General features: G+C 41.9%; 10 protein-coding genes and 2 pseudogenes across 23 annotated transcripts; 6 read left to right on the forward strand and 6 right to left on the reverse strand.

Annotated features, from left to right (window-relative positions):
* The first annotated feature begins 7,099 nt into the window (after positions 1 to 7,099).
* On the forward strand, positions 7,100 to 117,101 carry NCOA6 (nuclear receptor coactivator 6). 8 transcript variants are annotated; one of them, XM_060120325.1, is made up of 16 exons: positions 7,100 to 7,287; positions 31,878 to 31,955; positions 56,762 to 56,867; positions 62,985 to 63,266; positions 67,153 to 67,308; positions 72,697 to 72,819; positions 80,979 to 81,107; positions 81,664 to 82,509; positions 84,550 to 84,696; positions 87,436 to 88,552; positions 91,087 to 91,208; positions 94,345 to 97,311; positions 100,273 to 100,341; positions 103,427 to 103,463; positions 107,810 to 107,958; positions 116,558 to 117,101. In XM_060120325.1, the coding sequence occupies exons 4-16, from the start codon at positions 63,032 to 63,034 to the stop codon at positions 116,599 to 116,601; spliced, it is 6,141 nt and encodes a 2,046-aa protein (XP_059976308.1). In that variant the 5' UTR covers positions 7,100 to 7,287; positions 31,878 to 31,955; positions 56,762 to 56,867; positions 62,985 to 63,031; the 3' UTR covers positions 116,602 to 117,101. The 8 variants fall into 8 exon arrangements, with proteins under 8 accessions (XP_059976308.1, XP_059976312.1, XP_059976313.1 ...); XM_060120329.1 differs by having other exon boundaries at positions 107,813 to 107,958; XM_060120330.1 differs by having other exon boundaries at positions 84,583 to 84,696.
* On the reverse strand, positions 39,899 to 41,153 carry LOC132476314 (E3 ubiquitin-protein ligase RNF181-like). Its single transcript, XM_060078181.1, has one exon. The coding sequence runs from the start codon at positions 41,140 to 41,142 to the stop codon at positions 40,681 to 40,683; it is 462 nt and encodes a 153-aa protein (XP_059934164.1). The 5' UTR covers positions 41,143 to 41,153; the 3' UTR covers positions 39,899 to 40,680.
* A 1,147-nt stretch (positions 117,102 to 118,248) lies between the features above and the next one.
* Positions 118,249 to 127,083, reverse strand: TP53INP2 (tumor protein p53 inducible nuclear protein 2). Of its 4 annotated transcripts, none has more exons than XM_060077947.1 (4): positions 126,866 to 127,083; positions 122,816 to 122,972; positions 122,104 to 122,392; positions 118,249 to 121,650 (listed from the first exon to the last, which is right to left on the reverse strand). In XM_060077947.1, exons 2-4 carry the CDS (start codon positions 122,937 to 122,939, stop codon positions 121,401 to 121,403), a joined length of 663 nt encoding a protein of 220 aa, XP_059933930.1. In that variant the 5' UTR covers positions 122,940 to 122,972; positions 126,866 to 127,083; the 3' UTR covers positions 118,249 to 121,400. The 4 variants fall into 4 exon arrangements, with proteins under 4 accessions (XP_059933930.1, XP_059933931.1, XP_059933928.1 ...); XM_060077948.1 differs by having other exon boundaries at positions 122,104 to 122,272; positions 122,816 to 122,990; XM_060077945.1 differs by having other exon boundaries at positions 122,816 to 122,990.
* Positions 127,084 to 134,581: 7,498 nt separating this feature from the next.
* On the forward strand, positions 134,582 to 135,632 carry LOC132476413 (sterol carrier protein 2-like). Its single transcript, XM_060078364.1, has one exon. The coding sequence runs from the start codon at positions 134,603 to 134,605 to the stop codon at positions 135,032 to 135,034; it is 432 nt and encodes a 143-aa protein (XP_059934347.1). The 5' UTR covers positions 134,582 to 134,602; the 3' UTR covers positions 135,035 to 135,632.
* A 5,435-nt stretch (positions 135,633 to 141,067) lies between these two features.
* On the forward strand, positions 141,068 to 273,285 carry PIGU (phosphatidylinositol glycan anchor biosynthesis class U). Of its 3 annotated transcripts, none has more exons than XM_060120008.1 (12): positions 141,068 to 141,233; positions 150,182 to 150,246; positions 166,985 to 167,044; positions 168,960 to 169,022; positions 176,112 to 176,221; positions 178,437 to 178,537; positions 205,995 to 206,092; positions 224,054 to 224,208; positions 225,819 to 225,962; positions 228,691 to 228,815; positions 235,341 to 235,483; positions 273,205 to 273,285. In XM_060120008.1, the coding sequence occupies exons 1-12, from the start codon at positions 141,104 to 141,106 to the stop codon at positions 273,268 to 273,270; spliced, it is 1,260 nt and encodes a 419-aa protein (XP_059975991.1). In that variant the 5' UTR covers positions 141,068 to 141,103; the 3' UTR covers positions 273,271 to 273,285. The 3 variants fall into 3 exon arrangements, with proteins under 3 accessions (XP_059975991.1, XP_059975990.1, XP_059975992.1); XM_060120007.1 differs by lacking the exon at positions 273,205 to 273,285 and adding an exon at positions 253,072 to 253,482; XM_060120009.1 differs by lacking the exon at positions 273,205 to 273,285 and adding an exon at positions 236,687 to 236,987.
* On the reverse strand, positions 158,618 to 159,115 carry LOC132476012 (ATP synthase subunit d, mitochondrial-like; annotated as a pseudogene).
* Positions 193,601 to 195,537, forward strand: LOC132503426 (heat shock cognate 71 kDa protein-like; annotated as a pseudogene).
* On the reverse strand, positions 253,698 to 255,415 carry MAP1LC3A (microtubule associated protein 1 light chain 3 alpha). The gene is made up of 5 exons (XM_060077875.1): positions 255,171 to 255,415; positions 254,792 to 254,847; positions 254,606 to 254,712; positions 254,131 to 254,300; positions 253,698 to 253,858 (listed from the first exon to the last, which is right to left on the reverse strand). The coding sequence occupies exons 1-4, from the start codon at positions 255,208 to 255,210 to the stop codon at positions 254,138 to 254,140; spliced, it is 366 nt and encodes a 121-aa protein (XP_059933858.1). The 5' UTR covers positions 255,211 to 255,415; the 3' UTR covers positions 253,698 to 253,858; positions 254,131 to 254,137.
* DYNLRB1 (dynein light chain roadblock-type 1) lies at positions 270,792 to 286,339 on the reverse strand. The gene is made up of 4 exons (XM_060120010.1): positions 286,239 to 286,339; positions 278,521 to 278,596; positions 274,773 to 274,940; positions 270,792 to 271,156 (listed from the first exon to the last, which is right to left on the reverse strand). The coding sequence occupies exons 1-4, from the start codon at positions 286,239 to 286,241 to the stop codon at positions 271,113 to 271,115; spliced, it is 291 nt and encodes a 96-aa protein (XP_059975993.1). The 5' UTR covers positions 286,242 to 286,339; the 3' UTR covers positions 270,792 to 271,112.
* Positions 286,340 to 290,525: 4,186 nt separating this feature from the next.
* On the reverse strand, positions 290,526 to 411,449 carry ITCH (itchy E3 ubiquitin protein ligase). The gene is made up of 25 exons (XM_060119851.1): positions 411,350 to 411,449; positions 406,866 to 406,943; positions 367,022 to 367,112; positions 358,752 to 358,893; positions 355,326 to 355,450; positions 354,300 to 354,437; positions 348,349 to 348,394; positions 339,317 to 339,474; positions 337,393 to 337,582; positions 335,994 to 336,089; positions 333,908 to 334,082; positions 328,671 to 328,740; positions 323,146 to 323,230; positions 319,795 to 319,923; positions 315,139 to 315,211; positions 314,210 to 314,281; positions 311,197 to 311,285; positions 309,282 to 309,441; positions 308,839 to 308,972; positions 308,399 to 308,539; positions 302,918 to 303,038; positions 302,379 to 302,483; positions 300,088 to 300,184; positions 296,141 to 296,213; positions 290,526 to 294,033 (listed from the first exon to the last, which is right to left on the reverse strand). Exons 3-25 carry the CDS (start codon positions 367,089 to 367,091, stop codon positions 293,934 to 293,936), a joined length of 2,589 nt encoding a protein of 862 aa, XP_059975834.1. The 5' UTR covers positions 367,092 to 367,112; positions 406,866 to 406,943; positions 411,350 to 411,449; the 3' UTR covers positions 290,526 to 293,933.
* Positions 411,450 to 417,470: 6,021 nt separating this feature from the next.
* Positions 417,471 to 418,316, forward strand: LOC132476410 (S-phase kinase-associated protein 1-like). The gene has a single exon (XM_060078357.1). The coding sequence runs from the start codon at positions 417,516 to 417,518 to the stop codon at positions 418,005 to 418,007; it is 492 nt and encodes a 163-aa protein (XP_059934340.1). The 5' UTR covers positions 417,471 to 417,515; the 3' UTR covers positions 418,008 to 418,316.
* A 57,515-nt stretch (positions 418,317 to 475,831) lies between these two features.
* On the forward strand, positions 475,832 to 492,131 carry AHCY (adenosylhomocysteinase). Of its 2 annotated transcripts, none has more exons than XM_060078455.1 (10): positions 475,832 to 475,970; positions 481,348 to 481,538; positions 482,656 to 482,731; positions 484,412 to 484,561; positions 485,414 to 485,526; positions 485,996 to 486,203; positions 486,295 to 486,382; positions 486,483 to 486,600; positions 487,408 to 487,602; positions 491,243 to 492,131. In XM_060078455.1, the coding sequence occupies exons 1-10, from the start codon at positions 475,943 to 475,945 to the stop codon at positions 491,372 to 491,374; spliced, it is 1,299 nt and encodes a 432-aa protein (XP_059934438.1). In that variant the 5' UTR covers positions 475,832 to 475,942; the 3' UTR covers positions 491,375 to 492,131. The 2 variants fall into 2 exon arrangements, with proteins under 2 accessions (XP_059934438.1, XP_059934439.1); XM_060078456.1 differs by lacking the exon at positions 475,832 to 475,970 and adding an exon at positions 476,271 to 476,554.
* Positions 492,132 to 494,798: the final 2,667 nt, after the last annotated feature.

Raw genomic sequence — 494,798 nt, forward strand, 5'->3', positions numbered from 1 at the left:
TCAAGATACATGGATTTACCTAATTATTTATAACGATGCATCATAGTTCATTAAACAGTTTAACCAGTTTCCTGTTGATGGATATTTGGGTCGTTTCCAATGTAACTTTGAATATACTTGCCTGATATCTTTAGGTGATTGAGTAACTCCTGTGGTCATACCAACTCTCCTATGCTGTCTTTCAAGTGATGTTATAGGACCTTCCACGCAGCAGGCTTTTGGGGGTTACATGGGTATCTTGGGGTCATTTTACTTCTTAAATATATAAATAATGACAGGACAGCTTTGAATAAAAGATTTGTTCGGTGGAACAATTCTTATATATCAAAGAAAAATTCTGATATCTTGGAAAATCTGTTTTCTCACTCAGTATATGAAATATATTTTATTCCACGAATATTTTCTTAAGTGTCTACTCTGTGCCGTGCACTGCCTGATGCACTGGGAACACTGATGAACAAGACAGACAAGGTCCTTGTTCACCTGGCCATTATATTCTTAATTACTTTTACTTTATTCAGGTTGTACTATCTTGATCCACCATAGAAAACATAAATTTACCTCATATTGAGAAGCTAACTTTAGCTGACTATGAAATAAGGAGACAATAAGCTTAGAATTTTTTTTTTTTTTTTTTTTTGCGGTATGCGGGCCTCTCACTGTTGTGGCTTCTCCCGTTGTGGAGCACAGGCTCCAGATGCACAGGCTCAGCGGCCATGGCTCACGGGCCCAGCCGCCCGGCAGCATGTGGGATCTTCCCAGACCGGGGCACGAACCCATGTCCCCTGCATCGGCAGGTGGACTCTCAACCACTGTGCCACCAGCGAAGCCCTAAGCTTAGAAATTTAAAGAGTTTTTATGATATTCTTCTCTCACACCTCAAATAACTCCAGGATATACCTGTTTGCTTCTTAAGTTGGATGTTTTTAGTATTTCCTTCATATTTTAGTTAAGATATGAAGCTTCCTAATTTCAAAACTTACTACACTACAAAGTTATAGGAATCAAAACACTGTGGTACTGGCAGGAGGATGAACATATCAATGGAATAGAATTGAGAGTTCAGAAATAAACCTATCTATGATCAATTGATTTTTCACAAGGGTGCCAAGATCATTCAATGGAGAAAGAATAGTCCCTTCAGCAAACTATGCTAATACAACTAAATATTCACATACAAAAGAACGAAGTTTGACCCTTAACTCATACCACATACAAAAAGTAACTCATAATGGATCGAAGGCCTAAATGTATATAAAACTATAAACTATAAAGCTCTTAGAAAGAAACATTGAAGTAAATCCTCATGATTTTGGATTTGGCAATGGTTTCTTATATATGACACCAAAAGCACAAACAACAAAAGAAAAAAATAGATAAACTAAACTGCATCAAAATTTAAAATTTTTGTGTATCAAAGGACACTGTCAAGAGAGTGAAAAGACGACCCCAAAAATAAGAAAAATGTTTGCAACCAAATACTTGATAAGGATCTAGTACCCCAACTAAATAAAGAACACTTACAGTTCAACAACCCAATTAAAAGATGGGCAAAGGACTTGAAAAGACATTTCTCCAAAGAAGATATACAAATGTCCATCAACAAATGAATTGATAAACAAAATGTGGTATATTCATACAATGAAATATTATTCAGCCATTAAAAGGAATGAAATACTGATATGTGCTACAACATGGATGAACCTTGAAAACATTATGCTAAGTTAAAGAAGCCAGACACAAAAGGTCATGTATTGTATGGAGTATCTAGCACAGGCCAATATATAGAGACAGAAGGCAAATTAATGATTGCTTATGGATGGGAAAATGGGGGATTGGGAGGAGGGCAATACCTAGATATCTAAGGCTTTCTTTTTGATGATGAAAATGTTCTAAAAAATTGACTGTGGTGATGGACCTATCTGGTTGTGACAATACTAAAAAAACCATTGAACTGTACACTTTAAATTAGTGAATTGTATAGTATGTGAATTGTATCTCAATAAAGCTGTTTAAAAAAGACAAAGAATATGTCAATATCAACTACAGCTGAACACATGCAAACTCTGAAACCCAGCAATCCTAGCCCTAGGTATATACCTAGCAGAAAATTATACACATTTACCCAAAGACATGGGCAAGAATGTTCATAACAGTATTATTAAAAATAGAACTAGGGACTTCCCTGGTGGTCCAATGGTTAAGAATCCACCTTCCAATGCAGGGGACGCGGGTTCAATCCCTGGTCGGGGAACTAAGATCCCGCATGCCATGGGGCAACTAAACCCACACGCGGCAACTAGAGAGAAGCCTGTGCACCTCAACTACTGAGCCCCGTGTGCTCTGGTTCCTGTGCACCACAACTGGAGAAGCCCATGTGCCACAACTAGAGAGAAGCCCAAAACAAAGAGCCCGGGCAATGAAGACCCAGCACAGCCAAAATTTTAAAAAAAGACCTAAAGTGGAAACTGAAATGCTCATCATCCGTAGAATGGATAAATTGTGACTAATTCAGATAATGAACCATATGAAGCAATGAAAAGGAACAAACTACAACTACATGCAACAATATAGATGAATCTCAAAAACACAAAATTGAGCAAAAGAAGCCAGGCTCAAAAGAGCACATTTTGTATGCTTCCATTTATATAAAGTTTAACACCCAATGAGCCTAATCTATGAAGTTAGACATCAGAATATTATTTACCCTCAGGGGTGTGGGTAATAACTGGAAAGGGAGAACAAAGGGGCTTTTGTGGGGCTGGTAATGTTCTATTTCTTGATTTGGATGTTTGGACATGTGTGTTCATTTTGTGAAAATTCTTCAGGATTTACACTTATGAATTGTGTATTTTCATGTCGTCATGTTATACTCTAATAAAAAGTTTAAAATTTTCAGAATATTTTTGAAATCAGGTTTTTTTGTTTGTTTTTTATTTTTGGCTGCGTTGGGTCGTCGTTGCTGTGCACGGGCTTTCTCTGGTTGCGGAGAACGGGGGGGCTACTCTTCGTTGCATTGTGCGGGTTTTTCATTGCAGTGGCTTCTCTTATTGCGGAGCATGGGCTCTAAGCACGTGGGCTTCAGTAGTTGTGGCGTGCAGGCTCTAGAGCACAGCCTCAGTAGTTGTGATGCACGGACTTAGTTGCTCCGCGGCATGTGGGATCTTCCTGGGCCAGGGCTTGAACCCATGTCCCCTGAATTGGCAGGCGGATTCTTAACCACTGCACCACCAGGGAAGCCCTGACATCAGGTTTTTAAGTCCTAAGGATACTTCTCCTTTTTTTGTGGTCATTTCTTGATATTATTCCATTTTTTTCAATTCTGTAGTTATCACTCTATTTCTATTTTTCAATCTTTTCTTCCTAAGAGCAATCTTTTTCCTATTGTCTGAAAATTGTTGCGCTGATTTTGTAATAACAAGGCACTTTACTGCCATCTACTGGTAAATTACCATAATAAAGTTACACATTACAATGTCTACCAGTGAGTGGCACCCATTTACAAGGGATGTCCTCCTGCAAGACATCATTCGCCTAACCAAATGTGATAGCCTTGTCATTTGGCACTGTTGTGATGAATCCCACAGACAGTAGAATGTTATGCTCTCTAAGTGATTTTATTCTTTCTTCATTTTTTTTCCTGTTTGATGTTGTTCTTAAACACATGGTTTTAAGTATTCACTATCAATCTTATCACTGCAAAGCTTAAGCCCATTGGACAAACATACGAAAATAGAAGTTCAATAAATGCAAATCAAATTGTTCACATCAAAGAATAATTGATTTGCTTTTTCTTTATCTAAATCTGAATCCAGAATAGTCCTTGATGTCTTAGGACTGCTTCTCTTGCTCAAAACATTTTGTGAAATAGCCTGGTAACCTCTTCAGAGGCCTCTATTAGTCTGCTGCTTGTTGAGGCTATCAAGAGTGCTAGGCACTCTTCTAAACATTTTATATCTACTAATTCATTTAATCCACTACTAGCTAATTCATTCAACCTTCTAATCCTCATCTGTAAGGTACCCTTATTATCCACACCTTGCAGATGAGGCAACTGCAGCACAAAACACTTAAGTTATGTTACAGGTGATGATATGACAAAAACACTTTCCTTGGGGAGCTTATAGTCTGTTGGGAACACAAAACAAAAACCATGTAAGGATTTAAAAACAAACAAAATAAAGGAAAAAATACTTTGGACACTATAGGATGAGTCATTTTTCTTCCTTTTGGTCCAAGTTCCCTCATCTGTATGACGAGAACTTTGGATTTGCTCAAGGTCTCAGAACTTGAGGATTTTGACTTCAGAGCCCCATCTTGTAATCACTGTGCTCTACCTAGTGCCATTTCATGGCCTGTTTCTGTTCCTTTGCTGCCTTCATGTGGGCAACAAATATCTATGTTACCTATGCTCCTGCTATTTTCACCTATGGGATGTTTAGGTGCCCAAATGGGCCCCTGGCTGCTAGCTCCCTACATCCTTGCTAATACCAGGAAAACCTCCTTCGGTTTAAGGACATGAATAATAAGGCAAAAAAAAAATGAGGATATTGGCTCAGGCCCTGGCATATTTTTTTAAATTGTGATAAAAAATATATAACATAGGGGCTTCCCTGGTGGCACAGTGGTTGAGAGTCCGCCTGCCGATGCAGGGGACACGGGTGCGTGCCCCGGTCCGGGGTGATCCCACATGCCGCGGAGCGGCTGGGCCCGTGAGCCATGGCTGCTGGGCCTGCGTGTCCAAAGCCTGTGCTCCGCAACGGGAGAGGCCACAACAGTGAGAGGCCCGCGTACCACAAAAAAAAAAAAAAAATATATATATATATATATATATATATATATATATATATATATAATAAATTTTGCCATTTTAACTATTTTTTCAGTGTATAGCTCTGTGGCACTAAGTACACTACATTGCTGTGCAATCATCACCACCATCCATCTCCAGAACGTTTTTTATCTTTCCCTACTGAAACTCTGTACCCATTAAAGAGTAACTCTCCATTACCCCCTCTCTCCAGCTGTTGGCAATCAGTATTCTACTCTGTCCCTATGAATTTGATTACTCTAGGAACCTCATGTAAGAGGACTCATATAGTATTGTAGTTGTCCTTTAGTGACTGGCTTATTTCAAACTAGGCATAATGTCTTCAGGGTTCTCCCATGTTACAGCACATGCCAAGATTTCCTTCATTTTTAAAGCTGAATAATATTCCATTGTATGTGTATGCCACATTTTATTTATCTACTCATCTGATCGACACGTGGGCTGCTTCCACCTTTCGGCTATAGTGAATAATGCTGCTATGAACATGGGTGTAGAAATATCTGTTTAAGTCCCTGCTTCTACTTTTTGGGGGTAAATATCCAGAAGCAGGATTTCTGGATCAGATGGTAATTCTATATTTAACTTTTTGAGGAAACTTCAAACTGTTTTCCACAGCTGCTGCTGTGGTAGTAACACAGGAACGTAGGTAAAAAATTATTAGGTATACACTTAAGAGGTTTGCATTTTTATGTATGTAAATCATACCTCACTTTTTAAAAGTTAAAAGAAAAAGCTTAAAATTTTTTTTCCAGGCTCTTGTAAATCCTTTTGATGTGAATTTCATGGGCTCAAGGGCCTGAGGTGCCCCCTTTTGGCCACCTGTGGTTCTCTTTATTTTTCTCTGCCCTTTTGGGCCCAGCACAGTAACAAATATTTACTGAGCATCTCCTCTGTGCCAGACCCTGTGCTACGTGCTGAGGAAACGGGGGTGAGCAAATTCGATAACGTCTCCCTCCTAATGGAGTCCACATCCTCATGGTGAAGACAGGCAATAACTTAGTGAGTCCTATTGAGGACAAGTAAGAACCTGCTTGGGGAGTCCTCAGGGAAGATGTCCTTGGGGTAGTGGTATTTGAGCTGGGATCTGAAGGCTGATAAATTATCTAAGGTGGTGGTGGGAGAAGCATTTCAGGAGGAAGGATCAGCATGTGCAAGGGCCCTGAGAAGGAAGTACAATGTGTGAAGATCAATGTAGTTACAGTCCAGAGAGCGGGGAAGAGGGCCCTGAGATAAGTCTGGAGATGTGGGAAGGGCAACAGTGAGACATCTATTTGGCCTTTAACTTAAGAGCAATGTGAGTCATCAAACAGTTTTAAGTAGGGGAGAGACATGATCAGATTTCTGACTTAGAAACATTACTCTGATAGCAGGGTGGAGAACAGATTGGAGGGGAGCCAGGGAGAATGTGGAAAGGCCTTAGATGGCTACTGCACCAGTCGAAGCACATAGTGTGTACTCAATAAGTATTTGTGGAATGAGAGGACTCCTAACTCTTTTTCTTAGATGAGACCAATATGCCTGAGCTGTGCAATCAGTTAACAATCCACCTGCTCATCTAACATGATGCTTGTAATATACCCTTAACTCCCATTTTACAGATGAGAAAGCTGAGGTTGAGGCAAAGAAAATCGCACAACCATCAGGAGTGAAAGCCAGATCTGAATCCAGGCCTGTATGACAGACATCAAGCCCAGTGCTGGGGAGGCCTCTTGATATTCGGGGAAAGGGGAGGGGGGCCACACTCCCCTGTACCCACGAGCTTGCTAGGGTGACAATGACGGGAAAAAATAGAGGGGGACTTATAAGCAAATAATAAAGGCTAAAGGTTATCTTTATCACCATTAACGTTATTAGATACTATGTGTCAGGCACTCTGCCAACTGCTTTCCATGCTTTCCCTCATTTCCTCTTTGCAAAGACTATTATTACCTCCATATCTCAGGTGCATAAACCGAGGCTTGGAGAGTTGACTTGCCCAAGGACACTCAGCTAGAGAGCTCCTATAGGACTGTGCAGCGACTCCAAAGTGGGGGCAGCAGCCACTGGCAATATTACAGCTCCAGGAGACAGACAAACCCACTGAATCCCAGCTGTGAGCTCAGCACCCATGTGAGCTGGCGCACGCTCTGGCCCCGCGCGGCCCCGCGCGGCCCGGCGCTCCCGGAGACGTTTGGTCATGTGACCAAGGCCCCGCCCCCGGTCGGCCCCGCCCTCTCCCGCGCTCCCTCCCTCTCTCCCTCCCTCCCCCTCCCTCCCCGGCCCGGTCCGGCCCATCCCCCTCCCCGCCGGCTCCCTGAGGCCCAGCCGGGTCGGGCTGCGGGCGGCCGGGTGCCGACGGCCGGACAGACGGGCGCACGCGAGGACGGACGGACAGACGGACACACGGAGGGCCGCGGGCACGCACGGCCCGGGCCGGTGCTCCGAGGCCCGCCCGGGAGGGCTGGGGCCGCGCTCAGGTGAGGTGACGGCGACGCGGGCCCGTAAGGGGTGGGCCCGCTGGGCGTCTGCGGTGCCGGCCCGGCTGGCTCCGCGGGAAGGAGGCGCCGCCCGGGCCCGGCGCGGGAAAATGGCGCCGGCGGACCGTGGAGCACGGCCCCTGTGCGGGCCCGGCCCGGAGCCGCCCCGCCCGCCGCGCTCGTGTCCCCGTCGCCATGTTGGGGAGCGGGCCCGGGGCCTGCGAGCGCGGGCGCTGGGGAGAGCTGTGGGTCCGGCAGGGCTGGGGAGGGTGCGGGACACGGTGTCTGGGGCGCTGAGGGAGTGCTGAGCCAGCCGAGGTCTGCACAGGGTGGCGCTCCAGGTCCGAAGAACTGGCGGGAGCCGGACGTGTGGTCGTGGCCGGGGTCGCGGAGAAGGAGCGTTGGGTCCAAACGGAACCGGGGTCAGGATCCGTGGGGTTAGGGGTGCAGGACCTGGAGCTGCGTTAGGCCGTGGGACCCCAGGCTGGCAGGGTGCGGAGGGGCGTGGGATTTGAGTTCAGGCTGTCAGGGCTGGGACAGTTCTTTGCGGGGGGTAGTGAAAGGGTTGATTAGAATTGGGGGCCCTTTCGGTACTGAGGCGGGTATCAGATTGGGGTAGTCCTCAGAGTCGCGGGGCAAGTCCGTGTAACTCCCAAGGGACTGAGGACATATATGCCCCCAGGATCCTCTACTCATTGGCGAGAGCAACAGAAAAATGTAAGGCTTTGATGAAGAAGAGAAGGGGGATTGAGGTTTGGGTGCAGGAGCTGGCCAGCAAAAGGGATGCAGAGTGGAACTGGTGTGCAAGATGAGAGAGAGCCTCCATCACCTTAGGGAGTTTGTGTCTTTAAAAGGAGGGACCGGGCTGTTTGTGGGCGGTAACCCAAGGTGTCTTCCCAGGAAGGGGACAGCCCACTGTTTTTTAAGAGCAGTGTCACCTGGGGAGGTCATCAGAAAGGCATTATCGAAGCTGGTGAGAATGGTAAAGGAGTGAATGTGTAAAAACTACAAAGTCCTTGGATCATGTAACTATTGATTTCAGATCATGTAGTGATTTTCGCTGAGACACAGAAAGGTAAAGTTGACTTCTCAAGATCTTACCAGTAAATGGCAGAAGTAGTACTGGAATTCAGGCCTGTTGCCTCCTCATTCACCACCACGCCTTAGAGGAATTTGCCAGGTGGGAAAAAAGTGTTAAGAAGTCAAGTATGGCAGCGTATAGCAAAGAAGTATTAAGTAATTTATTTTATTTTTATGGTGAGTTTGTCAGTACAGAAACTGAGGGGGTTACAGGAAAACTATAGGTAACCAGCTGTTTGATCATTTCTAGTGTACTTCCATTGGTGCAAAGCAGTTATCTTCAGGATCCTTTTGACTTCTAACTTTGTAGAGTTTTAAGAGATGCTCCTTCTCTTCTAGGTGTTTGCTGTACAGCAAAGGGACACAAAAAGCCTAAAAAAATAACAGTGAACAAGGGTTAAGACCCAGGATCTCTGTCATGACTAAACTTTTTATTTTTATTTTTTTTTATTTTTGGCTGCATTGGGTCTTCGTTGTGCGGGCTTTCTCTAGTTGCGGACAGTGGGGGCTACTCTTCCTTGCGGTGTGTGGGCTTCTCATTGCGGTGGTTTCTTTTGTTGCGGGCACTGGCTCTAGGCGCGCGGGCTCAGTAGTTGTGGCTCACGGGCTCTAGAGCGCAGGCTCAGTAGTTGTAGCACACGGACTTAGTTGCTCCTTGGCATGTGGGATCTTCCCGGACCAGGGCTCAAACCCGTGTCCCCTGCATTGGCAGGTGGATTCTTAACCACTGCACCACCAGGGAAGTCCCTATCATGATCAAACTTTAATTGAAGTTTGATCATGATAGTGAAGAGTTCAAAGTCCCCACGACTATGAGAGAGTTCTCAGTCATGATATAGTAGTCCCAGGGCTCCCATATAATCAAAAAAGACTTCCAACAAAAAGGTTACGAGGATGTTCATAACAATAAGATTTTCAATATATGTTCAATACCCTTATACAGCAACACAATTCATTTGTTTTGGGTCTTTCTAATGCAGGAAGGCCTAATCTTATCTGTACGGTGGGCCCCTTGAGCATCTAGCGAAGCTCATGAATCCCTCTCAGAATAATATTTTTAATTGCATGAAACAAAATATATTGGGTTATAGAGAAACCAATTATATTGAAATACAGTTACCACAATATACAAATTGTGATATAGTAATATAGATATACTTCTTTATCAGCAAATTAAGAAATCAGATCTAGTGGTGGGTCTGATAATTATATCAGATGAACATAAATAATTCTGTAAGACATCTGCAATAACTGTAATATGATCTAAAGATATCTATGATTACTGTGGCAGAATCACAGATACTGCTAATACCAGAACGGTTTATTGCCTACATTCATATTTGAAGAAAATGGTAACTTTCAGTTAGAGGTTAGTGAAAATAAAGAGGTAATTTTTTTCCTATCCAAGTTCACAGACCCCCTCCCCACCCGCCCCTCAATTCTGTCTGTGGACTCCCATCTATGAACCCCAGGTTAAGGAACCACAAAGGATGTCTTCCATTCAACAGACATTTACTATGTGCTAAGATATCTATTATGTCAACCATTATGCTAGGCTCTGAGGAGTCAAAGGTCTTTAAGGCAGGACAGGGTCTTTTCAATTTGGATATTCAGTCCCATGAGAGAAGTGAACAACTAAACAATGGCAATTCAGGATGTTAAATGCCAAAGGAGAGTTATCATAGGTTCTGAGGACACAGGTAGGCACGTCTCTGCTCTAGGAATCAGGGATGGCTTTGTAAACGAGTGAGACTTGAGATGTGTTGTGAAGGGTAGAGGAGTTTGCCAGATGCAGAATTGGAAAGAAGAGCTTTCGGGTAAGGGCATGCATTTTCAGGAAATGTAATTTAATGTGGTTGGAGTATAGTGTGTGTGTGAAAGAGTGGTTGGAGATGAGACTGGGAAGGTTGTTTGGAACCTGGTTGTGGAAGACCTTGCTAAGGAATTTGGACTGAATCCTTAGCTTTTAGAGAGGCATTCAAGGCTTTCAAGAAGCAGAGTTAACGATGGGAGTTACGATGAGGTTAATTTTTAGGAGATAAATGGATGTGTTTTGCAGGGAGGGTAGACTGGGAGATCAGGGAAGAAGTAATGAGGGAATGAGGGCCTGAACCAAGGCAGAAGCTGTGAGCATTGAACAGAGTTAGAATTTTCAGGTATTGATATAATTACATTGTGAGTGATGAGAGAGAGGGGGAGTTTTTTAGATTTCTAGTTTGGGTTGGTGGCTGTCAAAGAGGTTAAAAAAAAGGGTGAAAGGAAAGTGAGTAAGAATTGTCACAGATAATAAGGAAGAAGATGGTTTTTGGTAGAATAATAGACTTTTGGAAACTATTGCAAAGCTGTCAAGTGTGATGTCATTTATTGCTTGAGGAAATCATATGTGTCAACAGTGAAAGACTGGGAAGGTATTCCTAGAGTATAGGAAAACCATAGCTATCATTGTCAGGGGTTGGCAAACTATGGCCCATAAGTCAAATCTGTTCCACCACCTATTTATGTAAATAAAGTTTTATTTCAACACAGGCACACTCATTTACATATTGTCTTTGGCTGCTTTCACAGTACCAATGGTAGAGTTGAGTAGTTGTGACAGAGAATATATAGCTCACAAAACTGAAAAATATTTACTTTCTGGCTGTTTACCAAAGATGTTTGACAGTTCCTGATCTGTGTGTCTGAATGTTGGACATTAAACTTCTGATTTACCATCCAGTTCCTACATGAGAAGAACAACCATCTTGACACTGTCTTTCCGGCTGGGTTCCCCATGCTCTGCGTATCTGCAGCATGACGTAGACCCCTGAGTATTTTATTTATATTTATTTAAATCTTTACATTTATTATTATTTTTTTAATTTATTTATTTTATTTATATATTTTTGGCTGCATTGGGTCTTCGTTGCTGCGCACAGGCTTTCTCTAGTTGCGGTGAGTGGGGACTACTCTTCATTGCGGTGCACAGGCTTCTTATTGTGGTGTCTTCTCTTGTTGCGGAGCATGGGCTCTAGTCATGCGGGCTTCAGTAGCTGTGGCACGCGGGCTCAGTAGTTGTGGCTCGCGGGCTCTAGAGCGCAGGCTCAGTAGTTGTGGCGCACGGGCTTAGTTGCTCCGTGGCATGTGGGATCTTCCCGGACCAGGGCTCGAACCCGTGTGCCCTGCATTGGCAGGTGGATTCTTAACCACTGTGCCACCAGGAAGCCCCCCACCAAGTATATTATATTGGTCAGTGATGCCAAGGTTTACTGTTTTGGGGTCCACTGTGGCAACTATGGTTAGTGTCAGGTTTTTACAGTTTAGACCTTGCTGGGGCTTGTTTTGTCATTTTTCTATTGGGTTGTCTTTTTCAAAAGATTTCTTTATATTTTCTGATTATTAATCCTTCCTTGGCTATATGTATTACAGATACCATTTCCCAATTTGTTGCTAATCTTTTTAAATCTCTAAGCTGTCTTTTGTTAAGAAGAAGTAGAGACACAGAGACACAGATGTAGAGAACAAACATATGGACACCAAGGGGGGAAAGTGGTGGTGGGATGAATTGGGAGATTGGGATTGACATGTATACATTAATATGTATAAAATGGATAACTAATAAGAACCTGCTGTATAAAAAAATAAACAAAATAAAATTCAAAAATAAATAAATAAATAAAATGGGAAAAAAAGACGTTCTGAATTTTAATAAAGTCAAATTTATCTATCTTTTCTGCCCCCAAGATTTTGAAGTTATTCTTTATATTATCTTCTTGAATCGCTATTGTTTTGCCTTTTATGTTAGCTCTCTATCTGGAATTGACTCCTGTGTGTGGTGTGAGGTAGGGTCAGTTCATTTTTTCCTAAGTACAGTTAATTTTCCCAGCACCATTTATTGAATGGTACTTATTTTCAAATTGTGAGCTCTTTTTTGGTGAAGTCTATCTAAGGTCCTGTTTCCAGCTCCACTGCTTGCTAATTATGTACCTTGGACAAGTTGTATAACCTCTTTGTGCCTCAGTTTCCTCATCTTTAAAATAAGAATAATAGAGTTTTTTTCAGGAGTAAGTTAATTCATATAATGCGTAGAACAGTGTGGCATCTAGAAAATGTTCAATAATGTTAGCTGTTATTTAGCATTATTGTTCATTTCAGATTCCTAGGCACAGAATGGAAGCTCAATATGCTCAACACAGTTGTAGAATTAATTTGGTTTTCAGGTCAAAACAGAATGGCTGAGAGATAAGTGTTGCATGAGATGCTTCCAAGTTGCTGTTTAATTTTAGCTGCTGCCTTAGACTCTCTGCTGGAATGGAACCCCTCCCGGTAGTTCTTTGCAGTCCTCACTACTCTCTTGCTTTGTTCATTTATTTTATCATCCTATAGGCATTTGATTTTCTGGTTCTAACTTTACCAAAGTTTTAAATATTACCTCTCCTAAACCAATAAATGACATACTGGGATATTGTCAGGATGGCCAGAAATTGACAGATGAGTTTGTGAGCAAGTAAAAACTGAAATCTGTTTCTAAGGCTGAATCATTCTTGGTCATAATGAATAAATTGATCATTGAAATTAAAAGATGAGATGAAATTCAAATCATTGACTATTTAGGCATCTACTGTGTGCTGGGTACTGTATTAGAAATTACCACATTGGTAATAGAAAAGAAAACTAGCTGACCAGCTTTATGAAATACTACAGAAGAGATCTTTTTACTTGTGATATGGAGCTATTTTCCAAGAGAGTATTTGGATGACAGAGAGGAAATATAGGCATTTATTCACTTGTCAAACATTTATTGAACCCTACCACGTACATTGGGCTAGAACTTTGCAGAATACAAGGATTAATCTACCCAGGATTTCATGTGGGGTGTATATATAATGTGTTATGGAGCTGGGGTATCAGAGGATGGTACCTCAGAGGTGGCCTTTAAGCAGGACTGCCAAAAATGGTTAGGATCTTCATACGTAGAGATGAGACAGTATTTTTCCAGGCTAAGTGAAAGCATGAGTGTAGAGATGGGTGTTTAGGAGATAGTAAGGAGTCTAGTTTGGTTGTTGATCAGGACTATCACAGGGCTGTTGTTGAGGGTGAGGCTGGAAATGGAGATTGAACAACAGCAATAATAATAGCAGTAGCTCTCATTTTTTACATGGGTATTACTTGCCAGATAATGTGCCAGGCATTTCATAAGTGGCATTTCATTTAATCCTCACAACAACCCTGTGAGATAGGCATCAATTTTTATCCCCTTTTTATAGACAAAGAAACTGAGAAATAGAGCTAACAATTGACAGAGAATGAATTTGGGTCTAGGCAGTCTAATTCCAAAGCCTGTGTTCTTAGTCTCTGCATGCTATACATGGAAGGCTTTGAATCCTTTTCAGTTGTAGGCTGAGAAGTTTGGAATTGTTTGACTAGGTAATGGGAAATCATCAGAAGTTCTTGGCCATACAGTAACATAATGAAATCTGTACATTAGGAAAGTAAGCCTGGTCATGGAGTGTAGGAGCAGCATGGGGAGAAAGGAGAGATGTGGAGCTAGTTTACTCTCTCCCTCCTCACTAGATTGTTTGTTCCTTAAGGGCTGGGGCTATATCTCTCTGTCCCTCTCTCCCTTCCTTCAGCTCTGGTGTCTACTTATTGTGTCGTCTGGCACATTTATTTATTTTTTAAAATTTAATCTTTTTCTACCTTACCGTGTTCTAAAAAGGACTTAAGGTCGCTGCCCAGGAGCTCAGTAAACATTTGCTGAGTTAATTAATAAATGACTAGAGGTATATATAGATGTGTACATAAAGGGAGTACTATGGCTTTGTTGAAGATAGTAAATGCAGCCTTATAATTTGGTGATAAGCTATGTTTTATATATAGACCCTATAAAAGCAAAAGGCCAGAACCACATCTTTTTTAACTTGTGATGAATTGTATATTCTGTGTCAGTTAGAGTATTAACAATCAGTTAATATTAACTATGTTAGTTAGAAACCCCAAAACCAATAGAAACAGAGAGTAGTATAGAATGGTGGTTGTCAGGGGCTGGGAGATGGGGGAAATGGGGAGATGTTTGTCAAAGGGTATAAACTTGCAGTTATAATATGAATAAGTTCTGGGGATGTAACGTACAGCATGATGACTATAGTTAACAGTACTGTATTATATACTTGAAAGTTGCTAAGAGAATAGATCTTAAATATTCTCACCATACACCTAAAAATGGTAATTATGTGATGTGATGGATATGTTAACTAACCTTATTGTGATAATCATTTCTCTCTATATGTGTATCCATCTCATTGTACACCTTAAACCTACACAATATTGTATGTCAGTTATATCTCAATAAACCTGGGAGAAAAACTGTGTCAGTTTTAATAATATTAATGATCACCAAATTCAAAGGGTATTCATACTTTAAATAGATATTTAGGTTTGTATTCAGCATTAATCAGCTGCAAATCCCCCCATACGCAAAGAGGCAACAAAAGTTACCAGTAACCAGCTCCTTTACTGACACTGAACCTGTTGAATATTAGTTCCATAGTACCATTTATGTACATTTTCTAAAGATCAGTCAGCAGCAGTCTCTCACAGGAAGAAATACTCGTTACAAATTTGTGAATCAGATTCCTGTTTTGGATTTTACTTAGGGAAATTATTTATAAGATTAAGTCCCTTGCCATAATTTTAAATGTTATTTGGAAGTAATTCTGTGTCCCTTCTGTAAAATACAGGCTTAAAAAATTCAAACATTTGGAGAAATTCAAAGACACTGGTTAACTACCAAATACCAGTAAAGGTAGGAAGATGTTAGGTAAACCAGCATTTGAGTAGACTTAAGACAAGTCAATGGACCTTAAATAGTGGATTTATTAAATAAACATTCTTTTCCGTTGTGGATATTAGCTGTCAGTAGTATGTACATATACATGCATGCACATATCCATGTGAAATATATTGATATAATTAATATAAGTACATTTGAATTTAGAGATGCTTCCTAAAGAAAATGAGCCTTCATCTGAGTTCTTTTAGGTTATGTTTAACTCTTCAGTGTATGTGGAGATAACTCATTCAGAAGCATTACAATCAGAATGATTAACTGTGTAGAAAAAGTCAGTATATGTTGACTGCCTACCACTGTTGAGGGCTGTATACAGTTGATTAGTTTCTACCTTCCAAGAATCAAATTCATTTGGGGAAGTGAAGTGAACATAAAAAGAGGGGAAAACGTGTTTTAAATGAAATAGTACGTGCTCTGGGAGTTCAGGAGAGATCACTTCTACTTGGAGAATCAGGGAAGGCTTCTAGAAAAGGTGGTGTATTAGTTTCCTAGGGCTGCCATAACAAACTAACACAAACTGGGTGACTTAAAACAACAACAATTTATTCTCTCACAGTTCTTGAGGCTAGAACCTGAATTCGAGGTGTCAGCAGGGCCACGTGCCCTCTGAGACGTCCATCAATTCTTTTTAAATTTATTTATTTATTTTTGACTGTGTTGGGTCTTTGTTGCTGTGCGCAGGCTTTCTCTAGTTGCAGCGAGCGGGAGCTACTCTTCGTTGTGGTGTGCGGGCTTCTCATTGAGGCGGCTTCTCTTGTTGGGGAGCACGGGGTCTAGGCACACAGGCTCAGTAGTTGTGGCTCACGGGCTTAGTTGCTCTGCGGCACGTGGGATCTTCCTGGACCAGGGCTCAAACCCATGTCCCCTACATTGGCAGACGGATCCTTACCACTGTGCCACCAGGGAAATCCCGAGACTTCCATCAATTCTTGACAATTCTTGGTTTGCGACTACATCACTCCAGTCTCCATCTCTGTTGTCACAGGCATTCTACCTGTGCGTCTCTGTCTCTGTGTGCAAATTTCTCTCTTATAAGGGCACCAGTCATATTGGATTGGGGGTCTACCTCATCTTAACTAATTGCATCTGTACTGATTGTATTTCCAAATCAGGTCACATTCTGTGGTACTGGGAGTTAGTACTTTAAATATCTTTTGGGGAGACACAATTCAACTTAAAACAGGTGACATGATACAGAAGTATTAAATTAAAATTTACTTATTAAATGAAAGAATAAAATTGCAACGAAATGAGTTAGGGAAAAAAGAACCAGAGGAATGATGGACACAGGAAAGCATAAGGAATATTTAGGAAATGAGACAGAGAAGTCTGGTTTGCTGGTGTATTGAGGAGTTGTGAGGAGATGAAGCCAGAGTATTGTATCAGGTCCTAGACACCAGATCTAGGATATTTGAATGCTGCTGAGTGGGTAGTGTGTGGCAGCAGTGTAGCCCTGCAGAATTTTGAAATGGTGGATAACTAATTCAAACTTTGTATAATTAATGCAAGCTTTAGGAAGATTCTATGATCAGGTGAACATGGATGAGTAGACACCCTGAAGAAAAACAGATGGTCAGTGATTTAACACACCCAGCCTCCCTTATTTGCCTATGCCAGTAACTTTTCACCAGGAGAGTCAAGATATTCCTCATATGTAAAAAACAAAAACACCACGACAACAAATGAGAGTTTTACTAGCCTCTTGGTCAGTCATCTGTGGGCACTGAGATACATCTGCTTTTTAAGATCTCTATTCAAAAACCTCTCTATGGATTTAAATATTGATAATCATGTTCTTCATTTTCTTTCAAACCTTTCTTCAAAATCACCTATTTTCCATCGTATTTTTTACCTCTTGATTGTTCTCTGAACGCTTTTCAGTTTTTCCATCTCTTTTTAAAACATCTGACTAATGGAAAGAATTGAGGAAGATTACGTACTATCCAAGCCAATGATACCTTCTTTTTCTGTGTCCTTTAAATGATAGTTATGTTGACTTTTGTCCACAGTAGGACTGTATTCAAATTGTCAATATTCATTCAAATTGTGGTCAGCAGTGCTCAGGTGCTTTTCCTTATTTGTGCCCAGGCATTTCTTCCTGATTTATGTTTGCATTGCTTATATTTTCTCTAAGAGCATGTGTTTTCATGAAATTTCTAAAATTATGTTTAAATATTACAGACAAATAAACACATAACGTCCTAGTCATCATATGCATGCGGTCTTTCCATATAGTTTTTTTTTTTTTTTTTCCCGGTACGCGGGCCTCTCACTGTTGTGGCCTCTCCCGTTGCGGAGCACAGGCTCCGGACGCGCAGGCCCAGCGACCACGGCTCACGGGCCCAGCCGCTCCGGGGCATGTGGGATCTTCCCGGACCGGGGCACAAACCCATGTCCCCTGCATCGGCAGGCGGACTCTCAACCACTGCGCCACCAGGGAAGCCCTCATATAGTTTTTTATAGTCTTCTTTCATTTGGCTTTATATTGATATACTTTCCACATGTCTATATAGTTAGCATTTTTAATGAATAGATAATAAAGTTTAAATACTCTCTGGTTATTTGGCATTTGGATGATTTCCAGTATGTTTTTATTTTTGATTTGCAATTCTAAATTATACTACTGTAATACTTTTTTATAAACCCCCCCATTTTTTTCTTAGAGTATATTCCCTAAAATAATTCAGTTAGTCTAAGGATATCATTTTTTTTTTTTTTTTTTTGGCTGTACGCGGGCCTTGTTGTGGCCTCCCCCATTGTGGAGCACAGGCTCCGGACGCGCAGGCTCAGCGGCCATGGCTCACGGGCCCAGCCGCTCCACGGCATGTGGGATCTTCCCGGACCGGGGCACGAACCCGTGTCCCCTGCATCGCAGGCGGATTCCCAACCACTGCGCCACCAGGGAAGCCCGGATATCATTTTTTAGCCATATTGTTATTCTGTAGAACAACTACCAGTTGTTAATATTAGATTTTATAATTTTTTTCTTCTAGTATAATAGTGGTGTGTCAGTTTTGTGGGAGTTTTGATATTTTAAATGTTTTATTATGAAAAATTCCAAACATACCAAAAACACTCCCAGAAATAGTATAATGAACACCCTTATTCAGCATGTTGCCATATGCTTACTTATATACTTACTATGTTAAACCTTTTAAAAATAAAGACATTGGACTTCCCTGGTGGTCCAGTGGTTAGGACTTGGTGCTTCCAATGCCAGGGGCGTGGGTTTGATCCCTGGGTCAGGGAGCTAGGATCCTGCATGGCATGTGGTGCGGCCCCCAAAAAATTAAAAAAAAAAATTTTTTTTAATTAAAAATAAATAAATAAATAAAATTGACATCATAGTATTATGCCTTTAAATACTGTAGCATGTATCTCTTACAAATAACATTTTCCTACATTATCACAACACCATTATCACACCAAACAAAATTATCAGTAATTCCTTAATGTTTCTAACGTTAAGTCTATATTTGTTTCTCCAGTTGTCTCCATAATGACTTATAACTGCCTGGTTCAAAGTGGAATCAAATTAAGAACTATGCATTGTATCTGTATTTTGCTGTTTTTGTAGTCTTTTTTTTAAAACCTGGAACAATTCGCATTTCTTGTCTGCTTCCTCACCTTTTTCTCCCCCATGGCACTGATTTGTTGAGATCCGAGCAGTTTTCTTGTTGTATGTCCCACATCCTGGATATATCTGATTGTTTTCTTTTTTTAAACTTTATTTATTTATTTATTTATGGCCGTGTTGGGTCTTCGTTGCGGCACGTGGGATCTTCGTTCACATGCGGGCTCTTTTTTTTTTAATTCCTTTTTAAAAATTTTTTTATTTTATTTATCTTATTTTTGGCTGTGTTGTCTTCATTGCTGCGCGTGGGCTTTTCTCTAGTTGCGGCGAGGGGGGGCTACTCTTCTTTGTGGTTCGTGGGCTTCTATTGTGGTGGCTTCTCTTGTTGCATAGCACGGGCTCTAGGCGCGTGGGCTTCAGTAGTTGTGGCATGCAGGCTCCATAGTCGTGGCTCACGGGCTCTAGAGCTCAGGCTCAGTAGTTGTGGCACACAGGCTTAGTTGCTCCGCGGCATGTGGGATCTTCCCGGATCAGGGCTCGAACCTGGGTCCCCTGCATTGGCAGGCGGATTCTTAACTACTGCACCACCAGGGAAGCCCTACATGCAGGCTCTTAATTGAGGCATGCATGTGGCATCTACTTCCCTGACCAGGGATCAAACCCAGGCCCCCTGCATTGGGAGCACGGAGTCTTGACCACCAGGGAAGTCCCTTAACTTGTTCTTTTGTTCCTTGTATTTCCCTAAACTGGAAGGTTTAAGGCTTGATTAGATTCTAGCTAAACATTTCGGCAAAAATATTTTAAAAATACTCTTTACATTGCATCATATCATGAGGTGCGTAAATGTCTGGTTGTCCCACTATTGATGATAACTTCGATCATAGGGTTAAAAGTTGTGACTGCCAGATCTCTTCATTGCGAAGTTGCATTTTTTTCTTTTGTGACTAACAAATTTTTAAAAAATTTTTATCAATGATGAGTATTTTTCAATCTTGCTTGAACCAGTTATTCATATCTTTTTTTTGTGTGTGTGTGGTATGCGGGCCTCTCACTGTTGTGGCCTCTCCCGTTGCGGAGCACAGGCTCCGGACGCGCAGGCTCAGCGGCCACGGCTCATGGGTCCAGCCGCTCCACTCCCGGACCGGGGCACGATCCCTCGTCCCCTGCATCGGCAGGCGGACTCTCAACCACTGTGCCACCAGGGAAGCCCTTTCATATCATTTGACCCTTTGTTCAGTGTAGATTTGATATTTTCAAGTTTGTACTATGCATTTTAAAATTTTATACAGTGTAATAAAGAATGGTAAGTTGTTATAAAAGATAAATTTCAAGTTTCAAAATATAACTAAAATCAAATGTAATTTAACCAAAAAAAAATAAACCTTACATATTGCAAATATGTAATAGAGGGCATTTCTTTGACAGAATTTTGTGATGAGTCATGTTTGCTATTTTAAAAATCATTCTAAGGACTTCCCTGGTGACACAGTGGTTAAGAATCCTCCTGCCAATGCGGGGGACATGGGTTCGATCCCTGGTCCAGGAAGATCCCACATTGCCACGGAGCAACTAAACCCATGCGCCACAACTGTTGAGCCTGTTCTCTAGAGCCCGAGAGCCACAAGTACTGAGCCCACGTGCCACAGCTGCTGACACCCGCGCACCTAGAGCCCATGCTCCACAATAAGAGAAGCCATCACAATGAGAAGCCCACATGCTTCAACGAAGAGTAGACCCTCCTCGCCACAGCTAGAGAAAGCCCATGTGCAGTAATGAAGACACAATGCAGCCAAAAATAAATAAATTACTTCATTAATTTTTTTAAAAAAAGCATTCTAAGCAGGCAAAATTGAGAAACATAAAGCTCTTGAATAAAAAATTTCTCTTATTTTTCTTTTTGAAATGGAGGTAAATCCTGAATTCATAAGTTGTTTTACAAACCCACCCCAGAAGCACTCAGAATTTATTTTTGTTTCTTGTCCTCTTGAGTGTTCCATTTGGCTGTCTTTTATATACCAATTCTTTATCAATTTTAAATAGCTATTTTTTTCTGTCATTTCTATTATAGATTTTTTAATTCCATTTTCTGCTGCAAATAATGCTCAAATAGGATTTTCCTTTCAAACCAAAAAGGCAGTATAGGCTTATTGAACCAGTTGGGTATCATCTGAGGTACACAAAGAGAAAGCCAACCATCCCCTCTTCTCCAGTTCATATCCTCCAACATACCCAACTAGCCTCATGTGATTCTTCCATGTTTTTCTCTATGCTCTTAAAAACACAAATATACATACTGATTCATATTCTGTCTTATTTTGTAAGATTTTCATGATGCCATACGCGTTATACTACAACTTCTATTTTTTACTTTATAGGGTATCATACGTTTTCTTCCATATCATTAAACAGATATCTAATTCATTTTTTCATGCTGCATAATACTCCATTTATGTAGATTTATCTCAATGGGCATTCAGGTTGTTTCCGATTTTTCTTCCCATCACAAACAGTAGACATCTTTATACATATATCTTTAAGAAATGAAGCCTTTACTTCTGTAGGATAAATTCCCAAGTATGGGTTATTTCAGTATTATGAACTGCCAGGTTATTTTCCATAAAGGTGGTTGCAGTTCTTATTCCTGCTGGCACTGGATAACAGGTATCTTTTTAGTTTTTGCCTATCAGCTGGGTGAAAAGTGTTTTCTTATTTTAATTTTCGTTTCCCTGACCATTAATAAATTGCATACATTCATTGTCCAATTTGCATTCCCTATTCTGCAAATCATCTTTGCCAATCCTTTAACTTATTTTTCTCTTGGGTTGTTAATTTTTTACTTTTTAATCAGTTTGGGGATGCTTTTGTGTATTTCGGGTATTAACCCCTTTTTTGTCACATTGTGCAAATATATTATCCCAGCCTTTCATTTGGCTTTTGACTTTGTGGTTTCTTTGACATATAGACCATTTTAAATATCTAATCATGTCTGTCAGTCTTTTTCTTTATGATTTCTAGGTTCATGTCTTGCTCACCACCATTCCACTGAAGTTAATAATTCTTCTAAATTATTTTCTGTATTTTTGTTTTGTTAATTTTTTTTTTTTTTTTTTTTTGCTGTACGCGGGCCTCTCACTGCTGTGGCCTCTCCCGTTGCGGAGCACAGGCTCCGGACACACAGGCTCCGCGGCCATGGCTCGCGGGCCCAGCCGCTCCGCGGCATGTGGGATCTTCCGGGATCGGGGCACGAACCCGTGTCCCCTGCATCGGCAGGCGGACTCTCAACCACTGCGCCACCAGGGAAGCCCTGTTTTGTTAATTTTTAACCTTAATTTTGTTTTTCTTGTTTTTGCAACTGGGGCAGAAATTTAGTTCTTTGTTTTTTTAATATAAATGAACCTGTTTATTATGCCATTGAATTTCTTCTCCTGATCAAAAAATTATCTCTTCTTCATTATTTAGGGATAAGATTATTTTAAGTAATCTCTCTTGAATTTTGAAAAAATGTTTTTCTGGTTGTTCCAAGTCAGTTTGGATGCTCTATCTGTGTTTAAAAATAATAGTGTATTCATCTAATAACAGTTCTGTCTGCAGGTTTGCCGAGTGTATTCTGGGTCATCAGTAATGATGAAATGTTAGCTGCAGGCTAGCTGTAGCTGAAAGCTGATCTAAGGACTCCAGTGTTTGATTTTAAAAGAAAGTGACAATTGTAAGAGCATAAAGCAAAAAAAAAAAAAAAAAAAGGGCCTGACAAAACTGTGAATGCACTTGACCCTCTGTATCCATGGGTTCCTCATCTGCATATTCAACCAACCAGGGATTGAAAACATTCCCCCCGAAAATTCCAGGAAGTTCCAAAGAGCAAAACTTGAATTTGTCAAGTTTCTGGAAACTATTTACATTGTATTTACAACTATTTACATATCATTTACATTGTGTTAGGTATTATAGGTAATCTAGAGATGACTTACAGTATATGGGTAGGATGTGCTGTTATATGCAAATACTACAGCATTTTATATAAGGGACTTGAGCATCTGCAAATTTTGGTTTTGTGGGGCGGTCCTGGAATCAATCCCCCATGGATACCGAGGGATGACTCTATGTTAAAACAGTGGAGAATAAGAAACACTGGCAGACTCTTATTTTTTTTTTTTTTTTACATAAACTCCATATAATTTATTTTCACTTCTCCATACATGAGGTCACAAGTGACAGAAAGAGACGAGCTTAAGCTTTTTTTTTTTAAAAAACAAAAAAACAAAAAAACAACCATTAAAGCACAGCAATGAGCACTGAGCAATTAGTGTGTGCCAGGCTCTATATTCCTTCTCTGCCTCCTCTTGTTTAACTGTTACATGCATCCTATGAAGTAGGCTATTCTCATATTTTTCCAATGATGAACCTGAAGCTTAGGGAAGTTAATTATCTGAAATTACTTGACTAGTGTGTGGTGAAGCTGAGATTTTAACTTCTGTCTGATTCCAAAGCCATGCTGTTAGAAAGCAAATGACGAACATACATTTACATTATCTGTTCTAAGAAAAATTGTGTTCTTTAGTGTTAAAAATTATGAAAATCACTGAGAGTGTTTCTCCACAAATCTACTTATTATTATTGCCTCACTTACCCTCCTTTTTTATTTTTTTATTTTTTATTATTTATTTATTTATTTTTATTAGTTTCTGCTTTATAACAAAGTGAATCAGTCATACGTATACATCTGTTCCCACATCCCTTCCTTCATGCATCTCCCTGCCTCCCACCCTCCCCATCCCACCCCTCCAGGCGGTCACAAAGCACCGAGCTGATCTCCCTGTGCTCTGCAGCTGCTTCCCACTATCTATCTACCTTACGTTTGGTAGTGTATATATGTCCATGCCTCTCTTTCACTTCGTCACAGCTTACCCTTCCCCCTCCCTATATCCTCAAGTCCATTCTCAAGTAGGTCTGTGTCTTTATTCCTGTTTTACCCCTAGGTTCTTCATGACATTTTTAAAAAATTCCATATATATGTGTTAGCATACGGTATTTGTCTTTCTCTTTCTGACTTACTTCACTCTGTATGACAGACTCTAGGTCTATCCACCTCATTACAAATAGCTCAGTTTCATTTCTTTTTATGGCTGAGTACTATTCCATTGTATATATGTGCCACATCTTCTTTATCCATTCATCCGATGATGGACATTTAGGTTGTTTCCATCTCTGGGCTATTGTGAATAGAGCTGCAGTGAACATTTTGGTACATGTCTCTTTTTGAATTATGGTTTTCTCAGGGTATATGCCTAGTAGTGGGATTGCTGGGTCATATGGTAGTTCTATTTTTAGTTTTTTAAGGAACCTCCATACTGTTCTCCATAGTGGCTGTACCAATTCACATTCCCACCAGCAGTGCAAGAGTGTTCCCTTTTTTCCACACCCTCTCCAGCATTTATTGTTTCTAGATTTTATGATGATGGCCATTCTGACCAGTGTGAGATGATATCTCATTGTAGTTTTGATTTGCATTTCTCTAATGATTAATGATGTGGAGCATTCTTTCATGTGTTTGTTGGCAGTCTGTATATCTTCTTTGGAGAAATGCCTATTTAAGTCTTCTGCCCATTTTTGGATTGGGTTGTTTGTTTTTTTGCTATTGAGCTGCATGAGCTGTTTATAAATTTTGGAGATTAAACCTTTGTCAGTTGCTTCATTTGCAAATATTTTCTCCCATTCTGAGGGTTGTCTTTTGGTCTTGTTTATGGTTTCCTTTGCTGTGCAAAAGCTTTGAAGTTTCATTAGGTCCCATTTGTTTATCTTTGTTTTTATTTCCATTTCTCTGTGAGGTGGGTCCAAAAGGATCTTGCTGTGATTTATGTCATAGAGTATTCTGCCTATGTTTTCCTCTAAGAGTTTGATAGTGTCTGGCCTTACATTTAGGTCTTTAATCCATTTTGAGCTTATTTTTGTGTATGGTGTTAGGGAATGACCTAATCTCATACTTTTACATGTCCCTGTCCAGTTTTCCCAGCACCACTTATTGAAGAGGCTGTCCTTTCTCCACTGTACATTCCTGCCTCCTTTATCAAAGATAAGTTGACCATATGTGCGTTGGTTTATCTCTGGGCTTTCTATCCTGTTCCATTGATCTATCTTTCTGTTTTTGTGCCAGTACCACACTGTCTTGATTACTGTAGCTTTGTAGTATAGTCTGAAGTCAGGGAGCCTGATTCCTCCAGCTCCGTTTTTCGTTCTCGAGATTGCTTTGGCTATTCGGGGTCTTTTGTTTTTCCAAACAAATTTTGAAATTTTTTGTTCTAGTTCTGTGAAAAATGCCAGTGGTAGTTTGATAGGGATTGCATTGAATCTGTAGATTGCTTTGGGTAGTAGAGTCATTTTCACAATATTGATTCTTCCAATCCAGGAGCATGGTATATCTCTCCATCTATTTATATCATCTTTAATTTCTTTCATCAGTGTCTTATAATTTTCTGCATATAGGTCTTTTGTCTCCTTAGGTAGGTTTATTCCTAGATATTTTATTCTTTTTGTTGCAATGGTAAATGGGAGTATTTTCTTGATTTCACTTTCAGATTTTTCATCATTAGTGTACAGGAACGCCAGAGATTTCTGTGCATTAATTTTGTATCCTGCTACTTTACCAAATTCATTGATTAGCTCTAGTAGTTTTCTGGTAGCATCTTTAGGATTCTCTATGTATAGTATCATGTCATCTGCAAACAGTGACAGCTTTACTTCTTCTTTTCCAATTTGGATTCCTTTTATTTCCTTTTCTTCTCTGATTGCTGTGGCTAAAACTTCCAAAACTAAGTTGAATAAGAGTGGTGAGGGTGGGCAGCCTTGTCTTGTTCCTGATCTTAGTGGAAATGGTTTCAGTTTTTCACCATTGAGGACAATGTTGGCTGTGGGTTTGTCATATATGGCCTTTATTATGTTGAGGAAAGTTCCCTCTATGCCTACTTTCTGCAGGGTTTTTATCATAAATGGGTGTTGAATTTTGTCAAAAGCTTTCTCTGCATCTATTGAGATTATCATATAGTTTTTCTCCTTCAATTTGTTAATATGGTGTATCACATTGATTGATTTGCGTATATTGAAGAATCCTTGCATTCCTGGAATAAACCCCACTTGATCCTGGTGTATGATCCTTTTAATGTGCTGTTGGATTCTGTTTGCTAGTATTTTGTGGAGGATTTTTGCATCTATGTTCATCAGTGATATTGGCCTGTAGTTTTCTGTCTTTGTGACATCCTTGCCTGGTTTTGGTATCAAGGTGATGGTGGCCTCGTAGAATGAGTTTGGGAGTGCTCCTCCCTCTGCTATATTTTGGAAGAGTTTGAGAAGGATAGGTGTTAGCTCTTCTCTAAATATTTGATAGAATTCGCCTGTGAAGCCATCTGGTCCTGGGCTTTTGTTTGTTGGAAGATTTTTTATCACAGTTTCAATTTCAGTGCTTGTGATTGGTCTGTTCATATTTTCTATTTCTTCCTGATTCAGTCTTGGCAGTTGTGCATTTCTAAGAATTTGTCCATTTCTTCCAGGTTGTCCATTTTATTGGCATAGAGTTTCTTGTAGTAATCTCTCATGATCTTTTGTATTTCTGCAGTGTCAGTTGTTACTTCTCCTTTTTCATTTCTAATTCTATTGATTTGAGTCTTCTCCCTTTTTTTCTTGATGAGTCTGGCTAATGGTCTGTCAATTTTGTTGTTCTTCTCAAAGAACCAGCTTTTAGTTTTATTGATCTTTGCTATCGTTTCCTTCATTTCTTTTTCATTTATTTCTGATCTGATCTTTATGATTTCTTTCCTTCTGCTAACTTTGGGGGTTTTTTGTTCTTCTTTCTCTAATTGCTTTAGGTGCAGGGTCAGGTTGTTTACTCGAGATGTTTCCTGTTTCTTAAGGTGGGATTGTATTGCTATAAACTTCCCCCTTAGAACTGCTTTTGCTGCGTCCCATAGGTTTTGGGTCGTCGTGTCTCCATTGTCATTTATTTCTAGGTATTTTTTAATTTCCTCTTTGATTTCTTCAGTGATCACTTCGTTATTGAGTAGTGTATTGTTTAGCCTCCATGTGTTTGTATTTTTTACAGATCTTTTCCTGTAATTGATGTCTAGTCTCATAGCATTGTGGTCAGAAAAGATACTTGATACAATTTCAATTTTCTTAAATTTACCAAGGCTTGATTTGTGACCCAAGATATGATCTATCCTGGAGAATGTTCCATGAGCACTTGAGAAAAATGTGTATTCTGTTGTTTTTGGATGGAATGTCCTATAAATATCAGTTAAGTCCATCTTGTTTAATGTATCATTTAAAGCTTGTGTTTCCTGGGGCTTCCCTGGTGGCACAGTGGTTGAGAGTCCGCCTGCCGATGCAGGGGACACGGGTTCGTGCCCCGGTCCGGGAAGATCCCACATGCCGCGGAGCAGCTGGACGCATGAGCCATGGCCGCTGGGCCTGCGCGTCCGGAGCCTGTGCTCTGCGGTGGAAGAGGCCACAACAGTAAGAGGCCCGCGTACTGCAAAAAAATAAAAAAATAAAAAAAATAAAGCTTGTGTTTCCTTATTTATTTTCATTTTGGATGATCTGTCCATTGGTGAAAGTGGGGTGTTAAAGTCCCCTACTATGAATGTGTTACTGTCGATTTCCCCTTTTATGGCTGTTAGTATTTGCCTTATGTATTGAGGTGCTCCTATGTTGGGTGCATAAATATTTACAATTGTTATATCTTCTTCTTGGATTGATCCCTTTATCATTATGTAGTGTCCTTCTTTGTCTCTTCTAATAGTCTTTATTTTAAAGTCTATTTTGTCTGATATAAGAATTGCTACTCCAGCTTTCTTTTGATTTCCATTTGCATGGAATATCTTTTTCCATTCCCTTACTTTCAATCTGTATGTGTCTCTAGGTCTGGCAGACTCTTAGAATGATGGCCTAAGAACTTTTGTAATTTAGAGCCCAGATTTCATGATTTAACAGTTTCTCGTTAGAAACTTAATAGAGAAAAAAAAGCCATTGTTCTCTCAAGTTGTCTTCAACACTTTCTTCAGGCAAGGCAACATTCATTATCATTATATAACCTGCTTTTCTAGTGCTTTTAAAATGAAGTATTTCTTTTGTAAAGAAGTGTCATACATGAAATGAAAGACTTCCCTACAACTAAGAAGCTTTGGACAAATTGTTTACTTGGGCCTTAATTTTTTTGTCTGTTCCATGGGGGTATTGGACCGGATGATTACCAAGGGACCGCTAATGGTGCTCAGTCTCATCAAGTTGTATTTACGGAATTTTTAAAAAATTACTTCCTAGATTGTAGGATTTGGTCAGCTTTTCAATGTCATTTGTATATTACAGCATGGGTTAAAAGATTGGAATTCCTTTTTTTTTTGCCACTCTGTGCAGCATGCGGGATCTTAGCTCCCCAACCAGGGATTGAACCTGTGCCACCTGCATTGGGAGCGTGGAGTCTTAGCCATTGGACTGCCAGGGAAGTCCCCCTGCATTGTTTTTCGACTGAAGCTTTATTATGTAAATGAAAGAACGTGGTGGTTCACAATTAGAACATGACATATAAAGTAGTTTTTCTTTACCTTTTACTTTATCCATTTACTGTGGTATCTAACAAGATGGGAAAACTCTCATTGAACCTCTGACTTAATCTGTTAGTTTATATTGTACTCAATTAAAATTATTAACTACAGTTGACCCTTGAACAACACGGTCTGACTCTGCCAGTTCACTTATACGCAGATTTTTTTTTCAATAAATACAGAGTACAGTACTACACATCCACAGTTAGTCGAATCCATGGATATAAAACCACAGATATGGAGGTAAAAAAAAAATTTTACTCAAATTTTTGAATGCTCCTGGGGTCAGAGCCCCTAACTCCTACGTTGTTCAAAGGTCAACTGTATCTGTGTTAGCATGAGTAGTTTTAGGGATTTCAAAATTTGCATTTCACAAATGTATTTTTTGTTTCTTATACTAAAATGTCAGGATTGAAATGAAGATTTAATTTTAATATTCCCTAATCTCTTAAATTGTCTATTATCCCTACCAAGAGCAAACCAGGGTTGTTACAGTAGTGAAATGCCAGTCTCCTTGACAGGCATTTTGTTGATCTTTTCAGGGCACTAAGTTTCTATGATTTGGCTGGAGGTTTGCATAAATTTTCCCTTGGGAACCCTGGACTTGGGAACAGGAAGCGTGTAAGAGTTTTATAAGAATCTTATAAGAGGGTGTAGGGAGGATGGAATTGGATCTTAAATTAGTTGTGCCATAGCAAATTGTCTGTCACAGTTCACATTTAACTATTATTAATATACTTTTAAAAATGCCTTATCCTGAAACATTTAAGGCTATGTGGTTAAAAGGCCAACTTAATTTTTTTTTTTTTTTTTGCGGTACGCGGGCCTCTCACTGTTGTGGCCTCTTCCGTTGCGGAGCACGGGCTCCGGACGCGCAGGCTCAGCGGCCATGGCTCCCAGGCCCAGCCGCTCCGTGGCATGCGGGACCCTCCCAGACCGGGGCACGAACCCGTGTCCTCTGCATCGGCAGGCGGACTCCCAGCCACTGTGCCACCAGGGAAGCCCCAGCTTAATTTTTAAAATACTGTAAGTGTAATATCCAGATCTAGGCATTCATGAAAATATTATTTAAATTATCCTTTCCACAATTTTTTTGTTTTCTTATATAGTAACTTCAGGAGCAGGAAACTGTTTAGCAGAGTGCCTGGTACATAGTAGGTGGTTGGTAAACGGAGGTTGAACACATGCATCCATTGAAAGTATTCAAATTATAGTAGATTAGAAATTAAGAAAAAAGAAATTATGAGGGACTTTTTTTAAAAAGGAATTTTATTGATTGATGGATGGATGGATTGATTTTATTTGGTTATGCCAGGTCTATTTGGTTGTGCTGGGTCTTAGTTGCAGCAGGCGGCCTCCTTAGTTGAGGCATGCAAACTCTTAGTTGCGGCATGCATGTGAGATCTAGTTCCCTGACCAAGGATCGAACGTGGTCCCCCTGCATTGGAGCACAGAGTCTTAACCACTGTGCCACCAGGGAAGTCCCTGTGAGGGACTTCTTTTTTTTTTCTTTTATAAATTTATTTATTTTATTTTATTTATTTTTGGCTGTGTTGGGTCTTTGTTGCTATGCGCAGGCTTTCTCTAGTTGTGGTGAGCGGAGGCTACTATTCGTTGTGCACGGGTTTCTCATTGCAGTGGTTTCTCTTGTTGCAGAGCATGGTCTCTAAGCGCGCAGGCTTCAGTAGTTGTGGCCCACGGGCTCAGTAGTAGTGGCGTACGGGCTTAGTGCTCCGTGGCATGTGGGATCTTCCTGGACCAGGGCTTGAACCCGTGTCCCCTCCATTGGCAGGCAGATTCTTAACCACTGTGCCACCAGGGAAGCCCCCTGTGAGGGACTTCTTTACACATATATTTTCTATTTAAAAAATAGCTTGTGTTCCGTAAGTCTGAAATGATTTCAAAATATAAAGTTAAACTCATGCAGAAAAGTCTCATGGTGGTGGTGGTAAAGTATCAAGGGTATTGTTATTAGCCATATTTGGGAGGGAGACGTCTTGCACCTAGACAACAAATCTGGGAGATTTGTATTTGATACAAGCTGAAGAATATGCTTGTGTTTATGAATCAGATGCCAGAGGAATTCTAGGATTCTTATTTTACAAAGCTACTTAAAACATTTGAGTAGAGATATTATTTGCTAATGTGAAATCATATAGAAAATAATTAAATTTCCTGATAAACAGTCCTTGAGTTTTCTTTTTTTTTTTTTTTTTTGCGGTATGCGGGCCTCTCACTGTTGTGGCCTCCCCCGTTGCGGAGCACAGGCTCCGGACGCGCAGGCTCCGGACGCGCAGGCTCCGGACGCGCAGGCTCAGCGGCCATGGCTCACGGGCCCAGCCGCCCCGCGGCATATGGGATACTCCCAGACCGGGGCACGAACCCGTATCCCCTGCATCGGCAGGCGGACTCTCAACCACTTGCGCCACCAGGGAGGCCCGAGTTTTCTTAAATCTAGAAGGAACCTGTGATTCTCTTTAGCTCTAGCTTAGTGATCCATCCTCTCATTTTATAATTTAGGAGTCTTAGGCACAGAGAGATTGTACCCTGCTCCAAATCATACAACTTTATGAGAAGGTCACAACTAGAACTTGGGGCACACTCATCCTGCCATGCTCAGCCTAGCTCTTTTTCCTTTCTGTCAACCTGTGTTTCATTATTATAAATAATGCTAGTCTGTTCTCAAGATTTATTCAGTTAATTTTACTACTAATCATTTGACATTTGTATTGAAGCATAAAAAATGGATACTGCAATTAGGAAATCATTGGATGAGCATTAGACTTTATTTAATTTCCTTATATGGATGGTGCAACAGCTGCGATGGCGCACAGTTGTGAACCCAGGACGTCCGTGTTTTCCATTTATTTGTTTACTTGTTTGTTTTTTGCAGTAGTTGCATGTAATAAAATTTTTTTTCAGAGAATAAGGAGAGTAAATGTTAAATTTAAAAGTTTAATATTATTAGCATATTTACAGTTTTACAACAGAAAGAGTAGGAAAATGACAAGAAGGACTAAGTCTGTAGCTAACTACATATGTGACCTGGGGCAAATCATGTAACTAGGGCAAATCATGTAAAAGAGGTTTACTAATCTCTGTGAGACTGTTTCTGCTACCTTCTTAATTAGAATTCTTTAGGGGTTCTGCCCAGGACAAATGTATCTGTTTTTTGATATTTGTTACTTGAAGTATAACACACATAATGCAAAGTGCACAAATCATAGGGATAATGAATTATAAAAAGAACGTACTTGTATGACCACTGCTGTTGTATTTTGAAAAAGCTTCCTTGGTGATTATGGTAAGCTTTCCTCTAAAAGAAATCACTGGACTTGAGGCTGTAGGTAATCTCATGTCTTTTACAACTCTTTCTAGAGTGAAATTAACAGAAACAGTGATAAAATGAATTTGGCCAGCCACAAAAATTTGCTTTGAATAGGTTTATTGGGATTATATATTAAGTCTTGTCTTCTGATGTTTTTCTTCTTCCTCTTTGCCCTTTTTCCTTTCTGTCTAGGTCCTGGATGGAATGGAGAGGGGTCCTACTCAACTTCTGACTATCTTTTCTGAGAGTGGTCAGAGAGTTCTTAAACAGGTCTGTTGATTCTGTAGTACACAAATGCAAGTTTGAGTTATAAAAGACTTGGTTTCAGCCCAAACAAAGAATTGAATTAGGAAGTAGACTTTTTAAAAAAGAAGCCATTTTGATCTCAGTGTCCGTAGAGTATTTTACTTTGGCAAGCTGCGTTTGGCATGTGGATTGGACCCAAAGTGACTGAATTAAATAAGATCTGCTTAATATAAAAGCAGTTGTTATGTCTTTATCAGTTATGTTGAATATATATAATATGGCAGAATTCTTTATTGGTTCCATGGAAAGTACCAGGAAAAGATGAAAAGGTGAATATCTCAGTTGTCTATGATTCTGGTGGGTTATGGAGGCATGGATAAATCCAAGAAGGAAAATAATTATACTGCCCTCTTTCTAATGTTCTCAGAATTCATAACATTGGGGAAAAACAATCAAAGCTACCTTCACTTGCATATCTCTGGTTAAGGGAAGGGCAAGTATATATGGGTTTTGTTTGTTTGTTTTCTTTTCTTTTACCTCTGTCTGCATCACCGTGAATGAACTTTATCATTATTCAGACAGATAAAAACTCAAGCTTAGTGATTTCCCAAACTTGTCTTTACATTGGAATCACCTATGGAGCTTTGCAAAGTACTGATGTCTTTGTTCCCCCTCCCCCCCACCACCCCCCCACCCTAGATTGTGATTTAATTGGCCTGGGGGTATGGCCTGGGAATTTTTAAAAGATCCCAAGGTAATTCTAAAGTGCCGCCACGTTTGGGAATCACTGTTCTAGCTAGTTAAAGCAGATCTGGCCACTACGCACCTTGTGACTTTTTTTGCGTAAATATTTGGATAAATATATAAATAAGGGATAAATATTTTGTTTTAGAATCCTGTACTTTAAACCTAAATTCTTACTAGAATGAAAGCTCTGTAAAAGCAGGTACCATGTCTATATTTTTTTCACCATTATATCTTTAGCATTTAGAACAATAACTGACATGTGCTGTATGCTTAAATATTTGTTGAATGAATGGATGAACCTGTTAGTCTCTAGTGAGCTGAGAGTATGCTTTTACCTAATACTCGAGTGGTTTGAGATATAGAGTGGGGTGGTGGTGGTAGTGAAGAGCCCAGCCTCTATGACTAATTGACTGGGCTCCAGTCACAGCTCTGTCACTTACTAGCTGTAAAACCTTAAGCAAGTTACTTCTCTAATACCTCAGTGTCCTCATTTGTACAATGGGGGTAATAGAATCTATTACATGGGGTTTTGGGGGGAACTAATTGAGTTAATAATACAAAGTGCTTAGAACAGTGCCTTGCACATAATAGTGTTCTGTAACTTTTAGCTACTGTAGAATTCAAGACACTCCAGATTCTCTGTAGTTTGAGTAATTTAAATATAGAGTGTTGGGCCTCCCTGGTGGCGCAAGTGGTTGGGAGTCCGCCTGCCGATGCAGGGGATGCGGGTTCGTGCCCCGGTCTGGGAGGATCCCATATGCCGCGGAGCGGCTGGGCCCGTGGGCCATGGCCGCTGGGCCTGCGCGTCCGGAGCCTGTGCTCCGCAACGGGAGAGGCCACAACAGTGAGAGGCCCACATACCGCAAAAAGAAAAAAATAAAATAAATAAATAAATAAATAAAATATAGAGTGTTGTATGGGGGCTAAGGTAGAATAAGGGAATCAGCTGCATTAGATGTAGTTAAAGAAGACTTGACAAAGAAGGTTATTATTATTATTATTTTCAACTTAATGAGGTATAATTTACATACAGTAAACTGCACCATTGAAAAGTGAAACATGTTTCAGTGAATTTTGACAGATGTACTTATTAGTTTACAGTATTTATTATGAAACACCTGTCACAACCAAGATACAGAAAATTTCCATCTTCCTAAGAAGTTCCTTATATTCCTTGCAGTCTGTCCCTCCTAGCCCCTCCACCTATATATTGCTTTGCATTTTCTAGAACTTTATGTAAATGCATTGATACATTATGTTCTGTTATGAGTCTAGCTTCTTTCACTCAGCAGAATGATTTTTTGTAATGAAAATGACTGACATTTATTGAGCATTTAATACATGCCAGATATGGCTCTAAATTTCTTTTTTCTTTTTTTTTTATTATAGCTGGTGTTTATTGAGCTTTTATAGTGGGCCAGCATTAGTCTAAGTATTTTATTTTATTTTATTTTTCAGCAGAATGATTTTGATATTTATCCATGTTGTTGCATGTGTCAGTGGTTCATTCCTTTTGAATGAGGAGGAGAGTGTTTTGTTGTATGGGTATACCATGCTTGTTTATCTGTTCACCTGTGCTAGACTGTTGAGTTGTTTCCAGTATTTGATGATTGTGAATAAAGCTACTGTAAGCATTTTTGTGCAAGTCATTGTATATATTTTCACTTATTCTGGAGTAAATCCCTAACAGTTGTACTGCTAGGTTGTATGGTATATCTAACTTGTTAAGAAACTGCCAAATAATTTAAAAAGAAGTGAATGTTCAGCAGGATTTCCAGGGAGGGTGCATTAGTTATCTATTATTGCATAACAAATTACCACAGATTTAGCTGCTTAAAACAACACACATTTGTTAGGGCACAGTTTCCATGGGTCAGGAATCTGGCTTAGGTGGGCCCTCTGTTTCAGGGTCTCTCACAGGCAGCAGTCGAGGTGTCAGCCAGGACTGGAGTCTCATCTCAGTGACTGAAGAAGGATTTCCTCTAAGCTTACTTGGTTGTTGGCAGAATTAACTTCCTCAAGGGATGTTGGATTTAAGGCCTTGGTTTCTCACTGGCTACTGGTTGTCAGTTCCTTGCCTTGTAGCCTCTCCAACATGGCAAGCTGAGAAGGCAGTAGAGTCTCCTAGGGAGATGGAAGTCTCATTCTTTTATAACCTAATCATGGAAGTGCTATCCCATCACCTTTGCTGTATTTTTTTGGTTAGAAGTAAGTCACTAGGCCACCCCTCAGGGGGAGGAGGGGGCAGGGAAGATTACAGTAGGGCATGAATACCAGGAGGCTGGGATAATTGGTGGCCATATTAGAAGTCTATCTACCACAGAAGACATGGCTTAGTGCCAGGCTGGGACTAAATGGGACATTAAAAAGAGTGGTGGTGGTGAGGAGTAGTTTGTGAAATTTTCTTTACCTTCCCTGTATCAAACTATATCTCTTTCTTCCTTCTGTCTTTCACATCAGCTTCTTTCCCCTTCAAGAGCAGATACATAACACAAAGATCATTCTCACAATGAGATTTTAATCTTGAGTGGGTTTTTTGTGTGTGTGTGCATGCCTGTGTGTGTGTGTGTGTGTGTGTGTGTGTGTTTAAAGATTCAATTAAGGCCTCTCCCTGTATCATTTAGTGTTTATATACATATGTATTTTTTAAAAAAACATTTTGTCGTGGAAATTGAGACAGATATGAAAGGAGAATACTATCATGAACCCCCGTGTACCTTTCACCCAGCTTCAACAATTTATTTTTTACTAATCTTATATCTATAATTTACATACAGTAAGATGCACTAATTTTATGCGTACAGTTTTCACTTGAACAGATGTATATATCCCCACAATCAAGATATGGACCATTTTCACTCCAAAGGTACCTCATCCCTGTGTAATCAGTCCCCACCCCAGTCTCAGGCAAGTACCCATCTGATGTCTGTTACTGTAGGTTGGTTTTGCCTGTTCTAGAATATCATAGAAATATTCTTTTGATCACCGTGAAGTTTTTGAGATTCATTCACATTGTTGCATGTATCAGCAGTTCAGAGTTCTTCAGACTTGGCACTGTGGACGTTTTGGACAGGATAATTCTTTGTCTTGGAGATTGTCCTGTGCATTGTGGATTATTTAGCAACATTTCTGACCACTATCCACTAGAAGCCATTAGCACTCCCCTCCCCATTTGTAACAATCAGAAATGCCTCCAGACGTTGCCAGATGTCCAATAGGGGACAAAATCCCCTCCCTATACTGGTTGAGAATCCTTTCAGTAGTTGATCCTGTTTATTATTTGGCAGTATTCTCTTGTAGGGATATACTTCAGTTTATCCATTTACTAACTGATAGACATTTGATTTATTTCGTTTACTTTCAGTTGAGGCTATTGTAAATAAAGTTGCTATTAATTTTCATAGGCAAGTCTTTGTGTAGACATGTTTTCATTTATTTGGGGTAAATACCTAGGAGTGAGATTGCTGGGTCTTATGATAAGAAACTTTATAACTTTAAACTGCCAAACTGTTTGTACCTTTTTACATTCCCACCATATGAGAGTTCCAGTTGCTCTGCATCTTTGTCAACATTTGATATTATCATTCTTTTTAATTTTAGCCATTATAGCAGGTGTAGCTTTAATTTGCATTCTCCTGATGATCAATAATGTTGAACATCTTTTCGTGTGCTTATTGTAATGTATCTGTTCAAATCTTTTGCCCATTTTTTATTGGGTTGTTTGTCTTATTATTGAGTTGCTTTTGTCTTTTTCCCAACATGTGTACAAACATTAAGAAAATTGAAATAATGAATCAGTTTTATATACTTCTTATATTTAAAATGTGAACATTTCCCATGATGTCAAGTATTCCTGAAAACATGAATTTTAATGGAGAAGCAGTATTTGAGTACATTTAAATTGATTAACCACTTCTGCTCTAGAGCCTTGAGCTAACTTCCAGTTTTTCACTATTATTAATATTTTGATAAACACCTTCAAATATAAATCTTTAACCACATCTCTCATTATTTATTGAGTTAGATTCCTAGAGGTTAGGATTAGTTATGATGTTAAGGAGAATGAACATGTATAAGCAAAATATGAATGTTAATCTATTTCATTGTACCTTTGCCACATTTGAGTATTTCATTTTAAAGATATTTGCCATTTGATGTTGGAAGAAAGACATATTTCATCTTCTTTTTTTGATTACTTATGAAATGAAAAAACTTTTCATATATTTATTGATGATTTTTATTTCTAATTTTATAAATTTTCCATTTGGGGGGCCAATTTTTCTGTTGGGATGTTAATGTTTTCCTTAATTTTTAAAAGTACTTTAATGTTAAGTTTATTAACCTTTTGCTATTTACAAATATAATTCCCAACTTGTATTTTGCCTTTTTACTCTTGTGTACTTTGTCCTGCAAAATTTTAAAAATAATAATGAAATTATATGATAAAATCTATATTTGGCTTTAGCTCTTCAGTCTGTGAAATGATAAATATACTATATATGAATATATAACCAGCCTGTGATTATAGTTTTATGATTTTATTTTTTATATTTAACTTTCACTTTTTTTGGCCGCACCACGCAGCACGTGGGATCATAGTTCCCAGACCAGGGATCGAACCCACGTCCCCTGCAGTGGAAACACGGAGTCTTAACCAGTGGCCTGCCAGAGAAGTCCCTGTATTTAACTTTTTAGTCAGAATTTTTTAGTATACATTGTTGATAAGGTCTGAATGTTTGTGTTCCCCCAAAATTTGTATGTCAAATTCATAATGCCCAATATGATGGTATTAGAAGGTGGGCCTTTTGGGAGGTGCTTAGGTCATGAGGGTGGAGCCCTCATGCAGTCATGAATGGGATTAGTGCTCTTATAAGAGAGATCACACAGAGCTCCCTAGCCCCTTCCACCACATGAGGACACAGCAAGAAGTTGGAAGATTGTAACCCAACCACGCTGGCACAGTGATCTTGGACCTCTCAGCTTCCAGAACTATGAGAAATAAATTTTTGTTGTTTATAAGCCATCCAGTTTATGGAATTTTGTTATAGCAGCTCGGACAGACTAGGACAATTATGAAGTGAGAATTCTTTTTTTTTTTTTTTTTTTGGTTGCACCGTGGCAGCATGCGGAACTTCCCCAACCAGGGATCGAACCTGTGCCCCTGCAGTGGAAGCACGGAGTCTTAACCACTGGATCACCAGGGAAGTCCTGAAGTGAGAACTTATAAAATTTTTTCCAAATACTCAACCAGTTTGTCCCAACTACAAAACAAAGTCATCTCCTGTAAAGAAATATGACACAACATCCATTAATGAACAATCAGAAGAGAACTAAATAAAAAGAAAAGTCACCTACAGCAACCCACAAAATGGAAGACAATATTTGTAAATCATATATCTGAAAAGGAATTTATATCTAAAATTTATCAAGAACTCTTACAATTCAGTAATAAAAAGACAAACATCGGGCCTCCCTGGTGGCGCAAGTGGTTGAGAGTCCGCCTGCCGATGCAGGGGATACGGGTTCGTGCCCCGGTCTGGGAGGATCCCATGTGCCGCGGAGCGGCTGGGCCCGTGAGCCATGGCCGCTGAGCCTGCGCGTCCGGAGCCTGCGCGTCCGGAGCCTGTGCTCCACAACGGGGGAGGCCACAACAGTGAGAGGCCCGCATACCGCAAAAAAAAAAAAAAAAAAAGACAAACATCCTAATTTAAAAATTGGCAAAGGATTTGAATAGATATTTCCCCAAAGAAATTATGCCAGTGGCCAGTAAACATGAAAATATGCTCAACACCTTTAGCCATCAGGGAAATGCAAATCAAAACCACAATGAGATACAATTTCACACCCACTAGGATGGCTATAATCAGAAGGATAACAAATGTTGGTGAGGATGTGGAGAAATTGGAACCCTTGTATACTGCTGATGGGAATGGAAAATGGTGTAACTCCTTTGGAAAACAGTCTGGCAATTCCTCGAAAGGTTAAGTATAGAGATAACATATAACCCAGCAACTTCACTTCTAGGTATATATATACACCCAAGAGAAATGAAGACATATCTCCACACCAAAACTTGTACACAAATATTCATAATAGCATTATTCATAATAATGAATGGTGGAAACAACCCAAATGTCTATTAACTGATGAATGAATGAATGAATGAATGAATGAATATGGTATTTCCATACAAAGGGATATTATTTGGTAATTAAAAAAATGAAGTACTGTTACTTGCTACAACACCTTGGAGAAATGAAGCTAAGTGAAAGAATCTAGTCACAAAAGGCCACTTATTTTATAGTTCTTATTGCATGAGGTATCTAGAATAGACCAGTGTTGCTTGACCTAGTCTAAAACTCTATCATTTAATGGGGGGGAGGGGTAACCCATTAAATTAATGACAGAGCATTTTAGCAGAATTGTTCATAGTACTCAAATGAAGATGATGGTGACTGATAATAGTTCATCTTGATTTTGTACCTTACTTCCTTTTGAATAATCATTTTTTAAAAATAACATTTGGTGCTAATCATTTGTAACAATTATTTAGACTTAGCCCTATGTTTAACTGATTTCATTTCTTGCTTCCTATTCTCAAGGTCTTTGTTTTTGGTTAATTATTATTCAGATAATATTTTTGTGAAAAGTACATGATAGGTATACATCTGAAAGTATCATTATATTGATTTCACACTGAATGACAATTTGGTGGGGGAGGGAGCAGGATTATTAGGTCATATTATTTTTTCCACTGTTAATTCTTTAATATTTTGCCATTATCTTGTGGTCTTGCAAAGCAAAAATCTGTAGCCAGACCGAATTTTGGTCCTCTGTGTATGACTTGTTTTTTCCTTCTTGAGTGATTTGGGTCATTTTCTTTATCCTTGAAATCTGAAAATTTCACTAGAACAAATCCAGTTGTCACTATCTTTTTAGTAATTTTGCCTGGTGTTTTGTAAGCTCTTTAGAGCTGGAGATGCAGAAGATTCTTTGACTCAGGAAAGTTTACATTTCCTTTTTAAAAAATCTTTATTATTTCTGTCCATTTGTTTCAGGGATAACAAATTATTTGAAGTTTATTTCTCTCTTCTGTCCTTGTCAATCCTCTCTCATACTTTTCATTACTTTGTCCTTTCCTTCTCCATTCTGGAAGAATTTCTCAGATTTGTTGTCTCCACATTTCTTTTTTTTTTTATTTTTTTTTTATTTTAGTACTTTTTTTATATATATATCTATTAAAAGAATTCTAATTTGCATGTTTGTAGTCTGTTCTGGAGAGTCGGAGAGGGCCTGATCCTGGCTTTCCCTAGGCAAAGGATGGGAGAAAGCCTCTGCGCCCACGGAGGGTCCTGAGTGCCCACTGCTGTTTGAGAGCAGGACTGCCAAAAACAAAGGATGCCAAGTGCTACCCAAATACCCCGCAAGAGCTTGAAGCCCTTTCTGGGCCTTGAAACAGTCTAAAGAGCCAACTCGATCCTTTCACACTTCCTGTCCTGCTCAGAGTCTGGTTTGAAGCTCGATTCCACACTAAGGGGTATGGGGAAGGGAGGATACAGAGAATAACTTGAAAATGTCTGTCAGAAGCCCCTGGGATTCTAAGGTTGACTACAGATTGCAGGAGGAGGGAGAGAGATGATGGGCTAGTTTTTCTTTACCATTTTTAACTAACTACTGGCTGCCAGACCCTGACACATTTTGCTTTCCAACCACAGACACAGAGGCCCAAGCCCTGGCTGGTCCGGTTGGTGGCCAAGTTCCTGACCTGGGCCCTACTGCCCTGAGGCCAGCAGGCTTGGCAGAGAGGGATGCGCAGCCTTGTACCTTCTACGGTTCAGGACCACCTTCCCCCATAGCAGTAGAGGCCCACTGGAGGGTACAGGGTCCCTGCCCAGGCCTGTGAGCAGTGGAGCGGCAGGACGGGTAAAGAAGCTTTTAATGAGAATTCGAGGCAGAAGAGGAAGGTGTTGTGGAGGAGGACTGGCGTGCCGTCCCAGCCACCTCACGTGTACATGGCTCCGTGGAGGTTCTCGAGTCGGTGCTTCTGCTGCTGCTTGCGAGCCTTATCTCGTCTATACTCCTCATAAGTGTCATCATCAGTGGGCAGCTTGTGGCGGCACAGGGGGCAGGAATTTGTCTTGCTCAGCCAGGGCAGAATGCAGTTGGAGTGGAAGAGGTGACGGCAAGGCATCTCAATGGCAGTCTCCTCCTCCTCAAATTCCAAAAGACACACGGGGCACTTGAGCTCAGGCTGAGAGCCCCTGATGACTGTCCTGGGGAGGTTCTCAACTGCAGTCTTGGCAGCAGGTGGAGGCAGGTGGTGATCCCAATCTACTACCAACCCCAAGTCTTCGAAGTCCATCCTATTAAAAAGGGACCTTGCGAGCTCCAGCAGCATGTTGGTTCGGGCATCCTGCTCGGGGTGCAACGGCTCGCAGTCGTGTTCATCAAAATAAGACGCCATGGCAGCGGGCCTGCCACCTGTCTCCACATTTCTAATTAAGTATTCTGCTCTTTACTTTTTCTAGTAAAGATTTGAATTCTGTTACAGAATATTTGTAGTTTGTACCTTTCTTTTCCCCCTGTCTTATTTCTGCCTGCATCTCAACTAGTTCTTTTCATTTCTGCCTGTGAACTTTGAACTCTTATTTCAGTGTGTTTTATCACATTTGTTGAGAGTAATGTAGTTGATTTCTAAAATTTAACCTGTTGCTCCTTATATATTCATTTTCTGAATTGCAGATGCAGAGTTTCTCTTCTTTTATGTTACAGAATGTTTTTCTATCTCTCCCCTCAATTATTCTTCCTTGAATAAGGAGAGGGGTATCCAGGTCTGGTATGTGCCAAATAGGGTAGACAGTTTCCTTCATTGGTTATTTGGTAACTGTAGGAATTCTCCTATCAGATGTTAAACTAAAGGACTAACTGATGCACATAGTTTCTGAATACTTTCTAATGTCCAGCAGTCATTTATGTGTTTCCTACTGGATTGAGCAGGGGAAAGCCCGTCCTCTGACGTAGAAATTTGACTTTGGAAAAGAGGATTTGTTTTTTGATCATTTGAAGCCTAGGCTGCAATAACTCTGATTTCCAGAATGTAATGCTCCCAGGGCTTTTGCTCTCTCAGCCCTTCCTGCAATTGCTTTCAAATCTCAGGGTGTATGTACTACTTTGTATGTTATAGAATCTGAAGTAGAGAAGGAAGGCTGTGGGCATGTAATAGCCCTGACCATACTAAGTGAGTCTCTCACAGTAGGGTGATGTGACTTACCACTGCCATTGCTGCCTCTGGAGAAAGCTGTTTTGGAGCAGGTAGTTGGAGGAGGTTAGTTAACAATCTGTTACCTTCCTGCTGGCTCTACTGTATCTAAAGCCCCATTCCCGCCAGCTCTTTGGCAGAAAAGTCATCTATGAGTCCAACAGTTCTTTGAGCAGCAGTATTAGTTTCCAGTGCTGTTGATAACTTTGACTCTTAGTGTTTCCTTAAGTATATCAATGAAAAATTAGGGTGGAGGTGATGATAGAGATGAACCAGGCATTGTTAGGTAGCCTCCATTTTAGCTCCCAGCTTGGTGTTAACTTTCTGAAAGAAGGAAGATGAGAGAAGAGTGTGGAGAATAGCCACTAATGGAAGAAGGAAGAGTTAAAGATCTTGTACCAGATGAGTTCCAGTTTCTCAGGGAAATATGATAACATTGAAATCAAAGAGCCAAGGTTTAAAATAGTCTTGGTTAATCTTTGTTTTAAAGTCTATTTTGTTTGATACAAGTATTGCTACCCCAGCTTTCTTTTTGTTTCCATTTACAAGGAATACCTTATTTCATCCCCTCATGTTCAGTCTGTGTGTGTCTTTAGATCATGAGTCTTTTGTAGGCAGTATGTATACAGGTGTTGTTTTTGTATCTGTTCAGCCACTCTTCGTCTTTTGAGCACTTAGTCCATTTACATTTAATCATTAATAGTATGTACTTACCGCCATTTTGTTAATTGTTTTCTGGTTGTTTCTATAGTTCTTTTTAGTTCCTTCTTTATTTTGCTCTCTTCCCTTATGATTTGATGATTATCCTTAGTGTTATGTTTGGATTCCTTTCTATTTTATATGTGTATATTATAGATTTTTGTTTTATGGTTACCGTGAGGTTCATATACAGCTATATATGTGCGTGTGCATTATTTTAATTTCAAACACATTCTAACAACCCTGCACTTTTACTCCCCCCAACCACGTTTAATGTTTTGGCATCATATTTTACCTCTTTTTGTTTTGCGTATCCCTTAACTACTTATTGTGGATAGAGATGATTTTAGTACTATTACCTTTTAACCTTCATACTAGCTTTATAACTGGTTGATCTACCTTTACTGTATGTTTTCCTTTATAAATGAGGGGTTTTTGTTGTTGTTGTTTTGTTTTTTTGCCATGCCACACAGTGTGTGGGATCTTATTAGTTTGCTGACAAGGGATCGAACCCGTGCATTCTGCAGTGGAGGTGTGGAGTCCTAACCACTGGATCGTCAGGGAATTCCCCATAATTTTGATATTTCTAGTTGTGGTCTTTTCTTTTCCTTTTAGAGAAGTCCTTTTAACATTTCTTGTAAAGCCGGTTTAGTGGTGCTAAACTTTTAGCTTTTGCTTATCTGCAAAGCTGTTTATCTCTCCTTCAAATCTGAATGATAGCCTTGCTGGGTAGACTATTCTTGGTTGTAGGTTTTTTCCTTTCATCACTTTGATTATATCGTGCCACTTGCTTCTGGCCTGTATAGTTTCTGCTGAAAAGTCAGCTAGCTCATGGTCCTATGAGAGTTCCTTTGTATGTAACTAATTGTTTTTTCTCTTGCTGCTTTTTTTTCTTTTTTTAGCCATGCAGTGTGGCTTGCGAAATATCAGTTCCCCAACCAGGGATTGAACCCTGGCCACGGCAGTGAAAGAGCCAAATCCTAACCACTAGACCACCAGGGAACTCCCAACTCTTGCTGCTTTTAAGATTCTATCTTTGGGGAGGGATATGGGAACAGATGTGTATGTGTAACTGATTCACTTTGTTATAAAGCAGAAACTAACACACCATTGTAAAGCAATTATACTCCAAAAAAGTTGTAAAAAAAAAGACTTTATCTTTAATTTTTGACATTTTAATTATAATTTGTCTTGGTGTGGACCTCTTTGGGTTCATCTTGTTTGGGACTCACTGTATTTCCTAGATGTGGATGTCTATGTCCTTTCCCAGGTTAGGGAAGTTTTCAACTATTATTTTTCAAATAAATTCTCTACCCTTTTCTGTCTTCTCCTTCTTGGGCCTCCAAACTGCAAATGTTAATATGCTTGAAGTTTTCCCAGAGGTCTCTCAAGCTAGCCTCATTTTTCTAAATTCTTTTTTCTGTTCAGCTTGTATAATTTCCACTGCTCTGACTTCCAGTTTGCTCATCCATTCCTCTGTATCATCTAATCTACTGTTGATTACGTCTGGTGTATTTTTTCAGTTATTGTGTCCTTCAGCTCTGTTTGGTTCTTCTTTATATTTTCTGACTCTGTTAAGTTTCTCACTTTGTTCATTCATTCTCCCAAGTTTGTTGAGCATCTTATGATAATTGCCTTGCTTTGTCAGGTAGATTGCATATCTCCACTTGGTTTAGTTCTTCTTCTTTGGTTTTGTCTTTTTCCTTTGTTTGGAACATATTCCTCTATCTCCTTGTTTTGCCTAAACTTCTGTTTATTTCTGTGTATTAGGTCAGTTACATTTCCCAATTTTGGAGACATGCCCTTATGTAGGAGATGTCCTATGGGGCCCAGCAGCATACTACCCTCTGGTCACTAGAGCTATATACTCTTGGGGTGCCCACTGTGTGGGCTGTGTGGGTCATTCTTTTGTGGCGGGGCCAAGTACTGTGGACATGCTGGTAGGCAGGGCTGGCTCCCAGCCTAGTTGGCTGCCAGGTCTGCCTCATGGGGTGGCTGCCAACCCACTGGTGGTGGGGCTGGGTCCTGGTGCAACTGGCTACAGGGCCCCAGGGGTCTCTGGGCTGGTGTTGGCCCATGGGTGGGAGGGGCCAGATCCCTAGGGGGCTGAGGCTGGTGTTGGCCCGCTGGTGGGTGGGAAAGCCCCTGGCACTAATAGGCTAGAGGGAGTACTCCAAAATGGCTCTTGCCAGCACCAGTGTCCTCATGGTTAAAACAAGCTCCCCCATATGGCTGCTGCCAATGTCTGTGTCCCAGGTGGTGCCCCAGTTGATGCCTACCTCTCCAGAAGGCTGTCCAAGATTAGCAAGTGGTTCTGACCCAGGCTCCTTTCAAGTTACTGCCTCTGTGCTTGGAGAGCATGTGAGATTTGGCATGCACCCTTTTAAGAGCAGAGTCTCTGTTTCCTATAGCTTTCTAGCTCTTCTGTACATAAGCCCTGCTGGCCTTCAAAGCCAGGTATTCTGGGGGCTCATCTTCCCCGTGCAGAATCCCTGGGCTGGGGATCCTGATGTGGTTCTTTAACCCCTCGCTCCTTCGGGAGAACTTATGCAATTGTGATTTTCTTATCCTTTGTGGGTTGCCTACCTGGGGGTATGGGTTGGTTTTTTTTGTGTGTTGTTTTTTTAATAGCTCTTTATTTATTTATTTATTTATAATTTTATTTATTTATAATTGCTTCACAGTACTGTGTTAGTTTCTGTTGTACAACAAAGTGAATCAGCCATATGCATACACATGTCCCCATATCCCCTCCCACTTGAGCCTCCCTCCCATCCTCCCTATCCCACCCCTCTAGGTCATCGCAAAGCACCGAACCGATCTCCCTGTGCTATGCTTCTGCTTCCCACCAGCCAACTATTTTACATTTGGTAGTGTATATATGCCGATACTACTCTCACTTCGCCCCAGCTTCACCCTCCCACCCCATGTCATTAAGTCCATTCTCTATGTCTACCTCTTTATTCCTGCCCTGCAACTAGGCCATTTTTTTTTTTTAGATTCCATATATATGCGTTAGCATACAATATTTGTTTTTCTGACTTACTTCACTCTGTATGACAGACTCTAGATCCATCCACATCACTACAAACAACTCAATTTTGTTTCTTTCTATGGCTGAGTAATACTCCATTGTATATTTGGGCCACATCTTCTTTATCCATTCATCTGTCAGTGGACACTTAGGTTGCTTCCATGTACTGTCTGTTGTAAATAGTGCTGCAGTGAACATTGGGGTGCATGTCTCTCTCTTTTTTTTTTTTTTTTGTGGTATGCGGGCCTCTCACTGTTGTGGCCTCTCCCGTTGCGGAGCACAGGCTCCGGACGCGCAGGCTCAGCGGCCATGGCTCACGGGCCCAGCCGCTCCGTGGCATGTGGGATCTTCCCGAACCGGGGCACGAATCCGTGTCCCCTGCATCGGCAGGTGGACTCTCAACCACTGCGCCACCAGGGAAGCCCGCATGTCTCTTTTTGAATTATGGTTTTCTCAGGGTATATACCCAGTAGTGGGATTGCTGGGTCATATGGTAGTTCTATTTTTAGTTTTTTAAGGAACCTCCATACTGTTCTCCACAGTGGCTGTATCAATTTACATTCCCACCAACAGTACAGGAGGGTTCCCTTTTCACCACATCCTTTCCAGCATTTATTGTTTCTAGCTTTTTTGATAATGGCCATTCTGTCTGGCGTGAGGTGATACCTCATTGTAGTTTTGATTTGCATTTCTCTAATAATTGGTGATGTTGAGCATCTTTTCTTGTGCCTCTTGGCCATCTGTATGTCTTCCTTGGTGAAATGTCTATTTAGGTCTTTTGCCCATTTTTTAACTGGATTGTTTGTTTTTTTGATATTGAGCTCCATGAGCTGTTTGTAAATTTTGGAGATTAATCCTTTGTTGCTTCATTTGCAAATATTTTTCCCATTCAGAGGGTTGTCCTTTTGTCTTGTTTATGGTTTCCTTTGCTGTGCAAAAGCTTTTAAGTTTAATTAGGCCCATTTGTTTATTTTTGTTTTTATTTCCGTTATTCTAGGAGGTGGGTCAAAAAAGATCTTGCTGTGGTTTATGTCAGAGTGTTTTTCCTATGTTTTACTCTAAAAGTTTTGCAGTGTCTGGTCTTACATTTAAGTCTTTAGTCCATTTAGAGTTTATTTTTGTGTATGGTGTCAGGTAGTGTTCTAATTTCATTGTTTTACATGTATCTGTCCAGTTTTCCCAGCACCACTTATTGAAGAGACTGTCTTTTCTCCATTGTATATTCTTGCCTTCTTTGTCATAACTTAGGTTCCCATATGTGCGTGGGTTTATCTCTGGGCATTCTATCATGTACCATTGATCTATATTTCTGTTTTTGTGCCAGTACCATACTGTCTTGATTACTCTAGCTTTGTGGTGTAGTTTGAAGTCGGGGAGCCTGATTCCTCCAACTCCGTTTTTCTTTCTCAAGACTGCTTTGGCTATTTGGGGTCTTTTGTGTTTCCATACGAATTGTAATATTTTTTGTTCTACTCCTGTGAAGAATGCCATTGGTAGTTTGACAGGGATTGCACTGAATCTGTAGATTGCTTTGGGTAGTATAGTCATTTTCACAATATTGATTCTTCCGATCGAAGAATATGGTATATTTCTCCATCTGTTTATGTCATCTTTGATTTCTTTCATCAGTGTTTTATAGTTTTCTGAGTATAAATTTTTCTCCTCCTTAGGCAGGTTTATTTCTAGGCATTTTATTATTTTTGTTGCAGTGGTAAATGGGAGTGTTTCCTTAATTTCTCTTTCTGATTTCTTGTTGTTGGTGTACAGGAATGCCAGAGATTTCTTGCATTAATTTTGTATCCTGCAACCTTACCAGATTCATTGATTAGTTCTAGTAGTTTTCTGGTGGCATCTTTAGGATTTTCTATGTATAGTATCATGTCATCGGCAAACAGTGACAGTTTTACTTCTTCCTTTCCATTTTGTATTCCTTTTATTTCTTTTTCTTCTCTGACTGCTGTGGCTAGGACTTCCAAAACTATGTTGAATAAGAGTGGCGAGATCCTAGTGAATCTTGTCTTGTTCCTGATCCTAGTGAATGCTTTCAGTTTTTCATCATTGAGTATGATGCTTGCTGTGGGTTTGTCATATATGGCCTTTATTATGTTGAGGTAGGTTCCCTCTATGCCCCTTTTCTGGAGAGTTTTTATCATAAATGGGTGTTGAATTTTGTTCAAAAGCTTTTTCTGCATCTATTGAGATGATCATATGGTTTTTATTCCTTAATTTGTTAATGTGGTGTATCACATTGATTGATTTGCATATATTGAATCCTTGCATCCCTGGGATAAATCCCACTTGATCATGGTGTATGATCCTTTTAATGTGCTGTTGAATTCTGTTTGCTAGTATTTTGTTTAATTTTTGCATCTGTGTTCATCAGTGATATTGGTCTATAATTTTCTTTTTTTGTGATTTTTTTTCTGGTTTTGGTATCAGGGTGATGGTGACTTCGTAGAATGAATTTGGGAGTGTTTCTCCCTCTGCAATTTTTTGGAAGAGTTTGAGAAGGATCGGTGTTAGCTCTTCTCTAAATGTTTGACAGAATTCACCTGTGAAGCCATCTGGTCCTGGACTTTTTTTTTTTTTTTTTTCTTTTTGCGGTATGCGGGCCTCTCACTGTTGTGGCCTCTCCCGTTGCGGAGCACAGGCTCCGGATGCGCAGGCCCAGCGGCCATGGCTCACGGGCCCAGCCGCTCCGCGGCATATGGGATCCTCCCAGACCGGGGCACGAACCCGTATCCCCTGCATCGGCAGGCGGACTCTTAACCACTGCGCCACCAGGGAGGCCCTGGTCCTGGACTTTTGTTTGTTGGAAGATTTTTAATTATGGTTGCAGTTTAATTACTTGTGATAGGTCTGTTTATATTTTCTAATTCTTCCTGGTTCAGTCTTGGAAAATTGTACCTTTCCAAGAATTTGTCCATTTCTTCATGGTTGTCCATTTTATTGGCATATACTTGTTTGTAGTAGTCTCTTATAATCCTTTGTATTTCTGCAGCATCAGTTGTGATTTCTCCTTTTTCATTTCTAATTTTATTGATTTGCATACTCCCTTTTTTTCTTGATGGGTCTGGCTAAGGGTTTATCAATCTTGTTTATCTTCTCAAAGAACCAGCTTTTAGTTTTATGGGTCTTTACTATTGTTTTCTTCATTTCTATTTCATTTATTTCCTCTCTGATCTTTATGATTTCTTTCCTTCTACTGACTTTGGGTTTTCTTTGTTCTTCTTTCTCTAGTTTTTTTAAGTGTAGGGTTAGATTGTTTATTTGAGATTTTTCTTGTTTCTTGAGGTGAGATTGAATTGCTATAAACTTCCCTCTTAGAACTACTTTTGCTGCATCCCATAGGTTTTGGGTCATTGTGTTTTTGTTGTCATTTGTTTCTATGTATTTTTTTATTTCTTCTTTGATTTTTTCAGTGATCTCTTGGTTATTTAGCAGCACACTGTTTAGCCTCCATGTATTTGTGTTTTTTACAGTTTTTTTCCTGTAATTGATTTCCAGTCTCATAGCGTTGTAGTCAGAAAAGATGCTTGATATGATTTCAGTTTTCTTAAATTTTCCAAGGCTTGATTTGTGACCCAAGATGTGATCTATCCTGGAGAGTGTTCTGTGTGCACTTGAGAAGAAAGTGTATTCTGCCACTTTTGGGTGGAATGTTCTATAAATACCAAGTAGATCTATCTGGTCTATTGTGTCATTTAAAGCTTGAATTTCCTTATTTATTTTCTGTCCATTGGTTTAAGTGGAGTTTTAAAGTCCCCTGCTATTACTGTGTTACTGTTGATTTCTCCTTTCATGGTTGTTAGCATTTGCCTTATGTATTGAGGTGTTCCTATGTTGGGTGCATAAACATTTATAATTGTTATATCTTCTTCTTGGATTGATCCTTTGATCATTATGTAGTGTCCCTCCTGATCTCTTGTAACAGTCTTTATTTCAAAGTCTGTTTCATCTGATACAAGTATTGCTACTCCAGCTTTCTTCTGCTTTCCATTTGCATAGAATATCTTTTTCCATCCCTTCACTTTCAGTCTGTATGTGTCCCTAGGTCTGAAGTGGGTCTCTTGTAGACAGCATATATATGGGTCTTGTTTTTTTATCCATTCAGTCAGTCTTTGTCTTTTGGTTGGGCATTTAATCCATTTACATTCAAGGTTATTATCAATAGGTATGTTCCTATTACCATTTTCTTAATTGTTTTGGGGGTTTTTTTGTGGGTCTTTTTCTTCTCTTGTGTTTCCTGCTCAGAGAAGTTTCTTTAGCATTTGTTGTAAAGCTAGTTTGGTGGTGCTGAATTCTCTTAGGTTTTGCTTGTTTGAAAAGCTTTTGACTTCTCCATCAAATCTGAAGGAGATCCTTGCTGGGTAGAGTAATCTTGGTTGTAGGTTTTTCTCTTTCATCACTTTAAGTATATCCTGCCGCTCCCTTGTGGCCTGCAGAGTTTCCACTGAAAAATCAGCTGATAACCTTATGGGAATTCCTTTGTATGTTATTTTTTGTTTTTCCCTTGCTGTTTTTAATATTTTTTCTTTGAATTTAATTCTTGTTAGTTTGATTAATATGTGTCTTGGTGTGTTTCCTAAGGTTTATCCTGTATGGGACTCTCTGTGCTTCCTGGACTTGGGTGACTATTTCCTTTCCCACATTAGGGAAGTTTTCAACTATAATCTCTTCAAATATTTTCTCAGACCCTTTCTTTTTCTCTTCTTCTGGGACCCCTATAATTCCATTGTTGGTGCGTTTAGTGTTGCCCCAGAGGTCTCTAAGATTGTCCTCAATTCGTTTCATTCTTTTTTCTTTATTCTGCTCCGTGGCAGTTATTTCCACCATTTTGTTTTCCAGCTCACTTATTCGTTCTTCTGCCTCAGTTATTCTGTTATTGATTCCTTCTAGTGTATTTTTCATTTCAGTTATTGTGTTGTTCATCTCTGTTTGTTTGTTCTTCAGTTCTTCTAGGTCTTTGTTAAACATTTCTTGTATTTTCTCAGTCCGTGCTTCCATTCTATTTCCGAGATTCTGTATCGTCTTTACTATCATTACTCTGAATTTTTTTTCAGGTAGATTGCCTATTTCCTCTTCATTTATTTGGTCTTGTAGATTTTTACTTTGCTCCTTCATCTGTGACATACTTTTTGCCGTCTGATTTTTTTCTTTTTTTATGAGTGAGATTGTGCTCCTGTTTTACTTGTTGTTTGGCCTGAGGCTTCCAACACTGCAGTTTGTAGGCTGTTGGGTAGAGCTGGGTCTTGGTGCTGAGATGAGGACCTCTGTGAGACCTCACTCTTATGAATATTCCCTGAGTTCTGAGGTTCTCTGTTAGTCCAGTGGTTCAGACTTGGAGCTCCCACCGCAGGAGCTTCCACCTGACACTGGGCTCGTGAACCAAGATCCTGCAAGCTGGTTCACTTGGGTTCCTCCTGTCTCCTTGGATGTTAGAGTCTGCCACCAGTGGCCAGCAGGTGCCCTAGTTGTGGGGAGATGCTAACTCTGTGTCTTCCCACACCGCCATCTTGACTCCGCCTCGGGGTATGTGTTTTGACTATACCATGTCTCTGTCCCTCCTACCCACCTCATGTGGTTCCTTCTTTTTATATTTAATTGTGGAAAATCTTTTCTGCTAGTTTTCAGGTCATTCTTATAGATAGTTGCTCTGTATTAGTTGCAGTTTTGGTATTCCTGTGGGAGGAGGTAAGCTCAGGGTCCTCCAGAAACTTCCATCTTGGCCACACCTTCTAACTTCTTCCCAGCTTTAGATGACAGATGCCTCTAGTCTTTCTCCATTAAGCAAGCTGCTGACTTTTGGGCTGAAAGATATATTTTGTCATGTTAAGGAAATGCTAGTATATTTCTATTTATTTGAGGTTTGTTTTTTGTTTTGTTTTGTTTTTTTAATCAAGAAGCCTTGTTTTACTTCATAAGAATTGGGAAGTTTTCTTTTTGCTCTGGAATAGTTTTAGGTATTATCTTCTTTCTACAAGGTTAATAGTGTTTCATTAAATCTGTGTGTGGTGCTTTTGGGGGCATTATCATATTTACATAGATCAACATGAACAAAAGCTTGAGCAAAATAGTCTCTTGTCCTTTTAATTTCATTTCTGTGGCTGTTTTCTTATTTCTTATTTTATATATTTGGACTTTTCCCTTTTTACTTGCTAGATTAAGTAGTGGTTTAACTATTTTACTGATTTCTTCCCCCCAATGCACCAGTGTTTTAATTTGTCTATGCTACTCGTTTTCTAATTAATTTGTTTTTATCTGTATTCCTTCATTTTGCTTTCTTTCAGTTCACTTTATTGGTTTTTTCCCCCTAACTTTTTTAGTCAAATGTGTAACTCTTTTTTTTTCCCTGATATAGGTGTTCATGGCTGTGTGAATTTTCTTCTCTACTGGTTTGGCTGTATTCTTTAGGTTCCAGTATGTAGTAGTCTCCTTATTTCTAGAAATTTTGCAGTTTTGGTTTCTTTTTTAACCCAAATCCAAGGGTTTTGTTGTTGTTTTAAGGTGAAAAGGCCTTTGTTTCTTTATTTTACTTTAAATTCATAATTTTGGTGCATTGTCACCAGAGTTTTTGACTGTTCTATTGTTACTTTTTAATTTATTGAGATTTTCTTTATGGCTTTTTTTTTTCTTTTTTTTTTTTGGCTGTGTTGGGTCTTCCTTGTGGTGCATGGACTTCCTCTAGTTGCAGTGAGCTGGGGGGCTACTGTTCGTTGTGGTGCGTGGGCTTCTCATTGTTTTGGCTTCTCTTGTTGCAGAGCACGGGCTCTAGGGGCACGTGGGCTTAATTGCTCCGTGGAATGTGGGATCCTCCTGGGCCAGGGATTGAACCCATGTCCCCTGCATTGGCAGGCAGATTCTTAACCACTGCGCCACCAAGGAAGCCTCTTTATGGCCTTTCTTAAAGGTTAATTTTTATTAATGTTCCTTTGGAGACTTAAAAACTGGCTTTTTCTTGAATTAAAAAATAAGAGATAGGTTTTTCTCTAATAATTATTTATTAATACCTAGTACATATATCCATCTAAAATTTTGAGATTATAAAATCAATATTTGGCAATAATGTAAAACTATAGCAGTCCAGTTAAAGACATTGTAGACTGATATTTTCTTATTAAGAGGGAAATTTTTTCTGATGCATGCCAAAATTATGCAGTTTCCATGCATAATTTCTATGTGCACAATAAAGAATACTTTAGAACCTGAACTGAAAATTTAATGAAAAAAATGTATAGCTATTGTAGATAAAATAGGAAAAAACTAAAATCTGTGGAATACCTTTATGGAGTTTAAATACAAAATTTGAAATTCTGTTAGAAGTAGGTCTTCTATTTAGTGTATGTACAAAATATTTTTATTTTGGCTCCAAGCATTTGTGAACAGTGTGCCATGATGTTAATTCATTTTAATTTGACAGATTTATTTACTTATTTTTTAGGCTTATATATATATATATATATATATTTATATGTTTTTAAATTGAAGTATAGTTTATTTTTCTATGTTGTATTAGTTTCACAGCACAGTGATTCATATGTGTGTGTATATATATATATATATATATATATATATATATATATATTCATTCTTTTTCAGATTCTTTTCCTTTATAAGTTATTACAAAATATTGAGTATAGTTCCCTGTCTTTGTAGGTCTTTGTTGGTTATCTATTTTACAATATATGTAGTGTATATGTTAATCCCAAACTCCTAATTTATCCCTCCTCTCCTTCCCCCTTTGGTAACCATAAGTTTGTTTTCTATGTCTATGAATCTCTTTCTGTTTTTTTTTTTTTTTTTTTTTTTTTTTGGCGTTACGCGGGCCTCTCACTGTTGTGGCCTCTCCCGTTGCGGAGCACAGGCTCCGGACGCGCAGGCCCAGCGGCCATGGCTCACGGGCCCAGCCACTCCGCGGCATGTGGGATCCTCCCGGACCGGGGCACGAACCCGTGTTCCCTGCATTGGCAGGCGGACTCTCAACCACTGCGCCACCAGGGAAGCTCTCTCTTTCTGTTTTGTAAATAAGTTCATTTGTATCTTTTTTTTTTTTTTTTTTAGATTCCACATGTAAGCAATATCATATGATATTGGTCTTTTCTCTGTCTGGCTTACTTCAGATAATCTCTAGGTCCATCCATGTAGCTGCAGGTGGCATTATTTCATTCTTTTTTATGGCTGAGTAGTATTCCACTGTGTGGGTATATGTGTATGTATGTAAATATACACACACACAGCCACACCACATCTAATTTGTCCATTCATCTGTCAAGGCACATTTAGGTTGCTTCCATGTCTTGGCTATTGTAAAGAGTGCTGCAGTGAATATTGGGGTGCATGTATCATTTCAAATTACAGTTTTGTCTGGATATATGCCCAGCAGTGGGATTGCAGGTAACTCTAGCTTTAAGGAACCCATACTGTTCTCCATAGTGGCTGTACCAATTTACATTCCCACCAACAGTGTAGGAGGGTTCCTTTTTTTCCACACCCTCTCCAGCATTTATTATTTGTAGACTTTTTGATGATGGCCATTCTGACTAGAGTGAGGTGATACCACATGGTGTTTTTTTTTTTTTTTTTTTTTTTTCTTTTTGTGGTATGCGGGCCTCTCACTGTTGTGGCCTCTCCCGTTGCGGAGCACAGGCTCCGGACGCGCAGGCCCAGCGGCCATGGCTCACGGGCCCAGCCGCTCCGCGGCATATGGGATCCTCCCAGACCGGGGCACGAACCCGTATCCCCTGCATCGGCAGGCAGACTCTCAACCACTGCACCACCAGGGAGGCCCCCACATGGTAGTTTTGATTTGCATTTCTCTAATAATAAGTGATGTTGAACATTTTTCATGTGCTTTTTGGCCATCTGTATGTCTTCTTTGGAGAAATGTCTATTTAGATCTTCTGCTTTTTTTTTTTTGAAAGAAAAAAGATGTTTAATTTTAGATTGTCTACTTAACAATTCAAACTTAGAAGTCAAACAAAACAATAAAAACAAGATACAAACTCTAAATATAAACCTAGATGGTTTTGAAAGGAAATATACCCAAATATCAGTAGTGATAATCTGAGTTTTGGGATTACAGTTGATTTTATTCTTTAAAAATATTCTATATTTTTAAAGACTCTATAAAAATTATATATTCTTTTATAACTAGAAAAAAACCCAATAAATTGTATTTTATCAAACAGTTTCTCTTTGAGTAAGCTTTTTAATGTTGACTTCTACCTCAATAAGTTTTAGGAAAACATGAAAAGACCTTTGGCCCTTTGTTCTTTTAGCTCTCCGCTAGGTGTTTTCACAAACTATATCTCATTTAATCCTCACAGCACCTTCATGAGATTCTTACTTCCCATTTTACAGATGAAAAATATGAGGCTCAGAGAGGTTAAGCAATATATCTAAGACCTTTCAGATAAGCAGTGATTCAGCTGCTCACTGGCTAGCTGGTAATTCCAGTCCAGATCTGTTGAACCTTGAAATTTATACACTGCTGAGTGTCACACTGCATACACTGCATACATTAAAATTTTGAATTTTGAAAGTGAAAATTATCAATCATGTTAATTAAAATAATCATTGCTATACTGAAGTCTATATGATTTGTGAATATTGTTTCCAAATATTCTTTTCACTTTCTTTTTTTTCACACACACACACTGTATTTATTTTTATCAGAGATAAATAAACTGACACCAAGCATTGTAAATGAATGACCACAACAAAAGCAACAATGATTACAATTACCAAACACGAAACACACTCATACTATGTCATAATATTGACATTCAGTCCAGTAATCCTCCACTGTAACAGCTCCTTTACTTTGCAGTGAAAATTGATTTGTATATTTTTTGTCTCTGAGTCCTTGTGGGATTTTTTTTTTTATTCAAACAGAAAGTCACAAAAATTATAATCATCCTCATCAGTTCACTCAGTCCCATGTAATTAATTTTTTTTATCTTGATCTTTTGTTAGCACTTTTATGAATTCATCAGTTTTCCATTAGAGTTCTGAAAATGCTTATTCATTCAGTTCAGCAGTATAGTCAGTTACCAGGAACCTGTACTTGTCAGTCTTTTGCATGAATTCCTTGAAGATGAAACCCTTTTATAGGAACATTTTTGCAAAAGCATCAGAGTATACCCAGAACTGTCTGTAAATGACAAAAGACTTAAAAATGACCATGGTTAAAGATTTGATGAAAGTTCATAATAATGCAGTTGACAAGGAAATTTAGTTATTTCTGAGATATACATTTTAAAGTAATAACTAGAATTATGACTTATAACATTATACCAGAACATATAAGATTCTTAGAAATTTCATGTAGTGTCTGAAACATTTATATTAACATATTTCCATGCAAATAACCCAAAGAAAGTTTAGTATTGTTTTTTGTTTGTTTGTTTGTTTTTTTATACAGCAGGTTCTTATTAGTCATCAATTTTATACACATAAATGTATACATGTTAATCCCAATTGCCCAATTCAGATCTTCTGCCTATTTTTTGATTGGGTTGTTTGTTTTTTTGTTATTGAGTTGTATGAGTTGTTTTTATATTTTGGAAATTGATCCTTTGTCCATCACATTGTTTGCAAATACTTTCTCCCATTCTATATGTTGTCTTTTGTTTACAGTTTCCTTTGCTGTGCAAAAGGTTTTAAGTTTAATTTTGTTCCATTCATTTATTTTTATTTCTGTTACTCTAGGAGATGAATCTGAAAAGATATTGCTGCGATTTATGTCAAAGAATGTTCTAATTTGACAGATTTAGAAATCAATGTATAGGGAGGGCTCTAAGGCTTAGGGTCCCAGTTTCACAATTCTGGTATATGTCCCTTAGTTTTGCTTCTGAATTCTTCGAATTGCTTGGTGATGAGTGCTTTAAGATCTCAGGGAAAAAAAATATTCTTTGCAGATTTAATGAAAACCCTATTTTAACATTGTCTGAAGATGTCTAAGTTGACTTGATAAATTGTGATATTTGCATTCTGATGCAAGGATGGGTCACCTCTGTAATTTCTGTATAATACTGTACTTTTATTTTTCCTTTTTTTCCTTTTTTTTTTTTTTTTTTTTTTTTTTTTTAGAGTTTTTATTTGGCTGCTACCTTAAAATACAAGCCCTAAAAATGCCAGCTTGTTTGGACTTAGAAGATGACCTGGATAAATGATAAAAATTAAGAAAGACATTTTGGTGAGTGAAACCTTATGTGAGAGTGAGTATGGCTCAGCTTAATTCCAAGCAGTGGAATGACACTACCAAAGTTACATTGCAAAAATTTTCTAAGTTTGAGTGCCTTCTGTTTCTCTGGGATTAAGACCTTGATCTCTTTTTTTTTTTTTTCTTTTCTCTCTCAGGGAGTCCATAGACCTCCCAAGAGGCACATCATAAGACTTAAATGCGTTTTAAATACCTGGTCTTCTCCAGCACTACACCAAACCCAGTGTAGTTTACTGGGGCCTAGTGTTCTATCAGTCAATCTTGTGAGTCATGATTTAATTAGAAATTGTAAACTGATGGCCTGTGGGCCATATGCAGCTGTAGTGTGTTTCATTTGGCCCATAGAGTATTTTCCAGAAATGTAAATCAATTTTAAAATTTGGAGATTTTACGAAATATATGGATTTTAGTCTATTCTTAAAATTCAGAATGTTAGTCCTGGGCCTGCACAACACCTTCTGTCCCTCCAGAAAGGAAGTAATAAAGTGGAACAGAGTAGCAGCTGCTGAACATAGATGGGTATGCAAGTTTCCTATTGCCCAAACCATTCATACAGTATGTGCAAATGCATTTAATATTCAGTGTTCTTCTCTTATTTACTTTATGTGCCTGACTCCTGTAGGTATATGAATTTGTGATTTCTGAAGTGCGTAATAGCGTCTTGTCTTTTTGCTCAAATGGCAGATAATCTGAATAGTCTGTGACAATCTTTTAACCATTATTCACATAGGAATCTGAATATATATAAATATACATATAAAATATATATTTAAATCAGAAAAGACTGGTGTAAGTAATTAAATATATGTAATATATATGATATAAATTTATATATTTATAAATATATATGTTCAAATATGTTTATTTTTAAAACATACTGTGATTTGGAAGATGTTCATAGATAAGCTTCTTAGCATTCCTGATGTCTGGCAGAGTTTTACCATGGAGCAGTACTATGTTTCTGATATGCTTGCTTTTTCCTTTTTTTTTTTTTTTTTTTTTGGCCACACCACATGGCATGTGGGATCTTCCCCCACCAGGGATTGAACCTGTGCCCCCTGCATTGGGAGCATGGAGTCTTAACCACTGGACCTCCAGGAAAGTCCTCTTTTTCCTTTTAAAAACAAACAAACAAACAATTAACTCTTTATTAAGATCAATTTCAAATATATGTAATTTATAGTACAAATAAAAATATAATGAACACCTGTATACTCATCACCTATAATTAGCCATTATTAACATTTTGTTATATTTGATTAATCTGTTTTTTCCTCAATTATTTTCAAGATTAAATTTCAGACATCATGACATTTTACCTCAAAATGCTTCCGTATGCATCTCTTGGGACTTCCCGGGCAGTCCAGTTGTTAAGACTCTGTGCTTCCATTGCAGGGGGCACGGGTTTGATCCCTGATTAGGGAACTGAGATCCCTCGTGCCATGTGGCGTGGCCAAAAAAATAAATAAATGCTTCAGTATGCATGTCTTAAGAGACAATAAGAACATTGTGGGCTTCCCTGGTGGCGCAGTGGTTGAGAGTCCGCCTGCCAATGCAGGGGACACGGGTTCGTGCCCCGGTCCGGGAAGATCCCACATGCTGCGGAGCGGCTGGGCCCGTGAGCCATGGCTGCTGAGCCTGCGCGTCCGGATCCTGTGCTCTGCAATGGGAGAGACCACAACAGTGAGAGACCCGCGTACTGCAAAAAAAAAAAAAAAAAGAACATTGTCCAAAAATAACCACAGCACCATTATTATCACACCTAGCAAAATTAGTAATAATTCCCTAATTATCCTAAAAATGTGCTTTGCATCTGTTTTTTTTTCAAACCAAGATCCAATAAAGTACTGTACATTGCATTTGATATTTAAAAAAAATATTTATTTATTTGGCTGCATTGGGTCTTAGTTGCGGCAGGTGAGCTCTTCGTTGTGGCATGGACTTCTCTCTAGTTGTGGCATGCGGGCTCCAGAGCGCGTGGGCTCAGTTGTTGCAGCACACACGTGCTCTCTATGGTGTGAGGGCTCTAGAGTGCACAGACTTAGTTGCCCTGCAGCATGTGGAATCTTAGTTCCCTGACCAGGGATCGAACCCGCATCCCCTGCATTGGAAGGTGGATTCTTCGACCACTGAACTACTAGAGAAGTCCCCATTGCACTTGATTTTTAAGGCTCTTAAGTCTCTTTTAATGTAGAACAGTTTTACCCACCCTTTTTTTCCCCTGTGACCACTGACTTATTGAAGAGGCCAAGCCAATTGTGCTGTAGAAATCCTACACTCTAGATTTGTCTAATTATTTCCTCATGGTGTTCTTTAACTTGTTCCTCTGTCTCCTGTTAAAAACTTGTTAGATTCAGGTTAAACATTTTGGCAGGAATATTTCATAGGTAATGCTGTGCACTTAATATTGTACATAATTTCTGGTTGTTTCTCTGTTAATGATGCTGAGGTGGATCATTGCGTTCAAGTGGTAGAAGTCAAGTCTTTCCATTGTGAAGTTACAGTTTTCCCTTTGCTAAGCAGCAGGTATCTGGGATGATACTTTGATATCGTGTAACTATCCAGAACTCTGTCAAATTTTCACATAGTGTTTTTTCCTTACTGATGATCCTTGCCTGAATTATTTTATTAGGGATTGCAAAACTGTGGGTTTTCTAATGATACCATCTTTTTATATTTAAGTTGGCATTCTTGCATAAAAAAAGCTTTCCTTTATCAACTGGCTCTTTGGCTCCTGAAATGATTTCATTTGAAAATCTTTTTCATTCTACCTTGGACAAGTAGAATAAATAATATGCTTGCTTTTAAAATTTCTCCTGAATATCATATTTGTTTTTAGATTCTTTATAAAAAATCAGAATAGCCCCAATAAGAAGTTAAATTAGTAGGTAATCTGGAAATTATGTGGGTGAGCAAGATAACTGGTGGTTAATCTTAGCAAACACAAAGAAATAGCACATGCTCATGATAGATGACCATAAATAAGCAAATGAGTTTCTAGTCACCTATACTCTTGGAGAGAGTTTTCACTGAACTACATTTTCACTCAAAGATTACTCCATTATTTTGATAATAAATCCTTAGAGTTTAAGTGGGCATTAATCTCAAAGAATATGTTATCTGGAAGAAGTTTCTTTTTTTTTTTTTTTTTTTTTGCTGTATGCGGGCCTCTCACTGTTGTGGCCTCTCCCGTTGCGGAGCACAGGCTCCGGATGCGCAGGCCCAGCGGCCATGGCTCACGGGCCCAGCCGCTCCGCGGCATATGGGATCCTCCCAGACCGGGGCACGAACCCGCATCCCCTGCATCGGCAGGCGGACTCTTAACCACTGCGCCACCAGGGAGGCCCGCTTTTTTTTTAATTTTTATAAATTTATTTATTTTTGGCTGCATTGGGTCTTCGTTGCTGCACGCGGGCTTTCTCTAGTTGCGGTGAGCAGGGGCTACTCTTCGTTGCAGTGCATGGGCTTCTCATTGCAGTGGCTTTTCTTGTTGCGGAGAACGGGCTCTAGGGTGTGTGGGCTTCAGTAGTTGTGGCTTGCAGGCTCTAGAGCACAAACTCGGTAGTTGTGGTGCACGGGCTTAGTTGCTCCACATGGGCTTAGTTGCTCTGCGGCATGTGGGATCTTCCCGGACCAGGGCTTGAACCCATGTCCTCTGCATTGGCAGGCAGATTCTTAATGATTGTGCCACCAGGGAAGCCCGGAAGAAGTTTCTTTAAAAAATTTTTTTTGTAGGGAAGGCCAGTAATTTTTTTCATAGACTGACTTTCTATTTCTTGTTTTTTTTTTTTAAGCACCTGTATAATGCCCATAGTACTGTTAAACTGATAATTCCTGAATTTGAATTAGCTGACTTCTTGTCTACCAGTTGAGGGTTTTCCATATCTGAATACACAGACTTCGTGGCATGACCAACAACCTCTTCAGAAGACTATCAAAGTGCAGGTTTTTTAGTTGGTTTTCTCCTTTCCAGTTAAAGGTTCTTTTGGAAAACATGTCTTAAATTTTAAATTCCCGTCTTGCAGTTGTTTCAACTTTGGAACAGCTGTTAAATAGCTACAGTTTTTCAGGCATTTTCAGCAATCAGACTTCTTTCTGCTGGGCAGCAGGGGGTTTTTGTTTTTGTTTTTGGCCTCACCACGCAGCATGCAGGATCTTAGTTCCCCGACCAGGGATTGAACCTGTTCCCCCTGCAGTGGAAGTGCGGAGCACTAACCACTGGACCGCCAGGGAAATTCCAAGCAGCAGCTTTTAAGCCCTAAAAATCTTTTTTAGTTTTGTTTATTTACCTCTAAAGTTCTTTAATATCTGTAAAATGTAGATGGCAGTTGACTAATGGCAATGGTATTTATAAAGGATTTTCTGAAAGCTGTTTTTTCTTTATTTTTTTAAAGCTTTCCTTTTTAAAAATTGAATTGTATACTTTTTTTTTTTTCCTAAATTTTGGCTGTTTTGGGTCTTTGTTGCTGCGCATGGTCTTTCTCTAGTTGCAGCGAGCAGGGGCTACCCTTCGTTGTGGTGCAGGGGCTTCTCATTGTGGTTGCTTCTCTTGTTGCAGAGCCTGGGCTCTAGGCGCGCGGGCTTCAGTAGTTGTGGCACACAGGCTTAGTTGTTCCGTGGCATGTGGGATCTTCCCGGACCAGGGCTCGAACCCATGTCCCCTGCATTGGCAGACTGGTTCTTAACCACTGTGCCACCAGGGAAGTCCTGAATGCTGTTTTTTCTTAACCATCCAAATTACACTGTTCCTTTATAACACTGATGGTACTAGGAAAGGTTAAAATTGCCAGACTATAAGACGCTCTGCTCAAATGTAAAAGTTTTTTTCCATATTTATTTACAACAGAGGAATTTTCCCCCTTAAAATTGCTTAGGTTTGGTTTTTGAAAAGCCTTTGCTCTTGAAGTTTAGTGATTATTTTAAAAAGAAAAGTTAAACAGTTTTAAAAAGTTGATACTTTTATTCTATTTATGCAAGTAGTATAACCATATTACAGCATATTTAGCTTTGCATTTTCCTAATGACTTACAGCGTTTTTGGAAAATAGGAAAAAAAAATTTACCAACAATCTTACCAACCTAGCACAATCACTATTTGCATTTTAGTGGGTTTATTTTCAGTCCTCTTTTTCTTATCAATCTTAAAAAAAAAAAAGCTGTAATTATGCTTTGTATAGGGAATTTTTTTAAAATTAGAAGATTTGTGTGAGGTCCTTATGTTTCTGTACCATTCTTGCTTCACACAAGTGCTGAAAATTAATGTTCATTCATTCACTTTTGGGTTAAGAATGTGATCATCAATCTCAAAGATAATGGAGGAAATGGCCACATGGTGTGGTCTTTAATATTTGTGTACTCTTTGGTAGGCAACATAACTGAAAACAGCAGAAAATGTGACTTCCCTAGACCTAAAAGTTAAAAAGTAATTTAGTTCTGTCCTAGACATAGTTCTTTGCCTCTGTAAATATGTGTTAACCACTTATTTTCCTTTTGCAAAAGTATTTTAAAATTTTTGTGTCTTTGTTTTGTTTCTGAATCATTATTTTCAGCTATGTGACTATTAATAATCCTTTAAAAGTTGTTTTAAATGGTCCTCATGAAAGACTTTAGGATTTTAGGTAGTGCTGCAGATGCTCTTAGTTAGGTCAAGTTGTCCTTTGCAGGTTAAAGCAGAGGGCTTTAGAAACCTTGGCTGCTCTGAAGCTTTTGTTAGGACAGGAGTAAGGGGAGTCTTGGCGTCAACCCCAGTCTTGCTCTATGGGGGTCAACCAAAAGGCTTATATGAATTAATTCTCAGAAAATACCTATTTTATTTTCTTGTGATCCTTAGTTCCCTTCTGCCCCTATTCTAGGCTGACAAAATAAAAGGAATTTTATTTAAAAGTGGTATATTTTTATTTCTGGTATCTTTAAGAACTATTATAGAATATCTTAATTAAACTAGCTTATCCTCTCTGTAATTTCTTAATTTTTATAGTACTTCCTTATTACTTGGAAGTAAATAAATTATAGTTTTCATAGAACTATAATTATACATTGTTGACTGTGTAATTATGCATTGTAATGCTTTTTGTATCTTCTGTTTTCAAAGGTTTTTTTATTGTCCACTTGGCATATGCTTCTGGAATAATATTCACCATGGTTTTGGATGACCTTCCAAACTTAGAAGACATCTATACTTCCTTGTGTTCATCAACAGTGGAGGACTCAGAGATGGATTTTGACTCTGGACTAGAAGATGATGACTCAAAAAGTGATAGTATTTTGGAGGATTCCACAATCTTTGTGGCCTTCAAAGGAAATATAGATGATAAAGACTTCAAATGGAAATTGGACACAATATTGGAGAACGTGCCCAATTTGTTACACATGGGTAATTTGCTTTATTTTTCCTTCTTGTTACTCTTTGAATTGTCCTTCTATGGTTATCTCGAGTTTTACAAAGTACAACTGTGGTTGTACTAGGTTGAAAGGCTGATTTTAATTGCAAAGTTGGAATTTTAGGATTTTTTTTAAATAGAAATGCTGTTGTATTTTTTTAAGTACATGGAGTAACTGAACATAACAAAGCATTACTTAGCATAGTAATCCTTAAATTATCTGTTCTAATGGATAGGAGTAATTCTATCTAATTTTAGCTCTCTGGTCTTTAGTTTCCTTACCTATAAAATGAAGAAGTAAGACTGGATCTTTGAGGTGACTTAAAACTTACAAAAATCTTTTACTCCATGGTTCTACTTAAAATGAACTTGAAATTTGTTCTTTTAAATTTTAGGTCAGAGGTTAACCAATAGCCTGCTGTGTGTATCCATGTGCAGCCATGTGTTATGGTCCACTTTAGTTTTTGGGTTTTGTTTTTTTTTTTAATGTTTGAATTTCATTGCCACTGCTTTAAAAAATGAGATATTTTACATTAAAATTCAGATTTTAGATTTGTCTTTAAACAGGAAAGGTCAGATAACATTGAGCTCTCCTATCCCAGGTGGTGCTGAGTAGCAGCTGCCACTGAAGGCAGGCCTTCCCCTCACGACAGTCCCATCTGTCCTCTTCACACATTTAGATAACCTGTAGTGGTCTTGTGGGAAGTTGTGCTTGTCAACTTTGGTTTAGATGTTCTCCATATTTTCTGGGTAGCACAGTTATTTAATCCCTTCAGACATAGTACAAAGCCTAGATTTTATCCTTTTATCACAAATCTTGATTTGATTCAGTGCTAACCAACTTCTTTAGGTTTTTGGGGTCTTATTCATTAGAATTGATGTCAGGAGGAGAGCTGTCTTTTTTTCCAAAGGTCTTTCTTTTACTATGTTATATAAGACTTCTCTATAGTTCTGGATTATTTAACATAGTATTAGAGACTTCTATGGTGAAAGTTGTAATTATCACCATAATCATGTCATAATATATCATATCTTAAGGGCTAGCTGCACCTGAAATTGTTCATTGCTCATTGCTCTTTTTTTAAAAAATATTTATTTGGCTGTGTTGGGTCTTAGTTGAGGCACGTGAGATCTTCGTTGTGGCATGTGGAATCTTTCATTGTGGCACACAGACTCTTCATTGCAGCACGTGGGCTTCTCTCTAGTTTTGGCGCTTGGGCTCTAGAGCTCGCAGGCTCAGTAGTTGCGGCACTCAGGCTGTCTAGTTGTGGGGCGCAGGCTCCAGATCGCACGGGCTCAGTAGTTGCAGCGCACGAGCTTAGTTGCCCCACAGCATTTGGGATCTTAGTTCCCCAGCCAGTGATCAAACCTGCGTCCCCTGCATTGGAAGGCGGATTCTTAACCACTGGACCACCAGGGAAGTCCTGCTCATTGCTCTTAATTATCCACATTTTTTTCTTGTTTTTAAATTGCTGAATTAGTTTATTAATGGCTTTTAAATAAATTAGCAGACTCAGACTTACGGTTATCAGTTACAGTCTTGATCCAAAAAGTATTTTAAGTCAGATGTTCTCAAATACGATGGAAGTTAAAAATTTTGATAGGGCTTCCCTGGTGGCGCAGTGGTTGAGAGTCCGCCTGCCGATGCAGAGGACACAGGTTCATGCCCCGGTCTGGGAAGATCCCACATGCCGCGGAGCGGCTGGGCCCGTGAGCCATGGCCGCTGAGCCTGCGCGTCCGGAGCCTGTGCTCCGCAATGGGAGAGGCCACAGCAGTGAGAGGCCTGCGTACCGCAAAAAAAAAAAAAAAAAAAAAAAAATTTTGATAAAATGTAACTGTTACAGTTAAAGATTTTTCTGCAGGTTTATCACAAGTAGATAATGTCATAAGCAAATTTAACGTTTGTCTAGACCACGTAAATATAAGATTCCAGTACTGTTCAGACTGGGAAGAAGCCCTGAAGCATCTATACTCTGTGGTACCAGGATCTCAAGCTCCCTGCCTTTTGCTGTTTGGATGCATAAATATCATGGAAAGAAAAATGACCTGAAAAGCGGAGCTGGATTCTGATGCCATGATGCTGCTAGGTAGCCACTGGATTCTGAGCAAATCTCTTAGACTTTCTGGGCTTCAGTTTCCTCACCTATAAAATAGACTTAAACTAAATATTTCATAATCCTTCCTAAAGCTCTGTGATTGTACTAACCTTCTGCTCTTAGCAAATGATCTCTTTTTTCCACATAAGAACAAGTAGACTCCATGTCTGGATAAATGTATAACGCATAATGGTTTTGGAGGTGGCAGTGGCTTTAGGCAACATGTAGGCACTTTCCTGTATCCATATATATTTCTTATTTTGAGAATAGATATTCCTGTATGACTATTTTCTCAATACTGGAATGTATAATTGAATGGAGGATACAAGAGATTTAATGTAGCTGAGTTTATAACAAAAGAGAAAATTATTTTGTATGGGGTTGTTGGGGAAAAAATGTTTTTTTATTATCTAACTGGACCTGGGATTTGCTTTCCAACTGTGAAATATAATTACAGAAAACATTACCTCCTCAATTAGTTTAACTTTTGCATCTTAATTTAAAAACATGTTCTAAAGTTTGCATTGACTTTTCAGATTTGCTGAAATATAATGTTTTCATATCCTAACTGAAATGTAGTTGTCAAATTTATGTTGCTTTTCTCCTCAGTTTGGTATGCTTCAGTGGAAATTGTTTAAAGTAGAAAAAGATTAAAAATGAGAGACATAAAGAATCAAGATTTAAGCCTTCCTTAAATTGAAGCATTTATAGGATATTGGAAGAAATGTTTGCTCCCTCTATGAATATCTTTCACAGAGATGCCCAGTGAAAATTTAAATATGAGTATTAAAATTTCAATTGTTTCATTTGAAGAAGTAAAATTGCTTAACATTTTATAAGTGAATCTACTATTTTCCTTTTTAGTGCTCTTTCTTTAAACAAGTTTAGTGAATTATAGCTACAGATTCCCTAATATCTTACAATTGGCGTATCTGCCAGTTAAATTTTTATAAAATTTCACTTGAAATTTGAAACTTGAATATTCTTAGCTTCTCAGTTCATATACATTGAACTGAGTCCAGAAGTAGACCTTATTCTATTAATTTAAACTTGTCTCTCCCTTCTCTCTTATGTTCCTTACTCCATCGTACTGCTTTCCATTTATTTAGTGCCTATGGTGTGTCAGATCCTGTGCTAGATTTTTGGCATATTATTATCTCATTTAACACTCACAGTCTCATGAAGTAGTTTTTTCATGGTTTTAGAGACGAGAAAGAAGTTTCAGAAATGTGAAGTAACTTGTTCATGGTCACCCAGGTGCTAAGTGGTACAGCTGGGATTAAATTTAAAGTCTGGGCTTCCCTGGTGGCACAGTGGTTAAGAATCCGCCTGCCAATGCAGGGGACACGGGTTTGAGCCCTGGTCCGGGAAGATCCCACATGCCGCGGAGCAACTAAGCCTGCGTGCCACAACTACTGAGCTTGAACTCTAGAGCCCGCGAGCCACAACTACTGAAGCCCGTGTGCCTAGAGCCCGTGCTCCACAACGAAGAGTAGCCCCCACTCACTGCAACCAGAGAGAGCCTGCACGCAGCAACGAAGACCCAAAGCAGCCAAAAATTAATAAATAGATGGATGGGTAAATAAATAAATAAAACAAATAAATTTATAAAAAAACAAAACAATAATAATAATAAAGTCTATCTGATACCAAAGCTTAAACTCTCTCAGCTACTCCATGCTGGTATTCTACCTTGTTCTTTTACTTTGTTGTTGTTGTTCATTCCATGTCTTCTGATGGCTAAAAGATTACTAATATTATTCTCTTTCTTTCACGACCAAGAATCCAGCAAGCTAAAGGTACAGAAGGTAGAGCCCTGGAACAGCGTGCGTGTGACATTCAACATACCCCGGGAAGCAGCGGAGCGGCTACGGATCCTGGCTCAGAGCAACAACCAGCAGCTTCGGGATCTGGGAATTCTCTCCGTTCAGATTGAAGGTGCATGTCTGGACCCAGATTATAGGAACAGTAGAATATAGCATGTGCTGCTTTGTCTGTTCCTCTCACGTTGAATTCAGAATGCCAAATAACTCATGTCACCTGTGCTTTACATTGCAGCATCTTAAGATAAAGAGGAATTGAGGCTCTGGTTGCGTCCTGACGCTTCAGCATCCACAGCCTCAGACTCCATTTCCTTGCCTGATGTTGGCTGTCATTCTGTCAGACTTTGATTTTACTGGTACCCTAACCAAGGACTGATTTGTCTTTTAAAGAATATCTAATTTCAGTTGCTTCCTTCCACCCAATAAGCCTTACTTAGTATTTATTTATCTAACAGAGACTAGGAGGCCCTGAACAATCCTTTTGTAGCAGTATTCATTTTTCAGATGCTTTTGACAGAATGATCTTTTAAAAATGAAAATATGGGGCTTCCCTGGTGGCGCAGTGGTTGAGAGTCTGCCTGCCGATGCAGGGGACCCGGGTTTGTGCCCCGGTCCGGGAAGATCCCACATACCGCGGAGCGGCTGGGTCTGTGAGCATGGCTGCTGAGCCTGCGCGTCCGGAGCCTGTGCTCCGCAACGGGAGAGGCTGCAACAGTAAATAATAATAATAAATAAATAAATAAAAATGAAAATATGGAGTATACACACACACACACACAGCTTAAAACCCTGCTGTGGCTTGCTATTCACAGAATAATGACCAAACTCCTTATCGTGACCTCAGGCTTTGCATGGTCTGACCTCTACCTTTCTCATCTAGCCTTATCTTTTACAACTCTCCTCCTTCTTCTTTGCTATCTATTCTAGCCTCCTCAGCTTTCTGTTAGGTTTCTTGAATATGCATTTCTTCTTCCTGCCAGGAGTCCTTTGCATTGATGTCTTCTCTATATGGATATTGTTCCCTACCATTCCCCTTTCCCTTAGTTATACCTACTCAGCCTTCAAGTATCAGCTTAAATCTTTTTTTTTTCCCAGCTTAAATCTTGAGGAGGTGTTTTCTGAGCTCCTTGACTAAGTCAGAGTCTTTTGTCATGTACTCTTACAAAAGTCTGGTTTTTTTCTCCCTCAGATCATTTTCTCACACTTTGATTAAATCAGTTATTTGATGATTGTTTTGTTCCCCCATGGACTGCAAGCTCCAGTAGGGGCAGGGACCATATCTTGTTTTGCTCATTGTTGAATCTTTGCTTGCCTGTACATGTCAAGTTCTTTAATAAACATATGTTGAATGAAAGCAAGGGAAGCACATATATAATAGTAACACTTTGGTTCAGCCCTCAGAATAAATGATAAATAAAATATGGTCTTTGTCATTATAAACTCAAAAGGAGCTCATGACCTTGATGAGGGAGACAAACCTGAGAGATGTAAGTACCAGGTATGGGGAAGCACAAAGGAGATTCTATCTTTTGGTACCCAATGAACTAAAACCTTCTTTTCCCCTCCTGCGTTGATGTAAACAAGGTGGCAACCAGTGAGTGATTCCAGCCTTCTCTTGCCCTGGTGGGCCAAGCCCTCCTGACCCTGTGCTTGCATAGGACCTAAATGCTCCATTGAACCTCAGTAAATGAAAGGTCAACATATTGTATGTAGGAGTGAGACACATTTTATGCAGTTAAGATTGTAGGTTGCTATGCCCCAGAAGGGGCGATATCAACAAACAGATTATTTAGAGAGATTATTCAGAGATATATAGATTGAGAAGTAGGGTAAATTCCATAATTTGATAAACAAGGAAATAGTGGCTTAAACAATAACCAGTTTGTTTCAAAAAATGTTGGATTGTCTAAAAGGATTCAGAAAAGTAAAATTGATTCACAGCAATATATTGTATGTAAGATGAACTTTTGTGTGTGTGTGTGTGGTACGTGGGCCTCTCACTGTTGTGGCCTCTCCCGTTATGGAGCACAGGCTCCAGACGCGCAGGCTCAGCGGCCATGGCTCACGGGCCCAGCCGCTCCGTGGCATGTGGGATCCTCCCGGACTGGGGCATGAACCCGCGTCCCCTGCATCGGCAGGTGGACTACCAACCACTGTGCCACCAGGGAAGCCCTAGGATGAACTTTTGGGAAGAGTAGAAGTCAAATAACTATTGGTAATAACACTATATAGGCTGTTTATGCTTTATAAGCACAAAAGCACATGTATTTTTTATAAGAAACATGTAAGCAGTTTCTTAAAAACCCCAAACATTTTACAGTCTCTCTTACCTATTTACCTGAATTAAAAGGGCTTTGTGGTAGTGTTTTCCTCTGGAGAAAGGAAACACCAGTTTCTTCTCTTAATCATACCTACTTCCTACAGATTCTTAAAAGGGTAAAATGCTGATTCCCCTTTATCATTACAGCCACAAATTAAAATACAAGTACCAGCAAGGAAGCCAAATAGATAACATATATTACAAGAAATTATGCAATTTACATATGGCAGTGATTATCACATTACAGAAAAGAGTTCTTTAACTTTTAGGGTACACATATGTGTCCCAGGTGATCTCCTTTTCTCTTTCCACACTCCCTGGGAATTCAGGCAGGAGTGAAAGTGGTGGCAATAGCTGTTGCTTTCGTGAAACTGGTGATGGGGCTGATGCCTTTTAAGTTGTAAGAGAAGGTATTGCCACTGTCGTGGTGTCTGCTGCAGGGCTGGAGGGACAGGTTGTTTCTCCCAACAGACTGTTCTCCATTGAAGAATACTCCCCGTACCCTTCTTTTGAGTTTTGGCCAGGGAGTTGGGGAGATGTCTTTTTTGAGGACATTGTGTGACTTCTCTGTAAATTCATTCTGATTTAAAGCAGGAGTCTGTGTCAAGGGCCAGGGAATAAATTTTTTGGCTCTGTGAGCCAGAAGATCTCTGTCAAGACAACTCAGCTCTACAGTAGTAGTGCAAAAATAGCCATAGGCAATATGTAAATGAATGAATGTGCTGTGTTCCAATAACGCTTATTTAAATAAACAGGCAGCAGGCTAGATTTGACCCACAGGCCATAGTTTGCCAACCCCCACCAGCAAGTTGGAGAGCCAGTAGTGTTCTCTACGTGTGTTTCCTTGACAACAGTTAGCTTACGTGCAGGTGGCAAATAGGAGAATAACAGTAGTATAGTGTGGAAATTGTGTTTCATTCATATGTGATTTTTTTTCCCCCTGGGCAAGGGGAGTTAGATTAGTAGCAATAGAAGGGTTAATTGTCCACAAGAAAAGCCAAAAAGCCTTTAGATCTGTTGCTACATAGGTGGGAGTCCTTTCAGCTTTATTTCAGGAAAATTAAGGATGAGAAGTTACACTCAGCTACCTTCCCCAGAAGTATACCCTCAGCATTGCACGGCTCATTTCAGTTTCTCCTGTGCCCACCTTAATGGTCTCCACTGGCTCAAAGCTCCACTGCATCTACATTATTTCCCACCTTTAACCAGTCATTTTCATTCTACTGTTTTGGGGTATGTTGCCTACACCAATTTTTGTTTTTATTAGCGCTCTGGTTACAAAGCCGCATGGGTTTTGAGTTTGCCTCAACACTGTTTTTCCAATAAAACCTATTATTTTCAGTGTGAGATTTTTATAGACTGCGAGGTTTTCAAGGAATTCATTTATCATATAGAAAAATGTCTATGTTTCTTTGTAAGGTTAAAATAAGATGACTATTCATCATATAGCCAGTAAATAGCTAATGAGTGCCTGTACCAGGCACTGTTCAGTGTTTAAAGGATATAATTAAGGTGGCCATATAATTTATCATCTAAATTAGGAAATTGAGAGTAAAGGGGGTTACTGTTAATAACTATTAATTAACTGTTAATAACTATAAGTGAATGAATAAGTAACTGTTGATACATGGGATGTGCTCTGAAGAAGTAACAAGATGTTCTGGTAAGGGTGACCTCACCTTAGATTAGAAGATTGGAGAAGGCCTTTTGGGGCATGTGACACTTAAGATTACATTGCAAATTGAGAAGTTGGTTTATGTGAAGGGTGCGGGAGAACTGTTCTAGGCAGAGAGAACAACACGTGCAAAGGCCTTGAGGTGAGAAGTGGGTTTGTGTGCCTAAGAAAGTAAAAAAAATGCCACTGAGGCTGAATCCTTGTTATTGAAGGAGAAAGTAGTGTGAGTTGAGGTTAGAGAGAAAGGCAAGGACCACGTCTGGGCTGTCAGTAGCAGCCACAAGCCATTTACATGATCTGATGTCCATTTCAAGAACAATACTCTTTCTACCTAGAATGTCTTAGCAAGTTTAGTGTATTAATAGTTCTTTCCCTTTAGTGGAAACCCTCAAGATCTTTATTCTCTTTTCTCTTTTCTTCCTGACTCCCATAGGCAACTTAGAACATCTTGTAGCCCCTGGTGATTGGTCACTTATTGGTAGTATATTTGTTCCCTATTACCAAGCTACCTGCCCGGTTAAAATACTTAATATTTTATCTATTTATCTAGCTGACCTAGATCAGTGACAAGACAGAGGAAACTGCTGTGCCCTCATTGGCTTCCTTCTTTATCATCTTGCTCTGTAAAACATTAAGTTAAGGAACAAGGTGAACACACCCTTTCAAATTTTCAGCCATAGGCTAGCTATACTTTTATCTGCCCACAAGGTGGTGCTGTCTTCCAGAGTAACAGTAGTCGAAGTTTGGGATTAAGCACAAGGAAGCATGCCAAAACTTGTTTCAGAGACCTTTTTGTCAAGTGAGATTTAAATTGCCTGTAACTTTAGAGTCTACTCAATTGGAACACTTCTAGTGACATTACCTACCAGGCTGTTGTGAGGTTCAAATGAGATGCAATTTTGTAAGCATTAAAAACCCTATACAAAATGTTGGTCTTTATCGTAAGATGTCTCAGAGGTAGATTAGTAGCAACCTGTCTACTCTTCATTGCATGAATTTCTCTGCTGCATATCTATTTATACTGCAGTCATTGAAAGGGAAATGGTATTTTGCTTACAAATATCACAATGTCCCCATGCCATCATATGTTCTTTCTCCATTAACCTACTTGTATTTCTTATTTCTGATCATAAATTCTCAAAAGGTAATCTAGGATTTTGAGACTTTCTGAGAATATTTTCTTCCTACACACACGCATTCAAGGTAAGTTGGTTGAAAATAAATATTCAGAGTTCCAAGCTCTCTGCTGATGCCATACATCATTAACGATTGTCCGTCTGCTGTATTGTGAGAATTGGTTATGTTCTCCCTGTGCTTCATGTAAGTGAACCTGCTCAGGTGAGGTTGAAGAAAGACCTGTATAGTATTGAACTCACCCTTTTTGTGGTGGTAAACTTACCGTAATTCTTCAAAAACACATAAAACTAAAGCTCTCGGATATCTATTTTTAAATGAAATTTGCATCTTATTCTGATGATTTCCTTTTTTAACCTACCTATCATTTTCAGGGGAAGGTGCTATCAACCTTGCTTTGGCTCAGAACCGAAGCCAAGATGTGAGAATGAATGGACCCGTGGGAGCTGGAAATTCAGTTAGGATAGAGGCGGGATTTCCCATGGCAGGTGGTCCAGGTGAGATCTACTCAATTGTATGACATTTTACTAGTTTCCTTTTTTGGCTTTATTTGCTAGTGTATGATCATTTGGGTCCTGCAAGATAGTTGGGGGTTCCTGACACATTTCTGTTTATTGGTTCAGGAAAGCAAGACGTGAATCTAGACTCTCAGGAGGCTAGAATCACAAAGTATGGAGCATATACAGTCTTTGTGATCTTTTGGGCTTATGCTTAAAGGTAGGTGAGCCCTGAACCATGCAGCAAACATTTATTGAGTTTTCATTGTATGACAGGACCTATGCTAAGTTTTGAAAGTAGAACTGAATAAAACATCTTCTACCCTCAGGGTGTTTATAGCATAGTGTAGCTTTCCAACTCCCACCTTTCTCTGTGACTGAGAATCTGTGAGCTGAGAGTTCTTGCATGCTTATGTGTAATCTGCAGAAGCATGTGGGAGAATGTTGTGTTTTTATCTATTTAGAATTTGAGAGAGTTATAAATTTTTTGCTAACTTTTTAGCAGTCCTGAAATTTCTTAGGGATTGAACGCAATATTCTGTGAGTCACAGAATATTAGAATTGAGTTGGCTCTCTCATTTGAAGTTGAGGAACCTGTGGAGTTCACAGAAAGGAAGCAATTTGCCCTGGGTCAAGTAGCAGTGGGCTAATATCACAGCTCTAACTCCCCAGGTCACTGCTATTTTCACAACACTAGTGGCTTTCAGACTTTTCTGCTGCAGGATCTTTTATTCAAATAAGCCAGAAAAGCACAGCTGCTATGGTTGAAGGAGAGTAAGTACCTGAAACTATACCCAGTCATTCACCTCCCCATCTACCACTGTAGCTCTTGAAGAAATGCAGCAGAATAGAGAAGCTCAGTTTATAAAGCCATTTTTCTGAACTGTAGCTGAAGACTTGGCCATATAGAATTGGAACTAGGTTTTTATCCTGGCACTGCCATTTAGTGTTTACCTCAAGCTAGTCACTGTAACTCTCCAGGCAACAGTTTCTTCACCTATAAAATGAGATAGTAATGCCTATAATCTTTTGAGCTCATGCTTGAAGATGGATGAGCCCTGAGCCATATAGCAAACATTTACTGAGTTCCTGTTATGTGTCAGGGCCTGTGTTGTTGGGCTGTTTGGGAGTACTATATAGTAAATGTAAAATACCCAACCTGGAACCTATAGTAGGGAGTTAAAAGATACAGTTCTCCATAGAAGTCTGAGCATTTGGTGTTAAGGCAGCTTGATGAGAGGTTATAAGTGACGCTATTGCCACTACTGAAGAACCAGGGCCAGAAGAAGAGTGGGCAGAGTTTAGCCAAGTTGCATATAGTTAGTGAAAGACTAGACCTAGGATGAGACTCAGGAAATCTGGGTTCTGGTCTCAATTTCTGGCCAGATGTCTTAATATTTACTAGCCTTAGTTAGCTGTAAACATATTTAATTATGTCCTAGAAACGATGTTATAGATCTCTTCCAGCCTTAAAACATTAGGACTCTTAAAACAGTATCAACACACTAATTGCAAGCTCTCCTAGTATCTGGCAAATAGCAGGCATATTTACTAAGCATCTCTGAGAAGTGAGTGTAAATTTTAGTGATGTGTAGGTAGTTCATTATCAACATAGGAAACTTAAAAGCTTTAGGTTGAAATTAGGTTAGACTGGTATTTAATGAAGGACACTGTGGTAATATATACAGTATAAAGTTTCAGGAAAAATCAATTAGTAATGATCTGTAGTCACAGTAACATTTTAACCCCTAGATGTCTTTCTTTACTGCCAAGCATACTTTAAGAATGTTTTTTCTCTGTTGTCCATTGGGATAGTGGATGCAAACAAAATTTAACATTTGGTTAAACTAAACAGAAATTTTTCAAGAGAAAGAGACCTTAACTAGCCTCTAAAACAATAATAAATAACTCTGGAATTGTGTATCTAGAATGTCTTACACTAAATTATTCTTAATGCCATTTTCTTCTCTTAACATTGGCAACAGAAAGTTGACTGATAAGCAGGAGTCTTTTGTAATGAAAACCAAATCAGTGGCCTATTTTCTTTTCATAGCCTCATAGAATCCCAAGATTAGTGATTATACCATACTAGTCATTTAGTCATGCGTCACTACTGATGTTTTGAACCCATAATTCTTTCCTGTGGGGAGCTGTTCTATGCACTGTAGGATGTTCAGCAGCATCCGTGGCCTCCTATCAGGTGCCAGTAGCACCACGACCTTTTTCCCCCAGTTGTTCCAACCAAAACTGTCTCCAGACATTTCCAAATACCCCTTAGGGGATGAAATTGCCCCCCCCCCATTGTGAATCATGGCTCTAGTCCAGATTCCCACATAGTGCTGGAATGTATTCTATAGTATCTCTACTAAGCATGTAGCCAGCATGCACTTAAACATTTCTGAGGATAGGAAGCTGATCGTAGACTAAGAAAACCTGTTTCTTCTTATCTCCTAAGAACTTTCTGTCTAATTACCATCTTTGAAAAATGGGGTGGGGTTCCTCAGAAACAAATCCATTTTTTTATTAATTAATTTTTTTATATACAGCAGGTTCTTATTAGTTATCTATTTTTTTTATACAGCAGGTTCATATTAGTCATCAATTTTATACACATCAGTGTATACATGTCAATCCCAATCTCCCAGTTCATCACACCTCCACCCCCACCCCCCTGCCGCTTTCCCGCCTTGGTGTCCATACATTTGTTCTCTACATCTGTGTCTCAGTTTCTGCCCTGCAAACCGGTAGAAACAAATCCATTTTTTTTTTTTTTTTTTTTTTTTTGCGGTATGCGGGCCTCTCACTGCTGTGGCCTCTCCCGTTGCGGAGCACAGGCTCCGGACGCGCAGGCCCAGCGGCCATGGCTCACGGGCCCAGCCGCTCCACGGCATATGGGATCCTCCCAGACCGGGGCACGAACCCGTATCCCCTGCATCGGCAGGCGGACTCTCAACCACTGCGCCACCAGGGAGGCCCAACAAATCCATTTTTAACAGATAAACATTTACCTAATTGCCCTCTCCCAACTACAAAACACCTGAAAATGCTGGTTGAAATATAACATTTAATGCACAGCTGAGCTTGTAAGACAGTAAGGGAAATCCTCAGGGCAAGAAAGAAGTCAAAGAAGAAATTTGAATAGCAGTAAACAAATGAGGAGATGCTGCAGGGGCTAAGAAATTTGAGTTTTAATGGCCAAGAGGGATAAAATTTGAAGCCTTGCCTTGGGTCCACATAAAGAAGTTAGAATTAGGAATCCTTCATGAAGCCAGGATTTTCAGTAAAAGGTAGATTAGAAAACTTTCACTCTCTGGCACAAGGAGACAAATGCAAAACTTGTCTCTCTTGGTCTGGGCTCTAGCTGAGGAGTGGGAGAAAAGGTTGTTGTAGAACTGTCTTCTCTATCCTTATACATGTTGGACATTTAATGTATTATTGAAATGACCCAGGTACAGCTAAACTAAGTTATTAAGTGGTCCTAAAGTGGTAATAATCGTTGAAGCTCTCACTCAAAACCATTGCAGATTTCTTATAAAGCCTACTCCAAATTCATAAAATTTAGAGTCCCTCCCTCCAGAATTCTAGATAATAGGAATATCAGCATGTTTAAAATTATGAAAATTCTAAGAAGAGGACAAGACGCTATCAAAACACAAAGAGAATTTGGGGGAAAAACAGAACTTATAGAAATTTAAAAATTATTGAAGTGAATAACTTATTCAGCAAATTAGACACAGCTGAATTGGAAGGTGAGTTTGAAGAAATTACCCAGAATACAGCAGACAATAAATTAAGAGATGGAAATATGAAAGAGGTCAAGAGAAGTGAAGGATAAAATGAAAAAGTTGAATATATATCTGAAAAGAGTTCCAGAAGAAGATAAAGAAATTGAGGAGGGACAATAGTGAAAGAGAGAATGGCTGAAATTTTTCCAGAATTGATGAAAGACATGAGTCCTCAGATTCAGAAGTCCAGTAATTCTGAGCCCTACAAATAAAAATAAATTCACATCTAGACACAAAATTGTAAAACTACAGAGCATGATAAACAAAGAGAATGTTAAAAGCAACTCAAAATCAAAGACCAGTTATTTATAAAGGGAAGATTATCAGACCCACAGCTGATTTCTCAGTGGCAACATTGGAAGCCATGAAACATTAGAATAATATTTTCAAAGTGATGAGAAAATTATTAACAGCCCAGAATTTTAAACAAAGCTATAGTATCAAGAGTAGTATGAATTAAAGACCTTTTTAAAGAGACTAAGAGAATTTACCATTAACAGACCCTTGCTAATTGAACTGCCCAAGGATGTACTTCAGGAAGAAGAAAATTGAACCTAAGATGGAAGAAATAAGAGCTAAGAAGGAATGGTGAGCTAAATAATTGGTAAACATGGGGTAAATCTAAATAAGCGTTGACTTATTTAGTAATGATGATCATATATGGTCTTTAGACATTAAGTCAGATATGTCTGTTGACATTTAAAAAATATCACTAAAATAATAGAGTGTATAGCTTCTAAACTAGTAGTGGGGGGGGTAGAGAGGAAAGGCATGATGAAAAAAATCAATACGATAAAATTCAGGAAAAGTAGGAAAACAGCATAGAAAAAGAAGGGTAAAAAGCAGTGGTATCATAAAATGATAAACCAAAATATACCAGTAATTAACAATAAATGCAAATGGATTATAAGCACTGATAAAAAGAAAGTGATTAATAGATTGAATAATAATCTCAGATTTAGTTATGTGCTCTTACAGGAATGATATAAAACATAAGGTCTCAGTTCATAGTTAAAAGGATAGAGAAAAATAGAGAATCCAGATGAATATTAACCAAGAAAAAGGAGTATAACAATATTTTTATCAGATAAAAATCATTACTGAGGATAAAAAGAACCACCATATAATATAAAAGGAAGAATTCAGGAAGATAGCTAAACTTTTGTGTTCTTAATAACCTAGGCTCAAAATATGTGAGGCAAAAATGGTCCGAATTCATATAGATAGCAAATCCTAGGGGAGATTTTAACACACCTGGGTTAGTAATTGATGGATTGAGCAAAAACTAGTAAGGATAAAGAAAGCTTGAATAATATAATTAGAATAGTTTGATATAATGGATATATTCAGAAACCATACACTAATAATTCAAGAATTCTTAATCTTTACAAGAGTAACATTTATATAAATTGACCATGTGTTATTCCCACAGCAGGTTTCAGTAAATACCAAATGTTGATAACACACAGATCATTTTCTCTGACCACAGTGCAATTAAGTCAAGTCAGTGGCCAAAAAAAAAGAAGCAGAAGAAGAAGAAAAAAAAAAACCTGACCAACTAAAATATCCCGTATTTTTAGAAATTTTAAAATATGTTCTAAATACCCAGTGATTTTTTAAAAAGCAATCATGATGGACATTAGAAAATATTTAGAAGGGAATAATGAGAATGGTACATATCAAAACTTGTGAGATGTAGACAGTACAGCATTTGGAAGAAAATTTGAGCCCTCAGATACTTATATTAGAGCAGAACATCAACTGAAAATTAACAGGCCAAATGTCTGACTTAAGAATTGAGAAAAGGAACAGCAAAGTAATAATTTAGGAGGAAGGAAATAATAAAGGTAAGAGCAGAGATAAGTAAAGTATGAATTAAAAAACCCAATGGAACAGAGCAGCAAAACCAAAAGATATTTCTTTGAAAAGACAACTAACATTGATGATCCTGGTAAGACAAATAAAAAAGAAAGAGGCACAAGCAATGTCAGGAAAGAAAAAAAGCATACGCTTTAAAGGGTGTATTTTTTTTTTTTTTTTTTTTTTATGGCTGTGTTGGCTCTTCGTTTCTGTGCGAGGGCTTTCTCTAGTTGCGGCAAGTGGGGTCCACTCCTCATCGCGGTGCGCAGGCCTCTCACTATCGCTGCCTCTCTTGTTGCGGAGCACAGGCTCCAGACGCGCAGGCTCAGTAATTGTGGCTCACGGGGCTAGTTGCTCCGCGGCATGTGGGATCTTCCCAGACCAGGGCTCGAACCTGTGTCCCCTGCATTGGCAGGCAGATTCTCAACCACTGCGCCACCAGGGAAGCCCTAAAGGGTGTATTTTATAGTATGTGAATTATATCTTAATTGTAAAAAATATTTATTTGTTTGTTTTCCTTATTATTTTTCACTGTGTCGGGTCTTAGTTGCGGCACACGGGATCTTTGTTGAGGCATACAGGATCTTTTTTTTTTTTTTCCCATTACGGCACGCAGTCTGCTCGGGTTTCTCTCTAGTTGCGGCACGCAGGCTTCTCTCTAGTTGTGGCGTGTGGGTTTTCTCTCTATAGTTGTGGCGTGCGGGCTTCAGAGCCTATGGGCTCTGTAGTTTGCCACACATGGGCTCTCTCGTTGAGGCGTACGAGCTCAGTAGTTGTGGCATGCAGGCTTAATTGCCCTGCGGCATGTGGGATCTTAGTTCCCCAACCAGGGATCGAACCCACGTCCCCTGCATTGGGAGGCAGATTCTTTACCACTGGACCACCAGGGGAATCCCTTAATTTTAAAAAAGAATGGAAAAAAGAGTATTCCATGAATAACTTTATGCTAATAAATTTGAAAGCACTGGCAAAGAAACAGTTTTCTGGAAAATATAATTTAAAACTGACTTAATAAGGTGTATCAAATGAAAAATCTATAAGTACTTAAGAAATTGAAATAATCTGTCTCCCTATGAATCAGTATAACCACAGGCTCAGATGATTTTACAGGTGAGTTTTACTAAATATTTAAAAGACAGATACACATATTCTTTCAGAGCATAGAAAAAGAGGAAAGATGCTTTCCAGCTCATTTTGAAGTTGTTTTAATCTTGATGCTAAAATTAAAGGACAGGAAGAGAGGATAATTATAGGCTATTTTCACTTACGAGCACAGATGCTAAATCCTAGAAAGTCTAATAGTATCAGAAATTAGAGGGACTTCCCTGGCAGTCCAGTGGTTAAGACTTCACCTTCCAATGCAGGGGGTGCGGGTTCCATCTCTGGTCAGGGAGCTAAGATCCCATTTGCCTCATGACCAAAAAACCAAAGCATAAAACAGAAGCAATATTGTAACAAATTCAATAAAGACTTTAAAAGTGGTCCACATCAAAAAAATCTTTAGGGACTTCCCTGGTGGTGCAGTGGTTAAGAATCTGCCTTCCAGTGCAGGGGACACGGGTTCGACCCCTGGTCCAGGAAGATCCCACATGCCACGGAGCAACTGAGCCTGTGCACCACAACTACTGAAGCCCACGCACTTAGAGCCCATGCTCCGCAGCAAGAGAAGCCACCGCAATGAGAAACCTGTGCACCGCAATGAAGAGTAGCCCCCACTCGCTGCAACTAGAGAAAGCCTGTGCACAGCAACGAAGACCCAAATCAGCCAAAAATAAATAAACAAACAAATAAATAAGTAAAATACTTGAAAAACAATCTTCAAAATATTTTTTAAAAATAAAAAGAAATTAGAAAGATGTGGAGCAAGAGGAGTTCTCAGACTGCTAGTAAGATTATAAAACTGGCGTAACCACTTTTGAGTGCAGTTTACCAATATCTAGTAAAATTGAAGGTGCTTATACTTCAAAACCTAGCAATTTTAAGTATATAGTCTAAAGACACTCTTACATGTCTGTGGAATACAGGACAAATACATGCACTGCAAAATTCTAAGTATGAAAAGTTAGTATTCATCAGCAGGAGAATGGATTTATCGGTTCCATAAAATAGGACACTATTACAGCAGCCAAGATGGATGAATCTCAGAAAATAATATTAAGTGAAAAGGGAAACTGAAGAAGAATACATATAGAATGGTGTCACTTATACAAAGATTAAAAGCATACAAAAAATGTAATGCAGTTTATGTATGTAGGAAAGATAAACATGCATGGAACTGTTAGCCCCAGATATAAGATAAGAAGGAGGGAATGGAATGAGATTGGGAAGGAGGAGGCCGCTTCTGGTGTATCTGCATATATATCTGAAGGAGGCAGGGTAGAATGTGTAGATTTAAATAAGGTATATGGTGGTATAAAAATTTTCCATACCTTCTTAGATTTTTGAAATATTTCATTAAAAACAAACATCGTGCCAATGCCAGTACTCTATTATAGGGATTTTTTTTCTCTCTAGGGTTAATAAGGATGACCAGCCCTGCCACTGTTATGATACCCCAGGGTGGAAATGTGTCATCTTCCATGATGGCACCAGGCCCCAATTCAGAACTGCAGCCCAGGACTCATCGCCCTGCTTCTCAGTCAGGTATTGACCTGCAATCTTTGAGAATTGAAGAGGCTGAACTCCCTGCACAGATGATTACAAAATTCACCTCTCTCTGATGCTAAATTCCTAACTGCGCAGCTTAAATGCTGTCTTCTATGTAAAATCTGCCCAGTTTCTTCAAGCTGAAAGTCATCATTTCCTTCTCAGAATTTCTTCTCAGAATTTCTCATTATTCTTATTATTATTCTTATTCCTAAAAATCTGTTCCTTGGCCTACTTAGTCCTGCCACTCCATGACCGAGAATTCTGTATTTGTTTTGTTTTCTTATAGTTCCTCAGGATATGCTTTGGAGAATACTCCACATTTTATGTTTGGCTCTTATATCCACTTAGAATCATAAGCTCTTTCTAGACAAGATTCATCTTTCTGTCATCTCAGCAGTTGCTTTGCATTATAGCAAGTGCTCACAAACGTTTCATTGAATGACCCCAGAAGATTTTACTCTATATTTGCAGAATTGCCAAGACTGTAGGATTGCTGAAGGATCTAGGTTGCAGTAAGTTAATTATTGCTTTGTTGACTGTCTTTAAACAGATGCAATGGATCCACTCCTCTCTGGGCTCCATATACAGCAGCAAAGTCATCCCTCAGGATCTTTAGCTCCCCCGCACCACCCAATGCAGCCTGTCCCTGTGAACAGACAGATAAACCCAGCTAATTTTCCCCAGCTGCAGCCGCAGCCGCAGCAACAGCCACAGCAGCAGCAGCTGCAGACAAGACCCCCACAGCAACATCAGCAGCAGCAGCCACAGGGAATTCGACCCCAGTTTACTGCCCCAGCTCAGGTGCCTGTTCCTCCAGGCTGGAACCAGCTGCCTTCGGGAGCCCTTCAGCCTCCTCCAGCCCAGAGTTCTCTGGGCACAATGACTGCAAATCAAGGGTGGAAGAAGGCTCCCTTGCCTGGCCCAATGCAACAGCAACTCCAGGCAAGACCATCCTTAGCCACGGTACAGACACCTTCCCACCCTCCCCCTCCGTATCCCTTTGGCAGCCAGCAAGCTTCACAAGCCCATACAAACTTTCCTCAGATGAGCAACCCAGGCCAGTTCACAGCTCCTCAGATGAAGAGCTTGCAAGGAGGGCCCTCTAGGGTCCCAGCCCCCCTGCAGCAGCCCCACCTCACCAACAAGTCTCCTGCCTCCTCACCCTCCTCCTTCCAGCAGGGATCCCCTGCATCCTCCCCAACGGTTAACCAAACTCAGCAGCAGATGGGACCAAGGCCACCTCAAAATAACCCACTTCCCCAGGGATTTCAGCAGCCCGTCAGCTCTCCGGGTCGGAATCCTATGGTTCAACAGGGAAACGTGCCACCTAACTTCATGGTGATGCAGCAGCAACCACCAAATCAGGGGCCACAGAGTTTACATCCAGGCCTAGGAGGTGAGGAACACTGAAGCTATTTGTGTTGGTAAATTTACTAGAGATAGATCTTAGCAGAACTTCAATTTTTAGAGTTAATGGAGGGAGTGAAATAAGGATGTAATTATTTGGTTTTGTGGATATAGTGGTGACACTTGATATGACTTAGTTAACTTGATACATTATGCAGCATCTTACTGGTTATGTTTAAGCTAGCCCTCTGGATAAAAATGCAGGTAAAATTCAATATAGAGATGTTCATTTTGTTTTTCAAAATATTTTTGCTTGATCTTCTACTAGTAAATTAAAACATCCAGAAGAAACAGGATTTTATTAACAGCTTAAGCTGCTCAGCTGTTGAAAACATTAAGATTATGCAATAGAGCAAAAATGAAAAGATAAGAATAGGGTTTTGTTGGGGAAAAGGCCCTTCTGATTTTCAATTTTGATAATCCTAGTTAGTAAAATAGCATGGTGTTTGTTAAATTTGATTAAAGTATAAAGGGGAATAAGTTCAGAAATCATTGACTTTTATAGTTTTATAATGCCAATGCCTGCTCCTTAGAGAGGGAATTCCACCAGTTATACCTAAAGGAGATTTATTTATTTATTTTGTAAGGTGCCTCTTGTATGAAGAAAAAGCAATGGAGCTTAATGTGTGAGAGGTAAAACGATTACAGTAAAACTTATCCATCTCCATGTTTATTATTTATTCTTATTAATCATTGATCTAGTGCACATGAATGTGCTTGGAGCTTTTCAGTAAGGTATAGAGAGTAATACTGTCATCTGATAAACATACCCCCCACCAAAAGACACCCATTGCCTACCCAGAAAAAAAAACCTTGCATCTTTAGTGCAACATAGCAAAGGCATGTTCCCATGATTTCTGGTGAAATTAAGTTGCTCATCAGTCTTTTCACTCTCTTGTAATTACTTTAACTGACATGCAGGCGGTAATATTTGAATCCTAAGAAGTTTTTAGAAAGTGCAAGAATGTTTCGGCTCCAAACTTCACTGTTCTGGGCATCTAGCCTTGGATCAGTGGAAGCTGGGTAGTCCCTCCTGCAAATGTGATTACTGATTTAATTACAATGGAAGCATGCAAATGGGGACTTGTCACTGCTAAAGAAAGGACAAATGCATATTTGTCTACAGAGCGTCTTTCAGGACATTGAAAATTTGGCCCTTAAATAAATGGACTAATACAAAAAAACTTTAAGTGAGCTTAGGTCTTAATGCTTTTCATAGAGCAAGTGATGTGCTCACCTAGGTGATCTGGCCACATCCAGGCCTATGTTATAAACTATGAGTGGGTTCTGAGACTCTCCTTATTACAGATTTGTTTTCTGAAATTAAACCTTCCTATTAAAGAAAATATTACTTCAGTAAGATTGCATCAGAGTATGGTTTTTGGTACCATAGCTGTCAGTATTTCAGCAAACCTTTTGAGGGGAAGGTGTAATGATAAATTTAATATACCCTCACTTTGACGCTCCTGTGAATTGTTTCTGATCTCTCATCTCTTCCAAAGAGACAAGCACAATATTGGGGAGAAATTTTCCACAAAGGAAATTATCATCCATTTCCCTCAATGGAAAAAAAAAATCACCTATGTATGCTTAATATCGGGACCCAGGTCTTTGTTTTATAGTAGTTCTTATCAGTTTGTGTGAATATGAGAGAATTTAGCATATTCCTTTGGTACCTGTGTTAAAGTATGTAAAGTTTTGGGGTCCGTTGTATTACAGAAAAGTGAGCCCCAAACCTTGCTGTGACGTGGCCTCAGATCACATTTAGGGAGCAGATTGCCATCTTTTCCTTGGCATGTTCTAAGTGTAAATTTTTTAGTATTTCTTTTTCATTTTGACAATGCTCATGTAAGAGATTGTGTTGATTTTTTTAACCATCTTTCCCAACCTTATTAAAGATCCTACCAGTGTGACAGAGAGAGCTAAGCCAGTGGAGACTTCATGCAGCTCATCCTTCCTTATTCATTCCACATCTAAGCAAGAGTATAAATTTGCTAGGTAACTGCCTTACTCGTTGTTTTCTATTAAGGAATGCCTAAACGCCTCCCACCTGGCTTCTCAGCAGGACAGGCCAATCCGAACTTTATGCAAGGTCAGGTGCCTTCGACCACAGCAACTACCCCTGGGAATTCAGGAGCCCCTCAGCTGCAAGCAAATCAAAATGTCCAGCATGCAGGTTTGTTTTCTGTGATTTATTCAGCCAGCATTTATTGAACATTGTGAGGTAGGTAGACAACAAGGATATACAGAGAAATAGAAGCCCTGGTCCTTCCCTTTAGTTTCAGACCTATAAATAATTATTCTTTCAGGGCAATAACTGATATATTGAAATTAGGTGAAATGTCTAGAGAATCTAGAAACACCTAAAGAAAGGAGATAAAACTTGAGGTAGAGCTGGGGTCAGCCTTTTTTTTTTTTCCTGAAAAGAGCCAGATAGTAAATATTTTAGGCTTTGCAGGTTATATGTTCTCTGTTGCAACTACATAACTTTGCTGTTGTAGCACCAAAGTAGCCATAGACGATACATAAATGAATGACCATGGCAGTGTTCCAACCTGCCTGTCTGCTACTGCAAAACTATATTCCTGAACTCTGAATTCATGTTTATTTACAAACTGGCAATGGGCCTGATTTGGCCCATGGACCATAGTTTGCTTACCGCTCAGTTAGTGAAAGGGCAAAAGGTGTCTCTGGCAAAGGAGATGATAGGTACAAAGGCATGGAGACACATGGCATTTTGAACAACTGTGGCTTTTAAAATCTCTTTATAGTTCATGTTAACATTGTATATGCTGAGTGTCTGAATTCTGTGGTGTTTGAAGACCAGGCTTTAATCATTACAGGTTAGGAGGACAAATAGTGTGGAGCAGAATGGCTAAAAAGTATTTGTAAGCAACATTGTATAAGCCCAGACTTCATGTTTCTGGTTGCTTTTAGGTGACACATGACTAACCCTCTTACCCTTTCTCATTCAGGAAATTTGGACTGAGGTAGCACAAATATTTTCTGAACTCCAATCCCCACTTGGAGTTAGTTCAGTTATGTGGTTCCAACATTAATTGTAAATCACTAAGGAAGGAGAATAGTTTTAAACTTAAAAAAAAAAAAAACCTCTTGGAAGCTTAGAGAAGGGTAGGGCAAACTGCATGACTTCCCCTATCTGCTAATGCAAAACTATAATTCCTGAGCTATGTGAATTCATGTTTTCTATAGGAAGTTTTAAAACGGTGATAAAATCATTCATAATTCCTCCACATAAGCACAACTATTTTTTTTTTTTTTTTTTTTTTTTTTGCGGTATGCGGGCCTCTCACTGTTGTGGCCTCCCCCGTTGTGGAGCACAGGCTCCGGACGCGCAGGCTCAGCGGCCATGGCTCACGGGCCCAGCCGCTCCGCGGCATATGGGATCCTCCCAGACCGGGGCACGAACCCGTATCCCCTGCATCGGCAGGCGGACTCTCAACCACTTGCGCCACCAGGGAGGCCCAGCACAACTATTTTATTGATATATTTTTATATAGTGCCTTCCTCCCACTTGCACATATTGTTTTGATTTCTCTGTTTATCCCATCTAAGAGAGCTCTACTCTGGTCTGTCATTTTCTCTTCTCCTACCCTATATTATTTCTCTTGTTAGCTTTTACTTCTTCCTGTGAAAATACTTTGTTATTTTTTACTCTTGCCAACTAGACTCTAAGGGGTCAGGGATTTGATCTATCTTGTTTATTGATGTTACCTCAGTACCAAAAATGCCTTGTACATATTAGGTACTCAATAGATAATTGTTGATGGGATGAATATACACTGGTATATTAGTGTATATAGTATATACAGTGGTCATGGAATTCAATTTAAGCCCAGTTTAGAAAATCTTCCCTAGGATTCAGGAAAAATCTGGATTGTATTAACAGTGGACAGTTTGTCCCCTGTCTCCTGGCTGGAGCATGGACTGGGCTCATAACTTCATTGTGGCTACCACTTTTTAGTCCCCATTTAAAAATGAAAAAAGAGGGGGGGATAAAATAAGCTAGAAGGTTATTCTGCACGAAGGGAGAGATAATATAAGCAGTTATAGGAAAGTCCCAAAGACCCAACAATAAGTAAACACTGCAGCAAGCCAGGCAGTGTTCTTTGTCTGAATTAGAAATAATTTAGAAGAATAAAACATGTCCCATGTGGTCCACCAGGGACTGCCACAGAGGAGGGTCACTGAAGTTTTAACATCCTTTGTTGACTGTCCTCTGTCTGCAGCTTCTGAATTGTCTTTTAGTTCCACCAGAGGCTCAGCTTCCAGATCAAGATTAAATAATTTTTACCACATTGGTGCAGAGAAGTATTTAAGAAGTATTAGCTGTTCTTTTCTTTACAGTATAGCATCCAGATGTCAATCCAGATATCACATGCATAACCTTTGAGAGTCATTATTAGTTTTCCAAGGAGCATTTTTAAATGTCTTCTCAACTTTGCTGAGGTTTTCTTAAGCAGCAACATCACATTTTTTGTTTCCTGACTCATCTAAAGCAGAGCTTATTTCACTAGCCTACAGTGCTTTTCATAAATTTTCTTCATTTTAAGGTAGCTGCACATCATTTTTAAATAATGAGATGCTTCCTTTCTCTTTGTTTAATCTAAGAGAAAATAAACTTTATTGATCTTCAAAATGTTATCTTTAAGTTACCAAATAGGAGTAAAGAAACGGTTTCTCCTTCTCTATGTATGGTCACTGAGAATATATGCCACAGTCACATATCCATACTATGGAAAACTCACAGAAGTATGTTAAGCACAGCACATTTGTTTATGTTGGTCAGTGGATATGGGTGAGTTGTGTTTTTCTAATTAAGGTAATTTGAGAATCTTAATACCAGCAAGATAATAGTATTACTTTCTGAAACTGTGCCTTTTTTTTTTTAAAGGTGGTCAAGGAGCTGGTCCTCCTCAAAACCAGATGCAGGTGTCCCACGGGCCACCAAATATGATGCAGCCCAGCCTCATGGGAATTCATGGCAACATGAACAACCAACAGGCTGGTAGTTCTGGGGTTCCTCAGGTGAACCTGGGCAACATGCAAGGCCAGCCCCAGCAGGGCCCACCATCTCAGCTGATGAGCATGCACCAGCAGATCGTGCCCTCCCAGGGCCAGATGGTCCAGCAACAAGGAACCTTGAACCCTCAGAACCCTATGATCCTTTCAAGGGCCCAGCTTATGCCACAGGGTCAGATGATGGTGAATCCTCAGAGCCAAAATCTTGGGCCCTCGCCACAGAGGATGACCCCACCCAAGCAGATGCTTCCCCAGCAGGGCCCACAAATGATGGCACCACATAACCAGATGATGGGGCCTCAGGGGCAAGTTTTGCTTCAACAGAACCCAATGATAGAGCAGATTATGACCAATCAGATGCAGGGGAATAAGCAACAGTTTAACACTCAGAACCAATCTAATGTCATGTCGGGACCAGCACAGATAATGAGGGGACCAACTCCAAACATGCAAGGAAACATGGTGCAGTTTACGGGACAGATGTCAGGACAGATGCTGCCCCAGCAAGGGCCTGTGAACAACAGTCCATCTCAGGTTATGGGGATTCAGGGGCAGGTCTTGAGGCCACCAGGGCCCAGCCCACATATGGCCCAGCCGCATGGCGATCCTGCTACTACAGCAAATAATGATGTCAGCTTGTCTCAGATGATGCCTGACGTTAGCATGCAACAAAGCAACATGGTCCCCCCCCACGTGCAGGCCATGCAGGGAAACAGTGCCTCGGGAAACCACTTCTCAGGCCATGGGATGCCTTTCAATGCACCTTTCAGTGGAGCACCCAATGGAAATCAGATGTCCTGTGGTCAGAATCCAGGCTTCCCGGTCAATAAGGATGTCACGCTAACAAGCCCATTGTTGGTCAACTTATTGCAGAGTGATATCTCTGCAGGCCATTTTGGGGTAAACAATAAGCAAAATAATACCAACGCAAATAAACCGAAGAAGAAGAAACCCCCTCGGAAGAAGAAAAATAGTCAGCAGGATCTAAAGTAGGTTGTGATAGTTTTGCCTAAAATCTTACTCATTTATTTCTATGTGAACAACTTTTTTTGATGGAAAATTTTAAACATGTATAAAATAAGAATAGTATAATGAAATTACCCCTGCTTCAAATTATCAACTCATAATCCATCTTGCCTTTATCCATGCTCTCCCCATTATCCTCTTGGTTATTTTAAAGCAAGTTCACTTTAAATATTTCAGTATGTACCTCTGAAAGATAAGGACAGGTTTTTGTCTTTGTTTTGTGTTTTTTATGACCACACGATACCATTAGCACACCTGGAAAAACTAATACTTCCTTCATATTCTCACATTTCCAGACAGTGTCCACATTTCCCTGATTATCTCAAATTAATTTTTTTTACAGTTTGTTCAAATGAGGAGCCAAACAAGGTTCATACGTTGCAGTCAACTGATAGATGTCTCTTAAGTCTGTAGTCTCCAGAGGGTTGTGGCATTCAGAGCCTGAAAGGTAGCCAGTGCTGCCATACTGCAACTCCACAAAGCGTGTCAGGTTTATAATGACTGTTGGGGAACCAGAAAGGCTGTGTGTGTTTTGGAAATGAAAACCGTTTATGGAGACTCCCTTCTGTCTCTCAAATAGAAATGGTTTTTTGTACAGGTGCCTTTCCTTTAAAGGCTCTTTATCATCATCAGCAGCTTAAAATCTCATGCTAAGATGATTGGACCTTTTAAATCAGTTACCCTTTTGGTAAAGGTGAGTTCTTTTGCAAGATTACAGCAGGAAGGGCAATTAATTTATATTACATTTCCTGAAGCTGAGCATTAATTTGTTATATTTTTGGCCTTGATAAAACGTTTCCAAAGGGAATATTGATTAAACTGGATTTTCTGCCTTTAATTATAAAACTGAAATTCAGAGACATTTATTACCAGAAAATAGTGACTGAGGAGTGTAAAACAGGTTAATTCAAATAAATTGCTAGAACTATAGAAGAGAATAGGGGAGCTTTAGTTAAGGAAACAGAAATGTTCAAAATAAAACCAACTGCCTTTCTCTCAGCCTTCTCACAATATTTCTTTGGTTGTACTCTAATATTATATCATATTCACTTTTTTCTTGAACCTTATAAATCAAAATTCAATAATTGTATATTAACAACCTATATTTTTCCTGAATTCAGAATTAATAACCCGTTTGGTTATCTGATTTTTCCAATAGCTCTTTCTAAGTTAAATTCTTTACTACCATCGACCTGTGTGGGAATAACATTTCTGTGGCAATATTTATTCCTCCCAGTAATCTAGGAGTAAAATTGCAAGGTTCTTCAGTTGCCATTAGTATGGATTTTTGCTGTCTGCACCAGCACTTAGGGAGATTGCTTACTTGTTGTGGCTACAGATTGTGAAAAGGGCCTTATACAGCATCAAGGCTCCTAGGAAGGGAGACAATAAGTTAAAAGTAAGAGTGCATGCTCCCAGTTCTACCACTAGCTTACTATGGAACCTTGGACCTGTTTTCTAACACCGCTGTGGGCCTTTGTTTTTTCATCCATAACATGAGGTAACTGGACCAGGTATCTGAGATATTTTTTTTTAGCAATACAGTTCTTTGAAAGTAAAGGATACTGCAGAATCCTTGCCTATAATTTGAAGTGAGAGAGAAGTCATATAAGGAGCAAATTGATATAGGCATCTGCATGTGCTCAGGACCTGCTTCAGGTTCTAAATTCCCATGTGCTAGGGCTTTTAAAATGGATTTAAGGTAAGGCTTATAAAACTACAGAGAGTACAGTAAGGTAAAATACTGTCTAAAAGTGGGTGACCAGTATCAGGGCAAAGGGAAACAAAAGGTAGAAAAGAAAAGTACAGCTAAGAGTAAGATTAAAAACAAAATGAGGGCTGTGAGCACTCTGGTTCTTTGGGAATGTGGGTGTTAGTAGGTAACATTTTTTTCTTCCCCACTAAAAATTCTAAGGTTCACCCAGGTGAAAATGAAAGCATCCCAAAGCCAATGGGGATGTTTGTTAAGTACACATTCTGCAACAAAATTAATTAGCTTTGTTCTGGTATTCTCCGGCTTTCTTTGTTCTCTGAATACCACTTTCATTAGCCAATCTACAGCTTCTTGCAAGGTGTTATGAATTGTTGGAGCCACCACTGCAATATTCACAGAAAAAGAATATGGACTCCCTGGTTAAATTTGATAGCTACCCTAAAGATAATGTGGTTTCATAGGCACAGTACTTTATAATATTGATAGCCCAAACTATGATCCCTTAAAACATCTAAGGGATGGATGATTACATGAAAATCATTATATCAGAAATTTGTAGAAAACACTTCGAGTAAATAGCCATGTTATTAAGTGGATTTTAACATTTAATGAAATTGGGAGATTTTTTATGCCAAATACTGAATACTTTATCAGACTAGAGAGATGTAAATAATGCTAAGAATGATAATGCAAATGGATTTCTTCAGAAACAGGGGAGGGGTTAAGCTTAGTTTTGTGTATAAACTATACAACTTACTCTCAAATGTGTAATTTATCTTTTAGCACCCCAGATACTCGCCCAGCTGGTCTGGAGGAGGCTGATCAGCAGCCATTGCCTGGAGAACAAGGAATTAACTTGGACAACTCAGGCCCTAAACTGCCAGAATTTTCAAACCGACCACCAGGTGATAAAATGTTAACTAAAGTTTATGTGCTTGTCATCATTTATTTACAGCATTATAAGTCTTTTTTTCAAGGAAACAATAGTATTTTATTTTGTGTACTAACTAGGCTACTTTGGTGATTTAATGTGTCTAGTATTTGGAAACTGTGCCTTGATATTAAGTAAAAAAATTTAAAATATAACTTCTGAAGGCATGTGTGTGCATGTGTGTGTATGTATTTGTGTGTGTGTGTGTGTGTGTATTTTGCTCAAATTAGTCTTCATTATTTTAGGTCTTCATAAAATCAGACTAAAATGTCAAGTGCCTCTTTATTCTTGTCAATATCAAGGTTCTAGTTGGCATCAAAATGGGTTAAGATGAAATGAAAAGATGTTTTCACTCTAATCCTGCTTGCCTGCCTTTCCTGCAGCCTTTCCTACTGGGGCTTTCTCAAAGCAGAGAACTACCAGGGTTTAAAATAAGATTTTTTTAATACAACTTTTATTATGAATCTTTAAACATAAAAAATATGTAAAGAGTAATAAAAGAGACACTCATGTACTTCCTACCCAGGTTAATAATAAATAGGACCAATATTGTTGAAGCCCTCTGTGTTGTATCCTCCTCTGATTATAAAATAATATCATCCTCTAAATGTTGAAAATTATGTTGAAAAGGAAAAAGTCTCCTAAAATTCGTTCATTCCAACCTAGGTATTATAGAACCAAGGCCAGCTGCCACAGTGTCTCTATACCTGGTTCCTCTTGGCCTAAGCAGTGATTTGTAACTTTATTCCCATGTGACACAGTTGAAGACACACAAGCCTGTCACATTTAGGCCACACTTCCATGTGTATACAAAGGATTATGTTTTGTTTCTTCCTTTCTAGTTCCTCCACCTCCTTTTTTGGCATGTAAGTGTGAGTGACGTTATTTTAGGGATAAACTTTAGTCCACCCTTAATTTATGTATTTTAAAAGTGAATCCCAAAAAAAGTGAATTCATTATGATGTCAGTACTTTGTGTTATTTATTACAAATTGTTTGGGCACACCACACTTCCCATCAGTGAGTTACAGCAGCACAGTTGAGGCTGGGAGGTCACCAGTCTTTGGTGGTGGTCCAGAGGCATTATGAACAGGAAGGTGCCTTCTTCCCTCGGATACATCTGAATTCTTCTGTTAAATCCCAGGGGTTCTCACACACATTATGGCTTCCTTTCTACAGTTTGCAAACTGGAAGCCTGTAGGCTGAATTTAGCCTACGATATGTTTGAATTGTGCATCCTAAACCAAACAGAAACCTGAATTTAAATGCCTTTAGATAGAGCATCAGCTCTGCAGTTTGGCTCTGTCCGCAGAACTACTACTGTCTTATACCAGCCCACTTCTCTTCTTCATTACCGGTCTGGCCCCTAAAGGCATATGAATTTTCATCCCTTGATTAATAAACTTGGTTTTTTATTATGTTATATGCCCGTGTGTGTGTCCTAGCTTTCCCTCTCCACCATTCTGTCACAACAACCCCCATCTATCTTATCATTAATGCCCTTTGGACTGCTGCCTGCAGCTTCTGGAACCTTTACAGTAGCCCTTAACTGTTACTTTTGAGAGAGGCTGCTGTACTGTCTGTGCTGCTCTCTTTGGTATTTATGCTGTCTGGTGGCCTAATTTTAAAGAAAAAGGCATTTGTATCATAGCCCTGACATCAAGGCTTCTACAGAAATTACAGTTCTTAACATGGGAACCTGAGTTAAACCTATAGAAATGCCATATGTTGTTGGCTTTATAAATGTAAAGAGGTTAGTTAGGCCTAAAACAAAAAAGGATTAAAAAGAAACTTCAAAACTGGATTCTGCATATTGTACTCATTGGTACCATGTCTGTCATTGGCTAGAAGACATTGATTAGCTATTAAACACAGGGTGTGACCCTGTGGATCAGCAGCATTTGATAGCTGCTCTGTGAAAATCTTAAGCCAACACTTCTGACTGCCAGGGCCAGTTGTCCTTATGCCTGTACCTTCGTAAAACTTTCCTAATGTATTTTTCATGCACAGTGAAATAAATCTAGTTTGTGAAATTGTATGTATCCCAGTTATATGCCCGCTTTTTCCCACTGAACAACCTTTATTCTTGGTTAATGATCTTTTCATCCTTTCTGCTGATTGTGTAAGGTTTTGGTTCTAAAATGCCAAATAAAATCTTCACAAAAGAAAGAATCATTTGAGATGTTGCCTTCTAGAAATCTATAAGGCATTGTCCCTCAGAGTTCTTTTCCTAAAATTATTTTTTATTCCTGAGGGCTGTGCTTCTTGCTTATTCTTCAATTATGGATTCATAGAAAATATTTCTCCAAATAAAGTTTTACATGTAAGAAAGCAAACAGAAATTAATATTCGTAAAAAGAACTTCAGTGCCCTCATTTTATTTTCATTGTGTGTATCAGCTTCTATTAGCTCCTACTATTTATTGAACTGATTTACATCGGAGGGGCAGTTTAATTCATTGGGTTTCCCAAAGAACTGAGCCTGAAGGATGCAGCATGGTGTGTGAAGCCAATGGATTGTAGTAATTTTAAATCCCTCTTCCTTAAGGAATTGAATCCTAGAATTTTATATTTTACTTCTGTTGAAAGAATAAAAAGGCTATCTTCAATGCTGGCGTTTTCAACAAAACCAAGCCTTAACAAAATTAATCTGTGCTAACAGAAAAAAAGTGACTCTTAAATGCTTCATTCACAAGTACAATGAGAAATATTTACTATGCTTGCATGAGACCCCAGTGCTGGGCGGTCAACTGTTTGCTGTTGATGGAGTTTTTCTCGTGTCATCTGAATGTTCGGCTGGTATAGACTTGGCCAGTTTCAGTGCATAGCACAGTGTCTATTAGAGTCTTAGTGCAGCGATGCCTCATTCAAACCCTGAAGACTGAGGAGCTCCAGGTTCTTGATGCTTTGCTTTTTGCTTCCTTAAGCAGTGTGCCTCTTTGCTTATGTCAAAGAATGAGGGGCTGCCCCTACCCCCGTGGGAACGGGCACGCCTGAGCTGTTTGTGCACAGTCTGTGCAACCTAGATGAGTATTGCTTGGCTATACTCTAAAGGTAGCAAAGCTTTTCTTGCTGAAAATCTAACTTCCCTGATTTTGGGGGCTCGTTTTAGGTTATCCTTCTCAACCAGTTGAACAGAGGCCACTTCAGCAGATGCCTCCTCAGCTCATGCAGCATGTGGCGCCCACACCCCAGCCACCACAGCAGCAGCCGCCGCCGCAGCCGCCGCCGCCGCCCCCCAGTCAGCCACAGTCTCAGCAACAGCAGCAGCAGCAGCAGCAGCAAATGATGATGATGCTAATGATGCAGCAGGACCCCAAATCAGTTAGGCTTCCAGTCTCCCAGAGCGTCCATCCCCCAAGGGGCCCCCTGAATCCGGACTCCCAGAGAATGCCCATGCAACAGAGTGGCAGTGTGCCTGTCATGGTCAGTTTGCAAGGACCTGCCTCTGTGCCGCCATCACCTGATAAGCAAAGAATGCCAATGCCTGTGAATACTCCTTTGGGAAGCAATTCAAGGAAAATGGTATACCAGGAGAACCCCCAGAATCCTTCCAGCTCACCACTGGGAGAGATGTCCTCACTCCCTGAAGCAAGTGGCAGTGAATTACCATCTGTCTCAGGAGGCCCAAATAACATGCCTTCACATTTAGTGGTTTCCCAGAATCAGTTAATGATGACAGGGCCAAAACCTGGACCATCACCCCTTTCAACAACTCAAGGTGCAACTCCCCAGCAGCCTCCTGTAAATTCCCTGCCCAGCTCTCATGGCCACCACTTTCCAAATGTGGCTGCCCCAACCCAAACATCTAGGCCTAAAACACCAAACAGAGCCAGCCCCAGACCCTATTATCCTCAGACACCCAACAACCGCCCTCCCAGCACAGAACCTTCAGAAATCAGTCTATCACCAGAAAGACTCAATGCCTCCATAGCAGGACTCTTCCCCCCACAGATTAATATTCCTTTACCTCCCAGGCCAAATTTAAACAGAGGCTTTGATCAACAGGGCCTAAATCCAACAACTTTGAAGGCCATCGGACAAGCACCTTCAAATCTTACCATGAATAATCCTTCCAATTTTGCTGCCCCACAGACTCACAAATTAGATTCTGTGGTGGTGAATTCTGGAAAGCAGTCTAATTCTGGAGCAACAAAACGGGCAAGTCCAAGCAACAGTCGCAGGTCTAGTCCTGGGTCAAGTAGGAAAACCACCCCAAGTCCAGGGAGACAAAACTCAAAAGCCCCTAAACTTACTCTTGCCTCTCAAACAAATGCAACCTTGTTGCAAAATGTGGAGTTGCCAAGAAACGTATTGGTCAGTCCTACTCCTTTGGCCAACCCCCCTGTACCTGGGAGCTTCCCTAACAACAGCGGGCTGAATCCTCAGAATCCTACCATGCCTGTGGCTGCAATAGGGGGTGTTCTTGAGGATAACAAGGAGAGCTTGACTATGCCTCAGGACAGCGATTGCCAGAATTCCCAGGGTAGGAAGGAGCAGGTAAACGTTGAGCTAAAAGCAGTCCCTGCCCAAGAAGTTAAAATGGTCCCTGAAGATCAATCCAAAAAGGATGGGCAACCTTCGGATACTAACAAACTTCCCAGTATCGAAGAGAACAAAAATTTGGTGTCTCCTGCTATGAGGGAAGCGCCAACATCGTTAAGTCAACTTCTTGACAATTCTGGAGCTCCTAATGTGACCATTAAACCCCCTGGGCTTACAGATCTGGAAGTAACACCTCCAGTAGTTTCTGGAGAGGACCTGAAAAAAGCATCTGTCATTCCCACACTGCAGGATTCGTCTTCTAAAGAACCCTCTAATTCCCTAAATTTACCTCACAATAACGAGCCATGTTCAACCCTTGTGCATCCAGAATTGAGTGAGGTCAGTTCTAATGTTGCACCAAGCATCCCTCAAGTAATGTCAAGACCTGTCAGCTCTTCCTCCATTTCCACTCCTTTGCCCCCAAATCAGATAACTGTTTTTGTAACTTCCAATCCCATCACAACTTCAGCTAACACATCAGCAGCTCTGCCAACTCACCTGCAGTCTGCATTAATGTCAACAGTTGTCACAATGCCCAATGTGGGTAGCAAGGTTATGGTTTCTGAGGGACAGTCAGCTGCTCAGTCAAATGCCCGGCCTCAGTTCATTACACCTGTCTTTATCAATTCATCCTCAATAATTCAGGTTATGAAAGGATCACAGCCAAGCACAATTCCTGCAACCCCACTGACAACCAACTCTGGCTTGATGCCTCCCTCTGTTGCAGTCGTTGGCCCTTTACACATACCTCAGAATATAAAGTTTTCTTCTGCTCCTGTACTGCCTAATGCCCCCTCCAGTAGTCCTGCTGCAAACATACAGACAGGTCGACCCTTGGTCCTTAACTCACGAGCCACCCCTGTTCAGCTTCCTTCCCCACCTTGTACAACTTCTCCAGTTGTCCCTCCTCATCCCCCTGTCCAGCAAGTAAAAGAACTGAATCCAGAGGAGACTAGTCCTCAGGTGAGCACCTCAGCAGATCAGAGCACTCTGCCCTCTTCACAGTCAACCACAGTGGTTTCTCCCCTTTTGACCAATAGTCCAGGCTCCTCTGTCAACCGGCGAAGCCCAGTCTCATCTAGTAAGGGCAAAGGAAAAGTGGACAAAATCGGCCAGATTTTGCTGACCAAGGCGTGTAAAAAAGTGACAGGCTCTCTTGAGAAAGGGGAAGAACAATATGGTGCAGATGGAGAAACTGAAGGCCAAGGGCTAGAGACCACAGCTCCAGGGCTCATGGGAACAGAGCAGTTATCCACAGAGCTGGACAGTAAAACCCCAACACCCCCAGCACCCACTCTGCTAAAAATGACCTCTAGCCCTGTGGGCCCAGGCTCCGCCTCAGCAGGACCCAGCTTACCTGGCAGTACTCTCCCCACCAATGTACGCTCAATAGTAACCACTCTGGTACCCTCTGAGCTCATCTCCGCGGCGCCGACCACAAAAAACAATCATATTGGCATAGCATCTGAGCCACTTGCAGGTGGCCTAGTGGAGGAGAAGGTGGGATCTCATCCAGAGCTTCTACCCAGCATAGGTATGTACTTGGGGCCTGGCATCATCTCATGTCAATTTTTGATGACCTATCCCACAAGAGAAAGCATGACTCCTTTTCTACTTGGAGGAAGAAGAATGGGCTAAATGGCAATAGTGATAGTTTCATTTATTTGAAGTACATTGGGAAATATACTTCCCTTTTAAAATCCCACGTTGTTTACATTCATTAATATGGTTCTCTCTCAGCTCCTGAAATAATCATATACCTTTTATTTACATAAAATTTTTCATTTTACAAAGAAGCATTTTCACCTGTGTTACATCATCTTCATACCAACCATGTCAGGTAGCCCTAACCCCATTCTGCGGTGAGAAGATTGAAGCTTAGAGTTCAGTATTCATTCAAAGTCTATACTGTGAGCCTCCCGTTTAACCATGTCCCTTAAGGGTAAACAGTTTCTGCAGGTTCTCCTTACTGTGGTAAAGACTTGCTCTCAACTGTTCAGAGCAGGTTTCTCATAGCCCCTTCCTCATTGTACTCTATCCCAGGGACTCTTCCCTTCAGACTGGCTGCTCCAGGGGAGAGCTTTCCAGAAAACCAGCTTTCATGGTAATAGACATGGGAGGAGCAAAGTGGTTAAGAGATAGGCTTAGGTTGGTGCCAGCATTTACCGGCTGTTAGGGCTTAGGCAAGTTACTTGACTACTCCAAACTTTAGTTTCCTCCTTTGGAAAATGGGGACAGTAGTAGTTGTAAGAATTCAACGAGATAATGTATATAACATTTTTAGCACGGGGCTAGAATATAGTAATCATTCAATAATAGGTAAAGAATTCTTATCACCTGTTTCTTTTTGATGCAATCTCTTTGAAAGTTAGACCATTCCATTCATGTATTTCTAGTTCAGGTTATTTCCTATGTACTGGTAAGGGGGGCTAATTATGGAAACGTAGATGTCCTTACATCTCCCCTCCTTCCCTTGGCATCTCCCCCCGCACCCGCCCCCACACACACATACGTAATGTTCCTCCTCCTGTGAGGCTTAAGTGGTACAGAAGTTCTATTTCCCCAGAGTGGAATCAGTCAAACACTGCCAAAGCTCAAAGGACCTTTGCTGTATCCTAGGCCAGCCAATAGCGCCTGTTTATGCAGCTAAAATGCTTTGAGGGGCAGGAGGAGGGGCAGAAAGAACACAAGCTTCTGGTAGGATCAGAGTTCAAATTCTAGCTCCACTGGTACCAGTTGCAGTTGGATAAATCCCTTAACCTCTTGTAAGCCATGTACTTCACCAGTAAACTGGAGATTGTAATTCCTACCTCCCAGAATTTATACAAAGATTCATTGAGTGGGCTTAGCGTAAAAGCCAGCACACTGCCTCACACAGAGCCCTGGAAAGGTTAATTCCCCTGCTCTCTGCCTATTCACTTCAAAACGAGAGATACAGGGAGGGATAAAGGCCTTTAAGGAGTTCTCTGCCCTTGGAGGAGACAGAGACTTCATAGGGCTGGGTGCTGTAGATTCCTGGTTCTAGTTCTGTTGATGTAGGTGAGCCCTAAGAATTTTTTTGAAACCTGGTGTAACTTAAATATATTCTCCACTATTAAATGTTTCCATTCTACTTCCTTTCAGGGAACCTCTCCCTCTGATACTAAGAGAATAATGATGAAGTTGTTAGAAAATAACTTTTATCTGGATCCTGTGTAATCCTAGAGAAATACAGGAGCATTAGGGAGATGAACCAGTAGTTGGAAAAAAAACTTCTCAATTTCAGTTAAGATTATTTCCATTCTTTTTCAAGGGGCTTCTGTGCTTTTACCTTGAAAGTGTGAGAAACCAATACTGGAGTAAAAAATAAAAGTTAAGGTACAGTTTTAAGCTTTATTAGATAAACATCCAAAATAAATTCTTAACACAAATGCATCATTGACTAAGCAGGGAGAGAAATCTACAAAAGTCACAGTTTCCACATGAGGGTAAAACTTATTGTTGTAGAGTTTATCTAGGATGTTAGACTGAGTGTCAAGATGGGAGGACATAACCTTGAGTGACTGTGGCATATCTATGTCTTCAATCTTTACGGTATTGATCCCAGAAGTTCCCATTCTAGAGTACATTGTGTATTCTATTCCATTCCTCTTCAAGGGCCTGAGTTCTCTCTGTCCTTCAAAGCCTAATTCTGATGTTTCTCCCTTTAGTATACCTTCAGATTTCTCAATCTAGAATTGATCTCCCTTGCTTTGGACTCCCATAGTACTTTATACTTTATGAATCTGCTTCATATAACTTCGCAGTTCACTCCAGAGTACCACTTGTGTATATCTTTAATACTAGACTGAGTTCCTGATGGGCAAGAAGAATGGAATTTGGTCTCTAAGGGTGCCTGGCACAGAGTCTTGCCCCTAGTAAGTTCTTGGTAATTGTTAGATAAAATAAGTAGATAACATATCAAATTGATTTGATTCATTAAATATGAATTGAATACCTGCTTTATGCCCATCACACTTGGCAGGTGCTATAGAAAAGTACACAATACATGATTCATTTCAGGTCTCAAGGAACGTAGTCTTTAGAGGGTTGAGACAATTTTTTAAATGCTAAGGTTGAATGGTATAATTGTCCTTCTGAAAGTGGTTTGGGTTGCCTACTAAAGTATGCTTTTGGGTTTTTTAGAGTACTGGACAGAACTTGACCCCAAGAAGCAAAAATTATGGGTGCTGTTGTCCTCATGGCCATATCCTTCCTTGATCTTTGCACATACAAAAAGGAAAAACAGACCCCGCCTAGCATTAGTCTTTGTTACTGAGTGTTAAGGTAGTTAATTTTTTAAGCAAGTTTTGGAATGTACTGTGCTTTCAAAGTTAACTTCAAGTGCTGCTTTCTAAGAATATGTGTATTTCAGCAGTTACTTAGCCCTTGATTCAGTCAATGCTTTCTGCTTTGTTTAGAAAAGAATGTTAAAGGCCTGTTTCTTTTCTTTCTTTTTTTTTTTTTCTTGCCTTAGCCCCTTCACAGAGTTTAGTCCCAAAGGAAACTCCAGCCACAGCACTGCAGGGGTCTGTTCCCAGACCAGGTAAGGCCCACCTTGGAAAAATTTCTTGAATGGAATAGGTTACATGTGAAGGAACCACTGCTGTCCTCAGTGTGCCAGGAAGTGGCTGAAACTGTCTCATCTGTTTGCTTCAGAGCAGACTTCGGTTGAGTGGCAGAGCTTATGCAGTACTATTTGAAGTTATTTTTCCCCTGACCAGCTTGCTCTCTGACACATTCCTCGTGTCAGCCAGGGAACTCAAGAAGGACATCTCAGTGCCCATTGTCTGCCACCAAGCCGTGGGTGGTTTCCATTGCAGAGTTTGCCCTGTTCCATGACCCTGGCACCCATAGCTGGCAGCTGACTGATTGGCATACGGTAACTCACTGGGGTGGGAGGCATTACTGCATTAAGACAGTAATTGCATTATGACAGGAGTGGAGGCTTGTTCCGAAAACCTCTGCTGCAGTGAGGTAGCCATTCCTCCAGGGAGTCAGAGTCATTTCACTCATGTCTGGATGGCATTAAGTTTCTTCCCATGACCAAGATATTGTAAATAGCACTAGGGATGGTGTTTCTGGAAGGTGGAGCCCATGGTAATCTGACAAATAACTACTGTGAAATGCTGGGTCAGCTCTGAATGCATGAGGATCTTGATGGCAATAACAGCCATCAAGAGTAGACTGCCAAAGCAGATAAAGATTATAGATTTGTTACAGTTTAGTCTTACCTGGCTCTTTGTCATTGTAGGTTATTGGGGGATACCCCCCACAAAAAAAGAAGTATGACTGCTTTCCACAAGGAGGTTAGAGTCTCTCTGACAATACAGTTCACACACTTGACAAAATTTAAAAAAAAAAAAAGTTTAATTTTGAGTCTAAGTCAGTAAAAGTAAGGTAGAAGTTGGGAATTCCCTGGCAGTCCAGTGGTCAGGACTCTGTGCTCTCACTGCCGAGGGCCCAGGTTCAGTACCTGGTTGGGGAACTAAAATCCCACAAGCTGCACGGGGCGGCCAAAAAAAATTAAAAATAAAATTTAAAATATTTGTTTAAAAAGTAAGGTAAAAGTTGTGATTATTTTAAAAACCTGCTTCAGGGTGCCATGTCCTATATGATGGATAGGACTTTCTATTGTACATTCTTTGGGTAAAACCAGGCCTCTGAAAAAATGGATGAGCAAAAAACATTTTAGCCACCCAGATTTGTTTGCTACCAACTACCCACATGATACCTGAGAAGGGTAGAAATGGAACAGATTCTTCAGAGAAGGAATTAGATAGTAAAAACTCATTTTTAATGAGAAAAGGAGCAACTAGAAAGGGGAAGGGAATTCCATCTCCTGCCCCAACTCTTTTCTCCAGAATATGGACTTTATCATATCATATGTCCTCCTTCTCAGAGTAATTTGCTGAAGAATCTTGTTCCTTTTAAAAGTTTGGCTCAAATGAATCTCCTTAGAATACTGCCTACGCCAATAATTGCCTTCACCAAAACCCCTTTGATTTCCACTTATATGAATTAGCTGTTATAGTGTTAAAATTGTCAAAAGCATTGAATTTTGTTTCAAAAGAGCAAACTAACCAAAATTTTTTGTAGTAAACCTCTTTTGACTTGAGCCATTTTTAGTTTTTTTTTTTTTTTTTTTTTTTTTTCCCGGTACGCAGGCCTCTCACTGCTGTGGCCTCTCCCGTTGCAGAGCACAGGCTAGGGACGCACAGGCTCAATGGCCATGGCTCACGGACCCAGCCGCTCCACGGCATGTGGGATCTTCCCAGACTGGGGCACGAACCCGTGTCCCCTGCATCGGCAGGCGGACTCTCAACCACTGCGCCACCAGGGAAGCCCCATTTTTAGTTTTGAGCACACATTTCCCGAGTTTCTTTGCTCCAGCAGAGACTCAGTGAGTTGGTATCTGTTTCTTGTGGAGGGGGTTCCAGATTTTATGAGTTAGATATGGGGAGCTAAATAACAAATGAGAAGCATGGATTCTCCTCTGCCAGCATCTTTCACTGAAGGCAGAGTAGGACAGCCTCTTTACGTGAAGCCTGCATCAACATGAGCATCAGAGCAATACTAATAATAGCTAATACTGAGTTATTACTAAGTGCTGCTGTACTAAGTTTTTTATATGTGTTATTTAATCTTTTTAACTTTGAGGTGGGTAAAGTGGTTATTGCCATTTTTCAGATGAGACATTGAGCACAGAGAGGTCAAGCCATTTGCCCAAGGTCACATGGCTAATAAGCAGTGAGGTCAAAATAACCCAGTCACTCTGACTCTGCTGCCATCAAGGAGGTTACTGTGTAATAAGTAGGGTAGGTTAGACATGTACACTGAGTTTCAGGTGTTGAATTCCCTGAAATGGGGGACAGGGAAAGGACTGTGGGAGACCAGAGGCAAGAGAGGTGACTGTTATCTGATGCATCAGCAATGGTCTTTTGGAAAAGATGGAACTACCTAAAGGCATATAATGGAGGAAAAAGATGTTTTCCTGCTGGTGCTTATAAAGAAGTGCCTGGTAAACCCATAGGATGCTCATTTAAGCAAAACCCTGCTAGACAAATGACAGAGATTTTCCTTTTTTAGAGGACATTGCTGAGAGGTTGAGGAAGAGAGGAACATAATGGGGTGTATAGGTGATATCTCAGAGTAAAGCAGTCTGCTCTCTAAAACTCAGGAATTCCTTTGGAGAATGCATCCTTAATAGATATTTAAGACATATTGGAAGATTACTGTTTAAAAAAATATGTCAAGAGGGAAGAGATATTCTAAGAATTAAAACAGTCTCTTCTACATGAGAGGAAGAGGATTATTTTACTAAAATAGATATAGCTGGATGAAATATGAACCAGGCAATGTAATTTAGTTACGTTGATCCAAACAGGATTACTTGACAGTATGGAGTAGAAATAAAAATAGACTGAGTAAGTATCTTATGCCCCAGACAACTGAGTTGTGTCCATGCCAACTCTGTCTCTATACCACGATAGGGTGAGGATCCTGCTGCGCATGGAGACCCGTTAGCCTAAACAAGGCATTCAGAATTCTCATAGACACCTAGCTTCTCCCTGTGGACATATACACCAGAAGCTCCTACATCTCATTTCTGTCCTTTGTATTTTTAACAGAACTCGAGGCAAATGCTGCCATAGTCTCTGGACAAAGGTAAGATGATCACTTCTGCAGACTTAGCATGAATATGGCATAAGCCTCTTTGAAAGGTATCATCTTTCTCAACCTTTAAACCTTTCCTCACCTTGTCCTTTTCCTTCACTCTTTGTACCAGTTTTTTTCCTGCTGAAGTAGGGAGCTGTCATGAGTACCAACCCCTCAGAGGTAACATTTCTTTTAACAAAACTTGGTGGCTAAGTTTCTGCCTTTTGTGGTTGTTTTGAAAATTGGATGACATAACATTTTCAGCACTCAGCAGAGTGAGTAAATAGTAAGCATTCAATATATAGGAGCTGTTGGGTCGTATGGTAGTTCTATTCGTAGTTTTTTAAGGAACCTCCATACCGTTCTCCATAGTGGCTGTGTCAATTTACATTCCCACCAGCAGTGCAAGAGGGTTCCGTTTTCTCCACACCCTCTCCAGCATTTATTGTTTCTAGATTTTATGATGATGGCCATTCTGACCGGTGTGAGGTGATATCTCACTGTAATTTTGATTTGCATTTCTCTAATGATTAATGATGTTGAGCATTCTTTCATGTGTTTGTTGGCAATCTGTATATCTTCTTTGGAGAAATGTCTGTTTAGGTCTTCTGCCCATTTTTGGATTGGGTGGTTTGTTTTTTTGTTATTGAGGTGCACGAGCTGCTTGTAAATTTTGGAGATTAATCCTTTGTCAGTCCCACTACTGGGCATATACCCTGAGAAAACCATAATTCAAAAGGAGTCATGTACCAAAATGTTCATTGCAGCTCTATTTACAATAGCCAGGAGATGGAAGCAACCTAAGTGTCCATCATTGGATGAATGGATAAAGAAGATGTGGCACTTATATACAATGGAATATTACTCAGCCATAAAAAGAAACGAAATTGAGTTATTTGTAGTGAGGTGGATGGACCTAGAGTCTGTCATACAGAGTGAAGTAAGTCAGAAAGAGAAAAACAAATACCGTATGCTAACACATATATATGGAATCTAAGGGGAAAAAAAGGTCATGAAGAACCTAGGGGTAAGACGGGAATAAAGACACAGACCTACTAGAGAAGAGACTTGAGGATATGGAGAGGGGGAAGGGTAAGCTGTGACAAAGTGAGAGAGTGGCATGGACATATATACACTACCAAATGTAAAATAGATGGCTAGTGGGAAGCAGCTGCATAGCACAGGGAGATCAGCTCGGTGCTTTGTGACCACCTAGAGGGGTGGGATAGGGAGGGTGGGAGGGAGGGAGACGCAAGAGGGAAGAAATACGGGAACATATGTATATGTATAACTGATTCATTTTGTTATAAAGCAGAAACTAACACACCATTGTAAAGCAATTACACTCCAATAAAGATGTTAAATATATATATATATATATATATATATATATGTATATATATATATATATAGGAGCTCTTGCCATCATTGTCATTAATAATAGTCCTTGCAACACCTTCTAAGTATAGCTGTTGGATCCTCAAGAGAAAGAATGGCAGATGGGGTCTGAGTGCAGAACCCATGCTTTTTCTTTTATACCGTGCTACCCCACATAACCTAACAAAATGAAATAAAACTGTGGCTTCGACCTCATTAGCCCCATGGAGAGAAGTATTATCGTATTACAAAAGTCATTCCTTTTTTAATGTAGGAATGTACTAGATAACATTTTAAAGAATTTATCATACTTGTACATCAACTTAGGTTGTAAAACCGCTTCACAGTCATTTTCTCATTTAATTATCATATCAACCCTGTGAGGTGGTTATAATAGCCAACATTTATTTGAATGCTGTTCTGTGCCATATGTTGGGCTAAAAGCTCCCTAGATGTATTATCTCATTTAATTTTCACAGTATCTATTAGGAAAGGAAATTCTGTCTTACAAATAAGGAACCTAAAGCTCAGAGAGGTTAATTAAATTGTCCAAAGCCACAGATGCAGTAAATGGTGAAGCTGAGATTCAAACCCAGGCCTTCTGCCTCCAGAGCTCTCACACTTAATGTATTACAGCAGACAAGATGGGGATTTATAGATCAAGAATCTGAAACATAGAGAAAGTTAAATATCGTGGCCAATAAATGCATAGGTAAGACTTGACCCTTGTTCTTCTGACTCCAAATTCATTGCTATTCCTACTACCTGTCTAGTTTTATTTGGATTGGGCTTACGTTTGAATTCATTTGCATATCTCAAAGTATACACCAACTGTGTGGCTAGAGAAAGAAGAGATAATCAGACCAAAAATACCTTGTTGGTGTTTGTTCCCCAAGTTACCTGATCTTTGATGTATAAACACTAGGACAGTATTGCTGAGGCTTTTGTTTTGCCAGGAGAAAGAGGTACCTCCGTTAGGAATCTTCTTCCTCAGAGGCTTTGAACATTTTCTGGGCTCCTAGCCAGAAAGCCATCCTTACCACCTCTAAAAGGATGTGTAAATCCCCCTGACTTGCAGTTCTACCCCAGCTCCAGTCTCACCTCTCCTTGACATGCCTTGGCTTGTGTGGGACAGTGGTTAGATGTAAAGCTAGGGTAATGAACAGTGTGGCCAAATTCCCAGGCATAGTGCCACTAACAAAGGGTCCTCTGTCAGGAGTAAACGATGGAGGGGTAGGGATAGTTGACAATCAGGCCATGGTTAAGAAGCTTACAATGTATCGGAAGACACAAGACACTAAAAACATGCTGTACAGCCTGATGGGTGCTCTAGAATGCCAGACACAGACTGTGAACCCAAAAGACAAAAGAGGCAGCTCCACCTGGGGAGTGAGGTCATGGAAGACTTCCCAGAAGAGGCATCCCTGTGACCAGGTTTTTGTTTTGTTTTTGTTGCATTACTTTTGTTTCCATTCCATGTCTTACAAGTAAATTTAATCAACTTTTTTTTTAATGATTTTAACATGAGTTTTTTGAACCATGAAAGTAGTAAAAGTTTACTGAGGGTAACTTGAAATACAGATCAGAGAATTACAAAGAAGAAAATTACCAGTTAGTCAATATTCCTACAACTCAGTATTCACTGTGTATATTTTAGTTGTTCTTCTAGTCCTCTTCACGGAGTATATACAGATAGAAATAGAGTTAAAACACTCCAGTGTTTTATATATATACTATAATGTTTATCTATAGATCTAACACTATGTATTAGATATATAGTATTATATACACATATATATACACATATATATATCTCACACCCATTCATTCATATGTGGTTACATATATACTCAATATATATTATAATGAAAATGAGAATATACTATTCATAATGTTGGTAGCTGTTTTTTTCTCCACAATAATATATTTTGAACAGTTTTTATCATTAAATAACCTTCTACAGCATGATTTTTTTCATGACTCCATTTGGATGTCCCATGGTTTAGTTAACTAATGTACTATCACTGTTAAGCATTTAGCTCTTCTGTCTTCATTAATATGAATAAAATGCTTTGGCATCCTTGTGTGTAATTAGCTCTGTAAAAAGATTTGTTTCCTTAGGCACCTAGAAATGGAATTGCTGAGTCAGAGGATTACACCAGGGTGTCTCAGCCTCAGCATTATTGACTGTTTGGGTGAGATAATTCTGTGTGGGGTGTGGGGCAGGGAGCCGTTTTATGCATTATAGGATGTTTAGTGTCATCCCTGGCCTCTACCCAAAAGGTGCCAGTAGCATATCCTCCCAGTCATGACAATCAAAAATGTCTCCAGACATTGTTGAATGTTCCTAGGAGGCAAAATTGCCCCCTACGGAGAATCATTGGGTTGCACAGTTAATACTCCATTAGGAGTTTTTGTCCCTGTACCCTCAATAATACTGGATATTACCATTTTTTTAATCTTCACATACTAAAAAAAGGGGATTGAGGTAGGAGCAATCAGTAGTAAACCCAGCAGTGTATTGTGAATATATTCTCGTGTATATTCTATAATGTGACTTGTAATATGCCATTATCTAACTCTACTAGGCTCATAGTAAATGCCAGTGTATGTTGTTAATTTCCTAGATTTTTAGGTACTGTTAATTTTTGAAGGGAAATATTCTTATCTTAGGAAAATGGGTGAGGAAGTTTGATGATTTTTGTTCCAAGTTCTTAATGTGTTTTACCTGTTTTTCCACAATCTCACCAGCATTATACTTAAATATTTTATTTTTACTAATGTAACAAGCTGGACTCACTTTTAAATTGTCAGTAATATTAGAGCATAATTGTGCTTACTGTCCCAGAGTGGAACATTGTCTCTCCAGAATGATTATGTAGTTCTTAATCTCCTGCGTTGTGAATGAAACTGTTATCTTTATTTTTTGTGTGACCTGATTCCCTCACCTCCTTGGACTTTGTGCTTCTCTCTGTCAGCAGTGAGCCCAAAGAGATATCTGAGAAATCCAAAACTCCAAGCCGAAGAAACTCCCGAACTGAAGAGCCAGCTGTGGCTTCTGAAAGTGTGGAAAATGGACATCGTAAGCGATCCTCTCGGCCTGCTTCAGCCTCCAGCTCTACTAAAGGTTAGCTGTGGGCTGCAGAGGCTATTTCTGAGTCAAATAGAAGAATAGGGTTCTTATCACAGCAGCAGAGGACTTTTCCCTTCGTCTTTGCCTCTATTCCTCAAATTTTCAAGTTACTTTGACGTCTCCTGCTTGTTTGGTCCTTCCTTTATTTGTTAGTTCATTTAACTATGTGTTTTCTCCCTGTGTGTGTGTGTGTGTACTTGTGTACAAGAGCAGCAAGAACATAACAGGGCAGGTTGATTCATGATCACCACTTCAGACAGGTCCTCAGTATGGCCCCACCATCTTTCTGTGTTTTTGTGGTCAACTCTTTTTCCTACTCTCTACTCTTTTTAAACCTCTGGCTCCTATTTTATGTCCTCTCTTTCAGCAGAGACTCTCACCTCTTCAAAGAGAAAACAGAACTCCCTCAACTCTCACTACCAGGACATAAATCTACCAGTGTCCTCTTTTGCTCATACTATAATAGAGCAACTGTCGCTCCTTAAGTCCAAGGCCAGTTCCTTCACTTGTGCCTTTGATCCCATCTTCTCTGACCTTACAGAGAATCTTACACAACCAGTTTTCTCTTCTCTATTGACTGCTGTCTCTTTTTTGGATGAGCTCTGCCCTTGGCTTCTCTGACCCAGAACTCTCAATAGTTTTCTGTCTGCTTCTCTGGCTGTTCCTTCTCAGACTCTGTACACATACATTAGATATTGGTCTACTCAAACTTTTATCCTGAGTCACCTTTTCTCTTTAACTTCTATTTTCTCCCTAACAAATCTCATTCATGCCTCCCTTCTTTAGTTATAACCTTTCACAGATGACTCATAAATTTGTTTTCTAGTGCAGACCTCTAGAGATCTTAGACAACTGTACATACATCCTTAACAGGACTGCAAACTCACCATGTCTAAAAACAGACCTTTGATTTTTCACCCCTGATGTCAGGTCCTTTGCCATGGTTCCCGTACTACCATCTATCTGTCCATTAGGCATGTCCTCCTTGACACCTCTCTCCTTCACCTTCACATCCATCACAAAAAGCTGCTGGTTTTATCTCAGATGATTCAAATTCATCCACTTTTCCCCATCTTCACTGCTACCCTAGCTTAAAACCCTTCAATGGTTTACCATTATAATTAGGATTAAAGTCTAAAAGCGTCAACATAGACCACAAGGTTCTATCTGGTTTATCCCCTGTCAACCTCTCCCAGCCTCATTTGACTTCCCTTAGCAACATCCTCTCATCACATGCCATCCTCTCATCACAAGCCTGGGTATATGTGACACCTATTGTAGGGAGTATTCGTCTACCTTCCCTCTCTTCTTCTCATTAACTTCCCACTCTTCCTACTTATCTTAGCTCAGTTGTCACTGCTATGAGGAATCATAGCACCATGTTCTTCTCCTTCATAACACCACAGTTGTAAATTTAGGTCTATTTATGTGGTAGGTAATTAATATACATACTCTGTTAGGGCAGGAGATGTCTGGTTTTGCTCACCACTGTATCCCTGGTACCTACTGTGGTGCCTAATACAAGAGGTGTACAATCAGTAATTATTAGATTAACAACTATCTATCAACTATATATTTAAGTACTTACTACATGCCAGGCTCTAGGTATATAATAGTGAAAAAACATATGGAGTCTCTGTCTTCCTCACATCGATTATATGCTAGCCAGAAAGACTTTAATATTATACGCATTTATGATAGCAGAGTTATATGGTACTATAGGGGCATATATTGGGTTGGCCAAAAAGTTTGTTCAGTTTTGTCTTTAAAATGGCTCTAGGAGCATTTAGTTGTCTTTAACTTCATTTGAAACAATTTTGTTAGATTTTATTGTGACAGCTGTCATATCAGCGTGCATTTAAAAAAAAAAACTTACCAAGGGCTTCCCTGGTGGCGCAGTGGTTGAGAGTCCGCCTGCCGATGCAGGGGACACAGGTTCATGCCCCGGTCCGGGAAGATCCCACATGCCGCGGAGCAGCTGGGCCCGTGAGCCATGGCCGCTGAGCCTGCGCGTCTGGAGCCTGTGCTCCGCAACGGGAGAGGCCACAACAGTGAGAGGCCCACGTACCGCAAAAAAAAAAACACTTAACCAAAATTGGTGAATTTTTGTGTAGCCATTTTAATATTGAAGATGGAATAAAAAACGCAACATTTTCGGCATATTATGCTTTATTATTTCAAGAAAGGTAAAAACGCAACTGAAACGCAAAAAAAGATTCATGCAGTGTATGGAGAAGATGCTGTGACTGATCAAATGTGTCAAAAGTGGTTTGCGAAGTTACATGCTGGAGATTTCTCGATGGATGATGCTCCACGATCAGGTAGACCAGTTGAAGTTGATAGCGATCAAATCGAAACATTAATTGAGAACAATCAATGTTATACCACGCAGGAGATAGCCAACGTACTCAAAATATACAAATCACGCGTTGAAAATCATTTGCAGCAGCTTGGTTATGTTCATCACTTTGATTTTTGGGTTCCACAATAAGCTAACCAAAAAAAAACCTTCTTGACCATATTTCCGCATGCGATTCTCTACTGATCTACTGATTTGTTTTTTAAAACAAATTGTGATGGACAATGAAAAGTGGATACTGTTCAATAATGTGGAATGGAAGAGACTGTGGGGCAAGCGAAATGAACCACCACCGACCACACCAGAGGCCGGTCTTCATCCAAAGAAGGTGATGTTGTGTATATGGTGGGGTCGGAAGGGAGTCCTCTATTAAGAGCTCCTTCCAGAAAACCAAACGATTAATTCCAACAGGTACTGCTCCCAATTAGACCAACTGAAAGCAGCACTTGATGAAAAGCTTTCGGAATTAGTCAACAGAAAACGCATAGTCGGGCTTCCCTGGTGGCGCAGTGGTTGAGAGTCTGCCTGCCGATGCAGGGGACACGGGTTCGTGCCCCGGTCTGGGAAGATCCCACATGCCGCAGAGCGGCTGGGCCCGTGAGCCATGGCCGCTGAGCCTGCGCGTCCGGAGCCTGTGCTCCGCAACGGGAGAGGCCACAACAGTGAGAGGCCCGCGTACCGCAAAAAAAAAAAAAAAGAAAAAAAAAGAAAACGCATAGTCTTCCATCAGGATAACGCAAGACCTCATGTTTCTTTGACGACCAGGCAAAAACTGTTACAGCTTGGCTGGGAAGTTCTGTTTCATCCACCATATTCACCATATATTGCACCTTCGGATTTCCATTTATTTCTGTCTTTACAATATTCTCTTAATGGAAAAAAATTTCAATTCCCTGGAATACTGTAAAAGGCACCTGGAACAACAGTTCTTTGCTCAAAAAGATAAAAAGTTTTGAGAAGGTGGAATTATGAAGTTGCCTGAAAAATGGCAGAAGTTAGTGGAACAAAACGGTGAATACGTTGTTCAATAAAGTTCTTCGTGAAAATGAAAAATGTGTCTTTTATTTTTACTTAAAAACCGAAGGAACTTTTTGGCCAACTCAATAGCTGGGATGCTTTGTTCCCCTGTCAAGTCAGTGAAGGCTTTCTGGAGAAAATGATGTTTAGGCTGAGACCTGAAGAATGAGGAAGCATTATCCAGGCAAAAGGTATAGCATGTGCAAAGGCCCAGATCTGAGGGAGGGTATCATTCTCTCAGGAAATGCGCTGAGCTTGAGTAGCTTAGGTTAGGCAAGAGCTGGCATCCTGGCCAAGTGCCTGATATCAGCCGGGCTGCTACAAAACAGTCACGTACCATTAGGATACCAGCCTGAAGACCAGGGCAGGTTGTGGTGCACCCACACCAGTTACTGACCTGAGAACTCAGGTTGATAGGTCACGTTTCTGGGTAGGAATTTCATAATGCGTCACAAGAGCTCCTGGGAGGAAGCCACAGGTCTGCAGATCATGCACAGGTAAAGAAGAGATGTAGAAGTCACCTTACCTCAGCCTGCCAGAGAGGGGAGAGGATGGGAAGGGCCTTCTTTCCTCTCCAGACATACCATGTACACCACAGCCAGGGTCCTCTTTAGGTATCCCCACTTTGGATGTAGAAGTGGAACCAACAACTTTCTTCTCCCTCCCTGGGAATCATCTCCTAGGCAAAAACCTGTTTGGAAGGAAGCATAAAATGGAAGATTCCTGGAGTTCTATGAGAAAATCTGCTTCCCCTCAATTCTATGTATTCTTTTTCCTAAAGGATCAGGGTCTTCTAGGCTTTAGATTATGGTATGTAGTTATCTTTAAAGCAGGGGAAAAAGTGCTGACCTTTAGAGATGTCATACACCAGCTTTTGGAGAATCTGACTTGAGCCCAGAGCCTCAGGATACTAAAGGTGTCATTTACAGTGCACCAGAAAGAATTAATCTAGCAGCTAGGACAGTTAAGAGATGCCCAAATTAGAGCCACTCTGTAGATAACTGCCAGCCAAGAAAAGATGGAAAGCTGGAACCTGTTTTAGAAGCGGGGTGGCGTGTATAGGCCGTACACTTAAACTGGACATTGTCCCAAGGTGATGGTAGTCATGTTGGAATGCCTGCCCCATCCATGCTTTGAGACTTAGCAACTGGCTTAGAAGAGGCCGTAATGACTCTCAGGCTTTGTGATATTACATGGAGGGATTCTGGGTCAGTGTCTCCTAGAGGATGTCAGGGTTCTGGCCAGACCCCAGGAATCACAGTCATATCTAGATCTCCACATCAGCCTCAAGCCCTCAGTCTATCAGTCTTTAACTGTTCTAGGGTAAGTTACTTTTTAAATCAGAAATGAATGCTGTAGCTCTTGATTTTTAAGTGTTAGAGCTCTTGGATCCAAATTAAAGAATTAATATGCATATTATTTGGCCTTCTATGTTGTATCCAAAAATGAACCAAAGTCATAAAATAATTTCCTGTGATTGTATTTGAACCCATACCCAGGGAGTGTCATAAAATATCAAGCTGGCTTCTAAAATCTATGTGTCTCAGGACTTCCCTGGTGGCGCAGTGGTTAAGAATCTGCCTGCCAATGCAGGGCTCATGATTTGATCCCTGGTCCAGGAAGATCCCACATACTGCAGAGCAACTAAGCCCGTGCACCACAACTACTGAGCCTGCGCTCTAGAGCCTGCGAGCCACAACTACTGAAGCCCACGTGCCCTAGAGCCCATGCGCTACAACTACTGAGCCCGCGTGCCGCAACTACTGAGCCCACGCGCCGCAACTACTGAAGCCCACATGCCTAGAGCCCATGCTCCACAACAAGAGAAGCCACCGCAATGAGAAGCCCGTGCACTGCAACAAAGAGTAGCCCCCGCTCACCACAACTAGAGAAAGCCCACTTGCAGCAATGAAGACCCAATGCAGCCAATAAATAAATAAATAAATAGATAAATAAATGAAATGTATGTGTCTCGAACTTGTAGACATATATAGTGCTGGGTACCTGAAACATCTTCCTGCAGCTTCAGTACTTAAAGTTTTGAAGGGAAATGAGGGTTTTGCCTTTTCGTACTCATAAGATTTTGGTCATTTATGCACAAACAAAATCAGAAACAGTCTGCGTTTTTTCATGAGAAAGCTGAGAAATATTATGAGCAGTTTATAATGAGAAGTATTGGTACTTTTTGTATTGTTGAGAACCAGTAACATTAATCATTCTTCTGCTCTGAGAACGGAGTTTGCTTATGTCATGCTAGCCAAGGCCTACTAGACTACCAGATTGGAGCAGTTGGGATAGATGATTTCTGGGCAAGTCCAGGGAGGCCCACTTGGTTGATAGGTCACTCTCTAATCTGTTGTTTTGTTTTTGGTTGGTTTGGTTCCCCCCACTGACCCCCACTGCCCTACCACTTTTAATTACACAAAAATTGGCTCCCACAAATCAGTGAACTTCTTTTTAAAATTGCACTTGATCAGATGTGTTGTTTATAAATAGGCAAATGAGTAGTTCTGCTTCCTGATATGATGAGTTCCCCATTAACACAGAAATGATTTTTCTAGTTTCCCTTGATATTCTTTAGTCTTCTGTTTATAGTAGTTTTATGTTATATTTTCACCTGGGAGAAAGGATCAGTAGTTAAAAACATGAAGTTCAACGTACAAGTTTGAAACCTGGGAAAATATGCTAATAAGAGGGAAGTTCAGAGCAACCTGTAATCAGCAGCAGCTGTGGGTGTCCCTGGGGTGCCCTAAGATGCCTCTGACAGCATAGTGGGGTGATAGCTCTATCCTATCCACAGCTAGTGACTTGAGAAGCAACAACCTAAAAAAACACAGAGTATACAGATATACTTAAAACGTAAGTGTTATTATTGTAGAATAAGCATAATTAGATACATCTTATGGGAGAAAACCCTAAACAGTAACTACCTGAAACTACACTCTTGTAGCATCATTTAGAAACCAGCCATACAGATTTTGAAAGGAAATTTCCAGAATTTTTTTACAATTAAGTAGAAATCTTGGCTAGAAGAACAGTAAAAAGCGTAATGAAGTGAGCAAGGTCAAGGTCAATTTATAAAACTCCTTAGAAGGTAAAGCTCCACGCTACACCACCACTACACCACCACTACACCACCCTACACCACCACTACACCACCACTACACCACCCTACACCACCACTACACCACCACTACACCACCCTACACCACCACTACACCACCCTACACCACCACTACACCACCACTACACCACCCTACACCACCACTACACCACCACTACACCACCCTACACCACCACTACACCACCACTACACCACCCTACACCACCACTACACCACCCTACACCACCACTACACCACCACTGCCACCGCTCACCCTAGTATCTAAAAGGCTTTTTTTTTTTTTTTTTCCAGTTTCTAGCACAGATCACTTGTTTACTCATGGCCTCACTCATTGATTCATCCTCAGAAGCAGAGGCAGCCTGCCAGATGATTGGGTGCTTTAGAGCAGTGACAGATGGGAACAAGCAAGGAAGGAATGGAGGGGGGAGCCTGAGGTTGTTTATTCCCCCACTCCTAACCACTTTTCCCAGCCACACATGTGTTTCTCAGACACACCACTTGATAGTTCGTATCACAACAAAGGAGAAGCTCCCAAAGTTGACCTAATTAACAGACATTTCTCTAAGGATGAACACTCAGTCAAGACAAAACCCTGTATGTTTTTACTGCAAATGACAAATTTGCTACAGTGAAAATGAAGCTTGAGAGTTGGACATAAAGGGTTGATTATGGGGAGTTGTGCACTACGTGAGACTCCGTTTATTTACATGGAATTAAAATAACACCATTGTCAACATCCTGTCAGATTTACTGTCCTCTGATTAGCAAAAGACTAATGAGTAAATCAGAGAAACTGATTTTACCACCTGGCACAAGCATCATAATCTCCCAGTAAGATGTATATATTGAAATTTCCACCTATAGAAGCCTAAAAACACTGTACGGGCCACCTCTTGGAAAGTCATCTAGGTTTCACTTCTTAGCAGTTACTTAGCTAACAGAGTGATAAAATTTTTGCTTTTTGCTCTACATTTTGAGTCTGGGTTCTCAAAATATGATACAATACAAAAGAGAGAAGAAAAATTGCTTAGAATACTGAACCTAACATGCAGCATCAGAGAGTTCAGCCTAGTTTCTAGAAACGGATAAGTTGGATTCATCTTACACATTAATGTATTAAATAGAAAACATTTTTTTGTCCTTGATGGGAAGTAATTCTAAAACATTTTTTTTCGTTTTAAATCCAAAATACCTATTATGGAGCAGCATGAAGAATGAGGGTGAATTTTTAAGATCAATATGAGATTTTAAAGAAATGTTTACAGTTGGAGAGCTTCAGGCTATTGATTGTACTTTGCTGTAGAAGACTTTTGTGTTGAAAAAGTTTTTGAGAGAGTTTATACGTTGAGTTTGAGTTTAAGACTTGAATAATACAAGAGGAATTAAAACACACTCCTTCCCTTTTATGTCACTGTTACCCTGTCACTGATATAAACCACTCAGTTCCCACCTCTTCCATGAAGCCTTCAGGCTCACCTGGGCTCACAGCAGGCTGTGGCTTGCTCTGAATTGCTTCCATGCCTTCCATACATGCACAGGTATATCCACAGCCTTGATAATACCTGGCTAGGCCATGGTAGACACTTGCTGACCAACGGTCATAGTCATGTTATTTAGAGACTTTGACTATGGCATGGCAAAAAGAGTTCCTCACTGCAAAACAATGGCTTGGCTCCAGAGGCTGTTTTTTTTTTGTGGCACAATTCACTTACTTGCTTGTAACATCACTTATTGATTTCTCACCAAAAGCACTGTCAGTCTGTCCATCATTTCATTGGGTGATGGAAACAGGTGATGGAGATTGTGGGGTTAATTGCCCAGCTAAAGCAGCTCTCCCCATCTTGGCACCTTTTTCATGTATGTTTGCTTCACCTTCCACTACCTGTATAACATTTCCCTAATCGCCAGGCCCTAGTTCACAGGGCCGAGAAGTCTGAGACCCTTTTCACACTGAGTGCCCCTTTTGAGGACCTTAGACTGATTCAGAGTCCAGTAGGGCTCCACTTAGGTCAGCCCTGGTTCCTGTGGACTGCCTAAAAGGCACTGCTATAAAGAATTGCCTCAGCTGAATATGTCCTCCTTTCTCCCCACAGACATAACCAGTGCGGTGCAATCCAAGCGAAGAAAATCCAAGTAAACAAGCTGAATGACGACTTGATATTTGTAAATGTGTGTGAATTTTACAAAAAGCAATTTTGAGCTGTGACTTTTTAAAATCCATTTCTGTACAGTTAGTTATTTTAATAATGTGGTCCTTTTCCTGGTCCCTGCAACCTGTTTCATAAAGTGCAATGGGGAAAGCAGAGTTGTTGAACCCTTTTGGTGTTGCAAGATGAAGTTCAAGGTTTCTAAAATGTTGCCATGTATTGAGAGGAGCTAATGTGATTATGTTAAGAGTTTTCACATTTCCTAAGCAGCCTAGAGTACAGGGTGAGCATTTTTAGATCTTCTAATGATGTATTGTGCTGTGGAAGTACTGTGTGTGAATAGCAGTAGTGGGGCAAAAAGAATCTTCTCATTTGGAAATGTTGTACATAATTTTATTATATAGTGTTTTGGATGTATTTGTTGTAGAAATGGACCAGTGAATAAAGAGAATCTAAGGGTTTGTACAATGTGAAATACTGAATGTGTTAAATAAATGTCTTTGTCCTAGAACATAAACGTATGTTATTGGTAAGGGATTATTGGGTAAGCAACCTCTTTCTTTGGACCATAAATGAATAGGAACAGCCTTCTTTGTGAATTAGAATCCCATCATGTCCTCATTACACTTGAGATGCCCACCTGGCAAGTTGTGGAAAATGTACATACTTACTCAACTCATTCTTGGCTTTGAAGAAACTAGCTCTTTTCAGTACTATACCAGGCACTTTGATATTGATCAGATTTCTTTTGGTTGCAAAATGACAGAATCAACTTAGAGAGGATCAAAGGTCACCCAAGACTTTCTGGAGACAGGAAGCCATCAGCAAACCAGATGGCACTCTTCTCTACCTCATTCATCTGCTTCTCCATGCACACGATGGATTGCTCCAACACAACTATGTTTACACCTCCTCCATTCAAGAGATAAGCCCAGACTGACCAGCAAGATTTTTTGTAACAACTTCAAGAATCTAGCCCAGTTTAGGTCAGGTTTCTAACTTCAGTCCATGTCCGTGGTTAAATGGAGCAGCTCCCAAATAAAAGTTGTCATTTTGCATTATGTACTTCAGAGATATCCACTATTTCCCACTCTTTGGCTGCCCTGTTTCTCATCTGCATCAGGCCTGGGGTGGCTCATCAGTGTGCCTAGGTTTTTCCCTTTCCTGGCTCAGTTCTTGCCTTAAAAATTGTGGTCTCCAAATCAGCTGCTTCTGCCCCTACCCTACCCCCAACATTCAGGGGACTTCAGTGCTTGGGGTCCTGTCTTTATCTTGGTCTGGGCCCCAGCCTTCTGCTGTCTCCTCCAGCTAGACATATACTCCATCCCTTCCCCTTCAGGGGTTCCATAAGCCAGTGCCTGAGACCAAAAGGATGAATTGGTGATTCTCATGCTCTTATTTTCCTTTTTTAAAATGTGTCTTGCATTATAAGGATTCTCTAAAAGTAGTTATTTCTGAGTCACCCCACATTGTCTGGCTCTGTTACCAGCAAGCTTATCTACCCTCTTCCTTCCCTGTATGACACATGCACAACCAGAACCAAAGCCAGCCTAACAATAACACCCTAAGCCAATACTGTGTTTGAGATTGCAAAGTGCTTCTCCTACTTTAGCTATACTCAGGAAGAAAGCATAATGTGCTTTAAATAGATTTTTATTTGTTTTTCTTTATATTAACTTTTTCTCCCATAGAGGAATAACATTACAATCTAACAATCAGAATCCTGTTACACACATACACAGGCATGCCACGTGACCAGGCTGAGGCGGTTGTGTCCTTGAGTCTGTCAACATGTCATAACACGGTCAACCAGAGTCTCCTCTTTTCAGCCAGTCTCAACACACACCCAAGAGGGACACACTCATCTTATTGGTTCCATTTGGAACCAGGCAGCAGGGCAAGAGGGAAGATATAAGGGGCCGTGTTATGTCTGCCTTCAGTCCCCTCACGTAAAGCCACATGGATCTGAGTCATCCAAGAGCTCTGGTGGGGTCCTCAACGCACCTAACATTATGGGTCAAAGCAAACTCAAGGTTCCAGGTGGGGGCCAGGGAGCAAGCATACTCCAAAACAGCAGCAAACTGCATTCATACACAGATGGTACCCTGATGGGGCCAGACTGGCAAAGGCTGGAAATGACACCCAGTTTGAAGAGAGATGTATTGGAGAATTACTGGAAGTTGTCCTTTGATGTAACTGGGACTCACTCTAGAAATAGGGGTCCCTCTCACATACTCAGTTTTGGCAAAGCGCTGGTAGTCTTGACATTAAGTAATGCAGTCTGGAACAAACTTCTACAGGGTCTCTGAAACATCAGTAAAGACAGACTCTCTAACCTCCTCCTGTCTAAGGTTGCATAGGACTTTGTGAGTTCTGGTTCCCTCATGTATTCAAGTTCTGTGGTTTAAAAAGAAATCCTGAAGCATGCTCAAGGTGAAAGGCACATACACAGTCAATACGGTATGACGAGGTCTGATGCTTCAGGAGTCAGACTAGCAGGAGAACAAACTAGTGTTGGCTCTTAGAAATCTATCCACAATTAAAATATTGCCGCACTCAACTGCTACAGAATCTATAGGAAAGTACAAAAACATGAGCCTTGCAACCAGCCAGGTGATTATGTTGGAGGGTTCTAGAACTACAGGAGCCTCCAGAAATACGGGTAAGGTAGGGGCCTTTGAAATTTGAGCCAAATGCCCTATAACTCACTTTTCCCCCACAGAAGGATCGTGAGCACTGCCCAGAACTGAGCCTAGGCTCCAGCTGGCAGCAAAGGAGTAGGCAAGAAGAGTTGGAGGGAGTTTCAGCTCTTGGAAGTGCTGAAGACCCTAAGCTGGCTGTGAAGTAACCAAGGAGTAGCTGGAAGAATAAAAGGGACTAGGTCGTAACTGAAGGAGAACGCTGGAGAGAGGAGCAAGGTTGTCAACTACTGGGGCCCTAGTGGACCAGCATGGGGACTTTGATCTGCTCTTACTGTAAATTTGGCTTATTCCCTTGGATAGGAGACCCCAACAGGGCTTTCTCTGTCCCTATCCCAGCATCCATGGGGCTACCCCCTCCCTTATCCATACACCCTACTGGAGACCTAGGGTTATAGGGTCAGGGAGGGCAGCTGCCTTTGCCCGCATGGGGTTGCAGAGTTTTCTGTAAGCCTCAGCTTGGCTGTGAGGCCTAGAAACCTAGAATTGAAGGGAAAGACCTGTGTTAGTATGTAATAGGAAATCTTAAAGGTTTCAGGGAAGAAAGAGCACACACTAAAAAAGGACAGAAAGAGGAAAGGGGAAGCAACTCGGGGCATCCCAAGAGGCTGTTGCTGGTGTCTGAGCCCGAGAGTCAATCCCACCGTGAGAAGGGGAAAGCTGGCTGCCCCTGTCCCCTTTGTCTCACCCAGATATTCAGGTTCCCTCTTCCAGGTACTTACTGGAGGAGAAGGGAAGGGGAACCATAGGGTACCCATTTCCCCCCAGCAGCCTAGAAAGGAGAAATGAATTTTCTTTCTTCTGGGAAAGAAAATGAAGAGAGTCTCCCCTAAAGGCCCTGAACCTGGACAGGGACTATCTGGGGATTGTGGCAGTGGGGCTCCTGGCCTCCTACTCAGGAGTGTTTATTAGCCATCCTGGCAGAGTGTGAAATACAAGGCCAGAGGCAAGATGAAGGCTGGCTGCCATTCCTTGGTTGGCTTCACCCCACAGCTTGTCCTCCCCAGCATCATCATTCTGCATTCTTATTCTGGGGTGTGTCCTTCCCCTGCCTAGAATCCCCTCTGGCCTGCATCTCTCCTAAGCTAGTTCTAGCACCTTGGGCATGTGAACAGATGACTAGGATGGCAGGGCCTTGCCCAGCCTTTACTGCTGGGTTGATGTGGGTAGGGCAGCAAGGTACTAACTAAGCCTTTCAGATACAGGGACCTGCAGAGGGGTTGATTTCAGGAAGAGATTTGGGAGGTGGCATTGTAGAAAAGGGATGTGGGAGTAGACTCCAGGCTCCAGCTTGAGAGCAGGGCTTGGCCTCTCTGAGTAAGCACCGTGCCAGCCCCCATTGTGCCCTGCTCCCTACAGCATCTCAACCTGTCTGTCCTGTCTACATTTTCAATAGGTTTCCTCTTTTCCTCGATTCCCTCCACCTTCTCCCTCTAACTCACATCTCACAGTCCTTTCCCACATACCTTACCTTTCCATGCCTAGGCAACTCCAAGGAGCCCAGCCCCCAGAGGAGAGGGAAGGGGAAGACTAAAGGCAGAACCCTTTAGTCGCAGTGGGAGAATTACTGGGAATGAGTAATAAGGGAGCAGGAGTGAATGCAGTGCCAAACATTAGATAGACTGAGGCTTGTGAAGTGGGAGCTGAAGGTAGGGAATGAGCCAGATATGAAACTGGAAGAAGACACTCTCAGAAATAGGAGTGGGCCAGAAGTAGAGGACCGGAGGACAGGGATGGAGAATGTCAGGGCAAAGATCAGGATGGGAACCGACGGAGTGTCGGCGGTGGTGGAGATGGAGGATTAGATGCCAGAAGGGGCCAGAAGGTGGGAGGGTGAAGGGAGTGGGGGGGAGGTTAGAGTAGGATTAGAGGATCAGAGATAGGGAAATAGAAGCAGCGGGAGGGTGGGAGGGAGAGAGAGAGAGAGAGAGAGGCTATCACCCCCACCTCACACACTTAAGAAGAAGGGAGGTTGTGGTGTCCAGCCCGAAGTGGGCTGCAGGCGCCCCTCGAGCAGCACACTGGCTGCGGCGGAGGGGCTGCATAAGGGTCGGGAGTCAGCGAGGGGTTGCGGCACGGCCGGCGGAAGCTCAGTAGTTGAACTGGCGCTGGCACGGCTGGTAGACAAAGCTGCCCTGGTGCTTGGGCCGGCGTGGACGGCTCTCGCGGGCGCGGTTCTGCCGTTGCACCACTTTGGCGCTCAGGGCGTGGCGCTCGGCCCGCTGCCGGGCCCGCTGCAGGCGCCGCGCCTGGCCCGCCTTCTCCAGCAGTGCGGCCCGCGCCGGCAGAGGGGCGGCGTGGTGCAGGGCCCGGGGTTCACGGCGAGCAGGCGCCAACTCCCTGAGGGGACAGAGCGAGGCAGTCAGGGTTAGACAAGTCGTGGGGGACGGAGGAGAGCGCTGGCACTTCCCACCCTGTCCCCGCACCCTCGCACGATTTGGTCTCTGCTCCTAGGGGGGAGCACAATGCCCTTCTTGCGGGTACCAGCCCTTCCTCCAAGCCAACCTGGAGATGCCTACCATCTCAGCGAGCCCAAGCCTCGAAGCTCTCTCTCTCTCAAGCCCCGCCCTAGCCACGAAGCCACGCCTCTCCTTGTCTCAAAGCCCCGCCCCTTTACCTTCAGGCTTAGCTTCATTCCGGCCCATGGGCCCCACCCTTTGCCTTGAAGACCCGCCTCTAAAGGCCCCGCCCCTGCAGTGCCAGGGGGTCTCCTGGGCTCGCTCCTGCAGCGGGGACCCTAGCCTCCAAGACAAGCTTCTCTAGGCCTCCAGGCTCCACCCCCGGCCGGCTCACCCGTCGCTAAGGTCTCCGTCTGGCAGGGCGGCGTCAGGGTGCGGGGAAGGAGGTCCAGGCTCCAGCACTATGGTGCTGCCGGTCACGTAAACGGACATGCTGGGGTGCTCGATGAGGAGGTCCTCCAGGGGGCTGCTCTGGAGGCGGGCAGGCCCGAGCCCAGGCCCTTCTGCAGTAAAACAGGCCGGAGGGGTAACAAACCAGCTCTCATCCATCAAGGAGGGTGCGGGCGGAGGGCGGCCCGCAGGGGCCGGGGCGGCCCTGGGGCTGGGTGGAGCTGTGAAGCTGTCTACGTGGCGCGGGAGGGGGAGCCATGCGGAGGAGGGGGCGCAGCACGGAGGGACACACACACACACACACACACACACACACACACACACACACCGGACACAATGGGGCAGGGAGAGAAAGGGCATAGTTAGTCCGACACGCAGCCCCGCCCGCCATACCCAATGGGCATCCACAGTCTCGACCTGCTGCCCTAGGGCGCGTGAGGTGTGGACTCCAACACTGTACCGCCAGGAGGTGGCCCCAGCTTGCATGGGATGGGGCCCTGTTACCCTCCACCTCTAATATTACTGCCACAGCCCCAATTTGCCCAGTAGGCCCTCCCCAACCCCTTAGCAGCTCCCTGCTCAACTGCTCGGCCACTTGCCCTAATGACGACTTCACAGGCCCAGGAGTCAGTCCTGGCCCCAGACTCGGGCCTCACCCGCCAGGTCAATAATGAGCCAGCCATCCACTTCATCCTCCTCGGAGACGAAGGCTTGAGGGCAGTCGGGGTCCTCGGGGGGCGCCGGGGAGCTGAAGAAGAGGCTGGTGAGGCGCTGGAGCATGGTGGGGGAGTGAAGAGGCCTCAGGGGGCTGCCCTATGGCAGAGCAGAAACCTGGGAGGTAGAGAGGAGTCAGAGGCACCACAGACTGGTCTCCCCATTGGGGCTGGGGATACCTCCCCCAGCCCCCAGAACAGTGATAAGGGTACAACAGGGATGCGTGGGAAAGCTTTGTCGTGTGTGTGTGTGTGTGTGTGTGTGTGTATGTGTGTGTGTGTGTGTGTGTGTTCCCTTTCTGGTAAGTCAGCCTGCCTTCAAGCTTTTGTTTTCTGTATGACCTTAGAAGTTATTTAACTTACCTGTGCTTTAGTTTTCTCATCTGTCAAATGGCAAGGATAATAGTATCCTCCTCTCAGCCCTTATAGGAATTAAATGAGCTAATAATAGTATCCTCTCTGGGCTCTCATAAGAATTAAACGAGCTAAACACAAAGTGCTCAGAACAGCACCTGGGCACAGAGTAAGCATTCAATAAACTAATCAACTAGTTTATTATTAATAATTATAATATTGTTGCATGCTCTAGGAGTGATATATATGACCAGACTCTGTCAAGGAAGGTTCCCCAGAGGATTGGACATCCAACCTGGACCTTGAAGGGTAAAAATAGTTCTCCAAGCAAGGAAGAAATCGCCCAGTATTGTGATTATTTATCATCACCATCATCGTCGTCGTCATCATCATCATCATATAGCTAACATTCATGTGCCAAGTACTATACTAAGCACTTTACCTATATTACCTCATGTAATCCCCATGATTACTCTAGGAAGTGGGTATAATTATTATTACTTTTTTATAGGTGAAGAAACTGAGGCTCAGAGACGTAAGATAATTGGCCCAAAATCTCAAAGCTAGTAAGACACAGAGGATTTTAACCCATGCAGATTCCAGATCACTATACTCCCATTGCCTTTGCTGGGTATCTGTCTGGATTAGGCATTTTTAACTTAGTGGCCTGGGGCCATGGTCCATGTGTATTTTTCTGAAAAGAAGAACCTTGGTTTTCATCATGATTTCCTAAACAGCGGTCCTTGACACCAGAGATTAAGAACCACTACTTGAGTCTGTGTGGCTTGAGAAGTGCTCCCTAGCAGAAATCCCACAGAACAGCTACCATCCTCACCCTGTGATCACATAGGCCTCAACTGTGTCTGTCAGATGAAGATCCTATTCCCACAGGCCCTCCCCCGTCTTACTCCCTATTCCCAAGCTCCTGCTCAAGGGCAGCATCCCTGGCTAGGAGGAAGAAGATCAGGTTGCCTGGCCCCAGGGAGATAGCAGGTCAGTGGGAGGTGATGATGGAGGGAGGGAGCTACCAGACCCCAGGAGGCCTTAAGTATGAGGACTGAGGGTTTGACCAGGACTCAAGCCCTTAATCAGTCCTTCCCTCAGTGAAGATGAGGAAGGAGACCCCCTGCTACAGGAATGTAAACACCAAGCCTACCTCAGGACTAGACCTGGGCTAGGGGCTGCTGGCCAGGCCCCCTGGATGTCCCTGGAGCTTGACTCTCCACATGTCCCCGAAGATAGCCAACAGTTTTGCTACTCAGCCACTTGTCACCTTCCTCTAAGGATGTTTCCACACTTTCAGTAAAACTCCCTGGGGGCATGTCCACACTTCCATTCCCTGGAGGCATTCTACTCTTATTGCTAACCCACCTGGGGTATTTCTTATGGTTGTTGCTACCTCTCCCAATCCCTGGGTATATTTTCACACTTGCCACAGAATCACCTAAACTCTATGCCCTGAGAGTACTTATACATTTTGCAGATCCACAGTGGGCTCCAGAAGAAAGTGCTGCCTGGGTGTTGGCCTCCCTGGTGGTAGATCTTCAGGGATTATGAAAGGTTGGGCCACTCTCAACTAGTGCCTGCCCAGCACAAGCCACATATCCCAGCCCATCTGTAGCCACAGGGAGTTAGTGACTCAGTTACCAAAAATCCAGAGAGTTTGGCCCCTCCTGAAGGAAGGGAAGACTGGGGCCTTGTTGAGGCACACCCTCTTTCCAAGGACCTACTGCTTCACTGAGAAAATGAAAAGGAAGTTAATAGGTGTTTCAGGAGCCATGATATTCACCCAGCCCATTTTGCAAGCTGAGGATCAGAGGACATAAGTCTACCCAAAGACACACAGCTAGATGGTGGCAGAGCAGGCCTGGCCCCAGGTCACTGAGTATTCAGTCCGGAGTGAACACAGTCAGGAAGCCCTCAGTAAACCGCCCCCCAAAATATAATGATTCAGGGGACATGGGGAAGTCAGACAGAAGTTAGACTTTGATCAAGTCACTGCCTCTCTCAGCTATAAAAGAGTCTGAGGTTCCTGGCACCAAGATTCATCATCCCACTGTGTACCAGAGTCTACTCTGGGCCTCCTCAAATTACAAACAGATTGAGGTAAGGGAGGCTTAGGGTGGGGGAAGCTCCCTGCCTGAGGTCACACAGAAAGTCAGTGCCAGAGCCAGAACTGAGAACCTCACCAGCCAGCCAGTGCCTGCCTCCTCTCATGACCACTGAGGGAGGCTCCCAGGATTTTTCTTTCCCAACCCTGCCAGTTCCTGGTTCTTACACTCCCAGCTCTGCTCCAGGGAGAACCGTTCCCTTTAATAACTATAGCAGCTGTGCCCAGAATAACACTGGAGCCCCAAGCCACCTCTACCCAATCCAGGCCATGCTTGAGCAAAGTCTAGGCTGGGATGGGACTGCTGGTCCAGCCCATAGGCCCATCTATTTGGAAAGTCAGAGGCTCTCCTTCTCCTGCTCCTTCTCTGGTCCCTCTCTGTGAGCAGAGAGGGGCAGCACAAGCCTTGTAGTCCCTAGCACTAGACCAGGTCAGTCCTCTCTAGCTGACAACTCTGGGGCTGGGAGGTGAAGAGGAGCCAAACAGAGGGAACTCTCACCTCCACTCCATCCCAACATCGGAGACACCCTGAGGCAGGCATTGACTCACATTTCTGTGGTCAGAACAGCTAGGAGGCAGTGATTTTATTGGGCTTGGAAACTCCAAAGAACGGAGTGAGAGTCAGGGCCTCAAAAGGGGACCCAATGTCCAGAGACCTCCTGGAAAAAGATCCAGGAGTGAGGAAACCTAGGAGCTCTATCAAATTTGGATGGTGCTTAGCCCAAGGTAGAGTCTTCAGTGGAAGCAGGATGTGTAACTTGTTACTTGTAATGAGCTCCTACTAGCTATGTGCCCATGGCTAATGCATCTGCTACTCACTAGGTGCATGACTCTAACTGGCTGCATGACCTCGAGTAAGCCATTTCCCCTCTCAGGGCCTCAGTTTCCCTTCCATGAAATGGGGTCTAAGACCCCTCGTTTGGGGGCTGGGAATGACGTCAGCTAAGGCACTTCACACATGTCAGGGATTCGGAGAAAGTTACGATGTTAGTCCCAGGGGTGCAGAACCTGGAGCCAGAGGGAGGGGGTTGTACCACCATCTGGCGCTGCCCCAGTGACCTGGAGCCGAAGCTTCAGGGGCCCCTGAACTCCTGACAACTCCCTCCCCCCAACCTAGACCCAGTAGCGCCTTCGGAATCTCTCTCAAGTCGCAAGAAGAAAGTAGGGGATCAGAGGCTTGACCCCAGCTCCTGGATTAGCCCAGGAAACTGGAGGACCCTCTGGTCCCGCTGCCTTTCAGCGTCACTCACCCATAGGCCCAGCCCCGACCCAGCGCCCAACGGGTCACCGGAGGACAAGCGACCTGAGCCGAGAGGGGGTGGGGGGGGCGGTGCCGGCCTTGGTGACGTCTCAATGTCATATGCAAATCGGGAGACGTCATGGTCTACCCGGCTTGCGGCAGCCAATCCGGAGACGGGAATGCAGCCCCGGCGGCCGCCGGCGGAGACAGACAAAGACCCAGGAGCTGGGGGCGCGGGGCGTGTTCCCAGGCTCCGGGAGCCCCCTGGCCAAAGCCGGTCGGAACTCACCTGGGGACTGGGGCGGTGCGGCGGGCGGAGGTGGCGCTGAGGTAGTTGTGACGCGGGGCGTCCCGGGGTCGGCGGCTGATCACAGGCGCGGCCGCATCGCGGGGGCTGGGCGGGAAGGCGGCTGGGGTACGTGTCGGACGCTCAGGGCTGCTGCGCTCGCCCGCGGGGCTTTGAGTCTGTGCAGCCGCCGCTGCTGTGCTCACGGCACAAATTGGAACGTTCAAACAGCTGATTGTGATGTCACAAAGGGGCCCGCCCGCCTCGCGTCACCGACCGGCGGAGCGGCGGCCAATCCCAGGTTGCGGATCCCCCCTCCCCGCCTCCTCCACGGTTCGCTGGCTAGTGGCTCCCTCCCCGGGATCCCGACTCCGATCCTAGGGACGGCGGCCCGGAGAAGCGACTGCTGGAAGCTTGGACCCCCTACCCCTGGGCGACCCACGGACCTCTCAAAGAGGAGGGTTCCCACTCCTTCCTACGAGATCCCCATCTTCCTGCACTCCCTCCGCATATCTCAGCGCCCTCACCTCTCGCACTGCCCCTCTTGTCCTTTCACCTGCATCCTATATCCTATCCTATATCCCTCAGTCTCTACCCTTTTCTCAACTCCACACCACGTTCGTGCACCTCCCTCCTCCTCACCACCCTTCTCCCTGCTCTCCCTTTTCTGTCTCACCTTCTCAGCGTACGCGTTCGCTGCTTTCCCACCCCATTTTTCCTCAGCTGGGCAGGCTTGAGAGGTGGGGGACATCCCTTTTCTCTGGTTCCAGGGGAGCACCCGGCAGTACAGAAGAGTTGGTTAGGCTGACAGGAAATTTTGCGGAGTAGGACTTGGAGAGGAATTGCTCTGGGCTGAATAACCATTGAGTGCTCAGCACTGGAACGTTTACACACCTTATTAACCCATTCTGCTGCAGGGGCTGGACAGAAAAGTGACAGGACAGGGGCTGGTTATTAGCCCGGATTTACACACACGGAAACAGACAAATCTCACTAACACTTAGTATGTAGACTCATATTCAATAATACACTCAACAGAAATTATTGCCGCTGCCAGACCAGTAGCTGACATTTATTGAACACTTACTGAGTGCCAGGCACTGTGCTATACTGCTTTATATGTGTTTTGATCTTCACAACAATCCCAAAAGGTGGGTGTTATCCTCCTTTTCTAGTTGAGGAAACAGCCTCAGAGAGCCTAAGTGACTTCCCAAGGTCACACAGCTATAGTAAATGGCAGAGCCAGGATTTGAACCCATAGTTCCTGGCTCCAACTCTCTCCACTCTCTACATGAACCAGATTATCAAAACCCCAGAGTGCTTCAGCCTCCCCCAGGAGACGTGGGCCCAGCCCTGATTTCCCCCAAACTTGCTGTGTGACCCCAAGCAAGTCATGTTACCTCTCTGGGCCTCAATTTCCTTATCTGTCAAATCTAACATATCCAGTTACCTTTTTTTTTTTTTTTTTTTTTTTGCTGCTGCACGCGGGCTTTCTCTATTTGCAGCAAGCAAGGGCTACTCTTCGTTGCGGTGTGAGGGCTTCTCATTGCAGTGGTTTCTCTTGTTGCAGAGCACGGGCTCTAGGCACATGGGCTTCAGTAGCTGTGGCACACGGGCTCAGTAGTTGTGGCACACGGGCTTAGTTGCTCCGCAGCATGTGGGATCTTCCCGGACCAGGGATCAAACCCGTGTCCCCTGCATTGGCAGGCGGATTCTTAACCACTGAGCCACCAGGGAAGTCCCAAGTTTCCTTTTAGATATTCTTTCAAACTCTCCATCCTCAGGTTTCTTCCAATCCCATATTCTAGGCCCCCAGCATTCCCAGTGGCCTGGGAAATGCCTGAAAGACTACAAATACACATCCTCAGAGTCTCCAGAGGTTCTGGGTCCTTTCTTAGTAGAGCAGGGCTGGTGGGGATGGGTCTGAGAGCCGTCCATCTGGTCCCTCAGGAGGCAGGGGGTGAGCTAGGCCAGAACTTCTGCTCTGGTGATAAAATCCCAGCCTAATATCAAGCCCTAGAAGGACTCCTCAGTCCTAGCAACTAGGAGAAGGATCCTAGAAATAATACCCAGAGGCTTGACCGGGGTGTAGGGGATGTAGAGCAGTGCCTTGGCCCTTGGAGGGGTGTCCCCAAAGTATCCTCATTCTTTGCAACCCTGAGTCTCTGCCCATCACATCTGCTTCCTGCTAACCTCATACCCTTTCTTGACCTCTGGCTGACTTAAACTAAATAATCCCTAACATGCCTCTCTTGTCACACCACTTGCCTGCTCTAAAACCTTCTGTGGCTCCCACAGTACCATGCTCCTTAATACAGCATTTGTGGCCTTCCATGAACCAGCCCCAGTTCTCTCCAGCTTTATTGCCCTTCTTCACTTACACACACCTTGTGCTAAGGTCAAACTCCTCACTGTCTCTTCAACTCTCTCCCACAACCACACTTGGCTCAAGCTGTTTCCTGGAATGCCCTCTTCAGCCCTTTCTGAATTCAGAGCTTTCCTGTCTTCAACATTCTGCTCACCCCTTCTTCCTCTAGGTAGCCTTTCCTGTACTCACCCATGGTCCAGAGCTACCTTGATGGACAGTACAGTTATTTATTTGTTCAATAAACAGTAAGTCATGGTGACTAATTGTGTGTATGTGTTTTCCCAGGTAGATGGTGGGCATCCCAAAGGCAGGATCTCAGTCCATATACTCCCATCACTCAGCCTGTGCTGGGCCTGGCATAGAGTAGACTCTAATTAAAGGCTCAACGATTAAAAGCTAGGGACTTCCCTGGTGGTGCAGGGAAGAATCTGCCTGCCAATGCTGGGGATATGGGTTCAAGCCCTGGTCCGGGCAGGTCCCACATGCCGCAGAGTAGCTAAGCCCATGCACCACAACTACTAAGCCCACGTGCCACAACTACTGTGGCCTAGAGCCGGTGCTCTGCAACAAGAGAAGCCACCACAATGAGAAGCCCATGCACCGCAATGAACAGTAGCCCCTGCTCGCCGCAACTAGAGAAAAGCCCACGTGCAGCAATGACGACCCAACACAGCCAAAAAAAAGAAAAAAAAAGGTTGACAGTTACTGCCAAATAGCCTCTAGGATGTACCAATTTATACTGCTTGTAGGTTCGTTTGTTTTTTTCTACATAAATATGTCATATGATAGGACTTCCCTGGTGGTGCAGTGGTTGAGAGCCTGCCTGCCAATGCGGGGGACACGGGTTCAAGCCTTGGTCCGGGAGGATCCCACATGCCACAGAGCAACTAAGCCCACGTGCCACAACTACTGAGGCTGCACTCTGGAACCTGCAGCCACAACTGCTGAGTCCACGTGCCACAACTACTGAAGCCTGTGCGCCTAGAGCTCGTGCTCCGCAACAAGAGAAGCCACAGCAATGAGAAGCCCGCGCACCGCAACAGGGAGCAGCCCCCGCTTGCCGCAACTAGAGAAAGCCCGTGCGCAGCAACGAAGACCCAACGCAGCCAAAAATAAGTTAATTAATTAATTTTTTTTTTTTTGCTGTACGCGGGCCTCTCACTGTTGTGGCCTCTCCCGTTGCGGAGCACAGGCTCTGGACGCACAGGCTCAGCGGCCATGGCTCACGGGCCCAGCCACTCCGTGGCATGTGGCATCTTCCCAGACCGGGGCACGAACCCGTGTCCCCTGCATCGGCAGGCGAACTCTCAACCACTGCGCCACCAGGGAAGCCCTAAATTAATTAATTTTTTTTAAATGTCATATGATATACTCTGTCCTGCAGACTCACATATTTCACTCAGTAATATGACACAGGAGTTCTACCTATGTCAATATACACAGATCTGCCTCATTACAAACAAAACCAAAAACCATCTTACAGTTTCCCATTGTATGGCAGAAGAAAGCTTATTTAGTTTATCACACATTGATGGACATTTGGGTGGCTTTCAATTTTTTGTTGCCACAAACAATGTAACAGTGACCCCTCTTCTATGAATAGAATAGAATCAGAGAAGTGAATTGCAAGATTGATAGGTATACATACTTAACATTTCAATAGATGCCATCAAATTGCTCTCCCACAATGTTGTACCCATTTAACTTCCACTAACGGTGCATGAGAACCTTAGGTTTTCATCTTGAACTGGCCCCTGTGCTTTCTCCTGGATCAAAGCTCAAAGTCCCAGTTATCACTGGGATCATCCAGACCCTGAGCCCTACTCTGCAGAATCCTGGGTGGATAAGACAAGTGTTGGGAGGAATGAACACAGAAAAGGGGCAGGCTGCCCCCCACTTGCCAGATGGTCACCCAGGTGACATGACTCTCTCCAAAGGAAAGGCTACTTTGGGAGTGGGAGAAATTGAGCTCCCCTTTCAATACGAGTGTCTGAGCGGAGGTTTGGTATCAACAAATGCACTGAACTTCTACTCTGGGTGGGGAGGGTTTTAAGCTGGGTGTCTTGACTCAGAGATGAGTCAGACCCTGTCTCTGCCCTCTCAGAGCTTGATGCTCATGGAGAAAATAGACAAGTAAACAGACAGTGACAGTTCTGTCTACTAAGTGTTGAGCTGGACTTCCTTTTCTGACAATATCTGGAACTTCCTGCTACGTAACACATGGAAATGCTGGAAATAAAAACAATAAACATCCTTTTATTTTTTTAAATTTTTTATTTTTTTATAAATTTATTTAATTTTTGGCTGTGTTGGGTCTTTGTTGCTCCATGCGGGCTTTCTCTAGTTGTGGCGAGTGGGAGCTACTCTTTGTGTGGTGCATGGGCTTCTCATTAGGGTGGCTTCTCTTGTTGCAGAGCATGGGCTTCAGTAGTTGCAGCACGCAGGCTCAGTAGTTGTGTTTCGTGGGCTCAGTAGTTGTGGCACATGGTGCTCTGCGGCATGTGGGATCTCCCTGGACCAGGGCTCGAACCCATGTCCCCTGCGTTGGCAGGCGGATTCTTAACCACTGTGCCACCAGGGAAGTCCCAAACATCCTTTTAAATACAATCATTTAACATTTAATGGACCTGCAACCATTTGGGTTTTAACAGGCATTTGGGGAGATGAAGGCTTGGGCTTACATGAAGTTAGGGATTGGAACTGTGACCCTTGATAAATCTAGGACATTTGAAGGGCTATACCCACATTGAAACTGCAGACTAGTGGAAAACAAACAAACAAACATCTGAGTACTAGCAAAGAAGACAAAAAGGATATATGTCCATCCTGACGTGGTCTTAGGGTGGGGGAAAGAAACTATCTTCTGAGAATTTGAAACTGCATGCCTGCCCTTGATGAGTAGGGGGTGGTGAGTGTGGGGTTCATATTTACATCACCTGCATGTCTAGGAATCTCGAAGGCTGAGAAATTAACACCAAAGGAGACCTACTCCAAAAGTATCTCTCAGGGGCCTCCCTGGTGGCGCAGTGGTTAAGAGTCCGCCTGCCGATGCAGGGGATACGGGTTCGTGCCCCGGTCTGGGAGGATCCCATATGCCGCGGAGCGGCTGGGCCCGTGAGCCATGGCCGCTGGGCCTGCGCATCCGGAGCCTGTGCTCCGCAACGGGAGAGGCCACAACAGTGAGAGGCCCACATACCGCAAAAAGAAAAAAAAAAAGAAAAGAAAAAGAAAAGTATCTCTCAGGGGCTTCCCTGGTGGTGCAGTGGTTGAGAGTCCACCTGCCGATGCAGGGGACACGGGTTCATGCCCCGGTCCGGGAAGATCCCACATGCCACGGAGCGGCTGGGCCCGTGAGCCATGGCCGCTGAGCCTGCGTATCTGGATCCTGTGCTCCACAACAGGAGAGGCCACAACAGTGAGAGGCCCGCATACTGCTAAAAAACTAAAAACAAAAGTATCTCTCAGATGCCTAGCAGAAACTAATACAAATCCTCTTTGGGTCTCCTCCGTGGACCCCCCCTCTTCCCCCAACCATTGCAGGTTACACAGAATTCCTGTATATAAAGCCCTTCTAAACAGCTAATAATCCACAAGGAAAAAACTGATGAAATACATGAGGAAACAATCTACCATGAATAAGATTCAGTAGACACAATGAAGAGAAGAATCAGACCCCCAAGAACTTCAGGTAACAGAATTATCAGATAGTGATCATTAGAGTGCAGGTTAGAGGCAGCTGCTAAGTGTTTTGGAAGCATATAGAAAGAACTGACTCCTTGATGAAATCAAAGTCTTCCTAAGAATGAGCCTTGAAGGATAAGTGGGACTTTGCTAAGTGAGGACAGATGCTGTTGGGTAGCTGGTGGGGTGTACAAAGCATAATGTACCAAGGCAATGACCACTGATAGTTTATTTTTTCAGATGCAAATAGGGCAGAAAAGTAGGGGATGAGGCAAGAGAGGTAGGTAAGGGGATAGATCATGCTGGCCCTATGGACTGTCTCAAGAACTTTCAGTCTTCAACTAAGTGTACAAGAAAGCCAGTGAAGGGTTTTAAGTGAGAGGTTAATGATATTCATTCATTCATTTGTTCATTCATTCAACAATAAATGTCAGACATGGAGAATGGTTGGAGAATGGAGGGTGGCATCAGGAGACCAGTCAGGAGAGAATAGCAGACATGTAGGTGAGAAATGCTGGTGGCTTAGACCAGGGTGGTGGCAGTGAAGATGGAGAGGAATAGGTGGATTTGACTGATATTTAGGTCAAAGCTTGAAGGTATATAAGGGATGGGAAAGTGGGAGGTATCAGGGCTGATTCCTAGGTTTTTGGCTCAGCAACTGAAAGATTAGTGCTGCCATTCATAGAGATAAGGAATTAAGGAGGAAGAGTGTGTTGTTGGAAAGAAGACACTGAGCTCAGTTTTAGATAATTGGAGTTTAAAGTGACTTTGTGATAACCAGGTGACAATGTCTAGGAGGTAGTTTGATGCATAATGTCTGAATCTCAACAAGAGAAATCTGGAAATTTCTGAGCTGGAAATAAAGATCTGAGAGTCATCAATATACAAATGGTAATTGAAGTCAGGGAAGTTTACGAGAGTCGAGAGTCCTTTGGGAGGCTGAGTTCCACCTTCTGTTGTATTGGTTAAGAGATTTTGGTTGCAAGTAACTAATGATCCAACTCAAACTAGATTAAATTAGAAAAGGAATTTGGTTGAAATGTCCATCAATAATCGCTGCAGGCAAGGCTTGATCCAGTGGCCCAAATAATGGAACTAAGATCTAGTCTTTTCTAATTTCTCCAAAACACTTCCTAGGAGTTGGCTCAATTTTTGACAGGCCCTCTCTTTGTGAACACAGTGATACTGTAAGGGAATGCCTCTGCCATGGCACTGCGATGACCTTGCATGTATTCATTCATATAGGCCACACTGGCAAAGGTATGAAAAGCTTATCTAAATCTTGGCAGAATGCCTTGTGATCCTCCCAGAACATGCGAGAATGGAAGGCTTGTAAGGCAGTGAGGCCACCTTCCACTTGCCTCCCTATCTCCCCTGGGAGGCTGCCTTGAGACGGTTTTCTTATTGCTTCCCAGGCTCTGATGAGCTATGGGGCTTTCTGCCCTCCCTACTCAGAATGGAGCTGCAGAATATAAAACCTGTTAAATGAACTCTAGGATTGGCTCCTCAGCAATAGGGTATCCTACAACTCATGTTACAATTGTTCAGCCCCTTTTGTTTCAGTGTCATCCTTTTTGGTTTGTGGAACAAGGATCACAGGAAGCTGGCTTGTTCTTCTTGCTGTCTATGTAAATAAACCATTTAAATCAAAAACTGGCTCGTTGGGAGCAGTAGTTGTCACGCTGTACAAGATGGGTTTTCCTGAAGCTGCCAGTTCTTTTAGAACTCATCAAATTGAGGCTGCTCCAACCAGCTCCGCAGTTGATGGATTTAAGGCACATCTTGTCTTTAAGGAGATTGAGAAGAAGCTTGAAGAGGAAGGGGAGCAGTTTGTGAAGAAAATCGGTGGTATTTTTGCCTTCAAGGTGAAGGATGGCCCTGGAGGTAAAGAAGCCACCTGGGTGGTGGACGTGAGGAATGGCAAAGGATCAGTGCTCCATAACTCAGATAAGAAGGCTGACTGCACAATTACAATGGCTGACTCGGACTTACTGGCTTTGATGACTGGTAAAATGAATCCTCAGTCGGCCTTCTTTCAAGGTAAATTGAAAATCACTGGCAACATGGGGCTGGCTCTGAAGTTACAAAATCTTCAGCTTCAGCCAGGCAAAGCTAAGCTGTGAAGAACTCTCTTTGCCTACCTTTGAAAATCAAGATGAGATATATAGATATATATCCATATATTTCATTGTCAGAACTTAGATCGAAACTACACATTGGCAAATAGCTTATTTGTTTTTAAATGGGTGTGACCAATCCTGTTTTTCCTAAGCTCTGGATGAATAAAACCTGATGGTGTACTACTGCTTTGCTGAATTGCATACAACTGTGCATTACAAAGTTAATATGGTAATTATGGTTTGGGGTAAAATTGAGTTTTAGAATAAAATTAGGAATAGCAAAATCCAAAAACTATGTAAACAAAAGCTCTCATTTTGCTTATAAAGTATATTTGAGGATTATTCTGCTGAAGATTCAACTTAAGTTTTCCTTGGGAGAACTAGGGAAGAAACAGAATACCAGTAGCTGCCCAGTAATTAGTGTTGTGCACTTAATGACCTTAATCTGTTTTCCATTGATAATTTTTAAAATTCTGTACTGGGATGTTTTTTTTAAAAAATCTTTACAGTTTTGCATTTCATGCCAGCAAAACAGTATTTTCTTCCCAAATCAAAGAAATATGATCAAAGCTTGGGAGAAAAAATATATAGCTGAACACAGGCCTATTTTTTATTATTTTTTTTATTTTTTATTATTATTATTTTTTTGCGGTATGCGGGCCTCTCACCGCTGTGGCCTCTCCCGTCGCGGAGCACAGGCTCCAGACGCACAGGCCCAGCAGCCATGGCTCATGGGCCCAGCCACTCCATGGCACGTGGGATCTTCCCAGACCGGGGCACGAACCCGTGTCCCCCGCATCGGCAGGCAGACTCTCAACCACTGTGCCACCAGGGAAGCCCCAGGCCTATTTTTTAAAACAAAAATATTTTTAAGTGAGTTTCCTTCTTGGAAAAAAATCAATGTATTAGAATCATAAAACACTGTTGTTGAAAATAATTGAACAAATAAAGTTTGCTTTGAGATGCACAGTTAAAAAAAAAAACCTGGCTCGTTGTATCTTTACTGGTAGAATCAGTCAGGCCTTAGCCTTGGCCTTGCTTTACTTTGTCTTATATGTATAAGTTACCAGCTGCTCCTGGGTCTGGGTGCTTCCAAGCTCAAACCTGAGGAAAAGAAAAGGCCTATTGCCCAAATGGCTCAGTCCAAAATTCCAGAACTGAATCTTGTTGGCTCTGATTGACCTGATTTGGGTCATACACTCATGCCTGAACCAATCACTGTGGCTAGGGATTTGGAACGTATTGGTCAATTTAAGCCATTTAGGGCTCATTCCTGGAAATGAGTGAGAGAGTGAGGTCAATCTAGCTCAAATCACCTGGCTGAGAATTCAGGGTCCTGTTAGGAAAAGGGAAAGAGGGAATGGATACCAGAAAGCAGTAAGCAAAGCCCACTATACCTGTCTCCTTTCCCAGAGCAGTGTGTATTTTGGGGGAGGGCATGAGGGATCTGGATGCATAATTATGGAGGGTGTGGCTCCTGAAGAGTGAGAGAGGTTCAGAGAGAAGAGAGAGGCTGGGGGAGGGAGAGCCAGTCTTTAGCCTTTGGAGGCCTAGTTTACATCTTGGTTTTCCTAACAGGATGGCTTTTGCAATAGTGGGCAGTTGTGGTAGGGAACATGAAGGAAATTGAGAGGGCTTGAGGTACTAGCTCCCAGAAACGTGTCCCCAGGGCATTATGTAAGACCAGATCTCTGGTTCCTTTTAGGCCCTTACAATACTTGGGTCCAGGGGTTGAGGGGGGAACTGGTGCGGATATCCCAAGGGGCCTCACCAGAGACCCAGCCCAGGAGCAAGAGGCAGCCAACATAGGAGACAAATGCTGAGAACCATGATTTCTGGGCCTGGTGCCACCACTGACTTGGTGTGCGATCCTGGGCCAGGCACTGCTCCTGCCTGGGCCTTAATTTCCCACTCTGTACGATGAACTAGACCAGATCTTTCTTTCTTTTTCAATCTCAAAGATGCCTTCATTTTTCCCTACATGCCACTGTTTTCAACTCACCCCCGCTTGTTGAGTTGTTATTGTTTTTAAGTTTTTATATAATTTATTGTCTTCTGGTGAAAAATCTACACAAACACAGATCAAGTCAGTGCTGTATCTTTAATCCTTCCTTTCACTTTTATAGCAACCCTGACTTTTTTCACTGTTTATATATTTCTTTTGCTGATTTTCTTGAGTTCTTTCCTTCTCATCCAGGCCATATCTTACAAATCTCTGTTCGGGTTGATTTCTCTTTGCATAATCCAAGAAATTGTAAAATTTATAAAAGTCTGTTGCTTTGCCACCACCAAAGTGGCTTCAAATCTAAAGACAAAGACGTCTGGTGTGTTCTCTTGGTTACATCTTGGTTAGTTTTTCTCAAATTCTGTCTTAGGTACTGTTGCCTTCCCAGGATAAAGGACCACTATGACCATTTGTTTCTGCAGAAACAGTTGGTATGTCTGAATTTCCTTGCCTGGCTGGTTACTGTGTCACATAATGGTGGCTGCTCGGGACTTCCTGGGCGGCTCAATGGTTAAGAATCCACCTGCCAACGCAGGGGACATGGGTTTGAGCCCGGTCTGGGAAGATCCCACATGCCAAGGAGCAACTAAGCCCGTGCGCCACAACTACTGAAGCCCGCGTGCCTAGAGCCCATGCTCCGCAACAAGAGAAGCCACCGCAATGAGAAGCCCACGCACCACAACAGAGAAGCCCCCGATCGCCGCAACTAGAGAAAGCCTGCGCACAGCAACAAAGAAACAACGCAGCCAAAAATAAATAAATAAATAAATAAATAAAATTTAAAAAGCATTAAAAAGAAAATGGTGGCTGCTCATCAGGCAGCCAGGGAGGAAAATAGCCCTGTTTAAAGATTTTGTATACTCCTCAATCTGAGATTGTTGCTCTAAGTTTGTCTCAATTTTTTATTAATGAAAGTCTCAGACCTTTACAGGAGCCAGGGTCTGAGTGCCGGGGATAAGAAATAGGGGAATTTGGGAAACAATGGATCAATGTTTCCTCCAAAATATCTCTTGAATCCACCCTTGAATCCTCCTGAAGTCTGGTTCCCCAGGTTTCTCTTTAACCCAGTTGAGCTCCCTCATAGCCTCCTAGTTAATTTCCTTTATGGTAAAGATGGCCAAAATCAGTTTGCTATTTGGAGTAGAAAAAAATGTACTTGATAAATTGTAACTCCATAGCCTAGTGCAGGATCTGGCAATGGTGGGTGTTCAATAAATGTTAAAGAAAAAACTACCCAGGTGTGTGGCTTAAAGCTGGTTACTCAGAGCCTCAATTCCTTCTTCTCTAGGTAACCCATACATCATCTGGGATGTCAGGAGAGAAATCACCTTGTTTGCTCCTTTATTATTTCCCTCACTTCAATTCTCTACCCTTCCTTCTCAGCTACAACAACAAAACAACCCAATCTAGCTCAATTCAACCCAACCCAAATTCCTCTCATCTTCTCACGCATAGAAGCTTAACCACAACATCTGGATCCTGGTTCTGCCACTTATTAGCTGTGTGACCCCAGACAAATGACTAAATCTCCTTGTGTCTTAGTTTCCTCATCTGCATGTGGTGATGGGGAAATTATAGTACCTGTAGTATGTGTGTATGTGTGTTTGTATAATTTTATGTGTATATATATATAAATATAATTTGTATTGTAAACAGCATGTAAAGCACTTAAAATAATACTTTGCACACAATACGCACTGAATATCTGCTAGCTATTATTTTCATTTTTTTTTTGCACAAACTACTGGATACCTAGGCCTTCAGGGTAATGTCTTTCAGTGTATGGCTCCTGAACCACCAGCATCAGGATAATCTGAAGAGATTAAGAATGCAGGTTCCTGGGCTCCACCCCATACCACAGTCTCTAGGGAAGAACTAGGAAATTTACATTTAAAAAATACATTTCCCAAGTGATTTTTAAAAATTAATTAATTAATTAATTTTTGGCTGCATTGGGTCTTCATTGCTGTGCATGGACTTTCTCTAGTTGAGGCCAGTGGGAGCTACTCTTCGTTGCGGTGTGCAGGCTTCTTCTTGTGGTGTCTTCTCTTGCTGCGGAGCACAGGCTCTAGGTGCGTGGGCTTCCGTAGTTGTGGCTCCCGGGCTCTAGAGCGCAGGTTCAGTAGTTGTGGTGCTCCAGCTTAGTTGCTCCATGGCATTTGGGATCTTCCCGGACCAGGGGTCGAACCCGTGTCCCCTGCATTGGCAGGCGTATTCTTAACCACTGTGCCACCAGGGAAGCCCTGTCTTTCATCTTGTTTATGGTTTCCTTTGCTGTGCCAAGGCTTTTAAGTTTAATTAGGTCACATTCGCTTAGTTTTGTTTTTATTTTCATCACTCTAGGAGGTGGGTCATAAAAGAGCTTGCTGTGATTTATATCAAAGAGTGTTTTTCCTATGTTTTCCTCTGAGAGTTTTATAGTGTCCAGTCTTACATTTAGGTCTTTATTCCATTTTGAGTTCATTTTTGTGTATGGTGTTAGGCAGTGTTCTAATTTCATTCTTTTACATGTAGTTGTCCAGTTTTCCCAGCACCATTTACTGAAGAGGCTGTCTTGTCTCCTTTGTATATTCTTGCCTCCTTTGTCATAGATTAGGTGACCATAAGTGCGTGGGTTTATCTCTGGGCTTTCTATCCTGTACCATTGATCTGTATTTCTGTTTTTGTGCCAGTACCATACTGTCTTGGTTACTGTAGCTTTGTAGTATAGTCTGAAGTCAGGGAGCCTGATTCCTCCAGCTCCGTTTTTCTTTCTCAAGATTGCTTTGGCTATTCGGGATCTTCTGTGTTTCCATACAAATTGTATAATTTTTTCTTCTGATTCTGTGAAAAATGCCTTTGGTAATTTGATAGGGATTGTATTGAATCTGTAGATTGCTTTGGGTAGTATAGTTATTTTCACAATATTGATTCTTCCAATCCAGGAGCATGGTATATCTCTCCATCTGTTTGTGTCATCTTGGAGTTCTTTCACCAAGTCGTTCTTGATTATGCAACCTGTTTCATTTCTTTCACAGGTCTTAAATTCCTTATATATTTATTTAATATTTTAATTACTATAGCTAACATTTAAGCACTCACCATAAGCACTTTTCATACATTAATTAATGAAGTGGTGTGCTACTTATGCTTATCAATGGCACTCCAAACTCCAGAAACCCAGTTTGTACTGTTTGCCCATTTCTATGGTGTAAAGACTCCCATAGGTTGGGATTTTAAACTATCAACCTGAAGTTGCTGAATACGTATAATACCATTATACAGTATTTGCCATAGTGATAATAACAGTGGTAAATAAACTCAAGACCACAGATAAAACGAGAGTGTAGTAAAATAATTAGGAAGTGATGTGTTTTTAGTATTTATTATCTTGTTTCTTACATAACTTGTTTAATTGTAAGCTTATATAATTTAATTTTTGATAATGGCTGTGTTTAAAAGCAACTAGCAACATTTCTAAGCATTCCTCAATCGTTTCTAGCTAGCCCACAACAAGCCAACAACCAGCACATTCTTCAGATGAGGGACCTGAGGCACAGAAAGGTTAAGCAACTTGTTCAAGGCCGCAGAGCTAATAAATCTGTAACTGTATCCTCAGAACCCAATACAGTGCCTGGAATATAGTTTGTAGTCTATCAACAAGTGTAGAATAAATAAATGAACACATATTTAATACTTTTAAAAACATAAAAAGGGAAAGAAACATTAAAAACATACACACAGGAGTGAAATTAACATCTTTTTAAAACTCGCTCACAATCCTAGAACGATTACTGCCTTCACCTATCTACTTTCAGCAGCACTTCAGTTCCTGGGCGCTTTTACAATTCACCAGCTACCTTAGGAGACGTCGCCTAGCACTTTGCTACGAGCTCGAGTCGCCCCGCTTTCCGTCGTCCCGCCCTATTTCGCCGCAAGGCCTCCTGGGAGTGGTAGTCCCCAGTCTCGCAGCTCCGGCGGCAGCAGCTAGGCGCGCCGGGCCGCGGAACTACACGGGGCGGTGCACAGGTCGAGAGGCTCTTCCACTTCGCTTTTCCCTCCCCGCCTGCGCGCCCGCCCTAGCTATCATGGCGGCTCCCTTGGCCCTGGTGCTGGTGGTGGCAGTGACCGTGCGGGCGGCCTTGTTCCGCTCCAGTCTGGCCGAGTTTATCTCGGAGCGGGTGGAGGTGGTGTCCCCACTGAGCTCTTGGAAGAGAGGTGAGGCCACCGGCTCGAGTAGGCGGCTAGGCCCCGCCTGTGCGCTCCTGGCCTCTGTGAATGGGAGGCGGGGGCAGTGGCCGCAAGCTCAAGATTCTGGGGGAACTGACCCGCTCTCAGGAGACGGCGGGAGGGCGGGGCCTGAGAGCGGGCTGCTAAGGGGGTGGGCGTGGGACTGTGTGGTGAGGTTGGGGCACTAGGGGCCGGTCACCTGCGGGGGTGACCTGAGGGGGTGTGTCCCACTCGGGTCCTGAGCTGAGTAGCGTGGTCTGAGGAAGGGTCGGGATGAGGAAGGGGCGTGCTGGGTGGGGGGGATTTGGCGCGAGATCGCAATGTGATGTTCCCCTGGGGTGTGGGATGGTGTGTGACGGGGGCCTGAGTGAGGGGACCAGTCTTGCCTAAGCGAGGAGAGTGTGTGAGTGAGCGTGATTAAGAAGCTTATTCTCAGTCTGGGACTTTGAATGCATCTTTTCCTACTGTGTCTTTATAGTTCTTCAAGTTCTTGTTTACGCTGGCGCCTACAAAGAGACAGAATTTGGGCCAAAGATCCATAGGCTAGTGGGAGAGATAGATAATTATAATAATTATTATAATCATTTGTGAAAAATGTACTTCCTTTGTACGTCCAGTTCCTCCTTTGGAGTTCTGACCCTGAAGAAAGGGTCCCCTCCTTTTCCAGCTTCTTAAAGCTGTGGAATTCGAGCTAACTCTTGAAGGATGCAGAGTTTGGAAAGGGAGATTAGAAAAAGGGGAGTTCCAGGTAGAAGATAAACAGGATCAAGAAATGTTGAAGGATGTGAAATGTCCGAAGTAGGGGAGTAATGGGATGGGGGTTAGGTTAGGGCCAGAGTTTGAAGAAATTTTTTGAAAACTGTCTTCCTGAAGTATGGACATGTAATAAGTGTAGAGCTCAAGGAATTTTTACAAACTGTATATGCCCATATAGCCAGGACCCAGATTAAGAAACAGAACATTACCAGCACCCCAGAAGTCCCCCTCATGTCCTCAAACTTTAAATGCTAGAGTTTTGATGTTGTCCCGTAGATATTTTGGAATGGCGTAATGAATGGATGTTTTATGAATAATTAGAGCTAAGTTTCCTAAAAATACTTACTATATATCAGAGACTATGGTAAGCCTCATTTTATCCTCCAGTTTTTCTGTGTGTTAGATGGTGTTATTTTCCCCATTTTACCGATGAAGAAACTGAGGTTTGGAGAAGTTAAGTAATTTTCCCAGGTTTCCCAGTTGACAGATGGTAATAAAGATAGTTGTAATTTATATGTGTGATGGTAAGAGCTTAGACTTGATATCTTTGCATATAATATTTGAGTGTAATTATTTGTTGAACTGAATTGTTTGTTGAAGCCACTTGTTTCCAGCTTTCTTTTGGATTCCAGCGGATCCATCCGTTTATTTGATAGTGCAACTAAAATGTATACAAATTTCTTGCTTGATAAAATGCTTGACAAAATGTGCTTCTCAGTCCAATAAAAATAATAATAACTAACACTGATGTAATGCTTTCCACATGCCAGGTACTGTTCTAAGCAGTTTAGGTATGTTAAAAAAACATTTAATTTCTACAATGGCTTTTTAAAAAAAAAAAAAAATAAATTTATTTATTTATTTTAGTTTTGGCTGCATTGGGTCTTCATTGCTGCTTTCTGTAGGTGCGGTGAGCAGGGGCTACTCTTCGTTGCAGCGCATGGGCTCTAGGGCGTGCGGACCTCAGTAGTTGCAGCACGCGGGCTCAGTAATTGCGGCTTGTGGGCTCTAGAGCACAGGCTCAGTGGTTGTGGCGCACAGGCTTAGTTGCTCTGCAGCATGTGGGATCTTCCCGGACCAGGGCTCAAACCTGTGTCTCCTGCATTGGCAGGCCGATTCTTAACCACTGTGCCGCCAGGGAAGTCCTCTAAAATGGCTTATGATGTAAATACTATTGTTAGCCCCACTTTATAGATGAGAAAATTAAAGTACAGAGAGATTGTTACTTGCCGAAAGTCACATAGATAATAATATTATGTGACTAGCTAGCAATCTTTAGACGTGGCTGTTCCACCAGAGTTCACTGTATACTATCTTGTCAAGAATAATTTTGGAACATTTCTGTCATATTTTGGTGTTTCCTCAGCCTTTGACCTAAAGATTGGGAATTATTATGGGCTTAGCTTCTTGAGTCAGGATAGAGCTCAAACTGAGTGCTTGTTTAGAAACCCGTTTCCAATGCAGCTGTGAGAGTCAGGGTCAGGAGGAACACTTCTGATAGCACTACTTAAAAAGCAAAACAAAACACTTATTGCTAAATAAATACAGAATTAGTAAACTGCGCACAGCAGTGTATTGCACAGTGCATTATAAGGCAAACACTTTTGTAACCATCATCCAAGTCAAGAATCAGAACTTTGCCAATTTTCCTAGAAGCCTTTCCATATACCCCATCTCAATCACAGCCTCTTATCCCCCTCATAAGTAAACCATTATTCTGTTTTTTATAATAATGACATCTTTGCTTTCTTTTTGTCTTATTACCCAAATGAGCATCCCTAGACACTATAGCTTAGTCATGGTCTTCAAAAAAAGTTTATGTATGTCTTTTAAGTCTCCCTTAATTTTAAAATTTCCCATCCATCTCATCCTTTTCTTTAGTATTTATCTGTTTAAGAACCTAGACCATTTGACCTGTAGAGTTTCCCATAGTTTGGATTTTCCTGATTGTATATTCATGGTACAGTATAACACATATCTGTCTGGTTTCTCCACTGCAAAATTACTATTTTCCCTTTTTATTTTTATTTTTTGGCCATGCTGTACAGCTTGTGGGATCTTAGTTCCCTGATCAGGGATTGAACCCAGGCCCTGACAGTGAAAGCACCAAGTCCTAGGCACTGGGTGGCCAGGGAAGTCCCTATTTTCCCCTTTTAAGTAGTAAACATTAGGGGGATATACTCTGGGGCTCTGTAAACATCCTGTTTCTCTTTAACTTTTTGCCCACTACTTTTTGCATTTATAGTTTGGTCTTCCCTGCAGCAATCATTACTGTGGTGTTCTAATGGCGACTTTTCTATTTCCCTCATTCCTTCTTTTTTTTTGTTTTATTTTTATTTATTTATTTACTTTATTGAAACATAGTTGATGTATAATATTATATAATTTATAGGTATATAATATAGTGATTCACAGTTTTTTTTTTTTTTTTTTTTTTGCGGTATGCGGGCCTCTCACTGTTGTGGCCTCCCCCGTTGCGGAGCACAGGCTCCGGACGCGCAGGCTCCGGACGCGCAGGCTCAGCGGCCATGGCTCACGGGCCCAGCCGCTCCGCGGCATATGGGATCCTCCCAGACCGGGGCACGAACCCGTATCCCCTGCATCGGCAGGCGGACTCTCAACCACTTGCGCCACCAGGGAGGCCCGATTCACAGTTTTTAAAGGTTATGCTTTATAGTTGTTACAAAATATTGGCCATATTACCTGTGTTGTAGAATATATTGTAGCTTATTTTATACATAATAGTTTATACCTCTTAATCCCCTACTCCTATATTGCTCCTCCCCCCTTCCCTCTCCCCACTGATAACCACTAGTTTGTTCTCTGTATCTCTGAGTCTGCTTCTTTTTTGTTATATTCACTAGTCTGTTGTATTTTTTTAGATTCCACATATAAGTGATAGCATATTTGTCTTTCTCTGACTTATTTCACTTAGCATAATGCCATCCAAGTCCATCCATGTTGCTGCAAATGGCAAAATTTCATTATTTTTTATGGCTGAGTAGTATTCCATTGTATATATACATATACCACATCTTCTTTATCTATTCATCTGTTGATGGACACTGAGGTTGCTTCCATATCTTGGCAATTGTAAATAATGCTGTTATGAACATTGGATGCATGTATCTTTTCCAATTAGTTTTTTTTTTTTTTTTTTTTAAATATATACCCAGGGCTTCCCTGGTGGCGCAGTGGTTGAGAGTCCGCCTGCCGATGCAGGGGACGCGGTATCGTGCCCCGGTCCGGGAAGATCCCACGTACCGCGGAGCGGCTGGGCCCGTGAGCCATGGCTGCTGAGCCTGCACGTCTGCAGTGGGGCCTGTGCTCCGCAACGGGAGAGGCCACAACGGTGAGAGGCCCACGTACTGCAAAAAAAAAAAAAAAAAATATATATATATATATATATATATATACCCAGGAGTAGAATTGCTGGGTCATATGGTAGTTCTGTTTTTAGTTTTTTGAAAAACCTCCATATTGTATTCCAAAGTGGCTGCACCAATTTATATTTCCACCAACAGTGTAGGAGGGTTTTCCCTTTTCTCCACATCCTCATCAACATTTGTTATTTGTTTTCTTTTTGATGATAGCCATTCTGATAGGTGTGAGGTGATATCTCATTGTGGTTTTGATTTGCATTTCCCTGATGATTAGCCATGTTGAGCATCTTTTCATATGCCTGTTGGCCATCTGCGTTTCCTCTTCAGAAAAATGTCTATTTAGTTCTTCTGCCCTTTTTTTTGTTTTTTGGCCATGCCACACAGCTTGTGGGATCTTAGTTCCCAACCAGGGATTGAACCCGGGTCACGGCAGTGATAGCGCCGAGTCCTAACCACTGGACTGCCAGGGAATTCCCATATTTATTTATTCAATTATATTTCTATCAGTGTGAACTCATGGGTATTTGTTTTATTCTCTGGATTATAATCCATACTACTTTGGCCATTGGGACCTCTTTCAGTTGTCTCCTTTGTCCTTTTGACATACCTCCCTCCTACTTTTTTTTTTTTAAGCACTGTGTTACTTTCTGGAACCACAAGATGCTCCAGGCTTACCTTGTATTTTTCTTGGTCCAGCCCTAGAATTGACCACTTCTCCAAGGAGCCCTTGTTCCTTCTATTGGAGAATATCATTTAGAAACCAAGATCTGTATGCTAGGTGTGTTTTTTTGTTTTTTTGCAGTACGCGGGCCTCTCACTGTTGTGGCCTCTCCTGTTGTGGAGCACAGGCTCCGGACGCGCAGGCTCAGCGGCCATGGCTCACGGGCCCAGCCGCTCCGCAGCATGTGGGATCTTCCCGGACCGGGGCACGAACCCATGTCCCCTGAATCGGCAGGCGGACTCCCAACCACTGCGCCACCAGGGAAGCCCTAGGTGTGTTTATTGCTACTGGGATGACACTGTTTCTTGGGTCCTCTAGGCTAGAAATATAAGGATACCACTTGTTTTGAACAAGCTGAATGCTTACCCTTCTTGGTATGGGAAGCTCAAAGACAGTGTTTGTCTTCTACTAGATGATATGCTTTTATTATCAGCCATAGGAAAAGTACATCAAGGTAACTAAATAAATTCTTGCTTATCTGATTTATGAGTTAAGAGTTGAGAGACTTTATGAAAAAGAAAAGCAACAACACTGGTGTTTTAGAATAATTGGCCATGATTAGTTAGCTTTTATGGTCAACTATTCTAAAACATTAGTTGTTAGATATCATCTCCTTGGGTGTCCAGTAAAGCTGTTAGTGAAGGGTTTAATAGTTGTGTTACACAGCAGCCTCCTTATGTGGCTCCATGAGGGAAGTTTCTCTCTGGTCCTAGGATAAGGACCAGTTACAGTTGTCTTGAGCATCGGGCTTTGTTTTATTTTATAGACATCATGAATTATGTAAATGATAGGTTTCCTTCTAGGGTGGGTCTATAAAATTTAAAGCCATACTTATGGCTCACTCATTACAAATAAGTAGTTCTTTTAAAAACAGGCTTTGTAAGTTTGATTTTGTTTTGTTTACTCATTTTTGAATAGGTAATTCAGTCTTATGGTTCAAAAATCAAAGGTGCAAAAGTCCGTATGACTAAAAGGCATCTTTCCACTGTTTTCCTATACCACCCATTTCTGTCTCCTGGAGGGAACAGTTTCTTATGTATATCAGTTTTCTTATGTATACTTCATGCATTTATAAGCTTACACTTTATAGGTTTTTGTGGCTCTGTTTTATGTTTTTCTTATTCTTTTTCACTCTTTTAAAATTAGTTTTCCTGTTGCTTATTAATAATTATAAAGTAATACATGCTCATTGCTAAAGACTCAGAAAGTGAAGAAAAGATAAAAGAAACCAAACATCTTCTATAATTTTATCACCCAGAGATGGTCACTGTTAACTTTTTATTTGTTTGTTTATTTTATTTGTTTTATTTAATGTTTATGTTTTGTGCTTATTTTGAGGCATTTCTCATTGAATACATATTCATTCTCAAATAATTAAATGAATGCTGATTAATATTTAAAATGAAATTTGATCATATTTTACATGCTGTGTTATGACCTGTTTTTCATTTTAGAATATTTCATTGACATCTTTCCTTCAGTAAATATAAGGTTGGCCCTTGAACAATCCAGGAGTTAGGGGCACCGACCGACCTTCTGTGCAGTTGAAAATCCAAGTATCATTTATTGTCAGCCCTCTATATATGCTATTCGTCTGTACCTTTGGTTCCTCCATATCTGAGGTTCCGCATCCACAGATTCAACCAACCGCAAATTGTGTAGTACTGTAGTATTTATTATTGAAAAAAATCCACGTATAATTGGACCCATGCATTTCAAACCCGTGTTGTTTAAGGGTCAACTGTAATATATCTGTAATATACTTCTTTATTCTAACTCTTAATTTTAAAATAATTTTAGATTTTCAAAAAAGTTTCAAAAATGGTACATAGAGTTTGTTTACCCTTCACCCAGCTTCTTTTACTGTTAATATCTTACATAACCATAGTACAATGACCTAAACCAGAAAATTAACACTGATACAATACTACTAACTAATCTACAAACCTACAGGATTTTTACCAGTTGTTCCACTAATGTCCTTTTTCTGGTCCAAAATCCAATCATGACCCCGTTATTGCATTTAATTGTTACGTATCCTTAGTCTCTTCCCATCTGGGACGCTTCCTCAGACTTAACATTTTTAAAGAGTACTGGCCAGTTACTTTGTCTCTCAGTTTGGGTTTGCTTGATATTTCCTCATGATGAGATTGAAGTTACACTTTTTTGGGAAGGATAACACATTTTTGGCATAAGGACCACAGAAGTTTTTTTTATCCCCATCTCGGTGAATTATGTCAGGAGGTACTTGATGTTGATAATGTTAACTGGTCAACATATTACTGGTGATGTTAATGTAGGTCACTTGAGTAAGATAGTGAATGCCAGGTTTAGCCACATAAAATCATTATTTTTCCCCTTGCAGATACTGTTTCCAATCATTTTTACCCACTAATTTTAGTATCCATTATTGATACTTGCCTTTCAAGATTATTACTGTGGGGTCTGCCAAATGGTGATTATCTATTTCCGTCTTTCCTTCTACATTTGGTACTTATAGTTCTCTTTAAGGAAGAGTTTTCTTTTCTCTTTCACTTGTTTATTTATTCAATTATTTATAGCATAGTATGATTTTTAACTATAAAGTGTTTCTCTCTATCTATGTACCTATCCACATATACATATATGTATATACATCACAATTCATTTACATAAATCTCCATTAATGAACGTTGGGGTTTTTTAAATTTTTTGGTACTCTGAGCATGATTATGAACATATTTCTTTGGGCACCTGTCCAATTATTTCCATAGGATAAATTGCCCTAAGAGCAATTGTTTCTGGGGCAAAAGGCACACATTAAAAAAGTACCTGTTGGGGCTTCCCTGGTGGCGCAGTGGTTAAGAATCCGCCTGCCAATGCAGGGGACATGGGTTCGAGCCCTGGTCCGGGAAGATCCCACATGCTGCGGAGCAACTAAACCCGTGAGCCACAACTACTGAGCCTGTGCTCTAGAGCCTGTGAGCCACAACTACTGAGCCCACATGACACAACTAATGAAGCCCATGTGCCTAGAGCCCATGCACCACAACAAGAGAAGCCACCGCAATGAGAAGCCTGCACACCTCAATGAAGAGTAGCCCCCGCTTGCCGCAACTAGAGAAAGCCTGCCCGCAGCAGTGAAGACCCAATGCAGCTAAAAATAATAAAAAGAAAAAAAAAGTACCTGTTGCCTGTAGAAAAATTAATACAAATGTCACTCAAACAATCAACATATGAGAGTGGCTGCCCATTTTCCTTCTCTGTGGACATTTCTCACATCTTCTAATTTGTTATCTTATTGTTTTTATTTATTTTTTGGCTGCATTGGGTCTTCGTTGCTGTGCGCGGGCTTTCTCTAGTTGAGGTGAGCGGGGACTACTCTTCGTTGTGGTATGCAGGCTTATCGCGGTGGCTTCTCTTGCTGCGGAGCACGGGCTCTAGGTGCGCGGGCTTCAGTAGTTGCAGCACGCGGGCTCAGTAGTTGTGGCACATAGACCCTAGAGTGTGTAGACTTCAGTAGTTGTGGCGCATGGGCTTAGTTGCTCCGAATCATGTGGGATCTTCCTGGACCAGGGATCTAACCCACATCCCCTGCATTGGCCACCAGGGAAGTCCTGTTATCTTATTGTTTTTTGGAATGGGGCAGAATATATATAAATGAAACACTTTTTAAAAAATTTATTTTTCTGGCCACACCATGTGTCTTCCAGGATCTTAGTTCCCCGACCAGGGATTGAACCTCGGACCCTGGCAGCGAAAGCGCCAAGTCCTAACTGTTGGACCGCCAGGGAGTTCCCAAACAAAACACTTTTTAGAGTGGGTGGAAGTTACAAAGAGATCAAAGGAAGTTTATAGTTTAATATAAAATTTTCTCATAATGAGTGCTGCCCCACAATGAAAAGAGATGCTCTGTGTAGAAAAAAGTTGACCATCATCTGAAATCAAGATTTAAATTCACTCGCTGGGAATGAGGTAAAGGGGGTTAGACAAACTGTGAAGCCCTTCTTGTTCCTGGGAGTATCTAACACTTTGGATTATGGCCAGTCTGCATATGTCTCTAAAGTAAGAGTGAACTTGGATGTCTTACTTTTCAGTGGTTGAAGGCCTCTCACTGTTGGACTTGGGAGTGTCTCCGTATTCTGGAGCAGTATTTCATGAAGTAAGTGTTCTTGTTTTCTTTTTTGGGTACTAAGAGTAGTTTATAGTCACAAATGCCAAAGCCTAACTCTGTTTTGTACAAACATTTAAAGAGATCTATTTTTGAAAATCATACTTAGAAACAGCCCTTTTTTAGATGGCCTCTGCTTAAGAGGATGTTTCGCAATTGCAGTGGAAATGATCCAGATTAAGATTGTAATTTGGGGAAGCAGATGAGACTTCTGCAGAAGTTATCATTTTTATTGGCAAATAAATTGTAAACAGTTCCCAGTTCATGAATAGGTTATATGCTAATTGGCATGTAATTAGTTCTTTGGAACATACTTTCCCATGAAAACTGTGCCAGCAGTGTTGGTTTCTTAGAAAGCCCACAAAAGCCATTTAACCCATAAAATTAGTTCTTAAGAATAGTAAAATGACTCTTAGTTCACCATCATCTCTCAACAGCTTCCTGACAAGTCTTTCTGCATTCAGTCTTGCTCCTTTACTTCTTATTCTGCAGTCAGAGCCATCTTTCTGAAATGTGCATCTGATTTTGTCACTGTCCTGCTCAACACTGATCTCAGGATAAAATCCAAACACCTTAGGATGCATACAAAGCCCTGTGGGCCCCGCTCATCACCCCAACCACATGTCTTTCCACTTTCCTCTCCCCACTTTTATTGGCTTTATCATTTAGAATAGGAGTCTTCTAATTTGGCATTTTTACCCCTAATTTTTACAGTTGTCTCCCTCATACCTACTTTGAGAACAATTTTTTTTTGGTTCTTCTACCTAGTCTTTTTAAAACGTTCAACTTGATTCTCATGGAGATAACAACTCTTTTGCATTCATATTTTATTATCTTTGTATTACTATCTAATTGAACCATAATAACAAGAACTACTAGCAGAAACAGGTTAGGAACAATTTAAGAGACTCTTAATGAGCACACAATTCAATCATTGGGAATGGATGTGTGTGGGCATATGCAAGCATAGCCCACTAGCCAGTGGTATGTGCTGTGGGCCTTGGGCAGTATGTTTTCTAGACAGACTAGGAACCCTCTGAGAGAGTTCTGACATGCTTTTATTATGCTCCAGCATCATATTCTCTCACCTGTATCTTTGCTTACGTTGTTGTCTTCTTATGGAGGGCCAATCTTCCTTCTTTTTGTGGTTGACTCTACTAATCAGATATTAGCTTTGGTTTTGCCTCCCCCAGAAAGCCATCCCTCATCACCTTACACTAAGTTAGGTGTTTCTCCTATATCTTCCAAAGCATCTTGTGCTTATCCTTTTCATGGCTCATATCGTACTCTTGAAATTGCCTCTGTAGTTATTTTACCCACTGTGATGTATGCTCCTCAGAACGTGTTCTGGCACCCTATCATCACTTATTCCTAGTGCTTAGGTCTGTATCTGCATATGTATTCCAACCCCTCCTTCCTTTCTCTATTTCCTTTAACAAAGATTTGTTAAGTACACACCAAATGCCAGCTACTCTGCTAGGTGCTAGGGGATATAAAACAAGACAGTCCTTGGCGTTATTATACTTGTATTTCTAAGAGAAACAGACAATAAGTTAGTAAAAAAGAAACAGATTTCAGAGCAAAGAATGTTGCCAGGGATAAAGAAGTTCACTTTATCATGATTAAGGGGTCAATTCGTCAAGAAGACATAACAATCCTAATGTTTATGCACCTAATAACAGAGTTTCAAAATACATGAAGACTGATAGAACTGCAAGGAGAAATAGACAAATCCCCAAATAGTCTGAGATTTCAGTATCCCTCTGTCAATGACTGATAGAACAAGCAGACAGAAAGTCAACAAAGATATAGAAGACTTGAACAACACACCAACCAACTTGACCTCATTGACATTTACAGAACATTGCATCCAATAACAGCAAAACACATAATCTTTTCAAGTATACATTTGCAAGATAGACCATATTCTGAGCCATAAAGCAAGGCTCAATAAATTTAAAAGGATTGACGTCATACACAGTACATTCTCTAACCTCAGTGGGCTTAGATGAAAAATTAATACCAGAAAGATACCTGGAAAATCCCCAAATATTTGGAAACTAAGTAACATATTCCTCAATAACTCATGATCAAAGAAGAAATCAGAAGGGAAATTAGAAAGTATTTTGAACTGAATGAAACGAAAACACAACCTATCAAAATATGTGGGATGTTGCTAAAGCAGTACTTGGGGGAAATTTATGGTGTTAAATGCCTGTATTGAAAAAGAAGAAAGGTCTCAAATCACTGACCTCAGTTTCTACCTTAAGAAGCTAGAAAAAGAAGATAAACTCAAAGTAAGCAGAATAAAAGGAATAATAAAGATCTGAGAGGAAACAAATGAAACAGAAAGCAGAAAATATTGAAAGTCATGGAAACAAAGTTGGTTCTTTGGGATGAATAGTAAAATTGGTAAACATTTGGGAATGGTGGATATGTTCACTATCTTGATTGTGGTGATGATTTCATAGGTGTATTCATAGGTCAGAACATATCAAGTTGTATACTTTGAAAATGTGCAGTTTATTTTATACCAACTCTACCTCCATAAAGCTAAATTTTGAAAAATATGATTTCACTTAAATGGTAAGTGTATGTAGAAAAATAAAGCTGAGTAAAAGGATAAAGAGTGATGGTCATGTGTATGGCTATTTTAGATAGTGTATGTAGGGAAGGCACTCTGAGGAAGTGAAATTTGAATGAGATCTAAATGAATCAAGCAAGCCATATGATAACCCTAATTTGGAAATGAGCTTGGCATTTGTGAGTTGCAGAAAGATGGCCGGTGTTGCTAAGGCAGAATGAGCAAAGAGGAGAGTAACAGAGATAAGCTGTAAGAAATTAGGGGTCTGATTATGTAGGACTTTTTACAGAAATGGTTAGGAGTTTGGATTTTCTATCTATCTATGTATCTATCTGTTTTCCCCACTTTTATTGAGATATAATTGACATACAGCGCTGTGTAAGTTTAAGGTGTACAGCAGAATGATTTGACTTTTATACATCATGAAATGACGACCACAGTAAGTTTAGTGAACATCCATTATCTCATAGAGATAATAACATCAACGAAATAGGAAAAAAATTTTTTTCCTTGTGATGCAAACTGTTAGGAGTTACTCTCTTAACAACTTTCATATATAACGTACAGCAGTGTTAATTATATTTATCATTTGTTGTACATTACATCCTTAGTACTTATTTATCTTATAACTGGAAATTTGTACCTTTTGACCATCTTCATCCAGTTTCCCCTCCCCCTCTGGTAACCACAAATCTGCTCTCTTTTTCTGTAAGTTTGTTTCTTTGTTTTTGAAGTATAATTGACCTACAACACTATGTTAGTTCCTGATATATAACACAGTGGCTGGATATTTCTATACATTTTTATTTTATTTTTTAAAATATTTATTTATTTTATTATTTATTTATTTTTTTGGCTGCATCAGGTCTTAGTTGCAGCACATGGGGTCTTCGATGAGGCGTGTGGGATCTTTTGTTGTGGCACAGGCTCTTCGTTGTGGCATGAGGGCTTCTTTCTAGTTGTGGCGTGCAGGTCTCCTCTCTAGTTGTGGCGTGCAGGTCTTCTCTATATAGTTGTGGTACGTGGGCTCCAGGGTGTATGGGCTCTGTAGTTTGCCGCACGTGGGCTCTCTTGTTGAAATGTGTGAGCTCAATAGTTGTGGTGTGAGGGCTTAGTTGCCCTGCGGCATGTGGAATCTTAGTTCCCCGACCAGGGTTGGAACCCGCGTCCCCTGCATCGGAAGGCAGATTCTTTCTTTCTTTTTTTAACATCTTTATTGGAGTATAATTGCTTTACAATGGTGTGTTAGTTTCTGCTTTATAACAAAGTGAATCAGCTATACATATACATATATCCCCATATCTCTTCCCTCTTGCATCTCCTTCCCTCCCACCCTCCCTATCCCAATCCTCTAGGTGGTCACAGAGCACCAAGCTGATCTCCCTGTGCTACGTGGCTGCTTCCAACTAGCTATCTATTTTATGTTTGGTAGTGTATATATGTCCATGCCACTCTCTCACTTTGTCCCAGCTTACCCTTCCCCCTCCCCATGTCCTCAAGTCCATTCTCTAGTAGCTCTGTGTCTTTATTCCCATCCTGCCCCTAGGTTCTTCATGACCTTTTTTTTTTTTTTTTAGATTCCATATATATATGTGTTAGCATATTATATTTGTTTTGCTCTTTCTGACTTAATTCACTCTGTATGACAGACTCTAGGTCCATCCACCTCACTACAAATAACTCAATTTCGTTTCTTTTTATGGCTGAGTAATATTCCATTGTATATATGTGCCACGTCTTCTTTTTTTTTTTTTTGCGGTATGCGGGCCTCTCACTGTTGTGGCCTCTCCCGTTGCGGAGCACAGGCTCCGGACGCGCAGGCTCAGCGGCCATGGCTCACGGGCCCAGCCGCTCCGCGGCATATGGGATCCTCCCAGACCGGGGCACGAACCCGTATCCCCTGCATCGGCAGGCGGACTCTCAACCACTGCGCCACCAGGGAGGCCCGCCACGTCTTCTTTATCCATTCATCTGTTGATGGACACTTCGGTTGCTTCCACGTCCTGGCTATTGTAAATAGAGCTGCAATGAACATTGTGGTACGTGACTCTTTTTTTTTTTTTTTTCTCCCTCCCACCCTCCCTATCCCACCCCTCCAGGCAGTCACAAAGCACCGAGCTGATCTCCCTGTGCTATGCGGCTGCTTCCCACTAGCTATCTACCTTACGTTTGGTAGTGTATATATGTCCATGCTGCTCTTTCATTTTGTCACAGCTTACCCTTCCCCCTCCCCATATCCTCAAGTCCATGCTCTAGTAGGTCTGTGTCTTTATTCCTGTCTTACTCCTATGTTCTTGATGACATTTTTTTTTCTTAAATTCCATATATATGTGTCAGCATACAGTATTTGTCTTTCTCTTTCTGACTTACTTCACTCTGTATGACAGACTCTAGGTCTATCCACCTCATTACAAATAGCTCAATTTCATTTCTTTTTATGGCTGAGTAATATTCCATTGTATATATGTGCCACATCTTCTTTATCCATTCATCTGATGATGGACACTTAGGTTGTTTCCATCTCCAGGCTATTGTGAATAGAGCTGCAATGAACATTTTGGTACATGTCTCTTTTTGAATTATGGTTTTCTCAGGGTATATGCCCAGTAGTGGGATTGCTGGGTCATATGGTAGTTCTATTTGTAGTTTTTTAAGGAACTTCCATACTGTTCTCCACAGTGGCTGTATCAATTTACATTCCCACCAACAGTGAAAGAGGGTTCCCTTTCCTCCACACCCTCTCCAGCATTTATTGTTTGTAGATTTTTTTGATGATGGCCACTCTGACTGGTGTGAGATGATATCTCATTGTAGTTTTTTTTTTTTTTTTTTTTTTTTGCTTTACGCGGGCCTCTCACTGTTGTGGCCTCTCCTGTTGCGGAGCACAGGCTCCAGACGCACAGGCTCAGCGGCCATGGCTCACGGGCCCAGCCGCTCCACGGTATGTGGGATCTTCCCGGACCAGGGCACGAACCCGTGTCCCCTGCATCGGCAGGCGGACTCTCAACCACTGCGCCACCAGGGAAGCCCCATCATTGTAGTTTTGATTTACATTTCTCTAATGATTAATGATGTTGAGCATTCTTTCATGTGTTTGTTGGCAATCTGTATATCTTCTTTGGAGAAATGTCTGTTTAGGTCTTCTGCCCAATTTTGGATTGGGTTGTTTGTTTTTTTGATATTGAGCTGCATGAGCTGCTTGTAAATTTTGGAGATCAATCCTTTGTTAGTTGCTTCATTTGCAAATATTTTTTCCCATTCTGAGGGTTGTCTTTTCATCTTGTTTATGGTTTCCTTTGCTGTGCAAAAGCTTTTAATTTTCATTAGGTCCCTTTTGTTTTTATTTCCATTTCTCTGTGAGGTGGGTCAAAAAGGATCTTACTGTGATTTATGTCATAGAGTGTTCTTCCTATGTTTTCCTCTAAGAGTTTGATAGTGTCTGGCCTTACATTTAGGTCTTTAATCCATTTTGAGTTTATTTTTGTGTATGGTGTTAGGGAGTGTTCTAATTTCATTCTTTTACGTGTAGCTGTCCAGTTTTCCCAGCATCACTTATTGAAGAGACTGTCTTTTCTTCATTGTATATCCTTGCCTCCTTTGTCATAGATTAGTTAACCATAGGTGCATGGGTTTATCTCTGGGCTTTCTATCCTGTTCCATTGATCTATATTTCTGTTTTTGTGCCAGTACCATACTGTCTTGATTACTGTAGCTTTTTTTTTTTCTTTTTTTTTTGCGGTATGCGGGCCTCTCACTGTTGTGGCCTCTCCCATTGCGGAGCACAGGCTCCAGACGCGCAGGCTCAGCGGCCATGGCTCACGGGCCCAGCCGCTCCGCGGCATGTGGGATCTTCCCAGACCGGGGCACGAACCCGTGTCCCCTGCATCGGCAGGCGGACTCTCAACCACTGCGCCACCAGGGAAGCACGATTACTGTAGCTTTGTAGTATAGTCTGAAGCCAGGGAGCCTGATTCCTCCAGCTCCGTTTTTCCTTCTCAAGATTGCTTTGCCTTTTCGGGGTCTTTTGTGTTTCCATACAAATTGTGAAATGTTTTGTTCTAGTTCTGTGAAAAATGCCATTGGTAGTTTGATAGGGATTGCATTGAATCTGTAGATTGCTTTGGGTAGTATAGTCATTTCCACAATGTTGATTCTTCAATCCAAGAACATGGTATATCTCTCTATCTATTTGTATCATCTTTAATTTCTTTCATCAGTGTCTTATAACTTTCTGCATACAGGTCTTTTGTCTCCTTAGGTAGGTTTATTCCTAGGTATTTTATTTTTTTTGTTGCAATGGTAAATGAGAGTGTTTCCTTAATTTCACTTTCAGATTTTTCATTGTTAGTATATAGGAATGCAAGAGATTTCTGTGCATTAATTTTGTATCCTGCAACTTTGCCAGATTCATTGATTAGCTCTAGTAGTTTTCTGGTAGCATCTTTAGGATTCTCTATGTATAGTATCATGTCATCTGCAAACAGTGACAGCTTTACTTCTTCTTTTCCAATTTGGATTCCTTTTATTTCTTTTTCTTCTCTGATTGCTGTGGCTAAAACTTCCAAAACAATGTTGAATAATAGTGGTGAGAGTGGGCAACCTTGTTTTGTTCCTGATCTTAGTGGATGGAAGGTGGATTCTTTACCACTGGACCACCAGGGAAGTCCCTATACATTTTTTTTTTTTTTTTTTTTTTTTTTTTTTTTTTGCGGTATGCGGGCCTCTCACTGTTGTGGCCTCCCCCGTTGCGGAGCACAGGCTCCGGACGCGCAGGCTCCGGACGCGCAGGCTCAGCGGCCATGGCTCACGGGCTCAGCCGCTCCGCGGCATATGGGATCCTCCCAGACCGGGGCACGAACCCGTATCCCCTGCATCGGCAGGCGGACTCTCAACCACTTGCGCCACCAGGGAGGCCCTCCCTATACATTTTTAAATGATCACCATGATAAGTCTAGTTGTCATTTGTCACCCTACAAAGATATTATGTAATTATTGGTTATATTCCCCACACTGTACATTTCATACCTGTGACTCATTTAATGTCCTTTTTTTAATAGAATCATGGATTTTTTTTTCAAATTTATTAATTTTTTTGGTTGCATTGGGTCTTCGTTGCTGCACATGGGTTTTCTCTAGTTGCATCGAGTGGGGGCTACTGTTAGTTGCGGTGTGCGGGCTTCTTATTTCGGTGGCTTCTCTTGTTGTGGAGCACGGGCTTCAGTAGTTGTGGCATGTGGGCTCAGTAGTTGTGGCTCGCGGGCCCTAGAGTGCAGGCTTAGTAGTTGTGGCACTCGGGCTTAGTTGCTCTGTGGTATGTGGGATCTTCCTGGACCAGTGATCGAATCCGTGTCCCCTGCATTGGCAGGCGGATTCTTAACCACTGCACCACCAGGGAATTCTCTCATTTTAATTTTCAACTGAAAGTTTGTGCCTCTTAATCTCCCTCACCTATTTCTCTCCTCCTTCACCCCTCCCCTTTTTCTATCTTTTAATATAACTGTTTTTTTTTTTTTTTCTTTTTTTTTGCGGTATGTGGGCCTCTCACTGTTGTGGCCTCTCCCGTTGCGGAGCACAGGCTCCGGATGCGCAGGCCCAGAGGCCATGGCTCACGGGCCCAGCCGCTCCGCGGCATGTGGGATCCTCCCAGACCAGGGCACGAACCCGTATCCCCTGCATCGGCAGGCGGACTCCCAACCACTGCGCCACCAGGGAGGCCCCAATATAACTGTTTTTAATGTCCAGAGTTTGTAATATGAGGGCCACAGCTTTCTCCCATATTCAAATTGATAAATTCTCAGTTGGCTGGTGTGGCCAGTTGGGATACTTCTTGTCTAATTTGGTTTCTAGGAAGACTTCATTCAAGGCCTTAATGGTTACTGATCAAATGGAATTGTGTATTTCATCAGCTTTCTCATATTCCTTAATCCTGGCCTTTGAGAGAGACAAAAACTCAGCACAGCATTTGCGTCTTTTTCTTCAGCATCCACCTGGACAGTATATTTATGCTGTGGCACGAGAATCTTCAGGGCATTAAACTTCTTTTCATAGTCATCTGCCAAGCCAGGCTTCACCACATTGGCCTTGTAGTAAGCCTAGTCATAGCAAGTAGATTCTCAGGTAGAGTAGCCAACCTGGAGATGAGGGTCTCATTGCAGGGTTTCAGGGAATTAGCAGTGGCCTTTGGTCTTGGGGTATGATCTCCCCAAAAGCTACCCAGTTAGCAGCTTCCATTGTAGACTTTCTCCCTCTTGGATCGCTTGCTCTGGGGGAAGCCATGTCATGACCAACCTTAAGGAAGCCTTTGTGATGAACTGAATATTGCTGCCAACGGTCAAATGAGTAAGCTTGGAAGCAGATATTTAAGCTCTTTTAGATATTGCAACCTCAGTCGACAGCTTGGCTGCAATCTCACGAGAGACTCTGTGCCAGAACTATCCAGTTAAGCCACTCCTGGATTCCTGACTCTCAGGCACTGTGTGAGATAATAAATGTATGTTGTTTTAAGCTATTCAGTTTTTGGACAGTTTGTTACACAGAAATAGATAACTAAGATACCTAGGGAGTGAATTAACATAAATAATTCCAGGACCTAGAGCACTCTAATACATCAAGGTTGGGATGGGGAAGAGGAACTAGCAAATATAGCTGAAAAGGAGGAAAATCAAGGGAATGTTCATGGACACTAGAGGACCATGTAATTGCTTAAGGAGGGAGTAAAAACTATGTCAAATGCTATTTCAAGGTTGAGAAAATTTAGATTGAAGATTGATGATTAATTTGCCAAAATTGAGACTTTGGAGACTTTGGCAACAGTAATTTCAGTGGAGTATAGGGACAAGAGACTGATCGAAGTACATTGAGGGAAAGATGTGGAAAGACAGAGTATAGACAACCTTTTTGAGGAGTTTTACTCTAAAGGAGGGCAGAGAAATGGTATGGTAGATGGGCGGAGATGGCTAGTGAAGATTTTTGAAATATGAGGATCTGCATATTTGAATGCTGATGGAATAATTCTGTGGATAAAGAAGTTGATGATGTAAGAAAGAGGATTGAATGAGCAATGTCTTTGAGGAGGCCAGAAGGAATAGGATCACCAGTTCACGGGTGGAATTTGGTTTTATTTATTTATTTATTATAAATTTATTTTATTTTTGGCTGTGTTGGGTCTTCGTTGCTGCGTGTGGGCTTTCTATAGTTGTGGCGAGTGGGGGCTACTCTTTGTTGTGGAGCACAGGCTTTAGGTGCACAGGCTTCAATAGCTGTGGCTTGTGGGTTCTAGAGCGCAGGCTCAGTAGTTGTGGCACACGGGCTTAGTTGCTCGCAGCACGTGGAATCTTCCCAGACCAGGGCTCGAACCTGTGTTCCCTGCATTGGCAGGTGGATTCTTAACCACTGCGCCACAGGGAAGCCCAAGGAGGGTTTGGTTTTAGATAGGAAGAAAGGAAGTTCATCCGTTGTTAATAAGAGAAATGCAGAGAATATAGATATAGATAGAGGAAGTTGGTCAACTGGGTAGTGGGAAAATAAGGTGGTTCTCATTTAATTGCTTCTCTTTTCTCAGTGACATAAGAAATGAGATTGTCAGCTACAAGTGAGAACTGGAGAGAGAAGTTGGAGGTTGAGGAGAGGGGAAAATGTGAAATAATCCTTTCAGAAAGAATATGTCAAATGAATCAATGGAAGACGTATATCTAGCCACTTAACCATCATTTAAAATGTTTTTTCTCTGGGAAAATGTTTTCTTGGATACAGTGAGGGAGCCTAGAATACATTCTTACTCCTCATCACGTGCGTGCATGCGTGCATACGTGTGTTAAGGGGGATAAAGGCCGGAGGTAGGAATTTCTAGCTACTAGAAGCATGTTAACTCTCTATACCTGTTTAAGATAACCCCGTTAGGACTGTTAACCTGTAAAACTCTGAATGAAGGGGCAAGGACAGTTGCTTCCCCTGAGCATAGTGAGGATGACTTCAAACTCAGAGTCCCTTGCTCCTCATTCCTGAATATGGGTTAATTTGCTTGTAAGCTGGGCATTCATAAATCAAGAGCTACCTATATTTTAATGTAGTTTTTCTAAGTAATAAAACACTATAAAGAAATAAAATTATATCAAGCCAAATGAAAAGCATACTTTTGGAGAGAAAGTTCATCGCTGCTTTGTATTGTTTCTTTCTTAATCTTTAGCAGATTTTATTATCTATTTCTTAAGGAAAGGTAAGAATATGTGAAAGTGGAGAAGAAAAATCTGCACAGGAGAGAAAAAAGTAATTTAGCAAGCACAGGTTAGATTTTATGACTGCCTTCAACAGACGTTTCTGTTTTCTGTGTTTAGTCAAGTACTGCTAGTAAAATTGTGAGTTTATCCATATATACCCTACCCTGACTGGGAGTAGTCACCTAAATAGAGATGTAGCATAAAGACAAATTATATTCAGTGCATGCTTCTCTATAATAGTATGATATGCAATTAAACTACTGTGTACATGTTAGTTCATTACGGAAATGAGCCCAATTGCTGATAGACTTTTTGAGAACAGTTTGTTCTGTTATTTCTGAGACCTATTTAGTGCCATTCTAAACTATCTGAAGCATCAAGACACTTTGAAAGCAGGCTATTGGTAATATAAATATCAAGTTGCTACCTCTTACAAACAAAGATAAATGCAAAAAAGAATCCATTAGTAGATAGCTGTAAAAGTTTAATTCTTTTAGAACTTTGAAAGGCAAAGCTGATTTCCCTATTTTCAAAAAGAGGTAAAAAGTTGATCTCAGGTAGCTAACATATTGAGTTTTACTGTATGCTAAGCACTATGCTAAGTATTTTGTGAATATTACCACTTAATTCTCCCAAGAACCCTGTGAAATAGGTCACTATACTTATTTTATAGCTGAGGAAACTAAGGCTCAGAGGGGAAGACAACTTGCCCAGAGGTACATAAGTGGAACCTGGTTTTAAACCTGAGTCTGACCCCAAAGCCTTGTTCTTTCTACCACACTAGCATGATCTCACGAAAAAACCTGTCAATAACCTTTACAGTATCATAAGACACATTTTTACATGTGGTTGGGAGTTGGGAAGAGGTGCTTCTGAGTCACCAGCATGGGCTCACTAAAACCAAGTCATGTACTTTCCTTCTGGTGTGGTGGATTGGTGAACTGGCTTGTAATAGCAGACCAACTATCCTGCCTAGAACAACTAGAAAAGCAGGAGGAATACAAAAAACATCTGTTTGATGGCATTGGAAAGTAGCAAGATAACCAGGACTTGGGGGGCTGAGATCCCAGAGTGGAAATTGCAAAAAGTGACATCGACAGTCTGAGCTGCTTTCTCCTTGATGTATTTACCAATTTGTAAGTGGCACAGGCTGAGGGAGTAGAGAAAGAGAACAGAAATTGGATGGTAAGAGGCTACAGATCTAAGCAGAGCTCTTGGCAGTCTAATGGTGCTGGGGAAATACAAATTCAAGTGCACTTCCAACCAAGGTGGTAGGGCTCTGGCAAAGGACTTGGCTTCTAGTTGGGTCCTCTAAAGGACTACACTCAGAGAATGAGGGTAGACCATGTATAGACTAGTCTTACAAAGACTGAAGCCAGCTTCTAATTAGCTTAACCCATAATTAGATTAAGGTGATACAAATTCTAATTATCAATACTTGCCAGAAGCTTAAAGAAACCCTTACTGGAAGAAAATCCAGAACCTCTACAATTTCTTTTGCACAGTGTCTGTCATTCAATTAAAAGTTACCAAGCATAATAAAAGATAGAAAAAAATAGGCACCAAAAACAGACTCACAGGTGATCCAGATATTGGAGTTGTCAAACTTGGACTTTAAAATGACTGTGACCTGTCATTGATATGTTCAAAAAATAAGTGACAAGATAGTGAATTACACCAGGGAACTGGAATATGTAAAAATGATCAAAGGGGAATTCTAGAACTAGAAAACATAATAACAAATTAAGAATGCAGAAGCCAAGGTTAACAGCAGATTACACAAAGCTGAAGAGAAGATTAGTGATCTGGAAGATAGAAAGTAACCATACTGAAGCTTGGAGAGAAAAGGATAGAAAACAGAGGAAAAAAAAGCGATCTATGAGATACAGTAAAAAGGTTTATCATACATACAAATAGAGTTTCAGAATGGGAGGAGGGACAGAGTGAGGAAGAAACAATATTTGAAGAGATTAGTGGCTGAAAATTTTTTAAACTTATGAAAGATTTCAATTCAAGAAACTCTGTAAGCCCAAGCAGGATAAATTCAAAGAAAACACACATCGTAATAAAACTGCTCAAAACCAAAATGGTTAAAAGCAGCCAAAGAGGGACAATTATCTTTAAAGAGAAACAAGATGGAAACTAACTCTTCAACAGAAATGAAGGCATCCAGAAGACAATAAAAAGGTATCTTTACAGTACTGAAAGAAAATATCTACTGACATAGAATTCTATACTAAGTAAAATATCTCTGGAAATAAAGGCAAAATAAACAGGTTTCCAAGCAGATAAAAATTGATAGCATTTATTGCCAGCAGACTCACATTTAAAAAAATACAAAAAGGCAGAAGGATTATGATCCTGGACAGTCTCATGGAATATAGGAAGGAATAAATAACAATGGAAAAGGTAAATATATGGGTAAATCTAAATAAGTATTGACTGATAAAACAATAATAATAATGTATTTTGGGTTTAAAATATATGTAGATTTAAAGCTATAACAACAATAACAGGAAAGGCTGAGAGTAGCTATATGGAGTTTAAAGTGTTCAGAGGTCCCTTTATTGTTTAGGAAGTGGTAAAAGTAATCATTTATATTATACTTTAATTAAACTCAAAGACATATGTCATAATCTATAAGTTAACCACTCAAAGAATATTAGCTAAATGTATAACCAACAAGCTAATAGAGGGGAAAATGGAATAATAAAAAATAGTGAAGCAAGCAAGAAAGGAGAGAAAAAAGCATAGAGAAAATGGGACAGATGGAAAATGAAACAGTAAGACAGTAAACTTAAACACACATATATCAGTAATTGTATTACATGTAAATAGACTAAAATCCAGCTAAAAGATAATGATTATCAGATTGGGTTAAAAAAATAATTATATACTGCTTTTAAGAAACACATTTTAAATATATTAAGACACATGAAAAAGTAGAAAGTAAAAATATAGGAGAAGACATATCATGCAAACATTACCCCAAAACAGCTGATGTAGCTCTACTAATATTAGATAAAGAACACTTTAAGGCAAGAAACATTGCTAGAGGTAAAGAGGATTGTTTTATAATGATAAAAATATCAACACCCAGAAGATACAGTAATTCTACACATAAATTCATCTTACTACATAGCTTCAAAATATATAAAGCAAAAGTGACAGGACTAAAAGGAGAAATAGACAAATCCACAGTCAAAGAGGGAGATTTTTAACTATCTACCTCAGTCATGGATATAACAAACAGACCAAAAAAATCAGTAAGGACATAGCAGAGTTGAATAAATTCTTAACAAACAACCTAGATGTCATACATAGAATATTACACCCTTAATTGTTAGTATGCACATTCTTTTCAAGTGTTTGTGGAGCGCTTATCAAAACTGACCATATTATGGACCATAAAGCAAGTCACAACACATTTTTTTTTTTGGCGGTGCCGCATGACATGCTGGATCTTAGTTCCCCAACCAGGGGTTGAACCCATGCCCCTTGCAGTGGAAGCTTGGAGTCTTAACCACTGGACTGCCAGGGAAGTCCCCACAACACATTTTAAATGATTGAAATAATACAGAGTATTTTCTGTGACCACAATAATAAATACATTACAAAAATATAAAAAGAAAACAAAAATAATTTGAAATTACACTATAGTCTCATTTAAAGAAGAACTCTCAGGGGAAATTAGAGTATTTTGAACTGAATGATGTTGATAAAACAACATATCAAAATTTGTATGATGCAGCTAAAGCCATACTCAGAGGAAAATTTATTTCTTTGAATGAATATACAGTTGGCCCTTGAACAACACAGGTTTGAACTGCACAGGTAGGTCCACTTATATGCAGATTTTTTCCAATAAGTACATACTGCAGTACTGTACAATCTGAGGTTGGTTGAATTTGAGGATGCAGAACCATGGATATGGAGGACCAACTGTAAAGTTGTACTCTGATTTTTTTTTTTTTTTGTGGTATGTGGGCCTCTCACTGTTGTGGCCTCTCCCATTGCGGAGCACAGGCTCCGGATGCGCAGGCTCAGTGACCATGGCTCATGGGCCTAGCTGCTCCGCGGCATGTGGGATCTTCCCGGACTTGGGCACAAACCCATGTCCCCTGCATCGGCAGGTGGACTCTCAACCACTGCGCCACCAGGGAAGCCCTGTACTCAGATTTTTAACTGTGTGGGGGTTAGCACTTCCACGTTGTTCGAGGGTCAACTGTTTTAGGAAAGAAGACTAAGACTTCCCTGGTGGTGCATTGGTTAAGAATCCACCTGCCAATGCAAGGGACACGGGTTCGATCCCTGGCCCAGGAAGATCGCACATGCTGCAGAGCAACTAAGCCCGTGCACCACAACTACTGAGCCTGTGCTCTAGAGCCCACGAGCCACAACTACTGAGCCTGTGCTCTAGAGCCCGCAAGCCGCAATTACTGAGCCCTCGTGCTGCAACTACTGAAGCCCGCATACCCTAGAGCCCGTGCTCTGCAACAAGAGAAGCCACCGCACTGAGAAGCCCGTGCACCTCAACGAAGAGTAGCCCCCGCTTGCCACAACTGGAGAAAGCCTGCGCACAGCAACAAAGACCTAACACAGCCAAAATAAATAAATAAACAAATAAATTTTTTTTTAAAGTCTAAAAATCAGTGATCTAGGTGTCATCAGAAAAAGATAAAGTAATTATCCCCAGAAGAGTTTGAAGAATTGTGTATTGTAAAGTTTAGAAATTAAAGAAGTGTAATAATCATTAAAGCCCAAAGTTGGTACTTTGTAAGACTAATAAAATTAAGACATCTCTGGCAAAATTTGTCAAGATTAAAAAAAAGAAGATGCACATTACCAATATTGGGAATGAAAAAGGGAACATCACTATAGTTCCTGTAGACACTAACAAATAACATATTATAAACAGGGGCTTCCCTGGTGGCGCAGTGGTTGAGAGTCTGCCTGCCGATGCAGGGGACACAGATTTGTGCCCCGGTCCAGGAGGATCCCACATGCCGTGGAGCGGCTGGGCCCGTGCGCCATGGCCGCTGGACCTGCGTGTCTGGAACCTGTGCTCCGCAACGGGAGAGGCCACAACAGTGAGAGGCCCGCGTACCGAAAAAAAAAAAAAAAAAATATATATATATATATATATATATATATATATATATATATATATATATATAATGAACAATTTTATGCCAAAAAAATTGTAAATTTTTGTGAAATGAACAAATTCCTAGAAAACCACAAGTTACCTAAACTGGCTAAGAAAAAAATAGCAAATCCAGATAGTGTTTTATCTGTGAAAGAAATTGAATCTGTAATTTAAAATCTTTTCTCAAAGAAAACCGAGGTTGAGATGGCTTCATGGTGAGTTAATTTTCCCAGCTGTTTGAGGAGGAAGTAACACTAATCATATAAAACATCTCAGAGAACAGAAGAAGGGAAAATATTGTGCATTTTATTTTATGAGTTCAGCAATCCTGGTCCATTATGGAGTTTCCCATGCCTATTACATATGTCTTAAAAGTAAAATTCACCTCATACCTTTACTGTGTAAACAGCTCTTCACCAGGTATTTAACACATATTAGATTTTGTTTATTCTCTTTACTCAATTCAGCAGATAGTCCCAGTGGCACAAAGTGATTCAAGTGATGCTAAATAATTCTCCCTCATATGTATGCTGGAAAACTAGCATAGAACAATATTCTAGGAAAGAAAGAGATTTTTATTGACAGAATAGCCTCCTCCCTACCCCCTACTCTGGAAGCTGATAACATTAACTTTTTCTTTTATTAGTTTCTGCTTTATAACAAAGTGAATCAGTCATACATATACATCTGTTCCCACATCCCTTCCCTCTTGCGTCTCCCTCCCTCCCACCCTCCCTAAACATTAACTTTTAACTTAATGTATTTGTTTTCCTCCTGCAGACTCCATTAATAATATACCTCTTTCATTTCCTGATTGACTATGCTGAATTGGTATTTATGGTAAGTAACCTTCCACATAAAATCAATACGTATGTATTTTTAACTTTAGAGTCTTTTTTTTTTTTTTTTTTTTTTTTTTTTTTTGGCGGTACACGGGCCTCTCACTGCTGTGGCCTCTCCCGCTGTGGAGCACAGGCCCCAGACGCGCAGGCTCAGTGGCCATGGCTCACAGGCCCAGCCGCTTCGCAGCATGTGGGATCCTCCCGGACCGGGGCCCGAACCCGCATCCCCTGCATCGGCAGGCGGACTCTCAACCACTGCGCCACCATGGAAGCCCTTTAGAGTCTTTTTAAATAAATTTATTTTATTTTTGGCTTCGTTGGGTCTTCATTGCTGCATGTGGGCTTTTCTCTGGTTGCAGTGAGGGGGAGCTACTCTTCGTTGAGGTGCGCAGGCTTCTCACTGTGGTGGCTTCTCTTGTTGTGGAGCACGGGCTCTAGGGTGCAAGGGCTTCAGTAGTTGCAGCATGCGGGCTCAGTAATTGCGGCTCGCAGGCTGTAGAGCGCAGGCTCAGTAGTTGTGGCGCACGGGATTAGTTGCTCCGCAGCATTTGGGATCTTCCCGGACCAGGGATCGAACCCGTGTCCCCTGCATTGGCAGGCGGATTCTTAACAAATGCGCCACCAGGGAAGCCCTAATTTTAGAGTCTTTTTTTTTTTTTTTTTTTTTTTTTTTGCTGTACGCGGGCCTCTCACTGCTGTGGCCTCTCCCGTTGCGGAGCACAGGCTCCGGACACACAGGCCCCGCGGCCATGGCTCGCGGGCCCAGCCGCTCCGCGGCACGTGGGATCCCCCGGGATCGGGGCACGAACCCGTGTCCCCTGCATCGGCAGGCGGACCCCCAACCACTGCGCCACCAGGGAGGCCCTAGAGTCTTTTATCTTCTTGTTTTTAAGGGAAAAAAAAACTATATTAGGAGCTCAGGAGTTTCTCAAAACATAAAAGCAAAAAGCTATCTTAAATGTGAATTCATGGAACTGTGATAGTTTTATGGATGTGTGAGGAGTAGTCTCTGGCATCTGACCAGTTCCAATTCCTTATACTTTTAAAATTTGATTTCTGGACTATGTAGTCTTGAATTTCTAGCTTCAGGATTCTATGATTGGCTTTAATTGGGGTGCCAGTATAGAGGGCATCCTGAATTTCCTCAGCATTCTGCCAAGACATTCTGTGCAGAGGACATAGGCCAGATGAGACTTTAAGGGCAAGAGCCTTCAAAATTGAGAAAACAGGGCTATGGTTTTTTTTTGTGTTTTTTTTTTTTGCAGTACGCGGGCCTCTCACTGTTGCGGCCTCTCCCGTTGCGGAGCACAGGCTCCGGACGCGCAGGCCCAGCGGCCATGGCTCACGGGCCCAGCCACTCCGCAGCATGTGGGATCCTCCCGGACCGGGGCACGAACCCTCGTCCCTGCATCAGCAGGCAAACTCTCAACCACTGCGCCACCAGGGAAGCCCCAGGGCTATGTTTTGAGTGTAGAAATTTGAAACACTTGCCTAATTTAGAGTTGAAAATCTGGGTCAAGTAGGACGTCCACTGAGGTCTTCATTAATAATTATAATGGCTGTGGCTTGTTGAGGGCTTACTGTGCGCTAAGTACTTGACCTGCATCAGGGCTGCAAAGCAGTGGGTATTATTCTCATTTTATAGAAAACTTAAATAACTTGCGATTACAGAGCAGATGTGGGACACCAAACTGATGTAAGCCTCAGTGGGTCCTAGTCCTCAGAGTTTTCTGGTCAGACCTCCCTGAAGAGGCTTTATCTTTGTAGTCAAAGTGAGGGTTGAGGTTCTACCTGAATGTAAGAATTCAGTACTGGATAGTCCATCACCATCCCAAAACTCCAGACTCTGGCAGCATTCCATTACTCCTATACTAATTAGGTTCATTTCCTTTTACTTCTCTTTCTCTTGACAGATAACTGATGTACTCACTGCCATTGCCCTGTATTTTGCAATCCAGGACTTCAATAAAGTTGTGGTGAGTAGTCAGTGGGTGGGACAAAACCAGTGAAATTCTGTAGCCTGATGATCTCTGTTATCACAAAAAATCAAAGGTCGTGTACTTAAAGATCAGCTGTCTTAAAATCCTAAGAAGTGGGAGTGAAGCTTCTGGCTTGTTCAGCCAGCCCTGGAATGACCAAACCCAAACCAATAAGACAGCTTTACTAATATATATAGAAAGGTCAGCTTAATCTTCATGGCTTAATATCCACTCACCTATCCAGGTTCAGACTTTTTGGAGTAAATTGGAGTAAATGGAGTTGAACTACTGTTATATTAATGAAGACCCTTAAAAATCTTCCATTCTTTTCACCAGTTTTTCTTTCCAAAAGAAAATGAATACAGCTTTTAACTCACTGTCTTATGCCCATCCAAGGTAAAACTGGATTCCCAATGTAGTTTCTATTTCCCTGCAGAGAGTAATCTTAATTGGAAAATTTGGCATGTATTAAATACCTATTGAAAACCATATGTAATAGCCAAGGAGAATTGTGTAGTGGGACCATTCTCATTTTCCTGGGTTCTGAGAGAGTTAACAGATTAACCATGTGTACTATCCATGTAGTTATTTTAAAAATTGTCTGCAGTCCTCATTGACTGGCTGGGAGCCACTGAGAGGATTTAGACTGGGGTGAGCGAAGGCTGCATTCCATTGATGTTGTCTGTTTGTGGTTCATTTTCACTTCTGTTACCAAGTAATAGAACCAGAATTAGCAGTCTGCCTTTCTGTGCTCTGGTCATCAGTAACATAAAGTGGGTGAATTCTAGAATTTTAGACTGCAAAGAGATTTTTAAAATATCTGGACTGAGGGTTCTTAATTTGGGGTCCATTTTATAGGCTTAATGGGTCTATAAAGCCCTTGAAATGGTATGAAAAATTGTGTGTGTATGTGCATATATCATTTTTTCCAAGAAGAAAGTCCATAGTTGCTATCAGTGCTCAAGGAGTCCTTGATTCCCCCACTTAAGGGATTAAGAACTGCATATTAGAGACTAACATCACTAAGACCAGGGAGTATACATCTTAAGCTAATGGAGCATTTGTGACAACATGGGTGAACCTTGAGGACATTTTGCTAAGTAAAATAAATCAGACAGAGAAAGACAAATACCGTATGATCTCACTTATATGTGGAATCTAAAAAAGTCAAACTCATAGGAATAGAGAGTAGCTTGATGGTTGCCAGGGGCTGGGGGGTGGGGGAAATGGGGAGATGTTGGTCAAAGGTACTAACTTCCAGGGCTTCCCTGGTGGCGCAGTGGTTGAGAGTCCACCTGCCGATGTCGGGGACGTGGATTCGCGCCCTGGTCCGGGAAGATCCCACATGCCGCGGAGCGGCTGGGCCCGTGAGCCATGGCCGCTGGGCCTGCGCGTCCGGAGCCTGTGCTCCGCAACGGGAGAGGCCACAACAGTGAGAGGCCCGCGTACCGCAAAAAAAAAAAAAAAAAAAAAGAATGATCAAAAAATGTGTCTAAGAAGGAAATAGATGGAAGGAAGGACAAGCATTTACTGGGTAAAAAAACAATATTGAAGACTTATTTGGGGACTGTTACAACAAGATGGATTGATTCACATGTTTCAGTGATTAGAATGGACATCTTTGGAGGCCACTAGTCTGCCTATCATAGTGCGCCTGGTACTTTTACTTTCAGCATCCTAGTGGGCATGTCACCGGTGGTATCTCCTTGTGGTTTTCATTTGCTTTTCCCTAGTGACTAATGATGTTGAGCATATTTTCATTTGTTTATTTGCCATTTATATATTTTCTTTTGTAAAGAGTCTGATCAACTTGTTTCCCATTTTTATTGGCTTATTATCTTTTTTTTTTTTTTTTTTTTTTTTTGCGGTATGCGGGCCTCTCACTGCTGTGGCCTCTCCCGTTGTGGAGCACAGGCTCCGGACGCGCAGGCTCAGTGGCCATGGCTCACGGGCCTAGCCTCTCCGCGGCATGTGGGATCTTCCCGGATCGGGGCACGAACCCGTGTCCCCTGCATCGGCAGGCGGACTCTCAACCACTGTGCCACCAGGGAAGCCTGGCTTATTATCTTTTTATTAGTGAGTTTTAAGTTTTCTTTATATATTCTGGATTTAAGTCAAGAACAAATAAAAGTTTTATTAAAAAAATCTATTAAAAAAATTTAGGGGGTGAAGGGTCATGATGTTTACAACTTACTTTCAAATGGTTCTGGAAGAAAAATGGTTCCCATGTGTGCTTTTGTCTCTGTGTGTGTGTGTGTGTGTGTAGAGATAAAGAAAATGTGGCAAAATGTTAACAGTTGGTGGATCTACGTGTTTTATTGAATTATTCTTTCAACTTTTCTGTAGTTTGAAAGTTTTAAATATAAAACACTGGAGAAAAAAATAGCGTGTATATATGGGATATATGTGAATATCTAAGGGAGGTTTGGTAGCTTTCATCTAAGAACACAATCAGATCTTTTCAAAGAAAACATAAAACTGAAATGTGTTGGGTTTTGTTTTCTGAAATGTGTTTTAATGAAAGTTGATTAGAGATGCTGCCATCATATGCATTCCTTTTTTTTTTTTTTTTTACTGATCAGCTGTCATATACTCCAATTAAAACAATTTTTAAGGGGAGGAGAAGCTTGTGGGGAAATAATGAAACTAGGTTTCAGTGAGTTTCTTAACAAAGTCAGCTTCAGTGTCAGTAGAAGAGATACTTTTAATTTAGTGTGTCAGTAATTTTAATTCATTTCTTAGTTATTTCTGACTTTATATGGAAACATATAGAGATCTCTTTTTTTTTCTTTGTGTGATTTAAAGAGGGAGAGAGAAAACTGAATGAGCTATTGTCAATACCCTGGTTTTGAGCACACCAAGGCAGGGTGTGCTCTCTGTTATCACCAAGATAAAACTTTATCACCAAATAAAAATTTGGAATAGTTTTGCTTCTCCATCCTCAGAATTCAGCCTACTAGAACATTAGGTTTCTTGGTTAGAATAAGAGTTTTATTTACCCTGTGTCAAAAATTAACTCATTCTAAATGGCAGACTTTGATGATACTAACATACTACTGTTGACTTGGATAGAATATGAGCACATTTTCCCCCAGATCTTTCCCAGGTTGTCAGAATGGGCCCATATCATATAGTCTGGAAGTATTTTAGTCTTGCTAGAATTTGAGACTTTTTATCACTGGTAATGAAGCTGTGTCTGCACCCAAATGCATCCTGGTAAACTATGGTGCAGAGAGGGAAGACTCCAGCCCCACCCCAATCTCCAACTTGAGCATGTGGAATATGAATGCTGATTGATTGTGACCAGTTGATTCTCATGACATTTTACATCTCCCTCACTTGACAGAAGCAATGTTAGTCTAGTCTGTCCTTTGCTGAGACTGCGCTTATTTGGAACTCAGAATTCATGTTAGAAAGCTGCAGGTGGTTTGATAGGGAGTGATAAAAACCTGTATCCCCTACTGTGCTTAGAGGGTTGTGAATTTGGAGGATAGGTTCCTGAATTAAGAATGTGCTGAGGCTAACAGTTGGAGATACAGTGGGGGTGGAATATTCACCCCCCCAACCTATAGGTTTTGGGGATGCAAAGGGGTGTAGATACAGCTTCAGTGATTAGAAGAATCTCTTTATTTGGAGTAGGGGAATTATGTCCTTGCAAAAATCAACCTTTCAAGGGATGGGGAAATGGCTACGTGGGGTAGTGGGTAAAATGGAAGGAAAACTCCACCCTGGAGATTTTTTGTTTGTTTGTTTGTTTGTTTTTTATTAGTCTCTGCTTTACAACAAAGTGAATCAGTCATACATATACATCTGTTCCCACATCCCCTCCCTCCTGCGTCTCCCTCCCACCCACCCTCCCCATCCCACCCCTCCAGGCGGCCATGGAGATTTTTTTAATTCAAAAATTTCTGCTAAAATATAACATACATATGGAAAAGCTGATTAATGATTACAGAGGTAACACATTCAGGTAATTACTTTTTAGGTCACTTTTAACCTCTTCTGCTTTAAATCTCGTTGTTGAGGCTGCTGAATATACCTAGAAATATACCTATCTTTGGATTTTATTTTTATTTTATTTTATTTTATTTTATTTTTTTCTTTTTGTGGTATGTGGGCCTCTCACTGTTGTGGCCTCTCCCGTTGCGGAGCACAGGCTCCGGATGCGCAGGCCCAGCGGCCATGGCTCACGGGCCCAGCCGCTCCGCGGCATATGGGATCCTCCCAGACCGGGGCACGAACCCGTATCCCCTGCATCGGCAGGCGGACTCTTAACCACTTGCGCCACCAGGGAGGCCCTATCTTTGGATTTTAAATTGTACTCTTTAACCTTATTTATTTATTTATTTATTTATTTTTGGCTGTGTTGGGTCTTCATTGCTGTGGATGGGCTTTCTCTAGTTGCGGCGAGCGGGGGCTACTCTTCGTTGCGATGCGCGGGCTTTTCATTGTGGTGGATCCTCTTGTTGCAGAGCATGGGCTGTAGGCGCGGGCTTCAGTAGTTGTGCTGTGCAGGCTTCAATAGTTGTGGCTCGCGGGCTCTAGAGCGCAGGCTCAGTAGTTGTGGCGTACGAGCTTAGTTGCTCTGTGGGCATGTGGAATCTTCCCGGACCAGGGCGCGAACCCGTGTCCCCAGCACTGGCAGGCGCATTCTTAACCACTGCACCACCAGGGACACCCCTCATTTATTTTTATTCTTCTAATATTTTCTTGGTGTGTGTGTGTTTAATTTTCCTTAGATTTTTAGCCACTTTCCTGTCTCTAACTGGATGCATGGGGATGTTTTAAAGGGATTTTGCCTGTGCTTAGGGGATCTGAGTCAATATTGAGTTCTAAGGCCAGGCATAATGGTACCTGTGCTGGTGAGATTGGGGGGAGACAAAAGAAAGGTAGCATCAAATCTGGGGACTGCTGACCTGACTGCCCTTCTCTCGTGGAGACTCTCCTTTCATAAAGTCTTTCTGTTTTGGAAGATTGGGGTTACAAGGAAGTATTCTTTCCTTGTTGGCACAGTGTCACCTTTGCCCAGGGCCTACACATCCCTGTTTAACTGCTTGCATCTCTTACTGTAGTCCTGCTGGCTGGCTTCCAGCCTGGGGAATGGGCCTGTATTCCCATCTGTCTCTCTGGTTGCTCCTGGGTGAACTCCCTGTTTCCTTTTTTTTTTTTGCGGTACGTGGGCCTCTCACTGTTGTGGCCTCTCCCGTTGCGGAGCACAGGCTCCGGACGCGCAGGCTCAGCAGCCATGGCTCACGGGCCTAGCCGCTCCGCGGCATGCGGGATCCTCCCACACCGGGGCACGAACCCGCGTCCCCTGCATCGGCAGGCGGACTCTCAACCACTGCGCCACCAGGGAAGCCCCCTGTTTACTTTTAACAGCCTTCTTTGTGGCTCTCACACCCTCCAGGTGACCTTCTTTTTGCAGTAGAACTCCAGAACCCTTAGCTAGTGGGGCCTCTGTTTTCCACCACTGTTGCAGCTGTCCTCATTAACTGCTTTGTTTGCTAAGCCAGCCCCCTTCTCTCTGATAAAAACACCTTAGTTTATATTTTGCCCTTTTAATTAAATAACCCCAGCTGTGAATGGCAGAATAAATCTTACTGATGATAATTCCCACCACTTAACCTGGACTCCCAAAGGGAGGCTTTTGAAGTTTGTTCAGGTTTTTTGATTAAGCCTCTACCTAAACCTCTGCAAGAAATCTGTGGTTACCTGTATTTCTGTGGTGATCCTGGGATTTTCTTTTGAACTGAAAGATGGCTCTTAAAAAATTTTTTTTGGTTTAAAAATTTAAATATCCAAAATATCTAAGACATGCAAAAATATATAAAGAATAATACATACTGTGAACCTATTTCAGCTTAAAAAATAAAACATTTTACATATAGTTGCCTCTCTCTGATACTTTCGTCTCCTTACTCCTCTCCAGTTACCACTGTTCTGAATTTAGTGTTTAACATTCCCACACATGGCCTTAACTTTTTGTGCATTTGTAAATATACCTAAGTAACATATAGTGTTATTTTGCATGCTTTTAACTTTATGTAAATGGTGTAATGCAGTATTCTGTTGCCATCTGTGTTTTCATCCTTAAATCATTAATCACACACTACTTTGACTTCTCTGAATTACTCTGTTTTATAATAGGTCGCAGCTTTGATTTTATACTATCTAAGATCATTAAATCAGCAGGGCTACCCATTTGGGGTTCAGAGGCTTTTTCTATCTGTAGTGTGACCCATGTTTGCTTATAGGGTTGCCTAACTTTTTTTCAATCTGGAACACACCCATGAACTTGTTGGGACACACACAGGGGAAGGCAAGAGCTTTCCACCCCCATGTCACTCCCTCTAAACTCTCCGGCTGCCCAGCCACACCCAGCCTTCCTCCTCCTTCTCTTCATCATGGTCATTTCCCACTTCCTCTGTGGAAGTCAAAAACTTGAAACAGGAGAGCTCGGAAGAAAACCCAGGACACAGTGACATTCAGGGGATTGTTCCACTTTGCATGAAAATATTTCGCTTTGATGGAACTTTGGAATCCTTAGGCCACTGATGATAACTCTTAAAAATGACTAAAAACTGCTTTGCCATTCAATCATGCATTTAGCCATTCAACAGATATTTATTGTTTGCTTACTGTGCCAGGTATTGGCAAATAAACATGGTCTCTGCCCTCATGGAACTTATAGTATAGTGAAGGAGAAAGATAGTCAGTCACATAAATAAATAAAAAAGTTCTAACTGTGAACAGTGTTATGAGATTTTTACAGTCAGGGCAGTGAGTGTGCCTTCCTGAGGAAGTGACAATTTAAGATCTAAAGATTATGTGGGAGTTAACTAGGGAAAGAGAAGAAGAGGTTGTTTGTTCTAGGTTAAATGCAAAGAGCTGGGAGCAGGAGGGCAGTGGCATGTTCATGGTGCTTGAACCCAGAAAGTGAGAGGTGTGGGGAGCGAGTGTGAAATGACCCTGGAGAGGTAGGGCCAGGTCAGGCAGGCCATGTGGGCCACGGAAGAACTTTTGTCTTCATCCTAAAAGCAGTGGGAAGTTATTTGTTTCATGTGTTTTGTCATTTTTTTTTTCCAGTTTAAAAAGCAGAAACTCCTCCTAGAACTAGACCAGTATGCCCCAGATGTGGCCGAACTCATCCGAACCCCTATGGAAATGCGTTACATCCCTCTGAAAGTGGCCCTCTTGTAAGTATTCTCTGACAAAACAGGGCTCAGTGCCAACAAATGTGAGGAAAATCTGATGAGACTTTCTCATGTTGTTTGTTGTATTTTTGGAGATTTGCAGTCTTAGTCATCAAGTATTTGCTATAGTTCTGTTGCACAACTGGGTTCCTGGCCAGGAAAAGAGACAGAGCCATCCTGTCTCTGTTGGGACAAAGCCTCACACAAGCACACGCACAATCGACCCTTCACAAATGCTTTTTCACTCGATGCTGATCTGGTTCCAGCCTCCTTGTAACCAGTGTTTCTAAAAAAAAAAAAAAAAAAAAAAAAGTTTTCCCGTTGTGATATATGGATTGCATAAAATTCTGATCTTTATGCAGCAGTTATTTCAAGCAACTCCTATATTTCACGTACAATTTAGTCCCCCATTTGTAGTTCAGAAAACTGAAGTAAAAGTACCAAACAGACCCATCCCAGCTGGATGACCAGTATGAGAGAGTGGAACTTACTGAGGCGCTATGAAAGAATTCTTGAGGAGTACCCGTGCTGCCTATAACTTTAATTCTTTCAGGTTATTCCTGTTTATATTCCTGAGATAGGCAAATGGGAATAATTATTCAGTCAACTAATAGTAAATGTTGATAATATACTAGTTCCTAAGGATACACAGTAAAACAAGACAGACAAGTTTCCTCATGGAAAAACATGACCTTAGAGCTTCAGATTTAGAAGGGGCCTTATGAGGACAGTTTATTCAACCCTTTGCCTTGTGTGTGACTCTCCTATTCAGTATTCCAGATAGGTGGCTGCGTAGCTGCTTCTTGGACATCACCTGCTATTTAGAAATGGCTTTTTTTCTCCTCCCACCAAACACATTTGAGGTATCGGTTCATATCTATGTATTTCAGAAATATTGGTGGGAATTACCTAATAGAACCAGAGGTATGGCAACATTATGAATCCCTTATGGACTCCTGTGTCTCCAGGGGGTAGTTTTGTAATAGCAGCCATTTCTTTCAAGGTTGTAGAACAAGCCTATCTGTAATTGCTGAAAAAAAAAATCAACAATTTCTGGGCCTTTGGCTTTAGAACTGCTAATCTTACAGCTCTGAGAGGTATTGGATTTAAGGTCTTTATTTGCGCATAATAATTATAATCTCTCCCTGAGACACTGGTATGTTTCTTCCTATCTGATAATCAGAATTATGTAACTGGTCTCTCTTTTCACTTTGTCTGCCAGGAAACTCAGAGCCAGATTTAAAGCTGATTACTGCAGTGTTGTAGAAGACCCATTTGTTCTTCTTTCCCTAGCCTTTACTTTTTCCTTTTATTTATGCTTTCCCTGGTCTTGACTCTTTATTTGTACTTTAATTTTGCTCTCACTTTTTATTATCTGTTCTCATTTGAGCTGCCTCAAATCTTTTGTGGAAGCAGGATAAAAATAAATAAAAACACAGTTATGACTGTATAAGATTTCCCTATTCAGCATTTCAAATTTATTTTTTCAGTCCATTCCTTCCCACCTCAGGAAAAGACTGTTTCAGTTTAATACCCTCCCAGTGGAAGTTCAGGTTGTCCTGTGAAGTTCAATGGCCACTAGCTTACTGAATTCAGCAGATACTTATTCTGTCCTTTGGGTCTGGCTTGGTGGATATAGCTTGGCTGCTAAGAGGACTAAACTTAAGCTGCTCTCACCTCTTGAATGGGGTAGCCTATGTCAGAGCTTAGGAACCTGATTGAAGAAACAGTATTTTCCTGGTTTTCAGAGATAACTGTAGCCATTCCTAAAATATATGGCTCTGTGGGAATTGGTAGAATTTTTATCATTTTTGAAGCCTGAAGTAATAAAAAATGTAGGCTTATTGCCAGAAAGACCTGACTTTTGAATGTATTTATTAGCTTGTAAAACCTTAGGCTACTTAACCACTGAGTCTCAGTTTCCTCATCTGCAAAATGGGAATGATGTTATAGCTGGTTTACAGGATCCGTGTTGATGAAATATGATGGTTTTCCATATAACACATAGCACAGAATAGGCAGTGAATATTTAGTGCCTTTTACTCACTGGCCACAACCCCACTCCATCCTCTTTTACTTAGGAAAACTTATTTCTAAGAAGTTGCCTTCCCTTGAGTATGGTTTTAGTAAACCTCTTAAACTTCCTGGCTATGGTGGCCAGGACTCCCTGGTCCTTTGACCAGGATTACTAATGCCAAATATGTGTGTTTTTCCCCAGCTATCTCTTAAATCCCTACACGGTCTTGTCCTGTGTTGCCAAGTCTACCTGTGCCATCAACAACACCCTCATTGCTTTCTTCATTTTGACCACGATAAAAGGTAAGGCCCCAAAGGAAAGTACAAAGTTCAGTCCCTAATTTGTGCAGGCTTTTGTAACACTTATGCTGTGGATTTAAAAAAAAAAAAAAAATACAACACTTAAAAACATTTTTTAAAATTACACAAGTAATTTTATAGAAAATTTAGATAAGCCAAGAGAAAAAAATTAATTAAAACATCCTGAAATTCTACCACTCAGAGAGTCACTGTTAACATAGTTTAAACAAAACCCAAAAACTTCTAAAAGGCTTACAGTGAGAAAAGCAGTGTTCTGCCCCTTTCTTCCCATCCCTCATTCAACTTCTTTGAAGGAACTACTTTTTTTTTTTTGCTAGTATTTATTTCCATATTTCTAAATAAGACCTTATATTGCTGTTTCATGAATTATAAATTTTAGACATTATCTATTGTATTCTTATTATGGAAGATAAAGATTTAGCTTTCTTGTACCAATATCTTCACTTCCCCTTTACCTGGTTTTCCTAGAGAAGTTATGTCACAGCTTTGATTAAATCAGTAGTTGGTACCTGTATTTTATGACAGTATATATATTATTCACTGCTGGGAAAAGTAATAACTATGGTTATTTTTTCTTTCTTGTACAACCTTTTATTTTTTCTGGGGTTAGTAATTGTGGGGTTTTTGCTTGTTTTTGTTTTTGTTTTGCTTTATCTTTCTGTACCAATCACTTTTTCCCCCCAATTGCTCTGCTAGGTCTTTCAAGTGCCTAACAATACAGGCATACCTAAGAGATATTGTGGGTTTGGTTCCAGATCACAGCAATAAAGCAAATATTGCAATAAAGTGAGTCACACAAATTTTTTGGATTCCCAGCACAGATAAAAGTTATGTCTAAACTATACTATATTCTGTTAAGTATGCAATAGCATTATGTCTAAAAAACAATGTACATAGCTTAATTTAAGCATACTTTATTGTTAAAAAAAATTAGCCCTTAATAAGAGAATCAGCCCGTCCTTTGGAGCTTTGAAGCCAGGCATTGACTTCTCTTTTCTAGCTATGAAAGTCCTAGATGGCATCTTCTTCTGAAATAAGGCTGTTTCGTCTACATTGAAAAATCTGTTGTTTAGTATAGCCACCTTCTTTAATTGTCTTAGGTAGATCTTCTGGATAACTTGCTGCAGCTTCTACATCAGCCCTTGTGACTTCACCTTGCACTTTTATGGTCTGGAGACAGGCTTCTCTCCTTGAACCTCATGAACTAATCTCTCCTAGCTTCAAACTTTTCTTCTATAGCTTCCTCACCTCTCTCAGCCTTCATAAAATTGAAGAAAGTTAAGGCCTTACTCTGGATGAGGCTTTGGCTTAAGGGAATGTTGTGGCAGGTTTGATCTTCTCTCCAGACCACTTGGACTTTCTCCATATCAACAATAAGGCTGTTTTGCTTTCTTATCATTCATGTGTTCACTGGAGTAGCACTTTTAATTTCCTTCAGGAACTTCACATTTGCATTACCACTCAGCTAACTGTTTGGTGCAAGAGGCCTAGCTTTCATCCTATCCCAGCTTTCGACATGCCTTCCTCACTAAGCTTAATTATTTCTAGCTTTTTTTCCCTTTTATTTATTTATTATTTTTGGCTGCATTGGGTCTTCGTTGCTGCGCGTGGGCTTTCTCTAGTTGTGGCGAGTGGGGGCTACTCTTTGTTGCGGTGTGCAGCCTTTTCATTGAAGTGGCTTCTCTTGTTGCAGAGCACAGGCTCTAGGCGCATGGGCTTCAGTAGTTGTGGCACACGGGCTTCAGTAGTTGTGGCTTGCGGGCTCTAGAGCGCAGGCTCGGTAGTTGTGGCACATGGCCTTAGTTGCTCCGCGGCATGTGGTATCTTCCTGGACCAGGGCTCAAACCTGTGTCCCCTGCATTGGCAGGCAGATTCTTAACTACTGTGCCACCAGGGAAGCCCTATTTCTAGCTTTTGATTTAAAGTGAGAAGTATGCAACACTTCCTTTGACTTGAACACTTAGAGGCCATTGTATGGTTATTAATTGGCCTAATTTCAATATTAGGAAGGAATAGGGAGGCCTGAGGAGAGGGAGAGAGGTGGGGGAACAGCTAGTCTGTGGAATAGTCAGAACACAGACAACACTTATCAGTTGTTTGCCATATTATGGGCATGTGGTGCCCCCAAACAATTAAAAGAGAAACATCAAAGATCACTAATCACAGATCACTGTAACAAACATAATAATAATGAAAAAAATTGAAATATTGCAAAAATTACCAGAACGTGACACAGAGACACAAAGTAAGCAAACGCTGTTGGAAAAATGGCTGTGATAGACTTACTTAATGCAGGGTTGCCACAGACTTTCAATTTGTAAAAAACACAATATCTGCAAAGTACAGTAAAACAAAGTAGGTCTGTAGTTTAAAAAAAAAATGTTAAGTACATCAAATAGTTTATTGGTTCCATTATTTTTCTGGAGATCTGCCTCATACATCCTTCATTCTGTACCAATCTGTCCTGGTTGTTGTCTGGTCTTGATGCAAAGCTGTCATAGTGGAACTTTTCCTTATAATTCTCTTGTATTGTATCCCTTCTTTCCTAGATTCCTTTTTTCATTTACTGATTTTTTTCCTCGGTTTTGCTAAAGTACTTCCTCTAGTAGTTTTCTAAGAAAGGGTGTGTGAGATACGTATTTTGAATCATTCCACACATGAAAAAATGTGTTTTTCTAACTTAGCGCCAAATTAATAGCTGGGGCAAGGTATAGAATTCTAGACTGGAAAAAATTTTCCATCAGAATTTTGAAGGCATTGCTTCACTGTGTTCTAGCATCCTGGTTGCTGTTGGACAGTTAGAAGCCATTATACATAACCTAATTTTTTCTTTGAAAGATTTAAGATCTTCTTTTTATCCTCAGTATTTTGAAATTTCATGATGCTATGTCTACTTGGTTCTTTTTTTCATTCATTACTGGGTACTTGGTAGGCCCTTTCAACATAGAGACTAGTGTCCTTTAGTTCTAGAAGATATTCCACTACTGTTTTTCAAATTCTCTCTCCTCTTTGTTTTCTCTGTCCTCTCGTTTGGGGTGTCTATTGGATATTGGACTTTTTGAATTGATCTAATTTGTATGTTTTATTTTCTATTGATTTAAGTTCTTTCTTGGTCTCCAGTTGTTTCTTTGAAGCATCATTATTATTTTATCACCACGATATCCTCTCATCTCTCTGAGTTTTCTTGATTTTGTTTTTGTTTTCAGTTTCCATTTGTTCTAAGCATAATCTCTTTGTCTTCCTGGATTCCCTCTGCCCCGCCTTTTTTTTCTGTTTGCTTGGGCTCTGTCTTTCATATAGGTAGATTTTCTCTTATTTATGGTGATCCTTGGCTGTCTGCTTATTATTTAAGAATGTTAGAAGGATGGGGTATGTAGGGGTAGTCACCTGGCTGCACATAGTTGAGGTGAGACCTGGGGTTCTGTCTGGTCTGTATACAAACGTTCAGCTTGATTCTCATCTCTGTAACTTACCCCCACCTGCCGTAGTATCTGATACCTTCAAGGTGCTGGATCTCTCAGAAGTTGTGTGGGGTTAGTTGGCCAGATTTTTATTGGTATTCCTCTCTGCAGGCCATTGAGCTGTAATTTCTTCCATAATGCTCAGTCATTTATCCCTCTTCCTCCTGCTTTTAATGTTTCCACTATTATGTTAAAATTTATTTTGCTATAGTCTCTTCTGTTAATTTGTTATTTAAGACTATTTTTAATGCTTTATTGTCATTTTAGTGAGGTTTTTGGAGGGAAAGATGATATACATGTGATTAATCTACCATTTTTCACTAGAAGTCTATTAGCATTGGAGGTATATATTTCCAGATTTTTCCCTCATTTTTCTTTTACACTTTTAAATATTGTATCAGTTAACTGTCATCACAAAAATGTTATTTGACAAACCACTCCAAAACTCAGTGGCTTAAAACAACAATACACATTTACTTAGCTCATGTGTCTGTAAGTCAGATAGGTGTCAGCTGATCTAGGTTGAATGTGGCTAGGCAGTTTGTTGGTTTCATCGGGGCTCATTCATGCATCAGCAGCTGACTGTAGTTGGCTCATCTAGGCTGGGCTCTTCGCCACATGTCTGTCATCCTCATGGACCAGGGGACTAATTTAGGCATATTCTTCTCATAGTGAAGACAGAGACACAACTGCGAGCAAGCCCAATCAGGCTTGAGCTTTTGAAGTTTCTGGTTGTATCGCATGTGCTTACATCGCATTGATCAAAACATAACATATGGCTGATCTCAGGTGTGGGTATTTCCATCCTGTCCACAATGGGGGGACACTGCAAAGTTATATGGCAAAGAACCTGGACATAGGGAGGGGTTAAGAATTGGGGCCCAAAATACAGTCTACCCCATGTCAGTAAACATTTAGTCTGTCATTTTTCATGGCTGCTTACTGTTCCGTTGTGTTGATGAATAAATAGAAATTCTTTAACCAACTTCTACTGTTAAATATCTAGTTAATTTCCCAGTTTTCAGCTGTTTAAATAATACTATATTTAATTTTCTTTCTTTTTTTTAATTTTTAATTTTTAAATATTTTTGGCCTCATCATGCGGCTTCTGGGATCTTAGTTCCCCAACCAGGGATTGAACCTGGGCCACAGCAGTGAAAGTGCTGAGTCTTAACCACTGGACTGCCAGGGAATTCCCATACAGTTAATTTTCTAATGTAATTTCTAACAGTAATTGTCACACGCATGTTCAATTATTTTCTTACTCTAAAGTCCTAGAAATAGAATTATTGTGTCACTGCATGTATACCTTCTTTAGGATTTCTGAAATTTATCACTAAATTGCCTTCAAGAGTTTTACCAACTTATACTCCCATAAGAAGTGTATGAGAGCTCTTATTTCCCTACATTATTGCTGAATAATTTGCACACTTAGGAAATAAAGACTCAAAAGTTGTACATAGGACCTTTTACTTAGAGTTTACTTACCTTTTCTAGGGTGGCACTTGGGAATGACTTAGGTCTTCATAAGACATTGCTTCTCTTGGAGTGGTTGTAGTTAGTCTTTCTGTAGGTCATTTAGTTTAACTTATTATCAAGTTACTTGAAATGACTCTTTGCTGTCTGTGAACATCCCCTGCCTCAGTTCCTGTTTCCAGAGTGTCCAGCTCAGGTAGACTCATTTATGAAGGTGCCTGGTGTCCATTAAAGTAAGGACTGTATGAGGCAGCCTGGCAGAAGGGATTGAGCACTGGCCTTTGGAAAAGTCACCTTTAAAATAGCTGAGCACAGAAGTAGAAAGACTAAAGACATGCCCTCTGAGGTGTGTATGATAGAAGTCTCACACAAAAATGTAAAGTATGCCATTTTAAGAACATCGTTCAAAAGACCCGTTAAGTCAATGGAATGATTTTGTTTGGGGGAAAAAATGTAAATAAGTTATATGTCACTCCTTTGCAGCCACATTGTTTTGGTTCCACAGAAAAACATTTTTTTATTATGTCGCTCTAGATTTCTGTCAAATGAATTTTATGAACATTTTTGTAATATTGTATGCACAATTTTGTTTAATTTTATTACTTGTTTCATATGAATCATGAATGACATTAGTCACATTTGTTAATTTCTTTACATCAAAATTTAAGTTTTTTAAATTTTAGGAGTAGTTCAAGTACTTGGTAAAAATAAAAGAAATTCAAACATATGAAATGAGAAGTAAAAGTCTTTTATCATCCCATCCCACCCCACCTCCACTTCCATTCCTCAAGTATATTTGTCATGGGGTCCCAGGCCTTCCCTTTTGCTGGACACTTAAATTATTTTCCATTGTTGGCAGCTGTAAGTAGAGACCGTCACAAGTAACATTTCTAATCTGTTAAAATATTTGAAGAATTCTATTTTAGTTAGGTCTCTGAACTATTCTCTTTGAATATATTAGTAATCCCTATTAGCAGCATATACAAAGTTCAGTTATAAAATCTGCAGGTCATATTTCTATATTTCACATTTGTACCACATAATTAGATATTTAATAAAATTTGTGAAGGAATAATTCACTCTTTATTTAAAGAAGAAAACAGTTGGGAGAATTTGCAAAAGAAGGGATCTAAATGACTAAAAACTATGAAAAAATATTCAACTCCTTAGATAACTAATAAAGAAAAGCAAATTGAAATAACAAAGAAGTGGTTTTTTATTCCCTTTCAAATTGGCAAAGATTTTAGAAGATAATTCTCAGTTCTGGCAAAGTGCTATCAAACTGGCATTTTCCCACATGGCAAGTTGACTTATAAATTAGTACAGCCCTCTTGGGAAGCAGTTTAGTTCAAGTGTTTGTTCTTTTGATTTATGAATTTTAATTTTGATAACCTATCCTAAAGTAGTGCAGAATTACAGACCAAGCTTTATGATGCTAAGTCATTAATTGCAGGATTATTTATAATGATTAGAAAAATTGGAAAATACTTCAAAGTAGAGAGAGGAATGGCTAAGTAAAACATGGTTTGCCCATGTAATTAAAGAAAATACAGTTTACCCATGCACATGATATTTGAAAATAATTGTAAATTATGTGAGGATACATTTATTTTTTAAAAGCTCAATACAAAATTGTGTATTTTAATAAAGTATAATCTCAACTATGTTAAAACTACAATACAAATAGAAATAGATTCCAAAAGAGTAATACTTGTTTCTGCAGAGTAAGTTCGTGAGTAATTTTTATTTCCTCCTCATATCTGTTTTTTCCCAAAGTTTCTTCAATGAGCACATAATTTAAAATAAATTAAATTGATTGATAAGAAGATAGGGACATTGGAAGTAAACTAGGTACCTCTCTCCCCAGACTTCTGTGGAGCAGGTGCCCCCACAGGAGGGAGTGGCCTCATTTGCTTTGTCCCCTTGACTCCTTCTACTTGCCCTCCTTTGACTTCCTTTGTGGCAGCCTAGGGTTGCCTGGGACACGCTGAGAGCCACAGGCCAGGACAAAGCCTGGGCCATTGTATTGTGATGTCCTTGTTGGAGTGTTGGCCAGGAAACTCAAGTCTGTGGGCAGGGTTGATGTTTGTTCAGTGGAGCAGCTTGGGTTTTACTTCAAAGGTTGGGGCTTTGGTGAAGGAGCGAATTAAAATACTCCATCCCTCTGAAGTCATCTTCATTAGGCTTTCAAAAGGAAAACAAACAGGTGTTAATAGGTACTCCTGCTTATTCACTGTTGGTGTTTGTCCACAATGAGATGCTCCAGACTAGAAATTCTTGAGGTTTGCCGCCCAAGGACCCTTCCGACTCTCCTTATTCCACCAAAAGAGGCCTGGGTGACAGGACTTGCTTCCCAAGGAAAAAGAAGAATCAGTACTATCAGAGGTGGTTCAGAGTAAGAGCTCAGGCTTCTGTGATGTCAGACAGATGTCAATGAAAAAATGTTACCTGCAAAATCAGTAAACAAATGTGTCACAGCCCTCAAGCCATCACATTACAGCTGCCCCTATGATGAGCCCCGAGGGAACTCAGGATAGAAACAGGATGCTCCCCATCTAGAGGTCAGCCACTGCAGCCACCCCCGAAGGTGCACACTGAGGAGACTCAGGATGAGAAAACACAGGCCCAGATAGCTGAAGTGCATATCAAAGGAATGATTTCAGAGAGCCCAGATGCTTGCATCTTCCCATACATAGAAAAGCGCTAAATTCCTTAACGTGAGATACCTGGTTTTCTCTAATTAACAGTAATCTTTTGATGTTCTGACTACATGGTCTTTGTTGCAAAAACTACTATACATCTTGGCTCCTCTCTTACCTCTTTGGAAGCAGTCTCTCAGAGCTATCTGAGATGCTGTGTCCCGGGCTTAAGTCCTCAGTTTTGTCCGCCAAATAAAACATAACTCTCAACTTTGAGGTTGTGCATTTTTTTTTTCAGTCGATACAGATCTGGTAGCGAATCCTAGTTCTAGCACTTCCTGGCATTATCACTTTAAGCAAGTCACTTAACTGTTTAGGGCCTCAGTTTCCTTGTCTATAACATGGGGACTGAAACAGTCCCTACTGCATAGAGTAAATGTAAAGAATGAATGAGATGAGGAGAAAAAAAAATGAATGAGATGGTGCATGTGAAGCACTTAGCATAGTGTGGGAGCATGAACTAGATGCTCAGTAAATGGTGGTGCTGATTGTTACTCTTGATAATATTTAAAGATATTAACAGATCCCTCAGGACTTCCTCTTGGGAGAACACCAGAATCACAACTAACTGCTGAACAATCACTGGCAGGAAGACACTGGAACTCACCAAAAAAGATACCACATGTCCAATGACAAAGGAGAAGCCACAGTGAGATGGTAGGAGGGGTACATTCACAATAAAATCAAATCCCATCACCACTGGGTGGGTGACTCACAAACTGGAGAACAATTATAGCATAGAAGTCCACCCACTGGAGTGAAGGTTCTGAGCCCCACGTCAGGCTTCCCAACCTGGGGGTCTGGCAATGGGAGGAGGAATTCCCAGAGAATCAGACTTTGAAGGCTAGCAGGATTTGATTGCAGGACTTCGACAGGACTGGGGGAAATATAGACTCCACTCTTGGAGGGCACACAAAAGAGTGTGCACATCAGGACCCAGGAGGAAGGAGCAGTGACCCCACTGGAAACTGAACCAGACCTACCTGCTAGTGTTGGAGGGTCTCCTGCAGAGGCAGGGGGTGGCTGTGGCTCACCATGGGGACAGGGACACTGGCAGCCGAAGCTCAGGGAAGTAATCCTTGGTGTGAGCCCTCCCAGAGTCCACCATTAGTCCCACCAAAGACCCTGTAGGCACCAGTGCTGGGTCGCCTCAGGCCAAACAACAAACATGGAGGGAACTCAGCCCCACCCATCAGCAGACAGGCAGATTAAAGTTTTACTGAGCTTTGCCCACCAGAGCAACACCCAGCTCTACCCACCACCAGTCCCTCCCATCAGGAAGCTTGCACAAGCCTCTTAGCTAGCCTCATCCACCAGAGGGCAGACAGCAGAAGCAAGAAGAATTACAATCCTGCGGCCTGTGGAACGAAAACCACATTCACAGAAAGATAGACAAAGGGAAAAGGCCAAGGACTATGTACCAGATGAAGGAAGAAGATAAAATCCCAGAAAAACAACTAATGAAGTGGAGATAGGCAACCTTCCAGAAAAAGAATTCAGAATAATGATAGTGGAGATGATCCAGGACCTTAGGAAAAGAATGCAGGTAAAGATTGAGAAGATGCAAGAAATCTTTAAAAAAGACCTAGAAGAATTAAAGAACAAACAGAGATGAACAATACAATAACTGAAATGAAAAATACACTAGAAGGAATCAATAGCAGAACAACTGAGGCAGAAGAACAGATAAGTGACCTGTAAGACAAAATGGTGGAAATCACTGCTGTGGAACAGAATAAAGAAAAAAGATTGAAAAGAAATGAAGACAGCCTAAGAGACCTCTGGGACAACATTAAATGCAACAACATTCGCATTATAGGGGTTCCAGAAGGAGAAGAGAGAGAGAAAGGACCCAAGAGAATATCTGAAGAGACTATAGTTGAAAACTTCCCTAACATGGGAAAGGAAATATCCACCCAAGTCCAGGAAGTGCAGACAGTCCCAGGCAGGATAAACCCAAGGAGAAACACGCTGAGACACATAGTAATCAAGTTGAGAAAAATTAAAGACAAAGAAACATTGTTAAAAGCAACAAGGGGGGCCTCCCTGGTGGCGCAAGTGGTTGAGAGTCCGCCTGCCGATGCAGGGGATACGGGTTCGTGCCGCGGTCTGGGAGGATCCCATATGCCGTGGAGCGGCTGGGCCCGTGAGCCATGGCCGCTGAGCCTGCGCGTCCGGAGCCTGTGCTCCGCAACGGGGGAGGCCACAACAGTGAGAGGCCCGCATACCGCAAAAAAAAAAAAAAAGCAACAAGGGAAAAAGGACAAATAACATACAATGGAACTCCCATAAGGTTAACAGCTGATTTCTCAGCAGAAATTCTACAAGCCGGAAGGGAGTGGCACAATATATTTAAAGTGATAAAAGGGAAGAACCTACAACCAAGAATACTTTGCCCAGCAAGGATCTCATTCAGATTTGGTGGAGAAATCAAAAGCTTTACAGACAAGCAAAAGCTAAGAAAATTCACCACCAAACCAACTCTACAACAAATGCTAAAGGAACTTCTCTAAGTGGGAAACAAAAGAGAAGAAAGGGCTCTACAGAGGGCTTCCCTGGTGGCGCAGTGGTTGAGAGTCCACCTGCCGATGCAGGGGACACGGGTTCGTGCCCCGGTCTGGGAAGATCCCACATGCCGCAGAGCGGCTGGACCCGTGAGCCATGGCCGCTAAGCCTGCGCGTCCGGAGCCTGTGCTCCGCAACAGTAGAGGCCATAACAGTGAGAGCCCCACGTACTGCAAAAAAAAAAAAAAAAAAAAAAAAAAGGGCCTACAGAAACAAACCCAAAACAATTAAGAAAATGGTAACAGGAACATACATATCAATAATTACCTTAAATGTGAATGGATTAAATGTTCCAACCAGAAGACACAGGCTGGCTGAATGGATACAAAAACAAGACCTGTATATATGCTGTCTACAAGAGACCCACTTCAGACCTAGGGACACATACAGACTGAAAGTGAGGGAATGGAAAAAGATATTCCATGCAAATGGAAATCAAAAGAAAGCTGGAGTGGCAATACTCTTATCAGATAGAATAGACTTTAAAATAAAGACTGTTACAAGAGACAAGGAAGGACACTACATAATGATCAAGGGATCAATCCAAGAAGAAGGGCTTACCTTGTGGTGCAGTGGTTAGGAATATGCCTGCCAGTGCAGGGGACACGGGTTCGGACCCTGGTCCGGGAAGATCCCACATGCCACGGAGCAGTGAAGCCCGTGATCCACAACTACTAAGCCTGCACTCTATTGCCTGCGAGCCACAACTACTGAAGCTTGTGCACCTAGAGCCCATGCTCCACAACAAGAGAAGCCACTGCAATGAGAAGCCCGCACACTGCAAGGAAGAGTAACCCCTGCTCGCTGCAACTAGAGAAAGCCTGCACGCTGCAATGAAGACCCAACACAGCCAAAAATAAATAATAAATTTATTAAAAATATACAAGAAGAAGATATAACAATTATAAATATATATGCACACAACACAGGAGCACCTCAATACATAAGGCAAATGCTAACAGCTATAAAAGAGGAAATCAACAGTAACACAATAGTTACTGTCGTAACTATCGTAATAGTGGGGGACTTTAGCACTTCACTTACACCAATGGACAGATCGTTCAGACAGAAAATTAATAAGGAAACACAAGCTTTTTTTTTTTTTCCCTTTTGTCTCTTTTATATATTGTGAGACGAAGGAAGGTCTCACGTTCACCAGGGGCTTAGATTTGAATTTTTTGATCTGATAAAGTGTAATTGGTTGGTGTGGAAAGAGACAGGTAGCAACTTGGGATGATTTGGGTATTACTATCAGAATGTTTTACTTTATTTGACCATAGGCCATAGACGCTAGCATTTAGAGAAAAAAAATTGAGTTCATGGCTCACGACAGAAGGGAAGCAAAGGTAAGTAAATTAAATAAATGCTTAATAAAAAACATACCTGTAGAAGAGCACCACATTAATTAGGGTGAGCCTTTGTGAATTTAAAATGAGTAATTTTCCTACTTCCAAGTATAGCGTGAACAACAGCGAAACTCAGTTCACTACCTGTTCTAGGTTTGGATTTTGAATTCCTGTCAAGGTAGCGCTGATCAGTTAACTGAGCCTACCCTTCATATCAACTCCATAAATGATTACATCATTAGAAAAAAAAAGTTCTGTGGTCATCTTAGGACCCGAATGCAACGCATTTTATGCATGAAGTGGAGCTCTCAAGTGTCAGGTAATCCTGAGTCACAGATCACCCACCATTCTGTGAAACCCCTTCCCCGTTTGGTCATCATCATCGAGGTTTCAACGGAGCCAAAAAGAACAACTTCCCAATTCTAGACAATGGGTCTTGATAATGGAAGTGATGCCCTGGAGAAAATAAAAGGAAAAGACTTCTGCTCCCCAGCCTACCTTCTCCCCAGTCCCCTCTTCCCGCCCCAGTTCTCCTTCTAAGTCTCAAAACCCAACGTGTTAACCCCACCTCCACCCTCTCCGCAGGCCCGCTGCGGGGCAGCTCCTTTTCTGTAAGGTTGTTAGAGCCATTTTAGCATCGAGTCAGGAAGGAACTAGGAGAAGGACCTCCGAAAGCAGGGGAGCTGTGAGGGGCGGGAGGACTTGGGGACCTCCTTGCATACGCCTCCCACAGGGTCCAGACCTTCCACGCCCGGGTCCCTGAAGCCCAAAGCACACGCACAAAGGCCAAGTGTCCCGGCTTCGCTGGGCCGTGGGGTGAGGGGCGTGGGGAGAAGCAGGGCGGCCTCTCGTCGCTCCCGCTGCGGGCCCCCATCCAGGGCCGGGCAGAGGCGGGGTGGGCGAGGAGGGGGAGCTCACGTCACGTGCGCGTGCGCTGGGACCGCAATAAATGCCCGGGAGCTCGAGGAAGCGGCGGAAGCGCTCGGCGCCTGGCTCTGCGCGGGGCGGCTGCACTGAGCCGGGGAGCGAGGTCGTCTCCAGCTTTCACCGCCCAGCCCGGCCCCAGAAACACAAGCTTTAAATGACACAATAGACCAGATAGATTTAACTGATATTTATAGGACATTCCACCCGAAAACATCAGATTACACTTTCTTCTCAAGTGCACATGGAACATTCTCCAGGATACATCACATCTTGGGTCACAAATCAAGCCTCAGTAAATTTAAGGAAATTGAAATCATATCAAGCATATTTTCCAACCACAACGCTATGGTTTATTAGAAATAAATTACAGGGAAAAAAACATAAAAAACACAAACATATGGAGGCTAAACAAGACAGTACTAAATAACCAAGAGATCACTGAAGAAATCAAAGCGGAAATAAAAAAAAATACCTAGAGGGCCTCCCTGGTGGCGCAAGTGGTTGAGAGTCCGCCTGCCGATGCAGGGGATACGGGTTCGTGCCCCGGTCTGGGAGGATCCCATATGCCGCGGAGCGGCTGGGCCCGTGAGCCATGGCCGCTGAGCCTGCGCATCCGGAGCCTGCGCGTCCGGAGCCTGTGCTCCGCAACGGGGGAGGCCACAACAGTGAGAGGCCCGCATACCGCAAAAAAAAAAAAAAAAAAAAAACCTAGAGACAAGTGACAACGAAAACAGAACAATCGAAAACCTATGGGATGCAGCAAAAGCAGTTCTAAGAGGGAAGTTTATAGCAATACAATCCTACCTCAAGAAACAAGAAAAATCTCAAATAAACAATCTAACATTACACCTAAGGGAACTAGATAAAGAGGAACAAACAAAACCCAAAGTTAGCGGAAGGAAAGAAATCATAAAGATCAGAGCAGAAATAAATTATATAGAAACAAAGAAAACAATAGCAAGGATCAATAAAACTAAAAGCTGGTTCTTTGAGAAGAGAAACAAAATTGATAAACCATTAGCTAGACTCATCAAGAAAAAGAGGGAGAGGGCTCAAGTCAATAAAATTAGAAATGAAAAAGGAGAAGTTACAACAGACACCTCAGAAATACAAAGGCATCCTAAGAGACGACTACAAGCAACTCTATGCCAATAAAATGGACAACATGGAAGAAATGGACAAATTCTTATAACCTTCCAAGGAAGAATCAGGAAGAAATAGAAAATATGAACAGACCAATCACAAGTAACGAGATTGAAACTATGATTAAAAATCTTCCAACAAACAAAAGCCCAGGACCAGATGGCTTCACAGGTGAATTCTATCAAACATTTAGAGAAGAGCTAACACCCATCCTTCTCAAAGTCTTCCCAAAAATCACAGAGGAAGGAACACTCCCAAACTCATATTATGAGGCCACCATCACCCTGATACCAAAACCAGACAAAGATACTACAAAAAAAGAAAATTACAGACCAATATCACTGATGAATATAGATGCAAAATCTTCAACAAAATACTAGCAAACAGAATCCAACAACACTTTAAAAGGATCATACACCATGATCAAGTGGGATTTATCCCAAGGATGCAAGGATTCTTCAATATATGCAAATCAATCAATGTGATACACCATATTAACAAATTGAAGAATAAAAACCATATGATCATCTCAATAGATGCAGAAAAAGCTTTTGACAAAATTCAGCATCCATTTATGATAAAAACTCTGCAGAGGGCTTCCCTGGTGGCACAGTGGTCGAGAGTCTGCCTGCCGATGCAGTGGACGCGGGTTTGTGCCCCGGTCCGGGAAGATCCCACATGCCACGGAGCGGCTGGGCCCGTGAGCCATGGCCGCTGAGCCTGCGCGTCCGGCGCCTGTGCTCCACAGCGGGAGAGGCCACAACAGTGAGAGGCCCACGTACCACAAAAAAAAAAAAAAAAAAAAAAGAACTCTGCAGAAAGTGGGCATAGAGGGAACCTACCTCAGCATAATAAAGGCCATATACGACAAACCCACTGCAAACATCATTCTCAATGATGAAAAACTGAAAGCATTTCCTCTAAGATCAGGAACAAGACAAGGATGTCCACTCTCGCCACTCTTATTCAACATAGTTTTGGAAGTCCTAGCCATGGCAATCAGAGAAGAAAAAGAAATAAGAGGAATACAAATTGGAAAAGAAGAATTAAAACTGTCACTGTTTCAGATGACATGATACTATACGTAGACAATCCTAAAGATGCCACTAGAAAACTACTAGAGCTAATCAATGAATTTCGTAAAGTCACAGGATACAAAATTAATGCACAGAAATCTCTTGCATTCTATACACTAACAATGAAAGATCAAAAAGAGAAATTAAGGTAACAATCCCATTAACCGTTGCAACAAAAAGAATAAAATACCTAGGAATAAACCTACCTAAGGAGGTAAAAAACCTGTACTCAGAAAACTATAAGACACTGAGGAAAGAAATCAAAGATGACACAATAAGGTCTCATTGAATGCGGCAGCAGCTTTCCAGATTGCTGTTTTCTCCTCCAGTGGACCCGGGCCTGCGCTCCAGCATGTCTAAGGGACCTGCAGTTGGCATTGATCTTGCACCACCTATTCTTGTGTGGGTATCTTCCAGCACGGAAAGGGGGAAATAATTACCAGTGATCAGGGGAACCGAACTATCCCAAGCTATGTCGCCTTTACTGATACCGAATGATTGATTGATTGGTGATGCTGCAAAGAACCAAGATGCAAGAATCTCACCAACACGGGGTTTGATGCCGAACGCCTCATTGGACGAAGATTTGATGATCTGTTGTCCAGTCTGATATGAAGCATTGGCCCTTTATAGTGGTGAACGATGCAGGCAGGCCTAAGGTTCAAGTAGAATACAAGGGAGAGACAAAAAGTTTCTATCCAGAGGAGGTGTCATCCATGGTATTGACAAAGATGAAGGAAATAGCAGAAGCCCTACGTTGGGAAGAGTGTTACTAATGCTGTTGTCACAGTACCTGCTTACTTTAATGATTCTCAGCATCAGGCCACCAAAGATGCTGGAACTATCGCTGGGCTCCATGTACTGTTGCTGCTGTTGCCTATGACTTAGACAAAAAGATTGGAGTAGAAAGAAATGTGCTGATCTTTGATTTAGGTGGTGTCACTTTTGATGTGTCAGTCCTCACTATTGAGGATGGAATCTTTGAGGTGAAGTCTACAGCTGGAGATAACCCACTTAGGTGGAGAAGACTTTGACAACCGGATGGTCAACCATTTATTGCAGAGTTCAAGTGCAAGCACAAGAAGGGCATCAGTGAGCACAAGAAGGCTGTCCGTCACCTTCGTATTGCTTGTGAGCATGCTAAACACACTCTCTCTTCCAGCACCCAGGCCACTATTGAGATTGATTCCCTCTATGAAGAAATCAACTTCTATACCTCAATTACCTGTGCCCGATTTGAAGAACTGAATGCTGACCTGTTCTGTGGCACACTGGGCCCTGTGGAGAAAGCCCTTCGGGATGCCAGGCTAGACAAGTCTCAGATCCATGATATTGTCCTGGTGGGTGGTTCAACCTGCATCCCCAAGAATCAGAAACTTCTACAGGACTTCTTCAGTGGGAAAGAACTGAATAAGAGCATCAACCCTGATGAGGCTGTTGCTTATGGTGCAGCTGTCCAGGCAGCCATTTTATCTGGAAATTTGGAAAACAAATCTGAAAATGTTCAAGACTTGCTGCTGTTGGATGTCACTCCTCTTTCCCTTGGAATTGAAACTGCTGGTGGAGTCATGACTGTCCTCAAGTGCAACACCACCATTCCCACCAAGCAGACGCAGACCTTCACAACCTACTCGGACAACCAGCCCGATATTCATTCAGGTTTATGAAGGTGAGCGTGCCATGACCAAGGATAACAACCTGCTTGGCAAGTTTGAACTCACAGGCATACCTCCTGCCCCCTGTGGTGTTCCTCAGATTGAAGTTACTTTTGATATTGATGCCAGTGGCATCCTCAGTGTCTCTGCTGTGGATAAGAGCACAGGAAAAGAGAACAAGATTACCATCACTAATGACAAGGGCCGTTTGAGCAAGGAAGACATTGAACGCATGGTTCAGGAAGCAGAGAAGTACAAAGCTGAAGATGAGAAGCAGCAGGATGAGTTGTCTTCGAAGAATACTCTTGAATCCTATGCTTTCAACATGAAAGCTACTGTTGACGATGAGAAACTTCAAGGCAAGATTAATGATGAGGACAAACAGAAGATTCTTGGTAAGTGTAATGAAATAATCAACTGGCTTGATGAGAACCAGACTGCAGAGAAGGAAGAATTTGAACATCAGCAGAAGGAGCTGGGAAAAGTCTGCAACCCCATCATTACCAAGCTGTACCAGAGCTCAGGAGCCATGCCAGGAGGAATGCCAGGAGGAATGCCCAGGGGCTTCCCTGGTGGTGGAGCTCCTCCATCTGCTGGTGCCTCCTCTGGGCCCGCCATTGAAGAGGTTGATTAAGCCAACCTAGCATAGATTTAGCATTGTTCCACAAAACATTGAAGAACCCAATTTTGTAGCAAATTCCATAGCAGTTTTAAAGTTGAGCTGCTGTAATAAACGCGGCATTCTTTTTTTTTATTATTATTTTTATTTTTTTTGCGGTACGTGGGCCTCTCACTGTTGTGGCCTCTCCCGTTGCGGAGCACAGGCTCTGGACGCGCAGGCTCAGCGGCCATGGCTCACGGGCCCAGCCGCTCCACGGCATGTGGGATCTTTCCGGACCGGGGCACGAACCCATGTCCCCTGCATCGGCAGGCAGACTCTCAACCACTGCGCCACCAGGGAAGCCCAACTTGGCATTCTTGATAGTTGAACATGGAATATGTGCACAGGGAAAGGAAATAACACTGCACTTTACAAGCACTGTATTGTAAGTGGAAAATGCAATGTCAAATAAAACGGTATTTAAAATTGGCACCATAAAAAAAAAAAGAGGACACAAACAGATTGAGAGATACACCATGTTCTTGGATTGGAACAATCAATATTGTGAAAATGACTGTACTACCCAAAGCAATCTACAGAGTCAATGCAATTCCTATCAAATTACCAGTGGCAGTTTTTACAGAACTAGAAGAAAAAATCTTAAAATTTCTATGGAGACACAGCAGACCCTGAATAGCCAAAGCAATCCTGAGGGAAAAAAACAGAGCTGGAGGAATCAGACTCCCTGACTTCAGACTATACTACAAAGCTACAGTAATCAAGACAATATGGTACTGGCACAAAAACAGAAATATAGACCAAATGGAACAGGATAGAAAGCCCAGAGATAAACCCATGCACCTATGGTCAACTAATCTATGACAAAGGAGGCAAGGATATACAATGGAGAAAAGACAGTCTCTTCAATAAGTGATGCTGGGAAAACTGGACAGCTACATGTAAAAGAATGAAATTAGAACACTTCCTAACATCATACACAAAAATAAACTCCAAATGGTTTAAAGACCTAAACGTAAGACCAGAGACTATAAAACTCTTAGAGGAAAACATAGGAAGAACACTCTTTGACTTGACATAAATCACAGCAAGATCTTTTTTGATCCACCTCCTAGAGTAATGGAAATAAAAACAAAAATAAATAAATGGGACCTAATGAAGCTTAAAAGCTTTTGCATAACAAAGGAAACTATAAACAAGATGAAAAGACAACCCTCAGAATGGGAGAAAATATTTGCAAACGAAGCAACGGACAAAGGATCAATCTCCAAAATATATAAACAGCTCATGCAGCTCAATATCAAAAAAACAAGCAACCCAATCAGAAAATGGGCAGAAGACCTAAATAGACATCTCTCCAAGGAAGACATACAGATGGCCAAGAGGCACATGAAAAGCTTCTCAACATCATTAATTATTAGAGAAATGCAAATCAAAGCTACAATGAGGTATCACCTCACACCAGTTAGAATGGGCATCATCAGAAAATCTACAAACAATAAATGCTGGAGAGGGTGTGGAGAAAAGGGAACCCCCTTGCACTCTTGGTGGGAATGTAAATTGATACAGCCACTGTAGAGAACAGTATGGAGGTTCCTTAAAAAACTAAAAACAGAATTATCATATGACCCAGCAATCCTACTACTGGGCATATACCCAGAGAAAAACATAATTCAAAAAGACACATGCACCCCAATGTTCATTGCAGCACTGTTTACAATAGGCAAGTCATGGAAGCAACTTAAATGCCCATCAACAGATGAATGGATAAAGAAGATGTGGTACATATATACAGTGGAATATTGCCATAAAAAGGAATAAAATTGGGTCATTTGTAGAGACGTGGATGGACCTACAGACTGTCATTCAGAGTGAAGTAAATCAGAAAGAGAAAAACAAATATCGTATATTAACACATATATGTGGAACCTAGAAAAATGGTACAGATGAACCGGTTTACAGGGCAGAAATAGAGACACAGATGTAGAGAACAAATGTATGGACAGCAAGGGTGGAAAGCAGGTTGTGGGGAATGGTGGTGGGATGAATTAGGAGATTGGGATTGACGTATATACCCTAGTATGTATAAAATAGATAACTAATAAGAACGTGCTGTATAAAATAAAATAAATAAATAAAAGATCCCTCAGGATTGACAGGGTCTTCCTGAGCTTTCTGGTTTTTGGGGTTTTTTAAAAAAAATTTATCTATTTAATTTATTTATTTTTGGCTGTGTTGGGTCTTCGTTGCTGCGCGCGAGCTTTCTCTAGTTGCGATGAGCAGGGACTGCTCTTCAGTGCAGTACGCAGGCTTCAGTAGTTGTGGCACATGGGCTCAGTAGTTGTGGCATGTGGGCCCTAGAGCGCAGGCTGATTAGTTGTGGCTCATGGGCTTAGTTGCTCTGCGACATGTGGGATTTTTCTGGACCAGGGCTCAAACCTGTGTCCCCTGCATTGGCAGGTGGATTCTTAAGCACTGCGCCACCAGGGAATCCCCTTCCTGAGCTTTCTGGAGAAAACTGGGAGAAGGTTAAAATGAGAGGTTCTCTTCCTGGAGCCCAGCCCTGGAAGAACATGGCAGAGTGATGAACCTGAGCTCTGATGAGTCCACCACTTCCATATGAGGTTCCTCTGCGTTAAATGAGACCTTACCCATGAAGAGAGTCTTAGAGGACCCAAAGGCCCAAGGACCCTAGAACGAAGCAGCCTGGGGTTTTGTCAGATCAACCCAAAACCTGCTGCTTCTAGTTACCTGTGCTGTAGCCTCAAGCAAATCACACAGCCTCTAGAGCTTCAGTTTGATTCCAGAGATAAGATCTGCCTCATGGATTAGTAGAGGAATAAATAAGAAACACAGAATGCTTAGCATGATTCCGTAGCAAAACCCGCTCAACAAATAGTTGCCTGCTTATTGTGATTTTTATGGTACAGCCATAGATTGAGAATCAAGAAGGTAGCATAGTGCTGCAGTTACAGACTGGGGGCTCTGGAATGAGACTGTCTGGTTTCAAATTCTATCACCATTCACTAGTTTTGTGACCCTGAACAAATAAAGTCTCTGTCCTTCAGTTTACTTATCTGTGAAATGTGGATAGTAATTTTATCCGCTCCATGGAGTTATTGGAAGGACTAAATGACTTAATACATGTAAAATGCTTATAGTCGTGGCTGGAACAGAGTATGTGCTCAGAGAATTGTCATCATCATCATCACTGATGTGGATGGACTACTCTGAGAAAGCCTGTGCTGTTGAAAGAACACTTGGCAAGGAGTATAGAACACTGGGCCAGGCCCTAGCCCCTCCTCCTGCCCAGTAGTCTTGCTTGCTCTCAGGCCCTAGTGCAACTTCCTCTTCTCAGTGTCCTGGGAGACCTCAGCCCTTTTGGCCACATTCCTGTCTGTCCCACTGCCTGTCCTGGTACAGGTCCCTGTCTGTGACCCAGTCTCTGCTCATTCTACTTGAATTCCTTATCTTGAACCAGTTTCCATAGCTCCACCTCATCTACATTCCTCCTCTGTCCTGTAGCCCTGCCACCCACCCAGGCCCAAGTCACTTCACGGTGCAGTCCCTGGAGGCAGAGTGTTACCCCAGGCTTGTGGCCCAGGCTTGTGGCCGACATGCTGACACCAAAAGAGAGTTGGGAAACATATTTAAAGCTAGATTGGATAGATAATGAAATTCCCTGATGCTGTAGCCAGTGCACATATACATTTGACTGATTTACTTTAGTATTCTTATGATAAGGCCAAAGACTAGAGCTTGTACAGGAAACCTAGTGACTGGGTATCTGGGCCATTCTAGCAGATAAATGGTAGATTATATCTTTTTTTTTTTTTTTGGTAAAATTCACAGTCTTCTTGGTTAGATGAGCAGGATGCCCTAGCTCTAGCCCAAATGAGGCTGCCACTTCAGGCATTATTTGAGACATCATGTCTAGGCTTGTAGACATGTTTTTGATTGACTGTGCAAGCTAAGCCTTCTCCGATGCGACCCCTACCTACCTGCTTGCTGAGACTTTTTAGATTATAACTTTTTTGTTGAAGTATAACACATAAACAGAAAAGTGCACAAATCATTAGTGTACAATTCAATGAATTCTCACAAAATGATGAGTAACCAACACTCACATTAAGAAACAGGGATGTTACCAACATCCACAAAAGCCCCCTTTCACCCTCTTCCAGCCACTCCTTCCAACTCTGTTTTTGCCATGTTGAGCTAATTACAGTCTGTGCCCCTCCACCCCCAGCACACCATTCTTTCCCTCGCCCTCCTACCTGTGCACATGCTCTTCCCTTGGACTGCCGGCCTCATCTACTCATTGTTCAAAACTCAGGTGTCAGCTTCCCCTGATGCGCTCCGAGTACTTCCTTTGTACTTTCCTCCCGTATTTTGTCATTGTTTACTGGGAGCTCCCTGAGGACAGAGACTGTCCGAGTCACCAGTCTCCCGCACCCAGCACGGCTTGGTATAGAGCAGACACTCCAGAAATGTTGGCGTGTTGCATGGTTCATCTAAAATATCTGAAGACACCTTTTACTTTTTTCTTCCCTGCCCCTGCCCCAAGCACATAGCCTCCTCCTGCCTTCCTAACCCATTCTTCTTGCCTCTTCTAGTTTCTTAAAAAAACATGTCAGCCCTGAGTCTCTTGTGTGCCTCCATCCTCCCCCTCACTTTTGCTCAGACTGTGCATGTGCCCCATCCACACCTGCCCCAGCATCCCACACACCAGGCTCCTGACTGTTGCAGCACCACGTTTCTGCCCCCAGACCAGAGGCCTCAGCCATCCGATAGTTTACTCCACATTCTCTGTGCTGGCTCCCTACCACAAGTCCTCAACTGCTATTCTGCAGGCTCTGTTTTATTCAAGAGTCATATTTATTTTGTGCTTTGCCCACGTTTCATTACTCTGTGTTGTTTCGTTTCAATTATTTTTAAAAATATCTTTATTGGAGTATAATTGCTTTAAAATGTTGTGTTAGTTTCTGCTGTACAACAAAGTGAATCAGCTATATGTATACACATATCCCCATATCCCCTCCCTCCTGCCCTCCCTATCCCACCTTTCTAGGTCGTCACAAAGTACTCTGTGTTTTATACTTCATAAGTTTTTCTTCCTCAAGAACATTGGTTTCAACCAGAGTTATGATGGTGATCATTTCACAAGATGTACACATAGCAAATCATTATGTGTACACCTGAAACTTATATAATGTTATGTGTCAGTTATATCTCAGTTTTTAAAAAAAGAACATTGGTTTCCTACTTGGATTTTTAAAAAGGATTTCACATGTATCACTGAATGATATTCATTCATTCATTCATCATGTGTGCCAGGCACTGTGCTAGGTGCTAGAGATTCTAAGTTGAGAGGTTTATTGCCTTTGAGAAACTCACAGACAAATGGGGAGAGAGAGAAACATCAGCAAATTATTAGAAGACAGTGTCAGTATTGAATGAGAGCATTGAATGAATTAAGAAAATGGGCACTGGAATCAGCTCAGTGATCCCATTACTTAATGTGATACGTTACTTAGCCCTTCTGTTTCCGTGCCTTTGTTTCTTCACCTATAGAGCTTTCACATACAGAGGATAGGTGCCTGGCACCTAGTAAGTGATCATTAAATGTTAACTATAATTTACTGTTATTAGCTTCTCTGCTTAGGCCTCATAGAGGAAATAACATTTCACTGGTCACTGAAGGATGGGTCTCTACTAGAAGGAGGGCAGGAAAGGACAGCTAAGAATAGCCTGATAACAGACACAGAGGAATGAAAATGCATGATGTTTTCAGAAATTGGGGAATGATCCAGTGTAGCTGGAGGACAGAGGATGTGTAGAAGATGGTGAGAGATGAAGCTGGAGAAATAAGACCCAGATAGTGAAGGGTGTTTTTTGCTGCTGGAGTTTGGACATAATCTGATAGATAAAATAGAACCCTCAGAAGTCTTTAAAGAGGGGCTTGAATCAATCTAAACTGTCTTTTTTTTTTTTTTAGTAAAGTTTTATTTGCGTACAGCTTGCACGTTTGTTTACATGTTGTCTGTGGCTGCTTTTGCACAAGGTCAGAGTGAGTAGTTTAAACTGTGTTTTAGAAGGATCCTTCCAGCACCTCTGTGGAGGATGGACGGGATGGGAGGGAGGCGGGGAGACCATTGAGGAGGAGAAGGAAGAAGCTGCTGAAAACTCCTGGTGAGAAACAGTGAGAGTGAGAACTGCAGTCATGGATGTTCCAGAGGTGGGTCAACAGGGCATGGTGACTAGTGGAAGGCATGTGAGAGTGGGAGGGGTGTTGAATAGCTGAGGTGTCTGGGGAGATGCTGATGCCACTTACTGGTAGACTAGCAGAAGGAACAGATTTTTCCTTCCTAATGATTTCATCCAAGGAAGGAAGGCTGCTTCCTGATCTTGGGAGCAAGTATTCTAAAACTCACAAGTCCATTTTTTAGCTAGGAGCTGTTTCTTCTCTCTTGGACCTTATAAATGGTTAGCTGCTCCAGACAAGTAATTACTGATCTCAGGCAATTAGGGCAGGAAGTGGCTGTGTTTATTTCACTCCCTGATGTCTCCTGGGGGAGAGAGAGGTGAAAGTCATGTGTTTGTTTCCACCACATTTGTAAGAATAGATGGAACTGGAACATTATCCTTCCTCTGTTAACAGACACATGGGCCTCTTCTCACTCCCACCACCACCAATCTCTAGAAAACAGTGTTAAATTTAAAAGTTCTTTCCAGCTTTTCCCCTCTCTTTGCTGGTTTCCCCCAAAATATCGTTCAACTTTTTGGCCTAGTCAAGGAATTCTGAGTCCACCCTAGCTGCTGGGCTCCAGAATAGCACCTTTCCCACCACTGCCATCTCCCTGTCTCAGAGTAGACCCAGTTCTGGTTCGAGGTGTGTGGGGACCTCTGCTGTTAGCACAGCTTGGCTGGGCATGATCTGTCCTTGCTCAGTCATATTTACAAGTACCCTGGATACAGAACATCATGTTGACACTAACCATCCCATAGAGTTCTGTCCTTGGTCTTTTACTTCCAGCTTCCTCCTTTCTCTGCCTTCCTTCCACTTTCTTTCAACCAGGAATTGTTTCTAGCTGGTTTCTAGTTTCCTTGGTTTGAGGGATGGAGGACTCAAAGTTCTTTTCTCTCCACTTACTCTTCTATGAAGTAGTCACATTCATAACCCTCCCTCTTCCAGGGTGGCTCTTAGATGTTTCAAGTACAGATCTTCCTTGACTTATGATGGGGTTATGTCCCAGGAAACCCCTTGTAGGTTGAAAATACCCTAAGTTAAAAATCATTGAATACACCTCACCTACTGAACATCAGAGCTTAGCTTAGCCTAGCCTACCTTAAATGTGCCCAGAACACTTACATTAGCCTACAGTTGGGCAAAATCATCTAATACAAAGCCTATTTTATAATAAAGTGCTGAATATTTCATGTAATTTATTGAATCTGTACTAAGAGTGAAAAACAGAATAGTTATATGGGTACAGAATGGTTGTAAGTGTATCAGTTGTTTAACCTTGTGATAAAGTGGCTGACTGCAAGCTGCAGCTGCAGCTGCCCAGCATCACGAGAGAATATGTACTGCATACCGCTAGCTTGGGGAAAAAAATGAAAATTCAAAATTAGAAGTGTGGTTTCTACTGAATGCATATTGCTTTTGCACCATCATCAAATCTAAAAGTTGTTAAGTCAAACCACTGTATATACACCAATTTGGTGGGCAAAAAAGTCCTATGGAACATCTGCTTCTGTTTGTCTTGGGAGCTGGGTTGGGAGAGGGTAAAATTCCCTCGACTGCGTGGAATGAATAATTCCTTCTTTTAGGAAACACCATTGAGAAGATGTCTGTTGTTTTCAGTAAAAGTTGACCCCACCCTAATAAGAGTGACCATGAGCACTGTTACTTGATGAAATATTATCATTATAGATACCAGCCTTGGACCATCAATTGAACTCTACTGATTTCTGGGCCACTTTAAAATCTCTGTTGTAAACTGGGTTTCTCTAGCCTTGATTTTAGGGTACTCTGTTGTCTTAAACCATCTGAAAGGGAATAGCTACTTGTTTTTTTTTAAAAAAAAGATATCATTTTTTTCTTACATCCATCTAGTTTTTTTTTTTTTTTTGTGGTACGTGGGCCTCTCACTGTTGTGGCCTCTCCCGTTGCAGAGCACAGGTTCCGGACGCACAGGCTCAGTGGCCATGGCTCACGGGCCCAGCCGCTCTGCGGCATGTGGGATCTTCCCGGACCGGGGCACGAACCCGCGTCCCCTGCATCGGCAGGCAGACTCTCAACCACTGCGCCACCAGGGAAGCCCATCTAGTTTTTTTTTAATTGAAATATAGTTGATTTACAATGTTGTATTAGTTTCTGCTGTAGAGCAAAGTGATTCAGTTATACATATGTATATATCCTTTTTTATATTCTTTTCCATTATGGTTTACTACATGATACTGAATATAGTTCCCTGTACTATACAGTAGGACCTTGTTGTTTATCTATTTTATGTACAGTAGTTTGTATCTGATAATCCCAAACTCCTAACTTATCCCTCTGCCACCCCCCTTTCCCCTTTGGTAACCGTAAGTTTGTTTTCTATGTCTGTGAGTTGTGTCATATTTTAGATTCCACACATAAGTGATATCATATGGTATTTGTCCTTCTCTTTCTGACTCAGTTCACTTAGTATGATAATCTCTTGGTCTATCCATGTTGCTTCAAATGTCATTATTTCATTCTTTTTTATGGCTGAGTAGTATTCCATTGTGTATATATGCCACATTTTCTTTATCCATTTATCTGTTGGTGGACATTTAGGTTGTTTCCATGTCTTGGCACTATTACATAGCAGCACTATTGTAAATAGTGCTGCTATGAACAGGGGATGCATATATCTTTTTGAATTACAGTTTTCTCCAGATATATGCCCAAGAGTGGGATTACTGGATTATATAGCAACTCTATTTTTTAGTTTTTTAAGGAACCTACATGCGGTTTTCTAGTGGCTGTACCAACTTACATTCCCACCAGTAGTGTAAGAGGCTTCCCTTTTCTCCACACCCTCTCCAACATTTGTTATTTGTAGACTCTTTAATGATGGCCCTTCTGACCAGTGTGAAGTGGTACCTCATTGCAGTTTTGATTTGCATTTCTCTAATAATTAGCGATGTTGAGCATCTTTTCATGTGCCTATTGGCCATCTGTATGTCTTCTTTGGAGAAATGTCTGTTTAGGTCTTTTGCCCATTTTTTGATTGGGTTGTTTGTTTTTTTGTTATTGAGTTGTGTGAGCTGTTCGTACAATATATTTTGGAAATTAATCCCTTGTCAGTCACATTGTTTGCAAATATTTTCTCCCAGTCCGTGGGTTGTCTTTTTGTTTTGTTTATGGTTTCCTTTGCTGTGCAAAAGCTTCTATGTTTCATTAGGTCCCATTTGTTTATTTTTGCTTTTATTTCTATTGCCTTGGGAGACAAGATATCAGTTTTTTTCTTATGACAAAAACAAAGCATGTTTATTATAGGAAGTTTAGAAAATACAGAGAAACAACAATGAAAAATCATCCATAATCCAACCACCCAGAGAAAAACACTGTGAAATCTGTGGCCTAGCCTTTTAGTTTAGGTTTTTTTTTTGGCCGCACCATGCATCTGTGGGATCTGAGTTCGCCGACCAGGGATCAAACCTAGGCCCTCAGCAGTGAAAGAGCAGAGTCTTAACCACTGGACCGCCAGGGAATTCCCACCTTTTAGTTTTTCTAAAAATGTATTTATTCATTTTTTTAAAAAGGGGTTATAGTATGTATCTCTTTTATGATCTTCAATTAATAGATTGTGATAAACATCTTTCCATGTCATTGAAGATTCTTTATAACATCATGTTTAATAATTCTACAGTGGTCCATTTTATGTAGGGAATAGGGACATTATTAATAAAAATTAATATATTTTAATTTGAAAAAATAATAAACATATGGCCTGAAGAGAGTACATAAGGAAGGGATGTTATAAAAATAATGATGGGATTGCAACAAACAAAAGCATATGTTTCACAGCTCTGAATCACATAAGCAATAATTGTAGGCTTAATCAATTGGTAAGTTAAATAGGACATGGACGTTAACAGACTTGATTCCTTTATTCATCTTCGGGCTAAAGTTTTGTAAAATCTTTCTGGGTCTGAAAATTTTACAAGAAATATACCTGTGGTATCTCAGGTTGCTAAAGGTAAGTGGTTTTGACTTCCTTGGTTTCCTTTCATGAGAAATCAAGCGAAGATCCTTCCACTCCTGTGAGTTTGCATAGCATCTTATGCACCAGGAGATATTTGACAGGTGATTATTTGAGCATTTATGGAAAGTTTCTTGTATTGGGGAGTTGCTGAATCTAATCCTAATTGATGTGGCTGGATTATTCCATATATTTATTTCTTTTTACATTCCATGTATTTATTTCTTTTTACAGGTAGTGCCTTCCTCAGTGCTATCTTTCTTGCCTTAGCAACATACCAGTCTCTTTACCCACTCACCTTGTTTGTCCCAGGACTCCTCTATCTCCTCCAGGTAAGCACTTGCTGGTCAGAAGCCAACACTCAGGTGACATTTAATATGTGGCCTGTTCCCTGCTTAGGGGAGAGAAGGGCAAGGCACAATAAAGGCGTAGGACTGGGTCCCCAGTTCACATTTGCTTGCTTCTACTTGAAAACACAAAGAAACTTGACTCACTTTAAACAAAGTGGACCTAATGATCATTACGTTCTAATTATACATATCATTGCAAATGTGTCAGTGTGTTTCATTTTCATGTTTGTAATTGGGATCTACCAACCAATCTTGCATTCTCCTTTTTTCACCTAATATTCACAGATCCTTTTCTGAGCCCATTTAACTATTTTGTGTAACCACACCCACCTCGTAAGGTTCTTGCATGGATGAAATGTAGTGGGTGCACCTCTTGCAATGTTTGGACCATAGTGGGTGATCAGTAGTTTAATTGAAGAATACAAACTGCTGACATTTACTGAGAACATACTACATGTCAGTCACTATGCTGAACACTCTATAGGCATCTTCTCATTTCAACCTCAGAAGAACTTTATGGGGTAGGTCATATTATTAGCCATATAATAATCTAGTATTAGCCATATTAGACACATGAATTGCAGCTGGAATGTAGGGCAGTTTAGTCACTTGTCTGAGGTCACACAGCCAGCAAGTGACTGCCAGGAGGTGAGCCTGGGTGGTCTGACGCAAGAGCCTGCTCTCTAACCTTAATGTCTTTTCTACTCAAATAAGAATACACACATCTCCTCAAGAGCAAGTAACTGCTTGCAGGTCCTGCATGGTCCAAATCCATTCTTAGAAGAGAAACATTTCTTGAAAGCGTATGGAGGGCAATGCCAGGATTCAAACCAAGAAATGTCTGCTTTCAGAACCCTTGTTCTTAATTATAAACACTGTTGCTGAAACTGAGTGTATGCCTCCATTTATTGAAATAGACCATGTACTTGTCATTTTAAGTGACTTCATGTATCTTTGTGTTGATGTTGATGTACACAATGATACATGTTTAGCTTGATCTTTCTCCTATTTGGGGAATTTGAGATGTGCCCTAGTTGACACTAATACAAATAGTATAGACATTTTTTTTTTTTTTTTCTTTTTGCGGTATGCGGGCCTCTCACTGTTGTGGCCTCTCCCGTTGCGGAGCACAGGCTCCGGATGCGCAGGCCCAGCGGCCATGGCTCACGGGCCCAGCCGCTCCGCGGCATATGGGATCCTCCCAGACCGGGGCACGAACCCGTATCCCCTGCATCGGCAGGCGGACTCTCAACCACTGCGCCACCAGGGAGGCCCTAGACATTTGTTTTTAAGTTACTTCCTTAAGGTGTGTTCCTCCAGCTGAATCATTGGATCCAAAGTTGTGAGAAGTTTTATAGTTCTTATGAGGCAAGACCAGAGTGTTCACCAGAAAGCCGGAGCCAATTTGCAGTGCTGCCCACCATCAGTGTCTGAAGTGAAGTGAACCACTTCCTCCCAGGCCGCCAGCACTGGCTTTTCAAATTCAATTTATGATCACTAATTTAATAGATGTACTATCATACTGTGAAGTTATTTTACTTTGATTTTCTTTTTAGATTCTTGTTGAATGCAAACATTTTCCCACATAACAATATGCTGTTGGTATTTTCTTTCTGGCTTCATATTTACAGGTTATTCTTTAGAAAGTCCGAGCACCAAGAAGAATGCATGCAACCAAATTTTTGTGCAACTATTTATTAAATACATACTATAAAAAATATGTTTACTCATACACATGAACTGACCAAAAAATTTTAAACTCTTTGTTAAGGCTAATACTAAATACTACCTTAAGTAAAATAGCTTTTGTTTAAAACTCAAGGAAATTTTCTCCTGACAACAATGGACAGTACAACTGAGTCATGAAATCAAGCAGCTCAACCAGTCACTTTATTCAGTCCCTCCCTCTGCCAATATGTACTGAGCATCCCAAGTCCAGTATGCTAGACACTATGGTAGACTCTGCAGATAAAAAGCAATTGAAGGCTATGGAGCTGGGAGTGCTGCGGGAAGACTGCTCTGGCAGCAGCCTTTGTCATGGAGTGTAGTGAGGAGGAGCCGAGGTTGGGAAAGCTTAGGCCACTGTATTAGATCGAGTCAGAGGGCTTGGTCGGGGGCCCAGACCAGTGTCAGGGGAAATGGAGAGATGAGGGACTAGATGCAGAATTCTAGGGAGTAGAATTGGCTTTGCTGGCAGCCGTATGTATGTGGTGAACAGGACTGGAAAGAGTGAGATGAACTTCAGGACCCATTTATGTAGAAATTACAATCCCAGCCCATACGATATTTTCATGTTTTTGTATAAGTATATGAAGTGGCCTTGAAAGGCAGTAGGGCCTTGTGAGTCATGTAGTAGTGAATTTGGAAAGTCAATCCAATCACATCCAGGAAATAAACCCACTTGTTTAAATATGAGGGAGGGAACAGAAGAGGAAATTATCTTTAGGTATGAGTTTCTCACAGAGACCCATAGGCTCCAAGGAGAGAAACTGGAACTAATGGGTGGGAACTCAAGGAGCCCAGTATGAGGTGGTTCTGGGATAGCATAGGGTGCCTCAAGTGAGATGAGTTCCCTGTGGATCAGAGTGTTTAGGCCACATACCGAATTGCCACATATTGGGGAGTTGTAGCAAAGCTGTTAGCATCAGCATGGGTAGCTAGACCTGATAGTCTTAAAAATCCTTTCATTCCCCAAATTGAATTGGATTTGATAACCACAAGGAAGTGATACGTCTGCTCTTGCCGTTATATTTTTCTCAGAGTTTTCAGAGCCCTCCGTAGGCATATACATCCCTCTAGGAAAGGTTATGTAATGTACATAAGAGCACAGGCTTGACCGGGACATCTTAAGATGGAAAGCAAAGTAGTCTTAAAGACTAATGGTACTATATCAAAAGAACAATGGAGCCAGCCCAAAGGGGCTTCTACTGGCTAAATTTAGTATATTCTGAGCATCAAAAGAATAATTACTGCAAGTAATTGTAAAACACCGAGTAAATAAGAGTCTGTGTGTCCATAATGATGCTCAGAAAAGGGGGAAGGAGAGAAAAAATGCATATGCCATCATTAGATATGGCTATTTTTATCAATTTCTTGCTCTGAAAATCAATACTTAAATGGAAAGAACTAAGCAGTTACCCTTTCTTTTTATTTATTTATTTTTAAAATTTTATTTATTTATTTGGTTGTGCCGGGTCTTAGTTGCTGCAGGCGGGCTCCTTAGTTGTGGCACACGGGCTCGTTAGTTGTGGCATGCGAACTCTTAGTGGCGGCATGCATGTGGGATCTAGTTCCCTGGCCAGGGATCGAACCTGGGCCCCCTGCATTGGGAGCGCTGTCTTAACCGCTGAGCCACCAGGGAAGTCCCATACCCTTTCTTTTACAAAGGAGCTATAGTTCTTCCCTAGCTAATGAAGGAAAGTTCTTTACAGAAAATTGCCAGCTTATAACTGTAGAAGGAAGGATAGAATAGTAAATCATCAGTGAAATTATTAAATCTAGCAAAGATCATCATTGGACGCTAAAGTCATTAAATGAAAGATTTTTGGAGAACAGAATATTTGCATTTGCATGGTGCCAAAATAGTACCCCCCTCCCACCTCTAAATTATTTGCTAAGAGCAAAGGGAAAAGTAAATCTTTACAAAGGAGTCCTCTGGCAGTCACCACCGTAACCAGGTAATCTAGCTCAGCATCACTTACGGTGGAACGGCCTGACATGATATGCTTCATGATGTGATGCAGTACAAAGTACACAATGTCAGCTCCAAAGTATTTTTACCCAGAATGTTAACCTTCATTAAGCCTTTAGATCTGACTTCTGGTTTTTAGGAAGTACAAGAGCAGAAGAACAAGTTAAATGATACTATGAGGAAATAAATAACCAAAATATAGGACAATCTATAAGACAGCTGGTCTGCTTCTCTTCAAAAAATCAATGTCATACAAAAGAAAAAGTGAGGGACTGTTCTAGATTAAAGAGACAGTAACTGACTGGAATGGGTGAGTCTTGACTGGATTCTGGTTTGGAAAAAACAGTTATAAAGGATGTTTGGGGGATACTCAGAATATTTTGAAGATAGATTAGATATTAGATGATAGGAAATTGTTAACTTCTTGGATGTGATAATAGTATTATGGTATATGGGAGTATGTCCTTATTTTTAGGAGCTGTATGCAGAAGTCTTTGGGGGAGAAGTGTCATGATGTGTAGAAAATTCATACACACAGAAAAGTTTATATATGGCAATGTGTTATGGTTTAATCTAGATGACAGACATATGGTTGATTATTGTATTATTTTTTCAACTTTTCTGTGTGTTCGAAAATTTTACAATGAAAAGGAGAGACATTAGAATACAGGCCCTGAAGTTGTCTTGGCTTGGATTCTGCTTAGCTCTGTGACCCTGGGAAGTGATTATTTAACTTCTCTATGCCTCAGTTTCCTCATCTGTAAAATGGAGATAATGCAATAGTAGCTACTGCAAAGGGTTAATACATGTCAAGTATTTAGAACAGTATGATACAAATTCAGTAGATATTAGTTATGGTTATTAGTATTCAAATGTTCATAGAAAGGACATGGTTACCAGTGGGGAGATACGTGGGGTGATGGGGGAAGAGAAAATAATTCATTTTCTAGAGTCAAAGGAACTGTAAACATTAGTTTGTACTTACCCCTTTGACACTACAAATCTGCCTCCATTCTGCTGGTACTATTTCTAGAGGGTACAAAAGGCAGGTGGTAGACAAGCTAACGTCTGATCAGTGTCAAAGGCAAAGCTGTTTTTCTCTTCCCTACATGGGACACAGAAAGGCTTCATGATCAAAGGCAGGGGATGCTGCATCTGGCTCCCTGGTGAGTCACTTCTGAGAATGGTAGTTTGAGCCCATCTGGTCCCTTCCCCCAACCTTACTCTTCCTCTGACCTTGGCTTACAGCCTAGTTTCCAAATTAGAGAGAAGCTTAAAATGTTATGATCTGATAGCATGCAGAATACAATAGCCCTAAAGTGCACAGGACCAAGAGGCTACAGTGAAGGATACGCCAAGTGCACAGGACCTCAAGGCTGAAGCTGTGAAGCTGGCAGAGGGAGGTTCATGCAGTCAGGGAAGTTTCTAGTCCCCTCCTTCCTTTTGCTTGGGATTCCTTAGATGGTTTGAGGTCCTTATTTTCTTTGAAAGAACAGAAACCAGGGTGAAATAACCTTGTGAGTGTTCTTATGGTTTTTGCTTTAATCTAATCTGACCTCTCGTCTTTGAATTGAAAAAGTTAATTCTGTGATTTCTATATTTCTGGAGCTTGGAGCAGGTCACATGATACTAGCTTGCACTAAAGAAGCCAAACCCAACCAGGTCTTTCTTGCCAACTGGGCCCTTCCCCAGGCTTTCTTTGGGGCCTTATTTAGAATTTGCACATCTTACTCCTTCTTTCCCCAGCAACGTTCTGTTAGCTCTTCTGATTCCAGGAGGGGGCCGAAGCAGAGGTGGCAACGCTCTTACCTTCCTTTCTTTTTATTTCTTTATTTATTTTTGGCTGCATCGGGTCTCAGTTGCCGCGCACAGGCTCTTTGTTGCAGCACGCGGGCTTCTCTCTAGTTGTGGCTTTTGGGCTCCAGAGCATGTGGGCTCTGTAGTTGTGACGTGGGGACTCTCTAGTTGTGGCACGCGGGCTTAGTTGCCCCACCAGGGATCGAACCTGAGTCCCCTGCATTGGAAGATGGATTCTTAACCACTGCACCACCAGGGAAGTCCCCCTTTCTTTTTAGAACAGGTAAAAATGAGGGTAAGGGGTTGATCATGCATTTGCAATAAACTTTTTACCAGTTTTATTGTCTCTAGTATACCTAATCCTGTAAAATATATCTCCTGGGTCTCATTCTGATATTCTAAGAGTTTAGATATAAAAACTTTTGTTAGATTTCAACTCTCTTTGAGAGTTTTTTCTGATAACTAACTTTTTCCTTTTTTGTACCATGTCCTAGAAAGAAAATTGTTTCTATATAGAAAATACTTTTCTCCCTAGTACTTTAGAGAGTTGGTGGGGGAGGGAGATAATTATACATTTCTCCTCTTCCTTATTATAGTTTGGCTTTTCCTGAAGCAATCTGAGAATTTTCTTACTTCTCTAAATATTTTTATGTGTGAACAACAATGTGACTTCTGGGATACAACTACATACTGGTTTAATTTTTCAGGTTGAGTGTGCACATAGCCCATGGACCACATCTGTCCCACAGATGTGTTTTATGTAACCTAAGTGTTTATTTGTCAATATTTTTAAAATTCATGTTAAAAATGTGTATTTCTGGCTTCTTCTGAAAAATTGGAAGGTCTGTCTCCTTTAGTTTACCTCTTCAGTTTACCACAATCCCTATGCTTCATCTCAATCACACTTCACTCATTTGTTACCTGCCTGGCTCCTTTAGGTATTTGAGTGTGTGTGTTTGTGTGTGTGTGTGTGTGTGTGTGTGTGTGTGTGTGTGTGAGACTGTGTCTGTGTTTATATCCACTAAGAGATCTAGAAACAATGACCAACCCAGTATCAGTGATTACCCTTGGAGCTCAGATTGTAATCTTACTATTTTTACCCATTAAAAGAAACTAGGGTTTCTTAGAGAAATGGCTGATTCTATCTTTAGGTCAGGAAATGTACAGGATGATCCTGTAACGTTGTGATACCAGATAACAAGGAAACTATCAAAGACTCCTGTGGAATCTAAAAAATAGTACAAATGAATGTATATGCAAAACAGAAACAGGCTCCCAGATACAGAAAACAAACTTGTGGTTACTAAAGGGAAGAGGGAAGTGGGGAGGGACAAATTAGGGGTATGGGATTAACATGTTTTATGTATTTTGTATTTTATTTTTACAATAAAAAGTTTTAAAAATTTGATCTGAATGTTTAAGGCACCATTCTTCCAACCCTTCTACTTACACACTTTTCATTTTAAGTCAACATTTGCTATTGAGCAAAACAGGTAGGTAAAATGAATGCTCAATCTGTTCACTGGGAAATTTGCAATGTGGACCTCTAGATTAAGTTTGGCTCTAGGGTTTGTAAATAACAAGCCATCAAAGGATTGCCTGAGTTTCTCTTCTTAAGAATTTCAGGAGCTTCCCTGGCGGCGCAGTGGTTAAGAATCCGCCTGCCAATGCAGGGGACAAGGGTTCAAACCCTGGTCCAGGAAGATCCCACATGCCGCGGAGCAGCTAAGCCCGTGCACCACAGCTACTGAGCCTGCACTCTAGAGCCCATGAGCCACAGCTACTGAAGCCCGTGTGCTACAACTACTGAAGCCCGTGCACCTAGAGCCTGTGCTCTGCAACGAGAAGCCACTGCAAATAGAAGCCTGTGCACTGCAATGAAGAATAGCCCCCGCTCACCACAACTAGAGAAAGCCTGCATGCAGCAACGAAGACCCAACACAGCCAAAAATAATAAATAAATAAAATAAAATAAAATAATTTCAGGTGTGCCTTACTTTATGTAACAGGAGTAGTCCTAAAAGATTACTTATTCTTTAATTGAGGCAAATTTTTGTAAGTAGACTCAGTAAATATTCTACATTATATTTTCAGGGCTCTGTTACCCAAAGCCAAACCTGACTCCAAGACCAAGTCTTAAAAATTATACCTAAAATTTAATACACATTTTATAATCACAAATTTGCCGGCGGGGAGGAAACATTTCCTACTCAAACAACAACAGTAACACTTCAGGTCCAATAAAGCACTGAGAACATGGCAGCAAACCAAACCTGGGAGGCTGCTAATGGGATCTGTGAAGTTTGAAAAGCCTCTCATATCTTGGGTATGTGCTCAGGAATCTACTAAAAGAACCACTTTGAACAGTCTACCTGATTCATTTCTTCATGGATATCTCACTTCCCACCTTATTTCTTTTTAAATGTCCTTAGTAGGAAGGAAGGGGGAAACAAAACCTTTTTGCTTTCAAGGGTTTTGGAGGTTTTTTGTTTGTTTGTTTCTCCCCTGGGCTATGGTTTTCTCCCTCTCTCCCTCCCTCCCTTCCTTCTATACTAGATGGCAGTATTTTTGAGGAAGAAGAGAAGATCCAGATTATCAAAGGCAGGTAGAAGTCTAGAAGGGAACTCAGAACCTGTGTCTTCCTCTGTAAATGTATCTAGGGATGCCTCCTCTTTGTTGAATTATTTTCAATCCCCAGAAATGTACTATTTTCTTAAAACTTTGTTCTTTCAGAGCAGTATTGTCAATAGAACTTTTTGTCATGATGGATATGTTCTGTACCTGTATATTGTCAGTACAGTAGCCATGAGCCTCATGTGGTGATTGAATACTTGCAGTGTGCTAGTGAGACTGAGGAACTGAATTTTTAATGTTAATTAATTTCCATTCATTTAGATTTTTTATTTTTTTTATTTCTTTTATTTATGTTTGGCTGTGTTGGGGCTTCGTTGCTACATGCAGGCTTTCTCTAGTTGCGGCGAGTGGGTGCTACTCTTCGTTGTGGTGTGCAGGCTTCTCATTGCAGTGGCTTCTCTTTGCTGTGGAGCATGGGCTCTGGGTGCGCGGGCTTCAGTAGTTGTGGCACGTGGGCTCAGTAGTTGTGGCTCACGGGCTCTAGAGCACAGGCTCAGTAGTTGTGGTGCATGGGCTTAGTTGCTCCGCGGCATGTGGGATCTTCCCGTACCAGGGCTGGAACCCATGTCCCCTGCATTGGCAGGGTGATTCTTAACCACTGCACCACCAGGGAAATCCCCATTAATTTAGATTTAAATAACCACATGTGGCTAGGGGACAGCACAGTTTTTGTTGTTGTTTTTAATTTTATTTTATTTTAAAATGTTTTTTTATTGTGGTAAAAGTCACATAATATAAAACATACTATTATAACCGTATTTAACTGTACAGTTCAGTGGCACTAAGTACATTCACATTGTTGTGCAACTCTCACCATCATCCATCTCCCGAATTTTTCACCTTTCTAAACTGAAACTCTGTCCCAGTTTAACACTAACTCCCCATTCCTCCTCCCCACCACCCCACCCCCTGACATCTACCAATGTACTTTGTGACTCTATGAATTTGACTCTTCTAGGTACCTCGTATAAATGGAATCAAACAGTATTTATTGGGGCTTCCCTGGTGGCGCAGTGGTTGAGAGTCTGCCTGCCGATGCAGGGGACACAGGTTTGTGCCCTGGTCCGGGAAGATCCCACATGCCGCGGAGCGGCTGGGCCCGTGAGCCATGGCCGCTGAGCCTGCGCGTCCGGAGCCTGTGCCCTGCATCGGGAGAGGCCATGGCAGTGAGAGGCCCATGTACGCCCACCCCCCCACCAAAAAAAAGTGCAATAGCATTATGTCTAAAAAAAGTACATATCTTAATTAAAAAATACTTTATTGCTAAAAATTGCTAACCATCATCATCTGAGCCTTCAGTGAATCATAATCTTTTGCTGGTAGAGGGTCTTGCCTCAATTTTTTGTTTTGTTTTCTTTTTGATTTATTTATTTATTTATTTATTTATTTATTTATTTTCTTTTTGCGGTATGCGGGCCTCTCACTGTTGTGGCCTCTCCCGTTGCGGAGCACAGGCTCTGGACGCGCAGGCCCAGCGGCCATGGCTCATGGGCCCAGCCGCTCCGCGGCATGTGGGATCTTCCCAGACCAGGGCACGAACCCGTATCCCCTGCATCGGCAGGCGGACTCTTAACCACTGCGCCACCAGGGAGGCCCTGATTTATTTTTTTTAATTTAATTTATTTTTTTATACAGCAGGTTCTTATTAGTTATCCATTTTATACATATTAGTGTATATATGTCAATCCCAATTCATCACACCACCACCACCAGCCCCCCCGGCACTATCCCCCTTTGGTGTCCATACGTTTGTTCTCTACATCTGTGTCTCAATTTCTGCCCTGCAAACTGGTTCATCTGTACCATTTTTCTATGTCCCACATATATGCGTTAATATACGATATTTGTTTTTCTCTTTCTGACTTACTTCACTCTGTATGACAGTCTCTAGATCTATCCATGTCTCTACAAATGACCCAATTTCATTCCTTTTTATGGCTGAGTGACATTCCACTGTATATATGTACCACATCTTCTTTATCCATTCGTCTGTGAATGGGCATTTAGGTTGCTTCCATGACCTGGCTATTGTAAATAGTGCTGCAATGAACATTGGGGTGCATGTGTCTTTTTGAATTATGTTTTTCTCTGGGTATACATGCCAGTAGTGGGATTGCTGGGTCATATGGTAACTCTACTTTTAGTTTTTTAAGGAACCACCATACCGTTCTCCATAGTGGCTGTATCAATTTACATTCCCACCAACAGTGCAAGAGGGTTCCCTTTTCTCCACACCCTCTCCAGCATTTGTTGTTTGTAGATTTTCTGATGATGGCCATTCTAACTGGTGTGAGGTGATACCTCATTGTAGTTTTGATTTGCATTTCTCTACTAATGAGTGATGTTGAGCAGCTTTTCATGTGCTTCTTGGCCATCTGTATGCCTTCTTTGGGGAAATGTCTATTTAGGTCTTCGGCCCATTTTTCAATTGGGTTGTTTGTTTTTTTAATATTGAGCTGCATAAGCTGTTTATATATTTTGGAGATTAATCCTTTGTCCGTTGCTTCATTTGCAAATATTTTCTCCCATTCTGAGGGCTGTCTTTTTGTCTTGTTTGTAGTTTCCTTAGCTTTGCAAAAGCTTTAAGTTTCATTAGGTCCCATTTGTTTATTTTTGTTTTTATTTCCATTACTCTAGGAGGTGGATCAAAAAAGATCTTGCTGTGATTTGTGTCAAAGAGTGTTCTTCCTATGTTTTCCTCTAAGAGTTTTATAGTGTCCAGTCTTAACATTTAGGTCTCAAATCCATTTTGAGTTTATTTTTGTGTATGGTGTTAGGAAGTGTTCTAATTTCATTATTTACATGTAGCTGTCCAGTTTTCCCAGCACCACTTATTGAAGAGACTGTCTTTTCTCCATTGTATATCCTTGCCTGCTTTGTCATAGATTAGTTGACCATAGGTGTGTGGGTTTATCTCTGGGCTTTCTATCTTGTTCCGTTGAACTGTGTTCCTGTTTTTGTGCCAGTACCATATTGTCTTGATTACTGTAGCTTTGTAGTATAGTCTGAAGTCAGGGAGTCTGATTCCTCCAGCTCCATTTTTTTCCCTCAAGACAGCTTTGGCTTTTCGGGTCTTCTGTGTCTCCATAAAAATTTTAAGATTTTTTGTTCTACTTCTGTAAGAAATGCCATTGGTAGTTTGATAGGGATTGCATTGAATCTGTAGATTGCTTTGGGTAGTATAGTCATTTTCACAATATTGATTCTTCCAATTCAAGAACATGGTATATCTCTCCCATCTGTTTGTTTCATCTTTAATTTCTTTCATCAGTGTCTTATAGTTTTCTGCATACAGGTCTTTTGTATCCTTAGGTAGGTTTATTCCTAGGTATTTTATTCTTTTTGTTGCAATGGTAAATGGAGTGTTTCCTTAATTTCTCTTTCACATTTTTCGTTGTTAGTGTATAGGAATGCAAGAGATTTCTGTGCATTAATTTTGTATCCTGCAACTTTACCAGATTCATTGATGAGCTCTAGTAGTTTTCTGGTGGCATCCTTAGGATTCTCTATGTATAGTATCATGTCATCTGCAAACAGTGACAGTTTTACTTCTTCGTTTCCAATTTGTATTTCTTTTTCTTCTCTGATTGCCGTGGCTAGGACTTCCAAAACTATGTTGAATAATAGTGGTGAGAGTGGACATCCTTGTCTTGTTCTTGATCTTAGAGGAAATGCTTTCAGTGTTTCACCATTGAGAATGGTGCTTGCTATGGGTTTGTCGTATATAGCCTTTATTATGTTGAGGTAGATTCCCTCTATGCCCACTTTCTGGAGAGTGTTTATCATAAATGGACGTTGAATTTTGTCAGAAGCTTTTTCTGCATCTATTGAGATGATATGGTTTTTATTCTTCGGTTTGTTAATATGGTGTATCACATTGATTGATTTGTGTATATTGAAGAATTCTTGCATCCATGGGATAAATCCCACTTGATCATGATGTATGATCCTTTTAATGTCCTGTTGGATTCTGTTTGCTAGTATTTTGTTGAGAATTTTTGCATCTATATTCATCAGTGATATTGGTCTGTAATTTTCTTTTTTTGTAGTATCTTTGTCTGGTTTTGCAATCAGGGTGATGGTGGCCTCATTATATGAGTTTGGGAGTGTTCCTTCGTCTGCAGTTTTTTGGAAGAGTTTGAGAAAGATGGGTGTTAGCTCTTCTCTAAATGTTTGATAGAATTCACCTGTGAAGCCATCTGGTCCTGGACTTTTGTTTGTTGGAAGATTTTTAATCACAGTTTCAATTTTATTACTTGTGATTGGTCTATTCATATTTTCTATTTCTTCCTGTTTCAGTCTTGGATGGTTATAAGAATTTGTCCATTTCTTCCATGTTGTCCATTTTATTGGCATAGAATTGCTTGTAATAGTCTCTTAGGATGCTTTGTATTTCTGCGGTGTCTGTTGTAACTTCTCCTTTTTCATTTCTAATTTTATTGATTTGAGTCCTCTCCCTCTTTTTCTTGATGAGTCTGGCTAATGGTTTATCAATTTCATTTATCTTCTCAAAGAACCAGCTTTCAGTTTTATTGATCTTTGCTATTGTTTTCTTTGTTTCTATGTCATTTATTTCTGCTCTGATCTTTATGATTTTTCCTTCTGCTAACTTTGGGTTTTGTTTGTTCTTCTTTCTCTAGTTCGTTTAGGTGTAAGGTTAAGTTGTTTATTGGAGATTTTTCTTGTTTCTTGAGGTAGGCTTGTATTGCTATAAACTTCCCTCTTAGAACTGCTTTTGCTGTGTCCCATAGGTTTTGGATTGTTGTGTTTTCATTGTCATTTGTCTCTAGGTATTTTTTGATTTCCTCTTTGATTTCTACAGTGATCTCCTGGTTATTTAGTAACATATTGTTTAACCTCCATGTGTTTGTGTTTTTTACGTTCTTTTCCCTGTAATTGATTTCTAATCTCATAACGTTGTGGTTAGAAAGGATGCTTGATATGATTTCAATTTCCTTAAATTTACTGAGGCTTGATTTGTGACCCAAGATGTGATCTATCCTGGAGAATGTTCTGTGTGCACTTGAGAAGAAAGTGTAATCTGCTGTTTTTGGATGGAATGTCCTATAAATATCAATTAAATCTATCTGGTCTATTGTGTTATTTAAAGCTTCTGTTTCCTTATTTATTTTCATTTTGGATGATCTGTCCTTTGGTGTAAGTGAGGTGTTAAAGTCTCCCACTATTATTGTGTTACTGTCAATTTCCTCTTTTACAGCTGTTAGCAGTTGCCTTATATATTGATGTGCTGCTATATTGGGTGCATATATATTTATAATTGTTATATCTTCTTCTTGGATTGATCCCTTGATCATTATGTAATGTCCTTCCTTGTCTCTTGTAATATTCTTTATTTTAAAGTCTATTTTATCTGATATGAGTATTGCTGCTCCAGATTTCTTTTGATTTCCATTTGCATGGAATATCTTTTTCCATCCCCTCACTTTCAGTCTGTACGTGTCCCTAGGTCTGAAGTGGGTCTCTTATAGACAGCATATATATGGTTCTTGTTTTTGTATCCATTCAGCAAGCCTGTGTCTTTTGGCTGGAGCATTTAATCCATTCACGTTTAAGGTAATTATTGATATGTATGTCCCTATGACCATTTTCTTAACTGTTTTGGGTTTGTTTTTGTAGGTCCTTTTCTTCTCTTGTGTCTCCCACTTAGAGAAGTTCCTTTAGCATTTGTTGTAAGCTGGTTTGGTGGTGCTGAATTCTCTTAGGTTTTGCTTGTCTGTAACGCTTTTGACCTCTCCATCGAATCTGAATGAGATCCTTGCTGTGTAGAGTAATCTTGGTTGTAGTTTCTTCCCTTTCATCACTTTAAATATATCATGCCACTCCCTTCTGGCTTGTAGAGTTTCTGCTGAGAAATCAGCTGTTACCCTTATGGGAGTTCCCTTGTATGTTATTTGTCATTTTTCCCTTGCTGCTTTCAATAATTTTTCTTTGTCTTTAATTTTTGCCCATTTGATTACTATGTGTCTTGGCGTATTTCTCCTTGGTTTTATCCTGTATGGGACTCACTGCGCTTCCTGGACTTGGGTGGTATTTCCTTTCCCATGTTAGGGAAATTTTCGACTATAATCTCTTGAAATATTTTCTCTGGTCCTTTCTCTCTCTCTTCTCCTTCTGGGACCCCTATAATGCGAATGTTGTTGCATTTAATGTTGTCCCAGAGGTCTCTTAGGCTGTCTTCATTTCTTTTCATTCTGTTTTCTTTATTCTGTTCCATGGCTGTGTATTCCACCATTCTGTCTTCTAGGTCGCTTATCCGTTCTTCTGCCTCAGTTATTCTGCTGTTGATTCCTTCTAGTGTAGTTTTCATTTCAGTTATTGTATTGTTCATCTCTGTTTCTTTGTTCTTTAATTCTTCTAGGTCTTTGTTAAACATTTCTTGCATCTTCTTGATCTTTGCCTCCATTCTTTTTCTGAGGTCTTGGATCATCTTCACTATCATTATTCTGAATTCTTTTTCTGGAACGTTGCCTATCTCCACTTCATTTAGTTGTTTTTCTGGGGTGCTATCTTGTTCCTTCATCTGGTACATAGCCCTCTGCCTTTTCATCTTGTCTATCTTTCTGTGAGTGTGGTTTTTGTTCCACAGGCTGCAGGACTGTAGTTCTTCTTGCTTCTGCTGTCTGCCCTCTGGTGGATGAGGCTATCTAAGAGGCTTGTGCAAGTTTCCTGGTGGGAGGGACTGGTGGTGGGTAGAGCTGGGTGTTGCTCTGGTGGGCAGAGCACAGTGAAACTTTGATCTGTTTGACTGCTGATGGGTGGGGCTGGGTTCCCTCCCTGTTCGTTGTTTGGCCTGAGGTAACCCAACACTGGAGCCTACCTGGGCTCTTTGGTAGGGCTAATGGCCGACTCTGGGAGAGCTCACGCCAAGGAGTACTTCCCCAGAACTTCTGCTGCCAGTGTTCTTGTCCCTACGGTGAGCCACAGCCACCCCCCCGCCTCTGCAGGAGACCCTCCAACACCAGCAGGTAGGTCTGGTTCAGTCTCTCCTGGGGTCACTGTTCCTTCCCCTGGGTCCCGATGCACACACTACTTTGTGTGTGCCCTCCAAGAGTGGAGTCTCTGTTTCCCCCAGTCCTGTCAAAGTCCTACAATCAAATCCCACTAGCCTTCAAAGTCTGATTCTCTAGGAATTCCTTCTCCAGTTGCCAGACCCCCAGGTTGGGAAGCCTGACGTGGGGCTCAGAACCTTCACTCCAGTGGGTGGGCTTCTGTGGTATAAGTGTTCTCCAGTCTGTGAGTCACCCACCCAGCAGTTATGGGATTTGGTTTTGCTGTGATTGTGCCCCTCCTACCGTCTCATTGCGGCTTTTCCTTTGTCTTTGGATGTGGGGTATCTTTTTTGGTGAGTTCCAGTGTCTTCCTGTCGATGACTGTCCAACAGCTAGTTGTGATTCTGGTGTTCTCGCAAGAGGGAGTGAGAGCACGTCCTTCTACTCCACCATCTTGGTTCAGGCTAGCCTATTTCTAGCTTTTGATTTAAAGTGAGAAGTGTGCAACACTTCCTTTGAACACTTAGAGGCCATTGTAGGGTTATTAGTTGGCCTTATTTCAATATTGTTATGTTTCAGGGAATAGGGAGGCCTGAGGAGAGGGAATGAGACAGGGGAACAGTTGGTCAGTGGAGCAGTCAGAGCACACACATTTATCAATTAAGTTCGCTGTCTTGTACGGATGCAGTTCATGGTTTACCAAGGCAATTACAATAGTAACATCAAAGATCACTGATCACAGGTCACCATAACAATAATAATGAAAAAGTTTGAAATATTGCAAGAATTACCAAAATGTGACACAGAGATATGAAGTGATCAAATGCTTTTGGAAAAATGGTGTCCATAGGGTTGCCACAAACCTCCAGATTGTGAAAAACGCAGTATCTGTGAAGTGCAATAAAGCAAAGTGCAATAAAATGAGGTGTGCCTATGTTATAACTTTGTTTTCTGTTTCCACAGATTCTACTCTTACTTTTATTATTTCCTTCCTTTTTTTTGAAGTGTATTCTGTTCTTTTTCTAATATCTTAAAAAGGATGTTTATTTATTTTCAGCCTTCTACTCAAATATGGTTAATATGGTTGTATGTTTCCCTCAGAGTACTGTTTTATCTGTGTTACCTGAATAGTGATATAAGGTATTTTCATAACCATTAATTTCTTTCTTTTTTTTTGGCTGTGCTGCGTTGTTTGCGGAATCTTAGTTCCCCAATCAGGGATTGAACCCAGGCCCCCAGCAGTGGAAGCACGGAGTCCTAACCACTAGGGACTGCCAGGGAATTCTCTTATAACCATTAATTTCTTTTTTTATAACTTTTTAAAAAAATAAATTTATTTATTTATTTTTGGCTGCTTTGGGTCTTCATTGCTGCGCATGGGTTTTCTCCGGTTGTGGTGAGCAGGAGCTACTCTTTGTTGCAGTGTGCAGGCTTCTCATTGCGGTGGCCTCTCCCGTCGCGGAGCACAGGCTCCAGGCATGCGGGCCTCAGTAGCTGCAGCACATGGACTCAGCCGTTGTGGCTCATGGGCACTAGAGCTCAGGCTCAGTAGTTGTGGTGCATGGGCTTAGTTGCTCCACAGCATGTGGGATCTTCCCAGACCAGGGCTCAAACCCGTGTCCCCTGCATTGGCAGGCAGACTCCCAACCACTGCACCACCAGGGAAGTCCCAACCATTAATTTCTAACATCAAAGCTATCTATTATCATTCCTTCTTTGACTCCTGAGTTATTTGCAAAATTGTTTAACACTTTCCTAATGTATTTTTAGGTTATCTTTTTATTAATGATTTTGAGAAATTGCATTATGGTCAGAGAATGGGGTCTGTATGATACAGATTCCTTAAAGTCTGTTGATATTGCTTTATGGCCTGATTCAGGTATGTGGTCAGTTTTTATAAATCCTCCAAAATGTTTTAAATGAATGTGAATCCTCCAGGTACACTGTTTTATAAGTGTATTTGTCTTTTTATATTATATAAATTTATTTATTTTGTTATTTTATTTTATTTATTTATTGTTTTTTGACTGCATTGGGTCTTCGTTGCTGTGCACGGGCTTTTCTCTGGTTGCAGCGAGTGGGGGCTACTCTTCGTTGCAGTATGTGGCCTTCTCATTGTGATGGCTTCTCTTGTTGCAGAGTAGGGCTCTAGGCGAGTGGGCTTCAGTAGCTGTAGCACAGGGGCTCAGTAGTTGTCGCTCGTGGGCTCTAGAGCGCAGGCTCAGTAGTTTTGGCGCACAGGCTTTGTTGCTCCATGGCATGTGGGATCTTTCCGGACCAGGGATCAAACCCATGTCCCCTGCATTGGCAGGCAGATTCTTAACCACTGCGCCACCAGGGAAGCCCGAGTGTATTTGTTTTTTAAGATCTTTTGTGAACAAATTCATAAAGTGTTCTATTCATATTTCTACTTCATTACTGATTTTTGTCTATTAGATCTACCAGTTATCCACTGATGATGGATTTGTGTATTTTTCCTTTGTAGCTCTGTCCCAAGTTTGTTTTATGTACCTTGAGACTATGTTATTAGGTACCTGCAAGTTTAGAGCTGTAATATCTTTCTGATGAATGTTTTATCATGATAGAACATCTTTATCTCTGCATTACTTTTTACATTAAAGTCTATTTTATTTGGTAACAATAACCAAACTAATTTTCTTTTGGTTAGTGTTTACCTAGCATATATTTTCAGTCCTTTGATTTTCACCTATTCTGTGTCCTGTGTTTTCCAGGAGGGATCTTGAAGTTTAGTCTGATAACTGCTGTTTGTCCTTGAGATCCTTAAATGTACCACTCTGCCTTCTCTCCCAGCGGCAGTACATACCCGTGAAAGTGAAGAGCAAAGCCTTCTGGATCTTCTCTTGGGAGTATGCTACGATGTACTTGGGAAGCCTGGTGGTAATTGTTTGCCTCTCCTTCTTCCTTCTCAGTTCCTGGGATTTCATCCCTGCAGTCTATGGCTTCATGTAAGTAATGACCTCATTAGAAAACCTCTGGAAGCTAATTTAGTTTTCACAGCTCCATCTGGAATCAGAGGGACAGCAAGCACAGGCAGCATCTAGAGCAGTGGTCCTCAAACTTGAGTGTGCATCAGAATCCCCTGCAGGGCTTCAACACCCAGATTGCTGGTCTCCACCTCCAGAGGTTCTGATTAAGTAAGTCTGGAGTAGGGACCCCAGCATTTGCATTTCTAATAAATTTTCAGGTGATGCTGTTGCTGCCAGTCCAGCGAACACTCTTTGAGGACCACTGGCTTGATCTAGTGCAATTAAAGAACACTCTCTGGGAACATCCAAAGCCTCTGACTGGGAGGTTTTGATTCAATCCCAAACAGTAATGGATGTATTCCTCTATTGCAAGAGGGTCTCCAGCAGTTTTAAAATAAAACCACCTTCAATATGTCAGACTTTTAGAGAAAATCAAAGTGGGTTTGCAGCATGAATTCTGCAGGCATTTCCACATATTCTGTCTGTGGTATGCTGAGGAAGATAACTGCCCAAGCCTGAAGGAACTCACAGCTCAGTGGGTGATAGACACTTATATCTGCCAGGGTGGGAAAGGGATCTGTGGCAGGCTCCCCTTTGGGATTCTGGGCTGCTTATTTGTGTTAAATCCTGGCTGAGCCTAACAATGACTTAGTAACCTTCAGCTTTTCATGCTCTGCGTCAGATAAGAGTTTGTAATGCCAATGAATAACTTTTCCTAGTCTTCTGCTGGTCCACAGATTGTGTTCTTTACCTCATTTCACAGAAAAGGAAATGTAGTTACAGCAGGAAGCAAAGACTTGCCCTGGGTGGAGGCCTTCGTCAGAGAAATCCGACCATGAACTATTGCCTCTCTCTCCCTTTCCATACTTCACTTGTTGTACTTTTAAAATTGTGTATTGACATCAGTTTCAACCCCGTATATATATTTCAATGTAATGTAAAAATTGTAGAACGGCCAGAATTGCAGCCAATCTTTATCTGATATAACCAGACACAAAGTTTTCCAGTTAAACCCTTATTTCTCAAACAAGGTCTGGGATCCTAGCCAGAGCCTGGCAGTGGCTCCTCGGGCCCCTAGACGTCTCACTGCAGTGTCAGGCACTCAGTCTTCTGGCTCCTGCTGTGGGCATGTGGAACAAGAATGGGCAGGGACAGGATCTTTGACCTTGTCTTCCAGACAAGTCTTTAGAATGCTCAAAATAGGTATTGTTTACTTCAAACCCATTCCTCTTTTGCTACAGTGCTGGGTCTCTCCTGGTTTTGAGCACATATATCTTGGACAGTAAAAGAGGGGCTGGTCTTTTGATTTCTAGCACGAATCCTTGCCTTGTCTCAGCTCTTTGATGCATGCCAGAGTTTGGTTCAGGCAATATTTTTTATGGGTTATTATTCTCTGTGTCTCTGCCCCTTGTTTTTGTTAATTACGTATATCCTGGTTGCCTGGAGAGCCCCTCACATCCTGATCTCTGTGGAGACAGTCATCCTTGACTGCCCAGCAGTGACCAAAGCCTTCAGGAGAAAACCAGGTCAAAGCAGATCATTCATAACTTCTCTGTGTTTTTTCTCTCCCTTTTTTATCTTTATTCCAGACTTTCCGTTCCAGATCTTACTCCAAACATTGGCCTCTTCTGGTACTTCTTTGCAGAGATGTTTGAGCACTTCAGCCTCTTCTTTGTATGTGTGTTTCAGATCAACGTCTTCTTCTACACCATCCCCTTAGCCATAAAGCTAAAGTAAGTGGTTGGACCTGCTGGTTTTTTGTCCACAGAGTCATTTGTAGGTTTACAGGTGCCCTTCAAACTGGGAACATCTGCTATCGGGTTTGTGCCATTTTTGCCCAGGGAACCCTGCCCTCAGTTGCTTCAGTGGCTGTACACAGCAGTAGAGTCACACATGAGTATAGGGTGCAGAGCCAGTGCTTTGGAGCCCTATATTTCCCCTGGCCTCACTTTGGGGTACTTGAACCCACATTGCTACTGAGCCCAGTCACTGTTTTAAACAAGAGCAGTGTTGGGGTGCGGAAGGTATCCTTGGAAAAAGTGGATCTTTTTGGGTGTTCATCAGCATCCCAGTGACAGTTTGCTCAAAGGGACTCAGGATGTATCAGTTGGGAGGCTGGCTACCTGCAGCTCTGTTTAATCATCTGATCAGTTTCCCTCAAAAGGGCTGCCTATAAAGCTGTCTTCTGCAGTGTAAGAGGGCTAACATGTGTTGTCCATCCCACCTTTCTAGGCTTTTTGACAATATTCATGCCTAACCCTTCCAGCAACTCTTGGAGGTAGGCATTATGTTATCATCACTTCCATTTTATAGTTGAGGAAATTGCCATCCAGAGAGGTGGAACAATTTTCCCAGAGTCACGCAGCCAGTAAGCATGGATCTGGGATTCAGACCCAGGTTTGCATGGCTCCAGAATCTATGCTCAGTCCCCTGCACCATGCCAGGCTCCTGAGAGAAATCACTTACAGTAGGTCCCAGAAATGGTTCTATTATCCTAGCTTCAGAGAAGGGAAAACAGGTACCAATAGGCATAGATATGCCTGTGTGGTCCAGGGAGGCTGGAAGAGTTTGATTTACATTTTAAGAGCTTGAGTTCTCTGCTCCAACCTTCCTGCCATTCTCCATGGCCAGTGAACCAATGCACATGGTTCCTATTCTATAAAAGCTCAGAGTCGATGTTTCCTTCCCATGACATAGCCTTGGCCTGGTATCTGACAGAAAACCATTCTTCCTTGGCCCGGCAGGCTCCAGAATTCTGGCAGCCTTACTCAGCCAAGCTCTCCAGCTGTCTGTGGTCCATATTTCCTGCCCTTGTTCTGGTCAGGCCCAGCCACTGGGCTGAGAGAAGCAGGGAGCCCGGAGCACCTTTCATCACTCTGTGTAGCCAGCTCTCCAGCAGCTTCTGTTGTTGGCACGTGAAAGGCCACAGACAGCTCCTGGGTAGACAGTAGCACCACCATGTTGTGACACTCTCCCCTCCACCCAACCCCAGCCAGGACCTCAGAGTTGTGGGGACAGAAGATATGAAGATACCTGACCTCCTCTGCAGCTGCCCTCCTGTGCCTGGATATGAAGTTCCACTCTGGCCCCTGCAGTGCCAGCTTTGTGAGAACAGGCCCTCCAGGGTGCCTCTCCCCAGGCACTGTTGCAGGGGGTTCTGGTCTCCATGTTTTTTGGCACTACATTGTCACTAGCCTTTTCATAGGAATGGTGCAGCTGTTACCAGCTACCTAAGAAGCCCAAAGCCAGTGACTTGGATTAGCTTTAGGAAGATGCTCACTGGGGTAGCTGGACCCTTCCTAGAGGCTACAGGACTGTGTGACTTTGCCAAGCTGAGTTTCTCAGTCATTTGCTATATAGCGTTTGGGTGCGTACACGTTTGTCTCCACATCTCCGATTTACACCCATTGAGTCACCCTGACCTTTGACCTGCAAAAGGAGAATGCCATGCCAATAACCTGAAGAAAACCTTCGTGAGCTGGATATCCAGGTCCTGTGCGGAAGTAGGCCACGTGCATGTCGTTTAGGTGTAGCTGAGCAGCGTGCACACCTTGCTTCTTCCTGTTGGCTTCCCTTCAGCACTTGGTCAGCTCTCGGAGGAGCACAGGAGATTGAGTTCTCTCTCATCCTCCCTGATCAGAGCTGTGATCCTGCTGGGCACTCAGGAGAATAGCATTGGTGGTGCTTAGGGGTTCTAGAGACAAACAGCTCCATCACTTACAAACTCTCTTATCTTCTCTGAACCTGATTTCCTCAGCTGCAAATGTGACAGCATTGCCTATCTAGAGGGGTAGTTGAGGTGTAGTGAGGATCGCATGTAATGATGCAAGAAAAGGGCCTGGCACAGAACTCTGCACAAGTGAGGGTTCAGGAAACGGTAGGCAGTGTTACTAGTTTAAGGTAACAAGAACTCCAATTCCAGCCCTTAAGAGCAAAAAGCTGCATGCAGCTCTCAGTTCTCTTTCTGGAAAGGAGCTCATCATAGCTAAAGATCTGTAGTCCCCACTGACCCTGTTGTCAGAGAAACAAAGCATCAGCAAGGAGGCGCCTCCTGCCCTGGGTCCAGTGTTAGAGGGGCCTCTGGCGTGGGTGGCTGCCTGATAACTCTGACAAGCAGTCATTTAAGCCCAGTAATAAAGGGCGCTGACTTCTTGTGTTCTCGTCCTCGGCGGCTCCTGGCGGAAGGCCCAGAGCTGGCGGGGGTGGGGCTTGATCGAAACGTCTCTGTGGGCTCTTTCTCTACTGTTTGCTGGGCTCTTCTCACCACCTCTGGGTATCTCTGGGTCCCTGAAGTTTTCTGCTCTGCTGCTTGGCCCGGCCCCGTGTCTTGTGGGTAGCAGAGCCAATGCCTCCATGAAGTCCCCTGGAGAGTATTTTTGGGTTTCAGGGATGGGGTCAGGAGTCTCTGGGCTGGGCCTGGTCCCTGACCGATCTCCCTCTCTCTGCCCTGTCTTGTCCCAGGGAGCACCCTGTCTTCTTCATGTTCATCCAGATTGCCATCATCTCCATCTTCAAGTCCTACCCGACAGTGGGGGATGTGGCTCTCTACATGGCCTTCTTCCCTGTGTGGAACCATCTCTACAGATGTGAGTACTCCCACCTCTCACCCCCTGGTGGCAGATTTGTGTCACCTAGCCCCGATGAAAACAGCCAGGGAAAAAGGAATTGATAGGCATTTGCTGGGCATCTGCTGTGCTGGCAGCACCAAGAGACAGTGACATGAGGCACAATATCTGCCTCCTAGATGCTACGGACTAGTGATAATAATACTAGCATTTATTGAGTGCTGTGTACCTGGTCACTGTGATTCTAAGGGTGTTACGTGCTTTAGCTCATTTTATCTTCACACCAGACTTTAAGGAAAGTATCCCTGTTTGCAGATGAGAAAACTGAGGTACAGAAAGGTAGAGCCACTTGTTCAAGGTCACATGACTGGTAAGTAGTATAGAAGGGCTGGCATTGGAATCCAGATGTGTGATCCTCCAGCCAGCACTGTCCAGTAGGGCTTTCTGTGATGATAGAAATGCCCTGTGTCTGCACAGTCCAATAGAGTAACCACTAGCGTGACTCAGAAATGGACTTTTTAATTTAAATTAAATTTACGAAGCCACACATGGCTAGTGGCTATCGTGTTGGACAGTGTGGCACTAGGCCTTGGCTTACCATTTCCCAGTGCTGTACTGAAAGGTCCATAGAAGACAGATGGACAACACTAGACTTCTGACCTGCTGTGAAGACCTCTTTAAGCTCTAACCATCCCTTCCTCAGAAGACAGCCTAGCAGTGATCTGGTTGTGCTTTCTAGTATTTCCTAGTGTTTCCCTGAGTCAGGCTCTTTGCCCTCTGTGTGGGTTCTTTTCAGTGTTTGTGGGCTCCCTGAGGGTAGGCTCATGACTCACTTGCCTCTGTGTCCCCAGCACCCAGGATTAAACCTGACACACAGAACAGCTCAACAAATGTTTGTGGATGGTTTTTTTTTATATATATAATTTTTATTGGAGTATAGTTGATTTACAATGTTGTGTTAGTTTCAGTTGTACAGCAAAGTGAATCATTTATACATATACATATATCCACTCTTTTTTTTAAGATTCTTTTCCCATATAGGCCATTACAAAGTATTGAGTAGAGTTCCCTGTGCTATACAGTAGGTCCTTATTAGTTATCAGTTTTATATATAGTAGTGTGTATATGTCAATCCCAATCACTGTGGATGGGTTTTTTAAACCTCCCTAATAAAGAGGCAGTGCCAGTGACCCAACACCACTTGATTCTCTAAAACAGGAAGGGAGCTGTTGAACTTGCCTTGCACAGCAAAGTATCAGGAATGAACTCGGGGCGGGCAGGCTTCAGAGGAAGTAAGTCTTTGTTGTTGTTTTGGGGCTGCTGAGTGTCAACCAGGAAGTGAAACTGACCAGCTGCTAGAAAGAAACCTGTCTGTAGGAGTTAGCCTCTGAGCACAGGTAAACAGGTGAGTGGGCAGGACAAGCGGGGCTGCTCCTCCAGGTGACACCTGGTGGGGCAGTGACCAGATGACCAGACTGGAAGCAGGAAGTAGCATCTTCTGTCTGTGGCATTCTCATTGCACAGACAAGAATCACCCAGTCCAGTGGGCTCAGAGTCAGCTTGGCAAGTCACAATAGCAGAAGACATGTGAACATACCCCAGTTTGTGACAGGGTGGGTCTTGGGGATGTTGATTCTCTTTCCCCCAAAACGGATCCCTTTTTAGCTGTCTCTCCCACACAGGGCATCTCCCCCCGATAAGACCTTTCATCCCATATTGCTGAACACAGTCTGGAGCCAGCACCTTGAGTCTGAATCCTGGCTTTCCCATTACTAGCAAGTTATGTAACCTTTCTGAGCCTCCCATTATTTCATCTATCAGATGGGGGCAATATCTTTCATGAGTGTTTTAAGTTTGAGAAAAAATAAATGTAAATAGCACCGCATTTATTAGTAGTAGTAATAATTCCACAGAGGGGTCTGCTGCATAGTTTCATGATCAGAGCTTCAGGCTCAGTAGCCAGTCATTCAGAGTCATTGAAATAAACATATTTTTCAAAACTTGAAATGAACTATTTTATGCCCTCTGGGATGATGAGGCACAAAAAAATAAGGATGGGGTTTCTGGAAACCTGGATGAGCTAGTAGATGCTGTTGCTGGCTGGCTGGGCAAGTTCAGCTTGTCTGAAAGTCCTGCAGAGAGTGTTGGCTGCCACCCCTGGAGGTGCAGCTCCTGCAGCAGAGAATACTCAGGCTTGGAGTGTCTGGTTGGGGCATGACAACTGTGAGTCATTACATTCATGCGGGAGCGTCTTCAGCCTGGTCCTGTGGACCTGTGAGTGGAGATTTTGTGAAGTCTGTATGCCTAGGTTGAATATATTCAGACTTTTAATGTGGTTAAGAATTCAGTTTAAACATGAGTTACCAGTGCCAGCATGCCTGCTCGCACATTCACCATTTTATTTTCCTGTCCTGCTCAGTGGGGAGAAGAGGCATGTGGGCCCTTCCCTGAGTGCAGGTCCCAGATACCGGGACTCAGTGGTGCTTGGGGCCAGGATGAATCATACAGACACACAATTGCGGTGTTAGGGAACAGCCTGCTGGCAGAACCCGTGCCAGCCTGCAGTGGTCCAGCTCAAAGAGCCAGTTACCAAAGGGATGGATTTTGTGAGTGTGTGTGTGTGTGTGTTTTGTTTTTATTAAACTATTGTATAAAGATAAAAGAATATTGATTTTAAAATACTCATTAATTATAAAAAATAATGATACAATAAATTCCCATGTACCCAGCACCTAGTTTAAGAAAAGAAACATCACCACGTCCTTTGAAGTCCCTAAATCCCTTCTGTGCCCCTCTCAATGACACTGGATTCTTTCAGTGGAATTTTATTTCTGAATGCCTGAGGCTCAGAGAGGGAAAGTGACTTGCCTGAAGTTTCAGTTTGTCAGTGGTGGAGCGACAGATCTGATGAAGTCGCCCAGTGAACTTGGTGGAGAATCTGATTCCATCTGGCCTAGCACGTCTGATGAAGGGTGAACCCTTGCGTCTCATCAGCCCTGGTCATCTGTGACATCTCCGACATCTCCGACACCTCCTGGTGCCTGGAACAAGCCGTCCTGTGCCCCACGTCCCTGGCTCCATCTGCTCTGGCATATACCTGTAATCCTCTGGCCTGTCATCCAGCAAGAGTGAGTAGCAGCTCCCCAGTCCTGCAAAGGTCACCACAGGCCAGAAGCCAACTGGATGCTGGTGACAGTTCCTCCAGGCACATGGGAATGTATCTTCACAGCTTTTTGTGATTGCACCCAGGAGCTGCATGTGAACCTCTCTCAGTCTCTGCACTTGGTCACCTTCTTGTCACCCGGTCTGAAATCCAGAGTGGCTAGAGGCATGGAACAAAGACCTACCTGCACTGTCAGGCCACAGGAGCTTTATATCAGGAATAGTGTATATTCTTCAGCAAAATAATTTCCAGGGGATCAGAAAGAACCACTGAGAAATGTAAATAGTGATGTTGGAGTAGAGGAATGATAAATAGATATGTTCTTTCTTGAGGTTGTAACACTATTTAATAATAATAACAATAATAATAATTCTCAGTGCACACATCCCTTTTCCCAGACTTCTGTTTCTGGGAGCAAGGACAAGGCTTCTGACAGGTCTCAGAAAGGCTTGAGTCAGGGCTTTCACCTCTCAGCTTTGAAAACCCAGAATTGTGGAAATTTCAGATCAGAAAAGAGGACCTAGCTAGCCCTCCAAGCCATGTTTCCAAATTGTAGGATTTCACGGACCACTAACATTCCAAAAAATTCTGGTGACAGAGTTGCCAACTTTTTATTTTTCTGAAGACATGAAAACAGTCAACTACTAGCCATTCATCCCCATTTCATAAAGGAAAATACTTTTTAACAACAGCAACAGGCAACAAGACACCTATCATTTCTTAAGAAAGAATGAAGCTTAAGTTGAAAACATTCAGCTTTAATAAGAACTCTGAACTATCTTCTCCTTATTCTCAGTGTGACACTGACCAGTGAAGTCTCTGTTGCAGACCAGTATGGGCCTCTTATTTGGCAAAGGTCTGCAGCTGTAATCTAGTGGTTCACAGCCTTGGCTGCATATTGGAATCACCAGGGAAGCTTTTAGAAACCAATATGGGGTACTCCCCTGGTGGTGAGTGGTTAAGAATCTGCCTGCCATTGCAGGGATCACGGGTTCGATCCCTGGTCCGGGAAGATCCCACATGCTGTGGAGCAGCTAAGCCCATGCTCCACAACTACTGAGCCCGCGTGCCACAACTACTAAAGCCCACGAGCCTAGAGCCTGTGCCCTGCAACAAGAGAAGCCGCTGGGGCCTCCCTGGTGGCGCAGTGGTTAAGAGTCCGCCTGCCGATGCAGGGGATACGGGTTCGTGCCCCGGTCTGGGAGGATCCCACATGCCGCGGAGCGGCTGGGCCCGTGAGCCATGGCCGCTGGGCCTGCGCGTCCGGAGCCTGTGCTCCGCAACGGGAGAGGCCACAACAGTGAGAGGCCCGCATACCGCAAAAAGAAAAAAAAAAAAAAAAAAAGAAAGAGAAGCCGCTGCAATGAGAAGCTCTTGCACCGTAATGAAGAGTACCCCCTGCTCGCCGTAATTTGAGAAAGCCCACGCTCAGCAACAAAGACCCAAGGCAACCAAAAATAAATTTAAAAATTTAAAAACCAATATAGATGCCTGGGCCCCACCCCTGTAGACTCTGATTTACTTAGTCTGGGTGAGGCTCCCCAGGTTAGTTCATTTTACAACCAGAATTGAGAACTTTATCTGTAATCCAGTCCCCTTTCCAATGCATGAACCCCAAGTATAGCATTTCAACCAAGTCATTGTGCAACTGAGACAAGAGGCCTTAAGGTTCGGGGGTTTCCCCATCTCTTAACTATCCCAAAACTCTGACTTGGGAGAAGGGATTTCCTGAAGGTCAGGGTCAGAGAGGGGAAGGGAACTTCTATTCACTAAGTGCCTGCCGGGAACCAAACCTAAGGTTTTTTTTTTAAGTGGTAATTTTTTAAAAAAGATATTATTTTAATTAATTAATTTTAAATAATATTTATTATTTTATTTAAAAATATAATAAAGTGTAAAGAAACAATAATATTATATAATCCTATTGTCAGATATCCCCTAGTGAATTAAAAGGAAAAAAAAAAAGTACAGCGTGATAGGCAGAATAATGTCCCCTCCTTGCCCCCCACAAAGCTGTCCATCTCATCATCCCCAGAACCTGTGACTGTATCACCTTACATGACAAAAGGGCCTTCAGATGGGGAGATTATCCTGGGTTATCCAGGTGGGCCCAGTGTAATCACAAGGGCCTTTAAGAGTGGAAGACATAGAGGCAGCGGGTATATGGGAAATCTTTACCTTCTGCTCCGTTTTGCTGTGAACCTAAAACTGCTCTCAAAACTAAAGTCCAAAAAAAAAAAAAAAAGAGGAAGAGGGAGGCAAAAGAGGAGGCCATAGTGATACAATGTGAGAAGGACTTAATCCGACATTGCTGGTTGAAGATGGAAGGGGTCATGAGCCAAGAGTGCAGGCAGCTTCTACATGCTGCACAGGCAAGCAAATGGACCAGAGCCTGTGGACTTCTGACCTCCCAAAATGTAAGAAAATAAATTATATTGTTTAAGCCACTAAGTTTGTGGTAATTTGTTACCATAGCAATGGAAAACACACAGTAATACATCTGTGCCAGCTTTTCCACACAACTTGTTTAACTCATGGAACACCCCCATGAAGTAGGCAGTGTAGCCCTGTTTTAGAAATGGGGAAGCTGAGACTCTGAGGAACTTGGTGGCAGAGCAGGAATTTTCACCACAGTCTCTCTGAGGCCGAGGCCGTGCCCCACCATCAGGCTGCCTTCCCCCCAGCGGAACTCGGCCTGCCTGCCCGCGGACCACCCTGTGTAGCAGGTCCTCCCTGGAGCTTTCTCCCTGGTGGGATTCCACATTCCTTCCAGGGGTAGGGGGTGAGGTTAGAGAGGGAGGGTGTCAAAAAAAGACTTTTAAATCATCTAAGGAAGAGTGAGGGACATTTGAAGAGCAAGGCAGGAGACTTAAGACATGAATTGAGGAGAATGGAAACTGTATTCCTAAGACCCAGGGCTGTGGCACCAGAGAGATACTGAGAGGTTCATGCTGCCATTTCCATCCATGATTCACTAGTCAGATAGCACCCTGCTTGGGGACAGGAGAGGAGCTACTCTTGGACACCCCGGGATTGGGGGTTAGAGGGCAGTGTCTTGCTGAAGTACCTCCTTGCGGTGCCCAGAGGCATTCACAGCGTTGCCGACTGTAGCCAGCCGAGCCCACAGTGGGAGGTAGAGTCCAAATCTAGGACCTCTCGCCAGCTTTGGGTGTGAGGAACCATTGCCAAGGGTCTGAGGTCTGCGTCTTGGCACCCTGGCGCCTCTGAGTTTGTGTGTGTTGGGGAGGGGATGGCGGGGGGTTCTGCCTTTGAGCTACACCAAGCTTTTCGTGGGCCACTGTGTCCTGCAGGGCCGTCACTGCAAGGAAAGGGCCCCAGTGAGAGTCAGCCCTGGGCTAACTGACCGTCGTCTGTCTTTGCAGTCCTGCGAAACATATTTGTCCTCGCCTGCATCATCATCGCCTGCTCCCTCCTCTTCCCTGTCCTGTGGCACCTCTGGATTTATGCAGGAAGTGCCAACTCCAATTTCTTTTATGCCATCACACTGACCTTCAACGTTGGGCAGGTAAGAGTCAAGGGCAGCACAGGGACAGGGATTCATTTTGTAGCCTCAGACATTCGACCTGGGCCCTGGGTTCTGCCAAATAAGGTTTTGGAACGAGAATGAGGTCCCATAGAGAAGGTAGGGCAGTAAGAGCAGCAGGGGAAGCTGAATTTGGCTAACGTTTGTTGCATTGAATTCTCACAGCAAGCCTGTGAGACAGTGTTATCCGTATTTTATAAATGGGAACCAAGGCTCACAGAGGTTGTCGATTGCCCAAGGTCATTGGAGGAGGCAAGAACCAAGTTCAGAAGAAGGCTCAGTTCCTGAGGCCGCCCTCTTTCTGTAATCGCCTGGGCTGCGTGGCCCCTGGAGTGGCTGCAGCGTGCGAGGGCTGGGGGGTGGGGGGACAGGAAAAGGGGAGGGGAGACTTTCCAGGCTTCGCAGCAGCAGGAGCAAAGGCAGAGAGATGAGGAATAGTTTGGTCCAGCTGCTGGGCGCATCTGGAACAGAAACTGTGCAGCTGGGAATAGCAGGAGAGGAGGCTGAGCGGGTCCCAGAATGAGAAGTACCAGCAAGGAGCTCCAACCTTCCTCTGGTCCAGGGAGAGCCTCTCCCTTGGTGCCATAGAACAGTGGTTCTCAGCATCAGAATCACTGGGGGTAGCTTGTTAAAAAATGCAGATTCTTGGGCTTCCCTGGTGGCGCAGTGGTTGAGAGTCCACCTGCCGATGCAGGGGACACGGGTTCGTGCCCCGGTGTGGGAGGATCCCGCATGCCGCGGAGCAGCTAGGCCCGTGAGGCTGGGCCCGTGAGCCATGGCCGCTGGGCCTGCACGTCCGGAGCCTGTGCTCCGCAACGGGAGAGGCCACAACAGTGAGAGGCCCACGTACCGCAAAAAAAAAAAAAAAAAAGCAGATTCTCTGTTAATATGTTTTAAATCCTGTGCTTATGTTACGACTGTCACAATCACGTGGCTTTGATTGTTTAAAAAAAAAAAAAAAAAAAAAAAAGCAGATTCCCTGATCCTGCTCCCAGACGCGATGATTGGAATTTGTGCTTTTAACAAGCTCTCCAGGGATTCTGTTGCAGGTGGTTTAGCAAACTTACCTGAAGTCCCCTCATCCACTGTGCTGCGTTCCCTCATGTCAGCTCTGTCCTAATTGTCGAGTCAAGGTCTTATGAGAATCACTTGTACCGTCTACCATTTCAATTGTCATTGGCACAGCCTGGCATTTCCTGTGCATAATGGACGGGATGGGAAGCAAGGCTCGCCTGAAAGACCAGTGATGCCAGTGAATAATCCCCAGGGAGATGCTTGCCTCCAAGGTTAGCTGCTGGGAAAGAAGAAGGGAGTTAGGGCTCTTGCAGTGACTGATGGATCTGGTATTTCCTGCATGGACATTTCTGGACAACTAATGTCCAGTCCAGCTATTTATCTTGGTTTGTGTACAGCAGAAAGAGAGATGGAGGAGGGCCCTGTAGCCTGGATAGGACCAGGCCAGGGGGTCTGTTCTGCTGTCACACACACAGGTTACTGATGGCGGATGCTCAGCCCCTCCTACCTGTGTCCATGCAAACAGAAATCTGCGGGATGCAACTTAGTACCTTGAATAAATCCAAAAGGTTGTTCTGGCTCTTCTGTCTTGCTGAAATCCCCTTACTTTTCCTTTGAAAGTGATGACTGGCATGTGACGGCATTGGGCCTGCCCTGGGCCTCTGGGGAGCTTGGCGAGCTCCACTGAAATAGTCCACAGCTTGCTGTCAGGTCATGAGTGTTGAGTGTGGGTCAGGAATACAAGTTGCAGTGATTATGAAGTATCCATGGAACTTGCCAGATAACAGCTTTTTTCCCTAGGGCTGCCTTTATGAGAAAAGGCTTTCTGAAATTGGCATGGGAGATGTTTGCCAGTTGTCAGGTGCCATCAAAGGCAGGAGAAAAAAAAAGGCAGGAGAAACTGAATTGTTGGAAAAAGGGGGATGGGGCTGGAGGTGGGGACCAAGGCCAAGTAGATGGAGGGTTTTAGTGGCTGAGCTATAGAGAAAAACCAGGTTGATCTCTTGGCCTTGTCCTTTATCTTTTTCAAAAATCTCTTTAAAATGTATTTTTAATCATACAAATAACACATGAATTCATTATTGCCAGGGAAAAGAAGTCAAACAAAATAGAAGCATATGGAATGAAGAGTAAAGATTCGCCTGGGTGCCATCCCTTTCCACCCTAGGGCAGATGTGATCGTTAGAATCAGTTTGGTCTGTGCCTTTGCAGACTTCCTCTGTGTGTTTACAGACAGCTGAGTCCATAAGCAAACACAAAGACATCCCACTCTAAGTACTGTTCTTTGACTTGCTCACCTTGAGATCATTTTTTTTAACAGCTCTGTGATATCCCTCCTGTGGTAGGATGTCCTGTGGGTTTTATGACTGGGTAGGCCACTACTGATAGACATTGAGGATACTTCTGGTGATTTCACTATTATAAATGGAAGAGCCCTGCATATGCCTCCACATACTCTTATATACACATGCCAGTCTTTTCTCAGATTCCAGGTGGTGGGATTTGCTGGGTCAGAGGGCATAAGCATTGTACATTTTGGCAGATTTTGCCAAGTTGCCCTTCAGACAGGTCATACCAGCCTCCAGACCTCCCAGCAGCAGGCCAGGTGCCTATAAGCTGGCAGTTTGTTCCGACATCCAGCACACCTGTGTCATCGGCCTGCTCGGGTCTGGCTTGGTGCTGTGAGCCAGAGACAATTCTGTTGGGTCAAATGCTTTCTGGGACTGCAGGCTTTGGGCTTTGTTGCTGCTGCTGCCAGATCACTAAAGGGGTGTAGCAGAGAGAGGCACTTACTCACCAAGGCAGTCACTCGAGTCATATCCTCGTCCTGGAGCATTAACTGAGCTAGAAGAGCACCCCTCATCATGAGGGTTATACTAGCCCAGCCCTCCGGCCTGTTGGGAGCCACAGAGTGCAAATAGACATTTAGAATTTTAGTTAAATGTCACCTCCCCAGAGGGACCTTCTTTGGGGTTTCCCCACCCCACGGTCTCTTTCTTTGCCTCCTATTTGTTTCCTTCACAGCACTTACCCAATTTGCAACTCCACATTATTTACCTGCTTCTCTCTCTACCTCTCCCACTAGCCTGTGAGCTTCATGAAGGCAGAGATCCGCCTCTCCTACCCACTGCAGGGTCCCCAACCACCTGATCAGTGCTTGGCATAGAGCAGTTGTTTAGCAAATATTTGTGGAATGATTGAATGAACCAAAGAGAGCCAGGGAGAACGTCATGTGATTAATGTGGAGAGTGTAACCGCTGGAGGAATCCAGAGGCAACAAGATCACCTTCCCTGTTGAGTGGTCAGAGAAAGCCATAGGGATGAGGAATAGGGACTGGGCCTTCCAGACTCAGAGAGGGGAGGGGGGAGAGGGTCTAGGAGGTGGGCAGGATGGGGGCCAAGTCACCCCTACTGGCTAATGTCAAGGGATGGCAGCTCTGTCCCCAGCCTTTCTCTCACTTCTGCCAGAACCTGGTCTCTTTGGCCAGGGAAGCCCCTGCATGTCATCCACAGCCCAATCCAGCTCAGCTTCCGTCTAACCTACAGTCATTGCTTCCGGTGAGATGTATGGCATTCAGAGTGTGTCCGCAGTCCCACAGCCTGTTCTTCTCAGCTCTTCTAGCTGCAGCGGTGCCTTTTAGTCACCTGGTCCTTATTCTCCCCTCCCTGGGCAAGACAGATCAGAGCTGTCCTGGGAATCAGATGAGTACAGATTTTTAGCAGGTGTCCAGAGTCAGGCCCATCATTGCTGAGTCCGCAGCTGAATGTAGAGAACATCTCGGCCTGGAGATTTTAAGTCCTGCTGTTTGAGTCGGTCAGTTCCATGCTTCATAATAGAAAAAATCATCAGTAATTATTAATGACAGTGGCAGGTAAACCAGTGACTTAGGCCCCATCCTTCCTCTGGGGCCATTAAATATTTTTCAGCTTGCGGCACAGATCATTTGCTAATTATAATTGTGCCTGAGAGTCAGTAACCAGGAAATAACAGTAAACCATCCATAGATGCATAGGGTTTGTGTGTCTCACACGTACATGTGAGAGAGAGAAGAAGGAGGGATTAGATGGATTGGTTGACTGCGGTCCCCCCCCCCAACTCCGTCACTGCGTGACCTTCAGCAAGTGATTGAACCTCTCAGGGTTGCAGGTGATAACCCCACCTCTCGGGGTAAGAGGATTTGTATGTTGACACATGTTGACATGGGAAGTAGCTTGAGCAACGTGCTCATCAAATACCCAGAGCAAATTCCTAAGGAAACATTCAGACCTGGACACCAAGGGAAGGAGAACAATCCTCATCTTTTTTTTTTTTTTTTTTTTTAACCCTTTTCTACTGCAGGTCAGAGACCAGCAGAAAGATAATGGTCATGTAGGATTAGATGTAAACAAAAAGGAATGTTTAAAATTTAGCTTTATTAATAGTAAGGTAAAATGTTCCACTTACCCTAATTCAAGTTAAAAACAGGTAACCTAAGGAAATCTTTCCCTAAACTTATAATTAATAGTGGCTCATGTTTAAAGAACTCTTACTAGGGACCAGGCCCATGTGATCCCTTTAATCTTTTGGATCATGTGCTTGTCCAGCCTTCTGGGCCTTTTCTTGTGTGTTGATATGACCTCGTCTGCTCATGGAGGAGGAGTTTTAGCTGTGTGTGTGTTTTATTGTTGGCAGCATGATGAAAGTATGACTTTTTTTCCTTTTAATGAAACGTCTCCATGATCTCTCCTTGTTCGAACATGAGAGGAAGCTCCTTCCTGTTTCAGTCCTGCATGTTCGGCCTCACCCCGCCTGATGTAGTTACTCCCCTACTGACAGCCCTTCAAGCTGTTTTCCTTTTTTTATTATGATGAAGAATTGACTTAATCCTCATAACAGCCCTCTGAGGGAGGCGCTGCTATTATCATCTCGGATGCAAATGAAGCAGCTGAGGCTGGGAAGTCACGCAGTTGCGGAGCAGTGTGTTTATTGATACCCTGTTTCTTGTGCTCTCTCAGTAGACTGTGGGTTCCACTAGGGCAGCCCCCAGGCCTGTCTTGTTCACAACTGTATTCCCAACACCCAGAAGAAAGGAATGACCAGAAACCACAATTTCTAACCAACGATCTCACACAAAATTGCACATACATCCTGACCTCCCAGTTCCAGTCTCTGCGTTGGTCAGAGCCTGAGCCTGTGGCAGGTCCTCCTGCTGGATTCCTGGGGGGTCAGAGCCAGAACCCCCTTCCCCTCTCATCCAGGCCCCAAGAGCCCCGCTCCTGCTCATGTCTGCATCCAAAACAGACTCCGTGGTGGCTCCCCTCTGCCCTTCCCAGCAGGGCCTGGATCGCTGCCCAAGCTGCTGCCACCTCGCTCCGTACCCCGTCCTTGTGCTGCAGACCCATAGGCACTGGGCTGGCCCTGCTTTGGCTGTTCTGCCCTGAGGTCTGGGCACCAACCCTCTGGCATGTTGGGCCCCGCTCAGGACTTGCTTGTTCACTCGAGCACAAGTGAAACCGCAGTCCTGTACTGTCTCCTGGAATTACGTCTCCATTAGCCTGGTGTGTCACTCTCGGGAAGGGACCAGTGAGGAAATGTGTGAGGACGTGTTGGGCAGATCGCTAGTGATTCAGTGGCATGGAGCCCGCATTTGTGGACAGACAGGGGCTAATTTCAGGTTCATTCCCGTGGGTTGTGTATGGCCCTAACTGGAAGATTTGTTCCTCCTGACATAAGGTGCCAGTGGCCCAGGCTTGGAGCCCTCGTCCTCATCCAGCTGGATGTGCATGTTTGCTTTGCTTTTCTTAGCTGGTGGCATTTTGTCGAGGTCCTAGTTCATTCCTTTGTCCCTCCCGTCCTCACACTTTTAGCTCAGCACTCAGCATCCCAAGCTTGTCTCTCCCAGGCCCTTCCCCGCTCCCTCTCCTACCCCCACAGCAAGAGTGACGTGAAAAGCCCAAGCTAAATACAGGGGGTCAAGGCCAGCAGGAAGGCCTGGGCTTCAGTGGCCCGAACTCCACAGTGACTCTCAGCCCCATCCCTGCCCAGCTCACTGGATCTCAGGCGAGTCACATAACTCCTTGGACCTAATTTATGGATTTGCAAATATTGGGTTGGCCAAAAAGTTCATTCGGGTTTTTAGGCCCTCTGCTAGGGGTGAATGAGACACAGTCCTGCTTCCAAGGAGCTCACCGTCTGTGGGTGAGAAAGAAAAGGAAACAGGCAGGGCCAGGGCAGCATGATGGTGCTATAAATGGGGTAAACTCGGCCTGGGGAGCTCAGAGCTGGTGGTTACGGAAGCTTCGGGGGCGGGCAGCCTCTAAGTGACATCCTGAGGGGCGTGTAGGGTCGAACCAGGTTCTAGGTGGTAAGACCTGGGGGTGAGAGAGCCCGTGAGTGAGCTGTTGTGGAAGGCAGTTCTGTAGGACGGGCACCTGCTACCTGATGGGGAATGAGGCCATTTTAGGACAACAGTGGTCAGAGTGCTGAGGACCAGGCTGAGCTTTCGGTTTTAAGTGAAGACACCTGAGATCAGATTCATGTTCTGGGACTTCCCTGGCGGTCCAGTAGTTAAGACTCTGTGCTCCCAGTGCAGGGGGCACGGGTTCCATCCCTGGTCGGAGATCCCACCTGCTGCACAGTGCTGCCAAAAAACGATAAGGATTCATGCTCTGAAAACCTCCCTCTGCCAGGAGGGGAAGAGGTCAGGGGTCTGAGCTGGAATCTGGAGCCCAGGGAGGAGGCTGTTTAAACCTGCTGAGAGGGGCTGGTAGCCTCTGTTTCCTCAGCCTAGAAGGGTGGTTGTGAGTGGGGAATATGGAAGTGAGTGGGGAAAACTTGTATGAATTGAACAGTGCCACCTAGACGATAATTGCCTTCATAGCCAGCTATGATCTTACTTTGTGACCTTCCAGATCCTGAGGCTGAGATCTAGTGACTTCCCTATTATTTTGCATCTTTAGAGCTAGAGAGTGGAGGTCTGTTTCTTCACCATCTCCTCCCACGCATGTCCATTCAGGCCTGAGTTGGCAGGTCACACCAAAGCCCCGTCCAGCTCCACAAGTCGGCCGTCAGCCCCACCTGCTCCCAGTTTCCTAGATCCCAGGCAGCAAGGGCAGAGGATGCAGCACTCTGACTGCCAGTGGTGACAACCACGTGAGTTATCCCAGTCGTGGGCTGACTGTCAAGTGTCAGCATCTCCAACACAAGCAAGAGACCGGGGGAACGGGGACATGCCTGGGGTGACAGCACCTGCTTCTCCAGGGCCCTGCAGCCCAGGGGCCAGTGTTGGCCGTGGCTGCGATCCCAAGCCCTGTGGCTTCTAGACACACTGCATTAACAGCCTTGCTGGCTCTGTTTTCTCAGACACTTGTTTCGCCTTTTCTCAAGAAACTCTCTCTCCTTGGCTAAGTGACAGAGAGTGGATACGAAGCATGAGCATGGGGCTGTAGCAGGACTTGGCAGTGTGGGTACAGACCCCTGAGAAGGGCGTGGGGGTCAAGGGAAGGGCTAGGCTCTGGGCCTCACACAGGCAGGATGGGCATTGCAGCCTAAACGTGGTCACTTACTCCTAGGTGACCCTGGGCAAGACCCTAACCTCTGAGTTTGCTCATCTTGAAGTGGGGCTTATGAGCCCTATCCCAGGGTGTTGTGAAGATTCAGTGATGTGCTTTTTGTTAAGGGACCTAGCTCAGGGCAGATCCTCAGATGTTGGTTTCTCCATCTCTCCTTACTCCCACCCTGTAGTGGAGCGTGTTCTGACGATTTCATTCCACTTCTGATCTACCCCTCTCTGTCCCTGGCCACCCTTTTATCAGCTGCCCCATTAAATGTTCATCTTCTGGGAATTCCCTGGAGGTCCAGTGGTTAGGACGCGGCGCTTTCACTGCCAGGGCCTGGACTCGATCCCTAGTCGGGGAACTAAGATCCTGCAAGCTGCGCAGTGTGGTCAAAAAATAAATAAATCTTCATCTTCATCATGGCCCAGAGGGGAGCCTGGAGCCCTCGTGGCTGCCAGTGAGAGGAATGTGGTCTGACTGAGCCCTGGGAGGGAATCAGCAAACTGCTCCCAAGACGCCAGCCCCATAATGGGTCTGGAGTCACAGAGCTGGAGCAGATGCCACCCCATTTGGTGGGGAGGCCAGTGGGAAGTGACTTCACTCCAGGGGTCGCATAACTGAGTGTGGAGTCAGGGAAGACTCTGGGTGTGGGAGATGGTGATGTTGCCTCTCCAGGGATGAGAAGGAGCCTTTTGTGGGAAGGGTCATCCCATTCCGGGGGCAGGGCATAGGCAGAGGCACCAAGGTGTGGCCACGCAGTGTTTGCAGGACCAGGCTGCGTTCAGGGCTACGGGGACACGCAGGTGTGGCGCAGGGAGAGGGGAGCACTGGAGGTTGCTGTGTGTGTGTGTGTGTGTGTGTGTGTGTGCGCGCGCACGATCCCTCAGGGGCCAGGAGGATGAGGGAGGCCTTTGAGCAAGAGGGGGCAGTGGGAGGGAGAAAAGGGGGCTGAAGTGGAATTCTGAGGAGGGAAATTGGTGGAACCTGGTGGCTGATGGCGATAGAGAGGCCGAAGGGCTCAGCCACTGTCGATGAGGGCAGCTTTAAAGAATGGGCTGCTCTGAAAGTATCCCTAGAATAGGGAGGCTGTCCAGCAGTGTGGGTAAGCGTGTGGTGTCTGATGCCAGATGGTCTGGGTTCAAAGCCTGCCTCTGACACTTGCTGGTTGTACGACTTTGGGCAAATTACTTGAAGAACCTTTGTTTCTTCATCTATAAGATGGGATAGTTATAATGTACCTACTGTGAAGGTTTATTGCAAGGATTAAGTGTTTTAACACATGTAAAGTGCTTACATTAATGCCTGAGTATTATCGGCATTTTTATTAATAAGAAGAAACTATAGGGCTTCCCTGGTGGCGCAGTGTTTGGGAGTCCGCCTGCCGATGCAGGGGACACGGGTTCATGCCCCGGTCTGGGAGGATCCCACATGCCGCGGAGTGGCTGGGCCCGTGAGCCATGGCTGCTGAGCCTGTGCATCCGGAGCCTGCGCTCCGCAACGGGAGAGGCCACAACAGTGAGAGGCCTGCAAACCGCTCAAAAAAAAAAAAAAAAAAAAAAAAAAAAAAAAAAAAAAAAGAAGAAACTATAATAATGGACAGCATTTATCAGAGCTAGGTGTTTTTCTCTTTTCTCTCAGAGACCAACCGTTAGAGTTATAACTACTAACTACCCTAGAAAGCATTTAGTCCCTAAATCATGTAATTCTCACTTTCATATAATAAACTGAAAATTCTACAACTAGGTTTGTTTTGTTTTTTTTGTTTTCTTTTTTTTTGGCCTCACCGCTTGGCTTGTAGGACCTCAGTTCCCTGACCAGGGATTGAACCCGGGCCTCGGCAGTAAAAGCGCCAAATTCTAACCACTAGGCCACCAGGCAACTCGCCACAACTAGGTTCTTTTATACCATAAAAACATTTTTCATATTTGTTTTCAAATTAAAACCATTAAAAGATGAAAAAAATAAAGAAGGGGCTGCTCTTCAGGTCTCTGAAAGCACAGAGGGACAGAGCAAGGACTAGGGGAGCCACCGTTGTAAGTAATAAACGAGCGTTTATCACTCATCTTACAGATGAGGAAAATGCTGCTTAGGGAAGGGGAAGTGACTTACCCAGGGTCACACAGCGACTAACTTGCCCATGCTATTTCCACTGCTTCTTTCCCAACTTTCCCTGCCCAGACTGGGCAAAGTAGTGCTGAGTTTGCAGATGCTGTGTTGGCTGGATCCCAGGGCCTCTGGGAAATCCTTTCTCCTCAACCCAAATGGAAAGCCTCTAGGTCAGAAGAGGTTGTCTCAGCCAGCCTGTGACAGCTAGGGACTTCCCTCCGAGAGAGTGAAGCCTCAAGGCCAGTGTGTCCCCAAGATGCCCTCTCCCTGGGGACAGGGGCAGGGCACCCACTCAGGACTAGTGACTTTGGGTTCCAGACAGACCAAGCCAGCACACAGGGCTCTTTCCTTCCATGCCACCCTCCCCTGATACTTTATTATGAAAGGTTTTGCACACACAGCAAAGTTGAAACCTTGAAACCTTGAACACCTGTATACACATGACTTGGACTCCACCATTCACATTTTACTATACTTGGATGATCACAAATTATCCATTTCTCAATCCATCTTATTTTTGTAATGTACTTCAAAGTGAAGTATACACATCAGTACATTTCCTGTCAGATATTTCAGCATGTATATCATTAACCAGAGCTCCATATTTACTTACATTTTTCTTATGTGAAATTTGTATACGGTGAAAAACACAAATTTTTTTCATTTTTTTATTGAAGTATAGTTGATTTACAATGTTCTTTTAATTTCTGCTGTACAACAAAGTGATTCAGTTTTACATATATATATATATATATATATATATATATATATATATATATATATATATACATTTTTTTTTTTGCCTGCTGTGCAGCATATGGGATCTTAGTTCCCTGACCAGGGATCAAACCCATGCCCCCTGCAATGGAAACACAGAGTCTTAACCACTGGAACACCAGGGAAGTCCCTACATCCTTTTTTTATATTCTTTTCCAATATGGTTTATCACAGGCTATTTAATATAGTTCCCTGTGCTATACAGTAGGACCTTGTTCATTCACTCTATATATAATAGTTTGCATCTGCTAGTCCCCAATTCCTAATCCATCCCTCCCCCACCTCCCCTCCCTTGGCAACTACAAGTCTTTTTTCTATGTCTGTGAGTCTGTTTCTGTTTTGTAGATAAGTTCATTTGTGTCATATTTTAGATTCCACATATAAGTGATATATGGTATTTGCCTTTCTCTTTCTGACTTACAAATGGGTATTATTTCGTTCTTTTTTATGGCTAAGTAGTATTCCATCATGTGTGTGTGTGTGTGTGTGTGTGTGTGTGTGTGTGTGTGTATACATATATATATGTATATACCACATCTTCTTTATCCATTCATCTGTCCATGGACATTTAGGTTGTTTCCATGTCTTGGCTATTGTGAACAGTGCTGCTGTGAACATAGGGGAGTGTGTATCTTTTTTTTTTTTTAACATCTTTATTGGAGTATAATTGCTTTACAATGGTGTGTTAGTTTTGTGCTGTATAACAAAGTGAATCAGCTATATGTATACATATATCCCCATATCCCCTTCCCTCTTGAGCCTCCCCCCTACCCTCCCTATCCCACCCCTCTAGGTGGTCACAAAGCACCGAGCTGATCTCCCTGTGCTATGCAGCTGCTTCCCACTAGCTATCTATTTTACGTTTGGTAGTGTATATTTGTCCTTGCCACTCTCTCACTTCGTCCCAGCTTACCCTTCCCCCTCCCCGTGTCCTCAAGTCCATTCTCTATGTCTGCGTCTTTATTCCTGTCCTGCCCCTAGGTTCATCAGAACCTTTTTTTTTTTTAGATTCCATGTATGTGTGTTAGCATATGGTATTTTTTTCTCTTTCTGACTTACTTCACTCTGTATGACAGACTCTAGGTCCATCCACTTCACTACAAATAACTCAGTTTTGTTTCTTTTTATGACTGAGTACTATTCCATTGTATATATGTGGCACATCTTCTTTATCCATTCATCTGTCGATGGACACTTAGGTTGCTCATGTCCTAGCTATTGTAAATAGAGCTGCAATGAACATTGTGGTACATGTCTCTTTTTTTGTTAGAAAAGCATTTATTAAATCATTTAAAAATCTGCCTGTTTGATTTGAATCTTATTCAAATATGTAGTTTTCCCTAGGCACCCATTCAACTACATGTATTACTTGCACTTAGGTTTGGTTGACTGAAAGGATCAGAGTGGAGGATGGAAGAGGAGGCAGTGATGTAAACAAAACAGAATGTTAGGTCCCCCTCAAATAAATATCCGAGTAGGTGGTCCAAAGTTGGTATCATGTTCCATAGTATCAGGAACTCAAGCTCCTTATTTCTCATCGTTTTGTAAAGCATGGCTCCAGTGGTCTCAATGGTAACATTTACAACTGAGGTGATTTGGTTGGAGAACAGCTAACACTTCACACATGCTGTCTCATAAGGAAGTTTCTCAGAGGCTGCCACGTGACATTTCTGCTTAGACTCCACTGAACAAAACTTACTAATTGCAAAGGAGCTTGGGAGATACCGTAAGCATTTATTTGGTAGTACTTCCCATATGGCAGTTACTGCTCTTAACTCCAGTGATCCACTGTTCTGATAACAGATCTGTTCTCTCTTTTTCTTTTTTTTAAAATAAATTCATTTATTTATTTTTGGCTGCGTTGGGTCTTTGTTGCTGTGTGCAGGCTTTCTCTAGTTGGAGTGAGCAGGGGCTACTCTTCATTGCAGTGCGCGGGCTTCTCATTGTGGTGGCTTCTCTTGTTATGGAGCACGGACTCTAGGCATGTGGGCTCCAGTAGTTGTGGCACTCAGGCTCAGTAGTTGTGGCTTGTGGGCTCTAGAGCACAGGCTCAGTAGTTGTGGCACATGGGTGTATTTGCTGTGCGGCATGTGGGATCTTCCTGGACCAGGGCTCAAACCTGTGTCCCCTGCATTGGCAGGTGGATTCTTTTTTTTTTTTTTTTTAACATCTTTATTGGAGTATAATTGCTTTACAATGGTGTGTTACTTTCTGCTTTATAACAAAGTGAATCAGCTATACATATACATATATCCCCATATCTCTACCCTCTTGCGTCTCCCTCCCTATCTCACCCCTCTAGGTGGTCACAAAGCACCGAGCTGATCTCCCTGTGCTATGTGGCTGCTTCCCACTAGCCATCGGTTTTACATTTGGTAGTGTATATATGTCCATGCCACTCTCTCACTTTGTCCCAGCTTACCCTTCCCCCTCCCCATGTCCTCAAATCCATTCTGTAGTAGGTCTGCGTCTTTATTCCCATCCTGCCCCTAGGTTCTTCATGACCTTTTTTTTTTTTTTTTTTTTAGATTCCATATATGTGTGTTAGCATACGGTATTTGTTTTTCTCTTTCTGACTTACTTCACTCTCAAGATTGCTTTGGCTATTCGGGGTCTTTTGTGTTTCCATACAAATTGTGCAATTTTTTGTTCTAGTTCTGTGAAAAATGCCATTGGTAGTTTGATAGGGATTGCATTGAATCTGTAGATTGCTTTGGGTAGTATTGTCATTTTGACAATGTTGATTCTTCCAATCCAAGAACATGGTATATCTCTCCATCTATTGGTATCATCTTTAACTTATTTCATCAGTGTCTTATAGTTTTCTGCATACAGGTCTTTTGCTTCCTTAGGAAGGTTTATTCCTAGGTATTTTATTCTTCTTTTTTGCAATGGTAAATGGGAGTGTTTCCTTAATTTCTCTTTCAGCTTTTTTTGTCGTTAGTGTATAGGAATGCAAGAGATTTCTGTGCATTAATTTTGTATCCTGCTACTTTACCAAATTCATGGATTAGCTCTAGTAGTTTTCTGGTGGCATTTTTAGGATTCTCTATGTATAGTATCATGTCATCTGCAAACAGTGACAGTTTTACTTCTTCTTTTCTGATTTGGATTCCTTTTATTTCTTTTTCTTCTCTGTAGACTTTTTAATGATGGCCATTCTGACCAGTGTGAGGTGATACCTCATTGTAGTTTTGATTTGCATTTCTCTAATAATTAGCGATGTTGAGCATCTTTTCATGTGGTTGTTAGCCATCTGTATGTCTTCTTTGGAGAAATGTCTACTTAGTTCTTCTGCCCATTTTTCAATTGGGTTGTTTGTTTTTTTGTTGTTGAGTCCTATGTGCTGTTTGTATATTTTGGAAATTAAGCCCTTGTCGGTCATATCATTTGCAAATATTTTCTCCCATCTGTAGCTTGTCTTTTCATTTTGTTTATGGTTTCCTTTGCTGTGCAAAAGCTTGTAAGTTTGATTAAGTCCCTTTGTTTATTTTTGCTTTTATTTTTATTGCCTTGGGAGACTGACCTAAGAAAACATTGGTACAATTTATGTCAGAGAATGTTTTGCCTATGTCCTCTTCTAGGAGTTTTATGGTGTCATGTCTTATGTTAAGTCTTTAAGCTATTTTGAGTTTATTTTTGTGGGTGGTGTGAGGTGTGTTCTAACTTTTGATTTCATGCAGCTGTCCAACTTTCCCAACACCCCTTGCTGAAGAGACTGTCTTTTTCCCATTGTATATACTTGTCTCCTTTGTCAAAGATTAATTGACCATAGGTGTGTGGATTTATTTCTGGGCTCTCTATTCTGTTCCATTGATTCATATGTCTTTTTTTGTGCCAATATCATGCCGTTTTGATTACTGTAGCTTTGTAGTGTTATCTGAAGTCTGAGAGAGTTATGCTTCCTGCTTTGTTCTTTTCCCTCAGGATTGCTTTGGCAATTCTGGGTCTTTTATTGGTTCCATATAAATTTTAGGATTATTTGTTCTAGTTCTGTGAAATATGTTATGGGTAATTTGATAGGGATCACATTAAATCTGTAGATTGCTTTGGGTAGTATGACTATTTTAACAATATTAATTCTTCCAAGAACATGGGATATCTTACCATTTCTTTGCATCATCTTCAGTTTCCTTTATTAATGGAAAAACACAAATCTTAATGTACATTTCCTGAAGCCTTCTTTCACTCAGCAAGATATTTTTGAGGCTCATTCATGTTGTTGCATGTAACAGTAGTACGTTGCTTTTTAAAATAAACTTTTAAATTTTGGAATAATTTTAGATAGTACAGAGAGTTCTCACATGCCCCCCACCCAGTTTCCCACATTTTTAACATCTCATATTACCATGGTAAGTTTGTCAAAACCAAGAAACTGACCCTGGTACGTTACGACTAAGTAAACTCCAGATTTGATGTGGATTTCACCAGTTTTCCCTGTATTGTCTTCTTTTTCTCCCAGGATCCAGTCCCAGGTACCACATTACACTTAGTTGCCACATCTCCCCCATGTCCTCTGCTCACACTCTGTCTTTCCTTATTTCTCGTGACATGGACAGTCTTGAGGAACAGTGGCCAGGTATCCTGTAGAGTGTCCCCTCTGGGTTTGTCTGATGCTTTTCTCATCATGAGGCCACGTTTTAGGTTTTTGGAATGCTCAGGCAGTACACACTAGCCACACTTCATGCCGTTTACCCTTCATCATTTGGTTAAGATAGTGTTTGCCAGGCTTCTCCAGTGCACAGTTACTATTTTCTCTTTCCCTGTTCTTTGGAAGTGAGTCACGAAGTCTAGCCTACCCTCGGGGGCAGGGGGTGGGGAGTGGGCAAGAATTAAGCTCCACCTCCTGAAGGGAGAGTCTCTACATATATTATTTGGAACTCTTTTGTAAGGATTACAAAAGGAATTCTCCCTTGTTTATTTATTTACTTATTCAGTCATTTATCGGCTGATTGTTTTTAATTGGATTTTTATTTTTATCAACGTAACATGTATACATAATTTACAAAGTTAAGGCTTACAAGGAAAAAGAATAGCTCCCTTAGGTCCTATAGTTATTTGTTCTGGTGCTTCTAGATTGTATACTTACTCTACTATTTCTTGATTTTTTTTCCATTTTATATTAAGTTGAACCATATGAAACTGTCAATACTCAACCGTTTTTGATCTGCAAAATTGGCAGTTTCATATGGTTCAAACTAATAACCTAGTGTTTTGACTTCCTATTTGACCAGCTGATCGTGTGTGACATTGGAGTTGTTTTGTTGTAAACTGTGGCTTTGCACCTGCCCCTCATCTGACCTGGCTCGGGGATCAACCCCCACCAGCTCCAGGCTCCGCCTCCTCAGACTTGACACCTTGGGCCTGGGTGAGAAAGGGGCTGCAGGGAGTGAGGGCAGCCTTCGCTGTGGTAACTACGCCCCATGGGCAGCTGCAGCGCAAGCCTTCAGGGGCTCCCTGGGCTCTCTGCTCTGACACCCTCAGTGGCAGAGTTCTGGGCCCTTTGCACACTGGGCCCCAGGTACATTGCCTTGCAGGGTTATAGCCACTAGTCCAGCTCTCCCAGTATAGCCTTAGGCCAACTGTTGAACCCTTTGTGCCTCAATTTCCTCATCTGTAAGATGGGAACCATCAGCCTTCCAGATGGATTCCTGTGGTGGCAGAATGGCAGGTCCTTGTCCTGAGGCCATGGTGTGGGTTTGCTCTCTTTCCTGCCCACCGTGTGAGAGAGGCTTCCCAGAACAGGGGTTTGGGGGTCAGAGGCTGAGATGCCAGGCTCAACCTCTGTCTTGCTATAAGGCCCTAGCCAGGTGCTCCCCCAGTTCTGGGCTTACGTCGCCCCATCTGTGCCAAGGTGATTGGTGATGATAATGTGAGAGGCTTGTAAGTGCCTGAGAACTGGTGGTATCTGCAGTGGTGAGCCCCTCTCCCCTCATCCTTCTGTAGGGCTGGGCCCTGCCCCTCCTGTTCCAGGCACTGGAGGTCCTGGGAGCTTGGGATGAATGGAATTGTAAGACTGGGCCCAGTGTTTGGGGGACCTTGGCAAGTCCCTGTTCCCCTCTGGGCCTCAGTGAGGGGGATGGTGGGCTGAGCTGCTAGGGCCCTTTCTATTCTGAGGCCCAGACAGAAAAGACAGACCAAGCTGGACACAGACACCATGGTGGCAGAATCACTCAGGGACCCTGCCCAGGCCAGGGGAGGAGCCACAGTCATCAGGCAGTCTCACAGATGAATGCAAAACTGCAATTTGGACGAGTTTATGCTACCAGATAAAAGTTAGTGGGACTAAGACCCAATCTAGGGTGTGAGGGAGGGCTTCTCTGTGGAAGTGATCCTTCCTGAGGCCTGAAGGGCAAGCAGGTGTTTACTAGATGAAAGGGGAAGAGAACATTCCAGGCAGAGGAGACAGCAAAGATCCTGCATTGGAAGGGAACAGGCCAGTGTGGCTGGAGCTGAGTGAGGTGGAGCACGGCAGAGGCTGAAGCACGTACACGGGCAGGGACCAAGTGCAAGGCCTCAGAGCCCCAGAGAGTTTGATCTTCACCCTAAGAGCCATGGGAAGCCTTTAGATGACCTTAAGCTGGCATGCAACATGACCAGATTTGTCTTAAAAAGCAACCTCTGCTGCTAGGGTGGGAGGTTTGAGATCAGGAAGCCCAGAGAGGAGACCACTGTTGTTCAGATGACAGTGGCTTTGTCCAGGGTGGTAGCTGTGGGGACAGGTAGAAATAGAACTGACAGGCTTGGTGGCTTGGCGTATGGGAGGAGACAAGTCTGTTGATTCTATGGCCTGAACACCTGGATGGAAGAAGGGGGATATGGGTTCCCAGTGGGAGAAGCAGGTTTGATAGGGGACTTGGCTGGGGTGGAAGGGCCAGTGGGCACCCAGGAGGTGAGACGGAGGAGCGCCAGTCTGGAGTTCACAGGCCAGGGCTTGGGATGGAAGCACAGACCATGGTAGGAGGAGGAAGGGCAGTAGAGCAACTTCTGCAGTGCCAGTGAGACCCTTGAAGGGTGGTGTAGGCCCTGAGGGGCAGGGTCCCTGGGCAGGGTCTCCCCAACGCCTACCTAGCCCCTCAGAGATCCGAAGTTCAGGGGGAGGTATCACGAAGCTTCTCACATCTCTCTCCCCCCAGATCCTGCTCATCTCCGATTACTTCTATGCCTTCCTACGGCGGGAGTACTACCTCACACATGGTCTCTACCTGACCACCAAGGACGGCACGGAGGCCATGCTTGTGCTCAAGTAGGCCTGGCTGGGCACAGGGCTGCACGGACTTCAGGGGTGAAAGGGCCAGAAGCTGGGCCAAGCCCTCTAACCAGAGCTGCCAGCAGGGAGGTCCTGGGCAGATGAGGTTTGAGTCCAGGGTCACAAATATGGTACTGGTGAGGAGCCAAGGCTGACAGCAAGGCCTGTGGGGAGCAGCCAGGAGCACCTCCACTTGCACTCCCCACTCTGTGGCTCCGCACACCAAGGAGCCCCCCTCCCAAGCAGGAAAGGGGAAGAAGCAGACAGCAGGGTTTGTTAGGTTGTGGCTACTTAATAAATGTGTTTTGTTATGCAAACGTCTGCCCTGGAACCACACTGCACTCCTGGAAGGGGTGGGCTTGGCCCCTAATACCACCATGGTGCACTACACACAGGCGTGGGTTTCCCAAATGAGCTCTGAGTCCACAGAACACGGGTCTGCGTACTGGTTAGCTGAGAATGGTGTGGGGCAGCCCTCCCCACTCCCCAAGCAGCTGGAGGCAAAGGGCCAGGCAGGCCTGAGCAATCTTTATTCTGCAGAGGAACAATGACCACAGATCCATACACCATGTCAAGACTGGGTGAGCCAGGGGCCAGTCCTTCAGGGGTGGGCAGGTCCAGGCATGGGCAGCACCTCAGGTCAGGGAGGGACAGATGGGCAGACAGGCAGGGGCCTAAAAAAAAAAGACAAACCACACAGAGCAGGGGTGCTAGGGGCTGCTCCCAACCTCCCCCCATCCCAGCCAGCACCCAGAGGGGCAACCCTAACATGACTGGGCCAGGATCCACCCAGGGGCAGGGGAGGTGCGGTTGGTGCCCCCTGGCTAGGATGTGGCATCCCCGCCCAGCCCACCAGGGGCAGGGGCAGAGGCAGCTCAGTTCAGGTGCCAGGAGCTCCCAGGGCAGAGCCTGACAGGGCCCCCCACTCCCAAGCCAACCCCCCTACTGCTGGCTCAGAAGCCGAAGGTTTCCTGGGAGGCGTAGACCATGTAGAGGAAGCCGTCATCGTCCTTCTCCTGCTCATAGATGTCGGCGATGGGCGTGGACACGCTCACCATGCTGTGCTGGTTCACCAGCAGGAAGAAGGCCTGCGTGGGGTTCAGCTGCAGGCGGCGCCTGAGGTGGGCGGGAGGGCAAGCCAACCGTGAGGGGCCTGGCTGTTGGGCGAGTGTAGCCCTCACCCGCTCCCCAAAATGATCCTAATCCTCCACCTCACACCCGTCCCAAGCCCTTCTAGAGGCTCTCACCTCTGACCGGACACAGACCCCAGCCCTGACCTTGACCTTTCCCAACCTCCCCACAACAGGGACCCAGCACCCGTTCCCGTGCCCCACCCCCACCCCTTCCTTCTCAGAAGGACCCAGCCCCCTGCCTGACCCCAGCAGGACCCAATCCCCCTCTGACAGCTGCTGCCCGCGCACCGGATGATCTTGACCAACTCGCTCATGTTGACATGGTCCGGGACCAGGAACTTGGTCTTGTCCAGGACGGGCAGCTGCTTCTCACCCTTGTAGCGCTCGATGATTACCTGGGAGCGGGGCGGGGGATGCGTGAGCACGAGGCGGGGCTTGGGCCGGGCGGGGATGGGAGGGGGCGGCGGAACTCACCGGGATTTTGCTGGGGTGCTGCTCGCGGATCTGCTGCACCTCTTTACAGCGATCGGCTGCAGACAGCAGTCGGGGATGAGGCCGGGCCGAGGTCCTCCTCGAGGTTCCGCCCCGCCAGTACCCGAGGGGCGGCCCCGACCCCGCCTCCCCGAAGCCCCCGCCCCCGGAGCCGTTGGGCCCTAAGGCCCGGGCACAGGACCGGGATGCGAGGCGGAGGCCCCGGCCCAGGCCCCAGCCTGCTTCCCATCCCGAGGGTCCAGCTCCAGCCGAGCCTGACGTCACGGAGCTGACGTCATCTGCGGCAGTCGGGTCGGTCGGCCAACACCCCCCAGCCCCCACGCCCCCACCCCGCGCTCCCAGAGCGCCCGCCGGGCCTCACCAAAGCTCCGCCGCTGCTTGAAAGGCCGGTCTGAGGGCATCGCGCCGGCCCGGCGGGGCGCGCAGGCCGGGGCTCTGGGGCGCGCGACGAGGGGATGTGGCTGCGGTTCGGGGCTCCGGGGGCTCCGCGCCTCGCGCTGAAGGGCTCCGAGGCTCGCGCTGAGCCCGGCGACGGCGGCTCGGGGAGGTAACTCGCCCAGCTGACGTCAGGTCACAACATTCCTTAAAGGGGAGGCCGGCGCGCCGCTCCCATTGGGCCGACGCAAAGTCCGCCCGCCCGGACCCGTGACATCACGGCGCAGAGAGCCTGGATTCCCGGCCCAGCGCCGCGAAGGGGCGGGGGCTCCCAGGGCGCGTCACGGTCCCGTGACGTCACGGCCTGCGCAGAGGTGGGCGGGGTGGGGCGGGGTCCTTTCCCTGAGGTCCGGGCTGAGGGGAGACTAGAAAGCCTGCGAGGTCGTTGGGGGAGCGGCGGGGAGAGCGGGGGCCAGGCTGCAGCACAGCATCCTTCTGTTCCCACTGTCACTAAGTCATCTGACAGCGCTCACTCAGAGCCTGTTCCGTTCCAGGAACGGTAGGAGGCACTGGGGATGACAACACTAAACCAAACGTTCTCGCCTTCGTGGAGCTCATGGTTAGAGAAAGAAAAAGGTGGTGGTCGGGGTGGGGGCGGAGATTAAAACATGAAGACGCTTGGAGCGAGACACTAAAAAGCATAAAGGTTTTAGAAGGAATTTCTAGAATTGAAAAATAGAGCTATCGAAATTCAAGTCTCAAAGGATGAGGCAAGAAAGCCAATTAGATACAGCAGAAGAGAAAATCACTGAACTGGATGAAAGAGCGGAAGCAATTAGCCAGAAAACAAGCCAGATGGAACATATAAAAGAGGAAGTGGGGCTTCCTTGGTGGCGCAGTGGTTGAGAGTCCGCCTGCCGATGCAGGGGACACGGGTTTGTGCCCCGGTCCGGGAAGATCCCACGTGCCGTGGAGCGGCTAGGCCCGTGAGCCACAGCCGCTGAACCTGTGCATCCGGAGCCTGTGCTCCACAACGGAAGAGGCCACAACAGTGAGAGGCCCGCGTACCGCAAAAAAAAAAAAAAAAAAAGAGGAAGTGACAGGAATGGTAAGGTGAGAAGAATAGGTTCAATCAGTGTTCCAGAAGGAGAGAAAAGAATGTGGGAGAGGCAGTTCCTGAAGAGCTTCCACAATTGATTAAAGACCAGGATCCTCACTTAAAATCCAGATCAGAATAAATAAAAATAAAATCTCATCTAGACACTTCGTAGTGAATTTGCAGAACTCTAAAGAGAAGAAATTAGACAGAAAAATACCAAGTAACTAAACTGGTAAACATGGAAGTCCATCTAAACAAGCACCTGCTATGAAACATGAATGGTGACGATTAGTTTGTGGACTACAGAGCAAGGAGCACAGGACACAAAAACAGGTAGGGCTGGAGAGGGTAATCAGAGTTTATGTGTTCTAAGAAGCTTCATTTATTTGAGAGGAGGAGAATAAAGATAATTGGTAATTATCTGGCTTTGTAAAGTCAAGTCAAGTTCAAACACTTCAGAGAGATCACTAAAAGAATAGAAGGTATAACTGCCAATGCACAAAAGAGAAAAGTTTAGTAGAAGGTATTAAAATATAATTGAAGGTAGAAAAGGAGAAAAAGGAAGCAAAGTGAAAAGAATGGTACATAAATGGTACAAAACCAGAGGTAGAGGGCTTCCCTGGTGGCGCAGTGGTTGGGAGTCCGCCTGCCGATGCAGGGGACAGGGGTTCGTGCCCCGGTCCGGGGGGATCCCACATGCCGCGGAGCGGCTGGGCCCGTGGGCCATGGCCACTGGGCCTGCGCATCCGGAGCCTGTTGCTCCGCAACGGGAGAGGCCACAGAAGTGAGAGGCCCGCATACTGAAAAAAACAAACAAACAAACAAAAAACAGAGGTAGAAAGTGTTTTACATTCATCTATTAAAATAGAGGTGAACAGATTGGCCAAGAAAAAGAAAATGCAGGTCTATGCTATTTACAAGAGGACATTTAAAACCTAAGGGCACCAAAAGTAAACAGTTGGGAAAAAAGTGTATACTAGAGAAAAACTAACCAAAAGATATACCCATAGCAAAATCAGACAAAATAGGCTTTAAGGCTAGAGACATTATTAGTGATAAAGAGCATCAACACCAAGTGATGAAAAGAACAATTTTCTAAGAATATATGACAATTCTGAACTTGTATGTTAGAGGTTTAAAAAAAAAAGGCTGGGGCCTCCCTGGTGGCGCAGTGGTTAAGAGTCCGCCTGCCGATGCAGGGGATACGGGTTCGTGCCCCAGTCTGGGAGGATCCCATATGCCGCGGAGCGGCTGGGCCCGTGAGCCATGGCCGCTGGGCCTGCGCATCCGGAGCCTGTGCTCCGCAACGGGAGAGGCCACAACAGTGAGAGGCCTGCATACCGCAAAAAGAAAAAATAAAAAAAAAAAAAAAAAAAAAAAAAGGCTGAAAGTGTATGAAGCAAAAGTGACAGGATACAAGGAGAAATTGCCAAGTCCTTCATCACAGTGGTAGATTTTAAAACTTTTTCAGTAACTGATAGACCAAACAGCCCAAAAAAGGATATAGAAGATTTTAATACCATTAATAATTCTAATCAATTGACCCTGGTAGAACCCTGAACCCAATATGTTACTTTCAGGCACACAAGAAACATGTATAAAAAATTACCTGTGGGGAATGTGGGAAAGAAAGGAGTCAAAGACAACAGATGGGGACAGGGAGAATTACAGAGTACATTTTAGGGGAAGATCATGGGTTAATTTTGGGGAGGTCAAGTTTGAGATGTCTGCTAGCTTCCAAGCAGAGACATAGAGTAGGCCAGGCTCCAAGACAAATCTCAACAGATAATCAGATAGTTAATTTCATACAGACAGTGTTCTCTGACCACAAGCAAGAGCTGAATAAACTCCAAATCTTTCGACATTTAAAAACACTTCTAGGGACTTCCCTGGTGGTGCAGTGGTTAAGAATCCGCCTGCCAATCCAGGGGACACAGGTTCGAGCCCTGGTCCAGGAAGATCCTGCATGCCGTGGAGCAACTAAGCCCGTGTGCCACAACTACTGAGCCTGTGCTCTAGAGCCCGCGAGCCGCAATTACTGAGCCCACGCGCCTAGAGCCCGTGCTCTGCAAGAGAAGCCACCGCAATGAGAAGCCCATGCACCGCAACGAAGAGTAACCTCTGTTCGCCGCAACTAGAGAAAGCCTGAGTGCAGCAACAAAGACCCAACGCAGCCAATAAATAAATACATTTACCAAAAAAACTGAAACACTCTAAAAAAAATTTTTTTAAGAATTTAAAAAACACTTCTAGAAAACTCTTTACTCAAAGATGAAATCATATGGAAATGAAAACTATTTAGGTCAAACTAAAAATGAGAATACATATAAAAACTCTAGTTTGGTGGGTGGGGGGACTAAAGCAGAATTTACAAGATTTGTAACCTTATCAGTGGTATTAGGTAAGAAGAAATATGGAGAATTTATGAGCAGAATGTCAAAGAATTTTAGAATGGAGTAAATGTAAACCCACAGAAAGTGGAAGGAAGATAATAATGAAGAGCAGAAATTGATTAAATAGAAAACAAAAGCACTAGTATGTACCACAAAACAAAGCTGTATCTTTGAAAAGACCAATAAAATAAACATTAATGTGCAAAAGGGATATAACTACAGATAAAGCAGAAATGACAAAAATAAGATTATAAACTTTATGCCAATACACTAAAAACTTAGATGAAATGGACAATTTTCTAGTAAAAGATAATTTGCCAAGACTAATTAAAAAAGAAATAGACAAACTGAGTAGCCATATACAAAAACCAAAAAGTAGTCCAGATGGTTTTTTAGTTGCGTTCTCCCAAAATAATAATAATAATAAAAAAACCCAAACCTGCATCAAACATTATACTTAATGGTAGAACACCATACTACATGATAAATGTTAAGCATTATTCCCTTTAGAGCCAAGAACAGAATTTTTAATTGTATTATTATTATTATTTTTTTGCTGTATGCGGGCATCTCATTGTTGTGGCCTCTCCTGTCGCAGAGCACAGGCTCCGGACGTGCAGGCTCAATGGCCATGGCTCACAGGTCCAGCCGCTCCGCAGCATGTGGGATCCTCCCGGACCGTGTCCCCTGCATCGGCAGGCGGACTCTCAACCACTGCGCTACCAGGGAAGCCTCTAATTGTATTATTGAACAAAATGCAAATATTGCCTGGAGGGCCCAGCCAGAGTACCAAGACAAGGAAAAGAAAGGAGCAAAACTATCATTCACAGTCAGAAAACCCAAAGGAATCTACAAACAATAAAAGATTGCTAACTAATAAAGTCTAACAACACACAACACTAAGTTTTAGGGTAATATGGGAAAATGAGAACTCTTTACACTGCTGATGGGAGTGTAAATCATTTCAGCTATATTAGGGAGCAATTTGACAAAATCTACCAAAACTGAAATGCTCATATCCTCCAAACCAGGAATTAAACGTGTGGGTGTGCACATGAGCCCAAAGAAATACAGTTAAGTATGTTTATTGGAACATTTTCAAAATAACAACAAAAAAATTGGGAGCCACCTAAATGTCCTATTAAATATCTTGTGTAACAGAACAACAGGACATTCCTGTAGTGAAAGAGGGAGAGAAGGGGTCAGCAGGCTTTCCCTTTAAAAGCACAGACTAAATATTTTCAGCTTTGCAGGCCATATGGTCTCTGGCAACTACTCAGTTCTGTTGGAGTGTGGAAGCAGGCCTAGACAGTCTGAATGGGCAAGGCTGTGTCCTAATAATACTTTATTTGCTGAAACAGAAAAATTTGGCCTGAGGGCTTTAGTTTGCTGACTCTTGATCCAGAACTGTGTGTGTCAAAGTGGACACATCTCACATACACAGAGTTGCAGGAGATTGTGATCAGAGTCATTAAGAGCAGCTGAAAGAACTAGGTCTGCCATGGCCTTGAGGAAGTGGTTACTCCTTTCTTTTGTCAGGCTAAGCCTTTGGGGATAGGCCCATCCCCCAAATCCCACAGATGCTCTGTGCTCCATCTTTCTCTTACCTGACCAGTCAGCAGGGCTGACACTCCCTCCACCAGTCCTCTGGTTACTCTGCTCACTTCTTCCTCCTCTCCTCCAACTTCCCTGAATCCAGAGAGCTGGCCTACTACTCTCTGTCTCTACTTGGAAGTCTAGCAGACACCTCAAACTTGACCTCCCCAAAATGAACCCATGATCTTCCCCTAAAATGGACTCTGATTGTAACCTCCCTCTCTACACCTGTCATCTTTGACTCCTTTCTTTCCCACAGCCCCACACATTCTCCAGGCCCAAATCCTCTTGGTTCCACATTCAAAATATCTCCAGAATCTGACCACCTCTCACCACTTCCACTCCTGCCACTCAAGTCAGAGCCACCATCATCTCTTGTCTGTCTACTGCCATCGTTTCCTCCCTGGTCTCCTTGCTTTGGCCTTGCCCACTTGAGCCTGGTCTCACTACACTGACAAGATTCCTCCTGTGCATACAGGTGTTGGATCATGCTATTCCTTCACGCCACTCAAAGTAAAAGTCAAAAGCTGGAAGTATGCCATGAGGCCTGCAGGATCTGCCTTCCTGCTGCTCCTCTGGGCTTATCTACCTCACCTTTGCCCCCTTGGCTTCAACTACACTGGCCTCCTTGCTATCACTATTCCGGGAATCCCAGACACACGTGTGCCGCAGAGCATCTCTGTACTTACTGGTCCCTTTCCCTGGAGCATTCTTCCCCAAGGTCTCTTTGTGGCTCACTCTCTAATTTCCAAGGTCTCCTCAGGGAGGCATTCCTGAATGACCTTATTTAATACTGCAGCCCCCCACCCCAGTCACTCTCTATCCTCCCTCCCAACACCTTGCTTAATTTTTTTGCCAGAGCAGTTATCACACTCTAATATGTTATACGCTTTTCCTAAACATTTTGTGATGAAAACTTTCAAGCGAATAGAACACTTGAAATAATTATTCAGTGACCACCCATATACCTACCAGTTACATCCTACACTTAACACTTGCTCCATTTGCATTATCACTATCTGTCAATCTGTCCATGCATCCATTTTATCTTTTTGATGCATTTCAGTAAGTTGCAATTCAACATTTGTTTATGATAAAAAATCTCAACAAAGTGGGTACAGAGGAAGGCCATATTGTTTTATAATAGCTTTATATCTCAACATAATAAAGTCCATATATGACAAGCCCATAGCTAACATCATAGTCAAAGCTGAAAGCTTTTCCTCTAACATCAGGAACAAGGCAAGGATTTCCACTGTCATCACATTTATTCAACATAGTATTGGAAGTCATAGCCAGAGCAATTCGACAAGAAAAAGAAATAAAGGATATCCAAAATTGGAAAGGAAGAAGTAAAACTGTCACTATTTGCAGATGACATCGTATTATACATAGAAAACACTAAAGACTTCACCGAAAAAACTGTTAGAACTAATAAACAAATTCAGTAAAGTTGCAGGATAAAAAATCAATATACAAAAATCTGTTGCATTCCTATACACTAATAACAAATTATGAGAAAGAGAAATTAAGAAAACAATTCCATTTAAAATTACATCAAAATGAATGAATTACCTAGGAATAAATTTAACTAAGGAGGTGAAAGATCTGCACACTGAAAATTAGAAGACACTAATGAAAAAAATTGAAGTAGACATAAATAAATGGAAAGATATTCTGTGCTCATTTGGATTGGAAGAATTAATATTGTTAAAATGTCCATACTACCCAAAGCAACCTACAGGTTCAGTGCAAACCCTATTAAAATCCCAATGGCCTTTTTCACAGAAATAGAACAAACAATTGTAAAATTTGTATGGGGGTCTTCCCTGGTGGCGCAGTGGTTAAGAATCCTCCTGCCAATGCAGGAGACACAGGTTCGAGCCCTAGTCTTGGAAGATCCCACATGCTGTGGAGCAACTAAGTCCATGCACCACAACTGCTGAGCCCACGTGCCACAACTACTGAAGCCTGTGCTCCTAGAGCCTGTGCTCTGCAACTAGAAGCCACTGCAATGAGAAGCCCATGCACTGCAAGGAAGAGTAGCCCCCACTCGCCACAACTAGAGAAAGCCCACGCACAGCAACGAAGACCCAATGCAGCCAAAAATAAATAAATAAATTTATTTGAAAAATAAAATAACATAAGATTTGTATGGAATCACAAAGACCCTGAATAGCCAAAGGAGTCTTGAGAAAGAAGAACAAAGCTGGAGGCATTACACTCCCTGATTTCAAACTATATTACAAAGCTATTATAAAACAATATTATATTGACATAAAAACAGACACATAGATCAGTGGAACAGAATAGAGAGCCCAGAAATAAACCCATGCATATCTGGTCAATTTACCTACAAAGAAGCCAAGAATACACAATGGGGAAAGAACAGTCTCTTTGTGGGAAAACTGGACAGCCACATGCAAAAGAATGACACTGGACCACTGTCTTACACTATACACAAAAATCAACTCAAAATAGATTAAAGACTTGAATGTAAAACCTGAAACCAGAAAACTCTTAGAAGACAACATAGATGGTAAGCTCCTTGACATCAGTCTTGGCAGTAATTTTTTGGAATTGACACCAAACGCAAAGGCAACAGAAGCAAAAATAAACAACTGGGACTACAAACTTAAAAGCTTCTGTGCAACAACAAAATGAAAAGACAACCCACCAAATAGGAGAAAATTTATGCAAATCCTGTATCTGATAAGGGGCTAATATCCAAAATACATAAATAACTTATATGACTCAATAGCAAAAACCAATTTAATTAAAAAAACGGGCAGAGGATCTGAGTAGACATTTTTTCCAAAAAAGACACAGGTACATGAAAGGTGCTCCATATCACTAATCATCAGGGAAATGCAAATTGAAAACACAATGAGATAGCACCTTACACCTGTTAGAATGGCTGTTCTCAAGACAAGAAATAACAAGTGTTGGTGAGGATGTGGAGAAAAGGGAACCCTTGTGCACTATTGGTGGGAATGTAAATTGGTCCCAACGGTTCAGGATTGTTGGGGAACAGTGTCAGCTCACGGAAAACAGCATGGAGGCTCCTCAAAAAACTAAAAATAGAACTATCATATGATCCAGCAATTCCACTTCTGAGTATACTTTGGAAAACGTATTTCCTTTATCCAAACGAAATGAAATCACCATATTGAAAAGATGTAAGTACCCCCTTATGTTCATTGTAGCATTATTTACAATAGCCAAGATATGAATACAACCTAAGTGTCCATCAGTAGATGAACAGATGAAGAAAACGTAGCATATATATACAATGGAGTATTATTATTCAGACATAAAAAGGAAGGAAATCTTGTCATGTGAGACAACATGGATGCACCATAATCTCACCTATGTGTGGTATCTAAAAAACAAGCAAATAAGGGAATTCCCTGGCAGCCAGTGGTTAGGACTCCCTGCTCTCACTGCCAACGGCCCAGGTTCAATCCCTGGCGGGGGAACTAAGATCCTGCAAGCCATGCAGTACAGCAAAAAACAACCACCACCACCACCACCACAACAACAAACCCCCACACAATAAACCAAGCAAATAGAACAAAAAAAACAAGCTCATAGAGACAGAAAACAGAATAGTTTGGAGGTGGGGTTGGGGGTATGGCATGGTGAAATGAGTGCCCAAAGATACAAACTTCCAGTCATAAAATAAACATATAAAAGTCATGGGCATATAATGTATAGCATGGTGACTATGGTTAATACTACTGTAGTCTATATTTGAAAGTTCCTAAAAGAGTATACCATAAAGTTCTCATGACAAGAAAAAAATTTTGTAACTATGTATGGTGACAGATGTTAACTAGACTTATTGTGATGATCATTTCGCAATATACAAATATTGAATTATGTTGTACACCTGAAACTGATGTTCCATTTTAGATTCCTGTCAACAATATATGGGAGTTCCAGTTGCTCTGCTTTCTTGTTGATATTTGGTATTGCCAGTTTTTAAAATTTTAGCCATTATGGTGGTCATGTAATGGTATCTCCTTGTGGGCTTAAAGTTAATATGCTATATAGTTTTTAAAATGTATTTTGTTTTATTTCTCTTTCCCACTAACATGCAAGCCCCATAAGGGCAGCATTTCCTATATATTTGGTCCCTGTGCTATCCCAGCACCTAGACAGAATGTAGCCCATGGTAGGTGCTCAGTAAATACTTGCTGGGTGAGGACCTCTCCTCTGAGTACCCACTGTGTCATCTCTGAGTCACTGCCTACCTGAGCGTGGGTCTCCCACCTGCTCCATGTGCACAGACTGGGTCTGGGTTGCTCACTGCTACTGGGCACTAAGGGGCTCCAAGAGGACTGTTCAGGATTGTTGGGGAACAGTGTCAGCTCAGGGCAGTGTCTCATCTGTGCTGTTCTGTGGCTTCTGACTGGGACACATGGGCCTGAGAAAAGGCGGAGAGCTGTCCTTGGCTGGCCTGTCACATGAAGGTGGATCAACCCCTGGCCGGGTTGGCCACCAATTACCGTGTGACCATGGCAGGTTCCTTATCTGAGCATCTGTTTGCTCCTTTACACAACAGCAGACAGATCTGGGTCTGAAGTAGCTTTACCACTTACTGCGTAACTTTGAGCAAATTCTTGCCCTCTGGAGCCTCAGTTTCTTCATCTGAAAAATGAAGACAGTAACAGAGTCTACATCTGAGGTCAAGGATCAGTGAGTGACCAGGAGGGAACAGAGTCCTGGGAAACAGGGCCTGGAATCAGATGGACCAACTTTGGTACCATGGGGCTGTGGCATCTTACTTAAGGCAGTGAACTCACTTGTAAAATGGGCCTCACGTTGGGAAGACCCAGGAGGAATGAGGTCTGAGTCAGGGTCATCATGTCTGAGTAAGGGTTGGTTGTTCCTGTCTGCAGAACTCTAAATGGAATTTCCCAGAGATTGGAGGATCTGAAACCCACCCAGGGGTCCCCAAGCCTCTGTCTGGGACTGCCCCACCCTTACTCCTTGAAGTCTTTCTGGATTCACTGGGAAGTGTAGGCCATGACCACCAACCTCACTTCCCACATGGGACCTTGGACCTGGCCTTTCCTTCCTCTGGGCCTCACTCCCTTGGTCCCCTTCCCTCCCTCTAGCCAAGGGAGTGCTCAGTTCTCACACCACCTCCCTGAATGACAGGGCCAGGGTTGCCACCCCCTTCCCCTCCTGCTGTGTCCTTAGCCCCTGCCCTCCCCAGATGCTGGCCCTTAGAGCTGGCCGGCCACCTGGTGAGGTTGCCTCCCCTTGGCCTTTCCAGCCTCCAGCTGCTCCTCAGCATTCTCACCTTGCCCTGGCCCTCAGCTTTCCTCAGCCCTCTCATGTCATCCTGGTCATGTCCACGTTCACACCCATTAGTGCCTCCAACTGACAGTGACTCCCAAGTCCCCACCTCCTGCCCTTGACTTTCCTTTCAGGCCTCCTGAACAAAGAATGTTTAGGCTTCTCAAACTTCTCTGAAAACTCAAGCTCAAAATCTCCTCTGAATGTGTTGAAAAACCTGAGATGACCTATCAGTTTTGTTTTCTTCTTGGAAACAACCTCCTACCCCATTCAGCATTTCTTTCTAGGTTTACTACCCAGCACCCTTCACCACCATCCTGACATAACCCTTTTGACTTTCTCTCGTGTTGGAGCCTCAAATTGCCTGGATACCCTGCTTTACACTCTTTGCTTCACTCCCTTATTCTGATGTACATTCTTCGGTAGCTCCCTGAGAAACGGTGCATAGCAGATAAATACACATGACCTTCTATTGTCCGAAAATATTTACCTTATTCTTACACTTGGCTAATAGTTTGGCTGGGTATGGAACTCTAGGTTGTAAATTATTTTTAATCAGAATTTTGAGGGCATTCTCTTCTAGTTTCCAATGATGCTGTTGGGATGTCCAGTGCTGTTGTGATTTCTAATCCTTTGTACCGTTTTTCTTTTTTCTCTCTCTGGATCGTATCTGTCCATAGTGTTCTGAGATTTCATGATGATGAGGCCTGGCATGGGTCTTTTTAAAATTAACTGCTCTAGACACTCAGATCTTTCAATGTGGAAACTTATGTCCTTACTTCTAGAAAATATTCTTATAGTCTCTTGTTGATAATTTTCTACCCCACTTTCTCTTTCTGGAACTCCTGTTAATCAGATGTTGAATATCCTGGACTGATCCTTTAATCTTCTAAACTTTTCTCTTCCATTTTCTTTTTTCCCACCTTTTGGGAGATTTTCTCAACTTTATCTTGCAACTCTTCTGTTGCATTTATTCCCTTCACATTTTTTATCTTTCAAAAGTTATCTCTGAATGATATTTTTGTTATAGACTCCTGTACTCTTAACCAGGGCATGAAGGACTATGCCAGTGGTTCTCAACCCTAGCTGTATGTCCAGGGAGCTTTTACAAACTGATGATGTCCAGAGCTTACTCTCAGGGATTATGATTTAATTGGTCTAGGGTAGGGCTGAAGCATAGTTTGGTTTTTGTTTTTTCAATTGGTCATCTCATCTTCACTAGAAATAAGCTCTTGCCACCATCTCCTTTATGTCTAGACTGAGGCCTTGGGCATAGCAGGCATTCACTAAATAACTGAATGAATAAACAAATCAAGCACTCTTTTGCAAAGGAAGATTGCAAAATAAGAACAAGTTACAGGCAGTCTGCTACTTTTGCTCATGTTTTTCCTAAATATATATGAAAACCCAATACTTGAAAGTCAAACAACAGTCTTGCATGTCAAAAGTACTTAAACCCAGAGAATTAAAAATGATGAAATTCCTTATTCCACCTCACCTTTAGGCAAGTCTTTAACAACATATTTCTTGTGAACGAGGATGTTAAAGTGTAATTACTTTCCTCTCAGTTTCTGCTGAGACCCCAAGGCAACACTTGCCATATGGCAGGAGAGGAACGGGACCAATGCAGGACTGAAAAACAAGGTGTCCCAAAGTGAATTCACAATTCTGCATCATCTTTAGCCTATAAAAGAGCTAGAAGTTAGAGGACAATTTTTAGAAGCTGTGGATGTACTTGAGTCTCACCATCCATGGAGGGAGGTGGTAGGGTGATTCTACTTCACCTTGAATCAATAGAGAGGGAGTGTGTAGAGAGGGACCCCGAGAACCAGGAGCCAAAAGGAAAGTTATAAGGGGCCAGTCAGAGCAAGCACATCACCCAAAGTAAGGGAATGGAAGGTTGGGGATGCACAACAGAAGGTAACGGGGATGGGGGGGACAGGGGCAGGTTTTTGAAAACCCGTGTAAAATGGACCAGAAGCACAAGTGTCAGCTTTGAACACGCACCAGGCTCCGAGAGGAAGACGCCAGTTCACAACAGTATTGAAGAAGTATGAACTTTCCTCCCCTCATCGCACTCCCCCGTTAGCAACATGGGCAGCACAAGGCGGGGGGAGGGGGGGAAGGCCACAGCCAAGCACTTGCTGCCCCTCCACTGCCAGGGGCAAGACTGGCAGCGGGCCCAGCCTGGGGAAGGGGTGGCTTCTATCTCCAAACACCATTCAAAAGTTTTGTTACACTGGACTGGATGTGTCATCTACCGATGGGAGAAGCCTGGGACTTGCCCTACATGCCATCCAGGGGCAGAGGAAGAGCAAGCCCTAGAGAATAAAGATAAAGACAGTGGGAGACCCAAATAAAGTTGGCCTTTGATCCAACTGAGCTTGTTTAACACAATGGTATTAGGACTAGCACTTTGAATGTGTTTGTGTTTTATCTTCTTTCTTGATTGAATATGATCAGTTTAAGTTCACCGACATTGGATTGCATCAACCAATTTGATGTGCTTGGCAATTTAATGATTTCTACCTGCTGCAGTGATCAAATTTATGAGATCTCCACTTCTTTTTCTTTTTTTTTTTCCTGGTAATTCACCAGAACCTGGATTTGGTGTGGAAAGATGGTTTAGGATTCTCAATGAAAAAATATACAAAAGTGCAGTTGGTTTGAGAGTCAAATATATGAAAGGGGAGAAAGCCTATAATTCCTGGAGTGCTTTTAGAACACATTTTTGGAGAAAGGCAATACCAGCTCACAGAGAAACATGAGAATTCCAGAACAGTGGCAAATACTGAAGTGGAGGAATAAATGGTGAAGGCAGAGGACAGCTGCAGCATTTTCCTTGGGAGGCAACCATTACCTGAACTGCAGGCCCCTTGCTCAGGGACCCCAGCTATATATCACACCTGAAGGGAATCAGACAGGGGTTACCTCTGAGAGCGCTTTCTGGGCTGATGTGATCTTGAAAGGGGGGATTGTGGTTGACAGGTGTAAGCATTTGTTACTTAAGTGGTAAACTTAGGATCTGTGCATTTCACTGAATGCAAATCTTACCCACTCCCCCAAAAAAGGTAAACAAACTAATGATACGCATGTTGAAGTGTTTAGGAGTGTGTACTGTCTGCAGCTGTACTTTGAAATGCATCCAAAAATTGGATGCATGGATGGATGGATGGAGGAATGGATAGTTACGTGATAAATACAGCTAAATGTTATTGTAGCAATTACAGAATTAAATGGAGAATATAAAATTATTTCAACTTCTCTGTATGTTTAAAAATTTTCGGGACTTCCCTGGTGGTTCCGTGGCTGAGAATCTGCGCTTCCACTGCAGGGGGCGTGGATTTGATCCCTGGTCGGGGAACTAAGATCCCGCATGCCAAGCAGTGGGGCCAAAAGAAAAATTTTTTTTTCTCATAATGTTGGGAGCAGAAACACCCTGCTATTTTGGCAAATATACTTCTGAAACCCAGAAGCCATGCCTTTCCCTCCCGCCCAGGACAACGTCAGTTTCTAACCTTAGTAGTTATTTTATTCCTGTACGCTTGCTACTTTTAAGTACAGAAACACTTGGGTATTTACATGTGCTGTACCATTATTTAGACTTCTTAACACCTGGAGTTTAGTCCAGGGTACATGAGTCCATGCTGCATCACAAACTGGAATGAACACAAGGCAAGCTTCCTGAAAACCCATTGCCCATCTTTATGTTCATGGGTCATCCGGTTTTCCCCAAAGCCAAACGGAGCCAAATTCTCCTCAGGACCTTGAGGGAAGTTTTATGATGGAGAACTTTAAGGCAAACAAGAGGGGGTGGTTGAGGAACTAAGCAAAGAGAGGAGGGCCAGGTCCCCAAACTCTTTCTAAACTCTTGCTCTGTTGCCAGACCTCCCTCTCCCCTCTATAGAAACCTGACCTCTCCTCTGGGGTAATTTATGTTATTCAGACCATCTTCTCCCATTATTCTTCTTGGAGAAACTCAAGACAAAAGGACAGCAGAAGCTTAGACTTGGATCGAAGCCTCAACAGCCTCTGAGAACAAAGAGGAGATAGTGGTGGCCATACCTCACTTTCCTTTAAACCCGGCATCTCTGAGGTAATTACTGATCCAGTGTCATTTTGCTGCAGTCCTGCAGTCACCGCCTCCCAGGATGTGCTTCCTGGTCCACAGGGACAGGGACAGCATGCAGTGATAGCTCAGAGAATCAGTTTTACTTGAAGATTTGGGGAAAAGTATTTAAAAGGATTATTTCTATATTAACACAAACATATCGATTATGGAGTGGAAAATTCCTATGATCTTTCACTAAAATAGATTTTGAAGAAATTTTGCCGAGCCCTTATAAACTATACTTCTAGGCTTCCAAGGGTACATGTTTTACTCCTCTGATACTGTTAAGAAACTTCACTGGAAAATTTAGAAAAGCATTTTTGTCAGATGGAAGAACTCACACTGTAGTCGGGGGTTACTGCCAGGGAAGGGAGAAGGATAATGAAGGGGAATTTCGAGGTTTGCACTATAGTTTTAAATCCTTTCCCTCTGTAACAAGAAACAAAAGGCAAAAAGAGAACCTAATAAGAAATAAATACATGTAGTTTCTGGGGAAAAAAAATCCAAGTGCTGCTGGATGACGAGTGGTCTACAGCCTCACCGAGCGTCCGGTGCAGCCCCTCATCCCCACCGCACCCCAGGACTCGAGTCTAAGGGAAGGTGGGTGCTTATCCAGGATGAGCTCGCTCGGGTGAACCAGACCATCTGGGATTTCTGGGGATGGCAGTGTGGAAAGAGCAGAGCTTTTGGAGCCAGACACCTGTGCTCCCAGCTGTGAGACCTCAGGCAAGTCATTCTTGAGAACCCCACTTCCTCATCTTTAAGATGGCTTTACCACCCCGTCTGTAGGGAACTATGAGGATGATATAAGCCACACCTGGTACTCAACAAATTTCACTCCTTTCCTTTCCCCAGTGAAGTGTAGTCGAAAAAAAGCTTTCGAAACATTGGTGAGGGTGAGAAATGATAAAGGGGGTGGCTAGGGACAAGAGGCCCAGAAACCAGGACACCAGTCATAAAACAGGTCCAGCTCAGAAAGTGTGGCCACAGGTGCAGTATGGAGCACAATCCACCATGGGGGCACCGGGCTTAGCCTTCACACCACGTGATTACACAGGAAGGGAGGCCTTTTCCACCTAGTGTTTAAAGACACACAGCAGGGAAAGTGTTTTGGTTATTTTTAGTTAAAGAAAAACAGCCTTTTCCAAGGGCAACAAAGTGAACTCAAAGTCAGAAGGAAACAGGGTGTGTGGGCTTCTCACAATTTCTTGCTCCATAAACCTGGATGGGATTTTCCTCCTGGAAAATCAGGTGCGACTGGCCAGCAGAGGGATGACTTTGGTGGAGTAGGTGGAGCTGCAGCCGGATTGGTCTGAGAGGGCTCTAAGGTGACTTCCATACGCCAGTCAGTTGACACGATTAATGCTATTATTCTTGAGGGGCATTAAATTAAGGAATGACGCAGGGAGCCAAGAGAGCGGCTTATTCGGTTGGATTCTGAATCACAATCAGGAAATAGTCTTTATCTGCAAAAGAGGAAACATGAAAAACGAATCACTAAATGTAAAATGGGAGAAAAACACACCACAAAGCCAATAAATCATTAAAACACCAACTGTAAAATGGTGGTGGGGCAGAGAGGGATAAAAAGCATCAATACTCAGGCTGCTTCCAATTGCTGGGGAAACAGAAGATAAACTTGCAGATTTCCTGTGGGGGCTTCTGCACATGTGGCTGCCGCGAAGCGGGGCCCTCACCCTACCCGGCAGTGGTGCTCGGCAGCACATCCTCATTTCTTTCTTTTTCTTTTTCTTTGGCTGCGTCAGGTTTTAGTTGCGGCATGAGGGATCTTTGTTGAGGCGTGCAGGATCTTTCCTTGCGGCGTGTGGGCTTCTCTCTAGTTGTGGCATACGGGTTTTTCTCTTGTTGAGGCATGTGGACTCAGTAGTTGTGGTGCGTGGGCTTAGCTGCCCTGTGGCATGTGGGATCTTAGTTCCCTGACCAGGGTTCAAACCCACGTCCCCTGAATTGGAAGGTGGATTCTTAACCAGTGGACCACCAGGGAAGTCCCCGCATCCTCATTTCTAATCTTCCCAGTACCAACAGGGAGGAAGGATTATCACGTTTTTTTGGGTAGGGAAACTCAGGTTCAAGGTTTCCGACAGCAATGGTTCTCAACCTACAGGGTGTCGGAATCACTTGGAAGGCTGTGGGACTGCTGGTCCCACCCCCAGGGCTTCGGACTCAGTGGGTCTGGGGTGGAGCCCGAGAATTTGCATTTTTAACAAGTTCCCAGGTGATGCTGATGCTGCGGGAAGAACCACTAGTTTAAGGTTACCCAGCTAATTAGTATCAAAGAATTCTAACCTCAACCCCGCTAGTCTTGGGTTAATGTCAGTTCTGTCATAAGTTCAGGTGCTAGCCTTCCAGAGCCTTCTGGAGTAGAAAATTGAATTCAAAGGCACCAGGTCAAAGGGGTCCAAAGCTACCTGAATTTCAGCTCTGGGGATCCAGCCAGTCAGAAGGAATGTCCATCATGAAATCATAGCGAGTCCAAGTCCTCTGGGGTGAGCCTGACTGCCTCTAACTTTATAAAAGAGGAAGTGGGAGAAGCGGGGTGTTTCAGCTTTGCCCACTTAACGATCAAACTGCAAACATTCACCAAGGCTTCCACGTGCTGGCTCTGGGTCAATCACTTCTCACACAGCACCTCACTGAATCCTTGAATCACTCTATGAGGCAGGGCCCAGTGTTTTCTCATTTTTACTAATGAGATCACTAAGGCTCAGAGAATTAAATGACTTGCCCAAGCCAAGGCAAACATGCCAGGTGGGGTAGCTGGGTTTGACTCAGATGCTGAATGCCTCTGGTCTGCCCCGCTGCTGAACATGTGAAAAATGGCAGGACCTTGGCCATGTCTGCTTTGTGTCTGTTCAGATTCAAGCCTAAAGCTTGCTTCTTCCCATGACGATGGACATCTGGGAAGGAACAGATATTATAAGACTAAGTTTCATGGCTAAGCAATCTGCACTAATAAAAATAGAAATAGTTAACAAGCCACCAATAAAACTGATAAAAACAGATACTATTAGCAATACCAGTGTCTTTTCTTCCAAATAATCAAGCTCTACATTCAATAATAGCACTCCCAGTGCTTTGTGGGAAGCAGTGTGTTAAAGCTTGATGACACTGTGTTCACTCAGCTGCTCCAGAGCAGACATTCTTGGAAGCTTTAAGCCAAGAGATGCTGTCCGCCGAAAGTCTGTCGACTTGGAGACCACGTAATTTGTCCTTGCTTCACATTGTGGGCTTCCAGGTGGGGCACAAGGTTTGCTCTGATTTGGAGGGTTGGTAGCCTAATTTCTAGGGGAGTGGAGGTTTGTCTGTAATCACACAGCATGAAGTCTTGGGAGGGATGTGAGTTCAAATCTGATTCCAAGCCTTTCTGCCCAAACTCGTGCCAACATACTCAACCAGATGAGGCATCTCAGAGCACCAGAGCAGTACCGGCCCCTACTAGACACTTTACAGATGTAGAAACAGAGGTTTGGAGGTGTCCTGTGATTTGCTACAGGTCATGCTTGTAAGAGGTGAAGCCGGGAAAACAGATGCTGTGCCTGCTGCAGTCTATTTTCGCTGACAGAATCAGAGACCTCATCATTGGTTGGAGATGCATTAGACAGTGATTAAATTGATAAACAGTGTATGTATGTTTTTGGAATAAATGACTCTGAAGTTATCCTAGGTTCTTATTTGTGACTGACCTGCTCTGTCCCCACCCCTCCAGGGAGTGTCCCCAGGAGACTGTGGGCCCCTGTGACTGGCTCTATGGGTCTCTCCTTCACATCCTTCCAAGCAGCTCAACTGGACCCGAACAGGCCTGGGAACAGAACCAATATTGCTCTGCTGCAAGGAGTGGCTGACCGCCATCAAATACCTCAGAATTCTGCAGCCAGCCTCCTCGGCACCTGTGTTGCAAAGCCCAGGGGCAGTCAATGTCCCAGCCTCCCCACTGCCCTCTTTCATCCAGGCCCCCAGTCACAATCCTATCACCTCCTGCCTTAAAAAACCTCTGCTCACAGGGTCAAGTCTATGCAGCTGAGTTTGGCATTTGAGGCCCCTTCTAAACTGGACCAAACGTATCACCTCACACTCCTTCCTACACATATCCTGGTGCCCTAGACAAGGTGCACTGCAGCCGCCTCCATCACCGTCTGCACATTTAGCTCAGGCACACTCAACCACGGGGCTCAGCCAAAAAGGAGACGGAGGGGGAGAAGTGACTGCAAAAACAGTCCTGGAGGATCTGTCTACCACTCCAGGCCGTGCGTGTGAGGGAGGTGAGGCAGGGCAGGGCAGGTGGCCCTGCTGTCCCCTCCTGCGGTCCCCGTCCTCATGGGCTCCTCCCACAGTAAGCATCTCATTACCCTGAGAATGATCCTAAGACCTAAGCCAGGTATGGTTTGCACCACACAGTCCCCAAGTGCAAGCCAAGCACCTCATGTGAAACAAAAGCAGCAATCTCTTCCAGTGCTGGAGGAAGAGCTGTCTATATGGGGTCCAGAGAAACGGGACTATCGTTTGGAAGTGGGCAAATGAATAGATAAAATAGTGCATGGTGTTTTTGCCTCACACTTTGGTTTAGAAGCGCTGAATTCCTTTTTCTTCAAGCGTAGCTTTCCCACCCCCGGCACCCCCAAGCCCCACCCTGCTTGCTTACTCTGCACCTGTGCCCTCAAGACTCAGCTCAAGTGCTCCCTCCTCTGGGAAGCCTTTGCTGACCGCCACAAGCAGCCACAAGTAGCCCTAATCACACCCTCCTCTATGTTCCCAAGTGCTCCTTGAATTCCCCCACATCAAGGTGAGGATTACACTGTGATATGCTTATATGTCTCTCTCCCCCATGAGAACATAATTCCCCGCTGTGGCCTGGAACCCAGGATGGGGTCTGGCCTAGAGTCACTGTGAATGAGTATTTGTTGGGGACGCCAGCTGGAGACAGGCCAGGTGGTGAGGCAATCAAATCTGTACCTTCTGCTCTTCAGGCCTTTCTGTGGAAACTATGGAGACACCCATGTGCTAAGCTACAGAGCGTGCACTGTGAGGGTCTGCTCCTAAGTGGGGATGTGGAAGACCACTTACCTGGTGCAACCATAATTTCATTTTTCTTGGAGCGAATTCGAAGGAAGGTGAGGTCATTCTGGGGGTCAATTTCACGCACGGTGCTCCGGGCCTTCAAGATGAAGTTGTGCATGAGGTTGGCGTACTGTGTGGTGGTGGGATTGTCCATGGTGCTCTTGATGGGAATGCCTGAGGGGAGATGAGACAGAGACTGAGCAGAACACTGGGGTCCCTTTCTGCCCAGCTCTTAGCCCCACACCCATAATTCTAGAGTCTAGACTGGCAGTTAACAGTCAAAGCCCACTATTTACTGAAAGCTTGACAGGCAAGTGTTGAGCACTTGAAGTATGTCAACACCAGTCCCCAGAACTACTCTAAGGGCGGCGTCACCATCTTTACTTGCCAATGAGGCAACAGAAACTCTGAGCGGTGAGGTGGCCTGCCTATGGTCACACAGCAGGTAAAGAGAAGCAGTGGGGTCAGGATTCAAACGCAGGCCTGTTGGCTCGACTGCCAGGCTCCTTTCACAGGGCCACATCATACTGGCTGATTTCCAGCAATAGAAGGAGAGACTATCATTCATAACACTTAGAACAGAAATAAGGAGAATACCTCCTACAAATCTGTAAATACTAAAAAGTAGATAGAAGAAAGGTCAGCCCGTGTCAAGATAGAACCATCGGGCTTCCCTGGTGGCGCAGTGGTTGAGAGTCCGCCTGCCGATGCAGAGAACGAGGGTTCGTGCCCCGGTCCGGGAAGATCCCACATGCCACGGAGCAGCTGGGCCCGTGAGCTATGGCCGCTGAGCCTGCACGTCTGGAGCCTGTGCTCCACAACGGGAGAGGCCACAACAGTGAGAGGCCCGTGTACCGCAAAAAAAAAAAAAAAAGATAGAACCATCACTGGTGTTTTGCTCCAGTTCCCACCAAGGAAGGCTTAGGGCCCAGTTATTATTATTATTTTTTAATTAATTTATTTTTAATTTATTTTTATTTTTGGCTGCATTGGGTCTTCGTTGCTGCGCATGGGCTTTCTATAGTTGCAGCGAGTGGGGGCTACTCTTCATTGTGGTGCGTGGGCCTCTCATTGCAGTGGCTTCTCTTGTTGCAGAGCACGGGCTCTAGGCACATGGGCTTCAGTAGTTGTGGCTCGCGGGCTCTAGAGCGCAGGCTCAGTAGTTGTGGTGCATGGGCTTAGTCGCTCTGTGGCATGTGGGATCTTCCTGGACCAGGGCTCGAACCCGTGTCCCCTGCATTGGCAGGCAGATTTTTAACCACTGCACCACCAGGGAAGCCCTGTTCCTTACATTCTTGGTTAAGTCTGCTTAAACTCACACTTTTATTATGAAATACCATTTAAATTTGGCCAAGGCTGAGACGTCAACAGGCAGTGGCAGGTGGTTGGTAAGTGATTGGGACAAGAGCATGTCATAATTTTAGGGGCGGGAAGCAATCCCTTTGGGCTGGGATGGTCAGGGAAGGCATCCTGCAGGAAGAGGCAGCTGAGCTGAATCATGGGGTAGGAAAGCCTGAGAGGGGTAATAAAGGTCCCTAATACAATCATCCTTAACTGATCACCTCTAATGGAAGTCTTCAGAGGGCTTAAGGGCCCCACAGAGCAGTGAGTTCTGACCACCTCCATCTATGGCTGGGTGATCTCGGGCAGGTTACCTCACTGCTCTCAGCTTCCAGTTTCTCATCTGAAAAATGGGCAAACGTCCCTGCTTTGCAGGGTCACTGTGTGAAATGTAAATGAGAGACTGAAGTGGGAGCTCCCTGAATGGAACATAAACTAAAAATAAATAAACACAGGGACTTCCCTGGCAGTCCCGTGGTTAAGGCTCTGTGCTTCCATTGCAGGGGACATTGGTTTGATCCCTGTTTGGGGAACTAAGATCCCACATGCCACGCAGCATGGCCAATAAATAAATAAATAAACACACACACACACACACACACACACACACACACACACACACACACTAATTTTTAACATTCATATGGCAGTTACTGTACATCAGGCACCGTTCTAAATGCTTCCCTTAGAAGAAAGCAGAATGACTGTCCACATTTTACAGATGAGGAAACTGGAACAGAGAGGTTAAGTGACTTGTTAAGATCATACAGTTGATAAGTAAGTAGGGTCAGGACTCAAACCCAGGCAGTCTGGCTCCGCATTCCATATTCTTAGCCACTGTGCCCTACTGCCACATTAGTATACAAAAAGTAAGTGCTCATCATTAGTATCCAAAAGGTGGTAAGCAGTTGGGGTTCTATTTTCCCAATGAAAAAGCTCAACTTTTGGGGCAGTTTTAAGGCAAGAATGAAGCCTTGTGATTTGGAATACTACTGGAAGCCTAGGGGTCCCAGGTGGGGAGTCGGCCCCTGGGGCTGTTCCCTCCCCATCTGGGGTCAAAAATGTCCAGTCCCAGAAGAGAGTCTTTTTCTGAGTGACATACAGTCTTTTGGGTCTTGGAGCAAGAAGCTCCCTGTAGCAAGGACCAACCACTCCATTTGGGGCAGCTAAGTTCTGAAGAGGAAGGGGAGGCCTCAGGCCACCCAGTTGGTCAGTGGTGGACCCGAGCTGCCTCCCAGTGTTCTCTGGGCTCCCCAACCTACTGCCTCCTTTGAACACAATGACCTCGTGGTTTAATCAGAGTCTGACAAAGCTGGGGAGCACACTCTGCCCGGCTCTGGGCTGTCCAGGGTCTGACGGCTTGGAAAACAACATTCTGAGGACATGCCACCTTCAATCTGTCACCCTTGGTGACTTTCATTCTGCTCTCTTTAAGTAGGCACTGTTGAGAATTCTGCCTTTCCAAAACAAGGCCCAGAATGACAGTGCATACACACAGAGGCTCTCAAGGAGCCTCAAACAAAGCAGAGCTGACTGAATGCACTGGATCTGAGAATTGGGGGAGCCCAGCTGGGTGACCCTGGACATGGCCTGGGACATAGTCCAGCAGCCACCCTCTGGTCCTTCACAGCACAGTGTGGGAGAAAGAGCACAAGTGCGTTCAGACAGACTTGGGATGACATCTTGGCTCTATAATGGTAGGTGAATCAATTAAATTCCTAGACTCACTCTTCTCCACTGCAAAATGGAGACAACAGAGCTGCTTCATGGGATACATGAAAAACTATGTTTTGTGAGGCACCAGCCTGTGGCCTGGCACAGAACAGTTGTGCGATAATGTCAGTTCCCTTCTTCACCATGTCTACCGCAGGATGAGAAAATTAGCATCGGTACTCTTCTAGTTGTTGAAATAACGTCCCAGAAGAGGAGGGAAAACTATAGGCCCAAAGAAGTTGGCAAGAGTATTACCTAGCAAAAAAAAGTAGAAACAGCATAAATGTAGGATGCTCAATAAACATTGTACTGGCAGTTAAAAATTTTGCTTATGTAAACCACGGAGCCAAAAAAAAAAAAAAAAAACCCAAACAAACAAAAACTCATGAGTAAAACATATGCAAAAGAGTAACAACTATAATTATGACCAAGAGAAAATGCACCTGGACAAGGGCTGAAAAAGTATGGCATACTGAAAAGTATGATGTGTCAGGGCAGTGGGGTAGAGTGAATTTTTCCTTTTTTAAAATTTAGAATTCTAGTAATAGTGTTTGGACACTAAAAATGTTTAAAAAAAAGGGGGGGGGGTGAGAAATAGATCAGGTAATGAGAGGTTTAGTAAAAAGCAAGTGTTATGCTGTGTTGGGCTATTTTCTGGGGGCCTGCCTGCACTCAGGTCATGGCTGGAAGGAGGGTGTACCTTCTGTGTTCACCACGATGATTCCCTGCACGCCCTTCTGGCTCTGAAGTCGCTTCAGTGTCTCCTCCACCTCTGCCTGCCAGAGAGAATAAGACCAAGGTTAGGAGGGGTCAGGAAGGCTGGATCAACTCCCTCACAGCCCTGGCAGATGAATCACACATTCCAACAACAAACAAGTAACACCCAGGCACGTGGCACTTCCTGAAAGCTCCCCAGGCCTATTTGGAATGGTTCCTAGGCCACCACCAGCATCTAAACCATCATCTTCCCAGTATGGGGTGGGGCTGTGCTCCTGGCCCTTTGCCCACCAGGGGCCCTTTGCCCCTCAGCTGTTGGGGAGCAGAATTCAAATACCATTCCCAGGAGTACAGACACATCCATGACTCACATATTTGGTACAGCTGGGGGACAAACCAGAGGACTCCAATGATTTTAAAAAATCCAAACAGGGGTGTCTAACAGGAAGGAGACACATCATCATTTGTGGCCCAAAGAGCACAACTGAAAACATCCCAAAGGAAGCAAAATGATCCCATGAGGATAGAGTCAGTGACCTAATAAGCTGGCACCTGAGATAGGGCAACACGTGGCACACAGCCATAGCAAATGCTGAGGAAGGGGCTCATTAATCCTGCATCTCCGGGTGCTAGTCTGGGTGGGATACTCTGGCACATGGACTTTGTAAACAGGGTGGACAGACTCTGGGCCCTCACCTTGCATGCAAGCCCTTCTCTATTATTATTCCCATCTCTTTTACCCTTCCATCCACTCTCCACCTACATGTCCGTAACTCCCTGTCTCCACATCTTTTTACCCGAACAAGGCCTCTTCTCTTCTGAAATCCAGCAAATTCTTCTAGATCATCTAAGATATCACCTCCTCCATGAAGCCTTGACTGTACCTCTCTGGGGATGCATTAGGTACTGCTTTACTTGGAGTCTCTATAATGGTCTGCAGAGTAGGGGCTCAATAAATAGCTGTTAAACTGAACTAGGTCTAACTCTTCCTGTGGACGGAGACTGGCCCGAAGTGTTTGTTCTAGGAGGTTCCTTCTGTACCCATCCAGAATCTAGTCAGAAGCTCCTCACAGGCCGAGAGTCAGATTATGTTGGAAACAGAGGCTCTGTTCACCAAGAGAGTGGTCCCCCACCCTCATGGGCTAATGAGTTGGCCCAGGGGGAGGAGCTTCTAAACAGTGGACGGAGATAGCACAAAGGTTGTTTTTCTAGTAGGCACAAGCCTCACAATCCAGTCTCTGCCACCCACCCCCCAATGACATGTGAATACTCTCAAATGCCAGAGGGAAGGGCAAACAAGTTCCTTCTACAAAATGGCAGAGAGTCTGATGCCTCTATAATCTGGAGCCTTGGGTAAAAGGACAGGGCTAGCTATGTGGATGTGAGAGTATAATACAGTGCGTTATACATGTATGAGATCATAACTCATTCAGCAGACTTTCAGTGAGCTCCTACTACACACTATTCTGGAGAGGAGCGGTGAAGTATGATAGTGGTCAAAACTACACCGTACTCAATCTGACCTGGTAACCCTCCTGGAAATTCATCCTAAGGAAATAATCCAAAAGAACTAAAAGAACACAGCAAGGTGTCTGCTGCAGTGACATCTGCAATAACAAAAAAGCAGGAGGAGCCCCAAATACCTAGTAATTAGGGAAAAGGCCAAGGAAATTTTGGAATGTCCGTTCACAGGAATATAATACATACATTAACAATGGGGATCAGAATATTTACACCACCACAAAGAGAAAGTGCTGCGAGACTGCATATACATGAAAACAAGAAGAGGGCTAGAAGGATTATGGAAAAAAATAAAAAGCCACACTGAGAGCAGAGAAGTATAGATTAGGTTTTCGTCTCTTTCTTTCTTTTTTTTAAACAGCCTCTTTTACTCTATTATATTGTTCCTATTTTTTATATAATTCCACATATATACCTATTTATTTGTTTATTTATTTGGTTGCATCGGGTCTCAGTTGCGGCACACAGGATCTTTCGTGGCGGTGCTCGGGCTTCTCTCTGGTTGTGGCTCGTGGGCTCCAGGGTGTGTGAGCTCTGTAGTTTGCCGCATGCAGCCTCTCTCCTTGAGGCGCGCGAACCCAGTAGCTGTGGCACGTGGGCTTAGTTGCCCCGCGGCATGTGGGATCTTAGTTCCCAGACCAGGGTTCGAACCCGCATCCCCTGCATTGGTAGGTGGATTTTTTAACCACTGGACCACCAGGGAAGTCCCCATTGTTTCTACTTAAAAACATTTTTTTAACCCATCTCTCTGTGTATCCAAGCTATCGGGGCTCTGACATTCTCAACATTATGAGAATAAGAATATATAGGAATAAGTAGGATGGCAATTTAGGGCAGCTCAAACAATCTGCAGTCAAACTGGGGACGGGGCAAACTAAAACCAAAGATGCCAGAATCAAAGTCCAAAATACCCCTGGAGATTGGAAAGTGAGGCTGAAATGAAAAAGATGAAATTTCATAAGACTGCTATTCATTCAATAACTATATGGGAAACTTCTATGTGCCAGATGTTGTTTTAGGCCTAGGGATGCTGTATTGAACAAAATACGATAAAAATCCCTGCTCTCATGAGGCCGACATTGGTGTGTGGGGGGAAGGGATCAGACATTTAAAAAAAAACATAAAATACAAATGTCAAATACAGTAGGGATGGGGGATCTGGAATGCAGGGGCTGATGGCAATTTTAAACAAGGTGGTCAGAGAAGGCCTCACTAAGGTGATAGCTGAGTAGAGATCTGAAAGGAAACGAGGGAGCTAACCATGTAGATTTCTAGGGAGAGTGTTCCAGAGAAAAAGCAAAGGAGCCAGTGCGGCTGAGGGCAGTGAGTGGCAGGCAGCCAGATGAGGGAGGGAGCCAGGACCAGACTAGATTTCAGGGGGCCTCATAGACCAGAGTAATGACTTTGGTTTTTAATGAGGAGGTGTGAGGAGCCACTGGCAGGTTCTGAGGCGAGCAGTGACGAGACCTCTTTCAAAAGGATGGCCCTGGCCGCTGTGTGGAGAGCGGACTGCAGGGGGCAAGCACAGCCTGCCTGAGCCCGGGCCTGGCATGTGCTGCTCCTTCTGAAAGCAGCAACCTTCTCTCCCTCACTCAACCACTTGATGTAACTAAATCCCAACTCTTTGGACTCAGCTCATGAGCCTCCTAAGGGAGGCCTTCTCTGACACCTGCCCCTCTTCTAGGCACCCACGCACCCTGACTCCATAGCACTTATCACAGTGGAGTGTAACTGCCTGTTCTGCATCTGTCTCCTCCTCCAGACCCAAGGCACCCTGGGAGCAGGAACCTAGACTTTGTAATCCCAGTACCTGGTACAGCATAGGCTCAATAGATACTTAAGGAACAAATAAAAACCGTTTCTACCACCATGTTTTACAAAAAATCAACCTTTTTAAGTTCAGTACCCAGGATGAAAAGGAGCTAAGGTTTAGTTGATCCTAAATTTAATGAGAACGAACTACTGAGATCTGGCTACTTAAAAAGTAAACACACTTACCAAGAAAGGGAGGACATACACATATACAATGACCAACTCAGAATCTGCTATAGGTCAGATATTAGGATGAATGTTTTCAGACACGTCTCATCTGAACCTTCCATGGTTAGTATGATCTCCATTTTACAATGAGAAAAACCAAGGTTCAGAAAGGAGAAGAGTTTTTACCCAAGGACACACAGCAGGTCAAGAGAGAAGAGCTGAGGGACTTCCCTGGTGGTGCAGTGGTTAAGAATCCGCCTGCCAAGGCAGGGGACATGGGTTCGATCCCTGGCCTGGGAAGATCCCACATGCCGTGCAGCAACTAAGCCTGTGCGCCACAACTACCGAGCCTGCACTCTAGAGCCCACGAGCCACACTACTGAGCCCGAGTGCCACAACTACTGAAGCCCACATGCCTAGAGCCCGTGCTCTGCAACAAGAAGCCACCGCAATGAGAAGCCCTCGCACTGCAACAGAGAGTAGCCCCCACTCACTGCAACTAGAGAAAAGCCCAAAATGCAGCCCAAAATAAATAAATTTTTTTAAAAAGAGGAGAGCTGAATATACCACTGACCGCAAATGATGAGGTCCCAGTCCTCAGGGAGCTCACATTTTGGTGGAAGAGACCTTCAAAAACAAATGACCAAGATTCTTGCAGGGTACAGGGATGGGGCTGGGGGGGGGGCGGGGGGGGGGACAGGAGGATGCTACTTGACAAGTGTGGTCAGGAACACCTGAAGATGTAATCTTTAAGCCAAGAACTAAATGATGAGAAAGAAAAGCACTCCACGCAATGGGATGAAAGCAAAGGCAGTGAAGTGGGAAGGAGTCTGGCATGTTCAGAGGAATAAAGAGAACCAGTAATGCCAAGGTTTTTGATTCTTTGCTAATCTGACAGGCAAAACCCAAGTAATAGAAAGCCAACTTTTCTTTAATGTTTAAGAATTATCAGTGAGGTTCATCAGAAAAATAAAAAACAAAAAACTTATCAATGAAGTTAAAGGGGAATTTGCTTGCATCTCTCCTTTTTTGAGTCTTGATTTTTCCATATATCTTATTGATTTTCAAAAACTTATGTTAGAAATATTAGACTTTTGTCCATCATATAAATTATACTTCTCCCACTTTTCAAATGTAGCCTTATGATTTTTTTCAATAATCAGAAGTTCAAAATTTTTATGTGGTCAAATTTAATAAAAAATTTTCCTGGAAGACTAGAAAATAGCTTCTCCAATCTGACCCCAACCAGTAGCGTGGGGCTAGGCCTGGGTGAATGGGGGTCATGAGGTCTAGAGGAGGCACTGCACACCTGCTTTCAGGAGAAAATGCTTAAAACAAACTTCAAGTTCAGCCCTGAGGAGCCAAGAAAGAAAACAAATGATGCCAAAAAGACACAAGCAGCAACAGAGACATCTGCAGATGGGAAAGGAGTCCTAGTTAGGCATCCAAGTCATGCCACCTTTGTCTTTAAATAGTTTGTCATCCCTGCAGTGCTAGTCAACTGGTACCAGAAATATCTGAGTGGATACTCTGGGTCGGCTCACATCACCAAATTCCTGTCCTGCTCCTACAGACAGCCCAACTGGTATCCTCAGCACCCGGACTCTTTATTACTATTAACATGGGTGTCTGCATCAGAGAAGGGTTCTCTAGTCCCCAGCTGCATGTTGCTGACAGACAAAACACACACACACACACACACACAAAACAAACAAACAACAACAAAAAACAAGCAGCAGTAAAACTCCAAGATTATTCATTGGTTTGGCATAGGAGGGATAACCATCTGAAGTAAATGATTCACAAAGGAACTGTGACCAATTTGACTAAGAAGCATGAAATTTTTAATTGCCATAAAACAAAAATGAATTAAAAGGAGGGAAAAACATTTGCATCAAATAGAACAAAGGAGTAATTCCAAAATATCACACAGAATGATTATGTTTTTGAACGCTGGCAGTATTATGGCAAAACTGGTACGAAGGCAATATGACCTTTTGGGAAAGCTATAGGACAATACTATTGCGAGAACCGTAAGTGTTGGTCCCCTTGCCTCAGAAATTCTTTTCCTGAGAATTTCTCCTAAGGAAATAAACTAATAAATTAAAAAAAAAAAAGACAAAGAAAACAAACTCTACACGTTCAGAGACATTCATCACAGTGTTATCTCCGTTAATGAACTAGAAGCAACCCAAATGTACACCAGGGGAATGATTTGGCAAATTATGGTAAAAATATTTCACTGACTATTATGTAGTTACTAAAAATGATTCATTACAAAGATGATGCAGCAACAAAGTTATATGTCTTTGGACATTAAAACAAACAGAAACAAAAAACTAGCAGGTACATCTTGAAAAATAAGCATATGTGAACAAAGAGGAAGAAGAATGTACAAAGATGAAAATACTTGTGTGATGGAGTAAAACTGGATGCTAATTATGGATGATTTTTATATCACCTCACCATCCTAAGGGGCAATTTGTCAGTTTCTACCAAAATGTTGAAATATGCATGCCAGAAGTACCACAACTACATAACACAAACATAAGTGCAAAAAAAAAAAAAAAAAAAAAGACAAAAATAATATTGCAGCATTGTCTGGATTGAAAAACTGTAAACCATCTAAATGTATATACTGCAATAGAATATGAATACAGTCCTTTAAAAGAATGAAGTAGATTTGTATTTATCGACATGGAAAAATATTTGATATCTTTTAGTGAACAGAGTAGGTTGCAGAATGAGATTATCTATACATATGAGCCTAAAGTAAACTTAATATGTATAAATACATATGTTCCAGTTTCATGTAATAAACAGGCTATATATAAATGTGCTTATGCACTAAACAAACCTGGAAGGAAACACACCCACTGTCAACAGTCATTACCAGAGGGAAGTGAGATAGGGACTACTTACACTTTCTACATTACATACTTTGGTACTGCTTCAATTTGTTAAACTGTGCATCTAAATATGTTTTGCTTTTATGAATATAAACACACAACAGCATGGTACAGGTTGCAGGAAGCTACCATTTGTGTAAGAAAAAGGGGGCATATATATACATGCTTGTATAGATATATTAATAAAAGAAACTAACAATGTTTCTGAAGGAGACTGAGGCTGGGTGTCAGCGTTGGGTGGGAGATTTATTTTTCACTTAGATCCTTTCAGATTATTATTATTACTTTTTTACTGTAAGATTTGTTAAAAAATTTTTTTAGTTTAAAAAGTGATGTGAAAGATGAAGTTACTTCATCTATACTATAAACTAGCTAACTATATAAAGCAAAGTATACAGCTAAACTATGTAAAGCAAAAACTGAAGAGAAAATGACTAATAGGAGTAATATGCCTAATTATAAGTCGTCACCTCCAGGTCACGGCACTGTTTCTTATTCCTTTTCAATTTTTCTTATAGACTTTAAATTCTTAAATACGATTTCCGAAAACCATTCACATGATTTAACATTTAAAAGGTCTTTTCAAGTTTTTTACAAGTTGGGAGGATTAAAAACACAAGAAAACAAACCTGTAAAGGCGTAAAGGGCCCACAGTTCTAGCCAGCAAGGCAGGAACCCCAAGGGTGGATCCCGCTCGTTTCTGACTCATGCACCATGTCCCAGCGTCTCGAAAGAACCACAGGGACAGAAAGGCAGCAGTCGAGTTTCTAGGGTTCAAATACACCTCTGCCATTTCCTGGGGCAAGGCACTTAGCTTCACCAGGCTTTAGACTCCAAGTATGTAAAAGGGGGATAATGATCGTACCTCCTTCACAGCGCTACGGTAAGGAGGAAGGGCAGGGTAGGTAAAGCGCTTAGCAGTGCCTGACACGAATTAAGCTTCCCGGAAGTGTAATCATTATTGTTGTTATCTCGCAACAAGGCCCAGGATGCTAGGAGCAGAGGCCTGTGGGCCTGCCTCCCCATCTCCGTCAATCCTTCGCCGAGGCCCAAGCAACTGCTTCCGGTCTAGGGACAGCGGGATCCGGTGTCCCCTCGGTCTAGTCTGGAGGCCCGCGCCGCCCCGGTTCCGACCTCCAGACAACTCGGCCCCGGCCCCGCCCAGCCCCGCGGATGCCCAGTCCAGCGCTCGGAGCCGCCCCCGGAGGATGGAAGGCCAGGCTCAGGGTGTTGGGAAGTCGTGCTCGGCCACCTCCCGGCCACCTGCCACAAGCTCCCAGCAGACACTCACCATCTCAGACCGATCCGGCAGCTCCGCGTCCCCAGCCCTCAGCCCAGTCCCGCTGCCTCTCTGCGCCTGCGCACAGCCCCCTGTCAAGGCGGACAGCCTCGGTAACCTATCAGGAGCCAGCGTGGGACGGCTGGGCGGGAGGGTAGGCGGATCTTAGCTGCCCCAGGGCTCGAGGGGAACTTGCCCTGTGCCGTCCGAAAATGAACAGTAAAGGAGCACTTAAGCTATGGAAAATTCCTAATGCCCACTGTGCCGAAAAGACGCTGGTTCGCGTTGTTGGAAGAGGCTTTCAACTCTCAACCGAAGTCTGAGCTGGATCTGCAGATTCTGGGTGGAGGGTGGTGAGCGATTCTGAAGGCGAGGACGGGAGTTGCTGAGACCTCCTTTCAGGCAAAATGAGGCGCGAAGCCAAAAAGCTCCGAAAACGCGGGAAAATCCGGAGTTCGGGCTGGAGTCAAGCGTCCCTGGGTTCTCCAGAGCGACTCCCTTGGGAATATTCCATGCAGGCTCTGAGAGAAGTGGTCAGGTCTAGCCTGAGAGTCCGCAGCCTTTGAACCCCGAGCTCAGCAGCCACCCGGTGTTCCCTTGAAGCCGCCACCTCACATTTCTGTGCTCCCTCATTTTCTCACCTTCTTCCTGGAGCCCTATTGTTGCCAACAAATCTTGGCTCTCCGTGCACCGATGCTGAACAGAAATACGAGACAGATTTTGGAGGATAAGAGAGATGGCTTTATTCCTCTGCCAGGCAAAAGGGAAGACACAGCAGGCTAGCGCCTCAAGAACTTTGTGTCCCCCCACCCCCAAACGGAGATTTTATATGTGGGGCTCGCAGTCCCCGGTATATAAGGATCAAAGTAGTGAAAGTCTCGCATTCTTTTTCTCCTTGCATTATTTCAAAACAGTCATAGCTGGCGTTAGGCAGTCCAGTAATTGGGTCCCTTTGTCTCTGGTTTATCTGCCTGCGACCTTCTTTCTGAAATGCAAAAGCTACAGGGGGTGATTTGTTACCAGGGGGCGCAGGGAATATAAACACCAGGACCACGATGTAATTTACATGAAGTTTGGGGTTGATAGGCCCAGGATGTAACTCACACAGCGTTAGCGTGATAGGTGCAGGATGTAATTTACATAGTATCAGGGAGTGAGGTTAGTTTTGTGAAGTTCAAATCTAGTTACAGACACTACCGATTAGTAACAGTTAAAATAAAGCAAGGAGTGATTAACACTTTCAGGCCAGGTTATGTTTTCTTCTCCAGCCTGTTCACTGTTCCCTTTACTTTCCTTGTTCTCAGGAGAGGGAAAAAAAACACCTCACTTCTATTTTTATCGCAACACTATGTTGTTCCGTTTTCCACAAAAATTTATGGGTTCTCTAGCAGGAAATAATTTGCTAATTAGTTAGCCTCAGCTTACAGTGTTTCTTTGAGGCACTGGATCTTGCTGAATTCAACGCAGATGATCTCCAAAAATTCATTCCACTGTAGCCTCTTTCAACTGGGGGAGGATCTGGTTTTCCTTCTAGGGGCATCTGCATATTAAGAGGATTGAATAGTGACTTTACAGTGAGGAAACCTGGCAGGCACCATCTTAACCAGAGGATCAAGGTTAACATAACTGGTAATGGGATATTGATATGTGCCCTCTGGTATCATGCACCAAGGGCACACCACCTCTATGGTGTTTTTCACAAAAAGAAATCCATGGCCTTAACCATAAGAAAACATTAACCAATATTAGGACATTCTACAAGGTGCCAGATCAATACTCTTCAAAAAATGTCAAGGTCTGAATGAGGAACTGTCACAGATTGGAAGAGACTGAGAAAAACGACACTGGTGGGAAAACTGGTGATACCTGTATAAAGGTTGTAGTTTAGTGTCATTTTACCAATGTCAAGTTTTCATAATTGTACCAAGTTATATGGGATGTTAACATTGGGGAAAGCTGGGTGAAGTGTGTGCAGGAGTTCCCTGTACTATACTATTTTTTTGCAACAGCTCTATAAGTCTAAAAGTATTTCAAAGTAAAGTTTAAAAAAAAGGATTGGATACAAAGAAATGATTATTGAATCTGGAAACATTATAAAAGTGTTTAGGGCCTCCCTGGTGGCGCAAGTGGTTGAGAGTCCGCCTGCCGATGCAGGGGATACGGGTTCGTGCCCCGGTCTGGGAGGATCCCATATGCCGCGGAGCGGCTGGGCCCGTGAGCCATGGCCGCTGAGCCTGCGCGTCCGGAGCCTGCGCGTCCGGAGCCTGTGCTCCGCAACGGGGGAGGCCACAGCAGTGAGAGGCCCGCATACCGCAAAAAAAAAAAAAAAAAAAAAAAGTGTTTAGCAAGGGGAAGAAGGGCTGCAGTGACTGGACCTCAAAATAACCTGGGAGATAAGCACAGGATGATCATCACCACCATCTTACATATGGAGAAACAGACTGAGAGGGGGTGAATGAATTGAACAAGATCACAATCACAAAAGCAAAAAGTTCATGTGACTGGAACCAGAATAAGAATTGAGGAGTTGGAAGTAGTCAGGGCCTTGAGTGACAGGCTTATGAGTTTTGGAGTTTATTCTGTGGCAGTGGAGGAACCACTGTAATATTTTAAGAGGGGAGAACCATGAGACAACTCTTCCACAAATCATTCTGAGGCAGCACAGATGGACTGGAGAGAACGGAGGCAATGACAAGAAGTTGCTACAGTCAACCATGGTAGGGATGATGGACGTGGGCTGTGGTAATGCGGGCAGCTCCGAAAGAAGTGATTCAAGTTTTGGGGCTTCCCTGGTGGCGCAGTGGCTGAGAGTCCGCCTGCCGATGCAGGGGACACGGGTTCGTGCCCCGGTCCGGGAAGATCCCACATGCCACAGAGCGGCTGGGCCCGTGAGCCATGGCCACTGAGCCTGCGCGTCCGGAGCCTGTGCTCCACAACGGGAGAGGCCACAAGAGTGAGAGGCCCGCGTACCGGAAAAAAAAAAAAAATTTTTTTTGGAAGTGGATTTGATAGGATTTGGAGACCAATTAGATGGAACAGCTGAACTGGTTATGGAACAGCTGAACTGGTTGTGAGTAGCAGTACAGCAAAACGTTTAAGCACGCAGTCTTTGGAATCAGACAGCCCTGGATTCCAATTTGCACTCTTGCCACTTAATAGCTGTGGACACTTCAAGTTACTCAATTACGTTGAGCCTATTTTCTATTCTATAAAATAGAGATAATCATTCCTCTCTGAAAGTGACCAGGAAGACTGACAGTGCATGTAGCATATCTAAGTGTCTGGGACATAGTAATAAATGTTGACAGTTGTCCTGGACTAAGTAAATATAGGTGTGATATTGGTCGCTAGGATAGAGAAGATAAATAGAAGAGGTCTGAATTAGAAATGAGGAAAATAACAGCATGGCTATTTTCAGCGATCTGCAGGTATGCCTGAAAATTCTCAGTGTCCTTCCCTGTGAGTTTCTTTGAGGAAACCCTCCTGCCCACAGCATCTCTGCTCAATGGGAACCTGTTCATAAGGGACCAATACTGTCCTTTCTAGGTCTCCAGTGAAGACCTGGAAGATTCCCGTGGACCTTTCCCCTAAATGTCCTGACCACAAAGGAGCCCGACAGACATATGGGAATTGACCAATGAAATGAGCTGCAAGTGACAGCAGTTTCTATTCTGGAGTTACATGATGTGAGACACTCGTCCTAAAAGTCCAGAGAATAGCAGCCAGTCAGTCAGAGCTGAGTCCCAGTTTGATGCTTTATAGGGTTTGGGGCTGGACAGCCAAATGCTCAGTAAAAGTAACTACTTATTTTCCCATGGAAGATTTCCTCATGCTGTGGGGAACATGTCTTCCCTCTTTTTTTTAGCCACGCTGAAAACTAGAGCTTTCTAGCTGCTTATATAGGACAGAATAAACAGGATAGGGCCTACTTTGCAGGATCTGGAAGGAACCTGTCCTCCAGTCACTGTTAGATCAGAATATTAAAAAAAACCCACTTCCCTTAGCATCTTTCCCCTGGATCTATTTTAAATAAGAGCATGATCACTTGGTTTCCTAATAAGAAAAGGTCTTGGTAGCCAGCTGGTAATTCTCAATTGAGCACCTATGGCTGGGATCCTGTCTTAGGGAAACCCTTGATTGTCCCAGAAAAGGAGATGTCTTCATCTTGGTTCTCTTCAACATAGGCACTAAATACAGTCTCACCTGAGTCTTCCTAGATTTTTTCCTATCTACTCCACAGTACAAGACAGGCTGTAACCTGCTCACTTACAAAAGCAGAGGGGCAGAAATCTATATGACCTGTTCACATAGAAGGCTTCCCTGCAAGTGGGGAAAACCTTACTCAAGACTAAAAGAAAAGTGTGCAAATGAAGGACCAAAAAGTTTAATTGTAAACAGTCTTACAACTTTTAGGGAAATGCAAGTGAGGCAGCCCCCTGCAGGACCTTTATAAGAGCACTTCACTCCTTGTGGTATTTGTAAAGTTACCTGAGTGTTTGAAATTACAGTTCAAGAAAACAAAGGAACTCCAATACAGTAATATACAATCCAGTGCTCCCATTCCATTTTTGGTTAATGAAAGCATAGCATATATACAAATAATTTTGTAAATAACTCTAAAAGAAAAACAAAAAAATGAGGGGGGCTGGAGATACCAATAATATTAAATAGAAGTAGTTAACCTAAAGGAGTTTAAAAGGATGGAGTTACATCCAAAACAAGGAGGGATATAAAAATAGAGAAGTCTAATTCCATGAGTCATCCCTAATAACATTTCAGATTATTAACCAGGTAAATAAAAAGTGGCAGAGTGGGTTTGACTGAAATAGTTCATTTAGGATGAGACCTCTTTGGGCAGGTGAGTCATGTTTCACTAAAATTTCAGATGAATTGACATTGGTATGTCAATCTCCTGATGAAAAACTAGTACCTGATTTTTAAATAGAGTTATTGTAAGTCTTACGAAATTACATTCTTCTGCACTCTGATATAAGATCATAAAAGACAGAGCAGTAATTCATTATTATGAGCGGCTGGACCAGTTTTAAATCACTCTATTTGATGAAACAAGTGAGGTCCTTCCCTCCAGACCCAGATTATGTGAAATGCTGCCTTCCCCAACCTCCCAAAAGAGCAGAATAAGGCAATTGCTCATTTTACTTTGTTTTTATTTCAACATAACATGCAGTAAAAAAATTAACAGGATTTATTAGCATTTACAATGCTTACAAAGAAAAAAGGACTCTAAAAAGCAATTTAGTTCAGATTTAAGAAATCGCTCTAATTAAACACTTACAATAAATCTATTTCCAAATGATCAATTTGGACCAAAATTTAAGATAGTATTTGGTAGATATTTATGTCTGCTGTCTATTTGCAGTATTTTTATATAACCTCTGATTCTTGGGATATCCAGCCCCCATTTTCCTAACACAGCAGGGAAAGACATATACATGTGGCCATTTAAATTAAAGGAAGAAATGGAGTAAGGGAGATCCCAGGCTGCAAAAATATATACAAGCATTTACCTTTTCCAGAACTAAACGTTTCTTCCATAAAAATATTAAATAGCCAAGCCCTATAGAACTAGGGCCAGGACTACTTCAAATATAACTATTCTGTATTTTAAAAATATAGGGCAGAAAGCCTTTTGGATATTTATACATTTTTGAACAATATTTCTAGGTCCCTAAATGAATCATCAAGCATTATGTAGAACAAAAAAAGTCTACTTTCTTACATTATCTCTTAATTTAATCTCATAAATCTCTAGTAAATATTGTAGGTAACTACATTTCAATGTAAGCATTCACCTCAATAGGAAGTCTTTATAGAAGGCTTAATCTCCATAGCCATATATTACCAAAATTCAGACTTATATATAACGAATGGGTAGTTGGCAGACATTCGCTCTGTAAGACAAAGCAAGAATTTTTTGCCCCCTACCAACAAAAAGGCAGAGTCACTACTTTGAAAACAACTAGGGCTTAGAGACTGTACTACATTTCCTAGAGTAAGGAGGATAAAATCAAAATAAAGATAGGATTTGGGGAGAGCCGAATCTCTCCCTTTACACTAACAATTTCTGGATGAGGCAACCCTTTCACTCACGTAAGTATGCTTTATGATGGCAGTGTTTTAGAGTACAGATACACAAGTTGCAAAGTGTTTTTGTTGTTTTTCCAAGATGGAAGAGTAGTTAGGGACAAAAACCCCCGTTTTCTTTCCATATACAACAGGGGTTTGCTATTCTCTGCTGATTTTTGGCTCAATGCTATTTGTTCATGCTATGGTACTGAAACCTGCCAAAGTTCCTATCTCATGAGCTATGAGGCTGTCCTCAGGGTTCAACTATGATAGGCACTCAGCTGGCTTCGGCTTCCTCCCACTGTCCATAAAGTCAAACCTCTGACAGCTGTCATCTTGACAGAGTCTAAGAAGGCTAAGTTAAAAAAATTCCCACAGAGAAAGTCAAAGTGCATTCATTAATCAGTTACTAACAGAGCAATCTAACAGTCATGGGGAAAACCTGTTAAAATTTTTAGAGGTGAACAGAACATCCAGATCAGGACAAGGGAAAGAATGGAAATAACTACTCTAACAGGTGTCAGAGAAATTATCAATTTAAAAAGTTTTAATTCACATACAGAGTACATTTCTGTGGTTACTAGAAATGTATTGCAAATAAACATATTACTCCCTTCTTTTTAGCCAGTACCACAGCTCTCCCTCCCTAATGAAAATGTAATTTTACAGGATGTTTCATTGACCTCTACTTGATTTAGAAAGCACTCTAGTTATAACTTGAACTCCTTAGCAATAATTAAATGTAACTGAAGTTGTTGGATTATGATAAAATTATAAAGATGCAATTAATATACAGGAACATATAAAAATTGTTGATGGCCTTCAAAGAATTCAGCTAAATTAATTCCAATTTTAGGTTAACTTTTTTATACAGACAGTGAAGGAAGCATAGTGTTAATATTGTTTGTGAAGTTTAGTATTTGCAAGGCAATTAAAACAAACTTCCAAATGAAGAGAGTTATGCAGTCATTTGCAGGCTGGGACCAACTTCTCTCTGAATTCAAATTAACAAAACTACTTTGTAGAGAGATACAAGAGTCTCACATCTCTCCTTTCTAGAGATAACATCAAAATGATGCATGGATTTCATGCTCCGGAAAGGAAAAACAACAGTCAGGCCAGGCTGAAATAAGAGGGAGAGCACAACCCAGAAGTTTGCTCACATCCCCAGAAGCTGGGCTATTTTAAACAAATACCTCTTACCATGAGGCTTAACAGGAAGATCTTACCTATTTTAGTTACCAAGGGACTTCCCTGCATATTTTCAGAATCTCTAAAAGAAAAAACCCTACTCCCAAATGAGACTTCTGATACACATATACAAAATTTTTGTTAAGGAAACAATCTAGTGGAATAAGACAAGGCAGATTTCATTGTTGTGTTAATTCCATGTTAAGTACGGTTTTGACTAGTCATTTGCAGATCTGAGTTCTGGAACATTGAGAAGAAATCCAGAATCACTGGGAGATAAATCTCAAAGATAACATTAATTTACTTACACTCAAGGTAACTCTCTAAACAGTCACAGTCCAATTTTACAAGATGTGCAATAGGCAAAGAAGGAAAAGGACAAACATTGCAAATAAGTTCTTGTCCTTTGGTGGTGCAAGCTCTCCGAAGTCACTCTTGTCCAAATCCTTCTGTTTCTTCAATAGCAAATAACAGCTTTTCCTTCAGTTGCTCATAGCTCTTGTAGGGTGGCAGGTCCAGGCGGTTAAAACTAAAAGTAAGAATTGTTAGCTTGAGAAAAGGAAATATATTAAGAATCTTATGGGCAGTGTAACAATGGTTTTAAAGCCAGGCAAAATTAGGTTCAAATCCCAGCTCTGTCACTGGGCCCCTGAGCAGGTGTTTTTTACTTTTCTGAGTCTTGGTTTTTTCTTTGGTAAAATGGGAATAACAATATTTATCTCTCGGGATAGAGTGAAGAATAAACAAGCATATATATAGCACAGTACTGGTGCTCAGCAGGTACTCAGTAAAATGTTACTCCTCTCAAGCTTTCCCATCCACCCTAATCTATACGTGGTCAGCAAACTTTTGCTGTAAAGGGCTAGACAGTAAATACTTCAGGCTTTGTGAGTCATAGGTCTCTTATCAAAAGGTTTTAAGTATACCCCATTAAGAATAAAACAGTTTTCGGCTCTAATATCTAATATGTTCGTCTGACTGAATTTCTCTGTCCAATATATTCTTAGCTGTGAGTTTTTAAAGGCATCTTCTAATTTTGGGCCATATTAAGAACACCTTCACAAGGTAACAGGTAGTGAATCTGCCCTAAAGCCTTGGCCCTCTGCTATATTTATAGGATAAGGTGCTGGTAGATGTTTGGCAACAGACGAAATAATGCTATCCACAAAAGGAAAATAAATTTATGGTTATGGAAATGAACAAATGGAAACATGGAACTTGAAAAAGTAATGAGGCTGGTTTTCATGTGTGACTGAGATAAGCTATTCACAATAATGTAATGGCACAATCTGTTCCAAGTTTAAAAAAAGGGAGAAAAGATCAAATCAAAATATATGTGTACAAGATGAATGTAAAAAAATCAATTGTATTTTGATATACTAGCAATGAATAATCTGAAATGAAATTTAGAGAACAATTCCATTTATAATAGCTTCAAAAAGAAAAAAATACTTAGGAATAAATTTATCAGAAGAAATGCAGGGCTTGTGTAATGAAAACCACAAAACATTGCTGAAATAAGTTAAATACCTAAACAAATGGAAAGACACCTGATATTCATGGATCAGAAGACTTAATACTGTTAAGATGACCTTACTCCCCCAAACTGATCAAAGCAATTCACATCCCAGCTGACCTCTTTGCAGAAATGGACAAGCTGATCTTATAATTCATATGGAAATCCAAAGAACCCAGAAGAGCAGAAACAATCTTGAAAAAGTTGGAGAATGCATACTTAATTTCAAAACTCACTGAAAAGCTACAGTAATCAAGACAATGTTACTGCCATTAAGGACAGACATATAGATCAATGGAATAGAATTGAGAACCCAGAAATAAACCCATGTATTTAAGGTCAACTGATTTTCAACAAACATGCCAAGCTGTTATTTTTAAAAAGCCACATGTATGAAAATACAAAGGAGCAAACAATAAAACAAATAAAAAGGGTAGATAGGGAAAATAAACAAACATCCCGCAAGGTATATATATGACCAATGAAATGTCCCACAAAATAAAGTTCAACTATTGTTGACATTAGGTTGAATTCCAATATATTGTATTAGAGTTAAGATTAGGGTTTGTTTTTAGTTTTGTACATTTTTGGAAATGTGGTTAAACTACATTTGTAATGAGAAAATAGTATTTCTGTCACCATGTTAGAGTAGCTCTCCCTACAGCTATCTAGACTTGATTTCTTCCTCTGCCTACAGAGAAAAGTTAAGTTTTCTAAATATCACATTTCAAAAAAAAAATTCGGGGTCGGGTGAGGGATTGACTGTTAATGGCAACAGGGATTGTTTTGGGGTGAAGGAAATACTCTAAAACTAGATTATAGTGATGGTTACTTTTCTGAAAATCTACTAAATATCACTGAATTAAAATGGGTAAGTTTTTTGTTACATAAATTATGTCTCACTAAAGCTATTAAAAATAATTCAATACCATGGGCAAAGTATTCCATTTCTAATACCTAACACATTTTAGTATATACAGGATAAATGAGAAAAGGCTATTTTCTACACTTTTTTTCTTTTATTTTGAAGTATAGTTGATTAACAATTTTGTGTTAGTTTGAGGTGTACAGCAAAGTGATTCAGTTATACATATAACTGAATCTTTCTGATTTTACTTACCAGGTATGACTTCTAGGCAACCAATTTTCTTTCCCAACTTTTTCAATGCAGAATTTCTGTGGCCCATTGCTCCCTAAAAGTGAAATCATCAACAGTTTGATAGTGCAATGGTTCTCAAATTGTTATCCCCAATCCAGCTGCATCAGCATCACCAGGGAACTTGTTAAGAATCACAAATCCACAGGCCCTAACCCAAGCCTACTGAATTGAATCAAAAACTCTGGGGGTGAGGCTCAGCAATAGTGTTTTAACAAGCTTCCAGGCGATTCTGATTGAGAGCTAGAGTTTGAGAACCACATTGTCAATGTATGCCCAAGAGGAGAAAATGCACTTTTATCTAGTATTCCTTAGCCAGAATAACAGAATGCTATAAATTAATAATACCTCACATAAGAACAGAACACATAAAAAGCTTAATTTTAGTTTTAAACACAATAGGGAAACTACAGCTCACTGTCTTACAAAACTTGATTTAAATAGAAAATTGTTAAAACTTTAGAAAATGTAAACAACCTAGTGAATTCAATATTAACAATGCTTGTGCCTATAGGTCCTATAGGGCAGACCCTTACACACTTAACACCCCATTCTTGCCTCTCATTTACCTTGTGTTGGAGTCAGCTGTTAATGGTTATCTTTAAGCACTGGTTTTCTAAAAAGGTCACTACTGCTCCCTAAGAAGCATTTACTGGTGGTCATAAGGACTGGTAGTACTACTGGACTTTTAAATAAGAAGGGGCCAGGCACACTTATTGTTTTGCCATATGTAAGATAGTCATACCCAAAGAACTTTCTCATGTTCCACCTGACTAAACCCAGTACAAATATAAAGTGGTAGTACTTTTGTATCTAATCACATTGAAGTGTTTTCACAAGTAGTTATGCGAAAAGCCCAGTAACATAGGATATGGTCATTATGAAAAAGGATAGTTAAAATTATTAAATAATTAAGCTTGAAATTATTAAATGGTTTATGTACTGGCACATTCTCTCAATATATTACAGCATTTCTAACCACAGAGATGGAAAGTTTCATTTAATAGTGCTAATTAGTATGTAATAGTAGAGTCTGGATTGCTTTTAATAGACTTAGAATCAAATATTAACATAGCAGAGAGGGACTTCCCTGGTGGCGTAGTGGTTAAGAATCCGCCTGCCAATGCAGGGGAGATGGATTTGAGCCCTGGTCCAGGAAGGTACCACATGCCATGAAGCAACTAAGCCCTGCACCACAACTACTGAGCCTGGGCTCTAGAGCCCGCAAAGCACAACTACTTAGCCCACGTGCCATAACTACTGAAGCCCATGTGCTCTAGGGCCCGTGCTCCACAACAAGAGAAGCCACTGCAATGAGAAGCCCATGCACCTCAACAAAGAGAAGCCCCCGCTCACTGCAACTACAGAAAGCCCGCACACAGCAAGGAAGACCCAACGTAGACAAAAATAAAAATTAAAAAAATAAAATAAAATAAAATAGCAGAGAAATATGAAATGAAGGATTTTAGTGAATTTCATTGATAAAGGCTATTGTACAAATATGTCATATTATCAATACTATTACCCTGGATGCTTTCTAAAATTTTATGGAATTGTAAGACATCATGTTGTAAACATTATATACTGAAGTTAATTTCAGGTTGCCTGTTGTTTTCAATCTTACTCTGACACTGTCCCTAAACGAAACAACTTTCAGATAGACTCTTGCACCTCTTTTCCTATTTTTCAGCCTATTTCAACTTTAAAAAGGTCTCTGAGGCTTTTGTACATATCAGAGCCTTGGCCTATAATGGAATTTCATGATTAGACACTACACTTTGAAATAAGATCTACCTCATTTTTCTCTACTTTGATCAGCTATAATTTATTCTGGCAGGTATATTATCCTTAATTCACTTAGGTTATTTCCCTCTTTTTCTTATATTTATTTAAGTCTATTTATTATTTCTTACCTTTTCTATCTGTTCTTTCATATTCCAGTGATTCTTATACAGAAGGGCTTCTGACCTTCTCTTAAGCCCAAATCTTTTCTTCTAAATAGGAACAACATTTTGTGTCTTCTAATAGAGTTTTTCCCAAATGTACATGTATTGAAATAAATATTATTTCTTTATAAATCATTTTTAAAATTTTTCTTCTTTATATTACAGCTAGTGTTATGTATCTGTATTTTTTGGAGATTGTAGATACATTATTTCACATCTACCAACTTCATTCCGTGAGGATATTATAAATATGTTAAAAAAAATGGGATATTAGATCTGATAAGGTCAAGAACCACCAGATTAAATTGTTATATACATCACTCTTACAACTTTCTTTTCCTACATTGGGTGGAAGGAAGGTTAAACCAATGTCCTCTAAAATTCGATGAACCACAATCTCACTGTCTGTCTTCCACAGGTATCCTTTTGTGTTGCTTTAGACTGCTCCATCCAACCCCAAGTATTATTCCCAAGAGAAGACCTAGTTCTTGTTTTTTTAATAATCAGATTTCCAGTTTATACTGAGAAGCTTGTACCAGTTTTTTCTTCATTTTGGTCACTATTCCTTACCTCTCCAACCACCACCATCGTTTCTCTTTTTCAAACTACAGAGCATTCTCAAAGGACTTACAAGTTATCCTTTTTGAGACTTCCTTCTCTGTAGCGCTAGATAAAAACTTCCCTTCTATATTGCTTCGGAGAGACTAAAATATTTATTCTCTGGCCTCTCCTTTAAGTCTGTCTCTAGGCTAGTCATGTCTCACCCCTAAATGTTTCTAAGCATCAGCTCTCTATACTCTTCTCTGTATTCTATTTCTGTATAAGCCCATCCATTCTCACAGCTTCAAAGGTCACTGTTCCATTGCTCTTATGAGTCTACTTTCTCTCTCTACTCTTACCTCTAAACTCGTGCTTTAACAACACCCGTAAAGCTGTCCCCTCACTGAGATTTTCTACGTGGTTGCCTGATAGTCACCTTAAACTCAGCAGATTCTTTACACTTCACAACTTCTCCATGTTTCATAACATGGTAAACATTCTTCCTTTATATTTCGTTTTCTAATCAAGTCCTATTTCTACCTTTGGAACTTCTCTAGCATTTCTCTCTTCTTTTCCATCCGTATTTTATCTCCTAAGATCAGGTTCTTATCATTGCTCTAATCATTCTTCCTATTTCCAGGCTCTTCCATCTGCATGCTATACCTTACTATCAAATCTTCCTAAAAGGCAGCTTCAGCAAGTTCACCTGTCTTCAAAAAGTTCCCATAGCTTCCAAAACCCTAAGAAATGTCCAAATTCTTTTGGTCTGGCTTTTAAAGTCTTGAACTGGTTCCACACACTGTATCCAGAACTGCCTATTTAATTCTTTAATTCTGTCTCTCTCTTCTCCAGCTGAAACAGACTTAGGGATCACAACTTCGATCCTCTCATGGTACTTGCATAGTGCTGGTGTTAAAGAAAGACTTGAATTTACTTATTTAGTCACAAAATAAATATTCTTAAGGTCATTCATTTCAAAATAACATACAATTTAATCAGTGATTATTATGTGACAGGCACTTTACTAGGCACTAGAAATAAAAAGATGAAGATATGGATCTATATCTCAAGGAGCTCCAGGTATAACAGGGAAGAGTGGTAAACAAGTCACTAAAATATAATACAAACAATAGTAGTGTCTCTCATAGGAGACACTGAAATGTTTGCCATATGACTCAATGAAGAAACAGATCTACATATACAGAAGACCATTATCCTACTGAGTTAAAACGTGGGGTCTAGCCTAAGAGTTAAAAACTTCTACAGATAAGGATTATAAAGTGATTTAAAAGTTGACACAAATCCAGGTTAACTGTGTCAAGAAAATATACTTGTCTTTGTTATTTGATACACTGTATACATATTAACATAACAGCAGTGTGATAAACAATTTTCTTTATAGGAAAAGTGATCCTGTAGTCATACCCATGAGGTCAGCAAATCCTCCAACTGGCAATCGGCAGGTTCCAGTAACAAACTGCAAAAGTCTCATTCTCTTCTCATTATCGATTTCTTTAACAAACTGTTAAAAGCACATTTAAAGAGATACATAGGTCATATGTGATGTTCAGAATACTAAACAAGAAAGAAAAAAATCATTTCAAATCTTAACCAAACTCCCAGTGTCAGATGCACTGGAAAATGACTGAACCCACCACTGTGGATGGTAGAGCTTCTCCATGTTTGTCAAAAGCCCTACCAACCCTCCCCTATACCAATCCTAGTACCACATCCTTATAGGGAAACAGAAAAAGAAGAGTGCCCTGGGCCCAAGAGCTCCTTACTCATGCAGTCTCAAGATCAGCTCTTCTAGGGCACCCCTCCTTTTCCCTCTAGATCTGCCTGTCCTATAGAAATTCATGTGGTTACAAAGGACACAGAGGTTGAGTCAGAACAGACTTTTTGGTTTTATGAACAAATGAAATCAAGCTCATAAATTCTGACCAAGATACATCCCAGTAATGTTCTTCCCTCAGCGTTCTTTATGTTTTGGTGTAGCTATGTGTTGCCAGAATTATGTGGCTTTTAACTCCTACAATTCTGACTCAAAACATTAAGTGTCTAGAGAATGCTTTCTAGCCTATAGCACAAGAATTTTGTCTCAGCCAAATTTTTTTTGGTAAAGAATTTTTATCCTACTGTACTAATTGTATTTGTTACAGAAGCCCAGTCACCTCAGCTTCTTATGAATTTCTTTACATAAATTTCTTTACATAATTAGAAGGCATTAACATTTTTTTTTACTGTGGTTAAATATACATTAACATAAAAATTTCCCATTTTAAGTGTACAATTCAATGGCATTAAGTACATTCACACTGTTGTGTAACCATCACCACTATTTACAGAACTTTTTTATTATATCAAACAAAAACTCATTTCATTAAACTTATCTCCTTGCTTCTGCCTCCCTTCTCCCCAGTCCCTGGTAACCTTTATTCTACTTTCTGTCTATAAATTTGTTTATTCTAGATACCTCATATAAGTGGAATCATACAATATTTGTCCTTTTGTGCCTGGCTGATATCACTTAGTATAATATCCTTAAGGTTCATCCATGTTGTAGCCTATGTCAGAATTCCCTTTCTTCTTAAGGTTGGACAATATTCCACTGTATGTATGTATATATATATATATATATATATATATATATATACACATACATACATATATATATATATATATACCACATTTGGTTTATCTAATCATCTTTTGATAGACATTTTAGGTTGCTTCCACCTTTTGGCTAATGTGAATAATGCTGATATGAACATAGTTATACAAGTATCTGTTTGAGTCCCTGCTTTCAATTCTTTTGCGTATACCTAGGAGTATAATTGCTAGACCATATTAATTCTATGTTTAACGTTTTGAGGAACCACCAAACTGTTTTCCACAGTGGTGTACCATTTTATATTGCCAGCAGCAATGCAGGAGAGTTCCAATTTCTCCACATCCGTACCAAGGATGATTATTTCTTTTTTTTTTTTATAAAACCCACGTTTTAATGGGTATATGTCTCACTGTGGTTTTATTTTTATTTATTTATTTTTTTTTTTGCTGTACGCGGGCCTCTCACTGCTGTGGCCTCTCCCGTTGCGGAGCACAGGCTCCGGACACACAGGCTCCGCGGCCATGGCTCGCGGGCCCAGCCGCTCCGCGGCATGTGGGATCTTCCGGGATCGGGGCACGAACCCGTGTCCCCTGCATCGGCAGGCGGACTCTCAACCACTGCGCCACCAGGGAAGCCCTCACTGTGGTTTTGATTTCCACTTCTCTAGTGATTAGTGATGCTGAGCAACTTTTCATGTGCTTATAGCAGAAATTTTGTGAAGAGACACCATTATGATTCCAAACCAAGGCTCTCGCTTAAGTTACACCTTCTAAACATTAAATAATTCTTAATGAGATATGAATGATGAAAACCATACTTCAGACAGTTCTACAAAATTCCAAAAGCATTTAGATCAAATGCAGGGGAATATTATTATCTGGGGTTGTCTTATACTCTGGGCAAAGGTGCAAGGTGTGTGTTGCTTACTTGGCAATAGTCAAAGAATGCTGTTATAATCGGTATTCATTTATTGTAATGCATAGAATGGAATGAGGATCCTTAACATACTGGTACACTTTTTCTGTGACTCATTTCCATATGTGGTAAGCAATATCTACAAAAATTACGGTATGTCTTCCAAAAGAAAGAAAATGAGACAAACCTGCCAAAACCACATGATTTGTTTGCTTGTCCTAGTGTAATGACGGTAGATGGCATGTCTTTGCCAGTCATTCAAATCAATCTCTTGCATTCCACATAAGAGAACCTTTAGGGATGAAAAAGACAAATGGTTTCTTTAGGTAACTGTACAACCTATATAAAAATGCTAGACATAGTTAAGACTAATATTAAACAACTTTCAAAAATTTAATCAGGAGGTTTTGGCTTGTAAACTGTGTATCAAGAATTTTATCTATATTACTTGTAAAAGTTGAGTTTCCATGATTGGTGTCATATATACACATATTCAGGTATACTAAGTCACTCACTGGACAGAGGTTCTAATACTTTTCTTTTTTTGGTAACACTTTATATATTTGGATAAATTATGGACTTCTTTTAACCGCTGGGGATGCTTCAGAAACATACTGCCAGAATAAAAAATACTATTGCCATTGGAAAGATGGTAAAGTGAGTTGAAAACAGACACCTGAAGGCATTATTTACCAGCATGCTGCAGAGGAAAGAACAACTCATTACCTCTAATTCCTTTGCATCAAAGTACTGCAGATACTGCTGGGGAAGAATTTCATTAAAGCCCTCAAAGAAAGCTTGTGTCTGTTCTTCAACACCGCGAGACAACCTCCATTCAGCTACCATTCTGGTAAATAAATATAAAAAAAAACTATGAGGAAGTTTAGATTTTACCTTTAAATTCTGAGTATAAAAATAATTTTTAAAAACTTTATTATTATGAAAAGTGTCAAATATATATATAAGTAAAATAAATGAACCCTATGTACAGATCTCTCAGCTTCAATACCAATCTTATTTCATTATGCCCCTATCCATACCCTAGATAGCATATAATTTCATTTTAAACAAACATTTCAGTATATATTTCTATAAGATGAGGTCTCTTTTAATTTTATTTTAATTTGCATAATTTATTATGCAAAATCTCTGTAACTCAAGGTTAGTTCATCATTAACTAAGGTCTTAACCTAAAATATGCACAATGCTATGTGCAATGCTACGCTCAATGCTATGCTCAATGCTGGGGGAGATTCAGGGGTATAAGCTATTCCTTTCTTGAAGCAGCTTAAAGTTTTTTTTCGTTTTTTTTTTTTTTTTTTTTCCGGTACACGGGCCTCTCACTGTTGTGGCCTCACTTGTTGCGGAGCACAGGCTCCGGACACACAGGCTCAGCAGCCATGGCTCACGGGCCCAGCTGCTCTGTGGTATGTGGGATCTTCCCGGACCGGGGAACGAACCCGTGTCCCCTGCATCAGCAGGCGGACTCTCAACCACTGCGCCACCAGGGAAGCCCTTGTTTTTTTTTTTTTTTTTTTCACATCTTTATTGGAGAATAATTGCTTTACAATGTTGTGTTAGTTTCTGCTGTACAACTAAGTGAATCAGCTATATGTATGCATATATCCCCATACCCCCTACCTTTAAAGCCTCCCTCCCACCCTCCACCCTCCCTATCCCACCCCTCTAGGTCGTCACAAAGCATCTAGCTGATCTCCCTGTGCTACGCAGCAGCTTCCCACTAGCCATCCATTTTAAGTTTGGTAGTGTATATATGTCACTGCTACTCTCTCACTTTGTCCCAGCTTCCCCTTCCCCCACTGTGTCCTCAGGTCCATTCTCTATGTCTGCGTCTTTATTTTTTTATTTATGTTTTTTAAAAACATAACTACAATTCTATCATCACACCAAAAAAGTGAACAGTAATTCCTTTATGTCAAATATTCAGTGCTCAACTTCTACTGACTGACTCAAATTTTTGGACATATTGATTGAATCATATCAGATTTTCTTCTGATCTTCATCTACATAGATACATTAACAGAGTTAAAATCACATCAAATACAAACTTGCTGTTTTATTACAGAATATTTATTTTAACAATTTTAACAAGCAAACAAACATGTATTTTAGGCATTTGATTATTTCATGACAATTTCAGACAACCAAAGTCCTAAAGTTTATTAAAACTCTGAAAGTTTGGAAAATGGCAGTGTAGGTTGTATTGGACTAATCTTCCGGGTGATTATAATTATAAACACTGGGCAAATTACAGAAAACAAATGTCTGAAGGCATCAGAGAGAAACCAAAGGCAGGCAGAAGCTGGTGGGGACAAGATTCTTGGAGGAAGCTGGCACACTGGAGCAGAGCCGCATTTACCAGGCTCCTCCTTTGAGGGCACTTCCCAGCTTACAAAGAGCACAGGGAAACGAAACTCAAACTAAAAGCAACAGTATTACTGGGTTGAGGAGACATGAGGTTGGGAGCTTAAAACTGCCAAAGCAGCTACAGAAAAATCCCTGGAAGAAAGAAAACAAAGAAAAGGAGCTCCCAAATCTGCACAGAAACACACTTCAACTCCTTAGCTCACTCCTAAGTACACATGTCTAGGATGATGAAACTCCAAGGAACCCTGTGCAATGAACAACTGGAAAGCCAAAGACCCAACCAGAAATTTCAGCAGCCACCTAGGGCTGTAGAGACAGAATTAAAGCTTAATTCTCACAAGGTAATGGTAAAACACCTTGGGCTTTCCATTGTAAGGACTATGAACCATGTTCTAGGAATAAACATTATGTTTTAGGATTAAAAGCAAAATGGAAGTAGACTAGCTCTAGCAAGCTTCTGCACAATCAATGTGATCTGTCCTTAATTTAACTGCCTGTCAAAACAAAACTCAATATTTTTCAAAGGGGAGGAAAAAAAAAAAGAACTCAGAGTCTCTACTATATATCATCCACAATAAAAAATGACTACATAGGCAAAGAAGCAGGAAAATGTGACCCATAAGAGAAAAAAGTCCATAGAATAGGGCTTCCCTGGTGGCGCAGTGGTTGAGAGTCCACCTGCTGATGCAGGGGACACGGGTTTGTGCCCCAGTCCAGGAAGATCCCACATGCTGCAGAGTGGCTGGGCCCGTGAGCCATGGCCGCTGGGCCTGCGCGTCTGGAGCCTGTGCTCCGCAATGGGAGAGGCCACAACAGTGAGAGGTCCACGTACCGCAAAAAAAAAAAAAAAAAGTCCATAGAATAAGGCCAACTGATAGCCCAATGCTGAAGTTAGTAAATACTTTCTAAAAGCTATTAAAAATGTATTAACTAATTTATAGGACAAGATGGACAAAATATATGAAGAGATGAAGATTCTCAACACAGAAACTCTTGAAAGAAGCAAATGGAAATTAAAGAATATCTGAGGGCTTCCCTGGTGGTGCACTGGTTGAGAGTCCGCCTGCCGATGCAGGGGACATGGGTTCGTGCCCCGGTCTGGAAAGATCCCACATGCTGCGGAGCGGCTGGGCCTGTGAGCCATGGCCGCTAAGCCTGCGCATCTGGAGCCTGTGCTCCACAACGGGAGAGGCCACAACAGTGAGAGGCCTGCGTACCACAAAAAAAAAAAGAAAAGAAAAAAAAAAAGAATATCTGAAATGAAAATTTAATTGGATGAACTTAAAGGCAGTGAATTCAAACGCAGATCAATCAAAATGGCCCAAACTGAAGCATAGAGAAAATGAAAAAAATATAAACAGCATCTGGGATGATATCAAAGGTTAAATATACATGTATCCGAAGTCTCTGAAGTATGGAAGAGGGAACGAAGCAAAAGGAACATCTACAGAGAAAAAGCACAAAAATATTCCCTAACTGCTGAAATGGCATCAATCAGGAGAACATAAAAGCGCATATATACAAGGCAAAATGCTAAAAAAACCTTTAGAAAATCTTTGAAAAGCCACAGAAAAAAACATACATTTCATCCAGAAAACAAGAGAAACAGTGGCTCACATCATCAAAAATAGAAGACAATAACAGAATTACATTACTGAAAGAAAGTGTTAAAAAAAAAGAGAAAAAAAACCCTATAAACCTAGAATTCTAAATCTAGTGAACATATCCTTCAAAACTGAAGATGACATACAGATGTTTTTGGATAAAAGCTGAGAGAATCTATTGCCAGCAGGCACACACTAATAGAAATGGTGAAGGAAGTTTTTAAGGGTGAGAAATGATCCCAGATGGAAAAAATGCATCTGCAGAAAGAAATGAAGAGAACCAGAAATAGTAATGTGAGTAAATATTAAAGACTATTATTCCCTAATTTCTTTTAAAATCTATTGATTGCTTAAAGCAAGAATATATTATTATGGGGTCATAAACATAAGAAATAAAATGATAACAACAGCACAAATGGCTGAAATGAGATAAACAGAATTATACTATTATGAGCCTCTTATAATGTACAAGTAGCATATTAATTATAAATTATGATGTTACATATAATATTAATGTATTAGTATAATATTAATTAAAGGTGATAAGTTAAGGATGAATATATTCATTAGAGCAGTCACTAAAAATTAAAGAGGTATAGCTAAGAGAAAACCAAAGATATATAAAAAGAAAAACTAGAAATTATTAATACAAAAGAGGGCAGGAAAGGAGGAACAAAAGAAATTGGGAAATAGAAGAAACAAACAGCAAGGTGGCAGGCTTAAGTCCAATCATATCAGTAATAACATTAAATTTAAATGTACCAATTGCAGCTAAAAGTAACGATTATCAGAATGGATAAAAGTAGTAAGACCTAAGAATATGCTGCTTTTAAGAAACATACTTTAAACAGAAAGACAAAGGATTGAAAATAAAGGATGGAAGAAAATATACCATGCAAATATTAATCATAAGAAATGTGAAGAGGATATGTTAATATTTTAAAAGTAGAAAAGCAGGCAAGAGATCCAGAAACTGGAACTCAAGAATCAGCAGCTATGTGAAATCTCACCCCCATCTGACTGAACTGGTGTTGAGAATATGTCAGTGAACTAATAACTCTTGAGACTAGAAGTATGAACTAATGCAAAGCATAAGAGACTACACTAAGAAAACCATCTTTTTACTTAAAAATTTTACCTGATGTTCAAATATTCCCCACAAAAATATCTGCATATAAATTTGAGATTCTTTTCAATGCCATGATGTTACATGGCATAGTAGTTACAGAATTGGTATTTAAAAAAGTGATCCAGGGCTTCCCTGGTGGCGCAGTGGTTGCGAGTCCGCCTGCTGAAGCAGGGGACACGGGTTCGTGCCCTGGTCCGGGAAGATCCCACATGCCTCAGAGCAGCTAGGCCCGTGAGCCATGGCCGCTGAGCCTGAACGTCCGGAGCCTGTGCTCCGCAACAGTGAAAGGCCTGCATACCACAAAAAAAAAAAAAAAAAAAGTGATCCAGCACTGCTTCTAGCCTTAAAACTCCCACTTCTGGAGAAAAACTGAAAGTTCTATATGACCAAAATTCTTTTCTATTACTTTATAAATCTTCCTATTTCTGGTTAAATTGAAATATATCAGAAAGGGGGGGATTAAACTCATTAGCATCCACTAGACTAATTCTTTGTTAAGGTTTACAGTTTGAATTAACCTGCAGGATAGTCCCTCTACCTTGCTGCCTCCACAAGAATCTGTTTTAACTGTTCTCTTAAGGGTTATCATAACTTACTAGCCACAACATCTGCTCAAGATTCTTCATTTTCCTTGGCTTCTGAAATGCAGGAGATGGCAGATGGGGTACCAATTCTGCCTGACAGCATCACGCACCATGGCAACTCTTCTCTATTTACGATTTGTGACTTGTGCTTTCCAGCCTCTGTATCTCTGCATATAACTTTTGCTCTTATTTCTACATAACTGAATCCTTCCCAACCATCAAGGCTCAAATTAAATACCATCAGATTCTTGCTCCATGATTATAGCTAGATGAAAGGATGTCTCCCATAGCACTTTTCTTGTTCCTCTCTCAATGTACTTACAAGGTAGGACGTGGTGTATTGCATCCTTAATAATACATGAGCAGTTCTCATAATAATTAGTATAAAGGCAAATATTATTTTTTGACATACTGTCCACTAGTATTACTAAGCAATTATCAGCGTACTATACAGTCCAACAGAAAGGCTAAAAACTATGCCAAAAGGAGCATTCTCTCTTACCTGATATATTCCTCTTTATTTTCTTCTGTTACAAGAATATTGCCACCATTGGGTTTCAAATCATGACTCTTGATTTCACCTAAAATCTCTTTATCGACGGAAAAATACATTTCCAAACCACATTCCTCAATATTGTTTTCTCTGCCCAAATGAAAGTAAAATCGTTACACTAATTCAGTCATGTAAGAGTTTTTTTTTTTAACTAAAGGACTATGTTCTTAAATAACTATTGTTAAACTGTAACATCGGAATTAACAACAAAACTGGAACATTATGCTCTAAAATCACATTTTTGCCTAAGATATTTCTATAAAATTTATCATATTGAATAATGAGACAGTTTTAATGTAAACCATTTAAATTCAGTAAACCAATTACATGCTTACAGTCTGAACACATTACCAACACAACAATGATAAATTAAAAGGAAACAAACTTACTTAACCCAGATGAGAGAATTGTAAAATTCTGGATCAATAGATTCTAAATCCTTGAGTCCAACTGGTTTGTTCAAGATACGCTTATAGAATGGCAAAGAAAAACCTGTGTCTATGAATTTCCCATGGAACAGAGCCTATGCAAGAAGAAAACAATACCATTTAAGATATTTTGTATCTTATAAGATATAAGAGATTTTATATCTTATATCTCACTGTATTTCAGAATGTTTTTGTTTTTTGAATGAAGAACTCATCTAACAAACAAAACAAACTCCCCTGTCATATGATCTATTATGGAATATTTCTGGGAAAAGGGCAGAAATAACAAGCCCAATCTTAGACATATCTTAATGATGAGAAAATTTCAAATGAGAAAGTTAAAGAAACAATGCTTTAGTATTGCTGAATTAGCAAAGTAAACACAATTCTCCACTTGCACTTACCATAGCAATAAACCTGCCAATAAAACGAAAATATTTCAGGTGATCTGGATTGATGTAAGAAGCGGGGTTTATCTGCAAGCAGTAATTATCCTTCCCTGCATATTCAAACAGGCAATACATTGGGTTCAACACCTCATGTGACAAAAGAAAGAACCATTCTCTGAAATCAAAAGAAAATTTAGGATGAAAAATCTTGTAAGTAACCATACCAATAAATCAAAGAGCAGTGCTATAAAGTTCTCAGGAATCTATACTCCTCTGATGGTGATATTTCTCTAGTCTCATATTGATTTTCACTGCTTCTGTACAAACTGACATCTATTGTACAGAGATATTTACACACTGCATACTTCAAAGAATCTAAGACATCATTGACTTTAAAGACAACATTATTTGATGAACCACTAAAAAATTTTTTCCAATTGTAATACACATCTCAGTTTCAGAGATGTTAAAATATGAAAAATTTAGTCTTAGAATCAGTGAAATACTATACATAGGCAAGTTAAAATTCACTGTTGAACCATGTGGTTAGAACAGCTGAAACAAGTCTAACATTATTCCATCCATTACAAAGCCCCTCAGTGATGCTCATTAAGTTCCACTGCTGTCTAACTCTTAGATAAATACGAAAAACCTTCCAATTTCACAGAGGCAATAAAGCACTTAATTCAAGCTACTCATTCATTAAGAAAATACTGAGAAGCTCTAATTCAAATGCTGTGGAAATACCAACCAACACTAATGTAAGATTATAGTTATTAACTATGTAACATGGGTGAAGGTCTGGCAGAAGAGTAGGCAGAGTGAATCTGGGTCAATATATGTGGTATCAGCTCGTGCCTGAGATTTCCTTTCTTGTTGGTTTATGGCCTCTGGTAGTAATCCTGCTTGTATTTTAATACTGCTAGTTAATTTTCTAGTTAAGAATGAATGATTGCCCTCCTGAATTATCTTTACCTAATACAAAATAAAATGTTTCTATTCATATTTGTTATTTACCTGTGATTACTTCATACGTTTGAAATGTGAGCTTTGAAACAAAACCAAAGTAAAAATCCCTCAAATGTAGCCACCAGTTAGTGACCCCACAAAGACTCAGGGTCTGAACTAGGATATTAATAAACAGTATTTCTACTCTTCACAATAATCCCAGAGAAGTAGATATGATCATTCTTATTTTAGAGATGAAGATATTTGCCCCAAGCTATACTACTGAGTGCAGAAAAAGGATTCAAATCCAGTCCTGACTACGAAGTCCTTGGCTTTCCATACTGCCACCACTATGTAAATTTTTAACCTGGTATGATATACTGTTATGGAATAAGCAAAGCAATTTTCTGCTTGAGTCTATCTTCTAGGGGTTTGATTAGAAGCTCCAATATTAAGAAAGAAGAATTTATAATTTCAACTCCTATTTTATACAGCTTTCTATATTTTCAAAACATATATTAATCTCAGTTGGGAACTGAATGACTATTATCTCTATCAGGAATCTGTGATGGGGAAAGTGACCTGAACACTATAGGGCCTTGTATGTTCTGTGGAACAGATACGAGGTGGTGGACTGAACACTGGCTTCTTGTTTGATGATGTAAAGCTTGCAACCAGGCTCTACAACTTAGTTATGTGTCTTTGGTGAGTCCCTAAACCTCATTATTACCTGCAAAATTCTCTCACAGAGTTATCCTGAGGATTAAAGGAGTGGTGTGGGTGAAATCAACTAGCAGTACCTTAGAAAGTGCTGAATTAATGTTTCTTGAAATTTTATAACTGCAACATTAATAAAGGTACAAAAATTTGCTATATTTCATTTTCCTGAAACAGAAAATTGAGAAAATAATACTTGCAAGCAAAGTGTAATGATACCTTTGGAGGAAAGGAACTAAGTTCTGAGTATTCATATTATCACTACCTTGCTACACCTCCATAATCTAAACCTTCTTCTCCTGGAAAAATCACCCACAAACGTCTTCGCAGATCTTGGGGACTGAAGCTCATTATCTACGAAGAAAAAAAAAAAAAGAGGAAGTAAAAGAATCGGTAAAAGTAGAAACACCTTATACCACTTACTTCCAGGTTAGAAATCTCCTGCATTATAAGTAACTTAAATTCCCCATGACATAGAATGGTGTCTGTGGTTTGGTCAACACCACACATATAGAAAATACATTAAAATTTCATAATGTTTTATAAATTATACATATCTATATTTCTGTATATTTTATACATATATAATTTTCTTTTAAATGATCCTACTACTGACAAAGTTCCTTCTCTCATTTGCTTAGAGCAGAGTAACTGTGACCATGAGCAGAGCTTAGGTCCTTTTTAGTTTGGGTAGGTTTGGGTTTATTATATAGCCAAAAGGTACACATAATAACTAACTGGCTAACTTGGAAATGAAAAACAGAGGCTGCAGATAAAATATAGTTAATTTGAAAACTCATTCTCAGTGGAAACCTGGAAAAACTACTCAAATTTTGTATTCTACTACAGTGGCTAATAAGATCATCTTCATATTTGAAGGACAGTACCATTACTGAGTTACAGTGAAGAGGTCATTTGGGTTCTTGCTTTTTAAAAGTATTTAATTACTTGCCCAAAATTGGGCCTGTAGAAGATTACAAACATTAATTACTCTTAGGAAAAAAAATTACAGGGCCTGGAGAGAATAAAGTCCATACAATGATTCTATTTCATGAAAGGATAAGAATGAACAATCACATTTAAATATCCAGAGAGGCTCAGTAAGTGACCTGCTTATGCTAGGGCTCTTTCAGTTCCCACACTTTCATGAATTCATATCCCACTCAAACAAGAAAATGTCAGATGTAACAAAAAAATCAGTACTTATGACAAGTATTCTACAACACTATAGGCTAGAAATATAGCAACTCAAATGAGAAATGTTATAAGTTAAAATTATCCTTTTTGTTCATTTCTTGTTCCTTCTGGCTATTCCTTGTCCCTGTGGCTGCTCCCCAAACCGCAAGGCTGTCCCTGATCTCGCTTGCTGTCCCCCCGGAAAAAAAAACCTTGAAATAATACCTTTTACCAAATGCCTAATATGAAGGAAAAAAAGAAATGTTTCTCCTGCAATTTCCCCCATAAGCAGTTGTGCTGTGTCAAGAAAAACACTTACTACCCCAAACAACTTTATCCAAATGCTATGAAGAAAATCTGATGCTAATTTTGCTATATGTCACTCTTCCAAAGCAATCAAGTTTTTCTCTTTTTATTTCACATTTATTGGATGGATGTAGAGTTTAGGGTGACAATTTTTAAAAACCGTTTTAGCACCATCTGGTCTGTCATTCTGCGAAAGTCTCTAGGTATCAATAGCTAAAGGGACATTTACTCATGTTCGCATCTTTTCAGCACTGCTATCGGCAAGTTATGCTCCAAGAAACTGGCCCACCAGAGACTGACTACTCAGTGACTGCATAGTGAAATAGGTAATCACGGGGTAGAGAATGGCCTTGGAGCCTTGCTTACATCAGATCAAGAGAATGACTCATAATTCTCTAAGTGGCCTTAGTCAAGCTCTGCTCCTAAAAAAATATCTGCTCCTACTTAGCAGGATGCCAACTGGCATTTCCCTTCAATGTTAATAACTGAAGTCCCATTAGTAAAGAATATATATAATTGTTTCTGAAAGTAAGTAGACAGCTATTGTCAACTATCTCAGACAATCTCTTTTCCCTTTGCATTCGGTTTAGCACTTCTCAAAGCTGTAGCTACCAAAATTATCATAAGGGTTTGATAATAAAGAATCACAACCACATCTGGCCATTAAAACAAGGACGCACTGGATGTCTGCATATTAAGACATTTTTTTCCACTGGTCATTTTAATATATCAAAATCACTTAATACTTAGCTGTAGTTGGTTGGTAAACAAAGTTGTAAAATAAAGGTTAAGTAGTAAATTAACTCAGGTTCTGAGGACAGCTAAAACATTTGTTGACTACTCCTGAAAACATTATTTTTAGATATTGTCATCAATGACCAATTACATTTTTTACTACATAAAAAATTCTTTAGGGCCTCCCTGGTGGCGCAGTGGTTGGGAGTCCGCCTGCCGATGCAGGGGATACGGGTTCGTGCCCCGGTCTGGGAGGATCCCACATGCCGCGGAGCGGCTGGGCCCGTGAGCCATGGCCGCTGGGCCTGCGCGTCCGGAGCCTGTGCTCCGCAACGGGAGAGGCCACAACAGTGAGAGGCCCGCATACCGCAAAAAAAAAAAAAAAAAAAAAAAAATTCTTTAAATTATAGGAGTAAATATGATTATAAAAATGCAAGCAATACAGAAGTATAAAAACAAAGTCTTGGGCTTCCCTCGTGGCGCAGTGGTTGAGAGTCCGCCTGCCGATGCAGGGGACGTGGGTTCGTGCCCCGGTCTGGGAAGATCCCACATGGCACGGAGCAGCTGGGCCGGAGAACCATGGCCACTGAGCCTGCGCATCCGGAGCCTGTGCTCCGCAGCAGGAGGGGCCACAACAGTGAGAGGCCCGCGTATCGCAAAAAAAAAAACCAAAAAACAAAACAAAGTCTTCTCCTCTCTTTTTCTATCTGTATCCAGTATGTTCATATAGTACTTCCAGACTTTTGTCTACCAAAAGCCTATTTTTTTACTTAAATATCTATTTCAAATCAAACACTGAGCTTAGAAATGGAAACCTGAAACTAATACTAAGTTACTCTGACATTTCAAAAGCACAGAACATACACATACACAAAACACACACACAAAGCTATCTGTATTTTCCTAAATTTTAAGTACTAAGGTAGCTAGCTGGCAATGAGATTAGACTTAAAAAATTCAAGGACTCCATCTCAAAAAGTTCTGAAGTGTTTGAACTGCTAGCACCAAAAGGTTTTGGGCTGGAAGCCAGGGGGCAAACCATTAAGTGGATGAAACAGTACCTGCTGAAAGGAATCCTCAAACAATGTTTTTCTTGTCACTGTAATCTTTATGTGCTGTGGCATGGCCAGTTGCTGAAATATAAGAATGTCTTAAGTCAACTCTCACCATTAAAATGGCCTATCAAAAAACCAAAAGGGTAAAATTTTACTTACTTTTTTGCTTACAGTAACAAGTAGACTATGAATATGAACTTTTATTTAATAATGTTTAACCATGCATTTGTGAGTATTCATGCTAATTATAGATCATCTGATACATAAGAAACAGAAGAAAGCAAGATGTCGTATGCACAGTGATTACTTAATGAGTCAAACAAATCTTTAAATTTTCAAAAAGCTAATTCAAATTCTTTTTGCTTGCACAGGCCCAGTACAAGAGTTTGAAGTTTAAAAATATTCATCATAGTAACACTTTGACTAGTCCATTAATTTTATTTAGACCCCATAAAGAAATCATTAATTCAGTAAACATTTATAATACATCAGAAATAACTGATCACGTCTGTTATTAAACATACTCTGAATATAACCATATATATGTACTAATGTATCTATCAAAGTGATACATATGTACGGATCTATCAACGTCATTTATATCAATCAAATGCTAGATATGAAAGGAGCTGGTTATAATTTACACATCAGAAATGTTTTAACTCATTTGTTTGAAGATTTCTCCAATCTAAAAATAATGAGTACTGTAATGAGTAGCAATGTTTCCTTATTCAAATGGTTTCAAATTTATTCTTCTGGACAAGAGAAACCATAAATTATCTAAGGGATAAATCTATTTCTTTGACCTAAAAATAGGAGAAAAATTTCAATGCTTCCATTTTACCTCTTTTTTCTACAGGTTAATTATTTTCACAATCACTGACTGTGTAAGCAACATAATAAAAGGAGTACAGAAATACAGTCCCAATACTAACCTGACACCAGAACCGGAAATACTGAACCTTTGCCTTGAAGTCCCGTACATAGGCTATCTGGGGTCCATTGTCTCTGAGGAAGAATGTTAATATGACATATATAGCTTCTTGTAAGATAAAATATCGAAGGAAAACACAATACCACACTCCCTAAGAACTCAATAGTCAAATACAAAAATGCCCTAGTACAGCATACTCCTAACACCACCTTAAAAAAAAAAAATTCCCATGACTATTTTTAAGTAAGAAACAGAAATAAACTTTGATCTTTTTAAAGCCCTTGTTGTGAGATTCTCTCTTACATACAGCCAAATATAACAGGACTAGGTAAAGGAGGTTCTGTCTGAGAATGGTGTCTATTCTTGAATCCATTCTCTCCTTTGTCCTTAACAGAATCTTGAGATTTACTTGGGCAGACTACATTTCCCAGTTTTTCTCTTTTTTTCTCTCAAGTTTACTAGGGGTTACCACTATTATTAAATTTTTGAAGACCCAACTTGTAGCTTTGATTTTTCTGTTCTTTCATTTCCATTTCACTGGCTTCTGCTTTTACGCTTATTTTGTATTTAATTAACTTTTCTATTTCTAGCTTCTGAAGGTGGAAGCAGGGATCAATGATTTTACACCCTATTTTCTAATCTAGTCCTTTAAAGCAATTAAGTCTTCCTCCAAGACTACTTTTGTTAAATCCCACAAATTGTGATATTTTGCTTTTATTATCATAAAGTAAAAAAAATTTCCTTATTTCTAGTGAGGCACTTCTTTGAGCCATGGATTATTCAGTATTGTGCTATTTAAGTCTCACTGGACTATTTTTTAATGATGGAGAGAAATATACTTCTGTTTCATACAAGCCTCTATTGTTTTGGGGTTTTCTGCTATATGTGCCCAAACTTAATTGTAACTAAGATTAATGATACAACAGTATCTGTTTGTAATTTATTACATATCTAATTTCATTAATACCTAATTGGCCTGAATTCCTAGTTTCTGTTTGAAACATGAAAGTTTAATTTTATATTTTCTGCATATTAAAAAAAGTAACAACGGGCTTCCTGGTGGCGCAGTGGTTGAGAGTCCGCCTGCCGATGCAGGGGACATGGGTTAGTGCCCTGGTCTGGGAAGATCCCACATGCCGCGGAGCGGCTAGGCCCGTGAGCCATGGCCGCTGAGCCGGCGCGTCCGGAGCCTGTGCTCTGCAACAGGAGAGGCCACAACAGTGAGAGGCCCGCGTACCGCAAACAAACAAACAAACAAACAAAAAGTAACGAGAGTCAGCAATGTCCTGAAATTAAAGCCAGACAAAGGTGCTACATGAAAACAAAACTGCATTGTACAAATGAAACAATATTGTATGTCGAGTACAACTTCATTAAAATAAAAAAATTAAAAAGTATGTTTATAATGTGCTTAACAAAATTAAAAAGAGAAAAACTACAGACCAATCTGTCTTATGAACATAGATGCAAGAATCCTAAAAAAAATACTAGTAAATTGAATTCAGGAGTATATTAAAAGGATTAACATTTTAATCCTTTTGACCAAGTGGAATTTATCTCTGGAATGCAAGGATGATTTAACATATGAAAAGTCAATGTAATACACCACACATTAATAAGGGGAAAAAAACCACACGATCATCTCAAATGATGCAAAAAAGCATTCAACAAAATTCAATATCCTTTTATGATAAAAAACATTCAACCAACTAGAAGGAAACCAACTCAACATAATAAAAGCTATACATGAAAATCCCACAGCTCACATCACATTCAATGGTGGAAGAATGAAAGCTTTCCCTCTAAGATCTGGAACAAGGCAAGGTTGCCTGCTTTCATCACTTCTTTTCAACACAGTATGGGAAGTTCTAGCCAGAGCAATTAGGCAAGAAAAAGAAAAGGCATCCAAATTGGAAAGGAAGAAGAAAACATTTCTGTTTGAAGATGATATGATCTTAAATATAAAAAACCCTAAAGACGCCAGACGAAAAAACCTGTTAGAACTAGTAAGTAAATTCAACAAAGTAGAACACAAAGCACACAAAAATCCTATACACTAACAATCAACAATCTGAAAAGGAAATTTTACAAAACAATTCCATTTACAAATAGCATCAAAAACAATAAAACACTTAGGAATCAATTTAACCAACGGGGTAAAAGACTTGCACAATGAAAACTATAGAACATTGTTGGAAGAAAATAAAGACAAATAAATGTAAAGACAGCTTATGTTCATGGATTAGAAGACTTAATATTGTTAAGGTGTCAACACTAACCAAAGAAAACTTCAATGCAATCCGTATCAAAATCCCAATGTCTTTGCTTTTTTTTTTTTTTTTTTTGCAGAAATAGAAAAACCCATTCTAAAGTTCAATGGAATCTCAAAAGGACCCTGAAAAGCCAAAACAATCTCAAAAAAGAACAAAGTTGGAGGACTCACATTTCCTGATTTCAAAATTTAGTAAAAGCTACAGCAGTCAAAACAGTGTGGTGCTGGAATAAACACAGACATACAGAAAAACAGAACAGAAAGGCCAGGAATCAACCTTCACATATATGGTCAAATAGTTTTTGACAAGGGTGCCAAGACCACTAAACAAATGGTGCTGGCAAAACTGGATATCCACTTGCAAAAGAATGAAGTTGAACCCTTACTAAAACCATTTACAAAAATTAACTGAAAATGAATCCAAGGTCTAAATGTAAGAGCTAAAGCTATGAAATGCTTAGGAAATACACAGAATGGGAGAAACTATTTGTAAATGACATATCTGATAGGGATTAATATCCAGAATATACAGAGAACTTCTAAAGCTCAACAAAAAACAACCTGATTCAAAAATGGGCAAAGGGGCTTCCCTGGTGGCGCAGTGGTTAAGAATCTGCCTGCCAATGCAGGGGACACGGGTTCGAGCCCTGGTCTGGGAGGATCCCACGTGCAGCAGAGCAACTAGGCCCGTGAGTCACAACTACTGAGCGTGCACGTCTGGAGCCTGTGCTCTGCAACAAGAGAGGCCGCGATAATGAGAGGCCCACGCACTGCGATGAAGAGTGGCCCCCACTCGCCGCAACTAGAGAAAGCCCTCACACGGAAACGAAGACCCAACACACCCAGAAATAAATAAATAAATAAATAGATAGATAGATAGATAGATAGATAAATAAATAAATAAATAAATAAATAAATAAATAAAAAATGGGCAAAGGGGCTTCCCTGGTGGCGCAGTGGTTGAGAGTCCGCCTGCTGATGCAGGGGACATGGGTTCGTGCCCCGGTCCGGGAAGATCCCACATGCCGCGGAGTGGCTGGGCGCGTGAGCCATGGCTGCTGAGCCTGCGCGTCCGGAGCTGTGCTCCGCAATGGGAGAGGCCACAACAGTGAGAGGCCCGTGTACCGCAAAAAAAAAAAAAAAAAAAAAAAAAAAGGGTAAAGGATTGTAATAGACATTTGTTCTAAGATATAAAAAATGGTCAATAAGCACATGAAAAGATGCTTAACATCATGAATCATTAGAGAAATACAAACCACAATGAGATACCATTTCATACTAATTAGGATGGCATCACACACACACACACACACACACACACACACACACACAGAGTAACAACTGTTGGTATGGATGTGGAAGAACTGGAACCCATGTGCTCTATCAGTGAGAACGTAAAGTGGTACATTCACTGTGGAAAACAGTATGGCAACATCTCAAAAAAACCCACAGAATTATCATTTGATTCAACAATTCTAATTCTGAATATATACACAAAAGAACTGAAAGCAAGAACTTGAATAGATATTTGTACCCTCATGTTCACAGCATCATTCACAATAGCTGAAAGGTGGCAACAACTCAAATGTCCATGAACCACACGTATACACAAAATATGGTAATACATAAAATGCAGTATTATTCAGTCTTAAAAAGAAATGAGGGCTTCCCTGGTGGCGCAGTGGTTGAGAGTCCGCCTGCCGATGCAGGGGACATGGGTTTGTGCCCCGGTCCGGGAAGATCCCACATGCCGCAGAGCGGCTAGGCCCGTGAGCCATGGCTGCTGAGCCTGCGCATCTGGAGCCTGTGCTCCGCAATGGGAGAGGCCACAACAGTGAGAGGCCCGCGTACCACAAAAAAAAAAAAAAAAGTTTGTGGGTATGGGGATGGATCGTGGTGATGGCTGCACAGCAATAAGTGTACTTAACACCACTAAGATATACACCTAAAATGGTCAACTTTGTTATGTCTATTTGACCATAATTTAAAAAAAAAACCCTAAACAAAACATATTAAGCAAATCAACAAAACACAGTTACTTTTCAAAAATGGAAAAGAAAAAGTAATGGGAGTTTTCAAGTTAAAAGGTGATAGAAATGAAAGAAAGTAGGTATCAGAAATCAGGGATTAATTGGTGAGCAGTACTGTACTGCTAATTTCTAAACATTCTCATTTAATGCTGTGAATAGATGGTAACAAACGTGGAAAGTCTCTAGGAGAATATATTCAAGAAGCTAATGGAAATACAAAACATTTAGTGATCAGAGACCTACAGGCAAGCCACCTCAAGAAATAGTAAGAATTGCACTCTTTGGTAATTGAGATCTTTATATCAAAGTCTTAGGAATCAGTTTTACTTTTAATCAAAACATTTAGAAAACTTACAAGGCAGATTTTCCAGTGCGGGGATCTATATAGGTGGTTGTTCTTCTATTGTGGTCCACAAAATATGGAATTCCATCTACTGTGAACCTCATTTCCCAGCCTTCAGGTAAGGGCTTTTCATTTAATTGACTATATAAAACACAGAAACATATATAAACAAATAAAAAATGTTAAAGAATTCCTTGTTTGCCAAGTACAGAAACTAAAAATACCCATACAGGCGGTAGAAATCTTCTAGAAAACCATTTAGTCCAGTATTTTCCGGCTGTTTACTAAAATCCTTCAAGCATGTTAAACATGTCAACAGGTCCATCAACCACCAGTCTTCTTCCATCTACTTTGCCTGTATTCCCTACCTGCCTAAACATCTCATAGTAACCAAGTTCTCCCAATTCTGCCTTAGAAGTCTTCATGTTCATCACTGTTTTCAATCACCAGCACCAACCATCCTTACTCTGGCTTTATTCATCTCTCTTTTAAACTTTCATAACAGCAGTCTAACTGGTTTTGCTGCCTCTAGTCTCACTCTGGTCCTATACTCATATTTCACATTGCTGACAGAGTACTAAAACGGAGATCTGAACAAATTCGTTCTCTTCTAAAAGTGATCTCACTATTCACCACTAACCAATTATAAGACCTAAAGTCCTCCATTTGGCCCTCACTGTCTCGATACTCTACCCTCTATGTTTCCTTTCAGTTTTACGTCTGCACTCTACCTCCAACTCCTTTCCATGAACCCTGTGTAGTGTACGCCTACTCACCATTTCCCTAAACAAGACACGGTCTGTCAAACCTCCAAGTGAAGCCTTTCGCCTTGTCCAGAATCTCTATTATTCCTGTTAAGGCAACTCAAATGTTCTTAATGGAGTATTCCTACCCACTTCCTTAATACCTATCTTTAGGTATTATTTGATTATTTGCTTAATCTCTCTAAACTTCAGTGTTCCAAGTTTCATCCATATTTTCCAGTTCATTTTTCTCTATTCTACAGTTTCATTTTTCTCATCTGGTGGGTTTGGTGAGAAGGCAGGCAAAGCAATGGAAATGTTCAAGTTCACATCAGAAAGGAAGAAAAGGAAGGGTTAGAGGCATTTAATCTCACTGTTTTAGAGAGCCACTACTGCTGACAGGAGTGTCACTTTCCTCAAGTGTACTTCAGAAGAACAAAAGGCTTAGAACCATTGCCTAGAACAGTACTTTGTGAACTATGTCAAAAAGCTAAGAACATTTAACTATATTTACAGAACTAAATACAAATGTCAGAAAAAACAGACTACTAAAAATTTAAGAAGATAACACTTCTCATTTGTTGTAATCATATTTGCAAGATGGGCTCAGTAACAAGTTGTTTTCTTGAAAAGAAATTGGATAGAACTGGGTCATTTGTATTATTTATAAAAATATGATTCGGACTTTAGGTCTGAAACTTTAAAGGTCCAAGGGGGAACAAAAAATGGTAGCAAATTACAGAAAGGTGACATGGTCTATTCTATCCTTAGTGATAGAATTTTAAAGAGAAATCAGAAATGTTACCTATAAAATTCTTAATTATTCCTTTTTAAGAAATTGAAAATATTTAAGTTAAATACCATAACTCCATAAAATGTTGTGATTTGCTGGCACCCAGAAATGGATTTTAAATTTAAAGCACACCTTTAAAATAGAGGTTCTTAAAACTCTGACCTATGGTAGATGTGAAGATTTAATCATGCCCAAACAGAGGTCAGACCTCTGCCCTCAGCTACTGGGAGATGATCTCTAGGCCTCTGGAATGTCCTGCCTGTCAAGTGTATCTTTGTTTGCTTAGGGGCTTCGAACACCAGACTGTCAATCCTGTGATTTATGAGGGAGGCTTTGGAATATGCCATATCAGCTCTAACCTCTGGAGTAACTAGACACTATAGGTATTAGCCCAAACTGTGGGGAAGAGCTGGAAACTAAAGGTTAGCTATGCAGGCAGTACATGATGGAGCCCCAGTAAAAACTCTGGATACTAGAGACTAGGGTGAGATTCCCTGGTTGGCAATACTCAACACATACTGTTCCACATCAATTCTGGGCATTTGGAACCCTCTAAGATTCTGCCCTATACATCTCTTCCTTCTGTTGGTTCTAGTTTGTATCCTTTCCCTGTAATAAAGGACGCTGTGAGTATAAGAGGTTTCAGAGAGTTCTAGTCTCTCTAGTGAGTTATTGAACCTGAAAGTGGTTGGGTAGACACCTTAAATTTGTAGTCAGTCAGTCTGAAGTGAGAGTAGTCTTGGAGACCTCCCAGCTTGTGCCTGATGTCTTAAGTGAGGACAATTTTGTGGGGACTGTGCCTTCTGACTATATAGCTTACCAAATTCCCTGCAGAATGGAACCCTTTGGAAATCTGATAAACACATAGCATTACATACTGCTATGGGCTGAACTGTGTCAACCCACAAATTCTTCTGCTGAAATCCTAACCCTCAGTACCTCAGAATGCAACCTTATTTGGAAACAGGGTTGTTAAAGATGTAATTAGATGAGATCATGCTGGAATAAGGTGGGCCATTAATCCAGTATGATCAATGTCCTTATTAAAGGGGGAAATTTGGACCTTGAGACATGCATACAGGAAGAATGCCACTGGAGGTACGCTGCACAAGCCAAGGAACTATCAAAGATAGAAGAGAGACCTGGAACACATCCTTTCCTAGTGCCTTCAGAGGGAGCATAGCTCTGCTGACACCTTGACCTTGAACTTCTATCTAGCTTCCTAAAATATGTATAAGACAAGTTTCTGTTGTTTAAGTCACTCAGTTTGTGGTACTTTGTTAAAGCAGCTCTAGCAAACTAATACATACACTATCACATAATGTTATAAAGAAAAACAATTACATATACATAATAAATATTAAAAAGCCAAACTTATAATAAATAATGTATCTCTTTAGTGGCTTATTAACTAGCAAGTTCTTATAATGATGTGTGTAAACAATATATTGAGATATCTGCAACAACTGCAGAAAGATATTAAAAACCTGTGATTTCTACTGGTGGCAAAGTCCTAGGCATTGTTAGTTCTAATATTATGGTTGTGGCCTCAATCATAATGGAAAGAACACTCAGTTTCAGGTAAAGGTTACTGAAAATGAATATGTATTTTTCCCCTCTAAGTCATCTACTCCCTGAATTCCAGAGATGTCAGGTTGCAAAACCCCACTTCAGAATTAGTAATCTGGCCTTAGTAACAAACAGGTATATGGGTAATTAAGGCCTTTGGGGAAAGAATATGTAGGTTTGATCTTTTTCATAACTGAGTTGGAAATAGGGTACAATCTTTAAGAAGTTATCTATACACTAATAACTGCAAGTTCTTACCCTTGATTTCTGGGGTCTTCCCATTGTGTAATACGAGTATTGTGGTTGACAAAATATACTCTACCATTGCTGTCCGTTCTCTTCTCTTTAAAACAAACGAAAAAAGGCAAAGCATTAGAGTTGGCATAGTCTCCTTCTTCAAATTAAAATAAGATGAGCTGATTTTGCCCCTTTCTCGCTGCTCTGTTGATTTTGTAGTTTTAAAATCACAACTTTAAAGATTTAATTTATTCTCTCACTATTAAATCCACATACTTACTCAAGTTATAAAATATCATTTTATCCTAGAACAGGGGTCCCCAACCCCTGGGTCCTCGGCCTGTTAGGAAGAGGTGAGCAGAGGGTGAGCAAGCGAAGCTTCGTCTGCTGCTCCCCATTGCTTGCTGGCTCGCATGACCGCATGAACCATTCCCCACCACCACCACCCATGCCCCCACCTTGGAAAAACTGTCTTCCACAAAACCGGTCCCTGGTGCTGTCCTAGAAACTAAATAGACATAATTCACAATGTACTGTCCATAGGACCGTTCTGTTCAATCCAACCAGCAGCAAGAATAATTAACTGTTTTAACTCTGCATATACGACCTCATTTTAACCTTAAAAGTCCCACAGAGTAGGAAGTTTTCGTTTATCTTGAAGATATGGTAACTCAGACAGGCTTAGTGATCTGCCCCAAATTTCAGAATTAAGTAGCAGCTAGAGGGTGGAAACTGACATCTGAATTCAGAGATTTTTTTCATATCACACCATCTCATTTCTTAAAATACAATGGGGGGATATAACTTAATTGTTTCTTTGCTATATGCTAGGCATTATTCAACTAGAAAAGACACTGTTTCAAAATATATCCTGTTTCTTAATACAACCAGTTTCCAAATCCTAAATATCTATAGTAACTTTTTACACAAGGGTTGGGCAGAAGGGCTCGGCTCTTTAAGTTACTGTATCTGAAGCAGCTGCTTGTTTACCCACCTGCCTCTTGCTTTAGAATTCTCCTTGTTTTCTTATACCCATTCTACACAATTTGCCCCGCTTCTCTGAGATTTCTCATTAAGGTTTACAAGATGTATGGATATTATTTTCTCTTTTAATAACCAAATAGTTTTGAAATGTTAATATTAATACTAGTTCTGTTGTCTTGAACTATTGACTTCTCTGCTCCATTACAAATTAATTCTTCAAAAGAATGGTCTCTTCCGGTGTCTGAATCTTTTAAATTTGGCAAAGATGTCTAAAAGTGAAAACTGAAGTATTCAATAGTATGAAATGGATTCCCACATTTTACAAAGCACGGTTATCTTAAAATTAGCAATTTTCAAAAAAAAAAATTTAAGCTTAACTCCATGGTGATAAAGCCAATTTTTATTTCCTATGGTTTGAAAGTTCATATGTTTTTCAAACAACATTTATTTAGATCCTTTGGATCTTTCTTTAAGCAAGATATTGCAGATGAGTGTTAGGCCAAATTATATAGCCTCGTAAAGTTAGTGTTTGGTAACTTTTAACTTATCTCCAGGACTGACTCCATGATCGCAAGTAGCAGTGATGATACTGGGGCAGGGGGTAGGGGTTGGGGTGGAGGTGGCACAGAAGGGATATATTGGCATCATGAATCTGCTCCTGACATCTCAGGTAGTTTCTATACCAGCTGAGCTAAAATGGAAATAGAACTTCCAGAGTGTATAATATACAGAAAATGGACTCTGCATCTTCTGACACATCCTGAATAATAAAAATGGCTTTGCCGGTCATGGAACCTTGAGTGTGGAAACATGTAACCAACTTTAAGAGCTGTCTCTGAGGCAAAAAGAAGCACCCACAGTGCTACACAGTTGTAGCTACATAATAACAAAATAAGTTAATGTTCTTGGCAGTCAAATTTAAATTTTTAAATACACTTACAGAATTAATAAATTTCTTGTGTTCAAGTAATTTTTAACTAACTTTTATAATCTAAAATTAATATCCTAAGTGCATAGTTGAGTGTATATTCACCTTTTAACTGCCACGTAAGTTCAGATTTCAGGGCCAGATATTCTCTCGTCAAAAAGCTAACATGAACAGAGTCACTGCCTGGGTTCTCCAATGGTTCTGAAGTCTGAGCACCCTGCCAACCACATCAGAGCTGGTGAGTTACTGACCTCAGCTAAGGACACCCTCTTCTTACCCATGGTCAGTGTTTACTGAATGGTGGCATGAAGCTAGGGATGGCATGGAGATATTCCTTTTTCTTTCTTTTCAGATGAACAGATTTAAGGCTTTGGTGTAGTTTTGCCTTATTCCTGAACTTTTTTTGTGTGCTTTGGTTTTATCATTTTAAATGTCTTTTTTTAAAAAAAAATTTATTTATTTAGACTGCACTGGGTCTTAGTTGTGGCACACAGGATCTTCACTGCAGCGTGCAGGCTCTTTAGTTGTGGCATGCGGACTTCTTAGTTACAGCATGCAAACTCTCAGCTGCGGCATGCATGTGGGATCTAGTTTCCTGACCAGGGATCGAACCCGGGCCCCCTACACTGGGAGCACAGAGTCTTACCCACTGGACCACCAAGAAGTCCCTCATTTTTAACTGTCTTAACCAAGCAGATTTTTTCAGTGGAAAACATCTGTTTGACATTTTAAATATTTAGTTTGTGTACTTAGATTATAGCTCACACACTTTGTAGTTGTGATTTTACTAGGTAGCCTTTCTAAATAAAAGCTTAAAAACATTTTTAAAACAAAAACAAAAAACCAACAAAACAAAAAAAAAGCTAACATGAGGTAAGATAAAGTTAATAGAAAACTTATTTCTATGTTTGTTCTAAGTATATAGTACTGATAAAAGCATTTCTTGGAAGAGGCTGTGAAAACCAAAATTTCAAAGGTGATGCGCTTGCAAACTGAAGGCTCACCTGCTTAGTGAGAAGTACTGTGACTACAGAGCTGATTTCTTACTTCGTTCAAAAAACCACATGATAAACAATTTCTAAATAACTGAACACCAAGCCTGAACACACATCAAACCACTTCCTGACTTGATGAATAAAGCACTGAAAAACAGAAGCTTCCTGTTGTTCTATGTTATTTTTTCATAGCAACTCTGAAAATGAGAAAATAGCTTTATACTTGATGGGTAAACCCGCTATACAAAGCCCTATTAGACTACATCGTTGAACCAAAAGTATTCTTTGTTCTCCAGCCTCTATAGTTTGCAGGTGTTAAAAATTCTTCACTGTCAGCTTGTAAGGTAGTAATGTCTAGTCCTAGCATACAGAAGTCTGAAAGGGTGAAGAAGCTGGATTTAAAAATACACGGTGTCACAAAAATAATGCTAACCATTTTAGACCATCAACACAGGCTGTAAACGGGGATGTTATTTCCTGGATCAATGCTGCGGGTCTACTGGGTGGTTCTCATTTGTGATAGTACCAGTGTTGTCACTGGCTCAACAAATAATGCATATGCCCCAAAGGCAGAGAATCATAGAGCAGTGATCGGTCTGAATAACAGAATGATCGTGAACTCATTTAAAGAGGGGGAGGGGTTGCACTTCAACTTCAGGAGTGTGAAACCTAAAAATAAGCAGAATGTAAAATAACCAAGGCAAAATTCTGATAACATACATAAGCTGGAATTGGGTCTCTTGAGGCAGTATTTTATGGAGGTGTTGTTGGCTAAAGTAAAAATGAGAAATACTGATGTTGAAGATAATAATAAATACGGAAGACAAGGACCAGATTTGCAGGAAAAGCTTTAGAAATAAAGGCAACATAGCCTGCAATTCATGCTTCTATGAGCGAGAAACAATTTTTCTAAACAGCTGCCATGGAGAAGGAGCAAAATAGTTTGTGTTCCTAACAAAAGCCAATCAGGTCATGGTTTTTCTGTACTAAAATTAAGAGGATGAATACATGACCTACAGGTATATCGTTTCTCCTCTGTAACACAAACATAAAACAACTCTAGAAATAAAGCTGAGAAGACCATCCAGGTCTGGGAATGCAACCAAGCAGGTCTAGTTCAATATGCCTCAAAAGAACAACATCCCTTCTTCTGAAGTACTTCATACCAATAATAAACTGTCCATTACAAGGCTCCCACAGATCCAAAAGACTCCTTACTAAACTACCAGACACTGGTAAAGACAGAAATTCACAACTTTCATATGCCTTCCCTTTGCTACAAGCTAGTGACAATAATAGTTATAACTATGAACTATTATATTTTTTTACTTCTTTGACTCCTAGGAATGCTAGGGATAAATATCTTTAAGGGCAATGGGGTAACTGAAAAGCAGGTTTACACAGCCAGTATCATTTATTGCCCAGATTCATGCGACCTTGACATCAATTTTTTCCCTCCATTCCTAAATAAAGTAATGCTAGAGCAATCTATCTTAGAAACTGATGTTTCCCAACAAGACTAGAAATATCACTTTCTGAAATATCTGCAGCTCTTGAAGATAAAACTTCAACTGGTTCCATAAATGGCTTTACTTTGCTGTTTTGCACTTTCTATATTCTCTTTCTCTTCTGTGCAAAACTGTTTCTATATTGCCGTGTTTACTCTGGAAACTTGCTACAGCTCTATGACTTATATAATGGATATAAAATAATCTGGTAGGGCAGGCTCATCTTAAAGTCTATAAAAAGTTTTAATAACTAAGATACTTGATAACAGAGCATGCTCATGCAGGACACAAAGTCACCACCCCAATATGTTCCCCCTTCCACTGTTCTTTCAGATAACATCAACTCAATCAACCTCTGAACTATGCTTTCGAAGCACCAATACAATCAAAATAATCTTTAAAGCTTTTTATTTTGAAATAAGTATTACAGCATACTGCAAAAATTGTTCAAAGAATCTCATATACCCCCTTCAACCAGTTTCCTCCAATGGTGACATTTTATGTAGCTATAGCACAATATCAAAATCAGAAAATTGACATTGGTACATTACTGTTGACTACAAACTTTATTCAATTTTCACTAATTTTTAAAGTTTGAATTCATTTTTGTAAATATATAGTTCTATGCACTTTTATTCCATGTACAGATCTGTGTAATCACAACCATGGTCAAGATATAGAACTGTTCCACCACTACATACGAACCACTTACGTTACCTCCTATATTTGTAACCACCTACCAGTGGCTCTGTCTCCTGGCAACTACTAATCTATTTCTCATCTCTATAGTTTTGTCATTTCAAGAATGTTATATACATTGAATAACACAGTATACAATATTTTGAAATGGATTTTTTTCACTAAGCATAATGCCCCTTGAGGTCCATCCAGATTTTCATGTGTATCATAATCCATTTCTTCTTATGCTGAGTGGGCAAAATATTCTTATATTTTAGAAGAGTAACTTAGAACTTTTGGGGAATTAAATACCTATTTGGCACTCTGAATTAAACCAACACACCCCAAAAGCTTTCCAGATATTCACTCAAGCAAGTGCAAGGTATATCATCCATCCATAAATACCTAATTGTTGAAATAACTGAATTCAATTTAAAAATCCATGTGACTTACCCCATCCAGGTGGCAGGGGACCCAGGGGATCAAATTCTTTATTTTGTGATGTAGCAAACAAGTCTTGATTCTAAAAAGAACAACCCCCAAAATGGTGAAATAATGAACAACTTAAACAGATAACTTGAGAGCAGGCTTATGAATTCTGATATGCCTTTCCCTGGCCATGTGCAACATAACATACTCCTACAGAGTTCACATCTTAGAGAAGTATGACACAGTCAAGAATAAAAGCCAATGCACTCTCATGAAGAAAAAAACTTTGTCAACATTATTTAACATTTGAAACTATTTGAAATTCAAATATTACAAGTAATTTTACACCCAAATGACCATTTTTTCCCCTTCTTTAGCTCCAAATCAGTAAATTAGAGAAATACATAAATCCCCCAAGAGTCACTTATAAATAACAGTACTCAGAGTCATCAGCTGGTTAAGAAAAATTTTGTATTTGTAACTCAAAAATAGAGTATCATATACAGGACATGGTATATACAAAGAATTGTGAGAAGAGAGTTGGGGGAGCAGGAAGAACAGGCTGTCAGATGAGTAAAAGAAAAGAATTCCAGTTGGAAGGAGTTGACAAGCCTAGAACTGTATAGAAAATTTCTTAAATTTGTTTGAAATTATCACATTGGTGGAGAGAGAGGTTTGGTTAGATAAAAGGAAAGTAGGAGTAAACCACTGGAAAAAGAGAAGCAGAAGTCATATTGAGTAGTGTGAAGAGGTAATGACTATGTTTTAGTTTAAATGTATAATGAAGTGGGGGATACTTTGTGGTCTTTCAGTAAGATGTGGTTAAGCCCTTTCTCCTTTAAGTAAGATAAGGCAAATAAATAATAGACTAACTGCTTCAAAAAAAATTATGGAAAAAAAACTCACAAGTAAAATAAGACAGTGCACCCCATATACCCAGCAACAAGATTCAACAATTACCAAAACTGCCACATTTCTTTATTTTTCTTCCATATTCTTTGCTGAAGCAAAAAAAAAAAAATCAGTCATCATTTCACTCCTATGTATTTTAGTATGCCTTTCTAAAATTTGTGAACATTTTCTTACACAACCACAATATCCTTATCACACCTAGCAAAGAATCTATGTTAATTTTATCATCTAATATACAATCCCTAATTAAATGCCTCTGGTTGCTTACTGGGTCAAATCAGAATCCAAACAAAGTCATCATACTGCATTTGGTTTAGTCTCTAAAGTCTAAATTTATAGCAGTTTCCCCCACTGTCAGTCTTTCCCCGCCCAACCCCCGCCCCCATGTCAATGACTTATTACAGCAACTAGGTTAACTGACTGAAAAAGTTTTAAAAGCATATGAGAGATATTCCATTTCTCATTTAAAAGCTCTTGGAAGACAGACCTGTCAAGCAGTGGCCTTGCTCCTCCTGACAGACACAATAATGAAAACAGGGTAACCAAGGAGAAACACTACACAAGGTTTGAACCCTGGTTACAGAACAGGTCGGAGTAGTCTGGCATATGACAATCTGTTTTGATAATTTTCTAAGATCCAAGCCTATCCCACAGGCTCTCCCTGGACAGATAAGGTGGGGGGTACAGGCACAATGAAGCCATGGGCCAGAGCCATTACACGGCGATCCATCATCCATTCTGAGGTTAAAAATGCTAGGTGTATGAGCATCTACTGCCCCGTAACCACGGTCAGAACAAAGACCACTGCATCTATCCAATAAACAGACTTTTATCAGCAACACCCCACCACTTTTTTTTTTTTTTTTTTTTTTTTTTTTTTTTTTTTGCAGTACGCGGGCCTCTCACTGCTGTGGCCTCTCCCGTTGCGGAGCACAGGCTCCGGACGCACAGGCCCAGCAGCCATGGCTCACGGGCCCCAGCCACTCTGTGGCACATGGGATCCTCCCGGACCGGGGCACAAACCCGTGTCCCCTGCATCAGCAGGCGGACTCTCAACCATTGCGCCACCAGGGAAGCCCCACCCCACCACTTTTTAAGTAGCTGGTATTAAGAATGTTCAATTCAGTTCATAACTAAAATAGGCTGTTTAAGTTCTTTATAATTTAGAACCACTCTATAACAAGAGCAAAGAGTAAGAATTTGGATAGAAGAAGAAAAAAAGAAAATGGTTGATGAGTAAAAGCTGCAATTCTAGAAAAGTTCCAAAGACTCTGAGTATTTAATTGGTCAAGTTTACAATAAAGCAATACACACTGTAGGTGCTCCAAGAATCTGTTAAATCTGTCTTTAAAAATAGTGTTTTTAAAGGTCATGTACTAGGGCTTCCCTGGTGGCACAGTGGTTGAGAGTCTGCCTGCCAATGCAGGGGACACGGGTTCGTGCCCTGGTCCGGGAAGATCCCACATGCCACGGAGCGGCTGGGCCCGTGAGCCATGGCCGCTGAGCCTGCGCGTCCAGAGTCCTTGCTCCACAATGGGAGAGACCACAACAGTGAGAGGCCCGAGTACAGCAAAAAAAAAAAAGATCATGTACTAGACATACAGATGGCCAACAGGCACATGAAAAGATGCTCAACATCACTAATCAAAACCACAATGAGATATCACCTCACACCCATCAGAATGGTTATCATTGAAAACATCACAAAACAAATGTTGGTGAGGATGTAAAGAAAAAGGGAATCCTGCACACTATTGGTAGAAATGTAAATTGGTGCAGCTACTTTGGAAGAATACGGTATGGAAGTTCCTCAAAACACTAAAAGCAGGGACTTCCCTGGTGGTCCAGTGGTTAAGACTTCTTCGTGCTTCCACTGCAGGGGGCACAGGTTCAATCCCTGCTCAGGGAACTAAGATCCTGCATGCCACATGGTGCAGCCAAAAAAAAAGGGGGACTAAAAATAGAACTACCACATGATCCAGCAATTCCACTCCTGGATATATATATCTGAAGAAAACAAAAACACTAATTCAAAAAGATACATGCACCACCATGTTCATAGCAGCTTTATTTACAATAGCCAAGAAAGATATGGAAGTAAAAAAAGTATCCATCAACAGATGAATGGCTAAAGAATATGTGGTATATATACACAATGGAATACTACTCGGCCAAAAAAAAGGACATTTTGCCATTTGCAACAACATGGATGAACCTGGAGGGTATTATGCTTAGTGAAATAAGTCAGAGAAAGACTAATACTGTATGTTATCACTTATATATGGAATCTAAAAACTAAAACAAATGAATGAACAAAATAGAAAAAGACTCACAGATATAGAGAACTAGTAGTTACCAGCGGGAAGAGGGAAAGGGGGAGAGGCAAGATAGGGGTAGGGGATTAAGAGGTACAAACTACTACATGCAAAATAAATAAGCTACAACGAATATATTGTATAGCACAGGGAATATAGTCACTATTTTATAATAACTTTAAATGGAATATCTATAAAAATTTGAATAACTATGTTGTATACCTATATACATTGAATAACTATATTGTAAACCAACTATACTTCAATGAAAATAAAAATAAAATAAAAGATCATATATTATAGGGGCTTCCCTGGTGGTGCAGTGGTTAAGAATCCGCCTGCCAATGCAGGGGACACGGGTTCAAGCCCTGGTCTGGGAAGATCCCACATGCCACAGAGCAACTAAGCCCGTGTGCCACAACTACTGAGCCTGTGCTCTAGAGCCCACGAGCCACAACTACTGAAGCCCGTGTGCCACAACTACTGAAGCCACCACAATGAGAAGCCCACGCACTGCAACAAAGAATAGCCCCCGCTCTCAGCAACTAGAGAAAACCTGCGTGCAGCAGCAAAGACCCAATGCAGCCAAAAATTAAATAAGTGAATAAATAAATAAATGTATTAAAAAAAAGACCATGTATTATAAAAGTGAGATAAAGGGCACATTTGCAGTTGTGGATATGAGGGAGAGAAAAGATGAAAACTAACATTTCTATGTAACCAGTATGTGCCAAACATATTAGGAACTTTATTTTACAGAATCCTCAAAAAAAAAAAAAACCCTCTGAGATAATTTTATATATGGATCTATTGTATAGATAAAGTAAATGAGTCTTGATAGGGTTAAGTAACTTACTCAAAGTCATACAGAGAAAGTAACTGTAGAACCAGGATTTGAACCCAGATGTATCCGACTCCAAAGCCCATGCTCTTTCCACTGGACACCTATGTGGAAACTAGCTTTTAAGAAGGCAGGCAAGCTAGGTATTCAAACCTAAAAGAAATTTAGCCAGGCATACCAAAGGTGATTATAATTTAGAAAGAAAGGAAGACGTAAAACAGCATTGTAGAAAATAAAACGAAAACGGTAAAGTAGACGAGACAAAAATTAATTTCACCTCTAAAACCACTGGGAAGGGGAAGATAGTGACAGCTATTTTCTGCTGTGACAGAAGGTGGCAAGAAAAACTGTTGCGTGAAAGCAAGTTATTTTAGTCATAACCAGGTAGTGAAGGGAAAGCTGCTGATAAAGGTGTATTTATCTACATCAGTGAGTGATTGTTATGATGATGAGGTCCAAGAAACAGAAATATGGAGAAAAAGCAAAAAAAGGTAATGCCTAGTGAGAATAGGAATTTACTCTTATGGATTCTAACAGGGATGATACTGATGGTAGTAGAAGAGATGGCAACGGAGAGGGTCAGCTTCTCTTGAACTCTTGGAGAGTTGGTTTATGTAAAATTTAAACCATTTCCAGAAATGAGATGTTTTGATACCAAAGATAATATGGTTTTAAAGCCATAATAATATATTTAACATCATCCTATAAGGAATCAAATTTCTTTAGTCTCCCACAGCACCAAATAATTATTGCATAAATTTTACGTTTATATGTTATAAAATGATTCAGTTGCATCATTAGTTCACTACAATTGAGTCAGGTGCTATTAGACCCAAGCCATCTAATGTTCTGCTAAGTTAGGCAGTATTAAATTCAGAACTGTTTTCTTTTTAAACTGCTTGGATTTATTTTTACTATTCTTTCGTAAATGAATTTTAAGTCGTCCTAACTTCTTTTTTATTTTCAACAGTAACAAAGCAAAGGAGTTTGAACTTCCGGAATTTTTAAAAAGAAAAGAATAAATCACCTACACAGAATACCGGAAACAAGGTCTAAAAATAATAATCTATCAACAGCAACAACTGGGTTGCCATCCTACTTGTACTTTCTTTTTAGTGCTTTACATTTCATATGCAAGAAAAGGTTAAAAATCAAACACTCATTAAGTTTATAATGCAAGTACATATGCTCACCCCATAAATGAACCTCTGGTTAAATTGCTGCATAGCTCCTTGAAGCTGACTACGTTGGAGCTGCCACTGTTCATAGTTCCGGACGGATTCCAGTGTTGGCCTCTGCCACGTCGTTGTTCTTGTGAAATGGTCAACATAATAAATACGTCCCATGTTGTCAACCCGCCGTTCCCAGCTAAATCAGGACAAAAACAACTGGATTCAACAAATACTCATGAAACAGATAAGAATTAAACAGGACTTCATTTTAGCCCTGGTACAGGTTTGGTAAGATTTTCCCTTGCAATACTACTTTTGATTTACCTGAAGTGTTTTATTTTATATATATATATATATATATATATATATATATATATATATATATATATATATATATATATATATATATATATATATATATATATATAAATTTTTTTTTTTTTTTTGGTGCGGTACGAGGGCCTCTCACTGCTGTGGCCTCTCCCGTTGCGGAGCACAGGCTCCGGATGCGCAGGCTCAGCGGCCATGGCTCATGGGCCCAGCTGCTCTGCGGCATGTGGGACCTTCCCGGACCGGGGCACGAACCTGTGTCCCCTGCATCGGCAGGCGGACTCTCAACCACTGCGCCACCAGGGAAGCCCTATTTTATATATTTTTAAATGGTCTATAAGTGAACTTAAGAGGAATGTGTGTAAAAATTTCTTTCTTAAGTTAAGGTGTATCAGTCAGGTTTTTAAAACAGAATGTATCTTACTGATTCAGTCTCAAACAACCATTAAGACAAAACCTCCCATTTTCTTTCTTTCAAATGTTCTTTTGACTGTTGCAATCCTAATAGGGACAGAAACATACACACACACACAGAAGGGGGGGGGAGAGAGGGTGTTTTTCACAGATGTCAGAAAAAGCACTTTTTCACAAGAATACAACTATCTTATTTACCATTTCAAATGGGTACATAACTTATCAAGTAAACATTGATAAAATAACTTGGTTATGTCTACCTGGTTGATTATTTAGGGTTATTATGCCTACTAGTCTAATATTATAAATACAGAATTGGTTCCAGAACACTCCTCAGATACTCAAGTCCCTCATATAAAATGGCATAGTATTTGCACATAACCAGGCACATCATCCAGTATACTTTAATGATCTCTAGATTACTTGTAATACCTAATACAATGTAAATGCTACGTAAATAGCTGTCAATAAAATGTTATGTAAATAGTTGCCAGGGCTTGGGAAATTCAATTTTCAAAATTCAAAATTTTGTCTTTTGAAACACCTTGGAATTTCCCCCCCAATATTTCCCCTCCAATATTGGAGCGCCAACTGTAGTAAAATAATAAATACCATTTATATATCAAAAAAGTTTTTCTTCCTTTGCATTATTTCTTTAGGATAAATTTCCTGGAAAGGGTTACTAAGGGTATGGGTATTATTATGGTTATATATACTTTCTGTGAGGGTTGTAACTAATTCATACTACCACTAGCAACGTTATGAGGTAAAGTTCCTCTACAGTCTCACCAACACTGTACTTTTTAGGTGTGTATTTAAGATTACTAGCAAGATTAAATATTTCCCCATATTTGCTACTGACTTCCCTCAAATGAAAATATTTTTTATTCCAATTATTTTAGATAATATAAATGTTAAATGCTTAACACATTCTATTAATATATCCTCATTTTATTATTATTAATATATTAATATTTTCCCAACTATCTTGCAATGACTTCACTATTATATATTAGCTTTTTATAATATGAACTTTACCATATATAGGATAGGGGCTATAATTCTTATACAGTAAAAAAAAAAAAAAAGCTAATCTTAAAACCCTGCAGTTTGAGCCAGGTAAAAGTTCACAAAGGAAACAGAATCTTTCTTTAGGTCAGAAATGAGTGAAAATAAAAGTCATTCATCATGGTCAATCAATTCCCTGACTCTCTTCTTTTTAGTCTACACCTGTCATAAAACAAAATAGAGAGAGACAAGATCGACAGAAGAGGAAAAGTAGGAAGGTAGGGAAGATTTTTGTATAGATACAATCTATAGTTCTGAATAAATACTTTTTTTCTTCTTCAATACAGACACTTACCCAGGAGGTAGAGGTTCTGGTCTATCCCACGTTGTTCTTTTTTCAATATGATCTACATAGTAAACTCGTCCATGCTGGTCCACTCTCTGCTCCCAACTTAAACATAAAATTAAAAAGCTGATATGCTACATGTACGAATAGCCTGGTTTTTTAATCTTGTCTTTGTCTTCTTCTATGACAATATTACAGAGCTGAGACAAACAAGCATGTCAGTATATAAAGCAGATACCAAAAGAATTTAGGAATAAAGTCAAGAAATGTTATACTGAGGGTGACACACAGTGGATGAGATTTCTCCTGCAGAAGTATCTGCTTTAGGAGATGTCTTATATTTCTAAAGAGGCTTAAAGCAATGCATTCAGGATACAAAAACTGTCTCAATCTGATCAGGGTATACATAGGACTTGAGTGGAAAAGAAAACTGTAATTATTGTTATGAAATCTGATGAAAGACTGAGCTGTTAACTGAAGGGCAAAGGACAGTTCTGGTACTAGAAACACTGAAATCAAAGAATAAGACTTTTTCAGATGTGCTCCTGCACAGTACCAAGGACAAAGGCAATATGAGTATTCCAGTCTCTTTGGTAGGTTTATCCCCAAAGTAAAAAAGACAGGAATAAACCAACAGAGTTTAGAAGAACCAGTCACTTCTAAGAGCACCCACTCTGTTGGAATAAACCAACAAAGTTTAGAAGAACCAATCACTTCTTATCCCTTGCACAAATAATTTTCTAATCTGGCTTCCCATGTAGGCTTTCAAAAAGGAAAATGGCCTAACTACCCACATAAGTAATACAGTCTCTTTAGCAATTAAACTCCTCATCATGAGAGTTTTTAAATTTATCACTTAGTCAATTAATTTCTGTTTAGCATTCTGAGCTCTGGATTAATTTGAATGACACAAAATATGTATGTGTGTGTGTGTGTGTGTGTGTGTGTGTGTGTGTGTGTGGTGTGTGTGTATAACTATCAGAGTATTATTAATTTAAAAAATAATCAGTAGAGATTTACATGAGATTGATTTGTAATCCTCTCAGTTTCCTAAATCATTATTACTCTGCTATGAATTTATAATGGTAAAAAAATTAAGTGATTTTCCCCCCTTCAAAAGAAAAGACAATCTGGGACTATTTTATTACTTGGTCTTGGTGAACTTTCTATGGCTCAGAGTCCTTCAATAAAAAAAGTTTTTTTTTTCTTTCACTTTGCTCCAGAAATGAGGGAGAAATTTCAAATGTGGCAAAGCTTTTTTGTTCAGTTTGACTCTAGACCTCCCCCAACACACTATACAGAGTTATAAGACAGTTTTTTTAAAGAATGGAGTTCAGTACTATTTCCCTTATTAATAAGTATATGCAGAAGTCTAAAGAAAACATGTTAACCAAAAGCAATTACTCACCCGGGTGGGAGGGGAGCTTGAGGTACAGGATTTAGTGGCCTAGGGCCTGAACCTCCAGATATAGTAAGAGGAATTATTAATCCAGACGTTGCTCCTTCAGATGTATTTGAATTTGTATTCGTTGGTGGCAGAGAGCCTGTACTAGAGCCATCACTTTCAGAAGTGGCAGATGGTGAGCCATTGACAGATGCTTTAAGATTTGAGGAAAACAGAAAAACAATTTTCAGAAATATAAATTCAGGAGAGAATTTTAACTTAAATAAAAAGGTAGATGATAAATATAAAATTTAAGATATGGATATGCAGATGAAAATTACTTAAGTAAGATAAATAATGGGAAATAGCCAATGGTCCCACTTAATAGGCTTGTTTACAACTTTTTTTTTTTTTTTTTGCGATACTTGGGCCTCTCACCGTTGTGGCCTCTCCCGTCGTGGAGCACAGGCTCCGGACGCGCAGGCCCAGTGGCCATGGCTCATGGTCCCAGCTGCTCCGTGGCATGTGGGATCTTCCCGGACCGGGGCACGAACCCGTGTCCCCTGCATCGGCAGGCGGACTCTCAACCACTGCGCCACCAGGGAAGCCCATTGTTTACAACTTTTAAGGTTCCATTTACTCCATGTCTCATTATTAATTACAAGGCACATACAGATGCTGATTTCTTGATGCCACAGGAAATAACTTTTAGAACAGAAAAGTGTTGGTATCCCTGCATATAAGTTCATTTAGTAATTTTCCAGGTCCTTAAAACTGTCTTTCCTATGAACGCCTACAGATCCAAGACTAATTTTTGGCGTTACCTATAATATGGAAGATCTGACGGATAATAGCTATTTTTAAGAATATCACTGCGGGAATTCCCTGGCTGTCCAATGGTTAGGACTCCGTGCTTTCACTGCCAAGAGCCTGGGTTCGGTCCCTGCTTGGGGAACTAAGATGCTGCAAGCCTTGCAGTGTGGCCAAAAAAAAAAAAAAAAAAAGAATATTATTGCTTGAGTACATCACATCTTCAAGAAATACTTCTTGACAAAACAATTCCTGGAGGAAGTCACTAATATTATGACAAAGTAGTATATGATCTTAAAGACTGGGAATATACTATGAACACAATTATCTACAGAAAAAAAGGGGGAAGATATATATTTAAACACAATGTCATTTAATAAAATGATTTGTGGACAACCAATTTACTTTTCTAATATTATTTGGATTATTTTACATTTCCTATTCAAATACTAACAGAGGGAAGTAAAAAGAGATTAAAAGATTTGTACTGGCTAATCAGGAAAAATAAATATTCTAACTGTAAATGCTTATATTTTTACTATATGAAATGTTTACTTGTGTGATTTTTGCTTTAAAATCTGAATATCATTTAGCAGTGTTGGGTTATTTGCTATTTACTGATTGTCTTTTTAAAGGATATAATGAGATATATCCTTGACCAGATCCTTGACTCTATGAAATGCTTATGTCCACAGTTACAAACCCTGACAGAAAGTTGCAATCTTATCTGTATTGCCTCTACTTTTTATAGTACACATGTGATTTCCCTTTTTTTTTTTTAATTTTCGCTGCACTGTGCAGCTTACAGGATTCTCAGTTCCCTGAATCCGGGCCACGGCAGTGAAAGCCCAGAATCCTAACTACTAGGCCATCAGCGAACTCCCAGCACACACGATTTTCATTCTCAGTAGAGCACCTGCCTCAATAACTTCACACCTGGCAGAAAAACTTGGGGAACAGGTACATCTTGATTAACTACAGAAAAATCATTCTTGGCCAAAATCTTAAATGTAAAAATTCAGCTAGAAAACCAACCTAAAAGGGTCTCTTAACACTTACCTGAGGATCAATTCCCCAAAAGAATTTTATAATCATGGTACTGAGACCTACATCCCTAGTGTATGGCTAGAATACACACCTGGTCTACGTGGGGTAGGTGGAGGTGGTCGTGAAGGTCTTGGAGGCCTAGAAGGTTTAAAACCGCCATTTGAGAGTGATGGAGAATTGTTCCCATTGACCCTCCTATTTTCACCAGACCCTGCATCCCCAGGGTGGTCTGATCCATTTGTGTTCGCTCTGGGTAAGATGGCCGGGAACAGAAGGGAAAAAGAATGCTCTTTGAATTTAACAAAAAAAACAACAGGAAGACCAAAACTTAAAGTTTCAGGAGCTTGAGAAAACCTTCCTAATTTCTAGCCAGCCTTATCAAATACATAAACAGCTCTTATGGTAGTCTTACATATAGTGCCTCAGAGCCCATGTAGAAATATGTGAGGGGTTACTCAATGGCACAGAAGTACTTAGGGGACCAATCAGAACTATTAGGTGTGCTGGTTCAGATTTCAAATAACTCTTCAGAGGCCCTGTATAAGTACAAATGGAGTCAAATTCTCAAAATTCCAAATGCCTTAGAAAGGGCACTATTTTATCACAAGCACAGATAACTTAATCATCATTTTCTTGGTTTCCACTGGCTCTTAATATTATTTAGGTATGGGGCAAAGCTGACTGTTCCACAACAGGAGAAAGAAGTACACTTATTTCCCAGGAATAGGTGCTCTCTCCCCATCCCAGCAAATGGTATACAAAATGTTAAAGGTAAGTGATCTAGAAGAGAGGTGCCCACAGACCTTTTTAAAGGAACTATCATTTCTTCAAAGCAATGACATCAATTGGAGAGAAAGGGGGAAGAACACTAACAGGAGTGTCAGATACAAAGTTACTGTCAGTTAAACACAGGTGATTCCTTTTCCCAGGGGAGTCTAGTCATTGACTAGAAATAGAAAGCAAAGCATGAGTTAGTAAGTTTGGAGATGCTAGTCATTGACTAGAAATAGCAAAGCATGAGTTAGCTAGTTTGGAGATGCCTCGGCTAAAGCCCTGATATCTACTACCTGGTAACTGGAAACCACTACTCAGTATTAATCCATACTCCTGGACCTCACAACAAGCCTGAATAAAATCTGATAGATTGAAGAAACTAAAATAGAGGCAGTACCATTAAATCATTTTCATACTATGTTTCCCAGAAGTCAAAGTGTGGCATTTGGACCAGAAGCAAGCACAATACACAGGAGCTTGTTAGAAATGCACAATCTTGGACTCCACTCCCAACCCACTATATCAGAAATAGCATTTTAACAAGATCTCCAGATGATGTGTGTGAACAGCAGGGCATGACAAATACTGCTTTGCGGGGTTCCTCAAATGCTTATTCTGAATAAATGGAAAAGCTCAGTAACAGGCAGTCAGCACCTGGTTAGTGCCGACCACCTGCAAGAAGACCAAGCAACCCCAGAATATGAAGGGAATGCAGCAAAAGTCAGCTTTGACACTGCTCCCCTTCCCCTAGGTGAAGAGTCATATACCCCACTTTGAGTCATAGAACTCTGAGACTCTGCGTATTTCCTCTCTATACTATTTTAAGAGGTGATTAATTAGCTTGAAAAAAAGATTCCTGATGCTTTTAAAAAGACAAACAACTGGTAGAATGGACCAAAAATGGGAAATTGAGGTTTCGAGCTCCAACTCTGCTATTGACAAGTTATATGACCAAAGAAAAGTTATTTAATCTCTCTGTACCTCAAAAGTGCATTTACCTGGATTAAATGATTCCTTAAAACCTTCCCAGCTATAATGTTCAACTAAATTACACTTCCACTGCTGGCCACGTTTTAGGGATATGTGAGGGAAGGGGAACATTCAGGGCATGAGGTAAATCTGCTATGACAAACAGAAGTACAGCAGAAACTGGATTCCAAAAATCTTATGCTCTGTTGTTGAAGATTAACGTTTTGGAGATTTTTTTTTTTTTTGCGGTACACGGGCCTCTCACTGTTGTGGCCTCTCCCGTTGCAGAGCACAGGCTCCGGACGCGCAGGCCCAGCAACCATGGCTCATGGGCCCAGCCGCTCTGCGGCATGTGGGATCTTCCCAGACCGGGGCAAGAACCCGCGTTCCCTGCATCGACAGGCAGACTCTCAACCACTGCACCACCAGGGAAGCCCCATTTTGGAGATTTTAACATCCATGCTGCTCACCCTTCTAGTATTTTGGCCTCAATTTCTCAACATAATTATCCGACAAGCTGTGTACTATGATTCCTTAAATTTTCTTTATACTTAGTTAGAATCGCTCCTCCTCCTAGACCTTAAACGCTGAAATTCCTACAACCTTCTATTCCTTCTACTTGCCTCCTACTGTATCTTTTATTCAGTCTCATCATGACTTTAAATCCCCTCTCTATCTTCACAGTCCATCAGTTCTCTTCAAGTCTCAGCTGGGCTCTATGATAGGCTACTTTCCCAAGTACCTTAATTCACTATTGCCCAATACTCGCCACCCCCAAGCAATCTTTTCACTACAACTAGTCCTTCATTTACTTTTCCGACTACTGTTCTCTGGGGTCAACAAGTAACGCTGAAGAATGTTCCAGATGAGAAATTACATGTGTATTACTAGAGTAAATAAACCAGGTAAAGTACCAAATTAAAGGGGCAGATAGTTCTACAAAAGGTCCTAACAAATCTTGTGCTGGGCCCGGTAAGGAAAGTTCTAAGGTTCTCATTTCCAATGACTCATAAGACAAAAATTCTTTTTTTTGTGCTAAGTGAGTACTTTTTTCCTGTTTAAAAAAACAAAAACAGGGACTTCCCTGGTGATCCAGTGGTTAAGAATCTGTCTTGCAATGCAGGGGACACTGGTTCGATCCCTGGTAGGGGAACTAAGATTCCCACATGGAGCAGGGCAACCAAGCCCACGTGCCACAACTAGAGAGAAGCCGATGCACTGCAATGAAGAGCCCAGGCGCTGCAACAAAAGATCCTGCGCGCCGCAACTAAGACCTGATGCAGCCAAAAAATAAGTATTAAAAGACAAAAATAAATAAAAACAAAAAAAAACCAACCAAACAAAAACAAATCAAAGCTCAAGTCTCCCAGAAGCTGAAGAATTAGAAATGACAGGTGACTATGACAACCTACACCACAGGTTCAATGAGATTAGTGTGGTGGTGTTAAAATTAACAGTAATAAAAAGTTTAACAGTAATTTAGAAGGACAAAGAGCTTTTGCTAGGTCCTATACAGTTACACAGACCCAAGCAAAACATAGAAAATGTTAATATTGTGCTTCTCTAGTCTATATCTTCTTTTTTCTAAGGTGGCAGAATCCTTTAGTGTACTTTTTTTTAAACATCTTTATTGGAATTGCTTTACAATGGTGTGTTAGTTTCTGCTTTATAACAAAGTGAATCAGCTATACATATATCCCCATATCTCTTCTCTCTTGCGTCTCCCTCCTTCCCACCCTCCCTATCCCACCCCTCTAGGTGGTCACAAAGCACCGAGCTGATCCCTGTGCTATTCAGCTGCTTCCCACTAGCTATCGGTTTTATATTTGGTAGTGTATATATGTACATGCCACTCTCTCACTTTGTCCCAGCTTACCCTTCCCCCTCCCCGTGTCCTCAAGTCCATTCTATAGTGTCTATATCTTTCTATTCTGACAAACTTCACTTTCCTAAAGCCTGATCACTTCAAAAAGACTGAGGCAACATGGACTTCAGTTCACATTATTCAACTTCAACTGGGCTATCCATACTGCCTGTAAATCAATCATTTTCTACATCTCTAATCTACTCCTGGCCACGTTCCCATTGCTCATTGAAAACTTTTCCCATCTCCTCAAATACCTAATCCCAATTTGTAAATGACCCTGACTCCACCTCTTCCCTAAAATGATGATTATCAGCTATCCTTTTTTCTCTATTTTAAAATTTCTCTGTGCCACCATTATCTTCATCTGTTTGCTTCCCACCTCTGGGGAAAAGAAAATCTATCTTCACTTCTTCAAGGCTAATTTGTCTTGTGGGTCTTTGATTTTAGGACACAAATAATATGCTCTAGGACTTTTCACCATCATTTAACACCTTTCTTCTCTCTTCCATCATCTTCCTTCTAGACTGTTCCTCTCAGTCACAAGTATAATTAAAACACTTCCTCAATCTTAATTACTCTTCTAGCTATCCTCTCATTCTCCTTTCCTTCACTGTAATTCTTGGTATTTATACAATTAATGTATTTAGTGCATTTTAAATTTTAAGAGGTTTTCAAAATAAAAACTAATTTCTAATTATAAAATAAAAATTACTTTCAATCGTACATTCTAGAGATTATTACCATTAAGAGATAATCTCTTGTCCGTCCTTTTGCATTGGCTATGACTGATCATACCATGTATGTCATCATACAATGTTTCATATCCTGGGTGAGTTTTTCTTTCTTTATTATTCATTATATACTGGGCATTTCACCCAAATTATCTGAAAACACTTCTAATGACTGTAGAATACTCTATCCTATGGACATACCATAATCTAATCTTTTTTAGGGAAGGGAGTGACATTTTCTATTTCCTTCAGGTAGACTGCCAGAATAGAATAGCTAGGTCAAAGTAGGCAAATATTTTAAACTGAAATATTGACTGCTAATTTAAAAAAATATATATTTTTTAAAATTAATTAATTTATTTTTGGCTGCGTTGGGTCTTCGTTTCTGTGCGACGGCTTTCTCTAGTTGTGGCGAGCGGGGGCCACTCTTCATCGCGGTGCGTGGGCCTCTCACTATTGCGGCCTCTCTTGTTGCAGAGCACAGGTTGCGGAGCACAGGCTCCAGACGTGCAGGCTCAGTAGCTGTGGCTCACGGGCCCAGTTGCTCCGCGGCATGTGGGATCTTCCCAGACCAGGGCTCGAACCCGTGTCCCCTGCACTGGCAGGCAGATTCTCAACCACTGCACCCAAGAAAAAAATATTTTTAAAGGTAATAATTGATCTGTTCTCCACCAGATAGATATGAAAATGCCCATTTCACCATAAAGTATTTATATAGTTTTAACATTTTAATATATTAACCCATTGCTCCTTCCTCCCTCCCTCCCTCCCTCCCTCCAGCCCGCCCTTCCTTTCTGGCTGCGTTGGGTCTTCATTGCTGTGCGTGGGCTTTCTCTAGTTGCGGTGAGCGGGGGCTACTCTTCGCTGCAGTGTGCGGGCTTCTCAATGCAGTGACTTCTCTTGTTGCAAAGCATGGGCTCTAGGCATGTGGGCTTTAGTAATTGTGGCACGCAGGCTCAGTAGTTGTGGCTCGTAGGCTCTAGAGCACAGGCTCAGTAGTTGTGGCGCACAGGCTTAGATGCTCCGTGGCATGTTGGATCTTCCTGGACCAGGGCTTGACCCTGTGTCCACTGCGTTGGCATGCGGATTCGTAACCACTGCGCCACCAGGGAAGCCCCCATTTATATACTTTTAAATCTTTGCCAATTTGGTAAATAAAAACATGAATGTTCAACAGTATTTCATTTATAGTCCATCGGAGTTTCCTCTTCCGTGCACTGTATATGTCTGTCTTTTGTTTTTTCTATTATAAAGGAATCATTTTTCCTCATTATTTGTGAGAGCTTTTTACAATCCAAAGGTACTAATTTCATATTGGTTAAATAGTGGTCATTTGCTTCTATATGTTGGAACACACAAGAGTTCTATATTTCTATATAATTAAATGTATTCAGAGATATTTTCTTCTAAAGGTTTTATAATTTCATTTTTAAAAATCAATTTAAAAAACCTAGAATCTACCTTCATTTGGGGATGAGCTGAAGTTCTAACCTGATTTTTCTTTTTCCATACAGCCAGTTTTCCCTGGCTTGATTAGGCTAAGATCTCATTCTCTCCTGCAGTATTTGATAATGTTAAATACACCATCTTTTAAAAACATTTTTCTCTTAATTTCTGTGACACTGCTTTTCTAATCTTGTACTCCCCACTTCTAACCATTCCTTCTTTGGTTTGTCCTCTTCCTCCACTTTACTAAATATAGGTCCCTATGGTTCTGTTCTCGTCTTACTTTTCATTCTCCACAAATTTTCGCCTAGGGTCTCAAATTCCATGATTTCAAAGATCATCTTTTAAAATAATTCTAAATCAGAAACTCGAATCTTTGTCTCATTCTCATCCCCTGGTACCAAGTTATCAGCTAAATGCAGGAGATCTAGAATAACTCTCCAATGCTAAAGCCACTCTTCCTCCTATGTTCTAGTTCTGTGGGTGACTCTGCTATCCTCTCAGGCAATTTGACTTTTCTTCTCTCCTGTGCCTATTGATACTCAATGCCTAAGTCCCACTGATTTCACTGGCACGTTTTCTCTCTACTCTTCTACCACCACTGCTCCAGTTCCAACCCTCATTATCTCTCAGTGGATTACTGTAATAAGTTGCCACATAGGTCTTCCCACCTTCACCACCACCATACAATCCAAACTACACACGACTGTCAAATAATTGTTCTTATGGTGTTTTGATCATACCAATGCTCTGTTCAACTATTTTAAAAGACATTCCTCTCCAGAGAAAAAGATTCTAGAAGCCTATACTTGCAAACCAAAATCTCCATCTGGCTCCAACCTCTGCAGTACTAAAAATAACATTTATTGGTAAAAAAAAGCATTCCACTTTAGGCAACAGTAAAACACTCAGGCTCTAAAGGTTCAACTGTGCCACTTACACTATTAACTCAGGCAAGTTTCTTTCCCTTTCTGAGCCTCAGTTTTCTCATAACCTGTAAAAATGATACCTACCTCATAAAAATATTTAAGGATTAACTGAAATAACAGGAAACATGTTCATCATACTGCCTGACACATAGTAAGAGGCAATAAATACTGATTGATTCTACTTTCAAATTCAGTACCTGCCATTTCCCACTTTCAATTACTCTATTTTCAGCCAAATACTGAGGCTAAAGATTTCCAATAAAACCCCTGTGTTCTTCCCCACCTCCATGACTGTTTTTCTTCTTTCCACCTAGAACTCCTTCATCCAATTCCCTCAAGACATGCATATCCAAATTATAACTATGCTTAATGGTCTTAGGTCAAATGCCATTTCTTCCATGAAGTTTTTACATATTTTATAGACTGTTTCACATTTTAAAAATCATGTATCATTTTCTAATAAATACAAGTAAAAGCAGTTCAAAAAAGAAACAGGATTCAAGCCAGCTCTGAAGTAAAAGAGGATGAGATTAAGATCGAGTGACATTTCTGGCAAGCTGTGCAAGCCTAGATTTTCAAGAAATAGACTTTGTTACATAACTGAAAGATTTCCCATAATAGTTTGTTGAAATCTAAGAAATACCTGTATGTCTCCCGAATAGTGGTTCTCAAAGTGTAGGACCTAGTCTATCAGTATCACCTGGAAACTTGTTAGAAATGCAAATCTTGGGCCCCATCCTAGATGTAAAAATTTGGGAAGAGGACACAAGGCTTGGCAATCTGTGACTGGGCAATCTGTTGTTGAACAAGTCTTCCAGGTGATTCTAATGTACTCTGAAGCTTGAGAAACATGGTGATACTAAAATAGCACTGGTGGTTAACTTTAGTTCCTTTAATGAGTGATTGTGGAGCTAAAACCTGAGATGAATTTTGAAAACCAATATGGAAACCTGTATACTGTACAGAATTGTCAGTGTGAACTTATCACCATCATTATATGTGAAAAGCAATTAGCTACGAATTAAGTGCTACTATGGCTTTGTTTTCTGCTTCAGTCTTACAAACCCCTGCTTATCTCACCATACATATGTACCTGATCGAAACATGGAGAACCAAGATGCTAATATAATAAGGTCACAATATACAAATCAAAGATTAACAGTCAAGAAGGCACATCCAAAAACAAAATCTTGAATGCCAGGCACCAATCATCTTGGTAATTCATAAAAGTGACAGAAGACAACACTGAGAAATATACAACATCCAGACATGCTATGGGGGAAAGGAGACCAACAGGACTACACTGATGATATAGGCAGTGCTTGAATTACAGTAAAAGAACCTAAAGCTGTTTAGTAAGCTTCTTAAATGACTGGGGGGAGGGGGAGGTTTTGCCTTGTTCACATGCCTTGTAGTTATGAAGTCTGCAAACAAAAGCAAGGGATTCACCACCATGACTGTTGTGTAGCAACATTTAAACAGCATTTGACAGTTTACAAAATGTTTTTCAAACCCATCATCTCAGAGGTATGCTCTCTGGAAAAGGCTAATGCAAAGGAGTTCATGCTTAACACAAAAGACATGCTCAAAGATTAGTCGGGCAGTCTCATAAACCTAGAAGACATTGTTCCTCAGATTATTTGTGAACAACGATTCACTTGGGAAAATGTAAAGCATTGATTAAATAAATGGCATGAAGCCAGGGCTCTAGCAATGCCTTTTCAAGAAACTTAACAGCTGTCGAGAGTAGTTTCATAAAGTATTATAAGAAAGATTTTGCAAAAAAGAAATGAGACTGGCAAAACAGAACCTTTCAATGCACTATAAAATTCTACCACATTCTCACTTATTAATGCAAAAGTATGGGTTTATTAGGCAAAAGAGAAGGTATTTGACCAAAGAAATCTGAAGTATTAAAACATCTTTATGGGGGAAATTTCATGACTTCAAAAAAACTATGAAACATAAAAATAAAAAGAAACACAAGAGGCATAAGTTGTCTTCCAGTCTACAGATAGTTATTAATTTTAAAAACCTTTTCTATTGCTTTTTAATCCCAGTGAGAAAAATCATAGCCCAGCTTTCTTAGAAAAGAAAATAGCCCAATGATGACCCTGGGATTCTGAACTTCCCTACCTTTGGAAAAGTGCCAACATATTCACTTTCTATAAGCTGAACAAGTATTAGCGTTTGGGTATCTCTGGCCTAGTCTAGAGAACTGCAGTCATATAAGCTTAGGGTCTTGCATTTTCCATAAATATTTCCCTTCTTACCTTAAGCCCTGAAATTTTTGATACTCATTTATTTTTATATCAATCTGAATTTAAAAGTTTTGACTAAAACGAAACTTACTCGTTCTCCCTTGTTTCTTTCTGCATTCTGTGGTATGTAATAAGTGAACTCTTACCTTGTTTCATCCTTGGGTCTGGAGCCATCATCATTCTGTGAAGCACCTTTAACAACAATAAAAGTTGTACAGAAAACGAGTTTCAGAAAGTGGTTTGCACCTTTTTCTTAAACATGCTATGTAAACAAAACCTTTCACCAAATCTTTCTAGTAAAGAAGATACTGGAACAGAGTTAAAGTCCAACATGATATTTAAAAGGAAAATATGATAAATGTTCTTGTGATTGAGAAGTTTTATAAAAATTTTGTGCAAATGATTATTATGTGTAAGAGATGTTAATTAGTCAAGGTATGTTACTCATATGCTGCTTCTGCCTTGTTTGAAATGTCACGCTTGATTCTAATTCAAATGTATTTTAGTCATCTTCTAGGGAGGAGTCAACTACCTCTCCAAAAAAGTGCTGACTACCAGCAGGACGATGATAAAACAGATTCTGAAAATAGAAAAATCAGTAAAATCTTTCTTATGCAAAGGTCTTGAAAATAGCTTCAAGAACAGGAAAGGCACAAATGGATCTCAAAGTGGCCAAAATGAATGCCACAACATTCACACTTCCTTCAAATTTTATTCATGAGAAATATCCTTAGGATTCAGTAAGGGACTGTGTATTATACAAGTGATAGAAGGAGGCTACTAGAGGTAGGCGCACGGATTGCAGCAAAAACAGTATATAGAGAAGTTTAAAAAACTATGAAATGCAAAAAGAACTCAAGTTTAACAGTCTAGGTCCATTTAGCTAAAGAATAATAGTCCCTAAATACAGTCTCTAGTTTCAAACAGTGAAATCACTATATTACTCCAAAGCATAATTAATGAATTAATTCATTAAAAAGATGCTGAGTCACCACTATACTACTACTATATCATACTCAGCAAGGTTGGCAAATGTCTTATCTAGAAATGTTACATTTAAAAAAAATGGTACAGGTAGATAGATAAAATGTGGTATACCTATGCAATGGAAAACTATTCAATAATAAAAAGGAACAAACTACTGAAACATGCTATGTCACTGATAAACCTGAAAAGACATTATGCTAAGTGAAACAAGCCTGACACAAAGACTACATATTGTTATGATTCCATTTACATAAAATGTCCAGAAAAGATGAATTTTTAGAGACAGAAAATAGATTAGTGGTTGCTCTAGGCTAGAGGTCAAAATGGGATTTCCTGTGAATAAGCAGGAGGGATCTTACTAGCAAATGAAAATGTTCTAAATCTGATTTACAGTAAATGATTAGATCACTCCATTAAATTACTAAAAATCATTAAATTACTAAAAATCATTAAATTAACACACTTGAAATAGGTAAATTTTATGAAATATAAAATACATGCCAATAAAGCTGTTAAAAATGGTTTTAAAAAACACGGTACAATGAAATACATTTTGGCTGAAAACAGTATGCTTCAATTTTATAAGAATTATTTTTATATGGAATATATTTTCCTAAAATAGCTGATAAATGACATAAATGAAAGCAGAAAACCAAAACAAAATATCATAAGTTATTAAAATCAGTCAATCAGTATTCCACTTTTTTCAAAAAATAAGAAGACAATTTGAAATAATCCATTTAACTCTACCAATAATTGCTACTTCTAAACTTTATCATTTACTACAGTGAAGCATAGTACATATTTAATGACATAGACTGAGGCCAGACTGCCTGGGTCTGTATTCTAGGTTCAACATGTACTAACTTTGTGAGACCTTAGAGAAATACGATTGATTTTCCTGTGCCTTTTACCTCGTGTATAAAATGGGAACAATAATGATGCCTACCTTCACAGAACAGTTGTGAAAATTAAACATTTAGAACAGTGCCCGGCACATATAAGCACGCTATAAACATTAACTATTATTGTTTCCTGACACTTACATTTCAAAGTTCGAACAAGGGTTATTTTTGTTCAATCTTTGATTTCACTTCAACACAGAATAAAGCCATAACTATGAAATTGATGACATAAATTATTTAGATCTAATCTTGTGCTTTCAACAATAGTTAAAAAATATAAATCTGGGCTTCCCTGGTGGCGCAGTGGTTAAGAGTCCGCCTGCCGATGCAGGGGACACAGGTTCGTGCCTCGGTCCGGGAAGATCCCACATGCCACAGAGCGGCTGGGCCCGTGAGCCATCGCCGCTGGGCCTGCGTGTCCGGAGCCTGTGCTCCGCGATGGGAGAGGCCACAACTGTGAGAGGCCCACGTACCGCAAAAAAAAAAAAAAAAAAAAAAAAAAGGATAAGCTGTGGTATATTCACCCAATGGATTATTATACAGCCATGAAAATAAGTGAATTACAGACAAAAAATGGATAAATCTTAAAAGGCAACACTGATATTTTCATAGAGTGCAAAATGACACATGCATATGTGAAAAAAATTTTAAAGCAAGGAAATGATAAATTCAAAGTTCAGAATAGTGATTATCTCTAGGGAAAAGACAAGGATCGATATAGGGAGGAGAACACGGGTGGATGCAATGATATTGTTCATATTCTAATTCTTAAGATCAAACCCGGGTCCCTGGCAGTGAGAGCACCAAGTCCTATCCACTGGACCACCAGGGAATTCCCAATACTTCCATTTTTAAAATAGCACTAATAAAGATTAAAAAAAGTATGTGTGTAAAGGAAGTTTTGCTGGCTTTTTTGTGACGTTAGTTAATATTCTGAGCAAACATTTAAAATAATCAATCAAATGTAAGTCAAATTTTAAAAAATACCATTACAGCAAAATTTCTCTCTATAAAATAATTAGTTGGTACCCAGACCCAGCGGAGGTATAGTAATTTCAAATAATATTTGGTATAGCAAAAAACTTCATCTAGTTTCTTAGAATTTATTTTACCGAAAAGAAACATTATAGATATAATCACACATGAAAATGACTATTTATCCTAAAATCAAAAGAAACCACAAAAACTATAGTTTAATGAGAAAGACTGGGAAAGAATGAGATAAAACCAAAACAAAATGGAACATACACAATAAGAACCGGAGGTCACATATGCCAACAACTATCCCCAAATTAATTTTAAATACATTTCCAGAGCATCCATGGTAAAGAATAAAGATCTTTACAAGAATATGTTCCTATTTTATTATCATAAATTTAAAAGTAAAATAGACTTTTATTTCTCTTTAGGAAAACTACTGCCTTTCATGATGATACTTTTCAGTGTTTCTTGTTGAATGCCATATTTGGGAAGACAGGTGTTGAACTAACAATCAACCACCACCACCCACCCAAGAAATCAAAATACATGAATGGGAAGTTCTTGCAGAAATGAACAACTACCTACTCTCAATTTGTTAGGTTAATTTAGATCTGAGAGCTATAATAAGTCTACCTAACTAGCAAATTAAACAAAGGCTTCTTCTTACCAAAGACTCATAAAAGCAGATTAACTCTGTACTTAAGAAAAGGAAAACATCAAGACAAATTATGTAACTACTTCCTAAACAGAAAAATAAGGAAGAGTATCAAAGAAAATGTTACAAATGACACTCTCAGTTGGGATATTAAATGGGTTACTTGAGTGAAGACAGTGGTAGGGGAGGTAGAATGGGAACATAAAGCTCTCTGGTTTTTAAATAAAGCTTGAAGTGGGAAGAACAAACAAACATAGTGAGTAAAATCTGTTTCACCTGAAAAAGGGTTTACTTATATAACTGCCATTTTTAGAAAATTTATCCACCAAAAAGAATGAAAATTTTATCTACCAAAAAAAAGAAAATTTTAACTATCAAAAGAGATAATGCTATCTTATTAGAAAAATCTTCGCAGTATATCTAAATATATAACAAGCTATTATTTGGTGACTTTTAATACCAAAATTCAGACAGATCTTTTTATAAGCATTATTTTTAAATTAACCAAAAATATTAAAGTCTAAAATCCCATGAGTTCTTCCACAAAAACGTTTTTGTTTTTTAATTAATTTTTTATTGGAGTATAGTTGATTTAAAATGTTGTATTAGTTTTTGCTGTACAGCAAAGCCACAAAAACTTGACTGAACACACAGAGGGGGGAAAAAACACTAAAACTCTGTAACATTAGAAAAATATTAGAATACAAAAGAAACCAACCAATGCTCAGATGACAGAAATTCAATTTTAGTGCTAAACTCTAATTTTCATTTCTGGCTTATAGTTAAAGTTACAGAAATGGAATCAATCAAAAAACAATACAAGTGAAGTTCCCACCACAGATGCTTGTGGACTTAATTGGGTTTTCTTTGCTTACTTATAACAGCTCATGATTTGATTTAAAGTTCTTAAGTTTTTAAGTGTGAAACGGAAAGTGTATTGGAAAGAAAAGGAAACCAACAAATATTTGTGTTTCAATCTTGACTCTGCATCACACTTGTTGGTGTGATACGGGACATACTATTTAAACTCTCAGAGCCTCACTTTCTTTTATATGCAAAATGTCTTACAAAATTGTGATGGTTAAATGAATATATATGTAAACACACCAACACAGTGCCTGGCACATGGTAAACATTACACAAATGGCAGCTACTGTATGTGGCAACTCTAGCCCTAAAATCCACTGTGACTTCCCAGTTAAAACCTCTCTTTACTTCAGAGAATGAGATTAAATTCTGTCAATTATTTTCCTACTTGAGTCAAAAACTGGTTACACAGAAATGTCCACTTCTGTAGGAAACAAACAGTAAAGTCATAAGTATAATATGCAGTTTAGAGTCTACTCTGAAATATGAAGGCTGACATGCTTTACTTTTGTTAATTATTAAATATTCTGCATTAGTAGCAGTTTCAATTTGTAGGGAAAAAATCTTAGGAAGCTATAAATACTGAGGTTTTAGAGCAGTTTAACAATGTAACTTAACTTTTATTACCTTCCGGAATTCCAATTTATAGAAAAATGTAACTATTACAGAGTTCCTGTGAATAACAGTCAATTAAGATGAACAGGTCAACTCTGAAGCAGTATAACCAATTCAGAAGTGTCTTTCCACCCTCATTAACCCCAAAGAACCAAACTGGAAGAAACACCAAGACTATCTTAAAGGTTCTGCTATTAAAAAGGGTCATGAGTTAGAAAGGAAGTAGGAAGTCTTCCAAAGTAGGAAGAGAAGTACAGCAGCACCTGACAACTGCAAAATGTTTCATAAGGCAGTTTCTAAGTAAACAAAAAGATCTCTGTCAGACTAATCAAGGAGACCATTAATATGCGCTTTGTCTTGGGGCTTCTACAATCTGTGTTTCAAGTGAAAATACACTTATTAGCACATTAATAAGGGTTGGAAATATCTAAAGAGAATTCACTGAGAAGTGGTTTTAATTAAGCATGCTAGCTGTGCAGGCACTAACTCAGGTGCTATCCAACTTTTTAATTACAGCTCATATTTATTTCCTTTAACAAACACTACTAAATCATAAACTGTAAAATATATCAGCATACATATAAAGAATTGGTTCTGTCATTATTATAACTCAAAGACATCTCAATAAATGTAGCCTACAAAAATGGAAGAGGAATGGCAAATGGATTCCAGCTTGTTACTGGCTTGTCTGGTACAGTACTAAGAAGGATTCTGAGTCAAATTTAAACTCAATCAGACTGCTACAGAGAGTAAACTATGTCTGCCATTAGCACTGGAGAAGGTGTAGCATCAAATGTGCCATACTAACTGCCACTGTTGGCCTACAGAACGGATGCTTTATAAATCAATTCATCACTCATAGGGCCAACTGTGATGTAGCTTTTACTTGGCTAGCTTTTCAACTTATAGAAAAATGTTTTCCTCATAGAAACAATGCACTAAAAGTTTAAAATGAAAAATGCCTCTTTTTAAAAAGGAAATAAAATAATTTCTTTAATGTGGAAAAGAACAGCAATAATTACAACACACTACAGTGGCTAATGTAAGAAGAATCATTAAAGACCCTATATAAGAAGTGATTACTTACTTTCTGAACATGTAGTTTCACCATTAGCAACAACTTCAGACTCTAGCTGCAGCCCATCAAGACAAACTGACAAATCTCCTATTGTCTCTGTTGGTTCTTTGTCACCTACAAGCTGTAAAGTCACAACTACTTCCTCAACTGGAAGAGAATAAAATTACAGAAAATGGTCACTTCTTTTCCTTTAAGTCTTAACTGCTGAAAACAAAACTGTCAGAAAAACTTTACATTTATGTGTACACAATTTGTTTTAATACACTTCACCCAAGGTTTCAGGCCTTTTGACGCCAAAAACATTTTTAAAATAGAACAAAATTTCCTAATGGTTAATATCCACAATGTAAGATACTAAATAGCTTAAATCATCTCACTTATTATATTCATTCTCTTTTACAAAATGAGCCAGCAGGACAACTAAGACTACTCAGCAATATATGCCTGACTTATATTGACTGAAAACAATTTAAGAATGAATTTTCATCTTGTAAATCCTAAATGAGAAATAAAATTCTTAGATGTTTTAGATACTCAAGGGATTAAATGTTTTAAAATCATGATATATTAATTAAAATAAGCATGTTTCAAGTTTTTATGTATCTATAATATATATAGATATCTAAAGATAGAGATATACACGTATAAATAAAACTACAACCATCTAAAATGAGGAAGTTTTTAAAATAAGCATTTGAAAAGGAAATGTCAAAATATTAACCAAAATATTAATTTGTCTCTCTGTAGTGAGATTACATTTTTCCTTCAGCTCTGCTCTATATTTTTTGTTTTGAGTATATAGCCTTCAATAAATACCTATTTACTAAATAAATATTTAAAATATCAGATCCAAAATGAATGGCCAAACCACAGTTACTCAGAATGCATTAAACAGTTCAAGATTCATCTCCCTATTAATATCATAACCAAGTAAACCTAAAAACAAATAGTGAACATAGTTTCTCCACATTGGGCATCTGAATTTCTTGCAGAAAAACAAAAGGTGAGCATATTCTATTGTTTTTACATACATACGTTTCATATTGTTTGACTTTAATGTTTCATAGATATCTAATGCAGCAGTTCCCAACAAAACATCAGATTTCAGTGTCTGGTGACTCCACACACGAAAATGTAATTTACTCACAGGGGTGACGATACTACAGGTGAAAAAAAAGGTGAAAAAAAATTTCCTTAAATATCACAAGACTGTAAATAAATTATAATTAAAATCTTCTCACTGCACACATTACAGTTTACTGTACAACCAATACTGCCTATGGTCATCTTCACTTGTCACTGAACTATAGGGGCACTTTCATGCATGTGTATCATCAACAAAAGTAAAAGTGCTCACCATGCTACAAACTGTTGAAAAATCAGTTTTACTTTCGTAGTACAAAAAAGTGAATTTATAAATTAAATCCTTATTTTACGTCAGGTAGTATGCTGAGCTTAGGATTATTTCGTTTAATCTTCACAGCAACCCTGAGATGAGAATTACCACTCCCATCTTCAGATATAGAAGCTGATATTCAGAGAGGTTAAGCAAATTGCCCAAGATCACACAGCCAGACTGTAATGGCAGTCTGTAATCTGAACAAAAATTTGTCATTAAAATTTACATTAAGAAGTTTCTCGGTCAGCTACTTAAATGATTTGAGGATTATATTACCCCAAGTTTCACACTGTTAGAGGCAAAGTGTCTGGGACAACTGTCAAATAAAGACTCTTCCAGACCTTGCTAAATGCCAATACAGAATAGAAATCTGAATTTGCAATAAACTGTATAAAAACTATTTCAATTAGAAAAACAGGAACACTAAATAACCTACCATAGTCCTATGGTTCAAGGTTATAAGACAAATTCTAGAATTTGTTCCCTGACCAGGGACTGAACCCATGCCCCCTGCAGTGGAAGTGCAGAGTCCTAACCACGGGACCGCCAGGAAATTCCCAGTGACAGGTATTTTAAACAAAGAAACTTTCACCTTATCACTGCCTTTTCTTTTTTGTACAATGTATTCACTCTCTTTCAAAACTTTCAGATGTTACTTTCATATGTAATATGTTACTATATTAAGAATACATTTCTCGGGGCTTCCCTGGTGGCGCAGTGGTTAAGAATCTGCCTGCCAATGCAGGCGACACGGGTTCAATCCCTGGTCCAGGAAGATCGCACATGCCGTGGAGCAACTAAGCCTGTGCGCCACAACTACTGAGCTTGCACTCTAGAGCCCACAAGCTACAACTACTGAAGCCCGTGTGCCACAACTACTGAAGCCCGCACGCCTAGAGCTCGTGCTCTGCAATAAGAGAAGCCACCGCAATGAGAAGCCTGCGCACCACGAAGAAGAGTAACCCCCACTCACTGCAACTAGAGAAAAGCCCTCGCACAGCAACGAAGACCCAACGCATCCAAAAATATAAACAAACAAACAAACAAACAAATAAATATTTTTTAAAAGGAGCACATTTCTCTGTTAGTCATTTGGGAAATCATAATGGGGATGGAATAAAAGAGTTAATACATTTAATTTTACTTTGAGAGACAATAAAGTATACCATCAAAGATGGTATACTCTTAATTATTTCAATTCAAATCTTTTTTTTTTTTTTGCGGTACGCGGGCCTCTCACTGTTGTGGCCTCTCCCGTTGCAGAGCACAGGCTCCGGATGCACAGGCTCAGCGGCCATGGCTCACAGGCCCAGCCGCTCCGCGGCACGTGGGATCTTCCCGGACCAGGGCACGAACCCATATCCCCTGCATCGGCAGGCGGACTACTCTCAACCACTGCGCCACCAGGGAAGCCCTCGATTCAAATCTTGAGAGAAGTCTGGAAAGCCTGCTACCCAACAATGGAAGCTGTGTTAAAATTGCAGGCCAATCTGCTGCAACTTAAAAATTCAGAAGATCTTGAGCTACGTTCCCCCGAACATCTGGGCTTAAGAATAGCACTACCATATAGGGCTACAAGGAGTTTCTTTCTTCTTAACTTTTAAACCAGTAAGGAGTTCATGTCGTTATCAGCTCAAGAGCCCTAAAGTACATTTATTGTGAGCACAGATAGTTGGTACAAAGTAGATGAGTATTCAGTCTATTATTCTGAACATCTCCAGTCGCTATTGGAGGCTGTGGCCTTTTGAAGATTTGTTTTTTTAAAAAATGTTACTCACATATTGTTTAATTTAGATCAAATCTCTAATGGGGCACTAATTAAAAATGAAGTCTAAGAAACGATGTTGAAATAAATACAGATGAGAAACATTAGAATGATACTTCTGCAAATAGGTTTCAAGATGACCTTCAGTAAATTCTTAAGTTTCATTCATTTGCTCAAAATCATAAAGTACATCAAGATGCCCTACAACTTCAAAAATCCATGTTAAAGAATAATATAGGTATAGCTAATTTGTTTTGTCATTTATTAGGAATAAATATTGTCCACATAAGCACGTATCATGTGAAGAGAAGAGCTTATCATTTCAAATGTCTCACCTCACCATTTAGAAATAAAACTTTTTTTAGTTACAGGTTTGTTTCTCTAAGAGAAAAAATGCAAGAATTCCAGATGTTAGGTAATGAAAGCAATTTGTCTATATATTTGATGAGATAACAACTGGTTATATTTTGAACTACACTTTAATATACAAACCATATACACTATATTATTTAAAAATCCATTTGTTGATAAATCATACATTTGCTTCCATTTTAGTAGAAAAATTAAAATTAACCTATAATTCTCTTCAACCTGTAATTCCCTTCCTACCAACATCTGGGGCTTTGTCAATAAGTGTTGAAATTGAGCTACATCCTACTTCTATGAATTCAAATGACAGATTAAAAACACAAACATACAGACATATGCACAGGGATGTATATTGCAACACTGTCTAACAGCACATCAGAAACCAACCGATCAACAGAGAACTAGTAAAATTATTCATAGTCCATCCATATTAAAGAATATTATGTAGCTATATAAGGGATATTAGACCCGTACGTACTCAGTGAAAAAGGATGTTATGTATGTTAAGTATAAAATGTATAGCATAATTTTTTAAAGGAAAAAAAACCCTGTGTAGGTTCTATGTGGGCACTGTAATTTTAAAAAACACAAACTATTTTTAAAAATTAAATTAAAAAAATAAAGTGAGCTACTCATAGCCCTCTATTTCAAACCTAAATTAAGGAAAGCGCTGCTAATCTTTCTAGGCCCGTGACCCTGGGATCTCCCAGCTACTTTTCAGTGGCAACAATGCAATAAAAAGGAGAGACTGGGAAAACAAATAACTAAAGAGAAAGGAGACTAGAAGGAGGAGTCCTAAGAACAGGGAAAAAGAGGGGGAAAAAAAAAAGAGAGGAGGAACAAAGAAAAAAGTGAGAAACTTTCTTAAAGCTGCATTTCTGCTCACCTACTAAACAAAATATACCATAGAAAATACTTTCAAACCTACACTGTAAGAGGTTGCTTCCATTTGGGACTGTTCGTATTGTTGCATTTTTCTGTCTTCTTTGACTGTCCATCTACTGTGACTTCCACATAAGGACTTGGCCCAAACCAATTCTTTTTATTTTCTTTAAGTTTTGCTGAAATGACTAAGTAAAATAAAAGAGAAAATATTTCAATATTCAAGATGTTAGTTCATCCTTCAAATAGATTTAATTTCATAAAGGTTAAACACAGCATTATTATTTTTACTCAGAGAAGCAGTTTGCTCTAAAATATTCACAAATTTTATTCACATATAACCTTTGTATTTCTTCCCATCATGTTAAAAAATATAGAACTTCCCCACACCATCCACCCAAATTCCCATCAGTAGACCCCCCCCCACCAACTGTCAGTATCAACAGTCCCAGAAATCTTGAGGTCAATTAAAAAGTACACTGACAAACTTGGTAAACAAATATTTGAATGCCTACCACGTTATCAGATATTGCTCTAAACTGTGGACAGAGCAGTTTACAATTAGAGATAAGTCCTTGTGATGAAAAACAGCCTAATGTGGCAGAATATGACTTGGCAGTAAAGAAGTCTTCTAAGGAAGTACTTTTAAGCAACCATCTAAATGACAAGAAGCTATCCATGTGAAGACTGAAGGTAGGAAGAAGAGAAAATTCCAGACAGAGGTACAAAAGCTTGACATACCTGAGGAAAAGTATAGCAAACAGGGGAAAATGGTAAATGAGATAAGATCACATTTAGCTTTGTAAGCCAAGATAAGGAATTTGCATTTCATTCTAAGCATGCTAGAAAGCCAATGAAAGACGAGTTACAAACTAAAATTATTTTTAGCATCTCATTTATCTTTTGCTATCTTAGCAAGAGCTTCTTACATCCTTGGCCTTCACCCTTGAGTTAGTCACTTTTGCCATGAAATAGCCTTGTCCTAGCATTGTGTGGAAGGTACGAAGAGTAGATTCAAATCTAGTAGAGCACCCCCTGGTTCCCACAGGAGACAACTCACTGGTCCCCTACAAATGAGATGATCACAGCCAAGGAAATATTCTACCACCTGGATATATACTCCAACAGCAAAGTTCAGAGAATGCCAGTGCCCTTCAAGACTAATGGGCCCTTGTGAGTTGCTAGAAAAGTTTATATAGCAGCTACCCAAGAAGCTCAATATACAGACCAACACATAGACAGTCTGGGTACCCTAGCAGGCACGGTCCCAGGTGGCGGCCCTGAATCTCCCAACTTCATGTTTATCAAATACTTTTGTCCTTTTATGCTTAAGAGGCTGCTAGAGCCATCTAATTAAGAAACGACAGTAGTATGGACTAGGGTGGTAAACATGGATATGGGGAGGAATAAGCATTTTCTAAGGAGAACCAACAGGATTAGATTTCATGAGTGAGTTAGGGGAAAGAAGCAAGGATAACTCCCAGGTTTCTGGCATGAATAACTGGATAGAAGGTGGTATCATTTAATAAGATGGAAAAGATCTGGGAAAGCACAAGTTGAGGAGGGAAGAATGGGCAGGAAATCAAGCGTATTATAAAGAATATATAAAATTTGAGATGCTCATGAGACATCTAGGTAGAAACACTAAGTAAAATGTCTTTCAGAACAGAAAATACTCAAGTGGGGATCAGACCTATCTCTGATTAATATGTACTATAATGCCCTACCACTTAATACAAAGCCTAATTTAATCACAGGATTGCCAAAGAAAAATATAAAATCCCTATTTTTAATACATTTCTGGTCTGAGAAAAGGTAAAACAGCCCACACACTCATGCATAAGCTCATTGTATTTCAGGGGCTCTTGTGATTCTCTAAAACTGATTAAACCTAGAACAAAGAGCAGTGCAGGCCTGACAGGGAGGAAATGACCTGCCCTTAGTGGCTTTTTAGGATTCAAACTTTTGAAAGCTATTTTGCCAAGTAATTCCACCCAACCCCACTAGAGCCATTTTAGGAAACTTTAAATGGGAAAATAAAAAGAGTCAGGGAAACCAGCACCAACTGTTAGTGTTTACTGTGTCTGGCACTTAAAGACTGTCATTTCGATACAACTATTCTGTGAGATAGGTATTATCATCTTAATTTTTATACATAAAAAAAAAACAAGCTCAACAAAATTTAAAAGTTTACCCAAGGGTCACGGCAAAGCCTGGACCGGAGAAATTATTTAAGTGTTCAAATCTCAAAGCTTATATTGCATAAAACTTTCATTACAGTCCTAATATTATAAAACAGATCAATGTACTACTTCCTAAAATTTAAATTCCCATAGTAAATTAAAGGAATTTAAAAACTGTAAATTGTAAACTGGAAGAAAAGGAATCAGAAAAATGTCAATATCATCTGTCACCTGGGCTACTCCAAGAGGCCTCTAACAACTGCCTATTTTTACTCTCACTTCTCTAATGCAATCTCTCACAGCTACCAGAATTATCTTCCTAGAACAGATGTGATGTCAATACTTTTCAATGATTTGCTAATGCCTGCAAAATGAAGTTTAAACTCTTCTGGGGCATTTTACATTGCTTACTCTGTACGTTTACAGCCTCTTCCTATACCAAACTCCACCCAGGCCCCTGGTAGTCTAACCACTCTTAGCTGTTTGCTGTCCCTCCCAAGGGCCTAGTACTTTCATGCCTCATACATGCTACCCCCTCCACTCATAATGATCCTTCTTTCTTTTCACCCAATAAAATCCTACTTCTTGAGAGACAAATACCCCCTTCTCTTTGACCGGATGGTTCTTTAAACCTAGTAAGTCAAACTGTTCCTGTTCTATGCCCCCACAGGATTTTCCTATTTATATATGGTTCCTACAGCTTTCTATTCTGTCTTAGCTCTTAGTAAGTTTATCAGTTCTTACTTGTTTAACTCACCCTGTAATCCCCTTCATGGCAAGGTTATAGCCAGTCTTTATAACTCGTATAGCACTTAGTGATTTAAACCTGACAGGCGTTTAATACATTTGTTGAACCAAATGATTAGCCATGGTAGAAAATAAGTTGCCCTGCTTTATAGTTACTTACACACACACACACACACACACACACACACACACACACAATCTATTGCATATGATTTCATGGTATTTATTAATGTTCTTCTGATCCTTCTGTTCTGAAGGTCAACATTTTCACCCGACTGATCCTTCATCCTACCTCTCCAATACAAAATTAAAATCTTGACAATTTAAATATAAAGTAAAAGTAAATCCTTAGCTTATCCAATTTATTTTGTGAATCAGGAGGCTATAATGAACAAGGTAAAACAAACAGGGGTGCTGAGACCAGGTATGATTAGCAGTATGATGAACTGATAAGAGATAAAACCAGTTAAAGAAAGTGCTATCTCTGTGCTCAGAAGTCATGAGAAGCTACATGAGGTCTCTGTAGCAGAACTATGTCTTGGCTGGGCAGAACTGGATATAAACTTTTGACTTTAAAGTGTGAAGGACTCTCCTGGTCTCTAAGCATTGGGAGCTAAATATACGGTGTTCTAGTAAATTTGGGGAAATGCAGTAATGTTTAATTTCAATTTGTAATAACTAAAATAAGATGGTTTCTCTTCCTCAAATGATGAGTTTTGAGTAAGGACTGAGACTAAGAAATTTCTAGGGAATACCAAAGAATTTATTTTGCCCACGTAAGTATAATGTTAGCATACAGCAAGCATCAAAACACAGATAAGCTCAGTATAATAGCTGAAGTTATGTACAGAACATAATTAAACAGGAAATGGCTAAAGACAGGGAAGGATGTAAGAAAACAGACTTATGTCCAAAGTAAAGGATCCAGACCATGGAATTGGAGACAAAGAATAAAGAATGACCCAGGAAATGCAAGAGTAAAAATCAGTGGAACCTGGGACTTCCCTCGTGGCGCAGTGGTTAAGAATCCACCTGCCAATGCAGGGGACACGGGTTCGCACCCTGGTCTGGGAAGATCCCACAAGCCACAGAGCAACTAAACCCGTGCACCACAACTACTGAGCCCGCATGCCACAACTAGTTAAGCCCGCACGCCTAGAGCCCGTGCTCCACAACAAGAGAAGCCATCGCAATGAGAAGCCCACGCACCTCAACAAAGAGTACCCCCTGCTTGCCACAACTAGAGAAAGCCCACGCACAGCAATGAAGACCCAATGCAGCCAAAAATAAAAATAATAAATTTAAAAAAACACACATACACACATCAAGTTCTCTAAACAATCCATTTATCAACAGTACTATCATTTAATATTTTAAAACTCCAGTTTTGCTACAACTTATAATACATGTCATTTCTCTGAAATAAATTTTCTACTTGCCCTCATCTGGTAAGGGACAGCAATTAGCAAACAAACAAACATACATTGTAAACAAATAATGTATGCATACATGTGTGTAATTGTGTAATGTACGTATGAAAGAGTTCAAGAAATAAATTTGAGCAGAACCACAGAGTAACATTTTAATTTTTGACCCTAAATTTCCCTATGAGTCTTTTACACCAACTTTTAAAAGAAGTTTATTTATTTATTTATTTATTTATGGCTGCGTTGGGTCTTTGTTGCTGCGTGCAGGCTTTCTCTAGTTGTGGTGAGCGGGGGCTACTCTTCATTGCAGTGCGTGCGCTTCTTATTGCGGTGGCTTCTCTTGCTGTGGAGCACAGGTTCCAGTCACACGGGCTTAGTTGTTCCACAGCATGTGGGATCTTCCCGGACCAGGGCTTGAACCTGTGTCCCCGGCATTGGCAGGCAGATTCTTAAGCACTGTGCCACCAGGGAAGTCCCTACACTGACTTTTTTTTTTTTTTTTTTTTTTGCGGTACTCGGGCCTCTCCTGTTGCGGAGCACAGGCTCCAGACGTGCAGGCTCAGCGGCCATGGCTCACGGGCCCAGCCACTCCACGGCATGTGGGATCTTCCCGGACCGGGGCACGAACCCGTATCCCCTGCATCGGCAGGCGGACTCTCAACCACTGCGCCGCCAGGGAAGCCCCCTACACCGACTTTTAAAACACAAATCCAGCTGTCTGCTCTTTGTTAAAAACTCTGGTTACTTCCCATCTCCCTTAGCAATTTTTTTTTTTTTTTGTAGCCTTGACACACCTGAAGGAGATGATCCACTCTCATTAATTCTCATGGGTCCCTGCTCTGCAGCAGTGGCTTTTAGGGACATCAAGGGAAGTCTTGGCATTTCCCTCCTTCACATCATTTGCTCTGTCATGTTCATTCCTGAAAGATCCTTTTCTACCTTTCTACTTTTTTTTTGGCCATGCCAGGAGGCATGTGGGATCTTAGTTCCCCAACCAGGGATCGAACCCGTGCCCCCTGCATTGGGAGCACAGTCTCAACCACTGGACCTCCAGGGAAGTCCCTACCTATCTACTTTTTTTTTTTAAATAAATTTATTTATTTATTTATTTATTTGCTTATTTTTGGCTGTGTTGGGTGTTCGTTGCTGCGCATGGGCTTACTCTAGTTGCGGCAAGTGGGGGCGACTCTTTCCTCCAGTGCACAGGCTTCTCATTGCGGTGGCTTCTCTTGTTGCAGAGCACGAACTCTAGGCGCATGGGATTCAGTAGTTGTGGCACACAGGCTCAATAGTTGTGGCTCGCGGGCTCTAGAGCGCAGGCTCAGTAGCTGTGGCAAACGGGCTTAGTTGCTCTGCAGCATGCGGGATCTTCCCAGACCAGGGATCGAACCCGTGTCCCCTGCATTCGCAGGTAGATTCTTAACCACTGTGCCACCAGGGAAGTCCTCTACTTTGAAATAGTAGCAATGCTTCAAGCACTACCTCCTTTCACAGTAACTCTAGTCAAATACTGATCTCTCTTTCCTGACCAAAGTCATTGTCTCTTCTCACCATTACCATATGCCATGGCTTTTATACTTAACACTTGCATATTTATGCCTTCCTTGAATTTTGGAAGATGTTGAAGAGCTTACCGAAAAAAAAAAAAAACTATGCTAATCCATTAACACAGACTATAAAATACAATGTCAATTAAGGGGATTTGTGCAAAAAAAAACTTAGTTCTGAGGTTTCTAGCACCAAAAGCAAAGAAGTAAACAATGAATTATGAAGGACACTTGACTCTAGTCAACTTGGCACTTTATTGTTCATTATCTGATGTTCTTCATTTGTCCCATATCTAATGATATTTTTGCTAAATACGTAAATAGCTTTTATCCATAATTCATGGTGTTTGTTTTTGTTAAAATGTTTTTGCCCTATACTTGTACATGCTCAGGATTTTTAGACCCAAGATTAAAAGCTTATAAATGGCTAAGAATTATGTCTTCTTGAGGACATAATGCATTTAGGCATTAAATGTTTTTCTTACTATGACAGTAATGATAGCAAATAAGATAGCCAGTTTATGCAAAGAAAAGTCTAAAGGAATATAAACCTATTTATCTGGGGATTGAGATGATAAATAAGAACTCCTCACTTTACTATTTTACTCAGCTTTTAAAAATAAAAAGCATGTATGTTACTTATGTAACCTGAAAAGTTGAAACAATCTATCAGAAATTCTTTAAATCAAAGGTTTTAACAATAAGCTGCCCCAAAAGAGAAGTCTTAAGAAGCCTGGCCCAATGTAAATCAGCTATAAGACTAGCGTGAGAATGGGGAGGGGAGAAACAATTAGAATCTGGCTTTAGCAAAGAAATATTAATATCTCTCACTGAGAATCAGACATTGCTAAGGAAAGAGACTGGAGTTAGTGAAAGGATTCCCAAGAATAAATTCTAACATGCTTTCAACTTAAAGTGTTACTTTTATATAACTCAATCACTTTTAGGTTTTGAGGAGGACAATAATGATACAGTTTATGACCTCATATTCATAACCTAGAAGTGGATATAAGCCAGGTATAGTAAAAACTAAAATAATCAATAAATGCCATTAAATTAAAGGGAGAGAGACTAGGGTTCCACTGTGTGATAGACACATGCATGTCTGAAGAAAATCCAGTGCCTCACTTTGGCTAGTGCAAGTAGCTTCTATTGATATATAAAGACCTACAAAGAGATCATATGGAGCCTGTAAAAGGTCTTAGCCCAGTTTTAAAGAAATTCAATACCACAGCCAAGGAGAAGCACTGAAGGTTTCTGAGCAGGAATGAACAAATCAGGAGGCATTTTAAGAACATTCATCTGAAAGTGATACACTTGATTAGTATGGTTAGAGGAAGAAACAAAGAGATATTAGGAAAGTATCAATAGCAACCAAAAAATTTAATAGGCATTTCTCCAAAAAACATATACAAATGGCCAATAAGCACATGAAAAGATGCTCATCATCATTTAACCATCAGAGAAATGCAACTCAAACCCATATGAGATGGCTCACATCCATTAGGATGTGTCTAATCAAAAAGATAAGCATTGCAAGGATGCTTACAAAATTGTAACCCTCATACATGACTGGTGGGAATATAAAGTGGTGTGGATGCTTTGAAAAATAATTTGGAATGCCTCACAAAGCTAAACACGGATATTACATGACCCAGTGACTCAAGAAAGTAGAAGGTATATACTCAAGAAAACTGAAAACATACATCTTCACAAAAACTTACATACAAACGTTCATAGCATTATTCATAATAGCCAAAAAGTGGAACCAACCCGAACATCCATCAACTGATAAATGGATAAAGTATGTCCACACATGGAATAGTATTTGGCAATAAAAAGAAATTAGATACTAATACATGCTACAACACGGCTGAACCTTGAAAACATTATTATGATAAGTGAAAAAAGTCAGAGACAAAGGCCACACATTTTATGACTATTTATATGAGAGATCCAAAACAGGCAAAGCTATAGAGACAAAAATAGTTAGCTAGGGCTGAAGGTGGTTGGGGAATATGAGGCAGGGGTTTCTTTCTGCAGTGGTGAAAATGTTCTAAAATTGACTGGTGTTGGTTGCACAACAACCAAGAGAATGTACTAACAATCATTGACTTCTATAAGGGTAAACTGTATGGTATGTGAATTATCTCAACAAAGCTAATAAAATCCAAATGAAAACAGAAAACAATAGCAATTGCCGAAGCATGTTTAATGGAAAAAACAAACCCAAATCCTATACTATACCCAAGAATATCCTGAAATCAGAATGTAATTTTTACATATCTAAACATTATGTTCATTCATTCATTCAGAACCTGATACATCACAGCCACTAAAGATTTTAAGATTTTTTTCTTTTTATCTTGGGGGTTGGGGGGAAATAAAGCAGTAGATCTTTTTAAGACTTACCAGTTATCTGAAGTTGTGATTTCATGGTCAGGCTACCCATTGAACCAAGCTGTGATCCACTGTCAGACATAACACCAACAGGACGGCAAACCTGAACAGGGCCAAGGAAACACTATAAACATCAAAAATTCCCACTTGAAAAATATGTAAATAGTGCTAGCCAGGCCATTTCCATGTCCCACTGAAGGCCACACAATAACTAGTGGCCTTCACATTGCTAAATATAATCTTCAATTCTCGTATCCATCCTGCATTAACCATCAGCAAAATTTGACATGGTTGATCATTCCTTCTTCCATGGTTTTTCTTCCTTTTAGTTCCCAAGACACATTCTCTAGGTTTATGTCCTACATTACTGATTGTTCCTTCTTAGATTCCTTTGATGATTCTTTCTCTTCTCTCCACCCTCTTAATACTGGAAAGTCCTAGGGCTCAGTTCTTGGGGTTCCCTCTTCTCTCAACTCTCCATACTCATTTCCTCAAGATCATCTACTGTTATGGCTTTAAATATCATCTACATATCAACAAGTCCCAACTTTATATTTCTATTCCAGACTTCACTCCTGAATTCTAAACAACTTCACTTGGGTATCTAAAAGACACTCCGAACGTAACAGATCCAAAATGGAACTCCCGATGTTCTCTGTAAACTATCTCAGTTGATGGCAATTTCATTCTTTCAGCAGCTCAAGCCAAAAACCTTGGAGTCATCCTTGACTCCTTTCTTTTATATTTCCTTTTCAACCCACTGGCAAATTCTGATGTCTCTATTTGCAAAATATATCTAGAGTCTAGCCATTTCTCACCACCTCTACCACCAATCTGTTCAGACCCACCTCTGACAGCCATCTTTTTCCTAAATTATGCCCCTCTCCTAGATTAACTAAAAGGTCTCCCTTTTTCCACCCTTGTCTAGCCTTAGTACCTATTCTTAACACAACCTGGATGATTCTTTTAAAATGTTAAAAACCTTTCAAAACCTTCCCATTTTACTCAGAGTAAAAGCCTGAATCCTGAAAGACCCTATATGATACATGCTTCCACTGCTCCCTACTTCCTGATCTTATTTCCCTGCTACTCTCCTCCCCTACTCAGGCACCTAGTTCCCTATTATTCTTGAAATATGCCAGCACATTCTTGCCTCTAGACGTTCATTCTACTTGTCTTCTTCACAATATTAACAGTCTGCTCCACTTATGATGATCATTTTCTTCTCCTATAAACTATGTGGCCTTCTGACATACTAAGTAATTTACTTGGTAATTATGTTTATTGGTTTTGACTCTCTAAGCTAGAATATAAACTCCATGTGAATGGGGGATCTTTTTGCTTTGTTCACTGATGAAACCCAGAAGCCCAAAACAGGGCCTGTGGCTACTGAATTATACTAAATGAACACCTCTAACATATCTTCTTCAGCCCATAATCATGGAAGAGTTAATCCCCCTGTGGAAAGGGCATGATTTGTATACAATAAAAAAGATTTTATAACAAAGTCAGAACACTTGGGTTTGCTTCCTGGCTACAACACTTACTATATGATACTATTTGAGTTATATAACCTCTCTAGGTCCCAGTTTCCTGTCAGAGAAATGGGGATAATACCACCTCTAACTCACAGGGCTTTTGTAAGACTGAATGATTATATATGTGGGGAAAAAAATGCTCTGTGAATGTTTATTATTAATACTCTTTGAATTTATTTGTTTATTTATGGCTGCATTGAGTCTTTGTTGTTGTGCGCAGGCTTTCTCTGGTTGTGGCAAGCAGGGGCTACTCTTCATTGCGGTGCGCGGGCTTCTCGCTGTGGTGGCTACTCTGGTTGCGGAGCATGGGCTCTAGGTGCATGGGCTCGTGGGCTCCAGAGTACAGGCTCAGTAGTTGTGGCAAAGGCTTAGTTCCTCTGCGGCATATGGGATCTTCCCAGACCAGGGCTCAAACCTGTGCCCCCTGCATTGGCAGATGGATTCTTAACCACTGCACCACCAAGGAAGTCCCTAAATATGTTTTTAAAATAACCTGTTCTTAGGTTTTCGGGGACTTGATAAAAATTTTAAGAATATTTTGAGTGGGTCAAAGTAAAGATTAAACTCAAGCAAAATTTACTCAGCACTCACTATTTGCCAGGTCCCATGTAAGAAATATACAAATACAATAAGGCAAAATTAGGCTTCCGTTCCCTGGTGGTCCAGTGGTTAGGACATCGTGATTCCAATGCAGGGGGCGCGGGCTCGATCCCTAGTCGGGGAACTAAGATCCCACGTGCCACAGGGCAACTAAGCCTGTGAGCTCTAGACCCTGCGTGCCACAACTGGAGAGCCCGAGAGCCACGACTACTGAGCCTACACAACTAGAGAGCCCCATGTGCCACAATTACAGAGCCTGTGTGCCACAACTTGAGGAGCTCGTATGCCGCAAGGAACAGCCTGCACTCCGCAATAAAAGATAGTGCAGGCCACAATGAAGATTGTGCAACTAAGACCCAATGCAGCCAAATTAATAAAATAAATTAATATTAAAAAATAATGTATGTACTGATACATATTAGTTTTATATAATCAAAATTACTTAAGTATTTTAAATCCCTAAGAACAAAAATATACCATTTGTAAAGACAAACTATAGAAACCTAAGTATCAATTGGCAACCAGTTAAATAAATAACATATTCATACCACAGACTACTATGCAGCTATCAAAACTTACTAATGACTGAAATGGAATGATTCCAAGAACATTTTTTTAAGTTACAGAATATATATAATGTGATGTTATTTTTTCAAACAAAAACAAAGTATATATTCTTGTAGGTAAATATACTTATAAACAAAAGCAGAAAAAGTATACATCCCTAACTGTTTATAGTGGTTATCTTTGTGGAGAAGGGGAGAGGGTCTGTGTACTAAAGGAGGTGGTCATGGGGAACTTTGGTTTTGTATGTTTTGCTTGAGTTTTTAAAAAGAAAATGTGTAGCCTACTTGTACAGTTTGAAAAACAGGCAAGACAGAGTAGACTGAGAATCTACACTTCAAGTCCCATCTTCTCCCCTGAGCTCCAGACTCTTAGGTCTAACCATTATTTATAACTGCCTGCATGGTTAAAATGACTAAATTGAGGAGACTTCTCTGGTGGCGCAGTGGTTAAGAATCCACCTGCCAATGCACAGGACACGGGTTCGGGCACTGGTCCAGGAAGATCCCACATGCCATGAAGCAACTAAGCCCCTGCACCACAACTACTGAGCCTGTGTGCCACAACTACTGAAGCTCACACACCTAGAACCCATGCACTGCAACCAAGAGTAGCCCCTGCTCGACGCAACTAGAGAAAGCCCGCACGTAGCAACAAAGACCCACCACAGCCAAAATAAAAAAAAAAAAGACTAAACTGAAACTCTCCCTGGCCTCAATAGCACCATCATCCATCCAGTTGCACAAGCCAAAGCTGTGGGCATTATCTTTCCCTCATTACCAAGTTCTAAAGATACTACCTGCAAAATATACCCTGCTACATACCTTAAAATATATGCTTATTTTTCTCCTCTTCTTAACCATCTTAGTCCAAGCCACAAACACCTATCCCTTCCCTGTCAACAAATTACTACAAGTCACTAAATTGGTCTCCCTGCTTCTGCACCTGCTCCCTCTCCCTCCCACCACCCATTCTCCACACAGCAACTAGGGTACTCTTTTAAACACGAAAGTTAGATCATGCTCTACTCTGCTTAAACATCCAATAATTGCCTATCTCACCTAAAATAGAATCCAAATTCCTCACCCTGGCTAACAGAAGTCCCACTACATTCCATCCATGACCTACTCTCTTGACTTCTCCTCATATCATTCTCCCCCTTACCCACTGCAAATCTGGATTTCTTTCTATTTCTTAAACACACTAAGGTCATTCCAGACTTACAGGCTTTACACTAACTGTTCCCTCTGCTGGGAATGTTTTTCCCTCTTACCTTTAAATAGCTAACATCTTATATTCAGGTCTCAAGTTAATACTCAAATACTCAGAGAGGTCTTCCCCGACTACTCAATCTAATGTAGCCATCCTATTACTTTCTATCACACCACTGAAATTTTTCTGATTAAATTTTTTACTGACTATAAGGGTCCACAAAGGTAGGCAACCTTGTCTGCCTTGCTAATCAGTGTCTAGAATATTCCACAGTTTTTGTTTTTTTTAAATTAACTAATGTCCACAATTTATATTTAGGTTCACTCTTTGTGAACCTTATACAGTCCTATGGATTTTGACAAACACATAACTGCCATGTATCCACTATTACAGTATCACACAGAATAATCTCACAACCCTAAAAATCCCGTGCTTCACCTACTCATCCCTCTTCCCTCACTAAGAACCTCTGGCAACCACTTATCTATTTACTGTTTCTATAATTTTGCCTCTTCCAGAATGTGAGATAGGTGGAATCACACAATTTAGAGCCTCGGAGTGGCTTCTTTCACTCAGCAGTATGATTAAAGTTTCCTCCATATCTTTTCAGAGCTTGGCAGCTTTTTTTTTTTTTAATTGCTGAGTAATATTTCATGTGTGTTTATTCCACAGTATATACATTTGCTTACTGAAGAATATGTTAGTTGCTTCCAGCTTTTGGCAATTATGAATAAAGCTGCTATAAGTATTCATGTTCAGGTTCCTTGTGCATATAAGTTTTCGACTCAGGTGTACAATGACGTTTCACCATTGGCCTAGTTTGTAATTCCCATATGACGTATGATGTTGAGCCTCTTTTCATATGCTTATTTACCATCTATGTACACTGTTTGGTGAGATATCTGTTCAGATATTCTGCTCATTTATTATTTGTTTTCTTACTGTCACATTTTAAGAGTTCTTTGTATATTTTAAATATAAGTCCTTTATGTGTTTTGCAAATATTTTCTCACAGCCTATGGCTTCTCTTTTCATTCTCTTAACAGTGTAAAGGTTCCAGTCACCAATTCCCACATGTGAGTGAGTGTGGTGAGTAGGTTCCCCACACCAACAAGCAATTCTCCAACACCAGTTAAGTGTCCTACAATTTAATAAAAATCAGAGAAGAAATAAATATAACATGTTTTTATATATTTAAAAAAAAACACCAGGGCTTCCCTGGTGGTGCAGTGGTTGAGAGTCCGCCTGCCGATGCAGGGGACACGGGTTCGTGCCCCGGTCCGGGAAGATCCCACATGCCGCTGAGCGGCTGGGCCCGTGAGCCATGGCCGCTGAACCTGTGCGTCCGGAGCCTGTGCTCCGCGACAGGAGAGGCCACAGCAGTGAGAGGCCCGCGTACGGCAAAAAAAAAACACCAAAAAACTGTTAGCAATAAACAAATACACTAAGTTGCAGAGTAAAAATATCAATATACAAGTCTGTTCTATACACTAACAATGAATCATCAGAAAACAATTAACAAAAAAATCTCATTTACAATTGCAACCAAAAGAATACCTAGGAATAAATTCAACCAAGTAGGTGAAAGACCTGTACACTGAAAACTTTAAGACATTCTTGAAAGAAATTTAAGACAACACAAAAAAATGTAAAGGTATTCGTGCTCAGGGACTGGAAAAATTAACATTTTTAAATGTCCGTATTACCTAAAGCAATCTACAGAATCAATGCAATCCCTATCAAAATCCCAATGACATTTTTCACAGAAATACAACAACAACAACAAAATCCTAAAATCTGTAAGGAGCAACAAAATTGGCCCCAAATAGCCAAAGCAATCCTGAGTGGGGAGGGAAAACCCAAAGCTCGAAGTATAATTCACTCTGATTTCAAATTATATTACAAAGCTATAGTAATCAAAACAGCATGGTATCGGCAGAAAAAGTGACATAGATCAATGGAACAGAATTGAGAATTCAGAAATAAACACACACATATATGGACAATTAATTTACAAAACAAGAGCAAAGAACATACAGTGGAGAAAGTATAGTCTCTTCAATAAATGATGCTGGGAAAACTGGACAGTTACATGCAAAAGAATGAAACTAGACCACTATCTTACACCATACACAACATCAACTCAAAATGGATTAAGGACTTGAATGTAAGACCTGAAACCATAAAACTCCTAGAAGAAAACACATATCAGTCTTAGCAAAATCTTTCTAGATATGTCTCCTCAGGCAAGGCAAACAAAAGCAAAAATAAACAAATGGGACTACATCAAACTGAAAAGCTTCTGCACAGCAAAGGAAACCATCAACAAAATGAAAATTCAACCTACCTACTCAGAGAAGATATTTGCAAATCATATCCAATAAGGAGTTAATATTCAAAATACATAAAGAACAACCAAAAAATAAACCACCCGATTAAGAATGGGCAGAGGAGGTGAAAAGACCCTTTTCCAAAGACATACAGATAGCGAACAGGGACATGAAAAGATGTTCAACATCACTAAGTATTATGGAAATGCAAATCAAAACCACAAATGAGTTATCACCTCATACCATTAGAATAACTATTATCAAAAAGGCAAGAAATAACAAGTGTTGGAGAGGATGTAGAGAAAAGGGAATCCTCATACACTGTTGATAGGAGTGTAAATTACTGCAGCCACTATGGAAAACAGTATGGAGAGTTCTCAAAAATTAAGAATAGAACGACAGGGGCTTCCCTGGTGGCGCAGTGGTTGAGAGTCCGCCTGCCGATGCAGGGGATGCGGGTTCGTGCCCCGGTCCGGGAGGATCCCACATGGCCCGTGAGCCATGGCCGCTGAGCCTGCGCGTCCAGAGCCTGCGCGTCCGGAGCCTGTGCTCTGCAACGGGAGAGGCCACGGCAGTGCGAGGCCCTCGTACCGCAAAAAAAAAAAAAGAATAGAACGACAGTATGATCCAGCTACGCCATTTCTAGGTATTTATCCAAAGAATTCAAAAACATCTAATTTGAAAAGATATATGCATACCTATGTTCAATCCAGCACTATATACAATAGCCAAGATATGTAAACAACCTAAGTGCCTACCCATGGATGAAGAAGATGCAATATATATATAATGGAATACTACTCAGCCGTAAAAAATTCTTTTAAAAATAAAGGAAATCTTGGGACTTCCCTGGTGGTGCAGTGGTTAAGAATCCACCTGCCAATGCAGGGGACATGGGTTCAACCCCTGGTCCAGGAAGACCCCACATGCCGCAGAGCAACTAAGCCCATGCACCACAACTACTGAGCCTGCGCTCTAGAGCCTGTGAACCACAACTACTGAGGCCCACACACCTAGAGCCCGTGCTCCACAAGAAGTCACTGCAATGAGAAAACCACACACTGCAACAAAGAGTAGCCCCCGCTCGCCGCAACTAGAGAAAGCCCATGCGCAGCAACGAAGACCCAACGCAACCAAAAGTAAATTAACTAAAAAAAAAAAAAAAAAGGAAATCTTGCCATTTGCAACAACATGGATGGACCTGGAGGATATTATGCTAAGTGAAATAGGTCAGACAGAGAAAGACATATACTGCATGATTTCACTCATATGGCGGGGGGGGTGGGGTGGGGTGGTGGTGCAAACCAAACCAAACAAAAATAAGCACACAGAGAGAAGAGAGTAGTGGTTAGCAGACAGCAAGTGGGGGAAGGGTGATATGGATAAAGGGAGTCAGCTGTACAGTGATGAATGGAAACTAAACTCTTGGTGGTGAGCATGTTGTACTGTATACATAAGTCAAAATATAATTTTTTAAACATGAAACATATAATGTTATAAACCAATGTTGTTGTTTTTTTTGCAGTACGCGGGCCTCTCACTGTTGTGGCCTCTCCCGTTGCGGAGCACAGGCTCCAGACGCGCAGGCTCAGCAGCCATGGCTCACGGGCCCAGCCGCTCCGTGGCATGTGGGATCCTCCCGGACCGGGGCACGAACCCCTGTCCCCTGCATCGGCAGGCAGACTCTCAACTGCTGCGCCACCAGGGAAGCCCTAAACCAATGTTGTATTAGTCAATCAATGAAAAGGCTAACTGTCAAACCACTAACCTAACAGAAAAGACTTCAGTGGCCACACAAGACAAAGAATACAGGACTGTACAAAATTAGTTTGGAAAAGTCACCAAACAATCAAATGACAACCACAGGAAGCAGCAACAAGAAACCATGAGACTGGGGAAGAATATGATTTCCAGAGTTGCTACATGATAACATTCAAAATGTTCAGTTTCCATACTGCCAAACCGAATTCAGCAGCACATTAAAAGGATTAATACATCATGACCAAGTGGGATTAATCCCTGGGATGCAAGACTGGGTCAACATACGAAAATTAACGTGATCAACAAGGACGTACCATATAGCACAGGGAACTCTATTCAGTATTCTGTGATAACCTATATGAGAAAAGAATCTAAAAAAGAATGAATATATGTATAACTGAATCACTTTGCTGTACACCTGAAACTAACACAACACTGTAAATCAGCTATACTCCAGTAAGACTAAAATATTTTTTTAAAAAAAGATAATAAATGTGTTATACCACATTAAAAGATTAAGGGTAAAAATCGCATGATCATCATAACTGATGCAGAAGAGCATCTGACAAAATTCAATACTGTTTCATGATAAAAACTGTCAGATTTGGAATAGAAGGAAATTACCTCAACAAAATGAAAGCTACATATGAAAAGGCCACAGCTAACATCACACTCAAAGGTGAAAAACTGAAACCTTTTCTTCTAATACTAGGAACAAGACAGGATGCCCATTCTTACCACTTCTAGTCAACACAGTACTGGAAATCCTAGCAAAAGCAATTAAGGTAAGCAAAAGAAATAAAAGGCACCCAAATTGGAAAGGAAGAAGGAAAATTATCTGTCCCCAGATGACATGATCTTATATATAAAAAACTCAATAAAGCCTCCACACAGGGACTTCCCTGGCAGTCCAGTGGTAAAGAATCCACACTTCCACTGCAGGGTACATGGGCTGGATCCCTGGTGGGGAAACTAAGATACCACATGCCGCGCAGTGCGACCCCTCCCCCCTCAAAAAAAGACTCCACACAAAAAACACAATATGGGCTTCCCTGGTGGCGCAGTGGTTGAGAGTATTCCTGCCGATGCAGCGGACACGGGTTCATGCCCTGGTCCGGGAAGATCCCACATGCCACGGAGCGGCTAGGCCCATGAGCCATGGCCGCTGAGCCTGCGCATCCGGAGCCTGCGCTCCACAATGGGAGAGGCCACAACAGTGAGAGGACCGCATACCGCAAAAAAAAAAAAAACACAAAAAACTAATTTTTTAAAATACAGCAAACCTGCCAGATACAAAATCAACACAGAAAAATTAGCTGCATTCCTATACACTAACAATTAACTACCTGAAAAAATAAATTAAGAAACAATCCCATTCACAATAACATCAAAAACAAAAGATACTTAGGAATAAACTTAACAAAGGAGATAAAAACTACAAAACATTGCTGAAAGAAATTAAAGATACAAATAAACAGAAAGACATGCTGTATTCATGGATTGAAAGATAAAGTATTGTTAAAATGTCCAAACTACCCAAAGTGATCTACAGATTCAATGCAATCCCTATTAAAATCCCAATGGAATTTTTTAAATAGAAAAAATCCTAAAATTCAAATGGATCCAAACAGCCAAAGTAATGTTAAGAAAGAAGAACAAAACTGAGATATCACACTACCTGATTTTTAAAATATTACAAAGCTACAGTAATTAAGACAGTATGGTACTGGCATAAAGATAGGCATATAGAGCAATGCAACAGAATAGAGCACCCAGAAATAAACCCACAAATACACAGACAACTAATATTCAACAAGGTTGTCAAGAACACACAATGGGGAAAGAATAATCTCTTCAACAAGTGGTGCTGGAAAAACTGAATATCCACATGCAAAAGAATGAAATTGGATCCTTATCTTACACCATAAACAAAAATCAACTCAAAATGGATGAAAGTCTAAAACATAAGAGATGACACTGTAAAACTCCTAGAAGAAAATATAGGGGAAAAGCTTTGTGACATTGGTCTTGGCAATGATTTATTGGATATTACACCAAAAGCACAAGCAACAAAAGCAAAAGAGACAACAGGGCTACACCAAACTAAAAAGTTTCTGCTCTGCAAAAGAAAAGAATCAACACAGTAAAAAGACAGCCTGTGGGGGCTTCCCTGGTGGCGCAATGGTTAGGAGTCCGCCTGCTGATGCAGGGGGACGCAGGTTCGTGCCCCGGTCCGGGAAGATCCCACATGCCGTGGAGTGTCTGGGCCCATGAGCCATGGCCGCTGAGCCTGCGCGTCCGGAGTCTGTGCTCCGCAACGGGAGAGGCCACAACAGTGAGAGGCCCGCGTACCGCAAAAACAAAAAAACAAAAAACAAAAAAACTAAAAGTGTTGGCAAGGATGTGGAGAAATTGGATCCCTTGTACACAGTTGGTTAATCTCTTATATTGAAAACAGAGGCAAAAATCGTCAACAAAATACAAGAAAACTGAGAATTCAGTAACATTCCATGACCAAGTGGAACTTATGCCAAGACTGCAAAGTTGGATAAATATCCAGAAATCAATTAATGTAATATATCAGATCAATAGAATAGAGGACAAAAACCACATCATCATCTCAACAGACACAGGCAAGGCATCTGACAAAACTCAACACCACTTCATGATAAAAACACTCAAGGAACTAGGAGTAGAAGAGAACTTCCTCAACGTGAAAAAGGGCATCTATTAAAAAAAAAATCTGTAGCTTACATCCTACTTAATGGTAAAAGACTGAATGCTTTCCCCCTAAGTTCAAGAACAAGAATGCCAGCTCTCAAAAATCATTTTTATTCAATACCGTACTGAAGGTTCTAGCCAGGGTAATCAGGCAAGAAAATGAAATAAAAGGCATACAGACTGCAGAGAAAGAAGTACAACTATCTTTATTTGAAGATGACCTGATCTTATGTATAGAAAATCCTAGAGAATCCACTTAAGAATTATTAAACAGGTGGGAATTCCCTGGCACTCCAGTGGTTAGGACTTGGCACTTTCACTGCTGGGGCCAGGGTTCGATCCCTGGTTGGGGAAGTAAGATCCTGCAAGCCGTGTGGCTCAATCAAAAAAAAAAAAAAATTAAACAAGTTCAGCAAAGTTGTAAGATATAAAATCAACATACAAAAGCCAATGTAAATTCTATACAGTAGCAATGAAAAATCTGAAAGTGGAATTAAGAAAACAATTCCATTTACAATAGTATAAAAAAATAAAATAGGAATAAATTCAACAAAAGAAGTGTCAAACTAAAAATTAAAGAGGACCTAGGGACTTCCCTAGTGGCGCAGTGGTTAAGAATCCACCTGCCAATGCAGGGGACCTGTGTTCAATCCCTGGTCCGGGAAGATCCCACATCCCACGGAGCAACAAAGCCCGTGCACCACAACTACTGAGCCTGCGCTCTAGAGCCTGCGAGCCACAACTACTGAAGCCCACGCATGTAGAACCCATGTGCCGCAACAAGAGAAGCCACTGCAATGAGAAGCCCGAGCACCACAACGAAGAGCAGACCCCGCTCGCTGCAACTAGAGAAAGCCCATGCGCAGCAACGAAGGCCCAACGCAGCACCCCCACCCCCCAAAAAAAGATGACCTAGATGAATATAAAGTCATCCAATGTTCATGGATTAGAAGACTTGATATTGTTAAGATGGTAATAGTCCCCCAAATGATCTACAGATTAACCCCCAAATGATCTACAGATTAAACACAATCACTATCAAAATCCCAACTGCCTTTTTGCAGAAATTCACAAGCTGATTCTAAATTTCATATGGAAATACAAAGGACCAGGAATAGTCAAAACAATCTCAAAAAAGAAGAACAAGGTCAGAGGATTCACACTTCCCAATTTCAAAACTTACTACAAAGCTACAGTAATCAAGACAGTGTGTTATTGGCATAAGCATAGATACAGAGATTAATGGAATAGAACTGAGTTCAGAAATAAACCCAAATATCTATGACCAACTGATTTTTGACAAGGGTACTAAGACAAACTTCTCAACAAATGGTCCTGGAACTAATGGATATTCACGTGCAAGAGATCCCTACCTCACAACCATGGACAAAAATTAACTCACACTAGATCATACACCTCAATGCAAGAGCTAAAACTAAAAATTTGGTAGAAGAAAACAGGTATAATTCTATGTGACGTTGCATTAGATAGACAATGGTTTCTTAGCTATAACACCAAAATCAACAACATAAAAATTGGATATAAATCAAAATTTTAAACTCTTGTGTTTCAGAAACACCATCAAGAAAGTGAGAATCCCACCCACAAAATGGGAGAAAATCTTTGTAAATCATATATCCAATATAAGTATCTAGAATACATAAAGAGCTTTTACAACTCAACACAAAAAGACAAATGACGACAAAATTGTCAAAAGGACTGAAACGGCATTTCTCCAAAGAAGATATACAAACGACCGACAAGCACATGAAAAGATGTTAAACATCATTAGCCAGAGACATGCAAATAAAAGCCACAATGAGATACCCACTTTACACCTACTAGGATAGCTATTCAAAATGATAAGTAACGAGTGTTGACAAGGATATGAAGAACCCTCACACATTGCTAGTAAAAATATAAAATAGTGCAGCTGCAGTGAAATAAAGTTTTATGGTTCCTCAAAAAGTTAAACACTGCATTACCATAGGTAATAGGCAATTCTACTCCTAGGTATATTCCCAAGAGAAATGAAAACATATGTCCACACAAAAACTTGAACTGTTTACAGCAGCATTATTCATAATAGCCAGAAACAGAAACAACACAAATGTCCATCAACTAATGAACAGATAAATAAAATGTGGTATATTCATACAATAAAAAGAAATTCAGCAACAAAAAGAAATGAAGCACTCATTAAATGTTATGCCAGGGATAAACCTTGAAATATTATGCTAAGTGAAAGAAGCCAGTCACAAAGGACAATATATTTCATGGTTCCATTTATATGAAATGCCCAAAATAGATAAATCTACAGAGATGGTAAGTCAATTATTGGCTGCCTAGGGCTAGGGCTGCGTGGATGTAAATTGAGAGTGACAGCTAAGGGGGCACCGGGATTATTTGGGGGGCAATGATGTTTTCAAACTGATTGTGGTGATGGATGCACAACTCTGAATATACTAAAAGCTACTGAATTGTACATTTTAAATAGGTATACTGTATGGTATGTGAACTATATCTCAATAAAGGTGTTTAAAACAAGAAACAGGGCTTCCCTGGTGGCGCAGTGGTTGAGAGTCTGCCTGCCGATGCAGGGGACATGGGTTCGTGCCCCAGTCCGGGAAGATCCCACATGCCGCGGAGTGGTTGGGCCCGTGAGCCATGGCCGCTGAGCCTGCGCATCCGGAGCCTGTGCTCCGCAACGGGAGAGGCCACAACAGTGAGAGGCCCTTGTACCGCAAAAAAACCCAAAAAACAAACAAACAAAACAAAAAAAAAGAAACAAATTTTAGAGGAAAAATTTTTTCTAGACTAAAATATTTTACTACCAATGGACCTTGACTAGAAGAATTTCTAAAGGATGTACCTGAAGAATAAGTAGAATGATCTTCAAAGGAAGCTCTGCAACTCAAGATATAAAAGTGACTAAGTGGTAAACATTAGGTAAATCTAAAATATATAAAACATGGGACTTCTCTGGTGGTCCAGTGGGTAAGACTTCCACACTCTCAATGCAGGGGGCCCAGGTTCGATCCCTGGTCAGGGAACTAGATCTCACATGCATGCTGCTACTAAGAATCCACATGCCACAACTAAGAAGGCTGATGCCGCAACTAAGAGCCCACATGGCGCAACTAAAGATCGCACAAAGAAGATCCCGCATGCCACAACTAAGACCCGGCGCAGCCTAAATAAATAAATAGATAATTTTTAATAAAGAATTAAAAAAATAAAATACACAAAACAATGTCTTATTTGGGGATTTAAAAATACAAAGCTAAAATACTGAATAACATCATTAAAGTCAGGAATGGAGGTAACTGGAGTTAATTGTTCCAAGATCCTTGTATTGCTCAGGCCAAGGCAAAGATACTGATCAGTTCTGCGAAGTTAATATGCAAGTCAAAATTTCAGGGAATTCCCTGGAGGTCCAGTGCTTAAGACTGTGCTTTCATTGCCCTGTGGGCGTGGGTTTGATCCCTGGTCAGGGAACTAAGATCCCACAAGCCACGCGGCAAACAATCAATCAATCAATCAATTAAAACAATTTCAAAGAGAAGCAGTAAAAAAATAAAAACAGTGCACAAATTCCAAATCACTATCAAGAAAAAAATATTTGAGGGAAAAATGTATGAATCCAGAAGAATGCAAAAAGTAAACAAAAAAGAAAAAAAAGTATGTGGGGAAAGGACTTTCACAACAAGATGACAGATTACACATGTGCATCTGAATCCCCTTTCAAATTTCCCTAAACTCTGAAGAAATTTTAAAAATTAAAAAAGTAATAATAGTAAAGGTCAGGAAAAAGAGAAGTAGAGGTAACAACAAACAAGTACAATAACTTCAGTAAGCTACAAAGCAGATGGACCAATGTTATTTGACAGCACACTCAATAAAGTAGACTCCTGTCCTATGTTGACAACAGGGAAAAGCCAAGAACCAAGATGGTTTGTTTACTTGCAGTGCCCCCAAGAGAAGATACCAGTCAATTTTGGAAGTAGGAAGTAAAGTTGGGACACAGAAGCAGAATTGGTTGAAAGCTGCTTACCAAGCATTTTGATTCCTAAATCCCCTACTTGACACCAAAAGGCTCAGGTCTGTTTTTTTTTTCCTCAAGCATCTCTGCAATGGAAGATGCCAGGCACAGTTGAAGGCTGAAGAACAGTATCAAGAACACAAGAATTAAAGGAACACATGCAAACGGAATGACTAAATTCCCATCCTTTTTTTCCCCACTAGGCTCCCAGCTCACTGTAGCCAAGACTTAACCACCCAGGCAGGAGATAGGACAAGCCTTCTTATCAAGTTCCCCAAACAGTCCACCAGGTAACCCTATAGTGAGGTTCTCAGTTAACAAGCCCTCTCCTCTCTACATGCACTCACAGCCCCCAGTCTGCCCACATCCTTAAAGATGATAAAGTTGTGGAAAGTGTCTATCAAGAAAAGTGATGCCAGGCTGCCCTGGTGGCGCAGTGGTTGAGAGGCCGCCTGCCGGTGCAGGGGACACGGGTTTGTGCCCCGGTCCGGGAGGGTCCCACGTGCCGCAGAGCGGCTGGGCTCGTGGGTCATGGCCTCTGAGGCTGCGCGTCCGGAGCCTGTGCTCTGCAACGGGAGAGGCCACAGCAGTGAGAGGCCCGCATACCGCAAAAAAAAAAAAAAAAAAAGAAAAAGAAAAGAAAAGAAAAATGATGCCAAAGAAAAGCAAAATATATTAATATCCTCAGAGAGATGAAAAGATACTATATTCATTAAACAAAAAGAGCGCCATTAAAAAAAAAAATTTAGGGTAAAGAAGTAACTAGCATGAAAACTCTCCCCAACACCAGTTTGGTCAGCTCTTGAGTAGTGTGAAATTGCAAGATCTGTACACAGATTTCAGTTTGTCAGAGCACTGGAATTGGGAATCAACTGATACCTGCACTGCCAGGCTGACAAAATAACTTGGTTGCCAGGGCTATGCTGTAATCTTGAAAAATTTTGCAGCTTTAAGCTACTTTTCGGTCCTTGTGAGGACCAACTAGCAACATGTTCTGTTTTCCTTTTGAAACCTGACTATGCCATTGAGTTTTCCATTCTTTATTTTCATAAAGAACTTTACATTAACCTCCCATTACCTAAAAAACCTTGCAGTTTGGGAGAGTCTAATTAATATAATTTCCATGGGAATTCCCTGGTGGTCCCGTGGTTAGGACTTGGTGCTTTCACTGCCATGGCCTGGGTTCAAAAAATTTCCAAATACACTATGGGTAGATTATGAATGACTGATGTGGTCAGTCACCTAGTTAACAAAGCCCAACATATAGTATTAAGTAAGCACTATCACGTGCACTTTAGTTATTAGATCAAAGAATGTCTTCAATCTGCTGTTCTGCAAAGTTTTTCTGTAAAGGGCCAGAGAGTAAATATTTCACAGTTGTGGGCCGTATGATCTGTCACAACTGCTCAACTGCCACTGTAGTGTGACAGTGGTCAAAGACAACACATAAAATGCATTTTATTCCAATAACACTTTATTTATAAAAACAGGCAGAGGGCCAGATTCCTCCCACGGGTCATAGTTTGCTAACACCTGCTCTCAAGCATCAAAGTGAGAAACGGTAACATCCTACATACATCACCATGATGGCTTAAAAGTGGGAAATATGGAAGATGCAAAATTTCTTAAGACATTAGAATAAAACAGTTGGATATGGGTGGAATATCTTATAATTAAATTTTTTTAATTAAAAAAAAATTAAACATCTTCTTCTTTATCCCCATTACTATTCCCTTCATTTGGCTCTCCCTGTACTATCGTACTCATTTCAGTATTTCTCTTTGCCTTACCCCAATCTGTCCACACAGTGTTGTCAAAGGATTTTTTAAATGAACTTTCTACACCTCTGATGATCTGCCATGATCCTGGCTTGCCTATTCTCTTATTTCACATACCATTCTCCCATACAGACCCCATGCTCCAATCACACAGAAGTGAAGTTCTTCATTCCCCAAAATGCCATCTGTTTAATACTTCTGTGATTTATTTATCCTGTTCCTTCTCTTCAACCTTTGCCCCACAACTTCCCTAAATTCCCAGTCATCTGGTCTTCTCTTATCCGTCAACATTCTGCTCAAGCATCTCATCTGGTAGCCTTCCCTAAACTTCAAAGCAGAAAGAATTAATTTCTTCTTCTAGAGTACCCTATAGCATGTATTCCAAGAGATATTATAACACAGTAATTAAATGTGCAGGCTTTGAAGTCAAATAAATCTAGATCCACATCTCAGCACCATTACTTAAGCAAATTATTGAATTACTTTCTTCATCCATACAACAGGCATAACTTAATTGTAGTTTCGGTTTAAAGGCGGAGACAATACCTGTAAAGTCATATAGAAAGGCTTAAACCCAGTTAAGTGTTCAACAGCCATCTCTTATTATCTGTTTGCAAATCCCTCTCACCTTTCAAACCGTCTTCTTGAGGTCAAGGCAATTCATCTTTACATCACTAGAACCTTACAGAGTATTTGAAGTATATTAATAGTAAGCTCTCAAATATATGTTGAATCAAAATAAACATGAAAAAGTTATTATACTCAAAATGAATTTTTCTCTAACTCCTTGAATGTAGGATATCTTTCTTACTGAGACATTAAAAGGCTTAAAAATATCGATTACAATCCAAAGCACTCACCATTGTCCAGCATTTCTCCAAATAAATGGGATCACTAGTAACCTATACATAAGAGCCTCTTTGTGAATAAGTGAGGTAATAAAGGGTGATTTTGCATTGTTGTTGTTGTTCTTAGGTCTATAATGACAATATAAAAGCAGCCAACAAATACACTCTGAAGAAAGCTTCCCGTCATAAGAGCAAACAGCACAGATTTACAAAGAGGGCTTCTGCCTGCCTAGAAATTAAAATGAGGGAGAACCATAATAATCAGAATTATAGAAAATTGACACTGTACTCTATTTTTTTTTAATATTTATTTATTTAGGCTGTGCCATGTCTTAGTTGCCGGCAAGCCGGAACTTTTTTTAGTTGCAGCATGCGGACTTCTTAGTTGCAGCATGCACATGGGATCTAGTTCCCTGACCAGTGATCAAACCTGGGTCCCCTGCATTGGGGAAGTCCCGACACGGAGTCTTACCCTTCTTATCAGGGAAGTCCTGACACTGTACTCTCTATATGTAAAAATTTCCTCACATGAGTAAGTACAGGTGGTAGTAAATAATTCTGACTTTGTGGGGAGGGGAAATTCAGACAAGATGACCCAGAAGACAATCACTTGTGGGTGAAAAGACAACAGGAAGAGAATAGGGGACTTCCTCAAGTTTAGTCAACTAACAGGTCACAGAGGAGAAATTAGCACAATAGAAAAAGAATTGACTATAAAAATCAACAAAAGGGGCACCAAGCCCTAGCTCTGCTGTTACATTAGAAACAAAACTTATAATTCACAGGCAATGTGAATGTCTTCACAGAAAACCCAAAAGACTACATAACCTAGAAAACTGACCAGCACCATGGACAAAGTGAAAAGTAGAAACACTATTAAGTGAAAAAAGGCAAAAAATTTTCTCAAAAGCCAACTAGTTTGGGTTAACTGTACAAACTTGTGAACATAAAACATATTCATGACAACACAACACAAAGAGCAAAAAACAAAACACAGGGAATTCCCTGGTGGTCCAGTGGTTAGGACTCCATGCTTCCACTGCAGGGGGCACAGATTCGATCCCTGGTTGGGGAACTAATATCCTGCAAGCTGTGCAGTGAGGAAAAAAACAAAAAACAAAGATCATAACCAGGGTTGGCACCCTTGGAATTCAGATGGAGTTGAGAGAGAAAGAATATATTTAAAAATTTGAACTCTTGGTCAGTTAGAAGTCAACAGGAATAAACCAGGACTATACTAGGCAAACCATGAGATACAGTCACGCTAGGTATGCATGACAGGTATGGAAATTTAAACGGCTAAAATAGCGGTATAAAAGAGAGAAAGTATTAAATTCAGGAGGCTGCTATAAACCACAAGCATCATAATAACAAAAAATAATTAGTTTGTTGAATAATCACATGCTGGAAACAGTTTTAAAGAATTCTACACGTGGTAACTCATTTAATACGCTCTCCCTCTAGTGGATTGAATAGTGGTTCCCCAAAAGATATGTCCACATCCTATTCCCTGAAACCGATGAATGTGGCTTTATTTGGAAAAAAGTGTCTTTACAGATATAATTAAGAATATTGGTACTTCTCTGGCAGTCCAGTGGTTAAGACTCCACGCTGCCAATGGGGGTGTGGCTTCCATCCCTGGTCGGGAAACTAAGATCCCACATGCTGGGTGGCAGAGGGGAAAAAAATAATAACAATCTCAAGATAAGATCATCCTGGATTATCCAGGTGGACCCTAAATCCAATGACAACTGTCCTTATAAGAGACACAGAGAAGAGAAGAGGGCCATATGAAGACAGGCAGAGATTGGAATCATGCAGCCACAGGCCAAGGAATATCTGGAGCCACGAGAAGTTGGAAAAGGCAAGGAAGAATTCTCTCCTAGAGTTCTGGACAGAACAGGGCCCTTCTGACACCTTGATTTCAGACTTGTGGCCTCCGGAACCGTGAGAAAAAAGGTTTCTGTTATTTTAAAGTAGTTTTTTTTTTAATTTATTTTTTATATTTTTGTGTCGGGTCTTAGTTGCGGCATACGGGACCTGTTGTTGCGGCGCTCTGACTTCTCTCCACTTGTGGTGTGCGGGTTTCCTCTTCTCTAGTTGTGGCGGACAGGCTCCAGAGCACGTGGGCTCTAGTTGCCCCTCGGCATGTGGGACCTTAGTTCCCTGACCAGGGATGGAACCCGCGTCCCCTGCATTGGAAGGCAGATTCTATACCACTGGACCGCAAGGAAAGTCCCAAGTTTGTTATTTTAAGATGCTACGTTTGTGGTAATTTGTTACAGCAGTCACAGGAAATTAATACACTCCCTCTAAGGTAGAAATTACTACACCCATTTCACTTTAATGATGAAACAGGCACAGAAATGTTAAGTAATCTAATAAACCAGATTTTCAGATAAAAATAAAAAATATTAAAATGTAATAAAAAACAGGAACAGGAAATACTATTTGGAGGCTTGTCATAGGGACTGAGTTTCCCAGCAAAATTCAGCTCAGCTTAATAATGAAGGAATGAAAGAATCATCATTTTAGAACCTCTAATGTAAATAACTGAGCCAGGCAAGAACAGATGTTAGCATTTTTACATTTATTTATTTATTTATTTATTTATTTATTTTTGGCTGCATTGGGTCTTCGTTGCTGCGTGCGGGCTTCCTCTAGTTGCAGCAAGCGGGGCTACTCTTCATTGCAGTGTGTGGGCTTCTCACTGCAGTGGCTTCTCTTGTTGTGGAGCATGGGCTCTAGGCACACGGGTTTCAGTAGTTGTGGCTCGGGGGCTCTAGAGCGCAGGCTCAGTGGTTGTGGCGCACGGGCTTTGCTGCTCCACGGCATGTGGGATCTTCCCAGACCAGGGATCAAACCCATGTCCCCTGCACTGGCAGGTGGATTCTTAACCCCTGCGCCACCAGGGAAGTCCCAGAATTTAAAAATATGTCTACAAACGATTTGACACTCCTCCCTGACAAAGATGGAACCTAATATCCCATGCCTTTTGAATGTAGGCCAGATTTAGTGACTCTCTTCTAATGAACAGAATGTGGCAGGAAATGACAATATGCAACTTCAGAGACTATATCATTAAAGGCAATGCCACAGCACACAATGTATAAAGATGAATTTTGTGATATCAGTAACTGAAATCGGTGGTAACAAAGCAGTAAGGGAGCAGAGTTTTTGAATGTCATTGAAATTAAGCTGTTATAAATTAGAGTATTATGACTTTGGGATGTTAAATGTAATTCCCAAGGTAACCACAGAGAAAACTGTTATAGAATATACACAAAAGGAAATGAAAAAATAATAAAAATGTTTCACTACAAAATATAAACTAAACACAATGACAGTCATGAAGGAAATGAGGGTCAAAAAAACTATAAGGTATATAGAAAACAAACAGTAAAATGAGGAAGTCAGTCCTCCTTTCTCAGTAATTACATACAAATGGATTAAACTCTCCAATCAAAAGACAGATTGGCAGAATGGATTTAAAACATAATCTAATTGAGAATTCCCTGGTGGTCCAGTGGTTAGGACTCCGTGCTTTCACTGCCAAGGGCCCCGGTTCAATCCCTGGTCAGGGAACTAAGATCCCACAAGCCGCACGGTGTGGCTAAAAAAAGATAAAAATTTAAAAAAAATAAAATAAAACATGAGCTAATTATATGCTGTCTACAAGAGACTTACATTAGATCCAAAGACACCAACAGGTTGAAAGTGAAAGGATGGAAAAAGATACTCCATGTAAACAGTACCCAAAAGGGAGAAGTGACTATACTAATGTCACATAAAATGGACTTTAAATCAAAAAAGGTTATAAGAGACAAAGGGCATAATTTATTAAAAAGGCCCAATACAGCAAGAATATAACAATAATTATAAACATTTATGTACCTAATAACAGACCATCCAAATATATGAAGCAAAAACACATATTTAAAGGGAGAGGGAATTCCCTGGCGGTCCAGCGGTTAGGACTCCACACTTTCACTGCTGAGGGTGCGTGTTTAATCCCTGGTTGGGGAACTAAGACCCCGCAAGCTGCACAGTGTGGCCAAGTTTAAAAAAGTTTTTTAAATAAATAAATAAAGGGAGAAACAGACATTTCTCAGCATATTAAAAGGATTATATGCCATGACCACATGGGACTTATTCCTGGGATGCAAGATGGTTAAACATATGAAAATCAACTGATGTAATGCACATTAACAGAATGAAGGGAAAAAAACCACGACTGTCTCAACTGATGGAGGAAAAGTACCTGACAAAATTCAAAACCCTTTCATGATAAAAAAAAAAAAAATTAGGAATAGAAGGGACCTACCTCATCATAATAAAGGCCATATATGAAAAACCCACAGCTGACATCATATCCAACAGTGAAAGAATGAAAGCTTCTCCTCTAAGATCAAGAACAAGGCAAGGATGGCCGCTCTCAACACTTCTATTCAATAGAGTACTGGAAGTCCAAGCCAGAGCAATTAGGCAAGAAAAAGAAAAAGTATACACCTTGGAAAGGGAGTAAAAAATTCTGTTTGATGATGATATCTTATATGTAAAAAACCCTAAATATTCCACACGCAAAAACTATTAGTACTAATAAATGAATTCAGCAAAGTAGTAAGATATAAAAAATCAACACAAATGAGTTGCATTTCTATACACTATCAATCTGAATAGAATATTAACAATATCATTTACTAACAGCATCAAAAATAATAAGACCACTCAGGAATTAACTTAACCAATGAGGTAAAGGACTTGTAACCTGAAAACTACAAAACACTGCTGAAAGAAATTAACAGACACACGAATAAATGGAAAGACATCCTGTGTTTATGTACCGGAAGTCTAAATATTGTTAAGATGTCAATACTACCCAAAGCAATCTACAGATTCAATGCAATCCCATCAAAATCTTAATGATGTTTCCTTCAGAAATAGAAAACCCATCCTAAAATTCATATGGAATCTCAAGGGACCCTAAATAGCAAAAAGAACCTTGAAAATGAACAACAAATTTGGAGGACTCACATTTTCTGATTTCAAAACTTAGTACAAAGCTACAATAATCAAAACAGTGTGGCATAAATAGAGACATATAGACTTATTCTATTGGAATAGAGAGCCCAGAAATAAATTCTTACATATATGGCAAAATGATTCTTCCCCCCAAGCCCCCTCTCCCACACCATTCCCTGGCAAAATGATTTTTGACACAGTGCCAAGACCTTTCAATGGGGAAAGGACAGTCTTTTCAACAAACAATTCTGAGAAAACTGGATATCCATTTGCAAAACAATGTTAGACTGTTACCTACCTTCACTTACAAAAACCAAAAAAAGGAGCCCACCTGCTGCAACTAAGAAGTCCGCGTGCCACAACTAAGGAGTTGGTAAGTCACAACTAAGGAGCCTGCCTGCTGCAACTAAGGAGCCCACCTGCCACAACTAAGGAGTCCACCTGCCACAACTAAGACCTGGTGAAACCAAATAAATAATAAATTTTTTTTAAAGGGTCAAAGACTTAGATGCAAGAAAGACCTAAAACTATAAACTTTTAGAAATAGAGCAAAAGCTTCACAATACTGGATTTGGTAACGATTTTTATATATGGCACCAAAGGCACAGGCAACAACAACAACAAAAATAGACAAATTGGACTTCATGAAAATTTAAAACATGTCCCAAGGACACTATCAAAAGAGTGAAAAGGCAACCTACAAAATGGAAGAAATTGTTTTCAAATCATTCATCTAATGGATTAATATCCAGAATATATAGAGAACTCCTCACTCAACAACAAAAAACCCAAGTCAATTCAAAAATAGACAAATGATTTTAATAGTCATTTCTCCAAAGAAGAATGGCCATTAAGTACGTGAAAAGATACTCAACACCACTATGCCACAAATCAAAACCACAATTAGATACCACCTCACACCCATTAGGATGGCTACTACCAAAAAAAAAACCCCAGAAAATAACAAATGTTGTCAAGAATGTGGAGAAACTAGAACCCTTGTGCATATTGGTAGGAATGTAAAACAGTAAGCTGCTACTGGGAAACAGTATAGCCATTTCCTAAAAAAATTTTAAGCAGAATTACCATATGATCCAGCAATTTCACTTCTTGGTGTATATACCCCAAAAAATGGAAAGCAGGGTCTTGAAGAGGTATTTGTACATAGCAGCAGCATTATTCATTATGCCTAAAATGTGAAAACAATCCAAGTGTCCATTAACAGATGAATGGATAAGCAAAATGTGGTAAATACATACAATGGATTATTATTCAGGCTCAAAAAGGAAGGAAATTCTGACACGTGCTACTATGTGGATGAACCTTAAGGACACACTTTGTTAAGTGAAACAGCCAGCCACAAAAATATGATTCCACTTATATGAGGTACCAAGAGTAGTCAAAATCAGAGACAGAAAGCAGAATGAACGGTGGTTAACTGGGCTCACAGGAGGAGGAAATGGGGAGTTACTGTTGATTGGGTACAGAGTTTCAGTTTTGCAAGATGAAAAGAGATCTGGGGGTGGATGGTGGTGATGACTGCAAAATGATATGAATGTACTTAATACCACTGAAACATATACACTTAAAAATGATTACTATGGCCAATTTAATATCGTGTGTACTCTACCACAGTTTTTTAAAAAAAATGCAATGCCACTTGCTCTTTTGGGTTACTTGTTCTCAGGGAAACAAGCTATGTGGCAAGAAACTGAGGCCTCCTGCCAAGAGCCAGCACCAACCTGCCAGCCACATGAGAAAGACACCTTAGAGGCTAATTCTCCAGCCCTAGTAGTCTTCAGATAACTGCAGCCTCAGCCAACATCTTGACTATGACCTCAAGAGATCCAGGGTCAGACCCATCCAGCTAAGCCACTTCTGAATTTCTGTCCCACAGAAACTATGTAAGATAAAAAGTTTGTTATTTTAAGCAGCTAAATTTTGGGATAATTTGTTATGCACCAATAGATAACTAATACAGTAGTAAAACCAATGGATGAAAGGTTATTAGAAAACAGGATATTTATATGGCCTCAAATATTACACCACATCTTACTTACTAATTACAAAGTGAAAAGTATACAATTATTATGGAGATCTTATAGTATCACATTAATCAAATAAATAAACTTACCAACACGGTTAGAGTGACAGTCCACCACTGATGTGCTGCCAGATGTAATGAAGAAAAAAAAGAGTATACAATATCACCTAGACTAGTATTATTGCCCCAAAATGTTTGACCTGAATCTAATAATGAGGAAATAATTATATCCAAAATACATGACACTCTACCAAGTTACCTGGCCTGGACTCTTAAAAAATTAACACTGAAAAACTAAAAAGGCAAGGGAATTCCCTGGCAGTCCAGTGGTCAGGAAGTGGCACTTTCACTGCCAAGGCCCGGGTTCAATCTCTGGTTGGGGAACTAAGATCCTGCAAGCTGCACTGCGTGGCAAAAAAAAGAAGAAAAACTGAAGAGGCAAAAGGACTGTTCTAGATCAAGACACTAAAAAGACAAAACAACAAAATGTGTGAACCTTGACTGGATCCTATATGTAGGGACAAAAACACAAAACACTTTCGGTGATAACTGGGAAAATCTGAATATATTAGATGACATTATGGAATTGTTAATTTTCTTAGAAATACTAACACATACTATCGTGGTCCTACAGGAAAATATCCTTTTTCTTGGGAGAAGTAACGTAAAGGTGTTCAGGGGTGAAGTATCATGATGGTTGCAAATGACTTTCTCATGGTTCAGCAAAATTAAAAGTACATCTAGAGAAAAAGTAAATGTGGCAAGAGGTCAATATAAGCAAGGTATTTACAGGTATTCACTATACTATTTTTTTCAACTTTTCTGTAGATTTTTTTCAAAATAACGAACTGATTTAAAAAAAAGAAAATAAAGAGTACCCTATCACAATGAGATACCATGACGCTCCTATTAGAGTAACAGACAAGAAAATACTGACAATATCAAGGGCTGGCAAGGATGCAAAGCATCCTCATGTACTGCTGGTTGAAACGCAAAATGGTACATCCAATTTGGACAACGTTTTGCCCATTTTTTATAAAATTCAACACATTTACAACATGACCCAACAATCCCATTCCTAGGTATTTACCTTAGAGTAGAGGTTCTCAATCAGAGGCTATTTTGTCCTCTGGGACTTTTTTTTTTTTAAACAATGGTGGGGGTGGGTGCTATTGTTATCTAGTGGGCAGAAGCCAGGGATGTTGTTAAACGTCCTACAATGTGAAGGATGGTCCTCCACAACAAAGAATTATCCAGACCAACATGTCATAGTGCCAAGATTGAGAAATCTTGCCTACAGAAATAAAAACATATGTCCATATAAAATCTGTACAAGAATGTTTACAGCAGCTCTATTCACAATTGCAAGATACGTGAAACAACTAAATCTCCCTCAATAGGTAAATCAATAAAGTGCGGTACATTCATACACTGGAATACAACTCAGCAATAAATGTTTTTTAAAAAATGCAACAACTTGGAGGAATCTCAAAGGCATCATACTGAGTGAAACCCAGTCTCAAAAAGTTTACATATGCACTATTCCATTTACGTGACAGTCTCCAAAAGACAAAACTAAAGGAATGAAGAACAAATTTGTGGCTGCCAGGGCTTCCCTGGTGGCGCAGTGGTTGAGAGTCCGCCTGCCGATGCAGGGGACACGGGTTCGCGCCCCGGTCCGGGAAGATCCCACATGCCGCGGAGCAGCTGGGCCCGTGAGCCATGGCCGCTGAGCCTGCGCGTCCGGAGCCTGTGCTCCGCAACAGGAGAGGCCACAACAGTGAGAGGCCAGCGTACCGCAAAAAAAAAAAAAAAAAAAAATTGTGGCTGCCAGAGGTTAACTGAGGGTGGATATGACTACAAAAATACAGAACACGGGAGGTTTTTGGTGTGATGAAGTTGTTCTGTATCTTGATTGTGGTATTAGTTACAAGAATCAATAAATGTGTTAAAATTCATACAACTGTACACCCAAAAAAAGCCAATCTCATTGTATGATGAAATTTTAAAACATTAAAAATTTTAAAGGCTACATATTCTAGGTACTGGGTTGAATACTGTCTCCTCCAAAATTTATGTCCACCTGGAACCCCGAATTTGACTTTACTTGGTCTTATAGGATCTTTGCAAATGTAATCAAGTTAAGATGAAGTTATACTGGATCAGGGTAAAGATGGAAACAGACTGGAGAGATGTATACACAAGACAAGGATTGTCAGCAACCATCAGAAGCATTGAACAGATTCTCCCTCTGAGAGGTTCCAACTCCAGTGATGCCTTATTTTGGCCTTTTAGACTCCTAAAACTTCAAAAAAATAAAGTTGTGCTGTTTTAAACTGCCCAGTTTGTGGTAAGTTGTTACAGCAGTCCTAGGAAACTAACATACTCTATGATTCTATTTACATGACATTCTGGAAAAGGCAAAACTATTGGGACAGAAAACCCATCAGTGCTTCCTAAGGAATGACTACAAAAGAGCACAAGTAAAGATTCCAAGTGTTTATCAAAATTCAAAGACCTGTATACCTAAAAAGAATGAATTTTATTATGTGTAGGTTACATCTCAACAAACCTGTCTATAAAAAGCATATTCCCAATGTGAATGACAAAAAATGCTCTTAAAATAGTTTCTACAACAAAAAGGAAAAAAAAATTGACATTAGATCTCCCATGTATCTTGGGGCGATCTCTCCAGGACACATTCTTCCTTTCTAGTATCTCTCTTCTACCTCTACATCTCTCAGCTAGATTAACCTATCTTTTTTTTAAAATATAAATTCATTTATTTATTTAGCTGCATTGGGTCTTCGTTGCTGCGCCCGGGCTTTCTCTAGTTGTGGAGAGCGGGGGCTACTCTTTGCTGCGGTGCGCAGGCTTCTCACTGCAGTGGCTTCTCTCGTTGCAGAGCATGGGCTCTAGGCATGCGGACTTCAGTAGTTGTGGCTCGCAGGCTCTAGAGCGCAGGCTCAGTAGCTGTGGCACAAGGGCTTAGTTACTCCGCGGCATGTGGGATCTTCCCAGACCAGGGCTTGAACCCATGTTCCTTGCATTGGCAGGCAAATTTTTAACCACTGCGCCACCAGGGAAGTCCCTTCACAATCAAATACGGTGGTGCAGAGCCTGTATCTTCACCTAGTAAACCACTGACTTGAACCAATGAAGATATCAGTTTGAATCTAAAATCTAGTACAATATTAAAATAATCTATTACTTATTAGTCAGTTACAAAGAAACTTAAAATAGGGCCAGTTCTTAACACTTTTGTATCATTTATTTTGAGTAATGTTTACTATCACACTAGAAAAATGTGACAGAATGTCTACACTGCCAGCAATAAAAACTAACCTTGGGACTTCCCTGGTGGTCCAGTAGTAAAGAATCGCCTTAGGGACTTCCCTGGTGGTGCAGTGGTTAAGAATTCGCCTGCCGCTGCAGGGGACATGGGTTGGAGCCCTGGTCCGGGAAGATCCCACATGCCACGGAGCAACTAAGCCCATGCACCAAAACTACTGAGCTTGCACTCTAGAGCCTGCGAGCCACAACTTCTAAGCCCGAGCGCCACAACTACTGAAGCTCGCATGCCGAGAGCCCGTGCTCTGCAACAAGAGAAGCCACCCAATGAGAAACCCGTGAACTGCAGCAAAGAGCAGCCCCTGCTCGCCGCAACTAGAGAAAAAGCCTGTGTGCAAGCAACAAAGACCCAAGGCAGCCAAAAATATAAATAAATAAAATTTATTTAAAATTTTGAAAAAAGAATCCGCCTTACAATGCAAGGGACATGGGTTTGATCTCTCGTCAGGGATCTAAGATCCCACATGCCACGGGGCAACTAAGTCCACGTGCCACAACGACTGAGCTCGAACACCTCAACTAGAACTCACGTGCCACAAACTACACAGCCCACACGATCTGGAACCCGCACACCACAATTACAGAGCCTGCCTGCCCTGGAGCCTGCACACCACAACTAGAGAAAAGAAAACCTGCACACCACAACTAGAGAGAAGCCCACCCGCCACAACGAAAGATCCCGCATGCCTCAGCGAAGATCCTGCGTGCCACAACTAAGACCCGACACAGACAAAAATAAATAAAATAAACAAATAAATATTTTTTTAAAAACCCTCTAACCTTAACATCTTCCTGAAAGGCAGTGGAAAAAAAATGTGGAAAAAGACATTTCACAAGATTATTTCAGTAACATCTTGCCCCATAAGCAACAAAGAGACAAACTACATTTCTAGTCTTATTTTAAAATATCCTATTTATAGATAAATTATTAAATAACCAGGATATTATGAAATTTGCCTGGTTTATTTTCAGGAATAACATATCCAACATAATCAGTTATTTTTATAGGCCACATCCACTGTGACCTAGAAAACCCTTCAATAATTTCATATAGGCCTATAATTTCTTAAAAGAAGCCTCCAAGGACTTCTCTGGTGGCACAGTGGTTAAGAATCTGCTTGCTAGTGCAGGGGAAACGGTTCGATCCCTGGTCCCGGAAGATTCCACATGCCAGAGCAACTAAGCCCGTGCACTACAACTACTGAGGCCTGCACTCTAGAGCCCACGAGCCACTACTGAGCCCACATGTTGCAACTACTGAAGCCCATGTGCTTGGAGCCCGTAATCTGCAACAAGAGAAGCTCCCACTCGCCACAACTAGAGAAAGCCCGCGCGTAGCAATGAAGACCCAATGCAACCAAAAAGAAGAAAGAAGCCACCAAAAAGACATTTCAGAAAACACATGAAACCAGTAAGGAGAAAACTTGCTTGCTGAAGCAGAAAGTACAGAGTTCAAAGAGCTGAAGTACACAGTGGTATTCAGAGAACTAAAACCAAATGAAGTCAAACTCTCAGCCTTACTAAAATACAGAAGCATACATGGCAACTGTAAATACTGAGTAGTCTCCCATGGGTAGGGCCACTCAGCCAAGTTCCCAAACCCCTATTCAAAAGAGTTATGTATCAAAGGACTCGTTTTGAAAAATCTGTCTTCATTCACCAGCCACTACTATGAAGAATGGACTCCAGGGACTTCCCTGGTGGTCCAGTAGTTAAGACTGTGCTCCCAGTGGAGGGGGCCAGGGTTCAATTCCTGGTCAGGGAACTAGATCCCACTGTTGCAAAGAAGATCCCGCACGCAGCAACGAGGATCCCGAGTACCACAACTAAGACCCGGAGGAGCCAAATAAATAAACACATATTTATTAAGAACGGACCCCAGCCTCAATCCAGTTGGAAGTGGAAACATGGGAGTTGCTAATGGTTCCTGTGTATGCAACCAGTAGCCACACTACCCAGCTGGGTTGAAAACTAATTCCTGTTCACTGGGGCCACAGCAGCAGAGACTAAGGAGCAATGTTTAGATCCCATTCTCCACTAATGATAACAAAGGAGCTAACCTTGGTGTACGTGTTGACGAAGTATTGTCAGAGGGGATAAGAGTTCTTTGCGTTAGGGCAGAAAGTAAATACTCATTTCCATAACTTAATTTCTCAAGAAAAGGAGAGAAAATGAACTCCAACCCACTCATGATGGGGAAAAGCTCCTTTCCTATTTACTGCAGAAAGTTACCTTAATAGGGAAGTAGGATGTGGACCACCCCGTATCCCGCACAACAGTGACACCTTGGCTCTGAACATCACGTAATAATCTCAGATCATTGACAGTTCTTTCCCATTTTCCAGCCAAATGCGAATCCAGCGTGGATTCTAAAGCACATACATAAAAAGACAATTATCTTATTCAAAGAGAAATAAAGGAAGGTACAACTTTCAAGGTTCAATAGTATAAGTGTTTAAGAAAACTGGCAACAGAATCGGAAACTTCAGCATTCATTTGCAGGTCTGAACTTTGTACCCAGTATTGCAGAAGGCAATTTTCTCCCAGTTCTCCCAAACAGCTTTCTGACAAACATTATAATATTAACTACTATTACAAGCTGTGTCCTGGCTTTGACTACTTACTGCTAGAGTTTAAAGGATTTGACATGCCACAATAAATATAACTACTGTTGTACTACTATAACTATTGCTCTCTTTTGCAACCAATGCTTGTGTGAAATTATACAACCTAATTAAATATAAAGTTGAATTTCCTGGCTTCCAAGAAACTCTTGTTTCTATCTCTTAAAACCCATGAATTCTCCTCAAAATAAGACCCTGGAAAGCCACTATCCCCTTCCTTCGGGCAAACCTTTCTCAGATCATTTGTACACATTATTTAAGAACTATCAAGTAAACTAGATGTCAATACTAATGAGTTAATGATTAATGTCTATGTATACTTTATAAACAAATTCGTGCATTTATATTAAAAGAACTAAAAAAGCATTGTTATAAACATTGTATTAAAAACCCAGAAAAAAAATTAGAGAATCATTTACTTCCAAGAGCCCTAAATACTGGGGGGAGGGAAGAGAAACAAATTACCACTTATCCATTAGGAAACAAATAGGATTATGAAAGCAGAGCCAATTCTACACTCCAATTTGGGTCAGCAGATTTTCACCTTAGTATTCTATTCCAAGACTACCTCCTCTACTTTGAGGCCCAAAGGAACTGATTAAAAATATCATTTCAGGGTTTCCCTGGTGGCGCAGTGGTTAAGAATCTGCCTGCCAATGCAGGGGACACAGGTTAGAGCCCTGGTCCAGGAAGATCCCACGTGCCACGGAGCAACTAAGCCCGTGTGCCACAACTACTGAGCCTGCACCCTAGAGCCTGCAAGCCGCAACTACTGAAGCCCGCGTGCCTAGAGCCCGTGCTCCGCAATGAGAACCCACTGCAATGAGAAGCCCACGCACCGCAACGAAGAGCAGCCCCTGCTCGCCACAACCAGAGAAAAAGCCCGCCTGCAGCAACGAAGACCCAACGCAGCCATAAATAAATAAAATTTTAAATAAATAAATAGAAATAAAATAAAACTTGGATGACACAGAGACTTCTTTCCCTATCCTTTATAAATGTTTACCCCACCAAGTAAATGGTTAAAAGAGAATAGAGAATTCCAAAACTAGAGAAAAATGTAATGAAGGTCGTGCCCCAACCAACCTTCAGCTTTCCAGAAAGCACTACTTTTAACATTTTATCAAACATTCATTTACTGACAGACTATATAGTAGAGAATGGTTCTAGCTGCTTTGTCAACAACAGGATAAAAGGAAGACTAGCACAAGACCCAGAAGAGGTAGGCTGCAGCCTACAAGATAATTAAGACACCAAAAAACCAAACAACCCAATTAAAAAATGGGCAAAGTAATTGAACAGACATTTCTCCAAAAAAGATATACATTTATAGCACATGAAAAGACACTCAATATCACTAAGCACTGGAGAAATGCGAATAAAAACCACAATGAGATACCACTTCTCCCATCAGGATGGCTATTCTCTGAAGAAAACAAATGAAATGTTGGCATGGGTGTAGAAAACTGGAACTCTTGTGAACTGTTGGTGGGAATGTAAAATGGTATAGCTGCTGCAGAAAACACTATGGTGGATCCTAAAAAAATTAACATGGAATTAGTAACAAAAAGGTCCTACTGTATGGCACAGCAAACTACATTCAATATCCTGGGATAAACCATAATGGAAAACAATATAAAAAAGAATTTATAGGGCTTCCCTGGTGGCGCAGTGGTTGAGAGTCCACCTGCCGATGCAGCGGACGCGGATTCGTGCCCCGGTCCGGGAGGATCCCACATGCCTCGGAGCGGCTGGGCCCGTGAGCCATGGCCACTGAGCCTGCACGTCCGGAGTCTGTGCTCCGCAGCGGAAGAGGCCACAACAGTGAGAGGCCCGCGTACCACAAAAAAAAAAAGAAAAAAGAATGTATATATGTGCATAATGAGTCACTCTGCTGTACAGCAGAAATTAACAACACTGTAAAACAATTATACTTCAATAAAAAAATAAATTTAAAAACAACAACCAGGGCTTCCCTGGTGGCGCAGTGGTTGAGAGTCTGCCTGCCGATGCGGGGGACACGGGTTTGTGCCCGGGTCCGGGAAGATCCCACATGCCGTGGAGCGGCTGGGCCCGTGAGCCATGGCCGCTGAGCCTGCGCATCCGGAGCCTGTGCTCCACAACGGGAGAGGCCACAGTAGTGAGAAGCCCGCGTACTGCACAAAAAAAAAAAAAAAAAAAAAAAACAACCAAAAAAACCTAGAATTCCTACTTGATCACTGATTCCACGTCTGGGAATATACCTAAAAGAACCGAAAGGAGAGACTCAAACAGATATTTATACAGCCACATTCACAGCATCATTATTCACAATAGCCAAAAGGTAACCCAAATGTCCATCAATAGATGAACTGATAAACAAAATGTGATATACACATAAAATGGAATATTATTCAGCTTTTTAAAAGGAATGAAATTCTGGAACATGCTACAACATGAACTTTGAAGACACTGTGGTAAGTTAAATAAGCCAGCCACAAAGCACAAACATTGTATGATTCTACTTACATGAGGTACCTAGAATAGTCAAATTCTACAGAGACAAAAATTAGCATAGCGGTTACCAGGGACTAGAGGAGGGGAATGGCGTTATTGCTTAATAATAGGTATAGAGTTTCAGTTTGGAATGATGAAATTCTGGAGATGCATAGTAATAGGTGTACAGCAATGTGAACAGATTTAATGTCACTGAACTGAACGCTTAAGAATGGTTAAAACTGTAAATTTTGTTATGTATATTTTACCACAATAGCAAACAAAAAATAATCAGGACAGATAAGTTCATCATTTTCTTTGCCCCTTAGAAATGAAAACATCAATTTACATAGTAAAATCAAACAGGGCAGACTGAACATATGTGCTACATCTCCATACTCTCCCAAAACCCCAACAAGATGAAATAAAGGACAAAGACAAAGGGAGAATAGATGACTGCAGATCAATGCCAGCAATATTCTGGACAAGGAAAAGCAGCAGTACCTAGGTTCTGCACATTTCAATACATACATAATACAGTTTTTAATTAAGACCTATAGTAATTCTTTCCTTCCAGAAATTCAAGGAAAAAAAAAGATAATCTAGGATTTCCGTTTGACTACTAGCTTTCCACAGAAGCAAATGCAGCTAATCCCTCTTCCACGTTCTTTTCCTTCCACAGCAGACCTATAATTAAATGAGCCACCTAAAAATCCCTTTTAATTTTCAGAACAAATGAACTCCAAAATCTAGGTTAGACCACGCTTCAAAAGTTCAAGGAACAAAAAACAAATCCCTTTTCCATTAAATGAGACTTAAATGTAGCTCAATTTGATGCTGTTGCTGCATATCTATGATGGCGGCAACTTTGTCTACTTTTCATAGGCCCAGTTCAATATTCTTATTCATCAATGAGGGAAATGTTACTATTTCAAATATTCTGAATGCTCAGGCTGTATCTAACACACTATTCAAATTACTTTCTAAAAAGACTACTTACAATAACTACATTTTGCATTTTAGTCAAGAATAAGGGACTAACTTTCCTGTGTACGTCAAAAAAATTTTCATGAGAAAGTATAAACAGAACAAAAGGCCTGGTGAAAATTAAATCCTAAAAATCACTTTCTCTGGTTATACAAAATAAACACATTCCACCTTTCTACATTTATCCGTTTTTTTAAACATTCTAAATCATAAATTAATTACTGTGTCAAGTTTCTGCAACAAAATTCTACATCTTTTCCATGAAAAAATCTTTTGTTAGTGTTTCCAAACCTTGTTAAATACAAAAATTCCATGTTTAAACTGAAGTCTACAGAAACTCCTCAGAGGTCAACTGAGCTGAGCAAAAATGTGAAACTAGAAATGTAATAAGAAGTTGAACTACTTTGATTCTTCCTTTTCTATTCTTATGAAGCTGGGAAATCATAAGACTATGTACGTGATCCATCATTAAAGAGGGTGCTGGGGCTGAGTAATGAAGATCCACAACATGAAAAAAGAGGGATAGGACTTCCCTGGTGGCGCAGTGATTAAGAATCCACCTGCCAATGCAGGAGACGAGCCCTGGTCCAGGAAGATCCCACATGCCGCGGAGCAACTAAGCCCATGCGCCACAACTACTGAGCCTGTGCTCTAGAGCCCGTGAGCCACAACTACTGAAGGCCACACGCCTAGAGTCTGTGCTCCAAAAGAGAAGCCACCGCAATGAGAAGCCCGTGCACTGCAACAAAGAGTGGTCCCCACTCGCCGCAACTAGAGAAAGCCTGCGCGCAGCAACGAAGACCCAACGCAGCCAAAAAAAAAAAGAAAAAAAAAAAGAGGGATAGCCTCTTTAGTATTATCCTCACATATCCCAGTTTTTTACAGAAGAATGAATATGGGAAAAGCTTTCAAAATCTGCCCTCTTTACTGCAGGGTCCTACTGTCACAGGGTGACCCAAATACAAGCTTCTGTCTGTCACTTTCCATTCTCACTACCACCTCCCTAGCCTGGTCTCCCTACCTCCAGACCCTACCAACCCTAGTTAAATACTGTAGACCTCAATATTACCAAATAAATCTTCATAAAATACCATTTCATCCTGTCAGTCAACAGGACTTAAGGTTATCCCAAAATAAGGTTATCCCAAAATAAGAAGGCTGGTGAAGGGGAGCAGAATTTTTCACCCCAAAATATGCTACTTTGGCATAAGGATTATTTTGAGCTAAAAACAATCAAAACTCAGCAGATTCAGTAAAAGCTCTTTACCTCCCCCTCAACTGCCTAAATTTACACTGGAAAGGAGGCCTGTACCAAGAAGAGAACTACTGCCAGAGATATCTTTTTACCTAAGAAACTTACCTGCATATCAAGGCAACCTTATTTTCCAAACATCTCCTCTCCTCTTCCTTTTGTATCCCCAGACCCCTACCCCTTGCCTTAGCTCAGGATGTTCATATAAGCCTCTATTAGGTGGCTGCCCTTTGGGTCTCATACTTTTATGGGGCTCCCATACCATATTTAGGAAATTTGTTTTTCTTCTGTTAATCTGTCTTATATAAATGATTAGACCAGCCAAAGAACCTAGAAGGGAAGAAGAGAAATGTTTTGTGCCCCTACACTGGTCTCTTAAATTTTTCCAAACTTTCTCTTCTTACGCGGACCACACAAACCCTCTTCAGATTAATCTAAATTCACTGTACTTCCACCATCTCAAGTCCATTCCTGCCATTTTGCCCATTCTGAATCCCAGTTTTAAATAACTTCTCTCCTCCTCTTTGCCTTAAATATTCTATATACTCCTCATTCAGCCCTAGACTTCTCTAAGGTATCGCTCAAACTTTAAAAATCTCTATGTGGGTAAGGACTTTCTTCCCAGAGGGCAGGGAACGTGCGTTATGCTGCAAAAAATTGAGCCTCAGATCAGAGGCTGCAGAGTGGCAACCCACAAGACAAATCCTGCCCACAGTGGTGATTTGCTTGGCTCACAGAGTTTTTTATGAATTCATTAAGTTGTCAACGTTTAAAAATAAAAATTTCTCTCAAAATCTGGAATTCTAGCTTCTGTTCAGAAAAAAGTTAAGATGTTCAGGCCACACTCTGTCAACACCCCACCCCCCCTCAGCCCACTGCCAGATCAATAGTGAGCCAACACTGAATTATATATTTTAAAATGATGAATTTCACCTCAATTAAAAAAAATAAAGTGGGCCAAAGCTGCATAACAGCTGCCTCACTGGAGTGACATGAATTCCCTAAATCACTTAAGTCCCAATCTGATCTATCATTACTGTTTAAAATGTTCATCTAGCCCTTGTAGGCATTTGACTTTACAGTGCTCACCCTAGATAAATTTACTGAATGAATTAATAAATTGAGAAGATAATTTTAAGAAGGACAAGGTTGGTGATGATGATAATGTGATAATGACAGCAACAGTAATACTGGCAATTAACATTTCCTGCTTATTTTGAGCCAACTATTGTTCAAGCAAAAATACATGATCTCATTTAGTCCACACAACAACCCTATAGATACATGCTACTATTATTCTCAATTTACAGATGAGGAAACAAAGGCACAAAGAAGTTAAGCAGGGCTTCCCTGGTGGCAAAGTGGTTAAGAATCTGCTTATCAATGTGGAGGACACAGGTTCAAGCCCTGGTCCGGGAAGATCCCACATGCCGCAGAGCAACTAGGCCCGTACACAACTACTGAGCCTGCACTCTAGAGCCCGCGAGCCACAACTACTGAGCCCGCGGGCCTAGAGCCCGTGCTCCACAACAAGAGAAGACACCGCAATGAGAAGCCTGCACACCGCAATGAAGAGTAGCCCCCACTTGCCGCAACTATAGAGAAAGCCCATGCACAGAAGCAAAGACCCAAGGCACCAAAAACTTAATAAATAAAATAAAGTAAACAAAGAAAGAAGTTAAGCAACTTGACCAAGGTCATGCTGCCAGGACACGGTAGAGCCAGAATTCAAAATCAGACAATCTAACTCCAGTACACACTGTTAACCCCTACAACATGATTCCCTACCATACTTTCCTGTGACCAACTGAACTGACTCTCTGGAACGAAGAATCAAAGACTATATTTTAGGGGCTTCCCTGGTGGCGCAGTGGTTGGGAGTCCGCCTGCCAATGCAGGGGACATGGGTTCGTGTCCCAGTCTGGGAAGATCCCACATGCCGCGGAGCAGCTGGGCCCGTGAGCCATGGCCGCTGAGCCTGCACATCTGGAGCCTGTGCTCCGCAACAGGAGAGGCCACAACAGTGAGAGCCCCGTGTACCACAAAAAAAAAAAAAAAAAAAAAAAAAAAAACAAACAAAGTGATGATTCAGTACAATACTCCTTCTCTCTCCTGGAGTAGAAGGTTATATATATTAAGGTAAACAGTTTGCAGACATGAAAAAAACTGCAAGTTTCTTGAGGGCAGGGACTGCTTTTTCCATGAGTCCCTGCAATGCCTAGCACAAAGCAGCAGTTAGCATATATTCAATTGTATTAAAGGAACCAAGATATCCAAGTATCTTAAATTGCAGTGCAACAAAATCCTTATTATAGCATTTATCATCTTGCTGTTTACAATAATTACCGGTGAACAAGTTTGTTTTCCTGACAAAAAAACCAAAAAATCCTTGAGGCAGAGTACCCCTTGGGACCTAGCATAACAGGGGCTCAATAAATGCTTACTGAGTATTATAAACTTAACATTCCTATACTTAGATTTCCTGTAAGTCTCTCTACCAATGTTTAAAGTAGAACTTAAGGGAATTCCCTGGCAGTCCAGTGGTTAGAACTCCACACTTGCACTGCAGGAGGCATGGTTCAATCCCTGGTTGGGGAACTAAGATCTTGCAAGCCATGAAGCGCAGCCAAAAAAATAAATAAATAAATAAATAAATAAATAAAGTAGAACTTAAATGGTTTCTCATTTATAAAGCACTGGATTTTATGAAGTCCTATTATAAGATATTCCTGAGACCAGTCCTATATTATGATATCAACAAAGCCCTGAAAAATTAGTGAGCCGGCATATGAAGCACAGAGAACAATCAACGAGCTAGGAGAGAGTATTGTGTTCATACTTTCAATAGACAAGTAATGCAGTCCAGAGAGATTTAAGCGAATTGCTCAAGATCACAGAATTTAAGTAACAAGCAAGACCAAGGCCAGAACCCATGTCTCCTGAATACTGGCCCAGTTTTCTTTCCACAAAGAACTACTCTGTGAGCTCAGGATGAAGTGGATACTTTTAGAAATATTTTAAAGATATTTGGTATGGAGAATGATCTTTCCCAGTACATAACTTTTTGTGAGGTATTACATCACCATTAAAAATAGGAAATTTGCCTTGTTCCATTAACTGCAGATAACACCATCTTTTTCCCTTGTTCTACATTATTTTTTCATTTTCATGTCTTTCCTTTCACTATCCTGAGAATTTTTCTTACTATCTCTTATTTATTAACTTTTCCTCTTACCACTTCCCTTCCCTAGTATCTCTCACAAAGCACTCTATCTCCTTCTTTTCTCTCCATAATTATTAAAAAAAAACAGATTAAGCACATATTTGATTATAGCAGTGACCTGGGATACCGTAATAATCAAGTCACAGCCTTGGTCTCTTGGCATTTATAAGGCAATTTGTTAACAAAAATATATGCTAAACACAAAGGGTCACACAGTTGTATGAATAATAAACATTTTATTATTATGACGTTTACAGTGGAGACAAGAAGCCCAGTATGGATGAGACACGTATGAAGAAAGGTGGTAATGACAGCAGTTGCAAGGTTAGGGTTAGGCAAGTGAAAGGGATCCTCTCTTCCTATTCAGCTTTCTCACCAATCAGTTCACGTGCTCTCCTTCATTCACACCCTATTCTCTTACTGCTTGACTTTTCCTATGCTCTACTTTTATTCTTAACCAGTAGCCTTCCTTTTCTCTCTCCTGATCTTTTAAAGTGCATCTGTCCTGTCCTGCTTTCCTTTTAAATATTATTGCCAACTCCTCCCACCTTGTAGATCTACATAATGCCTTAAGCTGTGAATTCATTTTTTTTCTAAAGATTTAATATGTATTATTTTATTGGGTTGGCCAAAAAGTTCGTTTGGATTTTTCCGTAACATCTTACAGAAAAACAGACGAAAGAACTTTTTGGCCAGCCCAATATTTGATCCTCACAACAATGCCAGGGAGGCAGGTAGGAATCCACACATCTATTTTACAAATATATAAACTGAGTCCTGTCAATATTAAGTAATTTGCTAACTATCAGTTTGTCAGTGGCAAAATCAAATCAAAACCCAGACCTTTTCTTTCCAAGTCCTCTATTCTTTTTCCGCTGAACCATATTGTCTTCTTTTTAATTCCTACACTTTTTTTTTTTTTTTTTTTTTTGCAGTACGCGGGCCTCTCACTGCTGTGGCCTCTCCCATTGCGGAGCACAGGCTCCGGATGCGCAGGCTCAGCGGCCATGGCTCACGAGCCCAGCTGCTCCGTGGCATGTGGGATCTTCCCGGACCGGGGCACGAACCCGTGTCCCCTGCATTGGCAGGTGGACTCTCAACCACTGCGCCACCAGGGAAGCCCTAATTCCTACACTTTTTAACCATATACATGCACATGTCTGGACAAGTATACAGAGATAAATGTTTATAAAATAGCACAAGTGGGAAAAGTTTATGTATGTCTAGGGAAGCTAGAAAAATAGAAAAGTCAGGACTCAAATTAAGAGTACAATGTGGCTCACATTGTACAATATGGGTAATCCTTCTATAGGCAGCTTTGGGTTTCAGGTCCAAGTAGAAACTGTCTATTTCTTCAACCAACTGATTTAGCCAGCATGAACACTGGTGTCTCCCCATACCTCCTCACAGCTGTTAACATGACCAGGGCTCACCCTCAGCACCATTCTTGCCCCCCAATCTCTCTCACAGGCATGCCACCATACCTGAAGTTTTCACTGTTTGAAGTCACTTCTTTGGGTTAAGGCGCTGTCTCCAGAAGGCCACTGTTAAATGCATGTTACCTGAGAGAGGAAGGAGGGTCCATTAACACATTATTCCTATGGTTAAACACATCAGATCAGCAATGACCTTAGGAATCTGACAGCACAATGTCCTTTAAAAAGTTTCATGGGAGAGATAATTTTTGATGGAGCAGGCAGGGTAAGAAGGTGAGTCGGGGAGAAAATGACTCACACTCTGTAAGGGGTGACCCCCACCTGCGTACAGCTACATGGCAAAACGAGGATGGCCATATAAACACATACTCTACCTATTGGGGTCACAGTAAGGACTATCCCTGCAACTTGCAAGCTCCTAGGGATAAGAAAAGAAAAAGTACCCCAAGGATCAGTGTATAGCCAGTTCTGAAAAGAAGTAAAGAGCTGAGTTGGCAGTAGTTCTCCAAGGACAGTACACTGCTAGACTGAAAGAGGACAGAGGCAAGGAACAGCTTCTGGTTAACTACTTCTAGTTGTGAGGCTAGTTTCCAATCCAACATTTTTAGCTGAGGGCTGACCTCTCAACCAGAGAATGCTGCAATTCAATTCTGCAACCCGCCCCCTTGCTAATTTATATTGACTCAAAGCCAGTATCATTTACAGCCACAAAAATCAACATGCCTTTACTGAGTGCATATTATGAGCGCAAAATTTGGCTAGGTGCTATACATACAGGAGGGGGGAAAAAAACCTTTAAACACTTTTGCCTTAATTCATATAAAGGAAACCAATCCCCAAAACCCAAAACAGAGAGAAGGGTGAGGAACAAGAAAGGAAGCCGGTGGGGAGGGGGGAACACTATTTCCTATGAGTACTAACACAAATTTCTTTTTTTTTTTTAATAAATTTATTTATTTATTTTTGGCTGCGTTGGGTCTTTGTTGCTGTGCACGGCCTTTCTCTAGTTGCGGTGAGTAGGGGCTACTCTTCATTGCAGTGCGCAGGCTTCTCATTAAGGTAGCTTCTCGTTGCGGGGCATGGGCTCTAGGCGCACGGGCTTCAGTAGTTGTGGCATGCGGGCTCAGTAGTTGTGGCTCACGGGCTCTAGAGCGCAGGCTCAGTAGTTGTGGTACACGGGCTTAGTTGCTCCGCAGCATGTGGGATCTTCCCGGACCAGGACTCGAACCCGTGTCCCCTGCATTGGCAGGCGGATTCTTAACCACTGCACCACCAGGGGAGTCCCAACACAAATTTCTTAAGCCAGAATGAATACAACAAAACTCACTTCTAGGCCAAAGTTCCTTGTTAAACTCTTAGCTAAACACTGAAGAGGCTCAGGCTAGAAATACTTTTTTTCTTTTGGTCTAATACCAAAAGCTCTTTAGTAGCACACATTCATCCTGATACATTGGAGAAGAGGCTAAGAGTTACAAAACTTGGTTCTACTTCTAGCTCTGATTCTTAACTAATTTTTTTTTCCTTTTTTAAATTTATTTATTTTTGGCTGCACTGGGTCTTCGTTGCTGCGTGCGGGCTTTCTCTAGTTGCAGCGAGCGGGGGGCTACTCTTCGTTGTGGTGTGCGGCCTTCTCTTTATGGTGGCTTCTCTTGTTGCAGAGCATGAGCTCTAGGTGTGTGGGCTTCAGTAGTTGTGACGCGGGCTCAGTAGTTGTGGCTTGTGGGCTCTAGAGTGCAGGCTCAATAGTTGTGGCACACGGACTTAGTCGCTCCGCGGCATGTGGGATCTTCCTGGACCAGGGCTTGGAGCCGTGTCCCCTGCACTGGCAGGCGGATTCTTAACCATTGTGCCACCAGGAAGTCCCAGCTTTTTTTTTAAACAAACAGAAAACTAACAGGTTGGACTAGTCTAAGAATAGCATATACCTGGCACATATACTACCCATTAGATAACTAGTGTCCACAGGAGGAATCACTAATCAATCATAACTCACTTTCCCAGAGAATGCATATGATCAAAATCCTTCTCAACACAGGGCTCTGGTAGCTACTTCAAATGAAAGTTGGCCCATAAAACAAAATATATCTGCCACTGCAGACTGTAGATAATCTCTACAATCTCTTCCAACTCTAAAATTCCACAACCAAGTTTCTAAGGGTGGGAGAAAAACACTTCCAACAAGCTTAAATCAATAGTACTGATAGTCATAAATTTCAGTCTCATCTCCAAATTCTACAAATTGCACCTGATCAAGGATGCTAATGAACAATACTTTCTGATACCATTAACATACATAACCTATCAATATTATTCTGATTTGTTAATGGGTTCTTTTGACAGAAAAGGAACCTTTTACCCAGACTGGCCCTAAAGAAATCCTCATACAAAAACAGGGCAACAATACTGCACTAGTAAAGAACTAAATCCAATCCCTTGATCATCCCCACAGCCTCTCTACAAGGTCAAGCCTTTCACTTCTCACCTAGACCTCTGCAACAGCCACTCTTCCATCCTTTTTCACTCTTGTCACCAGAGCAATCTTTCTAAAGCAAACATCCACTCATATCACTTCCCTGTTCAAAAATGTGTATCTATTGCTAACAACATAAAACAAGTTTTTTTGCATTACACTTAGAACTTTTCATATAGTAGCCTTTTACCTTTCTGGCCTCACATCCACAGTGCTCTCCTTCCGCATCCCACTCCCCGCTCTCTTTTTCTTCCACAATCCTCTCTATTTACGCACAGTATTAAGGTGTTTCCTCTGTCTGCCCTCCTCCCTTTCCCCATCACAATCCCCATCCTACTCATCACCTAACACCCAACTTAGGTCCAGGAGCAGATCCTTCTTCCTTCTCAGGTCAACCAGGACACAACTGGTTACCTCCTCTACTATCTCAAAGCTTTTTGGTTTATCCAAAGTATTGTTTGTCTCAATAGTTCCCAAGACTATCAGAATTGCCTGAGGCAAGTTTTAACCCAAAGGTATTAAATCAATCTCAGGGAATGAGGCCCTGAAATTTCTACTTTTCAAAAGCTCCCCTAATTATTCTAATGGTCAAATTTGGGGGCTAGTGGTTTGTCTCTTCCAATAGGTGTAAAGATAGTTCTTTAACTAATGTAGAAATGATTTATTCTAGAATACACTGAAGAAGTATTCTGCACTTGTTTATTTCATATCATATCCTTGCTGACTTGACTCATATGCTGAAGATGAAGGAATTCCTTTTGGACTCACACCCCAAAAAATTTACATTCACTGTTCAAAAAAAAGCAGGTGAATTTCCACCTTCATTTCTAAATCTTAAAAATGAAGTAATCGTACCTTGAGTAAACCTATGAATACACAGTGAAGCCTCTCACCAGAGCTGCCATGAGAACTTTACTTCGGCTGAGAAACAAATCCTTAGCCCATTTTGAGGGTGGAAATACACTGCCTTTAGTACTTCCTTAAGACCTAATTATGTCAGGAATACATGCGAGGCCCCAACTAAGTACAATGATAGGTGTCTGGCTCAAGTGCCTCGTTAATTTTCAAAGAAAAATCCCACTCTTCTTTCCCCACCCCTCACTCCCAAAAAAGTATAATGAAGCTGTAGAATAATGGCAGAAAATCTAACAAGATTAAGATATGAATATAACGAAGACAACAAGCTGAGTTGTTAATGGGAACCGTGGATTTCGGGTAGTTTGAAAATTCACCTGGTTACATTGCTAACTTGGGGCCCAACGTCTACCTGGGGTAAAAAAAAACCGTGTGTTTATCTCTCTTTGAGTCGCGGCCCGGAGCTAAGTATGAAAACTTGAATTCCCCACTTAGTCACCCCTAAGTCATGTCCTCATCACGGCTACTTTTTTCTTCTCTGCACTAAAGAAAAGGGCACTCTCAGGAGAAAGGACACTGACAGCTCCACGTCTGCAAAACTCCGCGCCGACGGCGGGCGCGGAGGAGGACGCCGGGGCCGGGACCACCATGCCGGGGGACAATGGAGGGAGGAGGGGAGTCGAAAAGAGAAGAGAGGCAGCCCCTGTACTGGGCCCCTCGCGCGAGTGGGGGCTCCAAAAAGTCTCGGGAAGGGCAGCGGGTGGCAGGTGGGCCCGGCCACCGCCCCTCGCAGGGCCACGTCGCCCGCGCCGGCCGCTGCCGCCCGGCCCCGCGCGTAGGCCGGGCCGCGGCAGAGTGGCCCCCGGGCGGGGCTTAGGGGCTCGGGGCCAGACCCTGCGGGCGCCCACTGCGGCCCAGTCCTCTCATAAGTTGGCGCCCGCGAAGCTAGGGGCTCCGGACGCCTGAGCCCAAGAGTGGCCGCTGGGTGCGTCCAGCCGACCCACCCCGACCCCCGCCGGGCCCCTGCCACTAGCCCGAGCTCCCCGCGCCCCCCACGGGCACCGGCTATGAGGGAAGAGGAAGCAGCCGCGGCTCTGGGGTCCCGGCTGACGCGCCGCACTCCTCCATCCCTCGTTCTCCTCGGACACGCTTATCCAGGACCCTCCCTCTCCCCAGAACTGCCTCCAGTGCGCCCGCGGGTTTTTACCGGGAGTCGGGGCGGCGGCGACTCTTCAGTCGCTCGACTAAGATGGCAGCCGGTCCTGAGCCCGGACCACAGCTACTAGAGCGAGTTGGCGGCCAACACGCAGGCGCCTCCAGCTCGAGAGCGATCCGGCCTACAAGCCCCAGAAGGCCTTGCACACTAGCCCGCTGCCGGCAGGAAGAGCTCGCAGAGGCTGATGAGCGCAGCTAAATCGGGGTTTACGCTCAGTCAGGTGGGAGGGGCGCTTGGATTGCTCCCAGGACCTCTAGGCTTTTTTGAAAACCCTCGTAATCACACACCAGAACCTCTAAAAGCTGTAGCTGCGGATCCAAAACTCTAGTGTGCATCAGAATCACCTGAAGGGCTTGTTAAAACTTAAGACTACTGGGCCCCACCCCCAGGGTTTCTAATTCATCAGATTTGGGATAGGACCTAATAATTTTAATAATTTACATTTCGGACAAGCTCTCTGGTGTGCTACTGATAGGAGATCACACTTTGAGAACCACTGAACTGTAGCTTAGTCCTTAGGAAAGTACACTCAGGAGTTGCATTGATTGGATTCAACTCCACCTTTTAACAGGGTGCACTTAGGGCTGATGAAAACAGCTTACACGTAAGTGGTGCCAACATGGCAGGTGTTCTAAGAGCTGATCAATAAGATTCTTTTTTGGTTTTTAACACTTATTTATTTAGGCTGCGTGGGGTCTTAGTTGCAGTATACAGGGTCTTAGTTGCCGCATGTGGACTTCGTGTGGACTTCTTAGTTGTGGCATGCAGGCGGGATCTAGTTCCCCGACCAGCAATGGAACCCGGGCCCCATGCATTGGGAGCACGGAGTCTTACCCACTGGACCACCAGGGAAGTCCCCTGATCAATAAGATTCTTTAATCCTCACAACAAATCTATGAAGGAAGTACCTTCATTTTCCTCACTTTACAGATGCACAAACCAAGTCACAAGTTGGATAAGAACCCAGGCAGTCTGGTTTCAGAGTCCAACCTCTTAACTTCCTTCATGGGTTGTGAGAATAGGCTGTGCAAGTGGACTCAGAGGCACAACTAAGTGCTTAGTAATTAGTGACCTTTGCTATTATTGTTTAGCATGTTCCTCTTAATGAAAATAGTATTTTACCATCTGTAAAGTCACTTACACTTTACAAATACTTTCAAATCCTCCATGTCAATGTTTCCTGCAATGTACCTTAGGAGAGCTTGTTAAACATACAGATTCCTATAAGCCCACCCCATTCACATTGTCTAGTGCAGTGGTTCTCAAACTCTAGTGCCCATCAGAATCACGTGGAGGACTTAAACCACAGTTTGCTGGGCCTCACCCCCAGGATTTCCTATTTGGTAACTCTGAGGTCAGGCCTCAGATTTTACATTTTTAACCACAGGCCACACTTGGAGAATCACTGTGGTAGGCAGTGTTTCTCACCTTTTCTTGAAATTATCATCTCTGTAAGGAACATTTTTACACTCTTTTTTTCTTTTTGGCCGCCCCACGCAGCATGCGGGATCTTAGTTCCCGGTCCAGGCCTGTGCCCCCTGCAGTGGAAGCACGGAGGTTTAACCACTGGATCGCCAGGGAAGTCCTAGGCATTTTTTCCTAAATTCCATCATGAAATTTTAATATCACAAACATACTGTTTATCAATTTATGTGCCATATATCTGTGCTTTTACAAAAAAATTGGGGGGCAGAGGGAATTCCCTGGCGGTCCAGTGGTTAGGCTCCACGCTTTCACTGTGGAGGGTGCGGGTACAGTCCCTGGTTGGGGAACTAAGATCCTGCAAGCTGCACAGCGCCACATAACAAAAACCAAAGAATAAATTTAGAAAAAGAATTAAAAAAAATTACCTCTGCACCCCCAACCAATTTTTGTCCTATTAAGAATGGGGAAATGTGGATTTTTAAACTAGTGCCCCAGGTGATTCTTATCACTAGGCAAGATTGGGGAACACAGTGTGCCTTTAAGGTATGAGGTATTTTTATGCCCATTATACAGAGAGGGAAATGAGTCTCAAGGAAATTAGGTGAATGGTCCAGATCACTCAGCCAGGAACCAGGGATCCAACCGAAGTCCGCTCCAGATTCTGTCTTCATATACAATTTTTAAACTATCTAATGTTAGGCAAAACTAATGTATGGTGTTTGAAGTCAGAACAGTGATTACCTTTGAGGGAAGGTAATACCAGGAAGGAGACAAAAAAGGGGGTTCTTGGGGCTGGTAAAAATGTTCTGTGTCTTGACCTGGGTGCTGGTACACAGGCATGTTCACTTTATGAAAATTCATCAAGCTGCATACTTATGATATGTGTATTTTTCTGTATATTATAAGTCAAGAAAAGTATATATAAAACAAACATATGTTTTAAATGTATACTCATTTTATTCCAAAAATGCGTCTCTTTCTACTACATGCCAGCTTCTCTAACTTTAGAGTGCATCAGAATCAGCTGGAGGGCTTATTAAAACCCAGATTGCCAAGTAACACACCCAGAATTTCTTAAGTCAGGAAGTTCTGGAATCAGGCCCAAGAATTTGCATTTCTAACAATTCCCAGGTGATGTTGATGCCTAAGAATCACATTTTGAGAACCACTATGCTGGGTGGACTATGATATCCTAACCTTCTTGCTCATACCAACAGGGTAGATTAGCTGTGATCTGGGAGGTAGAACCTAGCAGAATTAATGTCAGGCTTCTTCAGAGGCACATAGATCAAGGAGCTAGTTCTGACTATCAACATCTTACTTCAGGGGTTTTAGGGAAACCCCCTGAACCTCAGTGGCCAAATCTCTAAATAGGAATAATAGATACTGCCTCCTAGGATGTTGTGAAGATTCTAGGACATCCAGGGTAAGTAGTTAGTTGGTGGTTCTCCAAGGAGAAGCTGGGTTGGTGAGGGCAGAGAATCCCAGCCTGGGCATTTCCTCATCTCCCATGCTGTATGGTTCTGGCTCCCAAGTTCCCTGATCCAAAAGCCAGTCTAGTCTTGGCCTGATCAGAATGTAGGACTGGTGGCTAATAGAGCCTTGAGCCACCTACATCCTCCTTCTGCCTTGGACAGCCAGGTCAACCTGGGACAGGACCCAGCCCTGCTAGAGCAGGGGCAGGAAGCCTGGGAGAGGCCCCCACCAGCAAGGGAAGGAGTTTCCCAGGCCTTTGGAGAGAGAAGGAAGCAGGGATGCAGAGCTGGAAGGAGTGGGGAGAGAAACCCCAGCAGCCCACATGCCACCTGTCACTTACTGGCTTTCCCTGCAGAACACTTAGTCACGCTGCTAGTCACGCTGCTGTCCCCCCACTTCCCTGGAGTCATTCTGCATTCAATGCTAGAGGAAGGGAAACACTTGAAAAGTGGCAGAACTGTGTGTTGATGGAGAGAAGACACTGCATGGGGCTTCTGGGAGCCTCAGATCTGGGTCCAAAGAAACCACTGAAGACCTGAGGTCATGGCTCATCATTTTCCCCCTTTAAGACTGTTTTGTTGGGACTTCCCTGGTTGTCCAGTGGGTAAGACTCCACACTCCCAATGCAGGGGGCCTGGGTTTGATCCCTGGTCGGGGAACTAGACATGCGGACTCTCAGTTGCGGCATGCAACTAAGAGTCCACATGCCACAACTAAAAGATCCTGCATGCCGCAACTAAGACCCGGTGCAGCCTAAATAAATAAATAAATAAATATTTTTTTAAAAAAGGGACTTCCCAGGTGGCACAGTGGTTAAGAATCCACTGCCGATGCAGGGGACACAGGTTTGAGCCCTGGTCCAGGAAGCTCCCACATGCCACGGAGCAGCTAAGCCCATGTGCCACAACTACTGAACCCGTGCTCTAGTGCCCGTGAGGCACAACTACTGAGCCCACATGGCCCAACTACTGAAGCCTGAGCACCTAGACCTCGTGCTCTGCAACAAGAGAAGCCACCGCAACGAGAAGCCCGCGTACTGCAAGGAAGCCCCCGCTTGCTGCAACTAGAGAAAGCTCACTTGCAGCAGTGAAGACCCAATGCAGGCAAAAAATAAATAAATAAATAAATAAATTTTTTTAAAAAGACTGTTTTGTCATCTGCAAAATGAGGTACACAAGTTCTGTCCCTAGTCACCTCAGTCTCTCCCTCCCAGGTAGGGTTGCCAGATTTAGAAAATAAAAATGTAGGAAGGGGCTTCCCTGGTGGCGCAGTGGTGGAGAATCTGCCTGCCAATGCAGGGGACACAGGTTCGAGCCCTGGTCTGGGAGGATCCCACATGCCGCAGAGCAACTGGGCCCGTGACCCACAACTGCTGAGCCTGAGCGTCTGGAGCCTGTGCTCCGCAACATGAGAGGCCACGACAGTGAGAGGCCCGCGCACCACGATGAAGAGTGGCCCCCGCTCGCCGCAACTAGAGAAAGCCCTCGCACAGAAACGAAGATCCAACAAAGTCATAATTTAATTAATTAATTAATTTAAAACAACAACAACAACAAAAAAAAACCCAAATGGTTCTCTAAAAAAAAAAAAAGTAGGATGCTCAGTTAAATTTGAGTTGCAATAAAAAATTAATATTTTTAGTATAAATATGTGACAAATGCTGCATGTAACATTCTTACACTCATTTTTTAAACTGTTTATCTAAAATTCAGATTAAATTGGGCATCATGTATTTTATTTGGTAACCCTACTTCCAGGGCTTTATACACTTTCTCCATTGGGGTAGTGAAATTAAATGCCTCCAAGGACCAGTAATAAATAGCCATAAACAGTGCTCAGCACCTCCTCCTGCAGTTTTTGGGAGGACTTAGTTTCAGAGGAGCATTTGCAGGACTGAAGAACTCCCTGAGATAATAAACAGCATGCCAGAGCTTCTCCTAGTCCTGTTCATTATCCTCAGTACCTCTTTTCTTGCTCTCAAACATGAAGTTGTCCCTCTCCTAGGAAAGCCCCATTGGCCCATAGCTACAGATTGCAGATCAGAATCACTTCTTGCCCACAGTTCTCACTGGAAATGTCTATCCTAAACTGAAATATACCTGTCTTTAAAAAAAAAAAAAGTCATGCCTGCAAATTCCTCAAGCAAAAATGGAATCAAGAGACAAGCATCCAGGTCACATTATGCAAGATGGAAAGGTGTCATCAGACCAGTAACTCCGGGGAATCTTAGAACTCAGCCTTGACTCATGTAAACTTCAGAGGCGGTAAAGGCTGCAATTAGAGATATAGGAACATGTGACTTTGTTTTCAGTCCTGGAGGACCTTCTAAACTTGGAGGGAGGAGGGGCAGGTCCTGAAAGGTCAAATGCTTCAGTCACGTGTGTTCAGGCTGCTTCCTCAACTGTGAAACAGGACTAAACTCTTAGGGTTGTGAGGAGGATAAAATGAGAGAGCGTTAACACAGTACAGGACCATAGTAACTGTTCAATTAAAATTAGTGCTTGATTTTTCACATGAGGCAGCTGTGTGCCAAAGAGGTTTGAGGACTTGCCTGAGATCAACTAGTAACTGGTGGAGTGGGATTCAAATTTGGTCAGCTGACTCTAGAGCCCTCACTCTTATCCTTTAAGCCAGTATCTTCCAAGGGGTTGTGCATTGATGATGCACACAAAATGATTTTAGGTGGTACCAAAAGTGGCCATAAAAAAAACAACAAAAAAACCAGGGCCTCCCTTGTGGCACAGTGGTTAAGAATCCACCTGCCAATGCAGCTGACACGGGTTTGAGCCCCGGTCCCAGAAAATCCCACATACATGCAACAGAGCAAATAAGCCCATGCGCCACAACTACTGAGCCTGTGCTCTAGAACCCACGAGCCATAACTATTGAGCCCGCGAGCCACAACTATTGGGCCCATGTGCCACAACTACTGAAGCCCGGCCACAACTATTGGGCCCATGTGCCACAACTACTGAAGCCCGCATGCCTAGAGCCTGTGCTCTGCAACAAGAGAAGCCACGACAATGAGAAGCCCGTGCACTGCAATGTAGAGCAGCCCCCGCTCACTGCAACTAGAGGAAGTCCACGCACAGCAACGAAGACCGAACACAGCCAAAAATAAAACCAAATAAATAAATTAATTAAAAAAAACCAAAACAGGTGTTGGCCTTGTTCTCCATTTTTGTGTTTTTCTTTTTGCAGACGCTGCCCTGCTCTCATCAGCCTCTGGCCTGCCATCTCCTTGAATCCTAACACCATGCCTTCAATTAAGTTGCAGAGTTGTGATGGAGAGATATTTGAAATTGATGTTGAAATTGCGAAACAATCTGTGACTATTAAGACCATATTGGAAGATTTGGGAATGGATGATGAAGGAGATGATGATCCAGTCCCCTTGCCAAATGTTAATGCAGCAATATTTAAAAAGGTCATTCAGTGGTGCACCCACCACAAGGATGATCCTCCTCCTCCTGAGGATGATGAGAGCAAAGAAAATCGAACAGATGATACCCCTGTTTGGGATCAAGAATTCCTGAAAGTTGACCAAAGAACACTTTTTGAGCTAATACTGGCAGCAAATTACTTAGACATCAAAGGCCTGCTTGATGTTACCTGCAAGACTGTTGCCAATATGATCAAGGGGAAAATTCCTGAGGACATTCGAAAGACATTCAATATCAAAAATGATTTTACTGAAGGAGAGGAAGCCCAGGTACGCAAAGAGAACCAGTGGTGTGAGGAGAAGTGAAACTTTGTGTCTGATACTGTAACACTGTTAAGGATTGTTCCAAATACTAGTTGCACTGCTTTGTTTATAATTGTTAATATTAGAAAAACAGTCCACAAATGCAGCAGCAAATCAGTTGTATTAGCAGAATGTTGTCCTCACTGCATGTGTAGTTTCAGTACAGATTCCAAACTTATGGCTCAGTTTCTTCTAGTATGACCAAAAGTTCTTTTTTCTTTGTTCTGAATAAAATTGAACTGTGGGTTCTCTATAGAAAGTGGCATTTTGGGCTTTCCCTCTTTTTGTAAAGCAATTTCTGCCTAGTTTATTGTCCAGTTAACTTTAGTTTAGTGACTTTTAAAAGTTGGCATTGGAAATAAAGCAACTTGCAAAAATTTTTCTGAAATAGAAAACAACAAAAACTTTTCATTATGAAAAATTTCAAAGATATATAAAAGAAAAGAAAATAGTATAATGAATTTCCAGCTTCACCCAGCTTCAAATAGCAACTCATTAACAATAGCTTTCATCTATTACCTCTGCCGATGGCTTCTTTTGAAGCAAACGCCAGACATCATATTATTTCATATGTAACTATTTTGGTAGAATTTGGTATGGTAATTTAAAAAATTTTTATTTTATTGAAGTATAGTTGGTTTACAATGTTGCATTAATTTCTCTGCACAGCAAAGTGATTCAGTTATACATATATATGCATTCCTTTTCATATTCTTTTCTATTATGGTTTATCACAGGGTATTAAATATAGTTCCCTGTGCTATACAGTGCAAGCTTGTTTATCCATTCTATATATAATAGTTTGCATCTGCTAATCCCCAACTCCCAATCCATCCCTGTGCCAACACCCTCCATACAAAAATCTCTTAAAACTTGGTAATAAGAAGACAAACAACCCCATCTAAAAAGGGGCAATAGGGACTTCCCTGGTGGTGCATTGGTTAAGAATCTGCCTGCCAATGCAGGGGACATGGGTTTGAGCCTTGGTCCGGGAAGTTCCCACATGCTATGGAGCAACTAAGCTGGTGCGCCACAGCTGCTGAGACTGCACTTTACAGCCGGTGAGCCACAACTACTGAATCCCGTGCGCCTAGAGCCCGTGCTCCACAACAAGAGAAGCCACCATAAACAGAAGCCTGTGCACCGCAATGAAGAGTAGCCCCCGCTCACTGCAACTAGAGAAAGCCCCCGTGCAGCAACAAAGACCCAACGCAGCCATAAATAAATAAATTAATTAATTAATTAAAAAAAAATTTTTTAATTAAAAAATAAAAAGGGGCAATAGGTATGAACACATTTCACTAAAGAAAGTACAGGAATAAGCACATGAAAAGATGCCCAACATCATTAGCCATTAGTGAAAAACAAAATAAGATGCCATTTTATACCCACTAGAGTGGTTATTTAAAAAAAAAAACAAACAGACAATAACAAAGTTGGCAAGAATGTGGAGAAACAGGAAGTCTCATACTTTGCTGGTAGAAGTGTAAAATGGTACAGCCACTTTGGAAAACAGTCTGCTCGTTTCTTCAAAAGCTAAACATAAATTTATCATATGGCCCAACAATTCCACTTCTATGTATCTACCCAAGAAAAATGAAAAAAATGAATGCCAATGACTTGCATGTGACTGTTCACAGCAGCATTTTTCATAATAGCCAAAAAGTGGGGGGAAGAAATTTAAATGTCAATCAACTGATGAATGAATTTTAAAAACGTGCCATATCCATACAATGGAATACTATTCAGTAATAAAAAGGAATGAGCTATTGATACATGCTATGTCATGAATGAACCTGAAAACCATCAAGCTAAAGGAAAGAATCCAGACACAAAAGGTCATATACTGTATATTGAATTCCATGTATTTGAAATGTCCAGAAAAGGCAAATTTATAGAAACAGAAGGTAGACGAGTGGTTGCCTGGAACAGGAGGTAGGAATGGGAAATAACCCATGTAAATGACCATGAGGGGTCTTATTAGAGTGATGAAAATGTTCTAAAAATAGCTTATGATAATGATTGAAAAACGCAATAAATTTACTACAAATCATTGAATTGTAGATTTTACGGTATGTCAATTATACTTTTTATAAAGTTGTTTTAAAAAACACATATGCCAGTTGTTCCAGCAGTTCCATGTCTAAGAATTTAGCCTTTAGATAAATAGACAATGAGCAAAATAGCAGATGAACATGTGATCCATCATAACATTGTTTGTAATAGGAAAAGATTGGAAATAAGGACAAAGTCCATCAGTAGGGGATAAGATAAATTATGGTACCAGAAAATTACGCCAGCCTTAAAAAAAAAAAAAAAAAAAAAAGGAGCAAGGCAGATCTACATGTACTGATATGAAACCATCTCCAATTTATTTAGGAAATAAGGTCTAAGCATTTGGTCAAAAACAAAAATGAGGGCTTCCCTGGTGGCACAGTGGTTGAGAGTCTGCCTGCCGATGCAGGGGACACGGGTTCGTGCCCCGGTCCGGGAAGATCCCACATGCTGCGGAGCGGCTGGGCCCATGAGCCGTGGCCGCTGAGCCTGCGCATCCGGAGCCTGTGCTCCGCAACGGGAGAGGCCACAACAGTGAGAGCCCCGCGTACCGCAAAATAAATAAATAAATAATAAAAATAAAAATGAATAGATTACATATTCATTTGCTTGTATATGCATAGCACATCTCTGGATGACACAAAGGAAGAGAGTAAGATTGTATATCTCTTAAAGAAATTGAGTGGTTGGGGGACAAAGTAGGAGGAAAACATTTTCATACTTTTTAAATAATGTATCAGATACCTATATTAGCTATTTGAAAATTTTTAAATTAAAAAATTTTTTGAGAACTTAACTAAAATCGTTAAGTTTTTTTAAAAGTGGGTTGATTTAAAGAAAAATATGAGTAAGTCTCATCACAGAGTGTATACAGACAAGGACAAACTACTAAGGCAGGGTGTGGACAAGTGTGGCTGGGAGCCAGCCCAGGGCCATCCTTCACGGCTGCCAGCCTGGGCTTGCCTATCTGGTGGCTCCACACCTCACTCAGCCTGGCCTGAGGCTGGAGAGGGACAGAGGCTGAGCCCTGATCCCTGAGCCTTCCAGACACTGCGCAGCACAGTGGTCATGAAAGTTGTCTCGTATTTGTGACTGCTGTCTAGGAGGGTCAGAATGGGCTCATGTCACAAGCACAGAGTTCCCAGCCAGCAGGCTGCATACAATCCTGCTGCCTCCAGGGATGGTCAGGCCACCTGGGTCTTTTGGACACCCAGGGCCATCCCTCAGTCCCAGAGGGTGGAAAGAGGAAGAGCTTTCTCCCACTCCTTTGCAGTTGAGGTGTGGAGTTCAGGATGTGGAGTCAACCTGATTTTGCTGCTTATTTGCTGTGTGACCTCAGGCAAGTCACCTAACTTCTCTGAGCTTCCATTCCCTCAGTTGTAAACATGGAAATGATACTTTTAGAAATATATATAGATGAAATAAAGCAATATACCAAGAAAAGTAAGGGAACAACCCCAATGTTATCAATGGGAGAATTAATAAAATTAATTATGCCACGTTTATACATATAGCAATAAAAAGAACAAACCATTACCACAGGCAAAAGTATAGATGAATTGCACAAATATAACAATGAGTGACAGAAGCCAGACAAAAAAGAGTACCCATCATGAGAAGTGTACTTTTTTAATGTTTAAGAACAGGCAAAACAAACATAAGGTGATAGAGATAAGAATACTGGTTACCCCAGAGCAGGAAGAATTATCAGGAGGGGAGCCTCCCTCATGAGGGAGCCTTCTGAGGCATGGAAAATGTTCTATATGTTGATCTGGTTACACAAAAATCTGTACATACACACATATAAGTTTGAATTGTACATTTAATATTTGTGATTTTACTTCATATACATGTTATAATTCAATAGGCATTTTTAAAAATAAAAAAGAGAGGGAATGATGAGCATAATATTCAAGAGGATGGTTATCTTGGTCAGGAAAAGAGTTGGGTGGGGAAGAGGGTATAGTGTTAGATACAGGTTATTGTCAAGGCTCTGCATTTTGTTGTGGGGTGGTGGCTTCACAAGTGCCTATATCATTACTTTAAAAAATTAAATAACTCAAAAATAATTTTAAAATAATACAAATGATACAGATACCTGATAGGGTTGTAGGGTGTATCAATTGGGATTCTTAACTGCAATAAAAAAATAAATAAAACGGGGCTTCCCTGGTGGCGCGATGGTTGAGAGTCTGCATGCTAATGCAGGGGACACGGGTTCGAGCCTGGCCTGGGAGGATCCCACGTGTCGCGGAGCAACTGGGCCCGTGAGCCACAACTACTGAGCCTGCGCGTCCGGAGCCTGTGCTCCGCAACAAGAGAGGGCGTGACAGTGAGAGGCCCGCGTACTGCAAAAAAAAAAAAAGATGTTGGGTGGCTCATAGAATCTCCATGAGAGCCTGAGCACCAGGCCTGGGGGCTGTGTACTGTTAGGAACAACTCTCAAAATCACCCTGAGGATTCCAGCCAGGAGAGATGCCAGGGTCACTGTTGCAGGGAACAGACACTACAGCTTTCTCTGCCAACCCTGAGCTCTGAGTTCTACCAGCAGCTACTACCCTCACTTCTCTGTGCCTCATTTATGAAATAGAAACAATATTTTATTTATATTTTTATACATATGTTTATTTATTTAGGGGTGTGTGGACATGTATGTGAAATGTGTGTAAAGGGCTAGTCCAGATGCCAGGAACACTGTAAGTGCCTACTCACTTAGGGTTAGCAATGATAAGGTCACATGGCAGCTGGCAGGACTAGTTCTGGAATGCAGGTAAGACACCCCCAGAGATTCCAAGCAATTCTTGGAGGAGACTTGATAGGAGATGCCAGCTTGCATTGGCAGATGGAGGCCAGGAAACACGGAATTATTTTGAAAAGTTATTTTAATGAGACTGTGCTATACTGGTTCAAAGGCTGTCTTGTCCATTATCTTATTTAATTTTCATGATTTGCAAAGGGCAAGGACTGTGAGAGCCAGAAATATTCTGGATTGACTACAGCTCTGCAACATCCCAGCTGTGTGGTCCTGGACAAGTGATGTAATCTCTCTGAGTCCCAGTGCTCTCATCTGTAAAATGGGGACAATAATGAGATGTCGTGAGGACCAAATGAGAGAAGATATATGCCAAGCTTGGCATAGAGTGGGTGCTTGATAAAGGTAATAGAAACAGGTGTTGTTATTTTCATTATCACTATCATTTCTCCTACAGTCCATGTAAGAAGAAGGTGTAGCCATGAGACAGACTAGGCCATGAACAGCAGGATCTGGAACTATAGACTCAGCTACCAGGGTAGAACAAATTCTGGAGACAGCCAGCTAAAGGTGAGGAGAAGAAGTCCACTACAGAGGGAAGAATGCAGGATTCAGAGATGATGGGGGCAGGTGACTGGGGTAACCCATTCAGTCGTTGGCATGAGGTGGCCTGGTACAGAAGAAGAGACAGGAGGAACTCAGAGACCCAGCCCCAGAGGCTGAACTCACTGATTCAACAGCAGAATAATAGTTTGACCCAGGCTCTGAGGTTAGGTAGAGCTGGCTTCAAATCCCAGCCTCAATGCCAAGATCACTATAGGACCTTGAGAATGTTCCTCATCATCTCTGACCTCTGTTTCCTCCCCTGTGGAAAGACTGATTGTCTTACTTCTCACTTCTACTACTGTCATCCTTCTAAAATGATTGGTTCAACATGAGAGCTTTCCTTGGTCTCCTCATTTCCAGTGACCTTGGTCTCCCGGGGTCATACCTGCACACCAAGTCTGAACCCTCAATTTTCCTTTACCACCTCCTCCCTTCCGTCCTTGAACTCTCTGAGACCACAAATTCTGAGGACCAAAACTTCACCTAGTATTCCCATTGTTATTATGTTTTTTTCTTTTCTCAAATCTATAGGATCTGAAGTCTGCCCTCTTTCTTATTCTTTTTTTTTTTCAGTAGAAGTATGGTTGCTTTACAATGTTGTTAATTTCTGCTGTACAGCAAAGTGATTCAGTTACTTTCTTTTTCATATTCTTTTCCATTAAGGTTTATTGCAGGATGTTGAATATACATAGTTCCTTGTGCTATACAGTAGGACCTTGTTGTTTATATTGTTACTATTAATATTGGTATGGTAATTTTGGAACTATTGCATGTATCATGTAGGATAAAGCAAATAAGTAAATATGTTACTATTAGGAATCAAAAGTTTTCATAAAAGGGAAAAGAGATCTGAATATAAAGTCAAAGAAGTTCAGAAAAAACATTTATGAGTTGGAAAAAATATATAACCTCATGATTACATATACATTCATTCCTAGATTTACCCAATGAACAGGAGGGCCTGGAAGTAATTATAAATCAGTAGCGATGAGCGTAACTTGAGCCCAAATCTTATTCTTTAAAATTGGCCTGGGCTCTTTGGAGAAATGGTTGATTCTAGAGCTTGCAGAGGAAAAATATAAGCAGAGTCTGGAACATCTTGTTATGCCAAAAAATATGGATGCACTCAGGTGTGTCAATAGGAAGCAAAAAACAGCTCGAAGAGGCTTTTACTGACTAAATTTGGGACAATGTGAGTATTAACAACAAAAAATGAATGTAATTAATTATAAAACATTGAATAAATAAAAATCTATGAGTTTATAAAATAACACAGAGAGATGTAGAACTCACTTGCCACTGTTGGAAATGAATATTTATTTAAAATAAGTAATTGCAGTTAAGTGTTTATTTATTATTGTTTTTTAAATATTTATTTTATTTATTTATTTGGTTGTAGCAGGTCTTAGTTGCAGCATGTGTGCTCCTTACTTGCGGCATTCAAATTCTTAGTTGAGGCATGCAGGTGGGATCTAGTTCCCTGACCAGGGAGCAAACACGGGGCCCTGCATTGGGAGAGTGGAGTCTTAACCACTGCACCACCAGGGAAGCCCTGGAGATGACTATTATGTTGGCTCTTTACTCTAATTATTGGTTATTAAAAGGAAAGAGTTGGGCTTCCCTGGTGGCGCAGTGGTTGAGAGTCCGCCTGCCGATGCAGGGGACATGGGTTTGTGCCCCGGTCCGGGAAGATCCCACATCCCGCGGAGCGGCTGGGCCCATGAGCCATGGCCACTGAGCCTGTGCGTCTGGAGCCTGTGCTCTGCAACGGGAGAGGCCAAAACAGTGAGAGGCCCGCGTACCACAAAAAAAAAAAAAGGAAAGAGTTAAGCATTTCACCTGTGTTCTTAGTAGGACCTGTAATTCATTCTTAGGAGAAAGGAAAACTCTTCCTTGCAGAAGAGTGATACTTGGAACAGGATAGAAAGCCCAGAGATAAACCCACACACCTATGGTCACCCTATCTTTGATAAAGGAGGCAAGAATATACAATAGAGAAAAGACAGTATCTTCAATAAGTGGTGCTGGGAAAACTGGACAGCTACATGTAAAAGAATGAAATTAGAACACTCCCTAACACCGTATACAAAAATAAACTCAAAATGGATTAAAGACCTAAATGTAAGGCCAGACACTATAAAACTCTTAGAGGAAAACATAGGCAGAACACTGTATAACATAAATCACAGCAAGATCTGTTTTGACCCACCTCCTAGAGAAATAGAAATAAAAACAAAAATAAACAAAGGGGGGTTTCCCTGGTGGCACAGTGGTTAAGAATCTGCCTGCCAATGCAGGGGATGTGGGTTTGAGCCTTGGTCCAGGAAGATCCCACATGCTGCAGAGCAACTAAGTCTGTGCGTCGCAGCTACTGAGCCTGCGTGCCACAATGCGCCACAGCTACTGAGCCTGCGTGCCACAACTACTGAAGCCTGTGTGCCTAGAGCCTGTGCTCCGCAACAAGAAAAGCCACTGCAATGAGAAGTCCGTGCACCACCATGAAGAGTAGCCCCGGCTCGGCACAACTAGAGAAAGCTGGTGCCCAGCAACAAAGACCTAACACAGCCAAAAATAAACAAATAAATAAAATTTTAAAATAAAAATAAATAAATAAACAAAGGGGACCTAATGAAACTTAAAAGCTTTTGCCCAGCAAAGGAAACCATAAACAAGATGAAAAGACAACCCCCAGAATGGGAGAAAATATTTGCAAACGAAGCAACTGACAAAGGATTAATCTCCAAAATATACAAGCAGCTCATGCAGCTCAGTATCAAAAAAACAAACAACAGGGCTTCCCTGGTGGCGCAGTGGTTGGGAGTCTGCCTGCCAATGCAGGGGACACGGGTTCATGCCCCGGTCCGGGAAGATCCCACGTGCCGCGGAGCGGCTGGGCCCGTGAACCATGGCCGCTGAGCCTGCACGTCCGGAGCCCGTGCTCCACAACAGGAGAGGCCACAACAGTGAGAGGCCTGCATACTGCAAACAAACAAACAAACAAACAAACAACCCAATCCAAAAATGGGCAGAAGACCTAAATAGACATTTCTCCAAAGAAGATATACAGATTGTCAACAAACACATGAAAAGGTGCTCAACATCACTAATCATTAGAGAAATGCAAATCCAAACTGCAATGAGGTATCACCTCACAACGGTCAGAATGGCCATCACCAAAAAATCTACAAACAATAAATGCTGGAGAGGGTGTGGAGAAAAGGGAACCCTCTTGCACTGTTGGTGGGAATGTAAATTGATACAGCCACTATGGAGAACAGTATGGAGGTTCCTTAAAACACTAAAAATAGAACTAGCATATGACCCAGCAATCCCACTACTGGGCATATACCCTGAGAAAACCATAATTCAAAAAGAGTCATGTACCACAATGTTCATTGCAGCTCTATTTACAATAGCCAGGACATGGAAGCAACCAAAGTGTCCATTGACAGATGAATGGATAAAGATGTGGCACATATATACAATGGAATATTACTCAGCCATAAAAAGAAACGAAATTGAGTGAGGTGGATGGACCTAGAGTATGTCATACAGAGTGAACTAAGTCAGAAAGAGAAAAACCAATACCATATGATAACACATATATATGGAATCTAAAAAAAAATGATGAACCTAGGGGCAGGACAGGAATAAAGACACAGATGTAGAGAATGGACTTGAGGACACGGGGAGGGGGGAAGGGTAAGCTGGGACGAAGCGAGAGAGTAGCATTGACATATATACGTTACCAAATGTAAAATAGGTAGCTAGTGGGAAGCAGCCACATAGCACAGGGAGATCAGCTCGGTGCTTTTCAACCACCTAGAAGGGTGGAATAAGGAGAGTGGGAGGGAGACGCAAGAGGGAGGGGATATGAGGATATACGTATGCATATAGCTGATTCACTTTGTTGTACAGCAGAAACTAGCACAACACTATAAAGCAATTATACTCCAATAAAGATGTTAAAAAAAAGAGTGATGCTAATAAATGTAGAAAGAATGATAGAATCAAAAAAATTTGATTACCATTTTGCATCTCCCACTGAAATGATTGATGAATGATAATCAGTGGCTGCTAAAACTGAAACTGAGTCCCCTTAAACTGAGTTCCCTTACTGAGTTTATGATCAACCTCTCTAACCAAAACTTTATTACCTTTCTTGTCCCTGTTCCCCTCAGGACTGAAGAGTATCAAGGAAAAGTGGGGATTAAAACAAAGCAGGACCCTGCAGGGCCTTCCTGGGTACAAAAGCCCCTTTGTGTCCCCCCATTTCTTGTTTATAGGGAAAAGGCTTTAGTCTCCTTGGCCTTCCCTGAGTTCCAAAGAGCAGACCCAAGCAGTTACTGATGAGAGAAGTGAGGGAATGCAGAAACAAAGGAAAAGCAGTTAAGCAAGAAAAGCAATGACAGCAATGCAGCAATAAGAGTCCTAGTTCCTCCTCAAGGAATATATGTAAAAATCTGACGTATCTTTCAGCTGTTCTGCAGAAACTAAGACCCCCACCCAGGTGGAGGATGGTGACTACGTGCTGACCACAAGCACTAGACCTCAGACTGGTTGGAATCAGAAAGCTGATGATTAAGATTCCTGAAACACCACCCTGTTACCTCACCACCAACCAATCAGAGTCCACAAGCTGCAACCCTCACTCTAAATGTTGTCTTTAAAAACCCTTCCCTGAAAGCCATCAGGAAGTTCAGGTCTTTTGAGCTCAAGCTACCGGTTCTCCTTGCTTGGTGCCCTACAGTAAACACTGGACTTCCCTTCACCACAACCCGGTGTCAGCAGATTGGCTTTACTGCGTGGCAGGTGAGTGGACCCAGTTTGGTTCAGTAACAAAACCATCGGTGAAAGGCTGTTGTACAATAGGATGTTTCCACCATCACAATGTATCACCCCACAGATGATAATTGCAAAGAGGAAATAGATCCTTTTTCCAAAAGAGAGATCTGGCAGTCAGTCACCACCTTAACCAATTGATCAACATTAGCATCACTTATAGAGGGACAGCCTGACATGATGTGCCAACAGAAGTGGTACAATATGAAGTACCTGACATGACTTATGAAGCACTGTATTTTGGCCCAAACTGCTTATCCCAAATATAATGAGACCTTTAGAACTAGTTTCCAATATATAGGAATCATAAAAGGCAGAGGAATAAATTAAATAACACCACAATTAATGACAGAATGTAAGACATTCCTCAAGACAATTGGCTTTGTCTTTTCAAAAATATCAAAGCCATGGAAAGTAAGAAGAGGAGGGTGACTGCTCTTCTAGACTAGAGGAACTAAAAAGATATAAAACCAAAATACTTTGTCAACCTTCAGTGGATTCTGGTTCCAAAAAAAAAAGCTATAAAATGAGCAATTAAGAACATCTGATTATGGACTGGAAATGAGATATTAGGGAATTATTCATTTTCCTGCATGTGATAATGATATGGTTATGAAGGAAAATGTCCTTCTTTTTAGGGCATGTACACTGAGATTCACAGGGCTGAAGTTTCATGATGTCTAACACTCATTATCAAAAAGTTTAGCAAAACAAACAAACAAATGAACCAACAGTAAAAAAACCCCACACACTCATACACACACACACCTATGTGTAGAGAAAGCAAATATGGCAAAATGTTAACAATTGTTAACTCTGGATGTTGAGTGTATGGGTGATCATTGTACTATTTTCTCAACTTTTCTGTATATTTGAATATTTTCAAAATTAAAATATATTTTATAAAAGTAAAATTACCATCCCCTGTGCCAGTGACTCCAATTTTATTTCTACAGCTCAGACCCTTCCTTTGAGCCTGGAGGGTAATATACTAAAAATGTCAATAGTGGTTATATTTGGGTAGTGTGATGGTGGGTGATCTTTTTTCTTCATCTCTTTTTATATATTTTTCCAGATTTTACTGAACATATGTTACTCTTCTGGGTAAAATTAAAAACAAAACAAAACAAAAAACTTGACGTAAATAAATATACATTATTTGAAGACAAGCTTAGATGATCCACCAGAACGCCAACAGTAGATTTGTTGGGATTATATGGGATTTAAGGTTTCTTTGAAGCTTCAAACGTTCTGTAACAGTATTCTAAAAGCTTACAGGGCCTTAAAATCACTTGGGGATCTTTTAAAAACAACTTTATTAAAGTATAATTAACATAATGTAAACTGTTCACATTTAAAGTGTGAAATTTGTTGGGGGGAGTGATAAATTGGGAGATTGGGACTGACATATACACACTACCATATATAAAATAGATAACTAATAAGGACCTACTGTATAGCGCAGGGAACTCTACTCAATACTCTGTAATGACCTATATGGGAAAAGAATCTGAAAAAGAGTGGATGGGGGCTTCCCTGGTGGTGCAGTGGTTAAGAATCCGCCTGCCAATGCAGGGGACATGGGTTCGATCCCTGCCCCGGGAAGATCCTACATGCTGCAGAGCAACTAAGCCCGTGCGCCACAACTACTGAGCCTGCGCTCTAGAGCCTGCGAGCCGTAACTACTGAAGCCCACGTGCCACAACTACTGAAGCCTGCGTGCCTAGAGCCTGTGCTCTGCAACAAGAGAAGCCACCACAATGAGAAGCCCGTACACCACAACAAAGAGTAGCCCCCGCTCACTGCAAATAGACAAAAAAGCCCGAGTGCAGCAGCAAAGACCCAACACAGCCAATAAATAAATAAAAAGAGAAAAAAAAACCTCTATAAAAAAAAAAAAGAAAAGAAAGAGTGGATAGGGAATTCCGTGGCGGTCCAGTAGTTAGGACTCTGTGCTGCCACTGCAGGGGGCCCGGGTTCGATCCCTGGTCAGGGAACTAAGATCCCACAAGCCATGTGGTATGGCCAAAAAAACAAAAAAGTGGATATATATATATATGTATAACTGCTTCACTTTGCTGTACGCCTGAAACTAATACAACACTGTAAATCAACTATACTCCAATAAAATTTTTTTAAAAAGAAAAACAAATTAAGTGTGAAACTTGATAAATTTTGACTTATGAAAAGACCCATGAAACGAAAAATATCCGTCACTCTCCCAAATTTCCTCATATCCTTTGGTAATCTCCTCTTTATGCCCCTCCCTAGGCAACCACTGATCTGCTTTGTATCACTATAGGTTAGTTCATATTTTTTTAGAATTTTATGTAAATAGAATCATATAGTATGTACTCTTTTGTGCCTGGTTTCTTTCACTCAGCATCATTATTCTGAGATTCATCCATACTGTAGCATGTATCAATAGTTCATTTGTTTTTACTGATGAACAGTATACCATTGTATGGATATACCATCATTTTTTAATCTATTCAACAGTTGATGGACATTTGGATTGTTTCCAGTTTTTGGAATACATACTCATTGGAATAAAGCTGTTATGAACATTTATATACAAACCTTTGTGAGAACATATGCTTTCATTTCTCCTGGAAAATGCTTAGGAGTGGAATTTCTATATCATGTGGTATATGTACTTTTAAGAAGCTGCCCAATTATTTTCTTTTTTTTTTTTTGGTATGGATATTGCGTTTATTTGAGAAAATCATAAACATAGCCTTTTAAATAAAATGGCAAACATAAGAACCAAAGTCAGTTGCTATCCACATGAAGAACAGAACATGACATGTACCTTAGTTTAACTTCCAGAAAACGAAATAATCGAATAATCTAGTGGACAAAAGAAAGATGCTTGCAGTCTGAAAGTATTATCAATCAATTCTACAAATTTTAAAGCTACATAGGTCCTTAGAGATAATCTAGTCACTTGTTTCCAATATTATGTCAAAAAATGAAAGTTGTCAGGCTTCCCTGGTGGCGCAGTGGTTGAGAATCTGCCTGCCAATGCAGGGGACACGGGTTCGAACCCCGGTCTGGGAATATCCCACATGCCGCGGAGCAACTAGGCCCGTGAGCCACAACTACTGAGCCTGCGTGCCTGGAACTTGTGCTCCGCAACAAGAGAGGGCGTGACAGTGAGAGGCCCACGCGCCGCGATGAAGAGTGGACCCTGCTCGCCGCAACTAGAGAAAGCCCTCGCACAGAAATGAAGACCCAACACAGCCAAAAATAAATAAATTAATTAAATTAAATTTTTAAAAAAATTAAAGTTGTCAAGCACATGCATAAGACGGATTGCGAAGAGGCCTCATGTAGAAAGAAAACAAAACAAAAAGCACAAACAAACATAAAAACCACTTCTTGAGGAGCAACTATCAGGTCAAAATCAGAATAGAGCCTGGCAGGGCTACCGGAGAATTGCTTTTAGCAGGGAAGAGAGGCTAACTGGGGAAGTAAGCAATGGTTCCAAGACTGATTACCCCCCAGCACCAGCAATGTGGTGATGCCTTTAGCCCCACTGTGTTATATGTCAATTTTATTCATTGGCTTCCAACTTAGGGAGTGGTGGAGACAAGTAGGTGAGCCATTAGTTCTAATCAATTCATTTCACATACAGATGAGAAAACTGGGAGTTGAACACATTTACAAGTCCCAAGGAAGTGAATTGACTTAACAATCAAATTACACAGCTAGAACTAGAATCCAGATCTTATTCCCAGTCCACTTTAACCTACATTACATTATGCTGTCTCCCAAGAAAAGTTACAACAAAAGAAAAGCTGTTATTTTGGATGAGAAACACTCTTCAGCTCTTTGAAATGCAAAATTTAAGTAATCACTTCAGTGATTTTTTTCTTTTGGTTGTTTTGAGATCATCCAGCCTTGTGTATTCTCATATTGGAAGGGGTAGTTTCATGCCAAGTCCTGAGCACTATTACACTGGTCTTATGATGATTAACCAAAATAAGAGTAAGGGAAAAAAGAAGCTTTGTGTATATGAACTCTACAGTAAGAAACTGCCCAATTATTTTCTAAAGTGATTGTACCATTTATATTCGCAACTAGCAGTGTATAAAAGCTCCAGCTCCTCCAGCACTTGGGGTCAGTTTCAATTTTTTTCATCATTTCTTGCTTTATATGAAATAATGTACCTTTTTCTATTGGTTGCCAGATATTGTGAATGTTAACTGTCGGCTGCTGGATATTTTTGTAACTCTTTAAGTATTCTTGAACTTTGTTCTGGGATGCAGTTAAATTATTTAAAGTTTGATCCTTTGGGGTTTTGCTTTTAAGATTAGGTGGGACCAGAACAGTGCTTAGTCTAGGGCTAATTTTTCTCCAGTACTGTGTACTCCACCTAATGAAAATGCCCTGTGAATCATGGGGTTTCCCAGTCTGGCTGATGGGAACTTGCACTATTCCTGCTGTTCATGAACAGTGAACACTGGTACTTCTAATTCTTTTGGGTGCTTCTTTCCCTGTCCTTGGATATTTCTTCACATGCATACTCTAGTGAGTACTCAGCTGAATACTTCAGTAGTTCTCCAGAGTTCTCTCTCTCTCTCTGCAATCCTCTCCTCTCTGGTACTCCGCAAACTCTAGCCTCTTGGTCTCCCCAGACTCTCAGCTCTGTCCCCCCAAGTCAGAGTGCTTGCTGGGCTCACCTGGGTTCCCTCTCCCTGTACCATGGCCTGAAAACTCTTTCCAGACAGTAATTTTGGGAAATCATAGGTCTCACCTCATTTGTTTCTAGTCTCTTAGGGATCACTGTCCTTCATTATCTGATGACGAGTGTCTTGAAAACAGTTGTTTCATTCAGGGGAGTAAAGCAGGAGCTTTGTGTGTGTGTGTGTGAGGAAGAATCATGTTTAATTGATATATGTTTATATCTGTCCAGCTTAGAATAATCCTCCCACTTTATTACCCTGCAATATATGTTTCTAATGTATTTGTCACCTCCAATAGACAAACTTTCACATAACAATACACAGCAAGCAGAAGGAATGTTCTATAGCTTGCAAAATATATATTTTTTTAAGATGTATTTATTTGGCTGCAGCAGGTCTTAGTTGCCACATGCGGGATCCTCCACTGCAGTGAACAGGCTCTTCGCTGTGGCTGACTGGCTTCTCTCTAGCTGTGGTGCACGGGCTCAGTAGTTGCGGCACATAGGCTTAGTTGCCCCTCGGCATGTGGGATCTTAGTTCCCCAACAAGGGATCAAACCTGTGTTCCCTACATTGGAAGGCAGATGCTTAACCACTGGACCACCAGGGAAGTCCCAGCAGGACAGCTTTTAAAAATCCTTAACATCCAAGCCACATCCTAGATAATTAAATCCACATCTCTGGAGGTGGAGTCCAGGCATCAACATTAGCCCCTCCAGCTGATTCCAATGTACATGCAAATTTAAAGATCAATATTCTATACTGTGATTTTATTAATTTGGCGATTTAAAAGTAATTTATTTTAAACTGGGCTTGGATATAGGAAGAAGGTACTAGGGCACATTTTCAACTTATAGCTGAGCCCCTGATTAAAGAGATAAAATCGCTTTAAAATTCCTTGATTAAAAAACAAAGTTGGGGGCTTCCCTGGTGGCGCAGTGGTTGAGAGTCCGCCTGCCGATGTAGGGGACACGGGTTCGTGCCCCGGTCCGGGAGGATCCCACATGCCGCGGGGCGGCTGGGCCCGTGAGCCATGGCCGCTGAGCCTGCGCGTCCAGAGCCTGTGCTCTGCAACGGGAGAGGCCACAACAGTGAGAGGCCCGCGTACCGCAAAAAAAAACCCAAACAAACAAACAAAAAAAGCAAAGTTGGTCTCAAGCCCAGAGCAGGGCAGAGCCTGCTTGTAAGAATTAAGTGGCTCCAGCTGTGGGGAGAAGCCTAAGGGGGCAGAGCTGGGAGCTGGGCAGCACCTGACAGACTGGAGGTGTTTAACAGTTTATTTTCCATTTAACAAGGCATTCATACCTCCGTGTTGCCTGGCTTCATTTCTCCCCTCAACAATCCTAAGGCAAAATTCACTGTCTCTGTTTGGCAGATAAGGAAATGGGGCTCAAGAGGTTGAGTGACTGGACAAAAGGCAAATCAGTAGCAGAGCTAAAAGTTAAACTCAGTTCTCAGAGATAGATTAAAGAGCAAAGCAGTTCTTAGCCGGGGAGCTGCTGGGGGTAAGGGAACATCCCTGGAAAGTGCTGAGATGAAGCAAAATCTGTTGATAGGGCTTCCTGGCAGATGAACAAGAAATAAGCTCTCGGGCGGGGGGAGGGGGGTGGGTTGGTGGCAGGGGTAGGTAGAGACTAAGACCTTCAAGGGCAATGCTCCAGGAGCAGTAAATAGTCTCCGCACTGCCTTCTGAGGACATGGGATCGAGGTTCCCTGAAGGACTTCTGTCTTGGGAGAGGATATGCAAGTGTAGAATCAGAGCTGAATTGCCTGGAAAATGAGTAAGAAACTGGGTGCTTCTATTTCAGCCTCCCTCCTGGCCCTTCCTCACATGGTACTTAGCCTCCACTCTCAATTAATGAAGACCATAAAACAACACAGCAATATCGGCTCCCATCTGCTAGTGTCTGCTATGAGTCAGATCCTTCCCACGCATCATTCCATGGATCCTCCCTATGATTGTATGAAGCAGGTATTATCATCATCTCCATTTTAAAGATGAGGAATGGGAGGCAAGAAGTGACTCTACTCATTACCTATTGCTGTGTAACAAGTTACCCCGAAACTTAACAGTTTACACCTACAATAAACATTTATTATCTCACACATTTCTGTGGGTCAGGAATTTAAGAGCAGGAATTTAAAAACTGGGTGATTCTGGCCTGGAGCACTTCATGAGGTTCCAGCCAAGATCAACCAGGGCTGCAGTCATCTTAAAGCTCAGCTAGAGCTAGAGGATCCAGCACCAAGGTGGCCCATGCACATGGCTGGCAAATCAGTTGGTAGTTGGCATGAGATCCCAGTTACTTGCCATGTGGATCTCTCCATTGGGCTGCTTGAGTGTCCTTACAACATGGCAGCTGACTTCCCCCAGAGCAACTGACCCAAGAGAGCAAAGTGGAAGCTGAAATGTCTCTTTTGACTTAGCCTCAGAAGTCACTGTCATTTCTGCAATATCCTAGTGGTTACACAGGTCAGCCCTAATCACTGTGGAAGTGGACTGACTATACAGGGGTATGAATATCAGGAGGTAAAAATCACAGAAGGCCATCTTGGAGGCTTGTTACCACAGTGACAAAGTAATTTACCCAAGATCATGTACCTGGGAAGTGTTAGAGGTAGCCTTCAAACCAACGCAGTCACTATGTCACAGTGAGTATTGGTTTGAAGGAGTGGAGCCAGGCAGGTACTCACAGATCTCCCCGTCCTGGAGGTATTCATACCTCAAGTCCTGTTCATCTCATTCCAGTGATCAGGTAGGTCAGATGCTTAATCTGATGTGTCAGACAGATACTTTGCAAAGCAACATGACCTGGGCATGTCTATAAAAGATTGCATAAATCATCACTTGATAGTGGACTTGATGAATCAAAGGGAACCTGGATTCTGGCACTGACTTACTGTGTGACCTAAGGGCAAGTTCCAGCCCCTTTGAGGCCTTTTTTTTTCTTATCTTTATAATGGGGGTGATTCAGTTCCATGGGCCCTGAGTGAGCTCTGGCTGAGAGGTTCTGGGATTCCATGCGTAGAGCTGTTCACCAGGAATGCTGAGGGAATTCCCTCTCCACTCTCCCTTGATCTCTCAGACCTTTGCCCAAGTGGAATGGAACTCTCAGGTGCAAGGCTCACTTTTCTGGAAGCAGGCCAAACCAGGCCAGGCTGCTCAGCCCAGCTTCACCCGCAGCTGGCTGGCACCATTGTTCCCCCATAAAGCCGGGCCCCTTTCCAGCTGCTGCTGCCCTCGGGGCAGGGGAGAGGCTCAAAGGACTCAGTTGTGTGACTTTTCCCCTCCCCCAGGGCAGGCCTGGGTCACCCAACAGGCTGACTCAGTCCATGCAGGGGAACAAAGGAGATGGGATATGGTTTAGGGAAAGAACTTGACATTTACCATTTCCCCCAAAAAACTTCAAAGTAATCGTCACTGGGAAAAATCCTCTTACACTTATTTTATAGTTTAGTGGGATATTTAAAAAATTGAGGTGAGGGCATTATAATCATTCAGTGCTTTAGGGACCCATATTTTGATGATTCTACAATGCATATTTGTTTGCCTTTTAATATCTTTGAATATCTAGAACAGTTGATGACAAGTCAAACTAATTGCGGCATTTTTTAAAAGTAGGTAGTGTTACATAAAATAATGGCACATATTACAATGATGCATCTTAAATTTGGTGAAATACAGTAATTAGGCCTTGTTCTTGGAGCCTGGGCCCTATTGCTATCCCTCCCTCACACCCACACCCACCTCCTCACAGGCCGACTCCTTGTCCTTACCCTGGATTCTTTGTCTTAACCCTGTGTCTCCAATACAATCCTTCAAACTTTTTAAAGCTTTTTCTCTGCTTGAGACCCTGAGGGAATTGTAAGGGGGAGGCTGTCCCACACTTCTGACCAAGACAGAGAGGTTATTCAGTACAGTGAAAGGGCACAGAAGAGTGAAAAGAAATTTAGTTCCATGAGCTATAGCTAACAGTTATGTTAGGGGAAACACTGGCTGAAAATGCCCACCCTGGCCAGGTAACCATCTGCATGAGTTGTTTTACAACAGGAGGTCCTGGTAAGGAACACGGAACAAACAAGCCACCACCAACTGGAAGAATTCGGGAAAGGTCAAAAGGAGACACCAGTCCATATGTCCCACCAACCTCCCAGAATCCTCCTCACTGGAATCCATCTTGGCTGAGCAACGCATGCGCCACCAGGAAGGACCCTGAGTCAGAATGATTGGCCAGAGACAACCGGGAAACTAATCCCATCACCGTGAAACCCGAGATTGCAAGCCACGTGGCACAGCAGTCCTCCCGGGTTCCCTCACCCTGCTGCTCTCTGCCCAGGTGCCCCTTCCCAAAAAAGTCTCTTGCTTTGTCAGCACATGTGTCTCCTTGGACAATTCATTTCCAAGTGTTAGACAAGAGCCCACTCTTGGGCCCTGGAAGGGGTCCCCCTTCCCGCAACAGTTATCTTATACTGTGTAACAGGCACTATTCTTAGTGTTTCATGTGTGTTAACTCATTTAATCCTTACACCTATTTGTCAGGTAGTTACCAGTGTATCCCCATTTTAAAAATGAGGAAACTGAGGCACAAAGAGGCAATATAACTTGCCCCAAATCACCCCACTAGTAAGTGGCAGAACACAGGGGTAAAAAAACAAAGATTTTCCTTTTCCCCAGAGGTAATACCATCAGAAATGTGGTACATATCCTCCCAGATCTAGTTTTTATGTATCTGTGGCATAAACATATAGAAATATATCATTTTGGGGAATTCCCTGGCGGTCCAGTGGTTAGGACTCGGCACTTTCACTACCATAGCCCAGGTTCAATCCCTGGTCAGGCAACTAAGATCCCACAAGCAGCACAGCGCGGCCAAAAAAAAAAAAGAAAAGAAAAGAAACACATCATTTTGCTTTCCAAGGAGGTCATGTTCTTCTGCAATTAACTTTTCCTACTTCGCTCCATGACTTAGAGATTTATTTTCTATACAAGTATATATAGATTTGTTAGTTATTTTTAACTGCTGCCCGGTATTCCAGAGGGTAAATACTGTGAAAATACACCCAAGTACCTATGAGGTACCAGGCCCCATCTTCCATGCTTCACATGTGTATCTCATTTCAGCCCTACAGATTGTGATCACGAGCATTCTTGTTGCAACAAAAATAGAAGTGAGGTTTTTTTCCTCTCCTGAGAGCAAGGAAAATAAAGGGAACAGTGAACAAGCTAGAGAAGAAACATAAACTGGCCTGAAAGAGTTAATCAATCCTAGTTTTCTTTTAACTGTTACTAATCTGTGGGGTCTGTAACTAGATTTGTCCTTCACAAAGTTAACCTGTCATCCCCTAACTCGGTATAAATTACATCCTGCACCTATCACCCCCTAATTCTGTGTAATTTACACCGTGCACCTGGTATTTACTCTCCCTGCACTCTCTTGTAGCAAATCACCTCATTTCAGAAAGAAGGTCGCAGGCTGATGACCCAGAGACGAACAGACCCAATTACCGGGTTGCCTGACGCCAGCGGTGACTGTTTTCAAATATTGCAAGAAGAAGAATGCAAGACCTTCACCACTTTGATCCTTATCACTTACCCTGGACTGTAAGTTCCACCTGTAAGACCCCTTGTAATTCCCCAGGAGAGGGGGGGCACAGTTCTTGAGGTGCTAGCCTGCTGTGTCTTCCCCTTTGCCTGGCAGAGAAATAAAAAACCTCTCTAATTCTTTTCCTCCAAATCTCTGTCTCCATATTTCTATTCGGCATTGGTACACAGGGAGCCAAAGTTTTTTTCGACAACATTCGTTCCATTTTAAAGATGAAGAAACAACAAGGTCCTATAATATAGCACAGGGAACTATATTCAATATTCTATGAAAAACCATAATGGAAAAGAATATTTAAAAAAAAGACTATGTATATATATATATGTATAACAATCACTTTGCTGTACAGCAGAAATTAACACAACACTGTATATCAACTATACTTCAATTTAAAAAAAATATTGAGAAAAAAAATGAAGAAAGCGATACCTGGAGAGGTTAAATATCTTAACTGAGTGAAGGAAGCAGGGTTTAGAACTGAGAGTTCACACTTTAAACCCTTGATTTCTCAGTGCCATCCTAAACAGAATAGTTTATTTAATTCATTACCCTATTGGTAGATATTTGGGTTCTTCCCAATTTTTGCCCATTACAAACAATGCTGAAGTGAACATCCTTGCTCATGCCTCTTTATGTCCACATGGATATGTTTCCTGGGGTGGGTTGTGATGGTGACTGGCTGAGTCAAAGGCCATCACATTCTTTTAAAAAAATATTTATTTATTTATTTGGCTGCACCAGGTCTTAGCTGCAGCACGGATCTTCCTTGCTAGTGTGGGATCTTCGTTGCCGCATGCAGGATCTTTAGATGCAGCATGTGAACTCTTAATTGCGGCATGTAGGATCTAGTTCCCTGACCAGGAATCAAACTTGGGCTCCCTGCATTGGGAGCGCGGAGTCTAAGCCACTGGACCACCAGGGAAGTCTCCATCATACTTTTAATAGTAACACTGCCAAACCCCCCTCAAAAAGACCTTTCCAGTTAACACTCCCACCAATTGGACATCCTGTTTCCTCCACGAAGCACAGGATTTGGAGTCACTGCACCTGGGTTTGAATCCTGCCTTTGCAACATGACTTTGGACAAATCATGTTATGTGTACTTGCAGTTTCTTCCTCTCTTCTTCTTTCTCCTTCTCTTTTTTTTTTTTTTTTTTTTTTTTGCTGTACGCGGGCCTCTCACTGCTGTGGCCTCTCCCGTTGCGGAGCACAGGCTCCGGACACACAGGCTCCGCGGCCATGGCTCGCGGGCCCAGCCGCTCCGCGGCATGTGGGATCTTCCGGGATCGGGGCACGAACCCGTGTCCCCTGCATCGGCAGGCGGACTCTCAACCACTGCGCCACCAGGGAAGCCCTCTCCTTCTCTCTTTTGATGTAGTATTCCATTGTATGAATATTTCACAATTGATCTATTCTGCTGTTGATGGGCATTTGGGTTGTTTTCAGTGGAGAAGGCTGCTATGAACACTCATGAACATGTCTTTTGGTAGACATCTGTATTTACTCCTCTTGGGTATAAAAACCTAGGAGTGTTGCTGAAAGGTAAAGGAGGTGTATACTTAGCTTTAGTATGTATTTCCAAATAGTTTTCCAAAGGAATTGGACCAATTCATTCTCCTACCAGCAATGTATGAGAGTTCTAGTTGCTCCACCTCCCCATCAACACTTGATATCGTTAGTCTTTTAAATTTTTGCTATTCTGGCAGCACTATGCTCTTTGAATCCTCATATTATCCCTGAGAGGTAGATGTGTGTGTAGACACTGTTACTTAGTGACTAACTTCATCAACATCCTCCTCTCTAATTACCTTCCAGCTAAGTGGGGGCCTTCGGAAAATAGCTGGACTTTGTCTCCTGTGGACACTTTAAGATAACAGTAATGGCAGGGGCAAAGAGGGGCTAAGCACTACTTGAGTAAAAAATCAAGAGGTCACATATTCCTCACCCTTGGGGTCAGGGAGGACTTGACTGCACATGCACAGAAAGGCTCCTTGGGGGTCAAAAGGGGAGGGGACACCAGACCATAATAAGTTGTGCTAACTCCCCCAAAGCCCCTTGTGCTAAAATCCATCTTGGTTAAAGGATGTGCATACACATAAGGGAGGGCCCTGAGACAAATCAGCGATAGGGTAGAAAGAAAACAAGACAATCGGCCAGAGGAAAACAAAGATCTGGAAGGCTGCCCCTTATAAATGATTTAAACTTCCCAAAGGTGCGACTTTTTCCTGAGCTCGACCCTGAGTCTGTCGGCATGTACTCTGCTTTTCTAATAAACGCTTTACTTTCCTCTCTACCTTCTGTCTCCTTGTCAGAATTTTTTTTCAAGGCAGACAGGAACTGGGGCCCAGACTTCAGCTGCTGGCCCTCACGGTCTAGTGGTTAAGATCTGGCACTCTCACTGCCATGGCCCGGGTTTGATCCCGGTCTCACCTCCAGCTGCTGCTCACTGCTGTCTCTCCGAAATCAAACTCACAGAATCTCCTGGATGTAGGGAGAACCAGGCTTGGAGACTACCTAGCTAAGGTCAGTGCCCTACAACATGGGGCAGAATTGGCCCTATGAAGACAGCACTGTTGCCAGCAGCAGCCCAGACATGGCTGCCCCATAGTCTCTGTGGACCTGTGAGTGTCCGACTGGTGGAGCCTAGGGCACATGACTATACCCTAGCAGCAAGGCTGGAATTTCTAGTTCCTGGTATGGTAGCAGGGCTCTATTTCAGAGGCAGGGGATTCTTCCCAAACAGAGGAAAGGAGTTCAGATGATGGGTGGCTAAAAAGGATGAGTAATATCTGTCATTAGAAGCAACAATGAAGAAGGAGCCCTGGGGAATGAAGAAGGTTTTGAGATGCAAGTGGTTGTCAGGATACTAGGGGCCTGTGTTTGAGAGGGCCCTAGGGGAAGCAGTATCCTTTCTGAAGGCTTTGGAGGGGAGACCATAAAGCCCTTTGTGAAGATTAGGATATCTCTCCAGACAAATTTTACAAAGCACCCTTCCTCCAAATAAAGTCAACCTTGAGTCAGGGCCCTCCATACACCCTTGTACAGAGACCCTGAAGGAAGGGGAATTCTGGGAAGGTCAAGAAGTGAATTTTGTATGGAAAATAGAGGTTCAGAGGCTATAGAGGAAACATTTAGATAGGGACTGATGTGAGAGGGGCTAGGGGTAGGGGAGCCTGGAGCAGCAAGCGGTGATGGTATGGTTGAGGGTGGGAGTGCTGGAGGCAGGACAAGAGTATGGCCATGGTGGGAACTGAATTCAGATCCTGATAGGGTGAGACTCTTAGTGCAAGAGGCTGGAGCCAATGTCCTCATCCTGCCCCAACCCCCTCTGGTGGGAGTACCTCTGGAGGGCCCCTGAGCAATCCTGGCATGGTCTCAGAGAGGTAGTGAAGGTGTCATGAAATTTGTGATGGGGCAACCTGGCCCTGAGCATGGCATTGAATGTCCCTGTGGGCAGAGTGTCACTACATCCAAAGCAAGATTGTGCTTACTTCCCCATATTTGTGCCTGTTGCCCCCAAGGAAGTTTCCCAAGCAGAGATTACAACTAATTTCCTTTTCTATCCCCAGAGATGAGTACTGGATTGGGAGTTGGAAAAAACTAGGCCTAACCTGACTTGTCTGTTAATTTGCTGTGTGACTTTAGACAAATCAGTCAACCTCTCTGAGCCTCAATTTCATTATGTCTAAAACCTTGATCCTGAGGCCCTCCTAGATTTATTACCTATGATTCTCTTACCTCTTCTTTCTAACCTAGCTGGTATATATAATTACATTGTATGAGTACATCATATTTTATTATCCTGTTGATGGATACCAGGTTGCTTCTAATACTTTGCGTTTAGAAACAATGATGCAATGAATGGCACTGTACACACGTCTTCTTGTGCAAATGTGTGAATTTCTCTCAGTTACAGACTTGGGAATGGAATTGGTGAGTCAAAGGGAATGCACACCTTCAACTTTGCAAGTTATTACTAAATGGCTCTCCAAGTGGTTACACCTATTTACTCCTCCCCTACCAGTGAAGCATGAGAAGTCCTAGTGCTCCCCATCCTTGTCAACACTTGGTACCGACAGACTTGTTAGTGTTTTGATTAAAATAGATCATCCAGTTAAGTAAATAAAATGTACTTGTCCTAAGTGTTCAGCATTATTACATTTGTTAAACCCATATAGCTGGGAATTCCCTGGTGGTCCAGCAGTTAGGACTCCACGCTTTCACTGCCGAGGGCCCAGGTTCGACCTCTGGTTGGGGAACTAAGATCCCACAAGGTGCATGGTGCAGCCAAAAATTTTTAAAAATAACAAACAAAGAAAACCCCATACAACCACTACCCAGATTAAGATATTTCCAGACCACTAGAAGCCTCCCCTACCTAGTTCACAGTCCCCCACCCACTTACCAAAGTAACTACTATTCTAACTTCCATAAACATAAATTAGTTTTGCCTGTTCTTGAACTTCATACAAGTGGAACTACACAGTATGTGATCTTTTTTGTTTGGCTTCTTTCACTCAAAATAGTATCTGATATTCATCCATGTTTCAGGTGTACCTGTAGTTTGTTCCTTTTATTACTGTATAGAACTCTATTGTATGATATACCACAATTAGTTTATTCATCCTGTAGTTGGTGAATTGTTTTCAGTTTGGGTCTATTATGAATAAAGTTACTACAGACATCTGTGAACTAATCTTTTTGTGAAAATAGGAACTCATTTCTCTCTTTTAGGTATGGACCTAAAAGTGGAAGTATTGGGTCATAGGGTATGCATATGTTCAGCTTTAATAGATTCTGCCAATTTTCCAAAGTGGTTGTACTCATATTCACTCCCACCAGCAGTGTAGGAGAGTTCTTGTTGCTCCACATCCTCGCCAACAATGGCATTATCAGTCTTCCTAATTTTAGCCATTCTGATTAGTGTATCTCTTGGTTTTATATATATTTCCCTGACGAGCGATAATGTTGAGTCATCCTTATACACTTATTGGCCACTGAGATATTTAATTATGTGATGTGCCTGTTCAAGTCTTCTGCTCATTCTTTCTTCATTCTATTCTTTTAACTGGATTTGTCTTATTCTCATTAACTTATAGAAGTTCTTTATGTTTTCTGTATGAGTCCTTGGTCAGATATATGTATTATAAAAATCTTTTCTCAGTCCGTGCTTGTTTTTCACTTAATGAGGAAAAATCATAAATTTCTCAATGGGAGGACAATCAAACTAAGTCAGAATTGAAACACACACAACCTTAGTAAACATGCCTGAGCAAAAGAAAAAAAAGAAACACACACATAACATGCTCCCATTTGCGACAGGCTTTTCCCAATGTGCAATGTGCATCTGCATTATACATTAACCAGACCTCCTCAAGGCGGGAGGATGTAATCAAACTTTGAGAAACATGGTCCCTTTCTTCTGACACCAGCATTATAATTTTTTTTTTTACTATTCAGTTTTTTATTTTATTTTTAAAATTTTTATTTATGTTTGGCTGCTTTGGGTCTTCGTTGCTGCGTGCAGGCTTTCTTTAGTTGCGGTGAGCGGGGGCTACTCTTCCTTGTGGTGCGGGGGCTTCTCATTGAGGTGGCTTCTCCTTGCGGAGCCCAGGCTCTAGGTGCATGGGCTTCAGTTGTTGTGGCATGCGGGCTCTGGAGCGCAGGCTCAGTAGTTGTGGCGCGTGGGCTTAGTTGCTCCACAGCATGTGGGATCTTCCTGGACAAGGTCTCGAACCTGAGTCCCCTGCATTGGCAGGTGGATTCTTAACCACTGCACCACCAGGGAAGCCCACATTATAATTTTTAAGATTAATATTTCTTTCTCATCCTGTACAGGGGTCACATTGACCTAAAGTCTTGCTCTTTACATGCATACCTGACCTAAACATCTCTGATGAACTTTATGTATAATGTCAACCTGTCAATATGACAGATAATTCTTTGTCTCAAAAATGTATAAAACTGTATCTCTAGCTCCTGACAGGTTGAACAGTCTTCAGAGCCTCTCAGAGTCTGTCTCCTGGGTTATAATCCTCAGTTTGGCTTGAATAAAATTCTCCTTTTTTCTTCTTAGCTTGATTTTTAATTGATTTTTCATCAACACACTTTTAAATGAGCACCTGTTCATTTTTTTACCAATCTTATAGGTGTAAAATTAGTTTTTGTTGTAGTTTTAATTTGTGTTTTCCTGATTAAGTGCGTCTTCATCAGTTGGAGCTGCCATAACTAAGTACCATAGACAAGGTGGCTTAAAAAAGCAGAAATTTATTTCTCACAGTTTTGGAGGCTGGCAGTCTGAGATCAGCATGGTGAGGCTATGGAGAGGGCCCTTTTCCAGGTCTCACATGGCAGAAACAGCAAGCTAGCTCTTTGGCCTCTTGTTATAAGGGTACTAATCCCATTCATGAGAGCTCCATCCTCATGACCTAATTACATCCCAAAGACCCCCACTTCTAAATACCATAACATTGGGTTTAGATTTCAACGTATGAATTTGGGGGAGACACAAACATTCAGTCCATAACATTCTGCCCCTCCCTCCCCCCCAAATTCATGTCCTTCTCACATGCAAAATATTCATTCCATCTCAACAGCCTGTCCACTGGAAAAAAAATGCACAACCTAAAAGTTGAGAATTATGTTTTATTAGGAGGACTTAAGCCCAGGATACAGTTTCTCAGATGGCTCTGAGGGACTCTTCCAAAGAGGTAAGGGAGGAGCCAGGATATATAGTTTTTGCTGAGAAAACCCCCCCAGAAAACAAAAACAAACAAACAAACATGTAGTGGAACATCAAAAGATTACTGCTAATCACAAAAAAACCCCAGACATCTCAAACTAATGATTTTAGTGCTTTTCTAAAGTCCTAAAATCAAGACACAAGAGTCTGGGCTCATTGAAATTATTCCTTCGATATGCATCTTAACAATCTAGGGCAAGTACCCTGTTTTTCCCCATCTTGAATTCCCCTCAGGGTACACCACTGGGGGCTGTTGCAGTGGCTGATGGCTTTTTGGCCACAACATCCTTTGTTTATTGAAATGTCAGGCAGCATTCTTTGTCCATAGCCCCAAGAGTCCTAACTTGTCCCAGCATCAACTCTAAAGTCTAAAATCCAAAGTCTCATCTAAATATCATCTAAAATCAGATATGGGTGAGACTCCAGGTATGATTCATCCTGAGGAGGCAAATTGCGCTCCAGATGTGAACCTGTAAAACCAAAATATATGTGCTTCTAAAATACATTGGTGGGACAGGCACAGGATAGACATTCCCCCTCTAAAAGGGAGGAGGAGGGGATAAGGAAGGCCTCAAGTGAGTACAAATTCAGGCAAGGTAATCTCCAGGAGACCCTAAGTCTTGAGAATAATCCTCTTTGGCTCCATACTCTGCCCTCCAAGCCCACTGGGGTAGACATCCTACCCCTCAGTTCTGCGGGGCCTGCAGGGTCCTGCCCTCAGGGTTCTTCCAGGCAGGAGTCAAGCCCCCACTTAACTCTAGAGGTCATCTGGCCTCTGAAAGTGAGGCAATGACCCCTCCCTCCTTTGGAAATTGAGGAGGTAGCCCTGGTGGTCTCTGAATCACCTGTAGGGTAATGGATTCTTTCAAGAATAGAGCACATTTGCAGCTGAATAGCTTTATGGTCCCTTCCTATAAAATCAAGAAGTCCAACCACCTCCTTCATTCCTTTCCATCTCCTTCTTAGTTGGCTCAAACTGGCTGATTAAGTCCATGGTTTACATATTGTACTTCACCTTCAGAGGTCTGCTGGGACTTGAATCTAGTTATAGGTCTAGAAGCAAAGGATGGTGGGACGAGTTCTGAAGAGAATCAGCATTATCTTGCATGGCAACTGCCTCAGGGGAGGCCATTAGAGAGAGTTTCCTCAATCTGTGCAGCCTTAATCCCCTCAGATGGCTTTGTAAAGGCAGATACCATTGGGGGGTGGGGACATCTCTTCCACTGGCAGAGAAGACTCCTTAGAATTTAGCAGTTCAATGTCTTCAGCTTCATCAGGGTCCTTTACACATCTCCATTCTAACTTACAGGATCCCATTTTTTCCCAATCAATGCCCTCACTTTACTATTTTACTACTTTACTATTAATAGTAGACACACTTTGAGGCTGGGAGTTCAGCTTACATTGTAACTCAGCCCCTCTCAGGAGGAGATTCTGCCTTTGATTTTTCAAGTTTCAGCCCCTTGGCAACAGAAGATAAGAGATTCATTCTTTCAGGCCACACATAGACACTCTTAGGTCGGGGACTTCCCTGGTGGCACAGTGGTTAAGAGTCCGCCTGCCAATTCAGGGTACACGGGTTTGAGCCCTGGTCCGAGAAGATCCCACATGCTGCGGAGCAACTAAGACTGTGCGCCACAACTACTGAGCCTGAGCTCTAGAGCCCACGAGCCACAACTACCGAAGCCCACGTGCTTAGAGCCCGTGCTCCGCAAGAAGAGAAGCCACCGCAATGAGAAGACTGCGCACTGCAACGAAGAGTAGCCCCCGGGCTTCCCTGGTGGCGCAGTGGTTGAGAGTCCGCCTGCCAATGCAGGGGACACGGGTTCGTGCCCCGGTCCGGGAAGATCCCACATGCCGTGGAGCGGCTGGGCCTGTGAGCCATGGCCGCTGAGCCTGCGCGTCCGGAGCCTGTGCTCCGCAACGGGAGAGGCCACAGCAGTGAGAGGCCCGCGTACCGCCAAAAAAAAAAAAAAAAAAAAAGAGTAGCCCCCGCTCGCCACAACTAGAGAAAGCCTGCGTGCAGCAACAAAGACCCAACGCAGCCAAAAATATACATAAATAAATTAATTTTTTTTAAAAAGAGAGAGAAACTCTTAGGTCATTTACGCAACGCTTGAAGCTGGGAATTTGAACCTATGAACTCTTTCTTTTCTGGCACCACTTTGTCCAGTGACATCAGAAGCAACCAGACAAGGTAATTGTAATAATTAGTTTTCCAAAAATGTTTGAAACCCTTATATACATAGTCACCCAGCTCCCTGCTTCTTATAAGTGGTTGATTAGGAGTATCCAATGCAGGTAATTTGTGTATCTCTACCGCCAAATCACACCATAGATGATCTGCTCTCTTTACTACAGAAAATAGAGCAATAAGAGATTAGAGAGCCAATTTCAGGAACCCCAGAACCAATTCAGAAAACTCATCCTTAATGGTCTGTTCCTCTAAAACTACTCTCAGTATCAAAATCTGTATTGGGGTTCCCCAGGGAAATAGAAGCAATAGGGTATATGAAACAGAGAGAGAGAGAGAGAGGGACCAAGCAGGGCCTTCCTGGGTACAAAAGTCCCTTTGTGTCACCATTTCTTTTTTGTAGAAAAAGCCTTTAGTCTCTTAAGCCTTCCCAGAGTTCCAAAGAGCAGGCATAGGCAGTTACTTATTAGCGAAGGGAGGAAATGCAGAAACAAAGGAAAAGCAGAAAACCAAGAAAAGTAATGACAGTAGTTCAGCAATAAAACAGAGTTCTAGTTCCTCCTCAAGGGATATACATAACAATCTGAAGAATATCTTTGAGCTGTTCTTCAGGAACTAAGCCTCCCCTCCCCTTCCCCAGGTGCAGAGATAGTGACTATGCACTGAACACAAACATTAGACCCCAGGCCGGCTGGAACCAGAGGGTTGATGATTGAGTTTCCCGAAACACCGCCCTGTTACCTCACCACCAACCAATCAGAAGAAAGTCATGAGGGACTTCCCTGGTGGTCCAGTGGTTAAAAATCCTCCTCCCAATGCAGGGGACATGGGTTCGAACCCTGGTTGGGGAACTAAGAATCCACATGTCACAAGGCAACTAAGCCCACGCACCACAACTACTTAGCCCGTGTGCTCTGGAGCCCGTGCACCACAACTAGAGAGAAGCCTGTGCAGCGCAACTAGAAAAGTCTGCTCGTCGCCACAAAAAGCCTATGTGCTGCAATGAAAGATCCCGCATACTGCAGCTAAGACCCAACACAGCCAAATACATAAATTAATTAATTAAATTAAATTAAATTTTAAAAAAGAAGAAACTCATGAATTCTGTAGCCCTCACCCCTATATATTGCCTTTAAAAACACTTCCCTGGGCTCCCCTGGTGGCGCAGTGGTTAAGAGTCCGCCTGCCGATGCAGGGGACACGGGTTCGTGCCTCGGTCCGGGAAGATCCCACATGCCGCGGAGCGGCTGGGCCCGTGAGCCATGGCCGCTGAGCCTGCGCATCGGGAGCCTGTGCTCCGCAACGGGAGAGGCCACAACAGTGAGAGGCCCGCGCACCGCAAAAAAAAAAAACAAACCAAAAAAACACTTCCCTGAAAGCCATCATGGAGTTCAGGTCTTTTGAGCATGAGCTGCCTGTACTCCTGCTGGGTCCTGCAATAAACGCCGGTAGTTTCCTTCACCACAGCCCAGTATCAGTATTGAGAGAGAAGGAATTTGCTCGTGCAGTTATGGAGGCTAAGAAGTCCCATGATCTGTCATCGGCAAGCTGGAGACCCTGGAAAGCTCGTGGTGTAATTTAGTCCAAGGGCAGGAGAACATCAATGTCCAGCTCAAGCGGAAATCAGGAAGGAAGTGAATCCTCTCTTGCTCCACTTTTCATTCTATTCAGGTCCTCAGTGGATTGGGTGATGCCCACCCACATTAGGAGGGCAATCTATTTTGCTGAGTCCACTGATTCAAATGTAATCTCCTCTGGAAATACAGACACACCCAGAAATAAAGTTTAATTTGGGCACCCATGGCCCAGTCAAATTGACACATAAAATTAACCATCACAAAGGGTGAAGGTGGTGGTTACACTTTGCCAACCAGAGAAGACTCAGAAGGGGTATCCAATGCTGGGCCTACCTCTTCCTTTTTGACTGCCATTATGCCTAGTATAGGCTCTGTAGTCAAAAGAATCAAGAAACTTGACAGGGCTTCCCTGGTGGTGAAGTGGTTAAGAATCCGCCTGCCAATGCAGGGGATACGGGTTTGAGCCCTGGTCCGGGAGGATCCCACATGCCACGGAGCAACTAAGCCCGTGTGTCACAACTACTGAGCCTGCGCTCTAGAGCCCATGAGCCACAACTACTGAGCCTGCGAGCCACAACTACTGAGCCCGTGAGCCACAACTATGGAAGCCCACGCACCTAGAGCCCGTGCTCCACAAGAGAAGCCACCACAATGAGAAGTCCGCACACCGCAACAAAGAGTAGCCCCTGCTCCCCACAACTAGAGAAACTGGCACACAGCAACAAAGACCCAACATAGCCAAAAATAAATAAATAAAATTTATTTTAAAAAAAAGAAACTTGATAAAGTGATTAATTTCATGAAACATCTACCAAATAATAAAAATTCGAAGTTGAGCACCTACTATATGAGAAGAACTATAGAAAGCATTTTACATTCATGATTTCATCTTTCCCTCTTGACAACCCTAGGAATCTAGGCTATTGTCCTCTTTTACAAAGGTGGAAATTGAAGGGAATTCCCTGGCAGTCCAGTAGTTAGGATTCCCTGCTTTCACTGATGAGGGCATGGATTCATTCCCTGTTCAGGGAGCTAAGATCCCGTGAGCTGTGTGACACGGCCAAAAAAAGAAAAAAAAGACAAAGGTGGAAACTGAAACTCAGAGAAGCCCACGTGACCCTGCATTAGATCCCAGGAAAATGAAGTACTGTGGGTTCAATGGAGGCCCCCAAAAGATGTAGCCACATCTTAATCCCAGAACCTGTAATTGTGACTTTATTTGGAAAAAGGGTCTTTGCAGATGCAATTAAGTTAAGGAGATAAGTTTATCCAGGTGGGCTCTAAATCCTAAATCCAATAACAAGTAGACTGAGGCAGAGGGCTTCCCTGGTGGCACAGTGGTTAAGAATCCACCTGCCAATGCAGGTGACCTGGGTTCAAGCCCTGGTCCAGGAAGATCCCACATGCTGTTTAGCAACTAAGCCCTTGCACCACAACTACTGAGCCCACATGCCACGACTACTGAAGCTCACGAGGCTAGAGCCTGAGCTCCCCAACAAGAGAAGCCACTGCAATGAGAAGCCCACGCACCACAACGAAGAGTAGCTTCCGCTCGCTGCAACTAGAGGAAGACTCGCACAGCAACGAAGACCCAATGCAGCCAAAAATAAATAAATAAATTTATATATATTAAAAAAAAGACTGAGGCAGAGACTGGAGTGATAGAGCCACGAGCCAGTGAACTCCTAGAGCCACCAGAAGCTGGAAGAGGCAAGAAAGAATTCTTCCCAAGTCTTCAGAGGGAGTGTGCCCCTGCTGACACCTTGATTTTGGACTTCCGTGATTTGGATTTCATAACCGTGAGAGAATAAATTTCTGTTGTTTTGCAACCCAAGTCCATGGTAACGTGTTACAGCAGCCCCAGGAAGCTACCACGTGAGGGTAGTGGAGAAGAAAAAGGAGAAGAAGGAGAGTTGTCCTCTCTTGCAGAAGTTCATGGTCCTCCATCTCCTGGCAGCTGTATGACCCAATTTCCTCCCTTCCGCCCCTAGTTCACTGCACTGCAACCTCAACGGCTGCCTCTTCACTCCTGGAGTGTGCCAGCACGTTCTCAACTAAAGGTCTTTGTGCTTGCTGTTCCCTCTGCCTAAAACATCTTCCCCCAGACACCCTCAGCTCTCTGCCCCTCAGAGAGGCTATGACATCCTCTAGAGCAGCGGTCCCCAACCTTTTTGGCACCAGGGACCGGTTTCGTGGAAGACAATTTTTCCACAGACCCGGGTGGGGGCGGGGGTGGTGTGATGGTCCCGGCGGTGATGGGAGCGATGGGGAGCGATGGGGAGCGGCAGATGAAGCTTCCCTCACTCGCCCACCACTCACCTCCTGCTGTGTGGTCAGATTCCTAACACGCCACGGACTGGTACCGGGCCATGGCCCCGGGCTTGGGGACCCCTGCTCTAAAGTATCTCCCACCTCCCAAGTCACCCCATTCCTTTTATTTTTCTTTATGGCAGTCACCCCCGCTTGATGTTACACTTGTGCATGATATATGTGTTTATGTGTATAACGTCCCCCCAGTAGGACACAGCCCCTCTAGGACAGGGGCTTTGTTCACTGCTATATCCCCAGCCTCTAGCACAGGGGTCCCCAATCCCCGGGGCCACGAACCCGTACCGGTCCGCGGCCTGTTAGGAACCGGGCCGCACGGCAGGACGTGAGCGGCAGGCGAGCGAGGAAAGCTTTATCTGCCGCTCCCCATCGCTCCCCATCGCTCGCATTACCGCCTTAAACCACCGCCCACCCCCCGCCCCACCCCCCGCCCCACCCCCCGTCCGTGGAAAAATTGTCTTCCATGAAACTAGTCCCTGGTGCCAAAAAGATTGGGGACCGCTGCTCTAGCACAGTGCCTGGCCCGCAGTAGGGTCTCAATAAATATCCGTTGACTGAATGAACAAATTATCTACTAATAGCAATAGGGCTGAGGAGGAGGCGGGCCCAGATACATAGCTGTCCTCCAAGCTGAAGAGGCAAGAGTGTGTGGGAAGCAGCCCTAACAGACCCCTGGATCCCAGCCCAAGCGTGATTATGAACATCAGAAAAGCCTTTCTCCACGCCCCTCCACCTGGCTCGCCTCACTTTTCCAGCTGGTATAGTCCCCAGGAGTTCATTTGATTCGAACATCCCTGGAAAGTTCTGAAAGCTTTCTTTGTTTCTACACTTTTCTTTTTTTGCAAGCATCAAGCATGGACAGGCACCTTCTGGAAAACACACTCTCATGCACAACATAGCCACAAAATCTAACACATATGCTTGGCCTATCTCACACTCTTGTATGCCCTCATGGCTCAATCTACCCAGTACTAATTACACACACCTGTGACACACATGCACACTTGGCCTGAGTTGTTCTCACTCCCCATTTCACACATTCCTACACAGCCATGGTTCTGCGTGTGCCTCATGTACACAGGCAGACCTCTATCCAGGTTCCACCTGTAAACCCACTCACACTGACACACATACACACTCATTCATTCAGCTCCTGTGGGCATGTGCACGTGGACCCACCTGCACACACATCTTTGAACACACTTCCAGGCTTCTTCACACATAAACAAACAGGCAGTGGCCTGGGAGTGGTAAACTACGCTGGTCAGAGCTTAGTGAGATGAGCTGTCCCAGCAACAGTGATACCCACTGAGCACTGGCCATGTGCCAGGTACCCTGCACTTTGGGTCCTATCTCTTTCAATCCTCACAACAATCACAAGAGGTAGGTGCTATTATTAGCCCCATTTTATAGATCAGAAAACTGAGACTCAGTGCCATAAATAGTAGAGTTAGGATTCTAATCCAGGCATTTGACTCCAGGCATCTGATGATATTTCCCATCCCTCATGCTCTTCTAGAACCTTGCTATTCCCCAATCAAGAGGTAGAGTCTGTGGCCCCTTACCTTGATCTTGGGTGGGTCTTTGTGACTACCTCAACTAACAGCATGGTGGAAATAATGCCATATGAATTCCAAGGCTAGATCATAAAAGGTGATACATACAACATCCAAGACAAAAAAACAACCTAAGTGTCCATCGATGAATGAATGGATAAAGTAAATGTAATATATATGTGTGTATTATTGTATACATATAATATTTTATATATTATATATATACGTAAAAATATTATTCAGCCATAAAAGAGAAGGAAATACTGTCATCTACAACATAGATGAATCTTGAGGGTATTATGCTAAGTGAAATAAGTTGGAAAGAGAAAGACAAACACTGTATAGTCTCACTTATATGTGGAATCTAAAAATGTCAAACTTATAGAAACAGGATAGAATGGTGGTCGCCTTTCTGGAAGGCTGGGGGTGGAGGAAATGGGGAGATGTTGGTCAAAGAGTATAAACTTCCAGTTTTAAGATGAATAAGTTCTGGGGATCTAATGTGCAGCAGGGTGACTATAATTAACAATACTGTATTAGATACTTGAAAGTTGCTAAGAGAATAGATCTTAAATGTTCTCACCACTACCATCACCACAACCCCCAAAATTATTGGTAGTTATGTGAAGTGAATGATGTATTAACAAACCTTATTGTGGTAACCATTCCACAATATATCCTGTATCAAATCATCACATTGGAGAGTAGCATTGACATATATACACTACCAAATGTAAAATAGATAGCTAGTGGGAAGCTGCTGCATAGCACAGGGAGATCAACTTAGTGCTTTGTGATGACCTAGAGGGGTGAGATGGGGAGGGTGGGAGGGAGGCTCAAGAGGGAGGGGATATGGGGATATATGCATACATACAGCTGATTCACTTTGTTATACAGCAGAAACTAACACAACATTGTAAAGCAATTATACTCCAATAAAGATGTAAAAAAAAATCATCACATTGAGCACCCTAAACTTAGACAATGTTATATGTCAATTATATCTCAATAAATCGAGATAAAAATTTTTTAAAAAATAGTTTTAGGGGGAAGAGATAAATTGGGAGATTGGGATTGACATATATACACTACTATATATAAAATAGATGACTAATAAGGACCTACTGTATAGCACAGGGAGCTCTACTCAATATTCTGTAATGACCTATATGGGAAAAGAATCTAAAAAAGAGTGGATATATGTATATGTATAACTGATTCACTTTGCTGTACAGCAGAAACTAACACAACACTGTAAATCAACTATACTCCAATAAAAATTAATAAAAAAGTTTAAAAAATAAAAACAACTCAAAATAAAAATACTGTAACAAAAAAATAAAGTGCAGTTAAAAAAAATAGTTTTTTTAAAAAAGGTGATACAACTTCTGCCTGGCTCTCTCTTGGCACGCTCAACCTTGTAACGCAGCTACCATGCCATGAGGAAACCCAAGCCACATGAAGAGACCGTGTACAGGTTTCCTGCTGACAGCCCCACCGAGATCCCAGCTGACAGTCCGCATCAACTGGCAGTCATGTGAGTGAGGAGGCCTTCAAGTGACACCAGCCCAGCCACTGTCTGATTGCAAACACAAGAGACCCTGAAAAAGAACTGCCCAGCTGAGCCCAATCAACTCCCTAATCCAAAAGATAATAATAAAAAATGATTGTTGTTGTTTTATGCCACTAAACATGGGTGGTTTGCTACATAGCAATAGATAACCAGATGCCAGGGCAGAGAATTACCCACAATTAGCCTCAGCGTACCATGGGGAGGTGATGCCAAGCTCTTTGTCCTCCTTCTGGACCCTGCTCTTCTACCCCCAAGATCAAAGACCTCAGAGCACAACCCTCATCATCTGATCCTCACACCACAAGACCACAGGCTCGTCAATCTCCTTATCTGGGTGTGAGCTCTTCAGCTCTAGGCTCGCTGTCATCCACTGCTGACTCTGTGATGATTCAGGCAAATGCTCATCCCTGAGTTTCCTCTTCTGTAATATGTGTAAGGATCTCAGCTCTGCCGACCTCACAGGGAGGCTGTGAGGATCGATCCCAGAAGCCTGAGTTTAAGGGGTTACTACTAATCCTTGCATTTTAGGATCCAGGTTGGCAACCAGAAGATAGGTAAATTATAACCAACTCATGAATTCAGGAAGTTGTGCAACGTGGGGACGTCTAGCATAGGGGCAAAGAACTCAGCGGGTGCTGTGCAAATGAGAATGACAACCAATGTTCATTAGGATGATCCCGGACCATTGAGAAAACTTCAAGTCAGAGATCAGACTGGCACAACAACTGAAGTGGGCCAGGGGCGGGGATATATATTGGCCTGGAGAGCTTATACACCATCTAAAGAAGACAACTAATATATAGCTCACGTACCCATTGCTATATGACAACGTAGTCGCAGTGGCCAGATCTGATAATTTTTAAAAGAGAAGGTAGAAATATGGATTGCCATGTGAATTCCCTTAATTAAAAAAAAAATTGGCAACTAATTCAAAACATTAGAAAACATCAGTTTAGGAGGCAAACATCCCAAAGACTACCATGTTCTAATCTCTGCTCAAATTTATGTATCATCCATTCCAGTCCACAAACCTTAACCAGGTAGCTGCCCTGGGCCAGGCCTGGAGCTGGACACTGGGATGCAGAGATGCCCAAGGTTTGGTGGCTGCCCTGAAGCAGGTCACAGCTTTCTGAGCTTTCAGTCATCTGTGAGGAATTTAGGGGCACATATAACACATTTTACAAAGCTGGGGGCCAAAAGCAAAACAAAACCGTGTGATGCCTGAGGGCACACTGGAAGTTCTTCTTGGGCAGAACAGCGCTGCACGTTGGGTAAAGGAATCACCAGGGTACTGAGATGAGTTTTGTAGGGATTAGGGAGGGTGACACTATGTTGGTGCACGTGTGAGTGTCCTCTTCAGGGCCAGAGGGACAGAGAGGGAGGGTGTATATGTGTGGGAAGGAGAAGTGATCAAGGCCAAAGCAGCAGAGCTATGGGGCCAAGAGCCTACACCCTGAGCAAGGCAGAGCTGGGTTCAGACCCTTACTCTGCAGCTTACCAGCTGGGTTTTCCTTCCATCAGTTTCCTTATCTATGAAATATAGTTAAGGGGATACCCTCGTTGTCCAGTGGTTAGGACTGTGTGCTTTCACTGCTGAGGGCACAGGTTCAGTCCCTGGTCGGGGAACTGGAATCCCCGCAAGCTGCGTGGTGTGGGAAAAAAAAAAAATACAGTTAATAATGATTTTTATCTCATAGGCTTGTTGAGGTGGTTAAACAGGATTATCTGCAATAAGGTTCTGAAACAGTTCACGATGTTAGCTGCTATTTCTCCCCCCTCTCTTTTTACTCTGCCACGACTATGTAAATATTCCCACACCTGGGCAGGTTTCTTTCTGCTTTCTCTGCCTGGCTTTTTCTGAAGACCCAGATGGGTGCCTTTCGTCTGAGAAAACTCCGCAGCCCAAGGCTGATGCATTATCTTCTCCGTCCATTCTGGACCCTCCGCTCAGACCTGCCCTGGCATCAGTGATCTGTACGGAAGTGCTTGGTGAGTATTTCTCCCCAACAGGAAGGAAGTTCCTTGAAGGCAGGGGCCAGGTCTGAGTCATCTGTGTTCCACAGTAGCCTGCCCCTGAGTGGGTGCCAGCAATATTTGTGCAATGAATGCAAGGGAAGAGGAAGGGAAGGGCTTCACAAACAGCTCACAGATCACTGGCTCAACATTCCTCAGACCCCAGAGCCCTGGCAGTTAAAGCACATCCGATCTAACACCTAACAGAGTGTGGGCAAGTGGCTGAATATGTGTGAGTGAGTATGGGAGAGTGTGAATATGTATGAGTGAATATGTGTGTGTGTGTGTGGATTTGCATGTGATGGTGAGGAAAGTATACAGGTGTGAAAGGACGTGTGTGAGGGTTTGTACTGTATTCACGCATAAACACACACATGTTCACTAAGATGGCACTCCAGGGAGCAGGGTCTTTTCTTTTCAATTTATTTATTTATTTATTTATTTATTTTTGGCTGTGTTGGGTCTTCTTTTTTTTTCTGTGCGAGGGCTTTCTCTAGTTGCGGCGAGTGGGGGCCACCCTTCATTGCGGTGCGCGGGCCTCTCACTATCGCGGCCTCTCTTGTTGCGGAGCACAGGCTCCAGACGGGCAGGCTCAGTAGTTGTGGCTCACAGGCCCAGTTGCTCCACAGCACGTGGGATCCTCCCAGACCAGGGCTCGAACCCGTGTCCCCTGCACTGGCAGGCAGACTCTCAACCACTGCACCACCAGGGAAGCCCCAGGGTCTTTTCTTGTTCCTTCTTGTATTCTAGCACTCTCAAATGAATGCGGGGTGGTGGGGTGTAGGGGAGAGCATGATGGGAAAGCAGAGTAGCACAGTGCTTATCAGCAGAGGTTCTTGATCAGACATCATTGGTGCTTCCTAACTTTGGGCAGATCAACCACTATAAGCCTCAGGTTTTCATTTATAAGATGGGTATAACTACAGCACCTACGTATAGGGTGGTGCATAGGAAGTACTCAAATGTTGACTAGTATTATACAGGGTGTCACTATCAACACTCAGAGCAGATACTTCCACTGGCTAAAGGCACATGAAACAAGTCAAAAGGCTACTCACTAGCTATGTCCATCAAACTTCTCTGAGTCTTAGTTTCTTCTGTGAGAGGCAGCAAAAAGTGCATTTTGCCTGTGTTCCAGGGAGGCTGGGAGGTTTGTGTGAGATCACAGGACTGAGACAGGCTGAAGCCAAAGCTAGGAGCAGGGTGCCCTCTCCTGGCATTGAGGGGTAAAGGTTGGCTCCGGCCAGAGAGAGGCGGACCACAGAGGCGGGGTGCTGTCAGGAGTCCCAGCCAAAGGAGCCCAGCCCGGGGGCAGCGGGCTTGGGGAGCTTCCTCCTCCCTCTTTGTCTGTTGAACTCTTCCTGCCTCAGATCTCGCTTCAGGACCTCCTCCCTGACCCTTGGCCACACTGAGCCAGGTAGCCCTGATTCAAGCCCGCAGAGCATCCTGTGTTCAGCTTGTATTCCTCTGTGGAATTCCTTAGGCAATGTCTATCTCTCCGCGAGGGAAAGGATCATCTGAGAAATGAAAAGGAGTAGGAGCATCCCAGGCCGCTGGACTCCTAGGGTCCCAGCAAATGTTAGAATAAAACAATCGTGGAAGCCCGGACTGGAGTGGGAACTGACCCAAGAGGACATTCAGCCCCCTTGGGGAAGGCTCCAGCCTCTGTCCGGGACATAAGAGACCTGGATTCAGGGAGCTCCTGACCACCCACCCCCGCAAGGACAGCCAGGTCTGTGGGCTGAAGAGACACCACAAGGTGGGCTCCTAAGCAGACATCTGAGAGCAATAATTCATTGCACAAATATTGGGTGCCTTCTGTGTGGCAGGCGCTGCGCGAGGCATTGGGAATACAGCAGCGGGCAAAACCAGACACGTTCCTGACCCTCCTGCGAGTAGTGGGACAGACACATAATCAGACAATTTCGACAATATAGCCGTACCTCCTTCCCACCCCACCCCCTTTTTACAGGTGGAAAGATTGAGACTCAGGGCACTCTGCTAGTGAGGAACATTCTCTTGTGTTTTTGAATCTGGAGGGGTCTTCCAAGGGGAGAAGCATGCCGGTGGGTGGGTGCAGCCAGCTCCCGGGACTCTCACCGGCCCTCTCACCACGCAGAACAGTCTGGGATAAGAGGAATTGAGGGGCGGGGTAGGGGAGGGACGTTCCAAGCTCTCTAAGAAATCCCCCCATTTTTGTACTCTGCCGCCCAGCAGTGACATCAAGGCAGACCCGAGGGGCATTTACAAACATGAGGGGGCCTGGAATTAGCGGCGTGGAAGGAGTTAGGGAGCTGGGGAGACACCCTGATGGGGTGCAGCAGTGGGGGAGGTCTCCAGAGAACTGCATTATTCTATCTCACTCCCATCAGTGGGCGTCCTCAGCATCTGAAATCCACTCCCCCCATCTCACAGCCTCCCAATTAATTCAGAGTCTGAGCAAGGCAGTCTAGAGGACCCCTTAGCCAATGGGCAGGCTCCTTCCCTCTCCGCCCCTCTCCACCCTCCAAGCTGGGGACCTAAGTGTCTGCAAAAGCAAACACTGAAAGGGCAGGTTCAAAGGGCGGGGTGGGGCGGGGGGAGGCCACAGGGCCTGGCCTGTCTCTGCCTATTGTTTCCTGTGCCCCGCGGCCTCCCCAGAGCCCGCCACCCCCGCCTGGCCTGGGGGAAGGGGGTCTGACAATTATTTGTCCACTCTGGCCTTCAGCAGAGTGGGCGGGGACAGGTTTCCTCACCACCCCCCTCCAAGCACTGGTAGATGTTGTTTGTGCACCCAGCCTGATATATATGTAGGTATGTATGTATCTCTCTCTATATATTTCATATATAGGCAAAAACCTGTTTCTGTGGTTTTTTCCACTTACACAATAACATACTAGGCACACTGTTCTGCAAGTTGCCTTCTTTTTTCTTCACTTAACATTTTATCTTGACAATCGATAGCTCTATATCTATAGATAAACATCTCCTTTAAAAAAAAAAAGTGGTTGCCAAAGTATTCCACCACGTGGACTGTACCATCATTTACTTAACAAGTATCCTACTGAATGACGTTTAGCGTATTTCCAATCTTTTGCTCTTAATGTCATTTCACTCACGTGTGCTTACACTTTGGGAAAAATTCCTAGAAGTGGAACTGCTTGGTCAAAGGGTATATGAGTTTGTAATTTTGTTAGCTATTACCAGAGTATTGCCCATGGAAGTTGGACCAATGTACAACACGAAAAGCAATGTATAAGGGGGCCTACTTCCCCACGGCATTACCCACAGATAACTAACAATTATCACACTTTATTTTTATCAATCTGGTAGTAAACTTAAAAAGAAAATGAATCAACCCCCCCCAAACCACATGGATTCCACCCCCATCTGGCACTAATAAGGAATTTTTTCCCCTCCCTGATTTTATCTGTTTGTTTGTTTCTTTTTCATTATATAATAATAAAAGGGTCAATCCACCAAGAAGACAAAGCAATCCTAAATGCATATGCAGGGAACAATAGAGCTGCAAATCATGTGAAGCAAAACTGATAGAACTGAAAAGAGAAATAGACACATCTATAATTATAGAACAATTGATAGAACAACTAGACAGAAAATCAGCAAGACTATAGAAGACCTAAACAACATCATCAACCAAAGTAGCTAATTGACACATATAGAATAATCCACCCAACAACATAAGAATACACATTCATTTCAGGTGCCCAAAGAACATATACTGTGATTGACCACATCCTGGGTCATGAAACAAGTCTTAACACATTTAAAAGAATTGAAATCATACAGAGTGTGTCCTCTGATCACAATGGAATCAAACTTACAAATCAAATTACAGAAAGATAACGGGAAAATATCAAACACTTGAAAACTCAACAATACACTTCTTAAATACAGGTTTTCCCTGCTGTCTGAAAGTAGAGCATTCCTATGAAACTTTTCCTAAGCCAAAATGGTGTAAAGCAAACAAGCAATTACCTTAGGACACATTTTACTAGTAGATGCACAAAATAAGTCAAGATAAAGCACAGATGCTCACAGACACAGGTCAAAGCTATGGCGGCTTGATGCTGAGATGCTGAGCATAGTTCCTGGGGAAGCAGCTTGGCGGTGCCATTCTTGCTGCTTGGTGTGCACACTGCCTCTATAATACTTTGCTGCAAAACAAAGGCTGAATGCTATTTTCGCTCTTTTCCTTTTTTTTGTTGTTTTTTGTTTTTTGTTTTTCGATACGAGGGCCTCTCACTGTTGCGGCCTCTCCCGTTGCGGAGCACAGGCTCCGGACGCACAGGCTCAGCGGCCATGGCTCACGGGCCCAGCTGCTCCGCGGCATGTGGGATCTTCCCAGACCGGAGCACGAACCCATGTCCCCTGCATCTGCAGGCGGACTCTCAACCACTGCGCCACCAGGGAAGCCCTCTTTTCCTTTTTTAGTAAAAGTGAAAATACGTTTTGGGATTTCTTTAATTCGTGAAAATAGGTACTAGTTGGTCTTTCATAAAAGTGAAGCAGCGTATAGCAAACTTTTTTATAGAAAATGGAGGATATCTGTAGTCCCTAGGTCAAAGAGAAAGTCTCAAGGGAAACTAAAAAATACATTGAGGACTTCTCTGGTGGCGCAGTGGTTAAGAATCTGCCTGCCAATGGTCGATCCCCGGTCCGGGAAGATCCCACATGCCATGGAGCAACTAAGCCCGCACGCCACAACTACTGAGCCTGCGTGCTGCAACTGCTGAATCCTGTGCACCTAGAGCCCATGCTCCGCAACAAGAGAAGCCTCTGCAATGAGAAGCCTGCGCACTGCAATGAAGAATAGCCCCCACTCGCCACAACTAGAGAGAAAGCCCACGCACAGCAATGAAGACCCAACATGGCCAAAAAATAATAAATAAAAATTTAAAAAATACATTGAATGAAAATAGAAGTATAACATATTAACATTTGTGTGGAAGCATTGCTGGGAGGGAAATTTACAGCACTAAATGCATACATTAGAAAAGAAGAAAAGTCTCAAATCAATAATCTAAGCTCCTACCTCAAGAACATAGAAAAAGCAGAGCGAAATAAACCTAAAGCAAGCAGAAGGAAGGAAACAGTAAAGATAAGACCAGAAACCCATGACTTGAAAACAGAAAAACAATAGAGAAATTCAATGAAACCAAAAGCCAGCCCTTTGAAAGGTTGACAAAATTGAAAAACCTCTAGGAAGGCTGACAAAGAAAAAAGAGAGAAAATATATAAATTACCAATAGCGGTAATGAAACAGGGGTATCACTACAGACCACATAGACATCAAGAGCATAATAACGAGTGGGTGCGTGAGGGGGAATAGAATGAAGGCAGTCAAAAGGTTCAACCTTCCAGTTATAAGATAAATTAGTACTAGGGGTGTAATGTACAACACGATAAATACAATTAACATGGCTGCATGTTATACATGAAAGTTGTTGAGAGTAAATCCTAAGAACTCTCATCACAAGGAAACATATTTTTTCTATTTCTTTAAGTTTGTATCTATATGAGATGATGGATGTTCTCTCAACTTACTGTGATAATCATTTCATGATGTTTGTAAGTCAAATCATTATGCTGTACACCTTAAACTTACACAGGGCTGTCTGTCAATTATATCTCAATAAAACTGGAAGAAAAAAGAGCATAATAAGAACACAAATAATTCTACACACATAAATTTGACAACTTCAACAAGATGGTCCACTCCTCAAAAAGCACAAACTACCACAACTCATTTAACGTGAAATAGATAATTTGAATAGCCCTATAACTATTGTTAAAATCAAGACAACAGCTCCCCAAATGGAGTCACTTATGCTAAGTCCCACATCATCAAACCGAAACTTAATTACAATTTCAGCCTCTTCCAGAAATTGAATCTTAAACAGGTTAATCAGGAATCACCAGGTCAGCGCTAGTGAGGTAATATGCCTGATAGACCCTACCATCCCTTAAAGGAAAATTTAATTTCCTTGTCCTGCTCCCTTATGCCTATAAAAGTCTTTCATTTGGTATAGCTCCTTGGAGCTCCTTTCCGTCTGTCAGATGGGATGCTGCCTGATTCATGAATCATCGAGTAAAGCTAATAAGATCTTTATTTTTTTAAAACAGTTCTTTTTTTTGCGGTACGCGGGACTCTCACTGTTGTGGCCTCTCCCGTTGCGGAGCACAGGCTCCGGACGCGCAGGCTCAGCGGCCATGGCTCACGGGCCTAGCCGCTCCGCGGCATATGGGATCTTCCCGGACCGGGGCATGAACCTGTATCCTCTGCATTGTCAGGCGGAGTCTCAACCACTGCGCCACCAGGGAAGCCCTCTTTTTTTTTTTAATTTTAATTTTTTAATTTTAATTTTTGGCTGTGTTGGGTCTTCATTGCTGTGCACTAGTTGCGGCGAGCGGGGGCTACTCTTTGTTGTGGTGCACGGGCTTCTCATTGTGGTGGCTTCTCTTGTTGTGGAGCACGGGCTCTAGGCACGTGGGCTTCAGTATTTGTGGCACATGGGCTCAGTAGTTGTGGCTCATGGGCTCTGGAGCAAAGGCTCAGTAGTTGTGGCACACGGGCTTAGTTGCCCCGCGGCATGTGGGATCTTCCTGGACCAGGGCTTGACCCGTGTCTCGTGCATTGGCAGGCAGATTCTTAACCACTGTGCCACCAGGGAAGTCCCAAATAAGGTCTTTAAAATTAATTCAGTTGAATTTTGTTTTTTAACTCTATTAAGGAAACTGAATTCATAATTTAAAAACTCTCAAGAAATTTCCAGGCCTAGATGATTTCATTGGAGAATTCTACCAAAGTGGTTTTTTTGTTTTGTTTTTATTTTGGCCATGCCACATGGCTTGTGGGATCTTAGTTCTCTGACCAGGGATGGAACCTGCGCCACCTGCAGTGGAAGTGCGGAGTCCTAACCACTGTACTGACAGGGAATTCCCTCTACCAAAGTTTTAAAGAAGAATTAACACCAATTCTACACAATCTCTTCCATAAAATGGAAGAGGAGGGAACACATCCCAATTCATTATAGGCATTATAGGCAGCTATATTATCCTGATACCAAAACCAGACAAAGACATACAAAGAAAGAAAACTACAGCCCAATATTCCTCCTGAATATAGATGCAAAAATCCTTAACAAAGTTTTAGCAAATAGAATTCAGTAATAATAAAAATAACTGTGGGACTTATTCTAAGAATAGAAAGTTGGTTTCATATTTCAAAACCAATCAATGTAATCCACTATTTTAACAGTCTAAAGAAGAAAAACGTCATGAGATCAATTGATATCAGAAAAAGCACATGACAAAATTCAACTCTGTTCATGATTTTTTAAGAAAACACTAGAAAAAGAGGAACAGAGAAGAACTTTCTCAACTTGATAAAGCGCATCTACAAAAAAGTCTATGGCTAATATACTTAATGGTGAAAGATAACACTTTCTGCCTAAAATCGGGAACAAGGCAAGGATGTCTATTCTCATCATTCTTATTCAATACAGTGTTAGATGTTCTAGTCAGTGCAGTAAGGCAAAAGGAAAAAAAGCCATACAGATTAGAAAGGAAAAATAAAATGTCCCTATTTGTAGGTGACATGATTGGTTACACAGAAAATTCCAAGAATCTACAAAAAACAAAACAAACCTTCCATAATATGTAAGTTCATCAAGAGTAATCTTATATCAGCAGGATATAAAAGAACCACACAAAAATCAATGGTATTTCTATACATTAGCAACGAACACATGGACACCAAAAATAAAAATGCAGTATCATTCAGAAGGAGGAAGAGGAGAAAAAGAAGAAGAAATACTTAGGTATAAATCTAACAGAATATGGACAGGACTTGTATGCTGAAAACTACAAGATACTGATAAGGGAGAAAAAGAAGATCTAAATAAATGGAGAAACATACAATGTTCTTGGGTTGGAAGAATCAATATCCTCAAACTGATATATGGTTTAATATAATTCCCACCAAAATTCCTGTAAGATTTTTTTTAGTAGATATAGACAAGATTATGCTAAAATTTATATGGAAAGCAAAGGAACTAGAACAGCTAAAACAAGTTTGAAAAAGAAGAATAAAATGGGAGAAATCAGTTAACTTGATTTCAAGACTTAATAGCTGCAGTAATCAAGACTGTAGGGACAGACACATAGATAAATGGAACAGAATAGAGAACTCAGAAACAGATGGAAATAAATGTGCCCAACTGATTTTTGACAAAGGTGCAAAAATAATTCAGTGGAGAAAAGATAACCAACAAATGGTGCTGGAACAATTGAAAACTCATGGGCAAAACAAGCAAACGAACAAACAAAAAACAACAATGACAAAAGAACCCCTCAAACTAAACCTCACGCCTTATACCAAAATTAACCCAAAATGAATCATGGACTTAAATGTAAAATGCAAACTATAAAATTTTTAGAAAGCATCATAGGAGAAAATCTTTGGGATCTAGGGCTAGGCAAAGAATTCTTAGCTTAAAAACAAAAGCATGCTCCATAAAACAAAAAATTGATAATTGGATTCATCAAAATCGAAAACTTTTGCTTTGCACAAGTCCTTGTTAAGAGAATAAAAGGGGTTAGGACTTGGCGCTGTCACTACCATAGGACTGGGTTTAATCCCTGGTTAGGGAACTAAGATCCCACAAACCACGCAGCATGGTAAAAAAAAAAAAAAAAAAGTAGGGAGAGAGAGAGAGAGAAAGAGAATAAAAGACAAGCTATAGAATAGGAGAAAATATTTGCAAACTATACATACAGCACAGGGCTGGTATCTAAAATATATAAAGAACTCTGAAAACTCAACAGTAAAAAAACTCCAAGGCTTCCCTGGTGGCGCAGTGGTTGAGAGTCCACCTGCCGATGCAGGGGACACGGGTTCGTGCCCCGGTCCGGGAAGATCCCACATGCCACGGAGTGGCTGGGCCCATGAGCCATGGCTGCTGAGCCTGCGTGTCCGGAGCCTGTGCTCCACAACGGGAGAGGCCACAGCAGTGAGAGGCCCGTGTACCGCAAAAAACAAAACAAAACAAAAAAAAACAAACCTCCAAACAGTTCAATTAGAAGATGGACAAAAGACATGAAAGAGATATTTCACCAAAGAGGATATACACAAAAAAAAAAATACAAAAAAAAAAAAAAAAAAGGATATACAAATGGCAAATATACATATGAAAAAATGTTCAACATCATTAGCCATTAGGGAAATGCAAATTAAAACCACATGAGTATTACTATACATCTATCAGAATGGCTAAAATAAAAAATAGTGACAATACCAAACGGTGGCAAGGATGTGGAGAAACTGAATCACTCCTTCATTGCTGGTGGGCAAGTAAAGTGGTACAGCCTCTCTGGAAAACAGTTTGGCAACTTATTTTCATGAAACTGAACATGCAATTACCATACAACCCAGCAATTGCACTTCTGAGCATTTATCCCTAAAAAATGAAAACTTATATTCACATGAAAATCTGTACACAAATATTCATAACTGCTTTATTTGTAATAGTCAAAAACTGGAAACAAACCAGATGTCTTTCAGTAGATGACTGATTAAACAAAGTAGTGCATCCATATTAAGGAATACTACTCAGGGGTAAAAAGGAATGAACTGTTGACAGATGCAGTAACCCAGATGAATCTCCAGAGAATTATGCTGAGTGGAAAAAGCCAATCCCAACAGGTTACACAGTGTATGATTCCATTTATATAACATTCTTGAAATGACAAAATTATAGAAATGGACCACAGATTAGTGGTTGCCAGGGGCTCAGAAGGGGGCAGGAATAGGAGAGAAGTGGGTGTGACATGAGGGATTCTTGTGGTAATGGAAATGTTCTGTATCTTGACTGTATCATTGTCAATATCCTGGTTGTGATTTTGTACATTGTTTTGCAAGATGTTATCATTGGGGGAAACCAGGTAAAGGGGCCATGGAATCTCTCTCTACTGTTTCTTTTTTTTTTTTAAGTATTTTTAAAATTAATTAATTAATTAATCAGTTTGGCTGTGCTGGGTCTTAGTTGTGGCACATGGGATCTTCGTTGCTGCGTGCAGGATCTTCGTTGTGGCACGCAGGATCTTTTAGTTGCGGCATGCAGGATCTTTAGTTGTGGCATGCAGACTCTTAGTTGTGGCATGCATATGGGATCTAGTTCCCTGACCAGGGATCGATCCTGAGCCCCCTGCATTGGGAGCGCGGAGTCTTAAATTTTCAGTGGGAGGTTCTCACTAGGTTTATTCTAGAGCAGGACACTTTTGTTCTGATGATAAAGAAATGTATATTTAAATTATGTATCATTTTCACTTACTAAATTAGCAAAAAAGAAAACAAAAGAAGTCCACCAGGACTTCCCTGGTGGCACAGTGGTTAAGACTCCTTGCTCCTAATGCAGGGGGTCCAGGTTTGATCCCTGGTCAGGGAACTAGATCCCACATGCATGCTGCAACTGAGTTTGAATGCCACAACTAAGGAGCCCGCCAGCTGCAACTAAGACCCAGCACAACCAAAAATAAATTTTAAAAAAAGATGGGCTTCCCTGGTAGTGCAGTGGTTAAGAATCTGCCTGCCAATGCAGGGGACATGGGTTCGAGCCCTGGTCTGGGAAGATCCCACATGCCGCAGAGCAAGTAAGCCTATACGCCACAACTACTGAGCCTGTGCTCTAGAGCCCACGAGCCACAACTACTGAAGCCTGCACAGCTAGAGACCATGCTCCGCAACAAGAGAAGCCACCACAATGAGAAGCCCGCACACCGCAAGGAAGAGTAGCCCCCGCTCACCACAACTGGAGAAAGCCCACACGCAGCAACGAAGACCCAACGCAGACAAAAATAAATAAATAAATGTATTTAAAAAAAGAAAGAAAACAAGGATAATATAAATGATGATGAACATGCAGTGACAAACAGATGACTTTTAGAAAACAACATGGCAATAAAATCAGGAGAATCTTTTAAAATGATTCTGTCCTTTGGTCAAATTACTCCAAATTCTAGGATTTCTTTCCCAAGGAAATTATCCAAAATATATAGGAAATTCTGCATGAATGAACAACTCATTGTACTTCTAGTAGTGAAAAAATGGAAAACCCCTATTACCCCATGAGAATGGTGTGACATATCCACTCTACATGCATTTTTTTAAAAAAATTAATGAATGAATTAATTTATTATTTACTTTTGGCTGTGTTGGGTCTTCGTTGCTGCCCGCGGGCATTCTCTAGTTGCGGTGAGCGGGGGCTACTCTTCATTGCGGTGTGCGGGCTTCTCGTGGTTTCTCTTGTTGCAGAGCATGGGCTCTAGGCGCACAGGCTTCAGTAGTTGTGGTGCACGGGCTCAGTAGTTGTGGCTTGCGGGCTCTAGAGCTCAGGCTCAGTAGTTGTGGTGCACGGGCTTAGTTGCTCCGCGGCATGTGGGATCTTCCTGGGCCAGGGCTCGAACCTGTCTCCCCTGCATTGGCAGGCGGATTCTTAACCACTGAGTCACCAGGAAAGCCCCCTCTATGTGCACTATTAAAAGATTATCCTCTGGACTTCCCTGGTGGTCCAGCAGTTAGGACTCCACGCTCCCAATGCAGGGGGCCCGCGTTCGATCCCTGGTGGGGGAACTAGATCCTGCATGCCACAACTAAAAGATCCCGCACGTGGCAACTAAGACCTGGCACAGCCAAATAAATAAATGAACACTTAAAAAAAATTATCTTCAAACATATTCACTTTTCTTGTTGGAGTATAGGTTACATGTGTATGCATTTGTCAAAATTCATCTAGATAATACGTAAGTTCTGTGCATATCACTGTATATAAAATACCCCTCAACTAAAACTGAAAAGAAGGTCACATATTATATGATTGCACTTATATGACATGTCCAGAATAGGTAAACCTATCAAAACTGAAAATACATTGGTTAGTGGTTGCCAGAGGCTGGTGGGAGGGAAGAATAGGAATGGATTGCTAATGGGTAGAAGGTTTCTTTATGGGGTGATGAAATGTTCTGGAATTAGATCATAGTGATTGGTTGCACAATCTCGGTGACTATAACGAAATGACTGAACTGTACATTTAAAAATGGTGAATTTTATGCTATGTGAATTATATCTCAAAACAATGGAGGAAAATTATCCTCATATAGCAACATAAAAATTATATGAGTATATTTATGTATATATAAATATATATATTAAAGGTAAAGATGACAAGGAAAAATATAAAAAATACACTAAGCAGTCACAGCACTGTCGGGGTGGTGGGTGCAGGATTGTGTGTCTCTGTCAGACCCTCCTGTGCCCCACTTCGGATTCTCTCCACCTCACCTGCCTCTCATCCCAGACCTGCTGGGGAAACCAATTCTGCACAGGCTCCTACTAGTTTCCTGCAGGGCATCCCCGGCTGTGCCTGCCCCAGGCCTGGCCCATACCTTTAGCTCCCCTCCCAAGGTTTCTTGCTCAGGGCATTTGTATGCATCTCCTGGAAGCTCAGGCAGGTTAATGACCTGTGGGGAGACACTTGGACCTGTTGGGGTCGGAAGCTGGTGGATCAATAATTCCCCCTTTATTCTCTCAAATGAATGGTAAAAACAATGTATATCTGCGTGAATATCACGGTCTCCAAGTCCCATGGACGCAAAATTCCAGCAGAGCACGATGTATGGATTTCAGCAAGACTCAAAGAGCACAAACCAGTACAAACCAGAGCTTGATTTGAACACAGAAAAACCTTTACAACCAAGGGACTCTACCATGTCTTTCTCATGTTACTCTGTATTAGCCAAACACACTGAAAATGTAGAAGGAAAGGAAAGATGGGGAAATCCATAGTTCCTCTTCCTTTTGGTCCTGCCTTACTCACCAGTAAGCTGAGGGCAGAGTGCTCATAAAATGTGCACATATAATGTGCACATATCAAAAAGTAAAATGAAGTTGTTTTTTTTTTCCCTTGGCACAATGCAGCTTGCAGGATCTTAGTTCCCCCACCGGGGTAAGCACCAAGTCCTAACTTCTGGACCGCCAGGGAAGTCCCAAAGGAAGTTTTTTTGTGTGCACTGTTTACTCTTTCTGGTTAGAACAAAACACATATGCATATACAAGCTATGAAATACAAATTCTGTAATTTTGGTGATTCTACATATGAACTAAATGCTGTTATATTTACCTTTAAAACTGCATTGTACAATATAAAGATGAATGGTAAAATTTAAATTAAAATTTTTTCTTTACTTAGTGTGACATTAAATAGCAAATACAAAACATGACAAGTCAGGAGAGAGACTGCGGAAGAGAAGGAAAGCTCTATATTTGTATTTTAGTACTTTGATGGCACTCTTCCCTCCCCCTAGTGCTTTTTTTTTTTTTCTCTTTTTTTTTTGGCTGAGCCTTGGGGCTTGTGGAATCTTAGTTCCCCAACCAGGGATTGAATCTGGGCCCTTGGCAGTGAGAGCTTGGAGTCCTCACCACTGGACCGCTGGGGAATTCTGCCACCCCAATGTTTTTTGAACAAGGGCCTTGCATTTTCACTTTACACTGGGCATTGCAAATTATGTAGCTAGCTGTGGGTATAGAAACACATTTCATTCAGTTCCTCAGGTGGTTCCACGGTGAGATGGAGCAGCCTAGAGTGGTGGCTAGCCAAGTGATACAGCTGTCCACTTGGTCATTCTCTGCGCTGCTCCCTCATCCTCCCTCAGTCTGCACCCCTGGATCACACACCCTAAAGGTCCAAACTTAAACCTATGTTGTGAGTTCTACTTTCTATGAAATTCAGGCTAAGACAGATGCTTTTTTTCCCCGTTCTCTATTTTTCAACTTCTCTATGTTAGAATGAAAAATAAATTTGATTTATTGTCCAAAAGGTAAAATGTAACTACATTCATTCATTCAACCAGTCAACCAGACAACAAATTAAGCATCTACTACGTGCCAGGATGATTTTTTTGTTTTTGTTTTTCTTTTTTTTTTTTTGGCCACGAGGCACGGCATGCAGGATCTTAGTTTCCTGACCAGAGATTGAACCTGTGCCCCCTGCAGTGGAAGATGGGAGTCCTAACCACTGGATCTCCAGGGGATTCCCCAGGATGATTTTCCTAGGAACCCAAGGGACCAAAGTAGGACTGAAAACACTGCTGCAGTGTCTCAGGTTGGAAGGGACTTCAGAAGTCTCAGGTTGGAAGGGCTTCTCTCTCTCCACTGAGTCACAGAAAAAGAATAATAAAGCTACATTTTGGCACACCTGATTTATAGGAAGATCAGTGGCTTATCATGCAAAGGGTCAGGAAGAACTTTCTAAGCAGAAGGAATAGCACGTGCAAAGGCCTTTGGGCACGACAAAAAAATCCTTATCTGAAATTGCTTGTTCATTTCTTCATTTTCCACCCCTTGCCCACTAGAATGCAAACTCCATGAGGGCAGGGGCTGTGTCTGGCTTGATCACAGCTGCATTCTCAGAAGCTAGCTCAGTGCCTGGAGGTTAGTAGAACTTGATCAATACTTAATGAATGAATAAATGAAGGACCTCAACTTCTGGTTTTATTAATATTTATATTATTATTTTAAAAAATTAACCAGGGTCTGTGCTGGATCCTGGGGCTAAAGAGAAAGAGTCCCGCCTCCCGCAAAGATGATATGAAACAATGTGGAAAATACAGTGCTACAGTTGCATTAGGGATTTTGTGGGAGCACAGAGGAGACATCTATTCTGGCCTGGGCAGGGGTGTCAAGGAAGGGCTGGGCTTTAAAGGACAAGTGGGACTTTGACAGGAAGTCTGGGGTCAGGGAGCATCCAGGGAGAAAGGGGAGAATATCAAGGCAGGAAAGAACATGGTGCGGGAGAACCATCCACAAGTTTTGAGTTGCTATAATGTGAACTGTGATACTTTTAGGGGCAAGGAGACAAGGTGAGGTACATAGCAGGGACCACACCAAGGAGGGCCTTGAAGGTGCTTGGACCTTCTCCTGAGGCCAGCAATCTCCAAAAGTTTTGTTCGAATGAACTTAAAATACATACATTAACAAATATGTCCTTAGCTGATATCTCCCAAAGCACGATGTACACTTAGGATGGATTTTTGTCATTAACTGACACCATTACTCTCACTTGGTCTGTATGTCTGAGCTTTGTCTGAGGTCAGTGTCATGTGAGGTAGCAGAGACTTCCTGAGGGAAGGGGGTCCACACCTGGGAGGGGTGGGCGGTGGGGTCCTTACCCCCACCTTTCAGAATTCTGCAATACACTGTGTGTGTAGTGTGTGCCTCTATCAGGCTAAGCAAACATAAATATCATGTTACCAGTTTTCCTATATTAGCCCCACAAAATGGACAACTGGCTTCAAAATATTCCTGCAAAGAAATGGCAAGTTCCAGATAATGCTAAAGTTACAACAGCGAACAAATAGAAAAGGGTGAAGCTGACAGTTCTCCTCCTCCTCAAGTGAACTCCTGTCCTTGTCAGCCATGTTGTAAGGAATGTAATAATATTTGAGAAAAAAAAACTGATCAAAAAGACACTTTAGAGACCACTGTTTTAGGCAACCGGAAGCCAATGAACAGTTTTAAGGAGGAGGAAGATATAGGCATATTTGTGCTTTCAAAATATCACTCTGGGGAATTCCCTGGCGGTGCAGTGGTTAGGACTCGGTGCTTTCACTGCTAGGGACCCGGGTTCGATCCCTGGTCCGTCAACTAAGATCCTGCAAGCCACGTGGTGTGGCCAAAATGGAAGTCCCGAGAAAAATAAATAACTTTATTGAAATACACTAAAGAAGATCTAAATAAATGGAGAGGGAAAAAAACCAAAAACACAAAATAAAATAAATAAGTGCAGAAATCATGTAAATATATATGTATATAAAATATATATCAATATATACATCAATATGTACCATGTTAATGTTGATATACTCAATGACATAACGATGTTAACTCTCCCCCTAAGTAATTTACAGATTAATACAATTTTAGTAAAAATTCAAAAAAGCTTTTTTTCCCCTAAAACTTGACAAGGTGACTCTAAAATGTCACCTTGACAGTGCAAGATGCTCTTTTTTTTTTTTTTTGGCTATACTGCACGGCTTGCAGAATCTCAGTTCCCTGGTCAGGGATTGAACCCGGGCCACAGCAGTGAAAACTCAGAATCCTTACCACCAAGCCACCAGGGAACTCTCACAAGATACCCCTGAAGAAGAACAAGGTGGGAGGACTGCCCCTACCAAATCAAGATTTATTATAAATCTTCAGTAATTTCAACTAATTTGATTTCCCAATTTCAGATCAATGCATCAAAATAGAGAGATAGGAATAACTCGTGGATTTATGGACACTTAATGTATGACAGAGATGGCCCTATAGGTCACTGGGAGAAGGATACACTATCCCGTAAGTGGTACTGGGACAACTGCTTATCCTTATGGGAGAAAAATGAAATAGAATTCCTACCTCACACCACATACATATTTGAACTATAAAACTTTGGGATAACAATATAGGAGAAATTCTTTATGACTTTGGGGTATATAGGTTTTCTAAAACAAGACAAAAACTGCCACTAACACTATGGGAAAAGATTGATAAATTTGACTATATTAAAACTAAGAATTTCTATCTATCAAAAAACAACAGAGAGAGGGTGAGAACACAAACCACAAACCACAAACCTGGAGAGGATATTTGCATCACATATAATTAGCAAAGGACTAGTATCCAGAATATGTAAAGAATTCCTATTAGCTGAAAAGAAAAACAAACCACCTAGTTTTAAACAGGCAAAGACATGAATGGAACTTTTACAGACAAAGACTCCCAGATGGGTTATAACATATGAACAGATGCTCTACCTCATTAGTCACAGTAGTCAAAGAAATGCAGATTAAAACCACAATGAGAAATCATTTCATAACTGCCAGATTGGAAAAAAAATTGGTATGCTGATAAGGGCATAAAACAAGAGTTTTTATCCACTGCTGGTCAGAGTATAGACTGATGCAACCACTTTAGGAAACAGTTTCATATTACCTAGTTAAGTTGGACATGAGCATATCTGTTCAAGTAATTCAACTCCCAAATTCTATATCCATATCTATCTATATCTATATCTGTATTGATCTACACACACACATAAGAATGTTAGAGCAGTATTCTTTGTAGTAGCAAAAAACTGAAACAGGGACTTCCCTGCTGGCACGGTGGTCAAGAATTCACCTGCCAATGCAGGGGACACGGGTTCAATCCCTGGTCCGGGAAGACCCCACATGCCGCAGAGCAACTAAGCCCGTGTGCCACAACTACTGAGCCTGCGCATTCCAGGGCCTGCATGCCGCAACTACTGAGCCTGCGTGCAGCAACTACTAAAGCCTACGCACCTAGAACCTGTGCTCCGCAACAGAAAAAGCAACCACGATGAGAAGTCCACACACCACAACAAAGAGTAGCCCCCACTCGCCGCAACTAGAGAAAGCCCACATGCAGCAATGAAGACCCAATGCAGCCAAAAATAAATAAAAAACAAAAAACAAAAAACCCCTGAAATAACCCAATGTCCATCAACAATAGAATGAATAAATAAGTGGATTAAACAGAAATGAAAATAAATGAACCATAGCTACAGTATATACATGAATGACTCTCAAAAGCAATGTTGAAAGAGATAGCAACTTGCAGAAGAATATATACAGTATGATTTCATTTATACAAGGGCAAAACACAGTCAAAACTAAACAATGTATTATTTAGGAGAGTCATAGAGGTAGTAACATCCATTTTTAAAAAGCAAGGGAACGATAAAGGCATTAAACATTAATCACTGTAGTGGTAACTCCAGGGAGAAGGGGCATTAATTGAGAAGTGAAACAGGCAGTGTCTGGGGTAAGGTAGTGTTTTATTCCATGAACACTGGGGTTATCTGGATATAAGTGGTCACAATAGCCGTAAGTGTGGGTGAGATGGGCCTGGAAGGTGGAGCGGAGTAAGAGAAAAAAGGAACATCAACACTTGAAGTCGCTAGTGAAGGATAGAAAGGTGCTTAGGCCAGAGAAGTTACCCTGTGGAGAGTGGGAGGAGAGTCAGGAAAGTGGAGGCCAAGGGCACATTGTGTGCAGCAGTGAGGTGAGTTGGGATGCAGGCTGAGGCACATCCTTTGGATTCAGCCAGGTTCCCTGCTGACCTTGGCTGGAGCAGTTTCAGCAGAGACCTGGGGGTGGAGATCACACAGCTGAGGACTGAGTGGGTGGTGAGAAAGCACAGACACAGAATGGGTCAACTCTGAAAAAGTATGAGAAGGAGAGGAAGGAGATAGCAGCTGGGTGGATGCTAGGGCAGAGGGTTCCTAAAGAGATGTTAAAGAGTCTTCAGGTGGCCGATTAAAACCACAAGGAGATTTGCACACCCATCAGTTTAACAAAAATTTATGTCAGTCTGACAAGTGGTGACAGGGATGTGGAACAACAAGCCCTCTCAGACACTGCTGGTGAGAGGATAAACTATTTTGGAAAACAATTTGGCAATACCTAGGAAAGTTAAAAACGTGCCTTCAGCTCAGAAACTTCACCCTTAAGTACACTTACGGCCCAGAGACACCTACTCATGGGCACTAAGAGACAATGTTCATTCTTCCATGTATGCAATAATGTCAGACTAGTCAGCAAACAGGAGAACAGATAAATTAATAGTGGGATGTAGACAATGAAATTCTATACAGCAGCAAAAATGAATACATTCAAAGTCTATGCATGACTCTTAACAGAAAAAAGCAAACTGCAGAAGGATAAGTACAGTATGGTACCATTTATATGAAGGTTTTAAACACAGAAAGAATTCTATGAAGCATTTAATGATTTATACATATGTAGTAAAAGTATAAACACGCATACAAATTTAACTAAACTCAGGATAGTGGGAGGAGGGTGGAAGGTCTAGGATGTGCTAGGAACTTGACATATTGCAATTTAGAATCTGTATGGTAGGTATCATTCTGCCCACTTTATTGAAGAAGAAACTGAGGTTCGGGGAAGTGAACTGGTTGGAATTTCAGTTTCACCCGGTTTTGACATTGGCGTTACTGGTTGAACGAATGAAAGAAAGAACGGCCTCGAGTTAGTTCTCAGGCCTATCCCCATCTCCCTTCGCTGCCCAGGGCGGGAGGTGGAAGGACCGCATGAGAAAAAAACTGCGCTCAGCAGCGACCAAAGTCCACTCCGGCCCCGCCCCCGTGCGTTTGCCCCGCCCCTATGGCTCCGCTCCAGCGGGACTCATGAATATGCAAGCTAGGGGAAGATATTTAAAGGCGCCGGCGCCACGCGCAGGTCCCTACCCGGCGCCGCCTGCCCCGCTCCTGTACCCAGCTCGCGGCTCGGCACCCTTCGCTCGTATCCATCACTCCGTGCGGAAACGCCGCCGGCATGTCGGACAAGCTGCCTTACAAAGTCGGTGAGTTCCAGGATGTGCAGTCTGCCGCGTCTGCCCCGCCTCCGCTGGGGGCCTGTTGGGGCGGCTGCCGCGGAGCCGACCCGGGGCGTTCTGAAGGACCCCCTTGAATCGCCGGCACGGCGCGGTCTTGGCCGCGCGAGGCCGTCTGGGGGTTGGAGTTCTCCCGCCGCCGCGAGCGGGTCTTCGGAGGCGGCCGCGGACTATGCGTCCCGGCGTGCCCCGCGAGGCCGGTGTAGCAGCGAGGCCCGCGGAGCGGCGAACTGGCGGCGTGTTCCGCCAGAGCCGCCTGGAGCAGGCGGGCAGCGCGCACCTGGCCACGGCCTGGGACCAGTGGCACCTGCCGGGACCTACATTAGGGGGCCTGGATCCTGCCTCCTGGGCCTGGACCGGCTCCTTGGCTAACTTGGTGGTCCCGGGCAAGTGCCCACCCTCTCTGGGCCTCCTACAGGGAAGGCGAGGGCCCCGGGGCCCCGAAGGGCACGTGGGGAGAGGCCTGGAGACTGAGCCCGAGGCCGGGCTAGTCCACTTACCAGGGACTTTGGGCTTGTTACTCAACCTCTTGGGGTCACCCACCTGGCCAGAAGGTACAGTCATACAGAGAATCTCGAAGAAATTTTGGAGTGGTTAGAAAAATTCTTCCTGCTCTTCTATGGATTGAAGCTGATACACTGATAGTTAATGTTTATTGGGCGTTTACTATGGAATGGGCATTGCCTTCTACGTTTATTATAGATTAATTCATTTTATTCTAATGGGTTTTTAGGGTAGGGACTATTACTTTCTCATTTTATGATGGGTTTACTGAAACCCAGGAAAAAAGGTAACTTGCCCACATTTTTACAGCTGGGAGGTGGTGGAGCAGGATATGAACCCAGGCTGTGCCCACCTTTTCACCACTGTATGTAAGTGAACACATTTGGAATAACCCTAATGACCTTTCAGCAAAAACCAGTTCAGCCTGGATAGCAATTTTTAAAGTAAATTCAAGACACTATTCAACCTGGAGAAAAGCATCATTCATGGAGCACTTGCTATGTATCTGGGGATTTACATTTGTTTACAGAATGATCTTTAGAGGTGGACTTTATCTCATGATACAGAGGAAGAAACTGAAGCCCTAACAGGAAGTGACTTGCAAAGACTGTGGAAAATAACAAGCTGTCAGTAGTAGTTTATCAAGTAGCAGGCCAGAGAAGGTTATTGTCCCTATTGTGTGGATGAAACTGAAGCCCAGAAAGATTAAGTCAAGGTCCAGTGGCAGAACTGGAATGGGGACATGTTACACTGTGGAGAGTTGGATGGGTTAGGGTTGAGGGCTTTGGGTTGTGTGGCAGCAGATAAGGCTGCATTTGGAAGTGGAGGAGCTTGGCTAGGTAGGGTTGGAGGAAGGACACCTCCATCAGGGAGGGCACAGTGTGCCCGACCTTGCCCATATGGCATCTTCTTTAATCCTCAGGGCTCATAGAAGGTTAGGGATCATTATTCCCACTTTAGAGATGAAGAAACTGAGACTCAGAGAGGGTTTTGCTATTATGCCTCTTAGCTTGTCCTGGGACAGGTGTTACTGCAACCTCTGCAAGTCCTCAGCTCTCCTGGGCACCAAAACCCCCAGAGCTTAGAATGCCAGACCCTCCTGTGCCCTTGGAGTTGAGGGACCCACGAAAACACCAGGGCTGACACAGCTGTCCTGAGAGCAGTGAAAGAGTTCTTTTTGGCTAGAGGGACAGGTGGTGGCAGAGGGGGTGAAGCTTAGGATAGGACAGGAACCATTGTCCACTACTGCTGTGCCCCTCCCAGGAGCCTCTGGCTCTAGCCCTCCCTGGCCACCAGTCCTGCCTCTGCCATTGACTGGCTGTGGAACCTGGGGCAAACCCTTCTCTGAGCGTTTCCTCTTGGGTAAATGCTGGGAGTTGGACTAGGTTCAGATTTGTTTCTTGTTTGCTAACCCTGTCTCGTGCCAGCCCCTTTCGTGGACCTTCTCTCATTCAGTCCTAACAACAGGTGTGGTTGGTAAACATTTGTGGACCCCTTCTCTGTGCCAGGCCCAGCTGGGCACTAGAGATACAAGGGTGACTCAAGGATGAGGGTGGGACAGACATGCATACGGATAATACAGTAGTATTGTCTCCGTTTTATAAGTGAGGAGATCTGCCCAATTCTCTGTCTCTGTGGCCACCACCCCAGTCCTGGTCTCCCTCCTCACAGGTCTCCCCGGGTCTCTTGCTCCACAGATACGTGCAGCAACCAAAGAGGGCTTTTCGGAAGACAGGTCTGGGCATGATACTCCCCTTAAAACTCTATAGGAATAAAGTCCTGATTCATCATCTTAACTCCCTCTACTAGAGTAACCCTGGCACACTCTGTTCCTCCAGCAACCATATACCAAGTTCTTTCCTGTTTCCAGGTTTTTGTTGAGCCCCTGCTGTGTGCCAGGTACTGTATCAGGTGCTCAGGGAGGAGCCTTCCAGGGTAAGAGAGTTGCTTGGTTAAAGCCCTGAGGTGGGAATGAGTTTAGCTCACCCGGAGGTTCGAGTGGTTAAGCAACTAGAGACGGGGACAAGAGGGTGGAGAGATGGGGGAGAAGGGCGGGCAGTCACCTGGGTAGGACTCTAAAGCCCTGTGATGAGTTCGGATTTTATTCATGGTTAAGGGGAAGCCATTGGATGTTGGCTTGTTCTTTACTTGAGCAGAAGAATGGAGGTGATATATTTTAAAATTGAAAAGTTTGTTTCTCTGACTCCTGTGGGGAGAATAGTACGTGGGAGCAGGGAGACCAATGAGGAGGTGGCTTCAGTGATCCACGGTGGTGAGATGCTGTTGGATTGCTTGTATTTGGGATGTTGAAACAACAGTGTGCTGATGGGTTGAAAGGGGGTGCAAGGGAGAAAGAGAAATCAAGAAATGGTAAGTTTCTGGCTGGAGCAGCTGGTCGAATGGTGGTTTCATTTCCTAAAATGGGAAGATTTGGGGAGTGACAAGTTGGGGGGTGAGGTTAAGGAGTCACAAGGGCTCAATCTTGACACATAATCCAGTTGGGCATCCAAATTGAGATGCTGAATAGGCAGTTGGATTATATGAGTCTCAAGTTCAGCGGAGAAGATTGGGCTGGAGATGAATGTGTGGGAGACATTTCCATAGAAAAGGTATTTCAAGCCATAAAATGGGATGAGCTCATCTGATAGGAGAGAAGAGGGAGATGATGAAGCCCTGAGGGCTTCCAAACTTTAGAGTCTGTAACAGGAAGAGGAGCCAGGAAGGTGATAGGGAAGCCACAGAAAGACAGGCATAGAAGCCAAGCCAAGAAAGGGTTTCAGAAGGAGAGAGTTCTCAGTGCTATTTGTGCTGCAGGGAGAAACTAATTGACCATTAGTTATGGGGATTAGGCCTTACAGAGACCTTGAGAAGAGCAGTTTTAGTGGAGTATTGAAGTCATCAAGGAGGTAAAACGATACAGGATCAGGCCCCACAGAGCAGAGACAGCGCTGTCTGTTGTAACAAAGGAATGCCTGGTCTGTAACTACATGTGAGGAGGGCTAGTGGATTCCCTGGAGGAAGAGTGGCATAGTTCTGAATCCTTCTCGATGAGTTGTGAAGTGAGGTCATCAGTTGATGAGGAAACGTTAGAAGTTTGGAGTGGAAAAGGTGGTAAATTTACTAAGATGTAATAGGATTGCTGGAGTGTCCCTTGAGATTTGTGGTCTTAATAAATGAAACTCTTGGTGTGGTCATCATTTTCCTCCTGCTGGGCTCAATGACTTGGGTGCAGTGGAGGGCTGGGTTTAACCAGGGTGGGAGTTTTGCTGAGGAGTTCTCAGAGAACAAGAGGGTAGAAGGGACAGTGGAATCTAAATTGTGGAAGATGTTGAGAACATGAAGAGTGCAGTGAGGGACAGTGATAATCGGTAGGATAAACGGATTAAAGGTTCTGACCTGACCCGTTGCAGCTTTATTGGAGTTTGGGCTCTAGACAGAGAGTTTTGGAAAGATGGGACATGGCCAGAGTCAGTTGCTTGAAATCAAGATTTCCAAGGGAGAGTATCATGGGTGATGGCCTGCCAACGTGGGCAGGGGTGGAGTGGGTGTGTGCTGAGGCACACTGGGAGTAGTCCCTCCCGTGGGGGGGTATATTTCATCTGTGAAGTTGTTTAGATGTACAGTAGGAAGCAGAGTGACTTAGTTGGTTTTATTATTTCTTACTAAATTCTCTATAGTCCTTTCCCTCCCACCCACCACCCCGTTTGGGTGATTGGCAGGATCTAAGCTCCCCTAAAGATAAAAATCATGGGAGTTCCAGGCCCCATCCTAGACCTACTGAATTTGATTCCCCAGGGGAGATTTGTAAGCATGCCAGATGACCCTTATCAGGGAAGTTTGCAAACACTGCCCTAGGGACTGACCTTGAGAATGGGCTAGTGTGGCAGGGGAAGGAGGGTGAGATTATAAGGGAGAGGAGTAGTATTCATTGTACTATGCCATTTTATATAAGGGACTTGAGTGTCCGAGAATTTTGGTGTCCACAGGCGTTCCGGGAACCAATCCGCTGTAGAGACCAAGGGCTGACTAATAACATCAAAGCCAGAGAATGTAGATTAGTGTCAAAGTCCCAATGATCATGCTAACTGAACCCCAAAATTCAGCAGTTAACCCACCAGTTACAGGCAGGGCGGCCCTGAGTAGGTCTCCATGTGGAAGAACACACTTCCTGCAGGTAGGTTGGCTGCTGCTTGCTTGCAAAAGAAGGGAGACCTGAACTGCGCATGCCGTTTATTCCTCCTAAATTTACTAGTTAGACAAGTCACTCCACCTTCCCTGGGGCAGAGAGAGGCCCAGAGTGTTAGTTACACAGATGAGTTCCCTCAATGTGGAGAGAAACATTAGGACTGGAGAAGCATTTTTATATCTTCAAGGAGATCAAGGAGCTGTGCTGAGTCCAAGGTGTTAGATTATATCATTTATGAGTGCTGAAGTCACCAAGAGTGTTGACTAGGAATGTGGAGACCCAGGAGCTAAAATCTTTAGGGAATGAGGACGTTGGTAGGTGGCAGCAGAAAGGGTAGCAGGAGGTATATATAGGCTGATAGCTGTTTTTCAAGGGGGCGCTTACCTGTGTTGTAATATTCGTGGTCCTGTGTGCTCCTTTGATTAAATGTGTTCTCCCACAAGGCTGTAAGTAAGCTGTGGTTACTGGCAGGAACCATGTCTTTCTTTTGTGACTGCCCTGGCTCCATAAATCCCTGTTGCATGAGCGAGAGAGTTCAGTGACCAGATTACCCAGTCTAGTGCTTCGAGTCCTCAAGTGGATGAGGGCTGAGTGGCGGTGCTTTGTGGTTCGTGGGATGAGGTGGCTCACGAACTCCCATCCATCCTGCCCCTACAGCTGACATCGGCCTGGCCGCCTGGGGGCGCAAGGCCCTGGACCTCGCAGAGAATGAGATGCCGGGCCTGATGCACATGCGGGAGATGTACTCGGCCTCCAAACCACTGAAGGGCGCCCGCATTGCCGGCTGCCTGCACATGACCGTGGAGACAGCTGTCCTCATTGAGACCCTCGTTGCCTTGGGTGCTGAGGTGAGGCCCGCAGCAGCAGTTCTTGTGCAGTGGGGAAATCCAGTCTTGTGCCCCCTCAGGCCCAGCAGGGGGTCCAGCTACAGCCTTGTCACAGTGCCCCCCACCTCCATTTGTCGTGACTGCTCTGCAGATTTTCTCTCGCTGGGAGGACGGCGTCTGACTGCCCTCACCTCACATTCTCCTGACTGGGGAGCTCTGATAGGAAAAACTCAAGCCTGGCGTCCTACTAGGCCTTCCTGGGGTCATGTGCCTGCCCTTGGCCAATCATGGCTGCTGGAAGGATGGCGCGCTCTGATTGGTTCAGCCTGGGTTATGTGTACCAATGATTGCAGCTCTTCCAACTTCTCTGAGGGCAAGATGTTTCCCAAAGCAGGGGGCAGGGCAGAGCAGCAAAAGCCAGCTACAGAACACACCAGGTTTCAGTCCTTGCACCTCTTCTTTCTTTTCTACACTCACACTCTTGGCAATCTGATTTTATGGCTTTAAATACTGTCTATATGGTGATGACTCCCAGTTATATGTACTAGCCTGGACTTCTCCCTGGAACTCCAGACCTGTATACCCAGCAGCTGATGTATCACCTCCACCTGGAGGTCTGATTGACCTCTCAGTCTCAACGTGTCCAAAGGAACACATGATTTCCTTCTCTTCTTGGAGGCTTCCCCATGTAGGCAGATGCAGACTTCAGCCTTACAGGCCCTCTCAGTTCAGAACCTGGGGTCGTCCCTGACTCCTCTTGCTCTGTTACTCCAACAACGAACCCTGCAGCAAATCCTGTCAGCTCAGCCCTCAAAGTACACGCATCATCACCTCCACTGCTAGAGGTGCATTTCTTGTCTGAAGTCTAACAACAGCTTCTGCCCTTGTCTTCTTGCTTCTGTGTGGAGCCTTTTCCCTTCCACGCAGCAGAGCCATGTTTTAACATAAGTTGGGTCTTGTCAGTGCTCTGGCTCCCATCCACTGGTTGCCATTTGCAACCCAGCCTGAGGTTGCAGAGCTGGCTGGATGTAGATCCCGAGCCTCTCGGCCCTAGCTCCAGGGCGTTTCCTTATCCCTGTCCAGTGACCTTGGTCTTCTGAACTGTCTGTGACCAGCCCTGTTTTGCTGGCTCTTTCAGGTGCGGTGGTCCAGCTGCAATATCTTCTCCACCCAGGACCATGCCGCAGCTGCCATTGCCAAGGCTGGCATTCCAGGTGAGGCCAGCTTGCTGCTGGGGGATGCAGGAATGCATGAAGTGGCTCTGCTTTTCCCTGTTTGCTTCACTGACTTGTACTGCTACAGACTTCCCTGCGGTAGAGGAGAGGAGTCATGGCCACAGAATCCTAGCCTAGTGACCCATTGGAAAGAACTGTTTTGTCCAACTGTCATCTAAAATCCTATTGAAGGCACTTACTTGCCCAGTTCAAGTCATGTGATCAGGAAGGGTGGGATCTAATGATTGGGAACCACATGATGTTGAAGAGGGGAAATTCTTTAAAGGAATGATGTGGGTCTGTTTCCGAAAGAATCAGGGAGGGATACTGGGCAGAAAAACAGTCCCAGAGGTCCATTGCATAGTATCTGATGGTCTAGGGTGCTGGGGAAATACCAGGACCAAAGAGGAAAGACTTTCTCACAAGCTGCTGGGGAAATAGGCACAAGTATGCCTGGGCTTGAGGAGGGCAGTGGTTGGTTAGCTCTGATGATGATGAAGTAGGACATTGACAGTTCCTTCTAACCAGCCACAGGTGGAGGGTAAAGAGTGGGGGAGGACCTCTCCAGAGACTGACCAAGGCTGGATCGGCCTGTCCCCAACTCCTCAGCCTAGTTTGGGCTCCATAGCCCTTTTCTGGGAAAGGTTTTGTTTTTAATACCATTGTCTGCCCCAGTTTGGGGGAGGGGAAGCTGGCCCTGCTTTGGCAGGTATCCTTTGCTCACAGGAGGTTCATGGGAGCCCCACACCTGTGTCTCAGTTGTCCCATATGATGGGAGGGGCCTGGGCTGGCAGTCAGGAGCCCTGGGTTCTTTTTTTTTGGCTGTGCCATGCGGCTTGCGTGATCTTAATTCCCTGACCAGGGATCAAACCTGGGCCCCTAGCAGTGAAAGCGCAGAGTCCTAACCACTGGTCTGCCCTCGAATTCCCAGGAGCCCTGGGTTCTGATGCCTGCTCAGGAATGCCATGCTGAGTGATCTGGGCACATCTTAGCCCCTCTCTGGGCATCTGTAAGTGATGATGATGGTAATGGCTGCCTCACAGGGTTTCTGTGAGGAAAAATGAGATGGGGCATGAAGCAGTTAGAGTAATGTCTGGCACAGAGAAAGTGCTCCATACATGGTAGCTGCTGTTAGTAGTTTTTGGCCAGACTGCCTAGGATAACCTACCACAGAGACTGCTGGCCCATCAAGTCCTTTCAGTGCATAATGAATCTTGGATCTTGTCTCGCTTGGGTCCACCTGAGTGTGGCTTCCTGCCCCTGTGCACCTCCATCCTAGCAGTAGGCATGTGGGTAGGAGCCCTGGTCACTGGGTTGGGGGCCCAGACAGAAGAGGTAGGAAAGGAAATAATTATTTCCAGATACCTATATATTGGCGGGGGTGTGTGTCTGTGCTTGGCCTCTGTCTCATAATCCATACTATTATAGATGAGGAAACTGAGGCTCAGAGAGGTGAAGTGATTTTCCCAAAGTCACACAGCTGGTGAGTGCAGAACCAGGACTTGCACTCAGATTTCTCTGGCTCCAAGTTGTGTTCTTACCATTGCTGAGTCCTCAGAGGTGCTAGAGGTGGCAGGCGATGGGAATTAGGAAGGAGATAGTATTGGCTCTATCCAGGTGGGTCCCTGGAACAAGTGCCAGTGGGGAGGGCCAGGCCCTGATGTGCCACTCACTCTCCAGTGTATGCCTGGAAGGGTGAAACGGACGAGGAATATCTGTGGTGCATTGAGCAGACGCTGTACTTCAAGGACGGGCCCCTCAACATGATTCTGGACGATGGTGGTGACCTCACCAACCTCATCCACACCAAGTACCCACAGCTCCTGTCAGGTGAGTAGGACGGGTGGGTGGACTGGGTGCTAGTGGTTTAAACGGGGCCTGCTTGCCCACCTGAAAGCAGCAGGCCTGGCAGGACCCCCAGTGCCTCGAGCAGCAGATTCTGTGGAAGATGGGAGAACTGCAGGCTCCTGTAGGCGTGCTGGGGCCTGGCCTCGGGGCTGGGTGCCTAGGGGAGGCCTGGCTGGCCCAAGGGCAAGCCAGGGCCAGGGCTGAGAACAGCTGGGAAGGCGTCAGCTTTGTTAAAAGCAGGTGGGGAGGAAAGTGGGGTAGTGTAGTGAGTGCAAAGGCCCTGAGGCAGGAAAGGATAGACCATTCATGAAACAGAAAGTTAGCCAGCATGGCAGCTTCCTTCACTGGGGAGAATTGCAGGTTGTGGCTGGAGCTTTAGTGAAGGTCAGATGTGTAAAGACTTAATAGAATAGATTGAGAAAAGAGTCTGGCTTGATCCTGAGAGTAAAGGGAAGTAGTTGGATGGTACTGAAAAGACTTCCCTGCAAATGTACGTGTTAAAAATGGCTGCTGTGTAGAGGATGAGTTGTGGCTGGGACTAGGGCAGTGACAGTGCAAGTGTAGAGTTCGGGGGTTGTTGGGAGGTAGAATCATTAGGCCTGGTGATGGTAGTGGCTCCTCCCTCACGCTGGCCTAGGTGATTAGGTGGACTGTGGTGTCCGTTACAGAGATAGGAACCCAGATGGAGGAGCGGCTTTAGGAGGCAAAGATGAGGAATTTGGGTGAGTTCAGCTGTGGGCTCTCTGAGGCTCTTGGAGTTTCATCTCAGAGGCCACCCTGTCCCTTGGGCTACTCCTTCCTGGCCTGAAATTCATCCCCTCCTCTCTTGTTCAGGCATCCGAGGCATCTCCGAAGAGACCACAACGGGGGTCCACAACCTGTACAAGATGATGGCCAACGGGATTCTGAAGGTGCCTGCCATCAACGTCAACGACTCTGTCACCAAGGTGAGCCTGTGGGGCAGTGATGGCTCCAGCTGTTGGTTCCCAGAGCAGCTCAGGAGTAGGCCCTGCAGAAAGTCCCCTGGGAAGGCTGCAGGCTAGGGGCTTAGCCCTTATTTGACGGGGGAAAGGGGTTGTCGCCTTAGGGTAGTAAGGCAAAGCATTGAAGGCGTTAGAGGCAAAGAACTGTGCAGTGAGCCTCAGAGCTGGGCATCAAGAGGTTTAACGTGAAGCAGATTCTTTGACCGGACAATCTCTCATAGTTGATCTGCAGGAAGCCTTCTGGACTGGCAGAGAAAGGCCAGGGAGAGTCGTGGGACTGAGCAGGGCAAGGGGCACATGAGCACATTAGCTGGTGGGGAGAAGTCCCAGGAGGTGATCAGCCCAAGGCCCACCAGGCTGCGATGTTGAGAGTGGGTCTGAGGCCCCAGGGCCTCGCCTGCCCCCATAGCCGCCTTGCCCCCTCTCCTTTCAGAGCAAGTTTGACAACCTCTATGGCTGCCGGGAGTCCCTCATAGATGGCATCAAGCGGGCCACGGACGTGATGATTGCGGGCAAGGTGGCGGTGGTAGCGGGCTATGGCGACGTGGGCAAGGGCTGTGCCCAGGCCCTGAGGGGCTTCGGGGCCCGTGTCATCATCACAGAGATCGACCCCATCAATGCGCTTCAGGCTGCCATGGAGGGTATGATAGGGTGAAGGTTGGTTGTCAGCCACTGGGGCCAGAGGCGGGGCAAGGCCACCCTGGATGACGCACAGACACTGTCTCTACACAGGCTATGAGGTGACCATCATGGATGAGGCCTGTCAGGAGGGCAACATCTTTGTCACCACCACGGGCTGTATCGACATCATCCTCGGCCGGTAGGCGCCAGGCGGGGGGCCCCAGGGAGTGAAGGAGGGGGCAGGCTTGCGGCTGCTCTTGGTCCCTGACAGTCTGTCACAGGCTGGGGCTCCTCCACAGGCACTTTGAACAGATGAAAGATGACGCCATTGTGTGTAACATCGGACACTTTGACGTGGAGATTGACGTCAAGTGGCTGAACGAGAACGCCGTGGAGAAGGTGAACATCAAGCCCCAGGTGAGAAGCCCCAGCCCTGCCAGCAGGCTTGGTGGATGGAGCGCCGAGGGGGGCGTGCTCCTGGGCTGGCCGTCAAGGAAGTCAGATGATGCTCTGGCAACCTGGGCAGTGGGATGGGCGGAAGAGGGACAGGTTTCAGGGCTGCTTAGATTGGAATCTTGGAGTGAGGCCAAGGCATCCCCATTTTTAAAGGTCCCAAGATGGTTCTGATGTGCAGCCAAGGTTGAGTACCACTGCGTTCAACTTGTTACTAGGCATGGTGATTGAGAACGTGAGATCTGTCCTCAGACTGTCCAGGCTCATGTTGCAGCCACTTTGTAATGTGTGGCTCTGGACAAAGAACTGAACCCTTTAAACTTCAGTTTCTTTATCTGTGGAATGGGGATAATAGCAGTACTTAATTTACAGGGTTGTTAGTAGGATTAAATGTGATAATTATATATATATATATTGTGTATATATGTATGTATATATGGTTATATGTATGTTCTTAGCCCAGGGCATGTGCCAATAATAATAACATTAGCTAATACGTAGTACTTAAACTAAGTGCCTTGTACATGTCAGCTCTTTAAATTCTCACAGCAGACCTATGAGGTCTGCCGCTCAGGGTTGCATAACAAACACTGGCTCTTATTAATTGTGTGTGCCAGGCCCTGTGCTGGAGGTTGTTCTGGGGCAGTCCAGGCCCTTTGTGGGCCCTGCTGGAGGTCGGGAGGCCTGCTGGACAGGAGGGTAGGATGAGGATAGGGGTGGACACTGGGAGCTGTGCCCACTAGCCCTTACCGCTGTGCTGCCCACTTGTAGGTGGACCGCTACTTGTTGAAGAACGGGCGCCGCATCATCATTCTGGCCGAGGGCCGGCTGGTCAACCTGGGCTGCGCCATGGGCCACCCCAGCTTCGTGATGAGCAACTCCTTCACCAACCAGGTGCTGGCGCAGATTGAGCTGTGGACCCACCCAGACAAGTATCCCATCGGGGTCCACTTCCTGCCCAAGAAGGTGGGTTCCTACCTCCACCCCTGGCCAAGGGTCATGTGTCCAGCCCTGGGCTCTCCATGCAGGCCTTGCCAGAGTTCATACAGTACTCGCCTCTCTACTCTCTTGAAGATCTTCACAGGGTCCTCCGCAGGGCAGAAATCATTCTCTCCATTTAACAGAGGAGGAAATTGGGGCCCAAAGCAGGGAATAACTCCCAGAGTGGCAGGGCTGGGTGGTGAGAGGAGCATGGGCTTTGGAGTGAGACACACCCAGGTTTGAATCTCACTCTTACCCTTGGAGGCTGTGTAACTGTGCCTCCATTTCCTTATCTGTAAAACGAAGGTGATAGTACCTGCTTAAGGATTGTGAGGATTTCCTTAGATCACAGGTCACAAACCCACATGCCCAGAGGGCTTGGACAGGTAAATGGGCTGGGTGGGAACTGACCAAAGAGCACGTGCCCCAGTTGAAGAGGTTGGCTGCCTGTCATCAACCTGGACCCACTGGACCAGGGCTCCTGCCGTTTCAAAGGAAGCTAGATATCAATTTTTAAATATAACCAGGTTGGTTAACTTGGACGTGTTTGTAAGCCGAATGTAGCCTACAGGCTGCGTGATTGTGGCCTTGGAATGGGATGATGCCACTAACACACTGAGCATGGCACCTGACGTGTTGTGAGTGTGTGGTCAGATTAACCATGACAATGAGGTCATCTGATGTCAAATCCAGTGCTTGTCCTAACACCCCCTGCAACTGCCCTCTCCCACAGGTCAGAACACTATGTTTTAGTCCTGGCTTTTTTTTTTTTTGCCAGTGTCATGGGTGAACTTGGCTTTGCTACTTTGCCTGACTGGGCCTCAGTTTCCCTCTCAGCTAAATGGTAAGAGTAGCTCTTGCTTCCAGCCCTTGGCTGCTGGAGAGGCTGTGGTGGAGTCTTCATACCACTCTTCCCACCCTTTGAAAAGCTGGTCTGCCAACTGATGAGAAGTAGGAAGAGGCTGGGTTGTCTGCCCCCGAGCCAGCCAACTCCTTTCCCCCTAGTCTTCCTCAGGCACTGTCTTGCCTGACCAGGTGTTTTACCTGTAAGGGCCTCAAGGGGCTGTCCTGTCCTGGGCAGCCTGCCAGGTCCCCATGCTGGTTGTGCGGTTAAAAAAGTCTCATTCGACCCCTCATCTGATCTCAGCTGGAGGAAATACGACTGTGAATATAGTGAGAGATTGGGCAGGCCTTTAAAATGAGGCTGGGGTTGGAAGTGAGAAGGCAAAGAGCTCACCTCCTACCCCAGCACCTGGCCCCATCCTATCTTCTTCCTTCATCACTGCCAAGATACGGGTTGGGGACAGGCTCTACATCTCACATGCGAGATGTGGGAGAGGGATTACGTACCTTGGTTAACAGTGACAGAGAGAGCAGCCACCATTTCTTAAGGTACTTGCACCAAGCGCTCTTGACTATCACTGATCTCTGTACCAGCTCTGAGAGACCCAGCCTACAGATGATGAAACTAAGCTTCAGAGGGTGACTTGCCTCCACAGCTGCCAAGTATTGGGCCAAGAGTACGTCCCACCCCTGCCTGTCCAAGTTGTTAACCGTTATGTCCTCCTGGGTACAGGGAGCAGGGAGAAGGAAGGGTGTTCTCGGCTAGGCCAGGCCAAGAGAAGGGAGCATTCGTTGTGTCCTCTGGGCACTGGAGACCTTCATTCTGCCTCCAGAGCTGACATGGCCTTAGGACTTAGGGCTGGGCTCTGCTCCTGCCTTTGCCTGCCTCTCCCCAGTTTCTTCATTTGTTAAATAGAAGAATAAACCCTGGCCTCCTTTTTAAGGGTGTTTGTGAGCCTCTAATGAGACCGTGAGTGTGAAACTGCTTGGGAATGTAAAGCTGTCTGGGCTGGGCTGTGGTTAAAGGCTATTGTGCCATTATGGGATGGGACTTGGGGGTAGGAAGAGGCTCCACCCGGAGCTGGATGCTGAGAAAGTGAGAGCCCCGCTTAGGGTTGATCCTTCTCTAAGTACAGCCACTTGCCCTTCTTCTCAGGCCCCCTTTATGCATTTCAGCACTGGTTAGACTTAGAAATAGGCCTTATCTAACCCCAGCCTCTGTCCTCCTTGGTTTCTGTTCTGTCTCTTCAAAGCTGCCTTGGAGACCATAACTTGAGACAAGTTATGGGACTTTGGAGCCAGGTGGACCCTGGATTCAAATCCTAGCTCTGTCATTAACTAGCTTTGTGACCTTGGGCAAGTCATTCCACCTTTCTTTTTTTGTTTGTTTGTTTGTTTGTTTGTTTTGCGGTACATGGGCCTCTCACTCTTGTGGCCTCTCCCATTGTGGAGCACAGGCTCCGGACGTGCAGGCTCAGCGGCCATGGCTCACGGGCCTAGCCGCTCTGCGGCATGTGGGATCTTCCCGGACTGGGGCACGAACCCGTGTCCCCTGCATCGGCAGGCAGACTCTCAACCACTGCGCCACCAGGGAAGCCCTCATTCCACCTTTCTGAGCCTTGATTTCCACATCTGTGAAAGGAGATGGCAATTTTTTTATTAATCAGGATCCTTTCGGTGGCAAGTGGTAGATAGAAACCCTATTCAAACTGGTGTATTAGTTATCTGTTACTGTATAGCAATTTAAATCCAAAACTTACTGGCTTAAAACAATAAACATTTATTATTTCAGTTTCTGTGGGTTGAGAGTTTGAGAGCAGCTTAATTCATGAGGTTGTAGTCGAGATGTCAGCCAGGGCTGCAGTCATCTGAAGGCTTGACTGGAGCTGGAAGATCCACTTCACATCACTGTTGGCAGGTGGTTCCTTGCCACATGAGTATCTCCATAGGGCTGCTTAAGTTTCCTCATGAGATGGCAGCTGGCCTCCCCCAGATTCAGGGGGAGAGCAAAGGAGGAGGCTGAAGTGCCTTTTAGGACCCAGTCTCCAAGTCACACACCATCACTTCTGCTTTATTCTATTCATTAGAATTGAGTCACTCAAGGGATGAGGAATTAGGCTCCACCTCTTGTAGGAAGGAGTTTTATGAATTTATAGACAAAGATTTTAAGGACGTATATTTTGGAAGGCAGCTATGCTCACCACTATACCACCAGTTCTAAGGATGTATTTTGAAACAAACACAACCAGTGTAATCTAAAAAGGAACTCTGTTGGTTCTGTAATGGAGGAGTCTAAGATTCAGACACTGGATCCAGGGATCCATTGGCATCAGAGCTCTTTCTCTGTCTCTTGGCTCTTTTTTCCCCCTACATTCACTTCACTTGTCAAATACACTTGCCCCTGGTGAGCAGAGACTGATAGCCTCCCTGTTTAGGAATCCTGAAAGCCCCTGTCATGAAAATATGTCCTGTCCATAGATAAATTCCAGAGAAGCATTTTGGTTAGCTGCTTAGGTTGGTGGAGGGTAAGGAAGGAGATGTAGTTGATTGTCCCATTAGGGCTGCTTGGAGGGGAGGATGTAGCTTGGTTCCCCCTTGCAGCAGGGGAGCTGAGTAGCCAAAAGCCACACTGGAGGCTGGCTGTGAGGATAGAATGAAGTAATATGCTTAACGCTCCGCAGATGTCACAACAGAACAGTTTCTGCCTCTTTTGGCAGCTGGATGCAGGTAAGGGATCCCAGAGCATGGCACTGATTCCAGCTTTTTCTGTGTTTCTCCCCAGCTGGATGAAGCAGTCGCTGAAGCCCACCTGGGCAAGCTGAATGTGAAGCTGACCAAGCTGACTGAGAAGCAGGCGCAGTACTTGGGCATGTCCTGTGATGGCCCCTTCAAACCTGATCACTACCGCTATTGAGAACCAGGCCTGCCCTTTGCCTTCCAGCTGCTGTCCTTGCCTGGGCCCCACCTCTCCTCCCCAAGAGCAAATGGCACCACCTTTGAGATTGGTTTGATAATGTTCCCCATCACCTCCCTGGGGCTAGTCACTCAGTCTTTGGCCTCTGCTGCATCCTTCATACTGTTCCAAGTGTGGCAGGGGGAATTGAGAAGTCCCTCCTCAAGCCCTGGTCATGATAGAGGTACATGGGAGTTACCCACAGGGAGCCATGAGCTCAGGGGTTTTGGAACTGCTCACTCAGTCAGTCCTTCCTTAGGCTGGAAGTTGGCAGTGGTGTTCACAAAGCCCATGCACTTTACCATCCAGGCCCTCACTTGGCCTATGGACTTTATACCCATGTTCTTGGTTTACAGGTTCATTGGTTCCACAGCCCATGACAGATGAGGAGGAGCTATGTCAAAGGGTGTGGAGGAACTGTTGGAGTTTGAATGCTCCTGAGAGCCCAGCTTAGTGCTTGGCATTCTCTTAAACCTCAGAACGATGAGGTTGGTACTTTTAGTCCCTATTTTACAGGGGTTGGAATATATTGTTAAGGGATAGCCAAGAAAGGACGAGAGAAGTGACAGCCAGAGGTTGAGAGGGGCCAGAGAAACGTAAAAGTGCATTGTAACTTGATGTTCTCATCACAACTCTGGGTCAAAAAGAGATTAATTTGGTTTATAATGTTAAAAGAGAGCAAGAAGGTGGTTAATAAAAATTTTGGTGCCTAAAAGAATTTTGAGCCTTTATTTTGTAGATAATCCACTGCCAACAATGTGTGGTGTAAGCCAAGGGGTAATAGTCTGATGTGCTGTAATAGTGTGCTGTGTTGCAGTGTGGGGGGACAAGGGCTGCAGGCACACCCTTGGGCTTGGAAGACTGGGTAAAATGAAGAGAGAACTCTTGTGTCTTCAGGTGTGTCTTTTGTAAACAGCCTGTTTTTTACCCAACCTAAGAGTTATTTAACAGGTGAGATTAACCTATTTATATTTATTGTAATCTCTGTTTGTATTTATTTCCTCTACCTTATTTTTTTCTATTTCAATTTATAATTTCGTTTTCTCCCCATTTCCACTTTGGCTTGATCCATTGCTCCTTGGGCGGGGAGTGTTGTTTATTGAGCACCTACTGAGTGCTAGGTGCTTTGTAGTTTCATTATTCTCACAACAAGCTTAGTAATATTATTATCCTAATTTTATGGATGAGAGTGGAGACTTATAGAAGTTAAGCATCTTTCCTAAAGTCCACAGTTACAACTGGCCTCATCATGATTCAAATCACAGGAAGGTGAGTGGGAAATGGGGTGCTCTATTTGTCTAAATTGTCATTTACTGAACCCCTGTTCTGGTCTTGGAAGTGAGAGAAAAACAAGAACCCACCTGGGAAGGGTAACTAGAGACTATTCTAAGGGTCATCCACTCATGGAAGGCCTGATGGGGATGCTGGGATGTTTGAGACCTAATCCCAGCCTGCTGGGAATCTCAAGCTAGAAGGAGAAGGCAGGCATACAAACAGCTTTGCCATCTCTTGGCACTTCCCTTTCTCTGCTCAGCTTTAGAGTTCAGTGCCTGGCAGCACTGAAAGGCAGGAGGGAAAAGGTGATGCTTGAATTGGATTTTGTTGTTTTGTTTTTTAATATTTTATTTATTTTCTTTTTATGTTTTTGGCTGCGTCAGGTCTTATTTGCAGCATTTGGGATCTTCCATTGCAGCACGTGGGCTTCTCTCCAGTTGCATCGCTCGGGCTTCTCTCCACTTGTGGTACACAGGTTTTCTCTATCTAGCTGTGGTGCGCGGGGTCCAGAGCGCATGGGCTCTGTGGTTTGCAGCATGTGGGCTCTCTAGTTGAGGCACACGAGCTCAGTAGTTGCGGCACGTGGGCTTAGTTGCCCCGTGGCATGTGGGATCTTACTTTCCTGATCAGGGATTGAACTTGCATCCCCTGCATTGGAAGGCGGATTCTTTACCACTGGACCACAAAGGAAGTCCCTTGAAATGGATTTTGAAAGAACTAAAGATTTTTAATAGGAATTGAAGGCAAGAACATTTTGGGCAGCAGAACAACTTAAGCAGGAGTGAGTTAGGGGGCAGGGAGCTTAATATAGGGGGAGCTAGAGGTAGAGGGCTAGAAAGGTGGCCTGGGAGACAGGAAGGAGAGCCCTTGAACACTAGGATGAGACCTCAGTTTTAATCCTTGAGCTGCACAGATCCCTGAAACAACCCTACTTGACTGAACATTCATACTTGTGGCTTGTTTCTGTATTCTCAGCCTCTGGCTATTACCTGATATTAATTAGCAGAGAGATTCACAGAGGCCAAATGGCCTGACCTAAGATCACACGGTAAGTGGTGCTGCCTGGACTCCACCTCAGGTTGGTCTGAGTCCTGGGCCAGGCACTTGTGTGAGACAAATGGCGAGTGTTTAAGTGAAGGTTGCTCTACTCAAGGCATGACGTTTTGACAGAAGGTAGTGGGTTGCCGTTGGGGCTCTCTTTAGTATTTCTTCCTCCAGAGCTGAGTGGGAGTTGAGTACACAGGAGAACATAAGGAGATGGAGATTGAGGCCAATCCTGCCTCTCAGATCAGCTTTCCCAACCATGAGTCCACAGCATCATGCTTGGCATGCCCTTGGCTGTATCTGGCATTGAAACTCCACTTCTACTATTTGAGTGCAAATGCATCTGAGTGAGAAAAAGAAGGGCTCGTTTAGTCTAACTTTTAAAAGTATATGGTGTCAGGAGAAACCCTTGTTGATGGCCTGCGGTCTGACGGGCGTGAAGGGCTGAAAACTAGAGGATCAATAGACCCTCCCCATGCTTTCTCGGGCTTGGATGCTCATCAATGTGTCCTGCCCAGTTAATTTTCAGCCTTTGTTTCCTCCATGCATATAGCTGACGTTGCATTAGGTTACATGAATGTATGCTATGACTCTGCTATAAATAATTTAAAAACTTTGGCACTTCAACTACTATTAGCAGCAAACGACACAGGAACCACCTCTCAACCAATCATGACACCAATAGTCAAAACAGACCGAGATCCACTGCTGCCCACTGCCATTTCTTTTACAGCTAATTGTGTACCAGCCATTGCTCTAAGTAAGTGCTTACTTATTCCTCCTGATAACCTTGTAGAGACTTGAATTCCTGTTTTACAGTTCAGAAAACAGGCTTTGAGAGAGTGAGCTGGATTTTGTACCCAGTAGGACTCTGAGACCAGAATCCCAGCTCTGCTCAGTAGAAAAGGGGGAGGCTGCTGTTCATCTGAGCCAGGGAGGTTAAACGCCTTATCCTTCATGGCAGCTCCCTTCCCTCAAATCTGTCTGCTCCCAGACTCAAGAAATACCTTTCCAGATGTTCCTTCTGTGAGATCCAATGTAGTCCCCCACATCCGGTCCCCTAGGG

Source organism: Mesoplodon densirostris, chromosome 16, assembly GCF_025265405.1.
Source record: "Mesoplodon densirostris isolate mMesDen1 chromosome 16, mMesDen1 primary haplotype, whole genome shotgun sequence".
NCBI lineage: Eukaryota > Metazoa > Chordata > Mammalia > Artiodactyla > Ziphiidae > Mesoplodon > Mesoplodon densirostris.

What these genes read in the sequence shown, in the direction of transcription:
- LOC132476314 (XM_060078181.1), bottom strand. Translation starts at nt 41,142, where the DNA reads ATGGCGTCTTATTTTGATGAACACGACTGCGAGCCGTTGCACCCCGAG.
- NCOA6 (XM_060120325.1), top strand. Translation starts at nt 63,032, where the DNA reads ATGGTTTTGGATGACCTTCCAAACTTAGAAGACATCTATACTTCCTTG. An exon ending in TCGCCCTGCTTCTCAGTCAG is followed by an intron (nt 81,108 to 81,663) that starts GTATTGACCTGC and finishes GTCTTTAAACAG; the next exon opens with ATGCAATGGATCCACTCCTC. An exon ending in AGAGCTTCTACCCAGCATAG is followed by an intron (nt 97,312 to 100,272) that starts GTATGTACTTGG and finishes TTCTTGCCTTAG; the next exon opens with CCCCTTCACAGAGTTTAGTC.
- TP53INP2 (XM_060077947.1), bottom strand. Translation starts at nt 122,939, where the DNA reads ATGCTCCAGCGCCTCACCAGCCTCTTCTTCAGCTCCCCGGCGCCCCCC. An exon ending in GCTCATTATTGACCTGGCGG is followed by an intron (nt 122,393 to 122,815) that starts GTGAGGCCCGAG and finishes CGCGCCACGTAG; the next exon opens with ACAGCTTCACAGCTCCACCC. An exon ending in GACGGAGACCTTAGCGACGG is followed by an intron (nt 121,651 to 122,103) that starts GTGAGCCGGCCG and finishes CTGTCCCCTCAG; the next exon opens with GGAGTTGGCGCCTGCTCGCC.
- LOC132476413 (XM_060078364.1), top strand. Translation starts at nt 134,603, where the DNA reads ATGGGTTTTCCTGAAGCTGCCAGTTCTTTTAGAACTCATCAAATTGAG.
- PIGU (XM_060120007.1), top strand. Translation starts at nt 141,104, where the DNA reads ATGGCGGCTCCCTTGGCCCTGGTGCTGGTGGTGGCAGTGACCGTGCGG. An exon ending in AGGACTTCAATAAAGTTGTG is followed by an intron (nt 169,023 to 176,111) that starts GTGAGTAGTCAG and finishes TTTTTTTTCCAG; the next exon opens with TTTAAAAAGCAGAAACTCCT. An exon ending in CATTTTGACCACGATAAAAG is followed by an intron (nt 178,538 to 205,994) that starts GTAAGGCCCCAA and finishes TTCTTTTTACAG; the next exon opens with GTAGTGCCTTCCTCAGTGCT.
- MAP1LC3A (XM_060077875.1), bottom strand. Translation starts at nt 255,210, where the DNA reads ATGCCCTCAGACCGGCCTTTCAAGCAGCGGCGGAGCTTTG. An exon ending in AGCACCCCAGCAAAATCCCG is followed by an intron (nt 254,713 to 254,791) that starts GTGAGTTCCGCC and finishes CCCCGCTCCCAG; the next exon opens with GTAATCATCGAGCGCTACAA. An exon ending in GAGTTGGTCAAGATCATCCG is followed by an intron (nt 254,301 to 254,605) that starts GTGCGCGGGCAG and finishes CGCCCACCTCAG; the next exon opens with GCGCCGCCTGCAGCTGAACC.
- DYNLRB1 (XM_060120010.1), bottom strand. An exon ending in CATCGTGGTGAACACAGAAG is followed by an intron (nt 274,941 to 278,520) that starts GTACACCCTCCT and finishes ATCTCCCCTCAG; the next exon opens with GCATTCCCATCAAGAGCACC. An exon ending in TGAAATTATGGTTGCACCAG is followed by an intron (nt 271,157 to 274,772) that starts GTAAGTGGTCTT and finishes CCTCTTTTGCAG; the next exon opens with ATAAAGACTATTTCCTGATT.
- ITCH (XM_060119851.1), bottom strand. Translation starts at nt 367,091, where the DNA reads ATGTCTGACAGTGGATCACAGCTTGGTTCAATGGGTAGCCTGACCATG. An exon ending in ATTTCCGGTTCTGGTGTCAG is followed by an intron (nt 314,282 to 315,138) that starts GTTAGTATTGGG and finishes CTTATATTTCAG; the next exon opens with CAACTGGCCATGCCACAGCA. An exon ending in TTGAGGATTCCTTTCAGCAG is followed by an intron (nt 311,286 to 314,209) that starts GTACTGTTTCAT and finishes TTTTCTTCGTAG; the next exon opens with ATAATGAGCTTCAGTCCCCA.
- LOC132476410 (XM_060078357.1), top strand. Translation starts at nt 417,516, where the DNA reads ATGCCTTCAATTAAGTTGCAGAGTTGTGATGGAGAGATATTTGAAATT.
- AHCY (XM_060078455.1), top strand. Translation starts at nt 475,943, where the DNA reads ATGTCGGACAAGCTGCCTTACAAAGTCG. An exon ending in TCAACGACTCTGTCACCAAG is followed by an intron (nt 485,527 to 485,995) that starts GTGAGCCTGTGG and finishes CTCTCCTTTCAG; the next exon opens with AGCAAGTTTGACAACCTCTA. An exon ending in ATCGACATCATCCTCGGCCG is followed by an intron (nt 486,383 to 486,482) that starts GTAGGCGCCAGG and finishes GCTCCTCCACAG; the next exon opens with GCACTTTGAACAGATGAAAG.